General features: G+C 42.1%; 10 protein-coding genes and 1 long non-coding RNA gene across 21 annotated transcripts; 5 read left to right on the plus strand and 6 right to left on the minus strand.

The window, feature by feature from the left end:
* The first annotated feature begins 681 nt into the window (after positions 1-681).
* On the plus strand, positions 682-17800 carry SLC5A3 (solute carrier family 5 member 3). Its single transcript, XM_079974898.1, has 2 exons — positions 682-818; positions 8249-17800. The coding sequence occupies exon 2, from the start codon at positions 8544-8546 to the stop codon at positions 10686-10688; it is 2145 nt and encodes a 714-aa protein (XP_079831024.1). The 5' UTR covers positions 682-818; positions 8249-8543; the 3' UTR covers positions 10689-17800.
* MRPS6 (mitochondrial ribosomal protein S6) lies at positions 685-29332 on the plus strand. Its single transcript, XM_079974989.1, has 3 exons — positions 685-818; positions 20107-20246; positions 28719-29332. Exons 1-3 carry the CDS (start codon positions 774-776, stop codon positions 28897-28899), a joined length of 366 nt encoding a protein of 121 aa, XP_079831115.1. The 5' UTR covers positions 685-773; the 3' UTR covers positions 28900-29332.
* A 68607-nt stretch (positions 29333-97939) lies between these two features.
* Positions 97940-319867, plus strand: KCNE2 (potassium voltage-gated channel subfamily E regulatory subunit 2). 2 transcript variants are annotated; one of them, XM_079974988.1, is made up of 3 exons: positions 97940-98390; positions 101110-101534; positions 319168-319867. In XM_079974988.1, the coding sequence occupies exon 2, from the start codon at positions 101122-101124 to the stop codon at positions 101497-101499; it is 378 nt and encodes a 125-aa protein (XP_079831114.1). In that variant the 5' UTR covers positions 97940-98390; positions 101110-101121; the 3' UTR covers positions 101500-101534; positions 319168-319867. The 2 variants fall into 2 exon arrangements, with proteins under 2 accessions (XP_079831114.1, XP_079831113.1); XM_079974987.1 differs by lacking the exon at positions 319168-319867 and having other exon boundaries at positions 97941-98390; positions 101110-101551.
* SMIM11 (small integral membrane protein 11) lies at positions 103461-110776 on the plus strand. 6 transcript variants are annotated; one of them, XM_079974994.1, is made up of 4 exons: positions 103461-103508; positions 108293-108407; positions 109002-109179; positions 110576-110776. In XM_079974994.1, the coding sequence occupies exons 2-3, from the start codon at positions 108387-108389 to the stop codon at positions 109164-109166; spliced, it is 186 nt and encodes a 61-aa protein (XP_079831120.1). In that variant the 5' UTR covers positions 103461-103508; positions 108293-108386; the 3' UTR covers positions 109167-109179; positions 110576-110776. The 6 variants fall into 6 exon arrangements, with proteins under 6 accessions (XP_079831120.1, XP_079831124.1, XP_079831119.1 ...); XM_079974998.1 differs by lacking the exon at positions 103461-103508 and adding an exon at positions 103713-103732; XM_079974993.1 differs by lacking the exon at positions 103461-103508 and adding an exon at positions 106067-106301.
* CLIC6 (chloride intracellular channel 6) lies at positions 110571-247339 on the plus strand. Of its 3 annotated transcripts, XM_079974900.1 has the most exons (7): positions 110571-110681; positions 134167-134255; positions 240569-240678; positions 241692-241817; positions 242054-242160; positions 243900-244081; positions 244793-247339. In XM_079974900.1, exons 1-7 carry the CDS (start codon positions 110636-110638, stop codon positions 244952-244954), a joined length of 822 nt encoding a protein of 273 aa, XP_079831026.1. In that variant the 5' UTR covers positions 110571-110635; the 3' UTR covers positions 244955-247339. The 3 variants fall into 3 exon arrangements, with proteins under 3 accessions (XP_079831026.1, XP_079831025.1, XP_079831027.1); XM_079974899.1 differs by lacking the exons at positions 110571-110681; positions 134167-134255 and adding an exon at positions 226750-228347; XM_079974901.1 differs by lacking the exons at positions 110571-110681; positions 134167-134255 and adding an exon at positions 238246-239844.
* LOC307215594 (protein FAM243B) lies at positions 115378-116339 on the minus strand. Its single transcript, XM_079974976.1, has one exon. The coding sequence runs from the start codon at positions 116276-116278 to the stop codon at positions 115520-115522; it is 759 nt and encodes a 252-aa protein (XP_079831102.1). The 5' UTR covers positions 116279-116339; the 3' UTR covers positions 115378-115519.
* Positions 120403-122752, minus strand: LOC307215607. Its single transcript, XR_013838582.1, has 2 exons — positions 122079-122752; positions 120403-121260 (listed from the first exon to the last, which is right to left on the minus strand). It is a non-coding gene; the product is annotated as an uncharacterized lncRNA (long non-coding RNA).
* Positions 151619-164048, minus strand: KCNE1 (potassium voltage-gated channel subfamily E regulatory subunit 1). The gene is made up of 4 exons (XM_079974980.1): positions 163747-164048; positions 162617-162722; positions 160798-160858; positions 151619-154101 (listed from the first exon to the last, which is right to left on the minus strand). Coding segments are annotated over exons 1-4 (585 nt in total). The 5' UTR covers positions 163748-164048; the 3' UTR covers positions 151619-153684.
* RCAN1 (regulator of calcineurin 1) lies at positions 182228-215633 on the minus strand. 2 transcript variants are annotated; one of them, XM_079974637.1, is made up of 4 exons: positions 214214-215633; positions 189546-189719; positions 187696-187855; positions 182228-186382 (listed from the first exon to the last, which is right to left on the minus strand). In XM_079974637.1, the coding sequence occupies exons 1-4, from the start codon at positions 214517-214519 to the stop codon at positions 186204-186206; spliced, it is 819 nt and encodes a 272-aa protein (XP_079830763.1). In that variant the 5' UTR covers positions 214520-215633; the 3' UTR covers positions 182228-186203. The 2 variants fall into 2 exon arrangements, with proteins under 2 accessions (XP_079830763.1, XP_079830764.1); XM_079974638.1 differs by lacking the exon at positions 214214-215633 and adding an exon at positions 191874-192175.
* Positions 248797-255532, minus strand: LOC307215598 (uncharacterized protein). The gene is made up of 5 exons (XM_079974982.1): positions 255248-255532; positions 254714-254845; positions 252382-252416; positions 251838-251988; positions 248797-249002 (listed from the first exon to the last, which is right to left on the minus strand). Exons 1-5 carry the CDS (start codon positions 255345-255347, stop codon positions 248968-248970), a joined length of 453 nt encoding a protein of 150 aa, XP_079831108.1. The 5' UTR covers positions 255348-255532; the 3' UTR covers positions 248797-248967.
* Positions 267490-453954, minus strand: RUNX1 (RUNX family transcription factor 1). Of its 2 annotated transcripts, XM_079974925.1 has the most exons (8): positions 453808-453954; positions 453489-453608; positions 352458-352726; positions 343710-343866; positions 322283-322387; positions 308493-308684; positions 277130-277291; positions 267490-274211 (listed from the first exon to the last, which is right to left on the minus strand). In XM_079974925.1, exons 2-8 carry the CDS (start codon positions 453544-453546, stop codon positions 273715-273717), a joined length of 1440 nt encoding a protein of 479 aa, XP_079831051.1. In that variant the 5' UTR covers positions 453547-453608; positions 453808-453954; the 3' UTR covers positions 267490-273714. The 2 variants fall into 2 exon arrangements, with proteins under 2 accessions (XP_079831051.1, XP_079831052.1); XM_079974926.1 differs by lacking the exon at positions 308493-308684.
* Positions 453955-576716: the final 122762 nt, after the last annotated feature.

Raw genomic sequence — 576716 nt, forward strand, 5'->3', positions numbered from 1 at the left:
CTCTTGCCGTTTGCGTGTGCGGAAATTTCCCTTTCCTTCCTAACGAGGATTTCACGCCGAAAACCTGCGTAAGCGACAGGTGTTTCTGGAAGCTTCGGGAACGCCAGCGAGGCGTGTAGGAGCGCAGCTCCAACCCACGTCCGCGTCTCGTGGATGTTTCGAGAACGGCTTGCAAGCAACCGGCAATGGGGGGTGTGGGATATACGGTGTTACGTCGCAGAGGCGGCTTTCACGTGTAGGGCCAGAGCTTTGCCGCTGACTTCCCCTCAAGGGGGGAGAGGAGCGCACGAGGAAGGGAGGCGGGACCGAGTGGAAATTTCCACTCCCTGCAGTAGCAGCCGCGGCTACGGGGGGAAGGGCGGGGCCGGCGGCGCTGCAGGGATGGCGAGGGAGGCGGCGCCTGGAGGTCGCCAAGCGCGCTTCATTCAGCTCGACCTTCAGGACTCTCTCGCTTAGGATAAAAGCGCCGCCCTGCCTTCTTCCCGGCGCAATTGGGAGCGCTCCGTGTCCGAAGGAGCCCCATTCATTCAGCCCGGGAAGACCGGAGCGGCGAGGGAGGGGGCGCCTGACGCCATCGAAGGGGGGCGGTGCCGCCGCGGGAGCGCGCGCAGACCGGCCCCTTTTAAAAGCGCCTCGCGCGCCTCGCGCCTCCTAGTCGGCACAGCGCGGGACCAGCGGCGTGTCTGAGCGGCACTTGCACGGCACCACGCCGGCGCTCGGCTTTGCCCCTTCCGCCAGCCGCCCCACCTACTTCTCCTCCACTTCTGCGAAAGATGCCTCGCTATGAGCTGGCTTTGATCCTAAAGGCCATGCAGAGGGTGAGTATCTGTGTGTGTCCGTAGCAGGGACCCCGCGCCCTCGCCCTTCCTGGCTGCCCTTCTCGCGTCCCTCAGTCGCAGCTGCTCTCTGAGCTTCCCGCGCCTGCCCGGCTTCCATTTCCCGGCCGGGCCTCCCCTTCCCCTTCCGCCAACCCTGTGCGTCCGCCCTTCCTCTCGGCTCGGACAGAACGCGCTTCTTCCACTCCGTTCCCTTTTCACACGTGCTCGGGGGCTGTGGTGGTGCTGGCGGAACAAGGGCTCCCTTAAGGGAAACGTGGGGACGGCGCTTGCCCCCTTAGGCTACAACGCTTTGCTCTCCCCGACCCCCATCGCACTTCCACTGGCGAACAAAAAATAAAAAAGGGGGCAGGGGAGAGAAATAGTGTCAATAGAATTGGTTGCGCTAGTTTTAAAAGGCAAAACCTTCGAGGGGGCGGGTGTTGAGGAGGCACGGGCTGCATTGGGTCCAGCCAGCCACATCCGAGGTTTTCCTTTTTCACACAGACGTGGCGCGGCGGCCTCGGGTTGTTCCTTGGCAACGTTTTGTGGTCGCTGCCCAAACACCCCGGTTCATTTTCGCGCATTTGGAGGAGGGGTTACCTGGGTGCATTATTGCCGGGCGTCGTTTACGATTCCCTTGCCCTCTTAAATTTTCAGTATGTACGGAAGCATGAATTAATTCCGTACATCTGTACCGGGGTCTGCCTATAGCGGAGAACTTCTTTTGAATATTTGCCGCCATCGTAGCTCGCTGAGCTTCCGGGATGCTGGCGGCGTTGTACAGTAGAGTAGACCGCCTGCTGGGTTTCTTTCTTTCTTGTCAAATAAGCGAGTGTAATTGGTGGTCTGCTAAAAAGCTGCTGGTCGGTGCTGCTGGCTGTAATAGCCCCAGCAGAGGGCCCATTACATAGAAGCCAACTCCTTGGGGCCGAGGTCCCTTCACTTGCCCCTTAAAATAATTTGAGGAGGCAGCCCCCACAAGTCGATAGACATTGTCGTTCAAACACTGTGCGGTGCACCGCATCATGTAATCAGTTATGTAGGGCAGGGCTTACCCCCCCATATTTTATTCAAGTTGGTACCCCTGGCTTGTAACAGCCTCGGAGCACCTGCTTTTCACGCTGGTTTAATCCCCAGCAGCTCCAGTTGAGAAAATTGCCCGTTTGAAAGACTGCAGGGACTGAGAGAAGACTGGACTAGTGGTCTGACTCTGTATAAGACAGATCTCTAGGCAGATGAAAACTATCTCTAGGTGTGTGACATAATATTCTGCAAAGAAAATGTAGACTAGTGTACATATGTGACAAGTAAGTTCCTGCCCATTTTCTCAGTTTAATCAATTTCACAAATACAGGGATTATTGTGCAGTATGTTCTAACAATTACCTGCCAGTGAAAACCTATGCATGCATGCTCAGAAGTGAGCCCTACTGATTTCAGTGAGATTTAGATTCTTGGATAAGTTTGTATAGAATTTTAGCCTGAATACAGCAACCTGTAGCTTTGCTTACATAGATTTTCACTTAGTAAAAGTTAGCTGTACAGATTAGAAGATGAAGTCTGTGCGTTTTGTGCACACACTTCTTGAATGTAATTGCCAGGTTTGATTTGGATCTCATGGGTTATTTGAAAAATTGTGTGCATTCCTAATTTTTGAATTTACTGGAAAGTGTGGGTGCCCAGTTATTTCCATTTGTTTTAGGTCTGACCTCAGTATTTTAGCATAGAACTTCACAGATTGCATATTGAAAGACAAACACCTAAGTTTGAGATACGGTCTTGAATACTGTGGCTTTTGTGAACCTCTGATGTTCCTCTTAAGTACAGAGAGATGCTCAGTTGCAGACTGAATCTTGTTTCTCATTCTCAGGTGTTAGAGCAACTTTCTAAAATACCTTTCAGAGAGCATGAGGACAGAAACTGTCTAAACAATCTGCAGTAACCAGCCTTCTGAGCCAACAGTGCATGGGGATCTTTGGATCAGTGTTAGGATAATCTTAACTAGAGATGTACAAGGAGACATGGCAGCAGCTTCAGAATAGCATGTTTGGGGTTCTGTGCATGGTCAGGGTTGATGGAAGCACCACATTGGCTACCCTGTAGTAATGAGTTGGTTCTGTTCCAATCAGCGGTACAATCTTAAGAGAGAAAGGATGAAAAAGAAGCAAGTATTTTAAGTGGCCCTTTGATTCATGTTGCGTATACAGTGTACCCTGAACTTTAAAAGGCTATGGAACCTACTCTTTTTGCAGTAAATCTGTGTTGTAAATCCCAAATGTTCACAGTATTTGCTAGCTACATAGAATATGGAAATGCAACATAGAGAGTAGGCTGCCTTGTGATCATAAGCTCAGTTTCTCAGTTCTGAACCTATTTTGATGTTGGAAGTAAGTGCCCATTTCATTGGAAGTCACTTCTATATAAAAATTCTGTTTAGTAGGTTTGAGGTGTGTGTCTTAATTGCTGCTCTGTACATTCACCAGGAGAGGGTGATAAGATATGCTTATTGCTAAAGCTGTCTTCCTAGAAGAGGAGGCTTTTCATTTGACATTCATAATAATCTGGTTCACTCTGCTCACCTTGTTAACTCATCAACTTTATGAGCAAATATTCTATATCTATAGTTAAATTAACTGATTTTCAAAATACAGTTAAGCAAACATATACTTAAATTATTTTGGGATTTTTGAACTATTATCCTTTTTAATCACTATCAGTTTTCAAAATATGGTAATACAATATAGTACAATATAATACAATATAGCAGCTACTTTTTTACAAAAATTTCAAGTATATTTTGGTTTCTCATTTTAGTGGAAGAGCACATGTAGAGGTGTAGTGGACAGTGTGTTAGGCAGGCTTTGTTACAGAGGTGCAAGTTAATAAAGGAAACAAAAAAAGAAGAAAGGAAAATACATTAAATACATGAAGGAAAGGAACAAGAGTGGGGGAAGAACACAAAACATTTTGCTTTACCTCTTAGCATTATGAGTACATGCTGTAATTCCTCAGTCTCCGTGTGAACTAATCTGGGAAAATAGACTTGTCTTTATTCACCTTGTTTGTTTTTCCCAAGACACAATTATAGTTTTTTATTAAAAAAAAGGGGGGGGAGTACTTTCTTAGTTGCATTTGGCAAAGCTAGTATAGACCTCTTTGTATTTTAGGGGTGCCCACTATTATGTATTGGTTGCTTTGAGTCCTTCCATTAATTGATTGCTTTAAAAATTGACAAATATTGTATTGCCTGTAAAGGTGCTCTGCAGTTGGACTATGTCAGACATGTGATTTGCCATGCTTGCTTACCTAGTGGTTGATTCGAGATGAGCAGATGAATGTCCAACTACATTCCACCTAGCCATGTAGTAGTAACCCTTTAAGGCAGGGGTGGTGAGTACTCAGCAGTGAGTAGGGATACCTCATTCTCTCCTTTTCTTTCTGCACTGTCAGCTCTGTTGGGAAGGTCAGACTCCAGAGGTGTGAATTGATAGGTTGTAGCAGGATCCCATTCCCTCACATTATTGTCACTTCATCTGTTTCGGCTTTCCTTGTGTCTTCCCGCCCTACCTGCCTTCTCTCCCTCACCTGCATGAAATTAGGCTGAGAGCCTCAAATGCCCATCTGTTCATTTGTGGTGACTGTAGAGTTTGGAGGCCCAAATGTGATTGGCAGCAGACCTGTGCCTTTAAATTTGAGTCTGTTTCACTTGTGTAGTGCTTGAGATGAGGACTACAAGTAGGGCAGGATGTGCAAGGGTAGATTTCAGCAATTCCCACCCACACATTTGTTTGGCAGTTTCAAAAAAATTTTCTGCTCTACATATACACCTTTAAAGACATGGACCTTCTGCCATCCTGTTTGCTAGGGGTCTGTATTGTGCCTGAATTATATTAACTTGTTCTGAAAACTTGTTAAAACAATCTAAGGATGCTGTTGCTTTTATTCTTTGTTCTTAGTTCTAATTTTTGCATTACTTTGTTCTTACAGTATTTAAATGTTTATAATGAGTTACTTGTAACCTGCCTTTCTCATTTTGCAGAAAGGTGAGCTAGAAATATTGGGCATAAAAGGATGAATAGAAAGGTGTCCTAAAGGATCTGATATTGCTGATCCGTTACTGTTGGGTGCTTGCATTTCATTGTAGTTAGTTCTGTAATAATAGCAATGAAAAATGTTCTCATTTAGTACTGGCACTAATATTGAATAATTATAGTTCCTGTTACTGTTGAACATTTGATAACAACAATTCACTTGATGCCATTAGGGCTGTATAAACAATTTCTTAGTACAGGTAAATATTTATTTAAAGTAACTTCTGTCATGTGGACCACCTCTTATTTTGAGTAGAAGGATGTGATCATACGAGAAAATTAGTCATATGTATAGTAAGGCAAGAGTGGCAGAAAGTAGATCATAGTGGATCACTGACCAGTTTCTGTGTAGATGATCTAGTGTCTGTTGGTTGCTGGGACTCTTGTGAAGAATGCAGATCTAAGTCTGAAACTTACTCTAATTGGAACTTGGTGCTGTCCAGGTTGGTGCTGCCCAGGTTTTGATGGGCTTAAGCTTTCATCAGCCCCAGCCAGCATGACAAATGGTCAAGTATTTGTAGGGAGTTGTAGCAAATGGTCCAACAACATCTAGAGAGTACTAGATTGGAGAAAGTTGATTTCAGGGCTCGTGTAAAGGCTGAACATCTGACAACAAACAAATGAAAGGGTTACAGGAAAGAAGAACAAAATGCACCATTTTAAATGCAGAGCTAGCAGTCAATTTGCATTGTTAAGAACCCAGTTAACAGATAAACTGATTATAGTATAGTGTACAACATGTACAATAAACTATTTGTAACACAAAACTTTGCCACTATATTTTATCCAAGGCTAATGAAGGAATGACATTTTTATTTAGCAGTGTTAAACAGCACTTTTGAGTAGAGTTTATTTTTTGTGTGCTAGAAGATTTTAGTTTGGCTGATTGGAAAGGGTTTGAAAGGGATCTCTGAGGATCTCTGCTGTGCCCAACTGCGGCTTCATCTGCAGAGACCTCTCTAAAACAAAACAAAAACAAAAAAATGCTAAATTGTTGATAGTTGGCTGTTCAGAATGGGGTCTAGTTGCTCCTTATGGGCACCATTGGATCAGAATATTAATATTCTTCAATGTCCCTTAATATTTTACTTTCCTATTGTAAACAGCTTTATTATATTGGTTTTGCAAATCTCCAAGCCTGGCATAGGCAAACTCCAGCCCTCCAGATGTTTTGAGACTACAATTCCCACCATTCCTGACCACTGGTCCTGTTAGCTAGCGATGATGGGAATTGTAGTTCCAAAACATCTGGAGGGCTGGAGTTTGCCTATGCCTGCTCTAAGCCAAGTAGCAAGGCTTACGCTGACATGTATTGAATTTTGGTAAACTTAAGTTTATAGGTTTATATTGGCAATCTGTTTCAATGTATGGTTATGTGAACCATGCACACCAGTCATCTAACATGGAGCATTTTAGTTTTGTACGTTTGAGTTCACATCTGCTTGTATCCTATTCTTGCTTCTTTCCTGTGTGTTTACTTACACCCACTCCCCCGCCTTTGATTTCCTCATTCCCCTATGCTCTTGGAACTTGTTAATGACTTACCTTGTTTATGAATATTTTCCTTTTCCCTACAGTTTCCTGTTGCTACAAAAATGGGAGGCCTTTTCAGCTTTTAAGGAAACAAAATGGGGCTTATAAAAAGGAAACAAAGATCAAAGCTCTATTGATTTTATAGATTGATGCACAAGACCCCCCCCCCAAAAAAAAACCCCCAACAACACTTTCTGCAAATGTACAGAGATAACTTATGGAACAGAGTTAGATAGACACACTTACAAAGACAGAAGAAGGGCAAGTATATTGTGCTGAGTTCTGTAGAAAGTAATTAAACCACAGACAGTGGAACTGCAGTGGCACAAAACATGATCTAGTCCAGCTTAGGTTTCCATGCTGAAACTAACTTTTGTCAGGCCTTCCCTGTTCTTGCCTTCCCCTGCCCCATTACTTTACAGTCTTTTTGAACTTTTCAAATGATGGACTGACTGTGATTGATTCTCAGTTAAACATCTGGCTAGTTCTGATGACAACCTTGAGCTAGGTTAAGAGCTTTGTAGAACTCAAAGAAGAAAGTTCCTTGATCCAGGGACAGTCCACATATATATTGGTCCATTCCAACCTCTCTTTCTTAATGGTGGCACGGACTATTCATAATGTAAGAATATTCTTCACAACTGTGAGCAGGGCAGTGGGGTAAGTGAAGACAACCAACAACAATTAGCTATAATGTTCGCTGCTCCTGCTCAGGTTGCAAAGAAAAAGCATTTTGATTCCAGAAATTCATTCCTGTTGTACAGATAAAATATAACTGATGTAATTCTGCAGGGTGGGGCATTAGTGTGTAAAAACAGTCCAGATCCAAGGATCCCCAGGCATGCATCTCCAGAATGTGAAGATGTCAGGCCATCTTCACTTGGTCGCAAGTGGCCAATAGCCAGGTGCAAAATGCGCCTGGTGCCTGGCTAATTTTGAACACTGCTCCAGTTGCACTATAAACCCCTACTGCCTGTGCCATAGATATTCATCCATGGACATTTACATGCTGGATTGTCTAGGCTCCCCCGTCCTATCTCCTCCTCAACATTTTCTAGGTTGTTACCTACTTCCTATTGTACATTCCCAACTGCTGTCATCATTATGGTTGGGAAAGTGTAGCACAGTGCTATATGATGTGTGTGAGAGGATACATGGTTTTTCATTCTAGACTTTAAGTCTGTAATAATACTCCATTCAGAGAGATAGTATGTGCATGTAGGTGCCCTAACACTACATTTCTCTGATCTGGGGAAGTGCAGTGGACTTGGCAATTGGAGAGGGAAATGTACGGTGAAGGAACATAGTGTGCAGTGTGCCACTCAGTTAAATTTTTGTTGCAATTGTGACAGTGGTGTATTATATATGTAACCTACTGCTACAGCACTATACAGGGACATTGGCTGTACACAGAATCAGTTTGAAAATCAATGATAAATTTAGATGAATTGTAAATGTGATGTGATCATGTATATCCTGAATAAAGTCTGATAGTGTTTGTGTGGTGTTGATGTATAATTTTGAATATAAAAATTTCTCTGGCCAGAAAGATACATATCTTTATACTGCTGCAAATCTGCCATCTTGTTCCAAGAAAACAATACACATTCTGTTAGTTTATTAGTGAACTCTGTTTACAGTCTATGAAAGAAATTTCATGCCTGAGATGCAGAATTCTTCATAACATTTACAAGGGAAGAAAAGCTCTATTCAACTACTTGTTATGACAAAATTCAATTTTTTTCCTGATACTTGGTAAAAGCCTTTTCTAATTCAATCTCTGTCTTTTGTCTTTGCTACCTTGCAGGGTTGGTACTGTAGGCCTCACTAGACTTAGCTGCAACTAAGAATTTCTCCTACATCAACCAAGTTAATGGTGATGCTCTTGTGGATTGGTGAATAAAAGTGCGTGCTAAATATTTCAGAAGCGCAGAAAACAATTTTTTCTTCTCAAAGTTGTACCACAACCACTACCATCAAGATAGCAAACCAATGGACAAAGAATTTGATCCACAGTATTTGTAAAACTAAAGATTTGTTTTACTAAGGCTTGAGGTCTGTGACCTGGACATCAGCTTTCGGAAGCTCCTTTGTTTACAGAAATGAGGGCGGCTTTGGAACCAGCAGACATTGCCATTGTGGCACTGTATTTTGTGCTTGTGCTGTGCATAGGCTTTTTTGCCATGTGGAAATACAATCGGAGCACTATAAGTGGGTACTTCCTGGCAGGGCGATCTATGACATGGATGGCAATTGGTGCTTCCTTGTTTGTGAGCAACATTGGGAGTGAACACTTCATTGGGCTTGCAGGATCTGGAGCAGCAAGCGGATTTGCCGTGGGAGCATGGGAACTCAATGCCTTAATGCTTTTGCAACTCTTAGGATGGATCTTTGTTCCGGTTTACATACATTCTGGAATATACACCATGCCTGGATACTTATCCAAACGTTTTGGAGGGCATAGAATTCAAGTATACTTTGCCATGTTGTCTCTAATTCTGTATATCTTCACCAAACTTTCAGTGGATTTGTATTCAGGTGCATTGTTTATTCAAGAATCACTAGGCTGGAATATTTATTTGTCGGTAATACTGCTGATTGGAATGACTGCACTGCTGACTGTGACGGGGGGTCTTGTGGCAGTTATCTACACAGACACTATTCAAGCTTTGCTTATGATTATTGGTGCCCTCACCCTTATGATTATAAGTATGGTAGAAGTTGGTGGATTTGAAGAGATGAAAAGAAAGTACATGTTGGCAAAACCAAATGTTACATCGATCTTGTTGACTTACAACCTTTCCAATACAAATTCCTGTCATGTTGATCCAAAGCCTGATTCGCTGAGAATGTTACGTGAACCAACAGATGAAGATGTTCCGTGGCCTGGTTTCCTTTTTGGACAGACACCAGCTTCAGTTTGGTACTGGTGTGCCGACCAAGTCATCGTTCAGAGGGTTTTAGCAGCAAAAAACATTGCTCATGCCAAAGGATCCACCCTAATGGCAGGTTTCTTAAAGCTTCTGCCTATGTTCCTTATAGTTATTCCAGGTATGATTTCACGAATACTGTTTGCAGATGATATTGCATGTATCAATCCAGAACATTGTATGCAGGTTTGTGGAAGCAGAGCTGGATGTTCTAACATTGCCTATCCACGTTTGGTAATGAAACTTGTCCCTGTTGGCCTGCGAGGCCTCATGATGGCTGTAATGATTGCTGCACTGATGAGTGATTTGGATTCTATCTTTAATAGTGCCAGTACCATATTCACACTGGATATCTACAAGCTCCTCATACGGAAGAATGCATCGTCTAGAGAACTGATGATTGTTGGAAGAGTTTTTGTTGCTTTCATGGTGGCAATAAGCATTGCCTGGGTCCCAATTATAGTGGAAATGCAAGGAGGTCAGATGTATCTCTATATACAAGAGGTAGCAGACTATCTGACTCCACCAGTGGCTGCTATTTTTCTCTTGGGTGTATTTTGGAAGCGTTGCAATGAGCATGGGGCCTTCTTTGGTGGAATGGTTGGATTTGCATTGGGAGCTGTACGACTTATACTGGCATTTATCTATCGTGTTCCTGAGTGTGACCAGCCAGACACAAGACCATACTTTATCAAAAGTATCCATTACATGTATGTTGCTACCGCACTGTTTTGGATCACTGGAATTACTGCTATAGTAATAAGCTTGCTTACACCACCACCCTCAAAAGAACAAATTCGGACGACAACGTTTTGGTCTATGAGAATCAGGACCGTAAAGGAAAGCGCTTCAGCAGGCAGTTCGTTCAAAGCACAAGGGAAGACGGTCTTAAAATACAGCGACACTTCAAATCATATCACTTCAAATGGGAAATCTGAAGAAAATATTAAAAATGATCAGCCTGAAAATGTCAATCTCTTAATTACTTGCAGAGATGAGAGCAATCCAGTGATATCTTTAAGCAACTCTGAAGTTGAGACTCCAGTTGATAGTTACTCTAATGGACAGGCAGCTCTTATGGGTAAAGAGAAGACTGGTGAAGAGACTGAAAGTAGTGACAGACACTGGAAATTCATAGATTGGTTCTGTGGCTTTACAAGCAAAAACATGAACAGTCCAGTCAGAGATAAGGGGGAAGAAGAGACTATGTGTCTACAAATGCTGGAAGAGACTCCAAAAGCTAAATTAATACTAAACAGTGGACTATTTTGTGTGTGTTCAGTTGGAATATTCATGTTTGTTTATTTCTCCGTGTGAACAAATGATGAATTTTATTTGGTCAGATATACAGAAGTAGAGATAGAGGTCCTTGGAGAAATATTTATATATCTGTGTGTGTGTGTGTGTGTGTGTCTTAGTCTTATTTCTCAGGATTCCTTTACGCTTTTATCGTCAGCCAAATTATTTTTCAACCTTTTTGAAAATCATTAGATGTTTTATATGTTAGCATTTCTGTTTTAATGCAAAATGTTTGTGGGATTAAGTGCAGTACTAAATGTTGGGTTTTTGTATACCAAAGTAAGAGATAAATGTGTGTTGAGAGGTAAAATATTAAAGCACTCTCAGAGGTCCAGCAAAAGTGAAAATAGTGTTATAGTTAAAAGGGGCAAAACTGTACATTATGAAGAGCATTCCAGAGTATTTTTGAGTGTCAGAAGATGATATCTTTTAGGAATCGTAATCAAGTAACTTTCTGTGATTTCTCCCTATATTCTTAAAACATCAGATCTTCCTAACAACAACAAAAAGAAAAAAACACCAGTATTCTAATTAAATGTTATGTGATCACTGAAATTTTGCATTGCTGAATCTATAATTCCCTTTTTTCCTTTCTAGATAAAACCACATATTTTAAAACACTTCAGTCTTGCTAGCTGTTAGAAACCTGAATATACAAATAAAAACAGAAGAGACAACTAAATTCTACTCAGAGTAGACCCATTGAAATCAATTGACTTTTAAAAAAGTTGAATATTGCCTATTAGCCTTCAAAGTTGTGCAGAAAGAATGTTTCAGATGATGGACAAGGGAGTCTGACTTGCATATTCTCTTCACAAAACCAAATACTCAGTGTATTTCTGAATTTTCTTGTGCTTGAATTTTGCACGCTAAGAATAAAAGAATTACAATTGCAAAAGGAAGTATCCTAGCGCCGCTTCACAAAGCCAGCTTCTTTATTTGTTGTATAATGATCTGTCTGAAACAGTTCACAATTGGATATGGAAGCAACAAATAGCACAAGCCTTCGATGAGGACAATGAGTCTGTACAAAATTAGGCAAAATAATATTCCAAACTTCTTTTTAAAACTGTATGTGGTTTTATTTTTGTTAGGCTGAGTAGGAACAGAGAGGGAGAATTAAACTGCTTCGCTTTTCCCCTTTAAAAAAAGAAACATCTCCACCTACTGGTTCCAATATATGTGTAGGCTGCATGTTGAGACTACATGTCTCCTACAGATACTTTGAGAAGTGTAGTACAGTAAGTAAGGCTCTGGTAATGAAAGCAGAACTGATTTAAATGGGGTTATTCCAGCACATCCATGGATACTCAGCAACAGTAATATTTTTACTTCATTACGCAGGCAAGCATATGAACTGTTCCTTGTCCTCCCTCTACCCCCCCCCCAAGCTTAGAGTATAATGCTAGAGAAGAACTCCCAGTTTGCTGGCTGCTGCTGTAGCAAGAAGGGCTGCCCCCCCTCCAAATCCTGGTGCCTTGAGTGCTTCCATAGCAGTGTGGAGAAGGATAGGGCAGCATCCCTTCTGCAGCATTGCAGCCACAAGGTTGTGGGCCCATAGAGGTGGGAACCAGCAATTAAGAGCAAATTTGGAACTCTTGCTGAGAACTCTTTCCCAAAGTCAATTTTCTTCCTAGCCCCGATTCAAAAAGGGCCCAGTGTGTCCTAGGGTTCAAAGCTCCAGTTTAATAAAAAGAGCATTCCGGTAATAGTCATGGAGTGTAACACTGAGAGCTGAGATCCCATGCCGAATAAATATTTTTTATATATACAAACTTTGTGCTTCTGCCTTGCAAATGCAAGGTGTCCTGAAATAGCTGAAAACAATACTTTATTCAGGGTTTCCCAAACTTGAATATCCAGCTGTTTGGGGAAGTACAGTTCCTATCATCTCTGATCACTGGTCCTGTTAGCTAGGGGTGATGGGAGTTGTAATCAGCTGGAGACCCAAATTTGGGAAACCCTGTATTTAATAACAAAATCAATTTGGTATCATTTTCAGTTCTTTTCCGTTTCTTCCATACTACCTATCAGTGGAACAATTGGCTTACTAAGGTGACAATTTTTACTAAATGGTTGTAGACTATGTATAGAACTAATGCATATATTCTGAACTATTGATTTTAAGCTTGTATAACTGATATAGTTTTTAAAGAACCATGCTGTTTAAATGCACTACAGAGACTTTGGCTTGAACGGCCTCTGTTGATGATTATGAATTGAGACCTTGCTTGTGTACTGGGCCAAGTTTTTATTTAAACCAGTGGCCTTCCAGGGTCAAAGGAAGGGGGTGATACAAGCTTTGAGATGGGTAAGTACCATCATTGCTAAGTGCTAGAGGAGAGTTGCTATTGCTGGCACTTGTAGAGATGGTTGTGTTGACTGCATTGCCAGTTGTCATGTTGCAGGTGGACTAACTCAGGAATTAATTTGGCTCCCACTTTTCTTCCCTAAGATGCCTTGTGTAAACTAAGCCATTTTCCGGGCCTTACAGCCACTTTAAAATAGCAATGTCTAATACTTCCTCGGTCCCAATCCCAAGTCTTTTAATACGTTTGCAGTATTATGAATGTAAATGGCAGAGTTTGTGGATCTATTTTAAATGGACTCTTAATGCAATACAGCCATATTCCAAGTGACAATGCAGCACTTAAACACCTAAATATTGAATCATTTCACAGTTTTAACAATAGTTAGGAAGGTTTGCCAAAGTCCACAGAACAAATTTACCTGCCAGTTATCCATTTGGGCCTTCTTTTCTCTTTCCTTACCAATGATGCATGGTTTGTGCAGATAAATAGCTTGCAATATTATGTCTTCATTTAGACAGCTGTATGGTAACTTCTAATGTTTTTTTCAGCATACTTACCTCTCTTTACTTCTGGGCTCTCCTGGGATTGTGTTGTTCTAAAACAGAGACTATCAGTTTAAGTTGTGTGAGATAAGTCCTGCTGGTTAACCACAGTGGTTGGGAACAGTCTTAGGATGAAACATGTTTTAAGAGAACTGTGCTGGATCAAACCAAGGGTCCATCTATCCCAGTACCCAGCTTGCCACAACAGCCTAGGGGTTTGCCGCCTTGCTGTATTCTAGACTCTTAAGACTGGCTCCAAACCAAGCTAAAACAAACAAGTACATCAAGCCATGGATAGCTTGATTTGTTAACTAACGGGTTAGAACTAACTATAGTTCCAAGTTCATACCCAATACGGAATTCTTGTTTATTTGTGTGTGGAGCAGAGGAAAATGGGAGCATGCAAGTCTTTCACTTGCTGTGGCTTGCTCATCCTCATCCTCCTCTTCCTCTTCCTCTTCCTCTTCCTCCCTTATACTAGTAGAACCTGGGACTATCCAGTAAAGCTGAATGTTGGAAGACTAAGGATAAACAAAAGAAAATAGTTTGCCACACAGTGCATAGTTAAACTGGTATTTGCTTCCACAAGATACATTGATGGACACCAGCTTGGATGACTTTAAAAGAAGATTAGACAAATGCATGTAGAATAAAGCTGTGTTTGGCCTCTGCTTACCAATTGCTGGAAAGAACAAATAGGGGAGAGATGGAGCACTCAGGTCGTGCTTGCAAGTTCCCCAGAGACAACTGGTTGGCCACTGTTAGAACAGGATGCAGGACTAAATGGACTTTTGATCTGATGCAGCATGGCTGCTGTTAAGTTAACGTGTTTTACCCAACCTGGTACCTTCCAGATGTTGGGGTTTACAGTTTACATAGTCCCTAAGCATTAGCCATGCTGCCTTGGGCCTTTTGAAGTTGTAGTCATCAACTGGAGGGCACCAGGTTGAGGAGGGTTGAACTATAGCTAGATTGTTTGAATCCAGCTATTCATTGATGGGCATGCTCTCAGACTAGAACCTGGCAACCCCATTTCATGCTGTTTGTCTCCTAGCAGACTATATCCTAAGTGTAACTTAGATTACCTTATGTGACTTCCTAATTGAGTCCTCCTTTGTTGTAAGAACCATGAACTGAGTTTCCCATATTCCTTTTCCTACCTAACATTCGATTTAGAATATTTTGTATCTATGGTTTCCTTTTAAACTGAGAAAGTAAATGTGTAATAGTGCCTTTTGGTAGCAGAATATAACCTTGTTAGGTTAGTGCATCTCATCTGTGATGAAAATACTTATACCTTGCTGATTCTTCACATTTCTACCAATGCCATTAGGGAACATTATATTTTTCTAAATCTTTCTCTTATGTGTCTTTCTAGTCATGACTAGAAATTTATTTTAACAGCAGGTCATAGCCTAAATTACTCATTAATGGCTGTTCTGTGTAATGATCTGTTTTGCTTTAAAACGTATGGGGAACCTGTGACCCGCTAGATACTAGTGGCCATTGATCAGGGAGGATGGGAGTTGCATTGGATGGCCACAGCTTCCCCCTTGCTGCTTTAAAAAGAACACCCAGTATGTAGAACAAGTAATCTCTAAAGAATAAAAACGTTTGCTATTTATCTCTGGATTTCTGCATGTTATATAGCCCTCTGATGCTTAACTGTATTTAGCAATGTATACAAGAGAAATTAGTCTCATCACAATGTCTTTAGAGCCTGCGTAAAGTAGCTCGTAGGCAGAGCCTTTTAGCAGTTCATAGAATCATAGAGTTGGAAGGGACTCCAAGGGTCATCTAATTCAACCCCCTGCAATGCAGGAATCTCAGCTAAAGCACCCATGACTGATGCACATCCAGCCGTTGCTTAAAAACCTCCAATGAAGGAGGGTCCACCATCTTCCAAGGGAGTCCATTCCACTGTTGAACAGCTTTTGCCGTCAGAAAGTAGTCAGAATATGTTTTCTTGTAACTTAAAAGCCATTGGTTTGAGTCCTTCCCTCCAGAGCAGGAGAAAACAAATTGCGCTAAGTGGGAATCTGTTTTAATAGCATTTGATTTTAACACAATGAGCATTCTTAAACTGCTGTAATATCGCCTGCTCTTTCTAATAAATCCTGTCTATTTAGCAGAATTCTAGCTTTGATCCTCTGAACTCCAGTGGATTTTGTTTGTTTCATTCTATGTTGAATATGCCTTTTATCAGTCTGGAGGTTTGTGGTGTAGACAGAGGGGAACTTTATTTGTTGTATTATACAGTTGGGTGTGTGTTTTCTTCCCATTGATCAATACTACTTCCATAGGACCTAAATCTTTTACCACTATCAGTGGCTATAGCCCTGCATTCTGGAACTAGGCAAGCATTCCAGTGGTGGGCCTAGTTGTTTGTGTGAACATCATTCCGGGTGTCTGGCAATTTATTGCTTTATGTGTGAACATGACACTTAACCAAGCCCTACTTTAGATACCCACATATTTTCCTGAATTTTAAATGATGGTTTTTAAACGTTCATTTGCTTATTTAAGCCAACAGAAGCATCGGTCAGAAAACTGTACGTGGGCCTTATTTTTGCATTGTTTTCAGGAAAAGCGTAGCTTCTGTTTAGGCAAGTGTTCTTAATTTCCTTTTGTCACCATCTAGAAGTGACAAAAGACTATTGATTGTGTGCTATCCATTCCCCCTTCCTCTCTCCTTTCCATCAGTCATCTGAAAAGTACAATATCTTCCTGGGAAAGGAACGGGTTGGATTATAGGCTAACAATTACTTATGAAATGTAGACAGAAAAATGTGCTTAGATTAATTTTACAGCTTTATTTTTAAATCATTGTCATAAGGCAAATTGCAGTGTATTGGGTTTGCTTCAGTCTCACCCACTCCTATATAGTATATATATTGAATTCACAAATCTAGTCTTTTAAGGAAAAGATTAAATTGTGTGACGTATTTAAACGTAGATAGCCACTGTTCGTTTGGTATGCTGTCTGTTTGTGCCTTTAAAAGTATATGTTTTGAAATAAAACTAACATTCTACATGTAATGTTTCAAATCAAAGATGTGTCCGATGTTTAAGGGTTCTTTTGATAGAAATTGTGTATAACTCAGTGGTTTTAAATCTGTTTTAATTAGCTGTAGGGTCATAGTTCTAGAATGAAAGTATATATAATTCAGATGTTTAATTTCACTGTGAGGTCTGTAAATTCTTGTTGGCAAAAAGCTTTTCTTTCGTACAAAACAGTCTGGGGTATGGAGGGTGCTGGTTTAAAACAAAAGGCTTTATTTTTGTTCTGATTGTATCTAATATAAAATGTTATGTAGTGGCATTTGGTGACACTACTTTTCCATAGCATTTATCAGCTTCACTGGGCAAAGCCAGACACTGAACAATGATGGAAATGACATACAAGAATACTAAGTGTCTAAGAATACATGCTTTTAAATGAGGTGGATATAAAAATAGTTGCTGTGCAAAAAAGTTAGTAGTCTTCTTCAAGAAGAAAGCAAATTCTTTTCTAATAATGCTAGGTAAATCCTTTTTGTTCATTCTTGGTTTTAAGAACTGTCAGTGTAATGCTACTTATATCGTGTATCTTTTTAATATAACTATTACATTTTTTTAAAGAGACGTGAAGTGTTTTTATTGCTGTTGTACTTTCTGTAGCATTTAAATAAATTACAGTTGCTTTGGTTTTTTAAAAAGAAACATTAAAAGATTTTGCAGACCAAAAACAAATGTTGTGCAGCATGTCAAATCTTGAACGCCACCCAAACTTTGGGAGGGGGGCAGGAATTACCCAAATGGGCATATAAATGTAATAAATCTACTTGATTTCAGAGCTCTTTGGCCACTTTTTAAGATTAAAAAACATACGTATGATCTGGAAAGAATGAAATTTTGAATAAGACTATCTAGAAGTGTTAAGAAAACAGAGATTTTGTAATTGTCCATTGCTACCACCCACAATTACAAGTTTGTCATAAAAAATTGGTTTGATCCAGTGTATAGAACATTGCTAATATGACAGTAAGTAAATTCTGATGAAAAATTCAGTTCTTATTGCTAGCTCTGTGTTTGTTTGTTGTATATTGTGTACTTATTTTGCCTTCTGCATTAGTCTTCAAAATAAACTCTTATTAGAGTATTTGTATAATTAAAACTGTATTTCTTGCAGTTTACATTCCTTTTGAATGTGGAATTTTTGTCCTCTCAGAGTTATTATATGGAAATGTACAAAGGTTAAATAAAAGTACAAAATAAAGAAACAAACTCACAAGTATTTTTCAAACTGTTTTGGAACTTGGTAGACAATGTATTAACGTTCCACTAATATTTTTAAGTCCCAACCACTTGTTTTGCACCTTTCATTGTGAAGGATTCCTAATTGAATCTTCAGTGGTTTATAAACACTCATTTAAGATCAGTTTTGTTTTGAGGGACGGTTTTTGTGAGGCAACAAATGTGCATGACTTATTTCTGATCTCCAGATGAAGAGAGTGAGCACTGTTCACCTAGTGGCAAATATGCTATGCAGGCACACCTTGCGAGTGTTAAACATTCTTATCCACTGGCCTTGCTTCACCTTCCTTGCAAGGCAGGATCCACTGCCCACCTCTCACTCACTAGCAGCTTCTACAGTTTTTCTTCCTTTTTGCTATCCCCTCCCAAACCTCTTTGCAGTGGCAGACCTTGGGATCTATTTAAGTTGCTTGCAATAATCCATCAAAAGCAAGCAAGGATTGTGGTTGTAAACTTAGAACATTGGCTATATTTCTGTTTTGTCCCATCTGCTGAACATACTCAGTATAACCTTAGCACTTAAAATGTGCTTCAGTGCTATTGTGGTTTTGGGGTGGGTTTTTTTGTTTGCTTTTTGACCCTGAAGATGTAAGAGATACGTGTTCCAGAGCTGCATAGGGTCTTCTTCAGCCAACATTAATTAAAAAAAGGCCTTTAACTACAGGCTGCACAACTTATTATGAAACCTCCCCTTCAGATTTTGTGATCCTGTTTCCCCAGTGGAACATGAAGTAACTTGCATACCTAAAACAATGTTTCTATTGTTGAACAGATACTTATTTCATACTTGCAAAGACTTTGGTTGCATGTGAAAATTTCTTTCCAACTGGTTATGTTCTTTTTCTCCAAAGCCATCCTCCTTTGTGGCTGGAGACACCAAGGAAAAACTAGTGAACAGATCAACACAAATGCATGTCCCAACACACATACAGTGGTACCTCAGGTTAAGAACTTAATTCGTTCTGTAGGTCTGTTCTTAACCTGAAACTGTTCTTAACCTGAGGTACCACTTTAGCTAATGGGGCCTCCCACTACCGCCACGCCACCGCCGCGCGATTTCTGTTCTTATCCTGAAGGAAAGTTCTTAACCTGAGGTACTATTTCTGGGTTAGTGGAGTCTGTAACCTGAAGCGTCTGTAACCCAAGGTACCACTGTACACCCACACTGCATATACTTGCACATTCAGGGTCCCTTGGAGATGAGAATCTTCAGACTATGTTGTATTCTGGAAATCTAGTTGCCGAGGAAGAAAAATATTACACACATGCACGTCAAATTCATACATAACAAAAGTATGAAATGCAAGCAGGACAAAATCAAATATTGAGAATGGTCCTTTAGTTGCAGGAGATGGGTATGTTCTCCTTGAGAACCCCGCAGCTCCTGCCTTCACATTATTTCAGATTACTTGTTCACAACAAGGAAATTCACTGGAGGGAGACTAGAATGTGTGTTGGGGGGGGACACACTTCACAGATATGGAATGCACTTCTCTGAGTGCTCGCTTTCACTGCAGATCAGTCTAAAACATTATATCCTTTTAAATTTAATGTAATGCAATGACCCTTAAATGGAATTGAAAGAAATTATCAGCCTGTGTGGTGTAATAGGACAAGCTTGACTTCCTGAGTTAATTACAATATGGGTATAGGTAAAACACACTTTAGAAGTGCATTTCTGGAAACTTGCAGCATTTATAAGAAGTTATTTGAGGTTGTAATGTTGTAATGTGCAGTATATTAAATACCGTATTTTTTGCTCTATAAGACTCACTTTATCCCTCCTAAAAAGTAAGGGGAAATGTGTGCGCGTCTTATGGAGCAAATGCAGGCTGCACAGCTATCCCAGAAGCCATAACAGCAAGAGGGATTGCTGCTTTCACTGCGCAGCGATCCCTCTTGCTGTTCTGGCTTCTGAGATCCAGAATTTTTTTCCCCCTTGTTTTCCTCCTCCAAAAACTAGGTGCATCTTATGGTCTGGTGCATCTTCTAGAGCGAAAAAAACGGTATATTTGATGCTGTCAAAAATGCACATTCAGTCTAGAATGTCTCCCATTGAACTCAGTTGGGTGTAATTGTGAAGAAACAGGTGCACTATGTTGCTGTTAGTGATTGTTATAGTCTGATACAGCACCCTTGAAGGTTATGGAGAAAAGAATCAGAATTCCCCCCTCCCCTTTGACATCTATTCCAGTTCCTCCTTTATTATTTTCTTGCCAGGTAAGTATAGGGGGCAATAGTCACTTACTGCACTACAAACAAGTGTCGTCTTCTTTGTGTTTAAAGCCTGAGACAGCTGCAACACTGAAACGCACAGTGGAAGCTTTGATGGAGAGAGGAGCAGTGGTGAGGAATTTGGAAAACCTGGGCGAAAGAACGCTGCCATACAGAATCTCAAAGCACAATCAACGTCACACCAGAGGAGGGTATGAGTTTCACATTTCTTGCCATGGAATATTTTTGAAAGGGGAGAAGTTGCAGCCTGACAACATTGGGCGGAGCAGGCAAGCAAAGTAGACAGGCTGGCAGAGTAAGTGGGCAGGTGGCTGGCCTTCACACTTTTCTCGCATTGCCTCCACTTGCCTGCCTGTTTGCATGCGCACACATACATCAGGGCAAGGGGAATCCAGGATTCAAATAAGCAGGTGGCCATGCTGGGCAGGCAGCAGGTTGTTGGGTGGCTGGTCCAGGCAGAGCCGCAGGCCTTCACATGCTCGCTTTTGTCACCACCACCAGCAGTCCTCTCAAAACTCTCCCACCCCCTCTCCTCCATCCTAAGATCTCACTGCCGCAACTAAGGAGGGGAATGAAATAGAAGCAAGTCTCTTTACCCTGTGTTGCTGCCCACTTTCTGTTGGCAGTGAAAAGTCAAGAGGAGATAGACACTCATCTTCATTCCCCTGTCTTCCTTGAGTGGCAGCGGCAACAGGGTCTTGGGATTTGGGCAATCGGTGGGGGGATGCGAGAGTTTAGGGTGCACTGGGGGGGATGGCAATTGGCAGTGGGGTGGCAGGTGGGGATGGGTGTGTTGAAGAAGCTGTGAGAGGGGGGTATGGGAGGAGTTTGAAGGAGCTGTGGTGCTATTGGGCAGGGGGAGGTTTGCAAGCAACATGAGTAGGTAACCCTTAGCTGTTAAATAAATGCTCAAAGCCATGATCTAAAGACAAGGTAGGAGCATAGGGGAGAACATTGTGTGCAGCTGAGGTTTGGATGTTGCTGCAACTATTTGGATGTTGCTGCAACTATTTCTACTGATTAGGGACACGGTGGTCATCAGTTACAGCTGTGTGTGCTGTTTTTTTTCTGCATACACATATCTCTTCTTTGGATTGAAGCCCAGATACAGAAGTTATTGCTAAGGGCCTCTTAATTTCCATTGGGTAATTAATGTAACTTAGATAAACTTTTCATTTCAGAATTAAACTGTTTCTTTCCTGAAGTAGACTCCACAAAGTACACACATCTTTTTACTTAACAATTCCAAAATGAGGCACACAGTAATTTGGGTAGATAATTTCATTGTTCATATTTATCTGCTAGTTAATGCAAGCATTGATTCTTTACTATTTCCTTTGTTAAGAAACGCCCTTCATGTAGACACTTCCTTTCCAAGGTAACATTTTTATTTCACCAAAGCCAGTTGGAAATAATAATTATTTATCTTTTGAGGTACTAATTCAGGGTTGATTTTATTCCCTTTTGCATATCTGAACCAAAGTATATTTTTGAGGGTGTTTTTAATGGTGAAATCATTATTAAAGATGGCTGTGCACAAGTAAAAGAAGAGTTATTATTGTAGTTACTGATTTTAAGAGAAATATCTTCAGCCCAAGAAAATAATGCCTTGGCATTTGAAAATTAAGATGCATTAGATAAATGATTACAATGGACTGCAGAGTTTATCCTATAATTGCTTAACATTTTGCTGTTGAACTCCCTGAGAATATCTTTTGAAAGAGAAATGCCTGTAAGCAAGGATGGAGAAATGTTGCTAGGCAACCAGGGTCGCACAGAGACTTCATTCAATAATCAAAATAACAACTTGCAGACTTTCTCCCTGGCATTTGAAGATACAAATGTGCACACCTTGATGGGCAGCCAATGCAGCTTATTACCTGTTTTCCCTTGCGGATATTTCAAATGATACTGCTGCACAAACTGCAGAGATGCACCTCTGAAATGATAGCCACTCAAAACATGTTCATATTTTAAGCTTATTATCTTGTATTTCCATCCCTTACAATAATCTATATAGTTATATATTTATATATAGCTATAATTTATAATAGTTATAATTTATATAACTTACATAACTATATATTTATAAATATATTTATATATTTATATTTATAAAGAAATGTATTTCTTTATAAAGAAACATATTTCTAATCTGCCTTTTGGTACTAGCTCATTTCCCCAAGGGGGGCATGCAAAACACACATTAAAACCAAGTTTGAAAAATAAACCAGATTAAGAGCATATCTTGCAAACCATGAGGAGTGGACTCAAACCTTTACAAGTTAAAAAATAATTGAGAGCAGTGCAGAATAAAAGCATTTTTAGTGTCTTCCTGAAATTGCAGAGATGAGGTCCATCTAACCTGCTTTGGCTTGTGGGTTCCATAGTCAGGGCACAGCCACAGAAAAGGCCCTATGCATTGCTAAAGAAAGCCCACACCATGGTTTAGTTTCAAAAAACAGAACAAAACACTTTCTCTTACAAATACCCCACACTGGAAGCATTCCTGTGCCTAAGGAGCTGCATGTCGATAGGCATGTGTTGAGATAGGAGCAGAGGAAACTGACTTAAACTGAGCCAGACTATCTAGGTCATTATTGCCTACACTGACTGGCTGTGACTTGGGGGGTTTGCATCTAGGTCTAGGACTGTTTTCAGGTAGGTCCTGGGTCCTACTACTGAGTTACGAGCCTTTCAGCTGCATCTGTTTTGTTTCATGCGCATATGCTGCGCAACCACACCAAACTCAATACACCTCATGTTTTGCATCATCTTCTTGATTGTGTGAGAACAAGCAAGTATTGATGTGCGTTGGCATCCAAACTCTGGCAATAAGTGCTACAGCTTGCGCTGTGTCTGGAGTTGCATAAGAGTTCAACCCGAGTTTAAATTTACCACTAGCATTTGTGCTGTTAAACTGATGATGTGACACAGGCGCACAGCGTTCTGTTCAAGTATTTTGCAAGGTGTGTGTGCTAAAATCTGTTGGTGCTGTACAGCAGATGTTAAGTGCACTTAAGTTCCATTAGCTGAGCACTTGATTTCAATAGAAGTGCATCTACTTTCTCTTGAGTGTGCCCTATGAGAAAAGGATTGGGGATTAGGTAGGTTGTCGTACTGCAGAGGCAGATTTCTAAGTTGCAGTGAATAGAATCTGCATTGCCAGTGCGAGTCTACCCGAAAGGCAAGCAATTAAAGTTGATGGAGTCCACTAACACTGTTCATTTTTGTATTTTCATCCATTACAACATTTCACTTAGAAATAAAAAAGCTGATCCATATAGGATCCATACACTATTGTGGGCAGTGTTCACGCAATGTAGTGATGGCCACTTGATTATGATTTTCTGGTCATGCCATTTCTATACAGTATTGGTCTGGTATTTGTAAGGGTGAAGGGTAGCTTCAAAACATTTTTAATCGGTAAATAGCTTAGATAGTTTTAAAACTAGACTAGACAAATTCTTGGAGGATAAGTATATCCTTGCTATCCGTCATGATGCAGTCCCCTGGTCCAGAAGTAGCAGGGCCAACTGCTCTGGACCAAACGTTTTACTATGTTTTTATATATGCTGTAAGCCGCCTGGAGTGGCTGGGGATACCCAGCCAGATGGGCGGGGTATTAATAAAATAAAAGCAGTAACAACTACTACAATAATAAGGCTATTGTCTTTACGTCCTGTGTGTGGGCTTTCCAGGAAATGGGATGTCTGACTGGAAGAACCATCAGCTTGATCCAGCAGAGTCCCATCTTGCATTCATACAAAAAAAAAAAGTTATTTAGTTTGTGTACTAGAGACAATTCTGATATGTAGAAAGCGTACAAATAGATATGTTGCTGTTGAAATGATGTTACAATCTGCATGTATATGTTTTGCACAAAAAGCCATAAAAGGAAAATAGATGTCTTTTGAAAAAGCTTAAGGTATGAAAACTGAATTGAAGCAAATTGTCCTTGGTGTTCGCTATGAAAGTGGTGGTTTGTTGTTCTTGTTTCCTCTTTCCTGGATCATGGCAATGTCTCTTGGTGTTGCATTTTTAAAAGAAATTCAGTTGTGGACATAAACGTCTACCATATGGCAGGTTTCCTAGCACATCGAATCATGAAATTATTGCTTAACATTTTTCTTCTCGCTTTCATTCTTCATAAATAGACTTGCATTCTATGGGATACTAGAAACTGCCATCAGTTGATGTTGGCTGGTGGGTACGACTGTGCTTTTCAAGGGTTTTGCCTGATTCTTCTGAGATGAAATATCCTTAAAAAAATATATTCTTCAGTACATTGGATTGGAGTATACCCTATACTTCCAAATGTGAAGCCGTTTGTTTTGCCAAGTGTGTAAACACTTAAGTTGCAGTTGTTGCACAAAAGGCAGGTAAAGCTGCAGTCCTAATCCCATTTACCTGTGAGTAAGCCCCATTGTACTTGGTGGAACTTGCTCTATGAAAAAGCTTTGTCCTTGTGATCTGTGCTGTGCCCAGCTCAAGGATTCCTTGCCCCCTAGTCCAGGCGGTATTTTGAGAGGCAAATGGAGGGTTCTGTCCCACTTCTCTTGCATAGCAGTCAAGAGGGGATGGACTTGGCCTGCAAGCGAAAGCTGACCGTGTTTCAGATTCAGATGTTAATATGGCTCATTTGATCTTTTCCAGACGTGTCCAGCACCTTTGGGATTCCCAGTTTGGCTCTTGCCCATTAGTAGACAAGAAGTTATTCTAGCGTGTCTCTCAGCCACACAATCGGTGATATTCATCTTGACTTAATAAGCCTTCTGTGGTGTAGTCTAAAAATTGTGATGGCATATTGGAAAGCTGAAGCTGACTCTTTCTAAAACATGGAAATTTCCTGGGCTTAACCAGGTTCTCCCTTGGGCCCTCATTCACACAAGATCAGCTGAGAACTGCTTTCCCAATAGGATTCCAAAACAAGCCTGGTCCAGGTGTTTCTCTGGTGCTGATTAACTTTGATAAACTCATTCGGGAATATAGTTGTCTAGTATACTATATTTTAAATCCCTGGATTTAATCTTGGCCTGGATACAGTTCAATATCCAGTCCTCTTTTCTTACCACTTGTTTGATCTGAAATAGGTCTTTATTTAACTCTTTAATGTTATTTTGGCAGTAAAAAGTCTTAACAGTCCCCATCACATTTTATGCACAGCGCACCAAAATAACTAGGGTTTCTGTACTGAATCAGTGGAATTGTCCTGATTTTTTGTTTTTCTGTACCAGTTTTTGCTGCTGGTGCCTGGGGAGTTTGAGCTGTACTTCCATCAGTTTTGCCTGCAAATGAATGTTACATCTCTGTAAATAGATCTCTGCCACCTCCTCTCTTCCCCAACCACCTTTCTTCCCATCCCATCCTCAAACCACATGCACCAGGTCTTGTTACTTTGCACGAGAAACTGTAGTGCTACTGTACTTAACATACCCGGTCACAACTCATTGCTGAACATGGAGCTGCTCCACACATTATAGAGCTGCTGGGTTGCACAAAACACAATCGGTGCTGGCTTGATTGCCTACGAACAGAAAGTAAGTTCCAGCTCAGCTCTTAAAATGCAGTTGCTTTTTTTTTTTGTTTGTTTGCCTGGGGCATACCTGGGCTATAATTCCAAAAGACAAAGGTGGATTTTCCTGATCTCTTGTACACGGATACATACCAAATCCATAGACTGGCTCCAATACTGGGGGTGTTTGATACAGCTAATAAACTTGCATGCTGCAAGTTGCTATGTTTCTTGTATCTCCTGATAACATTTCTTGCTGCTGCTTAAATGGCAACGACAAAGACAATGCAGCAGCAGCATCTCATCTCCCCCATCCCCCAATGCTGCCTTCAGTTATCATCAACAGCAGCACAGTGGAAATTTCCACTGCCTGCCTATATGAGCAGGAGAGAACACGAGTTGCAAGCCATTCCTTTTGGAGCAGAATCCGTTTCAGTTTTAAAGACACAATGGAAAGCAGCCCGCTATTCTCGCTTAGCAAGGTAGTAGAAAAATTAGTAAAATGTAAAAGGGGGGTTATGTTGTGAGTGTGTCATAATTATTCCCCAAAAGATGCAGACATAGAACATACATTATATATCTTTGTTTCAGGAGGATTAGATGAGCACAGATAGGAGGAAAATGTTAAGGTTTTGTTTCTTTAAAAGACATGGCTCTTGAATTTTTCTCTCACTCAGTTTACAGTAATGCCTCATTAAGACTAAATGCTGCAAGCTCCATATGAAAGGAAATAGGGCAAACCTCATTTTTCGAAGTCAACTAACAGCACAATCCTTTAGATGTCTATTCAAAAGTAAGCCCCACTGTGTTGAATGGGACAATCCCCAGAAAGTTAGTATTGGATTACAGTCTACTAGACCAGTGTTTCCCAACCTTGGGTCTCCAGCTGCTGTTGGACTACAATTCCCATCATCCCTGACCATTGGTCTTGCTAGCAAGGGATGATGGGAGTTGTAGTCCAAAAACAGCTGGAGACCCAAGGTTGGGAAACACTGTACTAGACCACTAAAATATTATTTTCATTTCCAGAGACTTGGCAGTTGAATATCAATAAAACAGCAGCTAAATACACTAATTTGAAATGTGCCTTTCAAAAGGCTTTTTAAAAATTGTGGCATGGGGCAGTCAACTTGCACATTCTTAGGAGGAAGTTTCATAATGTTGGAGCCGCTACTGAAAAGGCCCTGCCTTAGAGCCTGCCAGGCTTAACTAGTCTTAATGGCGGGCCAGTAATTACTTACAAAAACAGAGAACAGAGAATTCTATTTTAAGAGGCATTCTCACTTTTCTTCCTCTCAGGATGAAGTGCATTTTCTAATATGATGCTTGCTGCAGTATACCCCAGAACTATTGTTTTTCCTCATATGGAAATTTATGTAGTTGTAGTTGGTTGATCATTGAAAACTCATATGATGATGATTTATTTAACCAAGCTGGTATCCTAGGATACTGTTCTACTTTTCTGAGAGTTTGATTTGATGTCGTACAAACGTGTGAATTTCTTTTTTAAAATTTACTTCAATTCACTGTAAAACTTTGAATAAAATATAAATTGAGCATGTGCATAAAAACACCAGTGGCTACTTTCGAGGGGAAAATAGATTGTGGAAGGGGAGGGGTCAGTTTGGACTGGAAAAGTGGTGAGCATGTATGTTTAAACCATTCCCCTGCTTGCTATCTTTCCACTACTGCAGTGGAAACTTGGCCTTCCAGCTGTTTTGGAATTACAACTCCCATCATCCCTAACTAACAGGACCAATGGTCAGGGATGATGGGAACTGTAGTCCCAAAACAGCTGGAGGGCCAAATTTGGCCATCACTACACTACTGGTTGTCCTTCACATAGGGTTCCAGATGCATGTTTGCTTATGCAATCTTGCCTAGAATTTTACTGGAGGGAGACTGCAGTAGAAAAGATTTGGCGGAAGTTTGGGAGCTTCTCTCATCCCAATCCTCCTTTATTCCAAGTAGTTGCTTCTTCCTAATGGAACCAGGCACTGGTTTTGTCTCCCATTTCAAAGCTAGTACTTCCATCCTCAAAAAGAAGCCACTACAGCTTGTAGAAAAACGACTGGGTGTTCATATCATCACAGTGAAGTTTTGAAAATCACTTTGCTCCCATGAAACAAATTTCCGGGATTCTTCCTTGCACTTGAGTGAAATCGAAGATCTGAAATGTTCTTGCACATGGTAAACACTCTGTTCGTCAAAGTAGACGTTGGCAAATGGGAGAATGTTTACCTTGATACCAAGAATTCCAGGCAGTTCTAGAAGTGTGTGAAAATTAAATCTCTGCGTTGTTGCCAAGGTTGCAGAGAACTACAGTATGGTATGCAGAGCCTCTGAATGAATGCCAAGACTCTTAAGTTGGTGTTGCCTGTCTTCAGATGTGGCTTCTGTCCTCAGTAATTTGAACTTTTAAAGCAAAAGGACAATAAATACCTGCTGCCTTGACCTGTTTTTTGCTTCCCATTTCTAAATAGAAAAATGCCATCTTGCTATAGCAAATTTTTTGATGGGGAGCGTGCATATCTAACAATATGTAACTAGATTCTCTGATATCGGATATCTGTACTTGGTAGCATATGTGTGACATGATGGTGCTCTCCAGTTGTATGGAGAGGAAGAATGCATGGAATACATAGTCTCTCATACAAGCTCTGTCCTTGTTCAGAGCAACAATTAAATGGTACTCTGGGGGCTTGCCCTAAATTCATAAAATCTGTATACTAGAACGCCTCTTGGAAATGCATTTCTTTTCTGGAACTTTGATCTCTAGAAGTTCAGACACTCTCAAGATGAGCTTGGATCTGTTGTGATTATAAAGGAAAGGGATTATGTAACTTCTGGCATTTTTAGTGGATGCCAACTTAGAAGGCTTTAAAAGGGAATTGGGCAAATTCAAGGAGTGAGTATGAGTCACAAAAGGTATATAATGCCTCCGGGATCAGAGGTATGATGTCTTTGCATACCATTTTGTGGGAAACAGCAGCAACAGGAAAGTGTTGCTGCCCTCATACCCCATTGGCATGTGGTTTGCCACTTTAAGAAATGCTGCGTTAGATAGACGTTTGTTCTCATCCACCAGGGCCCTTGTGCTCTTTCATTCTTATAGCTTTGTTTTTATTGTATTCTTCTTTATTTCCAGGTATTTTTTGGTAGACTTCAATTCTCCACCAACAGTTGTTTCAGCCATAAAGGACCATTTAGGACGTGATATTGATGTGATCCGGTCCTCCATTTTAAAGCACCATGTGGCAAATTCAGAAGAATGCATGGGCATGATACCAGTCAGCACTGAAGATAAACTAACAAAGATGAAGAAATAAATAGCCGGAGACCATAGAGGCATTGCTGCTCCTAATTTGAACCTAGTTGTAAGGATCTGTGATTTATGCAGCGTGCCTAGGTGCCTACTTTTGACTATTCTGCAGCAAATGAAGTTTTATATATATACTTTGTATTTTAAAATCAGGGCATTTCCCCCCAAAGTATTGCATCTGTTGCTGAAGTTTATCCTGCCCTAGAAAATTCAGGCTGCTGTCTTAATGCATGCTTGAAAAAGAAAAAGAAAAAACCAAGTCCTGTTGAACAAAATAGGACTTGATCCCAAGTAAACATGCACAAACTGTCAAACTACCATTGTTTTTTTCAGTTAGGACCTTTCAGATATCATATACGTATACAGTTATTATGTTCTACCATGATGTAAATAACATTTAATGCAAAATTTGTTAATGAATGTAATAAAAAAAACAAAAAGAACATTTAATGACTGGTTTATAAAGGAACGAACATTTAGTAAATTAATTCTGATCACTAGCATATTGTTTTCAATGCATTTAAATGCTGCTGGGTACTAGTTCATGGAAGTTAAGAAAATAATATGGCTATACAAAAATGTACATTGCAGTGTTGGTTTTATTTTTACAAAATAGAACCAGACACTATCCTGATATTTGTTTTTAATATATTCCTAAATATAACTGCTGGCTGCTGCTTCTCCATTTAGAAATACTAATTGTGTGGATTAATAACAACAATTACATTACCTTAGTAGATGGATAGATTCAATAAAGCCTTAGCAATTTCCTAATTTTATTCTCATTCCATGTTTTTCCTCCATAAGTCCCAATAAGATTTCCAGTGCTGCTCCTTTTTTAAGGTTAGGGAAGACTTTATTTTTTTTTAATGTTTACATTTTTATTTGTTTTCAATGTAACAAGTAACAATAAAAATAATGAACAACACCCTTCCGCCAATTGAAAACAAAACAGCCATACACAAATAGGATTGTATACACATGTATAAAAAGGGTGTACCGAATAATCTTGATATACCAAGACTAAAGAAAAAAAGGGACCACAAAACGAAAGGACATATGAAAGCTCAGAGTCAAGGTAAGTGGTCAGACCAAAAAACCAAGTGGCAGCACAGAGGACATTTAGTACATCTGCTTGCATAAGGTAAGGTAAGAAGGGCCATCCACAATTACAAATTCATCACATTTTTTTCAATCCTTTGCTAAGCCTGCTCCATTGGGTCAGTTACAGAAGACGGAAGGTTTATGTTTGAGGTTAAAACAAACTTTGTACAGTGGTACCTTGGTTCCCAATCTGTTCTGGAAGCCTATTCCAAAACCAAAGCGTTCTAAAACCAAGGTGTGCTTTCCCATAGAAAGTAATGCAAAATGGATTAATCCGTTCCAGACTTTTAAAAACAACCCCTAAAACAGCAATTTAACCTGAATTTTACTATCCAGCGAGACCATTGATCCATAAAATGAAAGCAATAATCAATGTGCTGTATTAGGGGTACCTCAGGTTAAGTACTTAATTCGTTCCGGAGGTCCATTCTTAACCTGAAACTGTTCTTAACCTGAAGCACCACTTTAGCTAATGGGGGCCTCCTGCTACCGCCTAACCGCCAGAGCACGATTTTTGTTCTCATCCTGAAGCAAAGTTCTTAACCCAAGGTACTATTTCTGGGTTGGCGGAGTCTGTAACCTGAAGCGTATGTAACCCGAGGTACCATTGTACTATAAAATAAATAAGATAGTATTGTAGATGATAGAAATTAAAGTTACTATTTCTTCTTATGTGCACTGATGATAGTCATTGTTTGGAAGGGGGTCTTTTATCCATTTCTTCAGTCACAATCAGTAGCTGAACTTGGTTACACACAGTCACAAAAACGAAGTCACAAGCCACAGTCACAAATCGGTCCCATGAAACGAAGAACACGTCATAGTCAAATGAAAAAGCCACACAAAAATGCAAAAAAGCAAAAACAAAATCTCCAAGTATCACCTCTGTGTTGTGTGGGTGCTCGGGACTCAACAGCCGACAAACTGATTAGCAGCGGGGGACTCAATTTACAAACAACACACACTCAGCAGGAAGTAGAACATGTTCAGCTTCCAAGGCAAATTTCACAAACCGGAACACCTACTTCCGGGTTTGCAGCTTTCTGTTTCCAAGTTGTTCGTAAACTAAGCTGTTCTTAAACCAAGGTCCACTGTACACTTCAAGTCTGGCTTGAGCCTGAAAGTTTACTGTCATATCTGCTGATAATCTGTTGATTTAAGAACAGGAATGTTGTGAAAACCCTACTATACCACTGTTGAGGTAAAAACAGGTCATTGTGCTAAAAAAAAAACAAAACCCCAAGGAAAAGCTAAAATTGGGAACCACTATGTGTCCTTTCCGGTGACAGCTGGAGCAACCACAGCCACAAAGATGATGGATTCAAAATACTAAGCGGGTGCCTTGACCAGTCATCCTGCCAAATACAGCAAAGCCTTTATATACTAGTGTTATCTTAGTTCATAAATGTGCTTCTCTAAATCAGAACTTTCTGTGTGAATAGTCCATTTGATGTAGTAGGTAGTTCACACTGATACATACTCGTGTCTTCCAATCACCCCATTCCACATGCACACTTTCTTTTTCTGTTCCCAATATAAATTAACGGCTGCTCAGGTCAGTAATTAGCTATTTTAAGCCACTAACACGCAGGAGCTTTTAAAGCCCTGTATAACTAAATGTCTGTTTGGAGTATATGTTGACTTAATGCCAAGGGGTTTGTTTATTTTTGGGTAAATGACAGTTTCAGTAAGCTGAGCAAAAACCCTGCTGTAAAGTGTGCTAGCAATAGTGAACAGAAAGTCCCATTAGAAACACATTGAAAATCCAAATTTTCAACATTACTGGTTTTCAGTATCACTTTTGAGTTAGCTTGTATCACTAATCTTGCCAATGTCCAGACGTGTTGCATGTATACTTTGAAGAGTTGGAATCTCAGTTATTAAAAATGTGATGACATTTTCAAAACATCTGTGCAGTTGGTGGCAGGAGTAGAAGGATATTAGCAAAAGGTAGGAAGCTAGGGGGAAGTTTCCACTGCCAGTGTTGGAAAATCATTTTAAAAAGGTACACAGCTCCCTTTTAATGCAGCTGGAGACTAGGCCAGCCAGGTGTCTAGGAATCATGATTATGCTAGGATCTCTATTAGCATATACAGGAGTGCTTAAAATGTGGTGTACTTGGTCCACACATACCATGTTTCTTGCCAGAAACACTAGTGCCAATGCTGCAAACAGAAGAATAGAATTATCCAAGGCCTAACAGGATCCTAACTGTACACTATATATTGTTACGGGTTTGCTATCAGATTTCTGCTGGTAGGGCTGTCAAGGTGGGTTGCCTTGGGGCAGTGCTTCTACTTGACAGATGTTAGCAGCCTACTGATGTGTTTCCATGGGAACGAACACGTAAACCACTTTCCTGAATACTGAAAGGGTAAAAGGTAAATTTCCCACTCTTCTAGACAAAGGCAGCACGATCCAAATGTATGTGTGCAAAGAAGGAAACCAGCTCAAGCTGGGGGTGAAGAGAGGAGAGCTGTCTCTTTAAGTAGGGTTGCTTTGTAAGTAACAGGATGAATGCTGTGTCTCTGGAGATTCAGCATGGGAGCAGTGTACTTTGGCTTTCTGATGGAGTGTTTCATTTCTCTCTGCCTATGCTCAAACTGTATATTTGCTAATAAATGCAAATCATTTTAATGTGCTAATAAGCTTCCAGCAATGCCTTTGCATAGGGAACCAAATCTGGGGAAACACTGTTCTCCCAGAACTCCGCAGCACACAGAGAAGTAGGGTGAGCATAATATGCAGAAGGGAGTCTATCAACTTATTAAATGATAAACTGCTCTTGCATGGAGTCTGAAGGCTATGCAAGACTGCACATGACGACATCCTTCCCCAGTCTAGTGTCCTCTGGATCTTCTGGTCTCAAACTCTCATCAGCGCCAGCCAAAATGTTCAATAATCAGAGACAATGGAAGCCAATATCTGGAGGACACTGGGCTGCTAGGGAAGGCTAGCTTATGGTAACCCATGATATTTCCTCAGAAGTTTCCTCAGATTTCAGTGTGACCTATTATATGCACATTTACCTGGGACTAAGTTCCATTAAACTCAGAAGGACCTTTCTGGACACACACAGAGAGAATTGTAAGGAAAGCACAGCAAATTTTTAAAAGGCACTTTGGTAACGCCATATGTTTCTTCACATAACTTTGGCTTGAGCCCTGACAGTATAAAGGTTCTGGCCTGAGTTCCAGCCAACCCTGGTTCAAATTAAAAATGGGGCAAAGGAGAAGATCAGGCTATTCAGCCAGCCCTACACAGTTTTGTTGTAAATAGAATTCATGTTTTGTCTGTAGTCAGTTTGAACTTGTAAAGGGGCCCGAAAACCTCCTGTGCGACTCTTGCTACATAATCATTTGCACTTCTTTGAAGTTTGAGGATGCCAAGAATAAAATTAATCTCCAATTTATTTCCCTGTTAGCTTTTTCCTTTTTCCTTTGAAATAGCTGTACTTTTAAAAAGCTATGTTTCTTAGATCTCTCCACCCCCCCAATTTTTTTAAAATAATGGGTGTACTACAGGCAATGACCATTTTGCATGGTTGTTGCATTCCTGATCCTTGCATGTGTTGCTGTAGCATATGTAAGCTCTCTTTTTCGGCCACTTATGGGTTGTGGTAATGCACATCTGTCATTGCTTGTACTAGGTTGCAGTCATTATTGTGTGGATGCTATGCTGATGATGATGCATGAGTTGCCCTTCCGTTTTAAAAAGTGCTCAGAGTTGTAGGCATATATAACAAAACAAACATACCGTAATCTTACAACAAAGCTACTTTAAAACCAATACCACTAGCGCAGTTAGATGCTATACTGCACATTTCTACAGGCCTACTGGATTAGATATATTTTCAATATTTAGTAATAAAAATAATATATAGTAGCATCTTTGGTCCTGAATGCAAAATATTAGTACTCCAAAGCAAGCTGCGGATGTCTTCCAGCCCTTTGGTGTTTGTCTAGAACAGGGGTGGAGAACCTGTGGCCAACCAAATGTTGAAGTACAATTCCCACCAACAAAGTTGTACCTTTGACCATGATGTTTGCAGCTGATGGGAGTTGTAGCCCAACAACCTCAGAAGTGCCACAGTTTTCCTGTCCTTGGTCTAGACTCTAGAGCATTTACAATTTTCTTTATCTCTTTTCTGGAATATTTTAAATTATGACATCTCAGAAAGGAAAATACTTTCACTGGCAACTCTCAACACATAGAATCCGGCTAAATCATCCCTTCAACTGTCCCATTTCCCCCCCAGGAATATGTAAAGACAATAAACAGAAATCCAGTGTAAAGTGCTAGAGGATGGCATTAAGTGGATGTTGGGATAGTTGCAAACCTTTTTAAAAGAAGGCTCTGCAGATAGCCTAACAGGCTCAGAGCTCCATATACATGATTGCACTGAAAAACAATTACAAGTACAGTGGTACCTCGGGTTACTACGCTTCAGGTTACATATGCTTCAGGTTACAGACTCCGCTAACCCAGAAATAGTGCTTCAGGTTAAGAACTTTGCTTCAGGATGAGAACAGAAATCATGCTCCAGCGGTGCAGCGGCAGCGGGAGGCCCCATTAGCCAAAGTGGTGCTTCAGGTTAAGAACAGTTTCAGGTTAAATACAGACCTCCGGAACGAATTAAGTACTTAACCTGAGGTACCACTGTAAGCAACATCTGCCTTTGCAAGGATAATTGGGGCCACCAGGCACTGATTGTCCCACCATCACCTGCTTTCTACCAATCCCTGAGCTAGGATATATTTCTTTGACAAATTCTTACTTTATTGACCTGGGGAAGATTCATAGCTCAGTGGTAGAGTATTTATTTTATCGCAAGTTCAGTGCCAAGGATCTCTGCTTATAGCATATCTGAGAACGTCCTGAAGAATTGCCCCACATCAGAGGAGATAGTACCAGACCAGTTGTACCAATGGTGTGACTCACTCTAAGGAAACTTCTTGAATAGGCGCTGTCGTAAGAGAGATCTGCTTTTAATTTAACCAGAAGCTTGCCTCTACAGCTCTCTTATGAATTGTGAAGGGGATGTGCAAGGGCAAAGACTTAGTCACAACTCAGAATACGCAATGACCTTGTTTTGTTCTGAAAGCTTGCTGGCAAAAAAATACCCACTTTTAATTCACCCACAGAATTATAGTAAAAAGCCAGCTTCACTGATCCACAAATACAGTCCTATCACCATTGCCCTTCTTTAGAACTTTAGCTAAGATAAGACTGCGCAGTAAAGGATATGTAATGTGTTTACCTAGAGTGTAAGTTTCTGGTGACTATGGGACCATGCCCAGCAAGCTCACTTTAAACACAAGAACCAAGGCCATGCCAACCTTCTCAATGTAAATCAAAACTAAACTGCTTGATCGTTCAGCTTGTTAACTATTAACATTTTTCTTCTTCTTTCCAAATTGCAACAGCCGTTGGGCAAGAGCAGACTTTGGTGATCCCTGAAATGCACTATAAATATTATTTGTCCCCTCCATTGATTCAAAGTTACATCAGTGGCTTGCTGGGCCTAAGGAAAACTAAATCAAGGGTGGAAGGGAATAAATCAACTCATGTAATTTTGATCCTGGTTGGACGGGCTTCTCTTGGCCATGTTTGGAAGACAGGCCTCCTGCCAAGGCACTGCTGCTGCCTAGACTCTGGATGGGAAAGGTTTCGTTCCCAAAACACTTCAGAGCAAAGGTTAGAGTAGAAGGGCTCTGCTTGTTTGTTTGTAGGGAAGAGGCTGAATGAACACAGCAGAATTTATGAATCAGAGGTTTTCATTTGGAGGTCAGAGGTCTCTGTTCTAACCAGACCAGGTGTTTGAAAGAACCTTTTCATACACAGCATTTTTAATGTACACCTCAGTGGGACAACCATGCACTTTGAGACAGATATCACAAAGGAACACAAACAGGAGATGCTGGACAGGCTATAATCAATTCTGTCAGGTGTCTGCATGGTGTCAGACTTGAGCTTGTGCTGTAAGAAACATACAGTTAAAGGTGGAGGAAGACTGGAAGAAATTCAAGGACTATCTACAAAAACATTGTAAATTGTATGATTGTTAAGAAAGATGTAAGAGTAGCAAAAACATGGCTTCAACAAACTAGTTATAAAGAATATAAATTTAAATTCAATTGGAAGATGAAAAGATAAATTTGGGATAAGTAATATTTTATGATTAAGCCTCAATAAGAATATGTTAAACCCCAAAATTTGAGACATTAAATATTGGAAAAATTATATTATATGAATTAAATTAAGTTAATAATTTGCTGGCAAAATTTATGTTTAGAAAGCAGGAACAAGAGATGTGAGGAAGTCCAAAGTTGAGAATGAAATGTGGATAATGGAAAATATTATGTTATTATGTATGTTTTTTATTGGTTATACAAAATTTAATAAATATTATTATAAAAAAAAAGAAACATACAGTTAAAATCTAATGCTAGTATTTTGAGAAACTTAGCAGGAATGTTCATGGGTACCACTTGTAGGCTAGACTAGAACTTTACAAGGAATGGTCCAAAAATATACAGAATAGGTCATGAGGTCATTTTATTTGTTGAATTTCATACATTGTGTGTGCAACAAACCCTGTCTAAAATGTCATGTTACATTGCATCATAGAAATAAACAGGCATGCAAGAACGACATTCTTGCTGAATAATCTGTGAATAAAAACATACTGTATTTTGTTTATTTCAGCATACCGTATCCCATGTTTTCTTTTTTCCTTTTAAATAATTTTTATTTGGTTCCACAAATTCATTCGCATTCATATTCATCCATAGTAAAATAATAATAATTCACAAGATTCCGTAGCTTCTTTGAGTAACTTTTTAACTTTTTAATAAGTCCATCCAGTTTACTGCCCTCCATTGTATCCAAAATCTATGTGTCATTGCAAGAGTTATTTAAAACCTGCTGAAGAGTTCAAATGTTTACAGTGCTCTTTCAAATATAATATCAATTTGTTCCAATCTTTACTGAAATTTTGATCCTCCTGATTTCTGATTTTCCAGGTTAATCTTGCCATCTCTGCATAGTCCAGTAGTTTTGTCTGCCAATCCAACCTGCTAGGTACCTTATCGTCTTTCCAGCTCTGGGCAAGCAGTATTCCACGTTTTCAACCCAACAGGCTTTTCAGAGCAGTTTACAATAACACATTAAGTATCTTTAGCAAAAGAAATAGATAAAACTACAAACTGGCAACAATATAAGTCAGTTCATATAGGAAGCTGCCTCACACTGAATCAGAGCCTTGGTCCTCCTTGCTCACTTCTCTGTACACAGACTAGCAGTAGCTCCCAGGTAGGAGTCTCTCGCAGCCCTACCTGGAGATGCTGGGGCTTGAACCTGTGACCTTCTGCAAGCAAGGCAGATGCTCCACTACTGAGCTACCACACACAGAGACCAACTGCTGATAAAATTCATTGCTGGTTATTAGATGCAGCAGCTTTTGCCAACCTGGTGTCCTCCAGCTGTTTTGGACTATATCTACAAAGAAGCTTAAGGGTACTGGGCTGGCAAAAGGCAGGAGTACAACAATACAATGCAATTTATGTGAGTCAACTACAATTCTGAATAAATTAACCACATTGTGACTAGACCCAGTAGAGCCCCTCTGGGTGCTTGTGAAATGGCTGAATATATTTTTAAAATGTAATGTTCAAATAAAGATCCCAATCAGCTTCAAAATTAATTCTTCTGTGAAGATCATCTTATTTTCACAGTCTGGTATCAGTACTTCTTTTATATTCTTCTAAGCTTCTGTAGAATAATATTTGATCATTAAACGCGACAGGAAACATCTTTTAGAGATGGCAATCACAGACTCTGTTTTTCTGCTTCATTAGCAGAATCCTTTAAGTTTATTAAAAAACATGCTTAGGCTGTTTCCCCTCCTCACTTTTGGTGCTAAAAATTTCAGAAGTGACAATAAATTGGGGAACACTCTTATGATCCTGTTCAGAGAGAACAGCACTCTATCTTTTCCCCCCTTTGTTTATCTTCAGCCTTGAGGCAGTTGAGCAGTTGATGTTAAGTCACAATCTTGTTTCCCTTTAGCATTCCTTATACTAGTTGGCTCAAACAAATGGCGATGGTTTGTTTTGTATTGCATGGGACATGGTGAAGTCATCGTGGCTCCCTTTGTTTCCTTGATTACCTTAGGTCTAAAAAGTGTTTTGATATGGACCTTCCATCTCTGAACAACAATGTTTCAAGAAGTATGACGTGGAAAATGCAAATGAGAGCTTTGGGTATGATCAGACCAGCTCTTTGTGCAGGTTGTTTAGTCTTCCGTTTGTAATGCTGGGAAGCCTGCCCCAAAAGCTTGTTCTGTGCTACTTTACATATGGGGCTGGGAGGGATCCTGCTGTCAGACACGTCCTGTGATAGCAGAATCCAGGATGGCCTGAGCATGCCAACCTAGCAGGCTCCTTCCTCTCTTACTCCAGCCCCAGCCTCAAAGACAAAGCCCACTAGGCTTAAGATGTCTTCATCTCCACAGAGCAGCACAGCATGCAGGGTGCTCTCATATCACTTGGCCCCTATACATAACAACAGCACAGGTGTGTGCTTTAGTCTGGAGCACAGGTAAATGCCATATGGTTGAAGGATCATCAAATAGTTTGGACAGTAGCTTAAGGAAGATACAGGAAAGCCATAAATACAACTCTGATAGGTGGCATATGGGAAAGTGGACAGTTGCGGTAGTGTTGAGATGAACTGAAAAATGAAAGCAGAAAGTGCAAATCCTATTTATATTTACTCAGAAGTAAATCCCATTGAGTTTGATGAGACTTGCTCCCAAGGAAGTGTGTACAAGTTTGGAGGTTTAACCTTGAATCATTCCCACATTTCAGTAATTAGTGGAAAGGTGACGTGAGCCACAAGGATGAAATGCCATATTATATAAGAAACATTTCTTTAGGGTAGGGAAAATGTCAGGGAAGCAAAAATGTGTGACTAGAGAACAACAAAAAAGGATGGTAACAGATGGAGCAAATGATAAAAAGAAAATAGTTTGGAAATGATGAGGTTTCTGAAGGTGATTATTGGTGTGGAAAAGCCAAAAGGGAGACGTGATAAGAGAGAAAGGAACATGACCAATGATGGACTTGAGAGAGAGAATTATTAGCAGTGAGGTTAGCAGGTGAACAGACAGGGATTCAGTGAGTGGATGCATGTATAGATAAGAGTGTGAGAGAAAAAGAGATTGCTTGCAAATCTGTAATGTGCAAAAGATAATAAATGTCTCCACTAGAACAGATGTCCCCATAGTGCAATGTTGGTGTCAAAAGAAGGGGAGATTAAAAGAAGTCTCAGATGCAGCAATAGCACATTCATTAGGAACATTCCACAAAGAAACAAGTTTTGTGAATATCAGTGAAAAGTGCCTCCATTCCATGAATGCAGAAGAAATGTCTAAGACAAGAGTTTGAGGGGAGGGGGCCTGCTGTATTTGGGTACCTTGTAAACTTCAAGAAGATGAATGGGCAGATGGACTTCAACTGCGGATGTTTGGATATTTATTTATTTTGCAGTTTTCTAAATAAGAACATCCATCTATCAAATTTTTGGGTTTGAATCCATCTGTCCTCCCTCTCCCTGCTCAGTCTGAGTCTCACAGCTGCAAATTCCAGTTTTATCTTTTTAATGCTCTAAATATATCTACTGTGGGATTCTTTTCTGAGCTATTACAGATGGTATGTTAGAAACAACATGCTTTGAGTGAACTTCCATATGAAGTAGAACACCTTTTGCCCTCAAGAAGGTGAGCTGCCAAAAGGTACTGGGCATACTAGATTTTCCAATGAATCTCTCTATTTTGAACATTGGCTTTGCTTCTTTTCTTTAATATCCTGATTGTGAGTGCCCACAGTACATTGACCTTATTTATAGCAGCCGAAACGTAAGTTTGATATTTCAAGAGTTTGAAGTTGCACCCTTGGTCCTTTTGTGTTTCTAAGCAGTGATGTTGGCATTATATTGCTCCACCCTCAGCACAATAACTTGTGCACAGCCATTGATTAAAGCTTCCTATTGATCATCTGTATGCTAAACTGGAAGGGTCTTGAAAGATCAAGTACCTGGTCAGACTATCCAATACTAGTCATTCAGCTATCTGCAGTATGGACAGCTGGGAGCAGCTAGAGGACACAGCATGAGCTGAGATCACAGACCGGCATGGAACGTTGCCACTGCTTCCATGTAGCTTGCAGGTAGTGGGAATTCTGTGAAACTCTACAACCTTAGATAAAGCTGTCAAATTCCTTCCTGTTAACACATTTTGAATCCTACAGAGCAAAACCTTGCACTTGTTAATGCCCAAAGCAGAAACATTCAACGTGAATGCACAATTGTAACATAAAACTGAGAGTCTGTATCTATTTTCTAAACCGAAAACCCACAAATGTTGCAAGCTTTGTATGTTTAATGTTGTTTACTGTTTACATTTGTACTTTGTTATTAGGCTGCAACACTTCATTAGTTGTGACTCCTCTCAAATTCCCTTATTTGAGGCATCTCTGGATTTCTTACATACAGAGAAACCTGTGTGGTGGTATATATGTGAGGTTTGGTTCTCCTGCTGTGTTTGCTGAGACAGAAGATGAAGCTACGCATCATGAGGCAAACGTAGGGTTCCTAGCCCTGTGCTCAACTTTTAAACCTAAGTCAAGGGGAAAAGGGAACTTGTCAAGAACTGATTTTCCCTCACAAATCTTCCCATCCTCCTGTATATGTATTACCTTAGCAAATTTCAGTCTAGGAACATACATATCCTTGAACCAGTACATTCCACAAATCTTAATTTGTACTTCAGAAGGATAATCACACGCTGTAGGGAAAAATGCAGACAAAGTACATTGACAACATTTTGGCTGCCAACTTTGTGGGGTTTTGGGGTGGGGTTGAAACTTGGTATGTGGATAAAAGTAAGATGAGTAATTTGAAATGGTTACTACTTTTGCACTATTAACAATATGCTCTCCTCTTCTTCTTCTTCTTCTTCTTCTTCTTCTTCTTCTTCTTCTTCTTCTTCTTCCTCCTCCTCCTCCTCCTCCTCCTCCTCCTTTGCCCATGCAAAAACTCTCTGCCCCCACTCTCCACCAGGGCTGTGCAACCCCCTCTCTTGCTCTCCAAATCCAATCAACCACACGCCCTCTGCCCATGCAAAAACTCTCTCTCCCTCACTGGACCAAGCCCCTACAAACCCCTCTCTCACCCTCCACGACCCACCCTCTGCACATGCACATGCAAAAACTCTCTCTCTCAAACTCCTCCTCCTGGCCCCACCCCACCCTCTGCCTGCATCCCACCACTCTTAGCTCTCCTCCTCATAGATCCACCCTCTGCCCACACAGTTTTGAAAATGAGGATGAAGATGAGCTCGAATATGAAAAAAGCCATCCAAATGGGACAGGGAACACTTTTCTCCGAAAAGATTACAACCCTAACTCAGGTCCTGCTTTTAGGGTTCTGATAGACATCAGCTTAGCCACTGAGAGAACAAGATACTGGAATACACGGGCTAATGGCCTGATCCAGCAGAGCTCCTTCTATATTCATATGTGGGATTTGCTGCCGTGAATTCAACTTCTCTCTGTTTACATCTATTGCATATACATAGGATTGTATTAATGATGCTTCTGAGTTGACAACTTCTTGGTTTGTTGTTGTTTTATGCTGCTAAATCCAACAGGGCATCAACTCCCTGTTATATTCCATGTTTATTTTCGATTTTACTTTTCCCCAATCTTGGTTTTAATTATTTTCTTTTCTGTTGTGGATTTTAAAATGTTTTTATATCAAAGACAGGAAGCAAATGTAGAGACAGGCTGAAGGAAAAGCCCTGTTTTGAGAAATATATAAACTGTCAGCAGTTACAATTTTAAAATGAATTATATGTTTTGGGCCCACACTGTTAAATGTAATTTTGAAGAGTGTAAATAGCTTTCTGCCACTGATAAAAAAAAATTCTCTAAAAGGAGAATTGACATTATGTATGACATGACTGAACTGTTCTCTGGAATGAGAGTGTGCGAGAGCAAGTTGGCACTCATTCTTAATATACACCCATTATTCTCGGCCATTACTAATATTGCAGCTTATTTCTGAGCTACTTATCAATCTCTGTGTTTGGAACAGTACAAAGCAGATGAGAAGTTATGCACAGCAAATTTGCTGAAGAAATTACTGTCTAACTAAAGAAAGACACAAAGGAAAAAGACAGGGAGAGGATAGGAAATAAGGATTAAATGTTGAGTTTCTAAGCTCATAACATTGGTATTCACTTCTACCTATGGGAATGGTCTTCCCCTTTTGCATACAGGGTAGAGGGCACTGTTTATGTTTTTTTCTGAAAACAGAAGAACTAAATTCTTTTGGTTCATTTCTAAAGGCAGGGGCTTATTTTTTATGATTTTTTTCATGCAGTGTTTTTAGAATAATGATGAATATTGTGCATTCCCCCCCCCAAGAAAGAACAAACCATGTGTTTTATGGTGTACCCACTAAAGAGGACTTCCTTTTGAAATGTTTTAGCTGTGCAAGAAGAATTAAAATGGAGTTTACTTTTGTTCTTCTCAAGAGCAAATCTCTTTAGAAGCTTTTCAAGATTGATACAACCTTTGGCAAAGCTTTGTATTTTCCTCCTGCCCTTGTTTTGGGTCAGACTTTTTTTCTCTCACACTCCTTCTAACAGCCAGACAACATACTGTTGGTCCAACTCAGTAAAATTGTTTTGATTTCTGCAGACAGACCATGTGTCCAGGACCAGAACACAAGCTAAGAAAAAGGGAGGGAAAGAATGTTTTGTAAATTCAGAAATCTGTCCTCCTCCTCCTCTCCTCCTTCTTGTGAGAAAGAAAAGAACTGTTAACAGAGAGGCAGGCAGAGACACCATCAGAGCATGCAGCTGTCTGACCGTTGCTACACAGCTGGCGAACAGAATCTGATTGGTAGGCTGAATCCTGAGCCCCCCATTCCTCAATAGGCCACTCTGATAAGTGGGCAGAACAGCTAACCTATCAATCACCTGATGTCACCATGTCCCAACTTTGGAAGGCCAGAGGTTTCTCGCTCTTGTTGTAATATTTGCATTTATTGACAAATGTACAGATTCATCATAGGTGGAAGTACAGCTTAAACTCTCCAACAGATGGCAAATGCTGTGTCCTGCATCAGATCTCCACAGAGAGGCAGCTGGCAACACCAGCTGTGTTGTAGCCTCTGCAGGTGGGGATGGGAAGAAAGGTATCTTCTTATACCTTTCTCTGGTCGTTTCCCCCTGCTTATAACATCTCGGAGTGGTCCTCTCTCAAGAAGCAATTGTCTCACAATTAGCTCCCATAGAGACACATCATCCTGGACTATTACGGTAATACTCATTTGCAAAATCTCAGACTCTATCTAGGTATTGCCTTAAGGCAGCCCATCGTGATAATCATATTCGCAGAAATCTTGTTAGAAAACTGATTACAGTATTAATGTGATTTTTTCTCGCCAGCAGCATATTGTGTTTTCTCCACAGTTTGTCATTTTTCGTACTCCCCTGATTGAAGTCCAAATGCTTTCAATGCCATTTTAAACTTGAAAAGATACTTATTTCCCCTTCCAGAGAAATGATATTTTTTATAAAAGGCCTCTGATCTCCAATCTAAGATCCTAACCAAGCCAGCACATTCTCAGTAGTCAGATGTGAATGCATGCAAGAAACCTTCAGAGTCTTTGAATGTACTAGTTGTTGGTTGCTTGGTGGGGAGGGGAAAACAATGTAATCTAAACCCAACACTGCCCTAAGCAGCTGATTGACAGCATTAGTCAAATTGTGTGTCTCCATGAATGTAACTCAGGCTGCTGGAATGAGTAGAGGAATCACATATACAGCAGTAGCTTGAGCATGTGGTTACATATTCAGCTAGGTGTACATGCATGGAAATCTCTAAATGAAATACATTTGGCACTTGACGGGCTAAGAGAATCAGGATGAAAATGTGCACTTCTGAATCATACAGGCAAAGTTAAGGTTAGGTTACGGTTACAGTATTTCATTCAGTTCTGAGTGATGACTAATAACAATTCTGAATTGTTGAGTGATGATCCTTATCTCACCATCAGAAATATTTGGGCTTCCATTCTAGCCATATTCCCTAATTATCTGAAATGATCATTAGCGTTTTCATATGTAACATTTTCACCTTTCTTTTATCTAACGTTCAAGTATAAAATCATACTGCTCTACATTGTACATTGGTTTTTAAAAGGGCTCTTTCCCTCTTCCTGCCTTGAATTATCCACATTCATGCACACATGGAAACATAAATTGGGAGGGTCAAAAAAGTGTTTGTTCTCTCTCCAGCTATATCCATCCTCCCATGTGATTGACATCCGTCCTCCTCAGTCTTTTTCTTTCTTTTTTTTTGGAAATCATTATTATTGGTTTTACAAATACAAAATACAAATAAACAGAGAATAAAAAAGTATATCTATATACTGTAAAGAGATTCTCTGAATCTCAAGACTTCACCCCATCCCCTCAAATCATATAATCCATGGCAATTTTTACACTACAAGTGATATCAAAATCCTGCTTTTGTTTCCATCTGCTTACAGTGGTCTCCTAAGTAACTTATACATTTCCCCCGTTCTTTTATAAAGCTTTTGTCCTTTGGTTTCTTTTCCAGTCAGTTTTGCCATCTCGGCATAGTCCATTAGCTTGCTTTGCCATTCTTCTCTGGTAGGGACTTTGTCTCCTTCCTTCTCTCGTCCGCCTCAGTCTTGACCAGTGGCAGCTGGTACCCTTTGGGGCTGTTAGGGTAAGAAGCACAGAGCACAGAGACCAGCAATAGGGGGAGCCAGAGCCAGTGCCAGGCAGAGCCAATTAATTATATTTTTCCCCCATCCTCCCCCCACAGTAGGGCAGTGCTGAGATACACAGCTAAAATGAAACCACTGAGAGAAATGCTCTATTTTAAAATTTCTAATGAAATAAATCTTGCCATAAGATGAAATAAACCATGTCCTTGGAGTCCATTTAAAGTACAAAATAATCCAATTACATATACTGTAAGGGGGAAATAATTGAGCCACATGAATAAAGTACTAGATTTGATTAACAATAAAAATGCCACCTTGCCCAGACTATATTCTTATTGTGTTTCAAATATTTTCTCTGCTTGAAACTCTCCTCTTAAAATTGTAACTGCATTGAGCTCATGAGTCACACCATATTCCCAGGCTGACAGGACTGCACCTGATTACCTTGGTAGTGCCTAAAAGATCTCCTTTTAAAACATTTTGCCCCCTTGTAGTCTGTGAATGATTCAGTCACAGAAAACAAGTTATAGTTCTGTGACAGGACACAAGCTTCTGCAGTCAATGAACTAACATCTCTCAGACTGATTTTATCCTCCTTATTCCAGCCAGCTAATGGAACCACAATGACTCAGTGCTGCTCAAGTTATGCGTTGAAAGAGAACTTTCCCTCAGCCCAAGATCATTTGTTCTCATGGCAGAATCACAATAACCTTTCTGGCCCTTAAAAGCTGCCTTTATATAGTCAGGGAGAGATATAATAATATTGGCTTCAACAGGCACTCAGGTTGTATATATGTGCAAATAAAACAATGCATCGTAAAGACACGCCAGACTTCGTTGATGTTCATTCCAAGTAAGTCACACATATGTATGTGCGCGCACACACACACACACACACACACACACATGAATGATGATAGTGTGGTCAGAAGTACACCCAAGGTGTGAGTTGATTTTGGCTTAGATTTCTATTTTCTCTCTAATCATGGTTACCAAATTGCTGTTGAAGGCTAGGTCCTGGTTGTTGTTTAATTTACTGTGCTATAGTGTTGTTTAGTCGTTTAGTCGTGTCCGACTCTTCATGACCCCATGGACCAGAGCATGCCAGGCACTTCTGTCTTCCACTGCCTCCCACAGTTTGGTAAAACTCATGTTAGTAGCTTCGAGAACACTGTCCAACCATCTCGTCCTCTGTCATCCCCTTCTCCTTGTGCCCTCAATCTTTCCCAACATCAGGGTCTTTTCCAGGGAGTCTTCTCTTCTCATGAGGTGGCCAAAGTATTGGAGCCTCAGCTTCAGGATCTGTCCTTCCAGTGAGCACTCAGGGCTGATTTCCTTCAGAATGGAGAGGTTTGATCTTCTTGCAGTCCACGGGACTCTCAAGAGTCTCCTCCAGCACCATAATTCAAAGCATCAATTCTCTGGTGATCAGCCTTATGGTCCAGCTCTCACTTCCATACATCACTACTGGGAAAACCATAGCTTTAACTATATGGACCTTTGTTGGCAAGGTGATGTCTCTGCTTTTTAAGAGACATCACCTTTTTAAAAAGCAAAAAGCTATAGTGTTAGCCTACTTCAATTCCAAAGTATGTAGCGGTGCTTCCAGATGCTTGAGGCTCCCACCACCCGTGCGTGTTTCAAAGAGTGACCCTGGGCTAGCACTGGATGCTGGTTAAATGCATCCCTTTGGAATGCGTTCCCTACATATCGCTCAAAGGATTACTTTGGAAACCCAAGCAAACTTCAGAAGCCACAGTAGAAGCTGTAGAAAAGAGGGCAACCACAATCTGTTTACAGGCTTGAGTGCCGCTTTGGCTCACAGCTCAAGAGCGGTTTCTTGGTCCTCCTCGTGTGAGCAGTAGGTTAGCCACCAGTCATTCAGAACAAGTCACTTTGAAGTCAAAGCAGAAGGACACAATCTGTGTAACTAATCTGGAAAGCTCTCTGATTAACCATCTACATATTTTGAAATGGTCATTTCCTTCACTCCATCTCCCCTACTACTGCTTCCTTCTGCTTTTCCTTCCTCCTGTAGAATACCATTCTAGAAATAAAGTAAAGTACTGCTGGAGTGTTAGCCACTGCCCAACGGTTCCAGGAAACAGACCACATTAAAGTAGCACTTGAATATAAACTGTTGAGTGAGGTTGCTAAAAGGAGTGTTTGTACTGTTTAAGAAAACTACTTGGAAGCTCTTATCATGGAAATTTGCATCATCACTGGAAAAGCGACCCACCTAGGCAACACCGAAAACATAATCAATGAAATGTTTGGCACTCATGGAATTCTTGAATGTGACACAAACAGATCCAACACAAGCTGAGCAAACGTCATTGTGCCAAAGGTTTCGTTAAGAAATGCCAATGAATCTACCTGGCTCAATTAAGGGGGAGGTGGCAGTGGACCAGGATCAGATTAGAAGGGAGAAGACTTACCCCCCCCCCCAAATGATGATATTAAGTACGTTATTTTGGACAGTTATTTTTTGCTTAGACTTCTTGTTCCTCCAGACAACACCATTCAGAGGTGTGTGAATCTTCATAATTTTAAGTCTCTGGCTTGGAATGAAAATATTGATGCTCCTTCATAGATAACTAGTTCATTTTGCTGATTCCTTTTGATGGAAGCACACCTCATGCATATTTTCAGAATAATATACTACATGATGATGATGATGATGATGATGATGATGATGATGATAATTTATTATTTATACACTGCCCATCTGGCTGGGTTTCCCCAGCCACTCTGGGCGGCTTCCAATCAAGTGTTAAAAACAATACAGCATTAATTATATGCTGCTGCTATTATTATTATTATTATTAGTGTATACCACCCTTCACCTTAAGATCACAGGGAGGTTCACAACACCAGGCAGTTCTCTACCTCTGTCTTCTCAATATGATCTTGATAATAAAGTGTCTTGTGGCTACCCAGCTTACATTGACATCAGAAGTCATGGGAGGAGTTTTCCAGTGGTCCTTTTTTTTTTTTTTGCAGAATAGCCCTTGGTTCATAAACAAGAGTTTAATTGTAAGTAAACACAGGATTTTTATAACATCTTCATCTGATACCCTGAAGGTCAATCTCTTTGTATTACGTGTTGTCTCATGAAAGGCTCTGGCTTTGGGCTATAGAACTTCAAAGTTAATCTTTAGTATTGTGTGATATTGTAAAAAAATGTGAGCTGCGAAACAAACACACTAAAAATAAAAAATGCCTTCATATTTTTGTTACAAAAGGGGATCTGTGTGACAGGATTTGGAATAACAAGCTCAACTTTTTTGGTGTTAAATTTGGCTTCCTTTAATTTTGCGCTACTGTAAATGGAAGAATCCAAGAGCTGGAATGAACATGTGGTAAAAGCAACACATATTTCAAATAACTCTCAAAGTTAGGGCAAATCTGGCAAAACTCATGATTTGATTCACATCCCTATTCCTAAGATCTGTCAAAATCACATAAAGGGGAAACAAATTGGTCTGGTTCAAATATCAAGGAATCGTTGGTCAAATTCTGTTGGCTTTGACTGAACCTCAATGACAATGGCTAATTTTTATCTTATGTTGCTTCCAGACAACCTGTTTATTGAGCATTTATCCTGATTTGTTCACGGGGAGATTAGATTATATCAGCTATTTATTGAGCATGTTTATGAGGAGGCTATGCAACATTGAACCCAGCAAATGCTGTCTTATACTTTCCAATACATTTTCCAGTCACTTTCCTCATTGCCAAAAGTCTGATTTTGTAGGGGAGTTGGATTGTTGTGCAAGAGCTCCAATTCAACTTCAACTGAGCAACCAGAATTTGCTGGTATGTGACAGAATCCCACCCCAAAATAACAACAGTCTGGAAGCTTCAAAGGGGCCACAGGATACATTGAATCTCCCTCTCTGGCATGCTCCCAAACCTGGGAGAAATTTACACCAGTGCCGTCGCAGCTGCAAATTAGTTCCATTTGTTTTTCTCCCATTGTTTCTGGATCCACTGGAGGCTCAGGTAGCCCAGAAATGCTACTGCAAATGATGTACTGCAAATGGTACATTAGCGATGACCATTCCTGGACTGGGAGAACGTGGCGACTTCAAGGCTGGATTACCACAATGCATTCTTACATGGGGCTTCCCTGCAGTTAGCACAGAATGCTGCAGCACAGTTGCTGACAGGAGTGAGGCCTTGTCATCATACAACACCTGTGCTCAGAGATCTGCATGGTTGCCGATTTGTACTGTGCCAAGTTCAGGCTGTTGCTTTAAAGTCTGTGACACCTTGGGACCAGTTTACCTACAAGATTGCCTTGCCCCATATATGCCTTCTCAAATACAGTGGTATCTCAGGTTACATACACTTCAGGTTACATACGCTTCAGGTTACACACGCTTCAGGTTACAGATGCTTCAGGTTACAGACTCCGCTAACCCAGAAATAGTGCTTCAGGTTAAGAACTTTGCTTCAGGGTGAGAACAGAAATTGTGCTCCGGCGGCGCGGCAGCAGCTGGGGGCCCCATTAGCTAAAGTGGTGCTTCAGGTTAAGAACAGTTTCAGGTTAAGAACAGACCTCCGGAACAAATTAAGTACTTAACCCGAGGTACCACTGTACTTTGATCAGCAGAACTGACACTGTTACAGGTGCCACACAATATTTGTTCTGCATTTGTAAAACACCAATCTTTTTGTGTAGCAGCACCTACACTGTAGAGCTCCCTGTCTATTGACATCAAGCAGGCACCTTCTCTGCACGCTTTTTGGTGCCTGCCAAAAATATTTTTGTTTAGAACCTACCCTAACATGTAGAATGTGAAAGTAGGTTTTAATCTGCTTTTAGATTATAGTTGGTTTTATGTTTTGAATGATTCAAAGAGTTGTTGAATCGGGTTGCAGAAATTATGTAAGTGGAATGTTTTCATTGGGCAAGTACCCTAATTGTGTCTTTATGTTACCCACACAAGTGGTTTAAAATATTTGCTTGGTCGGCCTAGATGCTTTTGTCACCTACAAGGCTCTAATGCAGAATGATGAAGCCCAAAGGAACATTTGTAATATGAATGAACCTTCTCACTGCTGGGACATTGTAAGATACTAAAAGACATGGGGGCACAGGCCCATGACACAAATTTGCCTTTGGGCAAATTAAGATGATAAAAGTAGTGTTCAGTCGCCCTGAATGGTAAGCAAAGTTTTAAAAGGTGGAAGAGGCAGGAGATCCGGGACGCAGTGCAAAAGACTCTGGCCACCCTCTAACAACATTTCTGCAAAGGAGTGTTTCTCATAATGGCCTATTAATCCTTAAAATGAAAGGTGGGTTAAAATTCCAATGCTACAGAGGCCTAGGGTTTTTCCTACAGTGCAGGATCATGCCATATAAAGACTTGGGGCACCTTTGTAGCCAGTGGCATATTCTCTTTCTTTTTTGTGTCTGGTTCATTATTATTCTCCCTTCGGCCACTGAAGTTTGAAAGTTGTTGGTAACCGCCTGTCTCGCTGAGTTAGTGGTACCAGTGACCTCCCTGAGTGTAAGCCTGGGCAGTGTGTATTGAGGTCCTGGGCTGCCCAGATGACAAGACCCCCCCTCTTGACCTTGCTGATGTGGTCCAAAGGAAATCAGAGCAATACATCTGGCAGCAGCTTGGCTGCAGTTTGGAAGACACCTATGCATTTTCCCAATCCCTTCCCCTGTTCCCAGCTGCTAATGAAGCATGAAGATCACTGGTAAGATAAAGAGACTGCAATGTCAACAGAAAAGGCAGGCGAGGATTTCAGTTGCTGTTTTCTGAAATAGAGCCAGGTCAGATACACCCCCCTCCTCCTCTGATATAAAGTGTTGCTCTCAGAGAGCTCATCCTTTCATGGAAAAGTACTGAGCCTTTGCAGCGCTTTGCTTTGCTATTAATGCTAAGAACGAAGTACAACAGCAGGTCAGTGGAAAATCAGAGAAAGTCATCTGCACGTAGAATGTCGAGGGCATTATTTTTAGATGCCTCTTTTCTTTCTGACTTCATCTAATTCCATGTGAAAAAGCAAAACAGCCCCCATAACCCTGCTGCCCATTCTTGCAAGTTTTATTGGCAGCTGAAGCATTAGACATACTGCAAGTGGAATGGGATGCACAGCAAAATAAACAGGAGGGAAACAAAGATATAAATATGCCCCATGTATTGAAAGGGCTGTGGTTCAGTGGTAGAGCATCAGCTTTGCATGTGCAAGGTCTCAAGTTCAATCCCCAGCATCTCTAGGTAGGGCTGGGAATCTCACCTGCCCGAAATCCTGGGAAGTTTCTGCCCATCAGTGTTGACAGTACTGAGCTGCATGGACCAGTGGTCTGACTTAGTATTTGCCAGCTTCCTGTGTTCCTAACAGGAATTTCCAGAGTAGCACAAGTGGACCTCTGGAATGATATGCCCATGAGACAGTATATATGTGTTTGGGGAAAGTAGCACCACTGTTTTCTACAAACAGGGAAACCTCATTGCTTCCTAAGTATTTTTTTCCTACTGAGATTTGGAAGAAGAATCAGATTTTGCAGAGTTTACTGGACGCACTACACAGAGCTGATAATTTGAAAAACTACAAGTCCAGGTTGAAAGTGATAATTAAGCGTGGAGCACTAAAACAAAAAGGCATGGCATCTCTCCAAGAAATTCCATTCCCTCTCGCTTAAAGAGCATCAAGGCAGAGACAAAAGAAATTACTGTGTGGTGTAGGAAAACCCCATACCTATATGTGCAAACAGTATGTTGTTGTTTAGTCGTTTAGTCGTGTCCGACTCTTCGTGACCCCATGGACCAGAGCAGGCCAGGCCCTCCTGTCTTCCACTGCCTCCCGCAGTTTGGTCAGACTCATGTTTGTAGCTTCGAAGACACTATCCAACCATCTCGTCCTCTGTCGTCCCCTTCTCCTTGTGCCCTCCATCTTTCCCAACATCAGGGTCTTTTCCAGGGAGTATTCTCTTCTCATGAGGTGGCCAAAGTATTGGAGCCTCAGCTTCACGATCTGTCCTTCCAGTGAGCACTCAGGGCTGATTTCCTTAAGAATGGATCGGTTTGTTCTTCTTGCAGTCCATGGGACTCTCAAGAGTCTCCTCCAGCACCATAATTCAAAGGAATCAATTCTTCGGCGATCTGCCTTCTTTATGGTCCAGCTCTCGCTTCCATACATCACTACTGGGAAAACCATAGCTTTTACTATACGGACCTTTGTTGGCAAGGTGATGTCTCTACTTTTTAAGTTGCTGTCTAGGTTTGTCATTGCTTTCCTCCCAAGAAGCAGGCGTCTCTTAATTTCGTGGCTGCTGTCACCATCTGCAGTGATCATGGAGCCCAAGAAAGTAAAATCTCTCACTGCCTCCATTTCTTCTCCTTCTATTTGCCAGGAGGTGATGGGACCAGTGGCCATGATCTTCGTTTTTTTGATGTTGAGCTTCAGACCATATTTTGCGCTCTCCTCTTTCACCCTCAATAAAAGCTTCTTTAATTCCTCCTCACTTTCTGCCATCAAGGTTGTGTCATCTGCATATCTGAGGTTGTTGATATTTCTTCCGGCAATCTTAATTCCGGCTTCGGATTCATCCAGCCCAGCCTTTCGCATGATGAATTCTGCATATAAGTTAAATAAGCAGGGAGACAATATACAGCCTTGTCGTACTCCTTTCCCAATTTTGAACCAATCAGTTGTTCCATGTCCAGTTCTAACTGTAGCTTCTTGTCCCACATAGAGATTTCTCAGGAGACAGATGAGGTGATCAGGCACTCCCATTTCTTTAAGAGCTTGCCATAGTTTGCTGTGGTCGACACAGTCAAAGGCTTTTGCATAGTCAATGAAGCAGAAGTAGATGTCTTTCTGGAACTCTCTAGCTTTCTCCATAATCCAGCGCATGTTTGCAATTTGGTCTCTGGTTCCTCTGCCTCTTCTAAATCCAGCTTGCACTTCTGGGAGTTCTCGGTCCACATACTGCTTGAGCCTTCCTTGTAGAATTTTAAGCATAACCTTGCTAGCGTGTGAAATGAGTGAAATTGTGCGGTAGTTGGAGCATTCTTTGGCACTGCCCTTCTTTGGGATTGGGATGTAGACTGATCTTCTCCAATCCTCTGGCCACTGCTGAGTTTTCCAAACTTGCTGGCATATTGAGTGTAGCACCTTAACAGCATCATCTTTTAAAATTTTAAATAGTTCAGCTGGAATACCATCACTTCCACTGGCCTTGTTATTTGCAGTGCTTTCTAAGGCCCATTTAACTTCACTCTCCAGGATGTCTGGCTCAAGGTCAGCAACCCCACTACCTGGGGTGTATGAGACATCCATATCTTTCTGGTATAATTCCTCTGTGTATTCTTGCCACCTCTTCTTGATGTCTTCTGCTTCTGTTAGGTCCTTATCACTTTTGTCCTTTATTATGGTAATCTTTGAACGAAATGTTCCTTTCATATCTCCAATTTTCTTGAACAGATCTCTGGTTCTTCCCATTCTGTTGTTTTCCTCTATTTCTTTGCATTGCTCATTTAAGAAGGCCTTCTTATCTCTCCTTGCTATTTTTTGGAAATCTGCATTCAATTTCCTGTATCTTTCTCTATCTCCCTCGCATTTTGCTTGCTTTCTCTCCCCCGCTATTTGTAAGGCCTCGTTGGACAGCCACTTTGCTTTCTTGCATTTCCTTTTCATTGGGATGGTTTTCGTTGCTGCCTCCTGTATAATGTTGCGAGCCTCCATCCATAGTTCTTCAGGCACTCTGTCCAGCAGATCTAAATCCTTAAACCTGTTCCTCACTTCCACTGTGTATTCATAAGGGATTTGATTTAGATTGTATCTTACCGGCCCAGTGGTTTTTCCTACTTTCTTCAGTTTAAGCTTGAATTTTGCTATAAGAAGCTGATGATCTGAGCCACAGTCAGCTCCAGGTCTTGTTTTTGCTGACTGTATCGAGCTTCTCCATCTTTGGCTGCAGAGAATATAATCAATCTGATTTCGATGCTGCCCATCTGGTGATGTCCACGTGTAGAGTCGTCTCTTGTGTTGTTGGAAAAGTGTGTTTGTGATGACCAGCTTGTTCTCTTGACAGAACTCTATTAGCCTTTGCCCTGCTTCATTTTGCTCTCCAAGGCCAAACTTGCCAGTTGTTCCTTTTATCTCTTGGTTCCCTACTTTAGCATTCCAATCTCCTATAATGAGAAGAACATCCTTCTTTGGTGTCACTTCTATAAAGTGTTGTAAGTCTTCATAGAATTGGTCAATTTCAGTTTCTTCCGCACCAGTAGTTGGTGCATAAACTTGGATTACTGTTATGTTAAAAGGTCTGCCTTGGATTCGTATCGAGATCATTCTATCATTTTTGAGATTGCAACCCAGTACTGCTTTCGCAACTCTTTTGTTGACTATGAGGGCCACTCCATTTCTTTTGCGGGTTTCTTGCCCACAGTAGTAGATATGATGGTCATCCGAACTAAATTCGCCCATTCCCGTCCATTTTAGCTCACTGATGCCCAGGATGTCAATATTTATTCTTGCCATCTCATTTTTGACCACATCCAACTTACCCAGGTTCATGGTTCTTACATTCCAGGTTCCTATGCAATATTTTTCTTTACAGCATTGGACTTTCCTTTCGCTTCCAGGCATATCCGCAACTGAACGTCCTTTCGGCTTTAGCCCAGCTGCTTCATCAGCTCTGGATCTACTTGTACTTGTCCTCCGCTCTTCCCCAGTAGCATGTTGGATGCCTTCTGACCTGAGGGGCTCATCTTCCAGCGTCATAACTTTTATATGCCTGTTGTCTTTGTCCATGGAGTTTTCTTGGCAGGAATACTGGAGTGGCTTGCCGGTTCCTCCTCCAGGTGGATCACGTTTGGTCAAAACTCTCCACTATGACCTGTTCATCTTGGGTGCCCTGCTCGGCATAGTTCATAGCTTCTCTGAGTTCTTCAAGCCCCTTCGCCACGGCAAGGCAGTGATCCATGAAGGGGATGCAAACAGTATAGTTTCTGCTAAAAGGAACTGCATCATACTGAGACATGCCATTGTTCTGCCTTGCACCCTGCTGTCTTCTCTGAGGGTTAGTTCACACATGATGTGACAACAAACATATGCTTGCCAGCAGAGAGCTGTAGCTAAATCCCAGCTCCTTGGGATGTGTGACTGTAAGATACACTGCAGCTAAAAGCATGCATTTATTATGAAACCACATTGTGGTTTTTTAGGGGTCTCTCTCAGTTTCGCTACAGGAAATTCATTAATAAGAGATGGGACAGTTCAGTTATTTGAGGGGGGGGAAAAAACGTGCTTCGAATGTGCTTTTTAAAGTGTGCATTCAGACACCACTTGGAAGAGGGGACCTTCCTGAGATGGCTAACCTGTGGTCCCCAACCACTATGAATGGTCAGGAGTCCAACAACCACAGGTTCCTCACCATCTTCTAGGGGGGAGCCTACTCCTAGAAGTCAAGCTACATACAATTAAAGTAAAAGCTTCAGAAAAGGTTTCATAATGAGAGTGCTGCAAAGATCTCTAGCCTTGAGTTGTTCTGTGAATGAATCAGCTGAAAATTCTCTGAATGCATCACTGCAAGGACTTAAACACAATGACTAATAATTAGGCACTGCTATCTCCTGCCTTCAGCTGATTCATTCACACAGCATCCCTGCTGTTCTGCTTTACATAAAGAGAATATTAATAGCGACTTTCCTGAGCGCAGTCAGTAAGTATGCCGCAATGCAAACCCAGGTGAACTAGGTGCAGACCCATCAGACCACCCTGGGGATCACAGAATCATAGAACTGTAGACCCATGAGGGTCATCTAGTCCAACCTCCTGCAAGGCAGGAATCTTTTGCCCAACGTGGGGCTCAAACCCACAACCCCGAGATTAAGAGTCTCATGCTCTTCCGCCTGAGCTACCCTTGCTTGTGTCTGCTCTTGGTTGGGTGACAAGTTTTCTCTGACCTCCTCCATGAAGGTTAGAAGTATTTTATCATCAGCTACATGAACTGCAATCAAAGAAGACAAAAAGAAAGCTGTCTGACCTTCCTTTGGAAGGAATCTGCAGTACTGCCAATGGCAACCAGGAATGCATAATCTGTATCCTTTCCTCTGAAGTAATGACCGTGGCTGAAAGAGAAACATTTTGTTTCTACTTCTAGCGATAAACGAAGAGTGGAAACCACAATTTTGTCTTTAAAATTCCATCTCGTTTTGTGGAGCTGTCTTTCTTCCCTTCTTCCTCTCTTATAAGGGTCAAACCAGAAAAACGTAGGGCATAGCAATTTCCTTTGTAATGCTAATTGGAATGGGTTTGTGGGTTTGTAGGGAAGAATTCAGAGGTAGGAGTACTCCCTCACAAATACTCTGTCAGTCATTTTAAACTTCTTCTTTTGCCCACCAGGTTCCAAAATCAAAAGTAAAATGTGAAATGAAGTTATAAAAAGCGGGGGGCGGGGGGAGGACATTAGGATATAGAGATAAAGATATCTAATGTCCAGATATTTATTTTCTTTACCCCTCAGATTCTCATATTTCAGAAGTAAGTGGTTCATTCTTGGGAGTTACAGAAACCTACCTATCTGGACAAAACAACCAGCTTGGCAATCAAGTTAGTGGCTTCAGCAGGTCATGTTAAGGCAGAAGTTCTAAGGCAGTTTGAATACGTAAATACTTGATACAGCTTTCATATTAGCTTCTACAGTGTAACTCTTGCTTGCCCATAATCAACAGAGGCGAGTGGAGCTGTTTCTGTCAAAATGCCTTGAGATAGGTCTGTGGTGTATCTTTCTGAGAGATGGTGACTCTTCTGTTTTGCTTGCCAAGTGAAATATAGAAATCAGAGGCTCTGAGAAAGATCAGGGAGGCTCGCACTCCTCAAGGTTGTTTTGATTTGTTCAGTCCCCTTAATTGAATACACAGTGGGAACTGATTTCATTTCCCTTCTCCTTGACATTGTTTTGTACTCCCTCCTCCTGTAGCTGTAAGTAGCATTATTATGCCCCCGTGATGATCTCTTTCTGGAAAAAATGAGCCTTGTGCACATGTCATTTCCACCAATGACATGTGACTGAAGTCTCTTTTAGAAGTCTCATTTACCAATGTAACCTAATCTGTCACCTCATTTCATCTCTGCTGAATATACATTCACAGGTCATTACAAAAAAATTAACACTTGACTTTAAAGAAGCCTCAGCATTTGAGAATGAAGAGGCAGGGTCCTTGCCTTGGTTTGAAGTTCAGGCTTATAGGAAAATACTGTGCTTAATAGTCAGGTGTATGTCAATGGTGTAAAGGGGTCTGTGAGATTTGTAAGCCATGGCACTTTTTATGTGTGGAAAACTTGAAGCTGAAAGCTCACTGGATTGCCTTCCATATTTCCCACCTCCTGCCAACCTAGCAGTTTGAAAGCATGTCAAGTGCAAGTAGATAGGTACCGCTCCAGTGGGAAGGTAAACGGCATTTTCATGCGCTGCTCTGGTTCACCAGAAGCGGCATAGTCATGCTGGCCACATGACCCAGAAGCTGTACGCCGGCTCCCTCAGCCAATGAAGTGAGATGAGCGCCGCAACCCCAGAGTCATCCACGACTGGATCTAATGGTCAGGAGTACCTTTACCTTTTATTTCCCACCAATCAATCAGCTTTCAGAAGGCATTGAGGGAGAGTGGTTGAAATGCATAATGATCACTATCCAAAGAGGATCTCATGGCAGTTATTCTGCTATTCGGCTCAGACACATGCTGAATAACAAATATCACTTTATTTGGCTTGGTACATCTTATGTAGCTTTGTTTATCATTAGCACCAGTGATATTATTTACACTTGCTTCATACCTACAAAATCCATATATTATTCCAACTTTTGCCACAGTCTCTCTGGATGCTCACCTATTATCATTGTACTCCGAGAGTTGATCTCTGGTTCCTTAAACACATGGAGCACTGTGCAACCATGTCCTCTGTTTGTGAACTCATGCCTGGCCAATGCAATACATCTTCAACTCTCTTTTTGCACCACATCATTTCAGTAAGGCTTTTGATAAAAGTGCCCCATTATATTCTTGTAAGAAAGTTGGTAAAATGTGGGTTGAACAAGGTAACTGTTAGGTGGATTTGTAGCTGGTTATCTGACTGACACCAAAGAGTACTCATTAATTGGTTCCGCATTATCCTGGAAAAAAGTGACAAGTTGGATGCCACAGGGTTTTGTCCTGGGCCCGTTGTTGTTCAACGTCTTTCTAATGACTTGGATGAAGGAATTGAGGGGATGCTCATCAAATTTGCAGATGACACCAAACTGGGAGAGATAGCTAATGTCACAGAAGACGAATCAGAATTCAAAATGACCTTAACAGATTGGAGAACTGAGCACAAGCTAACAAAAGGAATTTCCATAGGGACAAATGTAAGGTTCTGTACTTAGGCAGGAAGAAACAGATGCACAAATATAGGATGGGGGACTTCTGGCTTATTAGCAATACATGTGAAAAGGATCTAGGGGTCTTGGTGGGCCACAGGCTTAACATGAGTCAACAGTGTGATGCAGCAGCAAAAAAGGTAATGCTATTCTAGGCTGCATCAACAGAAGTATAGTGTCCAGATCAAGGAAGTAATAGTACCACTCCATTTTGTCTTAGTCAGGCCACACTTGGAATACTGTGTCCAATTCCGGGCACCACAATTTAAGAAGGATGTTGACAAGCTGGAACATGTGCAGAGGAGGGCAACCAAGATGATCAAGGGTCTGGAAACTAAGCCTTACAAGCAGCACTTGAAGGAGCTGGGTATGTTTAGCCTGGAAAAGAGGAGACTGAAAGGAGCTATGATAGCCATCTTCAAATATCTTAAGGGCTGTCACATGGAGGAGGGAGCATGCTTGTTTTCTCCTGCTCTGGAGGGTAGGACTCAAGGCAATGGCTTCAAGTTACAAGAAAGGAGATTCCGACTAAGCATTTGGAAAAACTTTTTGACAGTAAGAGCTGTTCAGCAGTGGAACAGACTCTCATGAGAAGTAGTGGACTCTCCTTCCTGGAGGTTTTTGAGCAGAGGTTGGATGGCCATCTGTCATGGATGCTTTAGCTGAGATTCCTGCATTTCAGGGGGTTGGACTAGATGACCCTTCCAGCTCTAAGATTCAGTGAAAAGCCCCATGTAGATTTTCTATAACATGTGCCATTTGTGTAGAATTGTTAGTCTTTCTCCTTTAAATGTCAGCCCATTTTCAATAGTTAGGTCTTCTTCTATAGTCCACTATTCTGTTATTTCCTTAGGGACCTTTGTTTTCTTCTCTGGTCTGGTCAGCCTCCTTTTATGAAGTTTATGAGTTTCTGCATGCTTCCAGCCCTTTTAATTTCCTCTCTGTTTTCCTCTACAATGTTGTCAGTAGCTGGAAGATTCTTGAGCACCATGTGCACTAGTTATCTGAGATCTGTTTCCTCCATTTAATTGGAGTTGAAGGATGTTATCCTAGCTAGATAAAGTGTAATCTACTGGTACTTCCTTGCCTGGTTCAAAATTAATATTGGACAATATTTTAACAACTTTAAGATCATTCTTGGTAGCCTGACTGAAGTTTGTGCTAATGACTTTCTCATGATACTCTCCAGCTTTGTGGTCAGTTCCTATGGTTACTGGTCTGATGTAAATGTATTGGTGGAATTTTTGCATTCCACAACTATGGTGGAATTCATTTTCTATTTGGGCATAGTTCTGTGTGGGTGTCATTAAGTATGATATGTATGCCACTGGCTTTCCTTCCTGTTGTAGGACTGCTCCTACCTCATGCTGAGATGCATCTACTTGTACTGTGACCTTTTTCCTTGCGTCAAAGTACTGACGCATTTGTGATGAGTTTCCTCACCTGCTGCCATGCAGTCTTAAAGGTGGCAGCCCATGTCTATATTGCTTTATTTTTAATCAGATCTCTCTTGTGCTGGTCCAGTGATAATTCTGCCAAGTAAACATGCCCCCTGGTTCGAACTCTTATTACAAGGACTTTCCAACCACTGCACTGCTGAACTTTTCCGAATCTGGTTTTAAGCCACCCTTGGCATGTGTCCACTCCAGATTGCATCTTATGTGGGTTGAGCTTTAGCTTCTCTCTCCGCATCTTTCCAGTAATGCCATGAGATTGTCACCATGCTCTTTGTGTATGGCCCTACCCATTAGCATGCCATGACTTTACACTCTTGCAGTCCTTCAAGAACCTCATGTGCGTTCTTCTCGAACATGCCAGAACACTAGTTGAATAGCCATCTTTCAAATGGTGAGTTAGATGTGGCTAGGAGCCTGCTTTCCTCATTAAGTTGTAGTTGTTACAACTACTACTACTACTAATTTACTATTTATACCCTGCCCATCTGGCTGGATTTCCCCAGCCACTCTGATTGTTCAGCTACTGCTTATTAATATGCCATCTTTCAGCCAAAAAAGGTACCCCAAGGCAGCTCACAAAGAATAAACATGCAAATTCAAGTATGATGACTACAGTTTGTTTAAAACACGACCCCCGGACAGCAAAATTTTAACATTTCAAAACAAACATTAAATGCCAAATATGGTCCTGTTCCTGCCAAAAAGGTGGATGCCCAACACATGCACATTGCTGTGGTGTTCACAATCTAATGTGTATCTCCTAACTACGTTGAATGGCTGTCCTCCATATCCAGTTAGTGCTGGGAATTCTTTTGTTTCCAGCTCTGTCTCTTTTGCATGCATGTCCCAGAATATTTGTGATAGCATATAGTTGACTTGTGCATCTGGGTCTGTCTTAAATTACAAGCTCCTTCTCAGGTTGCCACTTTTATACTTATGCATGCTTCATAGGGTTCCTTGTCCAACAATGTGACTGTTGTTAAGAAGAGTTGCTCTAAGTTGGCAATTTTGTATAACCTTCACTCACCTGTATCATGTTTACTTTTTTCTGTTTGATATTTTTACTTTGCTCAGTTTGGCAAAATGGTTTTTCTGTTTGTAAGACCTGCACATGTGCTTTTGCCATTTAATTAGTTTGTTCAAACTTCATTGCATCCTCTAAAGTTAAGTGGCTGTCCTGCCACTGTCCTGCCACAAAGATTTCTATATCTTTGGAGCTGGACCCCATCAAGATCCTGTCTTTTATCAGATAATCTGTATCACATACCCTCCAACATTTTCACACCAAAAACTGGGATGTGCGTTTTCTGGGATATGTTCCTTGGTGAATCATGTGACCGGTGTTGCACTCTTGTAACCGGTGTTGCCCTGAGAAAAGGGAGATCATGGCTTAAGATCACAGCACCCAAAATGGCTGCCACAATCTAGTGCAAATAAACAGGGTGTCCTGCTTTCCAGGACAGCTGAGAGGTATGGCATCATGAAATGCACAGTCTCTTGCTATTAGATGTAGCTGTGTTACCCATTCAACTATTGATCCAGTCTGTCCTTGTTGCCTTTCAAAAGAGTTTTATCTGCACAGAGACAGTCTTATGGGGATTATAGTCTGCAATATGCATGGTTTCATCCCCCTGAAAAATTTGGCCCATGAGGCTGTTCCTGATAAGGATAACCCCATGGAGCCAAAATGTTTCCCCATCCCAGGTGAAAACTATAAAACCCCCTGAAATCATCTTCCTGATTGTTTTGGTCGCTCTTTTCTGAACTCTTTACCAAGACTACAATATCATTTTTGAGGTGAGGGGACTAAAACTGTACACAGTATTCCAAATGTGATCGTACCCACCTGATAAGTGCTGGAACTGAGTTCCAGTGATTTCTGGCTGAAAAAGCCCTGCCGACAACCCTCAGCTCCCTTAGCAAACAACAGTCCCATTTTTCTTTCTTGTTGGTATTGTCTGCATTTGGGCCTTAAACATTTCTCCTTTTAGAAACTCCCTTCTCTTTGAGTATTTCTGACCATGGGATCACACCCAGTAGCTCCTTCAGCTTTTTGAAATTGACCTTGCTATATAAAACCCAGTCAAGATAGCAAACTTTTGTCCACATAGGGCAGGCATAGGCAAACCCAGCCCTCCAGATGTTTTGGGACTTCAACTCCCATCATCCCTGACCACTGGTTCTGTTAGCTAGGGATGATGGGAGTTGTAGTCCGAAAACATTTGGAGGGCTGAGTTTACCTATGCCTGACATAGGACCTTCCCTCTCTCAATGGGATCCAACTCCAGCCTCAAAGCAAAAGCCAAGATGGCCACAAGACACTTCAGGCAGACCTTCCTCCCACAGCATGAAGAGACCCTCCTCTCATCAGGATCCCACATCCGGAGTCAAGATACGGCACCCTCATGGCAACTCCTTTCCTTGCTGGCTCTAGAAAACAGAACACCAAAACAAAAAAATCTGTTTCCCAGACAAGTGTGTAGTGCCAAAGGCAGCCTTCACACACAAAAATAGCTCCAAGGATGTTGTTATTAGATCAGGGGTTGACAATCTTTTTTGATCTTATGGACACAGCGCGTGCACACACACAGAAAAACACATGCACACACAAACACCGCCCTCATGATATAGGTTATAATATGTTTATGTCAAGTCTAATTTCAGTGAGGAGAGGACCCTGTGGGCACCATAGGAAAGGCCTCTGCAGACACATGCACACTCACAGGCACCATGTTGACAATCCCTGCACTAACCCCTAATGACCCCACCCAAGCTTTTATAAATTTAGATTCCAAAACATAAAAACCACCTATCTCAGTTCCTCTAATTGATAACCCTCATACTCAAGACCTCTAACTGAAGTTCCTAGGGAAGGCTGGGTGAGAGCCAAGGGAGCTGGTGGCCAAGACAGTCCATTTTCCCTTGCTTGCTTCTTTATTTCTTTAAATTTGTTAGTTGCTTTATCTTGTCCAGGGCAACCCAAAGCAACTTGCAAACCAACCAAAAGACAGACAGACAGACAGACAGACAGACAGACAGACAGACAGACAATAAACCCCTTGCTTATACCCCCGACATTAACTTTTATACCCCCAGAATAGATTTGGATCAGATGAGAAGAGAATGAGTTTTCATGAGGGGTTGTTGCATCTAAACATGTTGATGATCCTGATATTTGCACAATAAAGAATTAATATTATGATGGGCATAAATAACTTGCTGTGCCTGGTTCACTCTGTTCGTTATACTTCTTTTGACAGTCTTCTGTGAGCAACACAAAATGGCTTATGACTATAACAAATAACAATACTGTTTCATAGATATGCATGGAAAATATCTTTCCTAGCATTTTATCATGTCCCATCTGTAATTTCACTCAATTAGCTAATGTACAGATGGACAGCACACAGTTCAAGTCAACTCGAAAATGAAAATGCCTTGTTTATTACGCACAGTCATATGAATTCCATATTCAAACACCATTGTTAAAGAAAATCTTTGAAGTTTCCACATGAGTAGGAAAGCCAAGGGGCATTGACTAGTCATATGCTGTATAACTTGCAGTATTTTTAGAAACCAACATAAGCTCAATTACATATGGGAGAAGCACATACAACATTTTGTGAGGATGGTGAGATTTGGTCTCTAAGGACTCAACCAAAGAAATAAGTCCTTTCCCATCATTTCCCCATCCTCCTGGAATAACAGAAAATTAAATTTAGCTCAGAAATACCCATACATTTAGACCACTGCACTGTAGGGCATTTACTGACTTTTGTATCCAAAACAAGACATGTCTTAAGGCTACCCTTTCTTACAAGAACTCTGGGAATTATCCAGGAATAGAAACCATAAGATGCGATGATGACCCCTAGCTTAAATGGCTTTAAAAAATGGTTAGAAAATTAATAGAGGATAAAATTAGTCAATGGCATTGAGTCACATTAGTCCTGTACAAGCATAACATTGCAAATGCATTCGGGTTGTTTGTATTCATGTACAAGTGGACATGATGAGTGGACACACATACATTCATATTCAAAGTGTATATGTTCAGGGGAACTTGAATACATTTGAACACTTTTCCATTGTATGTGCTTATGGCTGTGTGAACTTTTGCATAGATGGGAATCTTTGTCTTTGAAACCACAGTGATAGCAATGTGGAGTAGTGTGATTTGCCTTTCCAACACAGGTTCATCGTAATATTCTGTGGTTTTGTGAATGCTTACTTCCAATTCATTCCTGCTGTGATGCCAACTGGAATACCATCTGGAAATTGATTACATCAGCAAACATAATTAGTGGGATCCAATGCACAAATAAATAAAATGCCCCCATATACACACTGAACAGTGAGAATCACTCACTTCATGCAACGGTGAACAAAAATGTGTACATTGTATGGACATTTGATGCAACATCTACTATAACATGTACCAATTGCTCCAGACCAAGTGGAAAGCTACAGGGGTCAGTTTAAAAGTTGGCAATCCTATCAGTAAGCTCAGCAGACAGTGCCCAAGAGTTAAAGAAGTCTTTGGATGTGTCTCTTTAGTAGGGAACTGGGGGACCGCTAAGAGAGAGCCATGTGATCCCTTTCTCCCAGCTGTCAAACATTGTGCACAAGCGGAAGTGAATTAGTGGTTTCTGGCATAAGGTTTCAAGCACACTACAGATGGCTTTTTAGTTGCCTTGCTCCAAAAGGACTTTTAAAGAGAAAGCTGGGATTGTTGAGTATAAAACAGATGGGGTTTTTTAAGGGGAAAAGTAAACTACCTCAGATCTCTATCTTTGACCATTCATGTTCCAGCTCTAATATGAGCTCCTAGAGAGAAAAGGAAGCAAAGTGGTATGCATATCGAGTGAGACAGGTAGCAGAAAAGAAAGAGGACTTTCAGAATCTAGTAACATTTTTTTTAAAAAACAAAAATAACTTTTATCTAGGGGCACATTGGGTCTTAAAGTATGCTGAGTTTTCCAGCTAATTCTGAATTCAGTGCTGACTCTAAGTTTTGGAGGGCTTCCAGGCAAGATACTCTCAGTGTGTTGCCCCAAATCCAGCATCTTCACTTGATATAATTTGGCAGATAATGGGGCCCATACACTCAGGAGAGTTCACCATGACTGAATCCACTGTCTCCCTTTTTAAAAACACATGTCTGGGTATTGTCTAGGCCAGTGGTTCTCATACTTTTTTCTTGGGCCACACTTTCAGAATAAAAATTTGTTCATGCTGCACCAATTTTTTTTATTGATAAGAAATACATTGGAAAACAGCTCCTAGAAATGTTTGAGTTATAACATAGAACACAACTTTATTATATAATTGTGGCACGTCCAGAGAGCATAAGACAATGCAGCCACATAAGACCATGAATCATTCCCAAAAAATAATGATGAACGAGTCTTCTCCAGCACTCTGTTTGAATGGTGATTTTGGATCACACCTAGAATTGCACTCAGTATCCCTTGTTGCTCTTTCTCTCATTTTGAGAAGATATCTACCCATATTCTGCAAATTAACAGAATTGTTTTGATACTATACTACACTGATATGTTTAAATGTTTCTTTGATTGATCTTGAATCCTCTTGCCACATTTGCCATCCTCTCCTGCCACACCAGTGTAGCACAACATACCCTTTGAGAACCACAGGTCCAGTCTATGGCCTGAAGGCACATGAGGCTGAAATTAAGAAGGTCTGGCCAGTACCTGGATGGATGACTGAGAAACACATGGACACCATCTTGGGTGGGGATGGAAGAAAGGCAGGAAAATAAAGATGGTGGCTGCAACCACTTCCCCAAGTGCTTCACTCCTCAGCACTGGGCTGATCAGCACCATCCATTCCCACTGCTGCTTCTCTGATTTATATGCCACTGGGGTATCATGAAATAGACTTTGCAGCCCTGCAAATAAATTACATGGATGGATGGATGGATGGATGGAGGCATACCCCTTGTACCAGGGTCATACAGGGGCCCCTGGAGGCAAGGGCCTAAGACCCTCCTCCCTCATTCTCCATCATGACCACTACAGCTGGCTCCTTGCTTGCTAGGGAGAAAGCTGATGAGAAAAGCAGGCGGTAGCAGCTGCTGTTCATCATCTTCACAGCTGTTGCTACTTAGGGTCAAACTAAACCTTATGCTTAGCACATAGCATGCAGCCACATACCTTGTTTCTCTTAAATTAATTACAGCTTCAGGGGGCAATTATTACTGAGATGGTAGTACATGTGGAGGGGAAGTTTACTCCTTTGCTCTCCCAGCCATGGTGTTCCCTCTCCCTGAATAATGGCTTGCCATGCAGCTACAAGACAAAAGAAAGAAAGAAAGAAAGAAAGAAAGAAAGAAAGAAAGAAAGAAAGAAAGAAAGTTCCTTATTGGTGCCAAGGCTGAATTAAATTCCTGGATTTTCAATACTAAACAGAAAGTAGCTCCATGATGGACTTCTTCCATGCCAAAAGTAACGGTCCCACTTTCAAATTCTAATGACAAACAGAAGTCTCCAGCAACTTTAGTAACCCATACAAGCTTCTCTCTCTCTCTCTCTCTCTCTCTCTCTCTCCAGAACAAAATGTTCGTTTTAATGTTTATCATTATAACTGGGAAGAATCAGTGATAGAGTTTTCTTTAAGAAGGAGAAGAAAACCAGGAGTTTCAGAGAAGGGTGTAATCAAACATTATTTGATTATCAGAGTTCCTGGACTGCCTCATGTGGCCTTTTCTGCCGATTCTGACTCTGTGGAGGACTTTCACCAAACGGAGAAATGATTGTGACACACAATGTTGTGTCTGACTGCCACGAGCCAGGGGTGGAGGAAGGGGGTGGGTGTGGTGGGTGTGGGCCACCCCGGGTGTCACCTCTGGGGGGGATGACAAAATGCCGGGCAGCACCACTCCTGGGAGAGACACTGTGGCTTGGGCACACACTGGCTCCACACTGCCCAAATGGTCTGCCCACTGCCTCCCCCCCAGCTGTAGGGCGGCTGAGTGGGAGGAGGCAGGCAGACTCTGGTGGCCCTGCAGTGTGTCCTGCCCCTATGTGCTGTGCTGCTGAAAAGTGGAATAGAAATATACAGTGGTACCTCGGGTTACAGACACTTTAGGTTACAGACTCCGCTAACCCAGAAATAGTAGCTCAGGTTAAGAACTTCACCTCAGGATGAGAACAGAAATCGCGCAGTGGCAGCGGGAGGCCCATTAGCTAAAGTGGTACCTCAGGTTAAGAACAGTTTCAGGTTAAGAATGGACCTCCAGAACGAATTAAGTTCTTAACCTGAGGTACCACTGTATCTGTTTCAGGGCTGAAAACCAGAAGCATGTTGCCACGGCGGGAGAGTCACAAAATGACAAAACTGGGGAGAAGATGTTGCCATTGTTATCACATTATTGTCATTCAAAATTTACTCTTTCTGTGTGTACACCCAACCAACCACAGAGCGCAAGTTGCAAACCTGAGAAAATGTTGTAGACACTATACACACCCTGCAACCAAGAACACATTGCAACCCATATCTATGATGGAATCTTTCCTCCAGGCCTGATCTCAGTGAAGGGAGGGGACCCCCATGGGTACCAGGGAAGGCCTCTCTGGGCACATGTGTTCCTGTGGACCCCACCTTTGCAACCCCTGACACACTGAGTTGGCTCATGGTCCCATCTTGCCCAGTACAGTCTCTTCAGAGAACTGGTGGCAGCTCAGGTAGGGGCGGGAGAGTGCTAGAGTTCTGTCTAGTCAAGTTCTGTCTAGTCAATTCCAATCTGTTACCTCCGAGGATGTGGACAGGCTGCTTGGACGAGTGAAGCCAACCACCTGTCTCCTGGATCCTTGCCCATCCTGGCTTATAAAAGCTAGCCGGGAAGGACTGGGCGATGGGCTTCGTGGGGTGGTGAATGCTTCCCTCCGTGAGGGAGCCTTCCCAGACCCGCTGAAAGAGGTGGTTATTAAACCGCTTCTTAAAAAACCATCTTTAGATGCGGCCACGATGGCCAACTATCGCCCAGTTTCAAATCTTCCATTCTTGGGCAAGGTGATTGAGCGAGCGGTGGCCGAACAACTCCAGGCACGCCTGGAAGAAGCGGACCATTTGGATCCCTTCCAGTCGGGATTCAGGCCTCATCATGGGACTGAAACTGCCTTGGTCGCACTGGTTGATGATCTCCGGCGGGCTAGGGACAAAGGTGAGAGCTGTTTCCTAGTTCTGCTGGATCTCTCAGCGGCGTTTGATACCATCGACCATAACATCCTTCTGGACCGTCTTGAGGGGCTGGGAGCTGGGGGCACTGTCATACAGTGGTTTCGCTCCTTCCTCCTGGGCCGTGTTCAGAAAGTGGTGGGGGGGGGATGAGTGTTCAGACCCCTGGGCTCTCACTTGTGGGGTGCCTCAGGGTTCTGTCCTCTCCCCCATGCTTTTCAACATTTACATGCAGCCGCTGGGAGAGATCATCAGGAGGTTTGGGCTGGGTGTTCATCAGTATGCGGATGATACCCAGCTCTACCTCTCTTTTAAATCAGAACCAGTGAAGGCGGTGAAGGTCCTGTGTGAGTGTCTGGAGGCGGTTGGAGGATGGATGGCAGCTAACAGATTGAGGTTGAATCCTGACAAGACAGAAGTGCTGTTTTTGGGGGACAGGAGGCGGGCAGGTGTGGAGGATTCCCTGGTCCTGAATGGGATAACTGTGCCCCTGAAGGACCAGGTGCGCAGCCTGGGAGTCATTTTGGACTCACAGCTGTCCATGGAGGCACAGGTCAAATCTGTGTCCAGGGCAGCTGTTTACCAGCTCTATCTGGTACGTAGGCTGAGACCCTATCTGCCTGCGGACTGTCTCACCAGAGTGGTGCATGCTCTGGTTATCTCCCGCTTGGACTACTGCAATGCACTCTACGTGGGGCTACCTTTGAAGGTGACTCGGAAACTACAACTAATCCAGAATGCGGCAGCTAGACTGGTGACTGGGGGCGGCCGCCGAGACCACATAACACCGGTCTTAAAAGACCTACATTGGCTCCCAGTACGTTTCCGAGCACAATTCAAAGTGTTGGTGCTGACCTTTAAAGCCCTAAACGGCCTCGGTCCAGTATACCTGAAGGAGCGTCTCCACCCCCATCATTCGGCCCGGACGCTGAGGTCCAGCGCCGAGGGCCTTCTGGCGGTTCCCTCATTGCGAGAAGCAAAGCTACAGGGAACCAGGCAGAGGGCCTTCTCGGTAGTGGCGCCCGCCCTGTGGAACGCCCTTCCAGCAGATGTCAAAGCGATAAACAACTACCTGACATTCAGAAGACATCTTAAGGCAGCCCTGTTCAGGGAAGTTTTTAACGTGTGATATTTTACTGTATTTTTGCTTTCTATGGAAGCCGCCCAGAGTGGCTGGGGAGGCCCAGCCAGATGGGCGGGGTATAAATTAATAATAATAATAATAATAATAATTATTATTATTATTATTATTATTATTCAGGCAAAGATCTTTCTAAGATCTTTTCAGCCAATATCCTATAACCTTCAGCACTGAAAGTATTTGCTCTACTAACAATATAAAATAATTTATATAACTGTGGAACGTATGCAAACAGAACATGGTTGGTTGTAAATGCCTCTTTAGTATAAGCAAAGAGTGTAATTGCTGTTTGATGTTTTGGATAGCATCTTAATTGCTAGTATATAATCTGGTTGCGAAAATGATTTTCTTTATTTGTTTCATTAGTGGCTTTGAGGCTAAAAAGAGGGGGACACCACAGACTGCACATAAATACTGGAACCTTTGTCTTGATACTTATCAGTTACAACATTCTTTCCAGTTGTTGGATGAAGCATTGAGTTCTTATGAGAATTTTGGCCTATAATACAGCCATAGTTTCAACTTTACAGGAATAAAAAATATGGATTCAGTTGTAGCCAAAAGAAATGTTGCCATTATTTTTTCAGAGTCAGCATTTCATCTTCAGTGATCCACTGACTTTTTAAATACTTCACATTGTGCTCTTAACCAAGATGACTGATTTGTGAGCTCTTTTTGACCGTAGCCTGGTGTGCTTTTTATGTGAACTGCATTCAGAGCTTTTGTGCATATGATCTTCCTTTTTTATTATATATATATTTTAAGTTTTCCAAAGTTTACCATATAAACTTCAATGCATAGTATTTTTTTCTTTTCTTTTGTCAACTTCCCACCCCATTTTCCATGGTGTTTTTATTTCTCTCCCTCTGCTGCATCCTGTCTTCTATCTCTTATACCATAATAACATTACTATAATTTCTAATTTCTTCTGCTACTCATAGTTCAAATCCTGCTCACGAGTTCATCATATTATAATATTTCTTTAAGTAATCTGAAAAAGGCTTCCATTCTTCCACAAAACATCAATCATTAGGTTCTCTTATTTTGGCTGTTAACTTTCTCAGTTTTGCGTAGACTATCACCTTAATTATCCATTTTTCTTTATTGGGAACTTCTTCCTTCCATTTTTGTGCATGGAGAATCCTAGCTTCAGATGCTACATACATAAACAGCTTAATCACCTTTTGGTGGACTTCCATCCTGATAACTCCTAAGAGTGTGCATATGAGTTTCCTAATTCACTTCACGGAAGAGCAGTTCAGCTGCCCCTTGTGGGAATGTTCAGGGATGTAGGAGAGGATATATTGTTTGATTATATCCTTTCCAACTTGTGTTAACAAGTTCTACAATTTAGCAGAGTAACATTCCCCTTTTTAAACTTGCAAGGCGGATGTGTTTGCTCAGGCTTGCTAAAGCTTCTATAATAAGTTTCGCTGGTAATTTCCCCTTTTGTCCCTCATAAAACAATAGACATGACACAGTCTTCTATCAAAGTATAAAAAGAGTTTACTCACACATTCTGTTCACAATCGGATCCTAGAAGGCAGACTTAAATTACAAAAGTAATATACACCTGTGGAATCTATCCCATAAAGAGACAGTCCCTTTGTCCAATAGAGCATCTTTGGCTAAGCAGATGTTGCTTCTTTGACGAATGTGGTCAGAGAGAGAGAGATGGCTGACCAGTCCTGCTCTTTTGTTACCTGGGCAGGTGAGGTCACGCCCACCTCTAGTCACATGCAAGGAAGTCTGTCCCAGCCTAGGAGAAACAGGAAGTTCCAACTGGCTGGTCCAGACATCCCCTTTTATGTCCACTCTAGGGATGTTGTACTTGACTGCTCTTGTGTTTCACATCCCACACCCTTCCCATGAAGCTGAGCTCCTTAGGTACACTGCAGTCAATAGTGTGTCCTTGTGGGTTGAGGGAGCTCTATTTTTGCTCTGCAGATCTTGCATCTCCAAGAGATGGAGTTGAATATATCTGTGTCTGTATCCACTGTTAGAGGCAGTAGGCCTCTGAATACCAGTTACTGGGAATCACAAGTGGGCAGGTTCTGTTTTTGGGCTTCTCAAAGGCATCTGGTTGGCCACTGTTTGACTAGATGCACCTTTGGTCTTATTCAGGAGGGCTATTCTTATGTTATGATATTTAACAGTGGGAAAAGCAAGAGAATGCAAAAAGAAGAAGAAGAAGAAGTGAATTTGTTCTTGGGATCGTGAAATAGGCTTTTTGGAAATATATTTTTTTTAATGCAAAGACATCACAGTTTGGGATTCACATTCCTTCTCTTTATTGCATCCTCTCTGATGACGTTGCCTGACTTTCTGCAAAATGCACCTCACACTTCAAAACTATCAATACACAACAAAAGTCTTGTTACAGACTTTTATAACATGTCTTCATACCATGTCTATTCATTGCTAGACCATATGACACAGCCTGCAGCTGTACAGGGCTCTCAGGTTTATGTGCATGTGGTGTGCATTCCCAGACAGTTCTTTCACTACAACAATCACTTCCCTATGCTTTAGTTAATCACTTAGACGTTATCTTGTCTGCCCAGCTATTTGAGTCGGTACCGTTGAAAAGACATGTTTGACAGAGGAATAATGTACCACTGATCACTGTAAAAATAAAATAATTCATAACTTAACATGATTTAGGGTTCGTATTTAAACTTACAAATGTGTTCGGGTTCTGCAACACTGGAATTTTAAATATTAGAAACCATCAAACTTGTATTCACAGTATTGCTGAGGAGGTTTGCTGGTTTGGGTGAGACAGCAAACCATGGTGAACAAGGAGGGCTCATCACATTTCATTGTTTGAGGCAAAATGGGACGGTGCTACTCCCCGAGGTCAGGCAGTGGGTTGCACTGCTTCTTTCTTTTCTTTTCTTTTCCACTGTGCTAACTTCTCTCTTTGCCACTCTGCACTGACACTAATCATTATTAACTTTTAAGTGATATATATAACACAAAATAATATTTCAAGGGCATGCACAAAGCATTGAGCGACAGCATAGCTTTATGTGATACATAAAATAGTGAGGGGCATAAACCTTCTCCTTCAGTAATCCTGCTGTTAATTCCCATCCTTTATCCTTTGCACATGAGGAGACAGATCATCTGAGTCTTTCTGAGGGCCATGTGAGTCTTCCTCAGTGATCCAAAGACTGCTTGTGCTCCCCGTCTCCTATCTCCTATCTAGGCAGATGTCCTTAGGACTCCAATTCCCATAGTCCTCAACCAGTATCGCCAATATTCAGGAATGGTGGGAGTTATAGTCCAGCAACATCTGGAGAACTTCAGGTTTTGCACCCCTGGTCTAAGGCAAATTCTATCTGGTATCACAGGGATTGGAAACCTGAAGTTCTCCAGATATTGTTGGCCTCCAGCTCCAATCATACCCAGCCATTACCTGGAGCTGATTAGAAGTGGAATCCAAAAACACTTGGATTGCTACAGGTTTTGCACTCCTGTGCTATCATGTCAAGCCATTAGTGGAAGATACTAGTTGCTAGTTGTCCCCTCCTGGGTAGAAACGTAACCTACAACTCTCCTTTGAGAGATAGGTAAACTGGGTGGTGGTAGCAGATTAAGTTGAGTTGTTGCAGAATGGCTTTGGCCTCAAGCCAGATGGGCAACTTCCACACTCATTCTAAGACATGACAGTGGAAGTTCACAGTTTGAGAGATCATGAGCTACAAAATCCCATCATGTCCTTATTCATATTTCACATATGGGAGCAAATTGAATTAGATGTTTTGCTTCAAACAATTTATTTCATCTCTCTCTTTTTCTTCGTAAGACATTAAACAGCTGGACTTGTTTGTCAAACAAAATGAAATTAAATGCAGCTAAGAAACATTGCTGGCTCTGTGGATTGTCTTTTTTAAAAAAGAAGTGCTTGATATCTGAGCCTCATGAATAACAGCTTGTATTATTTATTAGCAAAAGACGGTCTTATTAAAACTGTGCCATGTGTTGCAATTATTGTATTGGTTTCTGTTTAATTTTTCATTACGACCATCTAAGGGATGGGGGGAAACCACATGCAGGAATAAAAACATTTTATATGGGACTGGCATCTAAGCCAAAGCTTTTTGCTTAATGTAAATGATCTCAGGGAAGTCAATACGTAAGTGGGCTCGCAGCCCCTGTCTCTTTTTCCAGCTTTTTATTGTTTGATCGCAGTGTGCCAGTGAAAAGTTCATGCAGAATGAGCAGATGCTGCAGTTCAAACTGACCTAGTTCTCAAAAACAGAAGAGAAGGCAAGCCTGCACCTGGTGCTCTGTGCCATTTTCAGGCCACAGGTGGGGACTCACATGATCAGATGCTCTTCCATACATAATAGTCCCTGCACATAGAAAATACCATGTCATGGAGACTAGAACCTACAGACACAATGGCTGTGTATACACTGTGTCTTTAAAGCACATTTGAGGCACACTCTTTCCCTCAAAGAATCCTGAGCACTGTAATTTCCCCGCCACAGTTACAATTCCCAGTAACCCTTCACAAACTGCGGAGTAACTAGTGATGGGAGACATGCCCAAATTGTCATCATCTTCACTGCTATTAGAGGCGCTGCTCATAGAGGCACTGCTATTTTTCAAGATATCAATAGAAAGAAAATATTCATTCATTTATTCATTCATTTTATGTTTTGCTTTTCTCCCACTGCAGGACCCAAAGCAGCTTACAGCATAAATTAAATCAGATACAACTAAAACACACACAATACATATAAATATTTTAAAAATCAATTAAAGAAGTAACTCTATTGAGAACAGCACTGAAAATATTTTAACCATTTTAAAGCATGCACACACAAACTCTGTGCGGCTTCCAACACACATAAAAATAATACAGCATCAAACATGAATAGTAACAATCTGATCCAGTATAAAAAGTCACAATAACTTTAAAATAAACAACTTACAGTACATCAAATAAAGCAATATTCAAAAATCCAATAGAATCCAATAGGGAACAGTAAAATTAAACATCAGCAAATAATTAAACAGTTTACACTTTACAATAAAGAATTACCAATTTATAATCTATAAAAATAACAGCAAATCACAAACATATGAAACTATGTAAAAGAATCAAACTGAGAAACAAGGACACACAATTTATAATTATATATAGGCCCAGGGAGCCTTAAGTCTCTCTCCCCTCAGTTCAACACATGCCCTCAGCAGACTCTGCAGAACAGCCAGTTGGTGGCCAAAGGTCTGCTGGACCAAAAAATATCTGCCTACTGATGAAAGCCAAGCAAAGAAAGAGCCAGCCTAGCCCATAATGGAAGAGAGTTCCCCAATCTGGGAGAAACTACTGACAACACCCTCTCTCGTGTCCACACAAAATGTGCCTGCAATGGCCATGGGACCAAGAGAAGATCTCAAAGCCTGGTAGGCTCACGGAGGGAGATCTGGTTCTTCAGAGAGCCTTGACACAAGCAATATAGAGCTTTGTAAACCTAAAAGACCGAAATGACCTTGTTGCTGTGAGGTTGCTATGATTAATACTTTGGCTGTTATGTAAAGTTGTTAACCAGGAGGAGGTATGGCAGAGAAAACCTTTCTGGCTTCTGTTTTTAAGCACTAGAAATAAAACGTTCTGTTAGATGAAACCTGTGTTTTGGGTTTCCCCCTCCCTTTGAAAAAGGACAGAGGAAGGAAGCAGATAAGGTTGTGCCACCTTTCTGGCACCTGTTGGCGTAATAATAATGGTCTCTGAGGGAGATAAGAGACTGATTACGTGATCTTGTGTGTGAGGCCCATGGATATATGCCTAATAATACACATCTACTGTTAGCATACTTGAGGGCTTAGGTTCTTGGTCCAAACGCAACATATCAGAAAAGGATTTAATTCTTGTCACATAGTCACAGCTGTGTTTGCATCATCTGTGCCCGTCTGCAGTGGGTTCACACACAGAGACATACAGCGAGAGTTATTTTATTGTTTGTTTTGGGCAGGAAGTTGGAGGAACTTCTTGGGGATGAAATTTCAGCTCTGCCCCTTTGGTTATGAAACATTTGCTCCCATAGAACAAGGCTTCTAAGAAACCGTTCCAGGAATAAGTCATAATGGATCTCTAGTTTATATGGACATGTCAACATTTTTGCCCATCTTAAAAAACAAAAACATGACTCAGCAGAGCAAACCTGGATCTTTCAAAACGGAGGTAGCAACTCTTCACCACCACCACCACAAGTACTGCGTTTTCTCAGGGGTAATCTGTTTAATAATAATAATAATAATAATAATAATAATAATAATAATGTGCACCCCAATTTTCTTTTTCTTTCACTTCTTATTGAATCACCTTAAAAAATAAACAAATTAGGAAAATATTCTGACTTATCTGGACTGTGGATCAGGCTGTCTGCTGTTGAATCCCTGGATCAGGGTTTGTTTATTTATTTATTTGGCTCACAGCGAGTCATCTCTGTAAGCAATACATGACATTTTTATAGTCTGTGTGGGATTTTCAATTGTTATGGCCTTGTCGTTCGATATTTGTACTACAGAAGTGTCCAGAGGAATACGATTAGTTCCACTAAGCTGCCTTGCACTGATTCCCGTACTTGTTTCCTTGAGAATTATCAATGGCTCAGTAATGCCTCATGCAACCCCCATGCCTCAGGAGTTCAACTCATGGTCTTGTCATTCAAGCAAATAATGTGTTTCAGAATCAAACTGACCGCACCTATATCAGCACTGCGCCACTTGCCAGCCCTGAACTCTCTCTGCCTTGCTTCTGCCTTCCCTACTCTGTTCTGTTATTTTTTAAAAATAAAATCAATGTAGAGCCTGACTTTTCTTTGGTATTTTTTTTTTAAAGCAATGCCTCCTGCAAAGAACACATACCTTCACCAGGAGGTTCCTAAGCCCGGATGTTACTGCACCCACTTCTCAAATCTCTTTGCTCTGTGTATTTTAAAAATCAAGAATGTTTTATCCATGATTTCCTTATGAAGAGACATAATGAAGCACCACTTGCAGCTTTTTGAAATGCAGATTGGATTTCATACTCACAGAATTCTCAGTAGGAAAAATCCAAAGCGTACTTGTGACCAAGCACATGAAAGTCCATAATGAGGTGACTGTCTGCTTATCTGGTGATCTATAGGTTGCATCTGGGAGGGAAAGACTGTCCTGAGGCAAAGATCTGGTCTAACAGCCATGGGATGCTACTGAATCACTCTATACATTGAGTGCCTCCTTTGCAAAGCTTCTATTTCATGTCCCACAGCCTAGTTATGCTAGAAAATTTAGTTTTAAGATGATTTACACCCAGGAACACCCCAAAGACATGCATGAGATTAGTTTGTTCCAATGTGGATAATGTGACATCTTGATCTTGTTACCATCTTATCATCATAAATACCAGTCAAACCTGGCTCCAGGTTTGACCATGCTTTCTTCCCCTTTCATTCATTTTTTGGCACTTCCAGACCATCACTCTTTTGTGGGTGGGATTCAATAACATCCCAACAAATTCAGATTATGCTGTTAAGTAGATTGGGTGCACCTGCACAACCAATCTGCTTCCAAGCCCTCCCCATCCCATAATTTTCGCAGTAAAGAGAGTGATGGGGAAAGTGTGGAATAACCATTAATTGTTCGCTGTGACACTATATAAACTCCTCGCAGTTAGATTCAGAATTGCTTCAGTGCTTGTTTGGAGAAAAATATGGTGGCTTTCCAAGAGTTCCCTCCCAGCTCTTAAAGCTAGAGGAAGTGTGTTAATGGTACTATGCACATGTTTACTCTACAACTCTGCAAGAATTAATCGTTCCCAGCACCAGCCATGGCTCAGAGCTGCTTGGAATTAAACTTCCAACCCCCACACAAACAAAGATACCCAGGAGCAAGAGAGGCTTTCGAGCTTGATTATAGGAAACAAAAACCACTTATTCATCCGTTCATTCATTTTATTATTTATTATTAAAGTGTTTGCAATAAATAATCAAGAAAAGTGACTCAGTTTGAGAAGTTGCCCATCAAAAAGGCAGGGTATAAATAAAATGCTACTACTACTGCTACTACAGTGGTACCTCAGGTTAAGAACTTAATTCGTTCTGGAGGTCCGTTCTTAACCTGAAACTGTTCTTAACCTGAGGTAGCACTTAAGCTAATGGGGCCACCTGCTGCCACTGCACCGCATTTTCTGTTCTCATCCTGAAGCAAAGTTCTTAACCCGGGGTACTATTTCTGGGTTAGCAGAGTCTGTAACCTGAAGCGTCTGTAACCCGAGGTACCACTGCACTAGGTTGTTGGTTGAATGGTCTTTCTACTCCATGGGTGGAAAATCACAGCCTGGGGGCTGAATGTGGTTTCATTGATCCTCAAGCCTCTCTACCTGAACACTTCTTGGGCCCTGCTTTGTATCCTGAATGGTTTTGCTTGGCTTAAATGTGTCCTTGGACTCTGATAATGCCTCTTGCTTGTTTGGACGGAAGAGAGAGAGGGAGAGGTATGCAGAAACTAATTGTACAGAAGTACAGTTTACATTCATTGCATCACACATTTTTGTCTTTGGCTCTGCCTTCCACTGACATGCAGCCATCAGAATATTGCTCAGAAGAGAACGTGGCCCCTTGGGCTGAAAAAGTTTCTCTACCCCTCATTAACACCAACATTTCAGCAAAGGTTTCACACTTTAAAAAATTTGTACATGTTTTGTACAGGTACATCTGCTAAATGCTGACTGCACATTTTCAGAATCCAAGGCAGACAAGACATCTTGATTTGTATATTGTTTGATTCCTATAACAAGCAGGAGTTGGACAAATTTACTTGAAACCAGGTAATTACAAACAGTGGCAACATCACTATTTTGTGTTAAGGACTATTCATTCATTCATTCATTCTTATGTATTTAATGTATATATTGCACTTCCTCTCGAAGGAACCTTGGGCAGCAAACAACATATGATGAAACAATAAAAAACATTTCAAAAACAATTCCACTATGGATGCAAACCAGGAAAGATCTCAACGCAAAAGGCTTTTTGAAAGAGGAAGGTCTTCAGTAAGTGCAAGAAAGAAAACAGAGATGGTGCCTTCCTAATATTCAAGGAGAGGGAATTTCAAAGGGCAAATGCCATGTTAATGAAGGTCCAACTCCTTCTCTGAGCAGAACAGAACCTACTGGTAAGAGGATGTCTGCAGGAGGCCCTCACCTACAGAGGGCAGTTTTCAACTAGGTATGTTAGAGGTGGGGTGACCTTTCAAGCATCCTGGTCCCAAGCTGTTTAGGACTTTGTACATCAAAACTAGCACCTTGAACATAGCCTGGTAGCTAATTTGGAGCTTGTAGACTTTGTGCTCCCTCATACCTCCATGATTATAGAGGAGCTGTGACAGGAGTGCCTGCTGTCTTCTACCTGTTGATAGTTTGGTGCCAACACAGCACTCACATATCAAATATCTGGACTTAGACACTGGCCTGAGAACATGAATACCAAGATAAACTATGTCTAGGGACAATAATGTCAGGGACTGGGCAGAGGAGGAATGGTGGAGACCGCCTCCCTATTCTGACCCTTCCAGGGAGGAGGAAGAGGAAGACAGGGGTTTGAGGGAGGTCACCGCTCAGAAGCAGATGAGGGAAAAAGCTGGAAAATCATGGGAGAGACAGAGCAACAGCTGGCTGATGTGTTGTCATTAGAAAGCATTCCATACTCACCATCTCCCAGAACCCAGCGGGCCTTAAAAGTAGGAGAGCAAAGAGACTGAAGACAGAGGGCACTTAGCGGCACCCATAGAGGAGGTGAGGACAACGACAAATGAGGAAGTGGGAGAGTCGGGGTGTGTGGAGATTCACTCAGGACAATAGCATTATCCAAGAGGCTGGGTTCTATAGCCTCTCTCTATAAAGTTTGAAATAAAAAAGGACTGTAACAAGCTTTTCCTTGTCTTTATACATTCCTGGGCAACCAGCCGGAAGCCCCTGACAGCATTTTTTTAAAAAAAACATAATTTTTAGTAACAGGCCAATCATATCACATTATTTCAAATCACATTAATTCAAAATTATAGTCAAATTTTTCAATTTTGTTGGGGGTACCCATACATCAAGCTCCGAACGAGGATCCAAACATCACTTCTATTTCTGCTTTAATTAAACAGTTCTATCCAGATAGTCTCTTTATTACTTTCTTCATCTTCTTCTTGTTGTCATATATTCCTTTCTTTGCGATCTCTGATAATCTTCACAGGCAGGTTGGAAGCAAACATCGTCTGTGTGGGTTTTACACACTCCACAAGTCGTATTTCATAGGGGACAGCCGACATTCCCTTTCTCCTTCAAAGGTTTATCTTCGGTCTGCCCTTTAGTTTTCCCAGGCTTGTAAAATATCTCATAGAGGGCTCTGCCAGGTTAAGATCAAATTCCAATCATCATTCACATTCCAATAATCCTGGTTCTCCTCCCCCTGTCTTTACAAGCCTGTCTTGCGAGGCGCCATTTTAAAACTGCGTCATAGAATTTTTCCATTCTCCGATATTTACCAATCCTCTCTTCATTCATCATTCATTCATCCCACACAGTTTTTAAATTCCTGCTTGTGTAATAAAATACGGCGATTCTTCTTTCTTTGGGGTGGAGGGTTATTAATATTCACATAAAGCAAAGCAAAGCAAAGCAAAGCAAAGTTTTTTCCTCCACCCCCCCTTCTTCACTCCAGACATACCAATCTCTTAATGGCGCTTCATCGCTTGATTTATTTGTCCTCGCCCGCCGCTCCGATCCCAGAGATCCATTAATCAGCAGTCTTATCTCCCGACCTTTGCTTGATGTATGTGCTTTAGCATCTTCCAATTATATATTTCCAATTGTATTTTCGAGCTAAAGCAAACCAGCACGCGCAGATTGGAGACAGCGTCCGGGAAGAGCCGACTTCACCAAGGGCTGGTGCCAAGTGACCGGGGCACCCCCTTCTCTCAAATCCAGGCGTGCATTATGGTCACTGCTGGCAAGGCAGTCCCCCCATCTCCTTGGGGGTGGGGGGTGGGAAGGCTGCATACTTCCCATAGCAGCCTCTTAATTACCTCGTGTGGGTCGGAGAGATGTTATTGTCGGCCATCTTCCAATGCGCCACCTGGTGGCCCCCCCGCCCTTGACAGCATCTTGACAAATAAGAGCTTTGCACCTTGATGAGTGCTCAACCCAATAAAGGCATAGAACCTTGGAAAATATATTGAAGATCATCAACATAATTTTCCATTAAAACAAGCCACTTATTCAACAGGCAGGGAGGCCAAGTATAAAGTTTTGAGCAGAATATTTTATTGCTTTATCCAAGGGCTAGAACAAAAGGATTTGAGCAATATTCGTAACACAGCAGTACGGACTGTTCAAATGAGGCTGAGGTTTGGCATCAAGTTTAATTACATTTAATTAAATAAGAAGATATCAAATATATTCCATGTTAAAAGTAACTTAGGTGGGAACAATTAACATATATCTGGCCCATATTGGTGCTACTATGCTGTTATGTTGCTGCTGTTTTTAAGTCTCGATCTTTCCCCCCTCCCTCACTTTAAACTTCTTCCATGTGGATCCGAAGCATTCTGGTGGCTAAACTTCCCTTGGGATATTCTAAATGCCAACTAAATAATAGATTATATGAAACATCTGGTTAAATAAATGAGTAACTCAGTAGTTGGCAGCTGATGAACTAATTAAAAGCCACAATACAGGTTTCAGACATATGAACCAAACATTTGAAAAGATCTTATGCTATTCCAGATGTTTTGGATGAAAAGGAATGAAAAATAATGGGGTCACCATATTTTGAGATCAAAATTACAGTGAAAATCAGGTTCTTTATGCAAAGACATAGCAGTAAAAAGGAACCACAGCAGCCATCTTGTCTATAAAACCCACTTCTGTATTCCAGTTTGAGCTCAAGTGCTAAGGGCCCTCCAAAACAGTGTTTCATTGAGGGTATATTCTGAGAGATGCTATTGACACAATAATAGCTTATTAGAGGTGGATTCATTCTGCTTTAGCTTGTTCTGTGATGCTTCCCCAATGATACCACATTACTGCACAAAAAGACAAAGGTAACCCTGAACTTTGGTGGTATGAAAAGTTACAGGATTTCAGCAGGGAGTTATGGGATATGCACTGATGAGAAATGAAGCAGTATGACCAGCTCAAAATATCTGCGGGCACAAACAGTATTGAAAGTAAGATTGCATGTGACTGCCCTGTTATCTTCATGAGCACAATTCATCTTGAATGTGCAATAAAAAAGATGTCTGAAGGAGCCTTAAGTACTACTTACAGAACAATGCATTTCTATGGCCAGTGCTTTTTTTTCCTAAAAAAAATGTTTAGGGGTACTCTCATCTTCCTACTCATATTGAAATACTGCCCCTCAATGAGGCCAAACTTAAATTCACAAAATGTTTAGGGGTATGCGTTCCCCTGCATCCTCCCAGAAAAAAGCACTGTCTATAGCCTTCTTGCTTCATAGATTCTTGGCCTCCCCTGGGTTAAATTAAGAGACAGATGCTACTGCTTTTTATACAGGACAGTGATGAAAGTCCTATGGATCTGCAGCATAAGATTTAAACCTGGTGTCAGACCCTCCTAGACTATTCTCAATTTCATTTCACGAACTGTTACTTTCTGGCTAGAATACAACCCTGCTATTGTTACCAGAGAAGCTGAACTTCTGGGAATTTGTTTTTAACAGAAATGAACAACTGATGCAAAGTGCTGGGACAAGTGCTTGAGGGGTGATGAACTCTTCCATCTACAGGCTTCAAAACAGATGCATACACTTGATAGGAAGCCAAACCTCTCTGTGCTAGTATACCAGTGTCACTCAGTCACGAACTGGAGCAACATCCTTCTGTCTATATTGGAAAATAAATCTTCTGGATAACCTCTGACTCTGAAACTTCACAGAAGCTGAGATTGGTAGGATATTGCAGCTGACACCTGAAAACACCCTGAGTATCATATACATAGCAAAAACCCTTTTAACAGTTTGTCACTTACATGGCAATACAGCCTCCAATTATTATTAGCCTGAAAAGAATTGAAGTGATGACTAAAAGTTAATATAAATAACCATTCTTTTAACAATCTGTGTAACTTAAGTCTGTTCTACTCCTACATGAAAAGTTGCTTTGAAATCATTCTTCCCATGGGGAACAGGCAAAGTTTTCTTAAAACATTTTTAACATTTTTGAAGAGATGTAAAAGGTTTAAATTTCACACAGGCCCTTGTTTAAGCATATCCTGCTGTGTGGGGCATGCTTTGGCCTACAGTGGTCTGTTTGGCTGGGATGTGCATATTATGCTGCTCATTTCTCAATGCCGGTCTATCATTTCGGACAACATACTTACGCAATAGGAAAGCCTAAACTCAGTTAACAATGAACTCCCCCAGTTGAAATTACTTACATATTTGTGTTCAGCAAATAATTCCTAAGAATTTTCATAAATCCCAAATGAGACAGGTAGAAAAATATGAAGCAGTGGGTTTTGGATAAGAACTCAAATGGTGAAATATCATTAGCCGTGTCTGTCAAAGAGTTGCTCATTAGGAGTTACAATGAACAGAAGTTGCTAGAAAACTGAACATTATCTGAGAATTTCATCTTTTGTTTGAGTCATTTCTAAAATTATTCTGGGTTATATTCTGGGTGGGAAACTGTTGGTTGTTGACTGTTTTGGACATTGCAACAAGTATTGATTTACTGTGGACGACAGTTTCAGGAAACCATTATTTGTTTGCCTGTTCAAGGTGGCTTTTGCTCCTGGTCTCCAGGAAACAGAAACAGAAATAAAGGCAACTTAAAAGATATTTAGGGACGCAGGTGGCGCTGTGGGTTAAAGCCTCAGCGCCTAGGGCTTGCCGATCGAAAGGTCGGCGGTTCGAATCCCTGCGGCGGGGTGCGCTCCCGCTGCTCGGTCCCAGCGCCTGCCAACCTAGCAGTTCGAAAGCACCTCCGGGTGCAAGTAGATAAATAGGGACCGCTTACCAGCGGGAAGGTAAACGGCGTTTCCGTGTGCGGCTCTGGCTCTGGCTCTGGCCAGAGCAGCGATGTCACGCTGGCCACGTGACCCGGAAGTGTCTCCGGACAGCGCTGGGCCCTGGCCTCTTAAGTGAGATGGGCGCACAACCCCAGAGTCTGTCAAGACTGGCCCGTACGGGCAGGGGTACCTTTACCTTTTACCTTAAAAGATATTTGCTTGCTAGTTGAAGCTGTTGAGGTCAGAACCTTGATAGAAAAAAGGTGTGTACAAGTCTTTCTCATTCCAGTTTTAGAGTAATTGAGCTCCCAGATGCGAAATACAACTGAATTAGAGAAGGTACATTGTTCATTATTAATTTTCTTCCTTTGTACATGGACCACTTAGGGCCTGATTCCATGGGTGAGCTTGAGTTTCATCTGTGCAAACCATCACTTGTACCACTACTACAGCTAGTTGAAATTCTATTTCGGAAAGGGTGGATAAACCAACTAGCTTTGCCCTGCTTGCCATAAATTCTTTGCAGGGGCCTCTTCAAAGGTTCAGCAAAGGTTTCTGCACAAACCCTGATTCTTGATCCCAAAATGAGTAGCATAGCTGCTCTCATATAACACACATATGATGCAGCAAGAGCCATATGACTGCTGAAATTGCTTCAGTGATGGAGGCTGCTTTTGAGCGGGTCGTATGGCTGAATTGGAACATAGGATGCAGACCATTGGTCCATCTAACTTAGTATCATCTTCACTGACTGGCAGCAGCTCTCCAGGGTGTCAGGCAGGGCGTCTTTCCTAGCTCTATCTAAAAATGCCAGGGATTGAACCTGGGACCTTCTGCATGCAAAGCTGATTCTCGACCACTGAGCTATAGCCCTTCCCCAAAGGCTCCCAGCATAGGCTGGATGGGTACCAATCGTACACAGGGACTTGCAATAAAAATCTACTGGTATCTCGGATAGCTGCAAAGCCTTCCCTCTCCCTGTGTTCCCAAACTGAGCCACCAGTTTAATTAAACCTATGGTGATAGTTTTGCTTTAACATATGCAATATGTTATAGGCCGCTCCAATCTCTCTCAAGTGGTAGCAAGATTACAGGGGTCCTGGCAGTTAACCAGAGCTTGTGTCTCCTTGGGAAATACTAGGCACGGCAGAAACTAGTGTCTTTATGAAATAAGGTTTATTTGCACTTAGTTACACCTGGGTTTTGAGGACAAGGGTGGTGCTATGGTCTAAACCACAGAGCCTAGGGCTTGCCGATCGGAAGGTCAGCAGTTCAAATCCCTGTGACGGGGTGAGCTCCCATTGTTCGGTCCCTGTTCCTGCCAACTTAGCAGTTCAAAAGCATGTCAAAGTGCAAGTAGATAAATAGGTACTGCTCCAGTGGGAAGGTAAACGGCTTTTCCGTGCGCTGCTCTGGTTCGCCAGAAGTGGCTTAGTCATGCTGGCCACATGACCCAGAAGCTGTACGCCGGCTCCCTCGGCCAATAAAGCAAGATGAGCGCCGCAACCCCAGAGTCGTCCGCGACTGGACCTAATGGTCAGGAGTAACTTTACTTTTTACACCTGGGTTTTATGAAATCTAAAGGGGGGCTTGTCTTTCCCAGCAGTGCAGCACTGGATTCAGAGGCATCCTAAGCAACATTCCTGTGCCAATCAGCATGCGCCATCCTTCGTAGCAGCACTTTCAGAAAATAACTCCTCCCCTTTTGCTTCCTGCATCCCTCTCCCGTCACCCTGGCAACCTCTGTTTACAAGTGGCACAGCTCAGTGATTAGAGTGTGAGACTCTTAATCTCGGGGTAATGTGTTTGAGCCCCTCATGGGACAAAAGATTCCTGCATTGCAGGGGGCTGGACCAGAGATCTCCTGTGGTCCCTTCCAGCTCTACAGTTCTATGATTCTGTGATTCTCAAGCCCATTGCAAAAGGCATTCCCCCCCTGTTGCTTACATCAGGCGAATGGTAATCCTATTCCAAAAAGCTACTGAGCAGAGAGTCTGATGTTTTGCCATGGTTTGCCATTATCAAACGAACCAGGACATTATCAGCCTTTTGTTTCTTCAAGACCCACCACTAGTGAGCCGTTGTCTGACTGGCCTCATGAGGAAGCCAGCCAGTATTATTTCCAGCACTTTCTAAATTAATGAAATTATGAGTTTGCTCAAATTCTAACCCTTCCCTGAATGGAGAAGTTATTGGGCTGGAGGGTCTGCCCCTTCTCAGACTCATAATAATATCATTACACTCCAAAGGGATTATTAACACCATTGTGTTGACATAGATAGATATATTTTTATTTCTGCATTTCGAACTGCAGAGTGGGAACCATATTTAAAATATCTGATTCAAAGTTTCCCAGGGACAAGTTGCATCCTGAGAGGGTCAGATGAGGAGAAGCCTAAACCACAGCTGGGAGATGATGCCATTAGCTCTCAAAGGGGCCACTAGCAGCATGAAAGAACTCAGTTTTTCTATCTTTCGTCATGTTTAAATTTTAAAAAACCTACAAACCACCTTGGTTGGCTTAGCATAAAGGTTATATTATAAATGCAATTAAAAACAAAACAAAATCCCTGCATAGATCATTGAACTCAAAATTAAACCACAACCAAGTTCTGACTACCATTAACACATAATACATTGAGTGGAGGCAGTAGTTGGGTGTGACAGAAGAATATATGATAATATTTTATTTTTACACATAGTAAGAATAAATCCTAAATCCATTATAGCTATCTGTTTTCAGACATTTTCTGAAAATGTGCACCTTGGTGGTTTAGATTTCCTTTCCTCCTGTGGCTTGAAAAATTGTGGCCAGAAGATCTGTTTTGTTACCTTTTGGTCACGAGGCAGCAAAAAATAAATCCACAATGAAGACAATGGAAAACATTTTAAACTCTCTTTTTATGAGGTGTAAACCAGAAATTGCTGATGCATGAAATCTGATCGTCCTGAGTTTAAAATTTCACAAGCTGTGCTGTGCTACTTTCACTGCCCTTATAATCCTAAATGTTGAGGCCCACAAATGCAGGAGAAGGAACCCTCCACAGATGGATTTATAACTACTTGGTCACTGGAAATTCTTTTTTACTATTTAAAGTTGATAAAATTGCAAATGCAAGCAGTTTTGCATTGCATTGCCTTAAAATCAGAATTCCAAATGCAGATTCCAGAACGGGGAAGGGCTACTTGGAAGGTCCGAGGTTTTGCATCCAAAAGGTTTCAGGTTCAGTCCTTTGCATCTCTAGGTGGGGTTGGTAAATACCGTATTTTTTGCTCTATAAGACTCACTTTTTCCCTCCTAAAAAGTAAGGGGAAATGTGTGTGCGTCTTATGGAGCGAATGCAGGCTGTGCAGCTATCCCAGAAGCCAGACCAGCAAGAGGGATTGCTGCTTTCACTGCGCAGCGATCCCTCTTGCTGTTCTGGCTTCTGAGATTCAGAATATTTTTTTTCTTGTTTTCTTCCTCCAAAAACTAGGTGCGTCTTGTGGTCTGGTGCGTCTTATAGAGCAGAAATACGGTACCCTTCTCTGAAATCCTGGATAGCTGCTGTTGGTTGGTACAAACACTGACCTAGATAGACTTGGTATAAAGAAGCTTTTAACATTCATTGACTGTACTTTTCTTTAAAAAATCAAACTAGAAGGTCCATATTCTTCCAAAGTCTTATTTTTTTTAATGTTGAGTTTTATACAGTATTATCTGGTTTTTTGTTTTTGTTAAAATCTCTACTGCTACTATCTTGTTTTGTTTTATTTTATAATTTGTTTTATAATTTTTATCTATATGTAGTTCACACGTTTTGAAATGTTGGTAGCCACTCTGAGAAGTATCTGTTGCCCGAAGAGCACCATATAAACTCATTAAAGAAATAAATAAAGTTAACCATCCTTAAATGCTGCTGGCGTCAGTCAGGCTTGAGTTAATAGCAACTGCTTTAACCTGTTGACTTAACTACATCTTTAGTTGGACTTGAACCAATGTTGTAGATCATCTGCTTTCTTCAGTCCCTGGCATCTCCAGGTAGTGCTGGGAGCATCTCCTGTCTCAAAACCTGGATGGATGTTGTCAGTCAATGTAGACAACAGTGAGCTAGATAACTAATGGGCCAGATTCTGTGTATGACAGGTTCCTATGTACCTATGAGACCTGTAGCACCTTAAGTGACTTTCTTCTCCTTCCTTCCTTCCTTCCTTCCTTCCTTCCTTCCTTCCTTCCTTCTTCTTTCTTTGGTGATCACTCGTAGCTGAGTAAGATTGTCTTCTATAACCACGGTTTTAACAACGAGTCCGTAAGTGACTGTGGAGGCCAATTCTGGATCCACATATCCTTCCACAGTAGGAACATGGTTTGTGGGCAGGAGTTGATCATGGTGTGGATTTGCCAAGCGTGCCTTCCTCTTAGCACGTTTCTCCCTTGCGTCCCGAGTTTGAGTGTCTTCAAAGCCCATGACACCTTTGGTAAAGGCTGCTATCCAATTGGAGCACTAGCAGGCAAGTGTTTCCCAGTTGTGGTGTTTATACTGCATTTTTAAAAATTTGCCTTGAGACATTACACCAGCATTACGCTTTCCATTTTTAAGTTCGGAATAGAGTAGTTGCTTTAGAAGAAGATAATCAGGCATCCGCACAACATGACCAGTCCAAAGAAGTTGATGTTGAAGAATCATTGCTTCAACACTAGTGATCTTTGCTTCTTCCAGTACACTGGTATTAGTTCGTTTGTCTTCCCAAGTGATGTGTAAAATTTTTGGAGACACCACTGATGGAATCTTTTGAGGAGTTGGAGATGGTGTTTATAAGTGGTCCATGCATATAGTAAGGCTGGTAGTACAATAGCTTTGTAAACAAGCATTTTGGTTTCCCTGCAAATGTCCCGGTCCTCAAACACTCTGCACTTCAATCGGGAGAAAGCCACACGCGCAGAGCTCAGGCGATGCTGGATTTTGGCATCAATGTTGGCCCTTGTGGAGAGATAACTGCCCAGGTAGAAGAAGTGATCAACATTTTCCAACGTTACAGGGTGTGGGCTACGTTGAAACCTTAGATGTGAATGTGGGGTTCAATCCCTCCCCATCAAAGTTGACAGGAAAACTGCCACTTATTGTGAACTAAATAGTGAATGGAAGTATTTCATTCCGTAAAGGCACAAGCATGGACTGGGAATAGTTCCTTTGGTGGCATCTTGAGCTAGAACCAGTTCCTTTTAATAATGACCTTTGCAAGCTCTGCAGGGCAGATATGGCTAAGCTCCAATGATCACTGTGTACACCAATATTGGTGCAGTTATACAGAAGTCACGTTTCCTTTCCACACACACCCAAACACAGGGCTGGACATTTTGATGCCTGAGGCATCTGCAGAAGCTGAGCAGGCTGACAGCTGAATCTTACTCAACACTGTCCAGGGGGCAGCACCCTCCACGGCAGCAGGGGAACAGCAGAGCAGCTTAGGGGGTGCAAAGCATGTACAGCTCTCTCCACTGTTTTCTGGTCCTCAGCACCATCGCCATCTAGTGCCACATTGTATATTGCACTTAAAACACACTTAAAACTTTTTCTTTGTAGCTGTATAGCTGAGTCCCAAGTAGCGCACAAGAGAATCTGGTTACGACAGGCTTTTCTGCTACTTCCAGACAAAAGGAAGACTGACTCAGGAAGAACATTGTACACTGGGAGCAGAAGCACACTGCCTGGCTTCTGAGGGCTGCACAAAGAAAGAGGTCCCACCCAAGTCTCATTGAAGAAACAGGCATTCACACAATACATTTAAAACACATGACTCCCTCCTCCCAAATAATAATCCTGGAAATCCTAGTTTGCTAAGGGTGCACAGTTCCAACGACTCTGAGGGGAATCAAGGTGTTTTAAATGTATGCTGTGTATGGGGCCCTAAACATGGACCCTGACTTAAAAATATAGCAGTAGAGTGGCCACATTCAGAGGCGGCTCCTGCATCTTTTGTAGTAAGCTGCCTGCTAAACTTCCCTCTTTAACACACTATTAAAGGTGCAATAACTCTTTCCTCTTTTGCATCTGGCCATCCTACTTAAAGTCAGTGCAGACAGAGGCCACTATCTTTCTGCATTTTAAAGCAATTGTCGTGCTTTACTGGAGCACGGTTCCCTCTAGCACTACAGAGTTCAAGCAGTGCTGCAACAGTTTGGGAGCTCCATGATTTGGTCATGTTTTCAGTTGTTCCTTTCATATCTTTTTTTTAAAAAATAATATTTATTAATTTTAAATCTTACAAAAAAAAGAAAAAAAAGAAGAAGAAGTTGTTCCTTTCATATCAAGGACACTGGTGAAGCCAGACACCAAAGACAGGCTGCAGTAAGACTTTGGTATTGTACAGGGTTTTAACTTTTGCCATGAATCTTACAGATAGTTGGTAATAGTACAAAATCTTTATTAGTTAAGCTCTGGAGCGTCTCAGAGTGTTCTGCTATTTTCACAAAATAATAGAGACTTTGGCAGAAGCATCCCCTGATGAAACTCAGTGTGTGAGGCAAAAGGTGCAGTCAACTGGGAACTGAACTGTTGAGGTTCATAAGGGGAAGTGTCTGCAAAGACCTCTGTTGGTGTCCATGCTGTGAGGCAATGTTCAAAAAACTCATTGCCTTAGTTTTGGTTTGGTTGAAAGTGGCTGAGGTACCTGAAAGTTTGTGGTCTTTGGGATCTGTGCCTCCAGGTTTCCCATTTCCTTCCCTCAAGTTCTCATCAAAGCACTACTTTCTATTGAATTGCTCATTATTTATCTTGCTGATATTTTTTCCCCTGCAATGGCTTAACTGGAGATGCCATAAATTTTATCTGAAGGCTTCATCTGGACAAAACATTCCACCATTTGCAATAACAGTTTCTCTTTAAATAATGTACTAAATTGGGGGGCGGGGACTTTTTAAGATTCATAATCTCTGTCCTGGGTGGGCTTGGGCAATTTTTAGTTTCTAATCTTTCATTTTCACATCTGTAAAAATGATATCACAGTCGAGGATTTGTTGGGATGATAAATAAAGCACAACACCAATAAACTGATTAATAATTAGAATTCATAGCAGCCATTACTTCTTGATAATAATGCGGAACAAGATTTGCCATCTACGCACATCCAGCTCTACACATTGGTTAGAAACAATTTCAGTGGTGAATTTAACAGTTCAGGGTAGCATGAGGAGGACACAGTGTGGCCATTTTGAAAATTGCAAGCAGCTTTTGCAAACTTACCTACCAGGTTCTTCTTGGGCGACCATGTGCCCAACTCTGCAGAGAGCAGTCCTCTGAATGAATTTGCTGTTTGAAGAGTTGTCAAGTTCAAATCTGGTTTAAAGTTAAAGAAGGGCCATAGCTCAGTGGTAGAACATGTGTTTTGCATGCAACCCCTGGCATCTCCTGGTAGGTCTGGAAGAAAGTATCTGAAACCCTGGAAAGCCACTGCCTTTCTCTATTGAGACAGGTTACCTAGCTACAATGTTCCGCACAACGGTGAGATGTTTTGCATTTCCATATAAATTATACAAAATATTTCTAAATTTGCATTTATACATATAAATTAGCATATGCACATTTTATGTAAGTCCACATCTTCTTTCTGAGTGATGTATTTCCTTTCTTTCGGGATATGTACAGGTCTTCTCCTGTAAAGGCGCAATGGGATATTTAATAGGAAAACAAATGCAAGGAAGTGGCAACATGAAACTTTGACTTACTGGCTGTTCCTCCACTCCATAGAGAAAACTAGGTGCATTTGGAGAAAGATTCCAGCTTTGCTGTCTCCATGCATATCCCATTCATTTCCTAAAGTCTTTCATTCAGGAATTAACTGTGGCTCACTGCACGAGGGGAAAAAAACTTAGCTAGATGTGTGAAGCCGACTTCCAAGATACATCTAAGGCCATATTCGTTTAATACCTTGCAGGTATTAAAATTCTTTTATCTTTTATTATTTAAAACATTCCTTTAACCCTCTTCATCAATAATATCCAGGCAGTTCAAAAGAATACAAGCTACAGCAATGAACAGACACAGGAGAAAATGGCAGGATATTTATTTACCACAGATGACAGCACTGCTCATGCTGGAAGATCAATGATTCTTGACAGTGTCCAGTTCTGTCCTCACCTGAAAGCAAATTCCACTGCAATCAACGAGGCTAATATGTACTTTTGTTACCCAAGAAAATCTTCAATAAAAACAGTTTAAAAAAATTAGACCTGGTTCTCGCTGTGGTAGCCAACTTGAGTCTGAGCTATACCACTTCAGACTGCAGTCGGTGACTGAAAGCTCCTCCATACAAATCCCTGCATATAGAGAACCAAGGTAAAGGTTATAGCCTAGCCTTCTTCCTGACAGGCTAGTTTCCTATATTCAGTGTATTTCCTACCCCTTAGTGGTGAAGTACAGTATTCAGTCATGTGTTACAACCCAGATGCTACTTTCCACCTCACTAAGAAGTAGGCCTTATTTTTATAAGTATTTAGAACGTTGGCCTTTTGCAACCAAGATGGAATGTCTCGGTGTCCTTCAGAAACAAAGCAATTGTTTACTCCAGCAAAGTTAGTATCATCTCTTGAATGTTGCCCAGTGTGGCCGGCACATCTTGTCCTAAGTGGCTAGATAAAATCCCCAGATGGTTCCGAGATGTACACAGATCTTCCTTCAAGTGATACTTGTGTGGAATACTCCAAGAAGTTTAGAGATATGTGACCAAGACAGCGATCTTTATTTCCAATAACCATCTTTTAAATGGTGCCAAATAATTTTTGCTGCTGCTTCTTTTTCCCTCCCTAAGGTACACAAATGGAAATTTTATATCTGAATCTTGGATTCCAGCTTTGTTCTCTGTGCACAAAACCCATTTTGAAAATGTGGAGCTCTGGTCTGATTTTTAGTCATATTGGAACAAGATTGAGTTTGTTTAATCTCATATAAAGAAAGATGCAGTGGAATATTCTGCTTGGAGAAAATGGCTCCCACTTGATCCTCTTGAAGACCGGAGCTTCATTATAGGCCATTCTGGACTTTTATTGGGAGAAAAGTAGTACTTATGACGTTTTCTAAATCAGTAAGTTTGCCAGCAGCACTCAGCCTTGCTCAGCAATTTTAAGAAACAAACACACAAAAGAATCAGTGCTATTTTGAAAGCTTCCACCCACCATCTTGATTCAAATGGCATTCAGTTGTATCCAAACATAGATGAAAACCTTCTTAGTGATGTCAGGAGCCATCATACAAAATTTGGTTACAATATCAAATGCACAGAGAGCAGACAGACAAGCCACTTTGCAAAATAAATAGTAGAAGATTCTAATACTAATTTTAAGGGGGATTGCTTCCTGAAATTAACTCTTTGATCAAGGTGTCATGCAAAATGACCAAATTATCTTTATATGAAGGCAAGGTGTTTAAGTCAAGGGGTGGCTGAGCAATATAATAATAAGGGTAGAATCTAAAACTCAGTTGTCCTTATTCTACCAGCAGGTGGCTCTTCTCTATAGAAGTTTTGGACCTGAAAATTGTTTCCCAAGCTGCTTTGAGAAAACAATTGTGAGTCTCAGAAGACATCCATTTTACATTTGTACAGAAAATTAATCTGATTTCTCCTTCATCGTTCATAACCTCTCCCTAGTAAAGTATTTTAAAAGGGAATCTGCTCTGAAAATACTGTAAAACAACAGATCTGGCCAATCGCACATGTGGAACATTAAAACCACTACATATAAGTTGGGATCAAAATAAATGATCAGCATGGAGAAAATCCACAAGGAGCTTTCCCTGAGCTGATCCACCTGCCAAGAAGAAGCTGTTTTTCTGGTATTATGACCCTCACCCTTATTTCACACCTTCCTCAGTCATACATTTTGCCCCTTTTCCTCATTCTGTCTCTCGATCTCCACACACTTCATACTATTATGAAAAGTCCACACAAAGGGAAGGAATTGTGAAAACATTGAATTTTCTCAAACACACCATATTTCGTTGTTGTTGCTTGTTTTTTGTGGTTAATCTGTCATGCTCGCCATCACTTGGCTAAAAGCAGAAACACCTGGTTTCCTCCCTCACTGCTTCCAGATAAACCCCTGTCTAGATTTCTCCAGAGTGGAAAAACTGCTTGGAGCAATTTGAGTGGAAAAACAAGTGTCAGGAAAAGGGTTAGGCAAGTCACTCCTCCACGAAACATTGCAGCCTCAGAAGGCTGTTTCTCATTTAAAAAACAAAATGAAAACCTTGTTGAGGCTTTGTTACATGTGTTTCTATGAAATGTGTAATCGGTCTAAGGAATCTTTTGCCTGAGTCAGGAACTAATAAAAAAAGATGAATCACATCTATATCGTATCTTTCAACCAGGGTCCCTGCAGTTTATTTGAAATGCAAATTAATAACATCTTTTACAGCGCTATGAAGTTGCATAAGCACCATGGCATTATTCTCAGGGTACTTTATGGGCTTGTATTATTGCCAGAGCTAGCTATGTCAAAACTTATCATTGGTTCAGAACTTCAACGTACGGTTAGACGATGGTAGAATTGAAGGGAGCAATAAAAGGAACCTACTTCACACATACATCAAGGTAGGCTTGCTAGGACCATGCAAACATGTTGTCCCCTAATGCAGAACTGACAGCTGTTTTGCTCCTCTCCAATCCTTTTACATTAGTATACAGCAGCAGCTAAGCCAAGTCTTACCATGCCATTGAACCTGGCATCTTGGTTAAGCTCTCTTCTCCTTAAACATGATCCATAGACAACGTGCTAAGCTTAGCTGCCATGCTGTGCTCAGCTAAAAGAACTGGAGAGGGACAAAGTGGTCGCAGTCTCCCTGGGAGATATACATGTTTGCAAAGCAATTCTCCCTAAATCAATGACTGTTGTGTGTTATTTTCACCAATAAGTGCATTTTTATGGACAATGTACCCATTATATTCATTTTTTGTAGTGCTTTTCTTCTAGAATAAAAGGTGCCAGTACTGCATACCATTGAGTACCCCCAGAAAAAGAGTACTGGGTTTTTGTATGTACAAATGCATACATTTTTGTATCTAAAATTCATGGATTGGAGATTTTGATTGCACAATTTGGAGAAGTGCAGATTTCAAAGCATGGCTGCGTTTCAATTCTTGGAAAGTGCGAATTAGGCAGGTTCACTTTTAAAGTTTCCAAGAGAAAAAACAATGAGTGAACTGTGACAGTCTCAGAATTTACTGGACTGGAACACCATGCGTAAATGCTGATGGGTTGTTGTTGTTTTTACAGAATGTAGTTATGTAGTTCCGGGAAACCGTGTCACTCTGGTAATCATTACAAAGACAAAAATTGTATCGATATTGAAAACAAGTATACCCACTTTCTGTGAGTACCGTATATATAGAATACAGCCATTTTGGGTTTCCCGACTTTAGGGGGAAACAAAAACAGATCTAAGCAAATGGCAATTGTTTCAAGAGCTGTGACTGCTTAGCTTAAAAGAAATATTCTTTGAATCATAGAACTGTAGAGTTGGAAGGGACCCTAAGGGTCCTCTAGCCCAACCCCCTGCAATGCGGGAATATGCAGGTGGCCCATATGGGGAATTGAACCTGTGACCTTGGCCTTATCACTTCAGGCCTTGGGTTGATCCTGCATTGCTGGCAGTTTTTAGACTGGAATAAAAGTCAGTTTGTGGGCCAAAGGACTTTGCCTGCTCTTGGAAGGTCATTACAGTAGCAGCAAGGATGTCTCCTGTATCAATTTCAAGCTGACTGATCAGTAATTACATAGTTGCTGCTGCTAATGCTATTCTAGGCTGCATCAACAGAAACACAGTGTCCAGATCAAAGGAAGTAGTAAAAGGTAAAGGTAAAGGTACCCCTGACTGTTAGGTCCAGTCGCGGACGACTCTGGGGTTGCACGCTCATCTCGCTCTATAGGCCGAGGGAGCTGGTATTTGTCCGCAGACAGTTTCTGGATCATGACTAAGCTTCTGGCAAACCAGAGCAGCACACGGAAATGCCGTTTACCTTCCCGCCGGAGCGGTACCTATTTATCTACTTGCACTTGACATGCTTTTGAACTGCTAGGTTGGCCGGAGCTAGGACCGAACAACAGGAGCTCACCCCATTGCGGGGATTCGAACTGCCGACCTTCTGATCAGCAAGCCCTAGGCTCTGTGGTTTAGACCACAGCGCCACCCGCGTCCCAAGGGAAGTAGTAGAACTACTCTATTCTGCTTTGGAGTACAGTGGTACCTCTGGTTACGTACTTAATTCGTTCTGGAAGTCCGTTCTTAACCTGAAACTGTTCTTAACCTGAGGTACCACTTTAGCTAATGGGGCCTCCTGCTGCTGTCACGCCGCTGGCACACAATTTCTGTTCTCATCCTGAGGTACAGTTCTTAACTCGAGGTACTACTTCCGGGTTAGCGGGGTCTGTAACCTGAAGTGTTTGTAACCTGAAGCATTTGTAACCCAAGGTACCACTGTATGTCTCAGAGCACTATACATTAGCTCCACCCCACAACTGGCCTGTCTCATGAGACTAAGAGAAAGAGCCAAAGATGTTCTTTTCCTTCCTTTTGTTTGGGATTCCCTTAGGCTACGGAAAGCAATACTCAAACCTTGCTCTGAAAGGTGTGTTCTCCAAGTCATGGTCCCTTAGAAGCCCTAGCCAAAAGGTCAGCATGTAAAAGATATTTCCATTTGACAAAAGTCCCTAGACCCCAATTTCATTCTGTACCTGAAGGTCTTAAGCAGCAGAACCCACTATGGTTTTCTAGACTAGGTCCTACTTGTGAATTCTATATCATCTGTACTGTGAACAAAGAAAACTTAATGTTCCATATGTATTAATAGTTTATTTAATAAGCTATTCAAGTCAGGGAAAATCCAGGTATGTACAGAATGATGTTGAAGGTAGTGATAAATACATGCAGATGAAGTGATAAATACATGCAGATGAAGTGTTTACAGGATGCAGAGGGCCTGAGAGCCTCACAGAACTTATTTTGGAATTGCCCCAATGAATAAACTGCAGCAGAAGTGGCTTGAAAACTGTAGTCTCTTGGTGGGCTTGTCTAAGGGAAAGTAATAGAGGAAGAAAATGTGAAGGTAAGTGCTCTCTACTTTGCAGGTGGGAAAAATAAGGAGCATATTTTTAAAGTACCTTATTCCCTAAACTGAACAAACTAATTTGACAAATTCAAATGACTTTAATGAAACTGACTTTCAAAAACCAAAACCAGAGCTTGGCAAAGTATTTTTTGCCAGTGTTCCCATCTCACCTACAAACTGGGTTCCAGACTTACACCCCTAAACCCACAGTTATGTACAAAAATATTGTACCTAAAATAAGTATCTAAAATTGATGTTCGCTATATGATGTAGTCACCTAAAATGAGTCCAAGTTACAAGGAAATGCAAACAATGCATTCTGCAATATTGTACTAAGGAAAGAAGGCTATTAAAATGAAGATCAGGTACAACATAAACTTTACAAGAGAAGCCATATCACAAACCTCTTCCTTGTTTTTTAACTCATGTGCCCCAAGAATAAATAAATTCATGTGCCCCAAGAATAAATAAAAACCACTGGGAGTGAAAATCTTGTTGTTATTGAACTATCTGGAATTTCAACTTCTGTGGACAATCCATTTTTTCCTGCAAAAAGCCATACAAACCACTTGAGGGTTTTTCACAAACGATGTATTCATGGTTTCAAACTATTTCTTCATTTACTGTAATAGAAATCTAAACTACAAATGTATCACTTGAACTGATATCACGGTTTTTAAAAATTAAAACCCAAGTGTAGAGGTCCTTAATCTGAATCAGAGCCACAGTTCAAGGGTGTGAGAGGTTTACTCTTCTGAGATTTCAGCAGGCATTGCTCATGCTTCAATCCTCTACAGCAGACATGTCCAGCTCCCAAGAGACTGCGATCTACTCCCACTATGAAAAAAAACAACTGGTTGGATTGACCAAAGTTGTTGAGCTTTTTTTAGGGAGCCAGGATCAATCAGGGGCAAAATTAAACACAGTGGGGTGTATGTCTGAGTAAGCCTTGTGAGTCCTGCTTGACAGCTAGTCACAAGTCAGTCATGTTCATCCAGGGGACAGTTTAACACCCTTGGGAAGTTTGGCTGCCATGGTGTTAACAACAGCCAGATTTCTTGTTATGTACTGAGCTTGGATCCTAGAGCAATAGGCAGGTAGGATCCTAGAAGGCAGCAACCTAATTGGTCTGCAGGAGCCGCCCAATCCGGCTCCAGGAGGAAGTGAATCAGCAATCTGATTGGCCTGCAAGAACAGTCCAATCAGGCTCCAGGAGGGGAGTTGAACTAGCCAGTCACATGGGACCCATTGTGTAAATAATGTACAGTGGATGCTCGGGTTGTGAATGTGATCCGTGTGGGAGGCACATTTGCAACCTGTAGTGTCGTGTCTCTGCATGCGTGGGTCGCAATTTGGCACTTCTGCGCATGTGCCGAAACCCGGAAGTAACCTGTTCCGGTACTTCTGGGTTCGGCGCAGTCCGTAACCCGAAACTGCGCAACCTGAAGTGACCGTAAGCTGAAGTATGACTGTATATATAGCCAGAAGTTTTTGGGATAAGCACTCACTCTCACTGTTTACCATGAGCTAAAATAAAGAGAATGAAATCAACACTCAACTCCGAGTATATTTCATTTCTCCATCTTCTTAGCAGACAGAAACTATTCTGTACTTCGTTTGCGCAAAAGGAGATGTGGCTGTTCTGTGTAATATGAAGACCATATTACCATGATTTGTGAAGTTCAGGAGATGCCAGTGGGGGAAAACTCTGATGAGGAGAAATAATTGAGTTTAGGAAGGGAAAATGAAGCCTCCCCCCCCCCCCTTACAACATGAGTTTGGGCATTTTGGATGAAATTGTGTGGTGATTTCCAATTCCTCCCATTTTTATTTTTATTTTTGATACAGTACTTCTAGTTTTACTTCACTCCCACTAAAGCTATACTAAGCGACAATTTAAATTTCAAACCATACCAGCATTATAGCCTTTACTGAGCATAATGTTCAGTACAGAGTAACTCCCCTGTAAAAAAACCCCACAAAACCCCATGACTGTTCCTTTAAAGTTTTATATTACAATGATTTACAGGTTGAAAAAGTTTGTTATGTACCCTACCAAGCATGAAGGTTACCTGTTGGGTGTCAGCCAATATTTAACTTCCCAGTGAGATTAGGTGTAAGAATACATTTACTTTAAAGTTAGATCAGTACCAGGCAACTATTCAGCAGCACAAGATGGAATTTTCATCCAGCTGATGGTTTCTCTGTTCTATTCAAGAGTATCATGATACTGTTCACGTAAAATCTTTGTTGCTGTGAATTTCTTTATAAAAAAGCACAGAGGAGGTAAGTTTCTGGTAACCATGACTGATTACCTTTAAAGCTTTGATTTAAAATTAAACAGGAAAAATAGCAGATAGAAAGGAACTGATGTGAAAATGAGAAATGCTTTGAGATGTGAAGCCAGAATACATAAGATGAATAAGCACAGAACTTAAAAATAAATGTAGAAGTGCTTTGGTGTATGTAGGCAAAGTATATGTACCAATGAAGGTATAATAAGATCAAACAGCCGAAAAGTACCGTATTTTTTGCTCTATAAGGCTTACTTTTTCCCTCCTAAAAAGTAAGGGGAAGTGTGTGTGCGTCTTATGGAGCGAATGCAGGCTGCGTAGCTATCACAGCAGCCAGAACAGCAAGAGGGATCCCTCTTGCTGTTCTGGCTTCTGAGATTCAGAATATTCTTTTTCCTCCTCCAAAAACTAGGTGCGTCTTGTGGTCTGGTGCATCTTATAGAGCGAAAAATACGGTAAATTGTTATAGGCTGGGGACAGAATGATTAAATCAGAAACAGTACCCTAATTCTGACCAACAGTCACTAGAAATCTTTAAGCTACAATTAGATCGGATGACATTTTGAAAAATGCAATATGCAATGTTATGTTGCTTATGGCTTTTTTTTAAAAAAGCCTCCTAGATAGCAGAACCCTTTTATTGCAGGAATGATTAAGTGGCATTCAACAACTTCTGCATGTTAAGACAGCCAGAATGAATTGCAGCGCCCTACTCACATGTTATAGTTTAAAAGCCATGTGCCTAGAACAGAAACTGGCTTACACCTATTTTTAAAGCCCATTTTCTATAGGTGGCAATGATTAACACCACATTCCGAGTGTTGCCCAGTGCTGATATAGTGTGTGCATAAAGTAGTTCAGGCACCAGAAGGCATCCTTGTGCCACTGTTCAATGGACAGGTAGAGTTACTTTTAATCATGCAGGTCATCAGGCCCTCTGTGCCAGTGGGGCATGCAGATCTCTTGTCATGTGGGGTGTTTGAGAAGCCTGGAAGGGATTTGTGTTGGGATCAAACACTTTCTCCAAGTGCTTAAAATGCATATATAATCTGATTAATATACACAAGATCATTAGGTAGAATGAAGCCAAGTCTATATTATGGCAGTACAGTGGTACCTCGGGTTACATACACTTCAGGTTACATACACTTCAGGTTACAGACTCCGCTAACATAAAAATAGTACCTCGGGTTAAGAACTTTGCTTGAGAACAGAAATCGTGCTCCGGCAGCGCAGCGGCAGCAGGAGGCCCCATTAGCTAAAGTGGGGCTTCAGGTTAAGAACAGTTTCAGGTTAAGAACAGACCTCTGGAACAAATTAAGTACTTAACCCGAGGCACCACTGTAATGATACTTGGCCCCCTCCTTAAAAACTGGCATGTCAATCAGGCAGTGTCTTGCTTAAGGCCACCCAGTGGCTGGGTTGAAATTTGAAGCAGAGACGCTGCCTTATAGCCTTGGGTAGCAGGCACACTTCACCTTAAAAGCACATTTCCCACATTCCCTCAAAGAATTCTGGGCACTGTAGTTTCTTAAGGGTTGCTGGGAAATGTTCCATCTGTGAGGGGTAAACTTCAGTGCTCAGAATTCTTTGTGGAAAAGAAAGCACTTCAAATGTGCTTTAAAGGTATACACAAACTAAATGCCATGCTTCATCAGTTAAAGTTGTGTCATCTTTTAATCATAATATTTCAGCAGAATCTTGTTCATCAGGATCATTCATTAATACATGCCTATCTTATGAATCCTAATTTGTCCCTATAATTATATACTTTATTATGTAAATTGATCTTCTATATTTGTATTGAGACAACATTTGATGTAATGAGTGATAACCAAACCCAGCATGAATCAAATCCCCAACTTCCTACTTAATACTGATCCTCTCTAATGCTTGCAATAAGATTATCTAAATCTTTCTTCCTATACATTCAACAATATTTTTTTTTGCTCTTAGACTTTTTAAAATCACAAGTGCATTTCAAGTTCAAAGTACAAGAAGAATGAGAAGGAACTAATTAATACGTTTTCAAGACAACTGCCTCTTTATGCCTAATGTAACATAACTTGGTATTTCTGTGACCCAATGTGCTTTTGAGTTTACTAAGCAGAATCCCAGTGATTCTAGTCTGCCCCTCACTACGTAATTTCTGTTCCACACATAGTATCAGCAAAGCTACACAAATTTTCATTTCTGTGATTCCTTCTACTGAAGAGCAGGCATAGGCAAACTCCGGCCCTCCAGATGTTTGGGACTACAATTCCCATCATCCCTGACCACTGGTCCTGTTAGCTAGGGATGATGGGAATTGTAGTCCCAAACATCTGGAGGGCCGGAGTTTGTCTCTGCCTGCTGAAGAGAATTTCATATGCCCCTGGGGTGTTGCTAGATGCCTAAAGGACTTGGGTCACACACCCATGACACACAATTGCATATGTTAATTTTTATATATTGATGCCTCTGGAAAATTAAGATGGTGAATAGCTGGCATTTCAGCAGCACTATACCCAACAGCTGCCTTATCAGCAAAGTTTGTTTTTTTAAAAAAAAATAAGTTTAAGAAAGGGAAAGCGACAAAAGCAATGAGCCACACCACAAAAGACCTGGGACTTGGGGCACCCCTTAACAATGCCCCAGTATTCCCTTCTCCCAAGAATGTATGATTCTCCTGTATGAAGATGACTGATGCATGCTTTTGTGTTTAATGACAGTTCACTGAAAATATGGCCACCTTACAGAACTTCACAAAGGCTCTGGAAGATACTTTCAGGAAGACCTTCCTTGATTACATGAATAGCTGGCGAAGAAATACCACAATTGAAGAAAATACGTTGCAAGCAACACTTGATGCTGAGAACTTAAATTATGTCATTATGTATCTCATGGTGATGATTGGGATTTTCTCCTTCATTGTTGTGACGATCTTAGTGAGCACCGTGAAATCAAAGAGACGAGAGCACTCTGATGACCCTTATCACCAATACATTGTGGATGACTGGGGCAACAAGCTCAAAAACCAGACGCTGCTCCACCATGACCTTAAATGCACCATCCATGAAAATACTGGTGCAAAGGATCAAGCGAGCACCCAGACTGCTTGATCTGTGGGAGAAATTGCCACTACCTGAATGAGGTAGTACTGGAGAATTCTCTCTCTCTGTGTGTGTTATTTTAAGTCATTTTACCTTTAAAAAATATAAATGCTAAACAATATCATATTGTACAGAAACCAGTCTTCCCAAACAGGGTGCTCTCCAGATATTGTAGAGTGCAACTCCATCATCAGCAAATACTTCCAGGCAAATGTGTTATGTATTTTGAAGTCTATATGACTAATGTAGGAAGAACCTTGTTTGTTTTTAAGGTTGCGGGCAGTAGCAGCTTTGAGACTCTTTAAGTGACTGAATGACTCAGTGAAAACTACAAAAAATGTTGCCACTGCTTTACTAAACAAGATGGGAGAGGACATCCAGCCACCACAATAATCTTTTCAGCCAGCTTCCCTGTTTTCATCGGTTTCAACCAACCTACCTAACCTTTAGAACCCTTTTAAGGTGTTAGCAATCACATAATAGGACAGGCAGGAATGAGGGTCCTAGCTAAACTGCTTCCTTCTGTTGCCTTCCAAATTATGGAATACAACTGCCTGAAATGGGGAGGCTTTTTTCTTCCACAAAGGCTCCCCCCTGCATATCTCAGAACCCTAAAATGCATGGGGGGGGGGGGGGCTCCACGGATGCAAAAAATTGAAGCTGAACCAAGGGGCACAGTCCTCATCAAACTTACACAGTTCCATTTACAGTCCATTGTGCTACTTCATATTCAGAGACTGGTATTTCCCGATCATAGTAACAAGACCAGGACATCCTACAAACCTGCTTGCAAAGGAATCGTAGCCGCTTTCACTCATCATCATATCGTAAACATCAGAAGCAAAAACTGCAAGGTTCTGTCTCAATATTAACCTTCTTTAATGAATCTGTGTGTGTTGATTTCAGCACTCTGTACATTTGATTGTTTTGTTTATGTTATGTTTTAAATTGATTATGTCAGCTGCTCTGAAGCCAAAAGGCAGGGCAGAAATAATTGCATAAATAAACAAATGATATGTATATATTTATTCATTCTTGCCTCTTGGTAGTGTTGTGGGCTCCCTACTTTTCCTAACAATTATTATGAACATTATTACTAGCATTTATAAACCTTTAGGGTGACGAAGGCTGATTCTGTCCCATACGCCCAGGTCAGTGGACTCATCTATTTGTCATGGATAATTTTGAAGATTGTAGTATCCCAAAAATTCTAATTAGCTGCAGTGACATTCCTGGTGACCATAGATGCCTTACTGCAAGATGCACAAATGCAGTTTTCTGCACGCCACCCTTAAGCTTTGTTCAAAATGCTGTAAATTGAATTTCAGCCCTATTATCTTACTGATCCTGCTAGGGTATTTGCCATTTAGCATTTTCATTTTATATTTGAACTGGCTTTATTATATCAGAATGTGTATCCCAACATTTTGAATTAACGAAAGTACTAATTCCTCTCTGGTTTTTTAAAATTAATTTTCACAATTAAACATGATCATCACATAAGTATAAAAAAATAAACCACACACACAAAAGAAAAGAAAGGGGGGAAAGTATTTTCACGCTATATTAAATCCACATTTTGGGATTACTCAGATCCCTCGACTTCCCTTTAAATTTGGAGCTAATTAAAGATAATGAAATTACTGACATGTATAAATTAAGATAATATAAAAGGACCAGGGGAGGGAATGGAGGGAAGAACTAATTCCTCCCTGAATAAGCTGTCTTGCATATCCAACAGTTGTATAGTCACTCCCAAGAAAACAGTAAAACGGGTATCTTCATATATTACTTATTCATTAACATACTTCACTCTCATAGCGAGAAATTTCCCTAGTTACATCGCTTGTGAGCACAGCTGTTTGACTCACGCGGCTTTCTCCCCGCAGGACAAGGGATGAAAGGGTTAACATCTAGTTTTAAATTATTGACGCGCTGTGTGACGTATTTTCAGACAGCAAAGCCTTCTGGGACTTGTAGTTTGTAGCCTTTTCCTGTGTTGAATCGCTGATTGTAAGGTAGTGTGGCTTTTAAATCACAAAATGCGTAACGTTGCTAGGCTTGTTTGTAATAGTTTTTCTTTTAAATGTTAACTTTAATAACTCATGGAAGCTGATGGCGTTGTGGGCCTTGTTTTCAATATTTTGACCTTCTTAAAAGAATCATGATCGTCAAATGGCTATTACGTTTACAGTTGTTCTGCACCTTTGATGCCTTTAATTCTCTGAACGTTTACTTGCAAGTAAGCTCCGGTGAAATCTGAAACAAGTGACTTCGACGAGCATGCATAGGTTCAGATTGCACAATGCACATTAAAAGCGGCATGACTGAAATTCTCTCCCCCCCCCCCCCCGCTTGCATAATTTGCACAAGCGTGAGAGTTCCGGGACAGGTCACTGCAGATTCCTTGCTTCTCGGTTGGTCTGCTGCTACTTCGCTGCCATGATTTAGTGTGTCATCCTAACTCAGACTTACGGTTTATCTCCTCCAGATAAGCCATAACCTTAGTTACAGCTTGTAGTTTGTCTGAGTAGAGCGAAGCACCCACAGTCTCTTCTATGGGAGCCATGTGCTCATGCTAAGCCATGGTTTGGTCTGCAGACTAGCTCTGTATTAGATGCAAAAGCCCAATTTAAAATGTAGCTATGCTTATCTATGGGACGCAGGTGGCGCTGTGGGTTAAAGCCTCAGCGCCTAGGGCTTGCCGATCGAAAGGTCGGCGGTTCGAATCCCTGCGGCGGGGTGCGCTCCCGCTGCTCGGTCCCAGCGCCTGCCAACCTAGCAGCTCGAAAGCACCTCCGGGTGCAAGTAGATAAATAGGGACCGCTTACCAGCGGGAAGGTAAACGGCGTTTCCGTGTGCGGCTCTGGCTCTGGCTCTGGCTCTGGCCAGAGCAGCGATGTCACGCTGGCCACGTGACCCGGAAGTGTCTCCGGACAGCGCTGGCCCCTGGCCTCTTAAGTGAGATGGGCGCACAACCCCAGAGTCTGTCAAGACTGGCCCGTACGGGCAGGGGTACCTTTACCTTTACCTTTTATGCTTATCTATAACGCAGGCGAGGAAGTGCATGTTTTTGCACTCAGAATTTACAGAGCTAGGGAGAAGAAAGCTTCACTTCTGCCTTTGGTATCCTATGCTGCTCTGATGCTATTGAAAAAGTTTCTATCTGCATAAGGGCATTTAGTTGGCTAGTTGTGAACATGACCAGTTAATTGGTTTCCCAATCTATTTAAGTATTGTATGCTTATGTATTTTATTTATTTAAAATATTTTCATACTGCCTCTCATTAAAAAACACATACAAGGCAATTTCATAGTAATACATAATAATATCTTTTCATAATAATACATTTCATTAAAATTACAGTAACATAACTGCTGGTGCATGTCTTCTAGCAGAGGGAAAGTGATTCCACAGGTGCAATGCCACAACCAAGAAGCCTCTACCACTGGTTATTGTAAAGGTATACTTGTGCAGACATTAGGACCTCACTGGCACATCTCTATGCCATGTTAGCAATTTGCAACTTTAGCGTTGGTGTCAATGTGAAAAGAACAGTTGCAATATGCTTCAGATAAGCAGACATATAGCAGCGGTGGAGAACCTTTGGTCCATGAGGCTATTTTCCCCAAACCACACTGATCTACCCCACTCCTGACATCAGATGGGAGGCAGGTAAAGTCATGGCCTTCCTTTTGAAGTGTGTCATAATGACATTAGGCGATTGACAGGTAGGCTTGTGGAAATAAGGATCTGGCCTGCCCTGTTGACAATCGCTGGTGTGTGCACAAGCAAACAAATTTGGCACTAATGAAGCTGTGCTGATGTGAACAGCTAGGAGAGAAAGAACTCTGAGATGGCACTGGGAGAAACAACCAACAACTAAAGGTGATAAGATGAACACACCCTAAATCAGCCCTTCTCAACCTTCTGTCCCCAGCTGTTGTTGGACTACAACTCCCATCATCCCTAACGATCAAGACCAGCGGTCAGGGATGATGGGAGTTGTAGTCCAACAACAGCTGGGGACAGAAGGTTGAGAAGGGCTGCCCTAAATTGTTCTGCCCAAAAGCTGTTCTCTCCCCGCTGCCCACCTTTTATTTATTTAAAGCTCCAATAGCCGGTTAACTACATGTATCTGCATGCAATGTGCAGGAAGATTTTTAGTCTTACACATGAACCTTATTGTTGCATGTCATGTGAGGTTTTAACTCTCCTGATTGACCCAACTGGAATCTGTAAGAGGGAAATAGGGTGACTGGCTGTTATAATTTATTATATCATTCAGCATTTTTATCTCAGATTTTATAGTAAGCCCAGACACCAAGTCTGGTCTCCTTTTGCTGAGAGAGACTGTATAGCTTGGGGACAACAAACCCTAATGGTGTACAGATTACTTGTATCTACACTTTATCTGACTTTTTAGTGGGGAAACAAACATGATACCAGGGCTTTCAAGATAGTACTTAACCTTGAACACAGAACCTGTAAGGTTTCTCTTTAAGCTGCTGATATCAGTGTAAAGAATTCATGCTTCTGTTAACATATCAAGTGGAGGATCTTGCTTATCCAATACACAATTTTTTTCATCTCTTGTTTTCTGCTAGGTGAAAACAGTATAAAAAGCAGTGTAAGCTGGAGAGAGAAGGTACTGGAAATTGCAGGTCATCTTGCACAGTGGGTACTTGAAACGGACATAGAAGACAAGTGGTTTCAGAATAAATGTGCATGCTGCAACTGTAGTCCTAAGCACACTTACTTGGAAGTAGATTCCCTTGAAATCTAGGAGTTACGTACTTACAAATAGGTGGTAAGCATCAAATTGTAAATTGGATAGAAATTTGCGGGAGTAAGTTCCATGAAAAGGTTCTGAGTCAAATAAAAACACTTCACAGTTGAACAAAATCAGAAAAGAGAAAATTATTTTTCCCTCCCGTTACTGGCATTTTATTTTAATAAAAGCACTGCTGATTTTTTGCTCTGGGATGAAAAAATCATGCATGCTGGGGGAAGTGTGAGAGGAAAATGTTTCTGGTCTCATTAAAAAATGAACTCTGGAACACTGACAGAAACACGTTTCAAGTTTAATAGCCTGGATGTTGCTTCTGGGGCCTGATTTTCTGTTTTTTCCTGAGCTTCCATTATTTATTTTTCCTATTTTGTTCCATACACAGAGTGGTTTTGGAATCCCTAGCGTTTAACTTCTTCTTCTGCTGCTCTTTCATTTCTCTCCTCCACTGTTAGAGCCAAACAAATTCAGCCAAGCCACTAAAACAGATGGGGAAGCCCAGTTTTTGGCCCCCAGGCATCTTGTGGGCATCTTGGTGGTTAATATACCAAATCTGGAGACCCTTTAGTACACCATCTAGCCAAGCTAGTAGATCGGGGCCAAATCAGACATTTTAAATTATACCCACTTAAAGCATATGCCTGGGTAGACTTTCTGGGACAGAAAGGTTTTTAGCAGGTGCCAAAAACAACACAGTGAAGGTGTCTGCCTATTATCAATGGCCAGGGATTTCCAAAGAGTATACGCTTCCACACTAAAAGATCAATTTCTTGCAAGTGCAATGCTATCATTATGCAGCACTTGTAGAAGTGCTAGTTCTATGGATCTATGCAGTTAAGTGGGCACATAAGGGCACCCACATGTTTGAATGTTTCCCCACATTAGATGCCTCCTATACTTGGGAACTGTACCTCCCAAAGGTAGCACAAGGATTTCTTAAAATGCCTACTTTGTACGTAGAAGAAGTACATTCAGATATACAGTACCCTGGCTGCAATCTGAATGAATATAGTCCCAGGCTGACTGGAATACTTTATGCTGAATATATAGACTGACTCTCTGCCTTCAGTAGCAATAAATAAAATACAGTCAACTTTTTGTGGAATCTTAACTGGCTTGGTTTCCTTATGTTTTATCTGGAGTTATAGTTTCATGTGGAAGGAATACTTTCATTCATTTGGCATTAAAATGGGTACTGAATGTTCAAGTTCTGAGAGCTTTGCGCTGGGTTTATAGGGGTTCCTCATTCCCAAACCTAATTCTCCACACTCTTAATTGCCTCTCAGACGGATGCCAACCTCACGGTCCATTTTCTCCTGTTTGTTGCACTAGAGGAATGAGATACACCACCACACAATCACTTACACTTGTTGTTTCCCCCTTGCTGACTCTTAGACCTTGAATTTCTACTGCTAGAGCTTTAATGTTTTTATTCCGCAGAAAACTACCAAACCATGACCCGGATCCTGAAAGTTAGTCATGATTTCCTTCTGTTGCTACCAGTTGCCCTTCCCCTGAAGTTCGTTCATAGACCCACTTACCTGGGAGAAAGCTCCATTAAACATTGTGGGATTTACTTCTAAGTGGACTTGTATAGGATTGTGCTTTTATTAGGACTTTGTCACAATTAACAAGCTCACAGTGCAGCCAGTGTGGCTTTTTTAGCTGAATATTCTGGAATTTGCAACAGGTGGAAAAGGATTGCCCTGTACAGCTCTGGCACCTGTCTCCAACCAGTCAATTCTCTGCTTTCATTACACTCCAACTGGTTGCTGTTCCTGTCACTCAGCAGATAAACATCTCCCATTCAGACACTGTGAGAGCTTTCTTGAAAGTTCTGTATCTGTCTAAGCAGCAGGAGCCGTGAACTTCCTACACAACTATATAGTCAACACTTCTTATTATATCCTAGGACAGATTGGCTGGATATTTTTGTCAGGTGATCCTTCCTCCACCAGTTTCTCATATATATCAGAGGAACAAATAAACTATCTGAATATCTTATTTTTCAGGTGGCTTTTTTTACTCCACTCGTTTCTCATAAATCTGACCAGCACCGTTTGCTTCTGCCTGAGGTATAAGCCTTGACATTGTCGCTGAATCAAAATGTGGCTAATGAACTGGAAGGTGAGGACCCTTAATCTGTAAAACCTTGCATGCTACTTTCTAAACCAAAGAGCTAAGGAAGAAATAGTTATGCATGTTTTGTGTGGATGGATGACTCTGTCAAAGAACAATCCTCGGTTTAACAGGAACATATACTTGCATCTTCAAATACCTGCATTTTTCTATTATGTGAATTCATTGCTATGCAAGTGTAGTCCGTTAGCAGTTGAGAAACAAGTTAAAAGTCTTATAATTTAATATTTTCAGCAACAGTAAAAATAAAATACAATTATTTACTGCATGCAGTGTTGTTGGGTTTTGTTTGTTTGTTTGTTTGTTTGCACCCAAGTTCCCTTACTATTATCTTGTTTTTTCAGCTGCTGATAGACTACAGTTTGTCTCAGTGGATGAATGGATGCTTTAGGCTCTCTGGTCTTATGCTCTGTGTCTGTGCCCTTTCCTAGTCCTGCCATTAGATAATATCTGCATTCCTGTGGGTTTGGTGCACGTGAGCCTCTCTTGCCACTTACCAGAAAAGAATTTCACATGTCTTGAACTGTAGCAGATGACAGTTTTAAAAAATGTGTGTATGTGTTGTTGTTGTTTCCATTTTAGGCACTGGAAAATTTCCCACTGCTAATGTACATTTTAGCAGCTAAAACATTAATCCTTTGCTTAGCATTTGCTGGGGCAAAAATGTACCAGAGGAAAAGGCTTGAGGAGAAAATGAAAAAAGAACAGGAGGAGAAGCTGAAAAGGGAAGAGAAAAAAGAAAACTGAAACGTCTTAAGAGGTATGGTCTGACTGGAAAGAATGCTTGCAGTGTTTCTTGTCTGACACCATTCACCACTATGTGTGTAAAGCAGCCTTCAGTAACCTGGTGCCCTCCAGATATTTCAGACTACAACTCCCATGTGCTCTAGCCAATGCTGGCTGGGACTGGTGGGAGCTGTACATCTACAAAACAAAGAAGTACCATGAGAGCCATACACTGTGAATCAATCTGGGCCCTGCAGTACTAATCTGAGGCCCTTCCTTAGGTGGTCCCTCCACAAGAGGCTCCGAGGGCAGAGAATGGGCTTTTTCTGTGGTGGCTCCCCATTTGTGGAATGCTCTTCTAGGGCGGCTCATTAGATGCCAGGCAAAGCATTTCTCTATAACCAGGCCTTTGGCTGATTGAACATTCTATGGCCTTTTAAATGCTTTAGTAGGGGGATTACTGGTTTGTTTTAGTTTTATTATGTATTTGGTGTTCTCATTTTGTATTTTTATGTTGTGCCCTGTGATCCACGGGTGAAGGGTGGAGTAAAAATGTAATAAATAATAATAATAAATATAAAATTTTGCAAAATTACAGTTAAAAGGGAATAAAGCTTTTCTTAAACAGTAAACATTTTTCAAAGGCATACACCTTTTGCCTGCCCTCTCACAAGCTCTTTTGTACAAGATTGTAGCTTACAGGCCACCCACCTATTCTCAGATGATAATAATAATAATAATAATAATAATAATAATAATATAATTTTATTTATACTCCGCCTTCCGCAGCCAGAGCCGGCTCAGGGCGGCTAACACCAATAAAATCACAGTAAAAACGTAAGGGGGGGGACCCAATTTAAAATAGAGGTTAAAATGCAATTTAAAATAGAGTGGTACGTGGTTTATGCAGGTCTGTTTTGTGGCTGCCCATCTCAAAAAATGGATCATTAACTCTAGCAGGGGGCAAGTTGGCTGAGAAGCAGCTGCAGGGGGGGGGGCGGGGCTGGAAATACCAAGTAGAGGATTCCACAAACATCTACCCCCACCCCCACTGCTGATTCTCCTCTGCAGATCATATCCTCTTGGCACCACTTTGCGGATCCCAATATATGAAGTGGTCGTGGAACATGAAGTTCCATCCTAAGGTGTGTTATGACCTGGTGAATCACACCGTCCTAACAGGAATATAGGAAGCTGCTTTGCATTGAGTCAGACCATTAGTACACCTGTCTCAGTATTGTCTGCATTGACTGACAGTGACTCTGCAGATGTTCCCAGGATTTCCTGGAGTGACCTGGGTGCTAATCAGATGATCTGCCCCTGAGCTGTGGCCCTTCCCACAGATGTCCCCAGGCATCCACATGGGAAGACTGCTGCTGTTTTAAAAAAATCAACTACTGCAAATATAACTCTTTCTTTTGTGTGTGCAGCCGTTTGGCAGCTTGCTTGGATTCCTTTCCTGGGAGAGTTGAAGACTTCACTGAAACTGAATGCTGTGCCAGAGAAACTTAATTCCCCCAGAGCAACATACAACAAGTGTGTTGGATTTTTATATTATTATTTTTCTGGTATAAGTAAGAAGAATATCCTGTCAGCTATTTATATAATAAAAGCTCTGTTTGTAAAACTGATTTAGTGTTGCGTATAGGAAATGGTACATGTCAGGTTGCTATGATAGAAGGGATTGTCTAATGAAATCTTTCCCTGAAAGCAAGAGGAGTTAAATTGCTGACCTTCCGCATTTTCCTCCCACAGGTTCTGATCTAGCTAAAGTTGGGTATGAATCCCATTGAGAACAATTGGACTTGAGTTAGTCCTGTCCGATCCGCTGGTTTTGAAAGGAATTTTGTTTGGAGTACAATAATCAGGAAACTCGAATTTTACATTTGGTTTAAAAGGCATTTCCCTCCCCTACAACATTGTGTTTCAAACTCAGGTTTGAAAACTTAAGTATGAAAATCCAGCTGTCACCTATTTACTTTTAACAACTTCCTTTTGCACTCTGCTACTTAGATTTTGCTATGGCTGCAATCCCGTACACCTTACCTGAGACTAAAGTCCATTTAAATTATTGGGTTTCTAAGTAGGTCTGTAAGGCTGCAGTCCTGTGCACGCATGCTTGGAATAAGCCCCATTGGACACAGTGAAACTTTCTTCTGAGCAAACTTGCACAGGCGTGTGTTGTATGCCTGATTTCTGCAGGACAGTTAAGCATTGGTGGAACTGCTGTTGCCATCTGTGGAACTTTAAAGTGTTTAACTGAAGCTGTTCTCCAGGTTTTCTTTATAAATTGTAAGGTTTGCTAAAAGAGTTTTTTTGGGTTTTTTAGGTTGCTTGAGTAATTACAATTAAATTGATGTCTGTACTAGATAGTGGATTTAAATACGATGTATCAGGAATGGGTTTTATTCCTTTTTTTTTTTTAAAGTAAGAAACCCACTGGTTTATTATTATTATTATCACTGTTCAGAGCCAGGTTTGCTACAACCCAGTGTCAAAGTCTAGAGAAAGTTCCATGCTGTAGCAAAAAGTTACTTTCATGAAAATGGGAAAACTTTGATGAACCTATTTATAATTCTGCTTAGTAAACTGCAGGCAAGGTGTAAAAACTGAGAAGTTTGAGCAACTGATAGGGAAAAATCTGCGTTTTACCAGCTCTGCCATTGCTGTGCCTGTCTTCAACTGGCCAGAAGGCACTGTCTCCCTGTCACTATAAGCGGGAAAAGGGATCCCTGCTACCCAATTGCTACCCAATTTATTTTGTTTTGGTAACGGGTTGGAGAGGCCTCACTCTTTTTGAAAAACAAACAAACAAACAAAAAGCCGAAACCCTTAAGAAATGGCAATAGAAGTTACAGGAATATCATTTTTAGTACACAAATAGTGCGAGGCCTATATCTATCTATCTATGCTGCCATCCTGTGGAAATATGGTGAACTGCTATAACCGGCAAGACTGGATAGCATGATTCATGCTAAACAGAGACAAGTATGATTAGTTACAAATGCAGCCCTATAAATGCTTGGCAGCAAACGTCATTGAGCTCAGGCAGGCGTACTTCTAAGTTAGCCCTGGTTGCAGAAGAGCTGTGTGCCCCTTACAGTCTATCTGCCTATCTGCTGCTGCCCCCAAGAGAATTCCAAATGCCTATTTTTGTCTAGTCCAGCCACCTAAGGCCTGCCAAAGCCCATCAGAAATTCAAATAAAGATGAATTTCTGCCTACATCACTATGCTTGTATTGCTTTTCTCCTTGGATTAAGAAACACACGATAGCGTCTCTCTGCAGCATTGTAGCCAGTCAGCCGTGCTGCAGCCATGACCAATCACAGGATTTTATTCTTATTTTGAGGGGTGCAAAATAAACGCACATGCATTCACACACATATAACGATGTGAACATGTCTACTATTTCTGGTACATATTTATTTATTTCATACTATTTATATACTGCTTGACTGTTAGAAACCAAACACTCAGAACCTTGACATCAAGAACAAGGGAAACTCCAAGTGCATTTCAGTAATCCAATCTCTAAGTCCTCAATATATGCCATAAACGTGATGGTCTCCCAAAGGGGCTGGCCATTGAAAGGGAGATAGCATCTTTCCTCATCCAGCTCCTAGCTGATGATACACAGGCTGCACTTTCAAAATATTAATATGGTTCCTGGATTAAATTTTTTTGGGACAGCTCCTCATTATAATCCATTTCTATCTCATCTAGATAGATTTCTATTTTCATTCAAAATCATGCAAACTATTTGGGAATGAGTATTTTAGAAAGGAACCTGAGAAATGGGTGTCTGGCGTTGGATGAAACTGTGACAATTGGCTGTAGGTGGTTTTCAGATGAAACCATTGCTAATTCAGCAAGAAGAATGGCAATTTCACCAGCTTGTTCAAGTGTAATATGCTCTGCTGGCAGAACATCACAGATATTACTTGGCATGATTCTGTTATTAGAAATACAAAATTATAAAGCATTTTCCAAAATCTCGGAAAGTATTTCATGTGCATTATCTTAGCAATCATTACAGCACCTTGTAGATTGGTCCTGCAATGTCTCCCAACATTATATTTACAATCTGAGATTGAGAGATTGGTAAATGGAGTGGTCCCAAACCCCAGCAAACCACCTTGAAGGTGTTGTAGCAATCAAACCCTGTATCAGGATGTTAATAATGTTTGATGCTTTGTTATGTTTTATATATTCTGTAAGCCGCCCGGAGTGGCTGGGGTAACCCAGCCAGATGGGCAGGGTATAAATAATAAAATTACTACAGTGGTAATGTAAAGGTAAAGGGACCCCTGACCATTAGGTCCAGTCATGACCGACTCTGGGGTTGCGGCACTCATCTCGCTTTATTGGCCAAGGGAGCCGGCGTACAGCTTCCGGGTCATGTGGCCAGAATGACTAAGCCGCTTCTGGCGAACCAGAGCAGCACACGGAAACACTGTTTGCCTTCCCGCTGGAGCGGTACCTATTTATCTACTTGCACTTTGACGTGCTTTCGAACTGCTAGGTTGGCAGGAACTACAGTGGTACCTCGGGTTAAAGTGGTACCTCTGGTTAAATACTTAATTCGTTCCGGAGGTCCGTTCTTAACCTGAAACTGTTCTTAACCTGAAGCACCACTTTAGCTAATGGGGTCTCCTGCTGCTGCCGCACCGCCGGAGCACGATTTCTGTTCTCAAGCAAAGTTCTTAACCCGAGGTACTATTTCTGGGTTAGCAGAGTCTGCAACCTGAAGCGTATGTGTCAGGGGCTCAGGAGCAGAGGCACAGGGAAGAGAGGAGATGGAGAGCGAAGGGGAAGAATCCGAGGGGAGCGTAGGAGAAGAGGACAGTGGACCGAGGGATTCCATGAGCCTCTCCAGCGAATCGGAAGATTCACAGAAGGGGGTGCCAGTGGCCAGGGGTAGGGGGTTCCCAAGGGGAACGCCCCAGGAGCAAGGGGGCAGCAGGGACTCCCAGAGCAGTAGCTGGAAATCAGGACCAGCTTCCCCACCAGAGCAGAGTGGGGGGGAAGAGTCCCAAGGATCGGGGCCAGTGCATTTCCCACCAGGGAGAGAAGATGAGGCAGGGCTGACCACGCCTCCATCAGAAAGTCGGACAACGGAGGGGAGGTCAGATCCGGCCAGTATCCCGGAAGAGGGAAGCAGTGACCGAAGTAGTGTAACGGTTAGGAGAAAGGTCACTGGGTTGGCGTGAGAGGCAAGTTCAAATGTACAGGAGCGCGGGACAGCAGAGAATGAGGATTGGGAACCGGGTCCTAAAGCCCGCAGGAGGCAGGGGGAGGAGCTAAGCGACTCAGCGTCGGAAGAGTCCAGAAAGGGCAATGCCCCAGCGGGCAGGAGGACCCAGAAGAGGAGAGAGCAGCGGAAAAGGTGGAGCAGGGCTAGGATCTTAAACTGGTGTCAGAGGGGAGGAGACTCAGATGGGACTTCGCCGATCTAGGGTTTAAGATGTAGGGCTGCGAGCTGCGGCTTTGAAATGGAAATTGAACTTCAATAAAGACTTTTGTACATTACGACAGCCTAGCGTTGGTCCTCTGTGAGCTGGGACCTAGAGGCAGCTCTGACAGTATGTAACCTGAGGTACCACTGTATTATCATCATCATATTATTGGGGCTGTCTCAGGATCTAGTGCAGGGGTCGGCAACCTTTTTCAGCCATGGGCCGGTCCACCGTCCCTCAGACCATGTGGGGAGCCGGACTATATTTTGAAAAAAAATATGAACGAATTCCTATACCCCACAAATAACCCAGAAATGCATTTTAAATAAAAGCACATATACTACTCATGTAAAAACACGCTGATTGTCTGCGGGCCAGATTGAGAAGGTGATTGGGCTGCATCCGGCCCATGGGCCCTAGGTTTCCTACCCCTGATCTAGTGGATCCTAGGATGTTTCAGGCCCTCACCACCCCTGGAGTGCCCCACCTAGGGAATTTCTTTGGGCTAAAGCCTGTGGGAATTCTTCTAGTGCCACTTCTGCCCACCTGTATGTTTGACAGATGGAGCAGGGGACTCCATGTTGGAAGTATGATTCTGGTCTCGCTCTGTGGGTGAAGGCCAGTTTCACCCTTTCCTCCCTCTGTAGTTCAGCTAATCTTATTCACTACTTTTTGTGTCTCTTGAGTTTCTGCAGATATGCCCTCCTCATACCTAGATTGAATGAAATCTCTCTATTCGAATGACACTTGTAAACCCAGCACCCTATTGCTTAAAGTCGCCTTAAAACTCTTGCTTTTATTCACACCATTGCTACTGTCGATTTAGAATTATAACTCAGAAGGAGAATCAATGTGCACATTTAGCAAATCAGCTGGCCAATTTTCAATCATTTTAAAAAAGATGGATGGAGAAAAGTTTAAGTAAACTTATCCAAGTAGTAGTTTTCCCATCTGCGCACTTTGTTTACTGCTATCTTCCACTTGTTTGGGCTCATCTTCTCGATTCCTTTCCCAAGCAGATCACTGAAGAGGATGCATTGGTATGAATAGGTCTTCTCCAAAGTCATCAGGGAGAACTCCTTTCTGTTATTGATAATAAACCATTTCAAAGAGGACCAGGCGCCATCCATCGGGTGGAGGTGGTTGTAGGGGAAAGGCACTGAGAGAAGTTCATGGCCTGTGGCCTTGGCCACCTCAGGACAGCACTTGATGCTTGAGAAAAAAGGGAGAGGGGTAAACTGCGGTTCGCTTATCTCCACCTCCTGAGTGAACTCATCAATTTTCACTCTTGGCTGTCTTTTTTCTTTGACCACAATGGCACACTTCCCATAGGTTATAGACAGGAAGTCACAGAGTTCCTGAAAGACATCTTCTGGCTTGTCTAAGGGCAAGTCATCCCTTAGAAACACTCTGTATCTCCATGGTACCCACCCTTGACTGTTGCCGGCGTGTACGACTGTCCATACAGGCCAGTTGAGGTCATCTTCATGAGGAACCTTTTCCCCTGTTATTAGACTTTCTGAAAGATCAGTTTCTCCTAAAAAGATGGTGTTGTAGCCTGTAAGTTGCAACGCTCTTAGGGTTTTCAAATATTGCAGGCATTGTTTCCTTGTACTAGCATCGAGAGAAGTCCGGTGGATGATGTGCTTTAAAAGCGGGTTTACAATGCGAAACATCTTGTACCTTCAGGTGAAATTGAAGTGCACACAAAGTTCTGATGGTGTCCAGGACAATGATGATCTCACAATGGATTTCATTGCATGTGTTATTCAATAGCATCCTAAAAAAACCACAGCCTGAATGATGCATTCACATTTTAGCTGGGTAAGTCATGGAGAAAAACAATTGTCATGCAATTGTAAAAAAAATAACGAATTGTTTTTATTAAACAGTGAACACAATGTTTATCGCATAACTAAAGAGCTGCTTCTTTCATTTTCAAAATTAACCACTGCTGGTTTGACCAGCCGCTGCTGTTTCCTTCAATATCTGCCATTGTCTCTTGTCAAAAAAAGATGGCCAAGGGGAAAAGGCACTAAGAAGAATTTGTAGAAAACATCATCAATCACCCACCCACCCACCCACCACACCATTAAATGAGGAATTTTGTGCAAAAATTTTGAAAAGCATCCACATTGGGGCAGTTTCACTCAACACTTCTGGTTTTTCTACAGTAGGGGGAAAAGGGAGAGAAATAAACTGAAAAAACGACCTAAAAATAAAAATGTCACATGAATCCTTGGAAACAATGGCAATGAAATGAACAGTAGCAAAAGTACCACAAATTGCATAAATCTGTGCTACTCAAAGTTGTGGTCCATGGACCTGTGCCAGTCCACATGAGCCATCAGTTGTTGGTCCATGGCGACTCCACCACAGCCCAGGGTGGGATGCTACAGGGGCTGATTATGATACGGGTCTCTGGCACACTGGGAAAAACAATTGTTGGTCCACTATGTCAGATAGTTTGAGAATCTTTCATCTCTGTTTGGATCTTCAGAAACTGAAGGTCCTGATTTGATTTACTTAGCTCTGCCCCATTTGTCTGGCTAGCTGGCTGGCTCATTCCTAGCCAAGTTATGTGAGACTTATTACTGAAAAGTGACTGTATACCTTCCCACAGTAGAAAATGTTTATCAAAATATGGAGCATTCCATAAGCCTGGAAATTAAAAAATGCAGCCTGCTATAGGCAACCAAGCCTAAGTGTGAGTTGTGCATTTGCTGTTCACTGATCCCTATTGGAAAATATGGACAAATCAACCCCTTTAATCATTTTTTTCCAGCTGAGATATGGATAGATTATTCCAACATTATGGGATTATTTTATGAATGTGATGTGATTGTAAGATTCAGGTGGCACAGGTGCTGAAATTTGCTTCCCATGGCCTCACCGAGACTGGTCTATGTGGAGACACTAATTGGATCACAAAACAGACCTTTGCACATATTAAAAATGTGCATGGGTTGTATGTGTTTAGGCTTTCTCTGTACAGATGCCATCTGCTGCCAGTTGCCTGTACAAAGACTATATTTGTCCACAGAGCCAATCTGGGCAAAGGTTAGGGGTGAGGCAGAGGGCACAGCCCTGCTCCCCTCTCCACAGTCAGCTTACTCACACATCCCACACACCCCGAATGTGTGTAAATGGCTATTGACACAGACAATGCCTCCTGTGAAATTTAGCAATCTCGTTAATGTATTAACGTACTGATACTGGTACTGATCTTAATAAGGCCAATGAAGATTCTTGGGTGGCAGAAAGGATTTGCAATGTTTTGTTCATTTATTTTTTGCAAAGGATATGGACTAATAGAGTATTGAAGAGGTGGAAACTGGGAGATACTAGGGTTATGAGTTTTTGGGTGCCAGATCACTATAATCTCTGGACCCAACAAGTGTTACAATTTAATTAAGGCTTGGGGTGCTAAATTGTGTGCCTCATACTTCTAATCCCTGGAAGACTTAAAAGATAATTAAGACAGACTAGTTTTCCCTGAAGTGATAGCCTGAATGATGGGCCATTAAGACAATAAAGGATCAAAGAACATGGTGTGAGATGATAACTGGGAGGAGCCTCTCTCACTCACTGGATAAAGCCAGAGCACAGGGTAGAGAGTTAGGAGTTAGGAGTAATGTGACCTAGAAATAAAGTGAGAAGTAGGAGACTCGGAGCAATATCTGAGACTAATGTTCTGTTTGAATCCAAGGCTGCGGTTACTGGACACACAAGACCCTTTTTGGCTGTTGATGCTGTGTAGCCGTCCATTGTAGGCTCAGAGTATATATATATGTGTAAATAAACCAGGTATCCTAAATATACCACAGCATGGGTCGGCAAACTAAGGCCCGTTAGCTGGATCAGGCCCAATTGCCTTCTGGATCCGGCCCATGAATCACCGTGTGGATTGCCAGCAAGAGCGTTCTTTCCCTCTCCTTCCCTCTCACACAGTGGTGGCGGCTCCTCCCTCCCTCCTTACTGGCTTCTCCCTGCCCTGCCTAGAGGGGGAAGGGGGCTGGGCTTTGTTGGTGCCAGCATCAGCAGTGCTTGAGCGGCCGCCATTTTAAGCAGCCCCTCTCCGGAGCCCTTTCGCACACCACTTATCGTCCCTCCACTGCCACCAGCCCCTGCCGCTTGCAAGACACAGGTAAGCAGCCACCGGGGCTTGTGGCGCTCTTGCATCATCTCCCCCCCCCCAAATATAGTCCCCCCCATCAAGGTCTGACGGACCGGCCCCCTGCTGAAAAAGTTTGCTGACCCCTGTACCACAGTCTCTGATGTGCCAAAAGGAAACATGAACCCTTGGATAAGCCCCTGGAACCTGTGCTGCTCAGAGATTGGGGTGGCATAAAAACACTATGTTCCAAAGGAGGAGGAATTGATTTAGTAATTTGTCTTCTAGGCATTTGATTGCTCCAGAGATCTCTGTTCTGGATAAGGAACTTAGTTCCCACACCTACTTAAATACAATGCTTTTGAGTAAGTATAAATCATCACAGCGTTTTAAGGCAGATTAGAGTATACATGTCTACTCAACAGTAAGTCCCACTGAGTTCTGGCCCTACCTGGAGATGCTAGGAAATTAACTAGGGACCTTATGTATGCAAAGCAGATGCTCTGCTGGTGAGTTATCCCCACCATCGTACTCCGAATACTCTAGTTGTGCAGAGTGTAAAAGTTTTATGCTGGGAGTGGTGGCAAGACACACGTATTTCAGGGACTAGGTGAACTGGATGTACACCTGGCCCTCTTCAAAACAACTAGGCGGATGATGTGCTTTTTGATCCCACACGACTCCCACAAATAAGTATAAACCACAACTACATACCAAAGCGTTTAGGTCCAAGTAGATATTTTATGTGTAGCCTGCCTTTGACTACTAGAAAAAGGCTGTGCTTTTGAATGAAATAATATGAAGGAGATGGTGGTCATATCAAAATTAATATAAAGGCTTTTCCCAGAAGTACTAAGGGAAATCATTGTCATTCAATTGACAAAGCAAGCACTTCATGATATTTTCCACTGCTTTGATCATGAGAAGGTGAAGGTGTTATTACCCTTTTTCCCCTTGAAAAGCATATAGAGCTGAAAGACGAAGTTGGAAGTGTCAGGCTCTTTCCCACTTCCCTTTCAGCTCCATGTGTTTTTTCAAGGCCCAGATTAATTCTACAAGCTCTTACTTTTACCTGATCCCTCGGAAAAACAAAGGGCGTGCATGCACACATTTGCTCTTTTTGTCTCTTGTGGGGAGAGGTGTTTCATCCAGAGGAAGGGTGACAGAAGTGAGCAGAGTGGCAGAGCTCACGGCGCTTGCTCAAAAATCCAAATGTGCCCATGGGCCTGAAAAGTTTGGTCACCCCTGATCAAGTACCACTTTACTCACCTCCTGACTTCATATCACAGATGTTAATTCCCTCCTCTGCCTTGCCCCCAGCAGTCAATAATAGGAACTGGGAACTGGGAACAGGAGACTAGTCCGTGTTCCGGGTAGTGTTTAGGGCTTGTCCACATTTCCACTTCTGCCTTGCTTCTGAGCAGTTTTCCGTTTACCCTGCCACTTTCCCCAGGAAAACCAGCTCTTTACTGCTGAACTAGAGCAAACATCAATCTGCGGAAAGCCCAACTGCTGTCTGGTCCAATTCAACAGTAAAGAGCGGGTTTTCCCGGTGGAATTCACCAGGACAAGAGGAAGTGTGGACAGGCCCTTGTTTCTGCTTCCAAATTAACATGGGTCTTAGTTTAATCTGATTCTAGGCATTGCTGCGTTCTGTGAGACAGCAGACCTCATGCTAAGGCAAGCTTTTTTATTTTTTATTTTTTATTTTTTATTTTTTACACATTATCCACATTATACATTAAAAAAATAAATAATCCATGGATCTTAATGCCAAGGGCAAAAAACGAAGGGTTCCCACAGGCCACAGCTAGAAGAACAAATGCCTTCACAATGGCATGATGAATAGTGTGAGGAAGGATATGGTTTTCTTCTTCTGTGAGAGACATGCCAAAAAGGAATATAAAAGGAGCCGTACAAGTCTGAGCTTGATTTCCTGTGCCTCATCTGAAGGTTCAGGGCCTGAGCCGGAAAGCTGTTGTGTCACTCAGGAATAGACATGTCCACTGTGAGCAAGAAGCTCGTATAAGGAGAGGCTCAATTAGTCCCACGCTTCAGTGAGTAACAGAATCACCAGTGGTTAAGAAGAAGCTATCGTGCTGCATATGAGGTCCGCTTTCATACGATCTTCACCACCGATTTTGCACTTGCAAGCTCAGTTGCTATTGTACAGCTGTCAGTCTTTTGGCACTGAGGGCTGGGCTCTGTTTTGACCTTCTGAGCAGCCGCTGCTGGCAGTGTGGTTTTGCAGGAAGGTCTTTTCTCATTTCCCTGAACATTCTCGCGGTACATATAGTCCATGTAATTTTCCCGCGGCCTGTGTACAATATTGCTGAGCATCATAGAAAACAGGAGGAAGCCAAAAAACCCAACAACAATCAGGATGAACAGAGAAGCAGCAATCTCCTCCTGTTCTTGAACATATGGGTTTGTGTAGTTACAGCACCCTCTTTTGTTCCTTTCTGTGATATAGGTATAAACCAACTTCTTCATCACATACCTTACTTCAGTTGGGTCGATATTCATTTTATTATCCAACTCAGGCTGCAAAAGGAGAGGGGAAAAAAAAGAACATTCAGTCTCATGGCTGACATTAGAACTCTTCTCGATTGCATCAAACAAGCGCAGCAACTATTCGCAGACCATTCTTTCTCAAAGGCTTCCTTAATGAGCTGAACTGCAGATACTGCTTTATTTCTGTGGCAACTATAATGAAAATAACATGGATCCCATTCACTTGTCAAACTGCTGCTGCCAGCTGAAAACTATTAGATTACTTCAGTTTGCCTCTGTCCTTTGTGCCCAGTATCTAACACAATAATAGATTTATGATAATTATTTGTCTGTGCCCTATGACATCAGAAAGAGAATAAAGCAGAAAATCAATCCGATGCGGTATCTTTGATTCATAAGCAGAAATTCATCTATTTTCTACAATTCCAGTGTTCCATATTGAAATGTGGTTGAATGAGCTGCTTCCCTCTTTATCCCTTAGCACCCACTTAACCTTCTCTCGCTATTTTTTAATAAAAAATTTTTCCTAACAACCCAAGGTATATTTATTTCTCATCACCACCTGCTTTTCAGATACAAGGAATATCCCAATCCTCTACTCATCCTTTTATCTAACACCATCAAAATTAATTATGTCATATCCCAATTTGTGCTAAGTGTGGATCCATATGCACTGATAACTCAGAACCAACATGCAGGTTTTCAAACTACAGAAACCTATCATTTTACACACACACACACACACACACACACACACACACACACACACACACTTTACACAGATTTAGCATGGAAACAATGTGCAGTTCCCATAAAAGATATTATTATTATTATTAAATTGGACTTACAGTAATATCAGCCATGAGTTTCCTTTGGATGACAGCAAGAGCCGTCAAACTCAAGACAAACTGCAGCTCCAGCTAGGCATCTTCCACTGAGCCATATTAACCTATTCCATATAGACAATGCCTTCCCCTCTGGTCTGTAGCAGCTGCTTTATATCATCTGTTCTCCTCAATCCCTTTTGGAGCTGGCTTTTGACTGTGGACAGCAAGGCATTTCCTTCCATGCACCTTTTTTAATTCTTTTTTGTGTGGAGTCCTAAGGTGAGCTATCATTGGCCATGTGAAGTTACAGGAACATCCTGGATGATTCAGGCCTGCTATTCCTGGCAACTCACCTTCCTCCTCCTCCTTTTGCATTATTATGCTTTAATGGCACTGTTTACTCTACCACAAGGCTTGTGACTGGTCCACCTGGAATCCCAGCACCCATTAATATTCAAATGGTCCCTTGTGAGCCATGTGTTGAAGGAGTGAGATTTCCATTTTAGGGATATTTCACAGTAACAGTCATAGAATTGCAACAGCAGCAGCGGTGGCTGGTGCATGAACATCGGGAGTGGCAGGCAAGGAGGCCGGGAGAAGGAGGAGTCAGAGCCAGTCTCAGGTGGAACTAATTCTAGTTTTGCATCCATCCCTGTCCCTGCTAAGGAAGAGGAAGCCGCTGCCCTGGACTGGCTGTAAGTATGAAGGGAGGCAAGTGGAGGCAGGCAGAGTTTGGTTGGGCAGTACCTCATTTGCCCTGAAGGACCAGCTACCATGGAATGGCAGATATTTTACTTATTTATTTCTTTAAATTTATACACCGCTTGATTATAAAAAAAGTTCTCAAAGTGGTTTACAGAGAGAACAAAATAACATGACTTGTTTAAAAATTTAGAAACAACCCTTTAAAACATTCAAAAACAATAATAACAGCGATGAACTAAAAACAAATTAAAAGGCACAGCAACATTCTACATGGATAGCTCAGTTGGTTGGAGCGTGGTGCTGAGAATGCCAAGGTTGCAGGTTCGATCCCCATAAAGGGCAGCTGCACAGTCCTCCTGCACTGCAGGGGGTTGGACTAGATGATCCTCTGAGTTCCTTTATGTCTGGGTAGGCTGGGCATACCCAATATGGGCAATACTGTATACATTTCCCCCGAAGCTGTAATAAGCTGTAGCAAGAATAAACCCCTCATCCTGTCAAGAGAATATAAAACTAGAAGCTGCCTCACTCCAGACTTTCTCCTGCCATAAATCTTCTGCTCATCCATAGCATTGCAGTAGTGGTAGTGAAGACTTGCCACAATGGTGTACACTTGCTGGGGAAGGTGGAAGAGAGATATAGACCTGGAGAAGAGAGAGTTGGAAGATTTGGAGGGCAGGACAGAGCGAGTTCATCAGAGATTGCCGAGTTGGTGGTTAGAAAGGAGGGTAGAATGGGGCTGGGGGTTAGGACTGTGGAAGGAAAAGTGGGGTTTGGGGTTACAACGGGGAAGGGGTGGGGTTGGGGCCAGGATGATGTAAGGAAGTGAGAGAGAGAGAACAGAGTGAATACGTGCAGAAGGCATTTCTCACACAATCCATTGATTTGTGTACGTTGTTATGTACAAAGATACTGCACAAATTTGTCAGCCAAAAAGCTGGGTCCAGGCATTTAGTTGCAGAATAAATAAAATAACATTGAAAAGCATAGCATCGCAAATGAGATACTATTTTAGTAAAAAATAGTATCCATGTCTTACTATTTTAGTAACACTTACCTAGACTTAGATGAACTGTTGTAAGGATGGAGATAATTGTCTTATCTTTTCTCAGGAATCAATTATGTATTGTGGTGCAAATCCTCTCAATGCTTTCTTTTGCTGAAAAGCAGAATACAGTTTGTGAAAATCAGGAATGCTCTCAAGGTGCAACCAAACAGCCACAGGATTTTAATTCTTGTTCTGTTGAACGATCCCAATCCCATTCAGGATAATTAAGACGGAGGAGCCACAATTCCTTCTCCAAGCTGCCTTATCATGTGGAGATCTTGAATATTACACCAGCGTAACAAGAGTGGTGCCAATCCCACATGCTTCTCACAATATTCCTGAGCATTTTAGCCAGATTGCTAGGCTACACAGACACTGTGCTAACTAAAGCTAGATTCTCTGGCGAGACATCAAAACTGAATTCACCATCATTACAATAACCAGGAAGTCTGTTGTGCTGGTGGAAAGAGGGGGAATGGAACTGAATTTTCTGCACAGAGCTTGTAAGAGCATGTTTTAGTTGCAAATAATTGCTTACAGCCAGACAGGCATAATTATATTTCAATTACAGTACCTAGAGTGTTGTTTCCCCACCACTACCCTCCAACTTACCTTCTTCTGCCCTGACTCTGAAGCATTATCTTGAAGCCATGTCAATATAAGCAAAAGAGCAAGGAGAAATGCTTCCTTCCCTCTGAGTTCTTCTATATAGGAAGGAACAGCAGCACCACCTGCTGTGGGACGTGTGAACACTTGGTGCCCCTGAGGTGGAAACTTGGTCCTTTGGATTCCAACTCAATGTTTCAAACCGAAATATTTCAAAGCTTCTGACAGTGGGAGGCAAGGGGATGAATTTGGGTGGGAGGCATTTTAGCCCTTCTCTAGGAACACAGGAACTGCCTCAGAGCAAGCCAGACCATTGGGTCCATCTAGCTCAGTAGACTGGTGGATAATGGCTCTCCAGTTTTTCTGACACTTTCCCAGCCCTACCTGCAGATATTGGGGGGTGAACCCGGGACCTTCGGCAAGCAAGAAATGTGCTCTGCCGCTGAGCTACAGGGTCCTCTTCTACAATTCACTCTTTGGGATTTTTTTTAGCCTGCTCAGTAAAATTATAGCAGGTGATGGTGAGGCGATACAATCTGTTATAAAAACTGGAGAACTATTTGTTTGGTTTTTTTAAAAAAAATAATAATATATGTACACTACTTTTAAACATTAAAAAAAAATTCTTCTCAAGGTGGTTCACACTATATAGAACAACCAGCAAAAGACCAACATAAATCCAGCATAATAATGTTGAGCAAGTCATGTTGATTACTAGTGGATCAGCACCTAGTCTGGGCTTGTCAGCTCCTTTTAAGTTGTTTTCACCTTTAAAGCATATAATGCATCTTCACAGAGCTTCCATTGCCAGGAACCCCTAACAAACTACAATGCCCAGAATTCTTTGAAAGGAGAAAATGTGTTTTGTATGTGCACAGCCTTGCATTCCCTTTAGAAGACTCCACCCTGGTATTGTTTACTGCTTGTTTACAGCAGCTCATTGGGCTGCACACTCAAACGGCTTAGCAGCTCTCCGCATATGCAGTGCATAATAATAATGATAATGATAATATAATAATTTATTTATACCCCATCCATTTGGCTGGGTTTCCCCAGCCACTCTGAGTGGCTCACAATCGTATTAAAAACACGACAAAACATCAAACCTTAAAAACTTCCCTATACAGGCATGCAAGGGGGTGGGAGAAAGTCAAGAGTGAGGCTCTAGCATGCAAAACTGCAGGGGAGGAAAAGAAAGTTTGGGGGAATAGAAGGAAAGAGAGGATACACCAGCCATGTGTGAGGGAAGGAAGAGAAATAAATAGGGTATCTATGTGGGTTTTTGTTTGTTTGTTTGTTTGTTTGTTTGTTTGTAAGTTGCTTTGGGTTGCCTTGGGCAAGATAAAGCAACTTACACATTTAATATATATTTTTTTTAAAAAAAGAATTGAATAAAGAGAAGGAGGTAGAAGGGATGAATGGGCTGAGGGAAAGAAATGGTGAATCCCACTGTGCTGGGCCTGCTGGGCTTCCTGACCCCTCTGCTTCTCTCCCTCTTCCTCTCCTCCCCCCAGTGGATGCTGGCCCATTAGAGTGAATGGGGCACTGCCACACCAATCTGAGACTACCCTTAGCCATCTCCCACCTGCTGATCTTCTTACTTATGACCAGTCAAGGGGCTCCTCTGCCTGTCAACGACCTCCTCCGTAGCCTCAGCGTTGTCCTTGTAGAACTCAGCAGGGGGAAGCAGGGTAATAAAACTAGAACCAGTTGGCTCTGCCTGTTATTGGCTTTGGTTCCGCCTCCTGTCAATTTCCCTGCCTCCTGACCTACCAGTCCTAATGGGCATCAGCCACCACTGTGCTCATGCGCGTCCAACTTTCTTATCACTTAAGGAGCTTGGTGTGGGGGGTGGAAAGGCCAGAGAGAATTTTCATGGAAATTAGAAAGTGGGAAAATTTTTATAAGTTGCTATTAGCAGTCAATTGGGAATAGAGATGAAGGACACTGGGGAAGGAAGCTGTCGTAGGGTTGCCATATTTTGAAGAGCAAAAAGCAGGACATATTTGCCGGCTTCTATTTTTAACTATGGATCACTATGACGACTCTCATTTTACATACCCATGAAAAAGAGGACATGTCCTGGAAAAAGAGGGCAGGAAAAAGTGAATATAAAAGAAAAGGGGGATGAATAAAAGCAATTGGCAGTTTGGAGCTGGGAATAGGGTAGATGTTTCTTATCCTGGGGTTCCAAAAAAAAAAAAATGGAGATTTTTTTATTCCCTGCCCCATATGCCTGCCAATATTTATTTTACTCATGTCCTGTTTCCTTTCACACTTAATAAACATTAATGTGTGATTAATACAAAATTTGATAAATGCGCTTACTAAGGAGTAAGCTCCACTGAAGGCGGTGGTACTTACTTCTGAGTAAATGAAGATTGCACTATTAAGAGTAAAATACCATCTGTTGCTGTAGTGAAGAATTAATTCTTGGTACAGCACACGTACAGAGCCCTGTTTTGACTTGAATTTGTAATCCCTGGGGGTTTTCTTATCATAGCATCAGCTCAAATTGAGAAGCAAACAATACCAGAAAATAAATACTTTTCTTTTGAAACCGACAACTCTTAAGAATAAAGGAAACGAGTGAAGTAACATTTACACAGAACCAATAGAAACTCCAATTATATGTGCTGCAGTGATTTCCAGCATGTTGTGGTGAAGTGATCAACAACTCATGTGTTGGTGGAATTATATTAGTGATGGTGGTTACTTGTGACTATGTCTCTGTGAACAAAATCTGTATTTCACAAAACTGGAGGTATTGCCTCCTAGATTTGGAGAACTAGTTGTGTATTATGAATTTTCACCAAAATTATCAGAGGATGGGAGAAAAGTACCACTGAATATCAATCTTAAAGATAACCGTATTAAACAATATGATTAATATTGTTGTGAGGGGTGTATTTTTTGTATCTGAACACTTACTGTTTTACCTTGTAGTAACTAAGTGCAAGCCACACTAAATAACTATAATAATAGTTAATAACTAAATAACCCAGAATAACTATCTGATCAGGTCTCTGCTTTAATTAGATAAAAATTAATTACTAAATCCCATCAGGCTTATTCCCAACCTTTACTTCATGACTCAAGATACTGGGTGAGCTCATACATGAATGCTTATAACTTTTCCCATTTTTTTTTATCCTACTTCTCTAAATGTGGAAACAAAGCAGCTAGAAAAACAACAACAAACAAATGAGGGTATGGGTTTTTTAAAAAATAACAAATAGGAAAAAGCAACAGCAATCTGTAATAATTTGCAGCAATATAAAGAGCAAAAAGGCAATAAAAAATGATTATCTCTGCAATGTATGATATTGTAAACTTCTGTTGTAACAAAAAAGTTTTTTAAAAATTGCCTAAGGGTACGTGATCCTGCCCACCTAGCAGTTTGAAAGCACCCTTAAGTGCAAGTAGATAAATAGGTACCGCTTTATAGCAGGAAGGTAAACAGCGTTTCCGTGTGCTGCTCTGGTGCCAGTTCGCCAGAGCAGCTTCGTCACGCTGGCCACGTGACCCGGAAGTGTCTGCGGACAGTGCTGGCTCCCGGCCTCTAGAGTGAGATGAGCACACAACCCTAGAGTCTGTCAAGACTGGCCCGTACGGGCAGGGGTACCTTTACCTTTTAAGGGTACATGAACAGAGATTCATTCATTCATTCATTCATTCATTCATTCATTCATTCATTCATTCTGCCCATCTGACAGCACTGCCACAGAAGAAAATCTCAGGGTTTCTACAGGTAACAGTCAGACTTTGAATTAAGCTGTATAGCAGGCTTCCTCAACCTCGGCCCTCCAAATTTTTTTGGCCTACAACTCCCATGATCCCTAGCTAGCATGACCAGTGGTCAGGAATGCTGGGAATTGTAGTCTCAAAACATCTGGAGGGCCGAGTTTGAGGAAGCCTGCTGTATAGGACTTTAAAAATTAACACCAGCATTTTATAGTGAACTTGGGAGTGAACAGGTAAAGCACTGCAGATGGTATCAAATCAGTGTAGTGCCCATTTCAGGTATTCATATGTTGCTGTTCCAGGCCCTTGCAACTGCATTTTGTACCAATTATAGTTTCCAAAGTGTCTTTAAAGCCTACCGTGTGTGAAGAGCATTGCAGTAATTCAGACTGGAAGTAATTGCTGCACAACTAACTGGCAGGAGGAGGGAGATATCTCCAGGTATGGTGACAGTTGGCCAAGCTGGTAAAACGTGCCCTGGCCACTTAATAGCAAGGGGCAATACTGAGTCCAAGAGCACCCTCAAGCCACTTGATTCTTCAAGCGGAAGTGAAACTCAGCATAGGACCTGATTGTACACTGTCTCCAAGGTCTACAGAGCCCAACCAAAAGCAGGTTTGGTTCGTCTGGATTAAGTGTCAGGTAATTTGCCCATAGCAACTGGTTCCAGACACCTGTTCAGACTTTTCAGCACCTCACCAGGCTCCGTTTATGTAAATGAGAGGTAGAGCTGCATGCTGTTGGCACACTCATAGCATTTCAGTCCCAAAAGTGCATGTACTGTTTTTCTTACTGCTTCAAGCACAAAATGTTCTACAACGGAAGTTCATGCATTTGCCTCCTGGAAGTCCTCAAGGTCCATGCATATATCCACTTGAGCAGTTTTTCATACCATGAAGAGCATTTTGTTTGAACACACTTGGATTAAAAAGAAGCATAAAATCACAGTGCTGCATCTTGTGTGAGAACCTGCAATGCGCTTAGTGCATCTCAAGTCTTTTCTGTGAGGGAAACATCACATGTAACTTAATTTGTTTCAGTGAGAAAACAGTTTTACCTCCTCTCACTTGTTATGTTTTGTCACAAATTTCAACAGAGAGCCAATACCTGTCAGGAATTTAACTTTGATATACCAGAAATATGAGAAAGTGAGTAAGTGCATATAAATGCATATATAATTTCATCAAATTTAAGATCTCCGAGAGGGGGAAAGAAAAAGATAATAAATAAAAGTCATTTCTTTTTCTTCTACCCTCATGAGTATCTTTAAAATCTGAAGCAAGTGCAAAGTCCACTTAAAACAAGGCATATAAAGTACTGTAGTATATAGATTTGATTAATGTACTTACATGTCATGCTTGTCTATCAGATGTGAAGCATTGTCATCCCTGAAGTAAATTTAATGCAAGTCTTAGGATGGCTCTGAGTAGAGAATATAAGAAGAGAGGAGTGACCTCTTTTTCCTTATGACAAGCAAATGTTCAAGGAAGTGGCCGACGTGAGGGAAGTCAAAATCCCAAGCAGACTTACTCATAATAAGGTCCAGTGAATATCTGTGAGGTGGAATCATTGTCAAGATTTTAAACATTTTCCCCCCAAATTGTCATAAGATTGTTGTTGGTTTTTAGGGCTGCAAAACCAGAAACCGTAATAAAACTGAATTATTTGGTCTTGCTTTACAGGTATCAGGCAAATAGGTTCATCAGTGGCATAATATCCAACTTCATTTCCTCCATATGGGAAATGTTCCAGCCCAATGCAGAACTGTAGCTGTAGATTATTGCTTAACATGGGAATTCATCACAAGGAAAATATTAGATGATTGAGCCATAGCTTTCTGCGGTAGATGTTTCTATCTCCCTCATGTAAACAAGTACTTTCATGATTCTTACTTTTACCTCAGGGCAAAAGAGTCACCGAAAAGGAAGAAAGGGGCATTGTTATACTACTTTAAGATTAAGTAACTCCATGATGCTGCTTCCTGTTACTAGCTTTTCCTGCTTCTCGCACTGGGCATGGATTTAATTTCCACATCCCTCAAGTGTCATATCAATGCACATTACACCACTTTGTTTATACACCCATTTCATTACTAACTCACAGCACAGTTTACAACATTTATTAAAACTAGACCTATTTCCCACAGGACCTGAACAGATTTCTGCTCCCTGAGCTACAAAGCTTTCTATGTTTACAAAGGACCAAACTGCGAGTTATATTAAAAGAGCTTTTAACTGACGTGCTTAGAAAAAGCAGATGTGTGTATGCATATGTGTGTGTGTCAGTTGTGATCAGTGATTCTGGAGTGCATGAGAGGGATGTGGGTGATGTTGTGGTCTAAACCTCTGAGTTTCTTGGGCTTGCCGATCTATGATCAGCGATTTGAATCCCTGTGACGGAGTGAGCTCCCATTGCTCTGTCCCAGCTCCTGGCAACCTAGCAGTTCAAATTACAGATAGGTAGCCGTGTTGGTCTGCCATAGTCAAAACAAAATAAAAGAAAAGAATTCCTTCCAGTAGCACCTTAAAGACCAACTAAGTTAGTTCTAGGTATGAGCTTTCGTGTGCATGCACACTTCTTCAGATACACTGAAACAGAAGTCACCAGACCCTTCTATATAGTGAGAAGGTGGGAAGGGGTATTACTCAGAAGGGTGGTGGGAATGGGTGATTGGCAGATAGCTGTGATGAGCCTGTTGACGACTCTTAACGATTGCAATAGGTCTTACAGGAAAAAGCAAGGGGTGAGAAGGTGAAAAATGGCTTTGTCATGTATAATGAGATAAGAATCCAATGTCTTTGTTCAGACCAGGTCTCTCCATGGTTTTAAGTTTGGTAATAAGTTGCAATTCAGCAGCTTCTCTTTCCAGTCTATTTCTGAAATTCCTTTGTAATAGAACAGCTACTTTGCGATCTTGTATAGAATGTCCTGGGAGATTGAAGTGTTCTCCTACTGGTTTCTCTGTCTTGTGATTCCTGATGTCGGATTTATGTCCATTTATCCTTTGGCGTAAGGTTTGGCCTGTTTGTCCAATATAGAGAGCTGAAGGACACTGTTGGCATTTGATGGCATACACAATGTTAGACGATGAGCAATTAAATAGTCCCGAGCTGGTATGTGTGATGTTGTTGGGGCCAGTAATGGTGTTGTCCGGGTGTATGTGGCAGCAAAGTTGGCATCTGGGTTTATTGCAGGCTCTGGTGCCAGTGTCCGTGTTAAGTCTGGTTGTAGTATTATTGTGGGTTAGGAGTTGTTTAAGATTGGGTGGCTGTCTGTAGGCAATGAAAGGTCTTCCTCCCAGAGCTTGAGAAAGAGAACTGTCATTGTCCAGGAGAGGTTGTAGATCTCTGATGATGCGTTGTACTGTTTTAACTTGGGAGCTGTATGTGATGACTAGAGGTGTTCTGTTATTTTCTTTTTTGGGTCTGTCTTGCAGCAAGTTCTCTCTGGGTATCAGTCTGGCTCTGTAGATCAACAGTTCTGTTTTAGCAGTTTTGTTTTAGCAGTTCAAAAGCACCCCAGTGCAAATAGATGAATAGGTACCGCTGCAGCAGGAAGGTAAACGGCATTTCCGTGCACTCCGGTTTCTGTCACAATGTCCCGTTGCGCCAGAAGCAGGTTAGTCATGCTGGCCACATGACCCAGAAAGCCGTCTGTGGACAAACGTTGGCTCCCTTGGTGTTAAAGCGAGATGAGTGCCGCAACCCCAGTCGCCTTTGACTGGACTTAACCGTCCAGCAGTCCTTTACCATTTTACCTTTTACCTGTTCCCTACTCCCTTTGCACCATTTCCCCACAAAAAATATCCCCTGGGAGCTGTGCTCTCTGAAGCAGCTATTTGCAGCCCAGCCCTCTCCATGAAAGGTTGCTGTTTCTCCATGTTAAACCATTGCTACATACATTTTCTGCCTCATTGTAGTTCCATGAAGAGTCAGGAACTGCTGGCTTATTAAGGTCTCCATAACACACTAGGATAAGGTATGAATAAGGTATCCATTTCTATATCTTATCTACTTATTTCATAATACTTCGCTTCTACGCAGTTCTCAGAACTGTTTGCTTGTTCTTCTAGCTTCATGTTGATCTACATTTGTGTAGTTGGTTGGTAGGTGAGGCCTTGTTGGTGATGCACCCATGGGGGCTGGCTGGTTGTTGTTGATCTGACAGGCCATCTCAGAGGTGGTTCCCCATTTGTGGAATGCTCTTACTGGTGAGGTATGTCTTTCTCCATTCCTCTTTGTCCCCATTCCTCTTTGTCCAGTCATTTGGTAGTTGAAATATACTGTTTGTGGCAACCCTGAAATCATTGACTGAGAGAATGAAATTGTTTTTAACAGTTTTAATGATTTTATAAAATGATATTTCTATTAATATACTTGCCACCCTGGATTGCTTTGGGATGAAAAACAGGGTATAAAGCAAACAAATAACAATAATAAATAGCTTCTATACATTTCTACAGTGGAATGGACAGGCTTAGTTTGACTGAAAGTGCTATTCAGGTGAGATGCATCATATCATCCGTTTCACAGCAATAAATTCTGCAAAATCTGCACAAGTTTCTACAGAATTTCAAACATTTGGCATAGAGACTGAGGTAACACATGATAGAAGTACCTTGGATCTGTTGGGAGAAACAGAAAATTCCAGAGTGGAAAAATTTCCCTCTCCGTTCCCTGAAAGCCTTACATTAGGTCTGTAGGTCTTGTGACTCGTCAACAGATGAATGAAGTCTGCAAGGCAAGTATTGTGGCCATTCTGGTGCCTGACTCTCCCCATCCTAAATTTTGTAAAGACTACACAGTTTAATAGGTTGCTCATGAGCTTGTATGCATGGCTGATAGGCTGTTTGCCCAGTGGGTCACAGATTGTGCAGAATCACTTGCATATGCTTTATTTTCACAATAATCTGATGCTCTAAATTAATTATGTTTTTTTTTTTAATTTTTTTTTAATTTCATATTTATTAAGATTTTTGAATACAAATGCATAAATAAAAATTACTTATATCATAACATAATTTCGTCTCTTCTTTGGACTCCCTCTCATCTCCCGCTCCCACTTACATCGTTGCAAAAGATTTTTTCCAAGCAAATTACCCACTTGTTTACAATATTTATCACCGCTCATTTAGATAAAATCTAACAATTCTCCAAAATAAATTTATATTTTCCTTATTTCTCACTTATCATCAAAATCAAATCTAATTCAATGGTAGGCAATTATTTATGATCTAGCATCCTTCTTAACATTCAACCAAATTACAGTATTTCTGTAAATAAGTCTTAAATTTCCCCCAGTCCTCCTCAACCCTCTCTTCTCCCAGGTCTTGGATCCTGCCAGTCATCTCGGCCAGTTGCATATAGTCTATCAGCTGCATCTGCCACTCTTCCAGTGTGGGTAGATCTTGAGTTTTCCAATTCTTAGCGATGAGTATCCTTGCTGCCGTTGTTGCATACATTAAAAATGTTCGGTCCTTCTTTAACACCTTCTGGCCGACAATACCCAGAAGGAAGGCCTCTGGTTTCTTAGTAAAGGTATACCTAAATACCTTCTTCAGCTCATTATATATCATTTCCCAGAAGGCCTTAATTATGACATTTCTATGATTTGGACTGTGCTATCAGAAAGCATCAGCTGTGCCTCATGGAAAAGTTGACAATGACTGAATTTTGTGGACTAATTTCTAGACAGTTCTCATTTCTACCTCTGGATATTTTTTTAAACCAGAAAATGACCTACTGATACAAAGAGATGGTTCTTTTTACCTTTTTGATATGAGTGCCTCTTCCTTCCTGGTACAGATAGAGATGGAGCTAAATGTAAGTCCCCTGGGATGGAATTCCACAGGTAAAATAAACTTGTATAATTATCAGAAAATATGTTAATTTGTTTTCTATATGAAGCTGAATGCATTAACACCTGTAGTTTTCCCCAGTAAATTTCCTCAACTTTACAATTAGTCTATACTATGCTTATTTAAATGTTCCTCTTGGCTATTTTCAGAAACAGCAGATAATGGATTGTTTCAGGGACCTGAACTTCTCAAGATTACCACCAGCCAAGCCATAACACCATCAACCAGGACTTTCCAGGTTAAATGACTCATTAGTACACTGTACTTCTTCTGTGGCTCATGGTAAGAAAATTGTAACTCAAAATATCCTGCTGGCCTTTTTTATGTTGTTAACCATATTGCCTTTAGATGTCAGTTCAGTTTATTCCCACAGAGCAGGATGATGTCTGCAGAATGAACACTGATATGAATCTTTTGCTTATTGGCTTTTTGTGGAAGACTTTAATGAGTTAATAGAAACTATAGATATCGTTTTAAATACCCTATTGTTAATTTTCCAAACGAGATGGCCTAGCTTAATGATGCACAGGAATCTTTCATCTTATGTTGGAGTTCGGTTCCAAGGGTTATGAGTAGTACAAGGCTGTTTCCTATATCTTGTAATCTGCCTTGATGACTTTGTAAACCACAATTTCTTTACTGCTATATATGAAGATGGACCGCAGCTCATTGGTACAGCTTTGCATGTATAAGATCACATGCTCAATCTTTGGTATCTTCAAGAGTCATAAGGAGCACAGATAATCAAAGGATGAAATACTAGACTAAAAGTTAATTTGTGCTTCCCAGTGGCACCACTAGCATTGGGCTTTGGGGCCTAAGCTGAAAGTCTCCCTCAATGAATCCAGAGTAGCAGTGGTAGGTAAGATGGCAAGCCACAGCATGTGTCAGGTTTGCAGGTGGTTACTCACGAGTAAACAGCCAGGACTCTGACCTGTCTTTTACAGGTTTTATTTGGTGCAAACTATATACAGTGCAGAAGCCCAAAGTTCATGTCTGTCTCAGTCACTTGCAGATTCCAGGAATGACCCCTTCCAGTTTTCCCCCCAACATAAGAACTTAAGACACCCCAAATCTCCGCCTCCCCTTCTTCCTTTTCATCCCTGTGCACAAACTGGGTGACAGAAGCAACATGTCGGTTTCCTGACCAGCCTGGCTAAGCGAAGTGCTTGCGCTCACCGTAGCCTCTGTGATCCTTTCCCTTACCTTGCCCCTCCTTTCCCCCTCTGCTTCACTGGAGGCGTGGTTCTCTCCAGTGCCTGATGAAGAGCTACTTCTGAACGTCAGAGGCTCCCTGTATTCTTGTGCCCCCCCCTTTTGATGGCAGTCCCCTGACAGCATGCTAGAAAGCAAAGTGTGCACACCACCAATTTAATATACATACCCCCAAGGCAATGAGAGTGGCAACGAGAGGAGCCAACCCGATGCCAGCTTTGGGTGGAGCATGCAGGAAGCAGGTTGTTATGTACTGAGTTGAATAGGATCCAAACTGCAGCAGTCTGATTGGTCCTAGAACAATAGGATTCAGAATGCAGCAGTCTGATTGGTCCTAGAACAATAGGATTCAGAATGCAGCAGTCTGATTGGTCCTAGAACAATGCAGCAGTATGATTGGTTGTCAGGAACCACCCAATCATGCTCCAGATATAAGTGAATCCACAACCTGATTGGCTTACAGTAGAATTCCAGAATTAGCCAATCATGTGCAGCCCATTGTGTAAATAATGTATATAAAGCAGATACTTTGAGGGGACATTCATTCATTCCTCCTCACCACTATGAGCTGAATAAAGAGCATGAAATCACTTTGCGACTCTGAGTATATTTCACTGGTGACGAAGGTGGGATCCCGCTGAGCTGACTGCCACACACAGCACCGCAGCACTGCCACCTGCCACACCGCAGCCTCGCACCATGTATCCAGGCTTCAGCTCCGGGACACAAGGAACTCAGAATGGCAACCGACAGCAGCTTCTCGCCGTTCAACCCAGCATCTGGAGATTGGGAAGCGTACGCCTCCCGTTTCACCTTCCTCCTAGAAGCCAAAGGGGTCACCGATGAAGAAGACGCCAAGAAGAGGGCGATATTCTTCAGCATCTGCGGAGAGGAGACGTTTGAAATCGCCCGGGCTCTCCTTGCACCTGAAGACGTCGCTACTGTTCCATACAAAACAATAATGGAACAGCTGAAGGGGCACTTTTCGCCGCAGCCCTCAGTGGTGGCTCGTCGAAATGCCTTCTACGCACAGCGGCAAGCCCCTGGGGAAACCATAACTGGGTTTGTGACCTCTCTCCGCCAAGCCGCCCAGTTCTGCAACTTCTCAGAGCTGGAGAACATGCTTCGTGACCGCCTTGTCGGTGGCCTGAAGGATGAGAAGCTGCAACGACGCCTCTACGCTAAGAAGGACCTAACGCTCCAGGTCGCTCTGGAGGAGGCCCTGGCAACGGAAGGGGTGGGGACCTTCAGGGTGCAATACCGAGGGCGGACGCGGCAACTGGACTTGCTTGTGGTCAAGGGCCCCTACATTAGGTTACTGGGATTGGCATGGGGCTAGCCATCACCGGGGTGAACCACACTACCTTACAAGTGGACATGGACGCCATATGCAAGGAATTTCCAGGGGTTTTTGATGGGAAATTGGGACAGTATATGGGCCCCCCATTGCTCTACAGTTTGACCCCACAATACGACCAGTCAGGCTCAAGGCCCGCCAGGTCCCGTTCGCCCTGAAACCCCGTATAGACGAGGAATTGGACCGGCTCGTGGAGCAAGGAGTGCTGGAGCTGGTGCCTAATGCCCCCTGGGAAACCCCAATTGTCACACCCGTCAAGCCTAATGGTTCGGTCCGCATCTGCGCAGACTACAAATGTACCATAAACAAGGCCCTCACGGCCCATGCATACCCAGTGCCAGTGGTCAGCCATGTCCTTGCCACCCTGGCTGGGTCGAAAATTTTTGGCAAGCTGGACTTGGCCCAAGCATATCAACAGCTGGCAGTAGATGAGGCCACAGCAGAGGCACAGACGATTGTGACGCACAGAGGAGCGTTCAGGGTAAAGCGGCTGCAATTCGGTGTCAGTGTGGCACCAGGCATATTCCAGAATCTAATGGACTCGCTCCTTAAAGGGATTCCTGGCGTCACCCACTTCTTCGATGATGTGTTGATTGCCGGGCCCACACCAGAGGAGTTTGAGGACCGCCTCCGCACCGTTCTGCACTGTTTCCAGACGGCGGGTCTCAAGGTGAAGCGGGGAAAATGTCTACTAGGAGTGCCTCAGGTGGACTTTCTGGGATTTATGGTGGACGCAGAAGGGGTCCACCCGACTGGGGACAAGGTACGGGCCATTTGTGATGCCCCAGCGCCCAAGAGCAAGACTGAACTTCAGGCCTTCTTAGGACTATTGAACTTTTACCATTTCTTCCTTCCCCACAAGGCGGCGATAGTGGAGCCCCTACACAGACTCCTGGACAAGCGGGCCCCTTGGGTGTGGGGCCAGCGCCAGGAGGCTGCATTCCAGGCAGTCAAGGACTTGCTTGTCTCAAACTCGGTCTTGGCACACTTCGACGAGAGGCTGCCGGTGGTGCTAGCATGCGACACCTTATGAGCCTGGAGCTGCTTCCCGACCGCCTCATTCAGGCACAAGAAGTTGCACACCATTCCAAGAAAGATAGGGTCATCTCCCGGGTCCTGGACTGGGTGTGGAGGGGATGGCCCAGCAGCAGCCCTGGGCCAGAATTCGCTGGCTACACAACCCGCAAACATGAACTGTCAGCCCACAAGGGGTGCCTGTTATGGGGAAGCAGGGTCGTTGTTCCCCAGCCCCTCCGCAAAAGGGTCCTCACAGCCCTACACGAGACACACCCAGGGGTAGTAAGAATGAAGGCCCTTGCCAGGAGTTATGTGTGGTGGCCGGGGATCAACGGAGAGATAGAGGCCTGGGTCAAACACTGCCAGGCCTGCCAAGAATCCCGCCCAGATCCCTCAAGGGCCCCAGTCCAGTCCTGGGAGTCCGCCCAAGCACCATGGTCACGCCTGCATGTGGACTTCGCTGGCCCCTTTCAGGGGAAAACGTTCTTCATAGTGGTGGACTCCTACACCAAATGGCTGGAAGTCGCACTGGTACCATCCACTTCTACATCCGCAGCCATCCGGGTACTACGCAGGCTGTTTGCAACCCACGGGCTCCCTGACACTCTCGTCTCAGACAACGGGACTGCATTTACGTCAGGAGAATTCCAAACCTTCACAGCGCAGAACGCCATCCGCCACATCCGTTCGGCGCCATTCCACCCTGCCACCAATGGCCAAGCAGAACGCATGGTGCGGACCACCAAGGACACCCTTCACCGCATGATGCAAGGGGATTGGGAGTACCGCCTTGCCACATTCCTCCTAGCACAGCACAGCACCCCCAGCTCAACGACTGGCCGGAGCCCCACTGAACTACTAATGGGTCGGCGCCTTGCAATCAGATTGGACTGCCTTCACCCCGATAGAGCTCAGGATGAGGTAGTGGTGGGGGAAGGCAGGAACCCCCGGACCTTCAAGGCCCAGGACCCAGTGTACGCAAAGAATTTTGGGGCAGGCCCAGCATGGGTACCCGCCACAGTCACCAGGGTCACTGGCCCCGTGTCGTACGAGGTGCTAACGGATGGGGGGCAATGCTGGCGGCGCCACTGCGACCAGATATGGCGATGATTCCTGGGAGAAAACCAGGAGGAGGAAAGGTCAGAGGAGTCCCAAGGGAACAGTGGGGCAGTGAGGCCCATAGAGCAGGAGGGGCCAGCAGGAGAGGCAGAATCAGTAAATACAGAGAGGACCCGCGAGGCCGAAAGGACACCGGAACCAGAACCACGACTGAGCGAGCTGGTTGCACCAGACCAAACAGGCCCATCACAGCCAGCATCCTTGGAACACGAGCAAGAACCTGAACCCCGGACCAGGGAACACCACAGGCCGCAACGCACAGGTAGGCCGCTGGCGTACCTCAAGGACTATGAATGCGACCTCCCGGGCAGGACTGGAACTTAGAGGGGAGGGGTGTTATGTACTGAGTTGAATAGGATCCAAACTGCAGCAGTCTGATTGGTCCTAGAACAATAGGATCCAAATTGCAGCAGTCTGATTGGTCCTAGAACAATAGGATCCAAATTGCAGCAGTCTGATTGGTCCTAGAACAATGCAGCAGTATGATTGGTTGGCAGGAACCACCCAATCATGCTCCAGATATAAGTGAATCCACAACCTGATTGGCTTACAGTAGAATTCCAGAATTAGCCAATCATGTGCAGCCCATTGTGTAAATAATGTATATAAAGCAGATACTTTGAGGGGACATTCATTCATTCCTCCTCACCACTATGAGCTGAATAAAGAGTATGAAATCACTTTGCGACTCTGAGTATATTTCACAGGTCAAGCAACCTTAGATCAACCCCTCCTTGCCCCAGTACTCTCTGTGGCCTCACAACCCCAAAGGTAGTGTCTGATTGGCTAAATTCAATGCCACTCTCATTGTTTGGGGGAAATATAGTTAGTTAAAAGTTGTGGCGGATGACTACAAAGCCTCAGCCACTATCAGCACATTGCTTTGTTTCCTAGTTTGTGGTAAGCAGCCTTGCTCCTTTACCTACATGTTCCTCCCATGGCAGTGGCCCTTGGGTCTGTGTGGGAGAAGAGTGTCAACAGCAGGTGGGCGAGCAAGAGAAAGAAGTGTGTCAATTGCATGAGTGCCCTGCCACTCAACAAGGCCCCCATCCTCAACCCTGCTTCAAAGGCGCCTCATCAGAAGTCCTCTCAAACCTGGCAGTGCTTCTTCTGCAAATACACTACTAGGCTCCTCAGGATTCCATCTCTATCCATCTTTTTAAGCACTGCTACGTAGCTGCTTTCCATTTGGAGACAGGGCAGGATATGAATTTACCCTGTAATCCATGGCGAAGATTGGAGGTTTTGTTTTCTGACTAATTAGCTGCCACAATCAACCTGGGATTGGCATTGGGCACACACCTCTTGTATTGCAAGGTGGAGTCTGGTACTCTTCACCTCTGTATTGTCAGGATATGAGGCAAAAGGTTAAGGTGTAGTCTGCTTCCCTCCTTGGAAATGTCTTGGCCTCCCTCAGGAAGCTGATTGTAAAGTTACTGGAAGCAAAGCAACATATATTTCCCCTCAGTATATGGGATTGGATTTTCACAGGCGGTAGATCTGCTGAGTCAGTAAGCATTGTCTTGCTGAGCAACTTTTATAATTGCAATCATGCTTTAAGCACCTCTTGTAATTTTTTATTTATATGATCACCGGTCCCTGAGTAATGATTAGGTTCTTGTGTACGTGATAATGAGGCCCATCAAGCAACAGTAATTGATAAGAATTAGCTCTGTCATACTGTCAGAACGCATGTCTTATTTCTCTGGCACTGGACAATGTCCCCCCCCCCCTTAAATACCTAACCCCAGGGCATTCTTGTGAATCTGTGGTTGAAGTGAAGGAAAGCTAGTTAACTCAACTGAATCACACCCCCATGTTTGAAAGTGCCACCTGACTTAAAATGGAACACAAACAACATTGCAGGCTAGGACTTTTCTGTTCAAATAGAAATGCAGTCCAGATAATAGTTCTTAGTTTATGCAAAAAATCCTCCAGCTTTTCATAATTGTTGAGTTAGAAGGCATCCTGAGGGTCATCTAGTCCAACCCCCTGCAAAGCAGGAATCCTGCCCACAGTTATCCCTGGGTGGGCTTGAACCACGAACTTTCTGGTTAAAGTCAGGTGCACTAACCCATTGCACCACCTGAGCGACCGGTAAGAAAGTTGAGTGAAGCTATTTGTGGTGCAGAACACCAATCAAAATAGATGGCACTTGTGTTGATATTATGAATAGCAGCAGAGCTGTGTTACTGACAAGAAAGAATGATCAAAATCGTGAATCTGAATTATATTTCAATATCCAAAGACCATTTGGATAATAAGGAGGATGACTAAATATATATTTTAATTTTTTTTAGTGAATTAGAGGTTTGCAAGAAGCCCTTCAAGGGAGACAAAAACCAACAAGGCATAGAAGCACACACTTTTAAAATGAAAGGGCTGTGTATGGCAAAGGTGGCATTAGTCCAGTGGTTCCCAACCTTTTCTTGGCCATGCCTCACCTAAGCATCTCTAAAATCCTGATGCCACCCCCCACCCCCCGTTGCATATAAGTCTTATTATTCAAAAAGTGAATTCCTGTTCATGAGGAGGAATCCTAAAAGGCCATTAACAGTTAATAACTCATTCTTGAATTGCCCCCCTTAAAAATCAAATTGCTCCCCTGAGGGGCGTGTGCCCCACATTGGGAACCACAACGTTAGTCTATTTCTAGAGTGCCCAAGATTGTTATGTTGGTGATAATTATAGACAGTGGGGAAATAGTTCCTCAAACGAAATCCTATTAATGTGTACCTGTGTGCGCTTGCCTAATAGAGTCTGTTTCAAATTACCTCAGCTGCCATTCTCTTTGCACAGGACTCAAAGGACAAAGGGAAATTCGACTGTAATGTGAGGGTCATAACAGGATAATAGAACAATGGCATGGAAACAGCAACTTCCAAGGAAAGGATTAGCAATTAAAATGGCAAGAATCTATTACATTGTTCTTGCTGTCTGACCTCATTTTCTGCTTCCTGGTTCCATTCCAGTATTCACAAGGAAATACAGGTTAATAGAAAGATGGGAATAGACACATTCACATCAATTTGGGTCATCTTATAAACAAAAATGGCTTCCAAGCAACCTGGTTGGAGTTTTCACCTTGATAGCCTGATTGAAGCTGGCATAAATTGTACACAATCCATGTATGGTGTAAGGTTACCAGACATCCCTGTTTCCTGGGGCCAATCCCCAGATTTACAAATCAGTCCCCGGAACAAAATCAATTGAAGTTGAAAAGTGTCCCTGGATTCATTGAAAAAAATCTGGTAACCTTAGTATGGTGGCCTGCAAAATATTTAATAAACCTCCTATTTTTGTCGCTTGCTTGGGAGTTCAAATACCTGGCACGTCATTATACAAGTCTGGCGAGCTGCGCTCAGGTTGGCTTGACAAGTTGTGCAAGCTTGGCCTAACTGAAAATGAAATTTAACCATAATTGCTTTGAAGTAATTCCCATTATTATCTATTTCTCAGTATGTAAGTTTGCCTCCTGACACTAAGTCCACACCTGCACACCTCTCCAACAATGTCTTTTTTCCCAGGAACTGTTTGCATTTTGCAGGTAGCTTTAAATGAGCACAATTGTGAAGAAATTTTTTTATTATTATTATTAAACTGCTTGAAATATATGTGGTGCCTGAGATTCAATATGATTCAGTTAAGCAAAACCTGAAATGGAGGAGGGTTTAAGTAATATCTCATTGTGTGTGAAATCTTTGAAGGGAAAATATTACAAAGGCCGACTCTAGTGTAGACTGGCATGAACCAGGCATAATTAAATGTAAATTTTACAGCAATGTAAACACCTTAAGATGGAGATTGACTGTGGACTCTGGATGCTTCCAGACTGTCTCTGTTTTGGGGTAGGATTCAGTCACATACTGGCAAATTCAGGTTTCACAATGACAGTGAATTTAGAGGTCTTGCATAACAAACCAACTTCCCAAAAGGACTGGGCTTTTCACAGTGAGGAAAGTGATAGGAAAATGCACTTGAAAGTGTGGGATAATACTTGCTTTGAGGCAACATCATCTAGCCTCCCCACAAACAAATCAGGATAAATGCTCAATAACAACAGGGCAACTGGAAGTACTGTACCCAATAACCAGGAAAAAGGAAGTTCTGAAATTCATATGAATGTCTCTAAAGGGCACCATTCCATCTGTCCCTGTTAGGAACATACTCTCTGTTTTATCATAGGCACTGGTGTGGCTTACTCAACAAAAACTGAGTAAGTTCAGACACACAGCACTGCCCTCATGTAAGAAAAGTAATGTGAGGAAAGCTGCTTGAACATTGAAAGCCGGTGTGATGCTGGGAATAGAGAAGGAAGCAAACAAGGGAAAGAAAACATATATTCATGTACTGAATGACTAGAACGTTGAATTTCAGAAGAGGAAATAGGTCACTGGAGAACCATGCATGGTTGATTTGACTTCTCCTTAGATCAATATTTTTCAGCTCTCTTTCACCAGGTGGGGATTTCCTAGCCTCTTTACCTAGTCCAAACCTTGGAGGCATCAGACATGCTCCTTCACTATTCAAAACAGCTTATTCAAATAATCATAATTGGTGCCTGCCTCCTCCCAATAATTCCAGGAAAGCAGTTTCTGATTTTTTACTTGTAAGCTTTGCCTTAATCTTTCTGACTTAAATTTTTGTTGCAATGAACCTGTTAGAGGTTACTTCTGAAGGAGAGTTGGAGTATAAATGTTTAAATTAGCCCAATTAAGACTTTAACTGGGTCATATCCAGTGTGGTATAATATAAGAATGTTGCACCAAATTCACACATGCTTTTCAACTACATTCCTGCTGGCTGTGTGCATATTCATGTGCACATGATTTCTAATCACCTGTTGGCTGCGAAGGCAGGTAAATTTACAGTTATGTTTCAGCCTTCATGCATTCCATGACCAGTGAACAAATTTCCATGTGCAGGGCCAGCTAGACAGGCATACTGTAGCTGTGTAGTCTGAATATGAATGAAATGATGGTATCAGGAGGAGGTGTTTGGATTTGTTCAGCATTGGGGAATATTTTGGGACAAGTTGGCTCCACTGGAACTGGGATGGAACCAGAATGTTGATGCTTCAAATAAAAAAAGTTGCAGAGCCGCTTTTAAACTGATTGTGGGGGAAAGCTGACAGGTGCTTAATAGGGCCGGTTTGGAAGAAACTCGCCTCTGGGATGAAGATGTAGGTGAAAAGAAATTCACGATATTTTAAAAGGGGTAGGATTAGAAATAGGCATTGTGAGAGCAAGGGCGTGGGATAGCAATTCAGAGAGGACAAAATACTGCAGGTCAAAACATGAGTGTCAGTGATACTGTACAAGTATTTATATGCTACTGCTAGAGGCCTCCAAGGCAAAATGGGCAATTTTGAGTGCTTTGCTGTAATGTAATGGGTGTAACTGTGACCTGCTGGAATGGAGAGAACCAATGGGACACAGTTATCTCTGGATATAAACTTTATAGCATGGGTAGGAACCTCCAGCCCGCAGGCCAATCTCAGTTTGGCCCCTGAGTGGGAATTTCTCAAACTGCCAAGATTGAAAAACTCTACATTTAAAGGTTGTGGGGGTGTCTGGAACAATACTGAGATGAGGAGGACATCATGCGGATGCCCCTACCATAAAAGGGAAACAGGAGGGTTCAAATCTACAATGTGCCTGTAATGATCTCTGGCAGACAGGCAAGCTCCAGTAAGAAGTAATTGACTCTCTGGCAGTTTTTATGTAGGCTTATTTACAAAAAGACACATCCAGAGCCCGGCTTCTCACCTGTTCTCATTTACATTTGTTGGTCAGTCTGAAGTTTCGCTCCTCCCACAACAGGAAGGACGCCAGACACCTGCCTTTCCCCTCTTGCTCTTCTGTTGCCTTCTGATTTTATCCAAACTCCTGGATCGGGGACTGAGAGGCTGACCTCCTCCCTCCTCCTCCCTCTCACTCAACCCAGATTCAGACCACTGCTTATCTGCTGATTGCCCAGCGACACCTTGGCTGCCTTCCAACTCTTCCTCTCCTTGACAGTTAATAGAGTCTTCTCCAAAAAAGGGGGGTTTAACTGCCCTTTCTTGATTCTGACAGGCAGTTCTCATCTGCAGAGTTGTTTCCTAGTTCAATATCTGAGTCTAACTCATCCCCTGCGCTCTGGGGGGGGGGCACATTCCTGACAGTGCCCTAAAACTCATTCAAGCAACTGTAGCTAGAAGAGGCTAAGGAGGCCACAGATTCTGTTATTAATAGGAGTTCAAGTGAGGTTGTGTGTTATCCTATATGCAAAACATTCTGCAAACGAATTGCACCAGGAGACAAATTGCTGCAGGATACATGGACTCTCAGGATGGTTAGCATTCTGCAGATGCAATGCTGGCAGGTGAGCATTTCTTCACCACAAATGTTGCCACAAAATAAGCCTTTAAACAAGCCCTTCTCACACACTTAAATAAACATGTGTCGGAATGAAGTTTGTACACTGAATGGGCATCCATCTGTTGGCATCACCTTTAACATTCCTACGCCCATCAGCTCAGCCTCAGACCTTCCCATTGAATTGTTGCCAGAGTTCCTGATCACAAGGAGGCATCTAAGCATGTTCAGCCAAACTTTGTTAGAAGAACTTTCCTGCCCTTCCTGCTTAATGAAGGAAAGGTAGGGTTAGGACAAGTACACCTGGCATGTACAGGAAAGTTGGGGCCCAGTGCAGCACATGCAGACTGCCACTACACTTTGTCTCCAGAGATCTATTTCTGAACACATGAAGAGGACAACTGACTCTTACTGTCAGCCTAGACTGTATGTTAGTTATATATCTGTGCCTTAAAATAGAGGGCTTGCATGGGGGTCAGGGACTCAATTTGGATTGTGACCCTATTATATGGTCTAGGGAGCAATAGCTCTTTCCCCCAGTTGTGGTCTTATCTGGACTAGACCCCTTGCACCCTCAGTTTGCAGAGGCAAAAACGCTCCTATTAAAGTGAATTTTATACTTGCAAGCTCTTTGGATACTATTTTGGCATGTAAACAGCATAGGTGGGATCATTTATCTGAGGTGGTTGTCATCTACCTTTTCTGGATGGGGTTGCTAAAAAAAACTAGTAGGTGTGCATTCTGGTGGTGCTGATAGATTCTGCATTATTAACTGAAGGCCTAAGAGGCCTCCAAAGATGGAGTGTGGCCAATGGCAATCTCGTCTGGATAGCCTGGCCACAGTTTCCCATACTATGATAACTTCAAAATTTAGTAATGTGTTATTTTGGGGGATGTTTTTGAAGACTGATTGAAACTTCCATTAGTTCAGAATACAACTGCTAGGCTGCTTACTAGCATCAGCCGATGGGAACATCCCTTACTATTTTGAAACATCTTCTTTGGTTGCTGCTCCATTTCCAAGGGCTAGAGTCTGCCAGTACTACAGAGACTGGAGGGATGTGGCTGGCGCTTAGCTGTTGCTCTGTTCTTGCTCCTGCCAACCTGGCAGTTCGAAATCACAGCAGTGCTGTGGCGGGAAGGTAAATGGCATTTCCATGCGCTGCTCTGGCTTCAGTCATGGTGTTTAATTGCGCCAGAAGCGGCTTAGTCATGCTTGACCACATGACCCGGAAAGCTGTCTGTGGACAAACACCGGCTCCCTCAGCCTGAAAAGTGAGATGAGTGCCACACCCTATAGTTGCCTTTCTCAGGACTTAACCGTCCAGGGGTCCTTTGCCTTTTACCTTTACAGAGACTGGGATCTAGATACTTGAAGGAATGTTTTCTCTCATGTGAATCTGGACGCCCTTCTCTGCAGCAACGAGGGAGATGACCACTTTTCATTGTGATGCTGTATGGAAGCATGCCTGGTACCAAGTCTCCCAAACTTTTCAAAGACCCACTTTTTTTTATTTCCCAAGGCATTTTCATTCTGACTGTGTTTTTAGGGCAGTGCTTTCTTTTCTTCTTATGCTGCTGTGATATTATGTTTTTACTCCGTACTGTTTTTATCTCATTGCTTTAATGGCAGTCGTTTTACCATTTTATTGTTAATGTGCTTTCTTCTAGTCAGTCATGCTGGGAATGGCAATATAAATGTAAATAAATAATAAAAAAGGTCTATTAAATTTCTTATACAAACGGCAGAGTCCCATGATGAACAGCTACATGCAGTTAAGTCAGAAATATCCTTGTACCATGCCAGAGAAATGTCACTTGCTGTTTTGTGCTATTCATACAAACACAAACAGAAGTCATACCAGAGAATAGTGTCAACCCTTATAAAGACTCTAAAAATGTCACAGGTGTGTGTGTGTCTGTGTGTTGTGGAGGTTGACATATGTTTTCGTAGTTCACCAGAGAGAGAGGTTCAGAAATGCTTCACCCTTCTCTGCTGACTTCTCTCAGTGATGGATAATGGTCATATCAGCTCTGGCTAACCATGCTGCAAATTGGACATCAGAATGACTGGCAGGCATTTTCTCAATGGAAGTTTCCAGTTAGGAAATAGTGTTTTAATGGGAAATAACCTTGAAGGAGACGCCCTTCCCCCTCCCACCCTTCTAAGAAGCAGGGACTAATGTGAGCTGTGGAATTCCCTCCCCACAGAAATGTGTCTGGCACCTTCATTGTGTAGCTTTCATCGTGTGAAGGCACACCTCCTCTTTGTCCTGACCGTTGGCACCTGAGACATATAATTTTAGGACCCACCCCATTGTTTGAATGGCAAATTGTTCTAACTGATTTCAATCTTATATTGTTGTAACTCATCCTGAGACCTTATGGTGAAGGGTGGATAAGAGAGCCAATAAATACTAGGAGTAGGAGTAGGAGTAATAATAAAAATAGTAATAATAAACAAGTATGAATGCTCCTATGCACTGCTGTAACTCAATCTGTAACTAAAACTTAAGACGTGCCAGAACTCACCATGAACACCTCCCTTGTTCTCTTACAGTGGCAATGGCGCCCACTTGAGAGGTGCCAGAGTTCCAGCGCGTTCCGGCTGAGGAAAAAAAGCCCTTCATGCAATTCACACTTGGTTCCCCCATTTCCCCAGTACTCTACTTCCTCTAGGTTGGCCAGATGCAAAAGAAGACAGGGCTCCTGCACCTTTGATAATAATAATAATAATAATAATAATAATAATAATAATAATAATAATTTATGTATACCCCACCCATCTGGCTGGGTTTCCCCAGCCACTCTGAGTGGCTTCCAACAGAATATTAAAATACAATAATCTATTAAACATTAAAAGCTTCCCTAAACAGGGCTGCCTTCAGATGTCTTCTAAAAGTCTGGTAGTTGTTTTTCTCTTTGACATCTGGTGGGAGGGTGTTCCACAGGGCGGGTGCCACTACCGAGAAGGCCCTTTGCCTGGTTCCCTGCAACTTGGCTTCTTGCAGCGACGGAACCGCCAGAAGGCCCTCGGCACTGGACCTCAGTGTCCGAGCAGAACACAGTTATTATAGGTACAGAAGCACTCTCTTCCTTTGCATCCGACTTCTCTCCCCTGTTTTCCCTGTGTGTCGAATTTTAGATTGTAAGCTCCTGGTGGCAGGACCTGTACGCTTGGCCTCTGTAGAACACCATGCACAAGTATGGCACCAAATAAATAAATGGAATGGTGGTGGGGAAGACTCTGTAGTTTTGGGTGAGGAGAGAGACAGAAAGAGCCATGAACTAAGAAGCAGCAGCCGCAGCCAGTGAGGGTGGGGCACCATTACTATCCTGGCTTCTCAACATCAAAAGGGGTTATTGGGGCTTACCGAGAGGGGAGGTGCAGGGATCTCAGCAAGGTGTGACACTTGGCAGCGGAGCCAATGGGATGCTGCTGCCCAGGCCCAGACAGGGGGGGGGCATATGGGCCACTTGGCCTGGGCCTCCGATTCCAAAGGGGGCCTCAGTCAGCATATTCACAATCACAGGGGGTGCACTGGGGCAAACGCGGAGGCGCAAAGGCAGTGGCGGCGGTGGCGGTGGGCAGATTCCCTGGGGCCATGGCTGGCAGTCTTTCTTTCGATCAACAATGGCTCAAGAACTCCTAAATGGTTTAGCAATGATAAACATAAACATAAACCACGATAAGGCAAAGTTGCTTGATTTTTCCAGCGTAATTCAAGAATTCGCAGAAAAGAAAGCTAGGAAAGCATTTTTAAATGTAAATACTTAAATAATCCTTTTCCCTATGTATTTTTAAAAAGTACTATTGTATATCTATATTTTCCGTTTTGTCTTTATATGCAGATACGGTTCAAGCCTTGAAATAAAATTATTTGTCAGCATAACTTTTGTGAAAATTATTTATATACTTACTTATTTATAAGACTTCAGTTATCCCCAGGGTAAAAAAAAGGGGGGCACATTATCTACCTGGCCCGGGCCTCTGCCTGGCTCTGCAAGGCCCTGCTGCTGCCACGATGTGCCACACCAGGCTGATCTCCCCATGTTTCGCCTCTGCCAACTTCCTCTTGAAAAGCCCCACCTACACCACCTCACCGGCTGCTACTGGAACTAAGGATAGATGCATCTTGGAGAACAAAGTATCATTCGCTGGAAATGTGTCATAGTGGTACTAGGAATACCTCCACCTATGTTTTATTTTAGAGGTGGGGAAATGTTGACCCTCCAGATGTCACTAGACTACAACTCCCATAATCCCTGACCTTTGGCCATGCTGGCTGAGGGTCATGGGAATATTTATAGCCGAAATTTGAAGTGCAATCCTATGCATTTCTACTTGGGGGTAAGTCCGATTGGGTAGCATTTGCCTAAGTTTTATTCAGGGAAGGCACATTGAAATTATGAAACATACTGTAAATAAGTTAGTTCCATTCATTTCAATAGGTCTGCTTTGAGTAAAACTTAAGCTGCATTTGCACTGTGCATTCAAAACAGTATCATACCACTTCAAACTGTGGTCCCTAGGATGCTTTGGGGGAAGCCACGGCTATTTACAATGGCATGATACTGCTTTAGTGTATATTGCAGTTGAATACCAGCCGTTGGGGTAAAAGACTCCTACTTCCAAGAAAGTGTATACAGTATAGGATTAGTTTCACCCATAAAACTGCAAATTCTCTTTCTAGCTTTCTCCCTGTTAGAGGACCAATGTTAGAGGACGATGTTAAGGTTTATGTCCATCCTCCACATGCTTCTTTCCTAGAGTCGGAAAGCAAACCTCTGAAATGTTTGAAGGTCCCCTGCAACTAATTTTGATGTATGACATCTTGTATAATAAAGATCGCTTGTGTGTCTGTCCATGTGTGTTCATGTACACTGCATTGGGAGAGGCTGAAGAAGTGAAATGAAAACTTTATTAGCATTTTCTCTTTAGCATTTTCTTATTGTTAAATACCGTCTGCAGCCATGCTATTACAAGCTTGATTTAGCTATGCCTTGCATTTTCTCTCAAAAAGCATTTTGGATAATACGGTATTACGGAAACATATTTGGTCATTTTATCTTTAAAAACATTCTGCATCATTTACTAAGGCACAATGTGCACCCAGCCTATAATGAAAACTCAGGTGTGATATAGGAAGGGGTTAGCATGTTTTCATTATGACTTCAATACCAAGAAGCAGTGTGGTCCACATCCTATGCCTCACATCCTGTTGCCAACAGCAATGCCTTAAGATATTTTGTTGATTATGATGATGTCATATGAAGCCCTTAGTCCATCATGTAACCACCAGGTGGTGCTCCTGCAAAACTAAAACCCATTCCTTACATTGCAGACCTGGAGAGATGTGTTTGCATGCAGAGAATTCTACATTGCTAGACACAAAAGTCATTTTCCTTACACTTTGGGCATGTCAACACTACTATAAATACATTCAGTGTCAACCAACACTTTACACTCTATGTTTACTTTTTCTGCTGTCACTCACTGTCTGTGGCCGGCTGGTTGGAGAGATAAACAGAGCTCTTATCATAGCATTGCAATGAACAAAATAGTATGGGTATGATAATGACTCATGTTTTAAAAACCAAGTTTATGTGTAAGAAATGAAACTTTGAGGTTAGTAATGCTAATGTCATTGCTAATACTTGGAGCTGCAAATGTTTGCAGGGTGAGTTTTGTGGCCAGGAAACACTCCGCATCAAAAGCATAAGGCTCATTGCATTTCAATACACTTCAGGCTTATATCCCATGTTCAATAACTTCCATAAGGCTAAGCTTCAAAATTGAGCAGGATCTGAATTACCTGAAACCCATTCATTTAGCTGTTACACCACACTGTGAGTTTGATTGTAAATTACTCTCTTGGTGCCTAGATATATATATATTATTTCCTGTAAAAGTGCCAGTAAAATTCAATTGTAACCCCCCATCCCCCCCAAAAAAGCTTCTATTGGGAATCAATGATGAGCCATTGCTTGGTGAGTTTTTCACTATAGTTAAACAAGCATAATGGACGGCTTCTACTACACAAGATTAGTGACCAATTCTATAATGAATAGCAAAACATGCCAAAATCATATTGGATGCCTTTGAAAAAAGTGTAAGATTATTGCAAAGGTAATTATGGGGAACCAAGAGCACTCTGCTTGGCTTGCCCCCCTCTCTCTTTATCTCTTTATTCCGTTTCTTGTATAATGTATACAATGGCCTGAACAAACTCAAAGTATGATCAATGTTGATAATTTTAAACTGATTTTTTGTAAATGAAAAGGCCTCTTATCCTAGGTTTCCCCACAGTGGCAGCATTACGTGCCATGTACAAGTAAGGAGTAAATACCTAAAAGCATACTATTTCTTTGGCAAACTAATTGCACAAACAATATGTTTTGAATGGACAAGCATTAAACCATAGATTTATAACAAAACAAAAACTAGGCATTTTGTTCACTAAAATCTTTAGTTTTAGATAATCAGAATGGCTTTGCCATGATGTGGAATATTATCAAGATACACATGTGATACATATGTGCTATTAACACTTTATTAAATTTTATAAAGAAAATTTACACATTAATAAAGAAGAATTACAATTGCATGGAAAACACTCTAAACTTATGGCAAACAGAGGTGCCATTTTTAGCAGTTGTGCCTTTTATAGCATTTTTAATCTGTAGTCATTGGAAGGTGATCATATTTACCTCCATATCAGGTAAGATTTACCTGTTGATTTCTGCAAATCATATTCTGGCAAGAAGCACAACAGTGTAGGCCATTTTTTCAGGTCACTTGCAACCCAAATAATATAGCCTCATACCACAACATTAACCGCCCCTCCCCACAATGAGGTGTTCCTCTATAGAGGAATTGTAGGTACAATCTTCCTTTTTAAAAATAAAGGAAATTGTTGGTTTAAAATAATACAAAAGTTATATAATAACCAGAAATTACAGGCACATTCAATGGAAATAATTAATACTGAAGAGCAAACACATTATTTGAGAAGAGCAGCTGTGTAAATTAATAATAGGAATCAGTGTTGTGTATTTGGAGGGGGGGACTACTGATCTGTAATAGGTCTTTTTTCTGCAATTTGCATTCTATGAATTTTCACAGCAAGTTTCTCACTGATTTGAATGGATGTGAATTTATCTAGCTGATTTAACACAATAATGTCTAGGTTCTAAAATACATTGCATTTTGAGAGACACAACTTTAGAACTAGGATGCAGAATGGTTTCTCTGAAGGAATGAAAAGAAAGTACCAAAATTAAACATATGTCACACATATGCAGATAGAATTAACAGAGGGGAGTACCAATACTAAAGAAGTTAGCAGGGGGAAATTCAGTTTCAAGAAGCAACGATTAAATATAGAGAGACAAGGCTTTATGGTAAAGAGCTTTCAAAAACAAAAGCAAGGAAACAGTAGAGCTTCAAGAATGGAAAAGAAATGCTCTGTCGAGCCATTGGCTTCCAAAATACTTGTACATACCGGTAGGTTCATTTGCTCTAGGGTGCCACCTATTGATGCATTTTATCCAGAATCATCCTAGCATTAGCAGTGTATCTTTGTGTCCACCCCCCCCCCCAAAACCTGGCTGCCTTCTTTGAAGTTGCACAGTCACTCACAGCTATTTCTAATTGCTACACCAAAGTAAACACCTTCCCCAAGTCATCAGTATGAAGTGGCTAAAAGCCACCCAGTTTGAGGTGCCTTGTTGCAGCACACAAGGAAATAATGTGGCTAGCATTACATTAAACTGACTTGTCATCTTCCATCCCATAAGGACCAGTAACTTGTTTACAATAGGTTGGAAGGAAATACCTAACCCCATGTGAAATCAAAACAACATTTCTGGTCTGTAGTTAAATTTTCCTGTTGGTTTTAAGAATATGTTTGTGGAATGAGGCTTAATTTACTACTTCTTTTTTGCCCAAATTCCTTGTGGAATTCCTTCCTTATGGTGGAAGTAGATCACAGGCAGCATATATCTCCTTCAACAGCTTGATTCTCAAGCTGGAAGCAGCACCTGCCAGTACAGAATAGTCTTCCAAAATGCACTGGATTTCTAAATGCTGCAGGTGCACTTTTCTCATTATTCTAAGGGGGTTGAACAGAGGCCGTGCTGGATTTACATATAAGCTAAACAAGCTATAGCTTAGAGCCCCACTCTCTTAGGGGCCCCAAAAAATTTAAAGGAAAGAAAACTGGACGTACATTTCCAAAATATAAGATAAAAACAAATAAAATAAAACCCAGATACAGCAACAGTGTTTTGTGTTGTGTAGGCTCCTATGATCTTTGTTATGTGCAAATGGCTTTAGATACCTATTAGGTCCATAAATTACCACATAGCATATATTCAACACAAAAACAGTGACAATTTGTTGTTGACAAAGGACAGCTGGACATATAAAAGGCCCCATTACCTTCAGTGGCTTAGGGCCTTATCAAACCTAAATCCACCCCTGAAGCGGCAGGGGATGTACTTTTCTTCTTAAAAAGGGTAAATATAGGCCACAAACTGCTTACTTTCACAGTTTTGGAAAATTCAGTATGATGTCTGTAAGATTAGCTGCCCATTTGCTAGGAAGGGTTCACTTCAGGAATGTGACTGGTGGGCTGTTCTACAGCATGCTGGTTTTCCAAGACAATGCTTGATTTATAATTTTCCATCACCTTGGCTTTCAAGCTGGCCTTGTCCTTCTTCCGCCAAATGTCTGTGGCAATGTACACATTGTACGGGTCATTTGAATGTTCAAGCTTTTTGGAGCGGATGTAGCTCATCATTATTCCGAATGTGAAGAAGCCAAAGAAGCCAAGCAATAGGAGTATGTAGATGATTTCCAGATGGTCATTTGTTGCAACGACTGGTGCAGCTGTCGGGTGGCTGGGTTTGCTTTCATAGTCTTCTAGCAGTTTTGAAAGGAGGTAGTTTAATGCTGTGTTGTTGGACACCATTGCCATTGTCCTGTGAAGAACTCCTTCCTTAAATTCTGATTTCTAGAAGAAAATTGGGAGGGGAAACATGTTAAAAACAAAATATGGAAATAATTATATATAAATAGTATATAAACGGACCTTTTTATTGGTAAAAAAGAGATGTCATCATACTGTATTTTGAATGAGAAATCAGGGGCCGGTTCTCAGAGGCTTTTTCGTAATGAAATCCCATGAACCAAAGACCAGATGAAATACTTACCTTTACCGAATGAAATGTCATTTGCACTAAAATGCACCAAAATGCACTCCTTGTATAATGATGGATAAAGCTATTGCTTCCAATATTCCCTTTTTAGTGGAAGAAAAATAAAGCCCCCAACATATACAGCTATTCTCTCTCTCAGTATGTATTCTGCTCAACATAACAGATCCACTGATCCTCTCCAACCAGCCTAAAGTGCTGCCTCTTCTACTTTGTGACAACTGGGGAAACCCAGCCAGATGGGCGGGGTATAAATAATAAATTAATAATAACTTGAAGCTTTCCATTGATTCTGCATGCTGAAGGCACATCTGAATTCTAACAAGCCAGTTCAGAGGAGCTAGTCTCTCAAGATCTCCACACAGCAAATGTGGGGAATTATCCCAGAGATTGTAATTGCAATATGCATATAAGACTTTTTAAAAAACATTTCATTATGGTGGTCTTGCAGAAGACCTCTTTAATATAATTTTGGTACTGCATTGCTGCTGCAGTTTTTTGACCTCAATATTAAATTAAAATTAAAAGCCACACTGACATGGATATTGTTCCAAAACACAAGCATCCATTTTGCCTACTATGAAACATGACAGCTAAGTCTTGTGCACTTCCAGTAATTTTTTTAAAGGCACACATGCACAGATACGGAATTACTAATGCATGCCCAGAGTGGAAAAAAGAACTTTGTGCGGGGCAGGAGAGGTGTGACTTAGGGGAGGAGCTTAACAACACAGCTTAAATACATTCCACTGAGCTCTGCCCACTGGTGTGGATGGCAAGCGATGGAAAAGCAATGAACATCCATGGCTTGGGGACGACGACCCTTAATCTGAGGAAATTAATGAATCAGTCACATACAGAGAAAAACTGGATCTGTATGACCAATTTGCATTATAGAGCTCCTGCCTGGAAACACCCAAGGTCTCCCTCCTGACTGGCATTAACTTGTCCCCATTCCTCCTTTTGTATTTTCTTCCTCTACCTCTATCACCTCTATCATTTCTGCTTGCCCACCTTTCATGATGCAATTTCTTGATGTCACAATAACCTCTTAGGTAGCAGAGGCCCTTCTGAATGTCACTGGCTTAGGTGCTCTGATGTCACAAGGAGCTAGCTAACTTTGGCCCAGGGAGTCGAGCACTTTTGCAGTCACTGGAACCTTAGAATTTCAATTCTGAGTCCATGAGCATTTAGTCAAGCCTCGTAATCTATGGCAGTATGCCATGTATTGTGTGGTCTCAAGCCTTTGACAATCTCTGTGTGTGCACAGAAGAAAGAGGATGGGATTTGGGTGCTGTTGTTAATAATGAGAGGTAGGACATATAAGGCACTGCCTGCTCCACAAATCAATAGATTAAACTGCCAAGGAACACAACAGAGAGACCCCCTACAGGACAGATAACCTTCATTAAATTGTGGTTGCAGTACACTTTCTTTCCTCTTCAGAGGGGCATTGCCATTTTTTACTATGGATATTGTCAAAGTTTGGTGCTTAACTGGTTAAGGAAGCTGGAGATCATTGTGGCCTTGGTCTTATCTTGAGAGCAACTCTTCTTAGTTCTCTGCTCATGCTTTTGGCACGTAGCTGGACTCTTGAGTTTCACCTGTAGGTCAGGAGATCAACACCGGACAAGAAGTCACAGGGTGATCTATGATAAAACCTTCCGGCCCCCTCCATGGGGTGGGGATCAGCTGAGTAACAGTCTGGTGCCTGTGTGTCTTGCATCTTGCTCCAAAGCCCTAACCCTAGTTGATGTTTTATTTTAGTTTGTGTGTAATCAGCCCAAACAAAGTTTTGTATGTTTTCTATTTTTGGTGTGGGTTTTCTTGGGAGAGGGTCCAGCTTCTGGCCCCCTTATCTTGACAGATACTAGAAGAAAATATTCCACACGGGGCTATGCTTTTATCTCTTCTTAAACAAGGCAAGCGCTGTGGCTGCAGTTTTAAGACAAAAATTGGCACAGAGAGAGAGCCTTCTCAGCCAACTTGCTGTTTTCCTGCTGAAAACTGGCCCGTTTCCCCTTATTGGGGGGGGGGGAATGCATTTTGGGGTAATCTTTGTCAGAAATTTCCAGGGCAAAGGGTTAAGAAGCTCATCTCCCTTCATGCTACTCTTCTGATTCAAACTGCAGCCTACATGGCTGCATATTTGAAACTGTAAAATGGCAATAATGGAACTGCATATAACAGAATGTTCCATATAGTGACCTTTACACTGGGAAATCTCCGTCACGTGGAAAGAGTGCTGATTCAAGTTATTGTAGCTTGAAGAATGAAATCTCACCCTGTTGCAATTGTGAAATCCCTTTCACAATGTCTCTTTATTACATGAGCATTAAGAAATAAGTCAATTATTTTTTTTTAAGAGAAATTGTTCTGACAGGTTGGTTTTTGGAGGGGACGCATGTCTGGGTGGATCCATTGCTAAGTGGTAAAACACAAGATTTGTGTGCAGAAAGTCTCAGATATGAAACTTTGGAGAGGGGCTGCCGGTCGGTGCCAGTACTGAGCTAGGTGGCCCAGTGGTGTGACTTATTTCTATTTATTTCTAATAAAACCTCTAAGGAGGGCTGGCCCAAGCTGTTTTGATGTCTGAGGCAAAATCCAAGATGGCGCCTCCAGATTCTGACAGGATGGCCAATTGAACTTTACTTCAACACTAGCAAAGGGGCAGTATCCTTCACCATAGGCTAGGTTTTGAAGTGCATAGCAGTCTAGCTTAGGGGACTCAGGAAGAACCATGGAGACTGGTGCCCATTGGCACTGGTAGGGTAGAAGACAGGGAGCCCAACAGTAGAAGATGAAGCCAGAGCCCACCACAGGCATGACCACCCTTTGACTGCTTGTAAGTAAGAAGCTAGGAAAAGAGGGCTGGTTGTGGGTTGGGGTTGTTGCGGCAGTGCCAGATTTCCTCTAAAGGACCAGCCTCTTCAGAGGGGGGAATGGTCTGGCAACTGCTGCCTGAAGCAGCTGTCGCACTCTGCCTAATGGTAGGGCCGGCCCTGCCTCTAAGCTGTTTATTAAAAATGGCTTGGTATAAACCAATTTCCCATGTTGCTCTGATTTTGGTTAACAGGGATATAATACAAGTTGTGCCAGAAGCAGTTTAGTCATGCTGGCCACATGACCCGGAAAGCTGTCTGTGGACAAACTCCAGCTCCCTTGGCCTGAAAGCGAGATGAGTGCCGCAACCATATCATTGCCTTTGACTGGACTTAGCTGTCCAGGGGTCCTTTACCTTTTTTTACAAGTTATGTGATGAATCATTTTCAACTAATGAGTCCAATCATTCATTTATACAAAACTGGGGTATCAAACCATTGACAGTGGCATGCTTTAGTATAGTTTCAGAATTATTATTTTTTAAGAAAACTACATGGTCGCCAACAAAAACATGTCCTAAATTTTGAAAGCAGGTACTGTTTGTAATTCAATGTGGTTTTATTGTGGGGAAAGCTATGAGCTAGCCGACAGCAGGTCTTAATGTGCTTATAGTTATGGAAACACAGAGTAACTCTGTCACATACAATTTCCTGATTTAAATGTTAAGGGATGGATGTGGAATGTGTTTCCATATCTCTATTGTGAAGGGGAAAGAGGAAATCAGCACTGAGTTTGGAATATATTCATCACTTGGAAAGTTAGATGGCATCTGAACTCACTCCAAGCAGAAAAGACATAAATTGACTCCAGTTAGTAGGTACTGTATGTCTAGCACTCTTGTTAGCAGCATTCCCAGATTAGAGAGGGTGGGGCTTATTCCAGATGTATGGCTGCAGGCTAAGGACATTCTCAATACACTGAAATAGTATAGGCCAGTGATAGCCAGTTCACGGGAGGAGAAATGTATTTGGTCCACATTTTAAAGAGAACTGATCTAATTAGCCAACTGGAGCCTTGCCCCATAGACCTCTGAGTCACAATTTCATCCCTTTTATGGGGAATTGCTAAGTGTTCTGTATAGCCTGAAGGTATGGCTGATATCAAAAAGAAACTAGATCTTTAGTATTGTAGCTCCAGCTCTATGAAATCAGCTTCCAGTTGAACTCAGACAAGGAACTAGCATTTTTGCTTTTAGGAAACAATTGAAAACTTATCTTGTTAAGAATATGGTCGTGCCTTGGTTTTCAAACAGCCTAGTTCTGGAACGTTTTGGCTCCCAAAAGAACGATCAAAACCCAGAAGCTTCTGCGGCTTCTGATTGGCTGCAGGAGCTTCCTACAGCCAATCAGTAGCTGCACTTTGGTTTTCGAACACTTTGGAAGTGGAATGGACACCGCGGGGGGGCGGGGGGCGCACTTACCGTGGGGCTTGGCCTGCAGTGCGCCCAAGCCACGCGTCTCTCCTGGGAGTGATGCAGTGGCTCGGGGTCCCGCGCTGCCCAAAATGGCAGTGTGGGGTTTACATCCACTAGGCAGACTCCGTGGGCAGCTCGCCGCGCCACCCCCGTGTGCATATTGCCCTGCCCCTGCCGCTCTGTGTGCTGGAGCAGCTAGCTATGCCACTGTTGGGAGGGGGGGGTGAAGGTTTGTGGCAGCAGTTCTTTTGAAACGGCCATGCTGTTACACATTCTAATTTGTCAGCTTCCATTCCCAACTTCTGCTATTCTAAATATTCGGTACCCCACATTCCTTGGGATGTGTGTTTGTCATGTTAGGGTTGGACTGGGTGCATAGTGTCAAAAATGGGTTTTTGTTTTTACTGAGTTCAACAACATTGCAGGTGCCATATGCTCAGTGGCGTAGCGTGGGTTGTCAGCACCCGGGGCAAGGCAAGTAATTTGCGCCCCCTAACCTGTGGATTTGCACCCCCTAACCCTAACCCCCAGATGTTGCACCCGGTGCGGCCGGCCCCCCCTGCAACCCCCATGCTACGCTACTGCATATGCTCACCTGAGTACCTTTGTGTTCAAGCCCCAGGATCACATCATACTCTTGGTATCAGTTTTACATAAAATTGATCATAACTCTTCATAAATACTGCTTGTTACTTGCTACTTTGTTTAAGCCACACGTAAATTGTGAATGTTTTCAACTGTGTGTACCTGCTCTTTACAGGACAAGGAGAGAATGTAACAGACTTCTGTAACTAGAAGACCATAGAGAGTGAATGGGATTTGCTCAGTCCCAAGGGAGCCCATGGAACTGCTAGCTACATCAACTTAATTTCCACTAGCATCTCATTAAAAATATGTGCTATTACCACATCTAACAGTGTCCATTGCATGCTGCCATTGTAACCACTCCCTTGTAAAGCTTGATAATTGTAACATTATGAACTCCGTTGTTATTTTACTTGCCTATGTGAAGATGGTCCCGTTTCCTGGAAATTAACTACATTGAACTTTTAGGGAGTGCTGAACAGCTTCCAAACAACCTGAGGGCACAAACAAACTCCCTTGTGTCTCCAACTCCCTACCCCCCCCCCCCAATCTTCAGTATACAAGTTATGGGCGCCTTTGGATCTGTGTTCCAAGTAACACAATGATAACACCTATTTCTAAATGCCACACCTATTTCTAAAATTAAACTTTAATATTTTCATACCAAACAATTCCATTTTTTAAACTCACACTTGTTTCCAAATGGGTATATAGGAATTTTGAGAGGGGAGTTATTATACTATCAAAAATGTTTGCCTGTTATCATTCCAGTTCCCAGACAGAGCACCCCAGCTACAACAAAACAAAGCAAAAATTCCTGGCAATGCTACCTTTGTGTCTACAGGTACACTGAGCTGAAATTCAGTACTCAAATTGTAAAGTGTCAAGCAGTCTATGGAAATGATATGTAAAGGTAAATATAAATGTATTTATTTATTTGTAATCTACTTCTTGTTTCAAGTAGTAAGGTTCTTTGAAGCAAGGGTTCTTCCCACTCTTACCGCTTCACATGGGAATTTTGTTTCACAATATAAAACTGCCTGAGGAAAAAAAGGACACAGCAGAGCAGGTGCCACCTTTTGCCCAAGATGCAGAAGCACAGAAGGGGAAAGATGTATGTGTCTGAACAAGAAGATGATTTTAAGCTAGGGCGGCAGCCTATCTGGAGGAACAAAAAGGCTGTCAAGCAAACAGGAAAACATGCAAACTCACCAAGCTGTGTGAAGGAGGGAGCCTGCTACCTGGATGCTGTGAATCAGGCTCTCTCTCTGAGCATGGCTGTGAAGAAGCCTGAGGTCTGGGTGTTAGGAATCCACACCATCACACCGTGTTTGCTGGGAGGGACCTGTCGTCTGGGTACGAGTGGCCAAACTCATACTATGAGTGCACAGGGGAGGAGCTTATAAACAGGTGGTAATGCAGTTCCATGAAGAGGAAGGTGACACAGAGACACAGATTTCCAGGTGGAGAAAGGATTCCAGGCAAACAAAACAAGAAAGGAAGTGTGCCATGTGCTAGGGTGAGTCTGCTGCACATGCAACACTAAGCAATTCTGTACAAAGAACTCTTCAATGAAATTACACAAAGGTCAGGCCAGATTAAAACAGCTCACCTTTTCCTTTGCCCACACCACCAGTCTTGTTGTACTTGCAAAGTGAAGCTGCTTTCTTTCACTGCAGGGAGTAATGGGAACAAATGTAAATGGGCAAATGTGCCAGAGCTGAAGCCAGCGAAGTTTGGACATGTCCTTATCATTCAGCCTACAGTTGTCCATCTGTAAAATGGCAACATTAAGGATCTAAAATGAAGAATGAATCAAGGATTGCAAAGACCTTTGAGCGCTTGAAATTTTGATGCAAGACCATGGGAAACCTCTTTGCCTCCAGCATACTGTTCTACCTAGTACACACTCATCTTGGACCAAGATAAGCCCTTTCTTTCTCCCTTTATAAAGCAATGCCTCCATCTTTCCCCCTCCTTTCTCAGCTCCCCTTTATATTTTAATAGCTTTTGTATTCATCTTCTAATGCCTTGGCACTCCAGGTGCTACTGAACTGCATTGCCCACCTGCACATGGCAGCATGGCCTGAAGTGAAGGCGGATGGGAGCTGTAGTCCAGCAACACCCAAAGGGGGATCGAACCTGTGACCCTGGCATCATCAGCACCACAGTAACAAACTGAGCTATTCAGGCTCCAGAAGGCCAAAGGTTTCCTGCCCCTGTTCTAGCTGGAAAACTACACGCCTTTTTTTAGAACAAGCAACTGTGTGTGTGATGTGTGTGTGTATGGATTTTGAGCAGAGAATAAAGTAAACATAAAAGGGTTAACAAATATATGGACCTCCAGCAGGGAGAACACCTTCAGAGGTGATTTGGGGTTCATCCACATTTACTCACCAGTTCCACATTGTACCTCATCAATTTATCCCCTGGATTTGGGAAAAGACTGTATGGGAAAAATTAAGCAATCCCCTCTCAACTGCTGTTCATCAGCTGAAGATTGTCCTCTCCAAGGCTGCTTTTCCCGTACTCTTGGGGCGTTGTTATAAGCACCCACAATGAGCTTGCACACTGACTCTTAAACCTTTCTCCTTTCCTGTAATCACATTTGCCTTCTTACAAGGAACAAGGAAAGAGATTGTGTCTATTTAGGGTGAATGCTCCTCAGGAACCCAACAAGAGTAGGGAAATAAATGGAAAGGTTTGCAGCAGAAATTGAGAAACAATGAGGGATAATGGTTAAAGAACCCCCTTTTTCTACAAGCTGATCCCCTGTTCATTCCTCAACTGCTTTTTACCCCCCCCCCCCCAAAATACGAATGGAAGTCAAGGACTCTGTAGATAAAGGACTACGATCAGGACTGAATGTAATTGGATTAATCAAGATTTTGGAAGCAGGAAGAAATAAGAACTTTGCACCCCAAAACCCAACACATGGGAAGTCACACAAATTGAATAATTGGCTTTATAATTGATATATATTTGGATATGAATGGTAATTGGATACTGATAATGTGGCTGTTATTGGATTTTAGTAATTGGAAATTAAAAAAAAAAATATTTAACAACAACAACAACAACAACAACAACAACAACTCTTTTTTACCACAAGAACTAGATGCTGGCTTTTAAATATATGCATTTGCATGTAACAGAAAGGTTTCCCTCAAATGAGTCTAAGCACAGCAAATAAAGTGACTCCTTTGTTATCATGTTAAATCCAGTTCAGCAAAAAGCAAACTAGCCCTTTTATAGAAACAACTTCCTGTTAAAAAAAAGTGCTCATATTCGGTGACTTTTATTAAAGAGAAAACAGTTTCCAGAAATTGCTTCTACATTCAAGCAGGTGAATGCAGGTAGAACTACTCACTTCCTTTCATTACAAGGAAAAATAAATGTTTGCCACCCGTGACTGGGCTGTGTCCACTTACTTGGGATGAGTAAAGGGATTATTTTGACTGGAGATCTGTAGTGTAGGAAAACGGCAGGCTGGTGATTCATGGCACAGGAAATGCACTGGTGCAGTTTTCATGAGCACTGAAATCACACAAAGTACAAATATATCTGTATTAGTTCACTGTTGAGTGATTAAACACTATGTGGCTTAGGGCATATGTGAGGTGGGGGACACACAGAGAGAGAACCAGTTCTTCCAAATTGGGCGTGCAAAGGCAAAGTTTTGTATCTGCCTCAAGCGTATGCATTAAATTCAGGTGTTTGTTGGTGCATGTGACTAGATAACCACATGCGACTGGCCTGCTCACTGTTATTGGGAACTGGAGGCGGAGCCTAATTTGCAGCCTGACATTAAAATATCCCATGATGATTAATGTGTTTATGGCTAAAAAAACTTTTCACACAAGTTCAATGAGTATGACTTCCAAATAAAACCTCTCTCCCTCAGATAATTTGTGAATTGAATTGTGTAAATGGTGTCTCCCTGACAAGCTACACATTTCCTATGTGTGCTGTCCCTGAGTCCCAGAGCAGTTGCCCAAATTAGGCACGGTTGTGGCAGAAAAGTACTGATGAGTCTGATAAAACTCACACAACAGAACAAGCTGGAAGACTGGTGGTGATGGTAAGGAACTGGACAGTTACTGGTGAAGCAATCTCACCAATAAATAAATGAAAATAAAGTAAGATTCACTAGTCTTCTTCATTTGCTCTACATTTTTCTGCCTCCTCCGTTTATTTATTTTATATTTCTACTGTACTTTTCCAGGGGAATGGCCTGTAATGTAATGGTGCATTACAATGTAACCAAACTAGCATAAATACATTTTAAAGCAATTATCATAAGAGCAATTTATATAAAGCACATATAAAATATGTTGAATTTAAGATAAAAAATCTCCCAGTTGAGATCAGCAAAGGCAGAGCAAACAGCAATCGCTGTGAATGTAAATTGTTTTAAACTGTTTCTAACATTGTATTTTAATTTGTGTAACCTGCCCTCTGACCTTGGGGTGAAGGGGGTGAATAAGAATGACAACAATTCAACACTGTTAAGAGCAGACTTGCTGAGGGTCTGAGAGCAATAATGGAGAAGAAATCTTACTTGGTAAAGAACTGATAGTCTTCCTTTATGAACTGAAGTGCACAAACTGTTTAGGAACCACAGCAGCTCTTCTTGTGGAGTCATTCCTCTTCCACAGCAACTTGGTTCACCTATGGTGACAAATCTTCTCTGATGAAATATCTCTGTAGGATGGACCAGAACTCTCAGTTTTGAGCTGCCTGCCCTGGAAGAAGAGTGACTATGTTGGCAACTGAAACCTAAACGTGGGCAAAGCTGGCCATTTTAAGTTCTCTCAGTATTTTTCCAATTTTCAGTTCAGTTCTCCACACTTCCACATCTGTTTGTGTGTTGTTGTTTTTTAAAAAAGTCCTCATGAAAATTCATCAGCAGATTTCTCATGATTTGTATGCTTGTGCGCAATGTTGCCTAATGTGCACATTTTTGCAAAGCAATGTTTCTGAATATAATGCATTCAATGCAATGTTATTTTCACTAATATACAGTCATACCTTGGAAGTCAAATGGAATTTGTTCTGGAAGTTCATTCGACTTCCAAAACATTCAGCAACCAAGGCACGGCTTCTGATTAGCTGCAGGAGCTTCCTGCATGCAATTTGGAAGCTGCAGAAGCCGTGCCGGACGTTCGGCTCCCAAATAACATTCGCAAACTGGAACACTCACTTCAGGGTTTGTGGCACTCGTACGAGTGCCAAGGCATTCGGCTTCCAAGGTACAACTGTATGCATTTTTATGCAGACTTTATCCTGGTACATGCATTTTTGTACACATTACTTGGCTGGATAACTGCATTGCAAAATTCAGAGAAGGGCAAATTTGGATGCTTTGCTGTGTTTCGGTTCACAGATGGCTTCAGAAAGTGCAGGTTAGGTAGGTCTACCTGTAAACATGAACTGAACTGAATTTTCCCCAAATCCTTACAGAAACCACAGACACACATTTCTCTCTGAACACAGAGACATCGAGAGGAAAATTTGTAGACTATTGGACTAAGAGTGCATACTCTTCTCGGAAAAACTAGAAAACTGTTTACATAGAGCTTCTCTGGGTGCATCGTTATACACTTTTATGTGACAATGACAGTCTCATAACAATTGGCCAAGAAGCAGTGGAACCAGGTGAGCACTGTAAATGGCTTCCCGGATTTACTCATGCTGAGTTAGTAGAACTTGAGTCATTTGACCTGGGCTTCAGCTGTTCCAGGAAGAAAATTAAAAAACATATGAGACAGCATATGCACTATACCCGTAAAGCGCATTCAAAGTGTATTTCTTCACCTCAAAGGATTCTGGGAACTGTAGTTTGTTAAGGGTTGCTATGAATTGTAAACCTGTGAGGAGTAAACTACAGGCCAGAATTCTTTAGGGGGAAGAATGTGCTTTAAAGGTATAGTGTGTATGCAGCCTGAATATTCAGATTTGTGTTTTTTTTAGGGCTCTTCCAGATGGAGGTGTGTGGGTTTTGTTTGTTTTTCAGTTCAAGTTATCCTGGTTAGGTGTGTTTGACTGTCAAGCCACATGCTACAGTGTTGTGTAATGGCTAAGAGAATGAACTGTTGAAGTCCCAGGTTCAAATCTCACCTCAGTCCTGAGTGTATATATGAATGGTGTGATATTTTTCCATACATTGAGGCTGCAGCAAAGTTACCTATATTTTAAAATGTGACATACTTAGTGATTGATGCAAAAACCAGTGAAGGCCTTTTGTGGTAATGTGGTTAGTGAGGAAAACAAGCTTATTCTCAATCTTTTCAGAAGACAACAACGCCAACCATTCAACATCTTGTTCCATGTCTATTGAATTTGCATATCTGAAAATCAGCACGGAGAATTCGCTTGAGCAGATGCATGAATAGACAGAGCCTAACAGTCCTACTGGGGAGGCGGGTGGCGCTGTGGTCTAAACCACTGAGCCTCTTGGGCTTGCTGATCGGAAGGTCGGCGGTTTGAATCCCTGCAACAGGGGGAGCTCCTGTTGCTCAGTCCCTGCTCCTACCAACCTAGCAGTTCGAAAGCACATCAAAGTGCAAGTAGGTAAATAGGTACCGCTCTGGCGGGAAGGTGAACAGCATTTCCGTGCGCTGCTCTGGTTTTGCCAGAAGCGGCGTAGTCATGCTGGCCACATGACCTGGCAAAACTGTCTGCAGAAAAACGTTGGCTCCCTCAGCCAGTAAAGCAAGTTGAGCACTGCAACCCCAGAGTCTGGATTGTAAAAAGAAGTGTTCTGTGCTGTAAGAGGAACCGTGAATGTCCTACCATTCCACAGCTGGTGCAAGTCTATGTCTGCATATACAGTAGTATATACGATATCATATACAAATACCTTTATCTAGCTACCAAAATAAGGAGTAATCCAAATCACTGCCAAAACAATGGATTATTTCAGAGTCAACACAACAAAGCCACACCTGATACATTTACCAGAAAGGCTTAAAATTAGAAACCACACCCTAAAAATACCATTCCTTGAACTAGCACAAATATTTGCACAATGTAAAATCTTCAAATTCAAATTATTTAAACCTGAAATGGACACAGTCCGAGTATGTGGTTTCAACCAACATCAATGGGACAATCAATTGGAACTATCCAACACTTTGTTTGTCACCTCCATCCTATGCATTTCAGTATGGTGTGGCACATGTTGGTGAAATTGTCACATATACAACACACATGTGACACTTAAGGTCAGTCTAGGTGTGATGTAGGAAATCTGTAATCGGTTCTCCCAATGTCTTCTTTTTTTTAAGATTTAAAAGCAGCTGAGGGCAGGGGCTACATTTGACAGACTACTTGAAAATGGGAAAGGGATTAACATTTTCTCTCCATGCCATTTCCTCAGCTTCAGTGATGCTGCCTCTGAAGCTACAGTACTGTAGCCTATTTCCCATGGAAGCCTAAAAAGGACAGGTATCTATATTGCACCAGTCTTTAGTCCCATCCATTGGAAGCAATTTATTAGGGAAACTGCATGAAGGGAAAGTGTTAAAGACCTCTCCTAGCACTGCAACCCTGGTCCAGTTTCGACCACCCAACAGCTACTTTTAAGTCTTGGGAAAAGACCCTGGGAGGCCCAGTCACATATCTCCCGCATCATGTCTAGTTTGACCTTAGCACATGTAGAAACTGGAAAGTTTGATGTCATGGCTCATTCATCCACAATGAACTAATAAGAATGGAAACTACAATCTATCTAACTTCATCTGTAATTATGTCTGCAGTTCCAAACTGGTATTTCACATTGGGAATAGGTCCAGCACTGGCAACATACAATGCACGATCTGATATCTTGATGAACAATGAACAAAAGCAGTGACTGCATTTACGCCAGAATAAACAGGTCCTTTGTGTCACTTGGAAATTGTTGCTTCAAACTTGTATATCTTAAAATTGTAATGCCTCAAAAATCTTTCCTACGTTTAGCAAAATGGCTGCGTCATCTAAAATGGGGTGGAGAGGGTGATGCTAGACTTTGGCCTACCTCAGCATGTCAATTCTAGGAGCTGGTAAACTATGGCTAATGGTTCAAAAACTTGGAACCTCCATTTTTTTTACTTTGACCAGCGGTGCTGTTGGGGGGGGGGGTTAGAAATCCAGGGCCCCAAATACAGTATGGCTGACTTACCACATTTTAAAGTAAGTGAAGCAATTTGCATTTAGCATCTGAAGAGGGAAAACACCAGCAGGACCATTAAGTTCAGAATCTCAATTTACCCAACTGCACCATGGATTCTGACCCTGATTCAAGCAATATTTTACAACTAGGTACAGTAGGTGCTCGCGGCTGATCAGTAATTTCACAATTATCAAGACCATGTGCAGTTGCTGTGGCCGGAATCACTAGGGTTGCCAAAGCCCTAGGGATGACCTGCATTCTCCAGGTTTGCCTGGAGGCAAGAGGAGGGCTTGAATCTTCAGGTGAGCAAATGCAAGTTTAATTTATATTTTAAAATTAGGAAGACTGTGGATGCAGCTTGCAAGCTTCAGGCGAGCAAGAGCTGGCTGCAATTTCTTGCGCAGACTCTCAGGGAGGTATGCCCTCCCCCCTCTCCCAATAAACCATCATCTCTGGGGCTCAGTTGTGGGAGCGCAGAGAAAGAAAAAGAACTGGAGTGGGCTCCAAAAGGGGAGGGGGCTTTGAGTGCAGATGCATGCTTGGCGCAATGTGTAAGGTTGTAGGAACAAGCAGAGCATGTAAAGAGCAGCCTTTGCTGCCTGCAGTAACGCCTGGCCTGGCCTGAGGACACTTAACTCCTTCTGGCCCAATGCAAGCTAGCTAGAGTATGTGTCCCCTACCCAGGCTCCCTATCTTCAGGTGGACCTGGGAACGCTCCTTTTAGCGGAGGTTTCTAGCTTGATTTTCTGCCAGTGCTGTGTTTGCTCATTTGTTAGACTTTGTGTCTTTTTTTATTTGAGTGACATGCTCTCAGCGACTGTGGTTAATGCTTAATACCATCAGCAGGGTCCCGGTGACATCACCAGGGAGCCACCCATAGGGCTCAGCAGGGCTTTTTTTTCTAGAAAAAGAGGTGAGTTTTTTCAGGGGGGGACCTGCCCCCACTGAGTTGTTGAGATTTTTTAAGGGAGAGGACTTCTACTCTTCTCCCACTCACCCCGCTGCCGCAGGGGAAAAAATTAAACTTCTGGCCTACAATGTTGCCTTCTGCCACAGCTGCCCTACCCCAATCGCTGTGCCTCTCTCCGCCTCCACCATGCAGCCAGTGGTGGAGCATATGCCCGCGCTGCCCAGGGTGGGCTCACTCCCAAGGGGGTGGGGTGTGCTCCCAAGGGGGGCAGAGTGCACTCCTGAGGGAGCGGGGCACGGAGGGTGCCTTCCCAGACGCGGGATAGCTGCTTGGGTGCACGGAGCGGCCTGCACCCTGCAGCCGGGGGTGGAGCAAGCCAACGATGGCGGATATTTGGCACACCACCCACTCGTGACTCCCAAGCCTCCCTGTCAAAATGAAGGGGGAAGGGGGGAATGCAGCTGGCAAAGCAGCACAGCTCTGCCACTTCTCCCCGATGGCTCTGGGAAGGCTCGGGAGTTGCGGGCACACTGCACACCAAATGTCACCCCCCTCGGAGAAGACACCCGGCAGGTCTGCCCCACTGCCCCCCTTTCTCCGCCTCTGCATGCAGCCCCAAGCGCCGTGCCGCACTCCACCTCTGAACGGCACCTCAATGCTACAGAGGTGCCAGAACACAACAAAGAGGTCCTGGAACTCAGTTCCGGTGAGTTCCAACTGAAAAAAAGCCCTTTGTCTCAGGTTGGATGCTCCTGCCGTGTTAGCCCTAGGTCACACTGACCTTAGCTGTGAACTTCTAAGCTCTTAATGTTGTTTTCAGGACAAGAGCTGCCCTGCCGTTGAAGTACAATCATGCCTTTATTTCATAGAAACTGTGCATGTTGTCCTATTTAAAGGACAATATGCCCTTTTCCCCTTGGGCAAACATCTCAAAAAATAAGAACAGTTTTCAGATGCTCATTCACACTGTTGCACATTGTAAACAATACAACAATACGCCAGGGCTAACAGTTCCGCATTTTATTCTTACATTGTCACTGAACTAGAAGGAATTATGTTCTGAACTACATGGGGGTGTTTTGCCCATCCCAAGGATGTCCCTGACACGCACCATGACTTTCTCCCATTCAGCTCAATGGATGTTATTCATTCCTGTGGGCAACAATGTACTAGATAAGTAATCTGCTCACCAGCTCTGACACTGAGTGGCCAGACTATCACAGATAGTAGCCCTAAGGATAATGCAATGCCCCTTCCCTCCTGAAGGAAGCTCTCAAGTTGTTAAAGGACAGTCTGTTTCCAGCAATTCACACTCAGAAAACAAAGAGGGGCCAGGTTCAAGAGCAGAGAAGGATAAGAGAAGGCACTGGAGCACATTTTCTCTTCCTCTGGCCCTCATGCCAAATGTGGATAGTGAATTTTCCTTTCCCCCCCTTTAGTGTAGAAAGGCTTTCTATGGTTTGGTGAGGCAGTGTTCATGGTCACACTGGAAAAGGACCCCAGGCTAGTTCACACAGTTACAGTTTGTAGCAATTCTTAAACTACAGTGCCTAGAATTATTTGAGAAAGTGATGTGCTGTGTCTGTGCTTTAAAGGTATAGTATACATTGAGGGATTTTTATTCAAAGGGTTTGGGGCTAAACTATACATGACATTACTCATGTGTTTACTTAACTCACACATCTTAGAAAAAAAAGCTTTTAGGATAAGATCTACCACATCACCCTTCAAAGTGTTCGTTAAATGCCGCATGTTTGGCACACAACATCCTCCGCATGCAGATAAGTCAGAGAGGCGAATTTTATCAGCCCAGACTTGCCACTTGCTTACTGAAGGCGAACTGCATCATTCTGAATCCAGCGTTTATGGGATAGCCTCTAAACACACAACTGATCCCTGAAGCAGCAGGGTTTTGACTTGTTTTGTTGCATTGAAACACTTCTGGATCAGGCCCAGCACCATCAATCCAAGTTATATGTCTTTGGAATAACATGTGAACATACCTTCTTAATTTAATGTGAACCAATAGTGGCTTAGACAGTACTAAAAGGATTTGCCGCTTTCGGGATCAGGCTCTATGAGTCTTCCTGCTCAGTTGTTTTTATATATATATAAAACTCTCTTATGCTTGTCAAATAAACTTCACTTGCCACTAAACTGATTGATGATGTTCTCCTTTTCTGCACAGTTTACAAAGCACGTAGCATAATATAATTCCAAAGCACCACAAACGGTGTGTTACTGTAGCCCAGCCTAGGATTGTGTGCTATTTATTACATGGCTGAGAGCTGCAACCTGGGAAGGGGTTGTGTTGTGGAGGTTTCCCCCCCCCCCCCTTTTTTCAAAGGGAGCAGAAGGGTGAAGAGAGAGAAAAGGGAAAGAATCCCACTCTTGTCAATCTAGATATGAAAGACTATGAATATGCCTGGGGTCACAGATGCCTGAGGTGAGAAAGGAAGACTTCTGAGGAATGCAGCAGCTGTGTGTTTCCAAAGCATTTTCCTGAGGAGAAGTGGTTTACAGTGCTGCTGAATTATGGTGCCCACTGAGCCACAGGAAGGTAGCCTATGACACAGAACTTGCCTTGAGTGGGGGGTGAGGTATTTTCCCCAGATATTATCTTTGCCTGAGGAGGAAAAAACTGAAATGATAATCGGATACCTGGGCCCTAATCCTTGGAGTTATTCTCAGTACATGCAGGGAGGGAGGAGAATGTCTATAACAAAGGAGCTGAGTATATGTGGGGAAAAGGATTAACATACTACCAGGAAGAGAAGAGATAAATTTATCTGGGGCAAGGGCCAGTTCAATACATTTTGCTGCCTGAAGCAAAGCACACACCACCCATTTCATGTATCTTTCTTCTTCTTCCTCTTCTTCTTCTTCTTCTTCCTCTTCTTCTTCACCAGCGATCACTTATAGTCGAGTAAGATTGTCTTCCAGTCTTAACAGTGAATCCATACATGACTGTGGAGGCCAATTCTGGATTCACATGTCCTTCCACAGTGGGGACATAGGTTTCCGGGTGGGAATTGAGCACAGTGAGGGTTTGTCAAATGTGCCTTCCTCTTAGCTTGTTTTTCCTTTTTGCTCTGAGTTCGTGCTTCTTCAAAGTCCATGACACCTTTAGTAAAGGCTGTTCTCCAGTTGGAGCACTCACAGGCCAGTGTTTCCTAGTTATCAATGGTCATACATTGGTACCTCGGGTTACATACGCTTCAGGTTACACACTCCGCTAACCCAGAAATAGTGCTTCAGGTTAAGAATTTTGCTTCAGGATGAGAACAAAAATCATGCTCGGGCCGCGCGGCGGCAGCGGGAGGCCCCATTAGCTAAAGTGGTGCTTCAGGTTAAGAACAGTTTCAGGTTAAGTACAGACCTCCGCAACGAATTAAGTACTTAACCCGAGGTACCACTGTACTAGATTTGTTAAGATTTGCCTTGAGAGCATCTTTAAACTAGAAGTCAACTGACAGTTGAATCCTACATCAAGACTGCTTACTTCAAGATTCCACTACACCTAAAAGCAGCAGGCTAGTTTAAGGGGTGTAGAAAGGAGAAAGAATGGTTCTCCCACTGGAGGGATGTTGAAGTCCCCCAAACATTAGTGTGAGGACCTGCTCTTAAATTTGTTCATGAACATGTTGATAAATAATCTTGAGTTAAGAACTGCAGCTTCCTAAGGACACCTCATCAGATCATAGTGAAATTCAAACCAAGGATTTTTTTGGTGCATAGCAAACACTCCTAGCCATTATTCTACACTAGCTGCAACATAAGATTTAGTTACATCAGAAAAAAGCAAGCAAACAAGAAAGAAACACAGTGTGGTTTAGTGGAGAAACCAGGAGTGGACAATCCGTGGTCTAATTTCATGTGACCATTGACTTAATTTTATGTGGGTTGGAAGCATAGGCGCCAACTCCTTGGGGCCTTGCACCCACAAAATTCCCCATGAAGGGACTGGGCACCCACAAATTTCAGTGCCAGGGCCATGTATGCTTCATGGCATCCACAGCGCTAGGCACCCACAGTTGTGGGGCCAAGTTAGCACTCCTGGTTGCAAGGAAAAGAAAAGGAGTGTGTGAGAAAGAGAGATAAAAAGGGAGGTGTCAGCAAGAAAAGTGGGGTTGCACCCATCTTTGGCTCTAACCCCACCCGTTTTCAACTCTGGCTCTGACCATTTTTCATGCCAGTCCTAGAATGTAACAGAAAAACAATTGACTCCCCTGGGATTAGACCATTAAGTGTCAAACTAGGACTGGGAAGACTCAGGTTCAAAATGACACTCCAACAACTAAGTGTCCTTGGGTTAGTCACCTTCCCTCAGTGTAATCTGCCTCACATGGTTGTTGCGGAGTGTGTTTATGTGTATGTACAATACTCTACATTCCTTGGAGGAAGAGCAGTATATAAATAAAATAACGTGAAAAGAACTGATAGCTGGTCCTGAAATGCTACTTATTAGAGGATACAAAGATAATCCTCTTTCCCCGTCTGCTTGAGCCTCAGCTTAGTATCCATTTTGTCCCAACATCTTTTGATCAAATTGTCCTTTGCCTTGTCAAGGAGAAACCTCAGGGGATTCAGCTATTTCATAATAGTAAATACAGTAAGGAATCAGAACATGTGGTCAAAAACAGAAGATACAAACAGCCTAAACCATAACAAACAAATTGGCACTGGTGTACATAGGACATCATGCGCTGTTATACATTATGTTCCTGGGATTCATGCCAGAGAACATTGAAAGACAGACCAACCCTCTAATGGAACTATTGGTACTCTAGATTGTATTCGGTTTGAGGAATGAAAGCTGGAGCTAGGGGGGAATGAAATTACAAGGTGCAGCAAAATATATTATTATAATAACTTACTTGTTAATTGTAATAATTTGTCTTTGGAACTTGACAAATCATGTTCTTTTAATCTTAGGGGTGGGGACTGCATATCCACAGAAGAATTGCATAATGTTAAGTGTCATTTACTTCGTCCAAGTTGCCTGTCACAAGAAGTGCCATTCATTTTTGTTATATAAAATGACAGTCCTTTTTAGCTATTGTTCAATTAACCTTGACAATTAACATTATCAAAATAAAAGCTTAAGTGTGTGTGTGTGGGGGGGGGAGATATTAGAAGCAAAATACACAATGAGTTAGTTATATTTAACAGTTCCTTCTGCACAGCCTTCTGTGTGCTTGTAACAGATCTGGAAACTTAGTTTTTCATCACATGTAGGTTTATCTCATACTTCATAAAATTTAATAATTCTTATGGGTAAATCAATTAAGTGTGTTGACATAAATGACCCATTTGCTTTATATAGTAGGTATGAAAGTCAAAGCTAGAGGCAGTATCATAAAAACAGAGCAATTCATTTGAGAAACCAATAAACAGACTAGATTACACTTGCTCTCTGCAATTTTGTATTGCCAGGATCCTATCTTCAAGGCATGTCTTGAAGACAGGTGACTATTCTGAGGTGTGGCTTAGGGCAAAAACGTGGATCAGTGATGAATCAGACCCTGAGGTTTCATTCCATATCACTACTGACCTGAAGGACAGAAGGACCATAGTTCTATGGTATAAAGCAAACTGTTGCAGCAACAGCAGAATCAAGAGCTCAAACTGAAATCAGGAATAGTCATGTGAAAACAGCAAGTAGGTGGATAGCGAAAACACACACAGCATTTATGAGATCAAGGAGTTGGCATTACAATTCCACCAAATGCAAACAGTGTAAATGTGGACAGTACAGTATATGTCTATTTGGACATATAGTGCATTTCCCTATGAGCTTTAGTTTGCCATTAAACAGCCCCCACCAGCCTGCCTCCTTACTTGCAACCATTCACGGGGTGACCCTGTCTGTCATTGAGTCTGGCTCCACCTACTGTTGGTCTCTCTGCCTTCTGCCCAATGGGCTGCAGCCACCACTGAATTAAATGAAAGGTAATATGCATTGGGGCAATATATATATATATATATATACCCAAAACACATTTAAACTGATGGGGTTTGAACTGGTGGTGCTGATCTGGCAAAGGTATCTTGGTTTAGCGAGTAAATAGTTCAGTAAGTTCTTGGGATCATATCAGTTCAGACTCCTCGTGATATGACAACAGTTTAAAAAGCCAGTCAGGGAGAAAAGATGCATTAGGAGGGACATTAGATGTTTATAAAATTATTCACAGCATGGACAAAGTAGATAGACTTTTTTCTTTCTGTCTCCCATAATGTATTTCCTCATACAACACTTAATTTTTGGAATTTACTGCCATCTTTTTAAAGAACGAATGTGAGTACTCTACAATAAGCGAGAGTGGAGGGCAGTGTCCAACTAAACAGTTTTGCTAGTGCAAGCAGTTTGGACTGCACAACAGCCCTCTTTCTCCTCTCCTGGCACCCCTTCCTCAAGCTCTTTAAGGAGTGAGGGGAAGGCCAGGACAGGCGATGTGGAGAGAGAAGAGAGAGAAAGAGGGGATGTTCTTTGGTAGGCAAAAGCGCCCGCATTAGTGGAACTGTTCAGTTGGGTACCACCCTTCATCTCCAGCATGCTGGCTCTACCTACATCCAGAAAAATCTTGGTTATATTATTCAACAAAGATGAAAACAAACTAGGTAGGTCTAATAGGAAGACTGAAAAGGGGGTGGGTAGAGTGCGGGGACAATTTTATTGCTCTCTGGAACCACCAAACCAACATTAAGAGGGCAATATGAGTGTGTTCTATGGCTAAGAGAATTTGAAATGCTTTTGTTTTTTTGTTTTTCTGCAATCTCACTTTCCAAGATCTAAGTTTAAGCTTGGCACCATCTTTGCTGCTCTGTATCTTGGGTAATCTTATATGCAGGGATGACGCTGCTGTAAACACATCAGCAGTTATTTGGAGGAATCCAGGTCAGCCAAGCTTTTATGTCATCCATAATGTCAAGCTGCCAGTGATTTATACCAAGATGCACTGTCATTCTGGCTCTAGCGGAAACAGATTGCTGAGTGGGCATTAAGTAACACAAGTAAATAAGCTTAGGCACACGGCCTTTTTGAGTTAGTATGGTTGTTGGGTGAGGTGTGCACAACTTTTTGCCCTTTCCACTGCAAAGGAATTCAGAAGTTGTGTAGATGACCAATATCCTAACTCAGATCCATCTGAGCCCAGTAAGTTTTAGTGGACTAGTTAAAGGACTGAACTATTAAAAGAGAATAAAATAGTTAGCTACCAAAACCAAATCAGTAGTTGGGAGTTTTTACCCAATTTCTGAAGGCATTCAATGCTTTGGAAACATTACAGAAATGACTAACATTAAAATTTGAATTGTCCACATCTGTAAATCAAACGAACATACTGTTGCATGCCACCCCAATCTCTGAGCAGTGTGAGATTCCAGGGGTCCCAGGTGCTTACCCAGGTGCCATGTTTCCTTTTGGGAATGAAGCACAGTAGAGACTGGTGTTTTTCTGATATATGGTTTATTTATAAACATATACAACCTGAGCCTACAATAGAGGGGTTTACAGTGTCAGCAATCCCAAAAGTTCTTGCTTCTCCCATAGCCACAACTTGGGATTCAACCATTTCTCTGCTACTCTGGCTTTATTCCTTCCCACTATCTGTGAGTTGAGGGAGAGGCTCCCATTTGCGTCTCCCGCAGAGCCCCTTCCTTTGGTCTCCTAGGAAGCTAGCCTGGCCTGATTAACTTTTAACATTTGCTGGATACAGGGATTAGATGTCCAGCATCCAGTTTAACACCCAAAACCTTGATTAAATCCCAACACTTACTGGATCCAGGAATTATAGGAGTCTGGCACCCACCAACTCATAAAAGTGATGTGACTTATTAGGAATTTCTGTGTAGCTGCCACAGAATGTCTGTGTAAAGGAGTCTGCATGCCTGCGGTTGGTGGTGCAAGGGGCTGGGCTACCCACCCTGGGAGAAATGCAATGCCCCAGTCATTTGGTCTCTCCCTCCGACCTTTGGGCTATCCCATTAGGAAGTGTATTAGAATTCACACGCATTGGGTCATTGGGCTGCTTCTGTGTTCTTTTTAGCTGTATTTATGGAAGTTCTATGTTGCCTTCTGGAATAAGTTTAATCAGCCTGAAAGGCGGCACCACACTGGGCCTGTCTCTTTCTTCACAGGTCACCACTGACACCAAACCATCTGGGCAAGTTGTCTTTCAGTCAAATTTGGCCACCCTTCCTGAGCTTAGCATTGATGAAACCCACTGTTCCCCACAACTTGGTTTGAAAAGCACTGTTCTAAACCACTGGGGATGATGCAGAAAGTGTCAGTATTTTCATCCCTCCCATTGCAAAGATCGCCAGATCATGTTTGTTTTACTTTCTGTCTCTGAGAAAGGAGGGGGCGGAAACCACTCTTCCAGACTTCTGTCCCTAGCATTGTGTCCTGGTTTTTTTGGTCTGTCTAGAGACTAGATGGCAGTATGAGAGAGCTGATTCTCACGTGCATGTTTGTTATGTTCTTTTATTTTGTTTAATCAGTAGGAATAAAATTAGGTATGCAACAAAACCTCCACAGTTTTGTTTCCGTTACTCTGCTGCTTTTGAGGTGCTCACAATAGCGAATGTAAGTTCACTGCACCAGGACCTATTCCAGGGGAATGCTGTGCTGCTGTTCCTGCGTTCCTGTGATCAGAAGGTTGAAGAAGGTGCTCCCGACACCCAGTCCATGCAGGCGCTGAAGACATGGGCTGTATATGAGTGTACTGTCAGAAAGATCCTGTGCATGGCAGCTACTCACAAGTAGTGCGCATAGGCTCACTGCCAGAGTTTGTCACATCTTGTCTTTTACTGAATTGCTTCCTTTAAAAAAACACTTCTCTTCACAATTAGAAGTGTTTTTAGTTCTTTGCAGTCATGTTCATCCCCAAATCATTTGCCCCTGGATAAACATGAAGCAGTTTTCCTGGCTAGTTAAGCTGCATTTTTCTGGAGCAACTTAACTGGAGTTCATCAAGCAGCTTGCTTCCTGTTTATCAAGGAGTAAACTGTAAATATATTATCATAAAGTGACCAACAGTGGATCCATGTTAGTCGGGCCACAGCTCGTGTGGCTCCTGCCTTAGAGCAAGCAGTTGAGCCAGAGGCGTCTCTTCCTGCTCTATAATCCAGGGCTTTGATTTTGTGGTCTGTGACAATGCCCTTGGCTTCCTTCCTTCACTAGGAGAACAAAGTGCATGAGCTGGCATGTTTGGTGCACCTGATGTGGGATGACTGTATTTGCATAATAAGAATAGCTTTTAACTTAGGTGACTCCTCTTCCTCTGTTAAACACTCCTACGTACAGCCCCCGCATCCGCTGAGATCCTGAAAGGTGCTGATGTGGGGGAGGAACAGGCCAATAAGCTGTTGAAAGAGGCACATCTGTTTTTCCTCATTAGCATAGTTAGCATTCTCAGAGGTGCAACCCGAGGCCATAGATAGGCAAATTAAGTTGTGCTGGATTGAGACAAGTTGGAGGGAGTCGAGGACACGATAACACAAACACTTCAAAATGAAATTCCCTTCAAAACAAATCTACTATTATTTGTGCCTTGTTGAATAACTTCTTCTTCCGAATAATAATAAGTTGTTTGTGCTGTCTTGCACCACACTCCTTGCTTTTGAACTTTTTGTCTGCATACTGATGGATGAACTTGTAATGCAACGTGGATAAGAGATGCATTACACCAACTACAAAGGCTCGCTTGTAAAATAATATGTGCTTCGTTAAAGTAAGCAGACACAGCAGCCATTCTGCACAGATTACTGTACACAGCAACACGAGACCAAGGAATTATGAGGGGAGATTTACTGACCTACATACTGCAACTGTATTAGTAGTGGCAGGCTATAATTAAAAGTTGCATCAATGTTTCCATATGCAACACATTGTTAGAGAAATGCAGGATTGTTATGTACCAGTTAATAACAGAAGGTGCTGATGGTGGTTGATGAACCTCTAAAGGGCTGGGTTTGGGGGCTCAGTTATACCAGTGGACACTTTGTATAAAATTGCAAGGCGGGGGTGGGGGGAGAGAGTTTGGGGCTCAACTGTATTTGAGTACAGAAGCATTTGAGCTAAGAACTCTCTTTCTAGGAGTAAGAGGCAGAGGAGGAGATGGGACTTCAGAGGAGGAGAAGGGTGCTTTCAGATTGTTCCTATTTTAGGGTGGGATTCAATCACATACCAGTAAATTCAGGTTGTGCATTTATTGTTGATTGTGAGGTCTTGCACAACCAGCCAGCTGCCTCCAACCATCAGACTTTTTTTTTTTGCAATGATGAAAGTCATGAGAAAATGTGCTGGAAAGCATGGGCTGACACTTACTTTGATGCAATGTCATCTAATCTCCCCACAAACAAATGCTCAATCAATGGTCAACATCATCATCTAATTTCCCTGCAAAGAAATCGGGATGAAAGCTCCATAAACAGGTCATCTGGAAGCACCTTGAGTTCCCATCCTGCCTTGCCTCAAGTGACATGGGAGCCCAGTCACCACTCTCCTTCAGCCTTGGAAGGGAAAAGAAAAGAGTTTGTATGGATGTTTCCACATATGAAATGGAACAAGTTGTTTATACCTTTCTTTTCTTATTCAAACAGATGTGCTTAGAACAAGATAAAGTTATTATTGCATAGAGGTGCAATGCTGCAAAGTAACCACATCAGCATTTCAGTAAATTGGTGGTGAATTCAGCTGTTATGATAACTGCATGTCTAGACAAACAAGCCTGGGTGCATTGCTCCTTTGGCATGATTGTGGAGGCAGGCAAAATTATGTTTGTTTGGATGGGCTTTGAAGAGTAATGAGGTCTCAGCTAATTGTGGCTGAGATCTGAAGATCTGTTGGCAAGAGTGTTTTTATCTGATTTTCTGACTGGGTTTGTTTAACTCTAGACTGGCATTGTGTTAGGCTGTAAAATACCTTGTTTAATTCGGAAGAAATGATCATCATAAAAACTATTAAATAGGACAAATGGCAGTAAATGTGAGCAACTTCTGCCTCTGAATAAAATATATCAGTCTTATCTAGCACCATACTAGTGAATTCTTCTTTTGGAACTTTTTATCCCCGTGTTTTGTGTACAGCCTATTTCCAGCCACACCTCACAGATCATGGACTTTTGTGACACTGAAGACAACAAACAGACCGAGAGACAACAGACCATTAAGACATAAGCGCCAACTTGAACAAAATATTGGGGGGCTCTGGAAAAGCATAATCCACAATAATTTATTTTGCTGGAGTGAAGACAGTTCATGGGTTTTGACAATCCTTTTAACCAGTATGTTTCCCACTTTGTACTTATGCGGTTTGATTTTTGTCAGTTTTGACTAAAATTTTATGTTTGGGGAATTTGGTTAGCTTGCAGCTTTATTTATCCTGACCCGATGGCCCTTATCCCCTCTCTCCTTTCATGATGCCTCTCAAGAATCTTCACATATAGTGAATTCACCCATGGTGTTATCACAACAGGACACTGGAGGAGAAATCCAGGGCTTTGCTCAGCAGAATGTGAAGGGGCTCCAAATGTAGAAAAGTGGGCACATTTTGAAGTAACTGTAGTTGTACGCAGTGCTATTTTTCTAGAAAAAGAGGTCCTGGAACTCACCATAAACACCTCCCCTGTTCTCTTATAATGGCAATGGCGTCCACCTCTGGCAAGTTCCTGCTAAAAAAAAGCCCTGGTTGCAGGATCAACAAAAGAGGGGAGGTTCCATATGTCCATTAAGCCCAGAGTCTAAAATGGCCTAATTGTGCCATTTCAGAGTCATGGAGTTTACCAACTGATTTGCCCAGGTCATGTATTGCAAAAGTTTAGCAAGGCCCTGACTAGTAGGAGGTGAGAGAGCTCCATGACTCAACATAGAAAGGTGCATTGTCTCTCATTCTTCTCCCAAAAACCTCATGAATTGACCTACTGACTGACTTCTCCCCCCATGGGATTACTAACATATCCCCCCCTCCCAAACTGGTGCTGTTTCTGTGCTTTTAACAGCTATGTGACATACACAGAAAGTAAGCAGGTAAAACTCTGGTGAGAAGTGGCAGAACAAGCTTCACTGGGTAAATTTCTTGTGGGCTGAAGTTTTGGAACAGGGCCACTAAAACTTGGTGAGCTCAGCCAGTTTCCCTCCTATTCCCACCATAGGAGCCAACTCCTAGGAACCAAGGGGGCTTCAACCCACCCCCAATAAAATATTTGAGGGGGCCAAGACCCCCCAGTTGATGGGCATTGCCATTCAAATGGCATGAATGCACCATATAATGTGATCAATTATGCAGGGTGGATCTTACCCGCCCCCCCCCATATTTTATTCAGGTTGGCACCCCTGATTCCCAGACAACTGCTTTTTGCTTCGTAGAAGTAATCAACAACATTTTTGGGTCCTGTTGGTACATTTGCAAACCAGAAAACCTGTCATGGACACCGGACTAGCCAGGCATGCAACCTGGTCTATTGGATATAACAGATTGCTTTTCTAAGCCTAATTTCAGTTGGGAAACAAAAAGCTGCTGTGCCAACCATGTTCCCAGGGGCACCACATTGGCAACCCTCAATATACATTCTCAGTAATTATTGTTCTTTATTAGCTCTATATTGAAGATTGAAGAACAAAGGGCAGGCTGAATCTGAGTGAAAGGTACTTGCCCCTTGGTAACCTGGTAAAGTTCATAGCTGAGGTGATATTTCAACCAGGGGAAGGGCCCTACATAGCTCAGTGACAGAGCATCTGCTTTGCATGCAGAAAGTTCCTGATTTCCTGGCATTTCCTTGTAGGTCTGGGAATGTCTGAAACCCCGGAGAGCTAGTGCCAGTCAGTGTAAAAATAAGACTGGGCTAGATGGGTCAATAGCAGTGGCGTAGCAAAGGAGGGCTAGGGGCGCTGTGGCCCTGGGTGCAAATTTCTGAGGGGGTGTGACCAGGCTCCCGCATGACAGGCTCCCTCATCAAGGCTAGAGCTTGAGGGAGGCAGGCTGAGCCTGCCTCTGGGTTACCCAAGAGGGAGGGAGAAGAAGAAGAAGAAGAAGAAGAAGAAGAAGAAGAAGAAGAAGAAGAAGAAGAAGAAGAAGAAGAAGAAGAAGAAGAGGAGTTGTTGTTGTTGTTGTTGTTGTTGTTTGGATTTGATATCCCACTTTATCACTACCCTAAGGAGTCTCAAAGCAGCTAACAATCTCCTTTTCCCTTCCTCCCCCACAACAAACACTCTGTGAGGTGAGTGGGGCTGAGAGACTTCAAAGAAGTGTGACTGGCCCAAGGTCACCCAGCAGCTGCATGCGGAGGAGCAGGGAAACGAACCCGGTTCACCAGATTATGAGTCTAGCAGCAGCTGTGCTGCTCACTGAGGAGGAAAGGAGAGAGGGGATGGTGGGAAAGCACTGCCAGAGCCATATGCATTGCCCAGAATGCCATGCCGCAAGGACAGGAGAGTGAGGTGACACAGTGGCGTTCCTGGCTTCACATTTCTCTGCCTTATCTCTGCTCCCAGGTTTGGGCTAGTTTGCAAGAAGAGACTCCCTTGATTAGACGTTGGCCAGTGAAGGGACTGACCATTGTCCAGTTCAACACTGGCCCCACCCCGAGTGCCAACAACCTACGTTACACCCCTGCTTTCTGAGGAACTTATGCAATATGCTGGGACAACTTGAATATTTGCAGTGTTTTTCAGCTTTTTTGTTGCTATAGAGGTAAGGTTTTTAAAGGGTATTGACAAAACAAGTTGCTCTTGATCAGGTTCTTATTAAATATTCTTGGCGGACAGAGCCTCTAGCTTATCATCATCATAAAAATAAAATAAAATCAGTGTTATATTCCTGGATATCTAGCTCCACCTGCAGGACAAGGGAAGTATCTACTAACAAGTTTTCAGACTGGTCATTTTGAATAGAAGAATTTTATAAGTTAAGCATCTAGTTTTTTTCTTTCCGGTTTCTCCTTCAGGAGATTTAATAATAAACACAACACAAACACATGCCTTTTTGTATAATTTATATTATAAAGTATGAAAGTTTCTATGCACATTTGCCCATAACAATTGAACAAAACATATAACATTGGCTATCTCAAGCAGACCCCATTTCACCCACAGGAGCAATAAAAATAAATAGGCTAGGTTGGATTTCTATGCATACGTGGCATTTTATATGGTTATTTCTGTGACTGCTGAGTTTCCTGCTCTACTGTTTAAACACAAACAAACCAAAAAATCTGGAAATACTCTGAGTATTTATTTTGTAAGAATCATGAACTCCCTTCATAACCTTTTTATCAATGCAAATGAAACAAGCAAGGAAAAGATCTGAAATGAAAAGTCAAGGGCTGGAATGTTCCACTCAAATGCAAGGACATTGCAAGGACAAATTGCTGCTAACATTTCAAATATTTTACTTGTAAACTAGAAAATTGGGGTGCAGATATTTTAAATTTTACATGACTCTGAACATGTGCCCTATTTCTACGAGCTGCAACCAATTCATGCCATCATTCCTTTTGAATTTATTACATTTGATATAAAAATATGTCTATTTAAATATGGACAAAATTGTGCACATTTTTTAAAAAAAGCTGTCATAAAAAAGTTCTGCAAATAATAAACTTGTGCTAAAAAGGTGTGTTCGTAGCAATAAGTAAGTAGTAATTAAATTAAGATGCAAGTATGGGCAATTCCTGGAACTTCCTAGTCCCCACTCTCCATGACCCAGGAGCACTTCTGTTCAATACTGCTCCTTTACACACCAACTAAACTTGTGTAATATTTCAGCCTACTTAAGTTCACCAAGCCTCCGAATGTCCATTTGCTTCATGCAGCATCTTAGACATAACACTAGAAACCACACCTCTATGTGTTTTCTCATTATCATTAAAGAAAATTAGGTGGGATGCAAAGGAGCACTGCTAGGTTCAGAAGAATTATTCGATTACTAAATTCCAATCAAAAGCTGTATCCATGTACAACAAGAGGAAGGACCACCAGAAAGTTTTGCCAAGTGCAGGCAAGCTAGTAACAAGTCAGGCATGGGGAGGTGGTCTTCCCATCAGCCAGCTTGGCCAATGATGAGGAACGATGGGAGCTATCATCCAACAACAGCTGGAGGGCCACAGATATTTAGATAAAGAATGCACTACAGTAGCTCAGCTGTTGCTCTGGTCCATTCCTGGGCTATCTAAAGTGAGTAAGGCTACAGCAAACCACATAGCCTTGCCTTTTTTCAATAGCAAGCCCTGTACGCCAGCTGAATGAACTGACATGAGACAGGATGAGTGGAGCATTGGCTAACACATAAGATGAGCCTGTTGGATCAGGCAAGTGGCCCCTCTAGTCTAGCATCCTGTTTCCACAGTGGCCAGCCAGATGCCTGTGGGATACCCAGAAGCAGGACTTGAGCACAAGAGCATTCTCTCCTCCTGCCATTCCTCTCTTGTTGCAATGTACAATATCACATCTTGCCACAGTGAAGTATTTTCCAAGGGCTGCATGTCATAAGGTGGACTGGTTTTATAAGCAAATAGCATACTGTATTTGTCTTGTTTACATTCTGTATTTAATAAATGACAATTAGGTAGTTGTTCATCAGTGTAGGATCAGGCATAGTCAAACTTGGCCCTCCAGCTGTTTTAGGACTACAACGCCCATCATCCCTAACTAACAGGACCAGTGGTCAGGGATGATGGGAATTGTAGCCCCAAAACATCCGGAGGGCCAAGTTTGGCCATGCCTGGTGTAGGTAAACTCCATAAAGCAGTCCAGCTGACATACCTGATTTAGTCCCATTTGGGTTCATTGGGACTAAGGACTGCAGCTCTTCCTATATAGTTAGACAGCTTAAATCTTTGATATCAATGGCACTGAAGGAGCCCTATTTGCAGGATTGCAACTTAAAGAAAATTAAGCCCTAATGACCTCAACAGCATTTACTTGTAAGTTTAAATAACCTTAAATAGTCATCCAGCTTAACTGGTCTGTAGAGTGGGTATTTAAAACATTTACAAATATAGGAGCAGTTTATACAGTATAAGAAAAAGGCGGTAATACAATCAAGATCTGCAGCATGACATCCTGGAGCTTTTTGGTTGCCCTTTGAAAGAAAACAAATACATACTGTTGTTTCATTTGTACTTGTATTGAATGGACTTCATAGTTTTTAAAAACACACATCTTGGGCAAAGTTGGAATATTACAAATACAGTACACTCTGTACTGCTGACTTAATCGAGCTATTTATACTATCCTGGCTACATCTGTTCCGAGAAGGATGGTACACCTCGTAGTGAAAAACCTCTCATTAAAATTTCTCTGACAGAACAGGTTCTCTTAAAACAGAGCTCCCACTGACATCTGTATGGAAATATCCAGCTTCTTATAGTTTCTAGAAATGTACAAGCAGCATGAAATCCCTCATATTAGGAAAAAAACAAACAGAAAACACCTTTGCTTAGACATCACAAATTGTGAAATGTTTATTTTTAAAAGCCTTTTAAAATTCATTTCAATAATCCATTCTAAAAGAAAACTCCTAGAAATACTTGGAAGTGGGATGTCACTGTGCAGTAAATTTTGCTTGTAAATATGGTACAAAAAAGCTTGAACACCATTTACCGCTAGACTTTTAGCAGTAGCTAATAAATTGCTGCTCAGACACAAAGCACTAAAAAGAGAAGAAAAAGCATTGTGGCTCTGCATCAAACAATGGGAAATATAACACATCTTACTTGATGATGCTTTAGCAGAAAATATTTGATATAACTATCTACTGCCAATTAAAAAATTAAATAATCTTACAGCTAGTGCAACAATCCTCCCAGGAATTCATGAGAAAAAGGCACTCCAACCTTCGCAAATGCCACATTTCACATTTGTTTTCACACTAGATGTGCTCAAGCACCATTAACAACATTTAAACACCAACAGTTATAAATTTACAAGTTTGTGGCTAGGGCAAGCTTATATTCTCTTTCAGTTGTGAACTGTAACAACACAGTATCAGCTTTATCTGCTGGTTTCTTGGTACTTCTGATCGGTAAAGAAGTCAAGGTATTTTAAATCAATATTAAATAATGTCATTTAGAATAATTTAAAATTGTCAACCCACTTAAAATGTGCACAAGTGTTTTATAGGTTTTCTAGATAAACCATGCATTGGCAGTTAACATTAAAAGGGGATATTGCACATAACTTCACTAAAAATCTGTCCCCACTGAAAAATGAATGCCAATACAAACATAATTCAGAAGGAAAACTGAGAAATCAGTATTTCGGATAATGTAAAACTGGAAAATGCAGAGGAAGTTAAACTTCTCAAGTTTTACAGGCATGCACAAAATCTAATAGGAAAAATGATTAAATATATCTTACTGTGGTTAATATTCAATGTTAGTCATACTCAGAGTAGACACATCAAGTCCATTGATTTCAAGGGGTCAACTTGGCTTATGACTAATGTTGGACATCACCCTTTTGCATTAAAACCATCTCTTTACCATCATAAGTCATATACAAGCTGCAATCTCTAACATACTTACTTGTATGCCCTACTGATTCCAATGGAGTGTATTTATCAGTGAGTGTATTTTAGAATGGCAACCATGCTAACTTATGAATTGGAGGACTTTATCAGGGACATACATAAATAGGGAAGGCATCCTCAGCTGCTTTGTAACAGAAGTCTGGAGTATCTGAAAATAGCCCTAAAGCACAACAGTACATGCTTTTTGCCCCAATGCCACTATTTAATCATTCTCCAGGACAACCATTCAGAAGTTCATTTTGGGATTGGTCTTGTCAGCCAACGTGCAGCATTAAAACAAACAAATGAAGACATTCCCTTTCTTAAAACATCTGTATGTTAGAATTGCTGCTTCCACCTCTAATGTCATCAGATTTATGACGTCATTTCCTCAATGTCTCCCTTGAGCATGCAAGTTTGGAACATTTCAAAGCTCTACGTAGTTCAACTTTGGTAAGAAGGAGTATAGTCTGGCCTTCTGGTTTGAATAATTTTTGGTTTGGGTTTTGCTTTCATGGCGTCTTTTTTCTCTGCTTCTGCCTCACGTTCTTCATTCGTGTCACACACGTGGACAACAACACTGGGAGTAGTTTCTGTTGCAGCATGAAGTTCATACTGGTCCCCTAAAATGTTTTTAAAAATAGCAACAGTGGTAAGACAATTGTAGATATAAAATACTTGTACATTTCCCCCAGCAGAACTAATAGCTCTGTGTTGTGGTGAGGTAAGGAAGGCATTAGAGCTCCTTTCCCTGCTCCTCTTCCCAGATCTTCAGAGCAGTTGCATGGAACAGCTCATTGTTTGTTTTTAGACAGTGGGATAACATGATCATGGATTACTCCTTTTTAATCCTGATTGCTACCCCTCAACTTCCAGTTATGAACTCACAAATCAGCAATAGTTTCTCACATCCTGGGGAGCTATGGGGTGTTTTATTCTCCTTTTCAAATTCTGCTTCTTCAGCAGGTGAAAGTTATGATTAACAAGCAAATGTAACGCAGAATCAACATATATACTATCAGCAAATTTATAAACTTCAGCAGGTTTAGATTCCCCCAGCATCATTCCCTCTATCTGCAATGTTCAGAGATGAGTGACAATCTCTATGTGGTCAAAATGGCAGAACTCACACAGAAAGTGTGTGGCCTGACTAAGGGGAACCCTGACTTTGCAGAATTACAAAGATCTTTAGAAAGAGAAAAAAATCCTGAAGGTTCAAAAAACACCACATAATCCAATAAGGACTGAGACACGCAGAATAGTAATAAAATACTGCATGTTTCATGGTTAAGGGAAATGGAAAATGTGGGGAGAGGGAATGGCTGGATGGAACCCTGCAAGGGGGCAATCTGCACTGCAACATTTTGTTGCAGGCCACACTTGTCCATTAATTGTACCTTAATGTGACCATACTAGAGGCTGTGCAATTGTTCTTACTAAGCCTCTCTGCAAGATCAGCCTTGCATTAAAACACTTGCCCAGTAACCATAGGCAAGAAGGAATTCTATGCAAGTGAGTGTGGGGGCTGGTGGAGGAGGGATGAAACATTCATTCCTTGTGTTATGTTTGTACTTACTGCAGAAACTAAGCGGGCTGCTGAAGGAGTGAAGGCCACATTCACACCATACAGAAGTCATGACTTCTGCCAAAGGATCTTGAGAGCTGTAGTTTGTTAAGGGTGCTGAGAGTTGTCAGAATACAGCTTTTCCCCTCACAGAGCTACAATTCCCAGAGCTCTCTGTGAAGAGGAATTGTGAAACGTTTCTGAAAACTAGTTCTGTGAAGACAATAGAGGTCTCCTGACAACGCTCAATTCAGATCACAGGTGTTATAGTGAATAAGTTCAATTCTTATGCGGCCACACCCATTACAGTAAATCAACAATAAAAGGAAAATTAGCTTGAGCCATTACACTTTAGGCATACATGCCTCTTACCTGGTCCTAGTTTGGAGATCGCATATAAAAGATCATAGTTAATGGCAGGTGTAGCATCATCAGACTGAGTCCAACCAACAGGGGGAGAAGATGGAGGTGAAATCAGAAATTGTTTTTCTGGATCTGGTGGTGCTAAGCGTGAACTTCCAATATGCAAAGTCTGGAGAGATGAAACAGATTTTTATTTTTTACTTTGATTTTTTAAAAGCACATGCATGGAATACAAGTATGTCGTGCTCATGGCAGAGGTATGTAATGGTATTAGACAGAACAGTGGATTGGATCCAGAGTCAGTTATGCTTAGAATAATCTGTCCCTCTGATTTCAATGGTCTGCTCTAAGCATGACTAAGTGTGGATCCAATCTATTGGGCTGACAATATTAGGTTAATGAAACCAGGAACTTTCTGCACCCACCTAGTATATAGAGATAATGATAGAACATTTTAAACAACAACCCAAAAGATAAGAAACAAAATGATACTGAAGTTTGGTCTTTAAGATATAATCTTATGATTCCTGGGAGGATGGATCACTCTGTCCCTCAGCCTGCTGCATTTCCACACTGGCTGCAGGGAACTTTAAAAATCTTCCCTTGTAGCCAGCGTGGGAATGTAGGCTAGTAAAACAAATGGGAGGCTAGAAACTTTTGTGAGCTCATTTACAAGGCTGTCTTAACTAGAAGAATTCAAGAGCAGAATAAAGGCTGCTTCTAATGAAGCATTTTGAACTTAACAGACTATCACAAGACAGATGTACTATTATGGTGAGTATACACATGTATAAATCAGATTCTCTTCTTTCTAAGTGTCTTCCTTCTAGATACTTGCAGATACCTGGGAATCCTCTTCTAGTTACAGCTTACATGTATTTTAAAAAGAAAAAGTCACAATTTCTAGATTGTGTGTGTCCTTCACAATTCACAACTTTACTCTTACTAATATCTTATTGTATTCATGCACTTTCTAATGTTTTTATATTTTATTTTGTATAGAAATTGTTATTACAAATTTGTTGTATGCTGCCCAGATTCCATAACTAACTAAGCTGCTCAATGATCTCACTCATTTTTGTTGAGGTTTTTTTAATATACATAATAATAAAATGTGTCTGAAATGGACATTCAGATTAATCCCACTTCAGCTTCCATGATTTTCTTTAGAAATCTCTGAGAAAGCTTATCTGGTTGCACTTTCAAATAACACAAGATAGAAAATAAAAGCTTGTCCTCTTTCAATACAAATGATTTGGGAAATCATACATAAAATATAGTTATTCCTCATATCTCCTCTCCTGAGGTTCCACAGTGTCTGTTAGTGACATGATCAAAAGAAGCAATCCTTAAGGACTGTGTCTTATAACAGAACACTTCAATACCATTAAAGAAGTAGAGCAAATGCCAGATCTCCTAACAGTTTAGCTGTAAAGTGGTAACCAGAAAACTGCCTAAGCAAATCCGTATCATTAGGGCCTTAGTGAAAATGAAAATGGTACTGGAATGTGTGATGTCATCCTTTCTCGGAAGCGGTACTTTAAGAACACATCAAAAATAGCAGGCGTCACAATTCAGCTGCTCAAATCACTGCAAAGTAGTTCTATGAAAGACAGGTGGTTCATGAAAAGATTCTGTAACATATTGTAATTTTTGAGTTTGCATAACTGAAACCTAGGGCCACAGCCCTGCTTAGCTCTGAAGCTCAATAGGTGGATCACTTTCATTCAACCCACCCTACTGCACAGGGTTGTTGTGGGGCGAGAATGCTTTACTCAAGAGTTCACTGGAGGAAGGATGTGAAATGAAACCGGCAACAATGAAATTAAATGTTTACCAAGTAGGTTTCTCTGTCTTACCTGAGCAAAATACAATTTCAATTCCTTTCCGAGAAATTCTTTCTTGTGTAACTGAATTTTAACGTCAGCTGCTGACAAAGGGTCGCTGAAGTTTATCCGTACTCTTTTAAAACTTTTAAAATACTGAAATGTGACATCTTTGTCATATGTTCTAAAGAGGGCCTCAAATCTTGCCTGAAAGACAAATGAAACATTTTGTTAAAAAGCTATCTTGTATTGCATAAACCATTAAAAATTATTTCAGTGCAAAGCTACAACCAAATACTTGTAAATATTAACCCTTCCCTCCCTGTGGGGAATGTGTGTGTCCTGGACCTAAACAAATACACAAGGGAACTTTTGGGGTTTTTTGCAACTTTTGGGCTCTGGGGGATAGTGTATTATATAGCTTTTTCTCTTCTGCCAGTGCCACACCTCTATTTGCAGGGAACTTGATACTCAAACCGCAATTCAGTTATGTGGGTTAAAATGTTTCCATTCCAGCTATTTAACTCAAGGATATGTGCAATCAGCCTGATAACCAAATGGTAGAATTCAAGAGGTAAGCCCTAATGGCTTTAAGCAACAAGTCATCACTGTACCATGCAATAAACCCAACAAGACACAAACCCCTTGCTACATTGATGAGAATCAGTATCAGTTAATATGTATTAATAGGAATCATGCCTTTGAATCAGTGGCGTAGCGTGGGGGGTGCAGGGGGGCCGGCCGCACCAGGCGCAACCGGGGGGGGGGGCGCTCACACTCGCAGCTCTCTGCCCCCTGCTAAAATCCATGGGTTAGGGGGCGCAAATTACTTGTCTTGCCCCGGGTGCTGACAACCCACGCTACGCCACTGCTTTGAATATAGTCTTTTTCTTGACTGGTTCTGTATCTTTAACAATGTACGTGAAGTGAATGTGTCAGCCTTCGTTTTCACCACGATGCCAGGAAAATCTACACAGCTGAAACTACCATGCAGCTGCTAAAAAAACAATGTGTGACCCTATTTAGCAAGCGTGAACACCAGTGTGGTGGGGGGAAGGCTGTGGCTGGATGAAGAAATAGTGGAGATACAGATGTGGTGGTTATCTAGTTTGCATTTAAAAAAACAACAAAAAACCCCAGAAAGTCTGAAAAAAGACAATTGCTTCTGACCCCAAATAACAAATAATCTGTGGAACTTCAGGTGTGGCAAATCCGCCACCAGCTGACAGCTCCATACTGTAGTGATGCATGCTTAGCGCATGTGTTACTGAAACTTTCGGGCAACTAATCAACTCAAATTTATTTATGCATCATTCACAGAGGTGTCTGCCATTTAATATTGAGAATAAGGAAACTAGGAGTGGAGTTTGAGAAGGAGACAATAGTTCTTACTCACATTAGCTGAGCATTTATGTATGTTATAATTTCCTGTTTCACAAGGCATTAACAGGAACTGACCACAGTTTCTTTTGCCTATTATAACTTGACTAACTTGTATGGGAATCAGAATACTGAACTTGCTGGGTTCAGTTAAGTCACAAGTCTATAATAGGTTTTGCATGAAGGAGAGAACAAAACATTATTTCTTTAAACTTTCAAACAAGTATGTAACACATGGGAATACTATACAACTTTGTACAGAAAGTTGTCAGCCCAAAACTGAGCTACTTCTCTTAAAGAGTATAGAGAATGTGTTTTCATTCTACTTACAACTAGGCTTTTGTTATTAGCAAAAAAAGCAAAAAGCAAAAGCCAGGCACTGAACTTTTGAACAAGTTACAGTGAGCCCTGTTCAAAGTTTCAAACCCAGTTCCCACCCCCTGCTACTTTCCCTCCACCTTACTTTCACAAATGAAAAGCTGGATGAAATTGGTAAACAGTAAGGCTAAATTATTTAAACTAGAAGAATATTTAAAAGTTCACACTTACAGTTAGAAGTATTGAGAATTTGTAGACAGTTAACACAAAAGTACTTAAAGGATCATACAAATTACCCCACAGGAAATAGGAAGCTGCTTAAATCAGCTCATTAGTCCTTCTAGCCCAGTATTTTCAACACTGGCTAGCAACAGCTCTCCACTGGTTCAGAAAGAGGTCTCTCCTGTCTTTACCTTGAGATGCTGGGAGCTTTTGAATGCCAAGCATGTACTCTGCCACTGAGCTACAACCCTAGCATAATCTTAAGGCATTATTGTAAGAATTTATAAAGCATACAGAAACACAAATGGACACCAGCTTCTGCAGTTTGGGATTATTTTGACATTGCCATATCAAGACCTAACCTAGTCAGTCATTTGAACACACCTACATTTTTTCAGTAACTATATTCCTCACCAGAAACAAAAATCTACAAAGCCTTACCCTAATTTCTGGTTGATTGAAAACCTTGTTGTCAGGAACGCAAGCAATTAAGGAGCCAAAAATGTAATCAAAGTTCCTAAAATGCATCTTCTGCTCTCTTAAATAATGCTAAGAGCTCAGTACAAGATCACCAAAAAGTCCTTTTTTGAAGAAGCAGTTTTGTACTGTAGAGTGAGAGTTTATAAAAAGGACCAAGTCCAGCCCCTCAACCAAAAAAAGAAAAAAAGAAGGGGAAAAAAAGGTTTCAGAGCATCCTGTATGCGACAGCAAATTCCTGAACAAAGTCCTGCCGCATGCTTTCAGGCAGTCAGGGACAAAATATAAGCTTCAACTGGAAAGAGGTGACGTAAGCACATTAGTCAGTTTCCCTATGCTAATTAACTTTGCTCTGGAGAATGGAAAAAACAGCTGAGGTTTGCATAGGCAGCTGCTTTATCAACTCCTCTTGCAGCATAGTTTCCATTGGTAGTAATTCCATTTAGCACTCAGACAACATGCTCTTCACTTGAATGGGACAACCCACTTTAAGATGGAAAAAGTTACTGTTTGAGGACCAAGGTTTAGTGCAATAAACAGCAATTAGCTGGCAGAAAACATTGCAAAGTTTTGGAAAGCATACTAAATCTTAGTCACGGTGAAACTCAATCCTCCCGATGTTTACCCAGAACCAGGTCCCTCTGGACTAAATGGGACTTACTCCCAAGTGAGTACAGGACTTCAGGCTTGTACTTTCCAGAGTTAACTGAATTCTTTAATGAAGGCTGAAGAAAGCCTCTTTTGAAGTGTTCCTGTGTCACACAAAATGTTTCAAACGCTGGAAGAATCCATTTCCCTTTTAAGTCTGTTACGTTCTTCCACTTCTCCTTTCCAAAAACAACCCTCAAAGGAAAAGAGTGTGATTTTTTAAGCACTGTTTACTAGTTTATTTTTCATATGCAGGTGACTCTCAGCTTACACAGGGGTTATGTTCCAGGAATAGCATATAAAGCCCAAATTTATGTATAGTCAAAAACACATTGGGGTCAGTGGTGGGTGGGATTGCCAGTGTGGATGTTCCCTCTTTCTTTCTTTCTTTCTTTCTTTCTTTCTTTCTTTCTTTCTTTCTTTCTAGCTGAATGTGCACAAGATAACTGTGTGTAAAATGTGAGTTATCTGTATCCTACTCTGAATTGAAAATAGGATACTGGGCCACTAACAACTTCAGTGGCATCCTGTGCAATGCTACCCCTGCCCCGCCCCCACAACTTCTTGCACTCCATTCTACAGCATTGTTTTGACGTGTCTTACAACCCAGTGCCCAGTGTGACTGAACTGGTCACACTACCCTAAAACTGCCTCTGAGCCAAGTACAGTGGTACCATGGTACCTTGGTTCTCGAATTTAATCCATTCCAGGAGGCCATTCGACTCCCGGAATGGTTCGAAAATGAAGGCATGGCTTCTGATTGGCTGCAGGAGCTTCCTGTACTCAATCGGAAGCTACAGAAGCCGTGTCAGACATTTGGTTTCCAGAAAACTTTCGCAAACCGGAACACTCACTTCTGGGTTTGCGACATTTGGGAGCCAATTTGTTCGGCTACCAAGTTAACCACTGTACCCAATATTCTTACACTAAGTCAAATATATGAGCTGGGTCTTGTTGCAGAGTATCTACAGTGAACTGTGGCCTGAAAGGGGAAACAATTCTCATGACTATCAGCTTGGGAAACCATAACCTGCTAGGGCACTATGGGAGGATTAAGATTACCCAAACCTTTCTGATCTTGATCACGTGTGCCCAGGAGCAGTAGAGGTGGGAATACAGACATGAGGCTCCTGGGCAATTCTTAAAACATCCACTCTAAATGGCAATAGATACACGTGCCTATTGAAAAACAGGTTTCTTGTTGACTCTGGAGGCAAATAGATCCACTTTAGATAGGCAAGCCTACACCTCACAGTTCATGAGTACAAAGCAGAAACCTGAATAGATAAAAAAAAAAAAAGAGTGCCCTTTGAAATTCCTTCCCCACCCTCCTCCCCATCATAATCTTTCCAACTTATGCAAGCTTGAAGTATTGCAAAATGGTAAGGGACTAACATGACAGGAAGGAGAAATCAAGCCTTTATCCTAAAAGTAGTAAAATCAGATTTTCATAATTTACTTTTATCCCCCTTCACTTTCTGTCATTCGGCCTCAAAGATGTCACTTGACATCTATATACTCACATCACATGCTAATCCATGCTTTTCACAAAACATTTTTGATTCCTGTTCTTCCTCAAGTAACTTCAGCTTTTACTTTTATTAAATGATGATCGCAATCAAAATGCACTTGATCAAGTGTACTGAACAAGAAGTCATATTAAAATGGGAATTTCTCACTGCTACCAATAAGAGGTAACCGTACAGAGTCTGTATGGGCTTCCTATTACCATTTAAAGACTGAAAGAAACAGTGGACATGACTTAAAGACTACATCATGTTCTCAAAAAATCTTTCCCTTTATTGTTTCCTTCAATATTCACCCTGAGCAAAAGTTTTGGGTACCTTGAAATCTCACTCACTGAATTGTGAACATCATTTGGCTCCAGTAATAATATAATTTAATACCCTTGTGAATTTCTTTCTAATAGGTCATCACTGCTACGTGCTTTCTATGTGGAAGAGAAAAGCAACAAATTTTAATTAATAAAATTATCCTGCTACTTACTAAGTTTATTTGGTAAGGATATTTAAAAAAAACATGTTATACTTTGTTCATGTTTGTTTCGCTTTTTCAGGAAGAATACCTATGAAAAGTTAATTTAGTAGCAATAGAATTTGTAGCAGCAAGTAGTTTTATATGAAAGAATGATGAAACAGTATGCAAGGAGTAACATTTGTTTCTTGGTGAAACAATGTGTCACTGAAGACATTAAGAAACCAGAAGCTGGTATTGCAGTTTGTGGGGAATTATTTCAATGGCTTCTTTTCTACAGCTTCCTGCTCTACTGCAGAGAGAAAAAACAGTATTTGAAGAGGACACAAGACAGTTAAAGCTAGGGACGGAGATCCCAACTAAAGCATCCAAATATTGAGTAAGATTGTGAATTCCCCAGAACTCAAGACTGGGTTTTTTAAAAACTGAAAAACGGAGAGTAGGGGAGAAGGGGCATACAAAGCAAGAGGCTATGGAGAAACTCAAGACTGAAATTTGTAACAGTTTTAAGATGGAGCGCTGTATGTGTCATGTAGTGGAACCTCGTGTTGCGGACGTAATCCGTCCCGGACGCACATCCGCAACCTGAAGCGTTTGCATCCAGAAGTGCCACGTCTGTGCACATGTGCGGCGCAATTTAGCGCTTCTGCGCATCTGGCGAAACCTGGAAGTAACACGTTCTGGTACTTCCGGGTTGCCGCAGGACATAACGCGAAAAGACGCAACATGAAGCAGACGCAACATGAGGTATGACTGTACATTAGATTGCGCTGGGTGCAAAACAGACTTCAGGTTGCATCAAGAGCTACTGGGACAAATGAAACACCAAGACCATTTCCTTTTTGAAAATATAGAAGTAATGTGGCAGCCCTTAAAGAAGATTAATTTTATGAGGTATGCTAAGTAAATATTCATTGGAAGTAGAGGTCAGTACTACAACCTAGTGGTTAGAGGGCATGCAATTTTCCTAAGCGAAGCAAAGGCATTTCTTTCAGATCTGAAATCCTCTCCAGGGTTTTGCATTCTCCAAAACATGCAAATTGTGTGTGTTTTGGAGATTAATGCTCTTGGCTAGTTAACTGGGTCAAGGCAGAGTAAGATGTGTGGCAGCATCATTTCTAAAAGGAGGCCACTTCAGAGTTATCGTCCTCCTTGGCTCAAAGATAAAGAATCACCACTGCTAGCCTTCCTCCTTCAGTCACTGGGCAGACACAACAGGGGTGGCGATCCAAGTGCATACATAACAGCTCCTGCCTTCTCAATAGGTGGCGGACAACTCTGCAGCTGTAGCTGGAAAGGAAAGAAGTGGTCTGACTGGATCAGGGGAGAGAATGGATAACTTGCTGGGGAAGAAGAAGTGTCAGGAGCCTATGGGGGGAAAGGCACTATGGTAAATGTCTGCTGAAAATGGGAGAGGGAGGATTTATATGAAGATGAATGCATTTCTGATTGCATGGTATACTAGCAAAATGTGTGTGTGTGTGTTTAACTTCTAAAGGAAAGGTTCTGGGCTCAGCCCTGTGTGAAGGCTACATTATTCTATCCTCTGAACAGGAGTGTTGGGAGGATTCAGTGGCAGAAAGAAAAAATGATGCATATGCTTAGTGACACTTTGTTCACATATTCTGGAACACAGTCCTGTATTGGGAAACATTCTCTGATTAAGTTACAATGAACCCTAGCATTCTTAAAACTGAATCACCCCACCCCTGTGTACACTAATAAAGGGAATAGGAGATGTAAGGGCACACACACTGCATGGGCACTGAGAACAGGAGCTTCTGTTTATCCTTCTCCTTTCTTCATCTTTGCCAGGAAGCACAGCCAGATACACTTCATGGCCCGGATATAAACGCCCAATGAGAGGAGGTGATGCACAGGTCAATTTGCACCATCCCATTGTACTACATAACCTTTGCTCCCTTCTTTTGGCAATGGCACTCCAAGGATACCCGCCATTTAGCACAATGCTGAAGAAAGGACCTACGAGGAGGGCTTGCAGGGGGGAAAGGCATAGGCCATTTGTTGGTGGCTAAAGGGAAAAAGGAAAGCAGGAGGAGTTCTATGGTGGTATTATCAGTGGAGTAGGCTGGACACAAAAAAATGAAACTGTGTAGGCTGTAGGTTGGTGAACTCATGGAGGTTAGGCAGACCTCCAGATGTAAGGGCTGAACTTTGAATACCATTTAAAAAGAAAAACATTTACAAAACAAAACATTTTTTAAAAAGCCATCCAGAGAACAGGCCTGTAAAATTTTGAACTGAAAATCGCTTGCAAGAGTGACAAAGTAAAAGTAAGCTTTCTCCAAGATATTCAAAAGACATATTATAAAACTTCTAGATTAATTGATTGGTGTATTAAAAAAGAGGAGCATGAGGTATTCTCCCCACTCATACAACCAGGGGGAAACCAGTCTGATGTTTTACGATGTATTGTTGAAATATCAATTCTAGGGGAAATTGTGGGGAACCTGATTAACAGTGGTTTGCCTTGAAATACAAGCCAACCCTTGGAAATCTCGGCTAAAAACAGTAACTAATCTCCAAACTAGGTATGGGCAATAGAAGATACTGGCTCAATGACTGGGAGGAGGGGGAAGAGAGAGATTAAAACAGGGGTCGGCAAGGTTTACCTCGCCTGGGCCAGTTCACTCCAGCGGAGATCCCTCCGTGGGCCGGATTGCGCGCACACGACCACGATTTCCAGTGTCTTCCATCTCCCCAGACACAATTTCCAGCATCTGCATCTGCACAGACGTGATTTTTGGCATCCGAGCATGCACAGACGCAATTTCCGGCACCGTGGCAGTGAGTCCCTGCACTGCGCTGCGCCAGTTTAGCACAGTGTGCAGGGACTCTCCGAGTGGGTAGCTCGGTTTGGGGCGGCTCGTGGGCTCGTTAAACCCATGGGTTTAACCTTAGGTTGCCTACTCCTGGATTAAAACAACTAATTTCTACTCATAGGAGGGGCTCTACTGTTCTGAAGCAGTCATTGTAAAAGCTCTCATCCAGCCTTTTACTGTTTCAACTTTGCATACAGATTGCACAGACAATACAGTCTATTACCATGGTAGTTAAAACAGAGCAGGTTTCATACAGCTGTGCCTTCCAACATCTGTTTTAAGTTAGGCACTGGTGTTCTGCACTGCCTGAAGCTTCTGTCATCTTCAAAGGTTGTCAGATATGAAGTAATCAGACTAAAAAACTACAGTAGCACAGATCAGCATGTGACAGTTTGACATATCCAATAAAGTAAAAGCCTCCAAAATGAGTCAACAATGGAAATCGGGACCCGTAACAACAAATCTTGTCTGCTTCTTTAAAAAGTAGATCCAGATCTAGGACTGCTATTACCCAATATAAGGTTACAGAAACTGCATTAATCACAGACCGTCTAATCCGCTCAAATTCAGGGTAGATAGAAACAAAACGATTTAAAACAGTCTTAATTTACAGCAATCCACCCTGCTTCAAATCACAAGCACTGCTATCAGCATCACTCCGTCTTGTCTGGATTAAATTTAAACATACTTCCCCTCAGCCACTTGACCTCATCTAAACACTGGTTCAGGACAGAGATAGTTGCTTCTTTGTTAAACATATAGTCCACTGAGAACCAAAAGCTTTATATAGACATTAAACAGCATTTGAGATCAACACATAGCCCTGTGGAACCACAAACAAATTCCCAGAGAGGAAAGTCATGCCGAAAGGACCAAGTACAGTAAGTCCTTTTGAACAAAAGCAAACAAACCCACATGACCACTTTCCTGCCAGATGTTCTAGGACTTCTAACAATTGCTATCATACATGGCTTTGTCAGAAAAGGAAGTCTCACACCTTATCAGTAGATTTATGCAGATTTTTGAAAGACAACTATCAGTATATCTTAAGTACATACTAATCTAATGAAGTCACAGTAATGACAGTCAAGTTACCGTTAAGTTTCCAGATCTTCTCTTTTCACCACAGAGCATATTAAAGGTAAAGGGTAAAGGGACCCCTGACCATTAGGTCCAGTTGTGGCCGGCTCTGGGGTTGCGGCGCTCATCTCGCTTTATTGGCCAAGGGAGCCGACGTACAGCTTCCAGGTCATGTGGCCAGCATGACTAAGCCGCTTCTAGTGAACCAGAGCAGCGCACGGAAATGCTGTTTACCTTCCCGCGGGAGCGGTACCTATTTCTCTTTGCACTTTGACGTGCTTTCGAACTGCTAGGTTGGCAGGAGCTGGGACCGAGCAACGGGAGCTCATCCCGTCGCGGGGATTCGAACCGCCAATCTTCTGATCGGCAAGTCCTAGGCTCTGTGGTTTAACCCACATCACCACCCGTGTCCCACAAAGCATATTACTCATGTGCAAATGAGTAATTACAGACTTTCAATTTTAAAAAGAATGCAAAACTTAATGTTTCCAAAACAATGAAAGTATCTGGTTGACTTTTGACCTGATCATGCAGGGCTATTCTTATCTTCTTAAAGTACGGTACCTAACAGAGCAGAAGTATTCAACACACACAGCTTTATCCATTCCTTTCATCTGTAAGCCATGCTGTCACATCTCACTTTTATCTACTAACAAGCTCCGCTTCACCTTCCCAGTTAAGCTGCATTTTGTTTTTATATATCAATTCCTTGGAGAAGAGGTATGAAAACGGGAAAGTAAGTGTGTGTGTGTGTGTGTGTGTGTGTGTGTGTGTGAAATGGGTCGCTGGGAGAGGCGCCGTTGTGTGTGAACGGTGATTGCCACTCCTGCGCATGCATGATCGGCAGCAAACCTGCCGGTTACTTCCAGGTTTGTCGTGGTTGCAACTTGGAACGTCTGCGAGTGGAGATGGTTGTAAGTAGAGGTTCTACTCTGTGTGTGTGTGTGAGAGAGAGAGAGAGAGATACAGCTGTTCCTCTTCAATGTGGTGTGCATCTTATCACAACCAACAGACCAGGTGAAATTCCTTTACTGGGGCTCAGGACCATCAGGATCCATGGAATTACTGTTGAATAGACACTAGATACCAGTGGAAGGTTTTAATATGAATGCAGTACAAGGAGTTAGGAAGTCTTTCATTTCCAGAATAGAGTCAGGATACAAGGGGCCTTGTACAACATTTACTCAGTATGCTTTCTTTGGAAAAAGCTCCATGAACGTAGAGATAATAGTATCTCCTACACCATTGGTCTTCAACGTGTGGGTTGGGACCAACTAGTGGTTCGCAGCCTGATCCAAGGTGGGTCATAACAGAAGCACAAATATCATGCAAATATGAGGTAAAACTTAAAAGATTAAGAAACTGGTCCTCCATATGCATGTTTGGGTAAAAAAACCTGGGTCTGAAAAGGTTGAAGATACCTGTTCTACATAACCCTTAGATGTGCTTTTTCAAATGTATCCAATGAACAAATGAAACATTGGTACTTAAACCTAAAGGGACATGGGTGGCGCTGTGGTCTAAACCACCGAGCCTCTTGGGCTTGCCGATGAGAAAGTTGGCGGTTCGAATCCCCACAATGGGGTGAGCTCCTGTTGCTCTGTCCCAGCTCCTGCCAACCTAGCAGTTCAAAAGTTCGCCAGTGCAAGTAGATAAATAGGGTGTTTCCGTGCGCTCTGGTTTCCATCACGGTGTTCCGCTGCACCAGAAGCGGTTCAGTCATATAGGCCACATGACCTGGAAAGCTGTCTGTGGACAAATGCCGGCTCCCTCGGCCTGAAAGGAAGATGAGTGCTGCAACCCCATAGTCGCCTTTGACTGGACCTAACTTTTGCCTACTTAAAACTGTAGGTTACTCAAGGAGGAGTACAACTACAGTTTTCATCTTAAGTCACCCGCATAATATCATAAAAGCACATGGATTACCCCAAAGAATCCTGAGATCTGCAGTTTACATCTCAAAGTACTATAATTCCTAGCACCCTTAACTACAGTTCGCCGGATTCTTTGGGGGAAGCCATGTGTTTTTCGATGTATTCGAAAAATGTATTTTTCAAATGTGACCTTAAAACATTAAAATGTTAAACAGTCCAAAACATATACACAGATTGAAGTTTGCCAAAGCTAACACTAAACCCATAAAATATGCATACACACACACCCTCCCTGGTGATAACTTGGTGAGTATTTTTCTGCTTTAGTGGCAAGTCTGGGGCAGGAGGGAGGGTGAAGATGCATTTTTTTTAGCTGCATATTTAATTATTATTTTTTAAAAAGAGCTTGTTTGAGAGCAGTTAATGGACTATTAAGATACCTTTAGATGCTTATAAAACATCTTCAGAAGTCTCCCCCTTACCTTCTTAAAAATAGTTTGCACGTTATTTTCCTAGGCTAAAAAAAAATCTGCAAGTGTTTTTCTTTACGTTAAAGTTTCCCATTTGAGGAAAGAATTAAGAATGGGAAGTTGCAACCAAGAGTGCTTGGGTGGGAGATTATGAACTAATTTGAAGAACTGGCCAGTAACTTCCTGCAGTCCTTTCTTATTAAACCACATGTACTACATTATAAAACTATGGAAAGTCACAATGTTTCCAGATAACAAAAAAAAAAAAAAATGCATAGCATTTTCCGTAAGTGATTCACAGCTATATTCCAGTTTCCAGACAAGCTGGAAAAACATTTCACACAGACTGCTCCCTTTTGGATGGAAAACACAGGAAACCTTTAAGAACATGTAGTCATGTTTATATCTGCTATAAATGCAGCTTGAGATGGGAACACAGGTCAAATCCTCCGATTCACTAAGCTATTGCTGCCATCACAGTATACTTCGCAATTTACTGACTTTTTATGGACCCTAGGCATAATCGCCTTCTTTCAGAATTGCTATGCTTACCAAGCACAAGGGAGAATGAGATCCAAGACTGCTTACTGAATTTTCTTCTCATTCATAGGTTCATTCATTCATCCTATAGAACTTAAACCATTTTTTTAAGCATAGCAGTTATGAGCATATAAAGAAACAAAGCTATCCCCAGGTGTAGATCAGTGTACCTCACAAAATTAAATTTATTCACAGATTCAATCACTGCCTCTGGAGACTTCAAGGAAGGGAGTTTCATTTCAGACAATGGTTCCCAAACTTTTTATCCCATAGACCTCTTGAAAATTGCTTAGGGTCTTTGTGGACCACCTAATGATTATTCTCTGGAGTGGCGCATCCCATTTCGCTGCTTGAGGCAAAACAGGAAGTGCCCCTATAACGCCCCCACCAAAGCATCCCTTGCCTAGGTTGTACAGTGGCATAAAGCAAAGGTGATAACAGCAGGTTCTGGTGAAATTTTGGTGAGGGAAACTGGCACCAATACAACTAGCGGCAGCTGCTTCACCCTGCCTCATGGGTGCGCCAGCCCTGACTTTTCTGCATTTCAGAACCTCCAACTTAAGATGCGTAAAAAAGAGCAACCTTGCAGTATTATACCAATGTCATCTGATTAGGTTTGGGTGATGTATCGATACATCACCTAGTACTGGTTTGAGGGCCGGAGTGCAATGGCGCCTTCCTACACGATATACCTCTGGGTGAAGGTGCCATCACACTCTGGCCCTCAAACCAAGGGTGGAACGAGCCAATGCTGCTTGTTTTTCCCTTGGCGGGCTGGTTATGGAGCGACTCCTTCCAGTGGCTGGCACGTGGAGGAACGAGCTCCATCGGCCCCAGCCCTGCGAGTTGACGTGGTCAATGTAGCTCTTCCTCCCTCAGTTCACTTTCATTGTTTTTATTTTTTTAATGTTAATGCAGTAAAGCTGTTAACATAATAAATGCATAGCAATAGCTTTTGATCTCCTATTTAAGGCTGTGCCTGAAAAAGGAGCAGAGTTTTCTCAAGATCCCAGGGTTCATTCACGCAACACAAGACTACGCAATATGAATTAAATGTTTATGAGAAATGTTTTTCAGAATGGAAAATTTCCATGGAAAAAGCATAGCACTGGACCTTCTGTAAGCATCACAGCTGAAAAGTGTCCCAAAGTGCTCTACAAGTCATGAATGAAACTTTTAAAAATTCTTTCCACCACCCACTTTTCAAAGGCAAAGGTCGTCAAGTCAGAGGTGTTGCTTTTTAAAAAAAATTGTTCTTTAATGACCCCAAGATTCATGACAAGCATTGAATCAATTTAACTAGAACACAAGAAAACTATAATGGAATAAACTAATTCTAAACTAGAGGATAATATTCAAAAGATATTACTATTTATATTTTATTCTATTCAGAAGGCTTCCCAAGCTATGTAAAGCAGTGCTGCACTGAGCTGTAATTGCACTGTGCAGTTGCACTTATGGGATACTACGCCTGTGTTGTCTATAGGAGAATTGCCCCTCTCCTGCCTAACACCATGAGTTATCTACTATGCAACAGTTGATTAAATGAGAGGGACCACTGCTTCTGACTCCTTGGTTGTATTAAATTAAATGAGATACGGTTTAACAATAATGATTCTTCTGTTTAAAACAGAAAACAACAATCAATATACTTCAGAATAAGATGCTTTGATAAGACATCTTTATTGCTACTGCTATAACTGGGTTTAATTAATCTAAGTGATACATAGGCCTGACTAACTCACGTCTGTTCAATTATATCTTGATTTGTTTTCTGTTTAAGGGAGCTGCTTCAAGAATAATTTGGAATCTTGGCATGTATATTTACTTAAAATAATTTAGAGACCACCTTTCATTGTAAAAATAAGGCAGTTTTAAAAACCCATTGAACACTCTCTCTCTCTCTCTCCAGTGGTACCTCAGGTTAAGTACTTAATTCATTCCAGAGGTCCGTTCTTAACCTGAAACTGTTCTTAACTTGAAGCACCACTTTAGCTAATGGGGCTTCCCGCTGCCGCTGCTCCGCCGGAGCACGATTTCTGTTCTCATCCTGAAGCAAAGTTCTTAACCTGAGGTACTATTTCTGGGTTAGTGGAGTCTGTAACCTGAAGCGTATGTAACCTGAAGCGTATGTAACCCGAGGTACCACTATATATATATATCTTCTGACATTTTCTGAAAATATATACCGGTAACTATATTTTCTGACAAAGAAATATCACTGAAAGTTGGGCCAGTTTACAAAAATTGTAACTCTTTTTTCATCTCATACCAGGGCTTTTTGATATGGAACCATCTTTTGTACAAAGCAGAATGAATGAAGATAAACTAGGATACCAGAATTACCCAGCGTTTGATAATTATTAGATAGGACAAGCTGCTACACCACACATTTGTCATGTTCTTAAGTATTAGCTCCTCTTCAAACTGGCATATCTTAAAACTACAAAAACCGCAATTGGTACCTACACATATTCATTACTATTTTCTGTATACTGTAGCTGCCTTCAGTTCAGTTATTGGAAAAATAAAAGTATATTCAGTTCAGTGCTGACATGTAGTGCAGATCAGCCACTATGCAACATTACTAAGGCGATCAGGGCAATGGTCTTTAAAGCAACTGACAGTTAACTTCATGCAGCCACTCACAAGAACTTCAGGATCTCAATTGTAAATTTCACCTACTTTTCCAACTACATTTATGTATTGTAGTTGGTTAATTAATCTGAGTGACTTAAATTACTTGGTTTTGTTTCTTATTCAATTCTATATAAAAAAACCACAGTTCTTATTGAAACTGCTCTTCTTGTCCTTCTTTCACTAACCTAATGGAAAATATATTTGAAAGATTGTGATTTCCTGAAAAATATAGTTAAACATTGTAATTGCTGCTTCAGAACCCTTTTTACATGGAAGTGTAAATAAAACTTTAATAAACCCCCAGTGTTTTGTAACTGCTGATTTATTTATCTAGAAACAGAATACATGGATACAAGTAAAATTAAATGTTGAAATGTTTTCCCCAAAAACAATTCCTAGCTTATAATCAAACTTTGAAAACGCAACTACCAAAAGCAACATTAAAAAATAAAGTTTTCTACAAGAAAAACCTCTAAAATCCACAGTTGGGCAATACCTTTACTAGAACCAGTTTAACTGTCACAAAATAATGACCAAGCTTTTGAGCTCCCAAGGGACATTCAGACTGAAAATATTCTGCATTACAGAATTACTAAATTAGTTTCAAAGGACAGTGTATAGCTTAGTTTTCTGAAGCACAGGATCAACTACCTGCATAACTATGATACTGCCAACCTCAGCAAGTAGTAACTAAATCATTATCAAATGACTGAATCTAAGACCTCAGTTCTAACCCCACTGAAGGACCTATTTCTGAGCAGAGATGGTTAGGATTGTGCTGTAATTTACTAGCTTTGAAACAATACTTTATCTTTTCCTGCGGATGAGTAGGTATTTTAGAAAATGGCAAGCAACTTCTTCTATAAGTGAGAGTTTGTTAAGTACTGAATTAACATCCAAATTTGAAACTTACACTACTTCTACCAGAATCAGTCTTCCCTCAACACCACTGTGCATACTGTCTAGATCAGTGGTTCCCAATTAGCTAAGTACTGCATAGCCCTGATACCTCTATGGTAGTTTTTGTTATGTGAATGATGCCACGGACACCCTGGTTGCATTATGTAGACCCCCTGGGGTCCACGGACCACCAATTGAGAACCACTGACATAGATAATAGATTTTTATTAACTTATGAAACAATATTGATGGATTCTTCTGGATAAAGATGTATTAGCTACAATACCCACTTTATGACAGGGGAGCCAGTGTAATGTAATGATTTGAGAGTTGGACTAGGATCTGGGAGAGCAAGGGTTCAAATCCTCAGTCAGCCATGAGGCTCACTGGATGACCTTGGGCCAGTCACCACCTCTTAGTCTAACCTACCTCACAGGGTTGTTGTGAGGATGAAATGGGGGGAGAACTATGCACACAACCTTAAGATCCTTGGAAGATAAAGGTGGTTAATTAATTAATTAATTAATTAATTAACCAACCAACCAACCAACCAAAGGAAACTGCACAATCTTCCTAGCTAACTCATATATACTACCTGCTCATTTCTCTGGCTGCTTATGTTTAGATTTAACCTATAATTGAATCCATTATTTTTCTCACATCATTTGCATACCCTGGAATAGTGGGCAAAAGAGCATGATTGACTTAAAGTGGTGGGCTTTAAAAAAACCTATTTAAACAGCAATATCAATGTGCCTGGCACTTTGCAGAATACACTTTGCAGAATTCCTGCTCTGAAGAAGTTGTGATCTAAAATTCGACACAGGGGAAACAGGGGGGAGGAAACAGGGGCAAAAGAAAACAAGGAAGAATATGCAGTTGTTTCACTTGCATACACTTAGATTTGGTTAGAGGCTTAGCTGAAGTAGGGGTTGGACCCAAGGCTTCATGGGAAAGGCAGGTTTTGAGGAGGGATTTGAAGAAAGTGAGCAGTGAGATCATACAGGTATTCCCTTCCAAAACTATAAGCAGGCAACATAAACTAGAAAATAATTGGAACTATTTCATTAGCAAATGGAATGCAGAGTGAAAGCTATGCTGATGTGCTTACAGGCTGATGGTCATACAATAAATTTTCTGTTCATTGGTTATATGCCAGACCGTTATGACCCCTTATGGTGGTCTGATAATTTTCTGCTCTATTTGACTATCCAGGCTAGAAAAACTGGTTATTGCATCACTCTTTCAATATATACTTGCAATATATACTAGAAGTGCTATTAAAGGAGTTTCTCCCCAAAGAACAGAGCCTCCCAATACACAACTGACCTTTAACATAAGTTGTCATATGATACCTTAAGGCTGGGCTGCTACAAACTAGCTGGTTAAGTACACAGTAACAAAGGATTAAGTGGAATAATCTTCTTAAAGCATCAAATGGAAACTTAGAATCATGCAAACTGCAAAGCTATAAATAACTGGTTTCCTCAAGCAAAGAAAAAAAAATTCCAAGATATGTTAATGATTCATGGGTCAATTTCCTCAACTTTCCTATTATCCTCTTTCCCCTTACATTATATCCATTCAACTCCATGCAAGAGGGCTAAGACATGTGGAAGTAACTTGAAAAAAGGTGGGGAGTTAAATCTCTCTATCTCTTGGCAGACAGATTTGGGGAAGGGGAAGGAAGGCCCTCCTGTTTACCAAGCATCTGAAGCATCTAATAATAATCATCTGTGTTGTCTTTCTCTTGTTACTTCTCCTTAGCACTCCCAAGCTTCTAATGTTAAGTTTAATTTTAATCTGAAAGAGACTTGACAGAAATCGTATCTGCAAAATTAAAATCTGCAAATCGTGTCTTTAATTGAGAGAAACTTGCAGATACTGTAGACAAAACTTTTAAAAGTTTATCTTAACAACTGCTATCTTCTAGGCAAAGGAACACTCTTATGGCCTGAAAAAGCAAAGGTATACTAAATATGATCTTTAAGAAGAATCAAAATTATGGAAAGCTCTTTCTGGACTTGGCAGCCACAATTTTCAAACAGATCTTACTACTACCACCAGAATATAAATTTAACTGTGTTACAGGAGGGTTGGGGGAAGCTTATTTAACTCGGGTGCTGCAGGTCCCAGAATTAATAATATTAACTAGTAATGCAGAAAAATACAATTTTTAAACTTTCCCAAACTGTTAATCACTCCTACATTTCTTGCAACTGGGGAAGTTGGTTGAGCATATACAAATTTAGAGGAAAAATACATCTTTTGAGGTGCTGAAAACACATCACTCCATACTAATGTGGTTTGGAAACAGTAGTAAGCTCCAGAATTTGCCAGACCGCATTAGTAAAGTAAGATTTAAATGTGAAAGTGTAGAACAGGCTGTTTATTTGGTCACTCTGAAAATATAATAAATCTTAAAACATGAATAGAAATATGAAGGATGGGACAGAAAAGTTAAGGAGAAATCTTTCCATGCTACCTTCCCTAAAATGGAAACATATGAAGTTTGGGAGAAACTGGCACTCTCACGAAATAACTTCTCTTTCAAAATGATTACTGAAATATTTTTTAAAGCAGTGTTTTAAAATAAGAAAAACAAAGGCTGCCTAAAAACATGGATTTAACAAAAGAATATTTGTAATCAGTGTCTTTTCTGTCATTCCTACAATAGATTGTGTTTAATCCAGAGAATCTTAAGTGGAAAAATACGGTAATCGTGCAAAGGGAGTTTCTTCCTCACTGTAGCCTGGTACTCCTTAAAAATCTGCTCCAGAGTCAGAAGACCCTCTGTAACAGCACAGGATAGGGTTCAGGAAGGGGGGGGGGGAATAAGCCAAAACCAGGTAGAGAGATAGATGTGCAAATAGATGTGCAAGGTACCTTCACCTGGTTTTGGCCACTTCCCATACTCCATCATTCCAAAGGGTTATCTGACCTTCAAGAGCAGTTTTTCATAGGACACAGGGAACTGCAAAGGTGGAGAGGAGAAACACCTGCCATTATGCTTGCTCTTTTCTGAATCCAAGTTATGGAATCTTTACAATTGTCAAACTCATGTTTTCATGAAGAGAAAGAGGGGGACAATCTGAAGATTTCCCCCTAAGGATTATACAGTGGTACCTCGGGTTACATACGCTTCAGGTTAAATATGCTTCAGGTTACAGACTCTGCTAACCCAGAAATAATACCTCGGGTTAAGAACTTTGCTTCAGGATGAGAACAGAAATCGTGCTCCAGCGGCGTGGCAGCAGCAGGAGGCCCCATTAGCTAAAGTGGTGCTTCAGGTTAAGAACATTTTCAGGTTAAGAACGGACCTCCGGAATGAATTAAGTACTTAACCAGAGTTACCACTGTATAGGAGAACTTGAATCTGATAAAAAAAATCTCCTCCTCTGCACATATATATAACATAAGAGTCCTGCTAGATCTAGTCCATCATTCTCTTCTTATAGTGGCCAACCAGATGCTTATGGGAAACCCACAAGCAGGACCTGAGTGTGACTGTACTCTCCCCCACCTGCAGTGGAAGTTCAAAAGGAATAAGCGCAACATCCTAAGAGCTCCTGGAATAGAGTGACAGCCTTCACATAGGCACCCAGAGGTTCCTTGGATTGGCCAAGGACAAATAAGCTGTGCTTGCTACCTCTCAGCCAAGACATCTCCCTCTGCAGCAGGCCCTGTGTGACTGCTTGTGCAGTGCCCTCTGCTGGTGAGAACATTCCAATGACATGTGACAAAAATACACGTGCAAAGCTCAAGCAGGGTAGTTTTTAAAGGGTGTGAAAAGTAGTTTCATCGTATCAGAACTTTGGGGACAAAAGTCAAGAGGCCTCTATTATTGATAGAACCCCACTGCCAGCCACCCACATGTTTCCTTTCAATGTTACAAATCAGAGGAATGCACGCCTTTATTGCCTCCTCCCTATACTAGCAAACAGACTGAATACTTGTCTATACAGGTACAGTGGTGCCTCGCAAGACGAAATTAATTCGTTCCGCGAGTTTTTTCATCTTGCGATTTTTTCGTCTTGCGAAGCACGGACTTTGAAAAATCTTCAAAAATCACCAAAGTCTTCAAAAACCTCAAAAAAGGCTTCCACACCGTGTGCTATGAGTTGCTCCTCGAAGTGAATGCACGGTTTTAAGAAAAAGGAAACAAACTTGCAAGACAAAGGAAACAAACTTGCAAGATGTTTTCGTCTTGCGAAGCAAGCCCATAGGGAAATCCGTCTTGCAAAGCAACTCAAAAAATGAAAAACTCTTTCGTTTTGTGAGTTTTTCGTCTTTCGAGGCATTCATCTTGCGAGGTACCACTGTATGGCATTTTAGCAAAGTTATAACAGCTACTAAATATGCCACTAAATGAACCATGAGGCATCATAGAAATCCACTACATGACCAGACCTTGCCCTATATACAACTCTGGTATGTTCTTTAAGAAAAAGATAGTGGAAGTGAAAAGGGAGAAGGAAGGAGTAGATGATAATGGAAGTGGAAAACCTTTTATAGAGTTTTTTCCTTTTAATACTAAAAATTCAACTTCAAAAGGAAACCAAGGGTAATTCAACTTCAAAAGGAAACCAAGGGTAATGGAATGGGGAAAATAGCATCATGAGTGGAATAAACTTGTATTTATCTTCCATATTTCTGCACTGGTCAAATGCTTGATTAATGTGCTAAAACTCTTTAAGAAATCATTTAGCAGACCTCTTTAGAACTTTCCCATGCTTGCAAATTACTCTATTTTAAAAAATAAGTGTGACCAACAGTATGAAATATGATACTGCTGGAGAGCACAGTTTCACAGACATTTTGTGTCTCCTTACAAACATCTTAGCTACATTTTGCCTTTGGGAGATGAGCTAGCAAGGATCTAGTGAACCAAAATGAAATGCACTTGGAAAGTTTCCAGCTGAAACAATGTACTGAAGGGATGAATGCTGCCCCAGAGGCCTCTTTGTGTAGCCCTCGGGGACTCTCTAGAACAGCCTCTCTCAAGCTGTGGGTCCCCAGATGCTGTTGAACCACAACTCCCATCACCCCTAGCTAGCAAGGCCAGAGCTCAGGGATGATGGGAGTTGTAGTCCAACAACATCTGGGGACCCACAGGTTGAGAACCGCTGCTCTAGAACTACACTATTCACTGGCCCTGCTCCATTACTTTCTTGGGTGCTTTTGTCTGCTGGCTTCAATCTGTCTATGAAAACTTAGAATGCCTATTGTTTGTCTGGATTGTGTGTGTGTGTGTGTGCGCGCGCACACACGCGTGTGTGTGTGTGTGAGAGAGAGAACCTGTGACTTTTGTATAGCTGGAATTTAGCCTCTTGAACAAAAACAATAGTCCCACACACTACTGGCATGAGGCCCCCCAGAAGGTTGCCCCTGAGAGTGAAGACTTGGGCTGACATGGACAAGAGGGTGCCCACACTCCCTGCACCTCGGGTGGCTAACCAATGACCAATCAAATGTTGTTGGGACTCCCAACTCTCATCAGCCCCAGCCAACAGAGCTAATATTCACAGGTGGTGGGAGTTGTACTCCAGCAACATCTGGAGGGCCACAGGTTAGCCACCCTTACTCTACACACTAGCCTGGATACTACACCTGACATTGTTATCACCGAATCTTCTGCCAGTTCCTAACCTAATCGAAGGAACACCATATCACCTATTGCTTGGCCTTTGAGAGCCCCGAGATCCTGAGTGTCCTTTAGAAGTAGCACCTTAAACTTTACTTAAACCTTGACTCTCTTAGTTAAGCAGGAACCAAATAACAGTCATTCTCTTGGTGTACCTACTCTTTTGCAACCTTTGTTTTTAAATCTTCAGTCAAGTCTTTGATTAACAGTTCAGTGAGATTCATGGGGCCACCCACCTATCAATCATCTGCCAGGACCTTATGGTGCAGGGCAAATAAGCAATCCAAAAAAATTACTACTACTACTAATAATACTAATAAGCAGCAAGAAGACTGTGGGCAGGGTGGGGATTGGGTGGCAACAGCTTTGCAATAAATTTAAGTCTGTGCTACTGAGACTCAAAAAAACAAACCCTTTTCTGTTGCATGAGTTAGCAGTAAAAAAAACGGAAATAGCAAGGTGGGGGAGAAAAACAATTAATGGCTGACAGTGCTTATTTAGTTACTACTGAGAAAGGGGGTAGAAGGACAGAAAGCAACATCAGGATATGAATAATGAACACAACCATGAGGAGTGCGAGGAAAAGGAGGGATAAATACTTCTCACACGATAAGTCATGCCCACTATTTAAACATAACGGAAAGCACAACTGAAAGAGTGCTATAACTCTCATGTGTCAATGCTTGCTTGCAGTTCTGGATGCAGCAGAAAGCAGAACTGAAAGCACTAAGAGCCCTTTGTCTGAAAGCACTCTAGGTTCTTTCAGCTCCATTCAGGCAAAGAGGCCATGGATACATATGACTAATATAGGTGTGAATAGCAAGTTAACCTACTACGGGTCTGAAGGCTAGTAACTGCTGTGGCTATTTGGCAGGAGAGGTTGGTCAGATGTATAGTTTATCTGGAATATATCTGACAAATTATACACACCAGCAGAAACAGAATTTTAAAAGCACAAGCATTCTCTTTCAGACAAACTTTGCAAATACTGTAAGTGGTGTTACTTCACCCCCTTGTGGCTGATCCAAGCATTATTTTCAGGATTTGGAAATGAAATTAAGTGACTACTAACAAGAATAAAGGATAGCATTCATATGGTACGTCTCAAGTGCTCCAAATGCATTGCATTTGGTTGTAAAGAACCATGAAACTAGTTCTGTAAGCTCACAGGAATTTTAAAGCAATTCTCAAAACAGTAAGCCTCCAATCTATATGACAAACTGTTTAAAAAGGTATATGATAATATGTGGGTCAAAGCAAAAAACAAAATCCACTGAGCTAGTGCAAACCTATTTTCATTGCCCTAACTGGTTCTCTGAATCCCAACCATTATCTTGGTAATCTTCATTACATCCATTTAAGAACAGCAACAGCACCATATACAAAGGCTATTTGGGTGGGATTAGATATGAACTGAGGATTGGTTGGTTAACACCCTTATGCACTATACTCAAGAATACTACCCTAGCTCATATACCTATTTCCATGTCTTTCTGCAGTCTTGAAGTTGCCTAAAGCTTGGACTCACATTGGAATCATTTGAAATGTAACATTTTAAAAGTAAAACAGCACAGAATATATATTTGAAAATACAAGTTTGCATTTCTTAAGTGTACGTAAGAAGATGCCAAGTATGTAAGTAGCTATGGCAACTATTAAGGTTATTTAAAAGGACTATAAATTTAGATCCTAGTCCTAGAAGAAAAATACAGCAGTTTTATAGATAAACAAATTATCAGTTAGTAAGCTTTTTGTTATTGTTGTTAGAGCAAGAGCCTGAACATTAAAAAATAAATAAAATTTGCTTTTAGTTCTTCATTCTTTGGAGCACCATGTAACAAAAACCAATGAATTACATTCTGTATGATTTTCCCCTCATGCATCTCAGGCAAAGGTATAGCTTTAGCTGATGGAAGGGACTAAGTAGGGAAGAGAGATAAAGCCAAACATTATGCTTGTTCCTGCCAAACATCTGACTGTAGGCAGAGATGCTAGAGTTACACTTTGCATATATGGTATATGGAAACAGGAAGCAGGAAGGGGCACTTATGTTTCCTATTCTTCTCCTCCCGCAATATTTATACAGCAGCATGGCATTTAAAAATAGCAACATGTCATTTCGAAGGCCAGCCATGGTTACAACCTTTCATTCCCAACGATGTGAGGGTCAATTTGCGCCTTTCAAATGTAGGTTGATACTGTACATTGCAATTCACCTGCCTGGCTCTTTGAACTACCTGGAAATATCAAAATTTAAGTCACATGTGGGAGATGGCGATAAAGCTCTCTATATGGACCAATGAATCAAAGATAACAACTGGAGACAATAATTTCCTCAAAGAGTGATGTGGGAATTGGCACTAAAAATGCAGAGGATCAATTTTAGAAATAAAATAACCAAGCAAGTGCTTCTATGCCAACCAACAGATATCAAAAGGGGGTATCTGCATAGTTAAGTAGGCAGAAAAATACTCCCCCCCCCCAAAAAAAACAGGAATCCCTCAAAAATAGGTAGACCAAGAACTGTCATGATACCCTTGGCATCCTAGACCAGATCAGTGGTTCTAGTCCAATACACTTGTTCCTGCTTGGAGCTTTCTGCTACCAATAGTTTAACTGCATCACAGCACAGCAGCAAACTGGTCCAAGTAGCCCTCAAATGGAGTGTGCTACGGGGCTCAGGCCAAGGGTACATCACATTTTGTTCCAGATTTCCTCATTAACATCCCCAAAGGCCTACAGTAGTGGTTTTGTACAAATTATGTTTAGCCTTTGTAAAAGTAAGGGCTCAGAGCTGTCCGATATAATTGCTGGCAAAATTCAGTAATCCTTGGGCCAGTACAACTCGGAACAAAAACTAAACACATGTCTGCACAGGATCAGGTCCTACTTAACGGGTAGCAGATGTACCACTGCAACCCTACAATAAAAGCAGGGAGGGAATTGCAGTCCTTTCTGTTCCTTGGCCAGTCCCTTTTCCACAGGGCCAGCCCAAGACCTTTTGCTCTCCGAGGACAAGATGGTGTCCTGTCTCCATTCTACATATGGAATCTGACTGGCCCGGAAGCTGAATCTTACTTCAAAACTGGCAATTTGATAGCACGCTCCACACCACAACGGATGGCACGAGGCTAGATTCAGGGGCACAGGGCAGGTGGTGTGTGCCTCCCACACAGCTCTATCCTCCAACACTTCAGCAGCCCTCCCTGGCCCACAGCATCCGCCACCTGAGGCCACTGCCTCATTCTACCCAATGCTAGGGCCGGCCCTGAAAAAAGCAGGGAGGTGAATCCTGTGTATCCTGCATGGGCAGCTGCCCAGGGGCAGCAGGGCACAGCTTCTGCCTTTCACGAAGCGCAAGCACAGGCCGCAAGAGGTCCTGCTATGTAAAACGTTTGCCTAATGAACGACAACTCACTGGAGAGGGCTGGGAGCGCCTTCTTGCAGAACCCCGCTCTGCCTCACATCCCCCCACCAGAGACGCCGGCGTCGCTGTGCCTTATTTCGCCTCCCAGAGGAGCCAGCCATCCCCGACTGAGAGCCCCTGCCGGCCGCGGGTGGTGCTGGCCGGGAGCGGGCGGGGCCTGCCCTTTCCGGGGCCCTTTCGCCCTCCACTTCCAAACTCTCCCCCCGGCCGGCTTCCGGGAGCCCCCTTCGCCCCCTCACCCACCTTGCAGGGGCCATCGGGGAAGAAGACGGCCAGGGGCAGGTTGCAGGCGATGAGCGCCGTGGGCAGGTCGCGCAGGGACACCGTCTCCATGTCGACGAAGCTCCACTCCGTGTCCCGCTCCTCAGCTTCGCCTTCGCCCTCCTCGTCGTCCTCCTCGCCGCCTTCTGGCTCCGTAATCGTCACGGTCACTCCCGCCGCCGCCTTTTCCTCCTCCTCTCCCGCCGCGGTCTCTGCCGGCTCCTCGCCTTCTTCCGCTTCTCCGGCTCGCGGTCTCTCCCTGCGGCCGCCGCCCCCCCGGTCCTCCATGCCGAGTTGAGGAGAGGAGCCGGGGGCGGGGACGAAGCCCGTCGGGCTCGGGCCTGGCCTGGCTGAGGCGGCGAGTCTGAGGGAGCGACGCCGCTCGCCGCCACTTCGGCCTTACACTTTACCCTTTCTCCCTCAGCCCCAGGGGGCTAGATTGGCGACGGTCAACGGCTCAAGGCCCGGCCCTGCGGAGCCAATGAAACACCCGGGCTTTTACTTCAACAGGTGACCCGTCTTGAAGTGCCGTGGCGCTGCGGCAGCCATCTTGGGTTCGGGCAATGCCCACATTGCCTCTTCCCCGCCTCGCGTTCCTTCTCCCCCGTTACGGTAAATCTCAAAGTGCCCACTCCGGCTCTTGGCAGGAGGAGCACGGGTATAATTTATTCGACGTGGTGCCTGCGCTTGCAAAGAAGCAATTAAAGAATCGCTTTGGAAGGCGAACGGGAAAAGCAGCATAATTCTCTTTTAATCCTCAAAGGATCACCTTTTCAAGGAATCATAACGACACATGAGATTCCAGCCTTCACAGGCCACGTTTTTAATCACAGGGATTGACATGGGTCATTGATCTGATTCCAGGGCAGTCCCACAGATGATAAATGGGGTACTTAAATAAGTACTTGCAATGCTGTATTCCCACAGCAGGGATCACTGCCTGAGAGCCCTCCCCTCCATAAAATAAAACAAACTCTTCCACTGCTATATATTTAACTGATCATAACAGCTTGTTGTTGCGTTTTTTCAATATAATGTTTATGCTGGAGTAGCTAACCTGTGGCCATGTAGATATTTGTTCAACTCCAGCTCCCATCAGCCTCAGTCAGCATGGCTAATAGCCAGGGATGGTAGGAGTTGTAGTCCAGCAACATCTGGAGGGTCACAATTTGGCCCCCATGGTGTAGGCTAGCTTCCCCCAAACTTATGTCCTCCAGCCTCCAGGTGTTTTGGACTACAACTCCCATCAGCTCCAGCCAGCATACTTGCACTGACAGGGACTTATGGGAGGTGCAGTCCAAAATATTTGGAAGATACTTGGTTAGGGAAGACTGGTTTAGACTTATTCCTTCCAGTATATTGAAAGGAGTGCTTTTTGGATGGCCGCTTGTTTGTTATAAATTGAATTTGCATCTCATCCTTTCTCCAAGGAGTTCACGGTGGCGTACATGAGATTCTCACAACAGTCCTGAAAGCTGCTAGTTGAGAACTCCAGCAGAAACCTTATCCTATAGCCATAAATAAAAATGTGATGTATAATAAATAAATAAATTATTTATACTTTCAAAACAGAGAAAGGCTAGCTATTTGTTTCTGTGACTACCCCTTTCTCAGCCTAAGGCATTAGTACAACTACACCTGACTGCTGGGAAATGAATTTTGTAGAGAGAAAAACACCTGACCTTAAATTACTGTAATATCCAACTTAATAATTTATACTAAAAGATTTGCAGTGTTTATGCCAACAATCACAGCACTACTCCTTGGCTTTTAGTGCAGTTACTGCCAATGAAAGTTTCCTTGAAGATTGTTGTGTCCCATACATGCCTGCTCAACTGCAAGATCTATGGAATGAGCACTTTTACAAGGTTCTGCATCTGTGAGATTGAGTTTATTTGCTGTGAAACACCCTGCCTGTTATCACTAAGCAGGAACCCTCATTATACTGTTTTAGATGCTAAAACTTTTTTTTTATTATTTCAGCAAGCCTACCCAGACATATATGTGTCCAAGTTTTAAGGTTTGGTTCCCTTCCCCTCTCCCAATTACCAAACTGGTTTTGAAACTAAAGGAAACTTCATCTTGCTTTGAAGTTCCCTTGACTTTCAAAATCAGTTGGTATTGGGAGGGGGGAATGGGGGAAAATTGTGAATGATCAGCAGTTCAAAGATACATCTCTGTTTGCATCCCAGGCTTTATTTCATGTCATATAGTTTCTTGAATCTAATTATATTTAATAGCCATATAGCTTTCAGTAACTCTAGAAGCCCATATCCATTTCAATATTTCCAAAAAGCAAATGGATAGCATCACTGCAATGTGAACATAATATCACATGACAGAAATCAAATATTTGTGAAAAATTATTGTGCTAGTCTGAAGGTATTATAGCAAAGAATAACAATTCCTTCTTATTGCTAATTATGGAGCCAAAATGCCAGAGCACAAGAGAGGGGCATTAGCAGACTTGTAGCAATCCCAATATTGTAGAAGTATAAAACATTGATGTGAAAAATTATAATGTGTAGAACCACAAAATGTGGACTGCCAGGAGTGCCAGCTTGGCCCTGTGGCCGTGGGTGCCAGGCATGGCCCTGGCACCAAAATTTGTGGGTGCCTGGCCACTTCATGGGGAGTTTTGTGGGTGTTGGGCATCCAGGGCCAGAGGCGGAGGAAGGTGGATGTGGTGGGTGCAGCCCGCCCCAGGTGTCATCTGGGGGTGTGTGACATTGCCCCCCCTGGATGCTGTCCATGGGTGGCACACCCCCTGAGATGCACCCCCCTGGACTCTCAATGCAGGCGGCACACCCCTGGGATGCTTGCTGCGCCCCTCTGGGAATGCCAGCCTTCTCCCACGGGCAGCTATCCCTGTCCCCCGGGTGCACACCGCTCTGGGTGCCGAGGCAGCTAGCTCCACCACTGCCCAGGGCCCCAGGGAGTTGGCACATATGGAACATGCTACATCTTTTAGTAATATGTATGGCGAGATCCTTAGGTATTGTTGTGCAGAAATTCCCCTACTGGACCTCTGTAAGGATTTATATAATAAAAATATTCTCCCAGCCTTTCATAAATATGAAGGATCTGGACCAACAAATTGAATTCTGTCTGAGATACAGAAAGATTTGCCCTGAAGTAAACATTGACCTCAAAAGCATAAATTTATGTGCCTTAAAGCAGGCCACTCTCTTCTAGAAGAGCCTAGGTACGCGTACACATATAGTCAAGTTGCAATCATGTAATCCTAAACATGCTGTTGGAAGCAAGTCCTACTGACTTAAAGGGGAATGGTTACAAGTGCTCATATTTAGGATTTCAGCTTAAGACTGATAAACAAAATTTAGATAATTCTGGAGTTATCGAAGGTCACATGCACAAAGAAAAATTGGCAGACAACTGAACTGCCCTATAATAAAAAGGAAACTGGCTAGTCCAAAATAGTAACCAGTGAACAATATTGTTTCTCAGTATCTCAAAAAGATGATCAAAGACTACCATCTAGTGGTTGCTGGTGAAGGAGAAACAGAAACAGTTTACAATACAGCAGTTTTGTTTTAAAATTTATTTGTTGCAATTTATATCCCACTTTTTCCTCCAAGGAGCTTAAGTGACATACCTGACTTTCCCCCTCCTCACTTTTTGTCCCTCCTGGATTAAGTGGGCCCACTTTGTACCAGGTTTCTTGCACACACATTTCATTTACCATGTTAGGGCAATTACTGTATTTTTCGCTCTATAGGACACACACCGGACGATAAGACGCACCTAGTTGGGGGGGGGGGGGAGGAAACAAGAAGAAAAAAATTCTGAACCGCAGAAGCCAGAACAGCAAGAGAGATCTGGCTTCTGGGATAGCCTCTTGCTGTTCTGGCTTCGGGGACAGCCTTTGAAGCCTCTGCAGGGCAGCAGGGTGAAGGCGCCCCGCTGCCCTGCGGAGGCTTTGCACAGCTAACCCCAAGCTAGAACAGCGAGACGGAGTGCTGCCCAGCACTCCGTCTCCCTGTTCTGGCTTTGGGCTTAGCCGCACAGCCTGCATTCGCTCCATAGGATGCATACACATTTCCCCTTAATTTTTAGAAGGGAAAAAGTGAGTCCTATAGAGCAAAAAATACGGTACATGAAAAGTGACTTTGATTTCCAGTGGCATTGTATTCACAGAATGCATTTACATATACCGTAAGATGAAAAGCAAGGATGTAACGGCCTACACAAACCCTGAGTGGAGTCCTTAAGATGGTTGGATGGTGTCTTGTATGCCTTCTTCCTGCAACTCTTGCAGCCAAGCTGGTGCTAAATTCCTTTGGAGCATATCACTGAGACCAAGAGGAGGGTATTTTTGTCTGGGTAACCTGCCCAGGCTTGCACTCTGGAGACATGGCACACAGTGTTCTGTCCTCCAGCACCTTGCAGCTACTTTCCTTCTCCCAGGATCTGCCATCCTAGGCATCCATTCTGTCCAACATTGTTTCTCATTATCTCAGATAGATGATCAAATCTCCCAAGGCTACACCACACCTTTCCCAGGCTCTGCTCTGTTCCCTCCTTGAATACTTTCACTTGGTTGGAATATGGCCTATGGGCTTTTTGAACGACACTTTGGTCAACATCTTTTACCAGCCCTGATTTTATATTTTTGATTGCTATTTTGTATTTTACTTTGCCCTTAGCCATCTTCAGCATCACTGGGGGGGAAGGCTCGATACCAAATGTAACAAATAATGGTTGCGTGGTCTCAGAGCCTTTCACCAGAAGGAGTCAGCTTTCTCTGCCTTGGTATATAAATACAAAATATCTTGAACGGTTTATAATTGTGCTGATAAGCAAAAAGCAATTTAAATAATTATAATGTTAACACCAAATAATACCTAATGTGCTTGAAATGTTGTGGCGTTCCCTGTTTTTCCTTCTTTCTCCTCCTCCAGCTAGTTCCACTTTCTGCTCATACAAATGCCTTTCTTCCTTCTCCTGATGCTTGTTCCTTCTCAGTGGGACGAATTTAAGCAGCTGTGAAGGGAGCTGATTGTCCCTAATCAGCTTACTGAGGGGGAGCTGAGAACATTATACCCAGATGGCTTTTTTTTTGCCTTGCTCCAGTCCCACCCCCTAAGATTTCTAGGTTTAGTTCGGTCAAAGTAGATAGTAAGTAACCAATCACAGCCTGGTGGAATACAGTACCAAACAGCCGGAATTTTTAAGGATCCAGTCCTTTGTGGATGCAGTGCCTGGGGGGACCCTTATAGGGTGCATTAGCTCAGTTTTCACTCCCCTTCCTCACTGTACACACACAAGCAATCATTGGATAAGTCCATTATATCAGTCACAGGCACCCCATTCCCCATAATGACTGGATGTGGTACCTGCATACACACCCCATGAATGGCTATTTCAGGGGGAAATATGGCCCACAGAGATTTTTCCATGTGTGGCTGCTGGGCTGTCAGTGCAATGGATCAGACCTATGGAGAATACTAAATAATAATGGCCCGTTAAAAATATGTAGTTCCTTATCCTACCCAACAGCCCTATGACCAAGGAAATACATGTAAAAATCTCCAAAGAATTTCATATCATTATTTGTTTTTATTCTTACATCTCACCCACCCAGCCTGGACAATCTTTCTAGCTTTACTATCTCAACTTAATGCCTGTGTAAGTCCTGCTGTCTACACAAGAATAGACAAACTTGAATCTGCATTTTTTAAAATGGCAATATTCTGAAGCATGGCGGGTGGGGTGGGGACATCTCAGGCTCCTAGGTATCTCTGCTATGGACAGACTTCTCCAACAAAAGAAACTTCAAAGAGATACTTCAACATGAAACAGGTCAACTAGAATTTATCAGCAGGCTTGATTGCATTTGTTTAGGACTCAGCCAAAACCAGTGGTGTTTCCTTGTCCCATTACATGCATTAAATTAGCATACCAAAGCTTAGAAGATAACATTATCAGCAGTTAACAGAGCTTATCTTGTACACATTTTAGCCTTGCATAGAAATAGCAGCGACTGTACTACTTGACTTTCGTGGCTTTTTGACCCCAAAGTTTACATTTCTTTCTGTGTATGTATGCATCTGTTGACTGAGGATGAAATGTGATGCATCTGATGAAGTCTATTCCAATCCTTGTTAATTTAGGCCACAATAAGTATGTCTGTCTTTAAGGTGTTGCTAGTGTTTAAAACTGTTTGTTGCTTTTGTAACCTAATTAAAGTCATTTCCTGATATCATTTAGCCAGTTATGCTCCGAAAGGCTCAAATGGTAAAATGAATATGCTTTCCTTTTTATCCAGAAATACTAAAATGCTTCCACATTTTAGGTGTCATTCTGAATACGTTTGTAACCTCAAGGGTTGATTTCTGTCATGTACTTTATGTGGGGCTGCCCTTGTTTCTGGTCTGGAAGCTTCAACTAGTGTGGATCACAGCAGCCAGTCTGCTCACAGGAACAGATTACAGTACTGGCTGCCAGTATGCTGCCAGGCTAGATTCAAGGTACTGGGGTAAATTCACCAAGCCCAAAACAACCTAGGACCAAAGTGCCTTAAAGACCATCTGTTGCGCTACCTCATTCACAAAGATCCTCTAATGGTGCACTTCTGGTGGTTCTCCATGCTCCTGTGATTTGGTTGGCCTTTACTAGGGACCCTCCCTTCTTTCAGGTGTCTTTTGAAAACTATACTGTTTAGACAGGCTTTTGTAATATGAATTTTATTTTTTAAGCCATTTATTGATGATTTATTGACATGTTAATGATGCACCTGTGGATGCTCTTGTTGATTTTTTTCTCTTATGTTGTATAGCACCTTGATTTTTTAAAAAATAACAGTGCAGATTATAAATATGTGATTAATTTAAATTTAATTAATTAAAAGCTGGCTGATCCTCAGTATTGTCCATTTCTCAAGATTTCCCAGCCCTATTTGGATGTATCATGGATTGAACACAGGGCATTTCCGCATACAAGGCACATTATCTGCCAAAGCTACAGTCTTTCACTTGCAAGGTTACACACAGAATCTCAGTAGCAACAGTGGTACTATACAAGTTGCATTCCATTCATAACCTTTATCCTGCTGTCAGAATACTGAGTTGCCAACAGCAGCAGATCAGCCTGGAGGAAAATTGTGTCTATCTTCTGCAATAATATCTTGCTCTGCTCTCTCTCCATCCCCTACCAAAGCTCTTAGTTCAACATTTCCATTAGGCATCACATTATTCACAGGATATTCACAGGCATCACATTATTCACAGGATCATGCAGTGAAGCATTTTAAAGCCCCACTAGTTTCCATAAGAGATAGTTAACAACATGCTTAACTTCTTGCTCAAATAAGTGGGACTTTAAAATTAACTCTTAACTTTCACTGGATTATAAAACCCAAATCACTCCTGTGAAAAGTCATTAACTGACCTCTACGAGACTGATGTCAGTATCAATGTCCTACATTCTTCTCCTTGGTACAAAGGTAATTTTTAAACTGCCTTCAAATATCACTCTGGCTGACTCTTAACAAGTATTTGTAAAGCTAATCTATTGTTTCATGAAAGAAAAACTGAACTTCATAAGCAAATACCGTTAATCAGTGCAAGATTATGTGAGTTTGCCCTTGAAATCCCCTCTCTCATTTGATGCCTACTTCTCTGCTGGTTACAATTGTCATATTTTTCTAGAGGCATGGAACAGTTGGGGTTTTATGTTCTATGTTTGATTTTGGACCAGTTATTAATTCCTTGCATTTACGTAGCTGTATTAATATCCTGGGAATCACTTATAAGGCAGTGAGGTCAAGTTTGTGGCTTTTCATGTTCCCTGTCCATATTATTGACAAGAGTAGTGTGAGGTACTCAGATAACAGAATAGTTAAAAACATAGGATTTTACATATCACACTGTTACTAAACATGCAGCTAGGATATAGTTTAATGACCACTGTGTGTGCATTTCACAACTTTAAGTTTGTTGCTCAGCAATGCCATGGTATCATTCTGGTCCGTTGGCACCCATCTGTCTCGGGAGACGATGGAGGTGTGTGCCTTTGGGGGTAAGGTCAAGCTGTTGGAAGTTTACAATGCCTGGGAGAGACATATTTAGTTGCATCTGGGGCAGATGAAGGCATCCATTTGTGCTGCTGCAGATGTATGGTGTTCCTTTTCTCTGCATTCCTCCCAGCAGTCATTTCTTCTCTGGCCACTGCTATGGATACATGACTTGACTGCCCTGTCTCCAGGTACTGTGGTCATCTGCAAGAGATTCCCCACATGGCAGTGTGGATGTTGCCAGCCATCTGGCTGACCACTGTGATAACAGGGCGCTGTACAAGATGGACCATTGGTCTGGTCCAAAAGGGCTCTTTGGAGGAAGAGCTGGGAAACATCAGCACTGTGGTTGCAACTGCTACCATCACCAGATGTTACACTATGTAAAGCTATACTTTACAAAAGGTGCCACTAGACTTCATTTTTATTGCCAAGGAGAGGGGGGAATTGGATAGGGAAAGGTGGAAGGAATATGAAGTATGTCAAATTCAAGCTAGAAATAAGTGTGCCCATCTTAAGAACATGTCCAGCACCCCAGAATTTCAGTGGCTAAACCTTGCTCAGTGGTACACTGAGAAAGTGGCCCTCAAACAATATGAAGTTTCCTTTCACATAGACAATTCAAAGTTTCCTTTCATATGATTTATTTACCCTGACAGTAGGTTTTGTGTTCCTCATTGTTTCTCACATTGTAAACCTTATAAGCCTTCACATTCCGAGGGGGGAGGGAGACTTTATTTCAGATCCCTGGTATTGGGAATAGTAATCCCTTTAACCCCAAACTGCTGTAAATCAACACATCAAAGGTTAGGTGCAGTCTTTACTGCCAAAATATCACCTGAATATTTGGATAGGTTCCATGCCCACAAAATCAGAGTTGTAGTGATTAAAGGGCTAAAGCAAAGGTGTATTTCGTATGTCAGAACTTGAGTTCTTTTGCCTATGGCGATAGCAATAAAACAGAAGTCTGACAGCATAATCCTAGACATATTTACTTAGAAGTATATCCCATTGAATTCAGTGGAGCTTATTCCTTGGGGAGTATAAGGAGTATAAGGTGAGTATAAACACATTTTTAGGGACTAAGCCTCGATGGAACATAAAATGCTGCCTTATACCAGATCAAATCATTAGTCTACCTAGCCCAGAATTGTCTATTCTATTCTGATTCACCAAGCTCTCTGGAGCCTAAGGCAAAAGTCTTGCCCAAGGGTCAGCAAACTTTTTCAGCAGTCCACTGTCCCTCAGACCTTGTGGGGGGGGGGCAGACTATATTTTGAAAAAAATAATAATGAACGAATTCTTATCCCTCACAAATATCCCAAAGATGCATTTTAAATAAAAGCACACATTCTACTCATGTAAAAACACCAGGCAGCCCCCACAAATAACCCAGAGATGCATTTTAAATAAAAGGACACATTCTACTCATGTAAAAACACGCTGATTCCCGGACCGTCTGCAGGCCAGATTTAGAAGGTGATAGGGCCGGATCTGGCCCCCAGGCCTTAGTTTGCCTACCCATGGTCTTGCCCGTCACTTGCCACCTGATTGCTGAACAAAGAGCAAACCTGGAGATGCCAGGGATTGAAACAGCCCTTCTGCATGCCAGTTATGTGTTCTATCATGGTCTCTCTCCCTTCTGAGTAAGTGTATCTAGAACTGCACCATAAGGGCTCCACCAAAAAAAAAGGGGGGGGGGAAAGATTGCCACTAGGCCCATGTTCTCCTGAGTGACACAGTAAATAACACTGGGCAACAATTTTTTACTTTTTGAATGTTGTCTAGATTTCTACAACTGATTTAGGGTATTTTTGCACTGCTGAATCAGGAAATGGCATCCGTTTCTCTCCATCAGGTCAGGTTTACTGTAAACTGAATGGTGGGCATTGATAAAGGAAAGTACACGTAAATTGCATGTTGCTTCACCATTTTTCAAACTTCAGGGCTTGAACTTCCATTTCTTGGAACTCCTGGAATGCTCAGCGGCAGGGAGGTCTCTCTTCAGAGTCCAACAGTAGTCAGGGACCCTGATACCTGGTCTCCATCTCTTTCATGTCCTGATGGAATCTCTCCCCCTGCTCATCACTCATTGAACCCAGGTTCTCAGGAAACTGGTCCATATGTGAAAATAGGTAGTGCATCTTGACGCTCATGTTGCAGCCCAGGTTTCTGAAAGCAGTCAGCATGTTGTTGACAAGTTCTGCGTAGTTTCTGGCCTTATTGTTGCCAAGAAAGTTCTTCACTACCAGAACAAATGCCTTCCACACTTCTAGTTCCACTTCATTCATTGACTTTCCAAACTCTGGATCTCTGATGAGCTGACGGATCTGAGGACCGTCAAAGATGCCAGCTTTCAACTTCTCCATGGTCAATCCTGGAAAAGCCTGGCACAAGTAAGTGAAGCAGTCACCATCCTTGTCCAGAGCCTTGGTGAACTGCTTGATTAAGCCGAGCTTGATGTGCAGCGGTGGGAAGAGTATTCTGTCTCTGTCCACCAGAGGGTCGTTGATGACGTTCCTTTCTTTGCAAGGCACCAATTCCTCCCACACAGGCCAGTCCTTCTTCGTGTAATGCTGAGCACGGTCCCTACTATCCCACATGCACAGAAAACATGAGTACTTGCTGAAGCCAGACTGTTGTCCCAACAAAAAGTTCACCATCTTCAGGTCAACACAAATAAACCACTTATGCTGATCATAACCAATTTTCTCCAGCACATACTTCACCGCTTCATAGTTCTCCTTCAGTGTAGTCGAGTGAGCCAGGGGTATAGAGGCAAACTGGTTGCTGTTGTGTAGCAGAACACATTTCAGTGATCGCTTGCTGCTGTCAATGAACAGTCTCCAATCTTTGGGTTCATACTGTGGCACTCCAAGCTTGAGCAGAAGCTGCGCAATATCTGCTCAGTACACCAAGTCCTTCTCTTCCGAGAAAAAATGGAGATACTCTTGATGCCGGTTGTGGAAGAAGCTGATGCGAGCACTGTCAGAGAGGAGGTTTTTTCCCTTCAATCTGGATGACAACAGTTCGGCAGAGTCTTTTAACAAGCTGAGGTTGCAAACTAGATCATTCAACTCCTTTTGGGAAAATGGATGTGGAGCATCATCTTCAAGAACCACTTCTTCTTCTTCATGTCCTTCAACACTGGAGGCATCTTCGTCACTAATGTCAGGAAGTTCTCCAAAGATAGGCACTGGAATTTCATCACAATGAGCTACAGGACAACATGCTGATTGAAGATCAGGATACTTCGTGGGGCGACTGCCCCGTTAACTTAGTTTTGATCCCCCAACTTTATGCTTTGCCGCACCAATTTATGGAAGATTTCGAGGTTTTATGATTTCAAACTGATCCCTTTTCGACATAATCACCCAGAACTATCGGACCTGAATACTTCTTGTCATCAAAATAATCATTTCCAATCAAAACAATTATTCAACATGGCATTTTACCCCCACCAACTTCTTCTAAAATGCTCCACACAAGCGTACATGTGAACAACAACAAATTTGTTGTTGACCAGTGTAATGTGAAGAATCCTAGGCAGTAAATTACGGTAGTTTCTGATGTGCCAAAGTGGGTGCATAAGAACATTGCTTAGTTGATCCCAAGTTCATTCACAATTTGGATGTCGCCATCACTAACACAGCCAGAACCACCATCACAGTAAAAGGCACTTTGCAATGACCCAACTGGTTTGCTGTGAGAAACTGCATGCGCAGAGAACTGGAAATTCTGAACATGTTATTCCATTTTACTGCTAGTGTGTGTTGGTCCTGCTTTGTAAACTCCTGTCCGCTTTGAACCATAAGGCATTTCAGAAACTGGCCAACAGCTGCAGGGGGCTGAGTTGCGTGTACTTGCAACACTGTCATAAAGCTGCCCGGCATGGGTTGGGCTGGTGGCACAATGAAGTGCACACTGTATTGCATGTTGAGTGTGCACTGAAATTCATATACCCAAGCAAGCGCTGTCCAGCCAGCCTTCAGAACATGCCATGTAAATTGTTCCTCTAATCTATTTTTAATTGTGTAAAACCCCACCTTTAACAGTTTGGGGCTTTACAAAATCAACTAGACAAGGAGAAATAACAACAAAGCAAAAGAAGGAGCAAGGGTGTAGATGGAGCTCTCTGTAGAAAAGCCCAGGCATCCCTGAGCCCCTGTCCCAGTTTTGCCCATCTGCTTCCTTTTGTTCTTAGCCTCTTGCCACCTGTTTTCCTGTCTCTCCCTTTTGGCCTCTTTTCTCTCAGTATTGTCCGATGCCCTACTCTGAATTCCCCTACACTTTGCACCGCTGGCAGCTTCCCCTTAGATGTCCAGGCCGACCCTGTTACTCCCGTCGTCCTCCTAATTTCTCTTTGTCCGGGAGCAAAGCCCTCTTGGCAGGCGAGGCAAGAAAGGTGAGGGCACGGCCAGCTTCAACTGTTGCGCTTGAGCATGCGCGCACCGCTCCGGCGTGCTCCCTGATGGGGAGTCGAGAATGTGACCCTTGTCGCTGGCCAAGTCCCAGACTTAATCCGACTGTGTGAGCGCAGGGAGGAGGGCACAGTCGCCATAGCGGGAGCGGGAGCTGCGTGAGAGCCGAGGCGCCCTTGGTCCGCAGGGACGCGCACCTGTCACCTGCAATCAAGAACGCCCTTGGCCTGAGGAGGTCGGCATGGCCGAGGCGCAGGGGCAGCTCGAGGCAGCTCTGGCCCCGGATGCCGAAGAAGAAGCGCGGCAGAAAGGCGGGAACGAGAACGGAGCAGTGGAGGAGGATGAGAGGGGAGAGGAGGACACGGAGGAGCCCCCGGCCTCCACCTTCGCGGAGGACGAAGCTCCGCGCGTAACGCCTGAGGAGAAAGCCCGCGAAGAGGAAGGCGAGAGCCACGAGACGGGAGAAAGCAGCCTCAGCAGCCAGCAAAGCCGCGAAGATGGAGAGGCGCCCCCCAGTCCTGAGGGAGAGAAGGAGCGGGAGGAGGGCGGGGAGGCGAGTCCGGCCGGACGCCCTGCAGAGCGGGACGAAACGCGGGCGGCTGCGGGCGCCGCCGGCGAGGAAAAGACTGAGGGGGGCAGAGAAGCTGAGGAGGCGGCAGTTCCCGCGGCGTCGCCACAAGAAGAGGGGGAGCCGGGCGAGGCTCAGGGGGCGAGTGAAGAGGAGCCAGTGGACGGAGAAAGGAGTCCTGAAGGAGAGGAGCCGGGCGAGAGTCTGGGGGCGCCAGTGAACGAGGAAAGGAGTCCTGAAGGAGAAGCGTCGCCGGAACAAGAGGGGGAGCAGCCGGGGAAGACTCGGGGGGCGAGCGAAGAGAAGCCGGTCGACGGAGAAGAGACCCGCGAAGGAGAGGAGCCCCCACAACAAGAAGGGGAGTCGCTCGACACCAGGGGGCCGAGCGAAGAGGGGCCGGTCGAGGGGAGCTCTGAAGGAGAGGAGCCCCCACAACAAGAGGGGGAGCCGAGCGAGAGTCGGGGCGCGAGTGAGGAGCAGCCGGTGGTCGGAGAGGGAGGGGAGTCTGTGACAGGAGAGAGCGAGCAGGAAGAGGAAAAGCGCGGAGGAGATGAAAGAGAAGAGAGGAGCGAAGAAGCGCGCGAAAAAGAAAAGCTCGACGGAGAGGCGGAGGAGGCTGAGGCCGAGTTGGGAGAGCAGCGGAAACCTCCGGAGGCTCCCGCGGGAGAAGAAGAGACTCTGAGGGAAGAGAGGGAAGCCCCAAGCGGAGAAATTCTCGCCGAGGCTGCTGGAGGAGGAGACGCGCCCGAGGAAACCCCGGCAGATGAAGAAGAAGAAGAGGCGCGCGCGGAGGAAAGCGAAGCCCCGGGAAACCTCGAGGCGGGCGCCCAGGAGGAGGAGGAGGAGGAGGCTCCCCCGGCCTCGGGAGCGACGGAGCCGGCGCGAGAGGATGCTGATGAACGCACCAACCACCTGCAGGACGATTCTGCGGAGGGAGCCGTCGAAGGGGCCGCGGAGGCCGGCGATGCGCTCGGGGTGAATGGCATGCAGGGAAAGGAAGAGGAGGAGGAGGAAGCGGCGGCAGAAGAGCAGATCCCACTCGCCGCGCCGGTGGAAGAGGCGCAAGAGCATGACATCTCCCTCTTCGTAAAGGTAAGGGCACATTCGCCTGGAAAGCGAGCTGGTTGTGAAGCGAAGTGAGCTTAGAGGCAGGATCACCACCTGAATAGGGATAGTTAAGGCAGGATTTCCAATAGTTGCTTTGAAATGCAGTCCAAGACTTTGCGCACAAATCGACAGCTTTGGGCTTCGCCTCCGCTGTTCCCTGGCTCCCCGCTCATGCTGGTGAGCATGGCTTAGAATCCCACTACACATGCACTGGAAAAATTACCCGTTTATTACCTTGCGAGTGCAACAGAGTAAGTTAAATAATCATTTCTAAAGTGATCCGGAGTATTGCTTCCATCGCTGCTCCTGATCAAGAAGAGAGAAAGCAAACATTTTGGAACAATTTCTCTTGGTGAGCTTGGCAGAGCTCTGAATCTTCCTAAGAGCGCTCACAAACTTTCCCGCCAACAGAAATTACTTTTAAAAGCCTATGTGTTTCCCAGAGGTTGCCGCTGCATATGGTAAATTGCCTCAACATATTGCATACAAGATCTCTTTGCAGATATAAGCTACATAGATCCTCTGGTTATTATAAAGTACATTGGCTAAGCTAGTGCTGTTTAAATCAGACAGATGAAAATCCAGTTTTACTAAGATGATTTGGGTATTAAAGTCGGAGATAAATCTACTTTTGACTTCACGATTAAATAGGAACATGCTATGAAGCTGCATCATGCTCAGAAAAGTAATGCTGTCCTTCCAAACTGTAGAATTGACAAATGATATGGATCACACTGCCAGCAAGAAGTAGAAGAGTACAGTGGAATAAGATACATTACACATACTTAGAACTTTCCTCACCTCACTCTGAATGTGTTGGGGGTTTTTTAAGTGAAAAGGCATTCAGGTTTGGGGTTTACCATCTGTGTACTGAACTTTATGGCTTTTGCTGATACTGTAGTTGTAGTATCTAAGTCCCTTGCATTTTCTAAAGTTAGGACAAGTGCATCTTTTTTGAAGTACAATGGGGTATACTTTCAGAAGCTGTTGAGACATATGTACAGTATGTATGTATGTATGTATGTATGACATATGTATGGGGAAATCAGATCATGAGTAATAAGATCCACTACAGACAACTGAAAAATAACACATTGCATTCATTTAATTACCCACAAATCCCCCCAAGTTCTGGGGCCTGTACATGCATGACAACTTGAAAGTTTAGTTATCCTGGTCCATACGAGTCCATACCAGTGCAGAAGTTGCAAACAAAACAAGTCAAGTTTAGAGCTTGCCATGTTACATCTTAGAGCCACACAAAGCATTCAAGTGACTAAAAAAGCATGCAGATTTCTGGTTATGATTGTGTAGACTATTTATTTCCTTTTAAAACCACCCTTCATCAATTAAGATCCCAATATATCGAATTAAAACACCAAAATTGAATATAGCAAAACCAAAACATTAATAAACACTAAAATAAAACCCAGGGACTGTACATTAATTTAGCGCAATAATGAGGGGTAGGGATAGGGATTTACAATATAATTTGTAATTTACAATTTGCAAGATTTGTCTGTTTCTTTTTCTTCCTCCTATGTGACATATGGGGTAGCACAATACATTAAACCCATATTCAAGGGGCAATAAAACAAATACAGTGGTACCTCGGGTTACAGACGCTTCAGGTTATAGACGCTTCAGGTTACAGACTCTGCTAACCCAGAAATAGTACCTCAGGTTAAGAACTTTGCTTCAGGATGAGATCAGAAATTGTGCAGCGCTGCAGCAACAGGAGGCCCCATTAGCTAAAGTGGTTTCTCAGGTTAAGAACAGTTTCAGGTTAAGAACGGACCTCTGGAATGAATTAAGTTCTTAACCAGAGGTACCACTGTAAATGGCTAGAGCAGAGAAATTAAAGCCGTGAAACAGTGGGGATAGGTGTGCCTAACTCTTTCCTCACCCACTGCTTCTCTGCTCAATATTACTCCCCGCCCCCCACAATTTCCCAACAGAGGGTTTTCTTATGTTTGCAACCTACCATTAGGCCTTTAAGGTTTTCAGCAAAATTCAAATGGGTGGTAAGGGCCAACACAGGTATAAGATGCAGGGAGGGAGCAGCTGCAAGATTTTATTATTTGTTTATTTGTTGGAAGTTGAATAGTAGCATCCTGCCTCAGATGCAGTGGATGGGGCTGTCTTATTACCAGTGTGGCCATAAGATTCAACTGTCCGTCTGTTTGGCTACTGTACATGGAATAGCATCTGGGGTGCTATTTGTTCCACATTTCAGGCGGCACAATGTCTTGGCAGCCCTGTGGTGGTGCTTACTGTCATCCCAGATCTGGAAAAAGATAGGCATGAAAAAGAAGGTTCAGGACTACAAAGGGAACCTTTTCCAGCTCAAAGGCCGCATTCCTTTGTGGGAAAACCTATGAGGGCTGGATGCCAGTGATGGGTGAGGTCCAGAAGCAAAAGTGGATGGCGCTCTGGGGCAAAAGTGGGTGGAAAAATAGCTGCATCTACTTTTGTATAGTAAGTGGCATTCCAGCAACAAAAGAAGTCAGATGTTTCTAAACACGCTTCCCTCCAGGCCAGCACAAGGCATTACCACAGTCCAAGGATTTCCTCCAGCTGCAGCCAGGCAAAAGCACTTGCAGAAGGTGTGGAGAAAGGCTGGGGAAAGATGTAGCCTGGGGAGAGGGCATATGCAGCCTGAGAACTGAAGTGCAGAAAGACAGGTTTGGAGAGTTGCAATTTGGCTGCTGGGCCTGATGTTCTCCACCCCTGTTCCATATTCTGCATCCCTGAAAATATGGATAAACTGCTTATGAAAGGTTAAAATAAACTGGCTTCTGCAGGGAATCTTGTAAATATGCACACTTGCACACTTGTGCCATAAAAGGACACTGCATTTAATAGGAAAATGTATACAGAGTCACTCAATGTAAGAAGTTTGTACTTTGTTACGAAGATTTGTTGATCTATGAGAGGAGTAACTTGCCTAAACTCATGGGTGCCTGCTAAGCACTGCTACTGCTCATCAGGATTCTTTGGTCTATTTTGTCTTTGGTTATTTGCACTTGATGTTCAGGTTTTTGAGTAGCAATTCTTTTTATGCAACCCTGTTCAGCAGAAATATTTCTGAGAAAAGAATAAGAGTGAGTGCAAGAAAAATCCAGCCGCAACATTAAAAAAATGGGCCAGTTTCACTCTGCCTGATTTTATTCTTTTAGGTATGGGTATCTCCCATAGAAGAAGATAACCCAATATCCTGTCCTTTATGCAGCTATCCAAATAAGTTTTTAAACCGGTGAAGTCCTTTGCCTCCACAATTGCTCTAGTGAGATTATTGTTCTGGCCTCTTCATCTATGTATCTATCCAGTTCAGTTAAAACTCATATCCAGTCCAAACTTTCATGTAAATTGACCTCGAACTTTATTAGCAAACAACTTATAAATGTAGATGACCAAATACTTTGCTTTAGAAGAATGGTCAAACCCAAATGAGATAAAAGTATGGCTCAGGTGGAAAGATAATGCAAGGTTAGGCCCTCAAGGCCAGAGGGAGGCTTTTCCTCTTCTCAGGAGAATGTTCTAAACAGGATTATACACTGTATTCCAAATACTTGATCTGTTTCTAACAGATCAATATGAGAAATTGTAAGCAATTCTAAATATGGAGATTAGGGGCCAATATAATAAAATTTCCTATTGGGACCGAGCCATTATTTCAATGTATTACAATGCTAATAATAGAAACTCTTTGATTTTTCAGCCTAAGTCAATTAATCATAGAATTCATGAGGTTCATCTAGTCCAACTCCATGCAGGAATCTTTTTGCCCAACATGGAGCTTGAACCCACAATCCTAAGATGAAGTCTCATGCTTTGCCAGCTGAGCTATACCACCAAGTCATCTCCTAGAGTGCCCACAGCCTTTTTAAACCTCTCTCCTGTCCACAAATATTATTTCCCTGGTTCTCCTCCTCTCTGGTGGAAAATAGCTCTATCAAACTGTTGTTTTTCATTTTCATCTGTTACAGCACTAACATTTCATATAAGTTTTTTAAAAAGTCGATGCACTTGGTCTTTGTCTTATTAAGCAAGTGTTTCCTTAAGTGAAATGAGAAAGTCCCTTTGCTACTAAAGAAGTTCAGGGAAGTTCAGATAAGCTTGCATGCTTATCCATAGCAAAGCAGATCCTCTGAGGTTTGCTTAAGGTAAATGGATTTTTTTTTTTAATGCAAAACCAGGACACTACTATGGGAGCAGCAGAACATTTGCTAATGCTCTTGAGAGCTGGGGAAACCCATATTCTCCACTGTGAGACTGTGGCAACAGAGTGCAGTTGATTTTAAGCCATAGGGATTGAGACGTATACTTTATCGGTTTGGGAAGAAGGTTGCTTGCAGCCTCTGTTTGTGGGAAAATGGCAGGAACTCATAAATAACTCCTTTAACCAGAACTGAACTACAATAAAATGTTTCAAGTGGCATACTCTATTGGCATTTTATTCTCTAGCGCTTTATATCTATGGAATTTAATTTAATTTGCAAGCATTCTTCTGCTTGCTTTATTGATGGAATCACCAATCTTTCTAGGTCATTGGGCTTCTTTTTAATTTTTGAATGAGTGTTGTGGGCATCCCCCTCCCCTGAATCTGCCCCAACCTGAGAGAAAGAAAGCATGTGTACAGAAACACCCCTTTTCCAAGTGAACTGGTTAATAGATCCAGTAGAATGAATCTGAGCTTTTAAAAGCACAAATAGCTGAATGATGAAGCGGGAAAGAGTGTCCCTGATTCAACTTCCTGCTTCAGCTCTATGTACTTTTCAAGGAAGAAAAGGGTAATCACATTCACCATCACATGAACAAAGTGGGCAGTGAGTGGGGGGGGGGGGGTCAGCCAGAGGCTTCATATGCAGCATTGCTTCTGCTGGCACTACTCTAATGACCCCTGCTTGTCATTTGTTAAGGAAGGGTTCATACACGGTCACCATCAGTGACGCGCACTGCAGCCCTAATTATATCTACTCAGATGCTTTCTCCCAGATAAGTTGAACTGGGATTGCATCCCTTGTTATTTTAAATGGAAGTTGAATAAAATGTAAAGAAAACTCATCTGTTTGTGGAAGGGTCATGGTAGGGGAGCACTTGTCCGACAGGAAAAATGATCTAGGTTCAGTCCATGGCATCTTCAGTTAGAGCTGAGAAAGCCCTGAGCCCAAAACCCTGGAGAGCTACAACCAGTCAGTGTAGCTGATACTGAAATGGAGGGACAAATGGTCTCACTTGGTATACACACATATTCAATGTACAGTGGTACCTGTGGTTACATACGCTTCAGGTTACAGACTATGCTAACCCAGAAATAGTGCTTCAGGTTAAGAACTTTGCTTCAGGATAAGAACAGAAATCGTGCTCCGGCGGTGTGGCGGCAGCAGGAGGCCCCATTAGCTAAAGTGGTGCTTCAGGTTAAGAACAGTTTCAGGTTAAGTACGGACCTCCGGAACGAATTAAGTACTTAACCTGAGGTACCAGTGTATCCAGATTACTATGAATTTACTTTGGATCTTGGAAAAATTATGTTGATCACCATAATTTCTTAAATTACTCAAAAGTATTATATTTAGAACTTGGAATGGAGTTCATGAATTTTTTGTGTGAAAAACATATCAAAAAAGCTTACTTTATTACTGAACTCATCTTTTTTAGCAGCTTTTTAAATAGAGAAGGCAGAAAACATATGGTTCTATAATGCAGCTTAGGAAAAGCTGGAATTATGAATTCCTTTCATAACTCTTCAAGTGACTGTGTTATTAAGCCCCTGTGGCTGGTTCCTATAGCTTGCTTGCTTGCTTGCTTGCTTCCTTTATTTATTTATTTATTTGTTTGTTTGTTTATTTGGTTGGTTGGTTGGTGTCCAGTGCTGCAACTGTTTGAGTGGAAAGACTAATGTAATATGACTACCTCCTTCATCACCTTCTCCTTGCAGTCTTCTGCACATCTTCAAAATCTGCTCTGTTCTTTCAGCTCCCTTGGTTGCCTTCATGATGCCACACACTATCACTTCTTCCATCACAACATTCCTTCCACTCTTCTTTCTGCCTATGTCTTTTCCCCCAGGTCACTGCAACTGAACTTCCACTATTGATCCCAGGGGAGAGGGGCTACCAGCTCCACAGTAGGGAGTGGCCAGAGAGATATGGGGCAGGGTGGGGTGGGGGGAAGGTTGAGAGCAGTAGGCCATCACTATAGAACCATGCAGCCCTATTCCAGTCACTAATGTCTGATGATCTGAGGGAATCACACAGCTCTTGTTCTTAGAACCAAGTCATTTTGAGTTGTGTTATAGCATGTGAAGGTTATCTGATTTTAATGCTGATAATAAAATCCCATGATGTGATAAAGTACTGTATACATTTCCATTTGCTAATGTTTGTTTCTGTACTGATGAAAGAGTGAAGAGATTATGTGCCAATAGATTACCAAATGATCATTTCAGCTGCTAGTTAGCTTGTTTTTCTTATGTGGTGGTCCTGGGAATAATAATTGCAACTCCAATTCAAAGTCACAGTTGTATCTTTCCAACAGAGCTTGGGTCCCACCCTACGACAGGTGCTACACAAGACCTTAGTGCTGCTGTACAGGAGGCTGCCTTCTGCTGTGACTTGACACCCAGGAAACAGCCAAGAATATAGGCAGGAAGGCTCCTATGAATGTGAGGACCCACCTCTAGACTATATTCAGTAACAATGAAGAAGATGAAAATACTGACAGAGGGTAATAATTTGATAAATGTTGCTTGTACCATGCCTGCAAATTTCAGCCAGTTAGTAGTTACTGTTTTCCTTCTGGAAAGAAACAAAATCACATGTGGCATAAAATGCCCCAGAAATGCATTGAGTTTTGCTATTTACTATATTTACTATTTTTTTACTATACCTGCCAATGTTAGTGGATTAGGATTGTAACAACACCTCATCGTTTTTTCATAGGAGAATGATGAGGCAATGATAAAGAAACTGTGTGAAGTGTTTTGGGGACATCCATAGAATCATATAATTACAGTGTTAGAAGCGACCCAACCCCCTGCAATGCAGGGCTCTCAGCTGAAGCATCCATGACAGATGGCCACCCAACCTCTGCCTTAAAACTTCTAATGAAGGAGAGCAAACCACCTTCCAACCCTGGTGGACCCTGCTGGGGCTCATGAACACCAGGAAAAGACCAAGTATGTTGGGTTCTGACACCAACGCTGTGTGGTGGGGTACCTGTAATGGTTCTGAGAAGAGAGGTGTTGGCAGCCTGCTATATTTGTGCTTGGCCTGGCTCTTTATGCAAAGTGCTCATTCTTTTCACCATGACCATTTCACCATAGTTTTCAAGAGCACAGTTGACACCACTGGGCTAAGTGCATGAGGCCAAAGAAGAAGAAGAAGAAGATGAAGAAGATGAAGAGAGAGAGACGCCCATGCCAAGTGCTGTGTAATTTATGTGCTTATGTAGGGGTGCTGTGGTTGAGTTCAAGGTTAATTGGATGCCATGGCGGAATGGAGTGGGAAAAGCAGGGCAGTATGTTTGGCTCTCCATTGAGTCCACCACTTTTGCTTGTATAATATTGCAGATATTGCAAAAATGTTGCATGGCATTCTAACTTCCTTGAAGTGTTGCTGTTCCGAGTTGAAGCCAACAAGCCATGCCCTCCAGCAGGCCATTCCCAGCCTGGCTTTGCATTTTTCTTTTACAAATTGACACGCAACATTCCACAGTTGTGGAAAATCCCCAGTCCTCATTCGGTTGTTTTTGGCTTCCCCTTACAGCTTTTAATATTTTGTGGGAGTTTGTTGGGGGTACTTCTATAAACCCTGGAGTTTCCCAGAGCATTCTAGAACATTTTTGTTTCTCAGTATCCCCATTTTTTGGTTCCATTTTTGTCAACACTCACCACCTTAGTTTGCCATTAGATTGAGTGATGTTTTCAACAGGTTCTGGGAGAAAATCTGAGGAAGATTTGAATTTCACATAAGACAAGTCCAGCTGCTCTCCTGACATGACTCACCACTGCTCATTTTCAGCCCCACTAACAGCAGTGGTGTTAAGCAATGTTATTCTGTGCACTACTCTACTGCTGTTCTCATTGGTTCCACTTTCCAGACTTTTACCAAGGTTTTAAGTTTCTCATGGCGAAAGGTGGTTACCCCCCACTTATTCAAGTCCTTTATTCACAAAATGCACCCAAGATATTTTCCATCTTTAACTTAAAAATAAACAAATCCTGCCCACAAAGGAGAGAACAATTCTTTTCATGTTTTAACTTCACCATTTGGCCCCAAAACAGGAATTAGGATTAACACTGCTAGATTGCTTCCTTCTCCATCTAATCCCTGCCAAGCTTTCCCAACGCCCTCTCATGTTTTTAAAAGTATTTGTTCATGGTACGTTATAGATTTTTTTATTTTAAATGTGTCTTCCATTTAGAGGAGTGAGAAATATACAAAATGTGAAGTATCATATGTTAAAGTATAAAACAGGATGTGTAATTAAAGTACCAGTTAATCTGTTTTTCCCAGCCCTATAATGTGTTCCAGAATATAATGCTCTTTTGTTAAAATAATTCCCCTTAAGAATTTAACAAGGCTATAAAGTTCTCCCCTCTACTTATTGATGTGCAGTGTTCAGCTGGTCTCCTGCCATGTTATTAAATACGGATTAGAAATAGCATTGGCACCTTGAAACCATAATTCTTGCAAAAGGATAAATAGCAAATAGAATTTGATTTGTTGCTTGTGTACTTCTGACCTTGTTCTACTCAGTTTAAGGGGGAAAGTGCAGAAGGAACTGGATCTTTCAGCAGAGTTTACGAGGAAGAACAATTCAGTTTTGATCTGTGTAGGCTAAGAATATCACCCCTTTAATCCAGTGACCTGTAAAGGAATATGCAAACTAGCCAAAAGTGCCAGCTACATCAAACAACACACCATTCCGTATCAGGCTTTTGACGGTTTCTTATTTATTTATTTATTTTACGGCTGAAAATATAAAAATACAGATGAAACTATTTCTGAAAAAAGTGCTGTGAGGTTTGTAGGAGAAATATACCTCTGTTTTCCACTGGGTGTGTATATTTAGCTAGTGATTAAGGCTAATTGAGCCATGGAGGGCTGAGGGGGATTTTTACCTCACAAGCGGAAGGGGCAGATACAGGTTATATTAGGGGCATGTGGCTTATGCAGTTCAAGAAAAGGAAGAGGAGTTTCTCTCCCCTGCTGCTCTTTTGCCACAGTTCTCAAACTGTGCCATTCAAGGGCCTATTAATAAGGTAAAAAGTTCTGGTTTATTTAAATTTAAATAAAAACCTGTGGAGTGGTCTAGGAGATAGATAGATAGATAGATAGATAGATAGATAGATAGATAGATAGATAGATAGATAGATATAGATAGAGTGCAGGTTATTTATTTCACTTGTATACCACCTTTACATTAAAAAGTGCTCAAGGTTGTTAACTTGACGACCAAATAAATCCTCAATAGAAAAGAACATTATGAATAACAAAATAAACATTATTAACTAACATCAATGTTAAGCCTAAGGTATGAGTTCCAGACATAACCCTGCTACTTTTACACAGGATGCATTATGTTTCTCTCCACAGTGAAAGGTGCTTGTAAAAGTTATACTACACAGCACATTCTAGATATTACAGCACCACTAGGTGGCACACTTTTATAAAATCCAGGTGTTAGCTGGGTTTGCCTCACTCAATGAAGACACTGTTTTCAAGAACGGCAAAGACTGAAGTTCTGTTTTATGACACAGAAAACTTTTGTGCACAATACACATGAGTCTAACAGATTTAAATCCAGTTTACTTCAGTGGTGGTGGGGGGTTGATTTTGCATTTAATTCTTCCATTGAAACCGGTTAGATGGATGTGCTTAACTTTGGCTCGATTGCTTTTTAATAACACACTTTTATAAAAGACCTATCAATGATCCACTTAAACTCATTACAGAAGTGAATTCACGTAGCTGCTAGTGGCACCCAAATGAAATAAATGAAAATAGTTGCAGGATGCAGTTTAATAATGGTTATTTTCCTGGAACCATTTGCCTACCTCTATTCCATAATTATACCCATAGATGCTGCACTGATGAGTCTTGAATGAGACACCCACATACCAAAGGGGGCTGTATATGACTAGTTCCACACATGGTAATTTGATGGGACTGCACGGTCACAGTAGGATCCAGAGGCAGATAGCAATTAGTGGCTCAGAGGAAGGATAAACAATTGACTTCACATGCAGCCATCTATGCTGGTTCTCTTGTTTACCCGCACACTGTACATCCTGTACCAATTTCCATGCACTGAATTCCACCTCTATGGGGCAATGTACCAACTATGTGCATAGCCAGTCATGGAATCATGGTGAGAGCCTACAGCATGTGGTGGGAGAACCTCCAGTCTGTGAGCATATTTGGGCAGGCCCAATTTGTCCCAGAAGGCTGTTTCCCCCAGACCATACCCATGTCAAAAGTGATGTCAGATGTGGCTGTAACAGCTGTACAGCAGAGTTTCCTGTGGAAAGACTTCAAACCTCCTTTTTGCAGGGATTGGGTGTGTGGCTGAGCTCCTGTGGAGAACTCAACTGCACAGCTGATCCCTAAGCAAACCTGGCTTGAAGTCATTGTTCATCACCTGACAGGTGGTGACTTCTAGCCTGTGATCAGCAGTGTAGTAGGATTTTTGCAAGGCACTGTGGAGGACTTTTTAAAGTTCTGGCAAATCACCGATGTCATTGTGGCATCAAGTGACTTGACAGGAAGGAAATTGTGTTCCCTACTGCTGACACGAGTGCTCAAAAGGAAAGTGAATGAAGCTGTTTATGCACATATTGATATTTTCTTTTCTGATTCAAGAAACCTTGAGGAGTTTCATTTCTCATTTAATAAACTCTGAGTGTTTGATTAATAAAAATGCATTATTTGATTAATCACAGTTTAATTCATAAGTTGTAGTGCAGACATTACATTCAAATGCATTTGAAAGTTGAAATAGCATAAGGGTTCGTTTAAAAGTCCAAAACTTGTTTGACCCAACCTGCCTATTTCATTTAGATCCCTTTCTGTTGAGACACAAATATAAATCACTTATATATTGTATTGTATTAAATCAAGAAATCAAAATGAAGAAACTTTGCTGTGGAAATTAAATGCTTTCCAAGAAAGACTGAAATTCTATGCTATGCAAGGGTGAGGCAGGCTTGAGTAATTTTTGAAGTCCATGCTACAGCACTGCAGAATGCATCCAAGCATCTCTTACTTAAGACAGGATACCTTACTGGCAAGTGATGCTGAATCAATATCAGTAACTAGACTGTACTTTATTTGTCTTTTCAATTTAGAAAAGAATTAATGAATCCATTGACTGCTTTGTTTCTGCAATTCTCATGCTAACACATTCTTCATCTGTGTATCTGGCCTGGAAAGTAGAGACTGATGATTGCGCCTCTCTAAAATTTACAGTCTCCAAGGTGACCAGAGAAAAATCAAACTAGCAGTTTGGCAGTAATGATTTAACTTTTGGGGGAAACAAATTGTTAGAGCAAGCCAAGCTTTAAACCTTTATATTTAATGGAAACAGGATCTTGACTGTGACATTCTTTAATCCATTAAATTTCATTGTAAAGTTTTAAAATCTGAATAGTCTTTCTTTTGAGAAGACTATTCTGTTACCTAAGGAATACTACATCGGCTGCCACTTCATTATTAAAAGTGTTTATTGATAATGGGTTGCAATTCAGAAGACATTAACACCCAAGAAGTCCTATGCAATGGGGTTTTACATTTTTGTTTCTGACATAAGTAAATATGAAATGGCAATTGACTGGAAGAGGAATTCTTTAAAGAAAATCTTCTGGGGTTGCCAAGTTTTCCTGACAAGGACATCCATGCAGGACTGAAGTTAATCAATTACAGCTTTTAAGGTACAAAAAATGCAAAACAGTATAAAACGTATTTGGATTTCTGCTTTCTATTTAGATGCAAAGGAATGCAAGAGTTTGTGTGGGAACGGGTTTGCAACTGCGGTTTCATCACTGCATGACTGAAGGAAAGGTGGAAAGACACCACCCTGAAATACTTGAGAAGAATTATTTCAGTTAGATTATATTTGCTTATTGTAGGGCTTTCACTTTTGCATTTTCGCAACAATTACTAATGTCACTGTTTAATTAAAAATAGTGTTATTTGTTTTAGGCTGGTAGTGATGGGGAGAGTATTGGAAACTGTCCATTTTCTCAGCGCCTCTTCATGATTCTCTGGTTAAAGGGGGTCATATTTAATGTTACCACTGTGGATTTGAAACGGTGAGTTATATTTCATTTTCATTTTTTAAATAAAAACCGAAAGTCTTTGAAAGCCTTACATTAGGAACACTCATCCCTAATTACTCTAAGAGACACTTATTTATTTATACATATTCTTTGAATATACGCAGTGCTTTTTCTGGGGGGGATGCAGGGGTACTCATACTCCTAAATATTTTGTGAATCTAAGTTTGGTCTCATTGAGGGGCAGTATTTCAATATGAGTAGGAAAATGAGAGTACCCCTAAACATATTTTTTTTTAGAAAAAAAGCACTGGATACATGAACCATTATAAAATATCAGAGTGGTGTCCTGAAAACTAAACTAATGTATAAAATTGACACCAAATTCTGTGGGTGTCCTAGAGATTGGGAAGTTGACTTGGACATTTTCTTTTGATTTCCCTTCAAACTGAGCTAGGAATGTAGGACAAGCAGTTCTGAGAATGAAATGTGCTGTTAGCTTTTATTTGGATCCCAGCAACTTTTATTCTCAGAATTCGCTCCCATTCACAACTCAGTTTGACTAAAGCACCTGTTCTTCTTGCAACATTTGTTGATGAGAATCTTATAACATTGGCTACATCCCTTTTTTACAGATCAAAAGTAACAAGAGCTTGAGACAAAAATTTATTCCCCACTCTCATGCTGAATACAGTCAAAGAAAATGGAGCAGAAAAGGCCAATTTAAAGCAATGGAATTTAAGTTCTCAGTAAATATTATATGCATATTAAATTCAACTGAATTTAAGCACACTTTATTGTCTCCAGATTGCTAAATCTGATTATTCCATCCTGCAAAGCGTATCTTTAAGTAGCATGACGTTCAGAGCACTTCTATACATATATTCTCAGAAGTAAACCCTGGTTAGGTCAATGGAAATTATTCCTGCATAGGAGTGCAGCCTCAGAAATCAATATTTTTAATGCCAAATCAGATAGCTAACTTTAAAAAGCAAGGTTTATTTAGCAGGACAGGTTTCTTCTAAAAAAGAATGTTTGTCTCATTCTAGGAAGCCTGCAGACTTACAGAAGTTAGCTCCAGGAACAAATCCTCCATTTATGACTTTTGATGGTGATGTGAAAATAGATGTGAATAAAATTGAGGAATTCCTAGAAGAAAAATTAGCACCTCCAAGGTATTGTACTTGGCTATGCTGTATTCAATGGAAGCGGAATATGTGTTGGCTGTTGTTTTAGATCAATAAGTTATATAGACCATGGAATGGAAAAAATAAGGTAGTTAACATATGATTAATATATATGATTGTCACAGCTGAGTCTTATTGTAATATGAGCCCAATCAGGAACCTCCTAAGTAAATTGTTGAGAAGTGCTGAGTTAGGATTAAATTATTATGTCTTAAATTCTTCAGATATCCCAAACTTGCACCAAATCATCTGGAATCTTACTCTGCAGGAAACGATGTGTTTGCTAAATTTTCTGCGTTCATTAAAAACACAAGGAAAGATGCCAATGAAAGTAAGTATTAAAACCTTTGTATTGTTACTGTGAACAAATGCCTTTGGCTCTCTGTATGCCTACATTCATTTTTGGCCATTTGTCAAAGGTCGGTGTTTCGTGCCTTGTATTTGTTGCTAAGCATGTAAACATGTCTGAGCTGACAAGAGTGATTGGTGCTGTGACTGTTGCAGTCATAATGGTACTGGTCATAGCTGTCAAGTGTCCCTTATTTGAAGGGACAGTCCCTTATTCCAGCGCCATGTCCCACTGCTGTCCCTTATTGATAGATGTTCCTGAAATGTCCCTTAAATGTCGTCCCTTAAATTTCAAAGGAAGCAGCTCCTCTCCCTCCCTCCCCGCCGGCCAGGGAGGAGGGAGGCTCCAACTGTGTTGCTTGGCTGTGTTGCTCACCCAATAAGAAGTCTAAGAACGACTGGGGGGTGGAGCTTGCATGCCTTGTGTGTGGCTAGTTAATGCAAGCTGAGGGGTTTTTTGAATGCTGGACACCATTTTGTTGCACATACTGCTGCAAACTTTGCAGGCCGGAGAGCCATCTTAAGTTGAGGCTGCATAGGCCTTGTGGTGCATGTGATTCAGATTCTATTCAGTTGAACCTCTGGTTACAAAGTTGGTTGGACAGTGTTCTCGAAGCTACCAGCATAAGTTTGACCAGACTGTAGGAGGACAGGAAGACTGGAGTGCCTGGAACAGGTGAGGCTGCAGGTGCCTTATTTTCAAGGCTGCTGGTCCCTTATTTTCAAATCTGTAAGTTGACAGCTATGGTACTGGTGGATCTCTAAATTGGGGGAATCAGTTATATACACCTATAGTTCATAGATGTTACCTTCTTTTCCCTCTCCTTTTTCCAATAGTACTGTACTTTGCTAATACTGTCAAAACAATTCCGGAGGAAAAACAGGCAGCTTTCACTGGCATTATTATAGAAATTGATTAGAATAATTAGTGTTTCATAAGTGATATATATCATAGCGTAAGCCATTTTGTGCTATCTTTTGCTGTCCAGTATCATTTTGGTATAAATAGTACCGTACTGCCTCACCTGAATATAAGCTGCACCTTTAAAATTCAGGGGGGGGGGGTGAAGTTCTTAACCTGAGGTAATATTTCTGGGTTAGCGGAGTCTGTAACCTGAAGCGTCTGTAACCCGAGGTACCAATTTGAATCCAATTTGTGCTCTAAGCTTTGATGAATGGCTCCACAGTCTGGATTTGATCTCTGAAGCTTTCCCCCTCCCTTTTCATATACAGTGGTACCTCAGGTAACATATGCTTCAGGTTACAGACGCTTCAGGTTACAGACTCCGCTAACCCAGAAATATTACCTCGGGTTAAGAACTTTACCTCAGGATGAGAACAGAAATCATGCTCCGGCGGCGCGGCGGCAGCAGAAGGCCCCATTAGCTAAAGTGGTGCTTCAGGTTAAGAACAGTTGCAGGTTAAGAACGGATCTCTGGAACAAATTAAGTACTTAACCTGAGGTACCACTGTATATGATCACACACACCACACACACACGTACATTTTTGCCAGTTTGTCCTATTGAGGGTGGAGGTAGGTTAAACATTTTTTCTATTTCTCTCTATATTTTTTCTATTTCTCCAAATCTTGAGGTCCTCCTGAACATGTGGCTACTTCCTTCTTCTTCCTGGTGGGTATTGTTTGGGCCACATACCAATAATCACAGATTTCCAAACTCTGCTAGGAATTCTATTCTAATCTATTCTTCTTTGATTCTAGATTTGGAAAAATCATTGCTGAAGGCTTTGCGGAAACTGAATAATTACTTAAATGCCCCCTTGCCTGAAGAAATCGATGCCTATAGTACTGAAGAACTCACTGTTTCCACAAGGAAATTCCTAGATGGAGATGAACTCACGTTAGCAGACTGCAATCTCTTGCCAAAACTACATATCATCAAGGTCTGGATTTTCCTTTCTGTACTGTGCTTGTTTACCCTTGAACCAGAAGGCAATAAAATGTGTGGAATAAGGTATCAAAGTCCTTAACACCAGCAACACAATAATTCGAATGGACTGTTCAGTAAATTAATTTGTTCACACTCCCACAAGGATTTGAAGATCTGTGTGAAAAGGTCCATCTTAAACAATCTAGCTAACTAATATAGAGAAGATGTCTAGTATCCCCAGAGGTAGGAAGTTTCACAATGAAGAAGGCGCTTTCATGGGTTGCTATTCTGAACACTGCTCAGGCTCCCTTGGCCTGAAAAGCAAGATGAGTGCTCCATCCCATAGAAGCCTTTGACAGGACTTAACCATCCAGGGGTCCTTTGCCTTTACTTTACCTTTACGAGGAGGGCCCCCTCTACAAATCTTTGTTGCTGTGCTGACACATAATGGGAAGCTTGCTCAAACAGGTACTTGGTTCCCAAGCCATTTAGAGCCTTTTAAGCCAACATCAATACCTTGGAGGAGGCTATAAGCTTATAGGCAGCCAGAGTAGATCTTGAAGAATTAGTGAATGTGACTTCTGCTTTATGCCCTGCAGAATCAGAATAGCAGTATTGTGCATCAACTGGAGCCTCTGAACCATCTTCAAAGGCATCTTCATATAGAGTATAATCTAACTGTGATGTTGCCACGTGTATGATGATTTCCTTTTCTCTCTGTTAGGTTGTGGCAAAGAAATACAGAAATTTTGAATTTCCCTCTGAAATGACTGGAATCTGGAGATATTTGAACAATGCATATGCGAGAGACGAGTTCACAAATACTTGTCCTGCAGATCGGGAAATAGAGTTTGCCTATTTGGATGTTGCAAAAAGAATGAAATAAATCAAGAATCTTCTATTTCTATATATCTTCAGTGAGCTTGATTTTTAAAAAGAAGGAAAACCTCAAGAATAAAATGAAGAGTCTGCTCTGCTGCAAAGTCTCAAGTTATGAAACTGGCCAATCCTTGTGAAATAATTATTTTATTGATCTGCTAATTCAAGTATAGTATAATTGTATATTTGTTGCATTGCACATATGCGCATGCGCACATGCAAATATATGTATTATTTTTTGGCAATAGAACAAAACTCAAAACATTTGCAGCCATATTAGAATCTAGATTACATAGTAATTGCAGCTTTAAAATTTCAAAACAATAGTTAAAGGTATTTCTGTAAGCATTGATCACCCTATCAGGACAGAGAGAATTAGATAAAGTCCGTTTTTGGTTGGTCAATGGGAGAACACCTATGGATTTTAAGAAATGTGGATTGTACTGTTTTGAGGGGCATTTACCTCAGGGGAATTTGCAGTGTATCTAGTCTACCATGTGCCATTTCTTGTATCTCTGCCCTTTAAACCATGGGCTTGTGGTTATCATACGCTTCTAGACCCCCTTCAACATTATGGCTGGCATGCTGCAAATGACTTGTTTACATGTTGTGTGGCTTACAGCCCTAAGCTTTGTTGCATCAGCTTCTTACTACTTAGGCTGGGACATATGTACAAATGAACAATGGCACTGCAATGCCAGAAAACATTCCACTGTAGCAACATTACAATATCTAAAAACAGCTATGCCATAGCTCAAAGCTATCCATGAGCCAAGACTGTCCTCAAAGCTCCTACATCTAATTTCAGGTGCTGTGTGTGTGGTGATGGTCATTTATTGGTGAAAGGAAGTCAGACTGGATACTCAGAAGGGCTTATCACAGGTTCCCTGTGATACCCTGAACAGATTCAGGAGCCTTAAGCCCTTTCTCTATGCCTATCATACAAGTTGCTGATCTCCCACCTCTGATTTCTGCTTCTCAAAGATGTCAGTGTCACAATTTTTATTTTATTTCTAAGCTATTGCCAAATGTGTTCAGTGACTGAAGTATTTTTAAAACAGGAATCTGTTCATTCTGTCTCACAAGATCCATGTGACAAAAACACAACACAACATGTGTACAAACTGTACTCACCTGTGTAAATAATAGAAAGTAACAGATTATATCATATGAATACAAATAAAAGGGCTGGGTCAAATTTTGTTTTAAAAAATACATTCCTGAAGCTCCACCTCTCAGCTACAAAGCTGTGGGCAAATTCTGTGTGCTCTACCAGATTTGCCTTTGCAGGGACTGTGCAATTCATAGCTGTTGAATCCCACCCTGCTGCTCCAAGGCTTGAAGTGTTCAAGCTTACCTGAAGTTAATGAGGTCTTTCCTTAGTAAGGCACTCTGAAAACCAGAGGTTAAGGGCTTATTAAGAAGTGCATGGACGTTGCTTGATTAATCAACACTTGAAAATTTAAAACCCAGTTTGTGAACTGAATGCATTAAAAATATATCTCTTGTCTTCAGATGATTTGGAACCTCCATCATGGTATTGCTCTGAGATGGCTCAATAGCACATGCTGCTGTCATCAAGTGATGGACAGGCATGGGTAAACCTGGCCTAAATGAAAATATTGCCTCAGGCTATTGAAACGGGGCCTCTTCCTACTCACCCCATTATTTTATAAAATTCACAAATGCTGTTCAGTTTTGAGGAAGAGGAGGTCCCTTTATCCTTGTTTTTGGAACAGGATTCATTTGGACGACTTTGAAAAATATACGGTACATTGAATAGCAGAAAACACGTTTTATTACTGTGATGTTTCTGAAAGTTCATGTTCAAAGTGTAAAGGAACAAAAGAGCCACCACAGCAGACAAAACCTACTGGATTATACTGTGGCTACTAGGAATTCTCTCCACTGAGTGTAGCACCTATCAGTTCCTCTGTATAGTTATCCCCATATAAGATTGATTAAAATGTATATTTGATAAGCTGAACTTTTTTTAGAATAGGAAAATATTTCATCTCAAGAAGATGACTACTTTTCTTACCAATTTTACAACAGTGTGGATTTTCTATTTTAAAGATATATTACTTCTGTACTGTATAATCATGAAAATGTACTTTGTGTAGCATGCTTCACATTCTTTGTGATTAATGTAAACAGTGCTAAATCCTGCAATTTTCCCCCAGTCTATAGAGTGAACCTGTTTAAAACTTAAACTATTTTACAATACCAAGATTAAATGCTGAGTTTGACTTTTTAGTATGCATGAAAGAAATATTTCTGTTCCCCCCTCATCTTCAGACGTCTATATAATTTAAACCGCACAAAAAAATCATTGTAGTTGTTTAATATGCCTTACAAACCTGAAAAGAAAATACACCAATTCTGATTTAAATATGTTGTATTGTGCTTATTTTCGTTTGAGAACATACTGACACTAGTTTGCATTTTGTGATAAAGGAATGAAATGGAAAAATCTGAAGCATAACTCTGCCCAATTGCCTAAGTGAAAAGCGCTTTGCTGTAGCTGCATTGTGCTCAGTCTTTTAAAATATTAGAAACTCTTTGCACCTTTGATTTCCAGTAAGATGTACAAATGTAAGGCTTTATCTTTTCTGTGAAGCAAATAGAGAGGATATTAAGTTATTCCATGATGTGAAGCCAGAGGGGCAAGGAAATGAAAGGAAAAGTTTGGTTGTTACTTCCATGGAATTTGATACGTGAGGAAAACACACACCATTAAGACACTGCGTAGTATAGTCCCCCAAAGAGCAAGTGGCTTTTGCCTGTCTTTTGAATGGCTTCAAGAGACTCATTCACTTATAAAGACTTCTGCATTAGTCACTGGCATGCCACAGAACAGTGCATATTGTGTTTTGATCACCGGAGTTCATTCTTTAGCATTTGATGCAAAGAGGTACCTTTTTAAGAGTTAACCCCAGTAAAAAGTTTTACTGGAAGCTGACTTGCATAAGCTTCCTCACTCTCAGCTATTCATTCCAACATACTTGCATAGGCCACCAAATCTATTGCTCTAGTGTTGGTACTATTTACTCTTAGATTTCCTGTACCTGAAATTCTTCTTTGCAGTATCCTCTACAAGTGGTCCATGAATCAAAGGAAGAGCAAGTAACAGTGATGTTTCATGTATGTACATAATAAGGCATCTGATACATTAATATTTTCCATAGGAGTGAATGGACATGTTAAAGAGAGTTTCCCAGCATCAGCTATAGGCAAGTCCAATATTGAAAAAGTATCTAGGACACCTATTTATGTATAATTAGAGCAGGCATACAGAACTTACAGCCCATGGCCCAAATTAAGCCTGACAGGGGTCCTATTTCCCCCCAGCCATGCCCACATGCCACACATCTGTCATCATACAACAGGTGTGGGGCAGGTAGAGCTGCAGCTGCAAAGGAGCAATTGGGACCCTTAGAGTACACTACCAAAACTGAATTTTGCATTAAATGCAAGCCCTGCTTGAATTGGTTCCACTCAGGATCTCCTGGCTGAGGCTATACCCACAGAGAGATGGGTTTGCATACAGCAGGATTCTTTGCAGCTGTGGCTTGAATTCAAATCAGGGCTGCAAAGGAAGAACATGGAATGACTTTATGGACTCACAGTTCTCCCTTGAAGTTGAATCACCTGATGTCACCATTAACCCTTCATGTTTACAGTAATCCCCCCAAATACAGTTTGAGAGTTTTAAAACCAACCACAAACATTCCCCTGCTTCTTACAGTGGACATTCCATTTATGCCACATTGCTTGTATAAAAATTACTTTATTATATTATCATTGAAAATAAAAATACTTGACATGAATCTTAAATACTGGCACGAGTCTTTCAAATACATATGCGCACAAAGCAAATATGGTCAAACGGTTATTTATACTAATATCTGCTGAATCTTCTCTGTTGAAAAGAATGTTTTCAGATTTTGAAGATTTCATTGTCACAACTGGATTCCTTAATCTCCCCAAAGGTTCGTTGATTTGATGTGTTCAAAAAACCTACTTGTTTTGCACACAGTATTTCCAAAAACAAGCTGGAAAAGAACAAAATAGCCTCTTGTTAAAACATGGTTCATATGGCGGAAATGACTGGCAGAATCCGAGACCAGGGAGAAGAGATGGTGGAAGAAGATTGGAAGAAATTTAAAGATTCTCTACAGAAATATTGTAAAATTAAGGAATGTTAGAAAGATGTTGGAATGAAGTTACATGGCTTTAGCAGAAATGCTATAAAGAATTAAGTACAATAGATTGTAAATGGATTAAAGGAAAAAATAATGTTAGAATTTGTTAAGTTAAATGATAGGACAGAAAATTGAGGAAGATGGAAAGGATTTGCTGAAACAATCAAAGTGGAATACAAAAATAGGGAGGTGTGAGGAGGTTGCTGAAACAAGTAAATGAAAGTTAACAACATTGAAAGTATTGGCCTTCTTGTCTTCTTCCAGTCTGGAAGAAATTTAGGATTTATCTACAAAAACACTGTAATTTAGTTGGATGTTAAGAAGGATGCCAGATCATAAACAATTGAGCACCACTAAATTAGACGTAATCTGGATGATAAATGAGATTGAGGAAATATAAATTTTTTGGAGAATTATTAGACTAAATTAAATGAATGAGACTTAAGAATGTAAACAAGTTGATAAATTGCTAGAAAAAGTTTTACAATGATGTAAGTGGGAGCGGGGGACGTGAGGGAGTCCAAAGAAGCTTTGAAAATATGTTATGATACATGTCATATTGTTTACTATTTTTGCATTTTTTGTATTTAAAAAATCTCAATAAATATTTTTTTTTAAAAAAAAAACATTGAAAGTATTGGATGGTTTTTTTTGTTTTTTTAATTGTTTTTGTTTTACTTTTGTTATGTATATGTAGTATTTTTGTCTTTGTATTGTATTGTATTGTATGGTTTTGTTATGTTTAATTCTTTTTCTTTTCTTTCTGTAACTTTTAAAACTTTAATAAATATTATTTTTTTAAAAAAACCCTACTTGCTTTGCACACAGTATTTCCAAAAACAAGCTGGAAAATAACAAAATAGCCTCTTGTTAAAACATGGTTCATATGGGTGTGTCTCGCATCTGGAGCTTTGCTTATTCTGGACATACCTGAGGTTCAGTTCACCACTATCTATCCCCCTCTACCCCCCCATTTCCATATGCCTGTTTTTCAGAAGGTCTATTTGATTATTAACCTGCTTAGCATTACAACAGACCAACAGAGTGGTTTCCAAAATACTGTAAAGCCAAAATATAATACATAGAAAACAAACAACTGAAGTTACCATTGAATTATTATGATACCATCACAGATAAAAGCATTTGAATAGCTTAGCTTTCAGTTACCATTGTTGGCATCCATCTGTCTCAAAAGACAATGGAGTGTGCCTCCAGGGGTGAAGTCAAACTGCTGTGTTAGCACCAAAGTGACCTCCCTGGGCACAAGCCTGGGCAGTGTTTATGAAGGTCCTGAGCTGTCTGTACAACAATACCCCCTTCTCTGCCTCACTGATGGGGTCCAAAGGAAGGAAGAGCAAAACATTTGACCCCAGCTTGGCCGCAGGGGTTCCTGGAAGGAGGCATACTGCACAACATCCAACCATCTTAGGGACTCCAGATTTGTGCAGAGTTTACTCCTTAAGCCTTTTCTTCTACCGCAGATACCCCACAAGGCAGAAGAGGTTTAGGACCAGAGTTTTCCTTCTCCTGAAAGGGCTACCTTCCCAGTTTGACAAGCCCCATCTGCCCCTCACTTCTCTCTTCACTTTTCCTGACCATTGGACCTACTATTAGTCTCATCGCTCAGTCCACCAGAGCCTGTCTTCGCACGCAAAGTCCCTAACTCCCTGAGGATTTGAGATCCATTGGCTACCCTCATCTGGTTTAGCTGATGGTGGGATAATGAGAACCCCTCCACCCAGTCAACCTCAAAGCCCAGGTTGGATGGCATGTTATGTGGAGTGGTGCCCACTATCTAGTATGCTTAGAGAGATATGACATATTTACTGTGTTTATAATTACCGGTGTCTTGACTTTCCTCCAAGGAGCTCAAGGCAGCTTACATAGTTCTCCCTATTCCATCGTACTGTGAGGTAAGTTACTTACTGTGAGGTAAAGGTAAAGGTACCCCTGCCCGTATGGGCCAGTCGTGATCGACTCTAGGGTTGTACGCTCATCTTGCTCAAGAGGCCGGGAGCTGGCGCCGTCCGAAGACATTTCCGGGTCACGTGGCCAGCGTGATGAAGCTGCAACTGGCAAGCCAGCACCAGTGCCGCACACAGAAACGCCGTTTACCTTCCCGCTATAAAGTGGTACCTATTTATCTATTTGCACTTAGGGGTGGTTTCGAACTGCTAGGTGGGCAGGAGCTGGGACCGAACAACGGGAGCTCACCCCGCTGCGGGGATTCGAACCACCGACCTTACGATCAGCAAGTCCTAGGCATTGAGGTTTTACCCACAGCGCCACCCGCGTCCCATTACTGTGAGGTAAGTTAGCCCTAAATTAACCCTAGAGGGTGTGCCTAACCCTAGAATTACACGTCACAATAAAATTTATATGTACTTTCTTTAGCTTTTTAACTGACCAGCTGACCTCTGCTCCAGCAACCTTTTCTTCTGCCAGTAGTGGTCCATGGAAACCTTTCCAAACCACGAACAGGCTTCCTATAGCAGGTGTCATTATGCAACACCACGTGGGACAAAATGAAGATTCCCCAGGATCAGTGACTCTGGAAAGGAGCCTGGCCTCTTGGCCTCCACACACAGAGGGCTGTTTCATGACCCGACTAACTTTTATTCAACTCTTCAGAGTTTTAGGCAATCAAACAGAAAGGAACCTGATTTTCTTGCTGGAAACACACACCTCTTTTCTTTGCTTTTTTAGAAGATGATGGCGCTGCTTTCCTGAAGTTTTTCCCAATTAAAGGAGATTTTCTCAGGTGATCCTTCCTTGATTCAGCAACATCATCTTGTTGCAAGAAAGAACGACTGGCCTGAGGTTCATCTAAAATATCCTGTCCAGAAAAAAAGTCCAGAGAGAAAAGGTTTTAAAAATTATAGCTTAAGAGCATAAATGTGAACCTGAAATAAGAATTTTAAAAATAATAATTCTGGATTCAGTCATTTTCAGTGTATGCATTGATATTTCCACTCTTACAAGGTCTGCTCCATTCAGTTCAATGGAAAGGGCAGTTCCATTTGCATACTAAGGGCTGCTGCATGTTTAAGGTTAGCCTGTAATTAAATAGCCCTTATTTGCAGCTACTCCAGGCACACTGGGGAACTCACAGGGAGATAAGCTTCAGGAATCAATATTTAAGTACAGTATATCCCTGGCAAAAGAGAACAATTATTCTGCATACTGGAAACTTTGGTAGGAGGTGTTTAAAAAACTGACAGTTTCTTACCTTTCTGATTGTCTTTCCAAACTTTTTGGCGTAAGCTGAAATGCAAATTGGGAAAATTATTTAGTAGATTCTTTAAAGAGAGGGAAATCATGCTACCGCTCTGGCCCTCTGACCTCATCTAGGTTCAGCCTAACAATGCCAACTATTTCTCTCTCCCAGCCCTCCTTTAGCCTGATGTTTAGCTGAATGGCTTTGTTGCCTTGACTTTATACCCGCTGCAGATATGTAGCATTTATTGCTGCTTCCCATGCCAGCCCCTAAATTCAGGGTGATTTAGAACAGTGGTCAGTGCACACAGAGCTGCATTCTTCCTTTAAAGGCATCCAGTATCTCAGCAATAGGGTTACTTTCACCTCTTCAAATAAATCTGCACACTGGGTTTTCTGTTTGGATACTTTCTGTTCCCCAATTAAGAGAGCATGGGCATTTCTTGTTTTTGTGGGTTATATGCTGCATGGGGTAGTTTTATGGAAGAAGCATACTTTTATTCTGTGTAGTCTTAAACAGGGCATACATGTTTTCTCAAATTATGTATGCCAAGCAGTCTAGGGAAGGAGTGGGTAGGTTGTTGTCTAATTCAGGCTCATTATTTTTTAAAACAAAAAAAATTCCTTCCAGTAGCACCTTAAAGACCAACTAAGTTAGTTCTAGGTATGAGCTTTCGTGTGCATGCACACTTCTTCAGATACACTGAAACAGAAGTTTCCAGACCCTTCTATATAGTGAGAAGGTGGGGAGGGGTATTACTCAGAAGGGTGGTGGGAATGGGTGATTGGCAGATAGCTGTGATGAGCCTGTTGATGACTCTTAACGACTGCAATAGGTCTTACAGGAAAAAGCAAGGGGTGAGAAGGTGAAAAATGGCTTTGTCATGTATAATGAGATAAGAATCCAAGGTCTTTGTTCAGACCAGGACTCTCCATGGTTTTAAGTTTGGTGATAAGTTGCAATTCAGCAGCTTCTCTTTCCAGTCTATTTCTGAAATTCCTTTAGCTGTTTTACTACATTGCAGTATTTGAAACACGTATCATTGTAAGAATTGAAGATATAATATATCAAACCAATTTGCTTTGAAAGTACCATAAATAACAGAGACATAGATGGAAGACAATTAAGACCAATGATTCATTTTAAAAAGACCACACAAAAATATAATGAAAGCCACTGGCATTTGTCAGATGCATTTTGATCACGAGCAGAGTATCAAACTCTGAATGATACAGCTCTGTGAAATACTACATAGACCCCGGAGACTCAAAATGTAAACATCTCTGAACTTGAAGAATAGAGCTGATGAATGGCTTTTTCATCAAAAACCTAATGTCCAGTTCTTCTCTTACACTCTAATGATCAAATTGATGGATTAGTTTTGTTGCATGCATATATTTTTGCAATTGATACATTTTAAAAATATGCAATCTTCTTTTTGTCCCAGTATTTTTTGATCAGGTGAATCAGTTCCATAATGCTGCAATCCTCTATACCCAGATGTAAGGCTCATTTAACTCAGGAGGACTTAATTCCAAGTCTGCATGCATAAGATTGTTATTTACCTGGGCATAAGCCCCACGGAACGAAATGGCGCACAGTTCTAAGCAGAATTGGAGTGGGGCTGACTTCCAAGTAAACTTGCATAGGATTGCTCTGCATATGTGTCCATAACTTGACATTGTCTCTAACCCTTTTCAAATGGTTTCTTATTTACAGTAATATGATGAATTTAATTATTTAATTATTTCTATTGTAGTACAGTTCATTTTTACACACATTCATGCTGTAATTGTGGACCTGAAATTAAGTGACTGAACTGAAAGGATCTCTAAAACCTTTTCAACTTGGCCCCAGTTTTCCTATGAGATTGCTTTAGCCCACATGTGCCCACTTGACCACTTTGAGTGGCAAAACTGGCACTGCTATAGGTGCCACATAATAGCCATTCCACATTTGTTAGAACTCAGTTGTTTAGTGTGGCAGTGCCTGCACTTTGGAACTGCCTGCCTATTGAGATCAAGCAGACACCTTCACTGTAGTCTTTTCAGCACCTGCTAAAAACACCCTTGTTTAGACAAGCCAACTCAGATGCTTAGAAAGTTGAGGCAATTTTAATCTGTTTCATTATTTTAACTTTTGTAAGTATTACGTATGGCTGAGATTTTTCCTCAATTTTATTGTTTTATCATTTTGCAAGCTGCTTTGATGTGTATACATTTTATTAAATAAACTATTTTAAATAATGAATTAGTTACATGCCATTAAATTCATTGCAAACAATCCATTATGGCTTCATGCATCCATACAGTTGATGGTAGGCAATGGTTATTATCTGAATTACCTTGAAGTCCTGTGGTCTTGGGATCTAATCTAGGTTTGGTACTTTTCTGTATGTCATCAAATGCTGATAAAAATCCCAAGATCTTCCTCTGCTGATTAGATGCAGACTCTTCCATGGCTCTTTGGCTTTTACCTGAAAAGAAAAAAAGACCTATGGTCTCATTTCTTGTAGCATGTTGATGTCGGGAAAATGGCCAGCTTCATATATCATATAATTGTGAAGTTGGAAGGGAAAACAAGGGTCATCTAGTCCAAACCCCCAGCAATGCAGTAATTTTTTGCCCAAGGTGGGCTTGAACCCACAACCCTGTGATTAAGAGTCTCATGTTCTGCCTACTCATATAGTCAAATCCACGCTTTTGATGTAATTCACATGCAAATGCCCAGTACCTGGAAACAAATCTGTCTTGTACGAAGTCTTCCTTTTTTCTTTTTTCTTGCAAAACTTTTCATTCAAAACTCTGCTTAAATTGGCCACACTGTGCAACAAAGGCATTAACAGAACCGGTAGTATGGGAACAGAATTTTAACTTACCTTCTTGATGTTGAAGTTTGTCAAGCATCATTGGAGGAGACATTGTCTGAACTGTTGAAGAAAAGGCAACAATGATCAATAACAAGATCCCAGTTTCCATTGCAAAAAATTGGGATTGTGTCGGTTCCTAGGTCTGTACTCTGTTAGCCAAGGGTCGGTCAAGACTCTTTGTCCAAGTTTTCTGTCTGGTCAAGTACATGGCACTCGCTATGGACTTTTAAACCCTTGTTTCCTTTCGTTAGCCAGAAAATAAATTCCCCCTCAAATTCCACTTTACTAACCTGCATTTTGACATTTGGCGCCCCGTCTCTTTCTGTTTCCTGAGGTTTGCTTTGTGCCCTTCTAGTGATAGTCTCCAACGTCAGAGCTCTTTTCTCTTCTTAAGCAAACACATTAACTTTGTGTTATCACTGCTTGAACAGGACAACCTCCAAAATGTGTACGCAAACTTTGGGAATAAAGTAACTGGACTGGGGGTGGGGAGTGACGGTGGAAGGTCAGCCATTGGAGACGGAAAATAACCTTATGCTTTACATTGTCTCCATTCTGATTTTTAATGGGGATGCTCATTAAAAAGGTACGATTCGAAACATGCTGGTGATGACGCCAGCGGTCAATCTAGCAAACATCCGAGAGACAAAGACTCAAAAGTGAGCTGCATGGAGACTGGTACTAAAAGGAGCGAGGAGATAAATGTAGGATGATAAAGTCAGCCCAGAAGGACTTGTCGGAAGTGTGTCCAACTCAATAAATATCCGAACCCAACGCCACTTCACCTTTTCTAGTGGCTAAGAGATCTCCCTTAGCAGGCTTCAGAGGTATTTGGAGGTCACAATAGGTTTCTTAAACCAAAAAGTCTTCCCGTCTCCTAAATGCTATATGACATTTGAGATGTAGTTAATAGCAACCTTCCCAGCGATGGACTCTCCTTCCTTGGAGGTTTTTAAGCAGAGGTTGGGTGGCCATCTGTCATGGATGCTTTGGTTGAGATTCCTGCACTGCAGGGGGTTGGACTAGATGGCCCTTGAAGACCCTTCCAATGCTACAGTTCTATGATTCAACACACCTTTAAAGGGCATGAATTCCCCCAAAGAATAATGGGAGGTGTGGGTTGTTAAGGGTGCTGGGAATTGTAGCTATGTGAGAGGGAAACCACAGTTCCCAATATTATTTGGAGGGAAGTCATGTACACTGAATGTGCTTTCATTGTATGATGTAGAACTGTCTGCAGGTGGCAGTGATAGGTGCCCCAGATACGGTACGTATCTCTAGCCCCTTTCAGGTATTATTCGAGGATTAAAAATGAACTTAGAATATACTCCTTCAGGGAACTAAAGTTCACAAAATTTACGGGGAAGATGCTCCCGAACTGCAACAAGACAAGTCTCCTCATCGCAGAAGGTCGGAAAGTTAATTAGGAGCATAAGGCTCTCAATGGCCGCCAGCCACAATGGCGAGGTTCTACCTGCACCGTTGGAGATGCTATGTCTCTGCCTACTAGTTGCTGGAAACTAAGCAAGGGGAGAATGTTCTTGTACTCAGGTCCTGCTTGTGAGCTTCCCACAGGCCTCTGGTTGATCCCTGTGAGAAAAGGATGCTGGAATAGATGGGCCATTGGTCTCATCCAGTAGGCTCCTCTTGTCTGATATGTTCTTATGCAAGGAATGACTTGGAGTAGAGAGTTAACCACTCTGAGGCCCTGAGCCACAGGAGTTCACCCAAAATCCAGAGCTTTAGGCATGCTTAGGGGTCTTAAACTGGGGCCAGAATGCCCTAATCCCTGGATCCAGCAAGTCTTAGAATTTATTGAAGGCTTCTCCAGAAAAACTTGCTAAAATGTATAAAAATAGATCATCTATACGTTGGAGATGTAACAGAGAAATTGAGTCTTACTTGCATATGTGGTGGAATTGTACAGACATCTGTGTATTTTGGAATAATATATATGAAGAACTTAAAAAATTATTTAAATTTACATTAAAAAAATGGCCAGAAATATTTCTATTAAGCATATTGCCAAAAGAAATAGGGAAATCGAAAAGAACATTGTTCACGTATGGGATAACGGCGGCCAGAATTTTAGTAGCAAGAAATTGGAAAAATACAATACGTAACACGACAGATTGGCAAATCCTAATGGTAGAATACCTGCAGCTAGCAAAGGCGACAGGAAGGATAAGAGGCCAAACAAAACAAGTAGTCTATAAGGAATGGAGAATTTTTAAAGATTACTTTAAAAATTATGGTATAAAAGGAGACCTCTTGGCAGAACTAGACTGACCCTTGTATTGTATAAATATAAGTTTGCAGGGATGTAAAAAGAAACTATATAAGAAATACGTAACTGTGCAGTATAAGGTAATCAATAGATAAAGTACAGCGAGACTAATTGGAAGTCACTTTTAATATTTCTCTTCACAAGTTTCATAATTATTTGCATTTTTGGGAATATAAATGATGTTTGTTATATTAATTTTGCTATTTCATATATCATTGTTTGTTTTTTCTATTGTTTGTTTGCTTGTTTGTATTTTTCTTTTTTCTTTCTATAAATGTATTTATTTTAAAACAATAAAGACATCATCATCATCATCATCATCATCATCATCATAATGAATTTATTGAAGGTTTCTAATTCTTGGAATAGACAGGCTAGTCTTGGCGAGGTGATAAACCTGGGTGATGAGCCATTAAGGAGGATTAAAGGGGCTTGGTGCAAGACAGCAAATGAGTAGGCCTTCCTCCCTCCACAGAGTTTAGAGTAGACAGTTTTGGGAGCAGTGGTGTGACCTAGAATTAAAGCAGCAAGCTGGAGAAAGAATCAGAGCAATGTTTGAGAGCAATCTTTGATTTCTGTTTGAATTGGAGGCTAGGGGGAAAACAAGACCCTTTTGGGGTGTCGATGCTGTGAACCCCTCCAGGTATGCAGGGCCTTTTTTCAGCCAGAACTCATTGGAACTCAGTCCCGGCACATCTCAGGTAGATACTATTGTCATTACAGGAGAACAAGGGAGGCATTCATGGTGAGTTCCGGCACCATTTTTTCTAGAAAAATAGCACTGTACAGTGGTACCTCGGGTTAAGTACTTAATTCGTTCCAGAGGTCCGTTCTTAACCTGAAACTGTTCTTAACCTGAAGCACCACTTTAGCTAATGGGGCCACCTGCTGCTGCCGCGCCGCCGGAGCCCGATTTCTGTTCTTATCCTGGAGCAAAGTTCTTAACCTGAAGCACTATTTCTGGGTTAGTGGAGTCTGTAACCTGAAGCGTACTTAACCTGAAGCGTATGTAACCCGAGGTACCACTGTATATATATATATGTGTGAATAAACCATATATCCTAGAGACACTACAGTTTCCACTGTGCCTCTTTGCCCAAAGAAAACACGAATGCTGCGCAAGTGCCCAGAACTCCAGGAATCTCACACCGCTCAGAGATTGGGGTGGCGTGCAACAGGCATTATGATCCTGTGCTTTGGATTTATAGGAGCTCAAACTATTTTTACCCAGCTCACATATAATATTTTCCTGTTTGAAGTTTTACATTTTTTCCTAATTTGCTGCAGCTCAAATGTGGTGCCTTCCATGGTTCTAGATTCAGGTAGGTAGCTGTGCTGGTCTGACACAGTCGAAATATATAAAAATATATTTAAAAAATTGTCCAGTAGCACCTTAGAGACTAACTAAGTTTGTTCTTGGTATAAGCTTTCGTGTGCATGCACAGACAGTTGGTCTCTAAGGTGCTACTGGACATTATATATATATATATTTTCATTCTAATTTGCTGTCAGTTTAAACTCAAACCTCTATGTGTAGTCTCTCATTCACTAGGCATGGGCTCAGTTGAGAAAACTCTAGCTTTTAAAAATGACTAGATAAGGTATCTCTCTTCAATGCATCAACTCCTTTGTCTGTCACAAAGTCAGGAGTGTCTCTGATGTCAGCTATGCAGCCGCACACACAGCAGTCAATGTGTTTTTGTCCTCCCAACTTTTCAAGGAAACCTTTGGCTAGGAAGTACACAAAAGACCATCTCAGCAAAACTTACAGACTCTGCTTTGCTACTGTCCCCAGATCTTGACACATACAATGACCTCTTCAGCTTAAACCGAGCAAAGTAGTTCCATGTGAACCAGGAAAATATCTGCTGAGTTCACAGACGATTAAGCAGACTTTTCAAACTCTTTTTCAAAGCCATATTGATTTACCAGCATGCCAAACAGCATTAGGATCCAACAGCAAATAGCTCAGGTCTGTTTTGGCTGTTGAGCTTCTCTCCCCGCACCCCCCCCCCTGCCCTGAGTTTCAGATTTAGTATCTGAGCAGCAAAAGTTATTTATATCACTTTCATTTTGAAATGGTTGCTTTTGTAAAGTCAGCAACATCTCCTGTCACCTGTGATTGATCTAAAAACATTTGTAAAAGTAGCATAAGAATTTAAGGATTTGAGATGTACTTGCCCCCAAATCATATGAAGTTCCATGTAAGGATGACTTTTCACTTTACAGTGGTACCTCGGGTTACAGATGCTTCAGGTTACAGATGCTTCCAGTTACAGACTCCGCTAACCCAGAAATAGTACCTCGAGTTAAGAACTTTACGTCAGGATGAGAACAGAAATTGTGCAGCATCAGTGCAGCGGCAGCAGGAGGCCCCATTAGCTAAAGTGGTACCTCAGGTTAAGAACAGTTTCAGGTTAAGAACAGACCTCCAGAACGAATTAAGTTCTTAACCCGAGGTACCACTGTACATTTAAAGCACTATGACGCCACTTTACACATTCATGGGTTCCCCCAAAGAATTCTGGGAGATGTACATTCTTCAAGGAGCTGAGCAGTGCTATTTTTCTAGAAAAAGAGGTGCTGGAAGTCACAATGAACACCTCCCTTGTGGGAAGTGGAGATCTCGGAGGGGAGTAGGAGTCTCCTCACAACAACCAGCACCCTTAACAAACTACAGTTCCCAGAATTTTTTAGAGGGAGAAATGACTGTTCAAAGTGACACCCTAGTTGTCATGACAATGGGAAGGAGGAAGAGGATCCTGGCAAAGGGTGTAGCTGAGACTGGGACAAACAAGGGGCAAGCTGGGGATGGGGAAGGAGAGGTTGGTGCAGGAAGTACTCACAGGGTGATGAAGGATGATGAGGGGATGAGGGCACCCGTCACCAGAGCCAGAGGAGCCCCTGTCTCCATGAACAGCATGCAAAGTATAAAAGCACAGCTGTGGTGCTGTGTCTGCTCAGCTCCCCATGTTGAGGGACCTTGGCTGGGATGTTCCTGGAGTACCATGGAACTGTGCTTTGGGTTTGACTCTGGATTGTATCCTGACTGCTGGACTTCAGACTTCACTACTTGGATTGACTCTGAACCTTGTTTCCTGAATTTTGGACTTTGCTTGTGTGGGTCAACCCTTGAACTTTGGACTTGCCATCCTGACCTGTTGCTAGGTAGACCTGACTTAAAAAAAACCTATGGCTAACCTTAATGTGTTGCTATGACCTTTATAACCAACCTTTCAAAAGTTGTATTGACTTTAAAAACATTTCAGTATATATCATGGTTTTTGCTATTAGCTGTCTTGAGTGATAATGTAAAAAAAAGGGCAGGGTACAAATTCAAACAATAAGTACATAGTTAATTTCATCAGGTGGAATTTTTTTCACTACTTCATGTCTGTGAGAAGCTTCATCTGTCGTATTTGTGCCTGTTAATGTGTCTGTAAAAAAGGCAATGAAGTCTTGTCAGAGAAAGATGTAGTTTCCCCAGTGCTGTGCTTAGCAGTGTTGAGGCTGGATCTGCTGAATAAGGTGGGATGCTTTTGTTGGCACTGCACAAACCGTGATTGTTCGCTGCCAATTAAAATGCAATCATAGGATTAGACTGTTAACAATAACTCTGTTTGGCAAAATGCCCCATTTGCTTTTGCATCAGTCTTCATGTCCCACAAAACATTTTGCAAACATTCCTAACTATATATTAATGCTGTGTGTGTGAGTACTCGAGCGCGGGAATTGTAGCCATTAAACACATTTAAACCGCAGTCACATTTTAGGTTAGTTTGTGTTGCAATGTTGGTCAAGGGTGTCCTCTAGTGGTACAACTGCAATCTACCACTTACCCATGAAGGAAAAGAAATCCCAGATGTGTCGGGAGAAAGGGGAGGGTGGATAACGTCAACCCAAACTCTAGATTCCCTTTCAGAGCAGCTAGTAAACTTAATAGCTGTTTTACGTACAAACAAATCATAGGCTACAAAGAATAAAGTATTGTTTGAGAGGAAAATGAAGCAGGCCAGGCATTTTGAAAAGGCTCTCATTATGAAAGCGAAGAGGCTTCACTGTGTTTGTGTGTGACATCCAATCTATATTCTTAACTCCATGTGAAATGACCTGCCAATGGAATGTAGAGACTTTTGAAGCTGGACTCTTTCATCTCGTTTCCAGTCAGTATGGAGAGGGCACCAGAAAAAACATTTGGGTCCACAATTTTCAGGAGGGGACCTTTTTTCAGGCCAGGGGACACTCATTTCTGGCAGCCTTCCAAGTGGTGGGTGAGGCCAGAGGCAAAAGTGGGTGGAGCCAAGCTATGCCACTGTTATGCAGAAGGCTAATTTGTACACAGAGCGACACACACACACCCTCTATCCTCCCTGCGCACTTGCAAGAGGCATGGGCAGATTTCAAGGGCACATTCCAGCCAGTCAGAAACAATGAGTGCACAGCTGGGCCAGTGAGGGGTGGGGCCTGGGGACAGTTCCCAGGGCCAGATGGAGAGGCTTGGAGGGCTGCATTTGGCCCCCACCCCTGTTTTACAGCATAATCTCAGCTCCTCCAAGTGTTCGTATTTTAGTAGGACATCACACATTTCAGAAGCCCATCCCAATTTCTGACTGTGAGGCTAAAATGGAGTACTTCTGAGTGACACCAGTACTCCAAATTCACAATGGCCACCACTGCCATATCACCTCCATCTTATTGTAAATGTGGGCAGCCATCTTTTTTTTAAGTGCAGTGTCCATTTGTACATATCATTATATGTGCAGTTACACCGGAAGTGACATAGGGCTGCTTCTTGCAGTGTTTTTGAAATAATTTTTGCCTGATGCGGCAGAGATGCTTTGAAGCTGCTCCTAGCAGTGATATACTATGAAAGTGAGAAAGTATAAGAAAAAGGAGCCCTCAGCTCATCTCCTAAGTAGAATGATTGAACCATTGCTTGGGCAGTTCCTAGATGTACAGAGGAAATGACAGATCTGTGATCTGTTTTCACATTTTGGTCCAAGGGAGTTTGCCTCAAAGTGAAGTAGGGCAAATCTGCAGATTTGCTTGTACTTCAAAAGCACAGGCCAACTCGCAAGAGCTAGCAGCTAAAGACAAGGATGCCTGGACACCAGCACTGGCTGCTCACAACCTTGATAGAGGTGACTATCCTCTTCTGTTTTGAGTGACAGTCTCAGCAGTATGGAGGCAAGGCAGTCTCCATGCAGGACACATGCTAGAGACTTCATAAGAGCAACTCTCAGGTGTTATTTCCCCCCAGCAGCAGTCGTCCTCAGGATGAGCCTCAAATAGGAAGTGCCTTGGTCAAGAGGAGCCTCTTCAGTTCAAGGGGCTCAGTCCGCTTTAGCAGAGGAGACAGACACTACTCCACTAGTAGGGTGTGTTGAATTTTTCAACTTCCAAAAATGAGGGGTGGTTAAGATTTGCAACATGGCTTGGGAATTCAAAAGTATTTGAATTAAATCAGTATAGTTTTGCTTGGTAAGTAAAATGTGTGTAAAATCGAATTAAAATGAGAGGGATGGATAACATCCCTAGAAAATGAAAAAACAACATCAACAAAGACTGCTCTACAAATAGATATGGTTCCTTACAATTTTTGAGGAAACTCTTACCAAGGGGAAAGTTCGTGCTTCTTAATTCACATCTTGGAAGAAGCTCTCTTCTTTAAGCTATTATTTAAAATAGCTTCAGTTCACATAAGCAGGTGCCACTTCTCTGTATATTCTGCTGCTCTGCTCGGTTTCTTCAGGCATTCAAGAGGTTTTTCTTGCCCTAATGAATACATGGAAGGTTGGGAGGGATGCTACAAGGCCAAAAAGCTTGCCAACTATCTAGCCAATTCTTTGACAGCAACCTTCCAGTCATCTTAAATTGTATTTTAACCTGTACTTTAAATTGGTTCCCCCCCCCGCCCCATTATGTATGTATTGTAATTTTACTGGTGTTAGCTGCCCTGAGCCCACCTCTGGCCAGGGAGGGCGGGGTATAAATAAAATTATTTATCATCACCATCATCATCTGCTGTTTCTCTCTAATTCTTCTTTTTGGATCTATTCCTCCATTTCTTCTTCCACATTTCATTTACCTCACTTCAATTTCAATGCTGTAAAATAAGTAGTAGTGATTCAACAAGGCTGAAACTTACAAACAAATGTGTTTAAATTTGATGTCAGGGGCTAACTCACAGCCCTTTGACTCACCCAGATTAAGAGTTTTTGGACTGATTTTAGTGGATTTGTAATGAAACGAGAGCAGCCCTGATGGATCACAACAAAGGGCCAGCTGAGCCAGGATCCTGCTTCCCACAGTGACAATTCATTCTTTTTGCAGTAAGGAAAGTGACAAGCAGCAGAGTAATTTTTGTGCGCCCTTGGTGGCAGTGGCGGAGCTTCATACTCTGGCACCGGGGGCATGGCGCGTGTCCTGGGGGCATGATGCGCCACTTGTGGGGGCATGGCATGCATCCTGGGGGTGTGGTGTCCCGCCCATTGGTGCGTGGTGCACTGCCTGTGGGGGAATGGCGCCCAGAAGGGGGGGGCAGCCACGATGGCACCCCACCGGGATCGTGGTACTGGGGGCAGTGTGCCCCCCTGCCCCCTCTTCCTCCGCTAGTGTTTGGTGGGGGCTAGCCTGGCCAACCCCCAATATGCCCCTGATAATCAGCATGATTAAAATTAATTGAATCCATCCACTTAACGGTCTTTAAACTTGTCAGTAGGGGTGTGGGTGCGTGTGCGTGCAGGCGTGCAGGCGTGCTCGCTCGCTCGATCACAAACATGCAGATGTGTCCCGTGGCAGCTTGTGCTGTCATAATTAGCCAGATGTGTGGAAGGTGCATTCTACAGAACAAAGAGCTGGAAGCTCTCGCAGAACGCTGCACTCAATGTACTAATATTTCAACTGACAAGGGAACCATCACAACTCTGGATTTATGACAGAGCTAGTAAGGCATAAATTGCCAGCACTTATATGATGCACACACACTGAGCTTGTGAACTCTGAGGCACGTGTTAGCTTCTGCAAGCTGAGTTCTGGAAATCTCATAAAGAAACATGAGCAGTTTGGAGTCCTGTTGAGATTAGTAGAGTTCTACAGGATTTGGCACACAACCCCAACTGCTTTGCTTCTCCAAATCATCTAATATAACACAAGGCTGCTCAGTTGTTGGTTTGATGTTTACCAGTGGATAGAAAATATATGCCTGTGTATTCTGACAGGCTGGTGGCTGTCCTGTTGCTGATTCAAAGTGCCTGTGCGTTGTGGGATATAGATAAAGATAAAGGACCCCTGGACGGTTAAGTCCAGTCAAACTTGACTATGGGGTGTGGCACTCATCTTGCTTCAGGCTGAGGGGGGCGGTGTTTGTCTGCAGACAGCTTTCTGGGACATGTGGCCACCATGACTAAACCGCTTCAGGCACAACGGGACACTGTGACGAGTTTACCTTCCCACTGCAGAGGTACCTATTTATCTACTTGAGCTGGTATGCTTTCGAACTGCTAGGTTGGCAGGAGCTGGAACAGAGCAATGGGAGCTCACCCTGTTGTGCGACTTGAATTGCTGGTAGGCAAGCCCAAGAGGCTCAGCGCCACCCTATCTGTACTGTGGAATATAACCAGCCTCATATAACCAACATGATTAACACTAATTAATGCATGAAGGGGTTAAGACCATAGAGTAAGCTGTCATGCCAGGCTTAGCTAGGTTGCACCCCCTCTTTTTGGGAGGAAGGGTTACCAAACTCCTTGTTATGCATGTGAACCTACCAGTACAGAGGTCTTAACTGTCCAGGGGTCCTTTACTTTTACCTTTTACAGAGGTCTAAACTAGATGTTCTTGGCTACAAACTCTTGGATGTCACTCAGGCTAAAACACAACAGTAATTAATTTGCAGCAATATAAAATATTATCAATATGGAAAAAATTAGTTAACGCTCTCTTCTTTGCAAGACTGAAATTAATCCTCTACAGGAAATCTAGGGTTTTTTTTGAATAGGAAAAAATGTTCACAAGGCCTGTTGAAAAAAGATGGGCTTTACTGCATATCCGATCTATGATTCCATGCTTTTAAAAGTTTGAGGCCAAACATTATTTATTCTATGTCGGACAGAAAGCTTCATTTTAATGCTTGTGTATTAGATTTTCTTCTTAATTTAGTTTATCATTTTATCCCAAACCCAAACAATTCCCAGACAATGACTCGTACTAATAGTAGTCTGGGAGACTTTCAGATGCCCCAGCAACTTCAAACCAGAGAGCAAACTCCTGAAGTCTGTTTCCACTGCTATAGGCAGTATACCTGTGTACACCAGTTGCCGAGACTCACAACTTGTGAGAGTGAGGTTGCATTCAGGCCCAGCTTGTGGGCTTGTTATAGGCATCTGGTTGGCCAATGTGAGAATAGGATGCTGGACTAGATAGGCCTTTAGCTGAATCCAGAAGGGTTCTTATATTCCTTATGTTCTTAAGTAGGGTTGCCTTGTTTCAAAAAGTAAAGAACAGGACACCCCAAAATTGTTGAGCTTTTTTTTGTATGGCAGCCCTATCTTAAGTCAGCTGTTGAGTATCTCTGTGAAGAACTATGGATTTGGATTTCACAGCAAGATCCAGCTACAGCTAAGACTTTTATTTCAACTGTGATGAATGAGAGAGTTAAACATGCCGGAGTAAAGTACACTGGATAAAAAGGAACTTTAAAAAATATACGGCTGGACTGTATCCTCCATGTTTCAGTTTCAGTTTAAGTTATGCATCTTCTGGCACCTTAAAGACTTAACGTGTTTATTACGGCATAAACTTTCATGGGCCACAGTCTACTTTACTAATGTCTGTCTGCAAATTTAGACAAATTCTCACGCTGCTTTGTATTTGGCCACAGATACAAGATATAATGCCAGCTGTGATGGATACACAGGTGCTTAAATCAGTGCTTTATCATTTAAAAACTACCAACGTGGGGGCATAGTCTTTTCCCATTTGCATCCTTGGTGTGTTTTCATCAACAAGGTGCTGTGCAAACAGTGCTCCAGAGATGTCATTGCTGAATGGCCAGTGGCAGCTACAGATTTCTCTCTAGTAAACACTTGCTGCACATTGTCTAGCATACAAGGAGATATTCCTTCTCAGAATTCTATGTACAGCAGAGTAGAATGGCTGTGTACTCTACTTTATAGAGGGAAGTCCTCTCTTTGAAGGTGTGGTTCAGTTATAAAGAACCTTATAAGACAAGAGAGCAGAGGCTTTCAAGTTGTCCATCAACAGTTAGCAGTTTGTAAGCAGACTGAACTGGCCATCTGGTTGTTATAGCCTTCCCTCCTATGGTGAGATGCATGCCTAATTAAATTATAGGGTATCTCCAACTAAATCATAAGTAGACCTATTGAAACCAATGGACTTAAGTTACTCATATCAATTGATTTCATCAGCTCTACTATCACTATGATTTAGCTGGATACAACTCATAGTAATTATTTCTAAATTTCCAACTATACCTCTAAGTTAGAAGATGCAAGTCTGTGGCCTTTTTTGTGGTGGTGCATAAGCAAGCCCACCTTGCGTCTGAGAAAACTCAGACGAGAAAGGCTATTTCAGTTGGTGCTGAAAAGAAGAGACAGACCAGGGCTCTCCCTCCCAGCAGAAAATATTATGGTGCACACAGAACACATGGGAGGAAACAAGGGATCAGCTTCTCCTGAGCCTTTGGAGACATTCAGAAACAGAGAACTTCTCATGGCTTCTTAGTTTCCAAAGCTTGGTGTGAAGGGAGAGGTTCTCTGCATGTGCCAGAAGAATAAGGGGATGGAATGGGATGGTTCATCAGCAGCTACAAATAATGGCAGGTTACCAATCGCCAACAAAAATCAGCAGACTCCTTTGTTGCAAGAAGATAGCCCTTCCTTTGCACCCTGGCTACCAGAACCAAATTCACGTGGCTCAGGAAAATAATGAAGGAACTGAATGCTTGTATACTTCTCAAACAGTTTTATTTGTCATTCACACTAATTATAATATTGAATGTACAGAAGAACTTGTGGTACAAAGAAAGCAAGTTTCCATGAGAACTAATGCAGCAGTCCAGCTGCTCTGCATGCTAGTCACAATGAATTCTCCTGGACACACTGACCTTGTAACATAGAGGAAGTGCCTACTCAGATACTATTATCTAAACAAGACATGGTGGAGTGCGGAGAAATAGGCTCCTGTTCTCTTCTTAGAGAAAACTGCTATCGCTTGGAGAGAGAAAAAAATCTCCCCTCTGAAAGTGATCCATACGACAGGAGATGATGTGGCAATTCCAATATGTAGGACAAGTTGATTGTAAATACACCCAGAAAATGCTAAACTCACAGATCCAAATCTATGTTCCAAAATGGCCCTGTTTCCATTGTGTTCACCCATGAGATTTACCACACAGTCATTTCTTAATGAATTTGTATCTGTTAACTCCAGAATACCACAAATAACCCACAGTTGTTTGCACATTTTCTTCTACAACAAAAAAAATGAAGAGATTTTGATGTGCCACACAAAACCATGCTGTTAACTGTTGACAAAAGTAACTAAAATAGTTAATCTCAAAACCTAAAATAATTAAGTTGGAAATAAAACAAGTTTCCTACAGTATTTAGCAAAGGCAAGTTCAGCAAAGATGTAGCGAATGAAAAATGTCAAATACAAGCTTTAACAATATGTTTCTATGATGCCTTTAAAACCTATTTACATACAGAAATACAATTAACATTCTCCTGATGCACCCTTTGATATATATGAAACAAAAAATGATTATGGGATAGTATTGACCAACATTTTTTTTTTAAATAGAAAAGGTTGCAAGTAACAACAAGCCTTATAAAATAAAATGTTATAAACAAAGTTTTGTTGAGCAATGAATGAGTGTCATCTGGGAAAAAGTAACAAATATAACAAATATTATAAATACCTGTTATTTTTTATTGTGGGACACCTGTGGAAGATCAGTTTAATCAGTTTATAAAAATCTAAGTACACGGGAATAAATAAGATCTATTTGCACAACTGCGTTAAAATGTGGGGGAAAGTTATTTCCAGGGCAAAAATTAAGCCCCACTGAAAACAGTGGGATTTGTTTTCCTAATAAGTATGTTTAGGATCTCTGCTGGTAAAGCCAAAAGTAGCTGCAATAAAAAGGAATGGTAAAGCCAGTTAATCTCAGCTGAAGCAAAAACTGATTTAAAATGCTTTAACACCTACTGATTCAGCTTCATGGGTGTGTCTGGATTGTGCAATGCATTTAAATAAAAATGAGTTCCTAATTATTCACCATTATCTGGTCATTATAATAGTTTCAAATACATTTATATTTTACAAAAGGGAATACCCGAACATCTCTCTTAGAGAGCAACATTAAAAAAAATAAATTCTTTAAATAGGGAACTTTTCTTTCAGGAATTCTAATATTTAGTTAATTTGGATATACATGAAGATAGAAAATGTTTTTTCACATGCTGCAAAGTAGTGATCCAGTTCACTTTCAGCTCTTAATAGACCAACAGCTTCCTGGCCCCATTTCCAGTTTTTAGAAAACCAAAACCCTTCTCCATGTGTTTAAGTATGTGAGCAGTTGACTGTGCAGGTTATTCTGTGGAGCTAGGTGGACTTAATCCTTATAATCTGTCTCTGGCAGTGGCCAGTTTGGAATGCTTTTCGAAATGCGCCCCTGGGAAATGCCTCCTATAAAAGGAGATGTACTTTGAGCCTTCCCAAATACTGTTAAGGCAGGTGACTTAGATGCAAAAGAAAACAGGGCTCCTGCACCTTTAACAGCTGTGTAGGAGAGGGAAATATGCCGTTGTAGCCCTCCAGATGTTGTTGATCCACAGTTACCATTGTCTCTGGCTATTGCCCATGCTTGATGGGGCTGATGGGAGTTGCAGTTCAGCAACATCTGGAGCAATGACATTTCCCACACATGTGAAGTTCCCTCTTCTGCACAGGCATTAATGGTCCAGCAGCCTTGTTCTCTTTTGCAATTGACCACTCTAAAATCAGCTCATGCATGAGCCTGAGGTCCAAGAAGCAGGAATTCAACAGAAGGGAAAATCCTATGAAAAATCTGGAGTTTCACAGATGCCCCCTTCCAAATTTCATTACACTCCAAGAGGCATGCAGAAAAACTGAGCTTACTACCTCCCCTAGTAACTACTCTTATCCTTCCTTAGGCAAGCCCAATATAAAATGATATACATTTGACCTACGTGTTCATGGCATGGCATCAATTCAGAAGATGTCACATTCTGAAATGGTACAACCCCAGAAAGATGTGAAGGTAAGGTCTTAGACATCAAGAGCCCTGATCAAAGCCTTGTAAAATTAAATCACCAAGGGGATATTTTTTAACAACAAAAATCAAAGAGAATGCGTATAGCACTCTTAGTGCCTAATTATAAAGTCTAAGCCTCTTAAACCTAAATCTAGCCATATTTAGGATTCTAAATCTGCAGAAAATCTGCAGAAAAACATTTGGAAAGTGGGTAGTCTCTGACAGAAACTGATTGGTAGTTTAATGCGAGAACACATGCTTTACATGCAAAAGGTCCTTCTAGGTACAACCCCTCCCATGTCCTGTTAAGAGCAGGTGCATAAGAACATAGGACACTGCCTTATACCAAGTCAAACCTTGGTCCATGTAGCTTAGTATTGTTTACACTGAATAGCGGTGGCTCTTCTGGCTTTCGGCCAGCCAGCCCTGCCTGGAGATTGAACATTCTGCATGCAAAGCAGATGATCTACCAATGAACCACAGCTGTTCCCCGGATGAAGGGAGGTAGCAGGTGAATGCACAGACCTCTCTGCACCAAAGACCCTGGAGAGTTGCTGCCACTCAGATTAGATGCTGCTGGGCAAGGTGGACAAACAGCCCGAGCTCATATAAACAGTTGCCCAAGTTTCTCTGGATTGTCTGCACTTCTCTTTATGAAGTGCTGAGCTGTGGCTCTCTGATCCCTGGCCTCTGTAGGGCTTCAAAAACTGTAGTTATCCTCAGAATGTTTTGCTCTCTTCCCTAGTAATGCCACACTCCATGCTGGCCAGATTCCATCTCAGCCCATTTGAAGCAGAAGCTGGTAAAATCAGGCTGCAATTTTATGCACCAATACCTAGGAATGATCACTGCCGAACACAGTGGGACTTACTTCTGAATAAACCTGCAAAGGAGTGGGCAGTTAATCATTAATAGTGTAGGTGTAGTCGAGACAATGAATTATTCTAATACTGGATAAAATGGCATACATTTGTTTAGGCATAAATCATAGAGAGTATATAGTGGCCTTAGTTGCTGATATCTATAATAAATGACTGGCATTTTTATCTAAACAGATTATCCACATTAAGCACTTATAGCATAAAGGAAAAGGCATTGTATTTTAAGTTGAATCCTGTGGAACAATTACCATGAAAGACAGATTTAAATTTCACTAAAGATGTAAGAAATCAATGCATGAAAAATCAAGGTAATTGTAACAGTTTTGTACAATTAACTATTTTGAAATACCTTTTTTTCCATTTCAGAAGCACAGAAATGAATTGGCTCTTCCATTTCTTTTAAAAAAAGAAACTCAAACCCCCCAATTGTAAAACACACATCTGAAAAATGGCAAAACACGCAACTGCAAAATATGAATCTGAAAGTGGGGAGGGGGAGAAATGACACTGTATGATCTTTTGAGCTTTGGCTGAGATCAGCTGAAATAATTTTCTGCAGTAAGTTGACCTTGTTGATAGCATCAGCTATTTCACTCTGTAACATTTTATCTCAAAGTGCTACTGCATCAGACACACAAATAATGCAAAAGCAAAATCTACAAATATATATATATATATAATATAAAAAAGAAACAAATATTTTAAATAAGTCCAGCTGTTTTGCTGCCTGCAGCCGAGGATCTTTCTAAACCGAATCCTTTATTAATTTTGTCAAACACCCAACACTGATTTAAAGGCCTGCTTTCAAATACTCAGAAGAGTTGATCTGCAATTGTTCCACTAATTTTTAAAGGTCCATTACTTAATCAGAAGGTAATTCTGAATCTGTTGACTTCAGCAGTATTCATTTAATGTACAATCAAAGAAATGTACAATTGCATTCAGACCAAACCCTCACATAAAACAGTGCCTTATAATTTACAGTGATGTCTGATATGTTTGAGGTGTATTAGACAGCAGTGAATGTTCCATTTAAGTTATTACTGCGGGGCATGGGGAAGAAAGTAAAAATTGGCCACAGGGTGGCCTATCCCATGTATCATGTTTGAATTGTACTGATTTAAATTTCCTTTCCTGACTACGGGCTTGGCTTTGGAAGATGCTGAATATGCTAGTCTGTTCCAGATTCTAAATTCATTTGTCAAGAACTAAGGCCCAAACTGGATGTGATGAGCTGTCCAGTGACAAATAATTTTTAACCAAAAGTAACTTTGAGATGGCAAGTTTGAACAAAGCAATGGTGTTTGGTGTAACCATTCTCCTGCCACCATTTCTTCCACTTGGAAGTTGCTTTTCTAGTTACAGCAGAAAAGAGATGGATATCCATATCTTTTCTCTTACAGGATGAAAAATTAATTTGGGATGGGTGAGTAGGGAAATGGCTAGAAGACAAGGGCTACCAGTCCCTCAGGCCATTCCTTTGCTCAAATGTGCAACCTCCTAAGGTTGCCTTTGGCTGTTGAATCTGTAGTAAAGAGATTTGTGTCTGTGTATCTAGTGCATTGTGTCCAGATGATTGTGCTTAGGACCACAGCCTGAAACAAGTTCTTGCAATTCCCAACAGATCAAAGTAGAATGTACAGGAGCTTGTCAGATTTTGCCCATAATTTATCAGCATGAAGTACTTTGCTATGTCTATCTAGCTGTGTTTGATTTTACTTTTCACTTCTGTTGCATTTAGATATCAGTTCAGCACAACGTGGAGTATAACGCAGCTGTCCTGGAATCTCCATATGCTCTTTCTGAGATCAGTTCCTGCCTCCAGTGTCCTCCTCGTATTCTGAAACTTGTGTTAAAATGATCAGAGTATTGTGGCAAAATGTGATGCAAAGTTCTTCCTTTTTTAAAAAAAAGAAGGGAGACACTTTTGATACTACTTATATCAAAGTAATGTTTAAAATAATTCTGGGTTCTCAACTGGACAACAAAAATGACTTCATTGGGTATTAAATGCCTGATGAAAATGAAATGGAGCAAAATGTAAACAATACTTCTAAATAATTAAAAGTCACATTACCCATAATTATTCCAGCCATTTTATATGTGATATTTTAAAACTTCAGTTGCTACAAAATCATGTGCTTATCTTTAAGCATATTTAAATAATAAAGGTATCACACACAAAAAAATCAATGCTGAGAGCATAAATATCGAGTAACTCATCATATACGTTTTCAGTAGTTGAAAAGGACCCAAGGCTGTCACTCTTTTATATTAAAGGAATAATTAAATCATCTCCCTGGAAAGGCCTTTTTCATGCCTTCAGTTGACAATGCATGAGAAAATCAAGCACATTTTTAAAAAGATTAAATCTTTTTACAAATTTCTAAGGTGCCAAAAAAGGAAATAAAAAAATGTTATGCAAAGGACGAGTTGCATCTTAAAATTAAAATTAAAATAAGCATAATTCCCATACTCTTTGGAATATACAACTTGGTTAAAAAAATTAATTCCAGGATATAAAAACTCTTATTCACAGCATTGCTAAATCAGAAGCATTCACAGTTTCTCTCTGAGAATCTTCCTATACTTCCTTTTAACTAGCATGACAAAATGATTGATTAAACTCATTAAGATTGCGTTAGGCTTTAAGCCTCCAAATCGGATGTCAAACAAAGCACTCTTTTGAAAGCTTTGAGGAGCTCCAAAACTATTTTTGAAGTCTCAAGCTCTGGAAACATACGGAGTATCTATCCTTCCCCATATCTCTAGAAAAAGTGAGTGAGTAGGTACCATCGTCTTAAAATGTTCTCATCTTCAGAAGTTCAGTCCTTGGATGAGTGTACTTTTCTGGAATACTGTCACCTCAGTGACCAATGTCAATTGGATAACACCATGACACCATTCCTGGAAATACTGACTCCTGGATGGATTGCTTCTCTGTAATGATATATAAACCTGGCAGAGTCCTTGGCCATTCAGCAGACAAAACAGTTGTGCTAATGATTCAATACGGCCGCCATACTGCTTCTTCTAGCCTTGCTGTGGTTGCCATGTTGGTAGGGGAGTTGCTATGGCTGCCTTCTGTGTCCACAACATCGTTTTGGTTTGGAAGGTTGGGATTGAGGAGAGTAGATCCTGTGGAAGCATTAGTGCAAGGAGGAAGGATGCGTGGAGGCGACCGATCTCCTCCAGACATTACAGAGAACTGGTGGTATGACCCTGCTGACGTTCCATAGTAGAGATGATAGGAAGGGGAGCTGGTCTGAAATGGGCTGCCTTGAGCCTGAGAAGAACCTGGGTATGGAGGGGGCAGATAAGTGTGATATCTTGTGGCAGTGGTCATGGCAGACATACCGATTCCTATTCCTGAGCTCACAGGTGTGGGAGTATAGGTGAACGCTCCGGGATAGTGCATGCGAGGATCAGAAATGGAAGGAATCGCAGGGAAAGGACGGTCAATTCCCACTCTTGGATCACTGAATGCTGTTAGGTCAGAAGCACCTGGTTTGGGAAAGAGGACAGGGATAATGCTATAGGTTGGAAGACATAAGACAGATGTCACTACACTTCAGACACACATAGCGACCAAATAAAACCAAAATCAAAGGAAAGTCAAGACTCTTATATAGAAAAGCACATTTTAGCATGTACAGCACTTCTCACTTTTCACTGGGTAAGCTCCATCTGCCCAAAAATTTCCACTTTCCCCCATTGATTAAGGTGTAGGACCTGTATTATCCTTTGTGTCTATTAAATACTTAAGGTGAGCCATTCTACTAAAGTTACTGTAGGTAGTGAGAGAAAAAAGCAGGACAGATTCCAGGGTGTGCCAAATATTAAGTTAATGTTTTGCTGTTTATGGCAAAAGCAGTGGGGTGTTTTTGTGGGGGTAGAGGGACAATGCTGAAACACTCCATTCAAAAAAACCTCCCACTGTTCACCTTCTTTTATGTCTGCTTGTCACCACTGTTCCCTGATTTCCTCCTATTTTGGAGTTGCCCCCTTCGAACTTCTTTCTCCTTCTTATGTGATCTCAAGCAATCTGACATAACATGGAGAATGTGATGTTATAACAATGCTTTACAGCCAATCAGATTTAGCTGTGTGCTGCTGTCAGTGAATGCAAACAAAGCTAATTTAGAGGAAAGATGACCTGCACTGACCACTTGGTGATCCCAGGAAAGCAAGAAGAAAGGTGGGGTCATTACAGTGGTACCTTGGGTTACATACGCTTCAGGTTATAGACTCCGTTAACCCAGAAATAGTGCTTCAGGTTAAGAACTTTGCTTCAGGATGAGAACAGAAATTGTGCTCCGGCGGCAGCAGGAGGCCCCATTAGCTAAAGTGATGCTTCAGGTTAAGAACAGACCTCTGGAATGAATTAAGTACTTAACCCGAGGTACCACTGTATTCTTGAGCGAGCACACTTTTTATTCATTTTGCAGCCATCCCTGAAAGATTGCCTAAGGAGGAGGCACCTTTCAAGACAGTTTAAAATATCTGTGAACATCAACGCTTCCTTTCCCTTCAGACTTTATGTTGCCTGCCTCAGCCAACAGAGATTCAAGGACTAAAGTATTTGGGAATGATTTCTTTTTTTTTAATGCTCCATGTTTGAAATGATGGTTGGATATCAACCCTTTTCCTCTGTTGATGGAAGAACTCACTTGCCAAGCCCCTCCACCCCCAAAACAGATTAAAGAGATAATGGCCCTCTTAAAAGAGAGTTTCTAGACAGACTCCAATTAACAGGGATCGTGGCTCCTCTTTCTTGCCAGCTATTACGAGGCATTAAAAATAACAATAAAGAAACCTTTCCTCATGGCAACACCTCCTCAGACACAGTGTGGAGTCTGCATAAAAGAATGTGCATGTACAGGAAAAAAAGCGTCAGGAGGTGGGAGAAACAAAACAAAAACAGTCTGCACCGTGACTGGATTAAAAAGACTCTGCAGACATATTGTAGTGTCAGGTTCTGAAAGCCTGTCAACATAGCAGCCAGGGCCTCTTTGACAAACCTCCACAGGTTTCTCAGAAGATTTCTGTGACATGCTATAGTCTTAATTCTGGATATGCCAGCTATAATCATCATCTGCCTCCTTCTACTTAACAATACTACCAAACACCTGGGTATGCCTCCACAGCAGATCAGATTTCAGCCTCAAATGTCAACTGTGGGGAGGATTGCTACCTTCTGCCCACCCTCCCACTAGGTTCATGTGCCTGAGATAACTATGTGACAAACAAAAATTCAACAGGTGATGTTGTTCTCTACAACAGAGTCAGGGGAAGCTTCATCTGTTGAAATTCTGCTTGCACTGCAGCTAAAAGACAATCACTGCAAACCACTTGAATGATGTTTTATGCGAGGTGCTGCCAAATGTCAGCAGAAAAGCCCATGTTTCTCCTCCTAGGTTGATTTTCTTGACTTGATTTGTATTTTTTAAATAAAACACAGTTATGACAGTTGTTTCCTATTGTTCACTGAGCATATAAAGGTAATTCCTTGAATCCATGACCCTGAAAAAGTGTCCTATAACTTTCAAATTTGTATTTCGTCTTCCCTGCAGTAGGAAAAACAATTAGGCCTTTTTGTACTGTGGGAAGGTGAATTTACTGAGGGAATATGAAGATTAGAGGCCTTTATAAAAAAAATGTGAGTGTACAAAATGGTTATTAAAGTATATAAAGAACAGTTCAGGCACAGAAACCCATTAGAAAATCAGCTGCATTCGCTTAAGGGCAAGACCCATCTATATAAAATCTTAAAAGTAAGGAAATAGCAACCAAAGGAGGTTTTTAAAGCCTTCTTTCTTCGGTGGACTCCAAGCCTCTTCAGGAAAATAACCTGTAAACGTGTTACAAACTCACCATTCATCTGTCTTGGGCTGCAGCTGGACATCATTCTGATTAAACAGAATAGGGTCAAATCCTAAAACTGAACCTTAGAAACCCTTAATTTGTGCACTATCTCTGGGCATTGTTGACAAGGTTCACAGCTGCTTTCACTGAGGCAGAGCCAGAACAATGGTATACTGGTTACAAGAGCTATGAGAAAGCCACAATGAAGTCAATGGAGCTTGCTTCCATTTCTGTGTTTTTGACTTACGCCTGTAGGTTAATATACTGCCATATTGGTCTGTGACATAAACCCTACTCAGAGGTTTATCTCCCTGCATTCTCAGAATACGTAGAGGAAGGAGCAAGGCTATGTGTACGAGCTCTCTGCTGCCTGCTGTAGTGGATGACGGCTCACCTGACTTCCCTTCAGGTGAGTCACTGTTGTGTACCTGGGATGGAGAGGGGGAGGGGTCAGGTGGTGGTGAGGTGAGTAGTTGGTGCCTGCTCACACCTTAATAAACCTGAGCGTAGCAGGTTGGGGTTGTTGTTGCTTTAAAAAAATACTTCCTGAAACTTACTTGTCAGTCGGCTTGAGAGTTCTGCAGAGAGAGAGGTCATTCCACTTGCCCTTCCAGGTGAAATTGGGGTTGCTGGATGAACCGAAGGAGTTGCAATTGATCCCAGATACTGATAGGATGGATCGTAAGGCCACGGAGGAGATGGCTGAAGTTGCCTTGTATCTGGCATGAGGAGGAAAAGGTATTAAGAGTGGTTAGTTTTATGGTCCTGTACAATGATCAGATGTTATTCCTTGAAGCAAAGGTGGAATACTGCTCAGTTTCTGGTGGACCAAGTAGCACCAGTTGGCTGTTGAGATTCTTGTAAAGAATATGCCTGCTGATTGCTGAGTTGTCAGTTGTCTGCGTAACATGTATAGCTCAAATTGAGAGAGACCAGAGGAGGGAGGAAGTGGCTTACGTCAGCCCGACTAAGGCAGAGATGCATGGAAGTTTGAGGAGGAGAAGGCATTTCTGGCGTTACACTTTCTGTACTATTGAAATAAATGTAACAGGGACAGCAAAGGTAAAGGGACCCCTGACCATTAGGTCCAGTTGCAGACGACTCTGGGGTTGTGGCACTCATCTCACTTTATTGGCCGAGGGAGCCGGTGTACAGCTTCCGGGTCATGTGGCCAGCATGACTAAGCCGCTTCTGGCGAACCAGAGCAGTGCACGGAAATGCCATTTACATTCCCGCCGGAGTGGTACCTATTTATCTACTTGCACTGCAGTCTTTTCAAACTGCTAGGTTGGCAGGAGCAGGGACTGAGCAACGGGAGCTCACCCTGTCGCGGGGATTTGAACTGCTGACCTTCTGATCGGCAAGCCCTAGGCTCTGTCGTTTAACCCACAGCGCCACCCAAGTCCTAGAACAGGGACAGTAGCAAGTCACTAATCAGAGCTGTGTTCTTTCTCCATTAACCTCTACAATTATACTTATTCTTAATTATTTTGAAGTTATCAGTTAGTTCCCCAAATAAGCTGTGCATGCCCTCAATCATAACACAACCACCACACTAGAATCATAATAGAACCACAAGGATCATGCCAAAAATAAAATAAAATAATTCATGTTTTTTTAAATGGGAATGCTATACCAGTAAGAGGGCCATTATTGATGGCGCTGCATCACATAGTTTAATAATGAGACATTTGGCAATTTATTTCAGTCCTGTGAATCCAGGAATTTGGGTAGTATCCTTACAAATCACATCAAGTGGAAACAGAACCTACTTGGACAGATATCAAACACTGTTCTGTCTCTAGATGTCTGGCTTGCAGAAGCTGAAGCTGCAATGACAGCTGAGCGATGACTCTGTGGTCTGCATTTGCTAGTGCTTCTGCACCACTCAGAGTGATGACAAACGCCTGTCCTTTGAGCAACCCAAATCAAAGAGGCCTGTCCTGGCTTTGTGCTCCATCCAGCTTTGTGACTACACTGTAAATGTATTCAGGAGCAGGAGGAGAGGCAGATTAAGGTAAACAAGTTGGTTTTGTTAAATGTCTTCTGCTAGCAGATAGGGCCAGAACAACTGAGAATCATCTCAAGTCAATGCCAGAGTAATGTTGCATACAAGAGAGGTGGTGTTTTTTTTTAAAGTAGGAGCTTTGCTTTCAAAGAGAATGAAAGACCAGATGCCTACTGCTAAAGATTTGACTGGTGATTTCAGATCAGTATGGGAACTTCAGCTAGGGATGAGCAAATCAGCCTATTTCTAGCCTGTGCCACTTTTGCATATGTTATTTCATCCCATTACTGCCTCTCAAACCACAAAAAAACACAACTTTTAAATATATTTTTTGCTGAGTGTTGGCCCCTCAACATGAACATTTTAAAACATATTTTATTTGGGTTTTTTGTTGGACCAAGTGTGAAAGTTGGTGGGCGAGGAAGTGCAGACTCTCACATTACAATGGGAGATGCAGATCAGGTCTGTTTGTGTTGGAATGTGCAAATATCAAATTCCATAACAATGCTGAAATTCCGCCTTCCCATCTTACAGCTCCTGACAATATGCACTTTGCATACCTAGTCTTTCGTTCAGCTTTCTTTTCTCTGGCTGAGTGCTAGCTGCTTTGTCCTGTTCCATAAGAGAATTTCCTCTCCATGGCACATGTTTCTAGGTCCTAGATTCTTTTGCCCATCATTTTCTAGCATCTTCTTCCACCTATGCTCCCTGTTCAGAATTGGAACAGTTTAGCCAACACTGCCATTGAACTTTCTGATTGCCCAGTCCCTGTGTAACAGGCAGGAGGCTGAGCTAATCACTGCTAAGAAGCTTTGTCATCAGCATCAAAACAATATCTGTTTTCTTTTACCAAGTCAAATCAGAAGATCAAGTCTTGCTCTGTTGCAACAACCTCATCAAATGCAAGCGGGTATTAGATGTAAAAGTAACAAATCTTACAAAATTTCACCAGTTTAAGTGCAATGAAAATAATGGGAAAGCTCTGGTCTTGTAGTCAGGCAGGTTTTCAGAAAAGGTTAAAAGCAGCAATGTGTGGGATCCTCTTGAAAACCCTCAGAGTTGCTGATTTGTACCAACCGGGCGGCCTAGGTAAAAGTCTCTCGGTCTTATTCAAAGTCACAAGCACTATCAATTTCTGCCTTTCATAGTGTGAGAAAGTATATGTAAACAGTTAATTATTGCAATAAAACACTTTAGGGTGAGAATTAAAGAGTACAAATAATTTGCACTGTGTTTAGTTAGACACAAGTTCTCGGCCTCCAGCCTCACGCTGAACAAGCTGTTAGATACAAAGCACTGTACCACCATTCATGCCCCATCACGTTTTATTGACCCCAAAATGTTGTGTTGGGCTTCTTTTTTTTAAAAAAAAACACAACCATAATTAAGTAGTGCATATGTTGCATGATATTTAATAGTTTCATATAATCGACTTAAAAGGGCTCTGTGAGTAAGGTAAAGAAACTCCACTATGTGCTGCCTCTCATGTACTCCGTATTTTTCTAACCATCAGCATGTGGCATGGCAGAAGATCAGAGTTTTAATGGGATGGATGGTTTTCTTCCAAGTAGTCGACTGCTTATTCCTTTTATGTTGGCCTGTAGGTGGCAGTAGAAAGCTTCTTGCCCAATCTTCTAAGTGCCAGAGAATGTTCAGTTGGCACCAAAACGCTACCTAATCAATATCTTTCGGCACAGCAGGACCTGCACAGTGTCACAACTTTTAGAGTGCACTGTATGTCTGCTCTGTACCACATTAGGCTTTAATCTGCCTCCACAAAGGATACCTCCCATACCATCCTGCAACTTGTAATTCAAGGTGCAAGAAGATATCAGCTGCTGCTGAGCAGGCTGAGACATCAATGGTGCTCACAGAGATTCACGCAGGATGCTAAGGGCGCACCATGAGGAATCTCCTAGAGCTCAGAAGATCAGATTGCCACAAATCTTTGGCTGACACCGGGGCATGTGAAATTTTCAAGTAGGCTTGTGATCAAACATGTAGCATTTTAATCTAAATGTTACCCGGTGGATTGCAACAGGGGTTGTCTTTAGCCAGCCTACCAACACCTTCCCTCCACCTTTTTCTGTGGTTGTGCAATGATTTACTGGCAGACAGGTTATGTTTGGAAAGAAAAGGTGTTAGTGGTGGTGAGGCTGTTTCACAGAGAGCTGCCTTTGGAACAGGGTCATCAATATGCCATGAGCCAGACAGTGCCCTCTCGGTCTAGGTATGTGGCATTTATAGAGGCTGAATCTCACAGTGATAAAGCCTGTTGCTGGAAGTATTTCTAAAAAAGGAACAGCAGGATGTGAATCAGCACTGTAGATATGCCAGTAACTGGCAAGATGACGGATATCTTTGGGCAGAGAGATTTGGGCTAACAAATTTGAAACCCACGTCCACTTTCTCTCTCTCTCTCTCTCTCCTGAATGCTAACTTAAAAAAATAAAAAGAACTTGCAACTAAAGGATCAGGGAGAAAAGATGATATAAGTGGTTAGCAATTAATTAGCCACATATCTGTGTCAATTTGAATCCCTTGATAACATGAGTCAAGTGTTGCTACCATACGATCCAGGGAAATTAAAGAACTGTTTTCATCATTTAAAGCAGCAGAAATGTCTGCCAAACTCCATTCTGCCACATGCCTTATGAAAACAAGTTTCTTTATTAACTTGTCAATTGCTTTCAAATTGTTTGAAGTATGGGAATGAAAAAAATGTGGGTACCTCATTATTTTCCTCAATTGTTTGCTGGCATCAACCTAATCAGATTTTCCCAGCTTCTAGGTCTCTTACTATTTCACCTTTCTCTCTCCAATTGGAGTGAGTGGCTTAGCTTCTTATTAAACAAAAATAACCTACTTGGCTCTCTACTTTTTCCTCCTAAGCTAAATGATATCTTTGGTCAACTTTCTGAACTTAAATATATGTTTCTAAAGGTGATTATGAGCACAACTAGCATTCACACCAAAGCTGTCATCTCTGTGTTAGGTTGCATTGGAAATATCAAGCAAAATCAACTTGGCACTTTAATGCCTTTGAATTGTGGGGTCCCCCGCTCAGAATCTGAACTCATTTACAGGGGTTTTGGTGGTGCTACACTTAGACACCGATTCCAAACACCAGTTCCAGCTGGCTGCTCTTCTTTTTCCACACCATCCTCCCATATGAATAACAAAATCAAGGCTGAATCCTTGCCTAATGCCTCTCTTTGAAAAGCTGTGTCATTTTCCAGTAGCCGGATTACTCAGGGCTTTGAAGAAGTTGGGGCTTACCAAAGGACAACTTCATTGCTAGGTGCTGCAGGCGTACAACAACACAAGTATTCTCTTACCTTTTCAGAGCTGGAACACAAGGAGCTGGAAAAATACAGAGCACACTGTAAAATTCCATCGCCAGCTCTTTCATTACGGAACATGCTTTCCCTCAGTATAACGTATCGTGGAAATCCCTGCTTTGGAGTTTCACATCCCACAATGCATCCCAATGAGAAGTACAAAAGGGTTGTGGGGAGTGGGACATGGCAATCTATGGCTTATGAAAACTTCACTGGTGTCTGTTTCTTTGAATGGAGAATACTAGCAGCTAATGTCTTCTTATTTATGCATCACTAGGACACTAGGCTTCTATCGAGGGCAAAGTAGCCCTCTGCCAGCCACCACCCTTTTCACTCTGCCTTCCCTATGGTTCTCAACCTCTGAGCCAGCCACATTGCCAGTTCTGAAGCAGGAAGCAAAAAAAGATGCTTCTGTAAATCCTCCAATTCCCAAGTGAAAAGTAGCTGGCTGCTGTTTCTGTTGTTAAATGCCACTGCCTGGTTCATACTAAGAATAACAGAGGAAAGTCACCTGCAGCTGTGAATCACAGAACTGTAGAGCTGGACGGGATCATGAGGATCATCTAGTCCACCCTCCTGCAATATAGGAATCTTTTTGCCCAACCTGGGGCTCAAACCCATGACCCCGAGATTAATAGTCCTATGCTTTGCCAATGGAATTATCCACCAGGGAGAGAGGGATGAAAGAAGCCAAAATGTGGGGTAGTGGCAGTGAGAGAGATAGATCAGAGGATATAGAATACTACTACTGTAGTTATTAATTAATTAGAATATCCCACCCTTCTTCCCAAAGAAGCCCAGGGTGGAAAACACACACAGCAAAATAATGAAAACATCTGAAAATATATAAACGGCCTCTGTCCAGTATATCTGAAGGAGCGTCTCCACCCCCATTGTTCTGCTTGGACCCTGAGGTCCAGCGCCGAGGGCCTTCTGGCGGTTCCCTCACTAAGAGAAGCAAAGCTACAGGGAATCAGGCAGAGGGCCTTCTCGGTAGTGGCGCCCACCCTGTGGAACACCCTTCCATCAGATGTCAAAGAGGTAAACAACTACCTGACATTCAGACGACATCTGAAGGCATCCCTGTTCAGGGAAGTTTTTAATGTGTGACATTTTGATGTATTTTTAATCTTTGTTGGAAGCCGCCCAGAGTGGCTGGGGAAGGGTACAAATAAATTTATTATTATTATTATTATTATTATTATTATTATTATTATTCCAACTCCAATACAGATGAGGACTGGGGAAGATCTCTGCATACAGTAAAAGGCTTGCTGGAAGAGGAAAGTTTTCAGTTGACACAAGAAAGCAGCATAGATGGCTGCTGTGTAATGTGTAGTGAGAAGGAACTCCAAAGAGTAGGTGCCACTACACTAAATGGGGATCCTTTCTAAGGCAACCCAAAGGCTTAGCTTTACAGGCCTGGGTGCAACTCTGGGTCTACACCTGCAGCATCCTAAGCACACCTACACTCTGTATTTTGTCATGGAATAGCTTTATCAGCTCAGGGCTTATCCATACTTCCTCTTGTCCCGCTGCTTTATCCCAGGGAAAACCACTCTTTAGCACTCAACCGGAGCAAACAACCATCACGTTTCCCATGGTTTGCTGTCTGTTCTGATTTAGAGCTAAAGAGTGAGTTTTCCCTGGCAAAGGAGAAAGCCAAGGGGGAAACCACTCAGACCCGTGCTTTCTAGGCACAGGAGAAGCGGACTTGTGGATGAGTATTGCAATATGGAAGAGCTGGCCTTTGCAACCCTGAAGCTCTGCCAAAAGTGGGGTTATGCTTCTATGTACTGCAGAAATCCCAGCAGGTAACCAATTCATTTATATGAATTTCAGCAGACATGGTTGGCTTTTAACACATTTAGCATGTATGGCAGCGCCAAGATTACCTCACACAACCCTTTTGCTGCAATGCCTCATATAACTGAAAATTACGCAGTGTGATGTGGCACATCAGGTTTCAATATCTTTGCCAAAGTTACTTAGGCTCTTTTAAAAGGCACTGGTACCTTTAAGCTGTGACCTCATGCCCTAATGTTTGCTTTTATTTTAGAGCTTCTGTGGTTTTACTGAGGCATTAAAACCATTTGAGAAGTTCTGGAGAAGCTTGGGCTTTTGAAACAACTTTCACAGGAAACTGAAATTAGTCCACCTTAAATTGCATCAAGGGTGGCGTCAAGGTCTCAGGTCCTAAAGAGTCGACCATAACTGCTGTGTTGCCTATTCCTGCCCTTTTCCTGAGAGTCTTGCAAGTGTTTGGATGTTCTTAATGGTAGCTTTTTTTAAGATCACAAAGCTCTGATGGCTTTATTGGAATTTGTAGAAGTGAACATGGAAATGTAAAAAGAGTCCTGCCAAAACGCCTATCTAATTCAGCATTCTGTTCCCACAGAGGTCAACTAGATGCCTGTAGGAAGCCCAAAAGCAGTACATGAGCACAACAGTGCTCTCCCACTTGTGATTTCCAGCAACTGGTATTGGAGGCATGCTCCCTCTGATCCTGGTGGCAAAATGACTAACAGTCATTGAAAGCATTATCCTACATAAATGTGTCTGATACTCTTATAATGCCATCTAAGTTGATAGCCACCCACTACATATTGTGGAATTCCTAGTACATCCATATAATAGCATCATTTGGCCAGAGCCCACCTTATAACAGGCCTGCATGATCAACTTTGTTTTTTACTCCAGTTCCAAGGCTTATCAAGGCGTAAGCTCCATATTGTCCTCTTCTTTAGTCTTTCCTCATAAAGAAGGATGACCTCCTAATCTTTTTGGCTGCTTTATTAAAGCTGCAATGCTATTATACTAATTTACCTCAGAGTAAGCACCATTGAACTTAGAAGGACTTACTGCTGCCACCAGCCCAGCAACCTGATCTGGTATAATAGTGATTGGGAATCTATGGCCCTCTAGCTATAGTTGCTGGACTACAACTCCCATCATTCCTGGCCATTGGCCATGTTGGCTGGGGCTGACGGGAATTGGAGTCCAAAGCATCTGGAAGGCTACTGGATTTCCTATCCTTGCTGTAAGATAAGGGCTAATGGACTGAGGAATTTGTATAAAACACATGAAGGCAAGTAGCCTAGTTAAATTCATATCAGTGTGGAGCACATATTTTGAGAGTATTTGGCGGAAGGTTAAAATCCCACAAGGTCTTAATTACCTTAAGAAAGACAGAACAGCAGAGGTGGATGTGAATAATCTCTTCAGACAAGTGTGATAACTGTAACAACATTGCCTCAGGTGTCTGAAAGGTTACTCCTGAAGATGCAAACTAATTACATAATATTAAAGTTGTGTAGCTTGCAGACAAATAGAGTTCCTATCAATCTCGCCTTTCATATCTTCAGTGGTCCTCTCCTGTTTAACTTCTACAGCTTTAATGTGAAGGAAAACTCCCTTTGGGGAGTTTGTAGTTCATTTTGCTACAAACCACTGACCTTGATGTGAACTAATTAGGATAGTAACAGTTAAATAATACAGGTTGGCAGTTAGAAACTTTTCTGGTATAAAAGGTGCCTTTGAACATAACAGCCATTTACACTTTCATGATCTCATCCCCAGAGCTCAGGGGGGAAAAAAGAAATACAAACTAATAAAGAGAACTTCATCTGGGGGCATTCTACGCACACAGCAGATTATCATCCCACAAACCCTTATCCAGGACACCAAATGAAATGCAACCAGATTCTTTCAAATTCCAGTATAGATCATGATTAAAAAAAAAATCTTTTGGTAATAAGCAGGCCTCTGATGATCTAAAGACATCCTGGTTCATTTTATTGACTTAGAAAAAGTAAATGTTATATCAAATACAACCTCCAGAGTTTAACAGGCGAGGTCACCTTGAAGGGAGGGGGGAATCATATCAAGCAAAGAGTATGAAACTCCCTCCAGGTTCAGCCTTGATTTACAAGGTAATAATAAGGTCTTCCTCGTATGCTGTAAAGCATATCTTTAAAATGTTAGTTCTACCCCAATTCTAAGCATGTTGAATTCATGCAGTTTGAAATTGGAATATTAGGCAGTTGGGTACTGAAGAATAAAGTGAATATTGCTCTGTGACTAGAAGGACACATGCTACATAAAATTCAACATAACCACTGAAAGTGTACCGCAAGCACATTTTAGCCACTGTAAGATAATCCCTTTGCCATTGTGATTTGAGAAACATCCGGTTTACATATAATAAAATGGAAGTTTCCCTCCCAGAACTTTGATGGGGGATTTCCCCCCAGTCTTGTCCAGTTCTGCAAGCTTCTGCTGGCAGTAGAGCTAGCAGAGAAGCAGTGTGTCTGCTCAAAAAGATGTATGGAAGCTAGCGCTGGCAGAATTCCCACTATTGGTAGCCTGTGAAAAAACCTGGAATAGGGAATTTTGGGAGCGGGGATGGGCAAGCAGAGGATCTGCTGAATTCTGAACTGACCCTGCTGGTGTCATATGACAGCAGCAGGCCCAATCTGGGCTTCTTCACTGTGCAAACCTGGGTGCTAGTAAAGGGGATTCTCCCACCCTGTCCTGCCCTTGTTGGTGCAAGGCTTGGATGTGGTGGGGGATGCACTGTTCCATCAAACCTCACTACTGGTAAGCCACAGGAATTCAACCTTTGTCAATCATGACTGATGACATCTGAAGGAAAACTAGGTGGACCCACTGCTGTTTTCTGCAGTGAAATTGAAACAGAGATGGATGATGCACTAGATAAATATTGAATTGTCCCATGTATTAAATATGCCACCCTATTTTTGCAATTAAAATCTGCTTTTGAGAGAAGACTGTGTGCATGATATGGGAAGGAAACAGACGGACACTGATTATGCAAAAATGCATCAGAGGGGAAACCACCAATACCCAACTAAGAATTCACTTAAGACAGTTTTAAAGCAGAACAGCAAAAATGACATGGGAAGTGAGTCCCTAAATTTGTGGTAAAAAGACTTTCCCTCCATCTTGTAGTCAGGCTGAGGTCACTACACAATCCAGCTATCTATTTAAATATATCTTTAATAAATGCTCTCCTATTCCTGTGAAATCCTTTGGCAGTTTGTGCTTTGCTTAACATCTTTCAGGTAATATGGAGAAATATGGACTCTCAGTCAAACCTATGAAAGGACACAACAGGAGTCATCTTTTTTTTTTCTTTCAAAAATGGTGTCAGAAAATTTGCTTTGAGGAAATGTTCAGTGTATTTTGCAACCAGTTTAGCTTGTGTGATTCATTGACTGTTGTTATCTTGATGTCACTTTTACACCTGATAATTCCTGCGTAAAAAGACTACAGTGACTTGCTTCATGTCAGAATGTAGCTAAATCTTATGTCTGCTTTGCTGGGAATTACAGGTGCAGAGAACAGTACACAGACAATAATGTAGCAGCACCAAGTCAAACATGAACAAGACATTGGCTCAAGAAACCTTGAGAGGATAGGAGAGGAAATGTGAATTTCTATGGGTGACTATCATAGATTGGGCCCTAAAGCCAGAAGCTAGTGTGCTTTGGATTAAAAGGATGCAAATTCATATCCCTATCCACCGCTTCTCACACAAAGAGTTGCTATGAGGTTGTAAGGAAAGATAAGAATATATGACATTCTGTCGAAGCCTGTGGGAGAGGGTGGGAAGTCCTTAGGAAAGTGTAAAAGAAATGTAAACAGAAAACACATTTAGCAGTGAGAAATTGCTGTGAGCTCCCCGGACCAGCTTGAAAGAGGAAGAACTGGTGGAACAGGCAATAAGATGCAGGAGGAGCTTACGCAGGGCTCCTCACAAAATGAGATTAAAACAAAATGTAGCATTTTCTTTTGGTAAATGTCAAATATCCTTGGAATCAGTGAGATATAAGCCCCAGAAGTGTTCCACCAGATGGGATGGGATGAACACAGCAGTGGAGCCAGTCTGGTACTCCTGGCAGTGTGTCACCACAATGCTGATCTCCCCACTACCTTATGCTGCTGGTAAGGCACATGGATAGTATAGGAATCCAGAGGTCCCTTTTAGGCATGTCCAAAGTCCGTTTTGGGGGCCTAATCCAGCCCGCTGGTTGGGTTAATCCAGCCACTGTGGCAGTTTATTTCCTGGGTTAAAATCCTAAAAAAAAACACCTCCACAACTTCAGTCCTAAAAAAGCTCAGCAACTCTTCAATCTTAAAAAAGGTCAACAACTTTGGTTGGCCCTCACGGCCCTTCACTCCATCAAATCTGGCCCTCTTTGAAAAAGGTTTGGACACCACTACTTGATCCCTCACCCTTTCTGCAAGCTGAGTTGCACCCAAACTTCCAACAGGCCCACCTGCTGGTAAGCACCAAGCAGCTTCTGATAAACCCTGTTCACATATAATGAAGACATCAGGAGAGGGTGGCCACATGTACACACATTCATTTTTGCATCGTCTGAAATGGTCTCTGAATACCACGGTGTACAAAGATGACTCTTCACAGATTTTTCAAGTTTTACGGACATCTAGAAAGGAACCCTCCGAACAGACACAGATGTCTTTTCATAAATACTGTGAAAACATGTACATCAGGGACTAGAGCCTACCATTGTCCCACACATTTGCTGTAAGCGCATATATAATGTATGAAGAAAGGCAGATTGAAATATGATTGCTGTAATTTAGAGATGCTTTCTTATAAGGAACTTAAGAAAGAGAGTTTAGAAATGATCCCTGGAGGAGGGGTGTGAAGCCAAGAGGGAAGCTAGTTAGGTATTTCTGTGTGGCAGTAAAACATTATCTTAACTTCTTAGTGTGATCTCATGTGAGTGAACTTCTGGCATCAGAAGTGGAGGCCAAGCAGACTTCTGAAGCAGGAGCAGGAGCAACTGAATGAAAAATGTGATAAAGTGAAATCATCCATCTGTGAAGGCGGAGGAAGATTTGAAGCTTCACAACAACTTCCAGTTTGCAGAAGAATAAAATATTAAATGTGTTTCTTTCCTTTCCAGTAAACATTCACCCATCTCTCTGTAGCCTTATCTAATGATGTTCTCCTTGCTGAACTTTAACTGAAGTGCAGACACCCAGGAAGGCTGCAGAGTGCAGACTGCTGGTGAGATGATTGGTAGAATGAAAAAAAGGACACTTGCAAACATCCCCTGGCCACCACAAAAGTAAGGTAAGCACAACATAAACCTTGCACCTCACCCTTGAGAATTTGTCATCTGTGCTAATTTTTGGATACAATTTCCTTTTTCATTAATTGATAGAGAACAGTTGGAAAACAAAACAGGATTATTATTATTTTTTGGCACAGCACTCAAATATGGACAAGCAGACGCTAACCCAGAGAAAGCACTTGGAAAAAGAGAGAGCTTGAAAGAAGCTTCCAAAATCTGTGGGTTGCAACGTGGTCTTAAAAAGTCTGCTGTGTTTGGGAAGCATTTGCTATAATTGGGATGAACATAACCATTTTGCAAAAGGTTGCAAATCACCTATACTGAAACCCCAGGTGCATGCTGGGAGGAAGGGGATTTTTTTCTGAATGTAGTGGAATCAGGCAAAGGTAATGAGAAAGACTAGGAACTGCCATTGGCAGTACAAGAACCAATGGTATCCTTTGAACTTGACACAGGTGCTCAAGTTAATGGACTGCCTGAACATTATTATGAAAGACTCCAACTTAGGCCAAAACAACACCCAACATATCTAAGAGTAACTGGATATTCCACTGTCAGTATGCCACTAAAGGGAAGAGGAGAGTGCAATTCTAAGTATTTGGAACTAAGTCATTTCCAAGTCAATGGGACTTCCACAAAAATGTAATTAGTACCAGGGGTGTTAAGTATTTTCAAATCACAGTATTGCACTGGTTACATAGGCTCACTTTGGGTCAAAAGTTCTAGTACGAAGAAGCTCAACTACTACATAATATCATGCCAGGTGATGCACTGGGCTTTCCACCTTTGACACCATACAGTTGATTAACTACCTCTTAATCTCTTAATCTAAGGAAGGTTGAATCTGTCAATTTCAGTTCCTCTTAGTTTCTCATTTTTCTACTCGAACTCAGTCTGCCCCCATTTCTGCATAAGTTTGCAAACTTCTCCCTTTTTTGCGAACTGATATAATGCATTTTAATGTGTTATTTGCACTGACATATACATTTTTGAGCACACTTTCCCCCAATATGCGTTTTTCCTCACCCATTTTTGGTCAGAGAATGATACTGCAAAATTCAAAGATGTGTGGATTTCAAAGTAAGGTTGTATTTCAGTTTGCAAATTGGTTCAGGCAGTGTGAATCAGGGCTGTTCACATTAAAATGCAAACAGAATGGGTTTCTCTCTCATCCAACACAGGGCCATCAACACTGCTAAAACCTGCAAAGGTGTTTTTCCTTCAATGGATGTACAATAGCAGGGGCTGTCAACCTGTTCCCTACCGCCCACTAGTGGGTGTTTTAGGATTCTAGGTGGGCAGTAGGGGTTCTGCAGCACAAGCTGAATCCTCCTTCCATCGAGCACTGATGGGCGGTAAGGAAATTTTACCATCAAGAAAGATGCATTAGTGGGTGGTAGGTATAAAAAGGTTGACTACCCCTGTACTATAGCAATCTCCTGGTGCGAAGTTGTGCTTCATACATTGAGAAAGCACAAGTCTGCCTATATAAGGGATTTGTTTCAGTACAGGAACAAAACCCAGAGAATTTAATGAGTTCTTTCTAGTAGCATGTATGTAAATAGTAAGTAAGCACAAGTTTAACCTTGGTATGAGAGAGACTTCTCTGGTTTCCAAAAGCAAGATGCTGGCATCTAAGACGAGTGATGTGTTTTGGACTGAAATAATTCTATGCCCTTTAAAACACAAATCATTGGGGTTTTTTCCTACCAGTATGTTAAAAAACAACACCAAACATGTTATCCAAAGTCTTGTTTGAGTTCTCATTTCAAGAAGATTACATACAAAACGGCATGTTTTCTCTTCCTCCCTCCCTCCTTTTCAGAGTGCTGATGTAGCTGAATCTCTTCATTGCAGATAATGCTGAGATACTTGAAGGCAAAGGCAGACAATTACCAGCCTTTGCAAGCATTTAAAAGATTTGGGCCCTGAAGCAAAATGCTGTTTACTGAAGAATGAATGTGCCACTTGTACTTAACATAGGCAAGTTTGTCTGAACTCAAACATTCTGGATACTGGCCACCAGTGGACTCTAAGAAAGGTTTATAGGTGTGAGATAACATCAAGCTCCTGTCTGCAATTCATTACTTCAGGGCCTTTGCTATGCTTTAAAACAAGAAACTGCAAGTACCAACAGAGGTATATTATTACATCTGCCTCTGTGTTCACCTACTGCAACATTTAATCCTTCTCTGTAGAGAGGATCATCATTGACTATATGATTTGGACCACCCTGTCAACGGACATGGCCAGAGCTTAACTTAGGGTACATGGGAAGAGCTCCAGTGAGATCACTAAACCTGTGGCAGTTTGTGTCCACTGAGAAGCAGGTGTATCACCTTTGCCTATATGTCACAGAGTAGAAATAGGGAATTTGTTGTAGGTCTACAACTCCCATCGTGTGCATGCACGTGTGTGTGTGTGTGTGTGTGTGTGTGTGTAAATAGCAAGACTTTTAAAAGACTTAGGGATAAAAAGAGACACCCTGAAGGTTTCAGAGACCCATCCATGTGGGGCAATTTCATTTTCCAACAGTCAACAAAAGGAAGCATGAGCATGTCAGGTAAAGGGGACAAAGCTACAAGGACTTTCTAGTAATTTTAAACCAGGAGGAGCAAATATACATTTTAGTGCAAGGTAGGTTCAATGGACACCGTCTTTGCCTAATCTCAAGTAACAGAATGCTGCACCAGGAAACAAATGTTATAAGGAACTATTTCCTCTTTCTTCTTTTCACAAGGTCTCTGTCTCTTCTAAATGCATGACAGATTCTCTCTCTTTCTGAAAATGTCTCTAACAAGGCTTTCATTGTCTCAGACAGGTGTGAAACTGGAACTGATTCACAGCCAACAACCCTGGTATCAGAGCCAGCTCTTCAGCTGAAAACATGCACCAACCATCCAGTAATACCAACACAGCCAGCCAGAGACTCAACAATTTAAGGCTTAAAACACACACACACACACACACACACACACACACACACACACACCATAAATCAGATGATGATGTGCCAGCCAACCGTCGGCTTCTTGGGCAGATGCCTGCAGACTGTCTGTACAGATCAGACTGTGCCTGTTTGGGTTAGTGAAAACATTTTTTCCCCCTTCTGAAGATGAGATGCTGGGTGGAGCAACTAGTTCAAACACATCCCCGTTGGCCCTGTCTTGTCTCAGCCACCTTCTTGCATATGCCTTTTGTGAAACCCTTTTATTTGCAAGTATGGTAGGGAATGTTTGATGTACAAACGCAGGGGGGATAGTCACACAGACCTGCATTAAGTAACAGACCTGCATTTTATTTGTGATGCCTTGCAAAACCAAAAAAAAAAAAAAAAAAACAGTCCATAACTAATAGCACATATAAAATGTAACCGTCCAGGGGAACTGGCCTGACTATTCAGCCACAATGCTCCTCTGGCTCAAGTGGTTGATAGCTCCTTACTTCAACAAGATAAGTAGGGGAGCAGCAGGTTTCTGCGCAACAGTTGCCCATCTCTGCTCTGCGACTCTTATCTTAAGAACAGCCCTGTTAGATTAAACCAAAGGTCCACCTAGTCCAATGTCCTCTTTTCATTGTGCCCAACCAAAAACCTATGGGAGACCCACAAGCAAGACTTGAGTGCAAGAGTATTCTGTTCATTTGCTCCCCACCAGCTGGTATTCAGAGACATACTGCCTCTGTCACTGGAGATACAATGCAATCATCATGGCTAGTAGTCTTTAGTATATTCTCCATCCTGACAGCAGCCCCCATTACAGAAACAGTATAGGTTGTCCAATACTTTACCTAGGTATGCATGGAACTTCCATGCACCTACTCTAGTTCCCTGATACAGGGGCCTTCTGTCTCACCTGCCAAAGCTGCATCAAACAGAACAAATCAACATAACGGATCAGCTTGGTTTGAGCTGAATATGCAGTAACACTGCCAAACAAAAGAAAAACAAAAAACAACCCATGCCAGTCCAAAGGCTAATTGTGGCCAACTCAAGACATTTTTCTGCCTGAGGCACAGCAGCAAACAGCACCATCCCCCCAAGTGGAGCTGCATAATACCCAAGGCTGCTTGAGTTACTTTGGCACTTGGACAGGTCAGGTGATTTTGGAAACCACAAGCACTTGTCCTCCTTTCCTGGCAATAAAAAGGCAATAAGAACACATTAAGTAACAAACTATTGACTGCCCTTCCATGACACCCAAAATCAGCTGCTTGAGGCAGCTGCCTCACTGTGCCTAACAATGGAGCTGGCTATGCAGGTGACAAGTCTCAGTCTGCTTTGCCCAATTGATCTGTGCAACGGTGAGAACAGGCCTTAGATTGGACAGCCTCCTGCCTCTTACTTGAAATTTTGTGAAAGCTAACCTTAAATGCCAGACATCATGAGGTTCACTCTTTGCCTCCTATCTCACATCTGAGGCCCTATAAGAATTTAACAAGAGTCTTTCTGGATCAGAGAACAGCCTTCCTCTCTCCCAGTGGCCAAGCAGATGCAGCAAGTAGGAAATGAGCACAACACCTCTCTCCCCATTCATATTTCCCAGCAAATGGCAGACAGAGGCAGACAGGCTCTGGTACTGGAGGTAGTGCCCTGTCACGACTAATAGGCATTCATAGCCTTATCCTGCATAAATGCGTCTAATCTCTTTTTAAAGCCATCCAAGTCTTGGAGGTGTCACTTCCTCTGTCCTGCAACTACCCCTAACCCTGTGGGCAGTATCAGGGAGGCAGAGGGCCCTTTTAACACAGAAACCCAAAGAACCAGACCTCATAGCCTCTTCTCCTTATTCTTCTCAGAAAATGGCTCACCCAACCTGCTTCTTTATTCTATGGCTGTGTATGCACCATTCTTATGATGCACGTGAGTTTCTCCAAAGAATCCTGGGAACTGTGGGTCCTGGGAATTGTAGCTTTGGGGTGAGGTAAGTTACAGCTCCCAGGATTCTTTGAGGGAAACAGTATGCTTTAAATGTATGATGTGTATGCAGCCTATAACCCTCATGAGAGCAAACAATGCACGTATGGAACATCATGGAGGATGTGTGTGTAGAATTATTTGGTGAGAGAGAGCTGACAAATAGAGAAAGGGTTAGTGGGTGCACATACCAGTTCTCTGGCCAACATCACCTCCCACCCCCTGCCCAACAAAACAGTTTTGTATTCCTGTTTTTCTCTGGCCTGTCCAGATACAACACATACAGAGTATTTTCAAAAGTCTATTTGAAGGATTCGCCTCCATACCGTCTGAGGGGGAAAAAACCCTTCCACAGAGTCATCTGGGTTTTTTTCTATTTCTTTTTTATTACTGTTATTCTTATTATCATCATATTTCCCAAGTGAACAGGTTGTCTACTGCTGCTTCCTCAATTGAGAGATGATTCATGCCCTCACCAATAATAGAGCGACATGCTCACAGCTGTGGCCCTCTTGGTAGCTGTTTTCCTGTCACACCCACCTGTTGGGTTTTGTGATTTTTGGCCGGACAGCCCGACCACAGCTGCAAGGGTGGTTTGATGGCATGAGTCATGAATGGAAGCAACAGGATAGGCTCACGCAAGGGCATGTCTCGAAAATTGTAAGAGAGATAAAAGTGAGTTAAAGTATTTGGAGACAAGATTTTTTCTTTCTTTTTTTTCTTTCTTAAAGAAAAAGAACACATAAGGCCACCATGCCACGACTGATGCCTTTTTACAGATGTTTAAGCAACTGATATTCAGGCAAATGGTGGTATTCAACTAAGTTTTATGCAGAGCAGAAATTAATGGACCTAACAGAATCATGTTCATTAATGAGTTGTGTTCATTAAGACTGTGGGAACCACTACAACTTTGTCTGAAAGCACCACACAACAACAGCAGCAGCAGCAGCAGCAGCAGCAATAAAAGAAGGGAAATAAAGATATACTGAACCACCATCTGATTGCATCGTGTGTGTGCTAGCATACCTATAAATATTTTAGAACATATCTTAAAACTTGTCTATAGGAAATGTTGATGCCAGGAGCCTGCTGCTGTTACTTCTAGTTTTGCCATAAGAACAACACAAAAGGTTTTATGCTGCCTAGCATCAACCTATCATGGGGAGCTACCAGTAGAATCATGGCATTTTTATCCATTACTGTAGACTGGGGAACCACCTGGATAAAAACATGACCCAACAAGTCCTTAGACATTGGCCTCCCAACCACTTATTATGCATACTGTTCAAATTACCTTCATAGTTTTGAATAAATTTGGAAACAGCCTCTGTGAAGGAGTGCAGTGCACAATACCAGTTGCCAGATGATGCTTTCAGTGAGCATGGAGAGCTTCCATTCCAACATCACCCATTATTGATAATGGCTGCTCCTCTGACCACTTTTTCATGCTAGGTGGGAGAATCACAGAATAGCTTGTGATACGTGGTACAGCTCTGGTATGGAGACTCCATTACGTGCAAGTCTCATTCCACTTCTTCCATGGGAAAAAGCAAGTATAGGAGAATTTCCCTTTTCTTATCCATCTCTCAGGTAAGGGTGGTAGAGCATCTGCTTTGAATGCAGGAAATATCAGGTATGATCTCTGGCATCTCCAGGTATGGCTGGGAATGTCCCCTCTCTGAAACACTGGAGACCTGCTGCCCTGTAGACAATACTGAGCTAGATGAACCATAGTCTGACATGATGTAAAGGCAGCCTCCTCTGTACTCCATGTCTAGATAAATTTCTGTGCCTCAGTGCATCTGTTTGCATTTGGGAGACCAGGTCTCTCTCACCATCTACTCACCATTTCTTCACCACTTTCTCTGTATACTGTAAGACGCTCTAGTAACTCACAGAGACCAACAAAGAGGGGGATATAGTGGGTATTGCTGTACTAGGCCCAAAGGAAGAAGGGGGCTCAGACTATGATCTTCTTCCATTACAAAAAAACACCCCTGCCTCTCTAGCCCTCCATGAGAAGAAAGCAATTACACTATACCTAGAAGTCTTCTCTAGTTTTCTCTAGTTGTCCAAGGTTTGAAGATAAAATATTTGAATGGTTAAATTAAATAATGTAGTTCATGTTCATGTTCTATTAAAAATGTGCTTGTGACTGGCTACTCTCCTTACTTAGAAAAATCAATCTGGATCAGGACCACGGGGGTTGATAGAACTTTCTCTGTATGCCATCATTACAGCAGCAGCAGCAGCAGCAGCAGCAGCAGCAGCAGCAGCAGCAGCAGAAGTGTTTTGCAACAGACTCTTATATAGCATTTTCAGGTAAAGGCCAATAAAAGAATATTTTATGTGTAGCCAAAATGTGCGCACCACACTTTTTGGAAGGGGGGAGGGGAACTATTCCAGAATGCCAAAGAGATATTAAAAACATCTCTTTAAAAATTAACATAATCTACATTCAGTCTCATGGCTAAGATTTTCAAAATCAATAAACAATGTGTGTTGACTCTATTTTAGGATGTACACAGAAATCTGCCAAAGCCTTCCAAATATCCAACTATTTTAGACCTCTGGATTAAGACGAGCAAATTTCCGAGATGCAGACTGAAAGAAATCACTTGAAGTCCACAAAACCACATCTAAAATAAACAAACCAAGGGATGCTTCTCTTTACGCTTATAAGTAAAATGGGGTTGCAAGCTCAAATTTGCTAAACTGAAATGTGGAGAGAAACGCCATACTTTCCCTAACAGCCCCAAAGCTCACCACTTGGCACTTGGATCATGAACTGACGGTTCTAACACAGAAAGAAGTTAGGCTATCAGTGGGTGGTAATCAAAATAATCATGTGTGGGCATGCGTCTGAAGCTTAGAGAAGGGTGGACTGATTTCAGCAGGATCAAGCACTGGTCAAGTCCTTGACACACCTGATTACTCATTGTACACAGAGAGGGAGGAATTTACAACATGGGAAAATTGTCTTGTCAATCATAGCAATAAAAAACTGGTAAAAATATACATCTAATTTTGTTTTTTTTTAAAAAAGCAATCTTCTCTATATCAACTTTTTGGAGAAAGGGACGTAACTCATGCTTTGCCAGACCCTGGCATCTGCAGATAGATCTGCCAAAGACACAGGAGAGCTGTGTAGATGATACTGAGCGAGATTAACCAATGATCTGAGTCGGTAGCTTCCTAGGTTACTATGCCCTAACCTCACACAGAGAGTTTATAAGTGCAGATATGAATGTATGTATATCACCACCCTCTCAAAGACAGGCCACACAATCATTCCAGCATTTTTCCTGCCTGCAAAACTGCATGCTCCTGCATGTGAACACATCGTTGGCTGGGTGCTCTAACACAATACACCTGAATGTATTTTGGCATGGCTGATGGTCACATTGTATTTTTGTTCACATATGGACTGACGCTGAAGGATAAGACAGGTAGGAAACCTAAAGTAAATTTAAGTGAAAATGAAAAGGAAGTTGCACAGCGTAACTTTGCAGAAGGCTAAAATCATAACTTGCTGAAGGCAATCTCTTTTAATGGTATCCCTTACATCAGGATCCCCAACGTTTTTCAGCTGAGGAGCACATTTGGAAAGCTAAGAAACTGCTGTGGGGACCAGTAATGCTCAGAACCTTCTCCCCATCCTCCAAACAGGCAAGATGCTTACACACATCCCAAAACAAGTACAAAACAGACAAAAAAGCAGGCAACCCTCCAAAAAAGGAAGGGGCAGAGGGCCTTGTTGTACACCATGAGGGAGGTATGAAGGTGCCATGGTGCCCATAGGCACTGCAAGTTGGGGCTAAATATGAAGACAACCTCTTTAGGAGCTTTCTCCACTTCTAGAGCAAAGTCATTCTGTGGCTGCAAGCCTGCAGGTGTTGCCTGTGCAGTTCTCACAAGCCAACATGCATCAGCAGAGGCCTTCCCTCCACAGTTCTGTCCTTCCACCACAATTAAGGTTAGAAGAAGCACTCTATTCTAGCCAATGCAATAGGTTGGGGTGTGTGCTTAGTGAGTGTGTGTGGTGTCCATGATAGTTTCTTTTGTTTACAAATGCTCCCACAGGCTACCCAAAAGTTTGTCAAACCCTGATTTGGAAGCACCTAATTGTCTTGTATAAACCAAGAAGGGATTTTGATTTTTTGAGAAATGCCTTTGAACAGCCCCTTCCTCATCTCACAAACTTATGTTTTGAAAGCCTCCTGGTTTTCAAAGAGAATTACTGTGTGGGTACTGTTGGTTGCTTTCAGAAATCAAAGGATACAAGGCCTGTGGAGCTCAAAATATGGCTCTTTGGAGGGTGTCCTGCACCACTTAGAGCACACATGCCACAGTGTGCACGAATTTGATTCAGTGAGCATTTGCCTTTAAGGTGTTCTTCTTTATTAATTTTTTTTGTATTTACCATGGGAGGTAATTCAAGCTCTGCTAACAAGCTATGAAGTGTTCTGCCAACGTGGAGATTACAGGCTTTTAAAAAAAAGAATTCAATGGAGAGTAAAACTGGATTTGTCAGTGAAAGACTAAGAGAGATTTTATTTACCGGAGTTTTGCAACACGCACCTTTAATCTTCGTAACAACTGGGTTATTCATGGGCCCATACTATGCTTCAAAAGCCAATAAAAAAGAACATCAATATCACTAGCATAAGGTCTCAACTATGATGTGTCCACAGTTCAGAGTGCGTCTGAAGTCTTGTATAAGAAGCATACCTGCTTCTGCTTGTATTTTACACAATAAATAAAACTCACCTGGCTTTCTTATTCTACACTAAAGAGCCCAAGTAATATATTCTGGGCTGGATCCAGACAAACTTAGCTGAACTTACGGTAGGTCCCAGTGAAATCAATGGCACGCACATCATGACTTCCGCATCCTATTGATTTCAGTGTGATCCAAGTTCAATTAGCCTTAGTTCCAATCCAACTCACAACTCCTTTAATCCCCCCCACCGTGTAAGAGTAGTGAGACCATAGATCTCATTGGCCCAAAGTTTCCCAGTGAGCTTCATGAACCACCTCCTTGGTCTAAGTCCAACGTATGAATTCTGGAAAGGAAGGAGCATTGCACTTTCTGCAGTGTATTACAAGGACTTCGTGAGCCAGGGCTACACCCACTCCTCTGAATTAATTAAGTGCTCAGAACTGTCAAAATGATAAGTGGCAGGCAGGTGAAATACAACCTCCTATTTCTCGGTGCAACTGAAGTGAGGGAGCAAAACAAAGCAGCAGCCCCTTCCCCTCTTGGTCAAGTCATGCCAAACTAAAATTCAACTTTGAGTTTAGAAGGGAGCCTGGATGGTATAGCACTATGCAGCCTAATCTCTTGATATCTTTAAGCTGCAATTTTAAGAATTCTTAAAAGGAGGAATGTTCCCATTGAGCAGGTAACTCTGTTAAAGGCAGTGGTGATGAATATCACTTAATTTTTTAAAAATTCTGTTGTTAGGGGCTATTATAATCTACAGTGGTTGTTAAGTGGCACTTTATTTAGACAGGTAGGATACTACAGTGGTTAAGAATCACAGAATCATAGAACTGTAGAATTGGAAGGGACCCCCAAGGGGTCATCTAGTCCACCCCTCAGCAAGGCAGGAATCTCAACTAAAGCATCCATGAAAGATGGCCATCCAACCTCTGCTCAAAAACCTCAAGACTACCACTGTCAAACAGCTCTTACTGTCAAAAAGTTCTTCCTGATGTTCAGTCACAATCTCCTTTTTTGTGACTTGAATCCATTGGTTTGGGCCCTACCCTCCAGAGCAGGAGAAAACAAACTCGCTCCATCTTCCATGTGGCAGCCCTTGAGATTTTTGAAGATGGGTACTATATCTCCTATTTTCCAATCTAAACATACCCAACTCCCTCAACCATTCCTCATAAGGCTTGGTTTCCAGACCCTTGTTCTTCTAGGTTGCCCTCCTCTGCACACATTCCAGCTTGTCAATATCCTTCTTAAATTGTGACGCCCAGAACTAGACACAGGATTTCAGGTGTCTAGAGCAGACTAAAGCAGTACTACTACTTCTCTTGATCTGGACACTATACTTCTGTTGAGGCAGCTTAGAATAGCATTAGCTTTTTTGCTGCTGCATCACACTGTTGACTCATGTTAAGCTTGTGGTCCACTAAGACACCTGGATCCTTTTCACATGTACTGCTAGTAAGCCAGGTGTCCATCTTATATTGGTGCAGCTGGTTTTTCTGGTGACTTCTTTTTCAGTGTATCTGAAGAAGTGTGCATGTACATAAAAGCTTATACCCAGAACAAACTTAGTTGGTCTCTAAGGTGCTACCGGACAATTTTTTAATTTATTTATTTATTTATTTATTTCGAGAAAGAAATGGTTGGTGTTCAAACTATCCAGTATCTGCATCTGTTGAGCCTTTAAGATAGAATGTAGGAGCCGTAAGCCAATATTCAAATGAGACTTTGAGATTTTCTCAGTGCTCATTTATCTATAGGACAATGGCTTTGTGATGCAAACATGCCTTCCTAACTGCAGATTACAACTTATTAGTTTCCTGCAGCAATTGGCTTTTCTGTCATCAGCATTCTGCAAATCAACTAATTAGTAGGCAAACAATCCTATGATAATTTGCTAGACTCTTAAAACAGGATATTATCTCTCTGACCTGTGAAAAGATAATCCCTTGTGTTGGAGAATTCTCTTCTCACCTTATTGCCAAACAATTAATTTAGTTTTCTGCAGCTGATTAAGTGTAATAGTCTAGGCAGGAAACAGCGCTATTGTACCTTGCCAAAGATCTGTCAGATGAGCACACATGAATATACCAGAATGGCTCAAAGAAGAAAAAGCATGGCAAAACATTTTCTAACTATTACTTCTGTGTCCATATAGCAAAGATGTTCTGCTAAGAATCTGAAGTGAAGAAGCATTCACTGATCTAGTAATGTTTACTACCTTTTAAACACAGACAGAAATAAGTTATTTACTGTCCTAGTAGGAATAAACTGAAAGAGACTACTGTTAATTTATTGTAAAAATTATGTGAAGTGTTTCTAATGAATAGGAAGGAATAGCTTCTTTGTGTATTATATTGATCCAAAGTGGCCTGTAATTAATATTATCAACATTCTGACCCTAACATGGAAGTGACTTGTTTCTATTAGATCAGCATTTCACATAAGTACCCTGATCCAAGAAGAATGTATTCCAGTAAAAAAAAAAACAACAACAACCCAACAACCTATGGGCCTGTTGTTATGCCAAGTCACTAACAGCAACAATCATTTGTTTCAGTGGAATGAGGCAGGAAAGGGGAAGAAGTTTCCCAGGGTCAGCCTCCCACTCCTCTAAAAGGTGCTTCCATCACCTGTAAAGCAGACAGAAGAAGAGAGTCTCATCTTTAAAATGCAAAAATAAAAAATGGTGTTGTGGTTATTCCAAGGAGAAGAGAAAAAAGTGGGAAATCTGTAGTCATCCAGATGTTGTTTGGCTACAACTCCCACAATCTCTGATCACTGGCCATGCTGGCTAGAGCTGAAAGGAGGAGGTCTAATAATGGTTGTATAGGTTCCTCTGGAATACTGTAACATAACTATTCATCTGGAACAGAAAGTAAGCATAACAGGTTTTTTAAACTATGTGTTTTAAAAAAAGATTCCACACTGAAAATACAAATTTCAGTGCCCTAAAAATAATATGATAATTGTGTCTGAATTTTTCACACATTCTGTTTTTGAGCATTTCATTAAAACCCACAAAAAAACCTAGTGAAATAGATCAAGCTATGGAAACAATGCTATCTACAATTCCTTGTGGTCAACCACACCAGTGTGTTTCTTCAGCTCATGGGAACTATGATAAAGATGGATGTTTTCAAGAAATGATTATGACAGCATAGGAGACCTTGAAGATATCTCTTTAAACAAAGCTTTTTTCACCTGGGAAGCAATGAAAAAAATATTACTGCAAAGTTTAAACATTCCTGCCTTTTCCAAAGAAATGATCAAATAATCTGCCTTCTTGTGTTACAAAATGCAGTTTTGGTTACTTTTGTCCTTGTAAGCATGTTTTGGTCAATATAATTGGTCACAAGCCTTTTAAAAGGCTTACTTTAGGTGTGAAAATATCCAGAGACATTTCTTTTAACTTAAGTATTGTTGTTGTTTTTAGGGGATGGAGGAAACTGATTTTCTCAATTTTTTAGCAGTACATAAAATCTTTTACATAATGCAACCAGGATCCAAATAATTGCATAACTAATGCTGCAAGAACAGGGGAATTTGGGACTTATGTTTCCTGAACAGCAGTCTTCATGGTGTATGGCAAACCAATTTGAAACTGACAGGAAATCTCAAGAAGAGTTTAAGATGTGGCATAGAGATTCTAAATGGGTCATGGAGAAATAAAACAATTGACACATACTTTAGGTAAATGATTTGCGTCCTGGCTTCCATTTTACAGGGCCTGTCAGTATTTTTTGGAGAGATTCAATTGCATACTGGAAATTTAGGTTTGTACAATTAAAGTAGATTAAAGCACTCTGTCAACCCTGTGCTTTTTGAAGTTAGGAAACCAATAGGGAAATGCACTGAAAAGTTTGGGATGAACAAATGATTAATGGAAAGACATATAAGAACTGTGTAAGCAAATCAGGATGAATACTTATTGTCATATAACCTCTGCACAAGTGCTCAATAGATACTGGATGCTGTCTATCCTCAGCGTAGGTTTTGTGTGAGCAAATTAGGATGGATGCTCAGTAAACAGGCTGTTTGGAAGACTCCCACATCAATCAAATAATAGCAAAAAGAAATGCAATGTTCACACACTCAAGATATGTAAAACTTCGTGAAATCAAATAGACAACACATCAAACTCTCCACAGACTGGAAGCCAGTGTGCTGCAATGGTTAGACCTGGGAGACCAGGTGTCAAATCTCTAGTCAGTCATGAGGCTCAATGAATGACCTCAAGCCAGTTACTCATTCTCAGGCTACCTTACCTCACAAGATTGTTGTGAAGATAAAATGGGGAGGGAAGGAAATGTCTATGTCACCCTAAAGTCCTTGCAGGAAAGGTGGAATAAAAATGTAACAAATAATCACCATCCCAAGCACATTTTATTACAATGACCTAGACTACTTTCTAGGAAAGATAGCAGAGGGTAATTAGTAAGGAGGTAGAATGATTGCCTCTTGATTCCTCATACACCCAAGAGCATCTTGCCATTATGCGCTTTATATCTTTTACAAATTCCCATATGCTTGAACCATAAAACAAAAGATTACATTGCAATAACCCATCGTAAACATAGCAAATTTGTTCTAGTGCCCCCTTTTCAGAAATATATACTTTCTTCCAGTTCAAGAGGGTGGTATAAACAAGAAATGTTATGATTAATCTTATGAGCTTTTATGCTGTCAAATAAATACTTAAGAAGATGGAGCACATGGCAATGCAACATCATGACCGCTATGACCACTGCTCAAGCATTACCAGCTCTTCCAGGACATTAATAATGGTACAGGAGCAGGGGTTGGCACTCTCATCCTAGAAATAGTTACCCATTGCCAGAAGTAATGCAGCAAAGCACCAAACAAAATTGGAAGAGGAAGAATAGGAGAAAACTAGATGGAGGGCTTGCCTAGAGGAACCTTATAAGAGAAGACCTTTTGAGCACTATCAGTGAAGCTATACGTATATAACAATAAGATTGCAACTGGAAGACGGCAACACATACAAATCCTTTCCTTACTTGGCTACTACTGGATAGCACACTAGCTTTATTGAACTGAGACTGTGCATACTGCATCCAATGTGCTCTGCATCCAGACCATTACTGCCTGAGCTTACTACAACAGTAGTAAATATGCCAGAGACTTACTGAACTAAAATGCTTAGATTGGACTGTACCAACAACAATACTAGTGTGATGCCAAAATATATGACATTATGGTAGTTTTCTGCTGTGTATGTACGAGTTGTTCTTTGTTTTTATAAATTTGTAATTTGTTTATGTATACTATTTAATAGAATTTTTAATACAAAGGAGTTAAAAGTATTACTAGGGCTAGTTTCTAAATATCACAAGTACAGGTCATAAATAAGCACCTGAGAGATATTTGTGTATGTTTAAAAGGGCTGAAATATTTTCATACCACTAAGCTACTGTTTACTCCACCCATGAAAGGGAGAAAGGAATTAACTTCCTATTTTTATCAGGTTTCATATTTCAAACAAAAAGCAGTTTCTATGATGAAAGCAACTCCAGGCAGGCTAGTGCCCATAAATTGCTTTAATAGACTCCTTGATTTCTTTCATATATATATATATATGTAAGAAGGAAAATACACCTGTCCATTTAGAAGTTCAAAACCTATGCCTTCACAGGGGTGAAGGGGAATAACTATGCTTTCAAGTTCAAAAAGAAAACTATTCAGTGTATAAGTACTGATGCAATTCTGCAAGCAGATATTTATATAGAGGAAAATAATTGTCATAGATGGAAGCTTTTATGGAGGTACTGGCACAGAAGTTGAATAAAGCCAATCAACCCAAGAGTAATCCCTACAATCTCATGAAGTACACGCTCTATTCTTTGTGAGAGAGTCAGCAAGCCCTAACTGAAAGGCAGTAGCATAAAATCCAGCCCAAACAGAATGGGAACGAGGTATAGCCGCACCATGGGGAGGAGGGTATATACTCAGGCAGAAGAACTATCTGATAGTAAGAGCTATTCGACAGTAGAACAAAGTGGAGAGTTGTGGACTCTTCATCCTTGGAGGTTTTTAAGCCGTGTGTCTTGGGTGCTTTAGCTGAGATTCCTGCATTGCAGGGGTTTGGACTAGATGGCCCTTGGAATCTCTTCCAACTCTATGACACATTAGCAACTGAAGTGTTATAGGGTTAACTTGTACACGGTTTGCTCTTTTTCTCAATTTGGGTTGAAGTTGCGGGGGACGGGAATGCATTGAAGTGCAGCATTTAATAAGAAACGATAGATATGGATTGTGGCTATTGTTGTGTGTGCACTGTTTCCTAAACCAGTGGTGGGAATTGCTGTTCTCCAGTACAGGGGATCTTGCCTATATTTTATTTGCTTTAAGTACACTCTAATTTGAGTTCACTGTATTTGTCTTATGGCTTTTAAGTCTCTTAGTTATAGGCTTTCAAATGTTTTGTCCACAACAAAAATGGGAAAGAAATGTGCCTTATGACAAGCAAATCCTAAATTCCAACACAGAGTCCAAACAAAATACAAAACCATGGTAGGTTAAACTAAATCTTGTTTCCTTTAATATCTGAACCAAAGCCTACTGATAAAACATGGTTTGTTTAAGTTCAGCAAACCAGTGTCTGAAACCAAAATTTGAAGCTTGTTTGCAAACCAGAGTTTACATCTGAGTCACTGTGAATCCATCTGAATTCAGTGCTGAGAATATGGGAAACAAAAACAACTCTAAATCATGGTTTGCCTGCTTCATGTCTACTGTTCGCATAACATGGTTTCATATTAAATCTGAACCCAGTGAAATGAACACAACTAAGCATTACTAAGCATTAAAATGACAATATATTAAAAAAAATGATTTTCACCTGTGGAAATACAAACAATTTTGCATCATGTCCAGTAGACTGTGAGTCTGCAGGGATGAATTTTACTTCTTTTCTTTTTAAAACATCTTGTTGTTTTAGTTCTGAATACATTAATATGAGTACTACTACAACGGGTACTAATAATGATAATAAATAGACCACACCACTGAACTCTGTTAAAATGCAAGGACACACTTGATTTAAAACAAGTGAATTGTTCTGTTCAAAAACTGTTCAAAGTATTTATTACTAAACTGGAAAATAAACATTAGCTTTCTAAGAAAGGGTCATATGTCATTCATCCTAATTTCAGACATGCTTAATTATGCGTGTAAAATATACCTTTTTAAAATACCTTTGAAAAATATACATTAGAGGGTATTTAATCAAGTCCTTCAAGCACTTAATTCCAGCTACTTTCATGATGATAGATAGTTGCAAAGCAAGATATTTAAAAAGCAAAAAACAAAACAAAACCAAAAACCCAAGACAGGATTGTTTTAATTTGTTTACACTATGTGGTCTGGAATTATAGCTGGAGCCAAGCTTCAGAGATAGCTCCCAGCAAAATATAAGCTAAAAATGCACTCTGCTATCTTTAAAGCATGCCCTGATCCCAATCAAGGTACACAGAAGTAAATTTCATTGCCATCAGCAAGACTTATTAAACATGCTAAGGGCTGGAGAGGTCCTATTAAAAACAGCTTGTGTTTGCTCTGTAACAAATGGCTTAAGTGTTACAGTTGAAGGTACTGTTCCCCAACATGGTATCCTGTAGATGTTTTGAACTGCAGCTCCCATCATCCCTGACCATTGGACTATGCTGTCTGGGACTGGTGAAAGCGGTAGACCAAAACATCTGGAAAGCACCAGGCCGTGAAGACTGTTTTAGGGCAATACAACCATATGTCAGGAGTGCTCTGATGGTGTTTCCTGCTTGGCAGGGGGTTGGACTCGATGGCCCTTGTGGTCTCTTCCAACTCTATGATTCTATGATTCTATGATTCTACTTAGGAAGACGCTCTGCTGGATCCCATGTGATTCACATCTGAGTAAACATATACAGAATTAGACTGTATATGTGTGATAGCTGTGTGGTAGCTTTATCTATCTTTAGTCGCCATGCAAAGACTTTACTTTCTGCCCTTTCCTTTTGGCCATTAACTTGAAGGGTGGCATTGCAGCCTCTTTTACTGGAATGGAATGCGTAAATTCTGCCCTTTATCTAGTTATTGTTATTAAATATTCTAAATTGGTTTTATTGTAAGTCACTTTGGATCACTCTGTGAAAAGAGCAACTATATATATAGTTCCGGCTCCTCTCAGGTGGGCGCCATTGCCATTATAAGAGAATATCTTCTGTTTAAAAATATATATGGCTGAAATTTTACTACTCTCGTATATACTGGAATAAACAGTAGATTCAGTTTTTAGAGTAACTTAGGGCTTTCACCTAATGCTGTGCCTGACTGCCTTTTCTAGCATTTTTCTATAGTTCTACAGCACTTGGAGTCTGTATACATAACCAGCCACTCCAACATCATCTTATGAAAGCAGGAGTCTGAACTAGGCTGAAAGATAACTTGCAAACATGCAACAAGGAGTGAGTGTTGCTTAATAACACAAGGTCAGTCTGGAGAATTTTGTGATTAAATAAATTAGTTCCTGGTTTATCACAGGGCAGTCTTAGGGTGTTCTGCTGTTCCTGCAATACAGTTGACGACATACAGATTAGTGCCTCTGTATATCACTTTAATTATTTTTTTAGAGGTCAGAATAGTTAAGGGATGAAATCATTATACTGATATATACATTTTTGTACATATTCTTTGGTTGGAGAACCAGAAGTGCAAATGTCAAAGGGTAGCTGCATTGTGGTTTGCATATTGCATCAGGAACTGTGGATTCAGAACCAAAATTCTCCCCCATCCCTACATGGAGAGGAAAGTGGGATCACCCAGGAAACAAGCTCAGTGTGATGTGTGGAAATGGTATCTGAATATCCCTTTGAGCTGGTACTGACGACTGCTGTTAGTGCCTTGAAATTCATGGCAACACCACTCATACAATTTACTCAAAAGTAGAACAACTGAACTCCTATGATCAAAGGATACAAATATATATCACATAATGAATCATAGAATCACAGAATTTAGAGTTGGAAGTTCATACTCTGATACATTTATACTGTGTATGAACTTGCAATAAAAGTCTGATGGCTGCTTGCTTTTCTCAGAGAGAAGAAGCCACCAGGAAGGAAATTTGCAATGGAGAAGCAGTGGACTGGGGAGTAGTTTCCACTCCTTCTCTGCTCTAATAGCTCCTTTTCCTAGGGAAAAGCAGCATCAAACTTTCGTTGCATGAAACATGGACACGCATTCTAAGCTGCAAAGCATGTGCCTCACTGCTATGCATATATTGTAGCCAGGATCGGCCGAGCCATGCGGCAAGATCTTCACTCATCCCTTCTTCCCTGGTGGGGAGGGAAATGCCATTTTGTGGTTCTCCTCAGGTGCCAAAATATTTTGAGCCGGCCCTATTTGTAGGATCATTGTTGAGTTGATTATAATGCTGTTAATTGGCTGGAGGAATCCCACAGTAGTGTGCAATCAGAGAAATGAATGAGCATTTGTTTTGGGAGAAAGACTCTGCCTAGTTTCTTCTACACTGTTCTTCACCAAAGCTTTTCCACAGTTGTTTTGAACCTTACGTCAAACTCAACCTTTCCCACATTGTCTGCTTGCAATTGCTGTCCTCTTTCACCAGCAGCACTAGTGCTAGATGTGCCAGATGAAACCCACTGGGAGGGGGGTTGGGGAAACTGTCCCAAAGTGCCATCCTATACAACAGATCAAGCCAACCATGATTCCAATGGCCAATGGATGACCGTCTCCTTGATGCTCAGGGTGGAGTGAGGGGAGGAAGTTCAGGTACTTACCCTGAATCTGGCTCTGAGGCTGAGGGTTAAAAGCAGTGGTGTGGTTCAAGGAAGCTCTTGGGTTAGGAGTGGGGGCTGGGTGGTGTGGGCTGACCCTTATGGCTGTGCGACGCAACTGCTCCAATTCGCTCAGACGCTCTGAAAAGGACAAACTCCCAGGCTTTGTCTGCTCGTCTAGTTTCTGACGGTGTCCTATTGCGGGGAAGGGGAAAGAAGATGAGAACAATATCTGACTGACACATAGCAGAATCTGTTGCCGTGTATGCACCCTATTACTATGGTCAGAAAGTCAACAGGATCTATATTGCAGGGTAGTCTAGCCAACGTCGAGACCTTCAGATATTGTTGGATTCAAACTCCTATCGGCCCCAGCCAATTTGGCCAATGGTCAGGGATGCTGGGAGTTGTAGTCCCACAACATCTGGAGGGTACATCATCAGCTACCCCTGAAATATTTACTACAAATATGAAGGGCTCAACTCAACTAAAACCCGATTGGTTTCAATAGGATCTGAATATTTACGTGGATTGGAACTAAGATCTTCAACACACACCACAATGTTGTTTATGTACACGCAACTGCAGTTTGCTCATGTTCTACATAATTATTACACTGTCAGGGAATGCAGACCCAGAGAGCATGGGAAGATGCCATATGCCTGGTCAGATAACTCATCCAACTAGTCAATGCAGTCTTACTCATCACGTGCTCCCTGATATTTTTTTAAACCAGAGATGGCAAGGACTGAAACTGAGACCTTCTGTCTACAGAGCAATGACTGAAGACTAATGAGTAAAGGCATCCTGTCTTGTCTTCCTAAGCTCAGAAAGATTATAGTACAGTTCAGCCCTCTGTTAACTTCCTTCATGGATCCTGAGGAACATCAGAGGGGCCAGAGGTTGCCTCTTGGTAGAAGCTGCTCTATGCCCATGGGACAATGTGCTTGTGGGAAATCCAACTTGGAGGTATGTACTTATTGTATGCGGTACGCGGGTGGCGCTGTGCGTTAAACCACAGAGCCTAGGGCTTGCCGATCAGAAGGTCGGCGGTTCGAATCTCTGCAACGGGGTGAGAACCCGTTGTTCGGTCCCTGCTCCTGCCAACCTAGCAGTTTGAAAGCATGAAGTGCAAGTAGATAAATAGGAACCACTCCGGCGGGAAGGTAAACAGCGTTTCCGTGCGCTGCTTTGGTTTGCCAGACGCGGCTTAGTCATGCTGGCCACATGACCTGGAAGCTGTATGCCGGCTTCCTCGGCCAGTAAAGCGAGATAAGCGCCTCAACCCCAGAGTCGTCCGCGACTGGACATAATGGTCAGGGGTCCCTTTACCTTTACCTTTACTTATTGCAGTGTAAAAAAAAACATATTTGTTGAACATTTCCACTTTCCTTATTGGTGAGTGATTCATCTCTGTACCAGTGCAGTTAGACAATATCCTAGCAGCACTCAGGAAAAGGAGCTGGTGCTGGAATGATGCACGCATACTGTCACACTTGGGATGGGGTGAACATATCAGCTGACATCAAGAGACTCACAAAAGGCAGGACATTAGCAAATCTTCTACCCAAATATGGAATTCTTTCCCCCTTGCTCTATATCTTTCAACCAATTCCTTTTTATTTTGTCTGAAAAGAGTGAAAACGGCTGTATCTCTGATGCTGCTAAGCCTTAAAAAAAAAAAAAAAATCACTCCTTTCCCTAAACTGCTTCTATTTACTTACTGCAATGAGTAAGTCTTCCTTTTGAAGGAATTCTTCTTCTTTAGGAGATAGCCCCTGCAGTTTTAGTGATGGAAACTCTTACAGAAAGGAAACTCTCCAAACACATCACATAGACTGATGTGTGTGCTGTGGGCAACAAAATCCACAACAAAAGCCTCTTGCATCTCATTCTTTTGTTCCTTGAGGTATCAAATAAACTCTGAACACATAATTGCCATTTATTTTCACCTGAGGTGGGTCATCAAATGAATATCTAGCCCTGCCTGAAAAAGTCAGACGTGTGTCTCCTGCTCTACAGAACACTATTCCACACAGCCCTGAAAGCATTTTCATGAGGACACTGGACTTTTTTTTTTTTAAGGAGAGTTCTAAGAGGAAAACACACACTTAAAAGTAGTGCCTAGTAGCTAAAATTAAATTTTATAACTTGTGCTGATGTTCCAAATCTGAGCAACTCGTCTCTTCTTCCTCCTGCCAGATCCTTTGGCACAGCTCACTGTGTCTCGGATTCCACACTGAGTTATAAATTATCACAGGAATGGAAAGGGGAGGGGAGCCCAGGACTTGAGAAGTGATTGTATCTTTTACACCCACTCCACTCCACTTCCCTCCTGCTCTTGTTAAAAAGATAAAAAGACAAATACTTTTATCTAATACTTTTTTATAGTTCAAATGCAAAAGCCTTTCTTTCATTTGTCAGTAATGCAAATTCAAACTTGGATTCAAGACACTCGGCTCAAATGCAAACACTTGGAGTCGTGCAAGCTGTGTACATATGTAAAATGTCATCGACGTGGTGATTATTTTCAGCCTCGTGGCTTGAACGCCTTGAGGTCAGAATCTTGATTCCAGAGTAACGCCTGGCAGATCTAACAATACATATAAGATACAGTTGTCATTAGAAGTTCAGTTCAGAACTATTTATGCATCCAATTTAACACGTCTGTGAGATGCCTTCCTTTCATATTTTCGTCAGTTGTTATTCTGTGTGGTTTTCAGCATGACTTTGAGGACTGTTATTTTTCTGGCAAGATGTTTAATGATAATAATAAAAAAATCTACTGAAATCTATTAGAATAATACATGTAATTAATTAAATGGTCAGTAGACGTGGTTGTTGTCTTTTTATAGCACCGATTGTTGCCAATTCTCTTCATGTTAGATTAGAACCACTTCATGCTACAGAAAAGCACTTGTTTGTGAATGTTGTGATCAATGAAGAGTCTAGGTCCTCTACACAGGATCACTCATGCTGGTTCTTTTGGGTTTTTTGCACATGAACAAGAGATTGGCTGCAGGTTATTAGCCTGCAAATGAAATAAAGAAATAAATCCACATGGTCATCCTCACATGTGACATCTGCACATCATTTTCATCACACATCATATTTCTGCATAGGATGTTGAATACACATGATGCAGTCCAGTAGATACTAATTTTCTTGCAGTTACCAGTGCTTCCAAGAGTTAAAGCAGTTCCCTTTTTGATAGCAATTAAGGGGTAAGATCTAACTTAGTGTGTGAAAAAAAAACCCCATTCATTCATATGGATCTGCAAAATTATAACGAATGAAGTGGCTGTATGTATGTGAATAGTTAACACCTACAAAATGAAAGATATTAGCAACTACATTCCAAGTATTACTTAAGAGCCCAAACTTAGGAGCCCCCGTTTCAAACCATCATGAATCTATGAATCTGGGGGCCTGGTTTTTGCCCAGTGACACATTTTCAGCCTGACCTACAGCAAAGGATTGTCACAAGCTTAAACTAGGGTTGGGCCAGATGGACCTTTGTGGCCCTTCTAACTCTACAATTCTATGTTTCTACTGAATCTACGTACAACGTTTTCCACATATGAAGCAATGAATCATTTTAATTAATTGATCCTCACAAAAACAGAATGTGAATTTAAAACTGAAACAAAGTGTCAGTGGGTTAAGTAATATTTCTCACGTCATCCTATATTTTATCAACATGCAATGTAATCCTGTACATGTTTCCTCAGAAACAACCCATACTGTTTAATGGAACTTACTTCCAAGCAAGTGTGTAACGGATCACAGCCTAAACAAAATGTTTCACATTAATGAAAGAAGCCTTAGGGTGGATGGGGCTGGAAATATATTCCTTGGTATACTTTTTAATCCAAATGCACCATAATCTAATGACGCTGAGATGATGATGATCATGATGATCATGATGATAAGAATTTTTTTTTGAATTTTAGTACAAAATGTCATATCTTGCTTTTTATGCAAACCTATGCCTTTACCATAAACTCCAAATCAATATTTTCCACAGCTGCCTTTATTTTGCTGTCCCCAAGTCCAACAGGCAAATAAGCAGCATTTGGGGATTGCAGGCTTCTCCATTGAACAACAGGAGTCTTGACCCATGACAATGAACAGCATGCATAGATGAGGGAGAAATATTGCACCATCATCCTTATTCTCAGCTCCTTTACTCATTCAGCATCACTTCTGGAAAAGCCTCCACATAAACAAACTAGGTGTGCAGAACTTTCAGAGGGGTAGACATGTCAGTCTAGTCCAGCAAAAACAAGAGTCTTATTTATAACACGCAATTGGGAATCCTTAAAAAGGCAGGTTCTCTAATGAGGCACAGGATACCAGGTGTCATGTGGAATACACATGCCAACCCCTAAAACTGATCACTCTTATCAGGGCCGGATTTAGGTTTGATGAGGCCCTAAGCTACTGAAAGTAATGGGGCCCTTTATATGTCCAGCTGTCCTTTGTCAACAACAAATTGTCGCTGCTTTTTGTGTTTAATATATGCTATATGGTAATTTATGGATCTAACAGGTATCTAAAGCCATTTGCACGTAACAAAATGTGTATTTTATCAAAATAATTGTTGAACTGAAATACAATTAAGAAGTATATTAATAGTGAAATAATTATTAAGCTCAACCTGTATGTAGGTTTTATTTTATTTGTTTTTTATCTTATTTTTTTGGAAATGTACATCCAATTGTTTTTTTCATTTAAATTTTTTTGGGGACCCAAGAGAGTGGGGCCCTAAGCTATAGCTTGTTTAGCTTATACGTAAATCTGGCACTGATTGTTATGTGTGAAGGGTCCTGGAGGTGTACACCCAAGTTGTGGATACACACGTTTCTGTACACAGAAACGTGTAATTTCCTTGTTTAGAAAAAGTGGCTTACTTCATAAGTTCTTGTTTGGAGATAAGCCTGCCCACTGAAGTACCATATTGGCCTGAATATAAGCCGCACTTTCCCCACAAATTCCGACTGTGAAAAGTTAAAGTGCGGCTTATTATTATTTATTTATTTACGGCTATTAGCCCATAAAATATGTACAAACATAAAAGCACAAAAGCATAAAAACCAATACATCTAACAACAGAAGGAGAACACCACAATGCAAGGGTGGGTCATTGAGCAGTGACAAATAACAAGTTGGGGCCCGGAAAGTGCGGCTTAAATTTGTGACCTTACAAAAATTGGCTTTTACAGGACTTCTGGTGAGGCAAGATGGCGGGTGCCACGGCAGCACGTAGCTCCTAGGACCACCAGCACAACACAATTTTAAGGGAGCGGCTTATATTAGGGTACTGTAGTTTTTTCTCTTACCCCCCCCCCATGAATTTTAAAGATAAGGCTTATTTGCTGGTGCGGCTTATATTTGGGCCAATACGTAAAAGCAATGTAAAACAGGCACATAGGAATTCTTTTTAAAAGAACTTTTAAAGCGAAGACTAATGCCAGCCAGAATGTGAAGGCTTTAGGAAAAACCTTCCTTTATTTACATGTTCTATCTTCCAGCACTCACCAAAAACAAGTTTGTTTGAGGACATGCAAAAGCAAAGTAAGTGTGGAAGAAGCAGTCTGTTAAGAAAAGACTTAAATGAGGAGAGCCAGATGTCTCAAGGGAAGGGTGCTGCTTTCCTTGCTCCTCATACATTAAACTTGTGCTTCAGAGTTTGCAAAGGGGACCATTACTGCCATAGAAAAAAATTAATCTGGCAAAAAGCATTGAGAATTTCTCCCCTCAGCTCTGATTGGCTGGTGATTCTGGAGTGCCTTTTCAATCGCCTTTGGTGTGAAGCATGCTTGCTAGCATCACTTGAGGGGTTCTTTTCGTAATAAATGTATTCCTTTTACCAGAGCATTAGAAAAAGCGTGCCTCATAGGAGCCAACCCCTATGGGCTGAAGTCTCTTTGCCCCCCCCCCCAATAAAATATTCAAGAGGCATTGCCATTCAAATAGTGCACAGCATCATGTGATTGATTATGCAGAGCGGGGCTCACCTAACTAAGTATATTTGGCATTTCTGAATCTCTCTTTCCACCTCTATCTTCTGAGACAAATAGGGACTGTTTAAGTCTCCTGGGCAGAATCTGTATTCATTTTGCCATATTGTGCCTAGTGCTGCATTGACATTAGAGATACTTGAAGATTTTGCTTGAACCCCATTTTAAAGCAAGCTGACCTGATTTACACTTCTCAGACTAATATGTGGAACAGAATACAGGTATTTTACAGTTTTTGCACTTCTCTGAATTTTGAGACAGATTTTAGATTTCAGCTTTAAAAACGTACCAAAATGCATACAAAAATGTTTATTTTAAATTTAAAGGTGTTCAAAGATAATGTTAAGATACTGCATACAAAAATAATGTATATCTTGGTACATTTTTTTGGGGGGGGGAACCCTGTAGATTAATTCAGAAACAGGATGAAATTGATTTATGAACACATGAAATTAAAAATCTGATTTGTCCATCCCTAGTGGACACAAAGTAAATGTTAAACAGCAATAGTAGCAATAGAATATTGACAACATTCATGAGCAAGAATTCCACACAATAATTTAACTTAGCTTTAAGAAAGTTTTAAAATCTTTACAGCCCTTCTCAATCTATGTGTACAGTTAGCAGCATTCTGCATGCAGAATGGGCTTCTGTGTATACTGCTTGATTTTCTTCACAAACTGCTGGCAAACAGCTGCCCCACCTATGGAAGTCTGTCTTTACATGCAAAACAGAATCTCTGGATCATGGCCACTGAAGTGAGTCACTATAGTAAATTTGTAACGGGGTGTTCCCAGAAATATAATGAACCCATTTCATTTCCAAACTGTCTTTCGAGAGTTAAAAACAGCCACTAGTAACTAAAGCGACTCACTCTACCAATGAAAAGGCCCTCTATGCCATTGCTCATGCCCTGAGTCATCAAAACTTTGCTTAACAAATGGGGTGGTGGAAGGAAAAGTGGATTTTCCCTTGCTTGAATGTTTACTCTTACAACGTGAACCAAAATAACCCACTTGTGATAAAATGAGCAACTCCCCCTGCCTCTGAAATAAACATCTCTGCATGTCAAAACTGGAATGGCTTAGTATCCCCCCCCTTTAACTTCCTTAACAGTCTCTCCATTGTACTAACAGTTTGTTACATACAAGTATTCTTGCAGTTCCCTGCACCCTCTCATGTCGTCCATGGTGCTGCATAGTCTTACGCATGCTATGCTGTTCGCTTCCTCCTTTTCCTCTGCAGCTTGCAAAGAGATATAGTAAGCTACTATATAGTGCTTTGCATGCAGAGTCTCTGAGAAGTTTCCAAACTGCACACAGGCAGATTATTCTTCCCCTTGTTTTCTTTGGCTTGATGCGAACAGCACAGAATGAGTCAAACAGTATTAACTTTCAACAGTGAAGTGGTGTGGTCAACCAAAACTGTCAGCGGCTCGATCGAAAAGATACAGCCAGCAGGTAACAAAAACCAGCCCAGAATGCCACATGCATGTATGTGTAGTAGTAGTAGCAGTAGTAGGTTCAAAAGCCATAACTTTTATATTTAGCTGGCATTACTAATTTTCATTTTGTCAACACATAAACATCTTACAATTTCTGACCCATTTGTCTTAGAGGCCTATGGGATTAGTCTTTTGGAAGATGCATGTCATACATCTGAAGAACACGCAATTGCACATTCAAAGCACATGACTCCCCCCCCCCACTGAATTCTGTAAACCGTGTTGTGAACTGGCAGGATTACAGGAAGGAGGAAGAGGATCCAATTGAGGGTGAATTTGGGACTGGGAGACACCGGGGCAAACTGGGGATGGAGAAGGAAGTACTCACAGGGTGATGGAGGATAGTGAGGGGATGGCAGTCAGTGTACAGGAAGCAGCAGAAGCCATCACCAGAGCCAGAAGGGCCCCTGAGACTCAGGCTCTGAGTCATAGGGAGCAGCGGAAGGGGTGCTCTAGGAGGCTGAGGCAGGCAAGGACTCACAGCTCCCTAAGTGGCCAAGTGGGGCTAGTTAGCTCTGGGAGGCGGTGTGTGATTCCTCAGCTGGAGTAGACTCTGAACAGGTGAGGGCCGCATACCTCATCGAGCCCAGATGCTGTAATCAGCAGGCAAAGTATAAAAGGGAAGCAGAGCTGAGGGGCTGTGTCTGCTCAACTGCTCAGGTTGATGGACCTTGGCTTGAATGCTCCTGGACAACCATGGGACTGTGCTTTGGGGTTGACTTTGGACTGGGTACTGTTGACCTTGGACTGCATATTCTGGACTTTGCTGATGTGGATTGACCCTGGACCCTGTTTCCTGACTGTTGAGTTTTGGACTTGACATACTGACTTGCCGCCAGGCAGGTCCGGGGCTCAGGACACCCCACGTCACAGCGCTACAATCCCTGACATCCTTAACAAATCACAGTTCCTAGTATTCTTTGGGGGAAGTCATGCACTTTAAATGTGTGGTGCAGATCTATCCCTTCCAAAGCTTATTTCAGAGTGCTGCTGCAGCTGCCCTGTAAAGCCCTAAGTGGCCTGACCACCTGCATTCCCGTGTTCCACCATGAAGGCAAAAGAAAGAGAAATGCAAATTGAGAGGCAAAAACTAACAATAAGGTGGCGAAAATAGGTCCCCTCTGGTAGCAATCCAAGCTGTGTAATCTTATACCTTCTCTTCCCCTCCCCCACCTGCTACAACCCTTACCCATTTGCTACCACAAAGTTTCTTTGTCTGTAGTTCCTGTATTTGAGCCAGGCTGTTTACTCACTGGCTGCCAGTGAGGGAAGCACTGAGGACAGAGAAACACTCTTTCCATTCTGTGGTGCTACAGCTACCTACTCAAAATGGGAGGAGCAATTTCAGGAAAGGGCTTATGAATCTTCTTAATGCCGAGCACACACTGGAGGGGACATTATTCAAGGAGTTCAGATCTCAGTGCACAGAGGTTTGCTGCTTTTTATTTTACTGAGTCCTGCCCTTTTGATAGGAAGGGTATGTATGTGTGTGAGAGAGAGTGTGTATGTGTATGTGTATCAGTGGTTGAGAGAGGATCCCCTCTTCTCCTTGCCCAATGAACAATGCTGTCAGTTCAGATCACTGTTGGTGGGGTCTTCACATAGTGGCACTTTGTACTAACACACACACACAGCCTACAGAACTGATAATCAATTCAATGCACATACCACCACCATAACCTGCAGATGGCGGGTGCATAGTTCTTTCCCCACACCTCTCTTGGGCACCCTCAGTAGGACACATCTCTGAGTAGAAATTTGGCCATGGCTTGATTTCCATAAGGAAAAAATTAATGGATCATAGGTTTATAATTGTAGTGTTTAAAACAGGCTTCCTCAAACTCAGCTCTCCAGATGTTTTGAGACTACAATTCTCATCATCCCTGACCAGCTAGGGATCATTGGAGTTGTAGGCCAAAAAACATCTGGAGGGCCGATTTTGAGGAAGCCTAGTTTAAAACAATAAGAACATGAGAGCCCTCCTGGAGCAAACCAAAGGCTTATTCTAGTTCAACATTCTGTTCCCAAAGTGGCCAACTAGCACTACATGAGATCAGAAGTTCTCTCCCACTCATGATCCTCAGCAAATCGTATTCTGAGATAATTTGCCTCTGATATAGGGCTAGCACTAGCAGCTATTGATAGCCTTATCCTCAAATGGCAGAGAAGCATTTAAAGACACACTCAAAAGAGGGAAAATACATTATTTGTTCATTGAAAAATACAATAACTGAAATAGCCTTGGGGAAAGTAGCTAATTTAAGAATCCTTGTACGTCTACTACATTTCTTGATCTAGGTAATGATTTTCTTCAAAGAACTGGCTCATAGAAAAGCAACTTTGGTTTGTGATTCATAAGCTCACCACCATGGAAAATAACCTTTTAAGTCTTTTTGGCAAACGCTCCACCAGAATTTATTTAATGAATGCAAGTTTCAGATGCCTCTACAATGGAAAATAAAAGATATCATGAATTGAATGTTCGTTTTAGAAACCATAAAGTAAGATCTCTATCACTGCCATCCTTATTTTCTGTGTAGTTCTATATTTAGATGTGTTTCACTGAGGAAAGAAAATAGGCTGCTAATGGATAACTACTAGTGATTTCAAAATATTAGTAAGCTCAGTGTCCCTTCAGTCTTTCTTCCCCCAATATTTTAAAGCTCAAGTGCTTCCTAAAAACTACGCAGCTGGGTGTTTTTTTTTGGGGGGGGGAGTAATATTTGTTTCATAAGACTATATACTTACTACATTTAATATCTTTTATATAAGAATTGGTGGGTAACTTTTTTGGTTCTGGTCTTTATCAATCTTCCATACTGCAGAACAATTTTGACAGTTGGGTGGGTGCAACCCACCTGTCCATCACATGACAAGATGTCATATCCTTGTGTGAAAATCCACTTGGGAGTCAAAGTACAAAGTGTGTTCATTGCCAGCCCCATGCTTTGTAAGAAGCCCCATGCTGCTTTTAAAAATATGAAATCTTATAAGTTGACATTCTTGGTAGCGCAAAGCTTGGTTTGCCAAGAAGACAGCTAGCATGATGGGCCCAGAAGGGATATAATTTTACTGTGTTTCTTGGACCATCTCTCCTAATAAATCTATACCTGGTATAGAATGTATAAGAGCTCCTAGAATATATAGGTAGAAACATGCCTATTCTCTCTCTCTCTCTCTCTCTCTCTCTCTCTCTCTCTCTCTCTCTCTCACACACACACACACACACACACACAGTTGTAGCAGCACAGCAGTAGTATTAACAGGATGGATCCATACTAAGTTAATCATGCTTCATTCCAATTCAAATCAATAGAGCAAGTTGTCACGGTTTTAATGGAACTGAAGTGTGAATAACACTGTCTGGATCCAATCCAATAATTACAAGGTACATTGAGGATGTAGAGCCACTCTTTGAGACCCCACTGCTCATTTGGAGACCCTCATTTTTAGACCCGTTATTAATTTCACTCCTATGGCATTCCTGTATTTTTTAGGTAATGTCTTCAAGTGGTAGTACTAATGGGTTTATCACAGAAGAAGGGGTGTGCACATGAAAGCTATGAGGAAGTGTGCATTTCCAGGCAACAACAAGAAAAGCAGGTGTTTGTTTTATCAATGCTGTATAAGCACTGCTAGGCCAAATTCATCACTAGCTGAACCTAAAATCCAATGCTATGGATAGCTTCTGCAAGCAGGATAGCTATTGCTGAGGAAACTCTAAGAGGTGGTATAAGCATGCTGGTCAGACTGGAGCAGACCAGCTCTGGAAAAGAGAAGGGATGCTGCTACTCCTAACCCTCTTCCCTTCATCAAGGAGCTCACAACAGGTACCCAATGATGCACAGGATGTGCCTGTAGCACAACCTGTGCCGATGACGGGTCACCCATCCCTTGCCCAGTAATTATACTGTTGCTGCAAATTGAGTTTGATGGGGGCAGGTGTGAGGTGTCTCCACAAGGGCATGCATATATGCTCCAGGACTGGAAAGAAGATAGGAAATTGTTTTTAAAGGGTGGGGTAATATTACTGATTGGGGGACAGACATGTAGCTCAGTATTCGTAAGCCATTCATAATCATTCCATCCGCTTTGTCAAAAGACCAGCTCGATCAGGTACCTCCTGAACTGTGCCAGTTGGTCATTATAAAAGCTGTTTAAAAATTAGTACTTAAGTTTTATCTCCCCCTTCCTTCCCTGCCTCTTTTCCTCTCTCTCTCTCTCTCTCTCTCTGTGTGTGTGTGTGTGTGTGTGTGTTAAGATTGTAATCCTATGGACAGGGACTGTCTGGTTTTAATTGACTGTATGCAAACAACTCTGGGAGGTTTTTTTTGGCTGAGGAGCAGTGTAAAAATGCTCTAAAGAAATATAAAAATAATAAGTGACGTTGTAAGCACGAACCCATGACACTACTGCAGTCACAAACATACACATAAGTATCTAGCAGGGTTGGGGCAGGGTACTGCATGTTTAAGGCAGCTGAATATCAGGGCAATTTGCTTGGAAAATACAATGTTGCACTATGAGACTTAATTTTAAAAACATCCTCTAGATTACATATACAGTTGCGTAGTCCAAATGCAGACAAACACTTAGATGGAAACTGCATGAAAAGAAAGAGGAAATATTCATCAGTCTGAAGCTAGCAAGATGAACTAGTAAAAACGAAACCGATGAAGAACATTATATATCAAGTCTTCACAGGTCTGTTGAAGTCGGTGCCAGTGCTCTATCGGTATTACTGATTGCCATGATTTCACACAAAGGTTGTTTTTTTTTTAATGTACAGAATTGATTTGGAACTCAATCCTAACTTGCAATGCTCTCCCTCCCACGGGCACTTGTTTCTATGTTCTTTCCGTTTTGACTTCTGCTACAGCCACACTGCCTCTGCCAAATGTGCGTGTGCGTGTGGCGGGGTGGGGAATAAGAAGAAACCACAAACCTCAGCATACAAGAGGATATTTCAATACAAATATGAGTATTCTACAGTAAAGTTAATTATTGCCTTGGGCAATGAGAAGGGAACGTATTGCATTAGTTCAGCAACGAGGTGGCTTTGGGGTGGGGAATTTCCCCTCCTGAACACACTGTGCTCATGTGAGTATTTTGAATTTATCCCTGGAGATACCATATATTGTTTGCTCATTCTTAATTGTTAAAAATGGGAGGAAAAAAAATATGGCAGTCACTTGACTGAAGATCTGCGCCTCAGTGGAATAAATTCCATCTGCCTGCTTGAAGTGTTGCCTTCAAGAATTACTTGTTTTCTTAAGCTGCAAACCGGCATGAGATACAATAAGCTGCACACGAGAGCAACTGGTTGCTGTTTTTCGGCCTCCCCCACCCCTTTCACCTCTGTTCCATCTGCCAGCTTCGAGGGGAAGGGGGGGGGAGTCTGAACAGGGCTATTTTGTTTCTAAAATTAAAATTCCTAAATTCCAAAGTGAGCAAGAAATGCTGAAGAATATGCATGGTGTGTTTGAAATCCCACATCCTTTGTCAATTTCTGCATCTACTATCCCTGTTCATTCTCTTCAAAAAGGCATTTCAACTGTCTCTTTCCAAATCAATAGCCATGCAAAACAGATCCCTAGGGGAGCCCCCCTCCCTCGCAGTGAAAGTATGGTTTAAAACAGTGTAACTTCCTAGCTAACTGATTTCCCTAAACCATATAGCTAGAGATCTAAAATGCGGCCAGTCAGATTTAACAGTGAAGTTTTTACACATGTTCGCTTGGAAATAAGACCCCATTGAGTTCCATCTCCCAAAGAACTGTGTCTAGCAGGGGCAGGGAACTTTTTTCAGCCTGGGGGGCACATTTCCTTTGGGGAATCATCTGGAGGTCACACGCCAGTGAGGGAAGGCAGGGCCAGAGGCAAAAGTGGGCGGGGCAACAAATGAAAATTTCGCTTTTGTACAGTTGGCTGCACCTTCAGGAAACAAAAGGCATTTTCAGTGTTAGAAGGCACATTCTAGCCAGGCAGAAACACTCAAGGGGAGTGTGAAGCAAGGCCAGTGAAAGGAATGGCCTGGAGAGAGGAGCTCGGGCTGGGGAGGGGATTTAGTGTGGGAAATCCCAAGAGCCTGAGATAAAGGCTTGAAGGACTGCAGTTGGCCCAAGGCACCCACCCAGGTACACAGGATTACAGCCTGAGTAAATTTAATTGTAAGATCAGATTCAAAGTTTATTAAATAGAATGGTGTGCGTGTTCATTCTATTTCTGTGCCTTTAGGTTAGGACTTCATGTTATCTGAATACTTACTTCTTGGTTCTCGAGGCCCATCCACTGTGATCTTGATGGCTCTGTGGTACGTGGCTACTTGCGGAGGATTTGTGAAGACTGTGATGGTCAATGTGAAGCTCTTCCCTGAAACAGAAAAGGACACTTACTTTTACACCTGATTCATATTGGTCACCCTTGAGCTATAAAAACATCGAAAACTATTTGATGTATCGGTGAACATATTCTATTTAACTTAACTGACATGAAAGCTTGAAAGAACATTCAGATCAGCAGGTGGAGGTAGGTCCGATTGATTTTTTAAAAATAAATAAATAAAATACAGTAAATAATGTATTTCATTAAAAAGTTTCAGCAAGTTCAAAAATAAAATAAAATGCTATTGAACAGCAGGTGCCTCAGTTTCTTACACCAAATCTGTTTTGTGCTTTTTTGTGGTTTACTCCAGAAAGTCAGTTTCCTATAAATTGCAATGTTGAAAGAAAATGTTCCATTAAAAAAACAACTATATAAAAAGTTTTATTTAAAAATATACAGGGTGGAATCCAATTGTTGCCCTTGTGCTTATGGTAAGAAGGCTTTTTGATCCAGCAAATACCCCCATTAAGAAGAAAGCAGGGGAGGCAATGTTTGCTAGCTTGCACTTCCCCATACTGTCTTCCACCCTGTTCCATGCAGATAATTTTCTAGGATTTTGGGTGCTGCAGGATCAAAAGCTCTTCCATGACAACCAGGACAACAGTGGGATTCCATCCACAGAAAAGTGATCTGTGGTTACGATTTGTGGTTACAATATGGCAGAGCAAACCAAGGAAGACCCGATTTCATGTTTACAGAAGACTACCTTTTAGCCACAAACTAAATAAACCACAAGACCACAAAGGCACACACCTATATGTGTCACTTGTTGCTTACTGATAATTCTATTTGATGGACTTTTTTAATTCACTGCTTATATACTACCACATTGTTAACTGGTGTGTAGATTTGACGACAGCTATTCACACATTGCGTATGAATGGAGTCCTAGCACAGTATGCACTCAATCCAGATATAGTCATGTGAAGAGCTGAACTCAGTGGAGGTCTGTCATGCCTAACTCAAGTCTCAATCATTTCAATGGGTCTACCCTATGAAGCAGGAGTAGCGGAAGTAATAACTCCTTCAAGCCTAAAATTCAGATGGGAGTCTCTGGAGTCGATGGAAGGCTGGAAAGTGTCTAAGATAATGCTCCATCAGTTGAGGAAGGGGGTGGTGAGGGAAGGAAAGTATCTCCGCCACTGCTGTTGAAATAGTGGGAATAGTTTGCTCTTTGTTCATTTCAATTTTTAAGAGATAAAGACCTAATTTAAGACCAATTTACTAAAAACTTCCTTTGGCTTGATGCCTGGGGCAAACTGAATAAGGTTCTATGTTAGTATATTTAATCCTGTACCTGGCAAGTCTGGCAAGTCTATTCTCATTGTCTCACCGCATAAGTTACCATTTATGTAACATTTGTAAAGCCAAAGGCCCAGGCCACAGCAGCGTGCCCAGAATTTCCATCAAAATGATAAGTGCACACTGCACTGTGAACAAAAGTGCTTTATGAGATTTAGCTCATTTCTCCTTGTGGCAATAATGCGACATAGGTCTGCAATGTCATTTCCCTTTTACAAATGGTAGCAAGTAGTAGTCGCCTTTGTGCTTATGAAAAACAATTCACTGTGGCAAATTGCTGCTGGGGGTGGGGTGGGGCTGATGAGGGCTGCATTCCCCCAGGGCAAATTTGTCAAGGGGGCACATGCCAGCAATAGCTGAAATATTCTGGATTAACTAATTCTGGATAAAGACCATCCTGCTTCAGTCTTCAACATGGCTACCTCAGATTAGAACTCCCAGTCCCTATGCAGGTTTTCCGCATCTAGCAACCCTATATGGTTTGATGAGATTACACACACACATACACACACTCTCGCTCTAACCAGAATAGCTACTGAGAGTAAGCAAGTGAAAGTAATTTATTGAAGCAGGAGCCTTCCAATTTGTTATTGAACACCTTGTGAAGGGAGGGAGAGCTATCTTCCTCAAATCATAGAAGAGGGGCATTTACATTTATTTTTATTTTTAAAAAATAATTAAATAAAATGCCACTTGTTCTGGGAGTGGGGAAGTGAACACTTTTAAAAGCCATGAGAAATATGGAAGGAACAAACAGAAAGGAAGGAAGTTTGAGGGGCTGGAAGAGTGAAGCAGCTTCAGGAGGCATCAGGGGAGGCCGAGTGCGGCCTGTGGGCCAACAGGCTACCCACCTGTGAATTACAGTGTGTACATTTATTTCATATCTTTATAGACTGCTTATTACCAAAACATATAAGTGGTATACAAATGCTAGATAGCTAGATAGATAGTGTGTGTGTGTGTGCGCGCGCGCACGTGTGTGCGTGTGAGCTTTGTTAACAGGCTTAGCCATTTTCTCAACAAGGTTTCTTCAGCTGCCCACACTGTACATGGATTCCCCTGAAAAATTCTGTGACATATACTTTACCCTCACGGAGCTACAATTCCAAGCACCCTCTTAACCAACTACAGTTCCCAGGAACTGAGTGCTTTAAAATAGAGATTATGCCAAACTGGCACCCTTGCACAAAATACTGTGCGAAACTGAAAAGCGGGAGGGGAGCATTAGACCTCACACAGAGCTGTGAGGTGAATGAACATTAATGTAAACAATCAGAATAGCTTCCTGGAGTGAGGCATTTGCAACATTTCTGTTACAAAATGTAGCCAGATGTCTGTTCCCCTTCTGAGAGCCAGATTAGATGTGATGTTTGTTCTGATATGCTTGATTTTTAAGTCAAGGAAGCAGCTTTAACTTTCTGCACCCATTACAGTTGTGATCAGAATTGCCTGTCTGTGGCTGCAATTTTTAAAATCTCCCAATGGCTCCAATCAAAGCTTTCTTCCTATTGTGAATTTAAGGATGGAGGATTCAGATCTACCACATACACTGCCTATTAAAAAAAAAAACCCAGACATGCCACAGATTTTTTTATTTCTTGAAATTCAGATATGCTGCGTGATGATATTATTTCTCAAATGTTTATTAATTTCACTAATCCGCATTTAAGGCATGTGCAGCAGTCCTAATCCATGGATGTTTACTCAGAAGGAAGTGCCACCATTCAATGTAGTTTATCCCCAAGTAAGCATGCAGGTAGAAATCAGTTGTATGTTTTAATGATCACTCAGGAATCTTCCCTGCTTCTAGCAATGCACATTGCCACTGTTATACATCTGCCAATTTATATGTTGCAACATCATCTCCAGCTGGTGCAGGAAAGACATTCTCTCACTTGACCACATCAGATGCTAGCCCACACTGTCCTGTGTCTAGACTATGATGCAACCTCATTGTGACATTGTTGGTGGCAGTTTGAGTATGTAAACTCCCTGTGCTGGAACCTGTTTCATCTGCAATGTGGAATCATGCTGCAATGTGTCTCCTTGACTTATTCGCGGGATGTTGCCATTATTTACTCAGTTTAACCTGAGTCTGAGATGAATGAAGACCTCCAGGCCTCCAGGTTAATTTCTGGAGCAAGGAGGAACAACTCTTTGCAAACTCTCTTGGTTACCACTGAACAGAGTCTAATCCATTCACCCTCCTCCTGAAATCTGCATTCTGAGCACTGGCAATCTGGAATGCAGCTGGGACAAATCTTTGAGCTACATAAAAACATAGAATCATGCAATTGTAGAATTGGAAGGAATCCCGTCCAAATATTTTTGTTTTGTTTTTAAAATTATTTACTTAGATGTGTGCTGAGTCCCACAAAAGTCTCAAAGCAACTAATTGCAATAATGCAAAAAGAAGAATGATACATTAAAAAAATAATCAGTTTTGGAAGCAATGCATTAAAAATTATTTATTATTCCATTTATATTCTACCTTTTCTCCCATGAGCTAAAGGGGGGGGGGTATACATTGTTTTCCACCTCCCCGAGTTATCCTCACAACAACCCTGCAAAGCAGGCTACACGGAGCTACACGGAGAAGCTGTGACTGGTCCAGTGAACTCCCCACAGCTGAGTGGGGAATGGTACCCTGACCTCCCTGGACCCAGGTCCTAGTCCAATATGCCAGCCACTACATCATGCAAAAACTCACTATACCATCCACAGACAAAAATCAAACACTAGATGCTTTCATTCAACCACAAGATGAACTAGGACCCAAATACCTGGGAGAATAAAAATACCAGTGATGGTGCCATTGATTAAAAAACCATTAGAAGGGAGCAAGAACTGCTCATCAACAGCACCAGGACAGCAGGCTAAGCAGACACAGAGGTCGCCTAGTAATTATTTCAATATTCATAGATAAAGATAAAAATTAGTGCATACAAATTTTATGCAAGCCTGTATCCTCCGTGGTCTTCTTTTTTGGGTGGGGTGGGGGAATGCATTTTCTCTCTTTATGTAATAAGCAATCAGCAACTTTGCACCTCCCTCCTCCACTCTCTTCTCTGATGCCAAGTATAATGAATGAGCAGGGGCTTCTGCTCCCTGCCTCCATTTCATTGGTTTGTGCTGGTGGGCAGAAGGAAACTCAGTTTATGGTGATGATGTCACACCATGCTTTTGTATTAACAGATGTTGCCAGCCAGGGACAAGAGAGAGGAGGAAGATAATCAGGGTTGGTGTTTTGAGTATCCTCGGTAATATCTCATTCTGGCCCAAGTTTTCCCCATTACATTAAGGAAAGATAAGAGGTATCTGGAAGCAGAACAGGAGGGAGAGAGAATTCCTTTAACCTAGTGTTTCAGCCTTTACTGTGACTGCTAACTTATTAATGATATGAAAGAACAGCTACTTGGAAAAAGAATGGGGAAGTGTACTATGATATAACATTGCATCCTTTGGTAAACTATAGCGAGGAACACCCACAAGGTTGCAGAATTTATAGACCAGCAGGGAGAGAGAAAAGAAAAACAGGCAATCCACTTCCCTTCATATTCGTTATCCTCGTTTTCTCCGACCCCATTGCAATACAAGTCTTTAGATACACTTTTCAAACTTTGAATCCAGTGTTCAAATAGTACGTTGCTGGTTTTTACCGACACCAAAACACTCAGCCTTAATGCACACAGGGCCAAACCCTTGCCCTCTTTAGTCAGGCCTTTATGAAGGCTCCATTGTCTGGTAAAATTATGAATGATCTGTGCCTCATCTGACTCAGTCTCTGCAATCATCATTAGTTAGTCTGCAACTTTGCTGCAGGCTCCCATCCTTCCATGTACTTTTTGTTCCCTGCAGCATTACATACCGTATTTGCAGTCTGTACTTCCACATTTCTCTAGCCATACACCCACCAGTTCTCCAGCTATGAAGCAAAAGTCTTTGCTGATTGTGTAATTCCTCTGTTTTGCATGCTCAGTTTTATAGCTTCTTAAGACATCTGTCTTATCTATATTAATCCTCTGTATTGGAAAATGATTTTTTTAAAAAAGCAAGACTTGATAATTTTAGGTAGACTGTTGCTTCAAGAATGAAATGTCTAGACTAGAGATGGGAAACCTATGACCCTTCAAGTGTTCCCTGGCTCTAACTCCCATCAAGCCCTAGCCAACTTGGTCAATGGCCAGGGATGATGGGAACTGTAGTCCAGCAACATATGGAGGGCCACAGGTTCTCCACCTCTGCTCTACGTAGTTGAAGCAATTAAAGTATCACTGCAAAACAGTCCCCAAAATTTAATTTTGAATGTTTTTTTTAAAAAAAATTGGAAGAAGCAATGGCAAGACTAATTCTTGCTTATGTGAGTAATTTTGTTGGAAAGAAGAAAACCCTTCCACGTGCCTGAAAATGTACCATATCTACAATATTAAAGAGTTTACGTGTTTCTTTCATATTGTGGTTATCACAATAGCCCTTACCTCATTTAGTGTGACCTATTTAAACCATTGTTAGGTAATAATCTGAGGAAGTATGCAATTATCTATGCTAAAAATTGATGACAGTTTTGTCTGCTTTGCAGTTATTCTGTGACCAGTGTGGAATGTGCACTCAGTCTATAGACCCAGGATATGACTTTTTGATTATTAAAGTTCATGTTTTAAATTTAAAAAACACACATTTTTCATTTGGATACTTTCTCATTAGTGTGTGTTTCGGGTACAGTTTCGTTTCTGTACCAGGGTTGTTTCACTTCTCAGAATCACCATACCAGCTGGGTGATACTATCCTCCTTGATCACTGCTCCAAAAGACCCTAAAGCTGCGCTCTCTCTCTCTCTCTCTCTCTCTCTCTCTCTGTCTCTCTCTCTTGCCAGTCATTCACAGAATGTAGGCAGCAGCAACTTCTATATGGAAGCTTCCCTGATCATTTAAGGAACTTGGTAAGTCATGAACTTTTAAAATACTGTTGTGTCAACATATATGTAGTTCTTTATTTCATGCTATTCATGGATAAAAAATAAATAGGTAGCACAGTAAAAACACAGCTTGGTACATCCTGTGAGTGGCGTGCATGCTGGTTTACTAAACTGTGACAACAGAAGATGTAAGATCTGCGTGCACTGTAAATTTAAAGTGACTTTCAAGATCAACACCTTCCCATTCTTTTACTGAAGTCTTATTCACCTGACCATACTTCCTCACAATTATTGTTAATGCCACTCATTCCCAGAGACTCAGATCCTGAAAATACAGGGGGGCAAAGTCTGGGAACTAGAGTAGTGCCTGGAAGAGCAGGGGACCTGGTGGAACAGGTGTTTAGGTGAGTGATGTTGTAGGAAGGGGAACAGAAGCCGGAAACTGGCTCAGGAAGATCTTGACCGTGCCTGGGTACCTCCTGATGGAGCTTTATGGAAAAGGGGTGGCTGAGCAGAGCAAAAGTCAAACAGGGGCAGGACGGTGGCAAGGGGAAGCTTATCTACTTGATGCTCTCACCCAACATGGAAATGTACTTATTCCCCTGGAGGCCCGAAGATGAAGGCTAAAAGCCTGAAACTTCAGGCCAAAACCTAGGGCAATCTCAGCTCCTGCTTTCAAGAGTAGGACAGGTCCTGCAAAGTAGGAAGGTGACTCTTCCTAGATTTGCATGCTAGAAATACGACAGGAAGCAGAGTGCAAGTGAGACTCTGCTTCTTGATTGCAACTAAAAGGACTATGTGGGGTTTTCCACATCACGATTTTCCACATCATGATAAACTGCGGCCCTCTTTTCTTTGTAGGATTTCTGCTTTCCACAGAGAAGAATATTATGAGCATGTCTCCATTTCTTCCTAACTCTGGCCCTTAGAGGAAAAGAAGCCTTCTGTCATTGAATGTCTTCTCAGCTTTCCTTACATGAAAGGAAGCTCAGTGTAGCTGAGGTTTTTTTTAAGAGCTTCTGTTTGTTCTCTTGTACATGCACAATTAATATGACCAAGGTCTGTAGTCCAGAATCATGGTGCAGAGGTGGAATTCATAAAGGCTGCATTGAAGCATTAACCATCACTCTAGTAGATGGCACCACTGCTTACAATGCAGTACTAAACATGATAAGATATAAGGCTACTTTTACCTAACTTTAGATATCTAGGGTTGATGAAAGGCATAAACGATAATAAATAAATAAAAGGACCTTTCACCTGCAGAGACCCCTGTGTGCTGTGCAAAGGCATGTGTATGGCAAATATGAGAGAGGGTTAAGAAGGATGGTCAAAACCAGAAGAGAGGGAGGAAAGACTGCCAACTTTAATAAACAACATCCCATATAAAACAATTATTTTAGGAATAGCTTCTTTGGCTAAAAGCCTCATGCTTTTAAGGATTAGTTGATGCTTTTAAATAAAACCAGCTCTTAATGGAGAAGCAGAGCAGCCTCTGACTACAAGTGGAGCTGCTTCTATAAGGCAGTGATAATAAAATTCTTATAAGCATGGGTGGAGACACTAATTACAGCACAGGAGGAATGTAATGCTGTTGGGTGCCCTACTACACCTCAAGAGCACAATAGCCACACAAAAGGATTATGCAGCTTTATTGTTACTGTGTAATGCCTACTGTGAAAATATTATTGAAGGGTGGAAGGCATGAGAATGATTCAGACATATTTGCATGATATTAATGTCTGACAAGAAGATGGAAAGATTAACTTACAGAGGAGTTACTATTTCCATGCAGAGAGTGCTAGTACCAGTTTAACTTCCTTATTTCCAGCCAGACACTGGATTTTGCATCAAGAGGCCTGTTCGCTCCTCCAGAACTTAAAGTGATCTTCAAGTCTCCAGCCATTTATACTTTGTTTATCCTTTCAGACGAGAACTAGCTCAACAGTTAATAGTTTTCATGCAAAATATATTCTCCAGAAAGTGAACTTTGAATACCTGTTTTCTTTGTTTTGAAGCATCTATGAAGAAGAAGATACTCTGAGAAGATGTATCTTTTTTAACAGCAAAAGGTCCATTTTTTAAAAGTGGATCTGTTGTGCTAGGGTGATGGTAAGAGAGGTGGATTTAGGAGAATGTGACTGGTTTGGCCGCACTGGGCACGGAGCCTGGGGGGCACAATTGTTATTTCGAATGGAGTGTGAGAGGTTGGGGGCACTGAATTTTGGCGTTGCACCCTGCTGAAATTTGAGACTCCAAAGTTTGCCACTGATGGTGATAAATCTCCTTTAATTGTACAAACCTAAATGTGTGCTTTTGCAGGCCCTTTCTGCCTCTGGACCTTTGGAATCTTGTGGCCTGCTCTGGCTGTGGATTCCATGGCCAGCTGCTGAGACTGGCTCTCAAACTCTGTCACACAACAAGGTTGGAGGCACTTATCACTATGGGTTTCATAGTCACGGAGCAAACGATGAAGACAATACATAAAAACCCAAAGAAAAATATAGCTGTGTTTTACATTACAAGTATGAAATAACTCTCCTGCCTGAACATAACATTCTCAAACACGATTTTATTTTCCTTAACATGAGCAAAATGTTAATGATACCTTGAGATATGTGTGTGTGTGTGTGTGTGTGTGTGTGTGTGTGTATTTCATCAGCAAATAGTTGCTGTTGCTGAATTACATGGTTCTCCTCTTCCTTAAAACAAAAACTTTTCAACTGATTGCAAATGAACCCACGTCTTTGAAAAGAAGTACAAGATGCTTAACTAAAAGGTTACATGTTATCCTACCCTATCAAAATACTAATTCTTCTTTTTTAAAAAATCATAATGGCCCTATTTTTAACTGCAGGTCAGCATTTGTTTTTCCCAGGCAGATTGGTGCTAAAAGATGACTTCACCAAAATGTGTATCAAAACTCAAATCAAAAGGAGCTGGCAGCCAGCATTGCTCAAGCTGAATATGTCAGCTACTGAGTCAGTGAGGTAACCTGGGCTGCCATAAACAGAGCCTGCTAAGCTGAGCTATGCTTCTGTGATAACGTAAAATACAAAAACAGCTGCAAGATAGCACACCGACTCATCCTCATAAGCCTCGGTGAAAACAAAATGTGCAAGCACCGCTCAGCACAACCAAAAACAAGGAGATTTATTGTTTTTAGATTTAGGGCAGTGGCTCAACATTTGGCGCAATATTTGTTTACCACTCTCATATGCCCAGAGACAGGAAGCTCCAAAGAAGAAAAAATAACTTTCCCAAAACCATTTCATGATTAAGATTCGCACAGTTGCAGCCAGCAGTTCTGAAGGCTAAGGTCACAAAATGTGCTTTATTAAGAGAATTCATGTGGTAGGAATACTGAAATAAATCTTGAGCATGATTTGTAGCTATAACCCTTTTATTTACATTTTAGAGAAAAATGGTTACATGCACCCACAATAGTTCTGACGTACTGGACTGTCAAAGGAAAAAATAATTATATAGATGCTGACACTTGAACGCTGTACAGCCTTTTAAATAATATCATACAATCACATACACAAAAATTAAAAAAAAACCTGTTTAAAGAAGTTCTAATGCATTCAAAGTAAGGAGTTACGGTCAGAGACACTGCTTATATTATTGCATCTGAGACGTACACAGATCATTTTTGTAAAATGCCATAAAGAAATCTAATCCTCGCCCATTATTTTTCTCCTTGCTGATGCTTTTTAGTTGAAGGTTCATCTTTGTGGATCAAATTTAAATAACAGAATGCTTGTGAGCTGGCAAGAGGCACACAAACCACATCATGTTTTCAATTCAAATATTCTAATTGAAATGTATCATATAGCCCCTCAGACAATCGGCAATTCATACCAAAAAATGCTGGCATTACATTCAAGTTGTCTTTTTATGCCAGCTATGTTTGTACTGTTTTATAAATATATCTTCCCCCACAGTCTAAGAATCTACAAGAGTTAGCACAGAGAAAAAGACCATCCTCTAGTCTGACTGTGCCATTAATTGTTTTTTAATCTGGTCATTCTCGAAGGCTGCAATCCTCTACTACCCACATACGTGGCAGCAAGTGCCATTGAACCCAGTGGATTTACCATATTTTTCACTTTATAAGACGCACCAGACCACAAGATGCACCTAGTTTTTGGAGGAGGAAAACAAGAAAAAACCATTCTGAATCTCAGAAGCCAGAACAGCAAGAGGGATCGCTGCGCAGTGAAAGTAGCAATCCCTTTTGCTGTTCTGGCTTCTGGGATAGCCACGCAGCCTGCATTCACTCCATAAGACGCACACACATTTCCCCTTACTTTTTAGGAGGGAAAAAGTGAGTCTTATAGAGCAAAAAATATGGTACTTCCCAATAAACACATACAGGCGTATGCTGTCACAGTAGGCAGCTGAAGTGAACAACAGGGTGGCAAGTTAGAAGAAGCGGCAACAAAACTAATTTTGAGCTCTTTTTTGTGTCACAAATCTTATGCAGTTACTAAAGGCAAAGGAGCCGTGCCAGAAAACAGATGGTTAGTCTCATTGCTTTTAGATGTTCAGTGTCTCCTGGTGTTGGCTGCTTGTCTGCCAGTGTTTTGTCTCCCATTTTACCCTTTAAAGGTACTCACAAATCTGACCAGCTTTTCTCTTACTTTGCAGCAAAAAGTGGTTGCTGATACACCTAGACAAGTTTTATCATACTTTCATATTTCTAGATTTGCAAATGAAAACGCTTTGAGAATCAAAATAATACTGTGACGAGCTGGTTACTTGAGGCATCCCAAAAGGAATTATTACCACAAATTATCAGACAATCTGAATGCAACACTACAGAGTTAATTCAAGTTGCCCATTGTCACCCTGGTCCAAACTGCTTAGTATTTAAGACCACCTTAGATACTCTAGTCCCCAAAAGCTTATGCCATGATAAAAACTGGTTAGCAACTCAGGATGTTTTGCTCATTTTGCTGCAAGAGACTAACATAGCTAGTCTCCGGAAATAGATAAGGGAAAGTTCAGGTGCAATTGCTTCCCTTCAGTGACAATAAAATCACAACATTGGGTTTTCCTTTGTTTTTTGTTTTGAATGCCTTCCCTTTTGAAATATGTCAGGCTCCTACTATTGCAGACTTTGGGCTACTTCTGAAAACCTTCTCCTTCACTCGGGCTTCTCTAGCTTAGCACTGTTGTTAATTTGTCCACAACCAGCATTTTGACTATGTCTGAAATCTGTTTTGTTGTGCTTTTATGGCTTTTCTATTGCTTGTATTATTTATTTATTATATTTAGAAATCACTCGTCCTTCAAAGGATCTCAGAGCAATATATATATATATATATAAGCACGGTAAAGGACAGCAACAGTAAGACGATATATTAACTAATTTAAAAAAGCACTGATTCACATACTGCTGCTAGTAAATCCCCCATTATAAAACTGTAGAAGTCTGGATAAATAAAAATGTCTTCAGTTGACATGTGAAGACCAACAATGAGGGTGGATAAATGTACTTCTAGGGAGATCATTCCAGATTTCAAGGTCTCACTATGGAGAAGGTCTTTTTCTATAGGTCTTCCCACTCTGCTGAATCCTGAAGGGGTTGCGTTGTTTTTATCCTCCTCCCCCAGCTTGGGTATTTTGATGTTTAGTGGTACAAAGGTTTTGCAAAATGAATAAATCAAGATCTGTGGAACTCCCTCCCTTCAAAATCTCAAGAAAGCAAAGGCCAGTTAGCTGTAAAAATGCAACTCTAGGTGATTTCTAATGGTAAATGTAAAGGACCCCTGAATGGTTAAGTCCAGTCAAAGGCGACTATGGGGTTGTGGCACTCATCTCACGTTTCAGGCCGAGAAAACCAGTGTTTGTCCACAGACAGCTTTCCGGGTCATGGGGCCAGCATGACTAAATCACTACTGGCGCATGGAGGACCATGACAAGTGTCAGAGCACATGGAAACACTGTTTATCTTTCCATCGCAGCAGTACGTATGCTTTCGAAGGTGGGCAGAAGCTGGAACAGAGCAATGGGAGATCACTCCGTTGCATGGATTCTAACTGCCAACCTTCTGATCAGCAAGCCCAAGACACTCAGTGGTTTAGACCACAGTGCCACCTGCGTCCCTTTATCTTAAGATGAGTTACCTTGAAGTGAAAAAAGTTCCACATCTCCCCTGGCCCTGAAGCCCCCTAAAAAGCATCCCACTCTGCAAAATGTGAGAAGGGAAGGGAAAATCATCCTAAACTTGAGACAGGGCATGTTTTTGGAACATTTTAAGATGTTTATTGGTCTCTCAGGTCCTAGTCTGTTACTCTAATCACTACACTATACTGACCCACTTATTTTAAAAGGCTCTGAGGTGGGATATAAAATAAAACACGAGAACGGGCCTTCTCTGCAGTGGCTCCCCATCTGTGGAATACTCTCCCCAGGGAAGTTTGTTTGGCACCTTCATTATACACCTTTAGGTGCCAGGCAAAAAAGTTCCTTTTCAACCAGGCCGTTGCCTGACTTGATCTACATCCTAGACCCTGTTTAAAAATGCTGGCTCTTTTGGGGTTGCTGGCTTTGTTTTGATTTTATGTATTTTATATTTTATGTGAACCACCCTGAGACCTTCGGGTATAAGGCGGTATAGAAATTAAATAAATAACAATAACAATAATAAACATCACTAGCTGCTTTCATAGTTTGCTAATGTATCCCAGTGCTGCAGCCTTTTATTATAGTTGTCTTTTGAAATAAAGTTTTTTCTTGAGGGGTTTTAAAATCAGATGTGTTTTCATTGTCCTATGAAAGTGCTAATGATTTTTGTGACCATTAAAACTCACTCTGTTAATGTTTCCATGTTTACAAAGTCAATTTATGCCCATATAAATAAACAGATATTTTTAAAATTTAGCTTAAATTGGGAAATGGAACATAGCATGTCCCTTCTTTTTAAGTCCAATTCACCCACTAGAAAAAAATCAGCATGTTACAATGTTGTTCATGTAAAACAGAAAAGGATTGGTGGGAAAACCCATGTTGTAGCTGGAATGTTTTTCCTGACATGAACCCCAAGGTCATTTTAATCTGAACATGCCATAGACACAACCAGAAAACTCACAACAGCATCTATACAGGGCTATCCTTTGAGGCTCCTTCAAATCTTCAGGATGAGGTGCTTCTGTCCGGATGCCCAGATTGGTGGGGGGGGGGGGAGGGGGCTGATGTGCCATAGCTCTCCCTAAATGGTAATCTTGGAGGGGTTATCCCAATTTGATGTATACCATAGGATCCTTAACCTGGGTTAACCCCGCCAAATTATCAACCAGCAGGGAGGTTAGTTGATACAGGATACATACCCAATGCCTGTGTGCCAAAACCCGCTGGCATCTGTAATCAATAAAGTTGTGGCCTGTTTAACCCCCAAAATTGTTGTACAGCGTTCATTATAACTTCACTGTGCCTTGCCCACACTGCCCACGGTTTCACTGCAAAGAACACAGTTCAGCTGTGGACCATAACCTCAACGCAGAAACAGTCCTTTATGCTGTGGGTAGTATAGATATGCATCCAATCCATCCAATCCATGTGGGGAGAAACTTTTACACACGTGTAACTAATTTCTAAGGTGGCACCTTATTATCAATCTTCTTAGGTTGTAGAAAGTATTGGATACTTTGCTAGTGCTGTAAAAACAATAGTGGCAATCCAACATCAATCAAACGAGTTTCTTTCATGGTGCTACAACATTTTTTAAAAAGTGATATATTTGGTTTTGAACGTGCTAGAATGCAGAAAGAGAAAATCTAAGATGAAAAGCCTAAGCAAATTTTTGCCAGCATGACACCAGGAAAAGCAGCCAGATTCTGGAAACAGACCAAGATGTTTTGGCAATAAACAGATTGTGGAAATTTTGAATTCCCACTTCAGCCAAATCTTAAGCAACAACCAACAAGCTCTGGTGATGTGCCCATCCAGAACCATGGTTATGCATGTTTTACTCAAGCACACTTATATAAAGTTGTTCCATGGAACTAGTGGTACAGACTTTTCCTCCACTCCATTTGACATAATGGGAAACCCTACACAGCAACCTTTTTTCTTGCAAAATAATTGGCAGGGTTCTGTAATTTGCAAATCTATTTTTAATATAAATGGATACAGATGTGTTTCTACAAAGTGCTTATTTATTACATGCCTTTCTCTCATTAACTCCGAAACGGCATCTATCCACTTCCTTTCCCACTATGCTTTCAGGGAGAAACAAAATAAAGGACTAGAGATTAGTCATGGCCTTATTTGCTCCTGGTGAAATCAAGAGAAATAGCCAACAGCATGACCAGTCCCATCCTTAAGCAGAGTGAGGCAATTACCTCAGGTGGCAGATACTCTGGGTAGCACTGGCATCACCCTTGGCAATTCCCCTCTGTTGGAGAATCAGAGCCTGCTGCCCTCAGGTGCAAAGGAGGATGCTATCCCATTGCCGGTGCTGAAGTCAAGTAAACTTCAGTACATGGAATGAGTGAGGTGGGGGCAGGGCAGGATCTTGCTTTTTGCCTCAAGCAGTGAATTGTTTTGTGCTGGCCCTTATGTGAAGACATATAAAACACACACATATGCAAAGAGTTGTATCCAGTGGTGGCTTTGTGTTAGCAGGTGTGCTTCTGCTTGCACAAGGCAGGACACCATATTTTTAGTAATTCCTCTACCTAATGCACCCCTCTCCATGCCCCCCCAGGCTCTCCTGAGCTATTTCCAGCATTATACTGGAATATAGTGCAAGTTTACTGCTCATTTCTGTGTTACTCACTTCCAGAAAAAAAATCAGTCTGCAAATGATATGGAAATATGTGCAAACCTTGAAATCAATGGCACCTCCTTCCAGGTGTTCTGGGACTCTGGTGCCAGTAGTACAGGCTAGAAAAGCAGGTTTTATCAGTAATGGGCTGGCGCAAGACAAAAACTGCTAATTCCTAACCAGAAGTGTTTTGTATTGGAAGTCAAGCCAAAACTGTCAAATACAATTTTATTTGTTTATAAGGATCTATTCTCATCTTTTGAGCTTAGTATGAGGAGAATAAAGTCACTTTTAAAATACAGAATGATGAATGGAATACTGCACAGCAACAGCTAATATTTCCAAAACATGTGGTGGGCATCCAGATCCAGAACATTACACCTATAATCCTGTATCCAGTTTTGACTTTAGTGAGTCTAAGCTTCCATAACATTAGGGGGCAATCCTGTACACAGTATGTTAAAATTCAGGCAAATGGAGTGAAGTAGAGTTCTGTAGACAATGAAGCACATTGAACAAGAAATAACAGGAGGTATTCTTATTCTTATTCTTATTCTTATTCTTATTCTTATTCTTATTCTTATTCTTATTCTTATTTATACCCCACCCATCTGGTTGGGTTTCCCCAGCCATTATGAGTTGATTGATGGAAATAATGAGGTTGAGTTGATTGAAATAATGGGGATTTTACTATGTTTAGCAATACTGTAGCAGTAAAAACCAACTGCTTCAAAACTGCAAAGTGATTAAAGTGTAGTGTTAGATATGACTGAATACTTGCAGTAGACATTGTGTTCTTTGTTTTTATAATTTATAAGCAGTTTCTAAGAGGTGTGCATTAGGGATACAGCATGAAATCAGTTAAAATTCCCTCTGTCTTGCAAGTCTCTCAAGTAAATGAAATGTGTATGTATTTAAAGAAGTTCTTCTAACTGCCAATGTGAAATATAGTAATGAGTAAAAAGACTGACCCAGCAATTAGTCTATTTCCCATTTTCCTGGTCTTATTCAAGTGTCACCGAAGTCTACAGACTTAATCAGATCAGGTGGGTGCTGGTCTAATTGTTATGGTGGTTGGGTATTGTGATTTACCCTCTCATGTGGAATATTAGACCCCCAATAATTCTGCACAACAGTGAAAAATAGGTATGAACTTGCATTGTCATTTCATTGCTTAAAACTGTTATGGACAGCTACACATACAGCTCAGCCAAAGCAACTTACTGTTTCCCATTAACATTTTTGGCAGTAAAAAAAATTCTCTTTTGCTGATGATTTTTCAGCACTCCTTGCAAGTGGGGAGGGATTTTTTGCTTATTCTTGTAAATTGCCCTCAGTTGTCTCAGTGGCATCACCATGCAGCAAAATCTGATTGGGTACCTAGCATTGTGACATTATCACATTCACTATTCAGGATCCCTGACTGAGTGAGATCACCAATGTAATCCTGGAGGAGAAAGAAGCAACAGCCAAGAGAAATAAAACTGCTGACCACGACTGAACAATAGGGAAAAGTCACACTGCCTAAGTATTTTACAGATGAAATTTCCACTTGGTTCTTGCCTCAAATCAAAAGCAGAGAATATATGATGCAGCCCTAGTTCTACACCAGTTATTTTAGTTAATTTCAGTTACAAACCATATGCACATACCTAATTTTCAGTCATCCTTTGCATCCTGTTTTGCATATTGTTTATTCACATTACAGTACTGCTTCCGAGCAGCTAGCTTCATGCACAGAGAAACATCACACAGCTCTAACAGAAGTTCATTTCCCTGTCTGCATTTCATGACCTTTGACGCAAACTGCCTTAGTCCTCACACTTTAAGCCAATGCAATAAAAGAATGCCAGAAACCAGTGCAAACAGCCACACCTTTAGGAAATAGTTCAGGGTTGTATGAATAAACAAAAGCATAAATTAGTCACTCATTCAAAATTGGTATTGCCCATAGGAACCAAAACTTCAGACCTGAATAGTTAGCATGCAACCTGCCAAAGAATATCACTTCCTTAAACTTATTCTGACAGTCAATCTTTATTTGCATATCAGCTCCTATACATAAGTGATCGGTGTTACAAGTGACTGAGTAGAATTAGTAAAATAAATGGCGTATAATTTTCTTCTGACCAGCTCCTGCTCCTTCCTTCACTTTCTCATTCTGACCTTAGGAACTGCATAGACTCTGATTTCTGGCTCTATGCACAGTGCCAGCTACCAAAGTGCAGGCCTGTTTTTATTAGCTTCTCAAACACTTCACCAGCTTTACATTTAAATCTTCAAAATGTTTTCTAAACACTCTGAATCATAATGAGAATTCCATTTACTGAAAAGGTGCAGCCTTCCATATAACAACTGAACATGTTTAATGACTGATCCTTTTATACATTACAGCATCACTCATGTTTTCAGTAAATGGATATAATTTTCTCTGCTTTACCCTATTATTATCATTCGTTAGCATCACCAAGCTACAATTCCAACTGCAGGTATTTCTCCCCCAGCAATTATCTCGTTCACAGAAGCAACTCAGGCAGGTTTAGAAACCATCTAGTTTTGCATATTAGGCTAAAAAGCAGCAAACACATTTCAGAAAAGAAAACTGAAGCATGTATGTGTGTGTGAGTGACAGAGGTCTTTTTTTAAAAAGCAGCTGAAGAAGGAGAGGATAGTGGGTGAAGAAGGAGCTGCGAGTGGAGGGGGCCCCTTTTCACATCCTCTGGACCCCTGGGAAACTCAACAAACCTGCTGTACCTGGAATTGAGGGGGCAGAGTGCAGCTGTGGGCAACCTGAGGAAGTGCCATACACTGTGGTCCTGCCCATAGAAGGCATGTCTAGTGTGAGAGATTAGGGTGATGTCCAATGTTTCCAGGAACTTTTCTTCTTGTGAGACTTTTGTGCATGAGCTGAGAGTTTGTTTGGACCCTGGGTGAGAACCAGGAGGCTGAGGAGGAGAGTGCGTCAGAAGGAAAATGAACTGATACTGATTAATGTGTATTAGTAACTTTGTATCAATGTAACATTTTAATATAATAAAAAAATTCCTTCCAGTAGCACCTTAGAGACTGACTAAGTTTGTTATTGGTATGAGCTTTCGTGTGCATGCACACTTCTTCAGATACACTGAAACAGAAGTCACCAGAAAAACCAGCTGCACCAATATAAAATGGACACCTGGCTTACTAGCAGTACATGTGAAAAGGATCCAGGTGTCTTAGTGGACCACAAGCTTAACATGAGTCAACAGCGTGATGCAGCAGCAAAAAAGCTAATGTTATTCTAAGCTGCCTCAACAGAAGTATAGTGTCTAGATCAAGAGAAGTAATAGTACTGCTTTAGTCTGCTACTGGAAGGAATTTTTTTTATTTTGTTTCGACTATGGCAGACCAACATGGCTACCCACCTGTACCTAGAACATTTTCATATGTAACTCTGTATTTTTGTAATGTTTTGTTTCATTGGCCTGTTGTCACTTTGAGTTTGTTTGTACATGGCTTAGAGATATTTTTAACATATTAAGCCGTATAGAAATCAAATACCGTATTTTTCCTTCTATAACACGCAGATTTTTTCTCCTAAAAAGGAAGGGGAAATGTCTGTGCATGTTATTGAGCGAATGTGTGGTCCCTGGAGCCAAATAGTGCAAGGGGAGGCAAAAAAAAAGCAGGCAAAAATCAAATCGCGCGTCTCCTAGAAGGGAAACATGAAAAGAGGAAGCGGCTGCTTTCCGGCATTCTGCCTCAGGGTCTTACTGCCCACCCATCTCTGTTTCCTTGCTGTGTTTGCTCAAACGGAACAAAGAGCAGGGAAAGCCCCTCCCCTCCAGGCAAGCAGAGGGGAAAGCTGAAAACATGCAGGAGGGAGAGAGAGAGAGCGCGCGAGCTGGCTGGCTTGGGTGGGTAGGTGAGGGAAAACTTTTGCCTTCCTTTCCTCCCTACCCCTCTCCTGCATTCTTAGCCAGCTGCTTCTCTGCACACCCCTCTCCTGCTCCTTGTCCCTTCTGTGTTTTTCCTTCCCTCCCCACTTAAAATGTGGTTAAAAAGCATGGATCCACATGGATCCTCAGGATCTTTGCATTGGGTCAGCCCAAATTCACCATCAGATCACATAGCATGTCCATGGCTACAGCCTGCCCCTCAAAAATCATGCACCCACTGTTGCCTGGGGCTGCAATACTGCAAAAATGTGGTTAAAAAGCATGGATCCACATGGATCCTAAGGATCTTTGCATTGGGTCAGCCCAAATTCACCATCAGATCACATAGCATGTCCATGGCTACAGCCTGCCCCCCCAAAATCACGCACCCACTGTTGCCTGGGGCTGCAATGGTGCAAAAACGTGGTTACAAAACATGGATCCACATGGATCCTCAGGATCTTTGCATTGGGTCAGCCCAAATTCACCATCAGAGCACATAGCATGTCCATGGCTACAGCCTGCCCCCAAAAAATCATGCACCCACTGTTGCCTGGGGCTGCAATGGTGCAAAAACGTGGTTACAAAGCATGGATCCACAGGGATTCTCAGGATTTTTGCATTGGGTCACCCCAAATTCACCATCAGATCACATGTCTGTGGCCACAGCATGAAGCACAAAAATGATACATCCACTGTTTCATTCAGAATGTTTTTTCCCTTGTTTTCCTCCTCTAAAAACGATGTGCGTGTTATGGTCAGGTGCGTGTTATAGAGCGAAAAATACGGTAATCAAAAAATCAAAAGCTAGTTTCCATAGAAAATGAAATCAAGTCTGCTATATGCACAAATCAAAGGACCAATCCCAGTCCTGATAAAATCAGCACATTAGTAAGGAGCAAGAATCAACCCAGCTAGGCAATTTTCATGAATTATATTTGTGACTAGGAGCCAATTCATAGCAAAGGCTATATGAGCAGCCCCAGCCTTCCTCAGGTATGTGCTCATATAGAGATAAGACCAATTCATGTACTCAACAAGCTTAGAATCCTCTCCGCAGAGCAGGGAGCAAGGGTGTACCATTATCATCCTGCCTATAAAGGAATATGTGATCCAACTGTCTGATTTTATGAGATCTTTACCTCTCAGAAAAGGAGAGGTTGTATAAGTCAAATTGATATACACATTGGTCTATGCATGGAGCACTCAAATAACATGTTACCATATATACACATTGGATGCGATGTCCGTCAGCTTCTCCACCACATGGAGAGAATCCTCTGTAAGGTGAGTATGTGAAAAGCACTACAATGCTTAGTTCTTGCAATCACAGGTATTGCTGGCAGCCCCTCCAATAATAGCAATAACATTTTTCCATCTGCCAGAGTTATGGGAGTTTCTTCTGGCCATATCAATATCCATGCAAATGCATAAAAAGGAATAATTGAGCCTAGTCACACAGATAAGTGTGTGTGTGTGTGTGTGTGTGTGTGTGTTTGTGTGTGTGTGTGTGTGTGTGTGTGTTTAAACCATGATAGATGGTGCATTTTTAGCAGTCTCACAAATCGGGTAATTAGTTAGAAACATGTCTCATTGACATCAACATATCTTACTTCCGTGTCGACATATGTGGGTGCCTATTTAGCATTCTGTGTATTCCTAACCTCACTATCATGAACTGCATTGCTAAAGCTAAAGTAACAAACCAAATGCATACTTATTTCTTGTAGAGACCCTTAAATGGAACCATTAAGGAAGGGGGGGGGAGGAAGGAAAAATCCTCTCTGCAGAAAACTACCACTGCCAATATATATAACAGTAGCAAACTACAACAAGCTGACTCTACTCTGCAGTCACCAAACTTTATAATTAGCAATGTTTTCATTTCAGTAACTCAAATTTCATTATATACTGGCTTCACCCATTCACTGAGGATCTGTTTGTTGCAGTCACCTTTTCTACTGAAATGAATGAGAAAACTGCTCACATGGGATTTCTAACACTACTTCTGAGATATACAGAGCTCTACATCGACACTACTGGCTAAATACTGAGCAGATACAAATCATGGTACCATAGCTCTGAAGGCAGATCTAAACCATCTGATAACAATACACAATTCAGCCTGTAATGTTTGTTGCACAAATGCATCATAAAAACAAGGTAGTGATCTACATTCTGCAATCATTTACCACAATACCACCAATATGGACTTTGGTTGGCCTCAATTGCGGTAATCCTGAAACTGCTTACTCTGATATAATTATATTGAAAGCAAAAGGGATTATTGCAAAAGAAAGCAGTCTGAAAACTGCAACAAAAGATTCTGTGCATAGAGTTTTCTGCCAAGACACAACTTAATTTTAGTGTAATAAAATAATAGTGATAATGATATCATACCTCTTCCACTTCTACCCACAAATCTTAGATCATTAAATCTTGCTACTTGATTCTTCATGGCAGCAGTAGCGTTTCTGAGTTCTGCAGAGTAGTTTTCATCATTTCCAGCCATCACTGTGACCAGAGTCCCATCAGGGACATCTCCTAAGGCCACCACCTAAAAGAATAAAATGGAAGCACCATTAGTTTCTTATTGATAATTTGAAGGTGCAAACTATAAGCAAAAGTCAAATAGGATTATTAATTTTTTTAATAGGGTGGTGAGGGACAGGAGACTGCATACAGGTGAATACATACTTGCAAGTTTAACAATCTTAAGCGCTTAGAAGTATGAAACTTACACTCAGGTACATAAGGTTAGGATTGCAAGCTAAGCTAGTTGCACTAAAGTCCAACTGAAAATCAGTCAGAATTAAGTTAGCCATGACTAGCTTTTCCCATAGATTTCAGTGGGACCTAATAGTGGCTAGCTTAGTTCATATCCAAGCAGCTGAATATATATAACATTTCTTTGGTAAATTGGATGCTAAAACACAGCATCCTATTTAACCGGGCACAATAAAGAAATCGAAACCTGAATCTCAAACATATTTTCTGGGAAATAAAATGTCATTGGTTTCAATAAAACTGACATAAGGGTGGTTGCATTAGTGCAGTGTGGCATTTTGGAGTGCTGTGCTGAAGCAGTGACTAAATGCAAGCTAGCAACAACCTCTAAATTCAGGCTGGTGATTGTAGATGAAGCTTGTACTACAAATCTATTTGCGTACTCCATGGCAATCTAGTGTGAATCAGCAGCACTTCCTTCCACACAACATGCTTAGAATCAGGAGGCCTGAAGCCCTCTACCTGACCCAGAGCCAAAGTCTCCTTTTACACTCCCCACTTGAGTTTTGGCCCCTGTCTTCCAAGTAAGTAGCAACTTCTTAAAAAAACATTCTTTTCACTTCTGCTGAAACTACCCGGTGTTGAAATTTCCGCTTGGAGTGAGCATTCAACTTCCCCCTACCCACCCTTCCTCAGCAGCCCTAGTCCTTTCAATGAAACGCAACAGTCAATTCCCTTTTTTTTAACATTCACCTGCTCCTGTTTTTCTTTTCTAATCATCTGAGGCTAAGCAGGAACCAGGCAAAAAGTTTGACTGAGAAATAAGGCAGGCAGCAAGCTGGGACATGGTGACCTTTTATAATTTTAGTGCAAATAGTGCAACTCGTGAACTCAAAAATAGCATCCTTATTCCTGCTTCTCTCTCTATAAGGCCCTGTTTCTTCCTCATCTCTTTGGTCTCATAAGGTTCTCTCTCTCTCTCTCTCTCTCTCTCTCTCTCTCTCTCTCTCCCCTAAGTTAATTGTCCCAGAACAGGACAACTGCCCCTCAGACTTTGCTGGGCACCTATGTGAGAATTTGTTAGCCTTTTCTTCTGAAGCTTCTAGAAGAGGGTGGGGAAACTTATGGCTGTCCAGGGGTTGCTGGATCCAAACTTCCACCAGCTTCAGCCATCACCACCAAAGGTCAGTGATAATGGGAACGGAGAGTCCAGCAACATCTGGAGGGCCACAAGTTCTCCACCCTTGTTCTAGAAACTTCTGGCAGGAAGGACAAGTACAAATGACAAAGTATGAATTGGGCTCCCTGAGAAAAAATGTTTTAGCTTAAGGTTGCAATCCTGTGAGGAATTATTACTTATTAGGGCTAATGCTACTGAAACAATTTGAACCTATTTCTGAATAAACATGGTTATAATCATGATATAAAGCTGTATTCCTAGGAACAGTTACTGAACACAGTGAGACATCCCTCAGAATAAGATCCATTTCCCCTCAGTGAGATTTCTTCCCATAATAAGAATAAGAATTATAATGCTAGGATTGTACCCTTATACACTGATTATTTTTTCCTAGTCAAAATACTATCAGATGTTAACAACAATTCAACATTCTAGCAATATTACTTCAGGTGCAATACCTTATTTTTTCCAGCAACAAATTGAATTATAGCTTTACTAAGTCAATAAACCATAGTATTTATTGGAACACATTTTGAAAAAATATTATTTGATCCTATGCATGTCTTTCTAGATATGCATACTACTGGGTGTGTGTTTTGGGTTTTTTTTTAAAAAAAACTTCAAATGCAAGAGGAATACCTTTGGTCATTTTTAAAATAATAATTAAAAACTCCACAGAAAAAGTATATTTTCAACTCTCTGTGTTTACAACATAATGCCGGAAACTCTGGGAAGACGCTAAAGAAAAATATCTGGGCCCAGGATAAAGAGACTGGCAAGTAAAGCTGTAAAAGAGGCACAGAACACAAACATTTACATTATAAAACAGACTAAACAGATAAGTAAGAACTTGTTGACTGGAGATAGCTAGCTGTGCGTGTGTGTTTCTGCTTGACTGTTCAGCTTATAAAAATATGTTCTACATGAGCTAGAAGGAATACAGACAATTCAAAGTTGCAGCACAACTAAATCTTACTGCTTTATCCCACTAATTGGGGGGGGGATATTTTAAGTAAGAATGAGATTATTATCTTATCCTCCATTGTACTCTTCTATTGCAATTTCTCAAACATTAGAAACAGATAGTTTATCATCTTTCTTTTTCACTTAATTTATACAGGCAAAAGCCAACATTAACCATACCCCGAGCTGACCCATCAAATGAGTCCGCTCTATCATTTCTCAGATATCAGCCATCATCTTAAATTTGACAGAAAATCCTAGGTTTCCAAAGGGATTAGGGCAAAGCAACCTAATCTATGGATCAATTAAATCCGACTATTTAGATTAGCCCTGATGAAGTTCAATGCTCTGTCTTTTCTTTTTTTTAAAGCGTTGTAAAGGTGCAATGCAAGAGTTAAGACTTAAGGACAAACCAGTGAACAGAGATTAAACTGCTATCCTAAATATTTTTACTCAGGAGTAAGTCCCACAGAGTTCACAGTGATTTATTTCAACAGCTTTAGTTACATGAAAGTCATACTGAACCCAGCTGAGGCTTATTTCCAGACAAACATATTAAGGATCACAGTCTCCCATGTGGCAATATTCCCATACTTGCTTGGATGTAAGTGTCACTGGAAACAATAGTGTTTACTTCCATGTAAGCACAGTTAAGACTGGGATGTAATTCCAGGTATTCTCATTTGGTAGATTTTGGCCTTTGTGGTGTGCAAGTATGCAGTTACCATCTGCTGTAGTAAATAGCAGAAAGTCCATGGATGGTTTGTTTTAAATAGCAGAACCAGTTAAGTCCTTAACTTTACTAGGACTCTTCTACAAGAAGTGGACTGTTGATCTGCTGTGTCAGAATACTGAAAGGCAAGCTCTTGTGGAAACATGTAAAGAAATAATAATTATTCCCAAAATTATTTAAATAACAACACTCCTCAGTTGTGGGAAATAGTTATACCCACAAGGAGGAGATTATATAAGCAAAATCTAGCAAAATCCAGTCTGTGGTGTTTTTCCCGAGAATTTATTCAGTTATGGATTGGTGTTTTTTATTTCATTTTGAGGGACAGAATAATTTTAAAAAACCACCAATAGTGGTGTATGCAGGATGGGAAGCTGGAAAAGGGAACTGTCAACACTCTGCCCATCTCAGCAGTTTTATATGCAGGAGTCTGGTTTAATTCCTCTTCACCCATCCCATCCCAAGTATTTTCTGGTTTAAAAAAAACCACTCATTTTGGTTGTTTTAGGTTGCAAAGCTCTATGTGTGCATATGTTGAAGGTCTTGAATACAGTGGGATTTACTTCTGAATAGGCAAATATGCATAGGACTGCAACAGTTTGTTACAAAGGGTTACATATTTATTGATAACATAACATAACATAAGTTCCCTTGCTTGCAAAGGTGTGTATGTTCTGGGGCAGGGAAAATCCTGAACAAGAAACGTTTATTTACTCTCTCTTCTTAAATCACACACATTTGCATTGCGTGATTGAATCCTTTCTGTAATATGACATTGTTGTTGTTGTTACTTTTATTGATTTATTATGTTTATGTTTTCCAGAAAGAAAGAAAGAAAGAAAGAAAGAAAGAAAGAAAGAAAGTTAGTTCTCAAAACTGAAGCTGGTTGGAGAATAACACGTTTGGGAACTAATAAGGAAGAAACTGAACCAGTGTGAACAGATCTTTCTCATCCTCCTTGGCTGCTACTTAAGAGACCCGGGCAGGTAATCGGATTTAATATCGTGGCTATTTAAAAGCTCTGCTGGAATTCGAAGGGAGAGAAAAGCACGTACTGGCTGCTGTCAGCCTGCAGGGAAGTGAGAAAAGTGAAGCTTAGCCAGAAAAAAGAAGGGCGGGAGGCTGCGGAAGCCAGCCTGAAGCAGAACTTTGCTTTTTCTGAGATCCCCTTGAACAGGAACAACTTGCGGGACATTAGGATGGGGGGATATAAGGCAGACCACTTTCCCCACTATTTGGCTACCGCGGCCACGTAAATTTTGTAGTGTAGCTAAATTAGGAAAAGAATTAATCGAAATAAGCAAGATCTCTTGGAAGTACACTCAATGAAAACCAATGGCACAAAAAATGAGGGACTCGGGGGCAAGGGCCATTTATTTAGGGAGGGGGTGCAACACTTATTCCAGACCAAACTTAGACGAGAATGGCTTCTGGAGGGCTGTGGGCAGCGATTCGAGGCCAAGCAAATTCAGACGGGTCAAGCAAATTTGGTGAGGGAGTGATAAAATTGACAAGCGTGGCATTCGCTCCGGATTCACTCCAGATTCCTCTTTCACCCTACCCCCTCTGCGCCTTCATCAGTGAAGACGATCCGCCGCCAAGAACCAATGGATCGGGTCTTGATCATAAAGATGAAAGGGAGTGGGCTTTTGGGGGTCGATTCAGAAATGCCCAGCACACTTTCGAAGGCCTGTCCTCCGAGGAAGCGTTGGGTCGTCAACCCGATCCAAGTATTGCGCGCACTTGGTTCCATTAGATTTACTTGCAAGTAAATGTGAAGCCTTGGGGTGAAATCAAGTGTGTGAGAGAGGGAGGGAGACGCCTGCCTTCCAATGAGCGCGTTTGGGTGGCGTCTGCCAAGTGGGAAAACCACCTGCAGGCCTCTCGTACCCAAGGAAGCCTTTCCAGAGAGGAAGCTACTCGCCCCAGGCTCTCTGCTTGCCCTGGGCTAGGAGGGGCGCCTTCACTGGGCTCCCAGAGGCTGAAAACAGGCTAGACAGTGGCCGGGCGGGCGAGAGGAGAGGTGCTTCCAGGGAGCGCTAGGATGGCTCCGCCTGGGATGTTTGGGCGAAGGGGGCAGGCAGACTGAACAAGTGTGAACGCGCCGAGGAGCAGGGCTTGGGTTTGGGCACTCCTCTACTCTATATAAGGGAACCACTGATGTCATGGAGGGCGGGGGGAGACCCCGGGGTCTTCCTCGACTCCGAGTTGGCGAGGGTAAATCTTAACACCCCTTTAAAACTTGCTAAGCCGGTTCTAAAGGGGGGGCGGAGATTTGTTAGGTTGAGCGGGCTACTGAAATCGATCCTACACGTGTCCCCTGGGAAGGAAGTCCTCCTGAATCCAGAAGAGGGGGGTCTAACTCCCTGGGCAGTAGCGAGAGGAGCCTCCGGCTGTTCAGGAGGAGCTGGGCACAAAGTTTTGCCCACGGGAGGGTTCCGTCTCCTGTTTTGAAGCCCAAGGCCCGAAAGCAGCAACCCTCTCTCCGCCTCCCAAAGAAGCAAACCTTCAAAACACAAAGGCTGAACTACTGCAGAGGTCAAAGAACTTATTCTGGAGCAATGGGGGTGGGGGCCGTCATGAGACCTTTTTTTTTTTTTTTTTTTGCAAAGTGAGTGTTCTGTTACTTTCTTTATTTGTTCATGGATGAATGCCACGCGACTGCATCCACACACACGCAAACTCAGCCGTCCTGCTTCCTTTTAAAACTCTGCTGACCAAGAGGCTGACTTGTTCCGTGCGAACAAATGCGAGTTTTACATCCAAAGGACAATATCTGGGGGGATGTTTATATGCAGGGATACTTCCAGCTTTGGCGTTTCTTTAAGTTAGGCCTGAAGTACTAGGATTTATTTATTTATTTATTTATTTATTTATTTATTTTTAAAGCACGCGGACGCTTTTGTTACTGTCACACGTGCATTATACCCCAATAGAGGGGGTCGATTTTAAACGTCTGGAAATCTGCGTGTATCCGTTTTCCGTTTGCTACCATATGCACGTGGACTAAGCTGCCGGCTGCAGCGGGTGCTCTCAAATACGGGATCCAAACACAAAAGAAATCCACGCCAAGCTTGAGTTATGTGTTAATCCCTTTGGGGACACCCGGAGGGGGTGGGAGCGGCCTGAGCGGCTTCAGTTACAAAGCGGCGCTCGCAGGTGCTTCGCCTTCGAGTCCTAAGTTATTTTATAGGGGCGATCTCGCTGACCCCGGCGCAAATCAGGTGCACAGCTTCAGCGGCTGAAGGGATTGCTTCCTTCCGCAGCATGTAGGGGTGTGTGTGTATCCCGCCCCCCAACATATAAACAGACCTTCCACAAAACCCACCAGAGCCTTTCCCTCCTTTTACAGCACTCTTCGTGCAGACCGATCCTATTAATGTTTCCTCGCAAGTCAGTCCCGCAGAATTCAACGAGGCCGCCGCAGCCTTGTCGTAGCGATTTGTGAATGAACTTCAGGGGCCGAAAGGGGAAAACTCTCCTCCCTTTCTTACTCCAACCTGAGCTATACAGAGATGGTGAGAGCTCAGCTATGAAAGGAGAGGGCCTTGCTGCGTTCAGCGCTTTGCTGCGCTCAGCGAAAGACCGTAAATGTGAATGAGGAGGCTTCAATAGCACTCTAGAGGCCGGGTCCTCATCTCGCGTGCGCCTTTATGCCGAGGCTTGCTTCACTCGGCTTTAAGTCAAACTGCCTTTACGCAGAAGTAATCCTAAGGGTACCTAACAGTGTTTACTTCTAAACGAAGCAAGCGGGATTTCTAAAATAACCACTTGTTGAGGTCAGATCTGCGCGTAGATACCGCTGGCTGTGATGGAAGTATGTCTAAGATTGTAATAGATATTAGGTAGTGTGTGTTAGTGTGTGAATTCCTTACTTGTCACCGTGGACAATTCTGCTCCTGTAAATACCTTCTTAGATTTATTCCTGCTCCATTCACCAGCCGGCTACGCTCTAAAATATTCGGAGGGACGCCCTTTGCAAGAGTGTGGGTGAGAGAAAGAGTGTGTAGATTTTTTTTTTAAAATGGTTTGGCTCCCTGTGTTTCTGCTAAAGGGCTTTGGGAATTGGGGTATTAATTCAGTAACTGTTTTTGACTCCCTAGAGGGAGGGAGGAGGAATCCTGAGCGACTGGGAGCAGGTCTAAGCTCAATCTTCCCGTGAAATATTTCCTCCTCTATGATATTTACTTACACGTGTTACTTCTTGTCCTCCTGGCGTGAAGTCCTTTGATCCTTTCTACTTTGCCTGCTTGTGCCTGGCATCCCCAAAGGCGTTTATTGGGAGGAAGCCCCACGGAATTCAATTGAGCATTTCCTTCCAAATACTCTTAGTGTTTTAGGAAGGTCGAGTTTAAGGCTCGGAGGTCGGTCAGTGCTTTCGGGAGGAAGGCGTTAAGTTCTGGGTGATTGTAGGAAGTAAGTAACCTTCTCTCTCATGTGGAAATCTCTATTAGGGGAAGGGTGGGTGGAAAGTAGAGGGAGGTCTATCTACCCCTGGCCAGTTGAGGCCTGCTGGTTTCTGCGGCTCTTGCCAGGTGGCCTTTGGTCTTAAGCGAGGCTTGCACACTTAGGATAACTTATTACTAAAGGCTGATTATCCCTTCTCTGTGAAGTGATTATGAGAATTCACTCCTGTTTACTAAACTTTTAGAGACATGGAGCAGTTTACGGAGATTCCACTTTTGTTTTGGGTTTGTTTGAAAATAAAACAAGCCAGCCTACCCGTCTATTACGGATGGGAAATAAATATCTCCATGGCACCCTAGGTGTTCAGGGTGGCACTTTCAGGGCAATCCTAACCATGCCTATGCAGAAGTAAGTCCTATTGAATTTAGTGAGATGTATTCCCAGGCAAATGTAGGTAGCTGCTACTCGATAGAAGGAAATAAGCTCAGCTGAGCAGAGCGTGGCTTGCTTTTGGTGGAAAATACACAGAACAACGTGCTAAGGCTAAGTCTCCCTTAACTCGGTAACCTTTATTCCTCACTAAAGCTGCTTAGGGTCGCGCTACACAGCAGCGCCCGTGCGCACACTTCCTCCGAAGTAAACTTCAATTATTGTAAGGGGTCTTACTTCCAGGTCAACTTGCACGAGGGGTCGTCGGCATGGCTGCAATCCGACGCCCACTTACTCAGAAATAAGCCCCCTTCCAATTTAGTCAGACTTCCTAACGAGGATCGGACCCGGTTAGACATTTCAGGAGCCTTTTCCGCGCCCACGAAACCGCATCTAAGGATGCAGTCCATATGGCCGTGGGCCGAACTTTGCGGTTTCCGTTTCGAGGCTGCCACCCTTTCCCCAAAGCACACTTCGCTGGAAAAGTCCAGCCTCGCTGCTTTCTGTGGATCTTACTTCCGAGTAAACCCGCACGGGCTTGGGCTGCCCGGCTGCAAGCCGAAACTTTCCCCCCTGCAAGTCCCCTCTGCAAGCCGTGGGCCTTTACTGCCAAGTCAATAGTAATGGGTTGCATTAGACACAAGACTGACAGCTGAGGAACTCTACCCCCTCCCTCGCCGCCTCCCTCTTCTCCCCTTGCCCCTCGTACCTTGAAGGCGATGGGCAGCGTCTTGTTGCACCTCCAGTGGGTCGGCAGGACGGAGCAGAGGAAGTTGGGGCTGTCGGTGCGCACCAGCTCGCCGGCGTGATCGGCCAGGACCTCCACCATGCTGCGGTCCGCGGTCCTCATCTTGCCCGCCAGGGCGCCGCCGCCGCCGCCGCCGCCGTTCTCGTGGCCAACCAGCGGCAGCGCGTCGCTCATCTTGCCCGGGCTCAGCGCGGTCGAGGGCGGCGTGAAGCGGCGGCTCGTGCTGGTATCTACGGGGATACGCATCACAACAAGCCGATTGAGTGAGAAAGCTCCGCACGGGGCTTCGCGCAAAGCGGGGCGGGCGCAGCAACTCTTCGGCCGGAGGCTCTCGGGAGACCCACATAAAAGGAAAGAGCCTTAGGGGTCCCGCAGAGGAGCCAGTCCCGGAGTCAATGCGGATCAACAGTTGGCTACGGCAGGGGGACGCTCGTTCTCCTGGTCCTGCCACACTTAATCCAAGCATCCAGTTGGCAAGCTCTCCTGGAAATGTATTGCGTGTCCCTCTCTTTTAGAAGTAATAACAACAACAAAAAGAAGCAGCAAGAGTCCCTAATAGGTTTGGACAAGCTTTTTTTCTTTTGGCCTTCTCCCCCTCGGGAATGACCAGTGCTATGAAAATTCAAAGGCCCTTCCAAAATCCCACACACGGGGGGGAGGAGGAGGACTGAGCAAAGGCATCCGTTGCAAGCACCGGAGACAGGAGGAGGGAAGGGGCTAGCCAGTCCTTCCAGCAGCGAGTTTCCTGTCCTGTTGGTAGAGCAGGCTGCTCTCTCCCGTCCACCCACACCCCGCTCTGCTCCTTTAGAAACAAAAAAAAGGCCGCTTTAGAATCCGGATTTAAGCCCACCAGTCTCTGCCCGTGGAGAGAGAAAATCGGTTTCAGAACAATTTGAGGGCGGGGAGGGAAGGGGGCGACAAAGGCTTTCACGGACGTGGCCTGAGGTTTCTCAAAGGTCAAGCGGCTATCACAGCATTATATACTGTACTTCATCAAATATTTACAGTCGGCTCTAGAGAGAGTTTAAACACAACAGAAATCCATTAATGTTCTTCTGCAGGAGCTCCGCTTCCCTGGCCCTCTCTTCCCAAAGCGGCCTTGAGAAACCCGGCCTCGGGGGGCTGCCCCGCCGCTCTCCGAAAGGGCCAGGAGAGTCCCGCGGCCGCGGCGCCCTTTCGCAACGCTTTGGCAGGGTCGGCGACGAGGGCGAGGAATGGAAGAAGAAGAAGAAGATCCCGGCAGGTCGGGTGGCCAATAATGTGAAGGAAAGGAGGAGGGAGGGAGTCTATATGAGAGAGAGAGAGAGAGGGAAGGGGGGGGACACCCCTCTGGTTTGGTCGGGGCTGCTGGTTGGCTTGTGGGTTCCCTCTGCGGTTACTGCGTGCAGCAACTTTCGAGCGCGCACTTCTGAAGTCACCCAACAGTCTGTGGCCGCCGGGTGAGTCACGCTGCCAACTTGGGGGGAAAGATCTGAGGCAATCTTCCTCAGATTCAGCCGCCGGGGCCCGGCTGCTCAGCTATGGTTTAACCACAGCAGGTGGAGCTCCGCTTTCGGGACCATCGTTTGCTTTCTCTCCTCCGCACCCTTCGCTCCCTCACGGCCTTCCTCTTTCCCTCCCCTCCTTTCTCGCGCCTCCAACTTCGTTACAACACGCGAGGGGGGCCTGGCCGAGTTTCCGCTTCTGCCCCACCAGAAGGCTAGCAGCACACGCGATTGGCAGTAAGAACAAACACAGGCACGCACGCACACACGCAGGCCGGCGGACGGACGGACGCGCAAGCGGCCTCAGAGTCAAGAGTTAAAAGAAGAAGTAGTAGGAGTCGCTCAGACGAGAGAGCCTGCGCTCCTCCCAAGGTCCACGTTCCCCAAGCGGAAGGAGTCTTCACGTGTTCACCAGACGCCAACGGCGAGCTTTCCCGAGGGCTCCTGCCTAGGGAGGCCAGTCTCTCCAGCTGTGTGTGACCTTCTGTGAGGCGCTGTTTGTTTGCTCATGCTGGTCTCAAAAAGCCTGGTCTGTCTCTCTCTTTCTCTCTCTCTCTCTGCCCCCCCCCCCTCTCCGCGCGCCCTCCTCCTCCTCCTCCTCCCTCTCGCCTTCTGGCTCTATGAATGGAGATTGACTGGAAATGAATTTGCTTTTACAGTAAGAGAGTCCGGAGGAATGCCATTCCCTCAGCTCTTTTGCATAGGGGAGGGCGCCGGCCAATCAGAGCCCTTTCCGGTATTCAGCAGGGCGCGGCTCCAACCCGCGGGCTCCTGGAATTGGCCTGCGCACCGCCGCTGGAAGCTACTGTAAAAAGCCAAAGGGAGGCCCGCGTGTCAATGGGACGCCGCGATTACCGCAGCGCGCGCGCGAGAAAGAACAAGCGAGCAAGCGGCAGACCTCTGGGCGGCGGCTGCGGCGTCTTGCGCGAAGCCTCAGAAAGGCGGGCTGAGGGAGATGCGGAGACAAGAGTCGCGCGGCCCGCTCACGCGCCAAACGTTTCCCTCGTGCGTGGGTGGGTCCCCGCGGGACAATGAAAAGGGCGCGAAAGTAGTTCCCGAGACTCTCAGTCGCCTGGCTGGCTTCGAGAAGGAAGCTCACCCCGCACGGACCCCGAGCACCCGCCCACCCCCACCCCAGCCGGGCTTTTTCAACAGTCAACCCACACGAAGCCTAGGCCAGGTCCCACGCAGTGACTGGGCTAGTAACCCCCCTCAGCACGCGCGGCTGAGGGAAAGGGGACGGGCGGTTTTCGCTTCTTGTGGAAATAAAGCGAGATATATCGCCTTCAGTAAGAGCTGCCGCCTCCCCTTCCAAGTAGTATTATTTTACCCCGATTCAGTATGTGAGCCCCCACAAAATGCAAAGTTCTGGGCAAAGGTTCGCCTGATGAATATTTGCCTATCGCACAGTTGTTTACCAGGATGGGGAAACCTGCCCCCGTTCGGGTGGTTTAACTCCAGTTCCCATCTGCTCCAGCCAGCAGGGCCAAATATATGGGGCAAGGGGAGCTGGAGTCCATTCACATCTGCAGGGCCGCAGGTTCCCCACCTCTCTGTGTGAAAGGCGTGAAGGGCCTGCAAGAAGAAGAAAGGTGGCAGCCCTCCCCTCAAACGAACAGCGCACACTTCCTGCCTCCCTTTGTGCAGAGCGCACCAAAGATTGCTATTTTACACTTTTCCAGACACTCCTGGATTAAGTGCAGAGAGGGATTTTTTTAAAAAAGATCTCACTTCCTTTCTCCTCTGATCTGTTCCTCACATCTCTAGAGATTATGCCCAAATGTCAATATGCAGCACACCACACTGCAGCCCATGTTCTTTCTGAGACTATAAAAAAATGCTTTGAAAAAGTTGGACAGGGCAATCATAGTCACTGAGGCGTTTTATAGATCAGTCACACAGATAGTGGTGTTTTGTCAGACTTTGGCACTGCAGTGGAGGGCCAGCACTGCAGGGGAGAAGTTTTGAATCCATGGCAGTAGAGGGTGGGGAAATGGAGTCCCAGCTCTCCTCATAGAGAGCCAGTATGGTGTAGTGGTTAAGAGTGGTGGACTCGTAATCTGGTGAACCAGGTTGGCGTCTCCACTCCTCCACATGCAGCTCCTGGGTGACCTTGGGCCAGTCACACTTCTTTGAAGTCTCTCAGCCCCACTCACCTCACAGAGTGTTTGTTGTGGGGGAGGAAGGGAAAGGAGAATGTTAGCCGCTTTGAGACTCCTTAGGTAGTGATAAAGCAGGATATCAAATCCAAACTCTTCTTCATACTCCCCCCCCCCACACACTCTTTGTCTACAGGCCTTCACTAAGTTCAATGGAACTTGCTCCCAAGTGAGTTGGGTCAAGGATTGCAGCCTTAGCTATCTCACTTTTTCATTTCTAGAATGTGCTGGAGTGCAGCTCCCTTGGATCATAAATGTGCTCCAGAGTTGAACCCTAGCACAGCACTTGGACTGGCTACCAGCTGTCAGAATGAGAAGCAATAGAGCCCCACTAATAGGAAGCTGAACTCAGATCTGGGAGCCCAGGGGAGCCAAGGCTGACCGGAAAGAATTTGCCAAAGGCAATGAGCCCATTTCTGGAGTTGAGCGGCATGGATCCAGGTCTCTCAATTAGTTGGATCACACGCTTTCAACTGTTGAGTGATGGCATGAGCCTTAAGATGCCAATTTTTATAGAGGAATGCCAATTATTCTTCACTGTGACGGTTCTATATTACATTATGTTCCTGATTCCAGACTCAACAATGCCTCAAATCACCTTCTCTTTGATTTTTTTCTTTTTCTTTTTAAAAAAATCTGGCAGTCCTGCTCAACACAGGCTATAGTAATCAGAACTATACTTTTGATCAGGCCAAATGAATTCATATCTGAGGCAAAAGCACACATGAAAAGATAAATGACATTTCTTTAGCACCCTGGCACTAGGTTATAGAGCAGCAAAGCATTTGGAAGTTTATGCTGAATGGTGGCTGATCTCATAGTGATGTAGTAATTAGTGTGTTGGACTACAGCCTTGGAAGACCAGGGTTCCAATCTCCACTAGGTTACAAACCTTACTGATCTTTTAAGCCAATCCAGGGCTGCCAACTTGAATAAAATATCATGGGGGCCCAGGTGACCCATGCCCCTACATAATTGATCACATGACACATCAATCACATGTGCACACACACCATTTGAATGGGAATGCCCATCAACTTTGTGGGGGCCCAGCCCCCTCAAATATTTTATTGTGGGGGTCAAAGCCCCCAAGCCCCTGGGAACTGGCTCCTATAAGCCAGTCACTGTCCTGCAGCAACACTGGGTTGTTGGGAGGATAAACTGGAGAGCCATATATCAGTTCCTTGGAGGAAATGTAATAAAATAAAAATAACAAAGTGCCATAAATATAAGCTTTTCTGCCATGGTTCTTTATGAAAGTGAGTGTGATGTAGTGGATAGTGCTGGCAGTGGTGTGGCATGGGGGGTGGGGTCAAAAGGGGCAATTGCCCTGGTGCAAAATTGTTAGGGGCGCAAAATTCCAACACCCAGTTATGCCTCAGTACAGCTGCGTGTTTCCATCGCTGGGCCCCGCTGATAACGGCTTCCCCATGAAAACCAGGAAGTGACCTACCCAGACAATGGAACGACTCTTCTTTTGTGTTCTACACACCCTTGGCACACCCTTGAAATTACCTGCAGTTGAATTCCAGGATATGTAACAACTAGCTAGCAGTGGATTTGTATGAACCAGGGCTGGGGAACCCTTGGCCCTCCAGATGTTGTCGGACTGTTGCTCTCCTCATCTGCTGACCCAAGGCTGATGGGAGTTGAAGTCCAACAGCATCTGGAGGGCCAATTTCCCCCACCCCAGACATAAATGAATGGAATTTCATGCATTAGTGAAATCATTCTCTTTGCCACTTGCCACTTACCGGTACATCAATGCTCAGAACATACCTAGGCACACACCACAAGCCCATGTCACTGGGGCTTTCAATCCCTCTCCCCAAATTTCTCTACAGGGAGACAGTTTCTTAAGCTTAAGGGAGAAAACAGAAGGCCCTTCAGAATTAGATGAGGATCTCATCTTTATTGATCAGCTTGGTGTGTTGCTGAAATTGTAACCAAATGCTGCAGCTCAGGAGGGGGAGAGTGCTGTTGTGCTCCTGCCCTGCTTGTAAGCTTCTCATGGGCATCTGCTTGGCCACTATGAGAACAGGATGCTGGACTCGATGGACCTTTGGCCTGATCCAGCAGGGCTCTTCTACAAACTATCCTATTTGTGTGTGTGCCTCATCCCTAGATGCTTGCATTAAGCGGCTGACACATTTCTGAAAATCCTTTTGGCCCCTGCAATTTCTTCTCCGTAACCGAACATTTTACCCCACTGCATGCTATCTTCACTTGTTGACGGGTATCTTGGTCCAACCAGGACTATGATGCTGGTGCTCCTCCTACCCCCTGGCACAAATTAGCTTAACTTACTATAGCATGGGGCACGGGTGGCGCTGTAGGTTAAACCACTGAGCCTCTTGGGCTTGCCAATCAGAAGCTCGGCGGTTCGAATCCCCACGACAGGGTGAGCTCCCGTTGCTTGGTCCCTGCTCCTGCCAACCTAGCAGTTCAAAAGCACGTCAAAGTGCAAGTAGATAAATAGGGACCGCTCTGGTGGGAAGGTGAACGGCGTTTCCGTGTGCTGTTCTGGTTTGCCAGAAGTGACTTAGTCATGCTGGCCATATGACCCGGAAGCTGTATGCCAGCTCCCTTGGCCAATAAAGCGAGATGAGGGCCGCAACCCCAGAGTCGGTCACGACTGGACCTAATGGTCAGGGGTCCCTTTACCTTTACCTTTACCTTTGCTATAGCATGCAGTTGTTTTTCTCTAAAAAAAATGTTTAGGGGTACTCTCATTTTCCTACTCATATTGAAATACTGCCCCTTAATGAGGCCTGCCTTAGATTCACAAAATGTTTAGGGGTATGCGTACCCCTGCGTGCTCCCAGAAAAAAAGCACTGAAAGCATGAAGAGATCAGAATTTTTCCTCCCTTAAGAAGCCTGGGCAGGCCAAATATAGCGGGATGGGGGAAGAGGAGAGAGAGAAAAAGGGAAGATTCCAACTCCTGCTTTTCTCAGATTATCGGGGATCACGGAGGCAAAGCGTGTACGGAGGGAAGAGAGTGGGGAGGAGGAAAGGGGAAACAGTTTCCCAAGAAGGGTAAAAGGCACGTTAAGTTAGCAACGTCCGTTGCACAAATCTGCAACATGGAAGAGAAACCGCAGGGGTCTGGCGCGGGGGCAGGGAGGAGGAGGAGTGGGCCTGGTGCAATCGCAAAGAGGAAGCGGCTTTCTCTTCGAAGCTTGTTGTTTCCTCGGTCGCTGGAGCTGCCCGCAGTTGCATTGCGCAACCGACTCCGGAAACCTCTAGAACCAAAGCAGCCCGCTTTGAGCAGCATCCAAAACCTGGCCGGGGCTCTCTTGCTGCAGGGACGCGGAGCGGACGCTAGAGGGCGCCCAAAGCCCTTGGCCTTCCCCTTGCCGAAGCACTGGAACAAGTGCCGCGGCCCGCAAAGCAGCTTAAGAGAGAGGGAGGGGGCCGGGACAGTCCCACCTGCCGATGTCCCCCGAAGACCCCGTCGCTGCCTTCCCCTGCTTAAACCTACGTGAGCTGAACGGGTGTGCGCCGGCGGCGCGATAAAGCCGGGCAGAAGCCCACTTTGCTCTGTCTCAGCGCTGGGGCAAGCGCGGCTCGCTGCCTCTCGCCCTGCCTTCCGCGCACCAGCCCGGATGGATGCGCCTCCCTCGCTCTCTGCAGCCGTGAAAACAAGCCTGGCGCGCACAAAAGCCCGCTGATTCACCCGGCCGATCAGCACACGAACTCAGCCGGATGATGAGCAGCGTGGCATCTAAATCTCGGGAGGCTCAGCCTTCATTCTCGCCCCAATCCCTCTTCCCATTGACGAATGGTGCGACTTGGAGAGGTTTGAGCACGACTCCTCCGAGCTGTCATCGGGGAGGGATCAGGAGGGCGGGGAGCAGGTTTCAGGTGCGATCATGACCTTTTCTCTATAAGATCCCTTAAACCAGGGAAAGAAAGAAAGAAAGAAAGAAAGAAAGAAAGAAAGAAAGAAAGAAAGAAAGAAAGAAAGAAAGAGACGCCGTCCAATAACAGGGTCTGCATGCGAAAGTGCAAAAGATTTCGGCCCCTTGACAGCAGGCCGTTCACGGCGCACGAGCAGTGAACGTGGTCAACTGCAAGTTTCCACTAGTAATTCTGGACTCTCTGGTGTTCACGGGTTTAAGGGTGCGGAGGGGAGACGTCTTTAGAGGGCCACGTGCGCCCTGCCTTGTCTCCCTTCCAAAGGCGGTGAGCCATCCGTGCTGCGCCTAGGGTGCCTCCTGCTTTTTCTGCTGAGTCGGATCCTGGCCCTCTGCCCCGGAGGCACCGCCGCTGTTCCTTTCCACTGTGCACTTAAGCCCACTTGTTCACGTCACTGGTGAGCCTCCCTAACCCTTCTCCGAATAACTGTCTTGTTCATAACTGATGAATCAAGTTATTCACGTCAAGTTAAACATTACTGTCCGCCCAGGAATGGCAAGTATTTCTACAGAAGCCGACTGGGCCTCGCCCTCCTGGACCAAAGACAACAGGACGCCCGGAGTCCCACGTTCTCTGCGCAAACACGATACCTTTAAAGCGCAGTCGATGCGCACAAAGTTATGGGCACTGTGGAGAGAGACCACCCCCAGCAGCCCTTATCCAAACTCCAGTGCCCAGAATTCATTGAGGGCGAAACTTGCTTCGAATGTGCTTTGCAGTGTGTAGGCAGAGCGCTGCAATCCGCGGTGCCTGACGGTCTACTTTAAGTCAACAGAGGAGTCCATGGGTTGTGCGGACTGGAAGAATAAACTTGGAATCGAGTGCCAAATCGTGCCCAATCATGTCCGGTTTCTTGGAAGAGTACTTTAGGGAGATCAGGAATTCAACCCAATTTTTTTTTAGGTAAAGCGGGCCGTGTGTCTACACGGAGATGGCCCTGGAAGGTAACGTGAGGATGGGCTGTCAGCTACTACAGTTCTTCGTTTATTCGCTGGGGGCAACGTGCATTTTACATCCTGATCCTAAGCATAAGCAGCTCCCTTAGCGTCTGGCTATAATCCTATACACGCTTACCTGGGAGTAAGTCTCATTCAACTCATTGAGGCTTACTTCTGAGTAGGCATGTTTGAGGGGGAGCTGTCAACAATGTCCCAAGCGCTTCAAAGACGTACTCTCAGCTATTATCACTACTCTAATAACCGTAGAGTTATCCTCGTATTTTTGGGGGGTGGGGTGGACGGGCGGGCGGGAGGTGGAGGATGAAAGATTAATGACTCAGGCGACATTTGAGCAGCGGTCTTTCTGGCCTGTTCATCGCCCCCGCCACACACGTCCCATATTGGGAAGTGCCCTCGAATTTACTGGCAACTCATCTTAGGATCCCCGCTCAGCCGCCCCATCAAATCTTAGCTCTGTTTATTTTCGAGAGACATTCCCGTTGATTTAAAGGAGGGTTTTCTTCTGCATTAGGATGCTTAGGACAGCAGCTTTGTTTTTCGTTTTGAAAAAGCCCATTCTGCAGGCACCAGAGCTTCTCCTGCGCGGATAGAGTTCCACGCCATCAGCACCACATCTACCCTCGCAGGGCAAAGTCAAGGCCGCGCAGTCGTCCTTGGAACGAGACCCTCCCGGGCCAATGCCAGCGCAGGGCGCCCCTACGACCCCCCTTTCTTCAAATGCCTCCCCATAAAACCCATACAAGTGGATGGGAAGCGGGCGGGGAAGGAATTGCCTGGCCTCTGGGGGCTTATAGCCTGCGCCCCAGGTCAGGATAGGATCACCCCTTTCCTGGAGAGCCAGTGTGGTGTAGTGGTTAAGACGGTAGTCTCCTAATCTGGGGAACCGGGTTAGCTTCCCCGCTCCTCCACATGCAGCTGCTGGGTGACCTTGGGCCAGTCACACTTCTTTGAAGTCTCTCAGCCCCACTCACCTCACAGAGTGTTTGTTGTGGGGGAGGAAGGGAGAGGAGAATGTTATCCATTTTGAGACTCCTGAAGGGGAGTGAAAGGCGGAATATCAAATCCAAACTCTTCTTCTTCTTCTTCCCACTTGACCTAAAACTGCGGAACAGGAAAGCGGAAGGAACTGGATGGATGGATCGGAGTTCAAATGGGAACTTTGTGGGTCTGAGGCTTTTGGCGCCGCAAGAGCCGAAAGGAGCCGCCAGGGAACTCGGTGCGTCTGGAAGGGAGAATCCTAACACGTGTCTGAGCCCCTTACAACTCCATCCAGTCGCCCGCCCGCAGCTTCTCAAAACCTCTCCGCCCTTTATCATTAGGAGCTGAATTAACGCTTTAAAGCCCGGACGGTCCCCTAAACACCTGGGTCCATCGATCCTGTAGATTTCAAGTAAATTTCCTTCCAATTGATTCCGGGCTTCCTGCCGTAGAAATTAACAAACCACGTCATCACTTGCAACAGCCTTGCGAGGTTAACTCGCTCAAGGCGACCCACTGAGTTTAGGGGGAATGGAAAGCATGCCCCATCCATGCCCCGCACCCAAAGCGAGGGAGACCCTCTGTCTGGGGCGTGCTCCCCGCGCCCCAAGTCCAAAGTTCCAGTTTAACGGCGCCCTATAGATCATGCCGATGGCTTTCCAGGGGATGACACGGAAAGGGCGCACAACTTTCTGGTGGATCCCAAAGCTGCGCAGCCCAGGAAATTTCACGCATCCAAATTGGTTACCTAAACCCTACCCATCCACCCCAAACTCAGAAATGGTACGAACTCTAATACTGGTGGATTTCGGAGCTTCCTTTTCCGTTGATTTTAAGAGAGAATTTAAAACACACACACAAAAAAAAAATCCTTTCTTTTTGCAGACCCGCAAACGGCTTTGTCAAAAGAACCTCGTCGTTTTTGTTTTTGTTTCTGAATGGAGTGGAGACGCATTTCAGTAAAGCAGGTGTGGTATCGATGGCCGTCAAATAAGTCGATCCCAACCGTTTTTGCTTAAAAGTGGCGGCGAGGGTGGAAAGGGGACCCTGAAAGATTTTTTGCGTTGCATTATCCTGACGCTGTTTAACTTCCGCGCAGGTTTGAGATGGCCAAGGATCCGCCGCGCAAGCCGACTCGGGCGACGTCCCGGGCTTAATCGACACGTTCGCGGCCCCTTTCGCTGACGCAGATTGCCAACCCATTTACTTGCAAAGTATCTCTCGCTGATGTCATGAAACTTACACCCAAGTAACGCGGATGGAACACGAGTCGAAAATGATTGCTTTTCCGAATCTGGACTGCAACATTTAAAACCCATATTCATCCTGTTATATATACTGTATAATATAGCATATACACAATAAACATTGGTTTGGTTTATTTTATTTTTTTAAAAAGAAACCCTCTCTTATTTAAACCACAAGCTAATTGGCTTTCTCTTCAAGGATGCTAATTTGCTTTGTTTCCTTACTTGATTTCCCAGTCAAGAACTAAAGGGGGAAAAACAGCAACTCCAAGTGGGAATGTTCATTTAAGTTATAACCATACAGTATTATGATACATGGAGGTGATGGGTTTGCAAAAAACTATGGATCGTGCGGAGTTCGTGCAGAGCGATCCTGTGGAGGTTTACTCGGCCGTAAATGGCTTTAAATTGAAAAGAACTTGAAAGAGTATTTGCCTCCTTTCAGGGTTAATTAACATGATCAGTCCCATCACACACATTGGACGAATGTTCTCCGATTATTTTTTTAACACTTACTGAACTTCGTGTAGAACAAAGAGTCTTGCAGCGCCTTGAAGGCGGATAGATTTATTGTGCCGTAAGCTCTCTAGAGCCTACTTTGCCTAGTCCACGGAATTTCATGCCACAGTAAATCTATTAGTCTTTTAAGGTATCATAAAGAGTATTTTTTGTTGAAAAATACTAAAACAAAAGTTGTCACTTCGGAATAGTGTGCTTGTGGAGTCTAGCCTTTTAAGGCTGTTTTATTTCTTTTTTAAAAATGGTTTGTGACTCACCTAAAAGTTTAGACACGTTCTTAATTTTGTACTTTCTCTTTTCATTCAAGCAGAAAATCCCCGATCTCTAATGTAAAGGACAGGAAGAAAATACTTCGTTTTAGAAATGCTTTTAAAAAGATATTCAGAGATTTTCCTAAACCTTTTGCCCGAAAGACAGTCATGCCGCGCAGAGGAAAATAACGAAGGAGCTTGTCTGAAAGACCCCGGGGTTTCAAGAGAAGAATGAATATCAGTTCCCTGGGATGGGGGGTGGGGTGGGAGGGAGAAACCCCAGAGTAGATCGAATGTGAAGGGCTCTGGCAATTGCGAAGCCGATTTCTAAATTTCCCGTCCACACCGAATTCACAGGCTGTCCTTAGGAATGCTAAGTTAGCTAGGCAGATCCTCAGTCCGAACCTATGCATGTTGACTCAGGAATAGGTCCCAGCGAATGCAATGGGGTTTATCTTCACCTTCTCTTGCTCAAATAAGGCTGCACCCCTATGCACACTTAGCTGGGAGCAAACCCTATTGAAATCAGTGGGATTTCCTTCTGAGTAAACATGGATAGGATAGGCTTCCTGAGAAGCGCGTTCCAGTTGCTTGCATCGGGGTAGGGCGCTGAAGAATGCCGGAATTGCGGGCAGGCGGGTGGGGAGGAAGCCCATCAAGATCCCAATTTCTCAACCAAGGAGTTGACCCCAAAGGCAGGAAGCGGCCTCTTGCACGGTTGTAGACCCCCCCCCCCGATCTTAAGCTCCAGTCACCCAAGTCTAACTCACACAGGTAGACTAGAAATTTACACCCAATAATTCTATCTCAAAACTGTGAAGGAGAAGCGCAGCTATGGAAAAGACCCGCAGCTCTTGCGTTTGGGTTCGCGCGTGGAATCAACCTGCCCTCGCCTTCCATTTTAAAGACGCAAACCACAGAAAGCAGCAGCCCATGGCCGCCAATGGGGACCTTTTCCCTCCGAAAGATCATAGGGGCTGGGAGAGGGGCGTTCTCTATTCCGATCTTGGTGATACAGTGAAGAGATAAGTCGCCTCCATCCCTTCTGTTGTCTGCACAGAAGAACCGCCCTCCTCCAAGCTTCATAATAATAATTATCACAATCACAATAACAACCATAACCTACACACAAGAAAGGTAGGTCTTTGGAACATGGATTCGGAGGTGCAGTTTGGCCCTGACCACATTTGCATGTACATTTCCAGTTGGTTTATGCGCAGAAAGCAGAAGTCATAGAAGTCTGCAGGGAAAAAATGTCAGAAAAGCCACTTCCGGATTGATAGAGGACACGACCTCCCAAAGTAAAACAATGCCTCTGAAGGGCAGCCCTTTTTGCTGTTTTCAATGCAAGAAACTATCACCATCTATCATGAAGATTTGGAGGAGTTGAGTGTTTTCCTTTTCGGAGAGAGGAAGAGCAAATTGCAACTCATTGCCCGAACACTTTGCCTTTGCTGCCGCGGCTCCTTAGCCTCCTACCCGGCTCTCAGTCTCTGTTTTATTACAGCGGAGAAGAAACCACAGCTAAAATCTCCGAGCCATTAAGGAATCTTTCTGTCACAGAAGATTACTCGGATGCAAAGCATCCAGCTTTTAGGTAACAAAGTTAAGGCAAGCCTTTGGAAACATGAGAGACCAACAAATAGGGCATGTGGCAAAGAAAAGTCAAAAAAGGGAACACGATTGTAATGGAAGTCTCTGTTCTGGTCTGCCAATACCACCAAGGGATGTGTTGCACAGAATGGGGTCCTTAATGCCATTAAAATGGCGTGTGGCACTGGGTATACTTTACAGAAGCAGCAAAGTAACTGATCCCTTGAAAATGAGAAGACAAAGGGAGAAAAAGTAAAAGATCCTCTTAGTGACATTTCCCCCTTCTTGGAGGTTTTGAACAGTTGTTCCACTGATGCACGGTTGGGAGGATGTTTCTGGATCATTATCAAGGGCTCCCCAGAAATGCATCAGAGTCCAACCAGTAATGGCTGAGAAGCATTTCTCACCCCTTTGATCCGCAGGGAAACAACAAAGAACCCTCTCAGATTACTGTGGTGCAAGGTTTAGTCCATTCCTCAAAGTGCATGTGCCCTTGATTCTAATCTAGAACATGATGCAGAATCTTCTGCAAGTGCTGGGGCTCTGTGGCAGATGTGCAGCGAAGGCTTTCCCCAATGGCAGAAAAAATTGAAGGCTGCTTTAGGATTTTATTGTTAGGATGGATCAGTTAATCCAACACTTTTACGGCCTGCTCCTAAATCTTTGCCGTTAGATCTTTCTGTTTATGACACTGGGGTAAGAAGATCATGGTGAAGGGGGCACGGTCCCCTTCTGAGGTCCTGCACTATCATAACTATTATGCCATAGTCAGAACACATTACATACAATAATGCATTCCCACTGCAACTGTGGTATTTGAGAGAGGTGAAAGGTACTGAGAGCATATTGCCCATGGGGCCTCAGCAACACAGAGCTACAATTCAGTTTCATATAGTCATAGGGCTGGTGGTTCACACATGAAATCATTTAGCTTTTCACCTCTTCATCACTCAACACTTGGGGCCTGGTTGACAAAACATGTCCATCACTTGATGACTGCAGCATCCACTGAGGTCTGTCTATCATCTATCTATCTATCTATCTATCTATCTATCTATCTATCTATCTATCTATCTATCATCTATCATCTACCTACCTACCTACCTACCTACCTACCTACCTACCTACCAATCCATCCATCCACCCACCCACTCTACATGCACACTCAATGTTCCATACCCCCTCTCACACAATGCATTTCAGTGGAATCACTTCCTGCATACAACCCTAAATGGGATGTGATATACAGGTGTGTGCATCATTCACTTGCAATTTTTTAAAATCAAAACCAGCCCTTTCTTCTCCCACCTGGGCAGATCTTCTCATTCCTGCCACACCCACCCACCCTTTGCATTTCTGACATAAAATTGAGTTTTGTACATTCTGGTTTATGACAGGAAGGAAGGAAGGAAGGAAGGAACCAGCCAACCAACCAACCCCAGGGGCTGGTGTCATGCTGTCTGTTCAAGCCAGAAGTGGGGGATCCACAGCTGAATTCCTTTGGGGAAAAGTGGTTGGATGCTGCCTGATCAAAGTGGGTCAGGCCAAATCAAACATCCCATTCTCTCCCCACCTCTCTCCTCTTTCTCCCTCCCTCTCTCAAACACACACCCCATATTCTCTGACTCTCTCTCATACTCACTCCCATTAATTCACTCTCCCCCCTCCCTCTTTCTCCAGACAAACCTTTCATGTCCTCTTTATGAGGCATAACAGGTACAATCTTAGACTGATCCTTAGAAGGAGCCACGTTTTGCCGAGGCTATTTGAAATATCTTCCCCACAACATCAACTGACTACATCAGAGAAAGGGTACAAAAGCCGTACCAAAATCCACATTAACCACAGTCAACGCCAGTAATGCATCATCGCAGCCACAGTCAAAGCCACAAGTTAATCTCAAACTGTTTCTCTTCCACTTAACATTTCACCTGCAACTGACTATCCAGCCACTCTGCTGCTGCTGCTGGCTCAAATGATGTATCTTTGGCTAGTCATATTTAATAGCCATTTCCCTGTATGGATCAGCTTCATCTGTTTGACAGTAGAGGTGTATATGCAACAGGATTTAGAGGAAGTGTGTGTGTGTGTGTGTGTGTGTGTGTGTGTGAGAGAGAGAGAGAGAATGAATGAATATGAGACATGCCTGGTACTGGGTGAGGCCTGCAGTAAGCTATGGAGGTGCCAGGAGGGAGAGAAGAAAGGGGTAGGAGAAATTGGAATGTGTCGTGAAAGGTTTTCCACAAGTGAACAGTAATTTGAGATCTATGTTAATGGATGAGGGGAAACTGGGAAATGCTATAATGGATGGAGATATTTGGGGCAGCATGCATACACATGGGATGCAGGGAAGGGATATGGAGTGTGTGACACAAAGAGAGGATTAGGAGTTGGAGAGCTACCTATGCCACCCTACGGACTCTGACCACTGTCTCTACCCGCCACTGGATGTGAACCTGATGGATTTTTCCAGACAGTCAACAACCCAACACAGAGAAGAGTTCCCCACCCATATTCCATTACATTTTTTTGTTGTTGTTTCATGGAAGGCTTTTTGAAAGAATTCCTTTTCAGTCATAGAAGGAAGAGAGTATGCATGCTCACAAATAAATATGTTAAATGTAAACACTACTAAGGTGCAATCCACTAAGACCTCCATATATTTCAATTGGCTTACACAAATCTCCCACAGAAAAAAGCTGACACCAGATCTGAGTACAAGCTGTACTTGAGAAACTGCTCTGTAGCACATGGATCCTAAGCATGCCTATATAACAGTTCCATTCATTTCCATGAGTCTTACGTTTAATTAATCTCAATTAGCGATAGAGTACAAGTAATTCCATTCCCTTTTCACTTTTATTTTACCTGTAGTATTTTTCTATTGCTCACATCCCTTTGGATCCCCTACAGAGCCTGTGTTAAAATCAGCCATTTGGAGAAATGGGCTATGAGACACTGGACTATTTAAGAACCATTTCATATAACCAGGGCTAAGATAATGAAAGTTCCACTGTGAGTGTGGAGAAAATGTGACTTTCCATATGTTGGACTACAACTCCCATAATCCTTGACCATTCTGGCTGGGGCTGATGAGAGTTGGAGTCCAACACAGTGGTACCTCAGGTTACAGACGCTTCAGGTTACAGACTCCACTAACCCAGAAATAGTACCTTGGGTTAAGAACAGAACAGAAATTAAGCAGCGGTGGTGCAGTGGCAGCGGGAGGCCCCATTAGCTAAAGTAGTGCTTCAGGTTAAGAACAGTTTCAGGTTAAGAATGGACCTCCAGAATGAATTAAGTTCTTAACCCGAGGTACCACTATATCAGGAGGGGTTCTACTATGTGGTTAGACACTTTAAAATCCAGTGTATGAAAGTCCTTTGGCTGACTGTAGGGGTGTGTATGTGTCATCTGATGTGGGCAGAGAAGGGTTAAACCTCCCCTCACTGTACACTCTGTTTCCAATGAGAATTAGGCCCCATGATTAGTATTACATTATTATTTTTTAAGTCCCAGACGTGGTTATTTACCACATAATGAAAGCCATGTCTAGCTTGGCCCTCATCAGTCATTCAAGTCAATGATGCTCTGTTCTTTATGTCTTGGGATGTTTGAGAACATATTTTAATTGCTCTTTATGCATCTCTCGTCTCTGCAGTAATTTAGATTGACCAGAACAGTTTCCATACTGGGCACTGGTAGTCTGTATTACAGGCCTGTTACCCCAGAAGTGTGTGATTGAAAGCTGACTTGAAACTAACAGGACTAACTGAGAGCAGTGGCGTAGAGTGGGGGGTGCAGGGGGGGCCGGCCGCACCGGGCGCAACATCTGGGGTTAGGGCAAATCCACGGGTTAGGGGGCGCAAATCCACGGGTTAGGGGGCGCAAATCCACGGGTTAGGGGGTGCAAATTACTTGCCTTGCCCCGGGTGCTGACAACCCACGCTACGCCACTGACTGAGAGTCCAAGTGGGCACTCTCAGTTTAAACCTGGCTTCGCACAAGCCCACAACAAACCTTCCTTGACTTTGATGGTAGTAGAATTGCAACATTCGGGTCTAATCTTCTATCCCCATCTGTCAAAGCTGTGATCTATGTGCATGAAAGTGAAGGAAGAGATAGAGTCTCCTATGAATAAGAGACGGGAATCTCAATTTCTCTGAGGAAGTGAAACTCCAGTCTTTTTGAGAGGAGCGTAATTGAACCATTGCTACCTTCTTATCATTCAGTGCATTTGCTTCCTAACATTGATAGAGAGCCTGATGGGTAGATACAACTTCTGTTCCCTGATTCAAGTGGATCTTTTGTGTTATTCTCCACAAAATCCAGAGACAGCCCTGTGTAGTTTGGTCCATTGTGGAGGGGGCAAACACTTAAACCTATAGTAGCATGCAACCAACCACAGTTTCACAAAATAATGAGCTGGTCCTAATAAACTATCAAATAAATTAAGGTATTACCCTACAGAGACTTACCAATGTTGTCCAGGGACCTGAGCATGCCCAGTGGGAATTTAAACTGCCTTTCTTTGTAAAAGGCTTCTGCGCAGCATCACACACCTTTAAAACACGCTTCTGAGTTTGAAAACCAGTATGCCACACATGATGTGGACAGTCATTCTTAAACTCAGTTCCATAGTTATATGGGGCGTCTGAAGAACCAGTTGCATCGTTCTCTGTACTGTGGGTATTGTCCTTAACAGGGTTGCTCCTGACTTGTATTAAAGCAAGGAAGAGAACCAGAATGCTTGCATGAAGTTAGGTGGGGAATGGTCTTGCAAACAGGTCTGGGAAGTCTGGCGTTGGATCTTCTGCATGGATTTGCCACAAAGCAGCTATTATCGCTCTTCAATGAAGAAAAGCAGAAGCAGCCAAATGAATTGGCTCTGGGTCTTGGCCAGGCTAACGCATAGTTCGATGGAATCTCCAACTGGGGTTCCCATCCTGATTCTAAATAAGTTCAAGGTATTACAAACAAAACAGGGCTGAAAAGCAAAATATTTAAAATGAGCTCCTTTTATTCCCATCAGCCTGACTTCTGTACAATATGCTTAAGTCAGGGTTATAAATTAGCCTCAGTTCAAGCGCATTTTTGCTTAATCTAGGTTGTAAACACACTTTTCAGCTTCAAAAATGGCAACTTTTTAGTTGCAACCTAAATTTGGCACTCATTTTGTTTGCATGGTGAATGAGAAGGATTTTAGAATGTAGTGTGCAAGTTAAGTATTAGGATCACAAAACTGAACTTCAACAAAGCAGAACAAACTGAGCAAATTCCAGCTGTTGTTTAAGTATTACACAAATAACGCTCTGCAGTTTCAGTTTTTCCTGGTATCTATCAAAAGAACCATTTGAAATTGAGAATTCTGAGCTATTGATCCAGAATAATATTTATCAATTGAAATGTAAATGAAACAGCCATAGGTCATAACTCACCTTTTGTTCTTATAATATTTATTATAAGTGTATATGTATTTCTAAGAATTTTATATATCTATTTATCTATATCTATATATCCCCCCACAGAAGTGCGGTAGAGCATATGCAATGTTCTCTTATGCTGTTACTTTCACCGGGACCTAATACTAAGTTAACACTATACACGTCTAGTAAGAAGTAAAGCCAAATAAGTTCAATGGACTTTTCTCTCAGCCTTACAGTGCAAACCTATGCATATATACTCAAAAGTAAGCCTTATTGCTTTCAATGGGCTTTGCTTTCAGGAATGTATGCCAAGGATTGCAGCCTTAGTGTCGTGAGCAGTAGTTTTGATACTTAGCACATGCATGGCCTCAAATTTAAGACATAACAGATTTCTAAATACATATGTCAGGACAAGGGAACCAGAATTACAAATATTCAGTATTTCGAATGGGATCAATATATTTAATATATTTAGAATTAACAGCACAAACCATCACAATGGGGTTCCCCAAAGGCAAACAACTTGTAATTTTAAGAAATCTTTCAAAATATTGTGGTTGTTAATAAATGCAGAGCTAGTTTTCTTTAGCAGTTCCACTAACTAAAAGCCATTCACCAGATCAGTCAGTCCCCATTATTGTATAGCAACAGAGAATTTTCTTTTAACAAACGCATCCCATCGAAAAAAACAAATAAGCATTTACCAAAGATGCCCGTCATTGCTCTGTTTTTCCTCATCAGATACATGGCCCAGGATAGAGGGGATGGCATGCCAAACTGTCCATGATTCATGGTCACCTTCAGTAGGATGAGAGCTAAGCAGGGTTGCCAGACACAGCAAACGACCAACAAAAACTAAAGAAGAAGAAGGCAGCTCTCTCTCTTTCCCCCTTCCCTCTTGTGCTACCCCAGAGATCTTTATTTAACACAAGAAAATTGAAAAAAATGGCATGCAGTCATGCTTAGTGTGTTGTTTTTCACTAACCAAACTCACAAGAGACTTCACTTCTTTTTTTGCCTCAGGCATTTATAGACTAGTAATTTTTATTTAGCTACTCAAATGATTCCCCCCACCCCACTGTCTATTGGCCAATTAGAGTGGAAAGGCTTAATTGTGAGAGGTTTCACTTTGGTTGGTTGGTTAAAGTAAAGATACACACTTTGGATAAGATAATGCGCTATTTTTGAGTTATTTTCTTTGGGAAACTTAGCGTCTTACATCGATAGAAAGCAGGATTGTCATTTTTCAGTGGTAGGCTCATTATCCCTTCAGCTCTTATCAGTCTCAAGACTGGATGCATTTCTGAATGATATGCTTTTTAGCCTGAACAGGTGAACCACATAAAGAATGCTGATAGTGAATTTTTGAGGCCAATGTAATTCAATAGGTAAAATAGACTTTCACATAGTGGATACGTCTTATCTTGAAATCTATGGGGCTATGGTCCTCCATGCAATTCTGCACATTTTCATTGAAAACCTATGAGCATAACAGCTTCTTAACAGCTGGATCCACAAAGCAATTAAGATGAATTCTTAAGGTCATAGTTAGATCCCTGCTCAGGTTGCATCTAGGCTAGACTACTGCAGTGTGTTTTATTTTGGGCTCCCACTGAAGACTTCTTGGAAATTTCAATGAGTCCTAGCAGTTACAGCTGCTGCGTTGCTAACTGGGAATGGCAGAACTGGACCAGTTGGTGACCTATTTCAGAATAATATGTGCTTCCTCATGAAGCTACCTTATTCTGAGTCAGACCATTGCTTACTGTAGATTAGGAATGGGAAATCTATAACCTTTCAGATGTTGAATTCCAACCTCTATTAGCTCCAGCTAGATGGTTACTGGAATAATGCAGTGCCTAAGAACATATGCTATGAGCAAGGAAGCCTGATTCAAAATCTCACTTCGGAAGATTTGGAAGAAGATGGTTGAAGATGATGGGAATTGTAGTCCACCAACATCTGGAGGGCCGATTCCCCAATCATTTTCTAGGCAATTTCATATGTTTGGGGGAAGGACCATAGTTCAATAGTAGAGCACAGTATTCAATCCTTGTTATCTTCAGTTGAAAAAAGCCCACTCATAGAGCAGATGATATGAAAGGCCTCTCCTTGGTACCCTGTGGATACCAATCCACAGGGTTGGCAATCAATGTAGACCAGTGGTTCCCAAACCTTTCCCTCACATGGACCACTTGAAAATCGCTGATGGTCTTGGTGGACCACTTAGTGATTTTTCTGCCTGTAGTAGCAAATGTAGTATCCTGTGCTAGATACTGTACCATTTTTAATTGTGTCTATCACTTCTTCTATTTCTTATGCTGCATTTTATCAGATTACAATTTGCATTCCACAATACAATTAAAAAGGTAAAGGTAAAGGTACCCCTGCCCGTACGGGCCAGTCTTGACAGACTCTGGGGTTGTGCGCCCATCTCACTTAAGAGGCCAGGGGCCAGCGCTGTCCGGAGACACTTCCGGGTCACGTGGCCAGCGTGACATCGCTGCTCTGGCCAGAGCCAGAGCCGCACACGGAAACGCCGTTTACCTTCCCGCTGGTAAGCGGTCCCTATTTATCTACTTGCACCCGAAGGTGCTTTCGAACTGCTAGGTTGGCAGGCGCTGGGACCGAGCAGCGGGAGCGCACCCCGCCGCAGGGATTCGAACCGCCAACCTTTCGATCGGCAAGCCCTAGGCGCTGAGGCTTTAACCCACAGCACCACCTGCGTCCCACAATACAATTAAAAGACTATTAAAATTCATAGGAATTTTCATGCAGACATGCTGCGGGCCACCTGAACAAAAGTCATGGACTACAGTTTGGAAGCCCCTGGTGTAGACAATGGACCACCAGCCTGACCAGGCATAAGGCAGCTTTCTATGCTCCTGTACACACTTGCTATGCACAACCAGGGCCACTTGTCCATTGCTGCCTTCCTTCCTGGTAAAGAAAATGTTGCATTATTTTGCCTCCTGGATTTTTAGTTTCTTTCTCCCCTGCATTAAGGGAAGAAAAGAAAAATATCTTTGCAAGAAATATTATTCACTTCCCCAGGAAAAAGTATGGGAGGGAAAGGGAAAGGAGGTGACATGCATGATACCACACACATCCTCTGCTATCTTTATATCAGTTGCATAATCTTATGTTGCAATGTTATTTAACTGTAACAGAAAGGGTTATTGAGGCCTGGGGCAAAAGTTTTTGCAACTATATAGCAAGGTGTTTCCTGGGTTTTCAGACCCTGTGGTTCAGCAAAGGTGCAATAATAACCCATCTGGTAAAACCGAGATAAAGCTTTCCTCAGGGCTATGCTATTATCTTTGAGATAACTAGGCAGGCCTTCTACTTAAACGTGGGATTTGGAATTCAGAGATCCTATAAGATTTTTTGTGTGTGGTTTCTCTAGTTTCCCCTATCATGGTCTTCCGATTTCAAGCATATATTTTGAGAATGCATATGCAAGAATATGAAGTCAGTGCACAAAAATCTCATTGAATAAGGTCAGGAATACACCATGTCCTTTTTTGAGATGTACTTAATATGCACAGACTTCCAAAGGTTATAATAAAAATAATAATTATATTATTTGTACCCCTTCTGCCCATTGACTGGGTTGCCACTTGCCCTTCATACCCTTATTCTGGGTGAATTTGTCATTATTTGCTGCTCAGGGCACTCCTGAGAGCCACTGCATTGTAGTGGATAGAGAGTTGGACTAGGACCTGGAAGACCAGGATTCAAACTTCAGTCAGCCATAAAGCTCATTGGGTGACTTTCAGCCAGGCACTTGCTCTCAGCCTAGCATACTTCGCATGATGTTGTGAGGATAAAATGGGGAGGAGAGGCATGCATGCCCCCTTAAGCTCCTTGGAGGAAATGTAAGATATAAATGTAACCAACCAACCAACCAACCAACCAACAAACAAACAAACAAGGTAAGCACTGCGAAGCCCTTATTACAGCACTCTCTTCCATTTATTTGCTATATCTAAGGGCCTCAGTTAAAATGAGTAAGCTCTGCCTGTCCCACACATGCTGGTGATTCCTATCAGCCACAGCAGTAGGGAACAGCGCGATCTGTTCCCACAGAACTCAGATTATCAAACAGTAGCTCAAATAGCAGTACAGTGTTATCTCTGTTTACGAATTTAGTCCGTTCCGGAAGTCTGTTCTTAAACTGAAACCGTTCTTAAACCGAGGCGTGCTTTCCCTAATGAGGCCTTCCACCGATGGTGCCCTTCCACCGTTCGGATTCTGTTCTTAGACCGAGGTAAAGTTCTCAAACCAAGACACTATTTCCAGTTTTGCGTAGTTTGTAACCTAAATCGTTCTTAAACCGGACTGTTCTTAAACTGAGGTACCACTGTATTCCATTCCTATAAAAACAAAGCATAACTAAGGTGATCTTATTGTGCAAATCACCAGCACCCACACTACTACCCCCACCACATCTCTGCCATGTTTTGCTTCACTGCCAAGGGACTATAAACAACAACAACAATTTCTGCCATTAACAACCCAACTCTGCACAGCCTTGCTATCTGGTAATGGGCTGTTGCTGTCAACAGAGCAAGACCCCCCCCCCCCAGATTGATACTTTATGGTGGGTGTATTCTGCAACATGTAGTACATTGACAGTGGCTTTATTCTGCTTTGGTTTGTTCTGCAATGCTTCCTCCAGTGCTAGCACATTATTGCTGTCTTGAGGGGCTATCGAACATCAAAAGTGGGACAAAAATAAAGCAGAACACTTGTGGTATGAAAAGTTAAGGGATTTCAGCGGGAAGTTATGGGATATGCACTTAATGGTAATGAAGCAGTGTGATTGCCCCAAAACTTTTGCAGGTGCAAACAGTTTTTAAAGTAGAAACACATACGACTGCCTCAGTAGCACCATGAATACACAATAAAAAGGATGCCTGGAGAGACTCACAGCAATCCAGGCTGTTATTCCAGTTCACCATTCATTTATTATATTTGCATCCCACCTTTCCAAGTGATTGTCAAAGACACCTAACGTTAAAATATAAAGCCGCACTCCAAGGACAAGCCTATTAAAAAGCCATAGTGTAAACAAATGAACAGAAATCCACTTTGCTTTGGGTGTATGAACGAGTCTGGAATTGTGGTCAGCTGCTTCGAATAGTGTAACTGAAATATGAAACAGCACATGCCCTTTTCATCTAGCTATAGAACAATTCACTTTATAAGCTTGTAAAGGTTTCTTTACACAACACCAAATTTATGGGAAATCCCCATGAAGGTTATAAGATGTGACGATCCTACCTACAGCTCTCTTGGTGCAGCTACATGAGCTGCATTGTTACTATGTACCTTTATTTTGGCCTAAACTGCCAGCTGGTATCTCCCCCCCCCATTCATTGATTTTACTTGCTTATTTAAGACCTTTCTCCACCAGCTACCCTGCAAAACGACATAATAGCCCCATAATAACATTTTTTTTTTTTAAAAAAATGAACATTGTAATCACAAAACATATCACAAAACATCACCACTACCACCACTGCCAACTCAGACGGCCATTGGAGGAAGTCATCAGTGGCTGCTAGTTGTGATTGTTGTAAAGCAGTAGGTCTCTGAATATGAGCTGCTGGGGAACTTGAGTGGCAGAGGGCTACTGTGCCCATGTCCTGCTTGTGGGCATCAGGATGGTGAACAGGACCAGGTAGGCTTTTGGTCCAATCTGACTTCTTAATGCAGCCAGTGCCACATTGGTTTATCAGGACATGCCTTCAACTGATGGGACATGAGTGGCGCTGTGGGTTAAACCACAGAGCCTAGGGCTTGCCGATCAGAAGGTCGGCAGTTCGAATCCCCGCAACAGCTCCCATTGCTCGGTCCCTGCTCCTGCCAACCTAGCAGTTCAAAAGCACACCGTGCAAGTAGATAAATAGGTACCACTCCGGAGGGAAGGTAAACTGTGTTTCCGTGCGGTGCTCTGGTTCACCAGAAGTGGCTTAGTCATGCTGGCCACATGAGCGAGATGAGCGCCGCAATCCCAGAGTCGTCTGCGACTGGACCTAATGGTCAGGGGTCCCTTTACCTTTACCTTCAACTGAATCTGGGACTTTTCCAGTGCAAAGCATATGCTCTGCCAGTGAACTAACAGTCCTCCTCAATGGAATGGCTATTCTCATTTGGAGGTTGCATTTTGGCTGAGGGAGAAAAGTTTCCCTTTCCCAACTCTGCATCTGGGTTGAGTGTCCATCAAGCCCTCCCTCCTTCTCGTCAGGCAACCTGTCCTCGTTATGATGCCACACTCTCCAACACCACTCTTTCTGCCTCTGTAGCCTATCCAATAATGTTGATTAGGCTCCAGGGCAGAAGCAACGTTTTGCACTTTCTTCGAGGACAAGGTTTCAGTTTGGGAGAAAACTCAACCTTACTTTCTTTAATAATTCAACTGGCAGTATTGTGTAGATACTCTTAACTGCTACTTAAAAGTAATTAATTGATTTTCTGACATATCAGTTAACAATGTATTGCACTGACATGAAGTTGTGATTCGGCTGTTGATTGGGCTGGATGACTAGATGCATCATGCTCAGTTCAGGAGTTTTGCGCTGAAGGCACTAAAAATATTCACCTATAAAAGGAAAGGAATCTGAAGGGTGCTGTTGTCCGAAACTCTTTTAGAGTGATCTGCAGCTTTAGTTGAAATAAAATATTGCATTATTATTTATAGCATGTTGCTAGTATTTATATACCCAACGGTAGGCTTGGCAATACATTTCCTATCAGCACAAGGCGCCAACCACTACTGCTTCTCCCTCTCTCTCCTCTCCCTATAGACACCCAGGACAGGCCTTTCAATCAGCATTCCTCTCTGTGGTCCTCTTGTAGTTATGAAACAATGAGGGACAGAAGTGGGTATGAAAAAAATGAGGAGGAGCCTTGTCAAGCAAAGGGCCTGTTTCCCACCTCTGGCCACTCATGACCATGGAGCTGTGGACCCCCAGAAAGTAGTAGGATATAAGCATCATATCTATGCAATGTGACCTTGGGCCACTGGACGGATTCTTCCCCTGCCCCATAGGAAGAAGAACATCAGGGCAAAGTGGAGACCAACCTGTACCCATTCATTGGCCAACAAAGGAACAGTAGTTGGGAATGTGCTTTTTGTAGTTTTAAGTTGTTTTAAACTGCTTTTTAATATTGTGCAATACAGTGTTTTAACATACACTCTGTTAGGATGAAACATAAATACATATCATAAATCGATTTGTCCCGATTTCAAGCTTTGGCTTGAGAACTTTATGTGTTCAGCAGATACCATGACGTGTTTAAGCTTTAGAAGAAAGATAACCAGGAGACTCTTGGCAGCTTCAGTAAATGCATATTCTGTGAGGTGTTTCGGTTAGGACTAGGGGAAGTCTGGAGATAAAAAAGAGAGAGAAGGGAACGACTATCAATAATTAATGCCCCCTGCAGATGAGAGAAAGTATCAAGATTTTGCTGAAGTCATTGATTGATTTTCTGACACAACTGCTGAAAAGGTGCAGAGGCAGGCACTCGGAGTGAAGTGTCAGATAAACGATCCATTGTTAAATGGGATTCTGCTGTTTAGTTACTAACACAGTTTGGTGTTTCATTGATTACAGCTGGAGGTCTGTGTTAGGCCCTCGCAGTGGCTGATATAGGCCAAATTGACAGACAGCTGTCAGGGTAGAAAATGGCACCATAACCAAGTATTGCTTTTTATGGGCAGTTCTACAACAGTAGTGTAGAACTGCCCGTAAACCCTTTTCGAGACTTTCATAGAAGGCTTCTTTGAGCAGACTGCAACAGAATAGAAAATCTCACTCTAGACATTTATTTCTTCCAGATCAAAGTGCTGTTGGGGAGAATTATTACTGTGCCAGACTTCCGTTCACTGTTTATTATTATACTGCCTTCCCCCTCAAGGTCTTGAAATTAGAAACTGTACATTATAGGTATGGGTAAGAAAAAATGCTGTATCAGGCCCATTTCCACCAGGATGATTTTTCTACAAGTCTAGAAAACTTCCTAAAAACCCATAACCAATGGGTCCTGTCGGGATGACTTTTCAACAAGTATGCATGCAGTGATCACTCACTGAAATACACACAGAAGATACACACAGTTTCCGTGCATACCCCTGTTGATATTTTCACCCCTCCCATTGCTAGAATCTCCTGATCTGATGTTTTGAGAAAGGAGGGGGGTGGAAACTGCTCTTCTACTCTTCCGCTCCTGCCTGACTGCCTGACTGTGTGTGGAGAGAGTCTTATCTATGTAGTGACTAGATGGCTGAGTGGGAGATATAACACTCATGCAAACCGATAGTTCTTTAGTTTGTAGTAGCTATTAGAAATAAAAGAAGTTATGCTTCACAGCTAGCTTCCACGTTATTTATATTCTGCATGAGTGGTGCTCACAATGCACAGTTGTGGGTCCAGTGCACTGGGACCTGCTTTCCAGGATTGGAAGATCTCTGAAAGTGCTCCAGTCACCTAGCCCAGTCGGGTCAGAACCAGTTATTGAGCCCAGTTGCTGACATCAGTTGAAAGGCGTATTGACAACCTCCAGGGTTACACTGTACAGGAGAAAAATAAGTCACTATACAGTAAACCTACCGGCACCAAACTCAACACTTCCTGAAAAACAGGTTGTAGGAAGAGGATGCCTTTCAATAGATGTTCTCAGTCATTATACCGTTGACTTTGTTCAACGCTGTATACATAATTACTGAAACATGAGGAAAGTGGTGTGAATTCATGCATCACAGAGAACTTTATTCCCAATATGCATAGGAATTAAACAAAATCATCATTAAGAAGTGGATCTAATTACGGCATTGGAATGAGGTGGGGGGGGCAGATTTGCCCTCAATGGTCAGTTGCTTTGTGTACAACTCTTATGGAATTCAAAGTCACCAGATAGGGGCCTTGACTTGAATATCCCTCATCCCAGCTAGCCAGACTCTTAACACAGACAAAGAACTGAGATATGGGACAGATCAGAAGAAAAAGAAGGCAGTGTATGTGCCTATTCAACACAGTAGTTTAGTAATTCAGTCTGTTTCCTACTGCTGCCAACTGGAGTGCAGCTCAGAGTGGAAAAACATTTGTGAGCTGCCCCCACCCCCAGTTAAATTGCAGCCCGCCTACCTAAGTCAATGGAAATGTCTTATTGATTTGAATGGAACAGGCATGTTTCCTGGTCTCTTGTACCCAATCACTCTTTCCTACTGAGCAACATCTATTATGCACAAGAACAAATATTTCCAGGCACAGAGAATGATCCCTATTTTACAAGCTTACTCTATGAGATCTGGTAAGAAGCATTACTGTCAGCTATTGCAGCCCTCAGAACTTCTGCTTTCCAATGAAAAAACGCACAAAGGCATCCAGTGTTTTCTACATTCGCTGAGATGATAGCAAATGGCTGTTGGGAGACTCTATGCAAATTCCACTCAAATGTTCCAGGTTTCTTACTAGCTAAGAGCTTGCCATGTGACATTTCATCAGGCAATAAAAGATAATGCATTTTCCAGGGGGCGGGGATGCAAATCTCAGAGGTTTTATTGTAGACTTCTATTGTATATTGTATTATGAATCTCTCAGGTGAATGTAAATTCAGTATTTCAGAGCTGTACTAAAAACAACTGAAAGAATTATCACTCTGCCATATAAGCCATGGTCTTTGATGCTGTTTTTAAAAAGGAAACCTACCTTATAAAGTATATATTAGTGGAACTGGACTTTGTTCATTTCAAGGGGTTAATAACGGTATACGGAGGGTATGGCATATGCAAATTTTTACCACTTCTACATATAAGCATGACAGGAACAGACAGTGCTAGGTGTATACCACGTGCTATTTTAGCATTTGTGCTTTGTATATTGTGCTATTTTGTATATTTCTTTCTGATAGCTGCTATTTGAGAAGAGTCTTTGTTAGTCTATTTTTGATGATAGTATTTTAAATCAAAGACAGGGTGGTTAGTGTGCATTTGTGTGTGCTTGTGTACTCTTTACTTTAGTCATGTTCCTTTTTTGGTATTATCTGGTGCAATCTCACTTCTAATTAAATGTATGCTTCTTCCTTCGGCCTTAAAAGGAAAAATGAGTTGTCTGATTCTCAGAAAACAATTCTTAATTATCTGCCATATTTGTTCAACATAATAAAACACGTGACTCTGGAAAAAAAATCATAGTAAGAAAATTTATGTGTGTGAAAGAGTGAGGGTGCCACGTTATAGCACAAAAGGTTATATATTTTGACAAACCCATTTACAAAACCAAATTTTCTAGGATTCAGGTTTGATACCAGGACTTAGCCAGGCTGTTTTGGCAGAAGCTGCTTGAGCTGCATCTCTCCCAGTTTGGGCTTTTGTTTTTTTTGCTCCCATCTTTGGATTCAGCTTTCCTATAGAACAATCCTGCTTTAGGTCAATTTACTCAGGTTATTTGTTTCGGCCTCTGTATATAGTTTGTGGTCTGCTTTCTTTGACTCTCAGGCCTTAACTCAGATGCACCAAGTTAAACACAGCCCACCATCAGTGCATTATTGTCCTGCAAGCTTTTTGGCACTGGGGTACAGTTCTGGCTTATCTCCTTACTTGCCTCTTTAAAAATCTGCAGTTCACTCAACTCCTGCTTCTTATAGGCAGACAGACCACATGGCTCCCACTAAATCACAATGCACATGTTGTTGTAGAAAGCTTGTTAACTACCAGGGGAGTTGGGCAATTCGGGTGGTCAGTAGCTGTCAGTGCAGTGCAGCTGCAGTCTTTACCTGATTCGCTGCTGCATAATGGGCAGAGAGCATGAGGGGGGTGGCTGCAGAGAGGCTGCACAGTGCAAATGCACTGGCAGAGCCAATACACTGCTCCTGTCAGTGCGTTTGCGCCTCACTGACCTCACCACACCTCCTGTGACAGGTATGCAGTAGCAACTCGGCTGAAAGGAGGTAAGTGGCACAGCCCCATTAAGGCGTCAGCTACAGCTGTCTGTTATTAGTGCTGTTATAGCCCCACCTTCCAACTTCCAAAAGGTGATAACAGCACTCATCTGATTGGTTGCTCAGAGCCACCTGTCAGTCAGAGCCCCCTGGGTCAAAAGCCCTTTAAAATGGAACGTTGACAATATTCCTTTGCCCCTCATCCCCCATATGACCACCCATGATGCTGCAATACTCATGAGGAGACCAGAGGCCTAGTTGAAAGTAGGTGCCTAGGGTAGTTGGAATATTAATTTTCTTTCATGCACTGTTCTGCCCTTCCTCCATAAGCAATATTCTTAATAGATGCTATTAGAATTGGCTGCTAGAGTTTGAGGCATGTTCATGACTGCTCCTGAGAGATTGTGTTCTCCTCACTGTGACCAGATCCCTTGGACCTATGCTACACATTCATGCCTAAGGAGAATGCCCTGTTCTTCAGGAAGGCACAGATGGAGGCTGGATGCTCCCTCATCCCATTAGCTAATACTCAGCACCCATAGCCTTGAGAATTGCCCTTGTCTCAAGGTCAAGGGAAAAAGGAAGGGCTGCATACCTCAAGTTTTGGATATGGGAGCTACTCCTGTTCCCAGACAGGGAGAGGTGAGGTCTTGGGCTCTCCACTACAGAAACTGGAGATTTATGGAGCCTCTCATAGATCACTGGTTGTATTTGGAATGATGGATCATAAGATAATCTTAAAATATCCCTCTGGAATCACACTTGGCTCTCCAACTTCTAGTGCTCATAAAAAGCACTATTTCAGATTTCAGCCAAAGGCAAGATTTAACAAGGCCCACTCTTGGATATGTGCAGGATTCAATTGTGAAAAAAAAACAATGTTTTTTAAGATAGCTTGTTGTGATTATTTCCTCTTAAAAACCCATAGAATCTAGACCAATGGAATATGGCAAACGGGACCATCTTCTCTGAAGCAAAAATATGCATAGCCTTTGACAAATATACCTTACATATTGGTCCCTTTTAAAATGCTTATAACAGAAGAGGTGAACCCCCAGCCCATGGGTTAGATGTGCCTTGCAGCAAGATTTGATTCAACCCTCTGGGTCACTTCTGAACTATCTATTGTGCAGCAGAAGGGAAATGGGACTTTGATGTTGTGCAAAGTATACAATTATGGCTCCATCCTCTGCATGAATATAAACTTTTAAAAGATCCAAGCAGAGGGGGAAATATCTCAGCAGACTTGTGTTTCTTGAAAATATGCAAAAATTTGTCCATGCATTCAGCAACCGCATGTATGCAATTTTTGGGATGCAATTGCATTTTGATTTTTGAGGCTCTGAATAGTTGCAAGTCAGAGCTTGGAGTTTAGTTTATTTGCGTCCTTCTGCTGGGATTACTGAGTTTTATTTTACTTTTGAATAGTCAGAATAGTTAAAGGAACTCAAAGAGACTTCCCTTGAAAATTGAAAAAAAAGACAATGATAAAAAATGGAAAGTGAAACGTGAGTGGAATCAACTATATACTTCCTTCTCCACGGGAAATAGCTGTGCGTGAGTGCGTGTGTGCATGAGTGGGTCTGACTCTGTACTAGGAATGCAAGAAGGCATCATTTTCCGTTCTGCCCTGTATTAATCGCATCACTTTATTCTGGACTGTTTCCATTCTGGTGCAGTTCATCCTCTAACAAAAGCTACACTATTCATCTAGCTATCCACTATGGCAAAATTCCACCATTTACGTAATTTATTTATTAATTAAATTTCTATGCTGCCTTTCCTCCAGGGATCACAGAGTGATTTACAATATAAAAACACAAAATGTGTATTGTTTGCATATGGAAAGTAGTAACAGAATTCCCTAGATTGATTTCTGTTCTGGATATGGGATGTACATCCTCCTGTTTCTGTTTTCCTAGGAATTCTGGCATCCCTAGCCCTGCCCATTCCTGGAATGCAACCCTCTTACAACTTTCCATCAGGAAATGCAACCCTGGGCCTGAAGAAAAATTTCTCACCTTGCGTTATAATGAGGTACCTACGGTATTCAATCCTGAAATGATGCAAATATTGAAAAAACAAAAGTGAAAACAAGCTTAAGGTTTTGGCTTGCCATGTTATGACAAGTAACTATCTTGTTTCCATCTTCCCATCAAACATTGGAAATGGATCTGGTGTCTCATCCTGCTGCTGATGGTAATACAGCAACAAACATGGTACTGATGTGCAGATTGCTTACTAGGGTAGCCAATGCGTTGCCACTGTTACCTTCCAGCTCCCATCAGCTGGCTTGGCCCAATGGTCAAGGATGAGGGGAATTGTACCTCAGGAGATTTTGAGGACACTCTTGAGCTAGCGCATTGAAGAAAAGTAGCATTCAAACTACCCTTAGCTGAACTGGATGGAAAAATTAAATTAAACTACTCCTTCTCCTTCTTTTTGAAAGGAATTGGCTTGCACCCAGAAATACTAAGCTGTTGTGCTCCTTACAATGGGACAGTCAAAGTTATGACTATTTGGTTTACTGCATGCCTTGAGTCATGAAAGTTTATAGCCATTCTAAGGTTGTTGCTTTATCTGTATATCCTATCTGACCATGGAAAGGCTTTGAATTACTGTAATAGAAGCCAGGCAATGCTATTGAAATATGGGTACACTTAAATGGTACGCCTCTTTGATTTACATAACTGGTAGTCTTGGTTCATCTTCACTCAGGATAAATTGGAAGGGGGGAAATGAATATATATATATATATATATATATATATATATATATTCCTCTGGTTGTTTATTTATAAACATGTGACATTTACCTAGAATGGTTTCTGAGAAAGAGTTCTATCATTTCCTTAATATGTTTCCTATTAGCGCTTATCTTGGCTAAATTTAAACTTTTCTGGAAGAGAGACCAAAAACATCGTTAACTGTTTAAATAACAAAATACAAACCACATGAAGCAATGGAAGTTGCTGGCGCAAAATCTAACAGTAGTGCTTGGTAGCAAACTTGTCTCCTGTGGCACAGATGTTCACGATCGTAAATGGAAATAGAATCTGTACTAACGCAAGAGAGCTTAGAAACAGATTAAATGTTAGAATGATGTATAGGCCCCAGACCTGACTTATCTTTCTTAAGCAACCAAGTTTGTTTTAAAGAGCATTAGTGTGTCATTTTTTAAAATGTAAAAAATAATAATCCTGTACATAACAGTAGCAAGAAATCTTTGTCTCTCTCTTTTTCATTTTCTCCGAACAGTCTAGAATTGTTCCTCAACCTTCAGGCACTTTTCTAAATGTAGTCTGAATGGTTAATTATTGCCAGGTCTCTAGAAAAATGATGGGTTGCAGATACTTGACTTTAAACCTCTGAAAGCATTAGGGGATGGATTTAGAAGAGCCCCACAGAGTACTTTATAATTCTTGGGCAAACACCCTTGGTTTGAAGATGAACCTGTGGTTATTTGAACTTGAGAGAAAGCTACATTTTGTTTCAAGAGGCAACATGTTTGCTTTTGATGTGAAAAATAATAACCAACATATCCATTAGAGTTGAGCAAAATCCAGAGGGAGCCACGGACCCCAGAGAAAAAGGGATTTCCTCACTGACAACTTTTCCACACCCCTTTGCAGAAGGATGCAAAACTGTCTATAAGGGAACATTTGTTGGGATAAGGAGAGGAAACACTTCCCTGTTATCAAAGCAGCTAGGCTGATATCAGAGGCGATTTTAGGGTGGTGTGACTGCTGCGGTCACATTGGGCCCTGCACTGCAGGTCCCCCCAAACAATGCTGTAGAACGGAGCACAATAGATGGGGTGGGGTGCTGAATTTTAGCATCACACAGGGCACTGTTGAAATTTGAGAGCCCCAAGTCTGCCACACTGATATTCCCTCACAATGGGAAAACCATAAAACTATACACTTGGCGTGCTCTGGTCCATGGGGTCACGAAGAGTTGGACACGACTAAATGACTAAACAACAACATACACTTGGCTGTGTCTCTGAATGTAAGGAAGTATCCGACATGGTGCCTAAACAATGAGAATGAGTTCCTCCTTTGCTCCCAAGTTCCTGTTGCCTAAGCAATATAATGTTGGGGGTCCAGTCCATATTTTACGGGTGTCCCAGCCTCTGGGCCTGTTCTCTAGAGTTCTTTGTAAGACCCGGACTGGAGCTTGTACACTGGAGCCCAGATAAAACATGGGCTGTATTCCCAAACACTACAGATATGAGTTCCTTCTTTGCCCTAGACTGGGGTAGGCTGTGACAAAGCATGATTTATTTCAAAAAATAAATAAAAGAGAGGGAGGTGTTTGGTCAAACCTCCTATAATAGCAGTTTTCACAGCAAAAGCCTTACTTTCTGAAACCAGTCTGATAGTTTTTTCTATGTATCTACACAGTGGTGGCTGGTTCCCTGGGTGAAACTGTGTTTACCAGCTTTTGGTGCTGGGGGGCAGTAATGGAGGCAGGTGCTGCCATAACCAGCAGTGTGCAAGTGCATGGTTGATGTCGTCAGCCTGCCCACCCACCTCCTCGACCACATCCTGGCTGCAAAAGCCACAGCTCCCCTCTAGTGGCTTCCGTGTGGCAGATTATTTTTATTTGTACCAGCTACGTTGAGGGTGCATTACAAAATGTGGCAGTAGCCACAATAATCTTGACAGTTTATATGGCGAGACGAAGGGCTGCTTCACACATTACATTTTTAGACGTACATTTGCACATCTTTCCTGAACGTCAATACAGAAATAGAAAGACCTACACAAGTTCATTTGCCTTTAGTGTGGTCAAACAATAAATAAGAGCAACTGGTTGCAAAAGGCCTTGCTCTGTCTCTCACTCTGACTTTAGGGCAGCATGATGAATTCTCTCGAGAAGCAACAGTGCAAGTGACGGGAGACTGAGAAAATATTGGCGGCAGAAGTGAGTACATACAGTATAAGGTCAATTCAGTGCCATGCTGCTTACATACATGCTTAGGAACCAGTTAGATGCACATCAAAGTAGCACAAAATCTCTTTCTTCTGCAGCCTACAGCTGCAATCATAAAACCACTTCCTTTGTCATCATCTTCCTTGGAAATGTCCTTGTAGCCACAGCCAAATACAAAGGGAAAGACCATTAAGGATAGCTGCTTAAGCATGCCTAATTCTTTGCTGGCTTTTGACCACAGTTTTCCAATTTCCTACATTAAAATTGGTTCCTCATCATCCTGGATAAAAGTGACAAGTGCTGCAGAGTTCTGTCCGGGGCCTGTTATTGGTCAACATCTTTATAAATGACTTGGCTGAAGGTATTGAGGGGATGCACATCAAATTTGCAGATGGCATCAAACTAGGAGGGGTAGCCAATGCCACAGAAGACAGAATTGGGATTTAAGATTACCTTAACAGATTGGACAAAACTAACTAAGTGAATTTCAGCAGGGACAAATGTGAGGTTCTGCACTTAGGCAGGAAGAACCAGCTGTAGAAATATAAGATGGGAATGCCTGGATTGCCAATGAAAAGGATCTAGAGGTCTTAGTAGACCAGACCACAAACTTAAAATAAGTCAACAGTGAAATGCAGCAACCAAAAAGTTAATGTTATTCTTGGCTGCATCAACAGAAATATAGTGTCCAGATCAGGGGAAGTAATAGTACTGCTCTATTCTGCCTTGGTCAAACCTCACCTGGAGTGTTGTGTCCAGTTCTGTGGACCACAATTTAAGAAGGATATTGACAAGCAGGAATGTGTGTAGGGGAGGGTGACCAAGATGATCAAGGGTCTGGAAACCAAGCCTTGTGAGGAATGATTGAGGGACTGGATATGTTTAGCATGGTAAAGAGGAGACAAAGAAGGGATATGATAACCATCTTTCCGTATCTAAAGGGCTGACACATGGAAGAGGGAGCAAACTTGTTTTTTTCTGCTCTGGAGGCTAGGTCCTCAACCAATGCATTCAAGTTACAAGATAGGAGGTTACAACCAAACACCAGGAAGAACTTTTTATCAGTAAGAGCTGTTTGACAGTAGAACAGAATCCCTTGAGAGGTGGTGGGCTCTCTTTCTTTGGATGTTTTTAAGCAGAGGTTGGGTGGCCATCTGTCATGTATGATTGAGTTTCCTGCATTGCAGAGGGTTGGACTAGATCCATGAGGTCCCTTCCAACTCTACAATTCTATGACAGAAATACACATAATTTAATAGACTTTATACACACTTTTGTTACTAATGCATTAGGAAGAAGGATTTGGACTGCATATTCCTGCCAAATACATTTGCTTCTACAAAATACAAATAGACTCAGTTCACTGCACAAACATCTTATGGTATTTTGTGGGGTTATTCATTCAATCGCAGCTAAATGAGGAAATCTAAAATATAGCAGCGGGCAATATGAATGTTGTGTGTGGATGTTCAGGAATTATATCAGCAAGCACACGATGCTCTGCAGTTTATTGCAAAGAAAGACATCAGTCCCCCACATACACCCACCCAAAAGCCAAATGTCATAGTGAGCCCACACCACACCAGCATTCTCCAATAGTTGAAACAGAAACATGAGGCCTAATTTAAGTTCCTTAGACTGAATCAAAGTAAAAGTCTGTGTCAATTATCTAATGAGCAGATTCCACCCACACCCCAGTCACATTAAAAATGCATATAGATTCTCTGGATTATAATGATTATTGTTTGCAACACATGTTAACCAAAGAAAATATAGCAGAAGGCAAGAAAAGACCCTTAATGAACAGACCCAGCAGAAACAGATCTGGAAAAACAGGTTTATATAACCAGCTTCTGAAAGTGTAACTCAATTTGTAAGAGGAATACCTGCAAAAGTTTGTGGTGGTGCAAAGTTGGTCTATATATCATGTAACATATATACAGATACTAAAATTATATTATGTACGTCTTATTTCAAATCTAAAATAGTTAGACATTGATCTAATGAACTTTAAGATTTTGTAACTGATTTTTTCAACTGATTCAATTTGCATTTCCTGCACCTGTGTGGTCTGCGTGGTCAGTATGACTAAGAATCCGAACTCAACCATCTCTGAGCATCCTCAGCTGTTTGTTGCTAGAAGCCTTTAGTTTCTGAAGGAAATTAAAACACCCTGCTTGCAATGCACATGTGCATGGAATGATTTTGCCTTCACCCAGCATTAGTCAGACTGGTGTCCTCCAGATGTGTCAGACTACAATTTCAATCAGCCCCAGCCAACATGGCTGCTAAATGGACCCATTAGCACCCAGTTTATCCCAGTTCTACATGTGGATGGGACATTCCTGTGCAGATTTTAAAGGTGAAATTCTTTTTTTAAAAAAAATGCATGGAAACACAACAGTTAATAAAAGTCAAAGAAAAGAAGGAAAAGGACTTATGAAGTTATATGAGGGATACCTCCATTTCTCTAAAATAGCTTTCTTTAAAAATTAAAATAAAAAGAGGCAATTCAATTGCCCACAGTCTGGAGTATCAGTTTATTCTGCTTCCATAGCCACTGCCTGTGGCTCCTACTTCAGGTCATTTTATGATGCTAAACAATGCCCGTGTGATAACTGCCAAAAAACAGGGAAGGAAGCATTGAGACACAGGAAGTCATACTGCATGGGGGGAAACAGAACACCATACTATGTGAGCCACATTCCCAAGATGCACTTTGGTGCTTGTGATACCAAATGGCATCCTTTACCTTTGCTGTCATCTAAAAGCCCTGTCTAAAAAGTGCTGTCATCACTACTTGCCCTTGGAATGTCGCTGGAAGAAATGTACACAGGAAAGAAAGCAACTTCTTGAACTTATTGCTCCACAATTCTCTGTTTGATTGCTCAACTTTGGGTTGCCATTTTGTTATGGATTCAGAAACCAGCTATCAGAACACGTCAAACGATAAAAAATCGAATTTTGACTTGGACATTTGAATTCTGCGCTGAATATTTGTAGAGAAACTTTGACTGTGCTTATGGGAGAGAGTTCTTGTTGCAAAGTCAGAGAATTGGAAGGAAATGTGGAGAGGGCAAGGGGTGGAAACTCATTTCAGAGCCCTTCCTCTGCCCCCCAAATGCACAGAGGGCAGGGGAGGATTGCCCATCATGGCCCTTTCCTTCCTCTTGTGCAATGATAATGATATGGGGGGGGGGATGCTTCTACAGGGCTATAGTGAAGTCCCATTTCCATAAATGCAATACCTAGCGAGATCTACACTCTGCCTTTCTACCATCAATTATCTCTGCAGTGACTTATTACCCTTATCGTACTTATCCTAACAACAAGCCCAGTGATAAGGATGATGGATGCGGAGGGCTGCGTAAAAAACACTAAGTTTCATTTTTTGCTTCCTCTCTCTCTCAGATTGCTCATCGGGCTCAGATAAATGCCTTACCAAATATGTGACACATGGTCAGAGAGGCTTAATATGAAAACAAAGTAACATCACAAGCAGTTCCCCTTTCATTTCAGGATCGTATGTCGGACAGTTTTCCCTTTTTCCATGAGCTGTTGCGTTTTGGTAGGAAATGAACTGTTTGTGACCTGCTGTTCCAGCACACTGATATGAGGAAACCTTGCTGTCAACAGACAGACTCTTTTAGAGATTGTGGGGGTGGGGGGTGGGGAAATGGCAGTTATTCTGCTTCACCCAAATAAATATTTTGTAATTCTGAAGCACACAGAAACTGCATCCAGAACTTCAGACCCTTCGCAGAAATGTACTGTGCTTTGAAGTACTTTTTATTATTAAAACAACCAACTTCTACTTTAAGAACGTGGTATGCTTTGAATGTTTGAAAAGCAATTGTCACATTGCAATGAATGTGAGAAGAAAAAGCACAGACCACCCGAGCCCAATTCTTTATGTGGACATTTAATCTCTTTTCCTCCAACATCAAAGCTGGGGGGGGGGGGGGTCCTGACATCCAATTGGATTTCCCCATGTGACATTTCAAGTTTGTTTTCTCTTTCTCCCCCCTGCCTTTCATTTAACCTAATTAATGCTGGATTATTAAGGAATATGCTTCCCTCCTTATGAAGTGGAGCTACCCTTTCAGCTGTATATTTTTTTTACTGGTTTTAGGCAGATGGGCTTTTCCTCCCTTTTGCGGCTCTGCTTAACAAGTGGAGCAAACCTCACCTCTTAACTTGGGAAACCGAAGGATTTAAAACAATACCCCCCCCCAACAGATTTCTAAAACCTGCTAGAAGAAATAGCAAGCTCCCAAATTGTCACAGCGGGACGCGGGTGGGGCTGTGGTCTAAACCACTGAGCCTCTTGGACTTGCCCATCAGAAGGTCGGCTGTTCGAATCCCCATGACGGGGTGAGCTCCTGTTGCTCGGTCCCTGCTCCTGCCAACCTAGCAGTCTGAAAGCACATCAAAGTGCAAGTAGATAAATAGGTACCGCTCCGGCGGGAAGGTAAATGGTTTTCCGTGCACTGCTCTGGTTCTCCAGAAGCGGCTTAGTCATGCTGGCCACATGACCCAGAAAAACTGTGATCAAACACTGGCTCCCTTGGCCTGTAAAGCGAGATGAGCGCCACAACCCCAGAGTCATTCACGACTGGACTTAATTGTCAGGGGTCCTTTACCTTTAAATTGTCACAGGTTTCTTATCTCTCATATATATATATAAACTCAGAGGTTGGCTTCCACATGTAGCACAAAAGGCCATTTTGTTCATATTAAGGTGTACACCTAGGATGACTTAAGTGTACATGTACCATGCGAATGAGGGAGACACATTTTTTTACCACACAGGAACATGCAACAGGGCCTTTTCTGTAGCAGCCCCTTTTATGGAATGCTTTCCCCAGGGAAGCCTGCCTGGCACCAACTTTGCCAATGTTTTCGCACCATGCAAAACAGTTTTTGTTTTACTGGGCATTCAGGCAACACCAGTGATGTGATATGACCACTGGTGGAGGAACAGGGGTGTGGGGGGAGCACACCACCCCTGGCAGCACAATCCCGGTGGGGAGCCATTGCAGCTGGCCCCCCCCCCCGTGCTGGGTGCCATGCTCCTGCAGGCGTTGTGCCATGCCCCCAGGATGCACGCCACGCCCCCGGGGCATGGGCCAGCCACGCCCACGCCTGCTTGAAGCTCTGCCACTGGATATGATATTGTACTGTTAAATCTGTTTTTCATGTGGTTTTATTATTGTATATGTGCCTTTTCTTTGGTTGTAAATCACTTTGGGACTTGTTCCAGCAGGAAGTAGTGTACTGGTTTTGTAAACCTAAATCTGGGGCGCTAGGATTGTCTCCCTACAGAGTGTATATCTTGTTGCAAATCTGGGTTGGATGGATGAAGGCATTAGAGGGTCCCTCGTGCTTTGTCTGCCATGAATGTAAGGCTAATAAAGATAAGCACACAGTCCTTGTAATTCAGGTTTTACATTTACTTTAGGAACTGAATTAATCCAAGCCTGCTTAAGCCTAATAAATGAAAACAATCTAATATATGGTGCTTGAGTGGGATGGGGCAGAGATTCCATTTCTGTATATGAGTTCACTTGATCAAGTAATCTCAATATAATATGTAATTTCATAATAATATGATACAGTAAAATAAAATATCCACATTGCAAGAGGTAAGTTACTCCCATTTCACAGATGAAACCAATTGAGGAAGGACAAGATATATAAATATTTATCACAATAAATAGGCAGACAATGCTCCACACAGACACTTATTGTATCACTAATCCAATATCTGAAGCTGGGGCATCATATGCAAGGGCAGTTAGGTATATGATTCCCCCTCATATATAAGCTATGCTGTTCCCTTCCAGGTTAAAGGATACTCAGACGGTGCAATTGGGATATGTATAGGGAGCAGCCTTTGATGCTGAAGAGCCTTGTTACTACAGATCTCCATGTATGCATCAGAGCATCACTCTGCTTTGGGTTGCGAACTCATATTTTTATTTAACTACATGAATATCCTGCTTGACTGTAGTAACACCTCTAAGCAGTTTACAATAAATATTAAAATAATCAATAAAAACAGTTAAAAACAATTAAAATATTTAAAGATAATTAAAATTAACAGCAATTTATTTTTTTGAAGCACACCAATATGTACATGTCTTATTAGGCTTGCCTAAACAAAAAAATGCTTTTAAGTGAAAAGAGTACAGCAAAGATGTCTGCCTAGTAGAAGAGGAAGAAGAGTTTGGATTTGATATCCCGCTTTATCACCACCCGAAGGAGTCTCAAAGCAGCTAACATTCTCCTTTCCCTTCCTTCCCCACAACAAACACTCTGTGAGGTGAGTGAGGCTGAGAGACTTCAGAGAAGTGTGACTGGCCCAAGGTCACCCAGCAGCTGCATGTGGAGGAGTGGAGACGTGAATCCGGTTCCCCAGATTACGAGTCTACCGCTCTTAACCACTACACCACACTGGCTCTCCTAGTATCAATAGACAGGGAGTTCTAAAGTGTAGGTGCTGCCAAACTAGAGGACGGATCTCCCCCAAAATGGCACCTGTAACATTGCCGGTTCTGCAGACTGAAGCCGCTGAGCGGGCACATCCATTTTCGTCCATTGGACGTTGTCCATTGCTAGATTTTTAAATGAAGGCAGCCATGAACATAACACGATATGACTTCAGTGGAGGCCTGATGTAAAACATTATGATGTGCTGCATATTCAGGAGTGGAAAAAACATTCTGGAAATTGATGAAGGAAAAGGTCACTGGCACACCAGCAGAATCCCTCAAGGTTCCAACGGCTTTGCTAGGTGCATTTCTAAGTGCTGATGGAAATGCATTAATGACCATGTAAAGATGTGGTCAGATGCTGACCACCAGATCCAAAGCCCAGCTGCAAAATTATTGACAGCTATATTGCTTATTCCTGTTGCGGTTAGGAAATGAAATGCCTTTCTCTAATCAAGTAATTGCATTAAGGAACTACTGGGAACATTTGGTTGTTTTTCTTTAATATCTCAGAAGTAAAGAGTATTTCGTTTTTGCAAACTGTCAAGATCATTTTTGTTCACATGTATTTGGTGCTAAAGGAACATATTTTTCTTCTTTGCCTTTCCTCTCCATTAGCAAAAAGACACACAACGCAGAAACACATTTAAGTGGGAAGTTGGGGGGTATTTTGAAAAGTCAGCAAAGTATAACTTTAAAAGAAACAAACTAAACTATTGTGCTGTGAGCTTAAAAACTGTAATGAAAGGCATGTCATCGCTAGCTTTCACATAACCAAATCGTCCATGATCCAGCCATTGCCAACGTTTATTGTTTGCCTCTGGTCACTAGGAGAATTTCAGGTCTTAACATCTCCCTTTTAACGAATGACCCAAAACCTTTCATTTCACAGAACATGAAACAAAAATGCTGATGCAGAAAATCAATGGTGGTCTGACACTTGGGAAGAGTCACTTTCCAGTTTATGGTGCCATGGTATTCGTGAGGCTGAGCTTTGGTTTCACTTTCCCACTAGGCAACTAAGGCCCATATAACACGGCATGGCAGTCACTTTGCTCCGTTGAGTAGCAATCAAAAATATCATGCACATTGCAACCAGACCCACGACACACTTTTTGCATTACTTTCAGGCTTGTTACAAACACTGTGTTGGATGCAGGATGAATTTTAGTTACGAGAGAAATTCACTGCACACAGCCCAAACGAAAGATGGCTGCAGAAGATGGCAGCAGAATGTAGAAGGTGAGAGTGAAGTGGTTGGTAAAACGGTCTAATAACATATGTTCAGAGATTTGCCATGACCACCACAAACCAGAGGCAGACCAATGGTCCATTGAGCTCATTGTCTACACTAGCTGACAGCTGGGTTTCAGACAGGAGTCTTCCTCATCAATGTATTTTCCAAGAAAAATATAGCATTGCACAGCCTGAGAAAGGTTTCCTTCCATCTCTAACTCAATTTACTCATTTTTATTTTGTATTTATTTTGCATTTGGAACCGGTTTACGTCGCTTCATACCCATTCCAAAATACCACAAAAGACAGCCACACACTGTGCAACTATCCCATTTGAGGGATTCTGGAATTAAATCCATAGTTGTGTATTTGTAGCAATTGCAGCACAACTCTAAGGATATTTAAAAGGTAAAGGAACTCCTGATTGTTAAGCCCAGTCACGGACGACTCTGGGGTTGCGGCGGTCATCTCGCTTTACTGGCTGAGGGAGGCAGCATTTTGTCCACAGACAGCTTTCTGGGTCATGTGGCTAGCATGACTAAGCCGCTTCTGGCGAACCAGAGCAGTGCACGGAAACGCCATTTAGCTTCCTGCCAGAGCGGTGCCTATTTATCTACTTGCACTTTGACATGCTTTCGGACTGCTAGGTTTGCAGGAGCAGGGACTGAACAACGGGAGCTTACCCCGTCGCAGGGATTCGAACCTTCTGATTGGCAAGCCCTAGGCTCTGTGGTTTAGACCACAGCGCCACCCGCGTCCCTCTAAGGATATTTACTCAGAAGTAAATTCCACCAAGTCTAACATTCTGACAGGTACCAGGTTTGTTGCGCCTGTTTTTTAAACTAACCCATCGCTACTCCTGCAAATAGAAGTCAGGAAGCCTTTCAATTTCCAGGTCACATCTGCTCATTTCAGGCTTGCATTGTGTCTTTCTCCCTCTGAGGTTGCACTTGTCCTGTCTGGTTTATGCTCTTTCTTTAGTTCTTAGGGATGCATGCAGAAAGTACAATGAGAAATGTTTCTCATGAATATCCTGGCAGCAGAGTTCAGAAATCACCTGCGACTCTTCCTTAGGATGACTAAGGCCAGCCATCAGCTCAGCCATCTTAAATGAAATAACATTCAAGAGAAGAGTGCACCTGGGCATGTACAGAGGGCACATCCCTCACCACAAGTGAGTATAGACAACTTTGGGGATTTACCTTGCATGGCTTCTAGGCAAGCTTGAAACTGTAACTAGTGGGGGTGATAAAGAATTGTTTAGAGGGCAGCCTCTCTGATCATGTTTCACATTGTTTATGTTTATGCTGATGAAAATATACTTTAATCGTTGATTCTTCTGGCCCCTAAGGCTCCTGGGGGTGAAATGCACAGCAGAAAAATGCAAGGGTGCAATTAGTTGAACATCAGCCATTAGTAAGGTAATTATAATGCAATAAAATAGATTGCTCTTACAGTTCAGGAATCCTGCTGAGCTTTCTGAGTGTTGAGCATGCCATAGCAGGCACCCTAATGATCAATTAAATCCCTATCATTTAGTTACTTCTTCCCAACGATCAGCTGCTTTGGTGACCTTTTCTGTGCTATATAGAAGCTTTTCAAATGCAATCATGGCAGAGCTGATGTGTCTCTTCTAGCGGCCACCCAGCATGATATACACCAGTACGACAGCCAAGATTTTAAAGAGCCTTTTTAGACTAAATAAATGAGAGATGGAGTGCATGGAATCGTCAATCACTTTGGAGACTCACTTCCTTTTTCAAAGCTAGTTCATTCTTCCTTTGAAGATTAGAGTATTATATTTTGGCTAAAATTTGGAAGCACGCATGGGGAAGAAAAGGAGCCAATAACGTGGGCCATTTGTGAATTATCTCATTTAAGTCATGACCATGAAAATGTTCCCGCAGTCTAGCAGTTGTTTTTGCTAGCACAGAAAAACAACTGGGCTGTTACTAAAAGTGACTCGCCCACTAGAATGGAGACGCAGGGTCTGTTTCTTCAGGATCTGATTCTTGCCGAAAAGGAAGTTCAGTTTTCATTTATCTCATGTGCCCTTTGAAGTACAATCCCCTGTCTTTGTTTAATGGTCTACAGTAGAGATTGTAAATTGAAAATATTCCTGGTATCCAAGACAAGCCTACAATAAGCATTCACTTCCAAAATGCCCTTAGTACATTAGTGGATTTAATTTTGTGACACCTAACTACATACCTCATAATCATCATCAAACATTTCTATTGCACTTTATGTATGTCATTCAAATTACATTACTAATTTCATTCGTCTACACATCCAATCCACTGTGGATTTTATAAACAAGGAACTGAAGCTAGAAGAGAGTGACTGGGGCGATTTTCACTGTGCTGTTCTGCAACAGAACTGCACAAGCATAGGAGTTTTGATTCGTCATCTTTAGAAACTAATCATTCATGTTTTCTTTTTAAATAGAAATTTTCCGGTCCTTATAGGAACAAAGAAATCTCACTGGTAATGCCTTGTGAAGCTATATAATTTATTTATTACATTTATATTCTGCCTCCCCTCTAAGGAGCTCAAAAGACAGCATACTCCATTCACTTTCAAAACACTCCTGTTAGCTATGTAAGACCGAGAGGTGGTGGCTGGTCCCAAATCAACCAGTGAACTTCTCAGTTGAGCGAATATTTGGATCCAGATCTCACCAACCCTACTCCAACACTATAACCTCTACAACACACTAGTTCCCAGAGAGGGCTGCATTTCTGTGCCATACATGGTTCCCGGTCCCTCTCGTGTTGAACGTAAGACTGAATGAATTATGCAAATGAATGCACATTTCCATAATTGGCACAGGTCACAGAAGATAGCTATTTTTGGTGTAGAATTTGAGTGACCTGTGTTCAGATTTGTGTGTGCGTGTGTGCGCGCCTTCAGGGCAATCTGTCTGAAACCAGTCAGAAAGTTCATGGCTCAAGTGGTATCGAAATCCAAGTTTCTCCAGGTCTAAGGATGCCTGTTTGGCTCAATCCACTCGGCTCACAAACACAGAGACTAACAGTGCAACATTAGCATCATAGCAATGGAGTCACGGAATAATAATAATAATAATAATAATAATTTATTATTTGTACCCCGCCCATCTGGCTGGGTTTCCCCAGCCACTCTGGGCGGCTTCCAACAGAGATGAAAAATACACTAAAATATCACATATTAAAAACTTCCCTGAACAGGGCTGCCTTCAGATGTTTTCTGAATGTCAGGTAGTTGTCCATCGCCTTGACATCCGATGGGAGGGCATTCCACAGGGCGGGCGCCACCACCGAGAAGGCCCTCTGCCTGGTTCCCTGTAGCTTTGCTTCTCGCAGGGAGGGAACCGCCAGAAGGCCCTCGGAGCTGGACCTCAGTGTCCGGGCAGACCGATGGGGGAGGAGACGCTCCTTCAGATATACTGGACCGAGGCCATTTAGGGCTTTAAAGGTCAGCACCAACACTTTGAATTGTGCTCGGAAACGTACTGGGAGCCAATGTAGGTCTTTCAAGACCGGTGTTATATGGTCTCGGCGGCCGCTCCCAGTCACCAGTCTAGCTGCCGCATTCTGGATTAGTTGTAGTTTCCGGGTCACCTTCAAAGGTAGCCCCACGTAGAGCGCATTGCAGTAGTCCAAGCGGGAGATAACCAGAGCATGTACCACTCTGGCGAGACAGTCTGCAGGCAGATAGGGTCTCAGCCTACGTACCAGATGGAGCTGGTAAACAGCTGCCCTGGATACAGATTTGACCTGTGCCTCCATGGACAGCTGTGAGTCCAAAATGACTCCCAGGCTGCGCACCTGGTCCTTCAGGGGCACAGTTACCCCATTCAGGACCAGGGAATCCTCCACACCTGCCCGCCTCCTGTCCCCCAAAAACAGTACAGAAAGGGTTCTTATTTTAAAAAATAATCTCGGCAGGAATTCTAGAAGTAGACAATACTTAGAAGGCGGGGTCCACCTTTGAACTTTTCACTATGAACTTACTGTTGCTCATCAAGATCATCCAAGCAGGAAAAAAAGAAAAGAAAAGATGAAACAAGGACATATAGGAAAAGGAAATGAAAAGAGCTTTATTAGTCAGTTTCTTCTCCTGCCTGACCCAATTATCAGATTTTGCATTTAAATTTAAGACAGTAGATCAAACAGCTAGAGCCACTTTGTACTTTTGCCAGGAGACCATATGATATCTCTCAGTGACTCTCCTGCATGCCAGGATTCAGAATAAGAAGCCAGGCTTCCAACTTAGTTTGTTTTACGTTACATATGGTGCAATGTGCAAAGTGAACAGAGAGAGAGGGAGAGGGAGAGAGTGGGAGGGAGGGAGACTGAAAAGTCATCAATGGTTGCTCTCATGGAAGATGTCCAGGAATTATGGTCCAATTATCAATTAAGATGAATCAAGAAAAGGAAAAAGGAAATATTCATTATAAATTTCCACATAAGCTATAATGAAAGGCAGCCCAATGACTGGGCTCATAATAACAGGGCGGGGGGAAGGACACAAATTGGCCCCAAAACTATTTTTGATCGGCATATTTGGAGCAGAAAATATTCTGGGTGTGTTGATTCCTTCCCCCAATTGCACAGTCTTTGCTAAGATTGGACTAATAAAAATATTTGACTAATGTTTGGGAAACATTAGTATTTAGTGGTTGAGCTCTGAAGTGCTTTTAGTATGGCGTGGGATTGCATGATGAATGAAATAGGAAATGCTCTTTTACAATCTCTTTCTAGTTACATTAATACAATCAATGCATTGGGAAAACCCCACATCCAGAAGAACTGTGAAGTTCCACCCTCTGTTCAGCAAACCTGGAAGTTCATTTAAAAAACCCCCAAAACACCACCATGCATGGCTTTCACTGCTTTCTGAACAATAACAGTCCCATTATTGCATGAATAATTGTAAAAATGATTCTGAACCAGCAGCTGGAAGAATTCTGGGACTAAAGGTCCCACAATGAGTGCTGAGAATATGGTGCTTGGGCTCATCCATCTTGGATTCTAGAGGTGGTACCTTTTATTCCACCAGTACAAAGTTGGGAACCAGTTTTCTAACACCTATTTCTATCTGTTCTAGACACAACCTTTAGTGAGTTCCATGGGACATGGTGGCTCAGTTCATGGATTAGTCTATGTAACATAGTTCTGTCCTTATGAAGTTCTCAGCAGAATTATTGCTAGCTCTGACAGGACTCATCATCCCTTGAGGAGGAAAGTGGGAAGGGGTCTCTACACACAATCCTGAAACGGGAGTGGTGGTATGGTCAGAGCCAAGAGCTCTGGTCATGTTTGATGGTGTGCAGATGACCATGATCTTGCAAGGGGCATCAGAAGCACAGCCTCAAGTGATGAATGGTTTTCTCTCTCTCTACATAACACTCTCTTTCATGCACAAGACTGATTCCACATGAAGATAGACTTGAATCAGGATACCCAACCTAAACTTTTTTGCCTCTTTGCTGAAATTCAACATTTGCATTAAAAATATACCTACATTTAGAGCAGAATCCTGTATAGAGGTTCAATGGGGTTTACTTCTGGATAAGCAGGTATAGGATCACAGTCTCAGTATATTAACCCACTTCAATCTGGTGCTACTATTGCTAGCAGGGCATTTGTTTATGGTTATCCTTACTTCACCTGATCCCAAATTGCTCTACTGCTTTCTCTCCCACCTGCTGTGCAGCGTCTCCACACTTTAACTTGAAGGAATGTTTTGGAGCAGTGTTACTGAAAACAATGGATGCCTTTCTGGGTAATCCTTATAAAAAGAAATATCTCAGCAGAAAAAGAAAAGTGCTATTATTTATCTCCACCATGTGTGATGGATGGATGCCATGGCATTTAGAATCCAGAAGGATCCCTCCCCGAAAGCTGGAGGAGAAAAGGGTTTGTGATGTATCTATTGGGATGGTGCTGTGCTGCCAGGATCCCACAGAGAATATTGGCTGCCACATGGAGCAGCAGTTCAAGTTACTGAATTTCAGTAGAGGTTGCAATCTTGGCCTTCAGTCCAATGCACAGTATGATTCACGTGTCTTTCCATATCATTCTCAACAGCCTTGGCAATGCTCTGCTTTTGGTAACAAGCCTTCAGCTCTTCTAGGAGTATTCCTTAGGAGGTAGACACAGTAATCTATTCATCAGTTGCAGATATTTTGGGTAAGTAGTCTCAGGTTAAGGAAACACAATATTTTAAAACAGGTCTTGAAATACAATTACAGAACTGGCCAATGCTCCAGAGTCATAAAAAGATAAAAATGATAGCTACACTGTCTTAAGACACACGCATGACACGGTTATTACAGATGTCAATTTACTCTGCTACGAGACACCAAGAAAATGCAAAGAGCATTTGTACATATGCTCTGGAAAGTGTAACTGCTAAATGGTAGAGATAGAGGCTCCTGTCCAAAATCACATTTTGCTTCAGCCAAATGCTGTCTTCCAAGCCTACTCATAGTGTTCCAAAGGGAATAGTTTTCCCCTTGACTGGCAGAAATCTAGGCTGCCTCGTAAGAAGGATTTCCCTTCCAGAAATTGCAATTTTTTTAAAAAAGAGCATAGAGAGATATCCGATGAGATTACTTCGTGCCAGAACATCTCTTTGTTCTACATTGCAGGCAATGTTTAGGCTGAAAATTAGCTACAAAAAATAAAAATGCAGAATCTGGATAATGGGCCTCTGACTTTATTTTGGCAAGGGCATAGTCTCCCAGTCCTTTCATCTTCTCTTACCCTTGCTTTTCTTTCCCTCTTCCTTTGCTGTTGCCTCTTGTTGCCCCCCCCCCCATTCCTTTAAATTTTAAAAAAAGAAATAAACAGTTTAGGTGGTGGTAGAGTGGAACCCAAGGTAGCTTAAGATGGAAACAAATCTTTTTTTCACTTTCTCACACACCCCAAAACCCAGAAGCCACACTGCTCTGAAAAGGCTACTCACCAACTTGTGTCACATGTACAATCTTTCTGTAAACTCAGTGGGAACAATTCCTGGCAGCTTGAGAAAGGCAGCACTGTGGTAAAGAGTGTAGACTGGCTAAGCATGAGTGGCACCATGAGTTTATTCCCTCCAGAGAAGTTTTTCTGCTTAGAATTCATTTTACAAAAATAATACTTGCCCTACAAACAGTGCTTTAAATAAACACACAAATAATGCAAGCGGCCCATCTGAAACATCAGAGTGGAGGAGAGCAAAATGGAGGAGAAAATCAGCATTTGCTGTGGAGGCAGGGATGTGTGTCATTTAAAGAACAAGGGCAGAAAGACACACAGATCCCTGCTTTAATTGTGCATCTGTATTCTGTATTCTCGGGATGCAGGTGGCGCTGTGGGTTAAAGCCTCAGCGCCTAGGGCTTGCCGATCGAAAGGTCGGCGGTTCGAATCCCTGCGGCGGGGTGCGCTCCCGCTGCTCGGTCCCAGCACCTGCCAACCTAGCAGTTCGAAAGCACCTCCGGGTGCAAGTAGATAAATAGGGACCGCTTACCAGCGGGAAGGTAAACGGCGTTTCCGTGTGCGGCTCTGGCTCTGGCTCTGGCTCTGGCTCTGGCCAGAGTAGCGATGTCACGCTGGCCACGTGACCCGGAAGTGTCTCCGGACAGCGCTGGCCCCTGGCCTCTTAAGTGAGATGGGCGCACAACCCCAGAGTCTGTCAAGACTGGCCCGTACGGGCAGGGGTACCTTTACCTTTACCTTATTCTGTATTCTCAGGGCATGATTAAGTTGCCTGTCATGTTGCTCCTACTAGTAGGCAGGCCAACTCATCAAACCACAGTGGGCCTTAAATGTTTCCCTTGAGGTTAAAACCAGAGGATTGAATGCTGACTCCTTAAGGCTGGGGTGCTGTGGGCACATTTACAAACTGGAAAAGCTTTTGTAGGCACCATAGACACATCACAACCAAATACCCACCACAACCTCTTTTATTGGCCACAACAGATGCTTCTTTCTACAGAGGGAGGGAACCCTGTGGGTGCCAGAGAAATCTCTGTGTGTACACTTGCACCCAGAGGCGCCACGACCGTAAATATTGCCTTTAAGCATACTGTATGTAAAACACAACCTTCCCTACCTTTAGGGTGTAGTATTGTGTTCTAAGCCAAGTACACAGAAAGCTCCTTGAATTCTGTGGCGGAGCTTAACCCTGATTCACCACTCTGGCTCTGCCATGTAATTCCTGCATTCTTTGCCACTGTATGCAGCCAGAATGTATAAGCTCACACTACGCTGCTGAATGCAAATTCTTCAGATGTCTACTCAACCAGAAAAGCATCTCATCTACCCGCTGGGCACCCCCACCTTTCATGATGCTAAAATAATGGATTTTTAAAATACATTCCTGATATGATAGATTCCATTACATCTGCGATGGCAGTAACTGAAGCCAGACATGATGATCTGAGACAAAGTGGATTCAGGTGTAGTATGATGTTTACAAGACAGTCAAGACGTGCATTTTCAGGTCCATGTGAACCCATCAAGACTTCTGCAATTGATTTCAGTGAACAGTAAACAGTACAGTGACTTTGCAGACTGGTAATCCAGGGATTCATATGCTTAGAATGCCTTCTTCTTCTTCTTCTTCTTCTTCTTCTTCTTCTTCTTCTTCTTCTTCTTCCTCTTCCTCTTCCTCTTCCTCTTCCTCTTCTTCTTCCTCCTCTTCTTTACAAAACAAAACTGTTGTTTTTGATTCTTGGAAAAGTCATAGCTAGATCTTAGAATACATGCTAATGGATTATCAACGTTATGGTCTGGGTCAGACCACTTCCTGGTTAAGCTTGGACTTTTGGTAGCTATCTTACCCTCCTCTGTAGGGCTGGGAGACTGATGAAGGCGGTCTTCCCCAGAGATTTATGAATCCTGATGGATTCCTGAGTGCTCTGAGGGATTTCCCAGTGATCTTGTCAAAGCTCTCATAACATTGTAGAATTGCAAGATTTGGAGGGCTACTGACACAATTGCTCCTCGTGCCCTCTCCCGAGTGCTACAGAGTGTGTGACACTCCCTGGTATTTCAGGGAGCTGTGTGGGCAATGAAACAGGCTGGATAATGGCTGGAGAACGAGTGGCAGATAGCTTGCTCCAAGGTCAACCAAACACTAGGCAGAGTGCATATTTAATCCTACCATGTATTCCCATGAAAGTGTGGTTTATCAATGGGATAGCCCAGTTGGTTAGAGTGTGGTGCTGATAACATCAAGGTTGTAAGTTCAATCCCCATACGGAACTGCTGCATATTCCTGCATTGCAAGGGGTTGATGATACTCAGGGTCCCTTCCAACTCTACAATTCTATGATTATATATAATCTTTGAATGCAACCTAAGCAGTGCATCTTTGAACTTCAGCCCATGCAGACTAGTAAATTTAATTTTGTCTGTGCTGCTGACTGTCCCACAAACTTCTGGCAGTGAAAAGACCAGGTCAGACACAGTCAGATCTTTGTTCAGTGAATCACTCCCCAAAGATTTTTTTTTTTTTTTAATTATTCCATCCAGTTTAGTCTGCTCTGCAGCAGTGATGTGTGCCTTTATGGGAACAACGCAAGTGTTTAACAAGTTACCAAGGAAGGGCTAGACATGCAAAAGATACAGCACACTGACATAGAAAGGGAGCGTGGGGATTAGGCCTCTGTGATGTGTGTGGCTAATGAAGTCACCATGCATTCTGCTTATTAGTTCCAAAGACAGCTGCTGGCTCCTGACATGCTGTTCCAAAGGAGAAAGCCCCAGAGAAGGGGGCGGGGGAGGAATCCAACCATTGTTAAACCAACCGAGGAAAGTTAAACCTCAGGAGTAGAAGGGAGGGTGGCATGCATCTTTGGTTCCAAATGAAAAATTGTGCGCTTTCATGTTAAAGGCAAATCCATTTTCATGGATAAAATAGGAATCCACGGTTTCAGATAAAACACGCACGATAGTATCTGAGGTCACACTCGCAGAGTACCAAATAGCAGTGCAACAAAGTCTTGAGTCTTGAGATTGCTTGTTTTAAATTAGGACGAGTCCTCGCGAAGCAGATGAGAATGGCTGACATCAGAGTTCCTTCCTGTTCTCTGCTTGGTTTTTATCCCAAGGCAATATAGGATGCAGCACCCCAACTGTGATAGCATCAGACTGAATTTCATTCAAAGTTCACTGCGCCCTGTCAGGCCAATATGGCAAAAGAAGTGCATCTGATTTCACAGGAGAGTTTTTGGATATAGTTCACTTTATATACTGATTTCCAACTTTGAAGTTTAGATGGGGTGGCCATGATGAGAGGGAAGTGGTTGTGCTGCCATTTGCTCCTATTCTCAATTCCCTCACCCTCTGTTCAACTCTTGGGGAAGCCTTTGTGTCCCCCAAGGGTATATTTCAAGCCACCACAGAACCACCAAGGAACTGTAAGCTACTGTGTGTGACACTTAACATCTTTCTCCCATGATGCCAGTTTAGCTGAATCTGTTATTCTTCATCCTTAGATGTAAAACCATTTGCATGTCTTGTCCTTCCTTAGCCTTCTTCTCTTGTCTTTGTGGGATGGTTTGGTTCAATGTTCCAGCTTGCCAGCCAGCCAGCCATGTTCTTTTCCAGGATATTCCATTTCATCTCCCCCAATTTTCATGCAAAATTCTGCTTTGAAGGGTTCCCCCCCCAAGAGGATTTTATTTGTACTTTTGCTAACTTTATGCCTCCAAGTCTGCTGGTGCCCCTCTTTTGTTCATGGATGGTACTGTTTTGGCAGTATAAGACCCAGAACTCATAGGATGAGTTTGATATTAGTATATAGGATAATAGCGCTTTTTATTATATTCTGCATTATGGTACATTTCTATACTGCATATGGTGCCTTTAGAGTAGAGAGAACTCACATATTTTTCTGCTGCAATTAAATAAATGAATGAAGACATGAAATAAAAAAGAACATCAGTTCCTCTGTGGGCATAGACTGTGGAGCTATGTGCACAGGCAACACAGCAGGGAATGCAAAGCCAGGGTCTATGCATGCCTTCCCTCCCTGCTGTATGGTCAATGTACATCGTTCAGAGAGGAAGGTCTAAATGGGGATTTATTTCATTTCATATGACATTTATATTCTACCTTCCCTTCAAGGAGCTTGAGATGGAAACACAAAAAACTTTCATAAAATCTAATTCTTAAAAAAAGATGGCATACAGGTGACAACCATTTTAGGCATGTCCAATTGATATGTGATCGCTGATGTGTGGGTCCTTTTGGACCCAGAAGAAGGCAGAACGGGGTGGGGCAGGGTGTGGCGTGCTTATACACGGGTGGTGCTGTGGTCTAAACCACTGATCCTCTTGGTCTTGCCAATCAGAAGGTTGGTTGTTCGAATCCCAGCGGCGGGGTGAACTACCGTTGCTCTGTCCCAGCTCCTGCCAACCTAGCAGTTCAAAAGCACCCCAGTGCAAGTAGATAAATAGGTACTGCTGCAGTGGGAAGGTAAACAGAGTTTCTGTGCGCTCTGGTTTCCGTCACGGTGTTCCATTGTGCCAGAAGTGGTTTGTCATGCTGGCCTTGTGACTCAGAAAGCTGTCTGTGGACAAACACCAGCTTTCTTGGCCTGAAGCGATATGAGTGCCGCAACCCATAGTCACCATAGTCCTGGGGTTCTTTACCTTTACCATGTGTGGTCCGCTGATGCGTGCGAGGGCCAGGATTGGAATCCATGTGTGAAATGATCAACGCCTGTACATGGTTTTTCCTTTTTTCATTTAATCCCTACAACAACCCTCTAAGGTGCATTAGGCTGAGAGGCAGTGACAGGCCCAAGGTCATGGCTGAGTGGGGATTTGAACCCTTGTCTCTCAGATCCTAGTCCAACACTCTAACCACCACACCATGCTGGAGATGTACAAAGGCCTCCCATTCTACACTGTGAGTTGCCACCTAGGGTTGGTGGTCAGGAGTTAATGGGAATCCTCTCTATGTAGGCACAGTGCAGTGAGACTGTGGCCTAAGTCAGCAAACACATAATACCATGTAAGTTAATTTCTGCATTGATAATGAGCCTTTGTATCTGATTTACAGAAAGACTCTCCTCCCTGAAAGAGAGGGGAGTGGTTGTGGACGGGAGCCCGAGCACCGCTCCTAGCAGGGGGCGTTGCCCCCTGCCTCCAGCTCACCTGGCTGGCACTCACGCCCCCCCCCCGGTGGCTGTCCAACCAGGTGCCATGGGGGGGCGTGTCCAGCAGCCTTTATGCTGCAGTGCCAGCCTCCCCCCCCCGGCCTCATTTCTCTTTGTCGTCCTGGGCTGCTCTTCTCCAATTTTAAAACAGACACTCTCCCTGTCTTTGTCGGCAGCATCGCAGCGTGCTCGAAAGGAGGGAAATCTGAGCGCTACGGGGGTGGGTTCTATGAGCGCGTACTGCGCACGTGGTCAGTGTGAGTCTCAGCGTTTGTTTGAATTGCTGGTGCATTTTAAAACTGCTGTTTTGCTGTGTATTTCCGTGAGGGCTTCTCCCCCAGTAGATTGTTTCAACTGCCTCCCCCTCCCCCTTCATTACCCCCCCTCACTGCTCTTGGAATTTTGTTTCTCCTGAGCTGATTGCCATTTCAGGGTGCGGCAGCACCGCTCGAAATTCCTTCAGTTGATTGCCATTGCCCTGATTGCCATTGCCCCAATTTTGCTATTGTCTCAGCTTGCTTCTGCTCTCCATTACACCCTTCCTGGTGCTCTGAGCTCCCTCACGTCACCCCCCCCCCCCTTGCTTGGTTTAAAGCTGGATAGTATTTCTGGGTTTGCTTGGTGTCTTCTCCTGGTAGTTGTATTGGAAACGCAACCCTGTTGCCCCACAGTAAGAAAAGCTAGAGCTGGGTGTTTTCTTTATTCCATTAAGTTTTAAAACTTCCCTGTGCTCCGGGCTTGCACCCCCCCCCCCCCGGTTGTTTTAAAAGTGTGCTTTTCTCTGTGTCTGGCTGGCGATTCATTCTGTTGTGCCATAGAAACTCCATTGCTGTTGCCCCATAAAAGGATAGCTATTGTTGCCTGCTGGCTCTTTGGGTTGCCATAGATATGCCATTGTTGTGCCTGCCTTAAGGCAGGGGGACAATAGCTCTTCAGCCTTCTCTTTCATAAGAGGCAGAGTTTCCCCAGGCTGCTTCCCCAGAGTTAATCTTTGTCCTTTGTTTTACCAGATTAGGTGATTGCCAGGCCTACATACTTTGTTACTTGGCAGTTGTTGCATTCAAAACCACCTGGCTTTTGGGGACAACATTGAGCTGTTTGGCTTGAGGCTTCCCTGTAATTTTCCTGCTTCTGTGTGGTGTTTCTTTATTTCTTTAGCAGCTAAAGGATTGTTGAGTGTTGTTTCCTATTGTATAGTAAAGTAAAGCCTAGTTCGCAGCCTGGTTTCATTAATGGATGCTTTAGATTCTGCTTCCATGCAATTTACTTTTGTAATGGGAGTGGCTTCTCTGTTTTAAGAGAGCAGCTCCACGTGTCTAGCTGCTGCTCACTTTACTTCATTATTTAGCTGCTGATCATTTTATTTATGTATTGTGCCGCTGGGGCACCATAGCTCTTGGGACTTAGGCTTGGTACATTGCTACTGATACAGGGATATCTTCATTAATGACTGTTTATCATTTTATGATCTTATAATGGTATTATATATTTGATTTAACTGCACATAAATAAATTTATAGACATACACAAGCGGACCAGTCAAGTGATGAATAATTATTTCATATCGTCAGTTACGGTAGACAATTGATAGTATCAGTAATTAATTCTACTTACAGTGGTAATCGATTGAACAAATAATTCCTTGATTAGATTGTAATAAATAACAATAATTATAACTAATAATAACAATAAATAGATAAATAAATAAATAATAGATAAATAATAATAGAATGATAACAACAACAACAATAACAATAATAATACTAATATTAATAATAATAACATTAATATAAAGAGTATTATTATATATAATAATAATAATAATTATATATATTAAAAAAAAAAATAAAGAGAATAAGTGGAATGGCATCACATACCAAGATTAAATTGATTAATTAATTAAATAAATAAATCTAAAGATAAATATATAAATAGACAAATAAAATTGATAAAAATAAAAACAAAATTTATAATAAATAATTGACATATTGCGGAACCCTCAGTTGCTTAGATCATGGTGCCAATAAGGCCAAGGTTGCAGGTTCGATCCCTGTATGGAACAACTGCATACTCCTGCATTGCAAGGGGTTGGCCTAAATGACCCATGGGGCCCCACACAATTCTAGAGAGCCTGGATAGCTCAACTGGTCGAGCATAGTGCTGATAATGCCTAGGTTGCTGGTTTGATCCCTGTATGGAACAACTGCATATTCCTGCATTGCAAGGGGTTGGACTAAATGACCCTCGGGGTCCCACACAATTCTAGAGAGCCTGGATAGCTCAACTGGTCGAGCATAGTGCTGATAATGCCTAGGTTGCTGGTTTGATCCCTGTATGGGACCCCTGCATATTGAACGAGATATTATAATATGAAGTAGGAAGCATCTTTTAATACATATATATATATATATATATATATATATATTTGTTGTTGTTTAGTCGTTTAGTCGTGTCCGACTCTTCGTGACCCCATGGACCAGAGAGCGCCGGGCGCTCCTGTCCTCCACTGCCCCCCGCAGCTTGGTCAGACTCATGCTGGTAACCTCGAAAACACTATCCAACCATCTCGTCCTCTGTCGCCCCCTTCTCCTTGTGCCCTCCATCTTTGCGAACATCAGGGTCTTCTCCAGGGAGTCTTCTCTTCAAAGTACTGGAGCCTCAGCTTCACAATCTGTCCTTCCAGTGAGCACTCAGGGCTGATTTCCTTCAGAATGGAGAGGTTTGATCTTCTTAATAAATAACACACGCACGCCGCACATACTAATTGGATAAACTATTGAACATTTAACCAAATAATTGGAAAAATTGTTATTTATTATAAGTGAATCAATTGTTAATTAGTACATTCGTTTCAGAATCTATAACAGGTGCCTGTACAACCGCTTGTAAACAGCAGCACGTGTTTGTGGCAGTAACTTTAGCGCGTTATCCATGGCGCCTAAGAGGAAGTGCTCTGCAGCGGAGTCAGCTCACACCTCAGGCTGCATGGGTGCCACATGGACAGGATAATAACACCAAACCTATTTCGCACTACCTAAATGCCTTTAGATCGTTCATTGGTGATTATGAGCAGCATTTTTTCGAGCAACCCCTAACCCCATGCCCTCCGCTGCTACCCCTGATATGATACCAGATTCCCAGGTGGTTCCGGAGAGCCTGCCTTTCACCCAGGTTGATGACCTCCCAGGCACCTCTGCCGCCCTCTTCATCGTTTCTCAGTTTTCAGGCGCAGGCCCAAGCTCTCTGGCAGTAACTGCGGCAGTGAAAACTAGGCCTCTGGCCCTCAGAATCTACATTGGGTCGCCTGTGCGGAGGCCGCCGGCCTGTGTCAATAACCCTGTTGCGTCCAGTTCTTCCGGTTCTTTGCAGAATATGCAGCCCGCTTCCAGGATCCATCTAGCATGCTGGGATCTAATTGAAGATGGCACCTGGTCTGTGGTGGTCGTCCCGTATGTTGAGAAGAAGCCATTAGATTCTTATCGCACTGGTAAGCCAGACCTGAGAAGGGAGCCAAAGCGCAAGGTCAAGGTACGTTGGGAATTCAATAAGGGGTCATGCCAAAGGCAGTCTTGTAGGTATCTGCACGAGTGCGCGAGCTGTGCAGGGGTACTTCCAGCCGTGGCGTGTTACAGAAGGCAGCAGCCCTTTAGGGAAGGCGGGGTGCCAGTGCCAGGGAAGCCCCCGCAGCAGGGAACAGACGATAGGGACCCTCCGGGTCTAGCATTTTCCCTGATCCTGCTCCCTCCTCTCCACATTCTTCGATTGAAGTCTTCGATTGGGCACTAAGACTTATTCGGATTTTTGGTTACGAGGCACTCTTGACAAAATGTGACTTGGAGTCAGCCTTCTGTCTATTGCCAGTTCATCCCAATGACTCTCATTGGCTGGGATTAAAATTTCAAGGGAAATATTACATTGGCAAGGTGACACGTTACCTCGGTGACTTTCTACTCGTTGGGAAGCCCAATACTGGCGAATGTGCCTCCCTTCTGGAGGCCTTTTCAGCTTTGGCCCAGGATCTGGGAGTTCCCCTCGGTGACTTTCTACTCGTTGGGAAGCCCAATACTGGCGAATGTGCCTCCCTTCTGGAGGCCTTTTCAGCTTTGGCCCAGGAGCTGGGAGTTCCCCTCACAGCAGATAAGGCGGACCATCAACGGATCTTACTTGCCTGGGTATAGAGCTTGACACAGCAGCTCAATCCGCCCGCCTGCCAGTGGGGAAAATGGTTGCCCTTAAGGAAACAATTTGTCAAACCCTTCCCGAAATAATAATAATAATAATAATAATAATAATAATAATAAGTCGCTCTTAGACAGGTCCAGTCCTTGCTAGATCATTTCAACTTCGCATGTAGAGTAGTTTCACCAGGCCGCCCATTTCGCTCCCGCTTAGCCAGGTTGTCAGCGGGCCTCAAGCATCCGCACCATAGAGTAAGACTTCTCAAGTCGGTCAAGGCGGATTTTGAGATGGGGATCAGATTTCTGGAACACCACAACGGAGTCTCCCTATGGCTGGAAATCCTTAATTTAGCCTCTGATTTCCAGGCCCACTCCAATGCGCCTTCTGTGCCCGCCTAGCCAGGCTGTCAGTGGTCTTAGACACCCGCACCACAGGGTCTGCTTCCCCAGGTCGGTCAAGGCAGATCTGGAGGTATGGACGACTTTTCTGTAGAACTACAATGGGGTATCTCTATGGCAGGATGTCTTGAATCTGTCATCAGACTTCCTGGTCCAATCGGACGCGGCTGGGTCCTTAGGCTTTGGCTTGTACTTCAAGGGGCGCTGGTGTGCACTACGATGGCCGACGGCATGGCAAGGTCAGGCCATCACGCGGGATCTCACCTTTCTTGAGTTCTTTCCAATAGTGGTGGCCGTTCACATCTGGACGGAAGATTTTCGAGATCACCGCGTGTGCTTCTGGACCGACAACCTGGTGGTCGTGAACATTCTAGCCAGGCAGTCATCTCGGTCTGAGAGGATCTCCCCCCTTTTGCGGGCATTCGTCCTCCGGTGCCTTGAGTACAACATAATACTTAAAGCCAAATTCGTACCCGGAGCCAATAATGACATAGCCGATGCCTTGTCTCGATTTCCGATACCTCGCTTCCGGTTGCTTGCACCTGGAGCACAACTGTTGCCTTTCCGGAGCACCTGTGGAACGTGGGAGACGCTAAGTGATACAGGGAGTATTGGCGTCCGTGGCACCCTCCACTCTCAGGTCCTACAAGAAGGCCTGGTGTGATTTCCTTGGTTTCAGGTCTGGGTTATCTGGGCTCTCACATGACGTACCTCCTACCACTGACGCTGTCTTGCAGTACCTTTCCCATCTCTATGATCTGGGACGTGCTCCTAAAACCTTAAATATTCACGTAGCCGCCATCAGCTTCTTTTCAAAAGCTACATTTGCTCATGACCCGGGTAGCGACTTCTTGATCCATAGAGCCATTGAGGGTTGGGGCAGGTTACAACCTCACAGGGCCGAGGGCCGTAAGCCGATTTCTTCCGAGTTGTTATCACAGATACGCATAAAACTCAGGTCAATTTGCTACGCTATCGCCTTTTTGGCACGCTTAGAGTTGGTGAGGTGGTGTTTGAAGTTAGTGCATGAGGTTCAACACGCGGCCTCCTGTGCGAGGACGTGCAGTTGTCCGATTCTAACATGACAGTGCGTATATGTCAGTCCAAGACTGATCAGGCTAGTAAAGGTGTCCTAGTTAAGCTCACGGCGTCGGCACAGCAGGGCCCATGCTCGGTAGAGGACACTAGGCGGTACCTCTACCTCAGACCGCCCAGCCCGGGTCCGTTTCTGGTCCATGAAGATGGGTCACCCTTGTTGAGGCATCAATTCACCAGAGTACTTCGCAAGGCTATTGAGGCTTGTGGTCTATCCTCCCAGGAGTACGCTGCACATTCATTTAGGATTGGCGCTGCAACCACGGCCGCGCACCTGGGGCTACTGGCGGACAGGATCAAAGAAATGGGCCGGTGGGAAATCCAATGCTTATAAGTCTAATATGCGACTTGCAGCTTTACCCTACTTATCCGCCTGTTCTTTTCTGTCTTTTACCCCCAGCTATGCTCAGGAGAAGCGTGTGGATTTGCGGCCACAGTATAGTTCATTGGGCCCGCGTACAAGCGGTGAGCTGCGGCCTTGCACACAATATTGGCCTTCCACATGGTGTGCGAGTTTCCTGGTTTTCGACAAGAGGCATGTGTTGGGAGGAGCTTATGCCATTGCTGTGGGAGAAAGTAGCCAAGTTCGGCCCTCCCGACATCCTTGCAATTCATTTGGGGAGAATGACCTCGCTAACAGAAGGAGTGTGGACTTGTTGTGGAGCATAAAAAGAGACTTGTATGCATTTGCAGCCTTGTGTCCCAGAACAACGGTGTTCTGGTCCTCTCATTTGGGGAGAATGACCTCGCTAACAGAAGGAGTGTGGACTTGTTGTGGAGCATAAAAGAGACTTGAATGCATTTGCAGCCTTGTGTCCCAGAACAACGGTGTTCTGGCCCTCCTTCTTGAAAAGAACTGTTTGGCGTGGTACGCAAAGCTGTATGGCCATTATAAGAACCAGGAAACTCGTAAATCGGGCGGTAGCCCGTTGGGTGCGCTTTATGTATGGCCGAGTCATTTATCATGACCGTATCCGGATCAGCGACCAAGCTTCATACCGGAATGACGGCATCCACTTATCGGATCTGGGGAACGACATTTGGTTAGCTAGTGTCAGCAAAGCATCTGGGATTGGTTGCAGCTTTGAAGGTATTGGCGGCGAGCCTTTAGCTCGGGTGGCGGTTAGGCATTGGAATAATGTGTTGTGGTGTGTCGAAGTGCTAGGTGTGGCCATCGCCTATGCCTTCAATTTCTAGGGGTATTCCGTTAATGGAATCTGGCGGTCGTGTATTCCGTCCGAAGCCTGCTTGGCGGGAGGCCATGGCACGACCCTCGGTGACATCAGGGGTGAGCCTATAGTTGGATTAGCATCAACAGGTGATGAACCCCTGGTGAATAAACCCACTTGTTTCGCGATCCAATGCCTAAGCCAATACCTTTTCATTGCTGTAATCAATAAAGTTGTGGCCTTTTCTTGCCCATTAACCTTATATCACGTGTCCCTGTGTCTTCATTTTACTCCGCGGGGGTCGGGTCCTCGAACCACAAAGACTCTCCTCCCTGAAAGAGAGGGGAGTGGTTGTGGACGGGAGCCCGAGCACCGCTCCTAGCAGGGGGCGTTGCCCCCTGCCTCCAGCTCACCTGGCTGGCACTCACGCCCCCCCCCCGGTGGCTGTCCAACCAGGTGCCATGGGGGGGCGTGTCCAGCAGCCTTTATGCTGCAGTGCCAGCCTCCCCCCCCCCGGCCTCATTTCTCTTTGTCGTCCTGGGCGAGTCACCCACCCTCCACTCCCTTTGAGTTAGGGCTTAGGTCATTGGCCTTGCTATGGACCTTAGGTTGGTCGCCCCGGTTGCCCGGGGGGCCTGGTAGGAGTTTTTCCATTTGGCATTAGGCTTTTTGGTTTTTTCGCCTACCTCGTAGCAATCGTCACAACTTTTTGGTGGTATTGGTGGGGCGGTTAGGCATTGGAATAATGTGTTGTGGTGTGTCGAAGTGCTAGGTGTGGCCATCGCCTATGCCTTCAATTTCTAGGGGTATTCCGTTAATGGAATCTGGCGGTCGTGTATTCCGTCCGAAGCCTGCTTGGCGGGAGGCCATGGCACGACCCTCGGTGACATCAGGGGTGAGCCTATAGTTGGATTAGCATCAACAGGTGATGAACCCCTGGTGAATAAACCCACTTGTTTCGCGATCCAATGCCTAAGCCAATACCTTTTCATTGCTGTAATCAATAAAGTTGTGGCCTTTTCTTGCCCATTAACCTTATATCACGTGTCCCTGTGTCTTCATTTTACTCCGCGGGGGTCGGGTCCTCGAACCACAACTATCCTCACAATTAATCATGCACCTAGAGACTGACAAAACCAGTGACACAGTATTTCTGCCGATGAACTGGGCTGCACTTGGCTGCCGGCAGGGCAGCATCCTGATATGACATTCGCTTGGAAGGGCAGCCTTGCCAAGAAAACAAAAACAAAAAAAAGCTTTTCTTCTCATATGGCTTTTTAAACAGGAAAAGAAACCCTGACTCCACAAGTATATAATGTAGCAGCACAAAAGATGGCTCATATTTTAAATCCCCAGGCAGAGAATAGCGGGAAGGCTTTGCTCAAATACTAGGAATTCAAAGGAGCAACGTTTGCACAATAAATGGCTTTCTTACAGGGAACACAGTGTGCAGAACATGTACAGGCATTTGGACAGAGAGAGAAAGTACCCCAACAGAAATGAAGTTGCCAGAGATTTCTGCCTATCAAGAATTGCCAACAATGTACAGCTATAGCCTGCAATAATAAAGGGGGATATGCTAATCCACTCTAGTAAACTGTAGGATAAATTAGCATGGTTTTGGGATTACATAGCATATCCTATTAATGTAAAAAAAGAAGAAAAAAAGAAAAAAGGGACAAATGGGTCTTGACGCTGCAATATTTATTTACTTTACTATAACTATAGTTCAGTAGTGGTGCCTATTAATTGCTGTCCAGTAATGAAACCACTGGTATGTGAGGAAAGAGAACCTCTGAGCGCATGACCCAGATAGGTATATAGGAAGCTGCTATGCATCAGACCTCGGGTCCATCTAGTTCAGTATTGTCTACATTGACTGACTACATTGACTGATGCTTGATGTTTTTAATATGTTTTCAGATATGCTGTAAGCCGCCTAGAGTGGCTGGGGAAATAATACTAATACTTACTACTACTACTACTACTACAGTTCTCCTACCTAAGACCTTTTGCATGCAAAACATGTGCTCTACTTAGAAGCAATACCCTCCTGGCACCAGCATTCCTGCCATTCATTGGGATGGAATTCAATGATTGATTGAGAATTCCTTACTTCTTGTTGGTTTAGAAGCTCCGGTTATCTTCCAGAGCAATTTCATCAACATAAGTTTCCCTATTTATTTTACTGGTGGAACCAGCTCCACAGGGACAGAAACGGCATGTGAACAAACCTCCTTTCTTTGTCAGCATAAACAAGCACGTGCCTCAGTTTCACATGTGTATTAGAATGTACATGGAACCCTGGAATGAGGTGAGGAACCAGAATCCCATCAGAATAGGTAGGGAGTTTTAAAAAACAGGGAGCACCAGCCAACATCAGCATCAACTTTCTTCCACAGTTTTAAGGCAGTAGCAAAACACCTTGTTTTCTTCCCCACTCACACCTCTTTGTTGCTTCTTGAGCTATGAAGATGGTACCCTTCCCCGAGAATGAACTTAGGAAGCAATGGGACAAGTTCATACAGGGAAGGGTAGTCTCTGGGATATGCACTCCCTAGATTATGAAGGACTTAAACCCAGCACTTTGAATTGAGCAGAAGCCCTTTTCTCTACAGCCATCAGTCACTACTCACAGTCATCCAGAGTAGGCTCATGTGAGCGCATTGCAGAAGTCTAGCCTTGATGAGCTCTTTTCCTTCATTATGCAAGCCTGTTATTACTTTGCCATCATAACTTCAGCCTTCTTAGGAATCAGATGTGGCTCCAAACATTTGGAATTTTAATGTTAATGATTAAAAAAAGGACATAACCTTTTTTCCCTCTCTCTTTCTTCATTTTCCAACCAGCTCGAATTAATAAAATTCAAAGAGACTTTTGAATGCTCTGTCTAGACTTCACAAAAATTAGGAATGCACCTTTTTAAAAATAAAATTAAAATGACTCTGAATTATTTGACTATCAGGAAGGAAACCAGAACGAGGTTTTAGTCACAGTTAGCACATCAGATGCTTACTCATAAAAGAAGCTAACATTTGGTAGTGCCTGAGGGAAACTAGATCACAATAAAATAATAATAATTTTGGGCATTGCAACTGTTTACAAAACACGTTCATGACATATATGCTCTTAAGACTGTTAATTTCACAAATTTATAAATAATTTTCAAACTCTAGGAATGATACTGTATCTATGAACCGTGAGATGAGGAGAGGTTTAACCTGAAGCTCACTGAAACCGATGTGGATTCAGTATTTGGTAGAGCAGGGATCAGCAACCTAAGGCCCATGGGCCGGAAGCAGCCCATGGAGGTTGTTTGACCGGCCCACGAGCTACCCCCGAACTGAGCTAACCTGCACAGCTCAGTGCAGGGACTTGTTTCTGTGGCACTGGATCTCCGTGGGACCGATCTGGCCCAGGCAAGATAGACCTTGCTGACCCCTGTGGTAGAGTGATATGGCCAGGCCAAACTCTGCATAGAATCATAGAATTGTATTGTTGGAAGGGACCACAAGAGTCATCTCGCTGGGAATATAGGCTCAGAAGAGCACATCTTTGTTTGAGACTCTGTCCTGCCATGTGATGTCCATATGCACAGCGCGTATGGAAGGCACTGAGGCACTGCTGCTGGCGGGTGTAAGTTGCCCATGACTCACTTCCATAAAGCAGTGAGCTCAGCACACAGTTCTAGTGCTTGAATAATTTCAACTGCTGGTGGTCCTAATCAGTTAGTTAGTTTGTTTGGGGGGAAAAATAGTTAAAATGTGACTGTATTTATTTTATACTGTTTTCAAAGTTTATGTAAACTGCCTTGGGAGGACAATGTGCTCTGGAAGATAAGCTATCAGTCAATGATGTATGAATAAGAGCACATGGATGGACAAACAACCTGACCTGGTAAAAAGTAGTTTCCTATATTAGTAGTGTTGTCCTCATCAGAGTTATGAAGACAGGGTATGCAGTTAACAGAGGATGACAAAAAACAAAACTGGGACTCCCATGGTGGTAAAAATATAACAATGTAAATTAGGGCCGTCTTTAGCATATGCGCCGCTGGGGTGCAAAGATCTGCCCAGCGCCCCCAAATTTAGTTAAGCTGCCCTTTGGGGTCGGGAGAGAACTCAAAGGTTGAGCTTTTTTTAGGGGGGGGGGATTGGTCACCTGTAACAATGATGCAGCAGAAAAAACTGCTTTTGTTTCCTGACTCATCAGGAATATTTGACGAAACGGAGTAACAGAGCGACAGAGGAGGAGGGCAGGGACTTTCAATGCATTGCTTTTCACTGCCATCGATCGAGAGGGACCAGTATATTACAGTACATACACATTTGGTGCCCCCCAGAATTCGGCGCCCAGGTGCACCGCACCCCTTGCACTTCGGGTAAAGATGGCCCTTATATAAATCTCAGAATGCCAATTGCTATGAATCATAAGTGTTGACAGGGCTATTCCTTTCCTGATTATCCTGCTTGAAGACTTCCCAAAGGCTTCTGCTTGGCCACTGGGAGAACAGGAGCTAAATAAGCTAAATAACGGGCAATGTGTTTCATTTGTACCCTAAAATCATCCAGATGAGACAAGTGACCTCCTCTTGGCTTAATAATTCAAAATATGAGAACTTATTGAAAAATAGGGGCCAGAATGATGAACCTTGAAGACACTAGATTGGTCCTATAGGAAACAATCCAAATATTTACTAAATTGTGATTCAGCTAAATGGTTCTGTAAAATTGATACTTAACTTATTCTTGTCCGCCCCCTTCCTGTAGATTTCTGCCCTCTGGGTTTAGTCAACAATGGATGTCTTGAAACACTGGGATCTCCCATTTCTGAATCAGCAGGAAGTCGGGGGGGGGGGGAATCATGAAAAAAAATCTCATTCTCATGAAAAAATTCAGCCCTGTTTTGATGTCCTGTAAGCTCAGCACACTCTAGATAAGTAGCGTATCCATGCCAAATTTCAAATGTGCTGGAAGTTAATACATCACTTGCAGAGGATGCTTCTATTTAAAGACAGCTGTTTTACAACACAAAGGGGGTGGGGGTGGAGAGAGCCACTTGTTTTTTCAGATCTGTCTGTGCAAGGGGAATGCATTTCTCATGATCTGAAAAACAGGAGCAAAATAGTCTACTTCTGTGGAACTTTTAGCATGCTATACATCACACTCCAGCAGTTGATCAACACACCCCAAGAAGGGTAGGCCGGGAAGAACTCTGACAGTAAAAGAATGTATATGAAGTTAACTCTACAGTTTCTGGAATACAAAGGAGTTCTTGGGAGCGTGTTGCAGAAGGCAAAGTACAGTATGCATGAATAAGATGAGCAAGGAAACAACTAGCCATAACCTTGCCAATGGATTCAACCACTCCTGGAGACTAATGTTTGCAATATCATAATTGGTCAATAGAACCAATTGTTGCTATAGGGCTACTATAATCCTGCTCTTTGTATGTTTGAATTCTAATAGTTTATTCGTCCTGTAAAAGCTATTACCTCTTCTAGACTGGTTATGTCTATAAGTTGGGGTGCCCTGTAGATTACAAAAACTAAGGCAGACCTCCAGGCTTTAAATGTGCATGACCAAATTTTGGATCTTTCAATGTTACAAGACAGCTGGTAGTGAAATCACCGATAGATGTGTAACTGAGTCAGAATGGAGCAGGGGGGTAACAGGAGACTCCCATGAGTGGGAAACATGGTACATTTCTATACAACTGTGCCAAATTTTCTGACTGCACATAGTTCAGTTGTGAGTTGCATTTCCATGATGGGTGAACATGAAGATGGAAAGCTGCCCAAAAGGAACTAGTCATCCATCTCTCTCTTAAATAAATTAAAAATTGTGCAGTAGTGTCATTGTATGATATCACTGATTTGACAAATACTTGGTTACAAAGTAGTAGATTTCTCAATTGCTGCAGAGCAAAGGATATTACCTAATTCAGAAGGAGACTTCTCAGACACTCAACTCTAGTCATAGACTCCTTATGTGTCCATTTTTCAAGCACAACTCTGATGATGTCTAAAAGGATCAACTCTAGCATTTGATGTGGATTAGCACTCTAGTATCTGGTAAAGTGCTTATAAGACATCCAGCTATATCAGTATGCCTTAGTGGGAGAGGGCATGTTTCACATGCTGAAGGTCCAACCCCCAGCACCACCAACCCCCCACACCACCAGTTAAAAGGATCAGGTAGGAAGCAACGTGAAAGATCGTGCCTGAACTCCTGGAAAGCAGCTGCTAGTTGGAGTAGATCAAGTAGCCAATGTGGTATCTTCCAGATGTTGGAGTACAACACTCACCACCTCTGATCATCAACATCTGAGGCTGATGGAAGTGGTAGTCCTCAAACATCTGGGGAGCATCACACCACCTACCACTGGAGGAGGCAATACTGAGCTAGACAAACAATCAATCTGACCTGGTATAATCCTATGTTGTATCAAAATAGGCAAATGTGGAGATTCCTGTTCCATGAGTAGAAGAAAGGTGGTCAAAAGCTGCTGAGGAGGCACACAGTGATTCAAGAACTATTGGGTTGTCTTAAAGAACTCTAAGGACAGAAGGAGATGACACACTCAACATGGGATGCTGCCAAAAAATGTACCCCTGGGGTTAATGTTTCACACAAACACACACAGTAATGTTTAGACACAGTTCCCTGCCTAGGCTAGCAGCAAATAATAAGGTGGAGTGAAACATCTAACATAGAGAGACAGATCTGCTTGCATGACAGTTACTGGGCAGCATTTGACAGGAGGATTTTTGTATGTGTGGTAACCCCATATCTTAGCTTGCCCTTAGATTATTTTTCTACATCAGCCAACACAGATAAGCAGAATACAGTGTTCACTGTGTACCTGCTGGGATACACACACACACACACACACACACACACACACACACACACTATATACATATACACACACACACACACACATATATATATATATATATATATATATATATATATATATAATTATAATATAATATAATATAATATAATATAATATAATATAAAGCTTCCTCCAAAAGGAGCCCAGAGCAGTAGAAAACTAATAATATAATCATTTACAACAGCAGCTAATAACTACAAAATTCAAATAAGATAGCATAGCAGTACAATCATAGAATCATAGAATCATAGAGTTGGAAGAGACCACAAGGGCCATCGAGTCCAACCCCCTGCCAAGCAGGAAACACCATCAGAGCACTCCTGACATATGGTTGTCAAGCCTCTGCTTAAAGACCTCCAAAGAAGGAGACTCCACCACACTCCTTGGCAGCAAATTCCACTGTCAAACAGCTCTTACTGTCAGGAAGTTCTTCCTAATGTTTAGGTGGAATCTTCTTTCTTGTAGTTTGGATCCATTGCTCCGTGTCTGCTTCTCTGGAGCAGCAGAAAACACCCTTTCTCCCTCCTCTATGTGACATCCTTTTATATATTTGAACATGGCTATCATATCACCCCTTAACCTCCTCTTCTCCAGGCTAAACATGCCCAGCTCCCTTAGCCGTTCCTCATAAGGCATCGTTTCCAGGTCTTTGACCATTTTGGTTGCCCTCCTCTGGACACGTTCCAGTTTGTCAGTGTCCTTCTTGAACTGTGGTGCCCAGAACTGGACACAGTACTCCAGGTGAGGTCTGACCAGAGCAGAATACAGTGGCACTATTACTTCCCTTGATCTAGATGCTATACTCCTATTGATGCAATCCAGAATTGCATTGGCTTTTTTAGCTGCCGCGTCACACTGTTGGCTCATGTCAAGTTTGTGGTCAACCAAGACTCCTAGATCCTTTTCACATGTACTGCTCTCAAGCCAGGTGTCACCCATCTTGTATTTGTGCCTCTCATTTTTTTTGCCCAAGTGCAATACTTTACATTTCTCCCTGTTAAAATTCATCTTGTTTGTTTTGGCCCAGTTCTCTAATCTGTCTAGGTCGTTTTGAAGTGTGATCCTGTCCTCTGGGGTGTTAGCCACCCCTCCCAGTTTGGTGTCATCTGCAAATTTGATCAGGATGCCCTTGAGACCATCATCCAAGTCGTTGATAAAGATGTTGAATAAGACCGGGCCCAAGACACCCCACTAGTCACTCTTCTCCAGGATGAAGAGGAACCATTGATGAGCACCCTTTGGGTTCGGTCATCAGCCAGTTACAAATCCACTGAGTGGTAGCATAGTCAAGACCGCATTTTACCAGCTTCTTTACAAGAATATCATGGGGCACCTTGTCAAATGCCTTGCTGAAATCAAGGTAGGCTACATCCACTGCATTCCCTTCATCTACCAGGCTTGTAATTCTGTCAAAAAACGAGATCAGGTTAGTCTGACATGACTTATTTTTCAGAAATCGATGCTGACTATTGGTGATCACAGCATTCCTTTCTAGGTGCTCACAGACTGTTTGCTTAATGATCTGCTCCAGAATCTTCCCTGGTATTGATGTCAGACTGATTGGGCGGTAATTATCTGGGTCCTCTCTTTCCCCCTTTTTGAAAATAGGGACAACATTTGCCCTCCTCCAGTCTGCCGGGACTTCGCCTGTTCTCCAGGAATTCTCAAAGATGACTGCCAGTGGTTCTGAGATCACATCTGCCAGTTCTTTTAATACTCTTGGGTGCAGTTCATCTGGCCCTGGAGACTTGAATACATCTAAACTAGCCAAGTATTCTTGTACTATCTCCTTAGTTATTCTGGGCTGTGTTTCCTCTGCTGAATCATTTGCTCCAAATTCTTCAGGTCGGGCATTGTTTTCTTTATTGGAGAAGACTGAGGCAAAGAAGGCATTGAGGAGTTCAGCCCTTTCTGTGTCCCCTGTTTGCATTTCACCATCTTCTCCTCTGAGTGACCCCACTGTTTCTTTGTTCTTCCTTTTGCTACGAACATACCCATAAAAGCCTTTTTTGTTGTTTTTAACCTCTCTAGCAAGCCTGAGTTCATTCTGTGCTTTAGCTTTTCTGACTTTGTGTCTACACGTGCTGGTTATTTGTTTGAATTCCTCTTTGGTGGTTTCCCCCCTTTTCCATTTTTTGTACACATTCTTTTTTAATCTTAACTCAGTTAAAAGTTCTTTAGATAGCCACCCTGGCTTCTTTAGGCACCTTCCATGGTTCCGTCTCATTGGTATTGCCTGAAGTTGTGCTTTTACTATCTCCCTCTTAACAAACTCCCAGCCATCATGAACTCCCTTTCCTTTTAGTATTCCTGTCCATGGGATCTCACCCAGCACTTCCCTAAGTTTTATGAAGTCGGCTTTCTTAAAGTCAAGAAATTGAGTCTAGTATGCTTGGCTGCTCCTTTCCGCTGTATAGTAAACTTCAAAAGCGCATGATCACTCGCGCCTAATGATCCTTCCACTTCTACCCCACTAACCAGGTCATCAACATTGGTTAGGACCAGATCTAAAATGGCTGTTCCTCTTGTTGCTTCTCCCACTTTCTGGACAATGAAGTTGTCTGCAAGGCCAGTGAGGAATCTGTTTGACCTTATGCTCTTGGCTGAGTTTGACATTCAACAAATATCCGGGTAATTGAAGTCCCCCATTACTACTATCTCCCTTCCTTTTGCATGCTTGGCCATCTGTTCCAGGAAGGCATCATCTATGTCCTCCGTTTGGTTTGGGGATACCAGAACCACTTCAACTCAGATCATGTTGTGATTGTACTATGTACTAAACTACTATGTCCTCTGTTGACATCTGAAAGTGAATGTGGCTGTGTTGTAGGTATTAGGACTGGGTGATTTATTGTTTAGGCACTTGGGTCCTAAGTCATTTAGGGTTTTGTATACAAACCTTGAATTGCTTTGTCAACTATAGCATTGACTTTCCTATGCCAACCATAGTACTGACTTTTACTTAGGTGTTGCCTACTACATAATTAGTAAATAACACTAATTAGTAACAAACCAACAAAAAGTAGAGGGATTTTGTGTGTGTGTTTAAATTTGATGATGTGCTGTCTATTCCCTCTCACATAGTGGGAATGCCTTCGAACAACAGAACTTACAGCTCCTGGAGCATTTTTTTCTTTTTGGCCTGGCATAGTTTCCAGGAAGTCAAACTATCCCCTCCTCTGCCCTTTCTTCCCTTGCACACCAGAGGGCAGGATTTAGCCATCTGTGCCTGGGGGGTCCAGCCTTACAGGTCTTGAGTAACCATTTTGGTTTTAAAGAAAGCTCTCGGAAACCTAGTGGCTGTTTCATTTCGCTTCAGCGTCAGCTCAGAATCCATGTTCTATCTAACCCATGCATGTAAGTCCTGTTGTGTTCAATGTGGCATCCTCTCCCAGCCTAGGACTGCAGCCGGAACTCACTGCCATATGAGTGAGCAATGAGAGTGTCCTCCTGGCTTCTCTGGGGCCACAAGTGAGCTCTCTCAGAAGAATAGTCTGCCCATAATAGCCCATTAGTCTTTCTCTGCATCTGTTAGGGAAATTTCTTTGCTGAAGTGCAGCTGTGCCTCTGACTCACCTTCCAAAAAGAACAAGCAAAGTCTTGGTTACTCCCTCTCTCCCTCTCTGCAGTTCTTGCTCATATCTCCAGCCTGACAGTTGTGGTTCTTTTCTTTCTACATGGGTTCACGCTGTCAGACTGACTTGTAACACGATCACTTCTGAAAATGTAATCTCACAGGGAACCTAATGAATTTTATAAGAGTCTGACTCGGTGTGTGTAGCTGATTCTTCTTTGAAGCAATCCCGTGCCAAAATAAGTAGACAATTATTACTAAGAATAATATAGCAAATCCTTGTCTTCCTTTGCAAGTCCCTTGTGCTGCTCTCTGAAGAAATAAAAAAGCTCACTGCAATATCTTTGCAGCCCTCCCCAACTGCCTCTTCCCTTTTCCTGACAAAAGTGGTAGAGAGGAAAGGGCTTAGAGATTCTAGTTTGGGCCTTTGGGTCACTTTGGCATGTTTTACCCATAATTCCATTTCATTCCTGCATAAATATGTCCAAACTTCCACAGCTCTGGTGTTACTGTATCTTTGTTTTTTGGGGAGCCTGCCTCCTTTGGTCCTGAGTTGTCCTTTAGTCCAGACTACTTGCTTGTGTTATGGCTTCTGGTTTCTGACTCCTGGTGCTTCTCAGACAGCTGCTGCCCATGGCCCAACCCAGACAGATATTCATTGTATTTTATCTGTATTTTGCATTTACCTTCTCCTTTTGAAAATTGATGTGTGGGGTTGTCCCGAATTGTGCCCTAGCTGTTTGTACTACATTTTCCAGGTTAACTGAATTTCCCCTCCATTGCCTGGTAAGGACATTATTAAATTCAAGAATTGAAACTCAATTAGTCTTGCCAGGGTCTGATGATTATCAGACTGTGGTAACATGGAGGAAGACTTTTTCACTGTTAGTGCTAGAGTTATAGAACGCACTTCCTGCTGAAATATGAGAGGCCCAATCTATATTGGCATTCTGTAAGCCTTTGAAGTTGCGCCAGTTTATGCAGACATTCTCTCCATCTGACTATCTTGCTTAATTGTTGTGTTGTTTTAATAGAATTATTTCATTGTATAATTTAATTATGAATGTTAATATTTGTATAACTGTCTTTTGGAAACCACTATGTTTTTATTTGTGTTGTACGCTGCCCAGAGTGGCTGGGGAAACCCAGCCAGATGGGCTGGCTAAAGGTAAAGGTAAAGGGACCCCTGACCATTAGGTCCAGTCATGACCGACTCTGAGATTGCGGCGCTCATCTCGCTTTATTGGCTTAGGGAGCCGGCGTTTGTCCGCAGACAGCTTCATGTGGCCAGCATGACTAAGCCGCTTCTGGCGAACTAGAGCAGCACACGGAAACACTGTTTACCTCCCCGCTGGAGCGGTACCTATTTATCTACTTGCACTTTGTGCTTTTGAACTGCTAGGTGTGCAGGAGCTGGGACCGAACAATGGGAGCTCACCCCGTCGCGGGGATTTGAACCACCGACCTTCTGATCGGCAAGTCCTAGGCTCTGTGGTTTAACCCACAGGGTATAAATCATAAAATTATTATTATTATTATTTATTATTTAGAAGCATATTTTGGCCTTAAGCCAAATGATTATTTCTGATGTCAGTGTTCAGTGGTCATTCTGCTGTAAGCAAGCAAGCAAGCAAGCAAGCAAGCAAGCAAGCAAGCAAGCAAACAAGCAAGCAAGCAAAACAAACAAACAAACAAACAAACAAACAAACAAACAAACAAACAGAAAGCCAGTGAACTCTTGCCAAAAGCCTCGGGTCACTTGGCCAGTGGATGGTGTAAATGTATGCAATGGACTAGATTACAAGAACATAGTTAACACAGTTAGCACACTATAATGATCCTTTTATTTACACCATCTGTGTAAATGGTTGAAACTTTGTAAATGCTTTCGCAAACAGCACAGATTACGGTAATACATCTAGAACCGTTAATATAGAACTTTGAGAAGGCTCCTTACATGTTTTAAATTATTTTTTTTCAAGAATAAAAGCTATTCTTTTGCAATCCTGTAGCAGCTTTGAACTATGCAAATCAATAAAGGAGTTTCAAGCTTGTTAAAGCTTGCTGTAGTGATCAGAGGATCAAACCAAGCAGTGATTCTCAACCCACATTAACTACGCCAGTATAAAATATGGCGACCCTGTGACAACCATCTGAGGCTACCTACATTTCACATATGCTCTCTGAAACTGGCACTTCACACAGATGTGGAGCAACATAGTTGTTGCTGCCTCCTCCTCTTTCACGGGAACTCTCTTCATGTTCTAGAAATATATCCAGACTTCCACCCACACAGTTTTGTTTCATAGTGTCTTCATAAAACGTACACATGACAGACTTGCCAAGAGGACAGGCACTGCTCGTCTTTTATGTAAATACTGTACATACCAAAAGTGAATCCATGTTGGTGGAAGCTTTCTTTTAATTATGGTTTCAAGACCTTGAGCACAAACATGCCAGTAGTAGGAAGCAGTCACCTCACTCCTGGGATGTGAAAGGGGACTTCCATTGCATGCACTGCTTCAACTTCTCCTAGGCTTTAATGACAACTGATGCGAGATACATTCAAAATACATCCAATGCACATTTAAAGCACATGGCTTCCTTCAAAGAATCTTGGGAACTATAGTTTCCCCCCTCAGAGCTACATTTCCCAGAACCCATAACAAACCACAGTTGCCAGGATCCTTTGGAGGAAAGTCGTGCACTTGCTGCTAGAATGTTATGAGGGAAGGTTTTGGTGTTCGCCGTTCTATTTTCCTTGGCCATTTCACACCCATTTCTGGACTTGCACCACTATGGCACTAGCTTAGACATACAGTACACTGCTGACGACCAATTTCAAGTCCTGCTGTATATAGGAAATGGTTATCTGGTTATGTCCAGTTGCAGGCAGAACTCCACAGTGCTCCATATGCTTAGAGCAAACGAGACCAATTTGCTTCCATTTCTAACCCAACCCATCCCTTGGGGCCCTAAAACTCACTGCCATGCACCAGATACATAAAAGATCCAGTTAAAATAAATAAAATGCTGTATACAAAAAATAAAAAAATAAATTCGGAAGTGCTTAATTCCAGCTGTTAAAAGTCAGTCCAAACAAAATCTTACAACACTTCTGGAAAATGTTCAGGCTTAAGCTGTAACGAGCCCTCGGGGGAAAGGATTTCCAGTTGTGGGGCAGTCATTCACAGCATTTCCAGATGATTTTAAGCAACTGTATTTTCCCCTTAGTGCATAAGTTGTTACTCCTGATCTAGCACCAGCAGTGCAATGTTCATAACCAACTAATACATGATGCAGAATTTTGGGGCTGGGTGGGTGAGTAGGAAGTAAGTTTGCTCTTAAGCAAACTCATTAAGCAAGCTTCTGACATCTAAAGGAAAGAGTGGGGGGTATTGGTTTTGTTTGTTAATACGTTACGCACTTTGTGTTTTTATATTGTAAACTATCCTGTGATCATCGGAAGAAGGGCAGTATAAAAGTCTAATAAATAAAAATAATAGGCAACAAATTCCACTTAACTATTAAATGGACCTTTCTTAGAATTGGTACGCAGGAGGTGAAAAGCCTTTCAGGAAGCACTTTAGAGCAGGTGGCGCTGTGGGTTAAAGCCTCAGCGCCTAGGACTTGCCGATCGAAAGGTCGGCGGTTCGAATCCCTGCGGCGGGGTGCGCTCCCGCTGCTCGGTCCCAGCGCCTGCCAACCTAGCAGTTCGAAAGCACCTCCGGGTGCAAGTAGATAAATAGGGACCGCTTACCAGCGGGAAGGTAAACGGCGTTTCCGTGTGCGGCTCTGGCTCGCCAGAGCAGCGATGTCACGCTGGCCACGTGACCCGGAAGTGTCTCCGGACAGCGCTGGCCCCTGGCCTCTTAAGTGAGATGGGCGCACAACCCCAGAGTCTGTCAAGACTGGCCCGTACGGGCAGGGGTACCTTTACCTTTAACTGTGGTGGTTTAAAATCAATGCACATGATTAAAAATGTTTGGTAAAATATATTTCGCTGGCAAAGTTACTGGTAAACCTAATTGTTTTTGGTAAAGTTCTGATTTGCTCTCTGTTTAGCCTACACAAAACTCACATCCTCACAATCTACACCCCATGGTAACCAACAGCTCTCCTTGCGCCACACAATTAAGCTAATGGGTAGTTAGGACCTAAGTGTAGGGAATGAAGTATAATCATCTTTAATTTCAGTCTATGCTTAGAGCAGGGCCAGCCCTATCATTAGGGAGAGTGAGATGGCCGCATCAGGCAACAAATCTGGAGGAGGCAGCAGTAGTGACTCCCTGGTTGCTCTTCCTGAGCCCACTGGATGCACACTTGTGCTAGAGGATAGGGCTGTGATCTGTCATAAATACACTTAAGTTGCCAGCTTACTTGCTTGCTTCAGATGGAGGATGCTATCCTATCACCTGTACTGAAATGAGATTCAAATGTCAGTCCAGATGGCTTCTGTACATGGACTGAGGTTGCCTTGCCTTTTACCCCAGGCAAAAAAAAAAAAAAGTATGAGGTTGGCCCTGGCTATGGGCATGTGAATCCCTTTCAGTTACACATGAGTATACCTCTGTATTCTGTTATGATTGTAGATCACACATATGTCTATTTTCCTGTGATCATTAGTTGCTGGGAAGCTATAGCTATTTCCAATTGTGTGCAAAATGTAGCAAAACAAAATGTGTAGTATTTTGTGTGATGATCTATAGTGCTATAAAGGCTTCCCACCCCGCAATTGTGTATGTTAGTGTAGAAAACTATGCAAAGGGCAGGGGCCCCCCTCCCCCGCCAAAGAGAATGCTAAATAATTTGTAGTTTTTGCTTACATTCCTATAGATGTATGAATTGTTAGTGAACTCAGTGCCCTGAGCTACTTAGATTTTCTGCTGTATGCTTCGGAGGACAACTCTCTGTTGATAGCTTTCTTCCACGTCTGCCTGCTGATTTGTAACTTGGGATTCGGAATGTGATGACAGCTCCCCGTTACCCCCCTCATGTGGCACATAAAACACAAAGGCTTGCAAAAATCCTCCCTGAAGAGATGATGTGTGTACCTTGGCAGCAACCCTCTCAGAAGAACATTATCACACTTTCTGGAAATCTTTCAGAAATTTAAGTTTATTTGTCAAGGTTTTAACGGTTTTGTCTTTTTAAGAGCAACAGTTTGTCTGGAAGTCCTGGAAATGCCATTAGGGGTCTGTGTGACTCAATTTATGACTCACAAAACTGCCCATTCTGCCCCTCAAAGCACCGCATTTTCATATCCATGTCAAACTGAAATCAGATAAAAGCTTCAGAGTCATTGACTTAGTTCCCATGTACCAAATTTTGCACCAAATACCCATCTGCTTATGCAGTTTGCACGGAAGCACTATAAGGATGTTTTCTTGAAGTTGTATTCTCTGTGGGTCTAACTATATATTATGGGAGGTGTGTGTGCATAGCTAGCACAGAACCACAAACACAGATTCCAGCCAAATCAATTCCTCTGTAAGGGCTGGTAAAAGGAATGTGCCACATGTTGCCACCACATCGGCTAGTTCCCTGTCCTCTGTGACAACCAATGAACTGGGGTGCAGCAGGGAAATGTGGAACTCCCCTTTGCACTTAGTTTCTCCACTCTCCACCAACTCAACTGCTCCCCTGTTGCTTCTCACTTGGGGAATGTAGGGACATTCAGGTGCCTGAATCCTTAACATGAATCATAGAACTGTAGAGTTGGAAGGGACCCCAGGGGTCATCTAGTCCAACCCCCTGCAGTGCAGGAATCTCAGCCAAAGCATCCATGACACATGGCCATCCAACCTCTGCTTAAAAACCTCCAAGGAATGTCAGGGGTTCGGAGAAGCTGCATGCCCCAAGATTCCATTGCAGTTATGTAAGCATCTATGTCTATACAAAGGGTTCCGGTGCCTTAGGAAAACTACATTTCCCAATATTGGTGGCATTTGGGATGCTGCCTGTGCATCTGAAGGGAGGCACAGGCTCTTATTATAATCACAGTGATATAGCGCTCAATTAGTAATAATTATTAATTTTGGCAACATCACTCAGCACAGAGAACCAGAAGGGAATTTTCATTTTCTGCCACAATACTTTGAAAACAACCAAAGTTTTGCAAAAATGACTAAGACAGTTAACCTTCTTCTCTGCAACTTTGACTCCTCTGAGTAAGAGGAGGAATAGGAGTGCCACCGAAATATCTTCTGCTAGTGCCAGAAGTGCCACCACTAGGGAACTGTATGCGGGAGATTGCCTGCTTGCTGGCTCTCCACTTCTCCATTGTTGCTACTAAGTTTTTAACCAGCTTTTCCAGCTGCCTCCCTCAAGCACACAAATACTGTCTGCCTGGAACACGAATTATGGATGAAACAGAAGGAAAGAAACATTCAGCTGAATTTTAGGAACATTTGCTAACCCAGCAGTCTACTTAGGCTGCAGAACAATCTCCCAAGGGAAATGGTGGGAAGCCCCATTGCCTGAGTCATTTAAAACTAGACAGGATAATACAATTGAGAACACACAGTAGGAAACTATCCTGCCTTGGCAGAAAAAGCTTGGATGACTGTATGTAATTTTTGTACTGAATTTCCACAAGGCTATGAAAACATGAGATGAAAACACTAGACTTCTAGTTCTTTGAAAACAAAGCAGGAAAATGGCCCTTGAGAGTTCTGGCAAATATCCATCCGAAGGAGCAGAAGCCAGGACTCTCTGCTGCTGCTTGATCTGCAAACTAGAAAAATAGTGAGCAAATCTAGAGCTTTAGAGTCAATTTGTCATCAAGTTAATTGAATCAGTCTTCAGAATTGTAGAGTATGTTGCCTGCTTTGATGCTATCTCTGTTCATATGCAAGCTACTCTGTTTCTGTGGCTTTCTTTTTCATCTGCAAAGTGGGAATAATCATGCTTCTTTTCTCATGTATTTCATTGGTGTTACTTTTAGAGGGACCATCTATGAATATTTGGTGCATGTCCCTATGGGATCCTCTAGTCTAATCATTAAGTTTTTCAGTTGACTGTGCTGCCTGAATCAAGCAAACTATTGGAGATAGGCAAAGACTCTCTTGCTTTCCCCAATCAAACTCTTTTTAAAAAAACCCAAATGACAGACTCAGAAGCACCTGCCTCCTCTGCCTTCTTCTCCCTTAAGGTAAAAAAAATTACCTTGAAGACAGGGAGAATTTCATAGACAGACGGGAGCTGGCTGCCACTTGCACACTGAGATGGATAGTGTCTGCAGAGCACAAACATATTTTGGTTCACAGAGTTTGGATATCATATGGTTTGCTTAAACCTGAAAGTGCATGAGTAGGTTAAAGAGCTACAAAGGAGGAAGGAGGCAGAGGAGTGTGCAGGCCCAAAGCCTTCATGTGATATAGTGAAACTATCTAAACCAGACCTGGGTCTGTCCGACCAATAACATGTCCACTTAATCAAGAAGATACAAGAATTGGCAAGGTACCTTCCCAGAAGCTTGAGAGTAAGGGTTTGGGTACATATTTACACACTGATTTGGTCAAAATGAGATACTTTCAGTTCTCTCACTCAAACTCAGGGAATGAATTCAGTCCCTGTAATAGTAACCCACACAGTAGAAGAGAAGAAATTAAGCCACACACACAGGTGAATGGAGGGCTTTCCAAATTGTTCCATCTTCACACATAGGTTGAGTGAATTGCTGGAGGGGGACTTGCAGTTTCAGCCATTAATTAAAGTGTGTAAACCCAATAACCCACACATATGAGAGAATGGAGAGTTAATGCAGTTCCCCCTTCATACATTTTCGCAGTTGTAGATCCTCCACATACCAGAACCCAGGGATGGACAAATTTGTCCATTTCCGTTTCTTTCAGATTCTCATTGTTCTGTTCACCTCATTTCCACATGAGTTTGCAAACTTTCTTTTTTTTTTTAAAAAAAATTACTTTTATTACTTATTAAATTGTATACTGTCCTTTATCCAAAGACCCCAGGCCAGTTTACAATATACGCAAAACTACAAAATGATAACATAAAAAGACAAAAAAAGTTGTCACGAGAATTCGTCAGCATTGTAGAGCGTCTTTCTTCTACTGTACACATTTTTGCAAGCAATGTAATACAAATTTTCCTGCGTTATTTTTACCAACATTTTCATGCACATATCCTCCTAATGTATGTATTTTGGTACGCATCTCTTTGTTCGGCAGGACAAATGCATTCCAAAATTCATACAAGTGTAAATTTTGAAGGACAGCTGCATTTTGGTGCTTTGGACATCCATGCGAGCCTGATAGGGCCTGCCAGGTGCCACCCACCTCATGGTCCGTGAGGCTGTTTCAATCAAACTACATCCACCTGCCTTGCACATCAGGTGAATGGCAGGTGAAGGCATGACAGGGAATGGGAGCATGCAGCAGCATCCTGTAACTGCTGCACAATGTAGAGCCTCTGAATTGGTCAGGTCAGGCATAAATCCTAAGGGTACTCCATTGAGAAGATCTCACTCAGCAGTTCAGTGATTCGCTGTGTGTCGCAGCTACACCCGGATCCCAGCAACTCCCAACACACTCCTGGCCACAGAGCTTACTCCTCAAGACCAGAGGAGAGGTGGTAGCTGGTCCACAAACTACACACAACCACTGCTTCTCTCCTTGGCCCTGGAGAAATGGGAAATTATCTCAGATGCCCCCGCAATGCTTTATGGGCCACTGGGACACTTTCCCGCTTCACAGGGAGAGAGTAGAATATGATATCCTTGCCCTTCTGTTGCTTTAGACCAGAATCAGACTTTTCTGTCTGGGTGACCTCCCCTCTCAAGCTGCTGATACTGGAGTGAGGACATCATCACTGTGTGTCTGGTCAACCAGCTGTTTTACTGGGAAGGATAGAACTATATTCAACTCTAGGATGAAGAAGTTTCCCATTTTTGGTCTAAGCCCTTGATGCTTAAATACGACCTTTTTCATATGCATTAAGAGAGGAAAGCAGAGTATATGTTAGCATGATTGCTTCGGTGGCAAGATGATAATAATAGCAACATAATTAGCTTTCTTGCACGTGTCAAGTCCACACTGGTTAGCCCTACTGCTCTGTGGACAGGACTACAGATATTATTGCATGATAATTGATGGTGTTGAACAGGTTATGCTTGGAGAGCAAGATGAAATTTCACTATATTAGGACATCAAATATACACACAAATAAGACCACTGGTCACTGAGATTATAATTGAGCAGCAGATGCATGGTGCAGAAAGCAAGTCGTGTGGGTTTTTGATAATGGGCAATTATCAGCGGTTTTAATGTTTGCCCTACAGAGTTTAGAGAGCATCAAATAGAAATATGATACAGTATATGAAAAGGAAAATACAGTTTTAAAACTATGCCAAGCAGGCTGAAACGAAATCTAATTTGTTATTGCAGTGAAGCTTATTCTCTGAAAGACAACTACTGGTACATTAAAATAGAAAATGCTAGGAGATACGAAATTATCTAGAACAGGCACTTGTTCAGCAATCAACTTTTCAAGAGAGATCTAAGGACACCAGGAAAACCACCACCACCATTTTAGTGAATGTGAATTATGCAGCTTGAAGCTTTAGTGCAGAGGACCAGTCCAGACTGGATTCCTGTCAGGCCTTTTTTCCCAGCCAGAACTCACTGGAACTCAGTTCCAGCACCTCTTGGGTGGGCACCATTGCCACTCTAAAAGAATGAGGGAGTTCCAGCACCTCCTTTTCTAGAAAAATAGCACTGATTCAGGTGAAATGAAGGAATTCCATTTGATTGTGGAACTAAAACTTCCCAGACTCTCCAATGAGTTCAACATCTAGAAACTCTGCACAACTTTTTTCTGCACTAGTCCATTATTATTTTTATGAATCTTATATATTGTTTGTATCCTCCGATAGATGTATACCCATGCACACCCACACAAGCTAGGGTCCTATTCATCAGCAGCACTTTTCATGGACTAGAAGACTTTCACAGCCATAATCAGCTGTCACGTTAGACTGGAGGAGGGAAGGAAGCACCCAACTTTGCTCAGACATCTTCCTCTAACATTCCTCTTCCAACTACTTCTGCCCTATTTAACAGCTGATGGGTGGTGCGACTGACTTTCCTCAACTGAGGATGGGAGATTTGCTAAGACTGCTCCACCTCCCAGCAGCACCTGTGCCCAGTTGCTGAGCACAGAAATGAAGAACTACCATGAGGAAAAGTAAATCCATGTAGTCTTTTGTTCTGTGGTGCCACCTTACAGCAAGATATCAGCATTACTAGAAATTTGCTTATGAACATCTACTGCTGGTAAAATGCCATGTACAATCTAATTTAGGCTTTGTATTCATTCTTTTTAGAAATATACGTGGAACTAAAATTTAGGCAAACTCAGCATGCTAACATGCTAGCAAGTCATTTAAAAGGAAAATTAGCCTGAAGTAGAGTCTGAAACTAGTCACAAAAGAGATCAGGACAAATTATTCCTGAAACAGAATGGATTTTTGCTAGCAGCTGGCTTGTAATACGAGAAATGTTGCAGATTTTCTTTTGTATGGTTTCCTACAAGTTAAAGAGCAGGTTATTGGATGTCTCCTGGCAGGTGCTGATGGATTAAGGTGGTAGCTGGTTAGGAACAAACTTTGAATTAGAGGTTTTTGTGTGTGCAGCTAAAATGAATATGATCCCTTGGCATAATCCCCCTTATTTAACACAAGGTTCAAATGTAATGGTTTCTCTCCCACTTGTATATATTTTGCAAACGATGATATAAGCCGTTGCCTTTCTGGTAATGTTTTAGAGTAACAACATATTATGTATACAGTTCAAATCTATTTGTTCCTTGAGTTATCAGATATAAGATGCCAACAAACAAACAAACAAACAAACAAACATGTATGTTACAAGAAATACTGTTTCAAACACCTTAAGGAATTGACTGAAATGTCACTCAGAGCTGATGACACTTTCTTTTTTTGTACTCATAATAGTTTTCTGTGAAACAAAGACCTCATGTAAAACTTGAACTGTGGTGCTATACAAATGACCAAAACTGGAAAACGTCTACCTCTTCAACACCATAAAGTGTTGTTAAAATATTTTGAGAGCATTTGATTCATTAGCATCACATCTAGCTAGTCTCTCTTTTTAGCAATGCCATTCATTAAATGTAATCTATGGTGTATTTTTTTTCTCTTTCTGTGTATCCCTTTCCTCAGATAACTCATCTTCATCTCTCCTAATTATTTTAGCAGAAACAAAACCCGAGCCCTATTCTGATATTCATTATGGGGCCTCAACGAAGGCGTGAAGCAGCAGTATGCATCAGCATTCTAGCTCCATCCTGTCCTCGTCGTGCTTGAACAGGTGTGTTGACTTCGGCCCCAGATTATGGGTGTGACGTAACGTGACGATATGATGTCGTGACATCATGATGTCATGTTACAGTGGCCTCGCGGGCTCTCAGATTTCATGTTGGAGGCCTTGCAAGACCTCCAATGCAACTTCCGGTTTATATTGGAAGTTGCGTCGGAGATCGGGCAGGGCCTCAAACGTCCCTTCTATAAAGCCTCAGGTCTCATGGGGCCTTAGAGATCATGTCCAAGGCCTCACAATACCGCCAACATGACTTCCAGTTGCTGTCAGACATTGTGCCAGAGGCCTGGCAGGCCTTGGAGGCCACACCTAAGGCCTCGTGAGACTTCTGACGCAACTTCTGGTTTCTACAGGAAGTCATGTCAGAGGCTTCACAGGGCCTCAGATGTTACCTCGGAGACAAAAAATTGTGGGTGCCTGGTCCCCCAGGGCCCCCTATAGTTGGCGCCAGTGTGCTTGAACATGAGGAGAGAGACAGGGAATGGAGCAAGCACATTGATGCTTGCTCTCCTCTCCATACACATTCATTTAGAACCAGCAAGGAATACCTGCATAGGGCTCTGGCCTCTATTTAAGATTTAAGATTTAAGATTACAGGGATGTATAAACAGACATGAACAGGCACCTTGTTATTTATTAACAACAACAAAAACAGAGTCCACAATTCTAGGGAAAGATTAGCAGCTACATGAACTGAAATGAGACAAGAGTGTGTTAGCCTGGATACAACCTTAGTGTAGAGTTTGGTTATCTAGACATGTTAAAAATCGTTTCATGTCCATCAGATATGCACAGCATGGCTTCTCTGTCTATTATTTCCCTTTTGCTCATTTGTTTTTCTTTTCATGTTTTCTGCCCCGTTCTGGGTTTCTGCTTTTTTGCTTCAATGAAATAAAAGCAAAATGAACCACAAATGGTTTCAAACCAAGGAAGTGGGAACAAAAAGTGTGGTTGAATTTTATGAGCATTTTTTTACGAGTACTGTACTGGAAGAAAAATTGTGAACATGTAGGTGTTTCATTATTGTTCTAGATACACTGAATGTTGGTTGTACAAAAATGCCAGTAGATAACACTGTTAACAGAAAAGAAGTTAGCTGTAAAGAAGACAAAAAAGCAGAAACTTACTCTTTTCCTTTGCATATAGCAGGGGATTCAGAGGAAAATACCCCCCCCAAAAAGTCTGATAGAAAAACCTGTGCATTTAAGCACTGTTGACAATTAACAACATGTCAGAAGGATCTGAGATCCTTAAGATGTTGACACCAAACCTAAGCTTGTAGGAAATGCAATACAAGTACAAAATCGGCTCATTGCAACACTTAGACAGCATAGCACAGGCCTGCACAACCTCATGTCTTCATGAAAATCCACTGTTTTACTGCAATTTTCTCCTAATATACACATTTTTGCATGCATTTTTTCACATTTGTCCAGATTTTGCAATACAGTATATTCATTTTTGTGCACATTACTTGGCTAGAGAACTATATTGCAAAATTCAGACAAGCGCAAACATCCAAAGATGGCTGTGTTTTGGATACTGCAAATTAGTCAAGCTTTCCTTTAAATGTGCAATGAATCAAATTTCTCCCCATCCCTTTATACACCAGTTGTTTTCGTGATATAAACTTGCTGCACTTTGCAATCTACTGAAACATTTTCAATCTAGTCTTGTTAATCTTGTTTATCAGTTTTCCTACATGTACTAAGAATAAAACCACAGAAGGCATTCCTTCCAGCTCAATCTTTTAAAGCAGAAATCTTCTATGTCTAGAAGAACCTAGAAACATTACAATACTCATAAAATCCACCAACTACAGCATTCCCCAGCAACTAAATTGAGAATGGGACAATGTAGACTTCCTGATGTGTCTTATCTAAGTTGCTTCTAGCAAGCTTACTATAAATCATCTCTTCTGATCATTGGCTTCAAAGAAGGAAACCACTGACCTTACTTGCCAAGGAACCTTTTCAATGTGAAAGTGGTCATTGGAAAGTTTCTCTAACAAGCTTTTTTTAAAATAAAAAAGGTTTCTAGTATAGATAATATTTGTGTGTGCAACATTCTGATAAAATATTTGGAATAAGAGAGAATATTCATATAAAAAAATACCTATCAGGGAGATAAGTAACCCTGCCACAAGTTGTCATGGTTTTTTTTGGGGGGGGAGGGTGTTCTAATCTTCCCCTTGTATTAAAATATGAATCTAGGAATTCCAAGATAGAAGGAATATATAAAAATAAGATGTTTTACATGAGTTCATCTATATCTGCAAAGTACGTGGCATTTCCAAGTAACTTTGTTTCAGCCTCAGATTTTCTTCTGCTGTCCCATAGTTCTCTTAGTGTTCTGATGGATGCACAGAAACATTATAGGAGACAAGCCAGCATTAAATTTGATATCTTGAAAGGCTGCAGGATTGTCAGGAAAACAGAAATGAGGTCAACCAGCAAGATCTGTGGCCTAACACACAGCACTCTGTTCATCTCCATTCTGCCCTATCAGCAGCAAAAGGAGAAATGATTGTGGTGGCATTAGTGGTGTACGTGGCTTTTGCCTTCCCACAAGAGAAAAACCCATTCTTCTGCAGCATCGCTTTGTACATTATTCGCCAGCAAAGACATGAGGCGCTTCTTTAGCTACTGCAAGATGAAAATCAAAGCTGGAAATAAAATACCACAGCAATCCAAAAACATCTGGCGATTTGAAAAGAAGTTATTTCACACAGAGTGGATATTTTGGAAGAAGCCATACCAGGTTTACTTAAAATAAATTAGAATGTTGAAGAGAAATAGCCTAATAGTTTGACTCTTCTATAGAGGGTGGGTATACCAAGTAAAGTCATTTGTGCAGAATTAGTTTGGTTTGCATTTTAATGCCTAATTTCTGCTTCCTAAATAAATATGTGAATTGAAATGCAGCTTTCCCTATTTTTGAATTTCTCCCAATTTTGTGATGCAGCTGCCTTGTCAAAAAATGTGTATTAGGGGAAAGGGCACACAGAAATGAGTGTGCAAGTTTATGTAATATTGCACCAAAATGCATTCTATCAGGAAAAATTGCTAGTAAACTGAGAAAAGCTGAAGTTGACAGATTTGCTCATCCTTTCTTAGATTTCATTCATCTTATCCGTACTTATCCCACACTTCACATCAAAGGGATCCCAAAACAGCTCATAAAAAAGAATAGAAACAATTATACAGTCACCAATATGGTAAACAATTATAAAATAGCCCAAGAACAGTAAAACCACATATTAAAATCAGGGCCAAGTAAGGTTTAACATTTATTGAAATAGAATCTAAAAACATTTTTAAAGCTCTGGTAAATAAAGTACTCTTTCACTTGGCACTGAAAAGGTAACATGGTTGGCAATAGGCAAGCCTCCCTGGGAAATAAGCTCCAAAGACAGGGAGCCACCACATAAAAGGCCCTATATCCCAGGTCATCACCTTCCTCTCCTTGAGGCATATGATGATCCTTAGAAGAATATTTCTGTAGTGGTATGGAAATACACTTATCCATAGTGTTTTCCTGCACTGCTACACTGCTGTTTGAAAGCCATTTGTAGGTTAATTTGTAGATATTTTATTTATCTCCCTGCCAGGAAGGAGGGTAGACTGGAAGGTCTTGTGATTTACTCTGCCTTCATGGCTTTAGCTTCTGAAGGTTACATGGGAAGAAGCTGCCACAGAAACCCATGCCACTCTCTGCATACCTGTCACGGAATAAAAACTGTGGATTGTGAAAATAAAGGAAGGTCGAGTGAAGGTGCAGACCTAATTTACTTTTTATCACTGAAGGCAGACAAGCATGAATTGGCTGATTATTCTGTATTGAAAGCTAAAAAACAAATAATGCAAAACTCCTTCAATGCTTTCTAAAATAGCTGCTCAAAGTACATGCTGATTTCCTTATGTAAGCATTTTAGCACACCTTAGCCCATAACTCCTTAACAGTCCCTCCCTGCAAGAGCTAAAGGCCACCACAGAAAATGGACAACTGCATATATTCCTAACAAAAAAACGGGCAGGCTTCTGAATCCCAAGTCAAGAAGAGGATGAGAACTTCAAGATGTGCTTGAATTACTTTTCTTGTTGAATATTAAACAAAACATGTATGAAAAAGTGCTTCAGTTTATTTACTTGCAGAGGGAGAAAAGGCAGTTCATTTGAAAAGGCACCTGAACAACATTTGGTGGCTGAGTCAAAATGCTGGCTACAAACATGACAGATAAGCATGTAACTGAAAAAGTGTTGCAAACTTAGCAGCATGAAATAGCTGGGCTAAAAAAGCCTGAAACAGGAAAGACTCGCTGACACTCAAGCATATTTTCATCAGTACCTTGTAGGGACGGAACTTCTGCAAAAGCTGCTGAGGCTTGTTATCAGCTCGGCTCAGAAGGCTGTGGTTTTCTCACTCTTACGAACCTGCTATAACTGACAGTTGTTTTTCATTGAACAGGATGCCGGCATCTAAGGTGTCTCCTTCCCTAAACTTCACAGAAAGAAGCAGGGCGGCTCAGCCTCACACGCAACCATTTACTTGCTCTCAATTGCAAAAACACTTCTCTTAAGCTGAAGATGCAGCACAGATGCAATGAGAAAAACCCAGTAAATATGGTGGTTGTTAAAAAAAGGAAGCTGCCTGAGCAGTCTTTTAGAGATGCTAAAGCCTCAGATTTAAAAATATGGATGAATAGAACAGTCACACTCTTTAAAAACACAAGACAATCACAAGCATTAATTACCGGGGGAGCAAACTGTCTGTCATTATAACAGGCCCTCCAGCTCCCTGCACAGCCAATGGGCAGAGATGATGGCAGGTGTAGCCCAGAAACCATCTGGAGGGCTATTGGTTCTCCATCCAAGAAGTTGTCAAGAGTAGGCCTTTGCATGTGCTACACTGAAACACAAATAGCGCATCCTTTCTCCCTCTCTTGTTCTGTCACTGTGCAAGACCCTGGCAGTGACAACTTGGCTGCACCATGCCAGGGATGGGAGGCCAGTTTTTGTCCTCACAGCAATAACACCCTCAAGGGTAATACCTTATTCCCCTGCCCAATAAGACGGAAAGGCAATTATTCACTTACAGTAAAGCTTGGCTCTCCAATGTGTTGGGAATCCCAGCCAATGAGAATCAAGTCTGCACCTAACTGGGCAGCCCTGCCCCTTCCCTCTGCTTAAACCCCATTCTGGTTTTTGTATCTTAGTCACACTAGAGCATGATAAAACCTGGGAAATGGCTTTTATGTGTCTAGATTCCAAGAACAGCAGAGTAGGTTACCCACTGTAAAGGGTAAGGGCTTAATACACCTGAGTCCGTGAAGCTGTGTCTTTCTGTGATGACATTCCAGAATCTAAGTCAGTTGTAAGATAACTACCTACCACAATTTTCCATTTGATGTGAACAAATGTCAAAAATGGATCCAGGCTCAACATGCAGAAGGAGGCAGTGGTTATTGTACATCAGGGACCCTGATACTGGTTCGGATTAGGATTCGGCAGATTAGCACTTGTACTGTTTAGATTCAGCTCTTACTTCACGAATTTAAATTATTCCTGATCCAGCTCTTTAGTTTTTCAAAAGTAACATTATTGTTTACATTTTTAATAATGATTTCAAAGCTGGCTGAAAACACAATGAACCAGTAATTGCCCATTGAAGTAATTGCTCATGCCTCAGGGTTACTGTCTGTCCAAGTGAGTTTAAGGAGGTGACAGATCCAGAGTTACTGTTCCTTGTTATTTTTTCTTGTCACCTAGCTAGCATATTAACAACTATATAATTACTGTTAACCCAGATCACACCGTTCAGGGCATAATTAGCAGGGTGTGCTTATGATTCACTCCCCAACCTACCCATACACTTTTCCAAGAAAAAGGAACACATTTTTTTTTTAAAAAATTACAATTTGTATTTTTGCATGGATTGATAATGACAAGTAATAAGCATGAACAGTGAGTCAAAAAAATAACCATTTATTATAAAGTTATGAAAAATAATGTAATATTACAAAAAGATATAAATCAGACTCACATTTTAACACTCACAAAAGACAAGTAAAGCCCATCTTTTGTTACGTTAAATGACCACCCAAGCTCTGCTTAAAAACCTCCAAGGAAGGAGAGTCCACCATCTTCCATGCTTATGGAAACACACAATTGTTTGCTTCAGAGGACCTTCCCAGAAGCTGAGTCTATCTCACATTCTTGAAACTAGGCTTAGGGTCAAGTATCTATTTGCAAGCCAAATAAGTAACAGTCAATCAGATCAATGTACTTGTAGGGGCACGCAATGCAACCAACTAGCTTAAGAGCATCAACCATTGTATCCAATGGCCAAGATCTCGTACATTTCAGAATGTGCCCTTATAATCTCATTTTAAGAGAGCTTACTTCTTATCTTATTTTAAGATGCTAAAAGTTTGAGATCATAATCCATACATTACAAGCTTCAGATCACACAGCCTTAACACGAGGCTGTGTTTTGAGTACTGAAGGGATTTGAATCTTGGGTCTCCAAGTTTCACGGGACCACACCAGTGTGCAGCTGCCAGCCATGATCAGAGACAACAAGCTCTTTCCTCCCCTTGGATCAAAAGCCTGCTCCCAAATCCCATCTTGTCTGCCGAGTCCTAGCATTCGAAGTGCAGTATTGAGAGAAGAGAAGGTAGAAGAAAAACTGATGGTTTACTTGCATTTATAAGTCTAAATGTAAGTACCAGCAAAGAAATAACCTTAAAAATGTGCACGCCCAAACCAAGCCATCTTGCCATAGTAAACTTCCAGAAACACCACATCAAGGATCTCTGTGCGTCATAACAAACACTGAAGGCAGCAGATGAGATTAACACTTCTTTGCACGACATCAAGAGGAAAACCCCAGAAACTGACGGCCCTCCAGTGTCTAAATTTGTGTACCGTGACTTGTACAACACTTGCTAATCCCGCCTGACACAGAAGGGGGTTGTCACACCTGATCCATAACAGCAGTCTGCAGCAAAGGTCTGCTGCATTTGCTAATTCTGCTGGCAGGAGAGGGCTTTTTTGAAAGCTGAAAGTCGAGATGAAGCAGCCAGTGGAGGGGGAGGAAACACACACAACAAACCTCCAACCGCTTCTGTTTAACTAATGCTTTTGATCTCAAACTGCTGTGGTCTCGTCCCCAGCACAACAGCACACAAAAGCTCTGTGAACATGGTCTCAGAGGCAGCTTTGTGCAGGTTGAGGGCCCTACAGAAAGAAAGGAACTGTTATGGGAGAGTGACGGAAACAGGGAGAGGCAGGGAGTGAAAGGGGGGAAGGAGGCAAATATAACAGGAGCATCCAAAGGAGGCTTCCAGTCAGCAGGCGGCCTGAAACATAATCACCAGTTTATACAAGGGAATTTTAATTTAATAGATCTTGCAAAGGACCGGGGGTGGGGGGGGGGAGTGTGGGAGAAAACCTGATCTGAGGCAGTTCATCAGAAAAAAAGGGGGGGCAGGTTTTTATAGCAAACGCAATTAGCTGGTGTAGTTTTTATTTTCCTTCTTTTACTTCATACAGGTGTAAAGTGAAACCCATAAACCAATTTGTTCCTCTTGGTTTTAAACTAGTCTTCAGACAGAAATGCCCCTGAAATCAATGAAATGAACCAATTCACTGAAATGAATCCAATGAACCCTCCCGTAAGGTGAAATTTCAGAGACCACATGGACTGATAATAATAAATTTATCATTTCTACCCTGCCCATCTGGCTGGGTTTCCCCAGCCACTCTGGGTGGCTTTGAACAGAACATTAAAAACAGAACAAAACTTCAAATACAGTATTATTGACAACAGTCAAATTTGGAAAGTATTACATTAAACTTTTTTATTTTTTTAAAAGGTGCTTTTCCACTAAAACAAACCAACTAACCAACTGTATTACAGAATGGAAGACCTATGTTATATGATGTAATGAAATAACAACACTTGAGCACTTCTAGATATCTCTAAAGCAGGATCACTGACACCACATGTTATTGTTTTCAAAATTTTATGAACCAATAAGACATGTTGGAATGTTTCAGTCTGTTAAACATCTGTTATGCCATCTATCTATAAAGATGTATAAAGAAGCAAGTCATTGCTGGCTGTGCTGTGGTTGAAGAGAACAGAAATGCATGACCAAAAATTGATCTGGCGTTCTAAATGTGAATACACATGTTTCTAAAGACACATAAATTGTCTCTGTAAGCACTACAAGAGTCCTGCAAGGTAAGCCATTATTGTTAAGTGAAACTAGTGACTTGTCAGAGGCCACCTAGTCAGCTCGTGGTTGAACTAATATTTGAACCAGGGACTTCCTTCCTCATTGTTCAAAATCTTAACCACCGGTTCCTAAAGGTAAATGCTGGCATAGGTATTTAGGAATGAACAAACCATAGTGACACTGCCCTTTCACAGTAGCTCCAATCCTGTTGTCACTCACTACCTGAGCTCATTATTAAAGGGAATGCTGTTGCAAAAGAGACTTCTACAATCCATTCTAAAACACCCAGCAGCTTTGCACCTTTCCCCCAACTATTATTGCTGCTTTAGAACAAAGCTTCCCTTCCAGTCCCAACTTCACAGTTAATTATAGAAAATTCACTTCTACACAGCTTCTGCTGGCTAAGTCTTGAGAATTAGCCTGCATGTTGATTTTTTAAGTACATTGATGGAATATCTCACAATGGCATGCATCCTTTGCATGCCACAGATGTGAACCATAAAATTGATCTAAACTGTGATCAAGGAAAACGGGACGGTGACCACATTTTAAAGTGTGCAATACATTTGTCATTGGGATAAGATTTGCATCTGTGGCACCTTTTGGTAATGTGCTTGAAGCTTTAAAGCTGCTGTAGCAGGTGGGCGCCTCTCTCCTTTAAGGACCATAAAGAAGCAAATTAAAAGTTCAGGCAGCTACATGTTTTTACATTCTGCCATCATCAAAGAACTAAAAGGATAAGGTGCTTGCTCTTTATCAGAAAGGTCGCTGAAATGCTGAAACTGTTTGCTAAGGATACTGATCTTAAGCTGGCTTATGATATATATGGAAACCAGGAAAAATGTTTTGAATTTGGAGAAAAACTAGGATAGACAAATGAAATTTACTCTGCAATTAAGGACCCACAGAATTTGTAAATGTGTGTGTGTGTGTGTGTGTGTGTGTGTGAGAGAGAGAGAGAGAGAGAGAGAGAGAGAGAGAGACCGTGACCAAATATCTCTTTCTCAAAAACCCAAGGGCTCTTGCAGATCTCTGTGAAACAATACTGCCAAGTTTCACACAGCTTCACTTTCATGCTAAAGTGGCAACCATTGTCAAACTGACAAAAGACAACTTGTCAGCCACTCACAACTGCAGGTGTTTTCTGCCTTCCCAGATATCATCTAATATGAAGGTATTATTGTTAGCTCTCATGTCTGCATGAAATACACACTGCTGCTTTGTAATAACAATGATCTAGTAGTTACACCAGGCTCTACACAGCAATAAAAAAATTTAGTTGGAAACATATTGGTATTTTAATTTTTTAGCTTCAGTTCCAACTTTAAATCCCTTATCACATCAGGGGCAGGAATGCTGGTAACTGAGCAGCGGCGGACCAAGCCGATTGGGCGCCTGGGGCGGCACGCATGCCCTGCGCCCAGGGGCGGGGCCAGCTGCCCATGGGAGTGGGGCCAGCCACCTGCGGGGTGGGGCAAGCTGGGGCAGGACGCTCCGTGGGGCTTCCAAGGAGTCTGTCTGCCTCCTCTTACTCAGTCACCCTACAGCTGAGGGGGAGGCAGTGGGTGGACCATTTGGGGCAGTGTGGAGCCTGCGGGTGCCCGAGCCACCGCGTCTCTCCCAGGAGAGATGCGTGGCTAGGGTGCGCTGCAGGCCCCACAGTGAGTGCCGCCCAGCATTTAGTCACCCCCCTCAGTGGTGACACCCATGGCAGATCGCCCCCACCGCACCCCTCTTCCTCTGCCCCTGTAACAGAGGTCTTGGAGGCTCTCATATAATACACACTGAGGGAAGACAGAGGTTTCCATGAGATGACCATCCAAATTTGACACAGATGCCCTGTACAAGGATGGATACATTGCGTCTAACAGTAACTTAGGTGTAGTGGCACTGAATGACCAGGACTGATGAAACAGCAAGGACCAGCAAGATGAACAGGGAAGAGAGGATGAGACACTTTTGTGGGGGGGGGGGCAGGGAGTACACAGGTCTGAAGTGGCTCAGGTCAGACCTATATGGTTCTTTACCTGAAGCGGCAGTCAGGATACCATTTTTCCCTTGTTTAACTGTAGATTTCATCTTGAGTCTGTAATTGTACTGGAGAGAAGTGAGCTTAAATGTGCAATTTCCAGGAGACAATTAGCAGGTGAAGGAAAACTTAACCACTCTCTCTTCTAGCCCGCCAATATATCCCTGCCCAAACATTAGCATTACAAAGACTCCTGGGCTGGTTTTGTAAACTATAGTTCCATGGTGAATCAGAATCCTCTTCCCCCAGCAATTACAGTAAGTGAGTAAAATGGTCACATTCCAGCAAGGCAAAAGCACTCAAGGGCAGTGTGGAGTATGGCTGGTGAATGGCAGGGCCTGGGGAGAATCCCAAAGCCTAGAGAGAAAGAGGCCTGGATGTGCCTGAGGTTTTCCCCCTCAACCCTCTAGAGTCTCCCAGCTGGAGTTCCTTTAACCAGAGACAAGGGAATGTTATGCATGCAGAAGCCATGTTGTACCACTGAGCTGCAGCCCCTTCTCTTTAGGCATAACACCAAACCCAGAGACAGTTTTCTTCCATTGATAGTGGCAGGACACAGAGCAAATAATTATGAATTAACAATCGTCATTGAGCACCGGAAGAAAATGTGCCACCATTTCAATGTTCAGACACTGATCTAGTTTCCGGGCCTTGTCTGGAATACTTAGTTTTACCAAACTAGCACATTGTTTTCTTTTTGATATTTTACTCCCTTCTTTCCAGTAATTCCTGTAATGGCTCTTTCAGAGGCACTCAGGCCTTCACAATGAAAAAGGGAGCATCTCTAACAGTGAGAAGACTGTGTAAAAACCAGACATTGTGCAAGCCTTCTCTCCCCCCTTCCCCCGCACACCAACCATGCCAAGCCTTTTATTAGTTTCGCCAGTTCAATTTCCTTTCCACAAGATCATTTAGTGTTTTTCTGAGTAACCCTTTCTTTCATTTGGATGCTTAGCACCATAAAACAGGGATAAATGTGCCTTGTCGCAAAGTTATCTGTTAGATTATCGCTAGTTTAGAACCTAGAGAAAAAGATATAGGACAAACAACAATGGTCCATTGACTTAGGTTAGGTTGTCCTAAGGGCTGTGATTCAGCCTTTGCTCCACAACAGTGGTGGGGAATCTGCAGCTATGTTTGATCCAGCCTGTGGATCAAACAGGGCTCAGCAGACCTCCTCATTTGGGTGAAAACTGTGCTCACCTGCCTGACAGCTGATGTCATACTTGATGTCAGGGGTGGGTATGGTGAGGGCTTCAAAAGAACATTCAGAAGTTTTAAGTGGGTTTTCCAATAGGCTTTCCAATAGGCCACACTGAGCTCTGAAGTCCTGACAATTAGGGCATTAAAGCAAAACATCTCCTGATAATCACAGTGGTGTCAAGTGACTGACTTGTTGGAGTCCCCACCCACCTATCAAATTTGGCCTGTCAAGGGCTGGGGAGATAAAAGATCCAGCCTGCTGGCCAGAAATGTTTTTCCCCACCCTGTTCCATAACAAACTTCCCATGTGACCTTGGATGGGTCACTAAGTTTCTATGATTCATTCCAATACTCTTTAAGTAAGGATGACAGTTTTTCTGCACATCATGGATGGGGCTGAGATAATGCATGAATGTGTTTTAGATATCCAGATGCTGTGTGGGAGTTTGTGTGTTGCAGCTGCTCACATACCATTCCAGCAACATTAAAAAACAAAAGATTATTTGGGTAGCATTGGCAGTGTGGGTGTTGCAGCATAGGGCCAGAGAACAACAAGAGGGCAAGAGATAATTTCATCCAGTTTCAACAGAATTTGCCTCCTGCATTTATATACCATCTTTCTGCCATATTACTCAACATACATTTTAAGCTGGATACGCGAAGAAAGTTTCTAATGTAGGAAGAGCTGAACCGTAGCTCCACATTAATGGATAATTGAAAGGAAGTCTAGACAGACACCTGTCAATATTGTTATTTTAGCCTTATGTTTCCAGGTCATCAAGAGTCTGCCTGTACTTGCTTAGATTAAGATGCTTAGGATACGCACTGTGGATAATAATATATTAATTTAATCAGCTGCCATCCATAAGGATATTTTGAAGGCTTTTCAATAATGTGCCCTTAGGGATTTTGGAGGACATGTAACACCAATGCTGACTAAATATTCTAGAGACAAATGTTCCTATGAGTGGGCTGGATTCTGCATACTTGGAGAAGTTATTGAGTGAGTCACATTTGTAGGAATTAATCTATACAAATGAGTTAGGTGTGCATAACAATAAAAGCCTCATTATATCCCACATGTTCAGAATTATCATTCGTTACTACAGGATTGTATGTTTTCAGATGAAATATCAAATATCTTAAATTATTTTTTAAATCTATGATAATTCTATTATTGTCATTCAGTGTATTCTTTGAACCTAGTTTTCCCCCTTGAAGCATGTTTCAAGTCCCTGACCTCAATTATCCATGCCAAGGAAAACTGCTTATAATAATGTGTTTATTAAGAGAGATTTGCAGTTAAATGCTGAAGCATTTTCATGAGGATTTTTTAAAGGAAAATTTGCAAGTTGCTACAGAAATGTGGAGAACCAGATTTAAGGAGTAAGAGAGAGAGAGAGAGAGAGAGAGAGAGAGAGAGAGCTGAAATAAACAGCTCCTTTCAAACCTACTCAGGGGTTGGTGAGAGTAATGTCTCTAAATTTACAATACCATAATCCAGTGATGAAAGAAAAGAGAGTTGCCAGAGTGGTGGTGGTGGTGGTGGAGGGAGGCAGAGGTATGCTGTGACTGATAGTAAACAGGGGGAATGATTTTACTTGAAAAGAAAAGAAAAAAAAACCCATTGCAGCTTATAATTTTATCGAAATTTTCTTTTAAAAAAAACCCACATTTTTAAGTTGCCGGTAAAAAGCCGGTAGACCAATATGCCTGTGATGTGGCAGGCTTTATTCATTCTGGAAGTGCAATGATGCCTGCAATTTTTTTTCTGCTTCTGTCAAAAAAAATAATATAGCCCTTTTTTTCATTTCAAATAGTAGATAGAGGTAGCTGGGAGTAAGGCAGATTTGCATGGTCCTCGAACTAAATCAAGAAGCCTACAAGTACCTCTGGCCATGTTGTTCATGTATTTTAATCCACAGGTTATTAATTAGACGGCAAGTGTTGCACAATGTGAATTGCTGGTGATACAAGTGCCTGTATCTTTCAGCAGGAAATTGCAGCAGTCCACTTCCTATCCCTGCCTGTTCTCACCGACTGTCAGATGTATAGCAGATAGCTCTGTTAAGCTATAATGAAGTTCAGTGGTATTCTTTAAGTTTTTGGGTGCTTCCCTGATGGAATGTTTAGAGTAGATCCATTTCTTGATCCAGACCAGTCCCTGGCCTCTGAGTTCAACACCTCATACCTAACCTTTGTCAGGAACTGAACCACAAATGTGTGTCCCTTTATCCAAGTCAGTGGATAACACTGCTGTAGTCTTGGAGAGGACATTTTTGAGTCTTGCTTCTTCTCATAGCAAATGCTGCCTGTTGCTTGCTTACCCACACTGCACTTTATTATATTGATCATCATCATCTTATTTGTTGTTGTTGTTGGTTTATGTTTATTATATCAATATTCCACCTTTCTCAAAGCAGCCTACATAGAGTTCTTGAGCAACCTTCTCATTTTAAGGCAGATATGACTCTGCTTAGATACATCAAAGTAGCAGTACTGAGTCCTAAAGACCATACCCTAGAATCTAACTCCTCTTTACACCTGGTCATAGAAAACATGGGCACAATTCAACCAACACTAACCATTTTACAATCCTACTGACAGAAGACACATAAGCAATGGGATTTTAAAAGCATTTGATTCCCCGTTTGTATCTCTTGACATGACCCTAACAGCTGTGGCATTCAGAAGGAGAAAGCGGTGCTCAAACATTAAGGCTACAATTCTATGCCAATGCACCAGGGATGAAACCCAATTGAACTCAGTGGGACTTACTTTTGACTAGACAGGCATAGGTTTGCTCTGTTTGCTGTCTCCAAGAGTTCAGAAAGTTTGTGGCAATAAATTCATATTTGACACAGGATAGCTAATTTTTATGTATTCATTCATTCATTCATTCATTCATTCATTCATTTATAAAAGTATGTACCACTCTGTTACAAAATATCAGGTACACAGCAATATAAAACCATTAAAAGCAGTATGGTGGTTTTCCTCACCTTCAGATTATTACAGTAGTGTTTTTTTTTCCCTTCTTTGGGGTATTAAAGGTTTTTGTTTTTTTAACCCCATTGCCATACACTTGTTAGTGAAAAACATTTAGGAAGCGGAATAATTCATAATTTTCTTTGTACACAAATGAATGTGTGATTTTTGGAGAAGCCTAGGTCTCCCAAAAAGAAATATTAAATAGATTTTTTGTTTCTTTACCTAGCAGTGTAAGGGAGGACCTGGTGTGGTGTGATAGAAAAAGGGTCATATCCTTTGTGGTGTACCACATTCAATTAATACGACAAGCTTTGTGATCCTGTCAGTTTTCACAGAGGGTGGGACCAGTGTTTGCTTCCCCACTCCTCTCTTTTTGTCCAAATTTTCACAGAGTATCGTACTGAAAAAGAATGATGGATTTCCGTCCTACAGGACTGCATGGGCTGATAAAGTGAAATCTATGGCAGAAAACAACTTGTTTTTTCCACCCTTTAGGCCATAATTTTAGTTGAGAGAGAGAGAAAGTGTAATAAATTTTGGCGGGAAAAATAACCAAACCATTTTGGACATTTCTAATGACTAGTGTGTATAAACACTACTGAGAAATGGTGGTGAGAACAATTTGACTGAGGGAATGATTATTTTTCTTGCATCAAAGCCTAGGTATTTGTCAAGTCAGGTCTTTTGAAATTGTCTGAAACTCAGTAAAAGGAGGAAGCAGACATACACACACCACTTTTGGACAAGACTTGAAGTCTCTCATATTTAAACCTCATTTATTTCTATTAATCAGTGAAAATAATGAATACATTCACTACTTACTGAAGCTATCTATTGCAATTAAGCTCGCATCCTAAAATATAGGCAAAACAAAACAAAATGTCTGATTTAATTGCTCAAAACAGGTCCTGTTCTGGAACTAAGGCCTAGTCCAGAGACTCAGAATGTGGGGGCATAATTATGACTGTGGGGTGGATTTGATGCTTCAGACTTTCTTTTTAATAATCTCACATAAAAAACCCTGTAAGCAAAAAAACTAGGGTATCATGCATGAAATTCTAGCCTAGCATGATCCCTGCAATGCTTTTTGCTGTCTCTGTGCCATCGGCAGCCAATGTGCTTTCCTCTCATCTCTATTTGTAAGATCAGAAATCACTTGTGGTTGATGTGCAATCTATGCTGCTAATTCCAAAGATCATTTAGCAACCATCTTGGCTACCACTCAGTCTAAACTACTGCTGAGAGTGAAGGCTAATTCTGCAGCTGTTAGGGAATCACTTGTACTTATGTTCAGAGGGTAAAGTGAAAACAGAAAGCATACAGGAAATTTACTAAGCAAAGCACATGCCCAATACATGTGCTTATCAGACAGTACAGCAAATAGATGAGAAGATCACAAATGATGCTGCAAGATGTAAAAATATGAACTAATGAAAGTAAGGGGCACAGAATATTTCCCGCTTTTATGGGAACTGTCCCCCAGTAGGACCAAGATCAACTGAGGAGGGAAAATGTTTGAGCTCCTCACAATTTTAATGGTTCTCACTCAGTTCTGTCACCTCTCAGGTGGGCACCAAGAGAACAAGGGAGGTGTTCATGGTTGAGTTCTGACACCTCTTTTTCTAGAAAAATAGCACTGGTTCTCACACAAGGCAGATTTCCAGCCAATTTTGCACTTGGAATCTATTTTTAGTATGCATTCTCTACGTTGGAACACAGGATTGGTCTGGTATATAATAAAATGATTACACTTAATTTTGTAGAAGAACTGTTATGCCTGCTTATGCTAATGGAGAATGAAGGCCCTAATACATGCCGTTTCAAATTTGTTTAAACTTTATCTACTCATTTATGGTTCTTTTCCTGTCAGAGTTCAAGAACAGGCTGACTATACACTACTATGTCAAGTAGAGCACTACAGGGTTCAGTCTTTATTACATTCCAAATGAATAAAATTTCCTCAATAAAGCCTTCCTGTCCTGTAGATAAAAGAGCAAATAAACATTTGGATGGGCAAAAAATAAAATAAAATAAATGAAGCCAACTACACTCAGGAAGACCCCTTGTTATTCTACGAATATTGCTTCCTTTGCTTGTTAGCAACCCAAAGGAAATGAGTCGGGGAAGATTAAGCAGTTTCTCAGTCCCCAGCCTTGCTACTAAAAGATGTTTCAGAAAAAGAAAAGGTGTGTGACTCACCCAGCTCATAATGATCTGGTTGAGCTACACTATCCTCTCCTGCCAGTAAAATGTTGCTTAAAACCTTTGTAGTCACAGAGTCAAAGAAAAGCTTTTATAGCATTCTTCTCCCCTATGTTCACCCCATTTCTAATCCATAAGGGAGCAATGCTCCAAAGTGGCTTGTTGTGACGAAGCAGCTTGCAACCCTTCCGCATTCCTTTGCATGCTTATTAATACAAATAACTGGTGACTCATTTTGACACTCCTGAGGCGGCCAAGGAGTTTGCAACGCTTGTGTGCACTCTCTCTCACACACAAACACACACGCATAAACAACCATGCCAACCACCACCAGCATGAAATAGCTAAGAATTCAATTTATAAAATTGCATTTATTATAACAGGCATTTTTTGTCAGGAGTACTGCTAGAATAAGAATAACATTCTTATCATATTGTATCACTCTTATCTCGGAATGCTACTGAGGAAACTTCCTGACAGCCTATTTCTTTCACAAGTTAACTTGCTTACTAATAAGGATTTATCACAATCAAAACATCTGTTTTGAGGATAGTAGAGCTAGCAGAAAACTTCAGTCAGTATTTGTATAGGACATTGTTCCACAGGTTGCTTTATTATTCCGCACCTCTGGATGGTTCTGAAAGCATCTGCAACAAATGATATCTAAATACAGAAAGCAACACAGCTTTCCATGCAATAAACAAGAAATGCATCAAATTTGCTTCATTCTACTCACTGTGCAGTGACTTTTAACACAGTGGGAAGTTAAGTTCCTTTTCTATTTTTAAAATGTCTTAAATGAGTGATTCCAACAACCTGATATTATTCATGCTCATTCAGATATAAGCCCCACTAATTTTAATGGGATTTATTCCTAGATAAAAATGCATATGCGAATTGTAGCCCTAGGCTTCTTCCATTATTTGGACTGGTACATAAATGGAGCAACAGCTCAACTTTGTTCCTTATTCATATTAGTCTGTGATGCATACAGTGTGCTACCGGCTATTTAAATAAGTGCTGTTCCAAAGCACTGACTCCACCAGCACAGCTAAACTCTCCTTTGGTGGTTTTTGCTTCTGCTTGTTGCATGCAATTTGTATGATTTGTAACAGTCACATTCACAAAACAGAGCACTGTTGATTACGTACTGGTGACTTGAACAACTGAAATGGGTGCTCAGTACAATTGCTCAACAGAATCAAGCTGGTAATGCATTTACATTTCAGATTTTATTAGAATCAGAGAAAATAATCATGGAAAAACATGTGCTCCTAAGAGCTTCTTGAAAAGTGCAAACATGCATTTTCCTGAACATGGATGAGTCAAAAAGTATATTTAAAAGATTGAGTGGCACTTACCTCGCACGAAGCACTGCTGGTAAGAAGGAAATGACTCAAAGAAGCTGTTTGAAGTCATGGTTTCCTCTTTTAAAAACTTATTTTCTTTTTTAAAAGGGGGCGATATGTTATTTCTTTTACCTTGGGAAGTAAAAAATCAAGAGTGGTCATTATAACAAACTCCTCTGCCATTGCACTTTGCATGTTTGTATCTGCAAAGTAAAATAAATTCAGTCATAAGAGTCTTTTTCTCTCACACAACCACTGAACTGTTTTGTAAAAGAGAGAGGGAGAGAGAGACAGAGAAATAGCGGATCACTTGTGGTTTCATGATGCTTACCACTCTATGAAACTCTTGTGGTTTGCAGTCAAAATGATTCGCCCTGCCTGCTGACCAATATCCCGGACCCGCTCTTGTGTGACTGCCTCTGTACCCAACTTGTGGTTCTGTGGTTGTTTATGAGGCCCAAAGAAGTGTTTCACACAACCAATATTACAAATTTAACCGTTCCTCTTTCCACAGCCTCTTTCAATTGGCTCTTGACAATCACATGATTTCAGTGATGTCAACTAAAAAAAAAGCATTTTGAGCAATGCTCTTCCCACACCACCTGCCTTCCCCTAGATTCAGCAAAGAAACAGTATGCAGAGAGACAGAGACACAGAAACAGGCTGAGCCTGACTCACAGTCCTTGTTCTACAATTGGGCTTTGCTGATTAAGGACAACTCTGCCTTGTTTTTGCTTGTGGTTGCTGGAACTACTGATTATTTTCATAGATATTTCATTGCTGCTTATTCAATAGTAATTCAAACCCTGGCATTAGTCTGCTGCTGAAAGAGGATGTATATGGCATCATCTAACATTGGAATCACTTTTCAAAAAGTTCAGCAGGTGGGCAACTGGATTTTTTTTAAAGGCAATAATAAGTCAAAAGAGGATAAAATGGATTAGCTCAACTGTTACCCCTTTAGGACAGCCAGAAAATGTCAGGGATCTTATGAATGAATTAAAGACTGGCATAAACTTTAACGGGTAAGGATTACTGAGCTCTTTGAAAACTAAAGTGCTAGATGAATAATAAAAATTAAGAATTGTCATGATCTTGTTATTTTTATTGGGGTAGAACTTTTTTGTAGTTGAACCCTTCAAAATTTGAGTTACCTTCTTGTTTGGAAATTATTCGGCACTTAGAACTTGATATTCCAAATGTATCTTTCCTTCCCATAGAGCAGAAAAAGAGAATAGTTTATGCCTCACCATGTGCCAATGGTAAATTCTAAAGAAAGAAAAGAACCACTTAAGAACAAAGATGTGATTGTTAGGCCAGTTATTAAGCACCTTAGTCACTGATCCGTACACTTCACTGCAGCCTTTCTCTACTTCAAATGTGAAATCCTGAGGATTTTCCTCACACCTGTAGTAATTTTTAAAGGCCTAACACACAGGAATATTTTAAACCATTAAGCATTTGCCAAGCATTTGGTTATAAAAGAGGCAATGAACCAGTTCAAATAGGAGTGATCCAGCAGGATGCTTCTTGCTTTTTAACTTTCTGCTGAAAATGACATCCAGAAAAGTGAATTTCATGGGGTTGTGAGAATGATCAAGAGAGTAGATGGTAAGTTGTTTATGAGGCAAAACTAAATTAAGGAACCAAGCTACAGATATGAAGATGGAAGAGAGAAGAGACATGGTGACAATTTTAGGACACTTTTTTTTAATAAGGGAAGGAATAGGAAGAGTTGCTTGCCTTATCCCCTGACAGCATAGAGGATAAAGCTATCAGTGGCTATTAATTCTGATGACTGGATATTACCTCTGAATTCCAGTAGCTGGAGAATATGAGTGGGTGATAGACTGTAGCTGCAATGGTAGATGGAGAGGTTGGGTTGGGTTGGGTTGGGTTGGGTTGGGGCAGAGAGAGAGGGAGAGGTGAGGAAGGGTCCACAACAGCCAGGTACAGGGTTTTGAAATTAGACTCTTTTTTGCAATTTCCCATTTTGTTTTTTCCTTCAGTCTGAGATAACATAAAAGAGTCCTCCTGGATCAGCCCAAAAGCCACGTTGTCCCACATTCTGCTCTCACAATGGCCAACCGGGTGCCTGTAGGCGTGCAACTGGGTGCCCCCCAATTATAATTCCATTACTCTGGTTATCACATCATGCTATAAATGCTTGTCACTGCTGAGCTTGTGGCACAGATCCTGTTTCCCAACACTGCAAGAGAAGGTCGTGGAGGTGCGTCATGAGGGAGGAGTTGAGGCCGGGTTCCAGCATTTCTTTTGGGATTCCTTCCTGTCATGGGGCTTTCCCACATGTCTGAGAGTTGATGGTGTTCTTCAGCCCATTGAGGGAGGGAGGGACATCCATGCCTGACTCTAGCAGTGTGACCCTCTGCAAGAACAAAGGTGGCCACCACAACTGTAGTCTGTCTCAGTGACATCTACGCTGCCTTGGTCATGTTGACAGAATGGAAGATGGCAAGATATCTATGGGTGTACTCTATGGGGCGCTGACTTCAAGCACCAAGCCTGTTGGCAGACCAACTCTGTGTTACAAATCTGCCTTCAAACATGATATGAAGGCTGGCAACTTTAACTCCGCCATTTTTTGTTTCCTTGTTTCTACTGTGAATTGATAATTTCCTCACAGAAAAAGCACACCATTGGAAAGTAGTTAACATCACAATCTTTTTGCTGTCTCTGATTGATAGGGACATCCTTGATTTTAATTCTGTAATGTTTAGCTCTCCAACTAACTCCACTCCCAGGCCTGCTTACACTGAAGTAGATTCCACAGACGTTAATATGACTTATTTCCATGAAAGGATGTTTAATACTGGAGATGGTAGTCCTCATTCCTCTTGGAAAGTCCCTGGTAGTCACAACTGTAGTGTCTGGCAAACTGAACTTTAAGGAATTTTTGCTTGTTGGCTTCCCTCATTCTGATTCAACAGTGGCAGGAGGAACAGCTGCTGCCAATATGTTGGCTACAGGAGCCTGGTGGGCAGGGCATTAAAAACTCAGTCTTAACTCATCTCTTAATAACAACAAGCCACTTTCCAATTGCTAGTTCCCCTCCTTCTCAATGTTCTCTTCTCTAAGCTTTAGGTACACCCAAATTATTTAGTGTACCCACTGAGTGGCAGACACATATGCTGTATTTCATGTCATGGTTATATATGCTTTGATAACTTCCAGTGTGCAATACTGTCACTACTGGACTACTGTCTATGTCAGCCTGCCCTTGAAAAGTATCTACCAACTTCCATTTATTCTTCATGCTTCTGTTACGGTAACGACTAAAGCCAGCAGGACAAAGCATAAATGTCCAGTTTTGAACCATCTTAATCAGTTCCTATTCATTTATGGACCCAATTCAAGGTGCTGGTTTTTACTATTAAACCCCTAAATGGCCCAGGAACTGGTTACCTTGAGGAATGATTTCTACCACACATTCTCTGTTGTGAACTCTGGGCTACTTCAGAAATCCTGCTTTATGTCCCTTGACCAATTGAGAACACGGGAGATGGGGCCTTCTCCCCCTCCCTGAATTTTATTAAAGTTTGAAGAAAATATACAAAGCATAATATCAAATATTATCAAAGACAAAAGACTAATCTAAATAAAAACACAGACTAAAAGGAGGAAAAGAAAAAAGAAAAAAAAGAGGAAAGAGGAAAGAAGGAAGGAAGGAAGGAAGGAAGGAAGGAAGGAAGGGAAAGAGAACTTCCATTTTTTATTCTGCCAGCTATGGATAGAAAATTATTCAAAACAGCCCCTCCAATATAACACCCAACAATTCCACTTTCTATAAACAAATATTTTATTCATTTCTTAAGGAGTTTCCAATCATTAGTAAATCTGGACAATTATGGAAAATGGGGCCTTCTTAGCCATGGAACCATAATTGTTGATTTACTACTAGGTAAAAATATGTCTGCTCTGGGACACTGATTGTATTTTGACTTTGTTTTAATTTCTGTACTGCTGATAGAGATGGAAACAGATATTTGCTGATTGCTACTTTTATTTAATGAGATTTTTGCTCTTGTTTTTTGTTGATTTTAAAAAAAGATTTTCATAATTTTCTGACAAAGGAAGAAAATTTTGCAGGCCAAAACACCTGGAGGGCACCTGGTTGAAAAAGGGGGTGTCAACCCATCAAGAAAAGGCCTTTCTCCGTGTTCCCTCAAGGGGCTTTCTTGTTTCTCACTGCCAACCTATGAGAGTGTTGGAGATACGTGCAAATGTGTATGTGAATCTGGTCTTGGGTGTTTGATTTTCGTTGTTGTGTATACTGTGTATATACGGACAATGACAATAAATCTATCTATCTATCTATCTATCTATCTATCTATCTATCTATCATCTATTTCATTACTTTTGAGCTTCTTTTGCTCAGCTGCCATTTCAACACATTTTTATTTAGGAAAGCCTTTGGAAATATCGCATTGGCTGAGTTTGAGTTCCTGATTTTGATGAGATTTCTTCATGCTGTTGCTAGGCCTGTTTGTTGTTGGGGGCTGGAATGGCTTGGCTTTTAATGTTCTGTTTTGGGTCCGCTTTTAATGAATTCTTGGTGCCACATTGAGGTTTTCCTTAAAATACAGAAGCCACCCACACATTCTCGAAATAAATAAGATTAGTAGAAGGGCAACTAAGGATAACAAATGGCAAACTTAAATGAAAAGAGATGTGACAGGCATTGCCCCTGCCCAGCCTGGGGCCCAGCAAAGTAGATAAATGAATATATATGCTATGTGTGACATTTTAGTGTTTTTCAGCTCAGTCATCTGTCAAGGAATAACTATGGTATGTGTCAAGCAACAGTTGGGTTGATTTTGTCATCTGTGGATGAAGCAAGCCCATCCTTGAATGCTTTTAGCATGCCTCCTGCAGCTTCTCCCCATATCTATCACAGTTATTTGCATTATACATAAATAAAGAATGTGAGAATTGTTGAGCAATTTTTTTTAAAAAAAAACCAAAGCCATCAGCAATATTTGCTTTCAAAAGATTGTCACTTTAAACTGAAACAGATCTACATTGCGACACACCTCATTGATTTCTGAGCTTATTTCCAAGTCTATCTGATTAAAATTGTGAGCTAAATGTTTCCATGCTTGTTACATATATCCATGTTCAAATGCGTCTCATTTGGAATTGCAACATCAGTTGCCAATGCACTATGGTATGTGCAAAGAAACGTTGATTCTTAGTGAACTTCTACAAAAAAGATGAGTTAAATGATTAACAGTGCAATCCTATGCGTGTTTATGCAGATGCCCTCCTACTCCAATAGGATTGACCAAATTGCAGTCTAGTACAAAATTCAGTTCTACAAACTGTGATCGTATTATGGCACACTTTTTGAAAAAGTTCATTGTCCAATGCATCTGGTCAAAGGTCCACTGATGCTAAAGAATAATTTCCCCACAGTTACTCTAGAGAATATGACCCTATTAGCTGGGGTCATTAGCTGGACCATGAACTCAAGTAATTAGATCTTGACAATGCTAGTGTATGAACATGCAACTTGACAGTAGGTTAGATATGAAGTAGTAGTCTACTTTTATACTTTTTAACAGTACAATTCTGTATGTTTACTCAGAAGTCAGTTCCACTAAAGTCAATGGAGCTTTCTCCCTTTTAAATGGGATTAGGATACACCTAGGTATATACACCTAGGACACTTAGAAGAGACTAGGAGTGAACAAACCTGTCATTTTCAGTTCCTCTTGGTTTTCTCATTTTCCTAGTCTTCAGTTTAGTTATCCCCATTTCCACATCAGTTTGCAAATTTATTTTAAAAGTCCTTATGTAAAGGCATTAGCATTTTAGTGTGAATTTCTTCTTGCAGCTATTTTAATGCATTTTTGCCTGATATGCACAATTTTGTAAAGCAATTCCCCCTAATATATGTGTTTCTGCCTTGCAAAATTCAGAAGTTCGCAGAATAGCTGCATTTCAGTTTTGTATATTGTTTTAGAAAGTGTGAATTAGGGGTGTTCGCCTTTAACCATGAACCAAATTGATTTTCTGCCCCATTCGTACTACAGAATAAGTATCTTGGAACTCAGTAGAGCTTATGTTTGGATAAACATGCTGCATGGCTACAATCCTATGCACACAGTATCAGGAAATAAATACCATTGAATTCAACAGGATTTACTTTCTGGTAAACTTGTATGGGATTTGGTAGCATCTTCCATTATTGGTCAAGAGAGGAGCAAATAATAATTTACTTTAGGAGTAAACAAGGGGGATAAATCTGTATGAAACCAATAACATTATTATTAAAACAGTCCTATGTAATGGATGCAGTACTTGTGATCTAGAGTCCAATCCTAAAAAATATATTAAGCTAAAGATTTGCAAAAACTAGTGTAGGGTTCCTAATAACAGCATGAAGAGACATATCAACTTCTGGATCTACAGCTGTCTTTGATCAGGGCTGGCACATGATTTTTTGCTGCCTGAGGTGGACAAGGTGACACACCCTCCCCCTTTGACATATAAATGCAGACTGGACTGGCAGTTGAATCTTATTTAATCACTGACTGATGACAAGATAGTGTCCTCCATGGTACCTGAACCAGCAGGCTAGTTTAGCGCCCTAGGCCAGGCTTACTCAATCTCGGCCCTCCAGATGTTTTTGGCTTACAACTCCCATGATCCCTAGCTAGCAGGACCAGTGGTCAGGGATGATGGGAATTGTAGTCTCAAAACATGTGGAAGGCTGAGGTTAAGGAAGCCTGCCCTAGGCCAAGCTGTGTGATATATACTGCTCTGTCCACCAACACAAGTCAATGCTAGATGGCTCAGGAGCTACAGCCAGAAAGCCACCACTGCTGCCTGCCAGCATCTATCACCTGAGGCAATTATTCACTCTACCTAACATTAGGACTGGCTCTGCTGTTGATGGTAGTACAGCCACTTTCATGTACCTTTCTTCCCTTTCCATATTCCATTTTATTGTTATTCATGTTTTTATACTGTATTTTATGCTGCTTTTACAATTAAGTGTTTTAAATTTGTTGTTAGCTGCCCTGAGCCCAGTTTTTTGAACTGGGAAGGGCGGGATATAAATAAAAAAATATTATTATTATCTTATCCTTTGGCTCAGTCCTACGCCCCACTCCTGGTGCTTCTGCAGTTTAAACCAAATTGTGGCAACTGGATACTAGACGTGCCAAACGGTGAGTTCAAATGCTTGTTTTCCTTCAAAACCACTATGGGCCTGTAATACAGAAGCACCTCTGCCACTCCTACAATTAAAACAGCATGCAGTCTGCAAAACAAAAACAAAAACCCACAATCTGCAGAAATCCCCAAGGCATAATGCGGTGAGGTTTTCTGTGGTGTATCTCAGCTTCAGGAAAAGGATTAGTTTGAGGCTTGAGGCACAATGCAAAGAAACTCACCTCCACTCCATCTGCCCCACAAGTGACCAGTTGTACACATATATTGGCTTTCTTTCCTTTATTGATACCAGGGTCTCAGTTTCAATTTCTGCTCCACATAGAATCACTTTAATCTCTTGAGGTCTTCCAGATATACAAAATATGTTTCTGAGGCAGGAGCCCTTTGCAACAGCCAGCCTACTGGATATGTAATACTTATTGAATAAACCCAGGGAATGCATTGTATTACCTTGCTTTTAGTGCAAATTCCTCAAACATAGCTTAAACAAGTATACAACAGCATTGAGACAGGATATAACAGAGAGGTGATCTGCACAATTTTAATCAGAAGTGTGAGCAATTTCTGCTTAAGATTGTGCTCTCTTTTGCCATGCCTAATTATTCTGAAGGTCTGTAATCCTATAGAGAGCTGCCTGGGCTCTGAGATCTCCTCCTCCTGTTAAAAGGGCTTGAGGGAGGCTACATGATTGTAGATGCCATAAATTTCTGAGGCCATCATTGCATGACTTCTTCTTTTCACCAAATCTTATATCTATTTAAATTTAATTTATTTAAAAATATTTATAAACAGCTTTATGATGAATAAAGTGTGGGGGGTGTTACTGGGTTGTTGTTTTTATTTTGATTACATATTCTGAGGTTTTGTGTTCTGGTTTTGCTCTGTGAGCTGCCCTAAGACCTCCAGGTATAGGGCAGAATATAAATTCAACCAACCGATCAATATCCAAGCGGTGTACAACATAAAAACAATAAACCTTTACACTGAAACAAAGATACAAAGTAGAATGATAGAATGAAACTGTATAAAAACAGGAATTCAGGGAATTCAAACAAACAGTGCCCAATTGTATGGGTTAGGAAAGCCTGAACAAAAATACATTTTTAGAAGCTGTCTGAAGCTACTGACAGTAGTTGCTTCATATATGGCAGAAGAGAGGTATTTCACAGCATGGGAACAATAGCAGAAAATGCCCATTTTGGGATCACTGTCCTATGATATTCTGTCCCTTGAATAGAATTTCTCAAACTGTGGGTCCATACAGGGGAAAGTGGTCTTGTCCTAAAATATTCAGTGTTATAATTTCCCTGTATCATAGTGATAAATAACTTCATTTATTGAAAACCCTTGACTTGTTAGAAAACCCAACCAGCCCTCCAAACAGTCTCATTGGAACATAAAAAGCTGCCTTAAACAGAGCCAAACCATTGGTTCATCTAGCCCACTAATCTAACAACATCAGGATGGGGGCAGGGGGAGAGAAATCTCATGTTGATTTTTTTCTAGACCTGGAGAACAAAGGTTATTTATTTTGCTAGTATTTGTATATCTGGCATCAATGCAAATAGCAGCACATCAGAAGATCTCTAAATATGGTGTGCAATGAACAAGTCTAAAAGCCTTTATTTACCTATACAAAAGCATTTCCATGCTAGTTTGTGTTTTTCTGCTCTCCATCTTCCCTTCCACCATCGAAAGGTGGGAGTGCCCTTTGAGACAAGATGTCTAAAAGGTTGTCCTTTCCATATCACAGTCCCAGTAATGGATTTTCAAAACTATACCTTTCCCATGATGATTGCAACAACCAGATAATAGCATATTCACTTGAAATTTTCATTGCAGACTGTTGCAGAAAGTCAACATATGCAATCTTCGACATGATAACCTTGTGATGTAATGGACCATATATAACTCATCATGTGAATCCACCTTAGAGTACATTTTGATGTGGTGCAAAGTGAAACAACACGTAGCTGCATTTATAAAGCTGAAATTTTCAAAAAGAGAAGTGTTCCTCTATTCAGGTACCTGCAAACAGAAATATTACACTACACCCCTATTTTGCTGGGAGCTGAGGTTTTGCTGAAGGTCCTGGGATCGCAGTCAATGCTGCAGCCAAATCAACTGCAACACATTTCTGCTTGTGCAACAGGAGTTCATTTCCCCCTCCTCCCCTTGCACACCCTCTAAATCTGCTCCATAGGATTAAGGGACCCTCTGGAGCATAGCTTGTGGAGCAGGATGGCTGAAAGAGGAGGAGAGGAAGGGGATTTCCTGGTGTGCATGCAGAAGCCTTCTCATAGTGTTGGATACCTTTGGGCTCCCTTTCCTATGCTAAATTGCATATAAACATAAGAAGAAAAATCCATAGTTCAATATATAGCATAGGAATATGGAAAAATGGCTTGTACTGAATCAGACCATTGGTCCATCTGGTTAGTATTTATTGTTGTGACTGGCAATGGCTCTCCAGGGTTTCAGACAGAGAACTCTCCCAGCCTTACCTGGAGATATCTGGGACCTTCCACAAGTAAAGCAGATGCTCAACTGCTGAGCTACAGACCTTTCTATGGCCAAATATAACTACATACATCTCTGTGTGTTTCTGGCAGGTAGTGTGCTTTGTCTCACCTTTGAAGCACCTCAAATTACTTACCTCTTCTACGATAAACCGAGTACAAACAGCTCTCCATTTTATAGTGTCAGAAAGACTGCTGCACAGAAAACCATACAGGAATTTTAAAAACAAGCGAGCAGCTGTGATAGCAGGAGTGAAGGACAGACTTAGCTATCATTTCTTGTCGAGTGTATTTACATACTTTGCATGTATAGTTTTAGTCCTGACACTGTGCTCCAGTTTACAGGTAACAACCTGGTTTGAATGTAATGGCTAGATGTAAAGTTTCTGTGAGTTCCCTTTTCACCTTCTATTACTTGTTGTGCCTTAATGCATTGCTTCTTAATATTGGTTTTTAAAAGCACCGTTTGACCTGGGTCTCCAAACCAGGAATGTAATGAAAGTTCAAACCAGTTTTCTGGGTTTGGACAAAATGGGAAACTCTGGTCTAACATAACCAAGAAGTATTGCATTAAGATGAAAGAGAAAAGAGTTGCAAGGAGAGGAAGAGGCACATGAGCAGTACAGTGGTACCTCAGGTTAAGTACTTAATTCGTTCTGGAGGTCCGTTCTTAACCTGAAACTGTTCTTAACCTGAAGCACCACTTTAGCTAATGGGGCCTCCTGCTGCTGCCGCGCCGCCGGAGCCCGATTTCTGTTCTTATCCTGAAGCAAAGTTCTTAACCTGAAGCACTATTTCTGGGTTAGCAGAGTGTGTAACCTGAAGCATCTGTAACCTGAAGCGTATGTAACCTGAGGTACCACTGTAATGGTTCTCTGCCCAATAAACCATGATTAATCAGACCAAGATTAATCTTTTTATTACAGAATGTTTGAGTCTAAATCAATGTACTGGTGGTAAAAGAGCATATATTATTACATATCAATCATGTTAGCATATACTGTTTGGTATAACAGCAGTCAACATCAGTAGAAACTGATGTCAGTGGAGAAAAAGAGTCCGTCTAGGATAGCCTGTCTCTCTTTTGAGGGGCATTCACAGGGTTGCAGTTGGCACCCTTTGCAAATGAGTGGCATGCTTTGCTAGTAATTATTCCCAGTCCTGCTCGTGGCTTTTTTCCACTGAGAATGAAGATCAGCATAACCTTTTGTAAAAAGAAATTGCCTTTGGTCTGAAATCTCTGTAGCATCTTGTGCGTGACTTGTTTAGGCTAAATGAGAACTCGATCGCCAAGAACTTTTGCCAATTATAATCTCGTGCTTTTATGTCCTGCCTTGGCATCCTGGATCAGGTCTTGTGATTGCAGACATCTTCTTTTGAAACTTAAGATGTTGGCATTTTTGCTACATCCATATGCAAATGTTTTCATTATTAGCAATTATACATTTGTATAAACAAGCAGCTAGGATTTTGAACAGTTGGGAAGATATATGTTCTGTAATAATGAAAGTATGTAATTTATTTTAGTTTTGAGAGATGTTAAGTGTAAGCATTTGTACATCCCAGTCAATTGTATTTTAAAATCAGATGCTGTGTTGAAATATCTATGTTCATCTATAAACTTCACTTTTGTTTTCCACAGGAGCAGAATTTCAAATATGTCTTCTTCTTCTTCTTCTTCTTCTTCTTCTTCTTCTCCTTCTCCTTCTCCTTCTCCTTCTTCTTCTCTTCTTCTTCTTCTCCTAGCTGAGTAAGATTGTCTTCCATGAGTACTGTGGAGGCCAATTCTGGATCCAAATGTGGGGACATAGGTTTCTGGGTAGGAGTTGATCACGGTGAGGGTTTGCCAAGCATGCCTTCCTCTTAGCACGTTTCTCCCTTTCGTCCTGAGTTCGAGCATCTTCAAAGCCCATGACACCTTTGGTAAAGGCTGTTCTCCAATTGTTCTCCAGTGTTTCCCAGTTGTTAGTGTTTATACTACATTTTTAAAGATTTGCCTTGAGAGAGCATTTAAACCTCTTTCGCTGACCACCAGCATTACGCTTTCCATTTTTAAGTTCAGAATAGAGTGGTTGCTTTGGAAGACAATAATCAGGCATCCACACACCATGACCAGTCCAATGAAATTGATGTTGAAGAATCATTGCTTTGGCACTGGTGATCTTTGCTTCTACCAGTACACTGGCATTAGTTCACCTGTCTTCCAAAGTGGTGTGTAATTTTTTCAGAGACACTGTTGATGGACACTTTCAAGGAGCTGGAGATGGTGTTTATAAGTGGTCCATGTTTCACAAGCATACAGTAAGGTTGCTAGTACAATAGCTTTGTAAACAAGCATTTTGGTTTCCCTGCGAATGTCCCGGTCCTCAAACACTCTGCACTTCAGTCGGGAGAAATCAAATATGTCTACAATGTATTTCACATAGGTAGATATTTGCAGGCCCTACCCTTTCAGTATCTTGGTGACTAACAGTTCTGATGCTGATTCTCACATAACTTATGATACGGTCTTTTTTTTATTCTTTAAAGGACCATGCCAATTTGGTATGATGAATATATGACTAAAGTAAATTAAACCCTTCTGGGCTAAGCTGTAGTAGGAGGTCTTACATTGTGTGGGAAGGAAATGCACCAAAACGTAATGATTGTCTTGACATGGTAAATGGTATGATGAATCTGATGGAAGCTGGGAGTCCAAGAACAGTTGGAAAACCATGGTACTGCCCACCGCTCTCTTCTGTTAGATAGATTCTGCTGCAGAAATGGTTCTTATGGTATTCTCCTACCTCAAATCTGTCTTTGTACCTTTGTCATTCAGCTGATTCAGCAGGAAAGGGGCCAGGTGATAGGTGGTGACTTCAACCCTGCTTTCTGCACGGTTTGGTTGTGCAATCAGAACTCAGCCATGCAGCCAATCCTTTACCTGCCACACACTTGACATCACATATGGCATCAAGTGTGGGGAAGATGGCCACGATTTGGGAGAAAAAGGCCTTCCGGGCCAGATTGGGACCTGTGAAGGCCCACATTTGGCCTGCAGACAAGAGGATTTTTTGGATTCATTTATGTGAAATTTGTCATGGTATAACTGAATATTAGAATCATAGAACAATAGAATTGTAGAGTTGGATGAGACCCAAAGGGTCATCTTGCCCACACCCTACAATGCATATTAGTATTTGTTTTAAAGAATCATTATATTAGTGTTGACAATCATCTCTGTTTATAGCTCCTGAATGAGTATTTCACTCTGAAATGAGTTAAAAAATTGAGTGGAGCTAAAATAAAATCTTGCTTCAGTAAGCATTGAAGCCTTTTCTCTTTGTTTTGACTCATTTGGCCTCTTTTCCCGTTACCCTGCTTTCTGCACACTGAGGATGATGTGCCACACCAGCTCAGCTGCCCTCATGCAGTTTTCCAAGTTTAAATATCATTTTTCATAAATCATATTTTTCTTTCTCTGTGGGTTCTCACCACCCCAATCCCCTCCTCTACCATCCTGCTGAAGTAACAAAGTGATATATGTGAATTTTACATTTGTTTATTTATTACACAGGGAAAACCTACAGCTCCTTTCAAATATCAAACAGCCACAGCTTTATTAGCAATGGAAGGTTTTCAAAAACTAGAGGTTCTAATTTCTTTTTCCCCAGCCAGAGACAAAGTGAATCACATTTTGTGCTATGCCAAGGTTCCAGTGGTCAGACCAAGACTAAATACCACCTTAGTCAGAGAGCATCAGAATCATTGGAATAGAACATATTAAATAATAATGGCATTAGAGCCGCAGACGAATGCTACTTAGTAACCTGAAAAATTGTGGGTTGTGGGAATTCTCATGCTCTCATGCCTTCTCAAATTTGGTCTGAATTTCAGAAACATGAAAGCACTGTGCAACTTCCTCAACACAACTCATTAATTTATCTCCCTCCTCTTTCCAGAACAGAATGGCTGCCATTTTCAGGTCTAGCATGATATATCTGACTGTATCTTTGAGAGAAGTAAAAAGGATAAAAGACTACCTTCTGTTCCCACTTTCTTCTATTTTCACCAAGGCTGGCTATCTAACAAAGCTCTGCCGATGACTTAAATTGTTCTTTTTGTAGTCTACAAATTGTGCTATGCACTTTCAGGTTTGCCTGCTGTTGTTTCTGTACAGTTTGACCTCTACCACCATATCATTCACTTTCTGGTCTGAGAATTAGACATACTTGCATAGCAACTTTAAATAAAATGAAATAAACTTTTAGCAGATGCCCTGGCACAGAAAGATGGTAAGAAAATTGCATTTTATTATGAGCTTCTTCTGCCTTTGCACATGTACATTTCTCCCCCAAAGTTACCATTTTTTGCATTGTATCTCTCCATCAAAATAATTTGGTAGCTATAAGAAACTTTTTACATGGTTAATGTATCATATATGGGATTGGTACATTTTCTCCTAGCCAGTGCTTTTTTCCCCTGGCAGTGTGCAGGGCTACTCGTACCCCTAAACATTTTGTGAATCTTTGTACTTTTGTCCATTTACTTTATTTATTTTTCCTGATTTGAACAATAAAATGGTGATTTTCTTGAGTCAAAATGAGAGTACCCCTAAACATTTTTTTTAAGAAAAAAACACTGCTCCTAGCCATCATGCTGCTCATTATATTTGGATGCAAACCTCTTATAGCACTGTGCTGGAAAGATGTTTCCTTTCCTTTGAGGACTTGACTCACATTTTGGCTTCCTCCATTTCCGCAGTAACATGTGAAGTGGGGACTCACATCTGGAGCTGGTGGGGACTCTGTGTAGCTCCTTTAAAGCCGTCAAATATATTAAGCGCCATAAATGTACAATGGAAGACAAATAAGCAACATTCTTAATCAGTTCTTCCATATCCTGTGACCTCAATCTTGTGTCTGTCTCTCTCCCTCCATTTGAATTTGTCTCGTTTAGATTTTAGGTCTTTGGAGACAATGCCTCAGAGTTCCTAGCCACACAATTTAGTGTGTTTTGACATCACATTCAGTGAGAAGACTGATACGACAAACTGTGATGAAAATTTGGTAGATATTTGTTCAAAATATAACAGTAAAGAGGATCTGCAAAACAACAATTCAGGCAACTAGCTGCATCAAAATATAGCCTGGGCAAAATAACTAACTCATACTCTGAGTATTCCATTGATTCCAATAGATCTACTTGAAATATGACTTTGTCAGCTACAATGAGGACCACTTCTGCTTTTTATAGGCATTTGTTTAAAAGTAATGCTTTCTGAAACATTTTAGCAAGGTTTCAACAGTGACTTTGCCTATGTTCCAATAACAAAACTAGGCATGCTTTTCATCATTCATCCCCCACAGCCCAGCAATGTATTAGTCAAACATAAAGCCTTGGGAGGTCAGACGTCTTTCCTTTCTTTACTGTTCTCACATCTTGACCACCATTTTGGATGTTCTTGAGAAGCAACAAGAGGGAAATGATGCCTTGGGCTTTCTTTCTATACCCTCCAGGGTCTAGTTGCAAGAAGGGAGATGTGCATGGTCCTGTCCCCTGGAATAAAGGACTTTTTCCTGATGCAGGAAGGGAAAAAATGCATATCTCACTTTTTCACACAGTGTGGAGAGGGGAAACTTAAGTCGTTCACACCTCCTTTCTTGCTGCTTTCTTGGAATGTTTTTCATCCACCATCCATAAATGTGATTAGAGTCAGTAGGGTATATATGCATGTAACTGGCAGGACTCTTCCTTCAGTTGTTCAATAAGTAGTTCCTGCTGTCTTTGTAAGCTGCAGTTAGATTTGAGGGAATGCAACTTTTGTTCACTGACATCGTATTAAGGGTGAAATTTCACCCAGGATTCTTGAAGCCTTCTTTGGGAGGTCTACTTCGGCACTTAATGTAATATGAACACAAGAGTCAGTGATTTAATTTCCTTCCTATGTCAGTTTGTAAGAGGTAAAGATACATCTGGCTCTGCACACATGTAACCTATGAAATATTTTCCATGAATTCCCTGAACACAGTTATGATAGGACCTAGTATTAGCATTAGAACAAGGGACAAGTTCACCATAGTTTTCTTGCTCAAGTAATGCCTAAACTTTCCTCCTGAAGTTGCTGTGTGGAAGACAGGCATGCCTGGCATGCTCTGGTCCATGGGGTCACGATGAGTCGGACACAACTAAACAACAACAAAGTTGCCATATGGGTGTATGCATGAGCAAAGGTCAGTATGGGGATGGTTATCCATCTAACCAAGATGATAAAGGGTCTGGAAACCAAGCTCGCTTTGCTAGCCTCCAGACCTCTCATGTTATTCCACAGAGAATCCTCCATTGGCATGTATGTGGCTTTAGCAGGAGGTTTCAGCGATGTAGGGTGTAGGGTGGAGAACGAGTGGAAATTGGGAAGAGATGGGGACACCATGCACAAGCAAAAGTGTCTTCTATTTGCACAAGAACATCTTTGGATCCACGGCAAGGGAACCAGCAGCTTTAGTTTAGAAGAATGTTATCCCAGAAAGAATGAGCAAAATATATAATATAGCTCTAAATGATGCAATATGTATCATAGATATTTTTCACATCTATTGGTACTGCTTACAAAGAGTAATGAATTCAGACAGAGATTCTGATTATAAAGAAGAATACTGGTTGTGTGTTGTTTCTATACCCATTGTGGTTCTCCTTGTTTACACCAACTCACCTTATTAACATACTGAAAATATTTATTATTGGCGATTTTATACTGCCCTTCAATTATGTTCCTAGGGCAAGGGACCCCTGACCATTAGGTTCAGTCGTGGACCATTAGGTCCAGCTCATCTCACTTTATTGGCCGAGGGAGCCGGCGTACAGCTTCCAGGTCATGTGGCCAGCATGACTAAGCCACTTCTGGCAAACCAGAGCAGTGCACGGAAACGCCGTTTACCTTCCCGTCTGAGCGGTACCTATTTATCTACTTGCACTTTGAGGTGCTTTCGAACTGCTAGGTTGGCAGAAGCAGGGACTGAGCAATGGGAGCTCACCCTGTCGCAGGGATTCGAACCGCAGACCTTCTGATCGGCAAGTCCTAGTCTCTGTGGTTTCACCCAAACTGGAAAATGTTGTACTTTCAACTACCCTCACACAAACTAGGTAAATGTGCATTCCAGTCATAACAAAGAAGTGCCATTTCTAGATATCCTAAATAGCTGTGGCCTAAAACAATTGGTCATGGAACCAAAGGAGGCAGTCCTGGACTGAATCTTAGGTGATGTGAGATGTAAGTGTTCTTGAAGGAGCTGGGAACAGTGTTCACAGTTCTATCAAATTCAACATATATGTAAGGGGATAATTGCACAAAAAAGTACAGCATAGTCACATTTGACTTCAAGAGAGGAAACTCCTCAAAAATGAGGGGACTGGTAAAAAGGAAATTGAAAGGGAAAGTGAATAGGGTCAATTCTCTTCAAAATGCTTGGAAATTATTCAAAACCACAATAATAGAAGCTCAGCTAGAATGTATACCACAGATCAGGAACAGTACCACCAAGACCAACAGAACAAGAGTGTGGTTAAAAAGCAGAATCAAGGACTAGAGTCTTTAGAGGCAACAAGCTTTCCTTCAGAAAAACAGAGGTATTGTCTGAATGATGAGAACAAAATAGAACACAAATGTTGGCAAAAGAAATGCAAGCAGACAATAAGGGGTTAGAAGAAGAAAAATTTGAGCAGCATATTAAAAGTATTAAAATCAACAAAAACATTAGCTTTATCGGGAAGGGGGTCTGAGGAACTAAGGCAAACTGTGGTTATAAGAAGCAACATTTTAGGCCCTACTGACAAATTAAAAATGCACTATCACTGAGTCTAGATGTCAATTGGTCACCTCTTGAGATACCGTAACCACATTTTGGGTCCTGGGGGCAAGGAGCAGGCTTTTGTTTGTGTTTGGATAATGCTTTGTTGATGCTTGACCATTTAATGCCCATTTTGTCCCGGATCAGAAAATAGTTAGCGGAAATCAATCCCACTCATCTCAAGGGCATTTATTTGCAAATAATGTGTTTAAGATAAGGAGCTATGTCTTTTGTACATAATGTTTATGTATCTCGAGAGGTCTTGTTATAAAGATTCCTCACAATGTCACATTAAGATACTTCATTTTTCTCCTTTGAGAATGAATGGGAGGTCAATTAAAATGCAATTGTAGGTTTTGGAGTCTGTAGTAGGTCTCAGTTTTCGTTCTAATAATGCAGTATCAGGGCTGCTTGAAAATTTTTTTAAAATAAAAAATATTCTGCTACCCTTCTCAATTACATGACTGAATCTTCTTAATGAAGTTCCTCATTAAACCGACGGATAATCTACTCTAGTGTGAGACTAGCTGCCAAAGAGTTTAAGTTGTCAGAACAAATGAAGTGGTTAGACACAGCATATTAATAATGTGTAAAACATATGTATCTTTTTCTCATAGACCAGTATATGCAACCTTTGCTAGATAACTAATTTTCTCTGTGGAATATCACAGAGACAGAAGCACATTTCTTATCAGATATGGGATACATTTTGCACTTCATTAAAATGTCTTAACTGGAGCACACAGTTTTCTTGTATTGAAACCACTTTCTTCCTCAGTTATGAATTTCCCCCAAATCTTGGAAGGTTTCAAGCGACGGCACATTGAGGTGGACTGTGGAAGTGGAAGGAAAATGAAAAAGTATTAATGTGCAAAATGTATCCCATTAGTTATCTAGCAAAGGTTGCATATACTGGTCTATGAGAGAAAGATACATATGTTTTACACATTATTAATATGCTGTGTCTAACCACTTCATTTGTTCTGACAACTTAAACTCTTTTTGATTCTATCATCCCCCTTCTTCAGGAAAAGATTGGATTTTTCCCAACACGGTGTTGTGCGGCTTTTAAAGCATCTATCGAAAAAGGAAGTATTGCTAAAACTCATTGATCAAGTAGTACAAGTTATGACTATGTTTTCTGGACCAGTGGATACATTTAAAATTTTGAGAAACTGCTTTGGCAGAGACTGGAGCTCATCTATCTACCATACCATACCATACCATACCATACCATACCATACCATACCTTTCCTTCCTTCCATTGCAGATTACAGACACATGCACAACTGTGAACTTGTGAGACTTCATCTGCAAAGCATGGGTGGGCATCCAGATGTTCTTGAACAACAACTCTCATCTGTCCCAGCAAACATAGACAATGTTTAGGAATATTAGGAGTTACTGCCCTAGTGATGGCCATTGGTTACCCACAACTGCTCTAAAGACATTAATGCAAGAACTTACAGTTAACATGTATCAGTGTTACACCAGTTTATTACTCATGGTTTCCTTCAAAGAATGCTGGGAAATGTAATTTAGTGAAGGTGCTGAGAAACATGTTAAACATCCTTAGCCTTCCAGGGTTCCTTCAGATGAGAAAATGGTAAATAAATCTCCATAAAATCACAGTTGTATTAACAGCAAGTTAGGGGGCAGCCCTGGATGCTGACTGGCAGGGCTTCATGGAATAGCTTCCCCATTACTGCATCTGTGGGACAGAAGGAGAGGGATGATCTCTGGGCCCTCCTGGAGCTGGTGCAGCAATTGGGCCTGAGTCAGGTCTAGGGCAAACATGATGGCAGTGGGAGCAACAACAACAACTTTATTATTGCATTAGCCGTGTGGCCATAGCATAATATACATAGAAGTAACAACATAAAATAGGGGGGGAGGTAAAGGTAGATATCGTCCAAGGCGAATACGAGGATAACAAAAGTGACAGGGGATTTAAAACATCAAGTGGCAAAGAATGCAAAAACAGGTTCGATTGTGCGGCATATCGACTACAACTGTGGTGTTAAAGAAGAAGTTGGTGCCGCTTTCCTCTTCATCACACTAAGCAGGAAGTTAGCTGTCATCTCGGTAATCCAACAGTCAGAATCCTGCAGAAGAAGGGACACTATCCAGGCTGGATTGGGAGATGAAGCTTGTTCACGAGAGGAATTAGATACCGAGATCTTTCATCTGTCCAGTTGGTACAGAAGAGCATTACATGTTCCATAGTCTCCAGAGCCATGTCGTTGCAGGTGCATGTTCTCTTTGCGATGGGAGCTCTGGAATAGCGACCCGACAAAACTGCTGTAGGAAAACAGTTGAGACGGGCACAGGTAAAGGCCCTTCGCTTAGCCTCCGAAGGAATTGTAAAGCAGTATAGAGGGATCCCTTCAGGGGGTGGAATAGCTTGGGCTAAGCCTGAACACGGCCCTCTTGCATGGGAAGCTGTGTTAGAGAAATCAAGTTGCTGTAACTTCTTTTTGATTGAAGGTAGGGCCGCCGGGCTAATACACTCTAAGTTAAAAACAGTTTTATGGGTCAAATTGAGAAGAGAGCGGAGTTTGAGATTAATTGTAGTTTTCCAAGGAGAATTATGAATTATGTTCTGCACTGTCTTGTCTGTGACAGCTGGGAGAACACAGGTTTAGCCAACAGTGCTAGGTAGAGGCACACATCTTCCCAATTCAACATCCTTTACCCAATATGGTGCAAGGGGGTTTGGATTGCTCTGTTTCTTATTAAAAAGTCACATCCACTTACTCTGACTGCTCATGTATGTGGCTGAAGTTAAGCACACAGGTATGTCCTTGCAACCTCTAAAATTCCTTGTAATTTATAGGTTTAATGAGACAAAGTTTCAAAAGCTACCCTTGCTATCTGCTTTACATAGGTCTGGATACAGTACTTTTGAAGCCTGTACAATTTTATTATTGCTTTAAACGGAAGGAACCAGCCTTAAGTAAGCAGGCTGCTTCGTGGTATTGTCAAATTGTTATTAGCATCTACACATTTGCCAGCAAAATTTTTGACTTACTGAGACACGGGGTAAAAATTAAATTACAAGCGCTTTATAATGCTGTTTATTCCCTATGAAAGAAAACAATTCTCTTGGGGGAAATGATGGCTCTCCAATCTTCAATAAAATTAAAGATATGTTGGTGCAGTGATTGAAGCGTCAAATTCATGGGCAGTCATAAAATTAATGTTGTCCGGAAAGCAGCGGGAAGCATACTGCAGAGAAGAAAACTAGCCACTGGGATGAATGGGTGCATCTGCGTCAGCATGGCCTGAAGAAGGGAGTTTGATTACTGAGCTTGGCAGTGAGCATTCTTGTTTAGTAGGAAGCCAAGAGTACCCAAAAAAGGATAGACAGATCCAGGATGGGAAAACAACTAATGAATGAGGCAAATGTATATATTGTCCTGTTCACCCCCTCAGACTTTCTGTCCCCACTAATATATTCAGATGAATCAGCATGAATTAAATACACTGTGGTGGTGTTACCATAGAAACTAAATAAAGTATGTTGAACGAATACTGCTTTTGACCAAAATATGGCAATAGCCCAGTTAAGGCTAAAACTCCCACTTAAATGGGGCCACTAGGTGGCGCATCGGAAGATGGCTGACAATAACATCTCTCCGACCCACACAAGGTAATTTGGAGGCTATGATGGGGGTAATTAGCCTCCTTAACCCCCCCAGGATTATGGGGGGGACGGCCCTTGCCTGCTGTGCCCTATACCACCCCTGAATTTGTGGGGGTGGGGGCACTAGGCACAAAGCCCTCCTGTGGGATTTTCGGCACTCCTCGACGCCGTCCCCGATTCGCGCCGCTGGTTGCAATGATCTTTAAAAGAAATAATTTGGACATGATTAATTGCACATACATCAAGGAAAAAGGGGAGTAAATACTGCTGACAGAAGAGATCTCTGATAACAAGACAACAATAAAATACGAGAAGAACGTCAAGATACGGTAATGACTGAGGGGGGAGGGGGGGAAAAACCTGCCTCTACCTTTTTATGTGATTTAACAAGAATCCCCCTCCCCTAATGAGTCAGAAATTAAGGACTTAAGCTGTGGATTTAAGGCTGTGTGGAGATAAACTTTCGATCCAAAGCAATGTTTCAAGATGAAGCTGGAAAGCTAAGAGTTTTGGAGTGACGCAGTCAGGAAAAAATGCCGTTCGCCATTTTGTGAGGCATTGTGGGAGCTCTTGGGTCTGGGAGGAGAAAGAGAGAAATAGAGTTGTTTACATATCGTGAATCAACTCCTCGGTGGGACTTAAGAGCGACAAATGCCAAAATTTACGATGGATAAAGTGATGTTATCTACGAAGGAGATATATGGAAACCATCTGGACTTAGTGAAGGAACGGGAAATCCACACAGGATTATTACACTTGCTACCGGCTTAAGGAGACTAACAGAAGAGATCGTAAAGGAAAAAGAGAAACTATACGAACAAGATATGATGTGGCAACACCAAGATAAGACTGGATAGAATTATGAACTTTGTTTGGACTGATTGGGACTGATTTGGACATTAACGCAGTAATAAGAAGATGATCTGAATTCCCCTTTGGATCTTGAAGTATGGGTTCCCCCAACAAAATTTAAAAATTTGGCTTTGTAATTCGGAATTTATATGATGTGATTTAATTTGATGTGATTGGCCAGTTAATAAAAATTATTTAAAAAAAAAACAAACCTCCCACTTAAATGGTCATTTTGTGATTTAGGGTGGAGTGGAACTGAGATTCTGGTGCCTGTGGGAGGGAGACTCATTCTTGAGTGGAGCTGACACGAAAACAATAATCACTTTATAGTTAAAGGTATCATTTTGGATTCTGTTTATATTTCTTACATTCTTGGTGGTAAAACTTGCAGGATGATCCAGCCAACATAAGCACTCACCATTCCAATTGGTTTCAATAGTAGTTAAAAACATGCTTGAATCTCATTAAAATGAATTTTTAGAAGTAAAGGTAGCTATGTTGGTCCATTAAAAAAAATACCCCAAAATCTGTACTAAGAGAATTTGGTGCAACATGATACCTGCACAAAACCTATCTCCTCCCCTATTTCACCTTAAGACTCCATGGCTTCACAACCAACCAACTTTTTCTTTCCTCTACCCTTTCCCTATTGTTCTATTCACTATCTGGTCTGATTAAGAGGAGGCTGGAGTAGGAGAAACCTTGCACACTACTTTGTGATATTTCAGTTGGTCTAACAAAATATTGCCCTGAAATATACTCAGAGTCGAGAGTGGATTTCATGCTCTTTATTCAGCTCATAGTGGTGAGGAGGAATGAAAGTTTCCCCAAAGTATCTGCTTTATATACATTATTTACACAATGGGCTGCACATGATTGGCTAATTCCGGAATTCTCCTGTAGGCCAATAAGGTTGTGGATTCACTTCCATCTAGAGCTGGATTGGGTGGCTCCTGCAGACCAATCATACTGCTGCATTGTTCTAGGACCAATCAGACTGCTGCATTCTGAATCCTATTGTTCTAGGACCAATCAGACTGCTGCATTTTGGAGCCTATTGTTCTAGGACCAATCAGACTGCTGCATTTTGGATCCTATTCAGCTCAGTACATAACATGCCCTAATATGGATGTTGAAATTATGAAACTGAAAAGTGTTTAACTTTGGCTAGATGCACTCTTTTTCTTTAGTTGCATGTGGTTACATTTAAGATAATTTTGAAATGATCCAGACTGTATTGTGCCTAAATATGAACTATCAGTGTTTTAATGCACCATCTTATTGCTGTTTGCAAAATGGAAAAAGGTGTATAGTATTTTACTTTTTCGCAGTTAGATTTCCTGTAAGTATTGGAGCAAGGCAAGCAAGCAAAATAAAAATAAAATGGTTGTTGAAAACAGTGCCATGTTTGTAGTACCAGATGGTGTTTGGCAAATTATCTATACCAGCCTTCACCAACCTAATGTGCCCCAGATATTTTGAATTACAATGTCATGCTGGCTGGGGCTGATGGGGAGTAGTCTAAAACATCAGGGAGCACCAAGTTGGCAAAAACTGATTTATTCTAGCATTTTTACAAAAATAGAATTTGTACAACCTAGAGAGACATGCATCTCAATTTCACTCTCACCAGCCATTTCTTATTGGATTTCCCCATATGAATACTTCCATGTATCAAAGCATTTTATTTATTTATTTTACAAACCATCTCTTTGGGCTAATAGTTGATTAGTAGCCCATAAACATTCTAAGTGGAGACAGCTGTGATCAGCAAGCTTCATTGATCATGTGTTCCAAACATGTTTCCTGTGTTAGAGTTCAGATCAGAAGCCCTTGCGTGAGTTATGGTAAATTTTGGCTTGCGGACTCTCAAGGATAATATATTAAAGTCAACTTAAGTTACAGCAAAGTGGTTCTCAGGCTATCTAGCTTAGCTAGCTTCTGTAAGAGTTTCCCCTTATGTGACGAAAGCTATAGCATTATTTTTGCAGCCTTTCATTTGAACTAGTCATTTGAATACTCATACCCAGGGATGTTCAAAAAGTGATTCAGCTCAACACAGACTTCTCTGTAAACTGGGCTTTGGGGGAGCCAATTCACCACAAGAACAATGAATCGTATGGAAACAACCACCTAGAGTCTCTCACATTAGTGTGGATGGGTGAATCAGCCCTGGATTGAAATGTAAGTATCTCTGGCAACTGCTTATAGGTTTCAGCAACATAATGGCTGCTCAATCACTGGACAACACAATGGTCTGGAGGCGTTTTCCTTTCAGCATCTCTGCTGCTTTGCTTTATGAACTTGAAATAGCATCTAAAGGGAAAACACTACATCTCTTTGTGAAGCGTTTATATTGTTGCTGCTGGTCAACCATTCATTTGTTAAGCAAATTGGTCATAGTCCATGATTGTCAGTTGATGTTTCCTTGGTGGGATTTCATTAGTAGAAGATTGTCTCTTGATAGCTAAAACTCTCTCTTGGCTATTAGCCACCAGAGCTAGATGAAGGTGATTCCCTCAGCTAAGGAGAGGGGCTGATGTAAAAGGTAAAGGTAAAGGTACCCCTGCCCGTACGGGCCAGTCTTGACAGACTCTGGGGTTGTGCGCCCATCTCACTTAAGAGGCCAGGGGCCAGCGCTGTCCGGAGACACTTCCGGGTCACGTGGCCAGCGTGACATCGCTGCTCTGGTGAGCCAGAGCCGCACACGGAAACGCCGTTTACCTTCCCGCTGGTAAGCGGTCCCTATTTATCTACTTGCACCCGGAGGTGCTTTCGAACTGCTAGGTTGGCAGGCGCTGGGACCGAGCAGCGGGAGCGCACCCCGCCGCAGGGATTCGAACCGCCGACCTTTCAATCGGCAAGTCCTAGGCGCTGAGGCTTTAACCCACAGCGCCACCTGCGTCCCTAGGGGCTGATGTAAGGTGTGTTGAAATAGAGAAATCTATTGATGTACCAACTCTAAGCCTGCCCACCGACCCTCAGACACCTGCATCTTGATCATAGATGTCTGAAAAGAGTAACATAAGAGCATCATAAAAACATAAGAAGGACCTGCTGAATCAGGCTGATGCCCATCTAGTCCAGCATTCTGCTCCCACAGTGACCAACCTGATGCCTGTGGGAAGTACACCAGCTGGACATGGACCCAACAGCACTTTTCCCCCTGTAGCTTCTTCTTCTCAGGAATAAATGTGCCCATATTAAGCATGATTGTCTAAACATAATGTATTGTGAAGTTGGGCCTTAAGCTCTCCCAACCATTGATCATTCTCTTCCTGTTCCTGCCCAGAACTGAAAACCAAACTGAGTGCATGACCACATACACATACACATACACATACACATGTTCATCTTGGAAGGGACCCCAGTTCTTGTGAGAATTTTTTGCAGAGTCTACTTCACTCAAAAAATTAAGGATGACTAAGTATAGCTAGAAGTCTGGTTTCTTTTTACCATGACCTAATCTGCAAAATAAAAAAAACTCAACCCCCGGAATGAATAATTCATTCAAATAGAATTATTTTCTATAGATGATTCATAACAAAATTTGATTCTGTGATGTTTCAATTGTAAATCTCCCAAGAGATATTTTTATCAGTCAGAGAAAACATATGGTAATATTGAGGCTGAACATTAGTTCAGTTTGATATTCCCAGACAGAGGTTTAGAAAATAATTTGCTGAAGACTGCCTCTAGTTGTTCAGCTCATGACTAAAGTAGTTCTGCTAGATGAAAGTATTCACTTCAGAGTTGTTGGGTTTTTTTCTGGTAAATTTTGAATTCCATGGGAATGAAAATGTCCACTGAAGATTGGGTTAGTCTTTTGGAGTCAGCAAATTCTAAGAATATTTAAGGGGGTGTTATACCTTTAATTAGAGAAGCAGCCATCATTTCTTCTGAAGTATTCCCTAGATGACAGTGCTACATCATGATGTAGCACTGTTCTCAGGGTATTCTATCCCAAGAACACAGCCATCTTCCTGAGAGCATCCAAGCTGCCATCGCAAGTGATGGCAAGGGGCCCCCACAATCTTCATTCAATCCTTTTATGCAAGAACCTTGCATTAGCTTTCTATCATATTAACTGTTGATCTAGGACACCCAACCCTAGCAGTATAAGTAAGGAAGACAGCAATTGAAGGGATCAACCCAGTACAGAAGTATAGGAAGGTGGCCCTTTTTGATGGGAAAGGGAGGACATCCAACATTACTCTCCGATATCCAGAGCTCTGCATTTCTTCTTCAGATCAAAATCAATTGACATCAGAGGACATAATAAAATCTGCATGGGGAAGCTATAGAGCTTTCCTCAAGCAAATGAGGCCTGCTCTGTCCACATCATGCAGTGATGCAACTATGTAATTTTAGATGTGGGGCTTAAGTGTCTGTCAAACTACTTTTTAAAATTGTGTTGGGGACCCTCCTATTCTTTTTGCTGACTGAGCTTGTGCCCCAAAGTCCTGTGCTGATGGCATTACTGGTCTCATATAAAAATGTTTACTGCAAGGAGTTTCACCTTCATGTTGGATGCCTCCAAATCTACTGTATTTACAGTAGCTGTCATGCATGCTGAATACTTGAAATTTAAAACATGACACTGGGCCTCCACTAGTTCTTCCTTGCCCTTGACTGTCAATTAAATTTCCGACACTAGACCTCACATTGGATTTAGACAATGAATTTTACTTGGGAGCCAGTGGTTTGGAAATTTACAGAAAGTTGAGTCAGAGATCATTTCAAAATTCAAGGGTGTCAAATGGACAAAGAGAATGCCATCTGTCTACATACCTCTCTTAGAGATATTATACTTTGGATTAATCATCATTCACTTATCCCGCTTTTATGCAAAAAGTATTTTCATTTAATCCCATCGGGATCACACCAGCGTAAAAAGTCAATTGGCAGTATGTATCATTTGTACATTTGTATTAGACCTATTCTACCATGACTAACTGGATAGCTTCATATTAAAGAGATGAAAACTTAGTCAGTGAGTAGTTCAGCACAGTAAGCCTTTGGGAAATTACAGTGTTGCACTTCAGGGGCTGAAGTAATTTTAAAACTTGCATTGGTCAGACTGGGGTGGGGTGGGGAAGAAGTCTCCATGGACTCTTATCAGTTAGCATTAATGAACTGTCAAACACAGGCATTCAGCACTATGTACGTATTCACATCTGTTTTACTGTAAAATGCACAATGTAGCCTTACCAAAGGTTCAAGGGGTTGGCTAAAGTCTACGAGTAGTTCTCAGGAAAAGCAATTAGTTTAAGTCACAGAAATGCACTCCCATGAAATGCAAAAGTTTGAGCTCATTCTGCTTAGGAAGATTTTTGTGTATATATTTTAGCAATTGCTTCCTGATACTCTTAAGGACCCATAAACACAGTGCCGGATTTACCTATAAGCTAAACAAGCTATAGCTCTTAGGGCCCCACTCTCTTGCCCCCCCCCCAAAAAAAATCACTATTAATATACTTCTTAATTGTATTTCAGTTCAACAATTACTTTGATAAAAATACATATTTTGTTATGTGCAAATGGCTTTAGATACATATTAGGTCCATAAATTACCATATAGCATATATTCAACACAAAAAACAGCGGCAATTTGTTGTTGACAAAGGACAGCTGGACATATAAAAGGACCCATTACCTTCAGTAGCTTAGGGCCTCATCAGACCTAAATCCGGCCCTGCATACACATACATCAGAATTGTGTGCAGTAAACAGAAAATGATGCCATCTTAACAGTGTGGTCTGAGGAATGAGGCTTAATTTGTTTTTATCAATATGTTTCAGCATCAAGTATTGCCCACAAAGGGCTACTAACATACAGCTCTGTAATAAATTAATAAATTACTACTACCAATAATTATAATCTATGCCTGTAGCCACAGTTTGATGTGCAGCAATTGGCTGCTGACAATTAGCTTCTGGGAAGTATTGCCTCTGAGAGTGCTTGGGTTACACCACTTCTCTTACTTTATTTCGCATGTCATCAAAATTTACAATCTGTAATCTCCTGCCTCCCTTGCCCTCCCCTTCCACTGTAGAAATTTTTAGATTGTAATCTCCTAGAGGCAGGGACCTGTCCTTTTGTACTCTCTAAATCACTGAGCACATCAGTGGTATAAAATAATCATCATTGGCTGGATCGAGATACGTCAAAGAAGTGATTCAGTTAAACACATTGTAAACTCATACAAGGAAATCCGGTAGGGAAAGACTGGACTCCACAGCGCCATCTGGTGTCACAGTGTTATATCGCATATACAATGCGTATAAAACACTTTTTCTTTACCAATCTAGCTGAGTCCATTGTCTCAGGTGTTGAATTATAATGGCTCTTTAGCCAAAACGGGGCTACTGAATAAGAGGAAGGTATCAGCACATGATTTGTTTATATTTTCAAACTATTTATTTCTAAGTTGCCTGTTGCAGCACTTTATCCCAAAGCTTAAGTATTTGGGTCAATGAAGTACTTAGACTTGAATAAAATAAGAAACAATCCTGAGTGGGAAGATTTGGAAACCCTTCAGTAGATTAGGAATATGTAGTTTAGTAGGCCTACCACCATTCTTTATGAAGGAAAGTACTTAACAATCTAGTACATTCCCATTAATTCTGGGACTGCTCATTATTTCCAATGTGCTGGATTTCTGAGCATCCCTTTTCTCTTCACATACAAATGTAATAGCAGAAGAAATAGCAGCGCCTTTTGATCGGAGCCAAACCACACGGCAAAGGCTGGCAGTTCGGGTAGAAGAAAACTGAGCTACTGAAGTGAATGAAATGTTGTCACTAAAGAAGGGAAATGGGTAGGAGCAGAACACAAGGCCATGCTAAAAGGCATTCCAAACTCAGCATTTAGCTGCCTTGAATGGGTCCACAACCAAAGTAGGTTAACTTTGTGTTGGTAGGTGGCTTTATTTTCTTTCAGGGCTAAATAAGCCAGGAAGTTCCAGGGCCTACTTGCTTTTTTTGTTAAGGGCAATTGGGAATTTTAAAAGACCATGCTGGAGTTCTATACCTGGAACACTTAATGTAATTTTATTCAGAAATGAAGGGGAGCAATTAATTTATATCAGAGCCATGGCCCAGGGGGGAAGAAGTGAACCCTGCATGTATTCTCCAACACACATGCCCTTCATGGTGCCGCCTGAAGCAGATTGTTTCCCTTTGCCCTGCCCAGTTGGGGCAACTATTGCCAAGGCCTTGCTTTTTCTCAAAGATGCTCTTGCTTGTCTCAGTGTAGGAAGCCTCAACAGGCACTGACAACTGAGCCTAGTGAATTTCATTACCATCTGAATTATATTAGGATGACAGTGCTGTCTGCTCATTTCTGTGTGAGTAACAGCGCAAGTAACCTGTGCAAGTAACAGCATTTGTTTGGATAGGATTTCATGCCTGGTTTGTCTGTATAAAACACAAGCCAAAGGAAAATGAAGCTGATACTGTGAGTACCATCCCCAGGCAAAGGCACTGTAAGGGGATATATTTAGCACATAAAAAGCTTTGAAGCCCAAATATTTGTCAAGGGGGCTGGTTGTCTTCCATGACTGGGACTGATTGCTTGTTCAACAAAGTGCACATTCTGTCTTCTTTCGAGTTCAGACATGATATTGCCAGAGGTCTTCTTAAGTAGTAATTGGACCACACAGTCTCCTGTCAGCACAATACTCCCTGTCAATACAATCTAGAGAAGGGCAAAACCTTAGTGGTGTTATTAAAAAAATATGGTGGTCACATTAACATTTTTATATTGGCCACTGCGCCAGAACACCCAAGAACACTTATGCATTCTTGTCTTCTTTGGCATGACCTCCTGCACACGTAGCACATGCAAATTCTTTCTCACTCCTTCCTTCATAAGCATTAAATTGGTTAGGACACACTAAGAACAATTCCAAGAGGAACTCTCTCTGCTACAGTTAGCCTACTGTGGCCACAGTCACATGTCTGTGAATTGGCTCCCTTTCTGGTTTAGCTCACACTCACACCATACATTTAAATCACTCTTATTCCACTTGTGGGGGGGTATGGAGTGTAAGGGAAGGGGTCATACTGGTGGCGGGGGACACATCATGTTCCTTCTGGGGTAGTTTGTCCACCTTTGGTCCCCACCCTGCACTTAGCTCTCACCTGTGGCTCCTAGAAATTGACAGTATGTGACAGTCGCCACACCCCAGGAACTGCTTTGACTGGCTGGCTAAACCAGGTGAGGACAGCTGATGGGTCTCAAACCCTCAGTGAGTTTGGGACTTCCCCTGCTTGCAAAGACAGGCTCTGGCCAATTGAGCAGATCAGACTAATAGTGGGTCCAACAGTCAAGAAGGTGGTTTCTGCAGTACTGTAGAGGGAAGTGAAGGGCAGATGGGGCTCATCAACCTGGGAAGAAGGGGAAGGAAAACACTGATCCTAAATCTTTGCTGCCTTACAGGATATTTTCAGGAGAACTGCTAAAGGGTTAACCCTACAAAAATCCAGAGTGGAGTCTCTATCACAGTTGGATAGCGCCTTGCATGCTTCTTTCTGGCAACTCCTGCAGCCAAGTTGGTGTCAAACGTACTGCTCTGCTTCCCTTTGGACCACATCAGCAAGGCTGAGGGGATGGGGGCCTTGTCATCTGGGCAGCCCAAGGCCTCCATACACGCTGCTAATACAGCAGTTTGACTGCACCCCCAGAAGCATATTCCATTGTCTTTCGAGACAAACAGATGTCAGCAACAATTCCACTTGAAGTGCCAAGGCTTCTTCCAAATGGGAATCATGGGAACTGTAGTTTGTTAAGAGTCTTTGTGCAACATTTAGCTCCCTTAACAAATGATAGTTCCCAGGATTTTGGGGAGAAAGCCCTGACTCTTCAAGTGGAAGAAGAGTGTATGGCGTGGATGTGACTTAAATCAGACAGAGAGCTAACTCACACAGATGGTAGGTAGTAGAGACAGGCCGTTGGGAACATAATGAAGTGGGTACGGCCAACAGGCACAGGCACACACACACACACACACACACACACACTGTTCATGTGACTGGAACCACACAAGGAGGAATGACTGTATAGGGCCACATTCACAGCATACATTTAAAGTGCTATGATACCACTTTAAACAGTCATGGTTTCCCCAAAGAATTTCTTAAGGGTGCTGAGAATTGTTGTCATCCCCCCCCCGAGCTACAATTCCCAGTATGGTTGAACAACCAGTCCCTCTTCACAGGGAACTCTGGGAACTATAGTTTTGTGAGGGGGATAGGTGCCTCCTACCAAGTCTCAGCACCTTTAACAAACTACAGCTCCCAGAATTCTTTGGGGAAAGTCATAACTGTTTAAAATGGTATCATAGCACCTTAAATGTATGCTGTGAATGTGGCCTGGGGCTCCTAATCTGCTCCTTTTCAATGTTTTGTGGCAGTAAACCATCCTGTGTAGTTCATTGCTACATAATTATGCAAATATGAGTTACGCAGTATTGCATGTTACATTCGTACAACGAAATATGTATGGCTGCAGGCCACCACAACCCACTTGATGTAGAACAGATCAATTGATTTTCACAAGATTACCCTGGCATAAATAATACTGTGGTGGATCATAGCCAAAGTAACATCAAATGTGAAACCATAAATGAGGATTTCACAATTTGCAATGGGAAAGGAAGACTTTTAACATAAAGGTGCCAATGCCAAATGAAATAAAATTCATTAGCCTTTGAATGCCAAGATCTTTGGTTCACGATGATGTATGAGAACTGTGATGTGCATTACAGAGCAATCTGGCTTCTGAAAGCAAATGTTCAGTAGACAAAGAAATTCAGGAATCCTGAAGCTAACCTGAAAGGACACAAACAGGCGTTGCTTGGGAATGCGTGAGTGCCTCATAACCACTCTCATGACAGGGAGGAGGCTACTCATTTACTTGCTAACTCTTCAGTCACACAGAACTACAAAACCTCTGATCAGAGGTGGATTTAGGACTGCACAACTGATTTCCCTGCACAGGGTGAAGGGGCCAAGGTGAAGCCTTCCTGCCTCCATCTCAAAGTCTAGTAAGTGCTGGGATTTGGGAAGGAGGAGGAGGAGGAGGAGGAGGAGGAGGAGGAGGAGGAGAAGAAGAAGAAGAAGAAGAAGAAGAAGAAGAAGAAGAAGAAGAAGAAGAATAGTAGTAGTAGTAGTAGTAGTAGTTTGGATTTGATATCCCGCTTTATCACTACCCGAAGGAGTCTCAAAGCGGCTAACATTCTCCTTTTCCCTTCCTCCCCCACAACAAACACTCTGTGAGGTGAGTGGGGCTGAGAGACTTCAGAGAAGTGTGACTAGCCCAAGGTCACCCAGCAGCTGCATGTGGAGGAGCGGAGATGTGAACCCGGTTCCCCAGATTACAAGTCCACTGCTCTTAACCACTACACCACACTGGAGGTGTGAGGTCTCTGGCAGAATCCTAGAGTCTTCCTTCTGAAAGCCTAGTTAGCACTTGCCAGCTTTGGGAAGGATGAGGGAGGGCTCTAGGACCCTGCCAGAGCCTTGTGCCTTCTTCCAGAGCCCAGCGTCTCCCTTACCCAGCTTGAGGAATGTGGCTTGGGGTGGGGTGGGGTGGGGATGTCAAATTCTGGCCTTGCACAGCATGTCATATTACCAAGGTATGTCCCTGCTATGATTTGCACTGTTTCCTGCAAACTGCTATCAGCACCACCACATATTTATAATCCACTTTTCGATGAGCATTTCAATCACAAAGTAGGGAGCAGTGAAATAAAAGTCCCCAGTTCAAATCTCATTTCTGATATGAAGTCACTAGGCTTGCAATCCTAACCCCACTTCAGTTGGACTTTTGCTTTGGAGAAGATGTGGTTAGGACTGCAATTTAGGTGGCCTGAGGCAAATCGCCTTTCCTTGGGTCTCAGTCCCGCATCTGCAGGATAAGGATGATAGTAATGCTGGCCTAAACTAATTTTGTTAATATTGTTGAGATAGTGCCTGTGAAGTGATATGAATGAACACTTGAACACTTGAATATTATGTATTTCAGACTCATTGGGTTGGATCTAAAAATTCTCCTTCCATTAGACGAATCGTAGAATCCTAGAGTTGGACCACGAGGAAAACTCATTTCATAGGAGAAAGCCCTTCTATTCATGGAAGGGCACAGTTGGGTCCCGTGCCATTGACAACAGACCAGTTGTTCATAAGGAGATATGCTAGTAAGCACAGCAACCTTTACACAGCTAGTCCTCTCCAGGTCCTCCTCATGGTTATTTCAAAGGCAATTGTGAACCATGTATGGATTTAACTGCAATGTTAATTTTTTGCTGATTCTTTAAATTTAGATGCACTTCAATTTGATAAAGTGATCACTGTGGGTGATGTTCCAGGTTAGCTCAATCGGTAGACCATGAGACTCTTAATCTCAGTCGTGGGTTTGAGCCCCATATTGAGCAAAAGATTCCTGCATTGCAAGGGTTTGGACTAGGTGACCCACGTGGTTCCTACCAGCTCTTCAGTTCTATGATTCTATGCAAAGAAGTTTAGTCAAGTGTGCTACAGTGCTTGTTTAACTGACAGAGCAACTACACAAAGCAACACAAGGTAAGCTTACATTTATGAAAATGTCAAAGGTGGCATACATACACACTTTACATACATTAAATGTGAAAGCTGCTCTGATATTCTACTACACAAATATCTAAGTGATCCTTGTGCATCACTAGCTTACTTAATTACACATGAGATTGCTTTAAAAGCCCTTTAACTTATCCTATAATGCTAATCTCCCAAACAGCCAGATCATTTAACAACATCAATATGACAACGGCCTTGTGCTGTGTCTACATTCGATAGCTTAACTATTTACCATTCTGGAGTCAATTAGTTTGTAATGGGAAAACAAGAAACAAACCAAATCAAGGAGCTGAACTTTAAACTGAGATCTGAAAGCAGCCCCATTTTATTGCTGGGACATGACCAATATAGGAGAAAAGATAGGCCCCCATCCCAAGGAGATTACAGTCCGAAGTCTGACAGTGGGCAGCCAGAAGAGGGAGGGGAGGAAGGGAAATGGAGGTAAGAGAAGCAAAGGATGGATTTGTCATTTATCGCCTGCCCGTTTGACTTTTGCTGGTTCTGTTAGTGTCATGTAGTTTTTATTTTTAGCTGATTGTTTTCATTGAATTGGGTTTTATTTGGTGGGTTTTTTATTTTGAATTCTAAGCCACCTTGGTGGTGGGAAAGTAGGCTGTGTTTTATTAACATGGGGAGAAAATGAAATGTGAGAAAATACAGCTGGTCATATGCTATGCTAGGCATTTAAAAGAAAACTGCCTTCATGCAGTTACCTGGAAGCAGCGCTGCCCCAAGACATTTTGGCACCTGAGGTGAACCACAGAATGGTGCCTCTCTCCCTGCCAGGGAAGAAGGGGTCAATCTACATCCAAAGCTGCTGCCCCTGTGGATCCTGCTGCCCGAGGCAGTCGCCTCATCTTGTCTCATGGGTGGGCCTGGAAGTCAGTCCCACAGAACTCAGTGGGGCTCAGTGAGTAGATATGCAAAGGATGACACTGAATTCCATGCAAGATTGCATGTCGCTGCCATCATCAAGTTTAAAGTGGGCACCAGTTCCTACTAATGCAGATCATTACAACACCAGTGTGGGATGTATTCTGGATTGTGGATTCTTGGTGTGTGTGTGTGTGTGTGTGTGTGTGTGAGAGAGAGAGAGAGAGAGAGAGAGAGAGAGAGAGAGAGGAGTTGACTATGCTTAAATGTGTGATCTTGCGGGAGTAACTGATATGCTGAGCTCAGAGCCCCTTTTGAACTGGACTTTAAATTTTGTTGCTTTTAGGATTGAACACAGGGTGGTGGTGGGGGGGGGGTTAAGTAAGGAAATCTAGAGAACCGGGGGATGGCACAACATAGATGCTCTTTAGATAAGAGCACCTATAAGAATGGGTAGAGCCAATGAAGACCGAAACCCTATTTGTTGAAAGACGATGTCTTCACTGGATCAGTTTTTCAAAAATCTAAATTTAAGGACCTCCTTTTTCTGAATCTTGAATTGATGAACAAAAGAATTTAGAATTTACCATCAGGTATGAAAAGAAATGCTTCCTTGGAGATCCATTAATTTGTTACTTTAAATTAAAGGAATTGGGGGTAAATTAAGTTCTGAAGGCAGATACAAGGGTAAACTAGTGACTGTCCTGCTTGCTAGGCATACCCCACCCCCTCAAAAAAACATTGTTACTTAAACATATAGGGTTTCCAACATTAGGCATAGTCAGAGTAGACCCATTGAAATTAATGGACATGACTATCTCAGGTCCATTAATTTCAGTGGGTCTACTCTAAATAGAATTTAGCAGGATACAACTCATGGTTTCTGTAGGAGTCCTAGGGATCAGGGTAGTTTTCACTGGCCTCCTTGTTTCCTGTCAGTCAGCTTGTCATAAGATGTATAGGAAACATTGGTGGTGGGGCTTTTGTTGGGTCTTAAAAACCCATTGCTTCCTCTTTAAGAGAATCTTGGAATTTAACCTTATTTAGAAGCATAAGTGAAATCATAACAACAAAGTACAAGAAAAATGGACGATGAAAACATAACTGCTTATTTTTGCTTTTGGGTTAGAACAGGTTTGATAAATTACACGGAAACAGTAAATTAGGCAAAATTTCGTTGGATGGCCTACAAAGCTTTTTGTGAATAGATTCCTCTCTAGCTGCTGAGTGAGCAGTTTCCAATATATCCAGACTCAGAAACCTAACCAACTGGGGCCAATTTTCCAGTCATTTTTCCCCCTTGGTTTACATAATTTTAATGCAGTCATCTATCAGCACCTCACAGGATAAAGTCCTCTTACTCTAACTTTGCTGTTATACTGCTCCTCCTTCAAGATTCCCATCCACCTTCCCTCATTCAAGTTGTCTCAGGCTGAGGAACTTTAGGCCTTCCAGATGTTGCAGAACTGCAACTCCATCATCTCTGACCATTGGCCATCCAAGTTGATAGCCATCAGTAGTTCTTGTGGGGACAATTTTTATAGTTTAGCTATGCACTGTGTGAAGAAGTACTTTCTTCACTGATTTCCTGTCTGAACTGTGAACCTGTGAATCAAGCAGCCTGATGAAGACCATGTGCAGAAAACAAGTTTGGGCTTGAGAATGCTGTAATCCTGTGCAAATGTAAATGAAATCCCTTATACAATTTAAAGCACACTATGCCACATTCAAGTATGAAAAACTACACCAGGATTTTCCCCAGTGTGCAATAATCACTTTATGGCAAGGGAATCTGAAAGCTCATTGATTTCAAAATTCAGTCCCTCCCCACCTCACATGTAGAATACCTTAATTACGCTTCCAGGAAGGTGTGCGTAACAATGCGTTATTCATCAACTTGACATGCTGATGATATCATATATGCCTCCTCTGGGATTACATGGTTTAATTGTTTTCTGCTTGGAGGGTGCTTTAAAATGTGGGGAAGCTTTTACTGGCCTCATGAGTCTTGTAAAAATAATAGGACCTTTTTCAAACTTTGCTTCTGATCCAACTGGGAGGGCCTTTTCTACTAGATCTTTGTTTACCTTTTGGGTCTGCTATAGGCAGTCTTTAATAAGGATGAAAGAGCCCATACAATATATGATGGATATTTAATGTAAGAAGTTTTAATGTTTAATGTACATAATATATAGAGGTCCCAAAGTACATTGATGTGCAATAATTTAAGGCTACGTTTTGTTTAAGCCTCTGTCAGCATATCGAGTAAGTGTATTTCTGTTGCATGAAAGACACACATCAGGAAGTGTGAAACAAATACAAAACACATTTCAAGTAAAATGAGAAGCAGTAAAGATCTCCATATGTCTGCATAATTAGTCTCATGCTTCCATGGTCCTTTGATTTTCTTCTTCTTCTTTGTCTCAGCCCTAACTGTACACTACTTTGCATGTGCACTGAGCTGAAGAGATGCTGCCATTTTTGAATTGAATCCTGGTGCTCGTTCCTTTTATGTTTTCCCTTCTAGATACAAATACAAGGAATATGCTGATAGAAATTGTATACCTCTCAATGAACATGGAAGCAGTGAAGAATGCACAGCAGGGTAGGCTCTCAGAAAAATCTGGGGGGGGGGTGGCAGTTAAGGACTGAAGTGGCAGGGTGTGTTGAATTTTTTAACTTTCAAATTTCAAAAACGAGGGGTGCTAAAAAGTTGTAACATGACTGGGGAATTCAAAAGATATTTTGGTTAAATTAATACAATTTAGTTTTTCTCGGTAGGTAAAATGTGTGCAAAATTTCACAAAAATAAATAAAAATGATTGCCAAGTACTTGGAGATGTTGTTGTTGTTGTTCTCGTCATCGTCGTCATCGTCGTCGTCAAGCATTACCTGACATTTGCAGAAGGTAAAATTTAATTCTTTGATTTTCTGAAAGCAGTCTATGTGCTTCTTCATTAAACATATTTACCAAGCTAAATGCCTTGGTATGGCTTTGTTTCTGATGTCTCCCCCACCCCCAGATCCAGTTCAAGAAATGGTCTGAAAAAGAAGATGGGGGCAAGGGGGAAAACCCCTTGGCCCATAAAGCAAGACATGACTTCATGACTTGCTATTAATGTTAGCAGCCCACACAGTATTCAGTTTCTATTGTTTGATGTGCTTCTCCAATGTGTGCCATGCCAGTGGAACACTTTGTTTTCCCTATTCACTTGAACTGGCAAATCACATTTTGCGGTCTGTACTCAGTTATGCTAATCAAATCCAGCCTGCTTGTCTTCATCTCTGTTTCAGCTCTAGTTTTTCTTATACACATGCCTGAAGAAGAGCTCTTGATAACCAACATTTCTTCATTGAGGAGCACTACCCTGTCTTTGCTCCAGCCCAAAGGAATGGCAAGAGTGGTGGCTGGTGCCCAGAAAACAGAGAAACCAACTCTAAGTGGAGCCAGAGCCAGTGGCAGGCAGGGTCAACTAATTTTATTTCTGCTCCAATCCTCCTTCCTATTGAGTTCTGTAATGAAAATATAGGCTGAAGCAATGCAGGTACAAATAGCTTCATACCCATAATTACTCTCTGTCTCCATGTTAGCATAAACTCACTCACTCTCTAAGTTAATGTCAACTTTTACTATTGCTTTATAAAATGTACCTGTCCCCTTTAACACTGCTGTGCAGATGGACCCTTCTGAATACCCCTGTACTTATGGCTGACTGTATGCTGTATCAACATACAAGTGGTTGAGCATTCCAAGATGGTTTATGTTCAGAAAATAGTTCAGTTATTTGGCTGCATTGGATCACATTTGGTTCCTGCTCATCTTGTTTACAAAATAGCGATGCCACATCTTCCATGTTTTATGACAGACCATTCCATCACAGATTATATTCTGTGGAGGAAAGATAAACATGTTCTTCCAGAGAATTTTCTTGTAGCTAGGATACATTATTCTTTACACTTACTGGATGACAAAGGGTTTTTGTATGTGTGACCTTTTACAAACAGGATTTGTTATACGGCTTATGCTTAAGACTTATTTGAATTTGATAATAAAATTGTTACATAACATTATTTAAAAGAAAATATGTTATTATTAAAAAGAAATCTTAAGTGTGTGACACAAATTTGGACATTAGCTGTGAAAATGTCCCTCAAACAGTGTCATGGTTGGGCTGTAATCCTAAACATACTTACCAGGATGTAAGTGTCATTGAACACAGCGGGACTTTCCTTGAGTTAACTTGTTTACTCAGGTTCAGATTTCCAGGGGAATGAGCTTAAGATGTACACACTCAGCTCTCTTACTTTGATACTGTGTCTCTGCCCATTGAAAATAAAATCCCTTTGGCATGATATATTTGAAGAGTTATAATTTTGTGGCGGTGTAGGCCATAAAAAAGTTCAGCCTTCCAAGAAATAATGACTAGATTGTGTATACTAGGGAATCAGACCAGTAAATGCTTTGGCTCAATTCTGGTTGGATTCAGCTATGACTAAATTTATCCCTGTTCAGGTTATGACTTAGTCAGTGGTACAACCATTGAACCAACTGGCTGAGTTTCCAAAGCTTTCTTGCAAGCTTAGCACATTATGAGGGTCCCACCTTGTGACCATTATCTCCAGCTCTTCCCTACAACATGGCATTGAAGAACATCTGGCTAGCTTTTGGGAGTGAGACAGTAGGCAGAATGCTAGCATTGTATCCTCAGGCCCTTTGACTACATCCTGCTCAAGCTGGAGTAGCAAGGGAATAATAATAATAATAATAATAATAATAATAATAATAATAATAATAATACCTGCCCATCTAGCTGGGCTTCCCCAGCCACTCTGGGCGACTTCCAACCAAATATTAAAATACAGTAATACATCAAACATTAAAAGGTTCCCTGAACAGAACTGCCCTGCATCTTCTGCCCTAGCTGGCATGAGCCAGCAAGGTTTGAGATGCAGCTGTGGATCTGCCATCCCTCTCCTCTCTGGGCCCACTTATGATCGTTGTTTCAAAATATTTATGTTCACTTCATAAGTAGAAGATTATATTCAGCCATAAGACACTCCATACTATTGTGAGCTATCTAGCAACACTTCAACGGTAAGAGTTTGTGTCCTATTTGGGGGATAAAATGCAATGCCAACTATGGAAGAGTGGTGGAAAAGGGAGAATATAATCAGGTGGCTGCCATCGAGCTCAGCCATGCTCATAGCTCTCTTGGTCTTTTGTGTTAATGTGTGATAAAGTTGGAAGAGACACTGAGGCACTTTGGCTTCCCATGCTTGCTAGCTATTTGGAATCAGGCAGTACTGAAAGGGTGTATGGGAGAACCTTGAGGCCAGGATAAGCCAGCTGTCTTTTTTCCATGATTGCCGTTCTGATCTTATCACTTCCCCAATAAAGCTAATGGATAAATGGATAAAGCAACTGTCCATATTGCCTGTGACCCTCCTGAAGATCATGGGCTGAAGCTGCAGTACCTCCGAGCTCCAATTTGTGCAGTCACACTACAAATGCAGCCTCCTCGCAACTATACAGTTTGGTCTATCCCTGCTATCCTCCACCTCAGAAGAAATAATTTCACAAACTGGGCCTCTGCACTGCACTGCACACCGAGGCTCAATGGTTTTCTTCATATACGAACCAGGGCTGAACCTCTCCCAGCAGACTTGTCCCAGCCCATACTTGAGCTGTGCCCCAAATGCTGAAAACATCTTTTCTGGCTATTCATTAAATCTGTTGGTGGAGGTGGAATGAAACCCTTCTGAAAGCATGAACGGAAGATGCCTTGGGACCAATGTCACATCAAATTGCATCACATCACATTGCTGGCTAGGCATTCTGGTACTGCGCCCAAAGGCAAGGATTGCAAGATTTTCTCCACACCTTCCCACTAGCCACATTCCCTGATGAGATCTAGTTTGGTAAGAGGCAAACCTTCTCTGAAAAAATTCAGAGACATTTCTCTTTTCCCCCTGCCCAAAGAAAGCAACAGGAAACTGGCCACTTTTAGCAGTAGTAGGTGACCTAGGTTACCCTGTATTAATTCTGTCCCACATTTGGCCTTATGGCGCAGCAGTAGCCTTACAAGACTGTGTCTCCTGCTGGCTGCTTACCAAACTTTGAACAGGTCAGAGAAGCTCTGACAGATCCAGAGTCTTTGGATTGGTTTGATGTGTGCTCAGCCAATCCAAAATAGAGATGTGTGAAACCCCTCCTTTCTTTTCCCTGTTTTTTTGTTCCATCCAGTGGCGTAGCGTGGGTTGTCAGCACCCGGGGCAAGGCAAGTAATTTGCGCCCCCTAACCTTGGATTTGCGCCCCCTAACCCTACCCCTAACCCTAACCCCCAGATGTTGCGCCCGGTGCGGCCGGCACCCCCTGCACCCCCCACGCTACGCCACTGGTTCCATCCATCTCCAAGGACTTGGTGCCAGTTACAGCTCATAACAGACCCTCATGTTTATTCAGGCCAGAAATAAAAATCTTGGTTTGGTGCAAGGAGACGGCATGACAACTGCAGTTTTCCTCTTTTGATCTTCTTCCACAAACATCAAGCTTTAAAAATATCAGCCGTTCAGACTGTTTTAATCAGTTCAAGATAACACGACAGATCAATTGTCTTCAGCTGACTGTCTTCAGCTTTGAAGTCCTGGATCTGAACAAATTAGGTCCAACTGAGACTGATCTACAAGGGAAATTTTCTCTCTTTTTTGGAGGTGGTGGTATGGGGAAGAATTTGAGATGTAGGCACATTTAGCTAATCTGATTAGCATCTAAATGTCCTTTTGGTATATACCACAGTAAATTCTCAAATATGCTTTTTATCTGAAGATTTCTATCTTCTTCCACATGTGCATTATATTTTTTGACTGCAGTGTTGTTTTGAACTTTTTCCTAGGGAAGATTTCACGTGGCTTCTGGTGGACAGAGAAAGCCATGTATATAATTGATTATGTTAAAAAAAATAATGAATGGCTTACACAAAATGTAATATGATACCAAAGCCAGCAGATCCTGGTATGGATAGAGTTTGGCAAATTCCCCCCTTTTGATTTGAGTGCCATTAAGTTCCATCACTTTTAAGGTTTGGTTGTCCTTTACATTCCTGTCCCAAATCCGTATGCCGAGCTTAACTTACTGGAACAAGTTTAAAGTAACAAAATCCAAACCATTCAAGTTTAATGTACAGTTTTTGGCATCGACTTAATGGCAAGGAAGAATCCTCTTTCCTGTATTTAATTTAATCCATATGTAGCTCTGCATCTGCTGCGAGAGCTGGGTTTTAATTAGCCCTGTTAACAACCTATCTGGCCTGCAGGAAGCGGCAAGGAGAACTTGGTCAGCGAAGAAAAGAAGGAGAAAAATCTTGAATGCACTTCCTCTAGATTAGTAACCATCCATTTATTGTTATTTTTATTATTTCTAAGAAACAGTAGTGAATGATGATGACAGTGTTGGACAGTTGCTCCTAGGCACCTTGGCTACATTTTGAAAGCTGTCTTCCAGCTTCCTTCCGCTGTAGGGCTAGAGATGCTGATGCTGTTTCTGGGCAAACGGCCACTGCGATGATGTTTGCTTTAGATAGGCTGCAGCTGGGCTGAGTGGGTGTTTCAGGCAGGCTTTATAAAATAAGCTCCTCAGCCTCTGTTCCTGGTAAAAGAACTTCCTGGTACCTTTTGATTTCAGATATTTTTTCTAGAACATATGTGGCATTAGATATCTCGGAAGCAATGTACCAGAGAAGAGGCTGATATTAATCATAGACACATTTAGCCCTGAGATCTCATGCCTGAGAGCCGTGGTTCCCATCATTTTCACTAAAAGCATGTCAGCACTCGTGATTTCCCATGCTTCCATGCTGAACTATGAAGCTGACATGTGGGTGTGTGAAATTATGGTTCTTTAAAGCTGGAACACTGTGACACAAGGAGCCTCCTGCTGATATTGCAGTTCTCATGAGGGTAATCAACAGAGGCATTTTCTCAGTGTTTTAGTTTTTTAAAAGAGCTTCAGACAATATACCCAATAGTTTGCAACTGGCATCTAGTAGATGATAGGCAGTTGGGTCCCTCACTTCTACTCTAACAAAGGACATTGGAATCATTGGACTCCTGTTTCTCAACCACAAATAACTTGGTTACTAAGGTGTTGGCTTTGGGGGGGGAGAGAGAGAGAGAGAGAGAGAGAGAGATGCTCTGCCCTGGAATGCAAAAAGTGCAGATAGGCAGGCATTGCACAAATTGCATACTGCTTAACTAGACTTTTATGATAATTTCATCCAGTGTTGGCTAAAAGATTATCTTTCAGCAGTTCCAGAGACTGCTGCTTTTCAATCGCATGTCCGCAAGGCTTTCTTTCCTAAAGCAATAGTCGGAGGCGTGTCACAGCAGCAGTGGAGAGCTTGCTGGTTCCTTTCCTGCACCTTTCTTTCACTGCTTGTTACATTTTACTTCCACGCTCCCAAGTGTTCAAACTGGTTCATGTGGGGTCAGGCCTGTAGAATGGAGTGGAGTAGATGCTAAGTGCAAGGGCCAAAATACCCTAATTGGTGGCCCTATCAAAGTATTGAAATGTTGGCTTCTTTGATAGCACAATCTTTTATAACAGCGAGTTCATGTCCTGGCAGAATGCTAGCAAAAGTCTTGTACGAGAACGAAGTACAGGCATGCTGTGTCGATTTGCAGTGGGCAGCTGAATCATGTCTCCTGCAGGTATTTGCTCAGCATCTTTTGATCTCACTTTGTGTTCAGGATCCCCAAGAGGGGGGTAAGGAATGGAAAAAGTGAAAGCGAGATAGAGAACCATCAGACACAAAGTGCTGACTTACTTTCCATGATGATGTCACCTCATAGCATAATGATGCTCTGTGCCTGCATAATGGATTTTACAGGGAGGTTTATTTTATGCTGGGTGACACATGTGGATGTTTAAAAGGAAAATAATATTGAAGCTGTTCACTTAAGATTAGTTTCAGAACAGAACCACCGTCAACACATTTTCCATCTCTTTATTGTTGAAGCCTGTTGCATGCCGATCTGACTCCCTGAAATTAGGAGGGAACAGGATACTCTCCCTGAGATCGTTATGAGTTCAGGCGATATCAAGGAGAATATAAATTTTGTTCCAATTTCAGCAGGTAATAAGGCAAATGTTAGAGGCTGGTTATTTTCTTCTTTTCGGGGTGGGGGGTTATTTGGCAGTGTATCATATCCTATGAACATGACTGTTCAGCTGCTTTGTGTGTTCAGCTGCTTATCATTATCTGGAGGTGTAGGGGGTAATATCATCACTGGAGGGGGAACTTATGATAACACAAGCGTTCCCTCATAACATTTTCATTTGCACCAATAAAATATTCAGACAAAAGTGCTTAAAACTTTTGGTAGGCAAAACCTGTCTTCCTATAATAGCAATAGGATACCCCACAGAGAATCAAGTAAATCTTATTCTCATTGTTTTCCTTCTTGTTCTTCTTGTTCTTCCTCCTCCTCTTCTTCTCTAGCAGCTGGTCTCTTTTTTCTCATTCTCTTTTTTCTCATTCACTAGAAAAGGGGGAAGGCACCCAGCTGCAACCTGGATGAACTAAGTCATTTGGTACATTACAGGGGTCATTTTTTACCAGTTGGAGTTCTGGTTACTTGGCAAAAAGGAGTGTATTATTTGGTTGGCTCCAGCTAAATGATAGAAAACAGATAACCTCAGACCTTTCATTAGCACAGAGATGGGGAAGCTGTAGAGTCCTCCAGATTGTGTTGGACTCCAACTCCCATTAGCCTAAGCCAGCATGGCCACTGGTTAGCGATGATGAGAGTTGTAAGCAGTCACCTCTGGAGGACCACAGGTTGCCCTACATTAGAACAAAGTCCTTTTACATTGAAGTGGCTGGGGAATGATGATGATGGTGGTGGTGGTGCCATCCATCTGACTGGGTTGCATCAGCCACTCTGGGTGGCTCCCAACCTCCTGAGTGACTCACTTCAGTTTTGCATGACAGGGGTAGCCAGTGTAATGCCTTCCAGATGTTGTTGGACTCAAACCCCCATCAGCCCCAATTAGCATGGCCAGCGGACAGAGGTTGTAGGAGTTGTAGTCTAGCAACAGCTATAGGGCACCACATTGGCTACGCTTCTTGTAATGCTGAGTTAAATGGAAGCAATTTGCAGTACAAGACAGCCTCAGGAACTTAGCTGAGGGAGCAGTGGGAAGAGTCTCTGAAGGGAATAAATTGCAATGCTCTTGTGTCTTTCAGTTCAAATATAAATCCAAGTTAAACTCTTAAGCAGCTTTATTCACCTCTGAGGATTTGAAACAGAGAGTAAGGATAAAAGCATTTCCACAGAGCAATCCCACAATGGAGGGAAGAAAAGTGTAGGCAATATTGGGCTCTTTTCCCCAGAGTTGTCAGTGGTCAGAGTTTTGGTGCAAGTCGACAGCTAGAGACCAGAACAGCATAATGGGTTTCCTCAGCAGCACTGAGATGTAAAATGTTAGAAAATGCTAGCAAAAGAGCCTCTTAAATCTTGTTTTCATTGAAATGGTATCCATTTTTTGGAAAAATGTGTTAGAACATAAAATGTAACATGGTTAAATATGCTGTCCAATGGAAAGCAGACTCAAATGAGCAGATGACTTTTTCCTTAACTACTTTGAAAATGAAAACGATTATTTCACCTGTTTGTAAATCGCTTAATCACCAAAGTTTCTAAGTTGTATACAGAAAGATTACAAAAACCCCCAGTAAATAAAAGCAATTAAATTCCAACACAATACCAGAAAACTTCTTTAAAATGTTTGATGAAATGGTATGGTTTCCATCAAATGCCTGATGTTCGGCAGGGAATTTAACATCTGATACGAAAAACAGCTGGCTTTTTATTCCAATCTGGACACTGCAAGTAGACCTGTTTGTATCTATTCTCTTAGAAGAGGGCCACAGCAGCGGTGGACCAACCCCCCCCCCCAAAAAAAACTTAGTGATCCTCTCAGCTCACCCTCCTGCATCAATATATATAAAAAATCTTCTAGCATTCTTGATAGATTAACCTTGATAGATAGTACAGTACTTGACATGTCTGAAGCAGAGAAGAGGTTAAGGTTGAAGCACAGCAGGCCAGAGGTGCTTAGGATGCAAAAAAAAGCAAGATATCAAAGCTGGCCTCTTTGACCCTCCATTTGGTAAGCTGGTGGTGGTGGCATGCTTCATGGGCACATCCACCTTCATGGGCATAGGAGAGCATGTAATGTACACTCTGGGCTCTGCATGCAAATTCCTTTTGATCGCAGAGAACTCTTCTCATGCATTGAAGTGGAATGAGGAAAAGTCATTCCATGAGGAATAGCCAGATGCAAACAATTTATAAGCTAGTTAACATTATGCTAGACAAGCCCACTCAGCCCACTTTGAGCAGATGCTCTGAGAAGAAGCACTTAAGGAAGGAGAGAGAAAGACCATGGAGATGTGGCATTCAGTATCCCCAAGTACTAAGAAGGACTTAGTGTCCCAGCTGGCCACCTGCCTGACCCACCACTGGGGTTGCACCTCAACATGCCTGCTTGCCCTCCTGCTCAGGCAGGCAAGTGAGGATGGCACTAAACAGCAAACAGTCGATTCCAAATCCTACCACTGCAGAGACAGAGAAAACTTTGAGACAACCTGTTTATTGAGCTTTCATCCAGATCTGTTTGCAGGTTCTTATATATTATCGTATATTTAATCAGCATTCATTCTTATTTGATTGCAGTGGGGTTAGTCACTATTTTTTTTAATCACAAATAAATTGGGGAAATTTGTTTGCGCAAGACCTCTCAATGAACTATAACTGCATAACCTGAATTTGCTGGTGCATTATTGAATCCCACTCCAAAATAATGACAGCCTGGAAGTGCAGAGAGAGGGAGAGGGAGAGGGAGAGGGAGAGGGAGAGGGAGAGGGAGAGGGAGAGGGAGAGGGAGAGGGAGAGGGAGAGGGAAAGGGAGATAAACAGTGAGCAAGCAGGCAATGGTAGGTGCTGCTATTGACCACTGTTCCTTCTCACTCACCACCTAGAAGGAAAGGGTGGGAGGTGCTGGCTGCTGCTCTTCATCATAATCACCAATTGTTACTCATCTGAATGTCAAGTGGTGACAGCAGCCAGGAGAGCAGCTGCCAACGGCCCCTTCCCTCTGTGCAGCTGCTACTCACAAGGAGAAAGGAGAAGACAGTTGCAGGGGATGTTCCTTGGCACTTGCTCACACATCTGGACAATTGTCAAGGAGCAGTAGAAAGCCCACTGCCTCTTCCTCTGGGCATGATACCTCATGATATCCTTTAATGTGGGCAAAGGATTGCCATTTAAAACAACCCTATCCAGGAATGGGCATAGCTGATGTACCACTCCTAGCCACAGAGGCCACTTGAGCCTCTAATGACAACCTTAGTTCAAAGAGTACTCTCAAACTATGTATTTGGTCCTTCAGAGTGAGTGTAACCCTATCCAGGGCAGGCAACTGGCCTATCTCCCAGATCCAAGAGCCACCTATCCTGTCTTCCCAGGGTTCATAGCTTATTGGTCCTCTTCCAGTCCACCTGCTGCATCCAGGCATTGGTCCCTGCCTTTCACAACCTCTCCTGAATCAGATGTAATGGAGAAATAGAGCTGGGTACCATCAGCATACTGATGATAGCTTGCCCTCCAGCTCCCAATGACCGTTCCCAACTGGTTCATATAGATGTTGACTAGCGCTGGGGAAACATTACTGACCTGCGGGACCCCATAACATAACTGTCATGCTTTTCCTCTGCTGCCTTTGTTTGTTCATCAAGATGTACACCCAACTACATTTATTATCTATTAGGTTTGCTACTGCATTTGCAGAGTGAAATGGTTTTAATTACAATTAATTATATCAGTAGTATGGCAAAGAGCCATTGCACAACTGAATGTGATACGTTTTCAAGCCTGAATTGGGCAAGTGGCAGGGAATCAAAATCCTAGTTGCCCTGGTATAAACAATTGTGTAGAACAATTGTACAAGAGTAAAACAATCTGGTTTAAGTCAAATACTTGGCAATAGAAGCAATTAGGTCAAATGCTTGGCAGTAACTCCAAGGACATTCTGACTAAATATTAGGAAGAACTTTGTGATGGTAAGCGCTGTTTGACAATGGAATGGACTACCTCAAAAGGTGGTGGACTCCCCTTGATTAGAAGTTTTTAAACCAAGGTTGGATTGCCATACGCCAGGGATTCTTTAGCTGTAATCCCTGTATTGCAGGGTCTTGGACAAGATGGCCCTTGGGATCTCTTACAAAATTATAATTCTAGGATTCGATGAATAAGCTACTCTTGCAGAGAGGCGGTGGTAGACTAAATTCACTGCTTCCACTCTTAGACATTGATGGGTTCTATTGCTAATTAATTGAGTGGAGTGATATATGTAGTTGGAGCGCCAGGATCAGGCCAGGTCTCCCCACAAAATCACCCTTTTGTGATGTTTCCTCTTCCAATTAGGAATATGCAGGATGAAGCCTGCTTCCATATGTATATAACCTAGGGTTGCCATATTTAAAAAAGTAAAACACAGGACACCCAAAATGTTGTTGAGTTTCTTAGACAAACCCCAAAACACAGTTTTTCAACTGACTTGCCTAAGATCCAAGACAAAGCACTGACTTTTGGGGGCAGGTTGTAGGCCACACAAAATAAATGCAATATGAGGATAGAGAACCAGATGGCCACCAGAACTAAGCGAGGCATTGTGATGTATATATGCATGGCTGGCCCTATCATTAGGCAGAATGAGGCAGTCACCTCAGTTGTCATATACTAAGGGAGAATGAATGGTCTTGAGGACAGAGTTTTGTGTAGCCACATAGTCTGTCCTGAACTCCTGAACATAGCCTGCTCCTGTATTGGGATGTGATGAGGGATGCTATTCCATCATCATCCTGTCTGCTTCTGTACATGCAGCGGCATATGTCATATTTGCTTCAGGCAGCAAAATGTCTTGGGCCAGTCATGGCCACGCGCATGATAGTTTCTGGTTGGCCTACACATAAAACTGTTTGTGGAAGGGCCTACACATAAAACTGTTTGTGGAAGTTGCTTAATAAAAAGATATAAATTACCCCCCCCCCATGAGACAGGAGACTGCCCCCATGAGACAGGAGACTGTCTCAGATATTTCACGGAAAGCTTCATTTTGCCAGCGTGGCTGGAGCTTTAACCCCCTAAATCAGACCTTAAAGAAGAGAACTTTATTTCCACACCGAAGCTTCACCTTCTGGCAAACTGACATGCACCAGGATGCTTCAAGGCAGGCAATCATTTCTCACAGAGCAGTGTTTACCTAATTAAGAGCTTCTCAGTAGTCCCCAGTTAGTTAATTGTGTCATTAGCAGCAGTTTTGACATGAAGAACAACTTGTGTCTTGAGTATCAGGCTGGCCCCTGTTAGTGAAGCCCAATGGAGTTGTTCCCAAGAGAGCTGGCAGCCAACTACTGCAGTTTGTACAGCACAAAATAGAATAATTGGTCCCCTGAGGGGCCGTCTATTCAGCTGCCAATAGGGATTGTTTTTCTCAGTGAATAAAAAGCCAAGCTGCCATGACTTCTCTGCTGCATATTAACTTGTGGCTCACATACATGGGAGCTTGTGTGTGTGTGTGTTGGGGGGTGGAATTATATATCCGGGTGAATGTTACAGCTGTCCTCTTAGCAGTTCAGCAACTATGACAGCGTTAAATTGACAGTCCTGATCGAAGGAGTAGGGTGGCTAAGCATCGAAGGGCTCAGCTGGCTTCATGTGCAACAGACCATGCTGGGCTCCAGCAGGGCATGAACATGAGAGTTAAACTTCTGCAATGTCAATGAGCATTGTGCTCTATTCAGGCTGCAACAACAGTGGCAAATCTGCAACACTTCTAGGGGACTGCCTTTCCAAAATGATTTTTCGCCCTTTAAACAGTCTTGTCACTGTGATTCTCAGATGCTCTATGAACCTGGGATCTCTTTGCTAGTTATCTGTAAGTAGGGATGTCGGGGAATTCTGACAAAAATGTTTAAAAAGCCAAAAATGCTGCACTTCATGTGTGCATCAGCTCAGGAATGTAAATCAGTCAAATGAATGCAGTCAGTATTTGTTCACATCATTGTTGTTATTTCTATGTGGGGGTGTTGTTGTTTTTTGGTTTTTTTCCACTGTACATTTCCTGTACATTGAAGTTAATGCATGTTAGGTAAGTTACATAAGTTACATAATTTATATTAAATAGCAGACAGTGAGATGAATAATGTTGCATTTCGTGGAAACAGTGTTCATTGTAACAAATACAGGTCACAGCAGAAGTTAATGCCTTCTTACATCCCTACTTTAAATCAGGGAACAGGAAACAATTTAACTGAGTTCACCATGAGGTGAACGTCTCAAAACTGCACATTGCAAAAAATATGAGAAAAGAAACAGTCCTCCCTCAAATTTCACACTTTTCTGAATTCTGAAATGTAGTTCTGCAGACAAGCAACGTGTACAAAAATGCATATAGTAGGGTAAAAAGTGCATATAAATGCACATATTAGTGAAAATAACTTACAAGATGCATTATATATTGCTTGAAAAAATGTGTAGATTTGCAAAAAAAAAAATGCATACAAAATTTATTAGTAGACATTTGCACCAAAATGCTGAAGAATTTTCACAAGGATTTTAAAAAGAAATTCACAAATTGCTGCACAAATGTGGAGAACTAGATTTAAGATTGGAAAAATACAAATGGAAAGAAACAAAACTTGACAGTTTCATCCATCCCTGCTTGTAAGGCAGAAATACTCCTAACTCTAATAATATTTTTTTTGCATTGTATATTTCAAGTTCACAATTCACATACATCATTTCATTAAATAGCAATGTTGGGCAAGATTATCGACCCACTTTGCAGTTGGGCAACTAGGAAGTTTGCCTAAGGCTATTTAGACTGCACTTCCATATCCATTTACCTGGGAATAAATCCCACTGAATTCAATGGTACTCCTGAGAAGCAGCTTATCCACACTTCCACTTCTCCCGCTGCTTTCCCCCAGGAAACGCCACTCTTTAGTGCTGAATCAGAGCAAATGTAAATCAGGTTTTTTCCATGGATTGAGGTTTGCTCTGATTCAACAGTAAAGCTGGTCTTTCTGGGGAAAGCAGCAGGGCAAATGGAAAACTGCTTGGCCCTGTGCCTAGAAGGCTTAGGACAAGCGGGAAACCTATCAGACAAGTGGAAGTGTGAAAAAGTCCTCAGGCTGTACTACTAGTTTGTTTCTGAGATGAGATCTGGATTAGGGCTCTATTCTGGCATCTCAGCCATCTGAGACTTGCTTTACACATTTGTGCACTGACTATATTTATAGGAGTAATTAATAAATACATACTGGAATGAGCAAGGACACTGGCAGTCCAGTTATAATGCAGCAGATATTTGTCACAATGCTGATTTAAAAAACAACAACAGTAATAGCCAGGCACCTCCTACACTACTATGGCTGCCCAATAGTGCAGAGAACATGTCCAGCAGGAGATCAGGAAGCACAGAAGCACTACTGGCTCCATGGGTGTGGTCCTTCAAGAGTCTCATGCTTTGAGCAAGAGCTGGAACTTGAGAGGGGTGGACCTGAGACAGGCTCACAGGCCTCAGTCCACCTCTACTCTTGGTGGGGGTAGATGTAAAAGCATCTCGTAAGATTAATTACATATATTATTTCCATTCAAATCTTGATCAGTCGATGGGGTTTAACCTGCCCTGAACCTCTTGATATCATAGTCATCCATGGACAGTATCTGCACTGGAATCATAGCCAATATGTTTAAGATCAGGGAGTAAGCAAAGCCAACCTAAAGTCCATTGGACTTACCTCCAATAAATGACCTAATCCTAGCCTAATTTCTAATAGAACAGCCCAGTAACTGGCACCACACCTCAAAGGATCAGGCTTCAGCTAATAATGCCACTATCATTGTGCTGCTGCTGAATCTGAAACCAAGTTACCACCATCAGCGAAAAATCAATAGAATTATCTTGATCAAAATAGCCAAGCCTCCCTGAACGCTGCCACCTAGAGGCTCTAATGTCTATACAGGCAACAGTATTACTGGCACTACACTGGTGATTGACTCATCATACAAGGGGTGATGTGGATCCCAGTAGTGGTGGGAACAGGCATTGGGGAGTGGGCAAGGTCATCACACCAGCTGAACAATATTGTTAATGGTAGAGCTGGAAAAAACAAAGAGGAATCTGTTCCATGAAAGATTATGGTTTATTAAATCTGTAAAACAAATCTTTAAGATGCCACAAGACTCTTTGTTGTTTTTGCTACTTCCCTTGCGAAATGCATGGTGCTGCTTGCTTTTTAGTGTCTTGGTTGTGGTGGCCAGGCAAATAAAACAGGATTAGGCTGTCCATGTATTTTGAACTGGCTGGTTAGGTCTATAATGGGAAACATACTTAGCTGGAAGGAATATAAAATCAATTTAATCCACGATTGGAGACCTATAGATGCTGGAGCTACCATGATGGGTTAAAATAGTAGATTCTGTTATTGTAAGACCTTTCTATACATTTTGGATAATTGAATTAGAAACATATTCTTTTCTTGAACCTCTTTTTTCCTATTAGTGAGTAGAAAAATCAAAATATTTTATATGAAGGAAGATGAACTATTAGATAGTTCTCATAAATTTGCATGTGGTATATATATGGTAATGTTATCTATAGCTTCAGTATATTTCTGTCTGTTTGCAATATTTATAATCTGTTTATTAATAAGAAAAACATTTAAAATGTGAGAGACTATCAACTACTTCTAAAGAAGGAAATCCTGATAGTCTTTCCAGTGAGGGATAGTGAGAGATGTATTCTTGGAAAGCGGGTGGAGAAAAGCACTGCCAATAAGCAAGGCCACAAACTCTTGCCAAAATGGGTCTGAGCCCCACCATCAATTGCTCAGTAAGCATGGCAAGGGGCAGCATTTAGATGAGCGTGTGGGAAAGGAGGTCTTTTAAATACTGACTTCTTTAACTTCAACCCTCAAGGCCCTTTGTTTTCAGTTAAATTGCCAAATTCATCACAGATCTAAAAGTAAGTCAGATCACCTTTGCTGAACTTGACTTACTGGAAGAAGCAAACAATTCCTAGGCCACATTTTTTTAAACTAGCCTCATGTTCCAAACATTCGACTTGTGTTGACTTGACTATCTCAAGAAAGATATGAATATCTCCACTGTTATTTCAAGTACTCGGCAGCTGCTCCTGTTTGAATTTCCTGCACTCATGCAGATGGGTGGGGGCGAATCTTCCAAAAATCCCCTTACAATTTGAGATCCACAAAGCTGATAGGCGCAAGTCATGCGCAAGATATTATCAGCGCTGCTATCAACTCAACAGATAGCCTTGCGAGCCTTTCCTGGCTCAGGCAGAATGCTACTCAAATAGTGGATAGCTTTCCCTAAGCTGCTGTGCCACAACGTGAGTCACCACCATAAGGCCAAGCACATTAACTCCATCAGCTCCATTTGTTGCGCTTTTGGAAGTTTCTGAACAGCTGCCTCATTCCACTGCCAGATCCTGACTGGAAATATGGCCACCTTTGACTTTGTTTCTAAAGGAGAGAGAAAGAGAATAAATGAAAAGGCCAACAGTATAATGTCCGCCTGCCCCCCCTCCCCACAATGTGATGCACTCTTGAGTTAATTATAGGATGAGATGAAATAACAAAATGAAGAAGGCCCCTTTTTCTTACAGTCAACCATATGCTTCTCTGCTAGCACAAATTTCAGTGGCACAAATGAGGTTGGTGCTACAAGGAGTAATTCAATGCTGAAGAATACATAGAGGCCAGTTCACTTCAGGGAAGAGCTTGCAACACAGCACAAGCATTGCATGCAGAAGGTTTTGGGTTCAATGCATCTCCAGGAAAACCTGGGAAAGAACCTCTGTATGAAACCCTGGACAACAGCTGTCAGTTAGTATAGACAATGTTCAGCTAGATGGACAAATGTCCTGACTTGGTAGGTGCCAGCTTTCTTTGTTCCTGTTTCTCCATGCAAGTGCCTTGGGGCCACACATAGCCCTCCTCCAGGCTTAAGGCTCAGCAGTGCTCCTCTTGGAGGGTTGTTTGTGAGGATCAGCTGAGAAAAGGAGCCCACACAAGCATCTAGAAACTTGGATGAGGCCATTGTTCGTTTCACAATAAGACAGCTCTCACACAAAGGCAGCATTTGTGATAGCCGACACCTTCATACGAAGGCTGTCCACAGAGGCTGCACGTACTGTATACATTTAGTGCATTTTGGGGGCAACCACAATTAGACAGACGACATTGGCTACGCATGCAGCCTGGCCATGAGGCATTCAAGCAGAGTCTGTCTGAAGTGTGAACCAACCCATATCAGTGATGATGTACTGAATAATATGATTACACTGATAAAGTGTCCTGTTCTTGAAAGCAGGACAAGTTTCTCCTGCCAGGCACTCTGCCAATAGCAACCTCATTGTTAAAAGTTACTGCTAACTATGAAGATGCTGGCCCTGTGCTGGCTGAATTGCCTTTGGGATGCTGCAGTGATCAGTAAATACAGTATGTCCATTTTGGCTTCTTGTTTTATGGCTTCTCGTTTTTCTTGTTTTTTTCTTAAATTCAGTTCTCCACATTACCATATCAGTTCGTGAATTTTAGCACTAAGCATATCTGCATTTTAGTGTATCCTATTATATTTAGGACACAGTTCTGCCCAATATAATGCTTGTTGTAGGTTGTTTCCACACTACACACTATGCACGCTACCCTGGTATATTCATTTTTATACACATTCTTTGCTGCAGAGATGCACTGCAGAATTCGGGGAAGTGTGGATTTTGAAGGATTGCTGTGTTTCACTTTGCATATTATTTTGAAAAGTGTGGATTAGGTGGGTTCACCTTTAAATGTGAAATGATTCACATTTTCCCCCTGTGCCTAGTCCCAAGCATTCTTCTTTAAATAGGCTGTAGCTCGGTGGCAGAGTGGCAGCTTTTCAAGCAGGAGCCCCCAGTTTAAATCCCCAGCATCTCCACGTAGGGATGTGAGAGACGTCTGTTTGAAATTATTGAGAGCAACTACGAGTCAGTGTAGAAAACAGTGAGCTAGATGGACCAATGGTCTGACTTGGTATAAAGCAGCTTCCTATGTCCCTTTCTGCTTTTGCCTGAAATCCCTGGTTAGCGCACAATGCTCAGTTTAATACAGTGGTACCTCGGGTTACAGACACTTCAGGTTACAGACTCAGCTAACCCAGAAATAGTACCTTGGGTTAAGAACTTTGCTTTAGGATGAGAACAGAAATTGTTCAGTGGCGGCACGGCGGCTGTGGGAAGCCCCATTAGCTAAAGTGGTGCTTCAGGTTAAGAACAGTTTCAGGTTAAGAATGGACCTCCAGAACAAATTAAGTTCTTAACCTGAGGTACCACTGTACACTGTGAAAATACACTGGCACAAAACAGTGCCTCAATGTTTCTTGACTAGGCCATGGCTCTCTCTAGTTTTCCTCCACCAGCGTTGCAAAAATCCAGCACTTTTCTTGTTATAAAGTCTGCTCGCTAATGATTCTTGTGGCAGGATTTTCCCCATTAAAAAATAAAAGATTTGTGGCAACTCTGCTTCTCATCAAGGTTCTTTGTTCACAGTGGTAGTCTGAATAGTGCTCCGATCTGGCCTCCCATTTACCTTTCTTCCCCCATACAGAAAACTAATGAAAGAGGTCACGTAATTGAAGTTATCTTCCTTCGGCAGAAGAACACTAACCTTGGAGCACGGCAGTTGCTCCATGAAAAGACACTGGTACTTTGAAGGCTAGTGGCAGTTACCATTTTTGTTCAAGTGTAGTAGACTTCCCTAATAAAAGAAATGTAATTGTCTTCTAAAATGTTAAAGTTTGTCTCAGTGACACTGGCAGTAACCCCTTCATTAAGCAATGGCCAAACTGTACATTTCTAGTTAATTGTAATCCATTGGTAGTGTGTGTCAGTATAAAATCGCAGCGAAGGGCAACTGCTTGGGTCTCACTTCTTGAGGTTGCTTGATTAGGCACATTTGGAATCTTATTCTGAAATATCGGAAATTCATATAGATTGAATGACCCCATGTAGCCATTAGGGAAGTCTAGAACTAACATGCACACCAGCAGCAAATTTGACAGGAATGAGGTCAGTAGTGGACTTACATTTGGGGGGCCCTGAGGCTTGAGCTGTCATGGAGGCCCCTTCGGAAACCAGCAAGGAGGTGTGAGTAACCACTGTTATTCTTCTTCAATGGGGTTGTTTCATGACAGACCACCACACCTTTACAACATCTGTGCTACTGACTGTCAAACTTTCAGATTGTTGAAATATGAACAACAAAAAATTAATCAGTTTGAGTTGTGCCACTCAAATTGGTTTTACTAGATCCAAAAAAATTAAGCAATATGGACTAAAGTTGCTTCTGAGGCCCGTCCAGAATCAGGCCCCCTAAAGCTTAACTTCATGAGTTTTATAGTAGATCTGCCCTTGAATGAGATGCTTGTTTTTCTCCTGCCTGCTCCCAAGTCTTGCTTACATTTCCAGTAGATAATTTGCTATCTTTCCCGAGAGCTCTGGTATGCTGCAGGCCACACAACCAATGGAGCAGAGAAGCAACAAAGGAGACTTTCATATCCCACTAGGTTTTGTAGGCTGAAGAAGTCAGTGATGGGGGAAACTCTGTAAATGCAGACTAGGCCATCAGATCTTCAGAGCCCACTGCAATCTTACCCTAGAAGCATTTTGGTTTAGTTCCACAATACCACCACTACCACAACAGAGTCTAGACACAACCCCAGATGGGTTGATTTCCATCTGCAGAAGTTCCTGGGAGCCACCCCTGCTGCCCTTTCCTCAGACATCCTGAGTTAGAGGGGTGGCAGGAAGGCTTCTGGGAATTTCTCTGGGCAGGCTTCAAGTCCTGGACATTTGCTGCATATGTTTGCAGCTGTGCCAAGTATACTATGACACACATAGCAAATTTCATTCCTTACTATATGGGGCAGCATGCAGGGCCTGAGAGATCTCCCAGAGCCTTCTTATAGTCACTCACTCTGCCCTGCTAGGTTTGAGAAAGACGGGGTATCAGGGCGGACTGGGGCTTCTCCTTGCTTCAGGCCCATGACAATGATGTCGTTTGGGAACCTGGGTACCACATCTGCTAACTCCTCAATATGAAGTTGGATACTATTCTTCAAAAATTTAGCAACCATTCTACAAAACAATCTGAGTTCCTTAAATTGTGTCCTGAGTGGACTGGAACAAATCTGTCCATCATTAATTGAAGTCTCTACCCTGCCATATCATTCAGAGAGTTCTTTGAAATAGTGCCATTTCTTAGGGGCATGAAAGGAAAAAAAAATGTTTCAGTTTTCAACTTGTTTTTGTTTGAAAAGCTTCATTTGTTTTCCATTAATTTACATTGCACTTCTTTTATCCCTCCCATTTTCCCCATCTTTGTCTTGATGTCAATGAGAAGGCCCAACCAATCTTCTGCTGACTCTAACTTCTAGGTTTCCCATCCAAATGACATGAAATATTCAGACATTCTACTTCACGCATCTCATACACACCAGTGTTCCCAATTTATTGGGATAATATAAGAAATAGTAATAAGCATTTATTAGTTTTCAACTGGAGAACAAGTAAGTTTCCTCAGGAGCTAATCTGTCAATAAAGATGCGATGAACTGTTATCTTAATTTTCAAAAAGTCATTCATCCTTTTGAAATGCACTTGGCAGCAGGTCACAAAAGCAGAAGCAATGGAATAGGAGGAAAGAGGAAGCATGCATTATTGATTTGACATATGAAGCGCCCATCATTGGTGCTAGGTGCATTTTACGCAGATCACTTACATGCATTGCTTAGACAAAAACTGAAAACCCTCTTCTGAAATCACATCATTTTGATATAAAAACTGAAAACATTTTCAAGTGATGATTTTAAAAGTCTGTTTTCCCCCTTATTCCAGGGAAATGTGCACATCTCACTTCATCTGATGCATTGGTGAAGTAGAAAAATACCATTATGATGGTTTCAGAACATTTATGAAATATGAAGCAAATCATTTACAAATCCAGCAGACAGAAGGAACATTCACATTTTGAGGTAAGTAGCAGGAACTAACTGAATTTAGCTCAGGCTAGAAATTCAGCTGATGACTTGTGTTATTTGTAAGAAGAGCCAGTGAATTACAACAAGGAGAACTCATTCCCTTACACTGCTGGAGACTTCTTGTGCAGAATCATCATATTTCTAATATAAAGCAGATGAATCCTGCATCTGAAGGTCGGTACTTTGAAGAAATATGAAAAGCTTGCCACTGCTATTTCAAATATTTAAGGCATACTTTTATTGAGATATAAAGTCTGCCACTGAAAATCATGAGAGACATTGTGTTCCCCATGGAGGCATACAGCAGTATGATTCAGAAGTGATACAGAGGGTATCGTTTTCTGGAATGTAGAGTTTAGTCTCTTACAGAGGGTCTATATGGCACAGGTCTACATTTTGACATACAAGCTTCAGCTTACAGTAACCAGAGTCTCTAAGAGGGCAAACTAAGGTAGAAAAATTTGCTCACTTAGTTTGTAATATATGAACAATCAGCTCTGTCTTGCTCACCTTCATGTTATTTCTATTTTACAGAAGAAGACAGCTGATGACCCAAGGCCTCCAAGAGAATCTATGGCTTAGAACTATTTCTTGCTGCGGACACTAGTCCACTGGGCACATTTCTCCCACTGAAAATGTTGAGCAATTTTTTTAAAAAAATTCCTTGTCAAAATATCAATGTTGCGTGCTCTTTCTTGTTCCACACACATTTTACACTTCCTGGAATTTACATGAGCATTTCTGTCAACCTGTTATTCTTTTGCTAACCTGCTCACTGCACCACTCAGCAAAGAGGTCACTCCCATGGATTTCCAAAAAGAAAAATCCTGTGACTGATTGAGCTGCATGAATTTCAGCCCTTTAAGGAAGGCTCCAACTCCATTTTCTGTTATGAGAACTATGCAGCATAGCCACTGTAGCAGATATGGGAGAACCAAGGACTACTCCAAGGGTAGCCCCATGTAGCCTTTGACTATATCAAAATCCTACATGGGTTCTGAGCGTGCTCAGAGCTGTTTCCCTGAAGGCCTAATCTCCTCTAGAGAAGCAAAGTGGAGTGATAAAAAGTGGCACAGTATCTCAACTTTTCTTTCTGATTTGTCCACATCAGTCACAAGAAAACCCTACTCCCACTTGTTCCCACCCTGGCATTTTCCTCATTTGGCAAGCTTGGGGAGAAATGTTTCAATTTGGAGATCCTGCTTAAACTCAGACATGCTCCAAATCTGCCTGAAGCAGCATGTTTCAGTTCTTGATTCAGGATTTGTATGAATTCACTGCATACCCCATGGGACGTGGGTGGCGCTGTGGTCTAAACCACAGAGCCTAGGGCTTGCTGATCAGAAGGTTGGCGGTTCAAATCCCTGTGACAGGGTGAGCTCCTGTTGCTCAGTCCCTGCTCCTGCCAACCTAGCAGTTTGAAAGCATGTCAAAGTGCAAGTAGATAAATAGGTACCTCTACGGCGGGAAGGTAAACGGCGTTTCCGTGCATTGCTCTGGTTCACCAGAAGTGGCTTAGTCATGCTGGCCACATGACCCGGAAGCTGTACACCAGTTCCCTCGGCCAATAAAGCGAGATGAGTGCCACAACCCCAGAGTCATCCGCGACTGGACCTAACGGTCAGGGGTCCCTTTACCTTTTTGCGTGGACAGGCGGAGTCCCCAGATCCCGAGCGGTCCCCCCATCATGTGGAATAACGACTCAAGACAGTGTGCTATGGGATTAAATTGGACACAACTTTATTAAAATTTTGAATGTGGGTAGACCTTGGCTCAGGCATTGGGCGTTCTCCCTCCCCAGTCCCCAGCCAGGGACCTAGGGAGCATCAGGGTTATCTAGTGTTTGTGTGGGGGATGGGCCGGCTCTGGAGAACATATGTTCAAGCAGAGATAGCCGCCCCCGTTACGCCGCCACCACAGGGGAGAGCAATGACGACCTTACGGCGTACGGTCAAAGCCTCCCTTCAGAAACCCCTTTAACGGGGAACCCTGGTATCGCCACTGCAGAGGAAGATGGACAAAGGATTCCGCCCAAGGTCTGATACCGCCAAAGTTGTGACGTTTTGCTACGGGAAAGGCGAAACCTGCCAATGCAGGGAAATTCCTTTCCGGCCCTTTAACAGTGACCTTAACGTAGCAGCGCCCGCATACCTGTGAAGAAAAGTTAACCTGCATAACCTGTGAAGAAAAGTTAACCTGCAAAATAAGGCATTAACTGAGGGTGGGTGGGGTGGGAGAAGCTCTGGAGCCAAGTGAGGATTCCCAGGTAAGATCCTTCCTCTATTGTGTGGGCAGGTAATCCCTCCCCTACCTGGCCTGATCTCCTTGGCAGCGCTTCCCCCAGGTGGGATTGGACAACTGACTGGGGTAGGCGGAGACCTCCAGGTATCCCACCTGAGGGAAGGCAAAGCCAAGCCTATGCTGATGGAGCCGCTCCAGATCCAGGGGCTGCGCACGTCCATGCAAAGGTCACCCCCCGTTTTATACGGGGAGCGGTCATTAATGCATACCCAGTTTATCTACTCAAAAAGTATACCCCACTGAGTTCAGTAGAACTTACTCCCATCCCATATAAGTGTGAAAGTGTGAATAGAATGGCAGCCATAATATAAGAGAATAGAAGAAAGGAGAGTCCAGATCCTCTTCCTTCATTGCATTTTTATTACACCCAACTGCCACAGTTCAAGTCATACAAAAAACCAAGATGACACATGCCTGTCACTCTCAGAATTGCTCAGAACCTATGAATGAGCAGGAGAACAGGCTAGCCAGAATTCCAGCAGTTAGATGTAAAACAGGGTTCCTTGTTTCTTTGAAGAACCAGAACCTCCTTGGAATGTGTGTCTATACAAGAGCCCTAGTAGGAGTTTATGAAGGCAGGTATGTGGCATGAGCCTGGCCAACCAATGTCTCCATCATAATACTAGAATCCAGCACCATCTAATGAAGCTGAATGTTAGGCAGACCAAAGAAAGTACTTCTTCACACAGCACATAGTTGAAGTATGGAATTTGTTCCCATAAGATGTCATGATAGCCACTAACTTGGACGGCTTTAAAAGTGGGGATTAGATAAATTCATGGAGGATAAAGGTATCAGTGGCTACTAGCCATGGAAGCTATATTCTTTATTATTATTATTATTATTATTATTATTATTATTATTATTATTATATTCTACCTCCACTGTCAGTAGGCCAAAAGGTCCAGCAGGCTGGGCATTTATCCTTGCCCTGGGCATGGGACCAAGCGCCGCTATTGGACAATCAGTCCTGCGCCCAGGGGAACTCCCTCTAAATTCCTGCCCTCATTGGTCAATTCCGCAGCAGGAGGACAATCTGGCCTGCAATAGGCCAGTTCTCAGAGCAGGCTGTGGCCTGCCCACAAAGCCGCCCACCCAAGAAGGACAAATGGACTTGCTAAAAATCACAGTAAGAGAGAGTGCTGTTGTGCTCATGTACTCTTTCCAATAGTCATCTGATTGGTCACTGTTAGAGCAGGATGCTGGAGTGGATGGGCAATTGGTCTGATCCAGCAGGGCTCTACTTATGATGTTGTTGTTAACAACAACAACAACAACAACAACAATTTATTTATTTATACCCCGCCCATCTGGTTGGGTTTCCCCAGCCACTCTGAGCAGCTTCCAACAGAATATTAAATTACAATAATCTATTAAACATTAAAAGCTTTCCTAAACAGGGCTGCCTTCAGATGTCTTCTAAAAGTCTGGTAGTTGTTTTTCTCTTTGACATCTGGTGGGAGGGCGTTCCACAGAGCGGGTGCCACTGCTGAGAAGGCCCTCTGCCTGGTTCCCTGTAACTTGGCTTCTCGCAGCAAGGCAACTGCCAGAAGGCCCTTGGCGCTGGACTTGAGTGTCCGGGCAGAATGAAGGGGGTGGAGATGCTCCTTCAGGTATACTGGGCCGAGGCCTTTGAGGGCTTTAAAAGTCAGCACCAACACTTTGAATTGTGCTCGGAAAGGTTCTTAATGTCAAGTTCTCTGAGGCACACTGGTATGTCACATCAGAAGAAGCCATCCATAATCCAAATCTACTGTTAAGCAAAAAGTCAAAGGGAGGTAAGCTGAACAAGCTGAGGAGACAAGGAGGCAAGGAGGCAGGTAATAAGCTCAGAGCTGAAAGATACCATTTGCCAGCTTTCGTCTTCCTGAGACAGGAAGCAGCAAGGACTCAGCGACCTCCTCAGAACAGGTGCAACTGAACAAGAGGGATGTGTTGCCCATTCCTTTATAAACCGGCAGCCAGTCGCTCCCGAGGACACAAAACTGCCAAGACTCATAACTCTGACAAAGGCCTATGCGTTAAAAAAACAAAATGAAATGAAAACAACTTTTAGTGCAGGTGGTTCACTAAGCACCGTTTACCCCACCTCCATCAAAAGGTACATGGTTTGAAGTGGTTAGAGGCTCTTTGGTGGGTGCAAGAGCTTCTGAATAAGCTGTGCACAAAACAAAGAAAGCAACGGTTTTAAGAGATAGGATGCCCCCTTCCTACTTTGTGCATAATTGACTCTTACGAACACAGAAAGAGGAAAGAGATGAATGAGAAGTCATATTTCTCACTTTCCTGTTGCATGTGGAAAGGACACATAAGAGGTTCAGTCCAGAAAGCTGGATATTAATAGCCTGTGTTTTGATTCTCTAAAAATAAGTGTGCCAGATGATGATGCAAAAAAAAACAACCAACAAAAAAGGAGAAGTTACAAGGGAGCAGTTGTTGGGAGTTCACTTTCTCTTGCAAACTGCATGAGTAAATGTCCAGTTTTTCTGTCTCCATTTGCTTGACCAGGAATCTAAAGTTATTTACTAACATGGTATGAAATGGGCTCTCCAAATTTGAGACTTATCTCATTGGACCATTTTTCTTCTTCTTCCTGAAATTAGGGGAAAGCTTTTATCAAATGTAATAGGTAAATGTAAAGGGACCCCTGACCATTAGGTCCAGTCGTGACCGACTCTGGGGTTGTGGCGCTCATCTCGCTTTATTGGCCGAGGAAGCCGGCGTACAGCTTCCAGGTCATGTGGCCAGCATGACTAAGCCACTTCTGGCAAACCAGAGCAGTGCATGGAAACAGTGTTTACCTTCCCGCCAGAGCGGTACCTATTTATCTACTTGCACTTTGACGTGCTTTCAAACTGCTAGGTTGGCAGGAGCAGGGACCAAGCAACGGGAGCTCACCCCATCGTGGGGATTTGAACCGCCAACCTTCAGTCCTAGGCTCTGTGGTTTAACCCACAGCGCCACCCGCGTCCCATCAAATGTAATATGGTGCACCAAATTTAGCAAACAGATTCAGGTGACTCAGATTTTTTTAAGGTTATTTATTTAATTATTTATTTATTGACCACTGTTCCAGAACATTATTGAAAACAAATATTGTGGCTGCCTGGGCTAGGGAGGACTTTGTTTATGGAGCGCCCAAGACAGTTACCCATGGTAAGCTTGGGGTACTATGATGCCAGCAGCTTCTCAAGATTGTGGCCTGCTGTTTCCAGGTCTGACCCCCATTCCAAGAGTGGTGTCATTAGCAGCAGTGCCGTGTTTTTCATTTTTCATAACATCTACTTCCACCTCAATTTTCCAAGTACCTGAGTCTCAGTTATAGAAAATACCTCTCCTGTGTAGCCTGAAGAGTATTGCCATGCTATCAATCCACAATTATTGTGAATGATAAAAGTTTGGCCAACATTCAATGGGAATTTAGTGTAGGACAGGACCAGGGACAGTCAGGCTACAAATTTCACCTCATTAGATAGCATTGGGCAAATTATTAATCATTTCTATTCAGTTATTGGGAGCTCCAGGGATCAATAATGGAGAGACTCCAGCTGGCAGGTCCAGGACAGAAAATTTGACAGATAAAGACCTTCACAGCATGGGGAGCCAGTGGTGAGCAAAGCTTCACCTGTTGTACTCATGTATGTCATACAGCTGATAATCACAACAGGACTCGGAACTAGGACAAAGCTGACAGTATGCAATATCTACAATACACAATATACTTTCTTCTACAATATCTAGTTAGATATATTTCCCCAAACAAGTATTTTATGATTTTCACAAAAATACGAGCTTAACAGTACAATCTTATGCTGGTCTGCTCAGGAAAAAAAGTCCCCAAGTAAAATGGAGCTGACTTCCAGGTCAGTGCAATTCAAAGTGTTGGTGCTGACCTTTAAAGCCCTAAATGGCCTCGGTCCTGTATACCTGAAGGAACATCTTCACCTGTGTCATTCAGCCCAGACACTGAGGTCCAGCGCCAAGGGCCTTCTGGCAGTTCCCACACTGCGAGAAGTGAGGTTACAGGGAACCAGGCAGAGGGCCTTCTCGGCAGTGGTGCCTGCCCTGTGGAACACCCTCCCACCAGATGTCAAGGCAACTATCTTACTTTTAAAAGACATCTGAAGGCAGCCCTGTTTAGGGAAGTTTTTAATGTTTAATGCTGTATTGTATTTTCAATATTTGGTTGGGGAAACCCAGCAGGGTATAAATAAATTATTATACCCAGCAGGGTATAAATAAATTATTATTATTATTATTATTATTATTATTATTGTTGTTGTTGTTGTTGTTGTTGTTGTTGTTGTTGTTGTTGTTGTTATTATACAGCAGTCTGTGTTACAGTGACATTGGAAGGGTACCGTGATGCTGTCAGGGCAGGACCTTAAGGCTAAAGTCCAGAGCCCTCCGCAGCAGAATAAATATGAAGGTCCCAAAGGCAGTAGGGCTGTCTATTTACATCTTTAAAGTAAGTGAACAAATACACATTATCTTCTAATGACCATGAAGCCCAGAATCTAAAATTACCTAACTGAGCCATTTGCATTGCTATCTGCAATCACATAGGATGGCTAGCTATGAAAGAGGGTAGGATTCCTGCACCTTTAATAGGTGTGTATAATTTTCTGCATGACTATGAAAGGTACAGGAGCCCTGGCCTCTTCTTCAGCTGATCACCCTACTGCAGCAATGAAAGATGCAATGGAGGAAAACAAAGGTGGGTGAAAATATTGCACTCTTTCATTTTCCCCTGCTAATATTTGGAGGGAAGGAAAGAAAGTCAAAACATGAAAGGCTTATTCCTTCAAAAGAATATATTCTAATGTTTCTTTACCTCTGGTAAAGCCCTGCAGTTGGATCAGAAGCAGAGAGCAGGTGGAAACATTTAGTGTCATGCCAGCAAAAGCTTCACCTGCTGATTTCTCAGACCTTTGCTAAGGAGCAGGCCAGGCCAAACATAGCAGTTTATTTTTCCTGGCCAGTTAGCAATCCTATTCTGATACAACTGTCCCTGTGAACATCCACGGCTAAACAGCCACAACGAAACAGCAGTAACCAAAATGGTGTTTTGTGAGAAAGCTGAAGCATGGATGTAAACAGAAACATTAAAATACTTTCTGGCTGTGATACATGGACAGAAAGGAGCGGGGAGGGGGAGGGTGGTTTTATTATTATTATTCAGGAGTGTGATTATATAATTACTTTATTAAAAGCCAAAAGCTAGTAAATAATTTCAAGTTTTGGAAGTGTGACAGGACTCAGGAGCAAACTCCCTGAGAAGCTTCTGAACTGTTGCCCACATTTCCCTTTGTTGTCAAGGCTGGCTCATGCAGTTAAGCCCATTTTTGTCCTTTGATGGTTCAGTTTCATGACCACCTGATAATAATTGTACACAGGTAGCATTAGTGGCTTACTACGGATGAAAATGGGGATTTGCAATGCAAGAACAGAAATGAAGTGGGGAGGGGGGAGAAAGTTTTCCTCATGCTTTCATTGCTTTGAGCCAGAGTCCCCTGCCACATCAAAGTTTGCACCACACAATACCTTGCCGTGTTTGTAAATCAGCTTCCTAATTCAGTGGCTGCCCTTTGCTGCTGCTAATCTAGAGTCAAACAATGTGCTTATTATTTTCCTGTTTCAGAGGATAATAAGATAGGCTAATTATCTCAACTGCCAGCCAGGTGCTAACTGTAAGGCTTCCTATGCCAATTACAGTGTGGTAAAACGGCTAGACTTTTTCAAGAATTTGTATCCAGCCTGTCAAAATGGTGAGACCTTGGGGGTCTCATTCAGTTAAAGTGATCTACCACACAATAAAGTATAAGTGTGCATGGCTGATGTGAACACAAAGGCACACTATATTTACAGGTTACTGGAGTTACCAGATGTGTCTGTATGTCTACATAAGGGTACACATGAGCTTTTCTCTTCCATGCTTGCAAAACTACATAACCTGAAAGTGGCCCAGAAAAGATGGGATACCCCATTTTATTGTGCAGAAGCACAGCAGCCATTTTGGGTGCTGTGATATCACATGATTTCGCACCAAGATATCACCTTTATGGGGCCATGATCTTGTGTGACACCCCAAGAAATGCATTTTGGGGTGTCATGCAAGTACAGCCCCCCCCCCCCCGTGTGTATTTTGGTCACAGTGATCTTGCGTAGGTCACATGACTCAAGTGGGAGCATGGGCAGAAGGCTACAAGTCCCTGTTTGAGGACTTAAGAGGTTGGAGGGTGTGAAACTAATGATTTGGGTATCTTTCCTGGTGATGATTGGACACCACAAATGACACAATTATCTTAGAAAGCCCCAATGTTACCTTGCTTATTTTGGGGTGGGGGTAGCAATAACAAATAAACAACTATTCTAATACTATCTAGTAAAGTATCCTGTTCTCACAATAGCCAACCAGATGCTTGTGGTAAATCCACAAACAGGACTTGAGCAAAAGAACACTCTCTGCTCTTGCAGTTTTCAGCAGAAGGAAACTGCCTCTGGCCATGTAGGTGGAGCACAGTCACCATGGCTAGTAGGCATTGGTAGCCTGCTGCTTCATGAATTGGTCATGAGACCTAAGTAGGATTATTAGAAAGAATCACACCATTACTGCACTTAATTTTTTTTATTTACACAAAATGGCTGACAAAGTAAAAATAGTTCTACCACTTGAAACGTTGATACAAGGGATACTGATACAATTAATACAAATGATAAGGTAAAGGTAAAGGTACCCCTGCCCATACGGGCCAGTCTTGACAGACTCTGGGGTTGTGCGCCCATCTCACTTAAGAGGCCAGGGGCCAGCGCTGTCCGCAGATACTTCCGGGTCACGTGGCCAGCGTGACATCGCTGCTCTGGCGAGCCAGAGTCGCACACGGAAACGCCGTTTACCTTCCCACTGGTAAGCGGTCCCTATTTATCTACTTGCACCCGGAGGTGCTTTCGAACTGCTAGGTTGGCAGGCGCTGGGACCGAGCAGCGGGAGCGCACCCTGCCGCAGGGATTCGAACCACCGACCTTTCGATCGGCAAGTCCTAGGCGCTGAGGCTTTAACCCACAGCGCCACCTGCGTCCCAATACAAATGATACTCGATACTATATACAAAAATATTAAAGAATAGAATGGTTAGTTGTTACACAGCATATGGGTTACTTTTACTATGAGGCCTTCACCATACCTGTTCCAAATAAAAATATAGAGATAGGTGGATATATTCCTTGATTAGACTTATGGGACAGGAAATCCCTTTGGTTCCTTGAACCCTCCAATACTTTAAAGAGGGGAGGATGATGCCTTTTAGAATGACACTGGCCAGGTGTTCTGACCAGAACTGAAGAAAACAAGAAACATGGATCAGAGGCAAGAAAATGGCAAGGAAAGGATACTAATTAAAACTTGAGAAGAATGAAAGTCTGCTCTGGCAGTAATCTATGTGGTCAGGATATCTTGAAATACAGTGGTACCTTGGGTTACAAACACCTCAGGTTACAAACACTTCGGGTTACAGACTCCACTAACCCGGAAGTAGTACCTCGAGTTAAGAACTTTACCTCAGGATGAGAGCAGAAATCGCATGCCAGCGGGGAGGCGGCAGTGGGAGGCCCCATTAGCTAAAGTGGTACCTCAGGTTAAGAACAGTTTCAGGTTAAGAACGGACCTCCGGAACAAATAAAGTTTGTAACCAGAGGTACCACTGTAGAGACATGTGGGGTAGCTTTCCACCTGTATCTCAAAAGCTGAACAACTTTGGGATGCTATAGGATGGGGTGGATCAATAGGTGTAAAAAAATTTTGGGAGGGCATCTCATTATGTAGATGTCTCGTTTCATAATGAAAGATAGAAGTAGTAAGCTCTAGTAATTTAGCTTCCTGCCACAGAGTTGTGGAAGACTCACAAGATGTGTCTTAGGCACTTGTTTATTGTTGCAAGTCACTTGGAGCTACTTTTGTAAGAAAAGTAACAAAAAAAAAAGTTTAATAAATAACTATAACAACTTGTGGCCCTTTGGATGTCATTGGAATGCTAGTGACTGTTAGCCATACTAGCAGGGGCTGATGGGAGTTGAAGTCCAACAACATTGGGACACAACAGGTTCCCCACACCTGTGTAGACTGGAGGAATACATCTATGTGATTGTTTATAGACTTGATAGGTTTGCTCTGCAAATCAGTCAGTGGCAAACAATGATATATATTTTTTGCAAGTAACATGAAGGTGAAACGGCTCATAATCACTTGGCCATCCTGCTTTGCATGAGCATCTACACAGCATGCAAAAGTTCAAGGGTTCAGCCCCTGGCATCTGCAGGTAAGGTTGGAAAAGATTCTTGTCTGGAACCCACAGCAGGCACTGCCAGTCAGAGTAGATTGGTTGAGCTTGCTAGATCAGAGGTCTGGCTTGGTGTAAGGCAACTTCCTAAGCTGCCTTGTCCAGCACAGCACTCACTTCAGTGGCTGCTTGAGGAAAGATGAGCTTCGAAAAGAATAGTTCCTGGATTATACCAATTATAAATGCAGACTCCCAAGCTTTCTCACACCGTCGATTTCAGCAGCTGATCGCTTGATTCTGAAGCGACAAATATGAGAGGAAGGGGCTTCAATTATTTCCTTTTTTGTGGGGGGTTAGAAAAGGTTCTTGTAAATGAGTGATGCAAATACTGGAAACTCGGTTAAAACAACTGGATAACAGATGGCAAAAGGAAAGTGGTTTACAGTAAAGTGTTACAGAGCAAAAGATCATTTACAAGAAGCAATTACAGAAAGAGCCCTAAGCATCCAAGGTCCCATAAAAAAAAAGTAGCTAGGCTGGGGTGGGAGCACCACTTTAATGGTAGATTTCCCCCCCCCCCTTGAGCACACACACAAACACGTACACACATACACACTTTTTTTCCAATCTACTTTGTTTAAACCTCCTCCCCGACACACACTTCTCTGGATGATCTGTTCGTATTAGAAAGGGGAAAATTTCACTCGGCTCTAATTCAGTGATGGGAGTGCCATATGCCACTCCTGCAAACTGGACATTGGGGCCATCCTCGTCACTCTGGGATTAGTCAGACTCATGCTCACTTGTTTTTCACAATGAAAGGAGATGAGTATTGCACTGAGAGGGGAATGCAGCTTGAAAACATCTAAATAGTAATCATAATAATAGAAAATGCAAGATTTGCATATGTGTCTTCTAATAATTTTTTTTCAGGATGGCATAAGATCTTCCACCTTTCAAGATGCTACACGGCTGACTTGGCAATGATGCCATACATGCCCCTGCCCCCCCCCTAAGCCCTTCGGGTATCTTATTTCCCTTGAGGTTATGGGTCATCTAAATACCAAGGAACATGATGCCTCCTATAGAGATGTAAATACTTATTACAGAATAAAACCGCTAAGGCAACAGACTTTCTTTGATGTCAATGCAGGGGAGAAATTGAGCTGCCAAGTTTTGATGGTGGTGGTGGTTGTGGTGGTCGCAGAGTGTGTTTTGCTTTTCAGTGTTTAGATCATTTTTCAGCCCCCACAGTCTCGTTCCTTCTGGGCAGATAAAGGTGCTGCTGTTTGACAAAAAGAGTTGCAAGAGCTTGTAAAATAACAACCCTTGTGGGAAAGCCGTCATCAGCACAATGAACTCTGCTAGACTATTGTCAATATGCTGTAATACTGAAGGGATGTCTGTTAGTGTGATCATGGGTTACTCTCGTCTGTACAGTACAATGTTCTCAGCTGCAGCGCTCCCTTCCTGTGCTCTGCTAAACATGTCAGAAAAGAGTAAATACTGAGACATTCCATCTGAAATGTCAATAGTACATTTACTAGAAATTTTCAACAGCCCCTAAAATATTGCTGAAATGAACTAGCAGCTCTTCAAATATTTTAAAGAAAATGGTATGGAAATAAGTATGAGAACTAGATAGAGGTCAATGGTGTACAACTATGTACACAATTCTCAGAGTTTCCTGTGATGATGGATTAATGGTAAAACCAATCTGAGAACTATAGCTTGGGGAGTGGGAGAATAGGGGTCTCCTAACAGCTCTCAGCACCCTGAACAAACTACAGCTCCCAGAATTCTTTGGGGAAGTTAATGCTTTAATGTATGGTGTGAATATCACCTCTCAAAGTAATCCCAGGGGTTTTTGCTGCTTTTTCACTGTAATCAAATGACTCATATAGATTTATAAAGAGAACTTCCACATGAAAACATGCAGTGAATAATTTCTTCAGAATACATTTACATGATATAATTCTGGAGATACATCATGCTGTAGATGTCCATCTTACCTCTAGGGAACATTAAATTACAAATCTTTAGAGGAAATGCTCACAACACAAATATTACAAGAGTCTTATTGTGGTGAGGTCAACATGTCAAAAATGAGCCGGAATAAAATTTATCTAAGTGTTCATATTGGCAAAGACTGAAGAGGTATACATTAATGAAAAGAAGACTGTTAACTAGTCAGTGACTGATGTAAAACCACTTTTTTTATCCAGATGTTTATGCTAAATAATTTCAAAGATTCTGCTCATATAAATTTTCTTGCCGCATATTCATTGTGATGGATAGTTATTTAGAATCCAAACATTTATTTTGTATAAATGAAGCCACCTTAGAATTTCAGTGTCCAATTGGCAAATTTCCTACCATTGACTACATTTTTTATTCTCTCAACACATTATATTTTAATGTGGCTTATATTAACCTTGCTTTAACAAAGCCTTTATGGGGAGAAATTCACTCTACCTTCTGACCCTACCAGATAAATCTCCATGTGAGCACAATCTGGTAGAGACCAGGGATGAATGAACCTGTTAATTTTGGTACTCCTTGTTTCGCATTTTTCCACTATTAAATTCAGTTCTCCATATTTCTGCAGCAACTTGTGAATTTGTTCTTTTGAAATCTTTATGAAAAATTAACAACATTTTAGTGTTACTTTGCCCTAATACACACATTTTTGCATGCAGGTTTGACAGATATTCATATTTTTGCAAGCTGGAAATAGGGACATCCCAGGAGCAAATCAGGTGGCTTTCATAATTCTTGGACTGTCCCTGGGAAATTGGGACACTTGGAGGATATGTAATATATATCAAAACAATAAGATAGGAATCCAACCCCAAAAATAATAAACACCACAGACGATCCCAGTGCATTCTGCATCCAGTGGCCTAAGGAACTTCCTAAACGAAAAGGGCCCAACTCTTCTTTTGGAAAGTGTTAGAGAGCAGAACAAACCTACAAATAAGTGACATAAAACAGGGTCTCATCTGAAGATCCTAGAGCATGACAGGAAATATTTTAGGTTTCATCCAGTGTTCTGTTATAATAATAATTTTATTATTTATACCCCACCCATCTGGCTGGGTTTCCTCAGCCACTCTGGGCAGCTACCAACACATATAAAAACATAATAAAATGTCAAATGTCTTCTAAAAGGTGTGGAGTTCTTTATCTCCTGTTGTGTTCCTTGGGATGACATTCCTTAAATAAAATGGGCAGCTTCCTTTCCTCCCATTTCAGTCAGCTGTGTATATCCCAAATGGTTAATTAATACTAACAAGAGCTAGTAACCATTAATTTTTTTGACAGCTGTTCACTTAACCCACTATGTGTTGGGTAGAAAAAGGTTTAAAATACACTTGTAGTACAGCAAAGGGAGATTCTAGCTATCATGTAATATAAATCAGGTAACCACATTTTGAACAGTTGTTCATGGTACACTGGCCTCTTGTTCCTTGCCCTTCAGATTCTCAAATGCAGCTGTTAGCATTTTCTCACCCATCTACACAGCCAGGACTGCAAGGACTTACTGTTGTTGTTGTAACAGAGTAAATCATAGCTGCTTGTGAAAGATGAATGTGAAGATAGCTGCTGGCTTTAGTAAACCCACTCACAAGGGATCTTACACAAATCTTCGTCTTAGTTAATTTTTTTCTTCCTGGAAAGTTGTCTTTGCACTGAATGAAACCTTGTTCTTCCCAGATGAAATGAAAGGGTGTATCTTATAAAAGATCAGGCTTTGGGGGAAAGTTATAGCAGGCTGGGTTATTCAGGAAAATATAATTAGTAAATTGGGTTGCTGATCTCTCCGATGTTGTTCCACATCAACTACGCTATAACATGGTGGATCTGGCAAATGAGCTGACTTGATACTTCTTCCCACATTTCTTGTTGTCAGTCCTGTAGCCCAAGTGGCAAGGCAAGGCCGTGTTATTTCTGACTCACTTAGCAGTGCTTTTTTATTTTATTGGCAGCAACACTTGATTACCCTGAACCCTCCAGAAATGTCATCCTAAGGGAAAATCTGAAGGTATGCAGTAATAAAGTAATGTCCCACACAGTGATGTCCTAAGTTCATAAATATGTACCATGAGCAATACAATAGTTTTTCAATCTGTGACTGAAAAGTAGAACTGGTAGTTAAAGAAAGAAAATCATTTGACAATATTCCAGGGACTGCGCTGACGTACACCCGAATAAATGTATCTCAGAGCCATGTACGGGCAAGATCTATTCCCAGAGCATAGTGGCAATAGCCATATATTTTCTGGGTGTCATTTCCAAGACAAAAGTGAAATCTTGGAGGGAGGAATAAAATCAGTTTATAAATTCTCTTCAGAGAAATGTGGCATGGACAAATATAATACACTATATAAGATACTAGAAACATTTCTGAAGTTCAATACTTTTGTGCCATTTATGTAATGTATTACATTTCTAATGTTATATTTATTTTTCATGTGTCTTTTTAAAAGATCCAGGACTTGCTCTCCCATAAGTAAAATCTATGCAAAAGATATAATCCTGGTTGGTGGTAGGTGATCTCAGGAGAAAGGGCCCAGAAGAAGCCATGGGATAGACCTAGGAGCAAAGTTGAATAGTAAAGTGTGTTAAAGAATGCAGTTAATGGGTTAATTCTCCATGAGTCAGCAGAGATGATTCATTCCCCATGATGCACCAGCAGGCATTTTGTAACTTATCTATGTTATTGGGAAAATTTGGCAAGTAACTAGGTGTATAAAAGGGCTCAACAAAACATGTCTCGCCTGTAGTGGTCTCTATAGCCACAGCAGGCGCTGTAACTCTCCAATGGTTTGACTTCACCCTGGAAGGCACACTCGTCCATTGTCTCCCGAGGCAGATAGATGCCAGTGATGGCAAGTGGATGGCAAGTGGATGAGCCAGGCTGCAGACAGTACTACACATTAATGGCCTGAATCCTATATCATATGGAATGGATGGCATCTGCAGGAGCCTTTCTCTCCTGCAGAGTGTAGTAATCAATAAGGTATAGAAAGGATGAGATGATATGCTAGGCAAACTGGTCCCTAACTGTATAGAGCCATAAACATCAGTACCAGCATTGATTGGGCAGAAAGAAACTTGAAATTCATTACTCAAAATCAGAAAATAAACATACTGGAAAATGTGGTTTGATTAAGGTTACCAGATTTTTTTTCAAATTCCTACTAAATAGATGGATTTTGTCAGGGTACTGATTTGTAAATCCGGGGACTGTCCCTGGGAAATGGGGACGTCTGGTAACCTTAGGTTTGCCCCTTTCTAAATCATGATTCACTAAGTCTTCAAATCTGCTTATGATTGCACAGAAACATGCCTAATGTATCCTCACAATATTTGCATTTTCATGGTAGGGCAACTTTTCAATGCCAAATCATCTGCAACCCTTTGGCCAAACCGTATACATTCATGCAAACGAAATGCTGATGTATGAGAGCCAACTGAAAAGAAGTTTCACCACTTTAAAGAAGATTTCCCCCCCTGCCGAACTATCTTGATTACTGTATGCAAAACACACATGCAAGAATGATTGTTTCTTTCCCATTAAAACCCATGACGCACTGCAACCATGACACTGAAACATACCCAGGGCTTGAACGAAAGTGACCCAATATTTAAAAAGACGGATCCTAATTTGAGGTTGCCTCTGGCTTAACACTAAACAGCAACAAATGTCAGTAGGAAAGTCTGCCATTCTGGATCTGCAGCCGTAGGTTAAACCATTTCTATCTGTTCAGTATAGCTGAGCCCACAGGTGATACATCTATATTAAATTTATTGCTTTATTGCTTTCCCACATGTAGGCAGTGAAAACACCTTTTAAATTTCTGTTCTGTCACTCCTTGAAATAAAGATCTCAGGTGCATAATCTGTTCTCATTACAAATGCTGTCTTTCACCACTGTCATTTAGTTTGAAAAGGGTGTAATTTTCATATCAGATGGTGGTGACTTGTGCATGAAGCAGCTCAGCAGCCTACAATTGCCACACATGGACAAACGGGGTTGATAGCAACCCATTGCCAGAGATCAATGTTTATCAGTCTGTTCTTTACTCCAATTTCCATTAGTGAAGAATATGATTATCTGGGGCACTTATTCATGTTTCCCCCCATACTTTCTGTGAACCGGATCCATACAAGTTCTAACTACAGTAGTACCTCAGGTTAAGTAATAATAATAATAATAATAATAATAATAATAATAATAATAAATTTGATTTATATCCCGCCCTCCCCAGCCGGAGCCGGGCTCAGGGCGGCTAACAACAATCAAACAATCAAACAATCAGATAATCACACATTCTAAAAATATTTCATTATAAAAATCAATTAAAATCAAATTAATGGCAACTGATTAAGCAAGATTCTGTGCAGGTTGCCAGAGGAGGGAGTCAGGCTGCGCCCTGACCAAAGGCCTGGTGGAACAACTCTGTCTTGCAGGCCCTGCGGAAGGATGTCAGGTCCCGCAGGGCCCTAGTCTCTTGTGACAGAGCGTTCCACCAGGTTGGAGCCGCAGCCGAGAAGGCCCTGGCTCTAGTTGAGGCCAGCCTAACCTCTCTGAGGCCTGGGACCTTGAGGATGTTATTATTTGCAGACCGTAGGTTTCTCTGTGGGGCATACCAGGAGAGGCGGTCCCGTAGGTACGAGGGTCCTAGGCCGCATAGGGCTTTAAAGGTTAAAACCAGCACCTTAAACCTGATCCTGTACTCCACCGGGAGCCAGTGCAGCTGGTATAGTACCGGATGAATGTGATCTCGCAGCGAAGACCCCATAAGGAGTCTCGCCGCGGCATTCTGCACCCGCTGGAGTTTCTGGGTCAGTCTCAAGGGCAGCCCCACGTAGAGCGAGTTACAATAATCCAGTCTGGAGGTGACCGTCACATGGATCACAGTGGCTAGGTCAGGGCGAGAGAGATAAGGGGCCAACTGCTTAGCTTGGCGGAGATGAAAAAATGCCGCCTTTGTTATAGCTGTAATCTGCGCCTCCATAGAGAGGGAGGTATCGAAGATTACACCCAAACTCTTAACAGACAGTGCTGGCACTAATTGCACCCCCGCAAGAGATGGGAGTTGCCCCCTCAATCCCATATCGTCCCGCCCCAGCCAGAGGACCTCTGTCTTCGAAGGATTTAACTTCAACCGGCTCCCACGTAACCATCCAGCCACAGCTTCCAGACATCTCGCCAGTGTGTCTGGGGCCGAGTCAGGATGGCCATCCATCAACAGATAGAGCTGGGTGTTATCAGCATACTGATGGCAACCCAGCCCAAAACTCCGGACAAGCTGGGCGAGGGGGCGCATAAAGATGTTAAAAAGCATCGGGGAGAGAATCGCACCCTGAGGCACTCCACACACCAAGGAGTGGCGCGATGACAATTCCCCCCCGAGCGCCACCCTCTGTCCCCGACCAGAGAGAAACGAGCGCAGCCATTGAAGGACTGTGCCCTGGATCCCCACGTCGGCAAGGCGGTGGTCCAGGAGTTCGTGATCGACCATGTCGAAGGCTGCTGACAGGTCTAAAAGAATCAGCAGCCCCGACCCGCCTCGATCCAGCTGCCTGCGGAGATCATCTGTTAGGGCGACCAGAGCCGTCTCGGTCCCATGACCAGCGCGGAAGCCAGACTGGAATGGATCCAGAGCAGATGTTTCATCCAGAAACCTACCAAGCTGTTCAGCAACCGCTCTCTCAATCACCTTACCCAGGAATGGAAGATTCGAGACCGGGCGGTAATTGGATAGATCTAAGGGATCTAATGATGTTTTCTTTAAGAGCGGACGCACCACTGCCTCCTTCAGTTCCCCTGGGAATATCCCGGTGCCAAGGGACAAATTGATGATATCCCCCGGGGGGCCCGCACCTCGTCTGGACACGCTCTAATCAGGCATGACGGGCACGGGTCAAGAGGACAGGTGGTGGGCTTTCCAGCTCGGAGGAGTCTGTCCACATCGGCTGGAGATATCCGGTCAAAATGGTCCAATACTGGACCCGAGGACAGTCGAGGGGCCTCCAGTTCCTTTATTGTATCCAAATTGGCAGGGAGGTCATGGCGGAGCAACAGGACCTTCTCCGCAAAAAGCTCGCGAATGCCTCACAGCTGTGTGTCAGATTGTTATTTAAATTTGGCTGTCCTTCAAGGGACGTTAAAGACCGAATTATACTAAATAATTGCGCCGGGCGAGAGCTAGCGGATGCAATGGAGGCCGAGAAGTAAGACTTCTTAGCGGCCTTCACTGCCATCTCATAGGTTTTCATAAAAACCCTATAAGATGTTCTTGAGGCTCCGTCACGGGCACCCCGCCATACTCGCTCTAGCCGTCTGAGGTCCCGCTTAATTCGTTAATTCGTTCCAGAGGTCTGTACTTAACCTGAAGCTGTTCTTAACCTGAAGCACCACTTTAGCTAATGGGGCCTCCTGCTGCCGCTGGAACACGATTTCTGTTCTCATCCTGAAGCAAAGTTCTTAACCCAAGGTAATATTTCTGGGTTAGCAGAGTCTGTAACCTACAGCGTATGTAACCTGAAGCGTATGTAACCCGAGGTACCACTGTATTGGCATATAAAGTCCTAAATGACTTGTGACCCAAGTGCTTTCCCCACTGCCAACCAACCCGGCTTTACAGTCAGAAGGAGATGTCTTGCACAGATCTTATTCAAGTAGAAGCTTATGGGGGGGGGAAACCAGTCATTGTGGGGTTCCTCAGGTTGTGATTTTATCCCATTTGCTGCTTCCCTGCCTCCTTCCCCTCCATGACAGGAGGAGGAAGAAGTGGAGGAGCCAGCCATGGAAGCTGCAATGCAATGGACTGCACGATTGGCCTCCGCAACTGATTGTTGTCAACATTGCCCCCCAAATATTTTATTTGGAGGAGCCGAAGGGACCTAGGCCCCTAGAAGTTGGCATCTATGCATAAAAACCTCTGGCATTTACTGTACAAAGGTAAGTCACACTTGTTCCTCTACCCACTTTTGCCTCTGTCCCGTCCACCATTGACATGGAGTCCCCAGAAGATTGCCTTTGAAGGAATCCATCCCTTTCTTTCAATCAACATGTTTGAGAAATGTTTCTAAACCTTTACTGCCCCTCGCCCCAATATTTTTGGCCTGAGAATATTCCACCTGCTAACAACTCCTGTTAACATGAAGAGCCCTTCTGTATGTGATATTGCTCTCTCACATTGTTTTTCTCATAGTAAGGGGGGTGCGGGGGGCTCTGTGGTCTAGACCACTGAGCCTCTTGGGCTTGCCAATCAGAAGGTCAGTGGTTCGAATCCCCATGACAGGGTGAGCTCCCGTTGCTCAGTCCTAGCTCCTGCCAACCTAGCAGTTCAAAAGCATGCCCCAAAGTGCAAGTAGATAAATAGGTACCACTCCGGTGGGAAGGTAAACAGTGTTTCCGTGTGCTGCTCTGGTTTCGGTGTTCTGTTGTGCCAGAAGTGGCTTAGTCATGCTGGCCACATGACCCAGAAAAACTGTCTGCGGACAAACACCAACTCCCTCAGCCTGTAAAGCGAGATGAGTGCCGCAACCCCAGAGTTGTCTGTGACTGGACTTAACTGTCAGGGGTCCTTTACCTTTAAGGGGTAGGGAGAAGGCATTTGGAGAAAATTCTGCCCAGAGAGCTAGTGAAACATTGAGGAAATTTATTGACTTTTTTATTTGCTAGGAAAGTGTGTTCTTTGTACTATTTACTTTTGATCTGAAGGGCATTTCCCAAGTGCTCTCAGATCAAAACTCTATGATTCTATGATTCTATGAAAAAGCAAGAGTCTGATTCTGTTCTAGTATGAATATATAGTGCACTTATTAGGCTGAAATAAATCCCCTTGAATTTGAAAATAAAACCAGCTCTGCAGCTGGGGGTAGAGAGAACTGTCAGTTTCAGTTATTTTTCCAAACTTAAATTCATTTCTTCACATTTTGCAGCAATTTCTGCATTTATTGTTTTTAATCTTCATGAAAATTAATCAGAGTTTTAGTGCAAATTTGTCCTAACCAGCACATTTTTATATGCAGTTTGACTAAGGTACAAATTTTCACAAGCAATTTAATGTATTGAATTGTTTTCACTAACATTTATTTTTATAAAGACTTTCCATTAATATATACATTTTTGTAAACATTTGTGGTTGGTAAAACACACAGCAAGATTTAGAAAAGTGAAAATTTCGAAGAGGAGCTGTGTCTCGGTTCACACATTGCTTTGGAAAATGAGGATTTGATAGATTGAGCTTCAGATGAGGCCTGAATTGAATTTTTTCCCCATCTCTACCCATTGTCTAAAAACAGATTAAGAAGGAGGACTTCAAACCCTGCAATTGCTTAGCCAAAGGCTTCCAGCAAAATAGTCAGGGTAGGAACAATAGCTAAACAAGTCAGGGGCAGCTGTTTCCCCCCCTTTATGGCCATTATAGAACCCTGAAACAGCAGCAGCTGGATTAGAAAGATCTAAGACATGTATGGGGGGCAATTGTGTGGACGTGAGATAGTTGAAAGCCCAGATTCTTGTGCATCGGCAATACTGCCTTTGAAAAGTGCTCAGAAACTTCAACCGCTCCTAGGGGCACCACATTGAGGGGGCACGATCATGTGACGTGTCACGTGACATGATGGGCAGGATGCGTAGAGGGAGATCTCTGTGCTTGATTATCACAGGCCCCACCCAAGTCCTGGGCTGCCAGGCTGCCGGGCTGCCAGACTGTGGCTGGGACGAGTGCAGCAATGATCGCCCGCAGTTGTCCCAGATGCCGCCTGGCGGAGGAACAATTCAAAGTTCTGGTTATGACCTATAAAGCCCTATATGGCTTAAGCCCAGGCTATCTGAAGGACCGTATTCTCTCAGGCTCTGAGATGAGGCCCTTCTCTCAGTCCCGCCACCCTCGCAGGCATGCTCGCTGGAGACATGTGGGATAGCCTTCTCGGGTCCTCCTCCCAGTACTCCCTTCCTGGAGAGGAGCAGAGCTGTCTTGCTGCTGGTATTGAGGGGGCTGACGTCTGATGTCAGGCACCATGTCAAGCAACACACTGATGTAGCACATGCCACATCACGCAATGTGCTGACTTGGCGCACCACATTGCTGCTCAGTATTAAGGGGCCCTGGTCCCCTCCTTAAGAACCTCTGGCCCCTCAGCTGGCACACCTGCTAGAAAGGGTAGACTGGCTTCCTCCTTGTTATGCTTCTGCTGGCAGGTGAAGACTATTTAATTCCTGCAGCTGAAGGCTTTCAGGAACTGATAGGTTCTTAGGAAATGGCTTTTAATAGTGCTGTACTGTTGTTAATAATAATCTGTATATTCATATATTTGTTTTTTCTGCCATTTAAAGTTTATTATAGTTTAATTATTTGTGCTTGTTTCAGTTTTTGTGAACCGCCCTCTGTCCCAGTTTTGGAAGAAAGGCAGGATATTATTATTATTATTATTATTATTATTATTATTATTATTAGTTATGGGGAAGATTGTCTGGACCTAGTATGAGAGGAGAAGAAAGGCAAGTTAGTGGAAGGAGAACATAGCCCAAGACTCTTCACCTAAAGTGTGTGTTCCTTAATTTTCAGTACGATCTCAGCATTCAGCTTTTCGGAACTAAATGAAGGCAGGGAAGTGCAAGAGGACTGCCATCTCATACACTCTTGCCTAGCAACCTCTGTACACAGAGGCAAGGAAACAGATGCTTGAACAGGAAGTCCTCCATCAATTTGCCATTTTGCAACCATGCACGTAGCAGCAGCTCCCTAAAGCCGTTTATAGGAAAGTAAATTTGAAGCAAAATTAATCTTAGAAATGCTTGTGAAAGGTGAATTGTGGCTTTCTTCCCCATGGATTTTTTTTTTTAAGAAAAAAGAAAACTCATTGGAGACTTAAAGAAGGCTTTGGTATGTCTGGATACTAATTGTTTAGTTGTCTAGACAGTGATGATATTATTACCAAGTTATGTAGAGATACTCTCTTTGTCACTGTTTCCAGTGCTGCCTACATGGATTGCTTCACTCAGTTCTGTTGACATGTGCAAAAGCTCCCTTGATATTTATTTTTCTCATCTAGGCAGAAATACTGCAGGGTTGTGTTTCTTGTTTGGGTTTTTTTAAAAAATTAAAAAATAAAATCCTGCATACAATGAACCATATACTTTAAAACACATCTTGGGATTAAAGACAGGAGAAAACTCAACAGAGGAAAAACAGGTTATGCCGCACGTTCAGGACAATAGTTATTGAATGGAGGATTTGATCCTGTTGTGTGCTGCTTCAGGGCACAGGGCATCAGGTAGAAGGAAAGGCAGGCACTGGGTAGGAAGAAGAGGTCAGGCAGGAAAGCCACTTATGAAAGAACATGCCATGCCTAAAGCCATCCGTCATCACCTTCTCTCAGGAGGATGCAACCAGCCCAGTAGGTGCCTTCTAGTACCTACCTAGGCCTTTGTGCAGTTTCTTTTTCTTCCCGTCCCACCTCTTCTGCTTCCCACCAGATGCTTGCCTCTTCTTCCTGCAATGACAGTCCTGGAGTGCACTGCAGACCTGGCCTGCAGTGATCTGGGGCTGTCTCCACTCAGGTGAAGTTGTGTTCAATGTGAATATCCCGCATCTGATTAATGAAGCCAGGTTTATTCATTATAAACATTTCTGCTTTGTTGTTTTGAAACATGCAGAAAATGTCTCTCTGCATTTCTTTTCATAATAACCAGAAAACTTTCAGCTACTTTCAGCAGCCAGAAGCATCATAGCCAGACACTGGAGAGACCTGTCAGGAGTAAGCATGGACCAATGGTACCAAATAGTATGGGAAACAGCCTTATTAGGAAAATTAACCAATAAACTGAAACTGACACAGTGACAAACAGAAGAAGACACCTTCACCCCGGTATGGCTCCCCTTTATCACATACACACCCCAACAAGACAACGACAAAAACCCACCAACAGCATAAAAATCAATATGGCTAACCTGATCCAAAACACCCACCCATCCCACTCACACATGAAAACAAAGACTACCACAGCCAGCCACAAATGAACAACCACACCCTAGGCCAACCCCAACCTCTCTCACCACCAAAGGAACACAAGCGAACAACAAAGAACCTGCACAAGCAATGCTGACACCAAACCCTACATATAGTAAGTAAAATAGTAACACCGTCGCCTGACTCCCACCCCCACCCATCTTGCCCCCCCTCCACCTCTTTGACCCTTTTCTTCCCAATGTCTCAACAAATGAAACTGATTTGTAAAAATGTTACATGGGGGGGGGGGATACGAGAGAGACATTGCAAACACTTTTGTAAAACAAGAAAATCTTTAATTAAAAAAAATGCAAAAAAACCCAAAAAACAGAAAACCACACATTGACAACTTTTATTTCTCGGTTGCAAAGAAGGTTCTCTTGCCTCCCTCAACATCTATAAGTAGGTTCCACAGGACTATAAAGTTACATCCTGTTCAGGGCTTGCGGTCTTCAACTGTTCATTAGATTTCACTAAACAGTCTTCAAATTTTCATGTGTAATTTTCTTCTTCTTACTTTCATTTCTCCTTTTCTCTTCTGGTTTCCTTCTCCACAACAAGCACACAACGTCTGTTGATGTTCAGTAGAGCCATGAACCCCCTACCTTTGAAAATTATGATACCTCTATGGCAGTTTTTGTTACGTGAATGGTGCCGTGGACCCCCTGAGTGGGTGATGTGGACCTCCTGGGGTCCGCAGACCACCAGTTGGGAACCTCTGCTGTAGAATATAGGCATGTGCCTTTGCTAATCCTAAATCTCATTGCAGCAGACTGGAATATGTTGCATAGTTGTAAGTAGGGATGGGGGAGAAATTTGATTCAGTTCACATTTAAAGGAAGACTTACCTAATTTGCATTTCTGAAACAACACGTGAACCAGAAACTCAGCCATCCTTCTAAATCCCCTGAATTTTGCAATTCACTTCTTCAGCCAAATAATGTGAACAAATAGCGTGTGCTAGGGTGAAGTCTGCATATAAATGCATATACATTTGAGAGCCAGTGTGGTGTAGTGGTTCAGAGCAGTAGTTTCGTAATCTGGGGAACCGGGTTCGCGTCTCCGCTCCTCCACATGCAGCTGCTGGGTGACCTTGGGCCAGTCACACTTCTTTGAAGTCTCTCAGCCCCACTCACCTCACAGAGTGTTTGTTGTGGGGGAGGAAGGGAAAGGAGAATGTTAGCCGCTTTGAGACTCCTGAAGGGGAGTGAAAGGCGGGATATCAAATCCAAAAACTCTCTTCTCTACAGTGGTACCTCAGGTTACATACGCTTCAGGTTACAGACTCCACTAACCCAGAAATACTACCTCAGGTTAAGAACTTTCCTTCAGGATGAGAACAGAAATTGTGCTCCTGTGGCGCAGCGGCAGCAGGAGGCCCCATTAGCTAAAGTGGTGCTTCAGGTTAAGAACAGTTTCAGGTTGAGAATGGACCTCCAGAAGGAATTAAGTACTTAACCCAAGGTACCACTGTATTAGTGAAAATAACATGCAAAAGTACAGTGTATTAGATATAACTGCCCAAAAGTTTATGTACGCAATTAGGAAAACATTTTTCTTTCAAAGTTAGTTGATGATCTCTGATTTTAAATTCAAAAGGAATGTATGTGGCCCTTAGCAGTGCAAGGTACACTATATGAGTAGGAATCCAGTGGTAACATTGATTAGTACATGACAATTCACTTGTGTGAATCATAAGATACAATCAGCAGCAATTTGCTTATATCCCCACATCCAACACCCTGTGTGTTTTGGTGGGAAAGTTTGTTTGATTCTTAAAAATACATTTTCACTTCTGAAGAATAGCAATGCTTCTCTTTAGGCTACTATTTAAATATTGTGGTTGAAATCAATTGGCTGTTGTGTGACAAGACAGTGCCCTCTAGATAACCATGTATGCAAAGTTATTCATTCACCATAATTCATTTTTTTACAGCGGTTTATTTTGTGGTTGAGCTTTTTCAGCTTCAAAGAGGGGAGGACAATTTTGTACATTTGACCTTTCACGGGGCTTTCTTTTTTAAAATACTGGAAAACTTCTGGAGGATGAAGCACGAGAGTTCAGAATCAGCAACGCACAAAGGGTGACTTGTTTAAATATTAAAATAAGAAAGTAGCATGAATGCCGCTTTTAAGCTTTGAAAGCCCCTGTTCTACAAAACCAGAGAATTCTAGAAGTTTGAACTTCCCTAGTAACATCAGTTTACATGTCACATTGCATACTGTGGCATTGTATCTTGCATTTACAATACAGTAGTACCTCGGGTTACAGACACTTCAGGTTACAGACGCTTCAAGTTACAGACTCTGCTAACCCAGAAATAGTACCTCAGGTTAAGAACTTTGCTTCAGGATGAGAAAATAGAAATCACACGACGGCGGTGCGATGGCAGCGGGAGGCCCCATTAGCTAAAGTGGTACCTCAGGTTAAGAACAGTTTCAGGTTAAGAACAGACCTCCAGAACGAGTTAAGTTCTTAACCCGAGGTTACCACCCAAGGTAACCCGTCTCACGAAGCAAGGCTTAAAAGTGGAGGAGAGGAAAGCCAACATTACCTGAAGACAGTACTATGATTTGGAGGGGAGGGCTTTTGTTGCTGTATGTAGCTCCCACCCTATTTTCCCTGGTCACTGAATATTGTCATTATTTAAAGCAAAACACGTCCACTCTACCCTGCAACCTTCCTGCATTGAGAAAGATGGTCTGAATGGGACTCCCAGCAACATTTGGCTGAGCACAGTTACAAAGAGAGGCTTCTAAGTGTGTTCATCTGGCAAAAGAAGAAGAAGAAGAAGAAACGGTCCCTCTTTTGACCTACAGTTTTCAGTTGAAGAAAACCTTCCATACAGGTACTCAGGGTTTGTTTTTTGTTTTTAATGTTTCTACCAAGCTGCCTTCTATTGAGTTGGATTCTACTTGATGCAGGAAAGTTGCAAGTGGAGTTGGTGGGGATAGGGAAATGATAGAGTGTGCGGACCTACTCCCTCATAATTTGTGCCCCCATGCATTCCAAGAATGAATACACAGATATTCTGAAATGCCTCAATGCTTTCTCAGATCTATGGCAGGGGATCTCCTCATATTTAAAATTGATATACCATGTAATTTAATTCATGATAATAAAATTACAGGCCTGCAAGCAACATTGACTCCCCTGCCCCATTTTGCTTTTAAGTCAGTGTCCCATATTCATGCCATCTCACAAACTAACTTGGAAACTTCCTTCAGTTTCAAAAGCAGATTGGCATGTGACACCCAATCTCAAAGCCCACTTAGGTATGTGGAACTAATTGTGTGGCCAAACAAATTCCCCAGAAATCCTTATATATAGGATTATATATAGTTGGTTGGTGCTTGTACAAGGAACTATTATGATGTATCACAAGAAAAAGCTTCTACATCCATGGCTGTTTTTCTTCTTTCAATTACGAGTCTAGAATGCCAACATACAGAACGCCAACCTGTTATACTAAGAGAATGCAACAATCATTGCAAAATTGGGACATTTCGAAGGTACACACTACATTTCAGAAGAAATGAGCATTGTATAAGGTTGTCCGTGGGCATAAAATCAATCTACTATATAAATCTGGTTTGGGGGATGGATACAGATGTAGCCTTCTCACAGGATAAGGGCCTAATCCAAATCCATCCAGAATTTCACCTCTGCAAACACCATTGAAATGAGCGGTCTGGCACAACTGCTGTTTATCCATCACAGGTGATTATATACTGAAAAGTTCCTGTTGTATTAGTGAATTGTTTCTGTATTCCACCAAGGTTTATTCCTGCAGGTCTGGCAGATATTCAAATTATTTTTCCTTGTAATTTCATACCCATATATTTATTTGTACAGTACTTCAGGGCTTTCCCCCTCACCTTAGTCAAGGCATTGCCAACTGCCCAGTCAGTTTTGTATCCAATGCTTCTGAGATTATGGATACTAGAAGGAAGGTGGGGTTACTCCAGTATTCCATATGCTCTGGGACCCTCTGCCTGCAAGCAAAACAAAACAGATTAGTAAAATACACAGCCCGTGATGCAAGCAAGGTTCCCCTGATACAAATAGCACCCTTCCCTTTCAAAGGACACGCTCACAGCATGCTTTCATTTTGTTGTGCAGCTTCCCACCACAAACTGTGGCTTTTTATCTGTCAGTGATGGCCTCTTGGACTATAATTACAGTGTGTCAGATTCTCTCTCCGTCACCACCAATGTTATTATACTCCATTGGTTTGTGGTTTCCCAGCTGAAACTTTAGCTACCTACTGGTTAAAAGTCACACATCTTAATGAAGCACATTTATCACCCTTTGCTTACATTTGTGGGTTAAGGCATATTATAATAAGCAGGGCAAAATGAGCATCAACATGTTTGTTTTTGTTCACCCTTTCTATGACGCAGATCCACGCTGCAATGGGTATGTCTCTTTAAAATGCATCACTTCTCTAGCCTCTCATTCCTTCTAGGAAGGGAAGCCATAAGGTAGTTAGATGTAACATTTATTTTCCTATAGTAACAACCTACCTTCCCTTTTTGTGAGTCTTATAGTTGAGCTGTACACTCGTATAGTTTCTCACATGTAACATCCAATGAATGTGCCATCTGTGTACATGGTTGGAGAGCTGTACAAGTTGACAAGTGTACACTCATTCACACAAACACTTGTGTGAACAAGCCTCTTGCTGCCCCTCCCCAATAAGTAGGCCCTGACAGGCTTATTGAGTTTCAATAACAGTGTTCTAAGATTCTAAGTAATGCTGGGTAATGGTTTCTAGCCACCCTTTTCATTTCTCAGCATGCACTTGAACCATGGTAAACCAGAGCATTATGGGAAATTAAAAGGATGGCTAGATCCAACTGTCTGAAGCTGCTCAGAGTGCAGGCCATAAAAAAACTTAAGGGGGATCCAGGGAATGCATCAGCAGTGGTCCCTGAAGCAGCTTGTTCTGCTTTCTTCTGAAGCAATAAAGAAGCATGAAAGCAATATTAGCATAGGACTAGAGTGACGATGAGTAATAGAGTTGTATATGCACGCACATCAGCTTTCTTCTGCATAACTTATATTTTCTGGGCCTATGCAAATGCAACGTGGGAGGAAATGAGACACACGTTAGACACTAAAAAAGAGGCATCACAGATCACTAGGGTTAGCACATGGCCCCATTTTCACTAACCTAAGCAGGATTTTTGCAGCTTGGGTTGACTCCAGTGGTAAGCCAAGGTTCAGGCTTTTAATGCTGCATATTTTAAACAGATATAGAACATAAAAATGAACTGAAGTCATTTTTAAGAATCGGCTTAGCAATGCTGGAACACCCTTCTAAGGCTGCAGTGCTAGAAGCAATTCTCATTGAATTTAGTTCGGCTTGTTTCTAAGTAGACATGAACCACTTTGCACTACGCATTATCTCCAATTTCCTCCATCTTTAGTTATATCTGTTTTGATCTTTGGTCCCCTAATATTCCGTTATCCACCTGATGCACATAGAGACCTATCAGCTCAGCTGACTAGCCAGGCTAGAGGCCTTGTGCCTTATCTTGTCTAGGAGCAGCTTTACCCCCAAGGTTGTAAACAACATTCTTAAGTGTCTACATTTGACAAGAGATAGTCCTTTGTTTCCTTGCCTAATGAATAGGCAATGAAGGGAAGACCATACATGGTATAATTAGTATTGTGTTGTAACTTTAGATTGGAGGAAGGTTATGCATGTGTACAGTCATACCTCGGGTTGAAGTAGCTTCAGGTTAAATATTTTCGGGTTGCATGTGACCCAGAAGTAACGGAGCAGGTTACTTCCGGGTTTCACCGCTTGCGCATGTGCAAACGCTCAAAATGACGTCGCGCGCATGCGTGGAAGCGGCGAAACGTGACCCGTGGATGCGCAGACACGTGTTACGTTTACTTCAGGATGCGAACAGGGCTCTGGAACAGATCCCGTTCATATCCAGAGGTACCACTGTATTGCTTTAACAGATAGCAGCTATGTGTAAAGCAGGCCCCACCCTTTTGGGCTTGCTCAGTTTTTGGAGAGTGATCCCACTGTGCCATTATTGCTAGCAATAAGCACCCTTTGTTTTCCCCCCACCACGTGGAGTTTCTCCTTTCAGCCCAGACGTTTATTTTGCTATACACCTGGCACAGGACAGGGCAGCTTCTTTTATCCAGTCTTTGTCTGACACATACCCATTTAAGCAACAGATAGCCTGGTCCTAAACCATTTTATGCAAGGAAGACAGAACAGCAAAACTCAACAAGAAACAAAAGTGGTGTTCATAATAGGAGTGCCTCTTGGACTGCACCGCGCTAAGTAGAAAATCACAGCTATGCATGTATTGCATTAGTCATGCATAATTTTGCCCATATCGCATGACCAGATAGTCATTTTCCATTTGTGAAAGCCTTCCAAAATAAGGCAGTGGGTTCGGAGCCGTTCATGGAGGTTCTTGTATTACATGCCTTGCCTAGTTCTGATCGTTTGACTGCCAGTTTCTGAAAATCTAGCCTGTGCTGTTTAAATACTTTAAACGGCATCTGCTCAGCCAGCACAATGTCTAGCATTTGAGGTTTGGCACCCAGCTACTCTCTCTCCACTTCTGGAGCAGAGGTGCCTGCTGGTGTCACAGCTGCAAGGAGCTCAAGTTAGGCCAGAGCTCTTGTGGGTTCTATAAAATCAACAAGGAGACCAAAAGGGAGACAAAGGTTTCTGACTGGCTCAAGATGCTCCCTGAGCGCAGAACAGCTGATCTCACATCATGTCTGCTCACTGGGAAACAGATGTGAATTGACAGACAGAGATCCTTCAAGGACTGGCCAAGTTATACCACACTTCCAAAAGCCTGTTGTTTCTCAATAGCAATGTTTGAAAAGCAGAACTCAAGCTTGTGCTGTAGTGTTTCAGTTTCAGGCATTAATCAAATCTGCCCAACACTTCCTGACAGGCATCTTGAGTGACCAAAATTAAACAATATCAGGATTAGTGTTTACTTCATCTTTGGACCATTTTATTTTCATTTAGTTGCCAAGATGTGTCTACTGCTTAATAATAATAGAAAACCCTGTTATTATTTATTATTTCATTTATATGCCACCTTTCCTCCAAAGAGCTTAAGGTGGTATACAGAGTCCTCACCTCCATTTTATCCTCACAAAAGCCCTATGAGGTAGGTTAGGCTAAGAGTGAGTGACTGGCCCTAGGTCACCCAGTGAACTTCGTGGCTGAGTGAGGGCTTGGACCCTGGTCTGCCAGGGCACAGTCCAACACTCTAACCACTACGCCACACCACTGTGTAAATGACGTGCATAAAATAATATAAAATATTGCTAAGAAAAGACCAATACAATCAACAGACTTCAAAAAACAGGCAGGCGTAATAAAACTATCAAAATATAGAGAAAATTGACAGTTTTAAAAACAATATACACAACTAAATTCCATGACTGGTTAGTCTTGTGTAAGCAGAAAAGTTTTTTAATAGTTGTGTCAGACACCTAGGGTTGCATTCCCACAGTAAGACGTCCCCTTCCTCTCCTCTAAGGGACGCGGGTGGCACTGTGGTCTAAACCACCGAGCCTCTTGGGCTTGCCGATCAGAAGTTTGGTGGTTCGAATCCCTGTGATGGGGTGAGCTCCCGTTGCTCTGTCCCAGCTCCTGCCAACCTAGCAGTTTGAAAGCACTCCAGTGCAAGTGGATAAATAGGTACCGCTGCAGCAGGAAGGTAAACACTGTTTCCGTGCACTCTGGTTTCTGTCACGGTGTTTCGTTGTGCCAGAAGTGGTTTAGTCATGCTGGCCACATGACCCGGAAAGCTGTCTGTGGACAAACACTGGCTCCCTCGGCGAGATAAGCGCTGCAACCCCAGTTGCGGTGACTGGACTTAACTGTCCAGGGTCCTTTACTTTTACCTTTTACTCTCTCCTCTCCCCTCCCCATGAGCACCCCAGACTCCAGCAGGTTATGAGGCTGTGTAGAGGACCGCAAAAGAGAGGAGAAGAAAGTACCACTAGCACATGCGGAAATTGGCTATGCAAGTACAACAGAAGTGCTGGATGCAACCTATTGTCACCATCTTTTTCCCAGCAGAGAGTTGGGCAGGGTAAAAGAAGCATTTGGCTTTATCCTGTGACATCGTCCACGAGAAGCTGCTCAGAGTGGCATGCCAGCCTTGATTCAGAATATGCACGCAGTTTCTAAACTTGGCTTTCCTGCATCATCAACTGTGTGAGATGCCAGAAACATGATCCCAGAGAGCCACTCAAGACTGAACTCCAAAAGAATGCCTTTCATCCTAGTCATTGCTTCAGTGGGATGGCTTGTTTACAGTCTGGAATCACTCCACCGTTTCCCCTGTCTGTTAAACTTACAAAACAGCCTGGACCTGTCATACATTACTTTTCTGTCCCAACTGCCACTTTGAAGGAAGCGCGATGCACAGAGTAATCTCTCCTCTCTCTCGGCAAGTGCCTTGCCAAGACAGCAGAGGGGAATCATCCTCCCAGTCACACTGTGAATTGCAGTTGTGTCTTGAAAGGAGGAGACGGGAAATGTGCCCATTCAGCTTTTGCACGCCTAGCCAAAAATGTCACATCAAGAGAGGGAGTCACATCAAGAGAGTGAGTTCTTGGGAGTTGAACCCATATCACAAACACCACAGGGCAGTTCCCTAGCCACTTAGCCACAGCAGCAGGCAGGAATTATACCTATTGCAGGACTTTTTATCTTCCACTTGCTGTATCTCCAAAACTCAGTCGGGTTGAACAACTCACATTTTTCATGCATGTGGTACTAGGTATGAACCCAGAGAATAACAACATACTGTATTATATTAAGAAAGATGAGAATACAGAGAGGAAGACCCAGACACTCCTGAGCCAGTCTAGAGGAACATTTCATTGACCAATAGTCTGGCTTCTGCATGGGCCAACCAGCTCTTTTGACCCACCTCCTCCCACATTGGCAACCAATTTGACCAATCAATCTCCTCTATTTTTGCTAACCCAGATTCCCAACAGGACTAGGTGCAATTTGTCCTACTCATATGCAGTGCTTTTTTCTGGGGGTATGCAGGGGTACACATACCCCTAAACATTTTGTGAATCTAAGAGAAGAAACTAAAAAAAAAAAAAAAAGTTTCTTCTCTAGCATGATGAATCATCAGTTCCATTGAGTAGTGAATTGTCAGTTCCATTGTTACACCCAATGGCAGCCTCATTTCTTGTCACAGTGTTTGCTGAGCCTCGGACGGAATGAGACTACCCCTAAACATTTTTTTAAAGAAAAAAAGCCCTGCTCATATGTCCCATTCATGATCCCTCTCCATCCTCCCCTCACCCCATCTGGTTGCTGCAAATACCCTGCCAGGAACCTTGCTCCTGCAATGGATTTTACCCTTAACCTCTCACAAATTATGTTGCTAACACCATTGTTGACATACTGCCCATTACCACTACAAAAACAGTTGAAAATTAATTGGAGCCTACCATGTCCTAGTATTAAAAAGTCAACATCCGGGGGGGGGGGGGGGCTTAAACATTCTTCAGCTAACCACTCTACTACAATTTTTAAGGAATATTCATTTCATTACATAAAATAAATAAAAGGAGACAATATATTCTCTGTTTATAGATGACACAGGGAGTGCATACAGGGTGGTTTATTTTTGGAAAACAGTTCAGTCTGGTACAAAATGTTAACCCAGGGGACTTCCGGGTTAGCACCATCGGCAATGGCGGAATTCCTCTGATCCAGAGGAACCCGCTCCATGAAAATCGGGTCTTGCCGCCGCAGCGAAGGTGGAGACCCCTTAAAAATCCCAGGCGGAGGAAGCCTGGGAACGTGGGATTCGGCTGACACCAGGAGCGCCCCCCCTACATGCAAGGAGACCCCTTTTTGGGGGGTCCGAAGCGACGTCGGGTTGAGTGGCACGGTGTCTTGAATCGACCGCTATTTTTACGGAGTGAAGCCGCACAGCCGTTGCCAGAGAGCGCTGCTTTTTCCTGTGGACAATTGGACTCTAAAACAAGTACCCGTGAGTAGAACGGAAAATTGGGCTAAGAAACATTTTAATTTGGTACTCAAGCGGGAAGGTTCTAAACAGGAAGTCCGCCTTCCGTTTTTGTAAATAATCCGAAGCAAAAATTGTGCAAGCTAAAGCCTGGAAAAGCTGTTCATAAGGATCTAAAATTCCTCCTGTTTTAACCATCCAAACCCCTCTTTGAAGTAGGAGTAAAGAGGGGAAATTTGACTGTGTATACCTGCAGGAGAGAGAGTAAAGAAAGATAAATTTCCACCGTCTCAAACCTGGGAACGGGGTGTCAGAGACAGTGACTTTTGGCGAAGTTCATTGACCGTGAAAGAAACATCTTTTGACAGACAGCTAAAGAAGAGATACAAATTATCTTCAATGTTGCCCTTTGCATTTAAAAGGAACTAAAAATTCGAAAAGTGAAAGTAACTTTCTTTTGTTGGATTTGCTTTTAAGATGGATACAAATAGAAACTGCCTCCTCTAGAGGGAGTTTGTTAAATTGTTGCTGGAGTGGATCTGGGGTTTTTCCAGCTGCGGTGATCCTGGAAACAGACTGTGACCTTGAACAAAAATGTGTCTGGAAGAAACTTTGGTGCTTGCTCTTTGCAAGACGAGCGCCCTGCTAGAACAGTTGCATGAGAGGATGGATTTGATGACTGTTGCAGTTGAAAATTTTGGACAAACAGTGAATATTTATACAGGAATTACTCAGGAGCCAACTCAAGAACCTGATTTGATGGAGCAAGAGCAAATGCAGAAGACAGGGGAGGAAGTTGTTGTTGAACTTCAAGCAATACAAATGGAGAAACCTGAGGCCCCACAGGAGCATAAGCCGTTGTTGTTGAAGGTTGAACCTGGAGCAGGCCAGGGGGGATTTGGAGTTGTGGGGGCCCTTAAGTTTGGAGGGTCCTTGAAGCATGTTTTTAAATACCCTCTGGACTACGCTGTTGACTGTGGGGAATGGAACTATGAGGAATGGGCTGATTTTTTGAGAAGAGATGGAAACATTTTCAAGTTGGAACATCCCCGAGATCTACTCTTCAATGAGAAAGGAAAGAAACTAAGAAAGAGGTCAACAAAAGATAAGGTAAAGTGCAAGTATAAACAAGAAGAAGATCTGCAGAAGGGACATGGAAGAGACTTAAGAGCCTCAGACATAAGATTACCAGGTTGATGGACCAGAAGAAAAGGATAAAGGACTGACATAACCCGAGACCAGGAAAAAGAGACGCTGGATGAAGATTGGAAGAAAAATTTTAAAGTTTTATTTTGGAAATTAGTGTAAAATTAATGAATATTAGGAAAAACGTTGGAAGGAAATTATTTGGCTTTAGTAGAAATAATATAAGGAGTTATGTACAAATAAGTATTAAGTCTTAAGCTTTAAGGTATTTTATGGTAAGATAAGGTTAAAATAAATTAAGGCAAATTGAATGACAGAATATAGTAGTGAAAGATGGAAGGATTTGTGGACTTTATTAACAGGTTAGGTTTTTTCTAAGATAAATTAGTTAATTGAAAATTGAATGTTATTAGGGGAAAATGCAAAGTTATAATATATTAAGACGAATTATCAAGATAAAAGGAAAAATGGAAAGGATTTGCTGAAATTACTAATTAAATTAGAATACAAAAAAGGAAGGTGTGAGGAGGTCAGGGAAACAAGTGAATGAAAGTTAAGATATGAAAAGGATGATGTGGTTTTTTAAAAATTGTTTTTATACTATTTTTATTTTTTGTGTTTGTACTTTGTATTTTTTGCTCTTTTTTTCTTTTTTTCTTTCATATTTCTGTAACCTTTTCGAAACTTCAATAAATATTATTTTAAAAACAAAAACAAAATGTTAACCCAGGGTGGTGGTGAATGTCTTTATAGGTTGCAGCCCAATTTATAGATACAGAGACTTTGGTATTTACAAGTATGTTTTATAGTATGACCCATCAGGAATTTTACCCCCACTCCTTTACATTAAGAGTATTATAATAATAAGCAGTAAAAGGAACGATAGTTGTTTTACCAGAAATGAGTCATTGTCTAACCATCCCAAAAGAGTGTGTGGGAGGCATCGGGCCCAGACACTATTGTGATCTAGGAAGATGTCTGTAACAACCAACACTTTTACTAATGAGACCTGAGAAATGTCTTGATGATCTTCCCTAATTGCTTTGTATAATTGGAAAACTCTATGGCCCAGTCTCCACTCAGAGGTTGGGCATTTCAAAAATGCTATTCTGCAAATTATGTGAATACCACTCTAATTGGATTTTTTTGTAGTCCCTATTTGTTTATATTTAACGATGAACATTGTGGAATAAAAGACCAGCAGTATTGATTATCAAAAAGATGACATTAGAATGGCACAAAGTGTCAAGGCTTTATTAGAAGTAATTTGCCATGATCCTATCAAGGCTTCACTTTTTGGAGTTTTTATTTCTAATTAGAAGGATAAGTCTTTTTCTTCACACTTATTCTTGTTCCACAGTTATTTCTGCATTGTTCTTTAAAGTACCAGACTCTGTGACTTACCCATTATAATAGTGCCTCTGAGTTGTCAATCAGAGTAAGTATTAGTTGTACTTAAAATCAGGAAAACATTCCACCCACCTTTGGATTGGTTTTAATCTCCTGCAACTTTTCTGAGCAGAACTCCATATTAGATCTGGACAGCAACACTACAACAGTCACTTTTATAAGAGAAAAGCAGGTTTGGAAAGGATGGTGGGGAGTAATGGGTTCATTTTGCTCAAGAGTGTGGTGGCAACTCCATGCTTTTGAGGGATAATTGTGATTATCTGGATCCATTCCATTCTGGTTTGTGTCCAGTTTGGTAACTGATGCAGTTTTGGTCACCCTGGTGGACAACCTACACCAGGATGTGGTCAGTCAGTGTATTATCTTGTTCATTCTGTTTGACTACTCAAGCACTTTTTGCCAATATGAAAGACCTCTCATCATATTGTCAACATGATGATAATGCCCAGCTCTATCATCCATTTTCAACAGCTCCCAAGCAGGCCGTGGAGATTCAGAATTGGTGCTTCAGTTCATTAACAGACTGATCAGATGAGACCAAAGTGCTCCTGGTAAGAGTTCTTGAATCCATACTTGTTTTTGGATCCTGTGGCCAGCAGTGCTTTTGAGCAACTTCAGCTACAGCACCAACTGTGACTGTTTCTGGAAAGGGAGGACCCAGCCAAGGTATCTCATGCCCAAGTAACAGACTGAACCTCTGCAATGCACTCTACACGGGTCTGCCTTTGAAGAGGGCCCAATTACAGTGTTACCTCAGTTTACAAACTTAATCCGTTCCGGAAGCCCATTCTTAAACCAGGGGGCACTTTCCCTAATGAGGCCTCCCGCCTCCAGTGCCCTTCCACAGTTCAGATTATGTTCTTAGACAAAGGTAAAGTTCGCAAACCAGGACACTACTTCCAGTTTTGCAGAGTTTGTAAACCGAATAGTTTGTAAACAGGGCTGTTCTTAAACTGAGGTACCACTGTACTGCAAAATGATGCAGCTAGACTTTGCGTCAAAGCCAGACCTTTGGAACATGTTACTTAGTTATATTAGCTTCAATAGTTTCCCCTCTGTTTAGGAGCCCAGACTGAAATCCTCTTCCTTGTCATTAATGTTGGTCCAAGGTACATGAAGGACCATCTTCTCCTGCAATAATCTCCCCATCTGCTAAGGTAATTTGGGAAGGGTCTTTTACACATGCCACCACCATTGGAAGTTTAGCTGGTGGTGTGTGGAGTGAAGTTGCCGAGTGTGTTTCAAAACGGGATTCATTTGTAATTTGGATTGGAGAGGTGCTCAAAACCAGAAACTCTACAGTTCTAGCCAATAGCTCAAACCATCACAACTTTCAGTAAGGTAGCTAAAGGCTGCATGTGGACTGAATGAAGGCAAGACTCTCAATGTAGATTTGCACCACTATATTCACAATATAGTGATTTTCTGAAATTTGCCTATACAATATTGTGGCCGATTTTGTGATTGTCAGTTAATTGTGGCTGATTGGGTCTCCAATTTATTAATTGTGTACTCTGGAGCTGAGTGTTCAAAGATTTTGAGATACAAAATTGTGTACTTCCACTTCCCACAAGTTATTTTTCCCTGCAACAGATGTTACTGAAAACTGAGTTTCCCAGATCTATTTGCTGCTCAGTCACTTAATGCTTGCAGTGTGCTGTTTGTCTTTTTTCTTTTTTTCACAAGGGAAAACCACCTTAAGAGGGCAGCTCATCTAAAAAGATCTTCTGAATCATGGTTAAGTTCAGCGACTTCACATAAAATATCTGTTTTCATTTAGCAATTGTTGGAAGCAGAACAGTTGCTCACATTCAATCTGTTTATCTTCCACTCTTACTCATATTTCTTCATTTAGGAAGCCTTTTCTTTAAAAGGTGGTAAATATTTATTGAAGAGAGTTCAGCTTTTTAAATTAAATGAGGACAGAAATAAACCCTAAAATGAAAAGTCCACAAAGGGCATGGTACGTTATAAATGCCAGAGCATATGAAATAATCAAGCATTTTTTAAAAATGTAGTAGTAATGTAATTTATGAGAGTTCATAGTGCCAAATGCTAATGTTTAAAAAAGCTATTTCCTGACTAAAGGTGGGCAAGCTAATGAAGCGTTTAGTCTGGCTTTATCTCAAAACCTCTCATGGTTTTGGCTACATGCCCATAAGTGAGGGGGTGTCAGAGTAGAGCTGCGGCAGTCTGAATTGTCTGGTATTATTTCCTGGTGGTCACAGTGACCTTAAGTACGAAACATTATATATTTTCACATCCCCCACCCCAAACTGCAGTTGTGTATTCAGCAGGTTCAGTTTTTTGGCTGATCCTTTGCCTGAAAACATCAAGACAGATCCTTGGCTTGTTCCTGTATTAAGCTGCGCTGTCAAGCACTCTGGCATGTCTACGATAGGATTAATGCTTAGATACCATAACGAGACGCATCTTTCATTAGGGCCTATGATTCAGACAGGCAGAGAGAATGAACCTGTCCTCCCCCACAACAGGTAAACCACAGTTGAACTCTCACTGGTGTGTATACCTGCTTGATGAGACATGTTTTGAATTACATAAGATTAAGTGATATTTCTTTTTCCAGACAGCACTGGTGAGAAACACACACATAAGAACAGGTTATATTTCAGCGTTCTAAAAAGTGTTAGCTGGAAACTTCTGGTCTGGATTCTAATCAGAGCAACTTTGTGGGTTGCTGATGGGTGTTGAGTCCAGCTATATCCAGGGACCACCTTTCATTACAGTTTGAGGAAGATCAAATCTTGTCTCAGCCACATTGACCTCTCTGGGGTTTTGTCCCGTCCCCCCGCCCACAAAATAATTATAATAATCCACCACAACCCATGTGGAATGGTATACCTTAATACAGAAGTTATAGTGCTCAAAACACTCATAACCATACATGCTGAGATTGTTCAAAATGAAAACAAATGGTTCTTAACCTTTCCATGTTCCATGTTCAAGCTATCTTATGTATTGAAAAAATGCATGTAGGGGAGGTATGTGGCAGACTCTGCTCCTGCCTTGGCACATGCCTGCAACGTGCGTAGATACATGCAGGTGTATGTGCACAAGCTGGTAGCTCTCCACATTATCTGATCCCACCCCATAGTTGCCTTTGACTGGATTCAACCATCCAGGGGTCATTTGCCATACCTTTGACCATATATGGAGAAGTGCTTATCCACATTCAACTTTATGCATGTGGGTGCATTGCAGATATGAAAAACAATGCACTTCGTACTCCTTGCATACCCAGAGTGCAATGGATGAGCCTCACTAAAATAGGAAAAGTGCTAGATCAGAATGACTAGTGAAAACACTGTGTGTGTGTCCATTGAGCATGCAGAAAAGCACGAGTGTACTTGCATTCTTTTAAGGAAGATTAAAAAAACAATGGGTGCCATCTAGCCAAATTAATGTGTCAACTTTGATAGCTGAGATTTAGGGAAGTGTTTAATTGTCCCATTCAAATCAATGGGACTGAAAAGTGTTTAACTGTGGATGGAACTTGCCAAGTTGTTTCTTTAAATTTCCATTTCAATCACAGGATTAGAAACTCTGGGGCGTTCCAAAAGTGGTTTGCAGCATGGTTGAGAAGCTGCTGTTAAAGAAGAAGAAATAAGAAGCCCTGCTTTATGCATAGGAGCCCTTACCCACACCTCTCTTGATTTTTTCCCTAGGGCTGGGATAAACTGATTCCTTGGATGCACCTCTGGATGACAGAAGTAATAGCCCCCACCTCTCCTAAGTCCCCACACTGCTCTTGAACCGTGATGTCAGAAGATGGGCATATCACACTATAAATCCGGCTAGTGGAGCAATCCTAGGCATGATTCTTCAGAAGTGAGTTCCACTGTGTTTAATATGGCTCACTCCCAATAAGTGTATATAGAAGAAGAGAAGAGTTTGGATTTGATATCCCGCTTTATCACTACCCTTAGGAGTCTCAAAGCGGCTAATCTCCTTTCCCTTCCTCCCCCACAACAAACACTCTGTGAGCTGAGTGAGGCTGAGAGACTTCAAAGAAGTGTGAGTAGCCCAGGGTCACCCAGCAGCTGCATGTGGAGGAGTGGGGACGCAAACCCGGTTCACCAGATTACGAGTCCATTGCTCTTAACCACTACACCACACTGGCTCCAGAGCATGAGGTCTCTGCCACAGGTGTTCATTTTGTATTGTTTTAAAAACTATATTCTGTAACTTTTTAAAGCAGTTGTTATTATAGTTTGTATTTTAAGATATTATTATGTTGCCATGGAGCATATAGACTGTAGCCGTGTACATACAAATGAATATTCCTTCTATATTTTCACAAGTCTCCAATTCCGTTCCTTTCCTCTGAGTTCTTCTTTGCACCAAATTCTGTAACCTCCTTGGGGCAGAGGCCTGTCCTCTAATACTGTGTAAAAGTGCAATGCACATGGCACTAGATGCAATCGGCTGCTCTACTGCTATGATCACTGTCTCCACCAGCAACCGCAACAGGAATTGGATAGAAATGTAATTACATGTAGGGTTTGTTTCACTTGGCAGTGTGAAATAAGAGCGAATAACAGACTTGTGAGTTTAATAAGCTTTTATGAACAAAATCTTTAAAAGAGACAGCTTATAAAGAACGATCAAGCAGCTATGCTCTGTACCAGCATATTCACCCATGGGACATTATCCCAGGTTCATTTCAACGCATCTCAACAAGTGACTAAATGCTCAGTTAGAAGGAAAAACAATTCCAGGTCTGATAAATCTATATCTTGAACATTATTACCACCATTAGTTTGTTTCTGCTTGCTATTTCTGTCTATGCAGCAGGGAAACATAGAGCCTTAAAGCTGGAAAAGTAACAGATTGCTCTGCCACCTATTGGCACAAACCTGAAATCCCTGTGATAAAGATTTTGTAAATCAAGATTTCAAATGACCAATTGGATGTCCTTACCCCAGGATGTGTTTATTGGCTGTTTGGTAAAAGCACCTGTCCCACTTCCGAACCTCTTCCCAGGAAATATGCACTGCAGTTCATGCAGTTACATCATGCAGTTACAAGTTTGCACACTTGGACAATTTGAAGTCACATCTAAAGATTCACATCAAAGAAAAACAGCTACAGGAAGCAAACAGTGCTCCCCACAGCAGCAGCAAAGTCAGGAACATTCTTCAGTTGCAGCACTATCAACTCCACTTCTGGAGCACAGGAGATACTGCTGCTGGTCACAGATTCCATGCACAATATCAATTTTGTACCCAGCCATAGCAAAGGTATTAGCGTTGTCACTGCAGATGGCACCCAAAATGGGATGACAGACCATGCAGGCGGACTTACCCTTCTCACTCAGTTACCCCAGCAGCTACAGAACTTGCTCCTTTTCACCCAGCCAGTCTGAGCTAGGTTCAGGGTCCCATTAACCACGGTAACCAGGAGAGCCCCCAACAGTTTACCCCTTTTTGAAAGAAGCAAAGTAATAAACATTGCCATCTGAAGACACCTCCACCCTGGGTAGGACCATGAAGCCCACAGTCTAAACTGATCTGACTACACCACTGGGAATTTCTGTCCCTGCTCCAGCATTCCTGATTGCAATCAGGCTGCTTTCATTTTTAAAGGGAGAGTCCATTCAGAGATCTTCTGTGTCATCCTTAGTTTGACTGTAAGTATGTCTAATCACATTTGTGCATATCCCACCCCTATAGGGACACAGGTGGTGCTGTGGTCTAAACTACTTGAGCCTCTTGGTCTTGCTGGTCGGAAGGTGGGCAGTTCAAATCCCTGTGATGGGGTGAGCGCCCGTTACTCTGTCTCAGCTTCTGCCAACCTAGCAGTTCGAAAGCACACCAGGGCAAGTAGATAAATAGGTACCGCTGCAGCACTAAGGTAAACAGCATTTCCATGCACTCTGGTTTCCGTTATGGTGTCCCGCTGTGCCAGAAGCGGTTGAGTCATGCTGGCCACATGACCCAGAAAGCTGTCTGTGGACAAACGCTGGCTCCCTCAACCTAAAAGCAGCTGGCTGCAACCCCATAGTCGCCTTTGACTGGACTTGACTGGACTTAACTGTCCAGGGGTCCTTTTTACCTTTTATATCCCACCCCACAGCCTTCCATTTCTCTGCCTTGATTTGTGCACATGTCAAAATTATTATTATCGTCATTTATTAAATTTATATAGCACCCTTAATCCATAGATCTCAAGATGAAAATACAGGATAAAAGCACAAAATAAATAGTTAAAACAAAACAAAAAGAAAAGAAAACAATAGCTCCCCCTCCCACAACCACATTTAAAAGGCTGTAGAATATTAATCAGCCAAAGGCATAGTTGAAGAGGAAGGTTTTCGCCTGGCGCCTAAAGATGTATAATGAAGGCACCAGACAAATCCTTCACAGGGACTGCTCACACAATTTCTCTTTTTCAAAAAGGATGCAAGTAGTAGAATGGATGGGGCTTCCCAAGGGATTGGGCATCAGCATGGAGATGCCCCAGGTTACTTACTCCCATGTGCCTGCAATAGTGGAGCCACTTTGCATATGGAATTTTAAAAAGCATGACCTGTGGCTCTATTGTTGGCAACAGTTGCCTCTGTCTTTCTTCCTCCTCCTTCCTCAACCCACTCTGCTCTCCACACTTAATTGGAAGCTTCTTGGGACAGTGGCCTAAATTTAAATTGTAAGCTGCTTGGGGAAATAACATTTTTGTTTACACTACTCCAGAAAGTGCATTCTATGCAAATAATAATGATGATAATAGAAATAATTCTAGAAATGTTCTGACAATCAGTGTTGAGTATTACAACAACAACAACAAAAAGGATATAAATGAGCAACCTGTAGACACCAAGGGAACTAGTAAAAGCAGCACACAAAGGAACGGAGTGCCTCTCCTTAATCTGACTTCTGAGAGCAATTTTCAGAAAAGGCACCTAATTTAAGAACATAATCTTACACTCCTGCTAAATAGACTTTGCAATGAACCTTCCTTTATATGTGATGGTTTATGCTGTGCTTTCCTACCTGAGAATAAAGAACTATTTTTAATGAGTATATTAAATTTGCAGCAAAGTGAGCTTGCCACACGGCACAGAGACAAAAGTAATCTACACTTAGTGCTTCAATGACGTAAAAAGGCTTCTAAAGGAAATAATGCAGCAAATGTGATTTTGCTTTTAGATTCGGAAAGTGAGATAAGTGTTTTAGTACCCCCTTTAAATTCACAGCCATTAAATGCACTTTAGCCGTCCCAGTACTCTATTGTATATGGACTGCTCACCTGACCGGTGTCACCCAAGACTACCTCTCTAAGCACTCTGTACTGCACTAATTGATCTCTTAATTGGCTCAGTGAACACAGCAGACTCCATCACACAACAAGCACTAATTGCTACAAGCTTGCTTTTGAAATGTTAAGTACTTTGAAGACCAAGCATATCTGTATGCTTGCATTGACTCTGCAGCTGAGGCTGGAGAATGTAGACCAGCATGGTGCTATGTATCCTAAAAGATTATTTCATCAACATTTTTGCATTTGCCTTTCCTTCTCCCACTACCTATGCATTTGTAGCCTTTTTAGAAATCTAAGGGTACAACTTGTAAGCAGGGAAAGTCTTCCAAAAAGGCATATAGTGCCTAGATCATTTTTGTCACCTTTGAATTATCATTCTGTACTTACAATCAAACTTTTTTTTTTAATACAAAGGGTAATCCCATTCACTCACGGCAAGATAATTTAGACAAAGCAGACTAACAAACAGAGAACTTTTAAAAATTAATCTGTAATTCTAAGGCACTGCTGAAAGCAATCAAATGGATGTTTGCTGTCTGCGTGGCCCAGTTTGGAACATAAATGACTCAAAGAGGTAATTTACAGTCATTTAGTTTCTATAATGTACCTGGAGCCATTAAAATGAGGACAGTTTTATGGTATTTCAGCTCCGACAGATCTGAATATTAACCGGATAGATTTTGTTCTTCACCTAAGGGTAAAACACATCATCAAAGTAGGTAGATTTGTGGCAACAGGTCTGACAAAGTGCCTTTAAGTGATTCTTGTCTGGTTCCAGTTTGGCGGGAGGGTCAGTGGGAAGACAAAATTGGCTAATAGTAAATTCAGTCTGCCTTCTCTAGAAAAGGTGGTTCCTAATTTAGTGGTGGTTACAGGACTACACTGGCAAATACCCATGATATCTGTGACTTGTAGCACATAGATTGCAATTTCAATGTGCAATTTTAAAACCGCTATTTGTAAGCAGTCATGCCTGCTGCAGTAGGAGCAACTGTATAAGATTTCAAGACTGCTACTGGAGACAAAATGATTGGAAAATGTATCTGGAGATGGAGCACAGTGCTTCTAATACCTTGATCCTATGCATGCTGCTTACGCAGAAGAAAAGTCTCTTGGACAAAAATTATAGCACAATCCTGAAAACATACTTCCTTGTCTGAAATCAGGGGGATTCAATGCCACACATCATGTCATAGTGCATGCATGAAACACTTCCCTTCAAACTACAAAGCCCCTGTATAACACCGTGGGTCTAGGAGCAATATCTGAGCACTTTGTATACATTTCATTCTCTCTGTGTTCAGGAAATGTATATAGACAATCCATCCATTTTCCATTGTGAAGCAAATTTTGCAGTCTTAAATTGCAGATATGCAGTGCAATCCAGAACAAAGATAAATCAATGCTGTTGTTGAGGTCAATGGAACCACACAGATTTAAACCAAGTCTTAGCTGAATTGAGGGCAGGAACCGACCTTAATATTCTTGTAATACAACATCATCAAATGGTCCCTGTGGTATGTTTTCCTCCTGTAAAGAATGTGTTTCCATACAGTGGCAGCTGAAATCTTTTAGACTGGCATTTGTTAATATTTCCTTGGTTCTTCTAATGCTTCCAATTAATGTTATAGCTAATGGATATTCAGTATTTGTATAGTATTGCCCATCTTGACCTATGTTCCATTTGAAGTAATTCCAGCAAATGTCCACTGTGATTTTCCTTTGATTGACATGATTAATTGCATTAACTGGCATAATCCTAGAGAAGTTTTTGCTTCCATCTAATTCTGCATCTTTTCATTTGAAGCTGAGTGAATATCACTACAGTAACTATTGTGAGCTATTACTTGAAAATGTCATATTAAAATGAACAATATCCATTTGCTCATCCCTTCCCAAGTACTCAAACAGTTGAAATAGGCTCACTCCATAAGCTTACATTTGCCATTCCCATTGGGATTCACAAAAGATGAAACAGATGTCTTAGTGGCAACTTTGGATTTTAGAAAATATTTGTGGATCCTCTCATGCAAGTGATCTAACAAAACTAGATGATATATTCATCTGGGCTCCACCCTAGGTATTTGATGCATTTTGATCTGCAGAGCCTGGTGGCATATAAGCCCCTTAAAAGGGTTCTAGAGTGGGAAGATTGGTTGTGGTGAACTGGCTGACTGAGAGACATCTCACTTGCCATTAGTGAGCTTCCTTTGGAATTGTGCATGCTCCAATTCCAGATTTATTTATTTTTTAAGAAATTCTTCTAAATAAACCAGAATTTGGGGTGATTGGGATGTGAGAGAGAGAAAATGTATGAGCGTGGGGGAATCTTCCTGCTTTTTGATTTGCCACTGGTAAATCAAGAAATAGCCAAAGCCCTTGGCCAGCTGGATATGCATAATAGCAGTTTTGTTTTATTGACCTACCTGCTTAGTTTTCTAAGCAAAGGTAATCCCCTTGCAGCAACACGGACTTAGGTGGAATGGAATGCAAGGTTGTCTATAATATACAACAACAAAAATATTTATGCTTTAGGCAAATTAGGATGAGGCTCTTAGCCATATTTGGCTGTGGAAGCTTGGTCCATCTTGACATATACTGGTAGTTCTAGAAGTTCCAATTGGTTGGCAGCCACAAATATATTTTGCGGTTTAAATACTTTGTACATTGCATCAGGTTTCCCTACAGCAAAGCCCTAGAGATTTTGGCAATTTGAAGACTATGCATGACCCAAACATTAGCTAATTTCAAAGAGTACAGCATGAAATATTGTCTATGAATTCCAATAAGCATTGTCTCTGAAGAGGACTTCTCAGAATTGCGGGACTCTTTATGGGTATTGTAGCAGAGACGATGCTTGTAAGTAATCTCATTCTAAAGTAGTTCATTTTCAAGAATACACTTACATCACTAATTGTTTCCACAGAAAGTGGTGTTTAATGCTGTGAGATTCTCTCATTCTTCCCCTCCCTTTCCCTTCTGCCTCACTTTAGGGCTTCTGTTTCCTTTGTGAGAGCTGTATTCCTCAATGCTAAGTTTCAGAAATTTATTTTAATCGCTGCAACTGCTGTTCCTTAAGATTCAATTTCAAGAAAGAATATGACTGAAACTAATGAAATAATTTGTGATAAATGCCATTGGGGAAACTGAATGCCATTTTCCCTATGTACAAATTGTCCACGAACAGGTTTTTGTTCATTTTTTCAAAAGAATTTGTACATTCTGATATCTCTTATCAAAATCATAGGACTTGTGACCCCCAACCAACAGCTACCAACCAATGAAGAGGAGGCGTAACCAATTGAGTCAACTGACTAACAGCCTGAGCTTTTCAGCTGGGAATCCCACAACCCCCAAACCCCTAAACTGTCCTTTCAGACAGCACTCCCTGAGCCAGATTGCTCAAAGAAACTGGCACTCTTTATAACAGGGATGTAATGTACACTAGTGCTTCCTGGCCAGTGTAGGCAATGAATATGGTGAGAAGTGACTGGAGTGCTGTGGTTCAAATTAAAATGACCATCCATTGAAGGGGAGGAGCCTGGCCCAAGAAGAATATAGCTTAAGCTGAGCTCTAAACCTTATTGGAGCATGTCTTAGTTTGAGCTGTCCATGGTACTGCAACTCCAGGACCCGCTACTAATTGAAGGCCTACTTTAAATTAGCTTCCTGGAAAGAATGTTACTAAAGCTAATGAAATAGTTGATGATAAAAAATATTGGGACACTGTTTTTCCTGTGTGTGACTTTGCAGCAACATCATTTTTTTTTTTAATTAAGACTGAGAACATGTGGCTTCAAGCCCCATGTCGGGCAGATGTTTCCTGCATTGGAAGAGATTGGACTAGATGGCCTTCATGGTCCCTTCCATATCTAAAATTCTATGATTCTGATTATTTGAAGTGGGTGGGCAACCCCTTTTTTCATTCTTAACGTTCAGCCATAACATGTTACCTGAATGAGTGAGTGGGTGAATGAATGAAATAATCCTGTTAATCTTGATTGAGCCATTGGAATGTGCAAAAAAAGAAGCAAACTTATCAAAATGAGGGTTGTCTTTCAGAGTAAGCTTTTCGATTCTCTTTTTAAATCATTCAGAAAAAACATAGGACATCTTTTCTGAAAAAGAAAAAAAAGCAAATATTCTTTCCCCCCAGGACTGTGTTCTACCGGTGCCATGTTGATATTATGTGCATCAAATACAGCCCATTTCTTGTTGCCACATGGCAGTTTAGCAATTGCAATTTCCTCCAACTTGCCTTTGTTTGTTTATGTTCCCCTATTCATAGATACCAGGGCAGGGTATAATACATAATAATATAAACAAACCATATAATAAAATGATTTCAAAAACTCCACATCTGAATAGAGATCTGTGCGTGCACACATGGGGGGTGCATTCTTCTATTTACAGAACACATATTGCACAAAGTTAATAAAAACAAAAGATAAACTTGACCACAGAGAATAATCAACCACAGATCCAAAATTTGTTGTATATAAAGGACAATAAAGGCTGGATGAGTCTTAGAGGCGTATGTTTTTATCAGATTTCTTGTCATTCTAAAAGGGTAAAGTATAAAGAGTGAGAATGTTTTGCATTACACCTATTAAGGAGTGAATCAAATGTTCTGAACAACTGGGCTACAGTTGTACAGCTGTACTTTCCAGTTGTGTATATTCTCAAAGTAAGCTCTTTGGTTCAAAAATTCCTCATTTGGACATCTTGACTTTTTGGGACCTTCTGCTGGTAACTCACTGAGCAAATGTGTTATCATGTTTGTCATGCTCTGGTTGTGAATTTCATTCCTGGGATCCGTCCCAAGTTCTGAGTCCGACTCTTTGTTTTTGCTCCAGTTCTGAGGAACTTTCTTGCATTTTTCAATCTTCCAGATTAGATGAAGCCTGGGACCTTCCTAAAACAATGTTGGAAAGTGCTGTCATAAGCACATTTTCTTAGAAGTAAACATCCCACCATGTTCAGTGGGGCTTCCCTCCAGATACGTGTACTGTACATAGGATTACATCTTGCAATGAAATCCTATGGGCGTATACCCAAAAGTAAGAGTATTTATATTCAATGGGGGCTTATTTTCAGTAAAGTGTGGATAGAATTGCACTCTGTGATTATAATGTGAACCTGCTATTCTGTTTCCTGTAGTGATCAGGTGGGCTTTTTATGGTTTTGAAACCAGGGCCACTACAAAACATTTTGCTTTCTGAAATGGACAAGATAGTACTCCTATCCTCCTCCATCACCACATTCCATGTGCAGAAACCAATCAGACTGACAGCTGAATCATCAGCACCGGCAGTGGAACAGCATTCTCTAGAGGCAATAGACTAGCTTAAAGAGTTACAGAGAAGACCAGCTCATAGCTCTGTCATCCAGAACCTCACCACTGCTCCACCCATCATGTACTGTCTCAGGTGTTTCCCTCAGTTTGCCTAGTCAGAGGGACCTAGCCCTAGTCAATCATTTATACCATTTGCTAAATAAAATTCAGTCATATGATGCTGAAAAAGCCAATTCCAGTATTAAGTGAGCAAAAATTCCTGCAAGTAAGGTATAATAAACCAGGTAATCAAAATATGGCATTCTTAGTTATGCAATTTCCCTATGAATGCCAGTGACAACGCTGTCTAAGGAGGAGCTAGTTCCGGTGTAATATGCAATGATGCATGGGAAAGTTGAATAGAAAACTGTGGCAAAGTGCACATAATTTACATTGTTTATTACAGAAGCTCTTGATTACAAAAACAGCATTATAAAGAGAACTAACTTGAATTACTGCAGTTCAGGAAATAGGTATGGAGGGAAAGGCGATATGACTATCATGGGATTTATTGATAAATGAATTTTAGGCAGCAATCCACAATGTTGTCCTCAAACTGCAACAAAGGGCAGTGAGGGCAATGCTGCTATTGTTTTCCTAGCCAGGAAACGATGACTTTGTGACCTCTCAATTGCCCTGTCTGCTGACCTCTGAGGATATTTAGCCTGGCAGTTAACATCTGTGGTCCCATCAGCAGCCGTGAAATAAAAGGTACTTAATGCAAGCCAGCTCTTTTGCAAGGTTAGAGAGGATCAATAGGAGATGTGTTTAATGTGGTATCACTATCAGGTCTCATCTCACTTTTAAAACTGAAATATCCACAGTGGGACATCATTGTAGCCACACAGCAAAGAGATCTTTAGCATTGCAATACTCTTCCACTTAGGGTCAGAAAAGCTATGGAACGGGTCGGGGGAAATATACCAGCGGTGTGCATTCAGATCTGTCTGTGCCCCAAATTAAGGGGTAATTCAAGGAAGGTTGACACATTTTTTAGTCAAATCAAACAAAGCATATTGATGAGAATCAAGGGCTCCATTAGCTTCCAAGTGGCCCTGTGGTCTGGGCTGATAAAAAACCACTTGGCCAGTTCCCCTGCCCCCCAAGAAAAGGAAGCACTCAAAAGAGGAGCAGGTGGGGAGGTGGGGAGCTGTCTTTCTGATGGGAACATCTAGGATTTAACCACAGTGAAATATTTTTCAAGGACACTCCAATCACATTGATTTAGGAATGGATTTTAAAATGTGTTTGTTTTTCATGCAAATCTCTTTCTTTCTGTATGCAAGTCAATGGAGAGATGCCCACCATGTTCCCAAAACCACCCACTAGAGAAAGGGCAGAAGCCTTGGGGGGAAAGCTGCTTGTTTTTTACATTTCCTGTACCCAGGCCTTTCCTGGGAATTTATAGTAATTTTCACTACTGAAAATGTTATAGATTTATAGACTTTTTCTTTGAATTTTTTTTAATGAACATTTTAAAGTGTCTTGTACAAAAAAAAACCCCTGTAATATAAATACCTCCAATTTAGCAGGCTGAATCCACTCTGGTGGGGCTATTATGTTTGCAAATTTCAACCCCTTCTAAAAGCTATTTTCAGATTCTCCATTATTGTTGGGGAAGAGCTTCATTTTAAAGAGATCTAATTCAGTCACAAATAATGAATCAAATTGAAAATATGGAGATTGGCTTCAAAACATATTGAGCTACTTCCCAAAGCTACAGATACAAGCCAAATCTTCTGGCCAGTGGACACTTCTAATACTTAGATTTAGAACTAAGCTGTCAGACTATTGGATGCTGGTAGAACTGCCTGCATGCTTGGCTCCTCACCAGTTCTAACTTGCAGTCTTCAGCATTTTCTGCTCCTTATCCACAACTGGGCAGTAGGCTGGGAGTGGGGACTTGACTGAGATATTTATACTTGGAAGTGAACATAATAAATCCATTTGGTGGAAACTTTAAACATGTAGTGAAACAGCCCTAAGTGGTGCACTGTAGTTAGGATGTCACATATCTGACCATGGTGAGAAACACGGTCATTTCACACTGATGGTATTACCGTTCTCTTATCATGCACTTGCATGCAAAGGCAGCTGATACAATAAGGGCTAGAATGGATTGCATTGCACACCAGCTGTTCATACAGATGCTATTCCATCCAGACAGCAGAAGCAGCCAAGCTCTCCAACAGCTAAATACTGTCATTGACACCTTCATCTCCTTCCTAGCATGTATGTTGGGAGGAAATAGAAACCACAGGTGTTTTTTTAATAAAACAGGAGGCAGCAGGGAGTGGCTTTCAAATGGCACATTAAAATCATTGTAAAAAGGTTTTGCCATGTCAAAAACAAAAAGCACAAAGCAGCTCTAAGATAAATTTCATGTCTTGGGATTAGCAGCACTTCCAACTTGATCTGCTGATCTGGGAATGAAATAGCGCAATATTTCCAAGCCTTTGGATTGGCTCGTTCATACTTTCTATTCAGAGATTTGCCCATTCAAACGGGTGAAAACAGACGCTTGCTCTGTTCCTTACCCTCTTATGTTTGTATAGATACCTGAGTTAATAGAGAGAATTTATGTCCATTCCAGCCTTCTTATGATGCATGGACAGTGGAGAAATTGATAGTTCCCTTTTAAGGTCAGAACTGAGTCCAGCAACAGCGCTTCTCTCGATTTGTAATGTGATCACTGAGGAACTGGAGAAGAGACAGAGATGTCAAGGGAGAAGCTGATGGAACTGGAGTCTTGACAATTAGCCTGAGATGCCAAAAGAAATTTAAAGAAATCCATTCTTCATTTTTCATCTTCCATAAAACTTTGTTTTCCTCTGGCTTGCTCAAATTTCCCAGCAAATAAATTATTAACTCTCTCTTTAAAAATAATGCAACAGTATTTTTACACTGGTAGTTTGTTAATGCCACCAGATGCTTTGTTAATCCTTTTATTTTGCTCCTTCCATCAGGTTCTCACACACAACCTTTCAGTGTTTCAGTGTGGCTTCAGATGAGAGATTGAGTCCTGGCTGGATTTCACAGTTGAACTGGAATCCTTAAGGTGATAATTACTTCCTCAGTACTTGCTTTGTGGATGATGAGGTAAGTGCTCTGTCCTGTGAAAACAAACCTGGTAGCTCAAGGGCAACCAGGGGTCAACTTGCACACCATCGCTCTTTCTGGAGAAACCTTGCGTCATAAAGTTGGCATGTTCATACCTTAATACATAAAATGTAGCCCAACTAATCATAGCAGCTACCACGTAAGAATCCTTTGAGCTGTTCTTGGTGTTCAAAAGAGCATTTCATAAGTAAAAAGGTGGAGGGAATTAACCTAGCAACATTATCTAGTGGGGAAAACAGTAAGCAATGAAAAAAACAAATGAAAGTGGGAAAAATAAAAATGCATCCCCATCTACATTCTGAATCAACGAATCATGGTTGGATAAGAGTATGAGTGTTGGTCCAATCTTCTGATGCCTACTCCCTTGCAAACTGTTTTGAAGCCTTTCACAAAAAGGCATGAAACATTACTCCAAACAGGGTATATCTCCCATTTGTGAAAAATTTTCCCCAAAAGTTTTTCCCACCATCACCCTCCTAGTTTGGCTCAGCCCTGATAACATCCTGTTGTATTTTAGTTCTGTGACCTTAGGGCCATCATGATAATCTTTGAAGATTAAAGTGCCATCAAGTTTTGGAAACAGCTTTGCAACATGAGTTGTGCTATTTAGTGCTTAAAATAGTAGCTTTTCAGACAGAGCTTTAGTTTGGGCTCCCAGAGCACTTAAAATTCATTGCACCACTTGAAGGCAAATCAGGCATGAAACAAAAATGGGAGACAGTGTCAACAAGCCTGTTGTGACTTAGCTTTGGAGACAGACAGTTGAACCCAGTGAAGTAGTCCTGTTAGTGCAAGACCTTCTGCTTATGTAATGGGACTTCTCTCTCCAACACACATCATACCTCCCCTGCTCTGGAAGGTAGGAGAGCCCCAGAACAGATTTGGGGGTGGGGGTGCATAGAGGGTTTATGGAGAGGAGGAGGAGAGAGATAGTGTCCCATTGTGCAAGCAGAAATCCCTATGCTATTGGGATAGTTTTGTTGGATACAACCCAGTGTCTTTATTTGCCTGCCATACACAGAGATGGATTGCCTCCCTAATACTTTGGTGATTCTGTGCTTTCCTTTTTGTGTCACCTCTAGAGGAGGGGGAGGAGTACTACAGAGAAGCCCACTTTGAGGAAGAGATAAATTGCGTTCTGGAGAACTCAGATGTACCTTTGAAGCATATGAGGGTTCCTCAGTGAGAGGACCAGTTTTCCTGTACAATAATTTTCTTGCGTTATTGATTTTCACCTGTAATGTGCACAGCAACAGGAAAATTTTGGGTGCACTCTGTGCCATGCTATTATGATGCCCAACAAACCAAGCAGTGCCTTGCATGAACTCCCAACGTGCATCCTTGAATACACCCAGAATCCTCTGGGTTTCTACAGCAGTCAAGTAGATGTCTATATGAAAGGGGGTTTGCCAATGGTAAAAAGTTGAACACTGGTGAGTTAGCACAAGTAATGCCTTGCTCATTGTACACAAAACTGTATCTACAGGTAAATCTTCTTTTTTAAAAAAATATCCTATTAAATAATAATAGGATATTATTATTTAATAATAATAATAAAGAGCAAGGGCCTCTTGCTCTTTAAGTTCAGTGTACCTTTTTGTATCTTTTGCCTCCAGTGCAAACTTTCTTTTGTCTGAAAAGTGCAGAAAATGCTCATTCTTTCTCCTTCCACTACAGATACTTTTTTTAAAAAATGAGCAGAAACAGCAGAAGTTGTACAAAAGACACAGGATGCAATTAGACTGGCTGCAATTTAAAACCTGCTCTTCTTTAGGGCTGCCTTCCGTTTCTTTAAGCAAAAGCACCCAATAACAAATTGAACCATGTCTGACCTTAAGCCCAGCTAGGACTAGCCTTCAGACAAATTCATTACAGAAACTCACTGTGGGACAGTAATTTCCCTTCACTTACTGAAAAGCTGACTCAAGCTTGAATACTATTTCACTATATTATGTCTACTTTTGGCTCCAACATATTCAATAGCCAACAACGATTCCATTCCCTCATGTAGCCAAAATAGTTATGAGTTTCCCCCTCTCCTACCCCCTGGATCTGTTATCTCCCTTTTCTTATACATCCCATGGAAAAGTAGTAAACCCCTGGTTTTTTTATATGGTGATTCTTTTAATCTTAGTCACTGTAAACTCATAACACTTGCTTAGTAGTGACTGTTACAGAGCCCATAAGTGAAATAATTTAGAGCTATTCTCCTAACCTCTAAGTGAAGCTAGCCCTTGGGGATGGATGCTGTTTCACCGTGAATTTCCATTCCATGAGTGTAATGAAATGATTTCTTGGCCGGTGCTCTCCTTTTTTGCCCCTTTTGGATTCAAGACAGCTGACTGGTATATAGCCTTAACAATTCCTATGGGCTCCCCAATGATAGACCGGAAAATTCACAAACAGGAATTATTTGCCAAAAAGTTTCTTATTGATTATTATTGATTATCGGGAAGTGTGCTGTCTCCCCGGGGCTAAGATCCAAGATGTAACTGAACGACTGCAAGGAATCATAAAACCCACTGACAAATACCCCTTCCTCTTGGTTCATGTAGGAACCAATGACACTGCAAGCAATAGCCTCCAGAAGATCAAAAGAGACTATGAGGCTCTGGGCAGGAAATTGAAGCAATTAAATGCACAAATTGTCATCTCATCTGTCCTCCCAGTTGAACGACGTGGCCCAGAGAGAGAGGAATAGTGGAAGTGAACAGCTGGCTTCGCAAATGGTGTAAACAGGAACGGTTTGGATTCTTAGATCACGGACTGCAGTTTCTTGAAGATGGACTTCTGGCAAGTGATGGGCTGCACCTCACAACAGTTGGGAGGAATGTTTTTGCCAAAAATCTCAGAAACCTCATCAGGAGGGCTTTAGTTACAGATAGGTAGCCATGTTGGTCTGCCATAGTCAGAACAAAATAAAAAAATTCCTTCCAGTAGCACCTTAAAGACCAACTAAGTTAGTTCTTGGTATGAGCTTTCGTGTGCATGCACACTTCTTCAGATACCAACTTCTGGCATCTGAAGAAGTGTGCATGCACACGAAAACTCATACCAAGAACTAACTTAGTTGGTCTTTAAGGTGCTACTGGAAGGATTTTTTTTTATTTTGTTCAGGAGGGCTTTAAACTGACTAATGTGGGGGAGGGAGACAGTGCTCCTGAAGGTAGGGGTCTATCAATTAATGACGATGATCATCCAAATGTCATAGACCAAATGGAGCAAACAGCACGCAGACCTAGTGGTGGGAGGAAAAAATCCTTAAATAAGAGACACGGGGGAATGATTAATGGACTTCAATGTCTGTACACTAATGCGCAAAGCATGGGAAATAAACAAGATGAGCTTGAGCTCTTGGTACAGCAAACTAAATATGACATAATAGGCATCACTGAAACCTGGTGGGATAAGTCCCACGATTGGAATGTAATAATGGAGGGATACAATCTATTTCAGAGAAACAGACCAGACAAGAAAGGAGGAGGAGTGGCGTTATACGTCAGGGATGTGTATACCTGTGAAGAGATCCAAGATTTAGAACCTCAAAGCCAAAGTGAGAGCATTTGGGTCAAAATTAAGGGAGAGAAGAATAACAGTGACCTCATTGTGGGAGTTTACTATAGATCCCCAAGCCAAACGGAGGACTTAGATGATGCCTTCCTGGAACAGATGGCCAAGCATGCAAAAGGAAGGGAGATAGATGTAATGGGGGACTTCAGTTACCCGGATATTTGTTGGATGTCAAACTCAGCCAAGAGCATAAGGTCAAACAGATTCCCCACTGGCCTTGCAGACAACTTCATTGTCCAGAAAGTGGGAGAAGCAACAAGAGGAACAGCCATTTTAGATCTGGCCCTAACCAATGTTGATGACCTGGTTAGTGGGGTAGAAGTGGAAGGATCATTAGGCGCAAGTGATCATGCTCTTCTGAAGTTTACTATACAGCGGAAAGGAGCAGCCAAGCATACTAGGACTCAATTTCTTGACTTTAAGAAAGCCGACTTCATAAAACTTAGGGAAGTCCTAAAAGGAAACGGAGTTCATGATGGCTGGGAGTTTGTTAAGAGGGAGATAGTAAAAGCACAACTTCAGGCAATACCAATGAGATGGAAACATGGAAGGTGCCTAAAGAAACCAGGGCGGCTATCTAAAGAACCTTTAACTGAGTTAAGATTAAAAAAGGATGTGTACAAAAAATGGAAAAGGGGGGAAACCACCAAAGAGGATATCAAACAAATAGCCAGCACATGTAGACACAAAGTCAGAAAAGTTAAAGCACAGAATGAACTCAGGCTTGCTAGAGAGGTTAAAAGCAACAAAAAAGGCTTTTATGGGTATGTTCGTAGCAAAAGGAAAAACAAAGAAACAGTGGGGTCACTCAGAGGAGAAGATGGTGAAATGCAAACAGGGGACACAGAAAGGGCTGAACTCCTCAATGCCTTCTTTGCCTCAGTCTTCTTTGATAAAGAAAACAATGCCCGACCTGAAGAATTTGGAGCAAATGATTCAGCAGAGGAAACACAGCCCAGAATAACTAAGGAGACAGTACAAGAATACTTGGCTAGTTTAGATGTATTCAAGTCTCCAGGGCCAGATGAACTGCATCCAAGAGTATTAAAAGAACTGGCAGATGTGATCTCAGAACCACTGGCAATCATCTTTGAGAATTCCTGGAGAACAGGCGAAGTCCCGGCAGACTGGAGGAAGGCAAATGTTGTCCCTATTTTCAAAAAGGGGAAAAGAGAGTACCCAGATAATTACCACCCAGTCAGTCTGACATCAATACCAGGGAAGATTCTGGAGCAGATCATTAAGCAAACAGTCTGTGAGCACCTAGAAAGGAATGCTGTGATCACCAATAGTCAGCATGGATTTCTGAAAAATAAGTCATGTCAGACTAACCTGATCTCGTTTTTTGACAGAATTACAAGCCTGGTAGATGAAGAGAACTCAGTGGATGTAGCCTACCTTGATTTCAGCAAGGCATTTGACAAGGTGCCCCATGATATTCTTGTAAAGAAGCTGGTAAAATGCGGTCTTGACTATGCTACCACTCAGTGGATTTGTAACTGGCTGACTGACTGAACCCAAAGGGTGCTCATCAATGGTTCCTCTTCATCCTGGAGAAGAGTGACTAGTGGGGTGCCACAGGGTTCTGTCTTGGGCCCGGTCTTATTCAACATCTTTATCAACGACTTGGATGATGGACTCAAGGGCATCCTGATCAAATTTGCAGATGACACCAAACTGGGAGGGGTGGCTAACACCCCAGAGGACAGGATCACACTTCAAAACGACCTTGACAGATTAGAGAACTGAGCCAAAACAAACAAGATGAATTTTAACAGGGAGAAATGTAAAGTATTGCACTTGGGCAAAAAAAAAAAAAAAAAATGAGAGGCACAAATACAAGATGGGTGACACCTGGCTTGAGAGCAGTACATGTGAAAAGGATCTAGGAGTCTTGGTTGACCACAAACTTGACATGAGCCAACAGTGTAATGCGGCAGCTAAAAAAGCCAATGCAATTCTGGGCTGCATCAATAGGAGTATAGCATCTAGATCAAGGGAAGTAATAGTGCCACTGTATTCTGCTCTGGTCAGACCTCACCTGGAGTACTGTGTCCAGTTCTGGGCACCACAGTTCAAGAAGGACACTGACAAACTGGAACGTGTCCAGAGGAGGGCAACCAAAATGGTCAAAGGCCTGGAAACGATGCCTTATGAGGAATGGCTAAGGGAGCTGGGCATGTTTAGCCTGGAGAAGAGGTTAAGGGGTGATATGATAGCCATGTTCAAATATATAAAAGGATGTCACATAGAGGAGGGAGAAAGGTTGTTTTCTGCTGCTCCAGAGAAGCGGACACGGAGCAATGGATCCAAACTACAAGAAAGAAGATTCCACCTAAACATTAGGAAGAACTTCCTGACAGTAAGAGCTGTTTGACAGTGGAATTTGCTGCCAAGGAGTGTGGTGGAGTCTCCTTCTTTGGAGGTCTTTAAGCAGAGGCTTGACAACCATATGTCAGGAGTGCTCTGATGGTGTTTCCTGCTTGGCAGGGGGTTGGACTCGATGGCCCTTGTGGTCTCTTCCAACTCTATGATTCTATGATTCTTTTAAAAATATATCATAAACTCAGGATAAGTTTACCTGGTTATTTCTGAAAAGAGAGGGTTACATGGAGAAGCTGTCTTATTAAGGAAAGCAAATAAATCCTCATCATGACTGCCTTTGTTATATTTTATGTAACTCTTTTCATGTTGTAAGCCGCCTTGAGCATGATTTAACTATGGAAAGGTGGCATACAAATAAATGATGATTATGATATTAGATACATGCAGCATAAGCCAACCAAAGCCAAGCACATCAAAGTCCCATTGATTTCAGTGAGGGATAATGAAGTGCATGATTAAATCTCTTCCTTTCAGATAAATGGGACTAGCAGTGTAGCCCTATGCATGTCTGAGTTAACTGAGTTCAATGGGATTTATTCATTTGTTTACATTTAACTAATGAATAGGCCACTTTCATGGCATAAAGCCATTCAAGTCGTGTGTAGGATTAAAACAGAATAAAGCATGAAAACACAAGTTCTAAAAACATTAAAACCAGATTTACAAATTTTAAAACAATAAAACAATTTCTTCAGATATACTTAAGTAACTGGGCGCCCCTTAGGGAAAGCCTTCTTAAAGAAAAGAAGGCACCTAAACATACTAGGCCTGGGCTAATTTTGGCTTGTTGGATTATAGCCTTCAAAAGGCTTATGAATCATGTTCACAGTAAAATATAACTCCAACCCTAAAGAGGGTGCAACCACAAGGGAACTTCACAGTTGGGGGGGGGGGCTTTTTCCTGCATCAGATTATATAACCTAAGAGGGCTTTATAAGGAAAAAAAGAATAAGCCCTGCGTTTTAACTCATTTTGCCATTGTGCCAAAGCTTGGCAATAAAGAATCATTTTTATTTCCTGAAATTGGACACCACTTTAGGTATTAGTAATTATAACTGAAATTAATTCTGTAGAAAATTCATCACAAAGCACCGTTAATCACAGAAACAAATTTGTCACATCAGAAAATACAGGAAACATACTGAGTTGTTTCTTAGCATGCTTTTATTCATTCCTGCTACAAGGGTCACGCAGAATGAAAAACCTCCTAAGATAATTCCCCAGAATCTTGCCTTTGATAAATAACATACACTTTAGAATTCCAAATGGTAAATAAGCATGCATAAGGGTATAACCACTTTGGAGTGATCTAGTAGGGTTTTATTTTGTGGTCTGTATTTAAATATAGTTTTGATAGTGTCCTTTCTGTAATACAACAGAAGATTGTTTGGCGAAAACTATAAATAAAATTTGTATAAAAGCCACACTCTGAGGCATACTCTGTATAAAATGCACAATAAAAACCTCAAAGGACTTTCCGTTCCTTTTCAGATTTGCATTTTGTTTGATAATAATGCAAGTTCTTTATTTATTTTGCTGCTCATTTGCTTCACACAGATATCAATTTTATAAGCTGTCAGTATTAGCAATGCAAATTTCTTTCTTGCTCTTTACCCATCCTGTGTCTTCCACATCACCATGAAAGGGTGGTAAAAAGTATAGTCCCCTTATTTACACAAACAGGAATAAGGACAAGGACCCAGACATTTAATAGTCGTAATAAACACAAACACTATTTTTCTAGCTTTGACTAAAACGTTAGCGTACATGACCGTTTTCCTCCTGAAAGAAAGAAACATTGGTAGAACATTAGGAAGTGTTCTTTGGCCCTGTGGTGCCTTCATTGTGGGGTTGCTCAGGTTGTGATTTTATCCCATTTGCTGCTTCCCTGCCTCCTTCCCCTCCGTGACAGGAGGAGGAGGAAGTGGAGGAGCCAGCCATGGAAGCTGCAATGCAATGGACTGCACGATTGGCCTCCGCAACTGATTGTTGTCAACATTGCCCCCCCCCCAATATTTTATTTGGAGGAGCTGAAGGGACCTAGGCCCCTAGAAGTTGGCATCTATGCATAAAAGCCTCTGGCATTTACTGTACAAAGGTAAGTCACACCTGTTCCTCTACTCACTTTTGCCTCTGTCCTGTCCACCATTGACATGGAGTCCCCAGAAGATTGCCTTTGAAGGAATCCATCCCTTTCTTTCAATCAACATGTTTGAGAAATGTTTCTAAACCTTTACTGCCCCTCGCCCCAATATTTTTGGCCTGAGAATATTCCACCTGCTAACAACTCATGTTAACATGAAGAGCCCTTCTGTATGTGATATTGCTCTCTCACATTGTTTTTCTCATAGTAAGGGGGGGCGCGGGGGGCTCTGTGGTCTAAACCACTGAGCCTCTTGGGCTTGCCAATCAGAAGGTCAGTGGTTCAAATCCCCACGACAGGGTGAACTCCCGTTGCTCAGTCCTAGCTCCTGCCAACCTAGTAGTTCAAAAGCATGCCCCAAAGTGCAAGTAGATAAATAGGTACCACTCCGGTGGGAAGGTAAACAGCATTTCTGTGTGCTGCTCTGGTTTCGGTGTTCTGTTGTGCCAGAAGTGGCTTAGTCATGCTGGCCACATGACCCAGAAAAACTGTCTGCGGACAAACACCAACTCCCTCAGCCTGTAAAGCGAGATGAGTGCCGCAACCCCAGAGTTGTCTGTGACTGGACTTAACTGTCAGGGGTCCTTTACCTTTAAGGGGTAGGGGGAAGGCATTTGGAGAAAATTCTGCCCAGAGAGCTAGTGAAACACTGAGGAAATGTACTGACTGTTCAAGGGATATAGAATTTATTGACTTTTTTATTTGCTAGGAAAGTGTGTTCTTTGTACTATTTACTTTTGATCTGAAGGGCATTTCCCAAGTGCTCTCAGATCTCTCTTTTGTTTCCTGATAGACATTGCCTGTGATCTGCATGGAATGCCACAACTGCAATTAACGTTCAAGTGCTGTGGACTAGCGTCACAAAAGACGTAAATTCTGCTTTTGCAAATGCTGATCCATTGCTATGGTAGCATTTCCCTTCTGGTTTTAAAAGGCTAGAGGTTTGTGAGGTTTTTTTTTAAAAAAAACCCTTAACATTCAAGTTGTGAATACAAAAAGAAGCTCTCTCCAAATGCAGCTACTGAAATGCAACATAAACTTTTCAAGGCTTTCTCTTTCACTTGCCACATTTGTTGGTTGCTATCTCCCTCTCACTATACAGTGGTACCTCGGTTTATGAACTTAATCTGTTCCGGAAGTCCGTTCCTAAACCAAAGCTATTCTTAAACCGAGGTGCACTTTACCTAATGAGGCCTCCCACCGCCAGTGCCCTTCCACCATTCAGTTTCCATTTGTAGACCAAGGTAAAGTTCACTAACTGGAACACTACTTCCAGTTTTGTGGAGTTCGTATACCAAATAGTTCGTAAACAGGGTTGTTCTTAAACCGAGGTACCACTGTACTTCTGAAATATATCTGCGGTTTCTTAAATTGCAAGCCAGAACAGTACCCACCAACACATGAGCTACATAAGAAAATACATATTTAAATAAATAATCGAATATCCTCCTAAAGGTAAAGGTAAAGGTACCCCTGCCCGTACGGGCCAGTCTTGACAGACTCTGGGGTTGTGCGCCCATCTCACTTAAGAGGCCAGGGGCCAGCGCTGTCCGGAGACACTTCCGGGTCATGTGGCCAGCGTGACATCGCTGCTCTGGCCAGAGCCAGAGCCAGAGCCAGAGCCGCACACGGAAACGCCGTTTACCTTCCCGCTGGTAAGCGGTCCCTATTTATCTACTTGCACCCGGAGGTGCTTTCGAACTGCTAGGTTGGCAGGCGCTGGGACTAAACACATTATGGTACATTTCTTCGAGCTGAGAAGCGCACCACAAAATTCAGAGCAGTACAAAAGAATCATCATGTTCCAATCTGTACTACAGTCCCAAAAGTCAGTTAGCATCAGAACTCATAGAAACTGAATTCTTCAAGCATACTTATTCTCCCACAGCTACAGCAGTCCTTCTACTGTAAGGAATAGGCCTTTACCAGTCTTGTTCCTGCCTCTCACTGAAACGCAGCCCAAAGTCTCAGCTACGGTCAAGCAGGATGTCGAACCTGGCAATGTTCTCTTAATCCTGCAGATTTTGACAAAGTAGTGAGATGGAATGGCATTTTCTATCAAACCGTACTCTGTTCAATAGGAGGACCAGTCTGAATCCTCCACTCCCAATTATGGTCCTAAAATGAGAGGAAGTTTCAAATGAAAATAGATGAAAGTAAAAAGTACAAAATGTTGCCAAAAATATTTGAAATGCCTTTTTGAGTGCAGTGATATTGGGAGTTCATTCTGCCATTTCTTCATTTTTTAAAAAGGGGAATATTAACTGTTTGATAAAAGGGTCATATTTCTGGCTATGACTGGAGGAGATGGACTGTGAACAGGTATAAATGAAAATGACAAAACAGAAGGCTCTTATGGAAGACTAAGTATCTGTCGGTAGTAAAGGAAATGAAGAGGGAAATTAGAGAAGCCTTAACCAATAACCTACAATTGCCCCATGACAGGTTGGCTTTCTGGACAAAGCAAAAAGGGCAGCATAACACACAAAACCATTTCAATTGAGAGAGAGAGAGAGAAATTGCAGAGATTCACAAGCTGATCATCTTAAAAGTTGATTTCTGGGGTAAGAGTTTTCCAGCATTTAATAAAGTCATAAAGTCTAATTTAATTGGACCCACTTAAAATTGATTAAGACCAGGAGCAATTTTGCTTAGCAACATTTTTGTAGCCCTGAGAGATGTATAAGGAACAGAATAAATACTTGTGTTTTTATTACTGGAATCAAATCTATAAGTGTGTAATTCAAACAAATAGCAAATAAGTACCATAGATTCCCATACCCCAACTGAACAGGTTTTTGAGAAATTATGTTCTTTTCTTCAACACTGTAAGGTTGAAACAGTGAACCTGAACTATTTTTCAGCATCCCAGGGCAATACAACAGTCAAGAAGCAACTTGAGAATTATTCATTACGTCTGTCACTGCATCATATTCAGGTACCTAGAGCAGCTTACAATAATGTAAAACAAGGAACATAAAAGCTTTGGTGAGTGGCAACTACAGAGAGCCTTTTCAAAGGCCCATCTGTGGAATGCTCTCCACAGTAAGGTCTGCCGGGCGCCATCATTAACATCTTTTTGATAACAGGGAAAACCAGGTAAAAATGGGTGTCTCTTTTCCTAGGCATTTGTGGTGATTTTTCTGGATGACGTGTTTTGATGCCAAACTATTTTGCTGCTATTTTATTGAGTCAGATCTATGGATTTTTATGTGATTTTTTTATAGCAATGAATTGGTTCTTTGCAATGTGTTTTATCTTGATGCATTACTGTGATTTTATTATATGCTTATAAGATTATACAATATTCTATGTAAACATTGTACAATCATATAATCTTGCGTTGAAATTTTCTTGTTTTTACATTGAAGTCAAGATTCTGACACAAATTAAATGAATTAAAATGAATTAATGAATTGAATTGAATTAATCCATTTTATTGGATATAAAAATGCCATATGTCAATAAATTTTAGGTGTATGCTTGCTTGCATGTTTATAAACAATTTTTTTAAAAAATCAGGGGTGGGGTTTTGCATTATATTTTATTTAACAAAAATAAAAAGCTTTTCAACCACTTCAAGCAGCAATGGACCTGTAAAAAGCAGCTGTTCCAAAGATGAGTCCAATGGGAAATACCTGAGCAATTCTAAGATGTTTTAGTGATATCTTCGTGTGATCAGCAGCTGTTCTAATAGCAGTGGTCTGTATTCCCTATAGGCTTGGCAAATCGTCTGAGCCAAAAGTACCCAAGGGGTTCACTGATGCATGTGCGCTGAAGTCTTATATCACCCACAGACATACATATGAATTATGAAGTGCATCCCCTGAAAAGCATTGTACATAAAGTAATGTACAGCTGTATGGAAGTTCAAGCTGTGAGACTGAGTCTGCATTGACTCAGATGACCTTCTGTTTGTATTAAAGCGGTACCTTGTTTCTCGAATGGCTTGGCTCCTGAACAAATCGGCTCCCGAACGCCACAAACCTGGAAGTAAGTGTTTTGGTTTGCGAAAGTTTTTTGGAAGCCGAGCATCCAACACAGCTTCTGCTTGAGTGCAGGAAGCTCCTGCAGCCAATCGGAAGCTGTGCCTTGGTTTTTGAACCATTTCGGGAGTCGAACAGACTCCCGGAACAGGTTAAGTTTGTGAACCAAGGTACCACTGTATTTAACTTTTTGTCTTATTAAAACAGGGGTCACCAACACTGTGTCTGGGGGTACACATGCACCTACAGCAGACTTCCCTGGCACACATATGCCCCCCAAGTTAGGCTTCAAAGTAGTGGTCTATTGTAGCCTATAGAAATGGGAGCAGTATGTGCTTGGCCGTTGGTGTGTGTTTGGTTCCCACAATACTTTCTCCTGTCGGTAACCCCTGTACTAAATTTTCAGTGAAGGGTTTTGCTTTCTTTTAACAAGTACAGCTAAAAAAATAAATTTCTGTGAACCGCCCTGAGACCTGCAGATAGAGGGCGGTATATAAATTCAATAAATAAAAATTATTATTATTATTATTAGTAGTAGTAGTAGTAGTACAGTGGTGCCTCGCAAGACAAAATTAATCCGTTCCGCAAGTCTCTTTGTCTAGCGGTTTTTTCGTCTTGCGAAGCAAGCCCATTGACGGCTTAGCGGATTAGCGCTATTAGCGCTATTAGCGGCTTTTAGAGGCTTTTAGCGGCTTATCGGCTTAGCAGATAAGCAGATAAGCGGCTTAGCGGCTTAGAAAAAGGGGGGAAAGGAAAAAAAAAACACAGGAACTCGCAAGACATTTTCGTCTTGCAAAGCAAGCCCATAGGAAATTCATTTTGCGAAGCACCTCCAAAACGGAAAACCCTTTCGTCTAGCGGGTTTTCCGTCTTGTGAGGCATTCGTCTTGCGGGGCACCACTGTAACGCTTTTATAAAGGAAAAAAAATCACGTCCACAAAGAATGCAGAAAATTATCGGCAGTAAGTATAACCCAAGCAAAAACTCTAGGTTGCTTTCTCACTCCCTCCCATATCGATTTCCTATCTTTCCCGCACTTCCCCTGTTGTCAAAGAGAGTAAGAAAACAAGAGAAAGGGTGAAGAGTGGTAAAGAGAATGAGAGGTATTCAAGTTGCCTTCCTTAGATTCACCTGTGGAAAGTCTTCCACTACATTCCACAATGTAGAGGGGAGGTTTTAGCCAGCCACAGTTTCGAAATGCATCTGGGTATATCACTTGCCCCCCAACTGCCTGCTGGAAAACTGTCTGGCCTCCCACTATGAATCACTTTCCAGCTATGAATTGTAGCATTTTGCTACTGACTTGGCATTGGGAAACCAGTGTGGTTCATGGTGGGGGAGGGATTTCCTAGGGATACAGATATGACTATTAAGGCTTGTGACATATTCGAAAGCATGTTTCCTCCAGAAAGGACACAGATTATCTCTTGATGTTTCATTCATCCAGTGATGCATTCTGACATATGTGAGTTCATCCTACTAGCCTCCCAAACATAACAGGAAAAGTATGTTCACTCATACTGGAAACACAGTATACAAAACTAGCCGCAGGAAA

This window comes from Podarcis cretensis (genome assembly GCF_951804945.1).
Source record: "Podarcis cretensis genome assembly, chromosome: 4".
Lineage (NCBI taxonomy): Eukaryota > Metazoa > Chordata > Lepidosauria > Squamata > Lacertidae > Podarcis > Podarcis cretensis.

Bases quoted from the DNA above. Each gene is read 5' to 3' on its own strand.
- MRPS6 (XM_079974989.1), top strand. From the start codon at position 774: ATGCCTCGCTATGAGCTGGCTTTGATCCTAAAGGCCATGCAGAGG. The intron at 819-20,106 runs GTGAGTATCTGT...TTGTGTTTAAAG, and splicing joins TCCTAAAGGCCATGCAGAGG to CCTGAGACAGCTGCAACACT. The intron at 20,247-28,718 runs GTATGAGTTTCA...CTTTATTTCCAG, and splicing joins CAACGTCACACCAGAGGAGG to GTATTTTTTGGTAGACTTCA.
- SLC5A3 (XM_079974898.1), top strand. From the start codon at position 8,544: ATGAGGGCGGCTTTGGAACCAGCAGACATTGCCATTGTGGCACTGTAT.
- KCNE2 (XM_079974988.1), top strand. From the start codon at position 101,122: ATGGCCACCTTACAGAACTTCACAAAGGCTCTGGAAGATACTTTCAGG.
- SMIM11 (XM_079974994.1), top strand. From the start codon at position 108,387: ATGTGGCTAATGAACTGGAAG. The intron at 108,408-109,001 runs GTGAGGACCCTT...TTTCCATTTTAG, and splicing joins TGTGGCTAATGAACTGGAAG to GCACTGGAAAATTTCCCACT.
- LOC307215594 (XM_079974976.1), bottom strand. From the start codon at position 116,278: ATGTTTCGCATTGTAAACCCGCTTTTAAAGCACATCATCCACCGGACT.
- KCNE1 (XM_079974980.1), bottom strand. The intron at 160,859-162,616 runs GTAAGTGGACAC...TACTCCCTGCAG, and splicing joins AATCCCTTTACTCATCCCAA to TGAAAGAAAGCAGCTTCACT. The intron at 154,102-160,797 runs GTGAGCTGTTTT...ATTTTCTTCTAG, and splicing joins TGGTGTGGGCAAAGGAAAAG to AAATCAGAATTTAAGGAAGG.
- RCAN1 (XM_079974637.1), bottom strand. From the start codon at position 214,519: ATGGAGGACCGGGGGGGCGGCGGCCGCAGGGAGAGACCGCGAGCCGGA. The intron at 189,720-214,213 runs GTGGGTGAGGGG...TTTGTCTTTCAG, and splicing joins TCCCCGATGGCCCCTGCAAG to GCAAGATTTGAGGCCCTCTT. The intron at 187,856-189,545 runs GTAAGACAGAGA...TCATCTCTCCAG, and splicing joins TGAAATTGTATTTTGCTCAG to ACTTTGCATATTGGAAGTTC.
- CLIC6 (XM_079974899.1), top strand. From the start codon at position 226,929: ATGGCCGAGGCGCAGGGGCAGCTCGAGGCAGCTCTGGCCCCGGATGCC. The intron at 228,348-240,568 runs GTAAGGGCACAT...TATTTGTTTTAG, and splicing joins ACATCTCCCTCTTCGTAAAG to GCTGGTAGTGATGGGGAGAG. The intron at 240,679-241,691 runs GTGAGTTATATT...GTCTCATTCTAG, and splicing joins ACCACTGTGGATTTGAAACG to GAAGCCTGCAGACTTACAGA.
- LOC307215598 (XM_079974982.1), bottom strand. From the start codon at position 255,347: ATGGAAACTGGGATCTTGTTATTGATCATTGTTGCCTTTTCTTCAACA. The intron at 254,846-255,247 runs GTAAGTTAAAAT...TTTTCTTTTCAG, and splicing joins CAAACTTCAACATCAAGAAG to GTAAAAGCCAAAGAGCCATG. The intron at 252,417-254,713 runs GTAATTCAGATA...TTTGCATTTCAG, and splicing joins CAAGACCACAGGACTTCAAG to CTTACGCCAAAAAGTTTGGA.
- RUNX1 (XM_079974925.1), bottom strand. From the start codon at position 453,546: ATGACTTCAAACAGCTTCTTTGAGTCATTTCCTTCTTACCAGCAGTGC. The intron at 322,388-343,709 runs GTATGATATCAT...TTTCTGTTTCAG, and splicing joins TGTGGGTAGAAGTGGAAGAG to GGAAGAGCTTCACATTGACC. The intron at 274,212-277,129 runs GTAAGTTTCAGG...TTCCCAAACCAG, and splicing joins ACTCTCAAGCCGACTGACAA to GTGCTTCTGACCTAACAGCA.